We start from the raw sequence: 506895 nt of genomic DNA on the forward strand, positions 1-506895 counted from the left end.
TTATTAAATGGAACATTTGAACGATTATAGCTGACAGCAAACAAAAAACCCCAAATCCACCATCTCCAGAAACTACTCAACTAATTACAGAACAAACACTAAAGAATAAAAAAAAAAAAAAAAAAAAAAAAGAGACAAGTTGTTAGTGAAATATAGTGCGATATATTTGTTTCTTTTGATTGTTCCTTGGTTTTAGGTTGGGTTTAGAAGAAGAGCCATGCCGGAAGTCACCACAGCATCACCGCACGCGAGAGAGAGAGAGAGAGAGAGAGAGAGAGAGAGAATGTTTTTCCAGAGCATTCCCAGCCGAGCTGCTTAAACTATCCTTGCGACGATGGCTGTCACACTAAAACAAAAAGACAAAAACAAAAGCCCAATACAATGAAAGTTCACACATGGCCTCCTTCTTTTCATAATCAGTAAATGGTCTATATTTATTTGACGTTTGAAAGTTGTGCTGTACAAGGGTTGTATAACAAAATGGTGACAGATGGATACAAAGACTGTAGACAGCAGTCGAAGCATTTTCTCTTTGAAAAGGTTTCCTGATCTAATGTAGTGTACCGTGGACTTCGATTTGAAATGCCTTGACTGCACGTGTCCATTTATGAAATGTAAACTCGCACCCGAACCTATGGAAGCTCATTACAGACAATGTTGTGTTCGGTCGTCCAATTCAGCTATTTGATTTTCCCAATCGAAACGACTTCCATCATTTGCTCGTCTTTTCTTGGATATAAAACCAATGAAGGCTATACTGTATATACAATGCATGTTAAATCATTGAATTCTTTTCTGCTAGGACTTGACTTACAACATTTTTATTTCAATACTCTTTTTTTTTTTTTTTTTTTTTTTCCCCCCCACCCAGCTTTCAATTGTTTCAAATGAAATGAATGAAATTAAAAATGCCAGCTTTGTGTGTGTTCACTATGATGGACACGTTAACTAAATCAAAACAGCAAATATAGAATAGTTCATAAAATCCTTTCATAAATGTTCTGTTCTACTAAGGATGGCGTGATAAACATACACCGCAGTTTGGTTCTGACCAAGATTAAAACACTTGGTTTATTTGTCATTAATAAGCTTCCATAGATGACCAAATTATAAACCTTGCCCTTAATCATTTTACTCGAAGTATAGTGTAAACATTGGTTAGCCATGACAGAGGTCAATCTCAGACATCACATTTTTTTTCCTGCCACATTCAAGAACACGAATGAACGAATGTATCATGTCAACACGAGGTCAAATATTTATTTTAGAGGTTGAAATGATAGGGGCCGGGGGCCGGGGGCCGGGGGGCAAATCGTTGCAAATTTGAAGCAATCTCTCTCAATAAATAAACCACATAGGTGAGAGCAAAATGAATTGAAATAAATAGATAAATAAATATGTACAACGAGCAGACGAAGGACAGCCTTCCGCAAATCTGGGAAACATGCACGATCCGGCCCTGTACAGTCCACGTACGAGGCAAAGCAGCAAATGGATTTGGCACAACCTGACAGCCAGTCCTTTCGGCCGGCGGGGAGCACGTCTGACGACACACGAGAGGCAAATCCAAAACAAATTAGCGGTGTGGCTCACTGCCGGGCATCTTAATCTCCCTTGGATATCAAACTAATGCTAGAAAAATAACTATTTAGGTTGAGAGGATACTTTTCTTTGTAAGAACAGTCAGACAAATGAGCAGATGGCTTTTTTGCGTTTGTTCTGCATTGCAAAGTTGTTACATTTGAGCTCACTGAAGGTTTTCTCTGTCATTATAAGGCTTCAAAGATTTAAGATGTAAATTGGATTTGAAATCCTACACCAATGTTGAGCTCGTATATTACCATTTCTAAATGATTTCTCTTTCACACACAATCGCAAGTACAGTGGTGCCTTGAGATACAAGCCGTCCTTTTTTTCGTGTGCTTCGACTCGCGAGCGAACATTTTCGATACAAGCGCTGTATAGCGGCAGGTGAACTCGCTTCAGGAAGTCAGGAAGATCGTTAACAATTGTTCCAAAAAAAGAGGCTTCAAGCTGTTTAATGCCACTCCCACTTGACGCAAACTCAACATAAAAGAGAGAAAACAAGCGCACACACGTCCGCTTTGATCCGAACACATAATGCTAAACGCCATGGAGGACAAAAATAGTGCAGCAACACTTGGAGACAGACAATATAACAATACTCACAGTTGTTTGTTTCTGTACTATACTGCCCTCTGGCTAAATCGTGCACACCAGGAGGAGCTGCAATAATATTTTTTTACGATGTACAAGCTGTTTCATTTTTTTACATTTTCCATTGTATTTACATTTTACTAAATGTTTTTAACAATGTCAACTATAATAGGGTGCTATTTTCCTTATCAAATAACACATTACAAAGGTTTGAATTATTTTTTTTTTTTTTTTGGAGGGGGGGCCTGGAAGCACTTAATGACATTTGTATTCATTTCAGTTAGGGCTGTCCGATATTTTCTTTGAGCATCGTCATGGCGATGTACCTGTGCGCAATAGTTACATTGCAAAGTCTGCTGCGATGTTGGTGTACTGTAATATACAGTGAATCCACTGTAATATTAAAAGTGACTGTTCGGACATGCTAATAAGATAAGCACTGACGTTTACGTTCAATTACAACGCTTCAAACAACAGACGGAACAGCCCAGAGTGAACTTATCTCCTTGTATGACAACAATGAATGAGGACTCGGGGGAAAAAATGGACACCTGCTGCATTTCCTATTTTGCTCTTGGGAATGAAACTCGGCAGGCCGCCGTGTGAGTGCGCGAGGTGCGTTCGGGGACATGGGACTATGTGTTCTTTTGTAATGCAGTACATCGTTGTAAAAATGGATTAGTAGGAAAATATTTGTATCGGAATGCTTTAGTTAATACACTTGGACGATCACACTGTGACAATATGGAATTCATTCCTTTTTTTTTGTGTAATATAAGAATAGACGAATGATTTTGTTAAAACAGTCAATGCAGAGTTATCAACGTCCGATGTCACCGTCGTTCATGTCGTACTGCGTTGCGTGTTTTTGTTTGCACAATAAGGACAAAAGTTCAACTAGGAACTGCACTACTTCATTTTGGGTATGTGAACTGAACTTTGAACTAGTTCATGTTGAAAATGAATGAACGCTGTTTTATTTGATATATATTATTTATACATCGCAATATACGTATATCGCAGGTTTAAAAAATAGATAAATGGCAATGTCATTTTTTCCCCCAATATTGTGCAGCCCTAATTTGAATGGGGAAAGATGATCTGCGATACGAGTACGGAACAAATTCAACCGTATCTCAAGGCACCACCGTATATGGTTTAATATCATCATTTTATTTCAGTCTATAATTGATATTCCCTAATTTCATTTGGAGCGAGTGAAAAAGTGAATTTTGATTTGGTGAATGGCTACGCTTGAGCTGGAATTGACATAAAGTAGCAGAGACACATTAAGAAGTTGTGCTAGGAATATTTTCTCTATTATTCATAAATAATAGAACCATTATTTCAATTCTAACCAACGATTAAAACCTCACAGTGCTGCTTTTCATATTACGATATCAACATTGTACAGTATGTCAATCCTGTTCAAAGCAGCCGCTGATTGGATGTATTTTTGTGTTGTCCCTCCTGTCGTTGGAATGACTAAAACATTCCATTTTCGGCCTTTAACAGACAGCGCTGTACCTAACGAAACCTTCCCACAACAAGCTGCAAAAACTGACCATCACGCCTTCACTTCAAACGTTTACCTGCTTGGCTGTCAGTCCAAATTATTAGAATTATTATTATGATTTTTTTTTTTCCCCCCTCCAGCTACTGCGCCTCAAACACAAAGCTCTTTTCCAGAAGTTAGCAGGATCCTTTAGAACGACGCAACACGGTAAACGTCTTCATCTTTTGACTTTGTGTTATTTCCAGCCAGAAGGCACCTGAGTTTACTCCATTTTAAAAGGACATTTTAACATTTTTAAATGTAGTTTTTAAATTGTAATATTGATTTGACTTGAAGATTTTGACAATATGGGGCTTAAGTAAGTGTTTTCATTTTTCGATTGTGGTTTATCTGAACTCAGCAACACATGACTTCCGACTCCAAGCTAAAACATAAAGGCATCCATCGATTTTTCCATAACTCTGGGATAAGCTAATTTGCTGACATTTGTACAACATTTCAGGAACTTTGAACATTTTTATCATCATCTTTGCATTTAGTGGATTTGCTATGGATATTCCAGTACTACTGGGAGAGTACAGGCTTCTGTTGTCTGTAATGTGCATTTATATTTTCATGGACATGCCTTTAAAATCACGTTTTCTTCAAATTTAGTGCAGCAGGTAATTTGCGAGCGAGCCCGCTGACACAACAACAGCACCCAAAAAACAAAACAAAAAAAAACGCTCCTCCTAGGCGGAGGTAATAAATACTGAAATCGCCGAACTTTTCATAAAGTCATTTGACCACAGTTCATGTTCACCTCTAGAAACGCACGATTGCACAAAAACAAACCCAAAACCAGCAATGTGTTTCCAAAAACTTTGTCGTCTGACTTTCAACATTTCAAGGCAATCAAATTTCTCCAATTCCTTCTTCACACTCTTCCACTGCCTCAGCGATCAACCTTTCAAGACACACAAGCCGGAAGTGTACAACAGCGTCTTATCTAGCGCTACAATTTCAAATGGGGAAAAACGATTAATTGGTCAAGCGTGCAAGTCCAACAAAAAGGACAATGTAAACTGTTGTTTTGCAAATGTCATGGCATTATTATTATTATTATTATTATTTTTTTTTTAAATTCTGGTAACATACGGAAATGGGGGAAAAAAATGGTGGTGGTAGCTCCAAAGAAGACCGGAACCTATGAGTTCATAAGACACACACACACACACACACGCGCGCGCGCACACACACACAAAGAGGGCGAAAAAGAGAAAGAGAAGTTCCATCCGAGAAATTGGGAAACTGTCGGATTTCATTACCGGCTGGTTTGTGTCTGAGCAAGAGAAGACTGAAGCTTTGAGGGAAAACGGGCAGCTATATTACATCGAGTGATGAAAAAGAAAAGAAACGTTCCTACTTCAGGTCTTGTGTGGTTAAAGTGTATAAGCACATGTGTGAGTTCCACCAGAACAGCAACACCAACGTCATTGTTTGTGTTTTTTTTTCTAATACCACTCGGTCGCAGCCGGACCTGCAACGCCGTCGCGGGTTTGTCGTCCGAAACCTCCTGCGCCCTTCGAAAATGAAAGTGGCGGCCAGACAAGACGTCATCCCGGGCCTTTTCGCTGCACTTCAGCATCTTCTTCGTAGCGCCCGTTGTCTTCCTCTCGACGGGGTGCGGAGGAAGACGGGCGTGGGGCGAGGGGGGGGGGGGCCAGAAGATGAGCAACGGTGTTCTGTTTCCTGGCCGGCGTTTGACAAGAGTGAGGGAGAGTAAAGAGGAGGAAGGTTGAAGTATTGCGCTGGGTTGCCAAGGGTGCGACGGCGCTCTTATTCGATCACCATGCAGCGCGGAAGGTGTTGCGAGTAGTATTTGAAGAGCTCGGCGGTGGCGCCCGGGCAGTTGGTCAGCTCCAGTTCCTCCAGATCCTGCAGCTGAATGAGGCCCGACAGGCCGGTGGTGGTCAGCAGGGGGCAACCTAGAGGAAGGGCACTCATCGGTTTAGGCATAGCGGAGAGTACAACTTCAAATGTTTCACGGGCCATTCTCATATCGTTTCATCAATAACGGGAAAGACGTGACCCACTCATCGGTTTTCTTGTCAAAAGCCATCCACTTGACTGATATGATCATTGGAATTATTGGCAGTTGTTATCCATCAAAATGACACCTACACGCACGTACCGTATTTGCGGTTCCTCATTTGCCACACACACACACATATATGTGTATGTGTCATTGTATGCGGCCTACTAAAACAACTCATGTGTCGCTATTTCAAAATTCTAATTGTACTGTGCAATAAACAATACTTCAAATTGCAAATTGTCTTCACTTTTTAGATATTGCGAGCATTTTTGTGGTACCCAAGCCCCTCCTGAAAGTAAATCATTGTTGAATTCACTATTTTCCCTGACTTCTGATTTCAAAACGAGGTGTACATTTGCTTTGAATATAAACTGTGGGAAACTAACTACTTCCTATGTGACCTGTGACAAAAATGAGTTTGACCTCACTGCTCAAAGGTCAAAGGCAAAAGGTGTGACTAGAGTATATTGTATATTATACAGCACACAAAAAAAAAAAATCCACAGCCCGAAATGTCATGTGAGATCGGAATCCAGCAAGTTCCAAGTGAATTCCAGTTTCATCAACCCGCCAAATAAGAAAATCTTTCTTTTTCTGGAATATTTAATATTGTTTTTTTTTTTGTTTTTTTAAAAAAAATGCATAGACTTTTTGGGGGCGTAAGTCGGGCAGTTAGCGAGCGCGGCCTTTTTGCTGACGTATTCTTATGTCGCTGTACCTGCCAGAGAGAGTAGACGAAGGCTCCTCATTCCGAACAAATGCTGCAGTCCGAAATCCTGCACCTGAAGGTTGCAATAATAACAAAAGAACCCCAAGTTTGCTCGAACCACAGACTTCATCGCTTTCTCGAACATGTCGTGTATATTTTGCGTTACCTGACAACACCAGCGCAGATAGAGGCTCCGCAACGATGACATTGTGGACAAATAGCCCAAGCCTGTGTCTGTGATCCGTACACACCTAAAAGCAGCACAACACACAAAAGGATGGCACAGTTCCCTTTGTCTTCCATTATGGGCTCCAATTAAATGGATTCTAATTTAAGTGCAACTCACATCAGTTTGTTGTCAGCGGTACGGACGCTGAGACATGAAATTTCTGTTTTGTTCTAATGAAAATATACTATGCACAATTGAATAGGGTCGATGAGGTCCATTATCAATCCTGCAAACCAATGAGCTGCATTTCAAAAAAAATAAAAATCAATCAACCTGCCTTTCAAAATAGTTTTTTTTGCAGCTTTGGTGTTTGATCTCATTGCATTTGTGTCCACGTCAGTCTCAGTCAAAAGGTTCTGGGTTTGAATCTCGACTCAGGCCCTCCTGTGTGGCGCTCTCCTCGTGCTTGCGTGGGTTCGATTCCTTCTACAGTCCCAAAACTTCAATGTCAGGCTCACCGAAGACTCGGAATCACCCATGGGTGTGAATGCGTGTTTGTCTATACAGTAAGTGCCCCGCAATTTGCTGACGACCAGCCCAGCGTGCCCAGGGTCAGCTGGGATTGGCTCCATCTCACGCGTGACCCCAATGAGGACAAAGCGGTATAGAAATTGGAACAAACTTTTTTTTTCCCCTTTCGTCACACCGAGCTCCAAAATGAATTTGTGAGATAACGTAACTGTTTGGACCACGATCTTCCATAAATCTTCTTTTTGACATTGGTCGGGAAAACATTTGAAAGTACACATTTGATGACTCCAGCGCCATTACAAAGCTCCCCTCTCACTGGGATTCTCCCCCCCCCAACCACTTCCCGGCGACGGCGCTGTGTGTTATAATGACAAGAATCTGGAGGGACTGTTGCGGTGTTATATTGTCCTCTTCGCGCGCGTGTGTGTGACTACAATCTACTGGAAGTGTGCGTGTGTCATTCAATTATAAAAGTGCATTGGGCCGGACATAATGCATTATAAGTTCTACATACATTAGTCATCCATGTAAACAAGAAGAAAACGAGGACTCGGAGTGCTGATACGATTTCAATTCTGTGGTATATTGCAGCTAAAAAGCTGGACAAGAAGTAAAACTATTTAGTCACGCAAGTCATCTTTTGCCTGATCGTGCCATCATAATTGTGATAAAAATGGTATTCGCAATATTGAGTTCCCCTATTTTCCCATATGACTGCTAAATGAATAACTAATATGCAATAGAAAAGGCTGTGCCTTCTATTATAAGTGTCTTTACACTTGCCAATGTAGCAACAGTGGCTTCAAAGTCTTTCGGACAAAAATGCTTTTTAGTTTTACTCACATTTGAGTCATTTTTATATGTGATAATACTTGTAAAAAAGGTTTCAGTCTTCTTTTAGCAAAAAGTATTAGTCTTTTAACAAATCCAAATCATCATGTGTTTCAAGTTCAGCACACAATTTTGACAAAATACTACCGTGTTACTAGAATAGTAAAATTATAATGTGCTTTTTTTTTTTTTGGCATGACAGGAACATTTTCTGTCTTGTCAACGAAAACTTGCACATCTCGTCGTGTTTTTGTATAATTTAGAGGCACGTTTAGCTACGACCGCGACGTTATCGTCACGAAAAAAAGGCCGTCAACGAAATCGTTTTGCCATCGTTGACGAAAACGACACTCAAAATGATCCATCCGGCCATTCGTTTCTATACCTGTAGTCCTTATGAGGGGTGTGGCTAACTGGAGCGATAGGCAGGGTACACCCCGGACTGGTCGCCAGTCCATTGCAAGGCACATGTCGGAAACAAGCGTTCACACCAAAGAACCATGTTTGGGGGATGTAGGCGGAGGGGGGGGGGAAACCTACACAAGCACACAGAGCACACGCAAACTACGCGGAAATGTTTCAACAGACGTGCTAACCACACTGTGGTGCCCGGAGCAAAAGAAAATCGGATGATTCCTGACTTACAGCTAATTTACTATGAAGTTGCACTTCCATTCTTGGAAAGACGAAAACAAATTGGATGTGAGCTCAGAAGGCATACGATAAATATTTGTATTTTCATACTTTGGTTCCGAAAAACATACGTACGAGTACTTTTTGAGTGTTGTTTTTGTCTTCTAGAAATTGGAGTGGAACCTTCAAAAGTCCAAATTGTGCAATTTGGAAATTGAGCGATTTGAACGCCGACAGTGATAATCCAACCTGGTGGAAACGTGGCTTGGGTAGCCTTCAAGTAACTTTGATTCCAAATGATAGACAGACCGACCTGTCAAGGACTAGTTCCTCCAATTTATGCAGGTCACAGGCAATGTACTCCAGGGCCATGTCAGTGATTCGGGGGCACCATGACAAGTCCAAGCTGCGGAGCTTCCGCAGGTTCTCCGCCACCAGCTCCACACCGTCGTCAGTGATTTTGGAGCAGCCGGAGAGGCTGAGCGCTGTCAGGTTGGGAAGGCTGTGCACCATATTTACCACGCCGTGATTGGTGATCTCCCAACACGAGTGAAGCCGCAGAGTGTGGGTGGTGTAGCCCTGTATGGGGGCGAGGGGGGAGATGCTATTAATGTTATGGGAGACGTCAAGCTCGTTCACTTCCAACACTTCATTTTATTCTCATTAAAGTGAGAACCGACCGAGCGAGTGCAAAGAGGGAGAAATCACTTTTTCTTTTTTTATCGGTTCGAGTTACAAACGCAACGCTCATCTTCCTGACTTGCGTGACCATAAACCTTGTGAGACTTCTGAAAGGGTGTCCAACTCATATTTCACAACAAAGTGAATTGGAAAGCAGACGTCATGGAAAATAGTGGCAAGCAAATATTTGAACTGTACAATTCTTTTTCAACCTATGGTAAGAAGGGATTTGGTGAAAAACGATGCTTGTAATCCATCATTTTGGGGCAGATAGTCTGCCAAAACCAAGAGCACAAATCCATTTACTGCGAGGCACGAAGTAGCCGTACTTCATTTGCTTTAACGGGCCCCGCAATAATCTGGCCGCCCGACCTTGATTCTGTTTCGCCTGTCTATGGCGTTTTGATATCGCCACAGAATAACATGGGCGATGCAATGAATTAACTATCAATCCGATACACAGATGACTTGAACCGAGCAGATTCAACGTAAATAGCATGTCGCTGAAAGCATCATGGCGAGCACGGGGGGGGGGGAAAAAAAGGAGCTCGAAAAATCTTTTTGTTCCCTCTGTCTGGAATCGCACCCGTCGGGGGTCTTTAAATGATAAGTAGGTTTACTCTATTGTCCAAACTATCTTTATTCCTGTAGGCAGTGTTTACGGTTTCATGGGCGCTTCTGCTGTTTTTCCAATCCTACCTGTTTGGCTGTGAAGTAGGCCATGGCTGTGTCAGTCACGTGGTAGGCCTGCAGACTCAGCTCCGATAGATTGGGCAGGAGCTGGGAGATGGCAGCGATGGCATCATCCGCCACGTTGATGCAGTCGCTGACGCTGAGCGACGTTAAGCGGGCGTTTAGGCTGGACCACAGGCCGGCCTCCGTGAAGTCGTTACACCCCGACAGTTCCAGATGCACGAGACCCTGCATCTGCTCCAACATGACCTACAAAACAAAAGGCCCGGTAAGACGTTGTCATTGACAAAGTGAACGATTGACGAGTTGGATTGATCTACAGTAGAAAGAAACTGCAACATGTCGTGGTTCAGTGGACCAGATTAATTAATTAAGAAATTGACATTTTGCGCAACAGAAAAGCAAAATCGCAAGTCAGGTTTACCGCGAAGACGGAAGACAGCAGCGGCGTAGACGACACAACGCGCTTACCGGTCGACTGAGAAGCGCCAAGAGAGCGGTTTGCGAAATGCGAAGGCGAATTGAGAAGAGTGAAACGCAAGGCCAAGCGTGACACCGCGTGGCTGGACCCGAGAGACGAAGGCCAAGCGCAAATCCGTCAGCTTAATGTTAGTCTACTTTCCTAACCTAACGTTAGCGCTGCAGTCGAACCAACCGTAACGCTACATGCGGTGTGCTTTTCGCTCAATGCCAAGCTGATGGTCTGTAAGTGGCCACAGAGGAAAAAGAGTCAACTGGATCCCCATCATGTGCCCAAACAGAGGAGGGTGTCGGGGAAGGGAGACTTTGAACAAATTGAACACTTCCAAAACTTGTAGTAGTACAAAGAATATTTGTCTTATTCCTCGTCAATTCGTCTCAGCTCATATATGCGCAGCCATCGACCGAATGAATTAAGATGTCACAAAATGCTAAGTGAAGATGCACAAAGGCTGTGGGAGCATATCATATGTCAAACACCATTATCAACCAAAACAAACGCTTCAGTCGAGATTTGTTACATTAAACTATGTGAAATCGTTTGAGACATTACTGCCAAATAGAAAAAAACTTTACTTTTCACAAGTTCAGCACTTTATTTACTTGCTCTTATTGCTTTTTATTCAGTAAATGAGAGAACATCACACAGTTGTGCTCATATGTTTGATTACGAGGGCGGAATTTGTCAGAAGTGTGTGTGTATCTTTATTATGATCTATTATCATTATATCAGTGGCATAAAAAAAAACATCAACAATACTAACGTTTTTGGGAAAATACATTGTTGTAAAAACATTTGGGACTCACATAGTCTCAAGTGTAAAATTAGAATCTACTGTCTCTCTCTCTCTCTCTCTCTCGCTTGCTCTCTCTTTCAAGCACACACACACACACACACACACACACACACACACACACACACACATCCATCCATTTTCAGCACCGTTTATCCTGGTTAGCGTCGCGGGGCGCCCGGAGCCTATCCCAGCTGACTTCGGGCGAAAGGCGGACTACACCCTGAACTGGTCGCCAGTAAGTCGCAGGGCAAAATAATATATAGAATGTTTTGAATGAATAAAAATGTATATAAAAGCATTTGAAGTTCTTTTGTCAGTTTTCATTCCACCGCTTTTACTGATGTTTTCGATTTTCTGTCGTGGCAGGCGCTAATATAAATATAAATACATAAATGAATAAATATACACACTTTATGTATAGTGGTGATTATATAGAATAAATGTGAATTGGATAACAAACATTTCAAAATCCGTTTTCAAATATTAAAACGTGTCTGACACACACACGCACGCACGCACACCATTATGCTGTCAAACGACATATGTAGTGTAAGGGGCAATCAATTGGTAAAATTTCAGCACCCACAGCAGGAGAGCCCATGTATACTGTAGCTCATGCAGTCAACAGTTCCAGCTTTCGCCATGGCAACCATCCACTCATCCCAGAATAGCACCCTTGCCTAGCAGGTATGAGAAGCCATCTGAGAAACACTCACCGGCTTTTGTACATAGCAATGGGATATGACAACACGGTATAAAAAAAAATACACCTCGAAAAGAAAGATCGCGTCTCTTTTGTAACGCCGTCATTGATGAAGCCTCGTAACAAAATATCCACACAAACGCACTCGTTTTTTGCGGAACTTTCCAAAAATGAGCCACGCTTCCCATCGCTAAAGTCAATCAGCTCCCCTTCTGCGTAACATAATAATACTGCGCATGAGTTCATTTGAACTTCAAGCTAACAGTCGGGAGCGCGACCTTTGACACCACTGACCACAGCAACATGGGATTTGATCGCTTTAGGTCTTATTTCGCTCAGGTTGGCACAGTGACCCTATCGACAATTCGCTTGATCTCAATACGATACATTTTTCTCCCTCTGCATGCTTGTTGCTGCACGCATCACTTCTCATCAAAGTGACAAGTGACATTTGATTGCTTTCACTGTTTTACTATTAGGAGCGATGAACTTTTCCTTATACAGTGAGCCCCCACATATTCACGGTATGACATTCACAAATTTGTTGGGGGGACCCTAACCCTCCGTCCGTCACTGAAAATATCGGCTTTTTGGTGTTTTTGTACTGAGGCCAGCGCAAATAAAATGTTACTTTAGCACTAGCTGGTGAAATGTTGTTGTTGTTTTAGTTTACTGTATTTATAGTGTTTGCTTGCATTTGATTTGTCCTGTTTTATTTGCGGTGCTGGAAGGCACCTTGAGCAAAGTCCAAAGTCGAACTGAAAGTATGTTTCTGCTTTTCTCCCGATACGGCTCCTCATAGTCTGTGTAGCCTACTTTGCCGATATAAATATGCATGTATTTCCCAACATTTATAATTGTGTGTAAATGTCTAAAGGTGCCATTCTATTTGTGTAAAAAGCCAGCGCATGTTTTTGTTTGCCGACCACGTGTGATGTCACGTCAGTTTGCGCTATCGTATTAGTTGCACGTTGATGTTTTATGATCCTCTTTGGGCAAATTGCAGGGCACATTCACACTCACGTTCTCACCTATGGACAATTTAGAGTCTTCAATGAAGCTAACATGCATTTTCTGCAATGTGGAAGGAAGGCGGTGTAAAAGTTTCACACAGGAGCTTCGAATCTGGAACGCACAACAACTCTGTGGCGCCCAAAGAATCAGCGATTCATTATTACAAATGAAAGAAAGGAAAATGTTCGAATTTGCGAGAGGTTCTCATTTTGTATTTTTTTGTAACCTATCCTCGGTTAGTTGCTGAAAAACTCACCTATCTGCTGTTTTATGCTTAGGATCAAGCAATAAAAGTATGATCTTGTGACATTTTGGTGTCAAGGAACCAATCGCAGGGCACACATAAACAAACAAGCATTCGCACTCACATTCAGAGTCTTCAATCGACCTACCCTGCATGTTTTTGGGATGTGGGAGGAAACCGGAGAGCCTGGAGAAAACCACGGGGAGAACATGCAAACTCCGGGATTGACCCCCGGTCCTCGCAACTGTGAGGCAGACGCTCTAAACCAGTCACCCACCGTGCCGCCAGTTGAGCTTCAGTTAGGCAAAAATAGTGCTTAACCACCATCTTGTGGGATCTTTGTTTTAAGAAATTGTGTTGAAATGAGTTGAGGAGTTTTATTTAGACCAAAGAATTGTGCTCTGTCGCCATCTTGTAGCTTTTATAGCCAATTGTAAATGTTTTGGGGGTGGCCATCAGTTACTTCGCGACAGGGCTCGAATAACACGGGAATACGGCGGGGTCTTTTTTTAAAGAAGAAAGTGACTCACCTCTAATCCAGCATCCGTGATGGTGGACCTCTTGAGGCTGACTGACCGAACACCCTTCTTGGAGAGCGGGTAGTTGTCAATGAACTCACAAATGTCCAGGTCTGACACGCCAACTAAGCAAAAAGACTGGAAGCCACGCAGGGCGAAGGCCTGCAGACTGACAAACTCCTTGTCTCCATTGGGCAACAGGGTGTAAAGCTCCTTGGCATGCAGTATGGGTGTCACACCTTCCCAGAACTTGGGCTGGTACAGCACCTTACGCCACGTCTTGCATACCTGCGCCAGCACGCACTTTTCGGCTGCGGTGAAGTACCAGAGCAGTCGGTTGAGCAGCTTCTCATCCAGGACGAGCTGGCGCTCCAGTAGAATGGGTTTGGGTAGAGTAAGCAGGGGTAGTTGGCGCAGGGATGGTTTCAGGCCTACGAGCTGCTTCCCAGGTTCCAGGTCACAACCGAGAATGGAGGCCGCCGAATGCGGCATGACTGCGTTGTCCGGGTGGTGGTGGTGGTGGTAGGGAAGGGAGGACGGCGGAGGAGGCAGAATGGTGGGAACCGAGGAGGACTGGCACAGGCGGTTCTTGGCAGCAGGGGTGCCCTTGGTGATGCTGGCACTGCCCAGGCCGTTGGGCTGGCTGGGGGGCAGCTTCACCATGCCGTTGCGAGTCACGCAGGGAGACTTCAGCTCACTGGGGGTGGACATGTTCAACATTGGGAACCTGGGGGGGAAGCGACATATGCCATATTAAGACCACACAAACCAAACTAGAATGACAGAACTCCGCTGAATTGTCATCAGCGAGTCCGTGCTCGAAATCTACACATCAAAAACGATGTTGTGAACATTTAGGTTTTGCATTTTGACATTTAGGTTCTCGAATGTGCCCAGCGATTGGCTGGCAACCAGTTCGGGGTGCGCCCCGCCTCCTGCCCGATGATAGCTGCGATGGGCTCCGGCACGCCCGATATTTTTTGCCCCATGTTTTGGATCTCGAATACAATTACGCACACACACACACACACACACACATCACTTCATTGACAAAAGAAATATTGAAGGAATTATAACTGCTATGTTCAAAAATAAGCAGCACGGTTCGACTGGTTAGAGCGTCTGCTTCACAGTTCTGAGGACCGGGGTTCAATCCCCGGCCTCGCCTGTGTGGAGTTTGCATGTTCTCCCCCGTGCTTACGTGGTCCGCTCCAGTTTCCTCCCACATCCCCAAAACATGCATGCTAGGTTCATTGAAGATGCGAATGGTTTGCTTGCTTGTATGTGCCCTGCGATTGGCTGGCAACCGGTTCGAGGTGTACCCCGATGACAGCTGGGATAGGCTCCAGCACTCCCGCCACCCCGGTGAGGAGAAGCGGCTCAGAGAACAGACGGACGGATGGATGTTCAAAAATAGATTCCGAACTTTTGGACAATGCAGCCCATAGAAGGACGGACAGGCCGGCAGACAGACAGACTTGCGCGGTACTGTATTATAATTCTATCGTGATTACACTATGACTTATTTGTTCATTTATGACGAGCGAAGTGTCGACGCTTTCGTCACACTGTTTGAACGTGCTCACGGACGGGAGCTGGACGCCGCGTTCAAATGAAAACACTTGAGAGTAAACAATCCGCCGCCCGTGGCCTCATCTCGGCTGTTCTCTCTGCGTCAGCAGCAGGAGGCTCCAACTGATCACTTACGTAACACCCTGACTTTAGGGCTTCACACACGACAGCATCCTTCTGCCCTACTTTGCCAAAAGCGCATGCCACATCCACGTACACGTCCATGCTATCAGTTCTTTAACACGAGCTCCTTCCGACCTTTGCAGAATTTCCTGCCGGTCCCTAAACAGATGGTGCCTTGCTCTGCCTCCGCTGCAGCATCACCAGGTTCCTCCATTACGTAATACAACAATTCTTTCGGCTAGACCGGCTACAGCTAGCGCTGTGAAGTGTTTCAAAAAAAAAAAAAGGCAGACATATTTCAGAGCAATGAAGTGCTATCACAAATTTGACATGATGAATCTAAGGAGATCTAAAACAAGTAAACAAGTAAATGTATGAACAGAGAATGAACATGCTGTAAAAATAACAATACCTGGTCCATGATAAACAATGGGATGCAAAATACAGTTTTATCTGTAAAGCTAAATGCCTCGGTGAAGGAAGAAAGGTTTCATGTATATTTTAGCAACACATTTCTATCATTAATACATAGCTTTTGCCTTGCTTGCAAATCAATACACACATTCTGGAAGAGTTTCTTTTTCTGAGCTTTTCCTGTGGTCCATTGATTACATTTGGACTGAAAGGAATAAGTCTCGTCACGTGCTCATGTGCAAAACTCAACTCGCAAACAGAGCTTGCCGATCAAGATGCAATTCAGGTCGTTATGATCAATGATTGAATTGTTAATTAATTGTATCTTAAAGCAGCTGAGGAAAACATGAGAGCGTTACTTGGCTGCAAACAGAAGAGGCCCTCTTGATTCTTCCATCTGTGCATTTTCTATACCGCTTGCCCTCATTAGGTTCCCGGGTGAGCTGGAGCCGTTCCAAGCTGACTTTGGAGCAGAGGCGGGGTGCGCGCCGGGCTCGCCGTCAGCCAATACATTTGAACACCGGACGTCAAAACTGTGAAGCAGACACGCTAACCGGTAGGCCACTTGAGTCATTAATCCTAACATCGTTGTAATACCAATGCTAGGGAGGCCCCCTCTAATCACACTTCCAACAACGCAGCCGCATGGTTCCACAATTTTATACCGTTTCTAGCATGTCTGCAACATGCTTTTGTCAAAATATCCCAAAGATCAAGCACTGTATTTCACTTGACGCCCACTCTTGTCGCCTTGCTGAAATTGTCATTTGCTCAAGGGGTGGTCCTGTCTCATGCAAAAGATCCACTACCACAGAGCCCGCCCACTATTCTGTGGGGCCAGTGCCGGGCAAGGCTATCATTACTATGACAACTAGGGGCAGAGCAAGGGGCTCGCTATTTGTTGCGCCCGGAGTCTAAAAAAGCGAGTGGCAGTTGCGAGGCACAAGTCAGCCCCCATAAAGACAGCACTCGTGGACTCGGTGCTTCCTCACCGAGCTGCCCGATTACACTTGGCAATCAGTGTGCCGATCTGTGTATGTGGTGCATGCAGCCCACCCACATATTGCCAAACAAAAATACACTCACCCGATTGACAACTTCAGCGAACAACCAGAAGCAAATGCTGTTAGCTAAGGCAAATCTGTGCATCGAACAAAGCTTAATGCAGCTCTGCTTACCTTTTGGTTTGGACATGATCATTTTTCAGACAGGGTACTTACTCCGGGCGCCACTAGAAAGTGACAGATCTTCACCCAGTCTAGCCACCAGAAACTTGCCGAGGTGTAGGTGCAGTATTACGTTGTCAAGTTATTATTATTATTATTATTTTTTTTTTTTTTGAGTCAACATTTTGAGTCTTAGTGCAGTCTGAAGGTATTCATCGTTCACAGCATCATCTTTTCAATGTGTAGTAATAGTATTCAAGAACAGGGGTGCCCAAAGTCTAGCCGCCGTCCATTTTTAGTGGCCCACGGGGTATACTCAAAATTCAACACAGATCACAATGCTGTTAAAAAGAAGGTGAAGAGTGTTTGTGTTTAAAAAGTGTGTCGGGGGGCAATGCGACTGGGACAAACCACGTGGGGGAACTTTAAACAGCTACAATCTATTTTGTATGACACCAGACGTCACTACATTTTATATGGAGCTTAGATTATTCACAGTTAAAAATAGTACCACAATGTCTCTTCATTAATCATCAGTCAATCAGAAATAATTCCGTTTCAGAAAGCAAATTTGTTTTTGCCACTTTCTGCTTCTTGCTGAGGTCTGATTCGTGACAATATCTCTCAGTTTACAGATTCCGCTTGTCTTATTCCTGAATGTGGAAATGTGTTCTGGCTGCTGTTCAGTGCAGGGATCGGATCTATTCTAGAGGCCTATGGAGCTTCCCCAAAACGATTTGTATTGTTACCTTTAACATAGCAGTTTTTCAAAAGAAGCATAATTCAGTATGTATCAAAACTCCATATAATTGCTTAATGGACTGGTTTGAGTTTGTTTCATCAATTAAAGTCACAGAATGTCAAAGAGACCGCGGCATAATTAACGTGGGCCTCTGAGGAAAACGTTTGAGAAGCTCCGTGCACATTCACGCGCTGTGTTGCAACAGGTTGGCCTCCCCTGATGAATCACTCTCGCTGATCTCGACATACTGTAACTGCAGAGGAGCACTATCGCCGAGTCCGGAGTTACCTAAACAACTCTTTCGTTCCAGCTCGGCGGCACTGCCGGTGACGTGCGCTTGCTTCGCTGCAAAGGCTTCAGTCAGTTAACAGGATCATTCGGCCCGGGCTGTCAAGTGGAGCTGTATGAATAACTCATTTTCCATCTGACTTCCATGATTCATTTCTGTCCGGGTTATTCATCCAGTGCCGGGATCTCCATAATCACGAGCTCACGTCACATGGATGTCTTGGATTTTCCAATTTTCCATTTCATTCAGAGCCCAAGATTCCTAAAACACAAACGTGGGTCATATGCTGTATTCTGTTTGCGAACTGGGAAACGAAGAAGAACATTGTGCTGTTGGTCAGTACTCGGTGTTTAAAGGTCCCATGCCACCGAAATAAAACTTTTTTTTTTGGTCTGTTTCATGCTTAACGTAGTTCAAAATGAGTCTGTGACATGATTTCAATTTGACATCGACGCGGTTTGTCGATTGAATGCAACAGACCGTAAATGGCATAATGCTTGCAAAACAAGCGCATCACATTTCTGTGTGTTTGTGGCATCAATAGTTAGTCATTATGCAAGTACCTTCCCACTTTGTGGTTGGTACCCACCCACCCACTCAACTCAGCTGAACAGCAACACTGCATTTCTGGGTTTTACGCCAGCGAGTCTCAGCCACCACCGAGCCATACAAATGCAGTAGATAAAGTATATATATATATATATGTGTGTGTGTGTGTTATGTTTCCCACAATACTTAACTATATCGTTTCTAATGTAACTGTGGATGAAATAGCAAAGCTTGTGGTCATTGTTGCCAACATTGCGAAGGATGCAAAGTTTGCTATGAATGCTTGCCAAGGGCCTATCAGAGCAAAGCTGTTTTCCATTGACCGTATTGACATAAACAATAACAGCCGTCCAATCAAAGCAAAGCTTCTCTTACATCTCAAATCCACCCATCGGTTTTCTGTAGTGCTTATCCTCACTCGGGTCAGGGGCCTATCCCAGCTGACTTTGGGCGAGAGGCGGGATACACCCTGAACCGGTCGCCAGGTAATCGCAGGGCACATCTAAACAAACAACCATTCACACTCACATTCACACCTACGGGCAATTTAGAGTTTTCAATTTACCTATCATGGATGTTTTTGAGATGTGGGAGGAAACCGGAGAACCTGGAGAAAACCCACGCAGGCATTGGGAGACCATGCAAACTCCACACAGGCGAGGTCGGATTTGAACCCGGGTCCTCAGAACTGGGAGGCGGATGTGCTAACCAGTTGCATACCGTGCCGCCACATATCGAATATGAATGAGAAATCCGGCCAACTCAATTGCCAGGTGCAAAAGACCAACTAAAATAAGGTGAAAAAGGACACTCTGGGCATTTCCCACCCAAATGATCTTGTAAACCTGATTAAAAGATATCAAAGATTATGAACCATGGGACCTTGAAACATTATGTAACATAAAAGGTGACTCGACATGTTTTGGATAGTCAGTCTCCTCAAGATGATACACACAGCACATTGAAAACACATGCATGAATTTGCCCCTGTGAAACACAGCCATTCCGCCATGTTCTATATCTTTGGATTCCTGCCGCGCTAATGAGCCCGCCGGGTCATTCATGTGCGTGAAGTGATGTCGAACGTGTTCAAATGTGCAATGCGCAGCAATGAGCCGAGCTGAAGAATATGCGCTCAACTCGGGTAATTATACAAAGTCAATAGAGTCGCTCTCACAGCAGCCTCTCTCCTTGTGTAATCACATTCAAAATGCGCTCGTTCGCTTCTGAAAGGGGCCTTGATGCACTGCATTCGCAAAAGCGAAAAGGAAAAGTTTCATGATCATTTTTCTAAATCGTTTTGGGAATCCTAATCTCTAACTTTAGCGATATGGAATGTACTTGTTTTATATTTTATTACATATTTGGAAGTTCATATTATTCCATAATGTCCAATCTATGTGCATTTCTAAATATAACTGTATATATACATTTTGATATACAGTAAGTATGAATTTCACATTGTGTAATTTGAACATTAAATATCTTGTCTATGTAGTGTATTCAATTAAACACAGGCTGAACATGATTTGCAAATCACTGCATTCTGTTTTTATTCATGTTTAACACAACGTCCCAGCTTCATTGGAATTGGGGTTGTACTTTCGGCCATGGCACTGCGAGGGATCCTGGTTAACGTAAGCCATTTTGAACTAAAAACGCTGCAGCCAAAATGCGCCAGCATACTCTCTTTCCGGTTCAGTAGATAGTTTTTAAATCATCTTATTGTATTGTTAGACTATGACATGTTTTTATTTCCGAATAATACGAGGTGTGCCCCCATTTGATTCTGATTCGGAAGTCGCTCTTTACTGTGAACACAAATAATGAATGAGGATTTAGAGGGCAAATCTGAGCCTCAGGTGGCGGAATAACATTTTCGAAGAACTGTACGTCCGTGTTTCTTTTGTGTTTTTTGCTCCGTACACCACGAAGGTTCCCATCCTGGATTCCCCCGTCCTCATCTTTAAGCCATTAGATCGCAATATGTAATACATCAGGAATCTTTCTTTGTTCCAACGGTCGGTCAAAAGATGAGCTGACCAATCCGTGTTCTTTTCGACGACAGAGGCGGCTTTGGCCACATTAGGGGAAACGACACTGCGAGCTTGTAAACAATGTTTAACCCCAAATAGAGTAATGCGGATGCTTCCATACCAGTCGTTTGATCCGAAATGCAAAGAACGGCAGTGAAGGCTTCTCCCAACGGACAATAGCAGAGAACACAGGCTGCTTGTCAAACTAACCGCCTATTCAATATTTGCTAATGGGTCTTCCTGCGATGCGTTCAAGAAACAGACTGGTTTGCAGGCACCCACACACACTGAATCCTAAACACTGAGGATTATTTACGTACATCGCAACCACCGACCTCTTCTTCATGCATTTAACCATCTTATTCCCTCGTATTCAAATGTTTTTTCCGTTGTGGCATAGTGCAAAGCCTGAATCAGAGCCTTTGGAACGGGTACGCTCTCTATGAAGAAAGGCCTTGAAACAAGCGATCACTGGCACAATAGGGCCCCAGATGCATTATGGGAGAGGAGCGAGGCAGATCGCGCGGGTCTCGAACTGTCTGTATTATGGCGCTAGCAGAGAGCGCCGCACATCAACATAGCTTACAAAGCCTTCGCAATCTGGCATCAAAGTGATGTCGTGAAAAGCTTGAAGCTATATCAGTCGGGATTATGCGTTACGTGAGATAAATGGCAGAGTGTATGTGTCTATGTATCAGATATCGATGCTACAGTTATCCATCCGTGACGTGCTTGCCCTTATTAGCTGGCCATTCTCCGAGCTGACTTTTGGGCAAGACCCCGAACTGGTGGCCAGTCAATCGCAGGCCATATACAGACAAACAACCATTCACACTAACATTCACACCATTTATCTACCAAGCTATAGTCATATATTTACCTTTTAATTATGACCAAAGAGTCAAAGTTTGCCAAAACACACCCGGAATCTCCCCAATGCATGAAGGAATACGTGTTCAGTTTATGATTCATCATTACCGGGTAGTTGTGGATCGATCGATTAATCGTCGCATGTTTTTGGGTTGTTTTTTTTTTTCAATGTGGGTGGAAGCCGGAGTAACCCAAGTAAACCCATGCAAGCACGAGGACAACATTAGTGAACCTCTCAGCTGTGAGGGTCTTAGAATCTGTAGTATACACTTAACCAGCTCTACAAAACCAAAACGAGAGCTATAGTGCTGAGTGCACACAATCACAACAATGAATACCACATGTAAACAAATCAGAGGACGACCAACATTCCGGAACAGGCGGACTCTTCATACTCGGCATGAAGCAACGCAGGCTTGTTGTTAACCGATTGCTTACGGGCTATATATTATACTGTCTATAAGAATACAACATACTATTAAAAGAAAGTATTTTACTGCGGACTAGTTGACGAGTCACTCGAGGTTTCGAAGGATTTGGACTTGATAGGTGGATCTAATGCCGATAATGCCATTCAAGTTCATCCCTCCGCAGGTTGCTGCCATGTGTTTATTTGTATTTTTCCTTCACTTGTAAACAAACTCTATATGGCCTAAATGGGGTTCAATCCCCGGGTTCTCCCCGTGCCTGCGTGGCTTTTCTCCGGGCACTCCTCTTTCCTCCCACATCCCCAAAACATGCGCGCTACGTTGATTGAAGACTCTAAATTGCCCGTAGGTGCGAAAGGTTCTTTGTTTCTATGTGCCCTGCGATTGGCTGGCGACCGCTTCAGGGCGTAGCCCGCCTCTCGCCCGAAGTTAGCTGGGATAGGCGACCCGCGCGAGGAGAAGCGGCTCAGAAAATGGATGGATGGATGGACAACAGCTTCATTTGATAGTAAACGGACAGACAGGAGAGCACAAACTAAGAATTTCGTTTGTTTTGTGCCTGTGCAGGTCATAAAATGTCCGCTGTGTCGGACTACTTTCTGGTTCACGGAGGATGACGAACTGCTGGGTGTTTCCATTTATGATTCATAATTGCCATAGTGACTCAAACGGCGAAAATTAATTCAGCCTTTATCTGCACCATTATATGGATTGTCAGCAAATGTTAAATGGGTTATCCCTTGGTCACGCATGTGCCCCGGGAGCTCTGCCAGGGATTTGGAGCCCAGAGAAAAAAAAAATTCCAACTTCGGAGCCCTCCGCAATCTTGTTATTGTTGTTGTTTTCAATGTTGTTGTTGTTGTCGTCGTGACCTTCGGCTTATCCCATCAGGGGTTGCCACAGTTAGTCGCTCGCGTGATTTATCGCGGCGGTTTTGACACCGGATGACCTCCCTGACCTTTGTTATCCGGGCTCGGGACCGGCAGCGGCTGAGTATCGGAACGCTGGCCGCCAATCAAACCCGCGCGGTTTGCCGAAAATGCAGCAGCGTATACGTCTCCGCGACTGTACGTCGTTACTCCAAATCCCAGATTTGGTTTCTCGGGTGCCCGTCGGTCACGCGTGGGCCCAAATGTCGACCGGGTTGACCACCGTAACCGTAGCGCGGTGGAAAGATCCCAGTTAGCGGTGGTTCTGGACGGCTCACTCCGCAATGGAGGGACAAACCTTTTGGGAAGAAGTTGATATTTTTTTGGTTACGTTTTGAGGAAAACGAGTCCGATGGAAAATATGGCTGCGATCCATCTCAAGAAATACGAGTACACATTCCTTATCTGTAATATTTGATATGTAAATTGGTGATCGGGGGCGAAGAAGACAAAAAAGCAGGAGCAACAGGAATCCCTTTTTGCATTTTGGGCGAGAACAAATTTCACGGGAGGGAGAAAGAACACGTCCTGCAATTCGCCGTGAGGTCGTCGGAGGACGTTTGTTGTAGTCGCACCGCAGCGTTCCAATTTGAAACCAGTCGAATACAATAAAGAGGGCGTGGCCTGTGAAAACGTGTTGAACGCATCCCGAACACAAACCCGCCATGTCGCCCATTCGCTGCCCAATTCAAATGCCCACGTTAACGCGGAGGCCCGGCGGCGGCGGCGGCGGCGGCGGCGAATGTGAGCGGCGCTGCCGCAGCGGCCTCAAATGGCGAAATGACATCGATCGCAATGAACGCGAGCGTTTCTCCAGATGCCGCAAAACGAAATCCCAGTGCACAAAATGGCACGTCACTCGCAGACGCTGACGTCATGACGTTAGTTAATAATCCGCAGCTGTGCCGAAGGATGCACACAAAGCCCCCCGAGCACCCCCCCACCCCCTCCCCGAGCGCGATCGGATGCTGCCGCCGCCGCCGCCGCAACCGAGCACCGCTTCACCCGTCCCGGCCACCGCCCATCCGCCACGCGCCCCCCTCACCTCTCAGGTGGCTTTCAGTCCATGACCCTCGCTCTTTCCTCTCGATGGCTGCCGAAGCGAGAAGCGCTCACACGCAGGTGGACGAGCGGCGAGCGAGCGGCGCGATCGTCCTCCGGCGCAACACGACAGCGCCCGCGTCATGTCTCCCCCAACACGCGCGCATTTAAAGAGATAGGATGGGGCAGCTGTGCCCGCGCGCAGCCTCTCCCTCTCCCGCGTCTTATGTAACGGGTGCGGACGCATCTGGGGGTCAGGGGTCACGTGGGCCCCTCGCTTGCACTCGCCCATGTCACACGAGGCGAACACGCTCGCTTCCGGGAGCGAATTTCGCAGCCAAATAAAAACAGCCATCCCGAAGATCCTTTTTCCGTGACCTTTTCACCTTGACCTCACGTGGACGCAGCTGAGGCTTTTCTGTCAATTCTGCGATGATTTATTCATTGTAGTTTTCCCTGCATCGTGCGATTGTGGTCGACGTCGGAGTTACTGTATTTTTTAAAACTCACCTTAATTATCGTAAAACCAAAAACCGCCGCAAAACTACACTAACATATCCATCCATTCATTTTCTACCGCTTCTCCGAGGTCGGGTCGCGGGGGCGGGGGGGGGGGCAGCAGCTTCAGCGGGGACGCCCGGACTTCCCTCTCCCCAGCCACTTCATCCGGCTCTTCCGGGGGGATCTAAGGGAGAGCCCGGACACCCTGCGGAGGAAACTCATTCGGGCCGCTCGTATCCGGGATCTCGTTCTTTCGTCCATAGGTCATACACGAACATACCGTGTATCAATTTCAAATTGCACTCGAGCGGGATTTCATGCAGACTTGGACAAACTCAGTAAAGTCCATCCATCCATCCATCCATCCGTCCGTCGTCTGTACCGCTTCTCCTCACTCGGGTCGCGGGCGAGAGGCGGGGTACACCCTGAACCGGTCGCCAGCCAATCGCGGGGCATATACGAACAAACAACCATTCGCACCTACGTGCAATTTAGAGTCTTCAATCAACCTAGCACGCATGTTTTGGGGATGTGGGAGGAAAGCGGAGCGCCCGGAGAAAAGCCACGCAGGCGCGGGGAGGACATGCAAACTCCACACGGGCGAGGCCAGATTTGAACCCGGGTCCTCAGAACTGGGAGGCAGACGTGCTAACCGGTCGCTCACCGTGCCGTCAGCTGTTGAGCATTCATCAGATTCCATAAGGAAGCCATTTTGAAAGGTCCCAATACTCTTTTGGCCCCTGTTGAGATCTAAATTCGTATGGTAGAAACAAAGCGGAACCAAGTATTTTTGAGGCAAGGGGTTGGCAATTATTAACGTTTCAACCAAGTACTGCATGGTTATACATGTTTCCAGTGTGTTTAAAAGTGGCATGCAGTTTATATATATATATATATATATATACACACACACAGCCTCTCAAATTTGAGGGGTGCTGAGATTCAATTTCGTGATGTTTGAGCACAACTAAAATCGAGCTAGAAACACCGATGACAACATCCACTTTCATTGAACTTCCGCCCACTGGATTCATTTAGATTTTTTTGACGGAAAAAAATGAAACTACTCTCAAGGCTACTACTTGTTGTTATTATTTGACGAGAATTTGAGCGATAATCACAGATGATTTGCTTTCGCGGGCCACATGAAATGACTTGGCGGGCCAGATTTGGCCCCCGTGCCTTGAGTTTGACCCACGTGTCGTGAATGACCTCAGGCCAGCAGCGGTGGGACTTAATGAAGTACGAATGCTTTGTTATTGGACAAAAGAGATTTTTCAAGTGTTGGTGCTTGACTTCGGCGTTGGACAATTTGGGACTTTTACGCTCTATATTTGAAAACAGCGTAGTCAATATCACTGTAAGGCGCTTTTTAGACTTTTTAGACCCATTTCAAGAAGCTTGGATTTTCCACGAAACTTCACATTCACAGTATTACACAGATGTTGCGCTGTTACACATGCACGTTGGTCAAGCTCCCGCACTTTTATTTTCTTTCAATAAATGATCTGCACGCAGACAATAATGTCAGCCTAAAAACCACAAGCTCCTGGCCTTCAAATATTCTCTGCCTAATCTGAAAAAAAACAAAACAAAAGAAAAAAAACACATACAGGTGCGGGTTATTTTCTCATTTGTCATCATTAGCCAATTCAAAACGTTAGCAAAGCTTTGGGTAGATTATAGACTGGTCGCCAGCCAATCACAGGGCACATATAAAAGCATTTCGGAGTCTTCAATGAACCTAACGTTCATGCTTTTGGAATGTGGGAGGAAGCCGGAGAACGTGGGGAAAAAAACAACAACAACAACACACAAAGTAGGAGAGACGAAGGCATCAGAACGTACCGTTGTCCATCAGATCAATTACAAGACAAGTCATCTTAATCTTTGAACATTACCTCGTACGTGTAAGGGAAACTGCATTTAAATGTTTATCATTGTCTGATGGTTACTAAACATTTAAGTGGGTAAACTATGCAAAAAAAGAAGAATTTGAGAAGGGAGGGGGGCAAATACGTTTTCACAGCAATGTAGACGAAGAGATAGAAAGATCAACTCGTCTCCTTTTAAAATCCTGGGCGCACCAATAAAACGATAGCTTAATAAATAAACCCAAATGAATGAAAACATGTCATCCTCCTTGAGCTTGGAGGGAAACAAACAAGCCCACACAGATTATGACAACCTCCTCCGCAAAGGTCAAAATTCCCTTTTATTATTCAACTTTTGGGACAACAAATATTCACATGAAATGTTCAAGTATTTCAGTAGTAGCTTTTAAAGTGCATCATTCATGCAATTCTTCCTGAGATCATATAAAGATGATGGAGACATCTGGTTTGTCACTTTCTACTTCATGTAAAAAAAATAATAATAATTGTTCCGGTAAAGTGTGTTTGGGCAGGCTGCTCAGAGGTACCGAGGCCGTCTCAAATCTGTGGCCGCACGATCGTGCATCCTTTTATGGGCATCCCCTCGGTGAGGACGTGACACCACGGTTCATCACCTTCCCTCCTCTGCTTGTTCTGAATCTGCATTTTCTCTTTCTCTCCGTAATCATCCTTCCTTCCAACCTTCCTCCCTTTCCTTTCGTTTTCTCTCTCGAGTCCAAGATGAGAGCTAAGAGGGAGCTGTAGAGGTTTCTATTTATAGACTGCTACCCGCCCCGCTCAGCCTCCTACCCTCTTCGACACAAAGAGATACACCCACACAGACTCACACAAAGCACCCGCGGAATGGACAAAGCGCACACACACACACACACACACACACACACACTGAAACGGCAAATGAATTCATGCATTCACAGTGTAAATACAGAAGCGCAGTGTGCACACTTGACGTAATACGGGCAGAAAATGTCAAGTGCAAAGCAAAGCCAAATAAAAACCTAGCATACGCTCAATGTAGTGCACATACTATAGCATCAATAATGCAGGGCTTTTCGGAGGAGGAAAGCGAACACTCCCTGTAATGGATAAGGGGGCGAGGGCTTGTGCGCATGTCGGTCTGTGGACTAGATATTACTGATGCTGTGGGCATAAATCTGTTTACAAAGTCACATTGTGGTAGCTTGTCTCCCTTTTGGTGTCAGGAAGCACAAATCATTCCATCTTAATGAACACTTTCAGTTGGGGAACAAGGGTAAAGCGAGAGTATTCTTGCAAGAGATGGGTGAAAACTGGGAGTCATGGTAAAAAAATGCAAACAATGGTGCTTATTAAGGCAAGGCGAGGCAAGTCGAGTATGCAGTATAGCTCTTAACAAAAGAGTCTCAAAGGGCACTTCACAGAGATCGACGACGACATCCCCTGGTCTGAATCACCTATCGGGCAAGGAATGAATCCCAGAAAACCCTTCAGGGACCGAGAAAAAAGAGAGGAGGAAACCTTGAGAAGGGATCCCCCTTCCAGGATGACCGGACATTAATCAGATGATATTATCAACAAATGCTCAAAAAAATGTAAGTTTAAACAACATGAGAGTCCATTTCATTCGATCAAGTGACGCAGATAAATGCCTCCGTTGGCACAGTACTATCCATCTAAAATCACATGGTCAGGTGGACCAGGAGCAAGGTGGCCAGTGTGGGGGTATTTGGATCAAACATTCTAGTCCTAGTCGGGAGTCTTGCTGCAGGCTTTGAACACGAGATACGCGAAGACCAGAAACAAAACATGACAATAATCAAGATGAGATTTAAGAAATGAATAAACTATGGATGGAATTTTAGCAATATTGCCCAGATTAAAAAACAAAAAACGGTTCTGGTAGTGTTCTAAATATGCAGTTGAAGGGAGAGAGTTGGGTCAAATATAACTCCCAGATTTTTGCTGAGTCACTTTGGACAGTGGTACTTTTATCAAAACTCAGAGTGGTGTCCTCAAACAGGTGCTTGTGTCTGGCAAGACCGGTAAACCAGCATTTTATGTTTTTTGTTTTTTTTCAGGATTAAGAAGCAAGAAGTTATAAAACAGTCATTAGTTGAATCTCAATGACAAACGCCTCCAGGTTACAGCAATTGCGTGGCTTAGTTGGATCAAAAGTCATGTGTGGTTGCGTATCATCAGCATAACGGTTCATTTCCTATTTACGCATGATATCTTCAAGTGGCAGCATATGGATAATCAACAATTAAGGTCAGAGTACCAATCCCTGTGGGACTCCGCAGGTAACATTATGATACTCAGAGGTCACACTGGCATGGCATGAATTACAACATGTGTCCTTTCTGAGCGATAAGATCTTAACCAGGACAGTGCTAAGCCTTTCGTACCGATACACGTATCAAGGAAATCTAGTAGTACATGGTTTGACTCTATCAGAGTCAAGTAGTCTACTAACACTAATTTATGAAGTGTCCATGTCCATCGCCAGTAAAAGAGCTTTTGTTTCCCAGCTCAGTCGAGTCATTAGCACTGAATCTGGACGGAAACGATTCAAATTGAAGATTGCTAGAGGGCATGTGATCATTCGTCTGTTGTGCTACCATCCCAAAATTTGGAAATAAAGGGGAGATTTGACACGATTGCTAAGACTCTCAGCGTTGAGGTTGGGTCTTTTGAGTCAGGGTCTAATTCTGGCTGTAAAAGCTGCAGGTACAGTGCCGGAGGAGAGGAATAAGTTAATAATGTTAAGAATGGAGGGTAGAAAGTGGAAAGAGCAAACTTGTTGTCTATTTTACTGCACGAACAAGTTGCATTATAGTGTTATTTTTATGAAAACAAGTTCTAATTATCTGGAGATAATTAGTTTTGGCTAACATGAAAGCGTGTTTGCATTTCAACAAACTATTGCCCCACGCCCGATAGCTCTTAAGTTTAGTAGAACGCCATTTGTGCTCAAGTGTCCTACAGAATTGCGTGATTGCTCGGTTTCTTAGTTTTCATTCTTAATGGTGCTACAGCGTCAAAGTCATGCAAATCCATCCATCCATCCATTTTCTGTACCACTCTATCTTCACAACGGCCGCGGGCGTGCCGGAGCCGATGCCAGCTATCTTCGGGCGAGAGGCGGTGTACACCCTGAACTGGACGCCAGCCAATCGCGGGGCACATGGAAACAAACAACCATTCACACCTACGGGCAATTTAGAGTCCTCAATCAACCTGCCACGCATGTTTTGGGGATGTGGGAGGAAACCGGAGTGCCCGGAGAAAACCCACCCAGGCACGGGGAGAACATGCAAACTCCACACGGACGAGGTCGGGATTTGGACCACGGTCCTCAGAACTGTGAGGCACATGTGCTAACTGGTCGCCCACCGTGGCGCCTGGTTTTGGAAATCAAAAATGTAAACATCAGTAATAAACAAGGTCGTTAGGACCAGGTGGTAATGTATAGATCCTTCTCAAAAATTCATCATTTTCCATTCATGGTTAGAACTCTATGTCTGTAGATGGCTCTCCTGGCGTATATTATGTATGTACAGAATGTATTTTATGTTGCATTACGACAGCAATGTGACCTTGTTTGAACGTGCGCTGACCCTTTGACCATTGGCCGTCGACAATGCAAATGTCACCTTTGATTTGCACGCCGCACGCTAAATGCTCCGGGTCAGACGTCTCAGCCCAAGCCACGACAGGAGACTCGTTCTGGTCTCGGTTTGCATCTCATGGCAGCGGCAGCGACATCACGCTGGAAATGGAGACGACGTCCGAGTGCTTAAAGCAGTCGGTAGAACACGAAAAGATGAGGACTGTCTTGTTATATCGCGATCCCGCTACTGCTCACTGCCATGCAAAACACTGAATTTGAATTATGATGCAAACTGTGAATGAATGAAAACAGATACACTAGCACATGTGCACCCACAGGAGGAGCAGGCACTGCGGTGAAGATGACTCAGCCACTAGGGTTGCCATGGAAACACGCCATCTTTGCAATCAGACTCTAAGTAACTGTGCCGTTGCTGAGGACTGAAATTGTGCATGTGAATACCATTCGGTCCACTGATAACGCCCAAAGAGATGGTTCTTTCAGCAATTGTCACAAAACATAGTTCAAATTGGAATGTTGTCGACGTCTTTTGGAACACTTTTAACAAAACTCATTTGACGTTACAATACAAAGAGAGTTTGCAATAAAAGAACTACTTGAATGTCAATAGGACCTTGTACAGTACGGTATTGTGATTGACTGTTCACTGGTGAAAACGTTGTTTGCTGTGAAGCGTCCCTGACATGCGTGACAATCACCTCCCGACGATATTTATTATTCCTCCAGTGGACAGTAAGATCATGCGATGCAACGAGTGAGACACTTTGCCTGCCCTTCATTGACGAGCAAACAAAGGCAAGAGGAAAAACACAAAATACATGTTTTAGACTGCGCACTGCATCTCATTTTTGAACACAGATATCATAATACTGTATGTCCACGTTTTCATTGTGATTGATGTTAGAAAACATTGCAAGGTCTGTTAGTGGTTTATGGCGAGCCCGTGCATTCAAAGGAACAGGAATTATTTCATTAGCATTATGAAACAAATGAAAATAATACAATTGTTACAGTATCATGTTATTTATATATGTACGTTAAAGACAAACGGGAATGAACAGAATAAAAAGAATCATTTTGTGTGAGTATGGGCAGGCCAGCCTTGCAGAAGTCATATCAATAACCAGTTTGCTCTTTGTTGATCCAAAACAAAGTGTGGAAAACCTTTGCCTTTGCAATTCGCATTGACACTGTCAGAGGTAATCATTGAACATATTTATTATTGGTGGTGTAGTTTGAAGTGGCGCAGAACATATGGAGAGCTACATCTAATTCTTTACCTTTCACTAGGTGAGACAAAAGAACTGAATGAGATATGCATTATACCTCGAGTGCGGTTTCAATTTCGATTCACAGACTACGATTACAATGTGCGAAGTCAAAGACAATAAACCTAACCTGTAGTTTTCCCAAACCCCTTGAATCGGACATGGCTACATACTAAAGAAGCGCCTGTTTTTCTTGCGCATTCTTTTGCCTTCATCCACCTTGCTCCCCAGCCCTCTTTCCATTCATCGTTTTCAAGCCCTTCATTGTGCTATGCTACTAAGATAAGCTAACAGAGCGACTTAACCCACCCACTGCAAGCTTGTTCTCCACACAGCGATCTGTGTGTTTGGACGGATTGACGTCAGGGCTGACGCACGGCAGCCTGGGACGTCCGGCGCCATCAAAGGCCTGGATCCCAGGCCTTCAACAGAGGTATTATGGGCCAGCAGAGGGAGAGATACACAAAAGGACTAGGATGAGAGGGGAGGAATGGGGAGTTTTTGAATGAACCTCACAATATCATGCAGATATTGTTTGCTCTGTGAGAATTACAGAGCACGGTCAACCCTCGCTATTTGTGCTTGTTAGTGACCGACGCAAATAACCCAAATGTGTTTATCGTTGCATATATCAACACGTGAATACACTCCAAACTGATGATCCCAACACACTTTAACATCATTTTCAACTCATCGTACACGACCCCCAAAAATAAATTGCTTAGAGATTACTTGATTTCGAAAATATGCAGGCGTGGACTTGTTGTACCAATTGCTACTTTCCTGTGAGCAGTTTGATGACGTTTTTGACTCAGTATCTCATAGATACCCTCGTTTCTTAAATAATTACTGTATGTGCTCTTTTTTTGTAGACAGTGCAACTGCGGTCGAGCGTAAAAAATGGCATATAATAATAATCATCATCATCATCATAATCATAATCATAATCATAATGATGCATTCCACGTATATAGCGCTTTTGTAGGCACTCAAAGACGCTTTACAATTTCATGCAATATTCATTCACTCCTCAGTCACATGTGCTGGTGGTAAACTGCTTGTGGAGCCACAGCTGCCCTGAGGCAGTCTGGCGGAAGGAAGCGTGGCTGCCATTCTGCCCCGAACATTCGAGCACATTCATTCGTGAATGTGAATCTTGATTTTCGTACAAGTGCAAGGTTTGTTTGATAATTTGGCAGACTGGTCTGTGCTTACCTGGAGATGCGCCTGGCAGAGTGAGAATTTGATGTCAGAAAGTCCATCTAACCTTACAGCTGTTGGAACATCTGGTCTAAACGCGATTTTGGTGAATCTGACCAGGGGCATTGCAGGCAGACAGATATGCGAGCTCCTGACAGAATCATTGTAGAACTCAATTCTTTGAACACATTATTATTATTATTTTTATTATATTTTGGAAAACATCCCACGTAATCACAGCTCTGATGGGAGCACACAAACGATTGTTGGTGGGGCTAGACGAAGACTGGACGAAGACGTCTGCGGACATATTCACGTCACCGGTGGTTTTCAACAGCTCATTCTGTATTTAATAAGAGTACCCGCTAATGTTGTATGTTGACACACCAGACAATGCACGGAGCGCTGTGATTATGCAAGGTGCGTCCCCATTTGACAGGATTCCGCCGCATTTAAAGGGAATAAGAGGAACCACTTTGATTGGAGGTGAATAAAGTCGGCTGTGGACGGCTACATTTTTACATACGCCGGCTAAATTCAATCATGAAAACGCGGTCTAACGCCTCCGAGCAGAGTTATGCCACGCACCACGCGTGGATTAAGATGGACATGAAAATGAATTTGAACTGTAATTGTGCATATGCTTTGTTATTTACTTATATGACTTTACCTCAGTCCTCTGCACTACCATTGCTCCTAGCAATTCATGTATTTTGTACTTTTCTATTTATCACCACACGATTTCAGGCATTACAGGCAAACTTTATATTTTTCCTTGCACAATTTTAGTTTTGTATATTATGTAAAGTGATTTCGAGTACTTTGAAAAAGGCTATATTATAAATAAATTCATGATTATTGTTATTATTATTATAATACAAACGTTTAAAACCTTTGTCTTTCAATTTCTATTTATAATAACCTCTTTCGTCAGATGTTTTCTGTATTTCCAAATTGTTGAAGATGCAGCATAGACTACAAAAGAAGCTCTTACGACCAGTGGTTTCGACACATTTGATGCGGTTGGGTTCCCTCTGGTGGTCAAAATGTAAAGTACAATATTGCCTCAGGATTTTGTGTCGCTTTACAGTCAATAGGATTAAATGCGTCGTATACAGCACAAGGCACAGACGGAAAAGACACAAATCATGGTTTTCCAATTGATAGCACGAAAGAAGAAGAAGAATGTCTCAATATCCATGGGCATCAGTAGCCCAATTACGAACCGTGTTGTGTGACTGCTGGGATTCGAACATTACCAATGGAGTCGCCATTGCTCAGCAGATTAGAACTGAAAGAGCAACAAGTGCAGCTCGTTTAGGATACATTTTTGCTTCTTACATTTGGTCTATGGACATTTTCTGCAAGACGAAGAAGAAAATTGATAACAAATACACGTTATTTATAATATACTGTATATGTAATTTTAAATGTGTAATTAAAACATTTGTTTTCTTTTTTTTACATCAGAAGTATAAAGAATAGAGTGAATAGAATAGTGGTGCCCTTGGATTTACTTGAGCAGGGGTTTTGGGGTCTTGCTTCCAACAATGACTCAATTGTGCAAGGGGGTGTGGTGAGAAATCATTTTGGAGATTGAGGTTTTCTCTTTATTCCATGACATCATTTGTCATTTCAATTGGTGTCCAATGAACTATTTCCCGTTTTTTTCTTTTTCTGTGGTCTGTATTCTCTCTCTGAGAGAGAAATAATGATGGTGTACTTTGCACGTACTCGGACCCCAATCCTCCTGACTCCAGGCCTGCAGTGCGGGCCTCTGGGGGGCTGGGCTTGTTCGTCCTCCGCCTCCTCGAAAGTGGGGTCGCGCCTATGTTGCCCTTCTAGGGCGAACCGGTTTCGGATCTGCTCACATAGTCCCGGGATGTCGGGGAGGTGCCCGCTGGCCTCATTCCTGGGGCCCTGACATGGCCTCTGGGTCGGGTGCTCCCCGGGCCTGTGGTGGGTGCCGGCGCTTCCCGTGGTGGGCACGCTCGCGTCCTGTGCTTTGGCTGGGCACTGGGTGCCAGTTGGTGGTGCCGTGGGCCTGATCGATTTAGCTGTGGGGAAGGGTGCAGCAAATTTCTTTTACTCTCACTGTCTATGTTCTGCATATAGGGCACTTGGACCTTCTCAGTGAGGGTCTCCAGGGGGGCCGGGCATGATTATGCCAACGTCGAACCGGGTCTTAGCACATTAGTGCTGGCCTTTGGTCCGGTTGCTCCACTGCTCTGCCCGGCGTGGGCGTGACACATCGGTGGCGCTGAGAGACCGCCCTGGGTCTCGGGGCATGGGTGATGTCCACTTGACCGCATCCACCACAGGATGGGTGCACTGGCTATATAAGACGATTGCCACATTAAGTATACTCCACCACACATTAGTCGCACTACCTTGCTGACTACACTTGCCCTGCCCTACTCTGTCCTTTTCTGTCCTCCCTCTTGATTAGTTGTTGCATCCGTTCCTCACAAGGTGCCCCCCCCCCCCCCCAGTTCACAAATAAGAACGCGACTCCTTTGTAATGTCATTTCTGGTCATATAGCTAGCTATTTTTCTTCTGCGGTTTGTACCCCTTTTCCCCGTGTCTGTCCTCTCAAACTCCTTTCTGTCCGGCTGCATTTTCAGTAAACATAACAATATCAACAACAACAACTCTCCTACTGCACAGCAAAACTCTTAGAACATAAAAAAGGCCTACAGATCCAACAGATTTCTGATTCTGAATAGTCCAAATGTATTTGTTTTTATTGATTCTTTACAATTGTTGTTATTGATAGCTTATTAGTCCACGAATATACTGGTCCAGTCCAATTGAGTTGAATGCAGCCCTTGAACTAAAATGAGTTTGACATTGACACCCCTGCTTTACAGCACACATTTTCAGGAGAACCAGATTCACCAATACAGTATAGTGTGTTGAGTACACTGTAGTTCAAGCCAGCAGTCGATAGGAGGCGCTAACGAAAAAGAAGCGTGATTGGGCTGCGTCTTCCAGCACGAAGAAGGCTAACCAAACACACAACCTCAAGCTAACTGTAACAACGAGTTGCGATACTTGACATTATCAGAAAGTGAAACATAAGCCCGAAGTATTCGGTAAACGTTACCGCTGCAAGCGGGCCATGCAGCTCCCCAGAAGGTAATGAGCCGGAAAGCCTCGAGGTCTCGGCTCAGCGGTGCCCACAAACTGCAGCAGCCACACCGGAATGACTGGCAGCCCAGGTTGGTGCTCTGTTTCGGGGATGACTGATGAAAAGAAAACGCTGTGTTTTCGGGCCTATGCTCAGCTTCCTCGTGAATTTGTCACCGCGTGGAAGGGAACTTGTTGTTTCGCCCCTAGTCGTTAAATCAAATAAACACCTATACGTGGCCTAGCAAAACTACGTGGTCACTAGCCGAGTCTTGTCTAGTTGTAGGTTGCGTGCAGGATTGACTTGGCGACATGACGCTAACGTTAGCATGGGATTATTCGTAATGTGGTGTCAAATCATGCTCATTTGTAGCAGTTGTGGTTGGACGTCTGGCCGTAAACCGCGCGCTAACGTGTCACAAATTCGGACATACAGTTGCCTTTGCTTGGTGCTGGCTGGCGGTGTGTGTTCATTTACATTATACGCGTTTATGGAGTTCTTACAAGAATAATACACTTTCTCAATATGTTGTCTCATCTGATGTTTTGATGAAGGCAAATCATCCTGGCTAGTGGGTCTAAAATCACCCCAAGATTCAACTAGGTTCGTTTTGGGAGGCCGAAGAATGCATTTTCAGCATTTTCGTTTCCACGAAAGCTCGCCCTGACTCATCGCTCCCCTCGGAAAGCGTCCACTTTAATTACATCCGCTCCCGCTTTAAAGTTTAGTTTTAATTTGTAGCCGCGATGATGATGACGATGATGTCCGGTTGATGAGCACGAGGTGTCCCCAGTCCATTTTGAACTACGACCATGCGGGAAACAACAGTCGAGTGACGGCGCCGCTGCTTAATATTCTCACTGTGCGATTTGCAACTGCTTACATTTGGACAACTTCCCCAATTTTGTAAAGTTTAGTAACTTCTTCTTGGGGAGGTTATATACACTTTAAAAAAAAAAAAAAAATTCATACTATGCATTACATTGTAAGGCATGGGGTGCCAAATGTTTTGAGTTAATTGTCATCAATTACAGTATCAACTTGAACAACTGCCAGTTAAATGAGCTAAGACACGTGTGTCAAACTCAAGGCCCGGGGGCCAGATCCGGCCCGCCACGTCCGTTTATGTGGCCCGCGAAAGCAAATCATTTGCTTGAAACGCCATGATTCTTGCTAAAATCTGTACCAAAAAAATAAATTGTCATATGTAAAAAATAATAATGTTGTGATCCTGCAACCATGTTTTTGGTACCAACACCCTTTTTACAATACAGTAACTTGAATAAAGTATTACCCTTGACTTTTTATTGTTGTCTATGTAATAATATAAGGAGGTGAACATTTATATTTCACAATCATAACGGGCCTCTGAGAGAAACCGTAATTACCATGTGGCCCGCGGCAAAAATGAGTTTGACACCCCTGAGCTAAGATACAGTAATTAACACAATAACATGTTGGCTACTGTATTTCATTTAAAACGCATTCAGAAGCCAGATTTTGTAAACCTTGAACCTTCAACTCAAGTGTATTATTTGTCCTTCAGTTTGTTTGCAGTATTATGACAAATATAGTGCACTCTATACATGTATTTAGCAACGAGCATGGAATTGCAACATTGTTGCACCAGCATTGCTACCAAATTGGCTATAGACTACATATTTTACGTACTGATTTCTAATTTATCGTCGTCATAGGCTGTTTCGTACTCTTTGTAGACTGGGAGCCAGATCCATTCCACACATCCACACACAGATGTAATTGTGGATATTAGTCCACTGCGGAGGTTCCGCCTGTGTGCGCTCGGGGCCTGCTTTGGATAAAAAAAACAACAAAAAAAACCCAGAAAAAACACTTCCGCCGCTTCTGCTGTTGAGAAGTAACCGTAATTTTACTCCGTTAATATGATCTAAATGTCGCTGGCAACTTTTATTGATCCATTATTATCAACTATTTTATGTATTGTAGTATTTGTCTGGCACTGTCTGCCCAAACGTGGATATTTCAGCTCACTTATAACCCTAGAAAACACTGTGCAGTAAATTGTCACCTTTTTCATGCCTTTGGTGTTTGCATGTCTGATAATTTGCACTAAATTGATCATCCCAAAAACAAATCTGACACACTGAATTGGGCCACAGCGAAGCATTAATGTACTCCAAATATGAACTCCTTTGTTTTACGCCCACCAGAAAAAGGTTTACACGGCAGTGTGTTGTTCAGAGCATTTCATGTCTGAGTACTTTTCACTCTGCGTGATCATGGCAACTGTATTATAAACAAAAAGCAAAGCTTCCGTTTTTTTTTTGTTTTTTTTTTTAACCATTTTGATGCATCCTAAATTGATCAAACTCAGCATTTATACCTTTTTTTTGGTCTGCATTTGTCCTATTTTCCAGAGTTGATAGTGTGTCATTCATCGAGGACGGAGTGAGGTCCAGAGAGCTCGGTTCGGCAGCATTTCCTGACACATTGCCCTTCAGCTTGGCTGAGCAGCCTGTGGTGCCCAGCGATGCCTATGCTGCTGCAGATGCACTTCTGGAAGAGGGTGCGGCCTCTGCACTTTTAATGCTCAAACCAACTAATCTTTCGTCCCGACTTGAAGAGATAAACGCCGTCATCTATTAGTCAAAAGAAGATCCTAATTAGATATGTGCCATTGAGAAAAGAAAAAAGTGCTTTTTATGGGAACAGTATCCACGTAAAATGTTGCTTTAATACAGCATATGTTACATCCCTCAGGTGGATATGAAGCTGGTCAAGGTGTCTGTGATACTACTTTTGGTTGGAAGTCGCTGGGGCAAGAGTTGAGGCCAAATGACGTGACGGCGGATTTAAACTCTTTTCAGCATGGAAACCGTGCTTTAGCTTCAAAGGACATGAGGAAATCGCAGGGTGAGACTCACTAAGAAGTGAATTCCATTCCAATATTCAGTGGTGTCATCCTGATTTATCTTTTGAAGGCTGCTCTGCCATGGTCAAAAACGTATATTGCAAATCACTCACAACAGTCTTAATAGTTAAGTGTTTAATGTCAATGTGCTATTGTAGACAGAGGGATGGCTCACTCCGATGAGTCTCGGTTGGCCAACCTCCTGCGCCGAGTCTCAAGGGAGGATGATCGTGATCGACGGTTGACCACCCTCAAGCAGTTAAAGGAATTCTTCAGTCACAATGAGAACAAAGTGGTTAGTAATAACATCACCCTTACCTTGAAAAAGGGAAAGAAATAAGCAAGTTTGACTTGCTAACTGGGTAAATGTATATGTCTATATTTTGCTTCAGAACTTGGTCAAACAGTTGGAAACCATCCTCAGCACCTTGAATGATATTTTGAATGAGAGGTAAGATGAACTGTGAACCCGTGATAGTCACCAGATTATACAGGTAATAATGTTATTTTGTCATCTTGCACATGCATTCATTTTTAACATGTTTTCATAGGTTTTTATTTCCTAAAATAAATCGGCTGGGTTTGACTTACTAGACCTTTAGGAAATGGGGGTCCCAGGTTGTGGACAGTTGAGAGAACCCCCAGCTCTCATGGAAGTGAACGTTGTGGATATGCATCCATTCCCCCGCCAATATTTACCTCAACTTTATTTGTAGAGAACTTTTACAAAAGCCGCAACTGTAACAACAACAAATGTTGTTGATCAAAACAAAATGCAGTTTTACTGACAATGAGTACACTTGATTACCTCAAGCCTCCTTGTGTAGTGCAGTGCAGTATTTTTAAACAAAATAAATCAGAAGCCTGCTCCTAACATACAGGCTTCCCTGTGTTGTTGATGGTTATAGTAGTAAGCTGCTCTGGGAGTTGCGTCAGGATGCAGCAGCCTGCTTGGGTCTGCTCTGCACTGTGCTCAGCTATGAGGCAGAGCGCATCTTCAAGTGGATTTTCCTCAAGTTTGCTTCAAGCAATCGTGACGAGGTGAAGCTGTTGTACCTGTTAGCAACACAGCGTGCTTTGGAGGCCGCGGGGGAGAGAAAGACCTTCACTCAAGTCATGCAGGTAACCAGAGGCACAGATCTCACCTGCGTTCAACAGGTACTTCTCTTTACATTGTGGGGACAGTTTCTTGCTGAAAAGCATGACACCATGATGTGATTGAGTAATTTATTTATTTTTTTTACAAAATACCACAATCAATATTGGAGCCTTTTTTTATTTGTTGTCAATCTGCATTCATTCATTCTGTAAAGTGTACAGTGGACCCCCGCTATTCGCAAGGCCAGAGGATTATTGACGACCATTATAATTGCATCGTTAAAAAAGTAAAATAAAATAAATTAAAAAATTACCCCACCCAAAATTATTGAATAAGTGGAATTAAACCACAAATAAGCGTTTTTGGGGTTGCTTCCCCATTGAAAAGAAAAATGGAAAAAATGAAAGGAGAGGGGGAGAATTTGCGGGGGTCCACGATATATATTTTTGTAGCTAATATTAACTGGGCTGTTTTGTGTGTTATAGCTGGTGATGAGCAATCTCCAGTCAATCTTGGAGAATGTGGACACTCCAGAGCTGCTTTGTCAAAGTGTGAAGTGTATTCTTCAGGTGGCTCGCTGCTACCCACACGTCTTCAGCACCAATTTCAGGGTGAGAGTGTTGGCTGGGGTAGGATGTTGTTGCATATGGTTGGGATATACATTAATAATTAGACTTTACACCGATCTGGTCAGCTCGATCGGTATCGGCCGATAATTAGCATTTTATGCCGATGGACTTTAATGTCATAATTTGCCGATCCGATCAATGACATCCTTGATTGGCTCCGCAAAAGACATTCACGCCACGTTGCCATTGTGTACGGTATACTTGAATCCAAAAATGAGTTTGTTTTTAGCCCTTTCGCGTGTCTTTTGACGTAGAACTGTAAATATCTGACTGTCGGCGGTGTGGGACAGACTAAACGTCTGAGACAGACAGCACGTAATGCCTGGATCAGACTACAAGACAAATTTTGTCAGACTACGGCAATAACATATTGTATTTCGATACCACCGCAGCCAGTCTTTTACGATCACTGGGATTTATCTGCCCCTCCGAGAGCCGTCACCTTCTCATGGTGGAGGGGTTTGTGTGTCCCAATGATCCTAGAAGCTACATTGTCTGGGGCTTCATGTCCCTGGTAGGGTCACCCATGGCAAACAGGTCCTAGGCGAGGGACCAGGCAAAGCATCCTTCTGCTGGGGGATTCAATACTCAGGTGGGCAATGACAGTGAGACCCGGAAGGGCGTGATTGGGAGGGACGGCCGGGTGGTGTTCTGTTATTGGATTTGCTCACCATGAATTGTCCATAACGAACACCATGTTCAAGCATAAGGGTGTCCACACGTGCACTTGGCACCAGGGCACCCTAGGTCGCAGTTCGATGATCAACTTTGTGGTTGTGTCGTCGGACTTGCGGCTGCATGTCTTGGACACTGGGGTGAAGAGGGGTCGCAGCTGTCAAACCGATCACCACCTGGTGATGAGTTGGCTCCGATGGTGGGAGAAGATGCCGGTTAGAACTGGCAGGCCCAAACGTATTGTGAGGGTCTGCTGGGAACGTCTGGCAGAATCCCATGTCAGAAGGAGTTTCAACTCCCACCTCCGACAGAACTTCACCCACATCCCAGGGGAGGCGGGGACATTGAGTCAGAACGGACCATGTTCCGCGCCTCCATTGCCGAGGCGGCCAGCCAGAGCTGTGGCCGTAAGGTGGTCTGTGCCTGTCGTGGTGGCAATCCCCGAACCCGTATGTGGACAGCAGTGGTGAGGGATGCCGTCAAGCTGAAGAATGAGTTCCATCGGCACTCCTGAGGCAGCTGGTACCGGCTGGCCAAGTGGAATGCAGCTACGGTGGTCGCTGAAGCAAGAAACCCGGATATGGGAGGAGTTCGGTGAGGCCATGGAGAACGATTTCCGGTCGTCTTTGAGGAAATTCTGGTCCACTATCTGGCATCTCAGGATGGGGAAGCAGTGCATCATCAACACTGTGTAGAGTGAGGATGGGGCACTGCTGACCTCGACTCGGGACGTCGTGAGCCGGTGGGGAAAATACTTCGAGAACCTCCTGTGGGTCGTGACCAAAAGAACAAGATCCCGGATACAGGTGGCCGAAATGAGTTTCCTCCGCAGGGTGTCCATTATTTCTGTCATGCTGTAATGTTGGTTTGTTCTGACTGAAAACTTAAACTTATGTCCGTTGCCAATCCTTGAATGCCCCCTGGATGTTATTGTTTTTCCTTTTGTCTAAAATGCTAGAGAATACTTTTGAAGATACTCAGTATACAGTAAATGAACAAGTCATTTAAAGAGACACATTGCTCCATCTTGTGATAGGATCGGTGATCGGTTATGTTTTTTTAAAAACTCTGTGAACGGTGATCGGCCCCAAAACTCCTGATCGTGTGAAGCCTATTAATAATCATTTCTCATAATGTGCAATAGCATGAACGTTATACCAACATGGTGACTCTTGCCTCCACCTCTTATTTTCAATAGGACACAGTGGATATCTTGGTGGGCTGGCACATTGATCATACTCAGCAGCACTCACTCACTCAGCAGGTGTCAGGTCAGTAACAATACTGTTTTTGAAGGGAGAAGTGTTTATGTTCCTTAAAAACATACCTGTCCCCAATTAAGTTTAGACTAGAGGTATGTGGATACAAGATTTGGATCAAGCATGAAATGTGACGTATTCGTTGTACGAGTATAATGACATAGAGTAATATAACTTCCCAGCCTTTTTTTTGTTATTTTTTAATATATTTTTTTACACTTAAAGCCTGGCTACAGAGTCTGGAGCAATTCTGGGTGGCAGATTTGACTTTTTCCACCACTCTGCTGGGACAGTTCTTGGAGGATATGGAAGCATATGCAGAGGTAAAGCTTGCTTGCATGTGCTTGTGTGTGTGTGTGTGTGTTAAAATGTTTAATCCATCTGACATACTGCCTTGGTTTTGCTTTTAGGATCTGAGCCATGTTGCGTCAGGTGAGGTGCCGGATGAAGACATCCCACCTCCTGCAGTGTCTCTACCAAAACTGGCAGCTCTTCTGAGGGTGTTCAGTACAGTAGTTCGTAGTATCGGCGAGCTTTTCAGCCCCATCAGAGGACCACCCATCACTGAAGTCTATGTCACTGATGTAAGAGCAGCAAACATTGAAACATTTTTGGGCTGGGCTGTGTGTGTGTGTGTGTGTGTGATAAAATATATGTGGAATTATTGATGTAGGCTACCAAGTCAGTGGGGAGGATGAAAATACGATTGCGTCACATGGTGGGGAGTTCTTGCCATGCATTATGTAAATATCCATAACTAGATATTTCATTGTTGAAATCAGAAGATGCTAGTACAACATGTCATCAGAGAAATCCGGAGAGGAACTAGTTGAAAGTAAATAAAAATTTCAAAAAAAACAAAAGTATTTCCTAATAAATGTGTTAAGATTTACAGTACTGTAGAACAGTGCACGAAGTTTACCGATTCCCAATTGCCTAGAGCAACTCAAAAGCAGTCATGGGCAAGCTAGCAAAACACACAACATTCCCGCGAAAGCAAATCGAAATTGCTAATTGTGTTCTGGTGCAATAAAATTGTGATATTTGCAAGCATTTTTTGTTACCAGTTCCCCTTTGAAAAGATATGTAATAGTTGAAAAACATGTTCTTATAGGATTCTGATTTCAAAACTGGTTATGCCGGGTTCCCTCTCGTCATTGTCTGAGCCAGTCTCGTTGCCGGGTGGCTGTTCAGCAATGATGCCGGCTTTTGCGATACCATAGCCTAGGCATCCACAATCCATTCACATATGGTGGCGTAACTCACCTGGTGCTGTCTCCCAGTCTTAGTAAAGCTGTGTTTGCCGTCTCTCATCCATTGAAGCCACGCTGTTGTAACACGTGCAGAACGTGGAAATAAGCAGGGGCGTCCATAAAAAAAGACGTCGCTTGGATGGCAGCATATGTTTCTCCAAAACATTGTACTATGAGATTAATGCCGTGATAAAACAGAACCGTAAGAAATACCAAACATTCAAGTGCACTTGAATGAAGAGGACAAGCTCAAGTTTGACACTGGTAAGCAAAAATGTTCGGGCACTTGCCCTTTAAAAAGTTCACTTCAAGCCCTGGTAGAATATCTAATCGTGGCCCATGAACTCACTCCCACACACTGGGTGATGATCTGTATTTCAGAATGTATGTGAGAAGTATCCATTTCCATCATTTAACATTTAAACCATTTAGCTTTCCTCTACTTTTTTCAGATTCTTAACCGGGTTCTGGCATGTGTGACCACAGCCAAGCAGGTCCAGTTCTCTGAGGCAGTTCTAACTGCAGGGAATGAGTGTGTGGGTGTGTTGCTGGCCAGCATGGAGCCCTGTGGACAACTAATGGAGACAGTCTTAGCCTATGGCTTGGACCAGTTGGACTGCTGCCGTGCTTGTGGTTCAGACTACAACCTAGCAGCACTCAGCCTTCTCACTCTGGTATGACCACATTGGACCCTTTGCTGTTTGTGAAATAAAAAAATAAAGACCTACGGTATTGGCTGACGCTGCACAACATAATGATTAATACAAATCTTAGACCAATCAAGTTTCAAATGAACAAAAATAAATCTTGATCCAATATGTTAATTGATGTATCATCATGCCCATCATTACTTTTAATGACAGCTATTACTGATTCTTTTATTTCCATTAAAGATGAATGTTTGAATGTGTTTTAGATTGTGGAACAGATCAACACAAAGCTGCCTGCGTCCTTTGTGGAGAAATTATTAGCACCAGACTCGCAGCTGCTGGAATTGCGTTCCCATCGAGAGAAAGAGGTTTGTGACCAGGTCTTAACGAATATTAAAATGTGTGCGAGCACAGCAAGGCGCTTCTCGTTTACATACTTCGGTTTGAACCGTTGTTGTAGTATTTTTATTTTATTTCATTGTTACACATAATGTAACAGCTGATTCTACAGTGCATCCAGAAAGTATTCACAGCGCTTCACTTCTTTCACATTTTGTGTTACAGCTAATACTTTTTGCTAGGTTGGGCAGAATCGACACAAAAACAGGTTGATTGTCTTTTGTGTACCGGGGCCCAAGTTTTCACAGCCTATGCTGTGAAGCTCAAAATTTAGCTCAGGGGCCTCCTGTTTCCACTCATCTCTCAAAACAAAGATTGAACCATTTTATTCTCATAACTCGATGAAAAGCGTGCAGATTGCTAACATAAATTTAAACTGCGTGGCAGGCAGCGGTAAACTGCTAGGTTATCACTGATTGGTCAAAAGCAAAGTGTTGGGGAACATCCGTATTTTGTTATGGAAATAACTTGAGCGCTGACTGCTTCCGATGGTAACAGTACACATTTCTGAAATGAATTTGATGAAATAAACACTGTTGTAAAAAAAAAAAAAAAAAAACGGCACGTCCACATTGAACAATCGCCCACCCTCCCTGTTTTATTATTTTATTGCGCTCCCCTGGATACCGAGCCTCTGGGGCGAACGCTCTTTGCGTACGAAGTCAACGCCTCCATGGCGCAGTGTCGTTACCACCAAGGGAGGACGAGGGGGAAGAACATTAACTAGCCCGGTAGCCGACTGTCCTTTTCCCCAACGTCCATCTCTCTTGCTTCGCGTCCACACTTCCTGTTGCTTTGGTGGCTCCCCCGGACAATCGGAAACCACAGACTCAAGACTCAAGAACAATATGCAGGCTTGCTACAATAGGTTTTCTGATTTCCCAGGAGGCAAAAATTCTCTCTGTACATAACATAACTAAAATACAGTATGGCTCTATATATGGAGTGTTTTAAAGTTTAGGGTGGAAAAGCATAAAATTAGACAGTGATTTAGTACTTGGTGGAACCTTTATTCAAATGATTGCCCAAAACAGTGTTTAAAAGAATTGTTTAACACAAATCTAAGCAATTGCGATACAAAAATTATTTTGTGTATTAATAACTGCTGTTATCTTATACATATTTAGTATTTCGGACCCTGCGGTTGTGTGTCGGTAATCTGCTCCGACATTAATGGGTTGAATGTGGCTTGTCAGGACACAGCCCAAAGTTTTGTGAAAATTGTTTAGGTAATTAGCAATACTGATGCATTATGCTGGTAACAAACTCAGCTCTTGTATTTTATCCCATTAGCTTTGAAAAGGGGTCATTTTGTTGCATGATAAAATGAAGGGAACCGTAATTTCACTTTAAATTTAGCATGTGCAATAGAAGTATTTTATCTCCACTTTTGAATTTGTGTCTGATAGGATACGTTTACCACGCTTATCTAGTTATGTATGTGCACTCCACAGGTGGTGGCGAATGTACATGGGGTGTACCAGGCACTCCTGAGTCTGAAAAACATTCCCACACTGGAGGCTGCTTATAAATTGGTATTGGGAGAGATGGCGTGTGCCTTGTCCAGCATTCTGGCAACCCTGAAGCTGACTAGTGGAATTGAGCCACCCGATATCCGCTGCCTCAGCATCCAGCACCCTGCTTTCGCTTCAGTCACCCTCAACCCAGAGAAGGCACAGTTCATCCTCATCTTCAATCTCAGCACCCTCACTACCATTGGGAACACCAAGAACTCGCTCATTGGGGTGAGCTACGCAGGTTACCAGCTCGTTGGTGTCGGCGGGACGGCCGCATTCATCTGGCTTGAATCCAAAATGTTTCCACATCCTTGCGGTGGCGTTAGGCTTTAGAACTAATTCCATTTGTGCCGCCCAGTTTTCTGTAACTGCAGCTCGCCGTCAGAAAACCTAGCTTCGTGTACGTGAGCGCCCACATTTCAAAAGCACGCACGCGTAAACACCCACGCACATGCACACGGCCAGTCAGACCGAGGGTCCCCCGCTAGTCACTATCTCTGATTGATTTTGAGACCCACCCACATTTCAAACACGAGCGCACGCACGCACGCACACACACACACACCAACACACCAACACACACATACACACGGCCAATTAGACGTAGGGTACCCGCTATTCACTATCGCGTGTCTGCTTTTAAGTCGCGGAAATGTTTTTTTTCTTCCTAAAATGACTGGGCAGCTCTCCGCACCCTCTTTTGCTGCACCATTCAAAAATTAGGGCGCATATGCGACCGAATTAGTCGCACTCTAGCGTCCTGTCTAGTAAAAAAAAACAAAAAACAAAACTACATGCCGGATTTCCAGCACCACGCCCACAGTGTTATCGATCTTTGTGAGATTGATCGTACTTTATGCGGTTACGTGAATGCGATCACATTTCCAAAAGTGTGCAAGTATAAAGGCGCTACATATTTTACTTTGAATGAAGTACTCCACTAAACATCACATTCAAGTAAGTGGAAAAGTCAAGTTGGATTCCATTACTGATGTAAACAACATTTGAGCTTTTCACTGAATCTACATGAGAAGCTTGATGGGGAACCAAAGTTTTTGACCTGCTCCTTTTGTACGCCTCCCGGAAGTCTTGTTGTTTGAACTAAGGATGGACTGCTTTTTGTCACTGTCGCTAATGTTCTTTTGTTTGACCCGTTTAGATGTGGGCTTTGTCTCCTACCGTCTTTGCCCTGCTCAATCATACGTTGATGCTGGTGCACTCTGAGTTAGCAGTCTACTACCCTGCCGTCCAGTATGCTGTGCTTTACACCCTCTATTCCCACTGCACCAGGTAATGTATAAATGAGGGCTCGGACTCTGCGTGTATATCTCCTATTCGTGAGGACGTGCAAGAATGACTTGCGAATCAGATTCGAATTGTAACTCCAGGTACTATTCCACAGAAGATGTATAATGTCATAGTCCATTGAATGAAAAATCCCTAGTGCTCATTTGAAAACTATCTATAAACTTTACTAATATTGTTTTGCAGCTTTATATTATTGCAAAAACTACGAAACGTTAAAATAAAATTCTCTACTGGAAAATGTGTGTAGTTCAGCTTTTCACCGCAAGATGGCAATGCCAAATCCTCTACCGTTTGAATCTAAAAAGTGTATGTTTGTGGTACAATGTGAGCATTTGCATTTAATTTTGCATGGAACAAAAAAAAAAACCGAATATGTAACTAACAGTACAGTGACCAAAAAATCCATATGTGGGATGGCGCTTTTCACCCAAAAATCTACCCATGTAGCAGAAGAAACCTCCATCATACACTGCAGGATTTATTTTATTTTTTTTTTCCATATGCAAACAGGACAAATCCCTGCCTGCGGTGTTGTGCTATAGGTCAAAATGGCTGCGGCCGTAAACACATGGAGGTAGACAATATTTTGTGTTTTGTTTTTAAATGCGGCATGGCTGCAGCTTCTGTCAGAATACAATAAATAGTATTTAGTTCTTAGATTTGTGCTTCGAATGCGAAAGTTCTGATTCAGCTGTCTTTTTTTATTTCCCCCGACTCGCTAGTCGACTCCACTCACAACTCACTCGTTCGTAGGACTAGTATGAACTGTTGGAATTTGTAAAGCAGTCAAGTGCCACATATATCTACCCAGTGGTATGGGTCACTTCAATTTGCCATGGTACAGTTTCGGAAGAGTAAACCTTGATCAGGTTTCCCTGCACTGTGGTGAGGCAGGTATGGCGAAGGCTGCATCTGCTATGTAAATAAATTTGCACCTTACTAGTTCATCAATGTAAGCTGCCAGTGTTGTCATTAAAAAAAGAGGAACTCGATGGTTAATAGAAGGCAATAATGGAGGACTGTAAACAGTCAAGAAGCCAAGCATTGTTTGAGAGTAGGTTCCCTGTTAATTCCCATTCCATTCCTTATGGCCCATAAAAGTGATGATTCTTATTGTGGAAGGTCCCCTATCGAAGGCTGGCAAAATGTGGTTTTGTACAAGATTAAATGTAATATTCACAACTTTTGCCAGCTCTACATTGAAAAAGTAAAGTACTTATATATACTTGTGTATATATAATATTTTTCTACTTATTTAGGCTTAGGGCTACTATTATTATTTGCAGTCCATCGGGAAGTCGAATCTCAGATTCAGGAGGAGCAATGTGGTTTTTGTCCTGGCCGTGGAACTGTGGACCAGCTCTACACCCTCGGCAGGGTCCTCGAGGGTGCATGTGAGTTCGCCCAACCAGTCTATGTGTGTTTTGTGGACTTGGAAAGGTGTTCAAACATCTCCCTCGGGGAGTCCTGTGGGGGGTGCTGCAGGACTATGGGGTATCGAACACCCTGATACGGGCTGTTCGGTTCCTGTACGACCAGTGTCAAGAGTTTGGTCTGCATTGCTGGCAGTAAATGGGATTAATTTCTGTTGAGGCTGCCCGATTCTGTTCATAACTTTTATGGTCAGAATTTCTGGGCGCAGTCAAGGCGTACAAGGGGTCCGGTTTGGGGGCTTCAGTATTGCATCTCTGCTTTTTGCAGATGAGGTGGTTCTGTTGGCTTCATCAAGCCGTGATCTCCAACTCTCACTGGAGCCGTTTGCAGCAGTGTGTGAAACAGTTGGGATGAAATTCAGCACCTCCAAATCTGGGACCATGGTCCTCAGTCGGAAAAGGGTGGAGTGTCCTCTTCACTTCAGGGAAGAGGAGGAGTTCAAGTATCTTGGTCTTGTTCTTGAGTGAGGGAAGAATGGAACAGGAGATCGACATGAGGATCCGTGCAGCGTCTGCAGTGATGCGGACTTTGTATTTGTCTGTTGTGGTCAAGATAGAGCTAAGCTGAAAGGCGAAGCTCTCAATTTACCGGTCGATATACGTTCCGACCCTCACGACCCACAGCTTGTGACCAAAAGAGCCCAGATACAATCAGCCGAAAGTTTGTTTCCTCCACAGGGTGTCTGGGCTCTCTCTGAGAAGCTCGGTCATCCGGGAGGATCTCAGAGTAGAGCCGCTGCTCCTCCACATCGAGAGGAGCCAGATGAGGTGGCTCGGGCATCTGATTATGATGCTTCCAGGATGCCTCTCTGGTGAGGTGTTCCGGGCATGTCCCACTGGGAGGAGACCCCGTGGATGACCCAGGAAACACTGGAGAGACTATAGCTCCCGGCTGGCCTGGGAACGGCTCGGGATCCCCCCGGAAGAGCTGGATTAAGTGGCTGGGGAGAGGGAAGTCTGGGAATCCAAATTGACCCCAAATCCAAGATTTAGAAGTAGAAGTCAAGAAGTCGTTCGCTTCACGCTGCTGCTGCTTGCTTTAGTCGGCATTTTGTTGTTTGTTCGAGTATGGCTTCCGTCCATACAACACGAATCACACGCAAAGCGCCTCCCGGTGGGCAGGAGGTGAATCGATTCAGAGGATTTGATGAATCGATACTGAATTGTTGGAGGAACTATGGCAATGCATTGATGATTTGTTTTAATTTCTTATTATATATTTTTTAAGCCAACTCCTAACTGACGCCATATCTCCTTTTCTGCTTTCTAAAATAGACATGATCATTTCATCTCATCCAGCTTGTCGTCATCTTCCCCATCCCTGTTTGACGGTGCGGTCATTAGCACTGTCACAACAGCTACAAAGAAACATTTCAGCACTCTGCTAAACCTTCTGGGAGGGCTGCTGGTGAAGGAACATCTGTACCCTGAAGCCAGGTTTTTTTTCTTTCTCATTCTTTAAATCAGCAATCATAGACAGCACTATTAACCCTGCCAAAAGAAGTGCAAGGATTTGATGTCCCCATGAGATTTGTAACATTGGCAAGAGTGGTTACGGTATATGGCACAAACAGAACATTGAGAGTTTATTTATCAGGAGGCTGCTGCTGACGTGGGCTCAAGAGATCTCACTGCTGATGAAGAAGTCAGACACCTACAGCCCTCTCTTCTCCTTGCCTTCCTTCAACAAGTTCTGTCGCGGCCTGCTTTCCAATGGTGAGCTCAGGCTGTCCGTTATTCTTTTTCTTTTAGGCTTACAGATTTTTTTTATAATTAATCAAACGGGTACTATTTTCCTCTGCTGTTTCACTCACTCAATAGCCCTGAATGAAGATCAGCGTATCTGCCTTCAGACCTGCAACAGTTTACTTATTCTCTCTTCATCTTTATCTGTGGAACTTCTGCAGAGGTAAATGCATCCTTATCCACACATAATGAGCTGCCTTCGGGCATTGTGCAGAATTTGAGCTGGAACATGAAATACAGTGCTCACTTGGAGCACTGTATTTCATGTTCCAGCACTTGAGGTCCGCTTTTGATATTAAGATCCATTTTTAGTTGTGTTATCGTAATTACCATTTTGATAATGCGCACGCAGACACACAAATGCAAAAACATAAACTGGGAGGCAAGGGTCTCTATTTTTGTTTGGGTTCTGAATTCTTTTTCGATGGTTGTATGACTTTCTCTGAAATGTTGTAGTCTAGTTGTGTGACTGCTTGAGCATACAGATTGTAAGTATCCGTTGCACCATGAATCTGAGCCACCTGTCCGGCTGAATTAAGATCATGTTTTGTGTTTTAGGTGTGTGGATGTGTGCAGAGTCCAGCTGGTCCACTCAGCAGTGAGAGTGAGGCAGGCCTATAGCAAGCTCCTTAGGACAATCCCCCTGGATGTTTCCTTAAGGTAATACTGGCCCCATTAGTGCTGTGCTTCCGTTCTTTATATCGACATTGAAGTCTTTGTTGTCACAGTAAACTATTAGTTAGTTCTCATGAATGTAATGTAATTGCTCATGTTCTAACTTCTGATTTAATTTGAAATATACTTGTAGAGTTGTTCAAATGTGTTTTTTAACAATTTACTTTGATTAATTTCTCAATAATATGTATATTTTTTAACAGTCTGTACTAGACAACTCGTCCAAACACATCATTTTGTTTGTTTTATCACCAGTACTTATTAGCATCTGTGTAAGTCACTGTGGCAATAAGTAAATTGTTTCCTGAATGGTGAACATGGCAGCAAAAATCTGTTCCTTACTTATATTATAAGATAGGGATGCACAATAACTATCGGGACCGATTGTTATGGACCAATATTGGGGGTGGGGGGTTGACATCGCACTGATTGGTCTGATATAGAAAAAAATGGACCGATAAAATTAGCTCTCTCATTAGCGCTTGTTACCGCTGTAGTCTGAGTTCCAGAGCACTCTGGAGCAAGTTCTCTTGAAGAATTTCTCAATATTTGGCAGTTCTTAAGGTGCCTTTTGGCAAACTCCAAGCGGGCTGCCATGTGCCTTTTAGGCAGAAGTAGCTTCTGTCCGGCCACTGTACCATGAAGGAATCATTGGTGGAGTGTGTTAGCAATGGTTGACCTTCTGGATGGTTGTCTTATCTCCGCAAGGGAAAACTCGAGCTCCGCCTTAGTGACCATAGAGTCTGACCAAGGCCCTTCTTCCCCGGTTACTCAGCTCGGTCGGACGGCCAGATCTAGGAAGGGCGCTGCTGGTTCTAAACTTTCCGAATAATCGAGACCACGGTGCTTTTCGGGACCTTCAATGCTGCTGAAATTCTTTTCTATCCTTCCCCAGATTTGTGCCTTGACACAATCCGGCCTCATAGGTCTGCAGACAATTCCTTAGACTTCATTGCTTGGTTTCTGCTCTGATATGCACTGTCAACTATGAGAACTTATATAGCCAGGTGTGTGCCATTCCAAATGATGTTCAAGCAACTGAATTTAACAGAGGTGGACTCCATTCAAGTTGTAGAAGCATCTCAAAGATGATCAGTGGAAATCCGATGCACTTGAGCTTAAGTTTGAGTGTCATAGCAAGAGGTGTGAACTTATGTGTGAATGTTTACATTTTTTTTAATAAATTGACACAAATGTCTGAAAATGATTGTACGTTGTCATTAGGGTATTTTATGTAGATTTTTTTTAAAAAGACAAACTATACTCAGATCAGGTTTAGAATAAGTCTTTAACAGCAAAATGTGGAAAACGTGAAGAGGTGCGAATACTTTCTAGTGGCACTGGAAACCATTAAAAATTATATCGGTTATCGGTAGCAATGTCGGTTTGGAGAAGCAGCAAGTTATTGGTATCGATGGAAAAAATAGTTATTGTGCATCCCTACTTTAAGATAACAAGGTTGGGGTTGTACAAGTTTTTACAGTTTTTTCTTCTTGAGGGCATTTTATGCAACTGACCTGCCAATAATCTGAAAAATTGCCCATTACAACTGCAAATATGCTTTGAATGATTTTTTTTTTTTTTAGTTTTTTCTGTCCTTTCATACACAGAAATAATCCTCTTGAGTTCTATTATTTATATATCTGTTTGCTTCCCATTTATTTATTTTTTTGATCAGTAACCACAGCCGCCCAGAGATGACTCAGATCTCATTGGCCATCCGCCAGCACATGAGTCGAGCACCAAGCAGCACCTTGCACCCCCAGGACTTCAGTGACCTCATCAGCTTCATTTTATATGGAGCCCTGCACCGTGGAGGGTATGCCCTTTTTAAGAGGATTCATACATTCCTAATTTTCACTTAAATGTTTAATAAAGTAGATCTATCTGTAATATAACTAAATCCAGACATTTTATGCAGTGTTAGAAACAAAGTATAGACCACTGTTCTTCTGCAGTTTAGCACTCCATTAGTCAAATATCTTGGGAGGTACTGATATCTGTAGTGAAATTGTGCTCTGCAGTTTAACAGTTCATATCTTCAGTGATATCCTCATAGAAAACAAAATTAAGCTCCCTATTTTTAGTTAGATGAAGAGAAACAAAGTTAACACTGTTTGTGTTAAATGTTTTAGTCAGCAACCCAAATCCACTGGTAAATGTGTTAAGGCAGACTGTGTCTGTGTCAATATACTGAGGCTTTCTAAGCTTCCCATTCTTGTCCGCAGCAAGGATCCATGGTTGGAGCGACTTCATTACAGCTGCCAGCGCCTCGAGAAACGGGATGGCCGGGGTGGTGCTGATGGCATGCGTCCCGGTGTCGTGCCCAGGGCTCTGTTAAAAACTGAAGTGGTGCTGTGGCAGTGGGCAGTGTGGGAAGCTGCACAGTTCACTGTCCTGTCCAAACTCCGAACTCCACTTGGCCGAGCTCAAGACACGTTCCAGACCATTGAAGGTGATACCGAAGCTCTTGCTTGTATTTAATTGTAAGTCGATATTGGCCATAAATCAGGTTGCCTTTAGTAGTAGAGAGAAGATGTAGCAGGCCTGCAGGGGTTTCAGCCGGCGTCATGAATGGTTGGTTGACATACAGTGTTCAATGGTGATTCCCAGTGTTCCCTGAAGGTGTAGGGTGTGGCTTGGAGTGGGAGGGAACATGTCAGACTGCTACACATCGTAAAAGCCTCCTTCGGACAATATACTCTTATATATATACTCGAAACTGGGAACCGAAATTTTTACATTTGAAGGATTCCGGGAGTGTGTGTGTATATGGATACAAGAAACGTTTGGAGGCTGTCAGGCGGCACGGTCGACGACTGGTTAGAGCGTCTGCCTCACAGTTCTGAGGACCGGGGTCCAATACCCGGTCCCGCCTGTGTGACGTTCGCATGTTCTCCCCGTGCCTGCGTGGGTTTTCTCCGGGCACTCCGGATTCCTCCCATATCCCAAAAACAGGTAGGGTAGCTTAATTGAAATTGCCCGTAGGTGTGAATGGTTGTTTGTTTATATGTGCCCTGCGATTGGCTGTAGCCCGCCTCCTGCCCGATGATAGCTGGGATAGGCTCCAGCACGCCCGCGACCCTAGTGTGGAGAAGCGGCTCTGAAAATGGATGGCTGGATGGAGGCTGTCATGGCTGAAAAAGGGTGTGCAACCAAATATTCAGGACTGGCGCCAATATTGTTTTACATGTTGTTGTTTCTGGTTTTTTTTTTTTTATTTTGTTGAAAAGTTTCTTTGTTAAATTCAATCTTTGTTAAATGTAGACCTACAATTCAGAGATCCTGATTGTTTGGTACATTTCCATTTATTTCTGAAGATATTATACAGGTTATGCAAAAAATGAAGGGGTGCTAATCATGGTAAGCAGTTTTTTGTTTGTTTGTTTGTTTTTGTTTGATTAGCTTGCCAAGCCTTCCCTTATTTTCCTCTCTTTCAGGTATGATCCGCAGCCTGGCAGCACACAGCCTAAACCCAGAGCAGGATGTTGGACCATGGGCTGGTGCTGGAAGTGACGGAGATGGTCACCATTCCAATCAGCTCCGGATCACTCTACTGCTTCAGTATCTTGAGAACCTGGAGAAGCTTATGTATAACGCGTATGAGGGCTGTGCTAATGCGCTCACTGCCCCACCAAAGGTAGGCTGACAAGTCTCACTCCACTGTTTGTTTAAAAATGATAATTATCTGGTTTAAGTGTTGGGCATGGACAACATTTACACATAATTTACATCTGCCTTGGTTTGAATAATCCAAGTTTTTGCTTTTTACTCAGGGTATCAGGACATTCTTCTACACTAATCGTCAGACGTGCCAAGACTGGCTGACAAGGATCCGCCTTTCACTGATGAGGGTTGGTCTCCTGTCTGGCCAGCCAGCAGTGACCATACGTCACGGCTTTGATCTTCTTGCTGAGATTAAAAACAGCAACACCCAGGTTAGGATGAGCACACTGTCAGTGAGAATTTTAGGTAAGCAACCTCGATGCAAATTCTAATGATTATTTCTGTTTTCTTCGCTTCAGGGTCCAGAATTAGAGGTTCCTCTAACATTATTGGCAGAAGCTCTTTGCGAGCTGCGTTGTCCTGATGCTATCCAAGGACTTGCTGTCTGGAGCCTCTCTAACACTGGCAAGAGTCTCAGCTGGTTGTCCTCCGTTGCTTTACAAGCAGAGGGACGGTAAGCACGTTTTAAAAACGTTTTAGATTTAGCTCCTCATTGTTTTGCTTTAAAACTTTACAAATGTATTTTGTATGAGAAATTTTGTATGAATTAAAAAACCAAATTATATTTGGGCATTGTGTCGAGTTTTCTTGCATTTGTTTGCATGTGTTTAGGTTTGAGAAAGCAGCTCTGGACTACCAAGATCAGCTGTCTGCAGTTTCCGGGATGGACTGCAGCATCAAAAGCTCTGACTGTTACCTGCTTAAACTCACCAGTAATACCAGCAGCCCCAAACATACAAGCAATGGTAACTATTAAATGTAAATTTTACCCAAGTCAACGTCGCTTCCTACTAGGGCTACACAATTAATTGAATTTTATTTGTTATCGTGTCATCGCTCTGCCCGCGAGACTCGCTCGCTGTGGTGAGGGGGCTGAACGGGCGCATGTGCCGGCGCCCATTGGTGGTTCATAATAACGAGAAGGCGCTTTCTTCATAAAGGAGTGCGTGCAGGTGGTTTATTTGATTTAAAATGGTAATTATAGGCCGATACCGATCAGATCGGTGTAAAATCTACTTTCAACCACAATGTCTTGTATATTGATACTGTATATTGAAACTCGCGATAGCGGAAACACTTGACATTTTTACTCGCTCACACTGGGAAAAAAAGGGTTCCATATGCGACCATTTTGGTCTCAGTCTTGAGCCCTGTTCAGTTAGCCCTTGGTAATAGAATTTTTTGGGGGTAAATACATTTTTTTATTATCTATCATTTATTTATTCTTAATGATTCATTTTCTGCTGAAAACTTGTTAAAAAGTAGTGCAATTAAAAATAAATATTTGTCCCCAACATGAGGAATAATCCTTAATACAATATTGATCAAAATAATTGTTTATTATTTTGGCCATAATCATGCAGCCCTAGTTCCAACTGTATACACTTTCATTCCATTCAACTGTGGAGATAACAATGCACTATAGTACATACATTGAACATTGTTTTTATTAATATGACTGTATACTTCTGCAGTGCTGAACATAAATGAGTTGATGTTATGTAAATTGAAAACGGAATACAATTATGTTCAAATCCTTTTCAACCTATATTCAATTGCATACACTAAAAAGACAAGATACTTTATGTTCAAAGCGCTATACTTTGTCTTTTGAGTTTGATGCCTGCAACACATTTTAAAAAGCCGGGACAGGTTCATATTAACCACTGTTAAATCACCTTTCCTTTTAACAGTACTTAATAAGTTTGGGAACTGAGAACACAAATTGATAAAGCTGTCTTTCCCTTTCTTGATTGATGTACAACTTCAGTTGCTCAACAGTCCGGGGTCTCCGTTGTCGTATTTTGCACTTCTTAATTTTCATATTCTCTTCTTTATCGCTGCTGTAAGACTGTGATATGCGCTGTTATGCAGACAGAGTCATACTTTTTTTCTGTTTTCTTGAAAAAGGTGAAAGCAGGAAAACTGTGTTGCTGAAGTCAAATGAGTGCTCTCCTGAGGCGGTCAACCTCCTGGCCAACAAAGCATGTCAGTGCTTTGTGGCACTTTGTGATTGGCCCTCAGTCAAGGAATGGCAGTCCACTGTTCATGCTCTGAAACAGAATTCTCCCAGTCTACTCAGCATCAACCTAAGGGCTGATTTCAACTACATTCAGGCCCTAAGCCGCTTTGAGGATGGAGATTTCACTGAATGTGGTGCTCAGCTGGAACTTCTCCCTGGAGAAGACTTCAGCTCACTTTCCAGTAACAAGGACAAGATGGGTAAGTGTGGGCTTATCCTTAGATTCAGCTTTTAACTTGGGGAACGCCAAGCAGTCATTTTAAAATGGGTGACTGTGACTTATTTGTTGATTAATACTGAACTATGTAACTATAATCATGAAGTAGTACTGCTTCTGAAGGGACTGCACATAAACTTATTTTCTCAAGCATTCTGTGCTAATTTGGTTGTGTGTCTGTTTTAGATCTGAAGAGGCTTCTGCCCTCATTGAGTCCTGATCCAACAGAACTTCAGAGAGCCATTGAGGTACAGCTCCTCCGTACTGCTGTTAGTGCCCTAGCAAAAGCCAGTCAGCCAACAGAGCAAAGGGCCACAGCCAATCAAGAGTGAGTATTTACAAAGAGAATCTGGTTTGACGTTGCTCATTTAGGTCCTGAATGTATCAAACTTGCCTTACTTAGTCAAATGACAACGGCGATATTTGGTTTTACTCATGTTGTAATTTAGTCTGTCTAACAAGTCTTGTATTTTTGCAGTACATTGGTGCGATGTCTGAAACAAACTGGACGGATCTGTCTGGGTCCTCTTCGCCTGTCAACACTGACCCTCTCTGATGCCTTGCCCACCCTTTCCACTTTGCAGCTCCATTGTATTGCCACTCTGGAGAACACTCTTTCAGGACAAGAGGCACGTACACCAGTCTCTTGCATCCGAGTTGCATTAACCTTTATTCATTCATTCATCTTCCGTTCCGCTTATCCTCACTAGGCTCGCGGGCGTGCTGGAGCCTATCCCAGTCATCTTCGGGCGAGAGGCGGGGTATACCCCGAACTGGTTGCCAGCCAATCGCAGGGCACATATAAACAAACAACCATTCGAACTCACATTCACGCCTACGGGCAAATTAGAGTCTTCAATTAACCTACCCTACCTGTTTTTTGGGACATGGGAGGAAACCGGAGTACCCAGAGAAAACCCACGCAGGCACGGGGAGAACATGCAAACTCCACACAGGCGGGGCCGGGATTTGAACCCCGGTCCTCAGAACTGTGAGGCAGATGTGCTAACCAGTTGTCCACCGTGCCGCCCCATTAACCTTAATGTTTTTGCTAAACGATATGTTGAATGGTTACAAAAAAAATGGGATGTGTTCATCTGAGTGTTATGATTGGTTGTTTCAACAAATGAAAATTGGAAAAACTAATTCATGAGTCACAAGGCCAAGCACAAAGATGCTGGAACACAAGTCTAAAAACAGTGTTCTTTGTAATTTAATATAGACATTTTGTCTGGTGAAAAAAACTGATACGATCAGGATGGTACCAATGATGATGGTTTGGAAGGATGAATTGTCAAGAATATGCAAATATGCTCTCAGCTCGAGTATTCTTTAAAGGTGACTGGCTTCAGTTTGCCTTATACAATAAAAGGACCAATGTAAACATCAATCCTGCTGCACTAATAAAGTCTTGCATTTTTGTGTTGTTTGTATTCGCTGTAGGACTATGTGGTTCCTTTGAACAGTGAGACTCTGAGCTCATGTAAACAACAGGATGTTCAGCCTTTCCTTCAAGCCCTCAGATACACCATGTTCCAGAGACAACTCCTCAACAAACTGAGAGGTAATACAGTCAGTATTTATAAAAACAACCTGTTCTTAAATTGCAAAATATTCATCAATCAACCTCCGTGCCAAAAATCCTTTAAAAAGTTTTAAAGTCAGAAGCTAAGAATCCCTGAATATTGACATATGCTTTATTGGATAGTAGGTATTTGTGCTTCTGGGTGAGAACAGATTCCAGGTTGTCACTGCACAGGACTTCACCTCAGACTTGTACAACTACTGAAGCTCCAGTGATATCCCTGTGTGCATGCAAGGAGAGAAATAAACCGTTCAGAAATGTTATCAAAGAATTGGGATTATATGAATTTATTTTTCTAACTTCAACTGCAATAATTTTGCCTGAGGCAGTCCTCTCCTACATGTTGTGCATTGTCCATTGGTGGGCTGGAGCATCATCATTCAGGGAGAAAACACTTTTTTCCTGTAATGTGAGGTAAAGCCATTTACAGCTGCCTGTCTGCCAAATTTACTAAATGTAAAGCCCACTTTGTGTCTATATATATATATCTATATATATATAGATATCTATATCTATATATCTATATGGATATGAAAAGCGTTGCTTTCTCACTGTCCCGGCTATATGGACGAGTGTTGTCCAGAATTTGCGTCCGTTTGGCTTTTCCTTTATTTTATTTATTTCATGCTGCGTTGCTTGAACGCGGCATGCTCCTCCTTGTGTACATTCTTCAGGTGCCCGATCAAATTTGTTGTTGAAGCATTAAGATGACGTTCTCCACGACGTACTTCAGTTATGCGCAGACTGCAAATAACTTGCGTGTTGTTTGTCTGAGACACCGCAAAATAGTCCCACAGAGACGTGTTGACTCGCGCCGTTCAAATTGAAAACATCTGCCCGAATGAAAAGTTTCCATCCTCTTCCAGGTTCGTCTCCAACCACAGATGCCCACCTGATGGAACTTTGTTTGACCACTGTAAAGTTTGCTCGAAAAAAAGGCAACATTGCCCTGGCATCCCGCTTGCTCAGCCAGTGTTGCGATGGAACCCAAGACAAGGAGCAGGGCGATGAACTAATAAAGGCCTTCCGGCGCCTCAATGTGGAAGGCACACTGGGAGAGAAGTGGGGACCAGAGCTGCAGATAGAAAAAGCCAAAGTAGTGAGGACTTCAGGTGAGAATTCAGTGATAAGCTAAATATGGATATGAAAAGCTTGAACGTGATGATGTAAAGTTAAGGCTTGCATGACAATTCACAAATTACTGAATTGTCTGTGACCGACGTTATAACCATCCAGATCATATGTGAACAGCGTCAAAATTAATTTGTTTTAATGTTTGGTGAGCCATGTCAGCATAAATATCGGAACTCAACTCCACAGGCCAGTCCATCACAGCGATGGAAATGCTGAGCAGGGCTGCTCTGTCATATTGCTATGTGGGGAAGAATGAAGGTGCTGCCTGTCGCTCACTGCTCACGCTTTGCAAATGGCTGTTAGCCGACTGGAAGGACATGATACCCCAGCTTAAACAGGTAACACTTTTTGAAATTGGTACTCATTTGGTGGTATGATTTTATTGTGTGAAAATTTCTGATGCGCAGGCATTACTTTTGGTCCGTTAAGTTTGCACTGTGCTGTTTGGCTCCAGGTTGTAAAGATGTCAGGGGCAGTAAACTCATCCAATGCGGTGAGCAACATGTCACCTTTGTGTCAGAACATTTCTGCTCTGCTGGAGCTTCCTCTCGTGGAACTGAGCATTCCCCACATTACCACTGAGACTTCAGGTAATTTTGAGTACAGTTTTATGCATACAATTGCTTATGGCGTGCCACTTGGACATGCTATTGTTTCAAAAACGCACAAGGAATTTGTCTCCGGTAGCTGGAGCCGCTCTAGTATAACAATAGACAGCCATTTTGACAGTAACTACTTTGAGACATAAAACACACTACGGAGAGTCACTTAGCCTCGAGCAATTTTTACTGGCAAGAGGGAAGAAGCTGTTTGAATATCTGCTGGTTTTATTTAGGATTGTTTGATAGCGCCCTACCTGAGGGGAGGAGCTGGATGAGGTGATGACCAGGATCTGGAGGGTCCAAGAGGGTTTTGCATGTTCTTTTCTTGGGTCGGGCAAGCATGCAAGTCCTCAAGGGTGGACATTTTACTGTGACTAACTTTTGTTAAGAACTCAACATTTTTGTTCTGATCCTCCTGAACCTGAATGAAGTCACGACGACATACCAAAACAAAACAGAAACACAAAGTTAGGCTGAGATGAAGCAGGCAGCATTTTAATACCAAAGGTGCGGCAAAGGATTGCTAGATGCTGACGATGAGAATGAGGTCATAGGATAACAAAATGTCCGTGATTTCTGTGCAGTGAGTGTTGGTGTCGGGGAGCCAGACTTTGTGCTCGGTCAACTCTACCAGCTCTCCACGAGCTTGGCCCCAGAGGTAGCAAAGTCCTGGGCAGCACTGGCCAGCTGGGCGTACCGCTGGGGTAGGAAGGTTGTTGATAATGCCAGGTTAGTGAACCCCAGGCAAATACGGTATATGACTGATTATCATTTACATTGTTGACGATGATTTTGTTGGTGATACAGTTTTTTTTCAACTCTTGCTTATTTAATTACTCTCTTATGATTACACTCCTAGACCAACATTGCACTTTATTTCCCAATAGCCAAGGTGAGGGATTGCCTCTTCTTTCTGGAGAAAAGAAGGATATTGAGGAACTTCTCCCTGCAACTACAAGTGAAGAAGACAAAGAAACCATTTTTAGCATTCTTGGTCAAGCCATGTGTCGACCAACTGGCATACAGGTAGAGTCTAACGTCTATTAACCATCATGACTTTACTGGATACGTTGTCTTCAGTTTAGCACAAACAAAGCACATGCTTTATATTGGATTACGTGGTACATCATTCACAATAACTAATGTTGAAATATTTCACTTTTTTTACGTACTAATGTAGATTGTTCTAATTGTACACACGTGTTTTGCTTTAGGATGAGGATATGGCGCTCCAGCAGGAAGATGACGAGGATGACATGGTGGATGTGATATGGCGACAGCTAACAGCTTCCTGCCCCTGGTTAGCAAAGGCCGGCCAACCTGTTGCAGATGGACTGATACGGGTTTGGAGACGTGTGGTGGACCGAATATTTGGCCTATACCGGATCTCTTGCCAAGCATATTTCACATTCTTGAAGCTCAATGCGGGCCAGGTAAGACTTTGGCATGCTGGCAAGGATATCTGCACTGGGGGGGGAACAGGTTTGATACATATAGTAAATGTGAAAAGAAATATTGTTGTCTTCCAAGAAAACAGGTAAAAAGAAGAACATTACATTCTCTACCTTACTCTTTATTGATGCTGGAATACATCAGTAAACATCTTCCTAATGTACTGTATTATGGTATTTATTGTGCGGAAATGAAGATGTTGAGGTTCGCTCTCTGGGTGACCAGGTTGGATAAAATTAGAAATGAGCTCATCAGAGGGACAGCCAAGGTTCAATGTTTTGGAGACAAAGTTTGAGAGAGCAGACTTGGACGGTTCGGACGCATCCAGAGGAGAAATAGTGAGTATATTGGTAGAAGGATGATGAGGATGGAGCTGCCAGGCAAGAGAGCTAGAGGAAGACCAAAGAGAAGGTCGATGGATGTCGTGCGGGCAGTTGGAGAGGAGGATGCGGGAGATAGCCTTACGTGGAAAAGGATGACGAGCTCTGGCGACCCCTAAAGGGACAAGCCCAAAGGAAAAGAAGAAGAAGAAGATTGTGTTTATTTTATATATTAGATAGAGTAAAAATGACTAACAACTGACGGGCCATCATTGCCACTTGACTGCATGTGTGGGCAGCCTTTCATTAAAGCTTCTGTTGTTTCAGGTCCCTATCGATGAGGACGACCCAAAACTCTTACTGTCCTGTCATAACAGCAAACAGAGTAATGATGACGTGATAGTCATGGCAACCCTTCGTCTCCTCCGTCTGTTGGTCAAGCATGCTGGGGAACTGAGGGAAGGGCTTGAGCTAGGTTTAGCGTCCACCCCGACAGCACCTTGGAGGGGTATGTCAAACTTCAACAATTTCTTTTTGTTTAGTTTGGAAATAAATACTTTTTATTCTTGACTGAATTGAACGTGTTAGAATTGAATTGATCCCAAAACCCTGTGATATAATTGTTTATTAATATTCTGATTGTCTCGCTATCTCAGGTATCACGCCACAACTTTTTTCACGTCTTAATCATCCAGAAGCATACATACGACAAAGCATATGCAGCTTGCTCTGCCGAGTGGCCCAGGACTCCCCACATCTCATCCTTTACCCTGCCATTGTGGGTTCACTCTCTTTTGGAGGGGATGCTCAAAATTCAGGTAGGTCTTAATGTTTGTATTTATTGCTTATAGCTCATTATAGTTACTTTATCGTACATCAGACATTGACTGAAATAGTCTTGTAAAAACGGCTAATCTGCTTATGACAGGGAGCAAACTGCCATCAGCTTTGCCCACATTTTTGGGGAGCATCCAAGTGGAGGGCCTTGGTGGGGAGGAGGAGGAGCAGCCAGAGAGTGGTGACAAAGGAGACACTCCAGAAGAGCTGGCAACATTCTGCTCCAGTCAAGACCAAGCCATGATGCAGGATTGTTACAGCAAGATAGTGGAGAAGCTGTCTTTAGCCAACCCAACCATGGTGCTTCAGGTAACGGGCTTCACAGCTCGATTCAATTTTGATGATAAGATCCTAACAAGTCATGTGTGCTGACCAGGTCCAACAGTTAGTCGGTGAGCTGCGCAGGGTGACGTTACTCTGGGATGAATTGTGGCTAGGTGTGTTGCAGCAGCAGCACATGCATGTCCTGCGCAGGATCCAACAGCTGGAGGACGAGGTTAAGAGGGTTCAGAACAATAACACGCTCCGCAGGTGAGATGTGCTCTTTTCGCCAATATCACCATTAATATATTGTCTGTTTTCTCAAAGGCAAAATTAAGTCTGATGGATCTTTTTCCCTATTTTGTACTTCAGGGATGAGAAGATAGCGATAATGCGTGAGAAGCACTCTGCTCTGATGCGGCCTGTGGTTTTTGCCCTGGAACATGTCTGCAGCATCACATCGGCCCCTGCGGAGACACCTCACGAGACCTGGTTCCAGCAAACCTATGGCGATGCTATAAAGTCTGCCCTCGAGCGACTGACGAACCCCCACAACCCTGCCAACCCTGCCAGCAGCTGGCTCCCATTCAAACAGGTGTCTTTGACAATTATGACGTTCTGCTCTAATTGTTTATCATTTAATTACAGACGACGTTTTATTAATATAACCTGCACAGTCAACTGAGAGAATTAATTGTAGTTACCTTTGTGTTAGATTATGTTAAGCCTGCAGCAGCGTGCTCAGAAGCGAGCCAGCTATCTTCTCCATTTGGATGAGATCAGTCCACACCTGGCATCTCTGACTGCAACAGAAATGGCCCTGCCAGGTGTGGTGTCAGCATCAGACACTGTCACCATTCAGAGCATTGGCAAATCCATCACCATTCTCCCCACCAAGACCAAGCCAAAGAAGCTTTTTTTCCAGGGCTCTGATGGTCACAACTACCCATACCTTTTCAAAGGTAAAGACCACTTTAATACTGACTGTTTATTGTGTTCCTTATTTGATTGTACATCCATCTTATTTCGTCCCCTCGAGCGCCTCAGTTTCTGTAATTTTGCATGTACGAGGTGTGTCCAGAAAGGTTGTGGGACTGGTGTCACAAAAGAGGCTTTTCAAATCCAAACTACAAATTCCAGCTGCAGGGACGAGGTTAATTGAGTGTGTTAGGCAAAAGTGTGCTGTGATCTGACGAGTCTACATTTCAAACTGTTTTGGCAAATTACGGACGTCGTGTCCACCAGGCCAGAGAGAAGACGGACTGTCCGGATAATTATTAGTGCAAAGTTCAAAAGCCAGCATCTGTGATGCTGTGGGTGTGGGTGTTTGTGTCCGTGGCATGGGTTTTTTTTGTTTTTGTTTCCAGAGACATCCCCGGCCACGCCACCTTTTGCATGTGTTACAGCACTTTTTCTCTTTTGTCGCTTTTGTTGTATGTTATCCATTTCTGTCCTAATGCATGGTGAAATTACATCTATAGAATTGAAGTTTTTAAAGGCAACTTTTCAGGCTTTTATTTGAATCTGAAGACGGAGGAGTGAAGTAACTACAGAGAATGGTAACAAAGTGATATTGTGCTGTCTCTCAGGTCTTGAGGATTTACACTTGGATGAGCGCATCATGCAGTTCTTATCGATTGTAAATACAATGTTCACCAAGATCAACCAACAAGAGCAGCCACGCTTCCATGCTCGCCATTATTCTGTCACACCCCTTGGAACACGATCGGGACTGATCCAGTGGGTTGATGGAGCCACGCCCCTCTTTGGCCTATACAAGCGCTGGCAGCAGAGGGAGGCTGTGCTGCAGGCTCAGAAGGTAACATACTAAAATTTTTTATTCCTATTGTATGCTACTAAATGATTACTCTGACTAGATCCAATTAATTGCATAATTGAATGCAATTTTCTTTCTTTCCTGACTCAGGCCCAAGACTCATTCCAGCAGCAGCCAGTGCCTCTTGTACCACGCCCAAGTGAGCTCTATTACAGTCGCATTGGTCCTGCCCTGAAAGCGGTTGGGCTCAGTCTGGACGTAACACGGCGAGATTGGCCCCTCAGTGTCATGAAGGAGGTGCTGAAAGAATTGATGGAGGCCACGCCTTCCAATTTACTGGCCAAGGAGCTGTGGTGTTCATGTACCACACCTAGTGAATGGTGGAGGGTCACTCAGGTAATCACTGTTGCCATTTTTCTATGATGCATTTTATATTGTATCTTGATTGTTTGGGTTTACAGTATTACATTTAACCCTTGTTGAGGATGTTTAGCTTATATGAATTTTCTATTCCATAGTCATATGCCAGATCCACTGCTGTCATGTCAATGGTGGGATACATAATTGGCCTTGGAGACAGACACCTTGACAATGTGCTTATTGACATGACCACTGGAGAGGTTGTACACATTGATTACAATGTCTGTTTTGAAAAAGGTAAGGACAGAGAATCAATTCAGTTCTTTTGATTATGTTAAGTGTCTTGGTGCTACTGGAGACAAATGCTGACGAGCATCAAAATTTGGGGTTTACTTTATTTCTGTATCCCTGGTTGAATACCTTCTAACATCATTGCTTTTCGTGCTTTAGGAAAGAGCCTAAGAGTCCCAGAGAAGGTTCCATTCAGAATGACACACAATATTGAGAGTGCGCTGGGAGTTACTGGGGTGGAGGGCATCTTCAGGCTTTCTTGTGAACAGGTAAATGTCACCTCTTCAAATAAGTAAGTTAACAGTAACTGTTTGCACACTTGCCTGTGTCTGTTATCTGAGATGTATAACTCTGCGGCATGGTTCTTGCATTGTTAACAATTGCCATATCAACACTCAGCCCTTCCACAAGTTAAGAGTGTTGTTCGTAATGAACAGACTTTGATCATAGCAAAGCCACACGGTTTCAGCAAAATGGGTTATTTGATATTTGTATGTTCTTCCCAACGCTCTGCCTCATAATTTCCTGACTGACTTTATTGTGCCATCATTGTGCAATTGTTCAAGGCCTTCCATATCGGTAGAGAAGAGAAAATTGCCCTTTAAACTGTTTCTGAATACGTTTTAATCTCTCAGGTTGTTCAAATGATGCGCCGAGGCAGAGAAACACTTTTGACCCTGCTGGAGGCCTTCGTCTATGATCCCCTGGTGGATTGGACTGCTGGGGGGGAGGTGGGCTTTGCCGGTGCAGTGTATGGAGGAGGGGGCCAACAGGCTGACAGCAAGCAGAGTAAGAGGGAGATGGAGAGAGAAATCACACGCTCCCTCTACTCCTCGAGAGTCGCAGAGATTAAGGTAAGGCCCAAGATGACTTAAAGAAGTAAACAGATTGTAAACTTGGTTCCTCCATGATTAGGCACCCAATTGTTCTGGAAACAAAAAAATGTGTTTGAGTTGCCTATGCACTTTGTGAAGGTCAACTGGTTTAAGAATCGTGATGAAATGCTGGCTGTCCTGCCACAAGTGGAAGAGGCTGTGGATGAGTACTTGGTCCTCCAGGATCTGCTCTGCCAGGGAGAGAAACTACAGGCCAAGCTTCAGGAGGAGGTAGCCTTCCTGGAAGGAGCAGAGAACCAACCAGAGCATCGAATTGTCACTCTGGAGCAAAGGTAAGCCTGACACAATGCTTGGTTTCATTTACAAACCCCAATTCCAAAGTTGGGACATTGTGTAGAACGTAAATGTAAACAGAATACAATGATTTGTAAATCCTGTATTAAATTCAATACACTACAAAGGCAAGATATTTAATGTTCAAACTGATGTTTTTTTTTTTTGGCAAATATTTTGTCATTTTGAATTTGATGCCTGCAACGCATTCCCCCAAAAACTGGGACAGGGGCTGCAAAATACTTGAGAAATGCTAAAAAACAAAACAAAACACTGTTTGGAACATTCCACAGGTGAGCAGGTTATTTGGAAACGGGTGACATTTCAAACTATATTTCAAATTATTTTGGGAAATCATGGACGTCATGTCCACCGGGGCAAAGAGGAAAAGGACCCTCGGGATGTTTATCAGTGCAAAGGTGATGTGTCACAGTGGTAAGCATGCCCCCGCCTCCCTTTTTACAGATACTCTGAACACACCCAGCTGCAATCGCGACAGAGGACTGTGCAAGAGGCCATTCAAAGTAAGCTGGCTGACCTGGATCAATGGATTTCGCAGTACCAGGCGGCATTTTCCAACCTGGAGACAACTCAGCTGGCTGCTCTGCTGCAGGACATCAGTACCCCCATAGATCTGGGTATAATCATATTTATTTTCCATGAATTGGTATACCTACCCCCTTTGTCCTGTTCAGGGTCACGGGTAAGCTGGAGCCTATCCCAGATGACTTTTGGGCAAAAAGAGGAGTACACCTCGTATTGGTCAGCAGTCACTCTTAGGGCAAATATAGACAAACAGGCAATTTAGTTTGTTCAGTTAACCTACCCTCCATATTTTTGGATTATTTGAGGAAGCTATACTATACAACTAGAGAAAACTGGGCAGAACATGAAAATGCCACATGGAGCAGCCTGAGCCAAGATTCGAAGAGGACCCCCCTCCACACACACACACACACACACACACACACATACATACTTACACACACACTTAAGGAAGTTGAAATCATAAACGGATCACATATACCAAAATCTACAAATGCTATTGATGTTGATTCCATTTTGATTACGATTCTCCCCAGGTCCTCCCAGCTATGTGCCAGCTACAGCCTTTTTGCAGAATGCAGGCCAGGCCCATCTGATCAGCCAGTGTGAAAGCCTGGAGGCAGAGGTGAGCTCCTTGCTGCAGCAGCGCCGTGGGGCCCTTCGTATTTGCTTGGAGCAGCTGCATAGCTACGCGACAGTTGCTTTGCTCTACCCACGAACCAACATGCTGCGCCATCGAACCCACCAGTGGAAGGCCTGGTTGGAAGAAATGCTGAGAGTCATGTCAGTTGATCACTGCCAGCATATCTACAGACAGTAAGCAAAGCACATCCATCAATGCCTCTATTCCAACTTAGCATGTCTAGATACAGATAGCAACTTAGGATGTCCCGATACAACTTTTTCAGTTCCGATACGATACCGATATTATAGCCTTGAGTAGTGTCTGATACTGTTATTGATGCTATACGATATCAGCGCGAATCATGCATACTTATTTTGTAGTATGGAATGTTAAATATTGATATCAAAGTGATATTGCTCAAACAGAGAACAATAGTCAGCAGTAGTAGACCCATTTATTATTAACCAATGTTTTACATGAACAACCTTAAAGATATGAATATACTAAAATTGAAAATTAATTGTTACAAAATCCTGAAAAATAACCTCAATAAAACAAATAGAACAAATATTTAAATTGCAACATAATCAGAGTTTAACTTGTACAATATAAAAATAAATGAGAAAACAAGGAAAAATAACAAATCCAAATCCAAACTAATTCATCTTCACTTAGCACGTACACAACATAACCTTGTTGATATAAATCTTTCATTGACCTGAGATGTTATTTTTCTGCACAGATATGAGGTGCTCTTTGCCCCTCAGTCCAATGCAGCCACCTGCCAGTTCATGTCCAATGTAGAATTGGCTCTGCAGCGCCAAGTGGCTGACACCAATGAGCGCGTGATGCACCAAGCTGAGCGACTGAAAGCTGAAGGCACAACTGCAGCAGCCTGTGAGGAGCAGTTGAAGGAAATTGAGCACTGCATTGGGGTCTTCCTGCGAGAAAACGGAGAGTCAGGCTCACTCAGTCTTGCTGGGATAATCACCTCTGCCCTTGGCTCACTCTGCAGGTTCAAATATCTGATATACGTAACAAATCATTTCAGACATCCATTAGAATCCAGTTAATGTTCATATTACTAACTACACAAATCAAATGGAAGAAGATAATTGCAAATGTGTTTGTTTAGGCGCAACCTTGTGATGGAGAGTGCAGCAGCCAGTGCTGGAGAGCAGCTGGTAGATCTTATGTCCCGAGATGGAGCATGGTTCCTAGAGGAGCTCTGCAGCATGATTGGAAACGTCAGTGCCTTGGCAACACTATTGCAACGCTGCCCCCTCCTGCCTAATGATCTGGAGCTTCCATCACCCTCCGCCACCATTCAGGCAGTTTACCTGGCCAATTCTGTGTATACCTGCTTGCAGGTAATGTAGTCGCAGCCTTGCAACACCAACCGTGAACCTGGTTTGAATGTCAAGTAGACAAATGATCTAATTAACTTCATTTCTCAGCTTGTTACAATAATGCTTTAAAATTACTCTATTACGTGGAGAAAGCTGACGTGTGCCAATGCGTAAACATTAGTCTAATCAAGTCAACAACAGACTACAGTAATGATTTGAGGGTTTTCTGGAACATGGTTTTGCTGTGGCTCACACCGCCATTCCCATTGTCTGTTCCTTCCCCTAAAACTCTTTTCTGTCTGGCTGCATTTTCAATAAACATCAGCGTAATTAAAACATTGCAAAATAAGCAGAGGGAGTATTTCAAACTCCCCTGTTGCGCAGCAAAACTGTTCCAGCACAAAAGGCATACAGATCCACCATTCTGCATGGCCATGCAGCTGAAGAGGATAGGTTGAGAAAAAAGAAAGCTCATCATCGTTGTCTTCGATTGTTATCACCTGAATTGCAACAAGTTCCTTGAAGAGACTCTGTGTTCCTTTTTTTTTTTTTTCCCTCTCTCTAACTGCAGGAACTGAACACCAATTTCCGTCAGATCATCTTTCCTGAGGCTCTGCGATGTATGGTGAAAGGAGAGCCCACCCTGGAGTCCATGTTGTCAGAATTGGAGCAGCTGGTGGAGCAGAGCTCTGATGGTCTTGGCTTGCAGGGCTTGGTTGACAATCTGATGGCTACCACAGAGCTAGACCACGGTGGACACAACCAATGTCTGGACATCACAAGGTGAACAGTGGTTATTTAGGAATTTGATTTGAAACCACATTGGGTAACGTATTTCAAACGCTAAAGTCAATTCTATATGGTTGTATGTAATCTATTGTGTTCACACACACAGAATGTTGCGTGCCCAGTACTCTGAGCTCATTCAGCCACGCTGCACTGACGGGACGGGCCAGGACTCACCGAAGATGTCTGCTGGTCAAATGCTCCTGGTGGCCTTTGATGGAATGTTCACTCAGTTAGAGACCGCCTTCGGACAGCTCACTGAAAAGGTTAGGCCCTCTCTGTAATTGTAATCGTTGTCAACACAAAGTAACAAGTCCCTGTATATGGGCAGTTACAGGTTTTTAAGGTGATTTGACTAAATGTATTATGATACTCAACACACTTTCTGATTGCATCTTGAAGCCAATGTTTCCCCCCACTCCAGTCATAGTCCATTTTCAGTGGTACCCTGATTTACGAGTGCCCCAACTTTGTAGTTTTTCAGCTTATAAGCCATCACTTGGTCAGTTTATTTTATTTATTTATCTACTCTTTCGGTATACGGCCAACCTGACTTGACTCTGGCTCCGGATGTCACTCGCAAGGCCACGCTCCTTAAAGGCACACCTCAACAAATGAATACTACAGTGTGACTTTTGTCTTAGTAACACTTTATAAAACCAGTTTTATCTCTTCAATTCTTCTCTTTTATTGTTTTTAGATTTTACAATACAGTGCAATTTCTCTTTATTAAAACATAACCCAAAAAAGTGTTTTTTTGGGGAGGGCTGGAACGAATTCAATTGGGAAAGTTGATATACAAGTAGATTGAGTTGCAAGCTTGTACACGGAACAGATTAAACTCATAAGTCAAGGTAACACTATAGTCAGAACGCTGAAATATTTATAGAGTTAAGATAAAGGAACTTTGGCATGGTGGGGGAGCTGTAAGTTTTTTCTCACCATGAACCTTAAGTGCTTTCAAATGAATCCACTTTTCTTTGGGAAACCATCTTCATTTTCCCTACTAATAGCGACCCGTTTTATCTGCTGCTCATCCTCAGTTGAGGTCACTGGAAGTGCCATCAGCGTGGAGGAAGGTGGATGTTATGAGAGAAGCACGCGCTGCGCAGCTCCACTTCTTTGACAGTCTGGCTCAGCGGGAAGTGATGGAGGAGGTTTTCTTCCTTAAAAGACTACAAACCATCCGAGATTTCTTCAGAATGTGCTCCTGCTTTGCTCAGACACTATCTGGTGGGATTTCTTCACTGCCAAAAAGATGACGCAAATGCACTTAACTTCTAAATATCCAGTCACTGACTGATTCGCTAAATGTCTGATTTCTTTTTTGGAAACCTGCATGTCAAGGGCCCCCTGGTGATGAGCTGTCGAGCTCCAATGGACCAGTCGGTTTAGGAAAACCGTTGTACCGGCAGACGAATGCTACTGGCACGAGTGGGGCAATAATCAGTGAGGAACAAATGACCCGCCCCATCAAGGCCTTTACAGCTGAATTTGTTTGGCAGATGCTCATGGGTCTGCCCAGCCAAGCTCTTGGGCTAGCCCTCTGCAGCACCCTGTCTGCTCTTGGGCTGGATGTCGTTGCCCAGGTTGAGGCTAAAGATTTCGGTGCAGAGAGCAAGGTACAACCTTTTTGCATTCAATTAGTTTTTGATAGAGCTTTTTTTTTTTTTTTCCTCTCCCCCTCCTCCAACAAGTTGGCATCACTGATGTGGTGTGAAGTTAGCTTATGTGTTATGTTATGGGCGGCTGTGGCTCAGTCATCCAGTGACTGAAGGGTCATTGCAAATCCTGGCTCCGACTGTCTGTATGTCGAAGTGTCCTTGGGCAAGACACTGAACCCTAATTTGCTCCCAGTGGGCCTGGCAGCACCTTGCACGGCAGCAGCCGCTCATTGTTGTATGAATGTGAGGCTTTGTAAAGCGCTTTGGGCACTGTGTTGGTGTAGATAAAGCGCTATATAAGTGCAGTCCATTTACCGTTTTTACCACACTTTTGCTCAAAGGACATTGAATGAAGTCACATTTTCAGAGCATCCTATTTTTAAAATAGGACATGCATGAACGGCCAGTGTTTCACAACGCTTACTGAGCCAACATTACATTGGAAAAAAATATCATGGCACGCCACCATACAAAAATGTCACAGTATCTATCTCTACACTGAAATAATGATGATTTTTGTCTCAATTTACTCACAAATGTACTCTGGCCCTGTTTATTTGAACACAAAGCTACGTTTCTGCTTTATAAATTGTAACAGGTGGATGCACAGGTTAGTTGTGTCTTCTGCTATCTCGTGGAAGAGCATTTCATTGTTCTGCCTGTTACTATATGTTGCTGGCATAGATATAGATGAAGAAATACTTAGCAGTGCATTTAAAATAAATAAATAAATAAATGATACATTTCGGTCTAATTAAGTGAAATTGGATTATTTCCCGAGGCACACTAGTTGGGAATCACTGCTCAAAGCAACTCTTTAATATTTTGGAAGGTGTCTTTGGACGAACTTTGTAAGAAAGCAGCAGAGCAGAACCTGGCAACCGGCCATGTCTCCCAACTGCTGCTAAACAGAGTCACAGTGCTGGCCGCCTCTTACGACACAGCCTGGAAGAAGTTGGACCTGTTGCGAAGGTTGGATGGCAACCTGGATGCTGCAAAGGCCAGCCTACAGAGGATTCAACTGCATGTTGCCATGTTTCAGGTACTCACCAGAGAGGCTTCATTCACATCCTGTCTTTGTTGTTGTAACTTCTAATTGGTCTGTCTATCTATCTATCCATCCACCCATATATATATATATAACATTGTAAATGTATTACATATTTATAAAACTTGTTTTTCTGTTGTCATTTATTTCTTGTCCAAGTAAAACAGGTATTTTTGTGTGTATTTCCTCCAGTGGCAGCATGAGGACATCGTGGGTCCCAATAATCAGACGCTAAGTGTCAACATTCCCCCTCGTGCAGTCATCCTCAGCAACATAAAAAAGAAGTTGTATAAGCTCAGTCAGGATGAGGGAGCCATTGTTGCAATTCAGGTGTGTGTTGTGACATACAGTGGGGCAAAAAAGTATTTAGTTCTCCCACTTAAAAAGATGAGAGAGGCCTGTAATTTGTCACCTATGGGAGACAAAATGAGAAGAAAAAAAAAAAAATCCAGAAAATGATTTTGATTCTGATTTTTAAAGAATTTATCAGCAAATTATGATGGGAAACAAATATTTGGTCAATAACAAAAGTTAATCTCAATCCTTTGTTGGCAATGACAGAGATCAAACCTTTTCTGTAAGTCTTCACAAGGTTTTCACACACTGTTGCTGGTATTTTGGCCCAATCCTCCATGCAGATCTCCTCTAGAGCAGTGATGTTTTGGGGCTGTCGGTGAGCAACGCAGACTTTCAACTCCCTCCAAAGATTTTCTATGGGGTTAAGATCTAGAGACTGGCTAGGCCACTCCAGGACCTTGAAATGCTTCTTACGAAGCCATTCCTTCGTTGCCCGGACGGTGTGTTTGGGATCATTGTCATGCTGAAAGACACAGCCACGTTTCATCGTCAATGCCCTTGCTGATGGAAGGTTTTCATTCAAAATCTCCCGATACATGGCCCCATTCATTCTTTCTTTACACGGGATCAGTCGTCCTGGTCCCTTTGCAGAAAAACAGCCCCAAAGCATGATGTTTCCACCCCCATGCGTCACAGTAGGAATGGTGTTCTTCGGATGCAACTCAGCATTCTTTCTCCTCCAAACACGGGAAGTTGAGTTTTTACCCAAAAGTTCTATTTTGTTTTCATATGACCTCTTCTGGATCATCCAAATGCTCTCTAGCAAACTTCAGACGGGCCTGTACATGTACTGGCTTAAGCAGGGGGACACATCCGGCACTACAGGATTTGAGTCCCTGGGGGCGTAGTGCATTACTGATGGTAGCCTTTGTTTCTTTGGTCCCAGCTCTCTGCAGGTCATTCACTAGGTCCCCCCGTGTGGTTCTGGGATTTTTGCTTACCGTTCTTGTGATCATTTTGTCCCCACTGTGTGAGATCTTGCGTGGAGCCACAGATCGAGGGAGATTATCAGTGGTCTTGTATGGCTTCCATTGTCTAATAATTGCTCCCACACTTGATTTCTTCACACCAAGCTGCTTACCTATTGCAGATTCAGTCTTCCCAGCCTGGTGCAGGTCTACAATTTAGTTTCTGGTGTCCTTTGACAGGTCTTTGGTGTTGGCCATAGTGGAGTTTGGAGTGTGACTGTTTGAGGTTGTGGACAGGTGTCTTTTGTACTGATAACGAGTTCAAACAGGTGCCATTAATACAGGTAACGAGTGTTGGACAGAGGAGCCTCTTCAACAGGAAGTTACAGGTCTGTGAGAGCCAGAAATCTAGCTTATTTGGAGGTGACCAAATACTCATTTTTCACCATAATTTGCTAATACATTCTTTAAAAATCAGACTGTGATTTTCTGGATTTTTTTCTTCTCATTTTGTCTCTCATAGGTGAGGTACACCTATGATGGAAATTATAGGCCTCTCTCATCTTTTTAAGTGGGAGAACCTGCACAATTGGTGGCTGACTAAATACGTTTTTGCCTCACTGTACTTTGTTCCACGTTCACATTTCTCTACCAGGTCAATGATATTACCTTGAAATTAGACAAAACTGCTTTAAAGCAGAATTGGGCAGTAATGCTGAAAACAGTTAAAACTATTTTTGTCTTGCATACAAGACAAAGATTCTTGAAAATTTGCCTTATTTAAGTTAGCGCTCATGTGTTGAACCGAAATTCATTGTCTGTTGTTTGATGACTGCTTTCTTCAGGAGAAGCTTTCCTCACTGGAGGCTAGCATTGAGCAGCGTCTTAAATGGGCTGGGGGTGCAAACCCCGCACTGGCCCCAGTCCTTCAGGACTTTGAGATGACCATCAGGGAGAAACGTGCCACGGTGGCCAGGGAAAACCAGCGGGCAAGCCAGGTGCCGCAGCTTACAGGGCCTGTTCATAAAACCTGAGACTGCATACTGACCTAATGCCAGATGGACGACTCATTTTAAAGATGTCTTTCCTTCCAGGTCACCTTCTTGTGTTCCACCATCCTAAACTTTGAAGGCCTTCGCACCCGATCCCCCGAGGCTCTCAACATGGATGCAGCCTTGTTTGAACTGTTGAAACGCTGCCAGCAGACATGTTCTTACGCTGCCCAGTTTAGTAGCACAGTGTCTCCACTGGAGCTGGAACTATTGCAGAGGCTGGTGGGTTTGACATTAGTGTGACATGGATTATGACACTTTATACCATTTAATGGCCCTTAACAAAACTGTTCATTTTTTTTATATGGTCAGCAAGCCTACTGTTAATTGTACAAAAAGTAACCAGTTCGATCTGCTTCTTCAACTGCAACATAGTTTGATAGGCAGTTTGGTTTCCGACAGTAATGACTGTCGGAAATGTACATGTACTCTTTGGTGCTGCAATAATGGTTGACCACCCATTGATTGCATGAAGAACAACGAAAAAGCCAGGAATGCTCTGGTCCGTTCCTAGAGTAAGGCTGGAATTAAATGTCGCAAAGTAGCAGAAGAATGTACCTGTATGTCATCTGAAGTCACGAGATCCACAATGGTTTCAAAATCGTTAACTTACCAACAGTTAATGCAGATTTTACTAGATAATACAGTGAGAGCTCTATAATTGCCTGATGACATAAATGCTACATCTTTTAATATATTTCTGTGTTGATTCTCAGTAACCAAGGTCATAGATTCAATAATTTTTTAACCACTGGTACTTATTTGCTGCCCATTTTTAATGTATTGAAATATGTTGATGTTGTCAGTAGTGGATTTGTTTATGTCATTCATGTTAACGCCTCTATCTGGTATACAACAAGAGTAATTCGTGTCACCATTTTCAGCGTTTTCAAATGTAAAAAGAGTGAGCAGGTAACACAATATTAATCATGCTTTAAAACTCTTTTTATGCCCACTACAGAGTCCGGTGCTGGACCTACCAATAGGCAGCCCCGATTGGCTGAGCTGTGCCCAGAGACGGCTGGAAGAGGAGCTTAGTTCAGAGCAGAGGATGCAAGAAGAGCGTGAGCAGCAGCTGGAATCCTGTGCTGAAACACAGCAACTCCTCGTCGACTCCATTAAAACCATTTTGTCCAGCCACAACCGCCAACTGGCTGATGTCAAGCACCTCCTCCGAGCCATGGCTAAGGTACTTTCTCTCGGTTTACACGTGCATATGGCTTGTGACACGGCATACAATCAATGCATTATTTTGCTTTTAAGTACTCACGGGTCTATTTAAACCTTTGCTTGTCCTGTGTACAGGATGAGGAAGCGGCGTTGGCCGATGGCGAAGAGGTGGCATATGAGGGCAGTGTTCGCCATTTTTTGATGGAGTACAAAGCATGGCAGGACAACATCCAGGTGGTCTTATTCACTGTCATCCAGGCCAGTGGGCAGCCACGTAATCAGGAGCAACTCGAATTGCTCGAAGAGATCCCAACCACTGTGAAGGAGCTCCAGTCCCAGAGTCAGAGGTAGTCCCAGTCTCGTACACACAAGAATTTTCTGGTATTGATCAAGTGTTCATTCTCTGTGTTTGCTTCTCCACAGTGTATATAATGGCCTAGTGGGCTTCGCCTCCCCACTGGTGACGGACAGAGAAAATGACTGCGCCAGCCCTGTGTCAGCAGCCCAGACGAGCTTTGCAGCGGGTATGACTTTCACGAATGAACACAATACATGGCCATCAAACGCAGTGGATACTTTTCTTTTCGTTTTTTTTTTTTTTTGGTAATTCAATCCGAGTAACGTGCTGGAGGCATTGTCACTTTAACTAGAACTGTTATGTGCTACAAATGGGATCTGATTCACACAGAAAACACTGTAGAAATAGGGTTAGGAATCAAGGAACCACAAAAATGAGCCGCGCACAAACAAAGTCGAAAAACCTATTCCCACATGTCAAACAATATTTTGGGAGAAAAAGAAATAGTCCAAATATCAATAATCCGTTTCAGAGCAAAACTCACTCACCATCATAAAACATGAACTATTCAGGCAATGTTTTAAGTAACATGTTAGCACACTTATTGGTGGAAAAACTAATTTAGTCACTTTAATATTATGTTCGAAATAAAACAAGGGAGTGTAAAGTGCATTATACATATGTATTATTAATTTCAGTTTATTAACTTCAGATCCCTGAAGATAGCTTTACTTTGCATAACTTCCTGAGCACTAGTGAGATATGCAGAGGTACGGATGAATTTAAGGGACACTTTGTAGGAATTACTCCCATCAAGCGTTGAAGTTGTTTATTGCATCCAAACGAATAGTGCTATCGAGACCCTCGGTTTTTCAAACGCGTATCGCAACAATGGTAGACGCTGTACATCAAAAACCTCAAAGAACAACAACACTGTTTTGCAAAACCGAATGAAAAAACCTTACTGGGTCACCAATAAATCTAAAATTCTTCTCTTACAAGAATGTATCAGATTAATAGCCGAGGTCATAGTACACCAATGATAACATTTACAAATGCAGACATCGATTCTGGCCAGTAAACAACTGAAAATGTTACACAGTGTCCCTTTCAAGTGCATTTGTGTAAAATTGTGGTTGTTTTGCATACATTATTTTGAAGTGTTGCAATTAAAATTTTCCACTCTGGAGATGAGAGGTATTTCATTCAATTTCTTGTCCTTAAGCTGTTCGATGCAGCGGGTTGAAGACCCAGCCAGAATCCATGTCCCAGAATGCACGGAAGGCCCTGCCACGTAACCTTGGAACCCCCACGGACACCCCACCCAGCACACTGATGAACAGCAAAGGCCTGAACCCCAGCCCCAAAAGGGCTGTGCGAGACCCCAAAACAGGAAAAGGTATAATCACTCTGCATTCACAAGTACTACCGAGGCAGAAACATTGAGTTGCCTACAAATGTAAATGTATATCTTCTTTAAAGAGAGTTATGTTAAAGTAGAATCTAACAATGGAAACGATCACTGGAAACCTTTTGTCCTTCGTGGCAAAAGAAAAGTGAGTTGGGCAATCCAGCCACACATAGTTGCATAGTAGTAGCTGCAACTACTTGTATTTCTGTATTTTCAGTAGTTAATCCTCCTGTAAACCTCCTTTGGCTGCAGCTGTCCAGGAGAGGAACTCGTATGCTGTCAGTGTGTGGAAGAGAGTGAAAGCCAAGCTGGAGGGCAGAGACATCGATCCGAACCGGAGGATGAGTGTCGCTGAGCAGGTCTGGCTTAAAATGCACTCTGCAATCTTTCCATCATTGTAATGATTATACATACAATATCAACGTTCGGGGCATTCGATCATCTTAGTTACATCTCAAAAGCATCATTTAAGCTGGGAAGAGTGTCAGTGTGTCTTCGTTTGGGATGGCAACGTTTCCATCAAAAGCAGTATATGTACATGAAATAACTCATAAATTGCTCATTTCTCAAACAATTTTCACAAGGCTTACGTTTTTGTCAATGCCAAAGCGCGTGCTATCAATACAGAACATGCATCCTTGATATTGACAGTTTCCGTGCTGTCCACAAACATAGAATGCGCCCTTTGACCCCACTAACTTTAACGTTTCTGTTGCTCAAAGGGACTCTCTGTCAATTCATCGACTGTCTGTTGTCGTACTAGAGCGGCTCTAACTACCGGAGACAAAACATATGCATGAATTCAGGAAAAATACAAAAATAGAAATGGGGGAATAGACGACATCACATAAAAGTCATTCTGTAAAAGTGCGTTTTAAGAAGTGATTTCAAAGATGCTCACTCAGGTCCTCGGGCTGCTCCTTCCAAAGTCCAAGCGCGATCACATATAGTTTTAAGCCTCGACTTCGGAACAACCAGAAGGTCCTCACCCGAAGATCTGAGATTAAAATGTATTATATGTATTTGTATATACAAATGTATATGTTTATATGACCAGTGGTTAGTTGAATCACAATTATAGTTGGTTTATGTTGTTGTTGTTGTTGTTGTTAATGAAACCGTGACTTTAGTTTTTGTGTATAGTGAGTAGAGTGACCTCCCAATCAATACACACGCACACAGTAGCGCACGTAGTTAGCAAAGCCTAATAAGGCATCGCTGGTTAAAATCAAATGCTTTTAGTCTATGATGTGTATGCACTTCATTGGACTGTACTGAACTTTGTGCTGCGCTACAAGGAATAACTGATATTTAAGAATACATTTAGTTTAACAATGTTATCTAATCCATTTTTATTATTATTATTATTATTATTACCTGCTCTACCATTATAATAAGAGTTTGGGGTGATCATTTCTATGGGAAAAAGCATGTGCCTTAAAAAATATAAATGGGAGAAAAAAACAAAAATCGTGAGATTGGCCGATTTGAAAAGGGCCATAATAGGCCTATTAAATAAATCAGGCAGCCGATCAATCGGTCGCGCCCAACCATGAACCATGATGATGTATGGGTGGCGGTTCAATGTAGTTTGAAGAAACCATCCGAGTTCTGGCATTGGAAGCTATGAAGAGATCCAAATTAAACTGGTTTCCAACTGTTTGCTCACAGGTGGACTTTGTCATCAAGGACGCCACAAACATGGACAACCTAGCCCAGCTGTACGAGGGCTGGACCGCCTGGGTGTGAACACGGCACCGGCGTCATTCATGTCTTTGGTCCAGTGACGGGTTAGAGATCCACTAGAGTCCAGCGGGTCTTGGGTGTCGGAACAGCAGTACCAGGCTACACTGCGAGGAGGAAAATGGAAAGCGGAAGCTTAGCCCGCCCTCCCGACCTCCTGGGCACCCACACCGGGCTAGCCCCCTCCACTCCCGCAAACATAGGCGGGCCAACGCAACGCATAGTGGGTCTGCCGCCCCACCTCCTTTTCTGGGGCCCGACCAGGCAAAGCTGCGCCGGATCGGGGGAGGGGCGGGAAGGAGGGCAAACGCCTCCTCGCCGTCACCTGGGAGATACCTTCCCCCCCTTACCTTTGCAGCCCACTATCAAGTTGCACCCCAAACATCACTGCATCCTGTTGAGCTTGTTCAACTTCGCCTGAGTTCAGGATTGAAGCAGGAAGTGAGCCGTTTCCCTCTGAAGTACACCGCCATCAGGCTGTGGGTGGGACTTCACCGAGGGCCCAAAGCTCATCAATGGCTTGTTGGCGTAGCCCCCTCCACCCCCTGTTCTCTTGAAACTCTGCCTCAACGGGTATGTGATATTGATGGCCTGTGGGCCAGTTGGGCCGGAATAAAAAGAATGAAGGTTCCTCAGAATTCTTCTGAAGACTGAAATGGGAGGGGAAATTGATAATCAAACTGTTCTTTGATTGATCAAAGCATCATTAGACTTGACCAAATAAAAGATTGTTATTCGGAGTGATTTGCTCGTCGGGATGGTCCTTTGTGCTTTTGTATGTCAAGCTGAAGCACCAAGTCACACGTGACAGTAAAGTGTGAATTTATTTAGAGGAGACATAACCTCCAGGAAATATTTCTTCTGTGTGCATCTTACTTAGTCTGTGTTGTGCTTTGTAACATATTGACTCTTCTTTACAAATAACCAAGTGTAGACTGTTGCTGCCTTTTTTGACTAGCCTACGTAGAAGTTCTTACTTTCCTTATTAGTCGTAACTACCTTAGCCCTAATGATTGTATTTTATTCATCTGGACTTTCTAGTTTTACATTTTTAGTGGGAGATATGATGCTTTTGGGTGATGGTGAAAATGTTTTCTTAAAGATTTTACTCTCTTTGTTTGACTCCAAATAAATGTTGAATTCATGTCTTTTTTTTCCAGTAACTCAAATTAACCAATTAGCCACTGAGCAGAAAGCAAAAAAGCAAAATGCACTTTTTACCCCTTATAACAACATACAAAAACAAATGAGGGGGGAAAAAAACAAAGAAGACCAGGATTTGTCACTAGTCAGTCATTGCTGGGAGGTGGTCTGAGTCGTTTACCTCATTGCGTATCTGTGAACATGCCGTGTCCATTTCACCCACCCTCTTGACATAATTCCTCCTTGAGTTTTTTTTTTTTTTTTTTTTTTTTTTGGGGGGGGGGGGGGGGGGGGGGGGTGATTCTAAACGTTTTCAACCGCTATACCTGATCAGTTTTAAGTTGTAATAGCTCCATTCACCTCTAGATGGCACACTTTGCTCTGTACCGCTTCCACCGGGTCTTCTCCATCAGGAATATCATTAAGAATAGGAAGCACTTTATACACTATATTGACACAAGTAGTTGCTCACCTGCCTTGACTCACATGAATTTAAGTAATATGGCATCGCTTCACCCTCTGCAGTTATAACAGCTTCAACAAGGTTTAGGAGTGTGCTTATGGGAGTTTAAGACCATTTTCCCACAAGTGCATTTGTGAGGTTACACGCTGATGTTGGACAAGAAAGCCTGACTCTCAGTCTCTGCTCTAATTCATCCAAAAGTGTTCTATAGGGTTGTGGTCAGGATTGTGCAGGCCAGTCAAGTTCATCCACATCAAACTCATCTGTGTCTTTATGAACCTTGATTTGTGCACTGATGCACATGATCATGTTGGAACAGGAATGGGCCATCTCCAAGCTGTTCCCAGAAAGTTGTAAAAGTCCAAAATATTAGCCCCTGAGCTCCAGTGAAAGGACCTCTGAATGCTTCAGCGTACCAAGAGATTTTGGACAGTCAAGCAGTTTGAGGTTTACCCCTTCCTGTTCCAACGTGTGTGCACCAGTGCACAAAGCAAGGCCCATAAAGACATGGATGAGATAATTTGGTATGGATGAACTTGACTGGCCTGGACAGAGTCCTTCCGTCACCCCAATAGAACACCTTCGGGTTGATTTCGAGTGGACAGTGAGTCAGGCCTTCTTGTCCAACATCAGTGTGTGATCTCACAAATATGCTCCTCGAAGAATGGGCAAATATTCTCATGAACTTGTTGAAAGCCTTCCCACAAGAGTTGAAGCTGTTATAGCTGCAAAGGGTAGACCAACGTCATATTAAGCTATGTGGATTTAGACTGGGATAGCACTTAAATCAGATGTGAGTCAAGGCAGGTGAGCAAATACCTTTGGCAAAATAGTGTATATTCAACACATTTAAAGGCAAACATGTATCTAGTTTGTTTAGAAATGTTGTCAGCCAACATTGTTTTGTGATGCTGATCAGTCATAAAAGACAAATGGCGATATTTGGTCAGACGCAAGGTAACACTTAGTTCAGCTTAGCTTGGTTAAGCGTACAATGGAACTGACTGGGAAGTTAATATAACCCAATCAGGGTTTCATGCAAACAAAGTGCAACACAAATTTAAGCTGACAGTTAAGAATTGATCAAGTACTCATTTATTTAATTAAGACACACATACTCAACAAACTACAGGTGGCGCAATGCATGCTTGGAACTGAAGTTAATGTGAGATGCTGCCAAGTTCTCGAAGTACAGCAAAAACAGCAATTTTTGTCTTCATGAGAACCATTGATAATTTGTTTCAAGTGCATGAGGAGTCACTCAAATTTCTGTCCTCCAAAATCATGGCTATATTTAACATCTTTAATAGTGTTGCAAACGTGTATTGGACAATTAAGCGCAGGACGGGCTCCTTCAACAAAGCAGAGTGAACTGCCCTTCACTGCAAAGTGAGGAGGCTGAATAATTTGGGGATTTTGAATGACAAATATAGTATCCATCCATCCAGCCATTTTTGATATCATTTTGATGATTTTTGTTGGTTGGCTGTTAAATCCTCACAATAGTTTTTCAAAGAGAAGTCACTTTTGGGCAGATCACGTGAGTGAGTGTATGGTCTACCATGACTGCCCTGCACTGGCGTCAACATGGCTGTACTACTGATTTTATATTTTTTTCTTGATTTTGAATGTGATAAAGTACCTGATAGCGTTCTGTCAACAATGTTCTCTCCAAACGCGAGACAGTGTTTCGGAGCAAAGATATGGTGTTATATGTGACCATTCAGTCTCAGTGATATTTAGCGCGAGTTCTCTTTCCCTGCTCTATTTAAGAGTGTTCCCCTTTCCGTCCGTTACATTACATCACGTGGTACGGTATGGCTAGTTCAGTCCCCCTTGATTTGGAGACACCCATTACAGTTAGAATAATCCCGTGTCTCTCTAGGTCACGGGTGTCAAACGCCAGGCCCAGCCGGGGGCCACATCATTTCATGTGACGCGTGAAAACAAATCATTTGCATCAACTTCCATAATTCCGCCACCCGAGTGAGGATAAGCAGTATGGAAAGTGGATGAAAATGCAATTATACCTTTTGGGATCCACTGTAGGAATCACTTATCAAGACTGTTAGGGATATAATAGGCTATCCAACGCAGCAGGCAAAGATTGTTCTCTGATTTGAGTTTCCGAATTAAAGTTAACCACAGCTGCGAGGTAAATCAGGTCACACTAGCTACACTAAATAAAAATAGAAATCAAAGGCCCAATCTCAAATATTCTACACAATTCTGTTTAAATCTGTACTAGAGAGCACTTCTCCTTTGCCGAGATAATCCATCCACTTCACAGGTTTGGCAGATCAAGATTCTGACGAGACTGCCTGATTGGAGCACAGGTGTGCCTTATGCCTCCCACCATAAACGGCCACTGTAAAATGTATTGTGGTGGGGTGAGGGTCTGAAAAGCAGTCAGTCTACAGTCTCAGTCTAGTCCAGCGTCATGACGACCTTCTCCCTCAGGGTTTTGCAAAGCTCAGCGAGCGGCTGTTTTTCTTCTTCGTGATCCGCCAGAGTTCTTGACGCTGTTTGTGAATCTGGGTGGCTCTACGCTTCATTGTGTAGTTGGTCTTTATGTTCCTGTTCTCAACTGGGAAAAATCTCTCTACTGCACTTGATCCATTTCTGTTGGCTTGTTTGGAGGCTCAAATGACTTCATGGACTGGGGTCTGCGTTGTGAATCCTGGCCAGGCTCCTCCTGCTTCTCACCAGGATCAGATCGTGTGCGTTGCCAACCATTTGAGATACAGGTTGGGGTTCCAGCCTTAAGCCGAAAACAATCTTCTGTCTGCCACCACATGCCAACTAGTTTGATGGTTTTTTGGGCGTTTCGTTGTCTCGGTCAAAGGGATGATATCCCCATCCCCACTAGCCCTTATGAAATTTCAAATAATACATCCACAAAATACAGAGACATGCACTTGTTGTGTAAATGATACCTTGATGCGAAGCGGTTTATAAAAAAGGATCAGATCCGATTGTCTTCTTCACACTGCATTAAGATGAACAATCATCTTTGTTTCCATTAATATTCCTGAAATTTGCCCATTGCAGTTGTGAACGCAGCAAACTCCCACTATTAGCTGCACACTGGAGCATGGGGCTACGCAGCCTAGTTTCCTCTGTAGCTCTGTCTGTTCACACCTGACAAAGTTGATATTTTTTGCTGGTCGAACCGGGGTCCCCCATAGAGTCAGGCGGCAATCTGTACCACTTGGTCACAAGCCCACGGCTACCGCTACCTTACTAGACTATATGTGAAGGGAAGTTCTCTGCTGTCACCATTGGCATATACATTATTATATGTATATGGTCAATATTGTTGATGTTTTCCTTCCCTTCGCCCAGTGCATCAGTCCATTTGTAATGTTCAAGCCTAATGCATTCACACAGGCCATCCGAGGGGTTTCTCTTCAAACACAGCCTCTCCTGTGTTGGAAACCGAGGAGGTCGACATTCCTCTCTCAATGCCTCGAATACAGACCCATATTCTTCAGAGGAGCTTCGCAGGGAGTGCGAGGCTGCACCCTCAAGGTGGACAATCAGCCTCTTTGTGATGCCCACTGCTTGCACTGTGGCTTTACCCGGGCAGTCTCTCTGTTTTGCTGCTGGAGCTGTGTGATGTAGCTACTCTGGATTACCGCTTATGGATACGAACCAAGACACATTTGCTCTCACTCTGATCTCTTGGTGGATTCAATCTTTTTTTTTTTTTTTTTGGATTCAATGGATTTTATCCCCTCAGATCAATATTGGGACCTCACAGCACCATCGGAGAGGTAGGCTGCTTCACGATGAAGAGTGACTGTTGTCATTAGAATGAGGAAAAAAGTATGGGACATAAAAGAGGTTTGCAATGATTCAGATAAGTACTGTAGAGAATATGTTAAGAGTGTTGCATTTACAAAGTATTACACAACCATGCAGTCGTAAAGCCAGCAGTAGTTTTAGCAGACTCCAATATGCTGCAGTACAACATCTTTGTGGGGGGGGGGGGGGGGGGGGGCGTTTTGTGATCGCATCTATTTCTCTTTCCTTCAAAGCATTCTAAAAAGGTGTCAACGTTCGAGATCAGTCCTGCACGGGCAGTCAGTGAGACAGTGAAGGCAGGATTCATTGTACGACCACTTAACATGCTTTATTTCAGCATTCAAATAATTAAAAACATCTCAAATTATTATACATATACAAAATAGGTACAGATCTTTGTGGTGTTCCTCCCAATGAATGTTTCTTTCTCTCGATGGCTCTCTTTCTGTGCATTTCAATGTTTTTTGGGGGTATGAGAAAACCCACCTCCAGAAAACAAGAAACAAATGACAACAGAGGTTTTGATGTTTTGATGAGGGTGAAGGAGGGGAAGGCTTTGGAAGAATTTGCTTGATTTACATGAGCAGAGGGGTTGAGAACAGAAATACAAAACTGAAAAAGAGAAGGTTTCATTTTAGGTGGTTTCATTTTAGCACCAAAAAAGGCCTCTGTCACATCACTGAGCTCAATAGTAAAGAACAGAAGAGACAAAGTGGATGTCGGGGACCCTAAACAAGAGAATAGCACCTGTTTTGTTTTGACTAAAGTGCCTCAATGACTCCACTGACCGCAGGCAAACACACTTCTTTCAAGCTTTTTTGAGGTAGCCATAGGATGTTCTTGAAAAGAAAAACAAGTTTTAAAGCCATGTTTCTCTGCTGGTGGTTTTAATGTGACTTTCGAAGACAAAAGGAACAAACAAGAGAGTCGCCACAACAGCAAAACAGAACGTGGTTTTGGGCAGGTGGAGAGCGGGTGGCACAACGACAAAGACAAACATGGCTGTCAGTTTCACCGTTTATTCATCAACACCTGAAACGTGGTACAAAGCAATCGGGTTCTGTCTGTCGGGGCTGTCCTTTCATTCCTCTCACCGCAGGGCGGGTGTATAAAAATACAAAAGTCACCTGTGTGTTTCTGTAAACTCCAGAGAGGCCTGGATGGGCTTGGTTGAAGAGGGGGGAGTCAATTTTTGACACTTTACAGAAGCATATATTATTTTCTTGTTGCCAGTGAAAATCTTCTCTATGGGATCCTCGGTGTTGGTGATGGTAAAAACAAGACAAAAACAAAGAGTCAGAAACAAACCCAAAAAAAAGTAGTGGTCCCAAGCACGACGATGCGAGCATTGCCGCATCACTGCCATCTTTGTTGAAGTGCAGGTTTTAGGCATGGTAGACCATTGGAACAACGGTCGTATAGTATCGCAGGATGATGAGTAAAAAGGGGCCAGATCAGAAAAATGTTTTGGTGGCTTTTTCTTTTTTTTAAGAGGGATGGTTGCTAGAAAAAAATAAAACACACACACTCACGCACCACAACATATTCAAGTCCAGATTTCTTTTTTTACAAGAAACAGACAGGTCCAACTTCAAGGCCAAACTCTTGGTCTGGAGCACCAACATCCATAGGAGCGATGTCAATGATGGGCAGGCGAGATGTTTTCGATGTCTTGTACTCAATGACTGTCTTGCCCCATGTACCGGTGTGTGACTGCAAGGAGAGAAAAGACATGGATAGGATCCTGTATCAGGGTGTGTGGGGAAATTCAACAAAGCCACAGTCGAAATATGTACAGTATATTTGGACATCATCGGCAGCCACTCCTGCACTGTTATTTCTCACTCCCTTTCTCTGTTCATTAGGTAGGAGAATTCTTGTGGCGATGTGGTGGCTTTCGCAAATAAGGTTCTTTTCCCTATAAAGAGCCACGGCTCCAAACAAATGTGCTCACCGTGCAGCCATCCTCGAGGACACTGTAGGTGAAGCGGCTGTTGCCCTCAGCTCTGATCTCAATCTCGTTGGAGCCCTGGAGGATCACAGCCTTCTTCAGGTTGCCAGTGGCAGCATCCATGTAGGAGATGCTGTTCTTGCAGTGGTATGTGATGTTCTGGGAAGCCTCAGTTGACATGAGACGCAGGAAGGTCATCTGGATGTTGACATCTTCTGGCAGAGAGCCCTCGCTGCCGTACTCGAACTTTGGTGAAAGCAGAGAGCAGAGGGCTTAGTATACATTATGATAGATAATCAAACGAGACGAAGGGCCTTGTTGGATTGAATGCGTTTTACCTGGAAGCCCTCGTTCATTGCCTCGCCAAACCAGACGTGCTTCTTCTCCTTGATGTTCTTGCTGACGTACCAGTTCTTCATGGCAACCTCACGCTGAGTCGGGGACACACAGGTCTCTCCGGTCTCCATGTTGCAGTAGACCTTGATGGCATCCTGAGTGCAGCCCTGGTCAGGGTCAATCCAGTACTCTCCTGAAGATGGAGGGGTACAAGAAGTTGTCAGAAATCCATCTCATATTTTAAAAGCCACAACACAGCATTTTCCACTCAAGTCTAATCTAAGTCTGTCTGTGTGTCTGTCTGGGCCACGAACACCATTACTACCTTTTGAATAAGCTGTGATAGAGAGACTCACCGCTCTTCCAGTCTGGGTGGCACATCTTGAGGTCGCGGCAGGTTCTGGCAGGGTTCTTGCGACTTCCGTCGGGGCTGCGGATCTGCTCAATCTGCTGGCTCAGGGTCTTCAGAGTGCTGTCCACCTCCAGGTCGCGGTCACGCAGAACGTTAGCGTCATCAGCGCGGTACATACGGAAGGGATCGGGAGCCTTCTCCTGGGGCTGGGCAAGGAAACCGAGGTCAAATCCGCCACCAGGGGCGCCTGGTGCTCCGGGAGCTCCGGGAGGTCCGGGAGGACCCTAAAAAGCAAAACAATGGGTGCAGAATGCTGCGTTAATACAGGTTTGGTGGTGCAGCTACTGTAGAACGCAACGTTAAGTGAGCCTTACAGAAGGTCCCATCTCGCCAGAGCGTCCACGAGGTCCAGGAGGTCCACTGGGACCAGGAAGGCCAGTCATACCATCCTTACCATGAGAACCAGCAGCTCCAGAAGCTCCCTGTGGAAAGCGAGAAAGCCAACCTTAAATCCCCTAAAGGAAAAAGTACAACACAAAACAAAGTTTCTTCTGTGTGTTAACTCACTCTAGGTCCAGCGGGTCCAGCAACACCAGCAGGTCCTGGCTCTCCAGCATGACCCTATGGGTGTACAAAGAAAACATTAGTTAAACCCTGAATGTGTAATTTTCCACGCTACACAAACAAATGTGTGGCCATGAGTGTTGAGTAACATACGGTGGGTCCAGGAGCTCCCTGCATGCCACTGAATCCTCTGTGTCCCTTCAAGCCTCTCTCACCAGTCTCACCGTTCTCTCCCTTGTCTCCACGAAGTCCAGCGGCTCCCTATGAGGAGATGACATGATTCACCTGATCTCTGTGTCCATTGTAGAGCTCGATTGCTCGTGCTCATCACGCTACTTACAGCGGGGCCACGAGATCCAGCAGGACCAGCAGGGCCAGCAGGGCCAGCAGCTCCCTGGAATATACCAAATTAGCTGTCATGCAGCAACATACTTCACATTCATATCTTTTTATTTCTCAACTTCAGTAATCATTGTGTACAAACATAGCATTAAGTTGATGTGAAAGACACTTTTCACTCACAGTCTCTCCACGGTCACCGTTCTTTCCAGCAGGTCCGACGGGTCCAGGGGCACCAGGGGATCCGGGGGCACCAGGAGCTCCAGCAGGCCCAGACTCTCCACGGACTCCCTAAATTGTTCCACATGATCATCTCAGTTACTCTCTCTTTCAAACAAATGTAGCATCCTTGATGTTGTAATAGCAGGTGGCCAATCTGCAGACGTGCTGAAATAGTTCACCATTCTGTAGTATTAGAACTGTTGGACTTTTTGTACCATATACAGTATCTTGTTCAGTGACAGAGCGGAGCCATGGCCTAGCCCTGCTAACTTAGGTCAAAGCAAGGCAAAGCAAGGCAAGGCAAATTGATTTATATAGTGCATTTCATACACAAGGTAACTCAATGTGCTTTACAAGATTAAAAGCATTTTAAAGAGTAAGAGGCAGGGTACACTCTGGATTGCGTCCCAATCAAATGAATGAATATGAATGTCTCACCAATTGGGAATTGAGCTGTGGTTAGCTTAAAGTAGCTATGTATGTGATGATGCAAATGGTCGGCTTGCAACTTGGGTCGCCGCAGTCCGGTGTTGTGAGTCGCGCTATCCAATTGCTTTCCGATTGCCAGCACATATTGTTTGTAGCGATGTCCTCTGAGCTCACCTTGGGTCCAGCAGATCCATCACGGCCAGCAGATCCCTCATTACCAGGGGAACCCTAAACAGAGACACAAGACAGATCAACTGTGTTATACTGTCAAAGCACTGACATGCATACACACGGGAGTTTGACAAACAACTTAAGTGTACAAGTACTACTTTCTTGTCATACCTCACGTCCGGTCTCTCCAGCGGGTCCAGCCAGTCCAGGGGGTCCCATTGGTCCAGGAGGTCCACGCTCACCAGCGGGGCCAGCAGCTCCCTGCTTTCCGGACTCTCCCTGTGGGTGACATGTCAATTGTGCAATCAGTTACAATAGCCTAATAGCCTTTCTAACTGGATCCTCTCTGAAAGAATGATGTCTTGTTAACTTTGGGACTAAATAATAGTATGAGCTTACAGAAGGTCCAGGCAGGCCGGGGAAACCTCTCTCTCCTCTCATTCCAGACAGACCGACAATACCACGCTGTCCACTGATACCCTGAGGTCCAGAAATACCAGCACTACCCTGCAAAAGATTGCAGAGGTTAAGTGTTAGACAGGCAGGTGTGGGGTGGAAGAAATCACCAGCACATAGACTCAAAATTACGCTTAATACTTGCGAGCAAGGTTAGTAAAAATCGAACAGGAAGTTGTAAGTTGGGGGCCTTATTACGGTCATGATTTTGAGGTGTAGGTTTTATGGTAAAGTGAAAATAACTTACAGGAGCACCATCGGCACCAGGGCTACCCTTCTCACCAGCAGGACCAGGGACTCCTGCAGCTCCAACTTCACCAGGGCGACCAGCAGGTCCGGTGTCACCGCGGTTTCCTTTGGGTCCTTCCTTTCCACCGGGTCCAGAAGGCCCAGGAGGTCCAGCATTGCCCTTTTCAAAACAAAAATAGAATACACTTATCCGTAAGGTTCTGCACCACCCGACATGCTGTCACATTGATGTGCTAACATTCACTATAGACTTACAGAGGGGCCAGGTGGTCCAACTCTGCCAGCAGCACCAGGGAAGCCAGTAGCACCCTTGGTAAGTACAAATATGGTTCATTAGAAGGGCAAAAGTAAATGTGAATTTTACGGATGAGGATGATGCGAAGGCCTCAGAACAGTAACAATTCTAACTCACAGGAGATCCAGCAGGTCCGCGACCTCCCTTGGGGCCAGTGTTTCCAACGGGACCCTGAATGAACCCAGTATACAGTTGTTCAGCATGGGAAAACTACGGTAATAACAGGCATCCAATACAATGATGATTGATGGTTTTGGTTTATAAACCTGGGGTCCAGGGGCACCAGTGGGTCCAGAAGGACCAGGAGCACCAGCATCACCCTTAGCACCATTGTTACCAGCCTCTCCCTTAGCACCAATAAGACCATCAGCACCCTAAAAGTTGATGATGAGGAAAAGGTTAGGTTGAGCATTCAAACAACAGGACATGTCTGTGAGGGAAGCCAGACTGTTTATGAACTTACAGGAGGTCCAGCAAATCCAGCAGGTCCAGGTGGTCCTGCCTCTCCACGCTCACCCTATGAAAGAGGAAGAGAAGGTTACAGAACTTTAGAAGAAGAAGGTGACAGAGGTATGAGAAGATGATGAACTGAAGCTTCTTCTGCTCTTGGATGGTCTAAAGAGAATTAGTACATCAGCATGTCTAATGATGTCAAAGGGAGAGTTGGACGAGAGGCGGCACTGTTTCATTAGAGGGATGAAGACAAGAGGTAACTCACAGGGCCTCCACGGGCTCCAGCAGATCCAACAGGTCCAGCGGGGCCACTCTCTCCCTTGTCTCCGGTGGCTCCAGCAGGTCCGGGAAGTCCAATAGCGCCACCCATACCACGAGGACCATCTTTGCCAGGAGCTCCATCAGTGCCCTTAAGTCCTTGCTCACCCTGGAAATGAGAGAAATAATCGTGCATGAGATTCTGATACAACTGGAGCTTTCTGTAGGTGGAATCTGATGGTGGTGTGACAACTCACTCTATCTCCTCTCAGTCCTGGAAGACCGCCGGCACCACGCTCACCAGGCATTCCCTGCAGTCCAGGTGGGCCCTGAGCTCCGGGGGAACCAGGTGCTCCAGCATCTCCCTAAAATAGATAGAAGGACATTAAATGATTAAATAGAATAATTACTCAAGGCAGAGTCAAAAACATCCTTCAACCTCTGCCAAGATTACCTTAGAACCCTCGTTTCCAGCAGATCCAGGGGATCCACGGGCACCATTAGGTCCGATGGCACCAGGGGCACCACGCTCACCGGGGAAACCTCTGTCGCCCTGAAGTAGAGGGGTAGCACAAAGTTAGGACATGCTCAGCTGTAGCTAAATTTAATATGGGCTATTTTCTGATTGGTTGGATTTAAAGGGCTTTGGGCAAATCTAATCCAAAAGGCAACATTCGGCCAAAAGAGAGTCCAGAATGTCCTCAGTGCGCTAATTTTGGTTTTACACATAAAACATCTCAGCCATTACAGCCTGTTGTCAGGTATTGGTGATTGTGACTTACTCTAGAACCAGCAACTCCTGTGACTCCAGCCTCTCCGGGCACACCCTAAATTACAGAAAGAGTTAAATTCGTTAGTCCATTAAAAAAATAATAATAATAATTATACTGCCTAAAAGAGTGATCACACTAAATTAATTCTGCACCTGCTCTCCGGACTTGCCAGTCTCACCAATGGCACCCTGGGGTCCTGGAAGTCCCTGGAATCCTGGAGGTCCGGCAGGTCCTTGCTCACCTCTCTCACCAGCAGGTCCCTGAGAAGGGCAAAGGAAGGAACGTTAGAACCAAGATTGAGCAGGTCCCCTTCGGAACTTCGGTTAAAGTGTGCATCTACTTACGTTAGCTCCGGCAGGTCCCTGAGCGCCAACCTCACCGTCCTTTCCAGCGGCACCCTAAATAACCAAAGATGTGGTTTTTGCGTGTCTAGCTAGCTTCTGTATATAACAAGGACCGAAGAGAGTGTCACAGAGAACTTACAACAGGGCCAGTAGGTCCCATCACTCCTCTCTCACCGGACTTTCCAGCATCGCCCTATAGACAAGTGGTGGGGGAAAAAAAGTCAATTATAAGAGACCTCTCAACAATGATCCAGATAATTTCATGCATCTGATCAAGTTGGTATGACTCGGTACTTACAGCGGCTCCCTTAGGTCCGGGGAATCCCATGACACCAGGCTGGCCTCTGGCTCCAACTGAGCCAGGGGGTCCAGGGCGGCCATCTTGTCCAGGGGCACCCTGATGTAGTATATTCATTCGATCATTGTGCACTCAATTCAAAGTCTGAGTGTATTAAAATGTGAACTTACAGTAGCTCCCATCTTGCCATCGGGTCCAGGGCTGCCAGGGCTGCCAGTCATACCCTAAAGGTCAAACACATATGTTCAGATGATGACACGGGCAGTAAAGAAATCCTTTCGTGTATAATAAATAACGAGCAGCGACGTCTTACCTTAGCTCCGGGCAAACCAGCCTCACCAGTGCGGCCGGACTCACCAGTGGAACCTTTAGGTCCAGCAACACCAGGGGCACCGCGCTCACCAGTGGCACCCTAAGATTGTCAGGGGGACAACAAATATTTGAACACAAACAAATGACTTCAACAGAAAACAAACCATATTGACAGTAGTGAGTCAAAACGCTGTGTATTAATTGTTTATGTGTTTTACTTACTTTGGGTCCAGAAGCGCCATCAGCACCAGGGAAACCACGACCGCCAGTTCCACCCTGTAGAGCGGAACAAACAAAGCTTACATTTTTAAGTTAGGTTAATCCAAAATAGAAATGAATGGCTTGTGTATTTGTTAATTATAGATGATGTTTTGTTCATGAAGTTACAGGAGGCCTTTTTATTAATGACCTGCAGGGGGCACTAGAATGTTTGTGTATGTAGTACATATGATATTCAATGATGGTGGTATTCCTGTGCAATATTTTGATGTTCCCTGTGTTTGTTGGGTACTATTCCCATATACCCTGTGATTAGGTATAAGGACATCATACACGATTGTGATCCATTTGAAATTTTGCTATGATGCTTACGCGCTCGCCAGGAACTCCACGGACTCCAACGGGACCGGGCTCTCCTCTGGATCCTCTCTTGCCCTCCTCACCAGAAGATCCTGAAGGTCCTGCAACTCCAGGTGCACCCTGTATGATAAAAATGCACCGACAAATTTGAGTGAGCCCGTTACATACGGTACTTGCGTGTGCTTCTATGAGATGCAAACAAGTTGATGGTGGTGAACTTACAGCCTCTCCCTTGGCACCAGGCTCTCCCTTGCTTCCGGGGCCACCGGCCTCACCCTGAGACAAACAAATGAGCAAACATAAGAAAACAAGACTGAAAACAAATAAACAATAATCAAGAGCGATCATCATCTGTTTTGCAAGCGCTTTACTCACAGTGTTACCCTTGGGTCCGGGGGCACCAGCAGCACCTTGGGGTCCTGAGGGTCCACGGGGTCCGGGGAATCCGGGAGCTCCAGCAACTCCAGCAGCACCCTGCAGGGGGCAGCGCATGCTTTACTATCAGATCTGAGTCTCAGCAGCAAGTTATTAGCGCCTCTAGCATCACATTGCTTACTTACAGGGAGTCCCTTAGCTCCAGCAACTCCATCAGCTCCAGGGTTACCCTGAAAGGATGAAAAAAAAATCAAAAAGTCTTTTTTTTGGACTCTTTTAGGTCCAAGACCATCATAGAGGGATTCTTTTTTTACTTACAGAAGCTCCGGCAGCACCAGCGGGTCCAGGATTACCGGGCTCACCACGGGCTCCACCGGGGCCCTCGGGTCCACGAGAACCCTGAGCTCCAGACTCACCCTGAAAAGGGCGTAATGTGATTAGAAAATACGCTCCAAAAAAAATCTCATCTTCAACTTAAACGCAAACCGTATGATGAGACCTGATTGTAGAGCTATCATAATTACAATGAAATGATCAATAATACATATTCTCAAGTATCAAGAGGGTGCAAATATACACAAAATACAGTAGCATTTCTCAAAAGGCACAGCTGATATTTCCCCAAAGTTTCCACAATTTAAATCTTTATATAAAACCTAATAGATGAATTATGAGTAACATGATCTCTCAGCACATGGTAATATCATACACATTTCTTTAACTCTTCGGTCAACCAAATGCAAAGCCCCTAAACAACAAGCTATCTGCACCCCTTCCAATGTCACCCAGCTTTGCAACTTCCTAAAAATCTAAAAACTACCTCTCCTAAGGAGAATGAAATGAACCAGGTACAAAGTGTTGTGTCTGTACCTTGGCTCCAGGGCCACCGGGGAATCCAGGAGGTCCAGCGGGGCCAGTGGAACCCTGAAGAGAAACAATAAATCCATCATATTCAGACAAATGTGCGGGACAGACAATCAAATCGGAGAGTCGGATTTAAAATGCACACTTACGGGAGGTCCGGCAGCACCGGCGGCACCGTCGTTACCACGAGCACCCTGCAGCACAACGATAAGCGAGTTTGGCTCCAATCTTGCGCTGTGATCAATTGATTGAACGATCGCGTAAAAGAAAAGGTTCAGGGACTCACAGCAGCTCCAGCAGGGCCAGCGCGACCTCTCTCACCAGGCAGACCGCGGGGTCCCTGAAAGTCGAGGAAAATTGGGATTTAATCCGTGTGACTTGGCAACATCTGGAAGAGAATCCAATATATCTATATTTATATTTTTTTAGCTCACCATAGCACCAGGAGTTCCGTTCTCACCAGCATTTCCAGTCTCTCCCTAGAGTCAAACACAGGTTGGGTAGACAATGTATGTCTGAAAGTGCAATTTCCTTATAAAGGTAATATGTTGTTACTGTGGCTAAAATCAAGTGAAATTAAAGACGACTTTACATCAAACCCTTCCATAACTGCTGCTAATACCAATACAGTACTACGACCACATTGCGGTTGGTATAACAGACTCTTGCTTTCCTATTACAGATACAAATACTATACGTATTTCTACTTGCCTTCTTTAGGGCTATCTGATTGTAAGTCTGCATTGGTTTACAAAATGGTAAACGCTAAATCTCTCCATTGTCATACTGTATGTTCAACATGACATCTTTTCTCTTCTCTAAGTTCAAATTCAAGTACTTTCAGATCAAGTTTCAAGCTTTTCCCAAAATACCTTTTATGGCTTTATAGGATACAAATATAAACATACTCAAAAGAATCATTTTCCTTTGTCACAGTAGCCATTTTATAGCGCAAGGTATCGTGTTTAGTTACACCAAACGAAGTGCTCTGCTCCTCACTATCGGCAGGAGAGCAGAACCATTTGGGCTATGAAGGTAATGACAGTTAGTCCTGTTTTAATGAAATATAATGGGATGTATAATTATATATATATATATATACTGTCAGTATAAATACTGTAGAAAAACAATAATTAGTGATTAAAAATTCAATGCCTCATGTGCAGGTGAATTCACTACCTTTGTCTACTGTTAAGTCAGGCATTGGTTGTGAAAGCAATAGCTGCAATTTCAAGCGCTTTGGAACAGTTCATCCAAAATTGCAGCAAAATGAAAACTCAAGCGTCGTCAAGAGTTCCAACCCGATAGCGTGTTTCCGTGCGAGCCAGCAATCAGATAGGCATTTACCTTAGGTCCAGCAGGGCCAGAGTCTCCCTTGGCACCATCCAGACCACTGAATCCCTGAGGACAAGCAAAGATTCACACGTCAAGTGGAATCAAGAAAATCGCTTTGAATTTTGCTGAGTTTTTGTACTCACTCTGTGTCCCTTGATGCCGGGCAGACCGGGGGTTCCGGGGAAACCGCGAGCTCCCTGGGGTACGAAGGATGTCGAGAGCTTGTTAACGCGCCTCTTTTGCTGACCCGATGTCATTCACGTGAGGTGTGTTGGCACCGGTGACTTACCTGAGCGCCGGCGGGTCCGCGCTCACCACCACGACCCGGCTTGCCAGATTCACCCTGGTGTTAAAAGAAGTCGAAAAATGTTGAAGTGACGCACGATGAAGCGAGGCGACTCGAGACGAGATTCGGGCGACTTACGTCCTCTCCGTTCTTGCCAGTGGGGCCGGCGGGTCCGCGCTGTCCCATGGCTCCCTGCGGAGAACAACGATTACGCATCAAAAGTCAGAAGTGCGTCGTCAAGTCACATTCGTTTTGGTTGCCGTATTTGGAGTACTCACAGCAGGTCCGGCCTCTCCAGACTCACCAGGGGGACCGGTGAATCCCTGAGGGCCCTGAGCAGAGGATACAAAAGCACTGTTAACAGGGCTGTAATACACACGTTTTATACTGCAATCACAGTGTAGCCACTTCAGCTAATGTCAGTTGTCTCTGTAGTTATCTTGACATCAAGAGGTGTGGTGTGTTCATGGCAATAACAAACCATGGCTTTGGAATTCACACTAAAAGATGTATGACATACAACAATTGTGTTTGTTTGGTGTTACCCGCATGCTGTTTTGTTTGCTTATAGATGACATGCGTGTTTACTGCAGTTGCCATATCAACACTATATACTATCATTGTTCCGTTTTATACCCAAAAGGAACTAAAGGTGGTGAAAGGCAGAACATGCACCATGTTTGGTAAATGAGCCGCCCGTTGCGGGAGATTCTTTGTTTCACTTGGAAATGGACTGAAGTGGGGCTTTTATGTTGATCATTTAGTGTGCATATCTCTGTTATTTTATATGAAGGAGGAAGGAAGTTGTGTCCTTACGCTAGCACCAGGAGATCCAGGGGCTCCACGAGGTCCCATTGGGCCCTGGAAAAGGGAAATCAGTGAGGTTAGAGCCTTTGTGGCCATTGGGATAGAATAAAAGTGTGCATGTGTGTGTTGGTGAAAGACTCGCCATGGGTCCAGGAACAGGCATGACAGGAGACTTGTCCTCATAACCGCTAGACATTTGAGGGGAGAAGTTCTGCAAGACAATTGAGCCACGCATGTTAGATGTTTTACACACATACGCCAATGGCAAACTCTAGCCATTAAGTTGCACAGACATTTACAGTACGCAAATGTTAATGTTGCTTCCCGATGGCTGCTTGTCCATCGGGATAGAAATGATTGGTTATTACCATGAATCCATTTGTTTATTGCCATACAGTTTGCTAGTTTTCAATGAATTCAGTGCGTACCACATCCTATTGTTTTCTCACATTATTGCCTTACTTTACGGTGTAGTGTGTCAGTATAGATCTAAAAATAGATACAAAAATCTCTGCAACGGTCACACGTTTCTCTTTTTCTATTGACATCTCATTAAATGTTAATATTGATAGAAAACAAGTACAACAAAATCAATATTAGTATAGTCTTGCAGCATGACTTTAACGAGGCTTGGATATGAAGAACATGGTGATCGTTATTAAAGTGTGCCGATATTGGAAGAGAGAACCAACTGGGTTAGCCTAGCATTACAATTCAACATAAATTCTACATACAAAAACAATAATTCTGTTTTTTTATCGACCACTTCACAATGTGACTTACTGTTTGCAAGTATTATGCTTGAATAAAAGTTGATGCATGACAAATGGATAATAGTGTCTCAAGTTTAACTGACTAATGGTTTGTTTTTACTTAACATAACCTCCCACTATTTTGCTGTGATTGTGCAATACCATAATCATAATAATAATAATATGATGATGATGATTAGTATTAATATAGAAAATGGTGCTGACACGTGTGACTTCATGTTGACTCTACTATTTGTAAACAAGCGCCAAATGGCCTTCTTGCATAAATTGCGGTATTGCATTCATAGTCTCTCAACACAAAAGTATCAACAACAACAAAAATCAAGAAGTAAGTCTCTTGACTTACTCCACCGAGGCCAGGGGGTCCAGGGGGGCCGGGAGGTCCAGGCAGACCGGGCTGGCCGGGGATACCATCGTTACCAGAAGGACCGACGGGACCCTGCAGGGGGGAAGATAAAAACGAGGGGCTTAAAAGTCAACCTAAAAAATACAACATTGTTATGGCAGGAAGATTCATTGTTCAATCTGCCATTCATCATTTATCGATTGAAAGCTTTTTATTCTCTTTCCAGTGACGAAAACAACAATAATCCTCGATGAGATCGGACGCCAATGACGGAGACCATGTGACCATGCGGGTCATGTGACCGTGAGAAACAGGAACTAGGTAAGAACTGTTAAGAAACAATTCAGGGATGCAGTATTCATAATAATCTCCACAACCTAAATCAATTGCACTATGTAAATAATAATTACAAGTATTCTGAAAACAAATCCCTGAAACTATGACACCAAAATAAAACATAATGCGCATTTTCCAATCTGTGGCGATAGCAACCAAAATGCCAGCACTTTCTAGAGATGTAAATAATCACTGGAATAAACAAATAACTCAAATACAGCTCCCAAGAGATTTTTCTATGAATGACATTATTTTAACAATTCAATGTTAGCTCCCGCTAATTTTCAAACACATCCAGGCTTCAGCTCAGCTCGGCGTCCATGTATTCATTGACGGACATTCAAGCTATACAAACTCCTCTAGCAAAAAAATGCTTCCACTGAAGCTTTCACGTGATTTTTCAAGCACATGACGCCGCTTAAAAGCAAACGAGGCCAACACTTGAACGCAACTCAATGGGATTTTCCGCTTAAGCTTCTGAGTTTTGTATTACATTGAATTATCTCAGCCTTCACGACAAAATGGAAACACATCTGCAGTTCCGATGTCAATGCACACGCATGCGAGCGAGACCAAAATAAGAGCTGACAAGTGGACGAGAGAGTGCACTTACCCTCTCTCCTTTAGGTCCACGGTCTCCCTTGGGTCCCTTCAAGGGGGGAAATCAAAGACAAAAGTGTTTTAGCAAAGGACACATCTAAAGTCAATGAACTCATAATACGAATCACTCATCACAATATGATTGATGTGATTTAAATCCAGTAACGTACTTGTGATTGGGAAAAATGAATGAACATTATCTTACATTTTAGAACAGTAGGTAGAGATACGTACATGAATGTAAACCATTCATCAATCAAAACAACCAATATTCAAATCAAGTCGTGTTTGTTTATGATTTTTTTTATATGCAAAAAAGATATGATTGAATTTACAGTAATGCTTTACACAATAGTTTTGAAGAACAATATGTACCAATTATAGTCATGTAATCATTTGATCAAGTATTTACCTCGACCTGAGATTGACCCTGGTAGCCTGCAGACAGACAAATGTGAAGTTAGTTGACACCATTTCTTTTGTAAATAGTGGGGCTTAGTTACAGGTTGTTAACAATTATTTCATATTTTACAGTCGTTGCAGTGTAAAAATGAAAATTCTGATAATGTGTATAGGATATGTTTTGGGGGAGAAATGGATGGTTGTAGTACCGTCGTCGGGGCAGATGGGGCAGCACTCGTCATGGGGGATGACGGGGTTGGGGCAGTCGGTTGTGTCCTCGCAGATGACCTCATCGCACATCACGGTGCCGCTGTCGCACACGCAGATCTGGCACGGCTCGGGTTTCCAGACATCACGGTCCGCAAACACCTGGCCGTCTAGGGTGCAGCTTCCGCTCGCGACTGCAGGGGGCGACAGAGGGGCACACGCAGGTGAGACATTCCACATGTGAGCCAGTAAGAAATAACAACGGAAATAAATCAACTCATCAACTAGTATCCCATGAAATAATAATGTAGCACTGTAAGTACCTACTCCAAATTGGTATCTAGTTTTAAATTCATGAGAATGAGTTTGAAAAGTAGGATCATTACATGCCTATATGTGGCTAACCAAAGCAGAATGCAGGTAACATGATCGATGTGGGAGGGAGCAAGTGTGGAAAAAACATGTCAGCGCGTGATTTGAACGGATAATAATATGAAAGTGCCGCAATACTGCAACATTTAAATGCGTCACGTTTCTCAACCAAATCGCTGATTTCTTAGCAAAACAAAAAACTGGATAAATCATCTCCTAGAATACCAGAGAGGTGATCTCAGAGCATTCGGCAGGCTGCGGGCTTGGCAGCAGCTGCTGGAAACACTTTAGGACATGTGTTTGCAATCAGAGCACCAAAAAGGAAAGGGGGGTGGGGGGGGGGGGGCACAAGGGGTGAAAACGCTGCGTCCAGATGCGTGCAAGGTGCACAGAGCAGCCGCTAGGTGGCGCTGTAAGACTGACAACTCTCATCTACTTCAATCAGCAAGTTCTACGACGAACTCAAGACGAGCCACATCTGGAGCATTGAATTTATGCTCCTTAGTTCTTGTTTCCTGAGCTTAGTCGACATTACAGAGAGAATCACACTTGAGTAACTTTGACTTTTCACTTTTTAGTCGGACAAACAGGACACAAGATGAGAACCCATGTTTCCTGCAGACAAGACTCCGCCTGCTCACCTGCGCCTTTTCCACCCAAAGTCTCAGTGTCCTTCAGCTGGCTGGCTCCAAAAATGGGCCTCAGGCAGTGTTTAGTTTGCCACATCAATCAAACGTCTCCCATATTGAAGCCATGTCTCCTTGAAGTAAAGGAATATGCGACACTGACTGGAGGTCAAGCGTGTTTCAGGCCTATCTGCGTACCGAACGTTGCAAATGTGTGTGCGTCTTATAAAATACACCGATTTGAATCGAGTGATCTAAAGCAACTGATGATTGAATTTGGTAAACCGCGCTTGGCTGGGAGTCTATGCTAGGAACCCCTGGCCTGGAGGAAAGCTTGGAAAACCTGCTGCGACTTGCTTTGCATGCATGAGGGTGGGGGCGGGGGGGCAGGGAGACTAATGCGAGGAGAAGAGAGAGGGGCCTCCCTGCGATGCCCGTTGCATTACGCAAACCTTACCCTAGCCTGCATCTATCATCTAGCTCTCTCGTGGAAACAACGTGTGCATCGAAGTTGCCACATCGAACGCAAACGCTTTCCTTCCTCCCTGTCTAGATCTAATCCGTCACGCACGTCCACATGAAGAGAAAATATCCATTTTCCAAAATGGAAAAAAAAAGGTCGCTCGAGAAGCTCCACAAAATCAGTGACGAGATGATGAGACTTACGGTCGTCCTCGGCCTGTGCTCTCACCAGAAGCACCGCTGCGCTGAGCAGCAGCGCCAGCCGCAAATCCACAAAGCTGAACATATCTAGATGCCTCTAGACATGTAGACTCTTTGAGGCAAGAGAGGAAAAAGTTGGGGGTGTCTTCTCTTTCTGCTACACTCCACTCATACACGGGTGTTTGGGCAGGGTCCGCTTGTTCCACAGTCCTCCTGACCCCAGCAGAAAACTCCCTACTGCCTACACTAACTTTCCACCAGGGTTTTTATATGGGAGTCCACACTGGGAGGCGCTGGGACTGGAGCGACTGGGACGCACCCTCATTACCCTTTTGCTGCAGCTCACGTTTAGGGAAGACAAGAATGGACCCCTCCCTCAAAGGAAGGGAAAAAAAACAGATGAAAAGAAAGAAATGGAAGAAAAAAAAGAAGGTCCCTCCTTGTATAATTCCACAGCAGAAGTTTGGATGAAGAGAGGAGAAGAGGAAAAGGGGGTTGAGAGACGGAAACCTGATCCTGAAGAGCATCGGTTCGTTGGAGGAAGATCTCCTCCTCCTCCTCCTCCTCCAGCAGCAGCCGCCGCAAGTTTATTCCAGACTTTCTTTCTGGGTCTGATCTACTTCCTGATTCACATCGACTTCAGTTGCGTCTTGTGAAAGTCAAGAGTGTTCACATTATCCTGGTTTACTCGACAAGCTCCTGCTCACATTGCAGTCCCGGTGCATGCAAAATCCTTTGGACTGTATCTTGAGTTTTTCCCGGTCTGGAGACGATCGAGTATCTTTTTTTCTGATGTGTAACACCCACTCATTTGAATCAGACATTAAGAGATCATAATGTGCCCCAGGAATCCTCAATGATTGGAAATAACAATATAAATAAGCATTTTCCCAGGAGGACTGCATTTTATAGCGGCAATCATGTTGCTCAAGCTTCTGTTTCTCTTCTGAGGTTTGTTGCGAGTCACCTCTTGATCATATGGACTGAAGTTAACCAAATCCCCATTTAAGTAAGAGGCTGAAGTTAGCCGCCATGGAAAAAGTTCAGAGAATTGCTAGTGTGCCCTCGCTCATCTGCCTTGAAGAAGTTTCTAGGATCATCTAGATGATCTATCTAATATCAGTATATTCATTGTTTCTTCTCACGCAAATAGCCTTGTTTAAGACTGACTGGATTATCTCACGGAGCGACATGGATTGTTTCCTACTTAGCGCCGTGACGTGGCCGTAAAAATTCCTCGATTGGACTAACGGCTGACGTAGTGCGACTTAAGTGGGAAGACAGGATCAGTTCACACACACAAGGACCACAAATATTTCAATTCCTCTTCTCAAGTCCTATCGGGCTCGAGCAACATTTCCAATTGGACCCGAGAGAATCAGACCACTGAAATTCATCGATTGTGACCAAATGCAGATATTTGTGTGTGTTTTAGGTACTGCGAAATTGAGGGCGTCGCCAACATTATGATGAATGTGAAACGCCCTTTTTATGGCTTCTCCTTCTCGCCCCCTCCCACCACCACCTTCAGAAGGTGGCGTTCAGGTGAGCTGTAATTAAGCGGAAGCCAGCCATTACGACGGAGCAGATGAGCTGCAGGGAGACGGGCGGCAGACACGTTGCACAGTTTGAAGCTGGCCAACAACTTCTGGAAGTCACTCCTCCTCCTCCTCCTCCTCCTCCTCCTCCTCGCTTGCTTTCTCTGCCCCTCTCTCTCTCTCTCTCTCTCTCTTCTCCTCTCACACACAGCAGATACCTTCGCATTATCCATGTGTCTGCCTGTTCCTTTTTTTTTTTTAACTTACTGGGAGGAGGATGGAATGCGATCTGCCTTTCTGGAGGAAAGAAGGCAGGCAGAAGAAGAACAAGAAGTGCCACCTCATCGTTGCCTGATTCGACCTTCGCTCAGCTGTGTGAGCGTCACAAAGCAACACGATCGTTCACACGCAATCTTGGTTAACTGAAGCGTCCCCAAAAAAGTACAATTGAACAGTCAATGCCACATTTTCTCATCTTACAGTATCTTAAAGCTGTCTACACGTCATCACATCTTAACAGTTTGAGTTCAAATCCATCAAAATAAACAACTACATAATTGTCCAAGTACCAAACAGTGTCATGAGAGAAGGAGGAAGGAGACATGAATTCTACGTCTTCTCATTGCATCTTATCATTATATGATATGATATATATTCAATTCTTGTGACTGTACATCGTATTCAAATGAACAAGGCTACAAACATCCATACTTTTACAACGATGCCCTTCACATGGGAACGGTTGGCTCTATCTTGGCGTATCTTGAGGCCCGCTGTGCGTGTTTGCCAATTTCTGCACCAAGATGGCGTTCCGGCGCAGCGAGCGTGTGTCCTTCGACGTGCGGGCCGCCGTAGTGACATTTTGGTGGTAGAATGCTGATCTCAACTTACACCTTCTGAGACCACGTCGAACTTTTGCTGCAGCGAGTCTGACCCAATTTGGATGCATTTGATCGGGGCACAAGCAGACAGATACGCGAGCTTCGCGGACGTGTCGTGGATGTCAGGTGTATATCATTCCGAAATATGTGAACAGCGAGCATCCAACCATCGAACCCTCTGTATCTTTGTAGAAATCTATTCATTCAACGCATTATTATTATTATTATTATTGTTATTTTATTTTTATTTTTTTAAATCATCCCACTGACCGGCACGCAGCTTTGGGAGGCAGACGAACAATCGCGGATGGGGATAGAGACATATTTAAGTCGCCAGCGTTGCTCTTATTCTGTATTTAATGAGGGCACCCGCTCACATTTTTCTGTTGCCACGCCGGCCGAGAGCAGCGGAAATGCCCCAGTCGAGCACGGATCGCCGGTCCGCAGAGAGACGTCTCCACGCCGTAGTCATTGCACCGCGTTTAAAGGGAATGAGAGAAGCCGCTGTGATTGGCCACGACTGAAGTCGACTGTGTTTACTCCTACAATGCCGTAGACCTTTGTTAAAATACGCCAGCTGCGCGCATTTGCCAAATTACAAAAACCTGGTCTAGCACGCTTCCTTGCAAAGTTACGCCACATGCCATACTTGATTTATAAAATGTCTTCCTATTCGCAGAGGTGGGACCAAGTCAGTGCTTTGAAAGTCACAACGCAAGTCTCAAGTCTTCACCCTCAAGTCCCGAGGCGACTATATAAGTCCGAGTGGTGTATACAATACACAATCAATTTGGTCTACATTTATTAAATCACATATTGATTTTCAACGTTTATCTGGCGAATCGATGACAACACAGAATTGCTCGTAGCTGCGGTCCCTCAAAGGGTTCATGATGCGTAGATACGGTGTCGCCGTGCTTCTTTTAGCATGCGGACTTTATGTACAGTGGATATAAGCAGTCCACACACTCCTGTTCAAGCGCCGGGTTTTTGTAACATAAAATATGACACACATTGCTCATCACCCAAAGAACACCATACCTACAGTGAAGAATTATCGTGATTTTACAAAAAGATGAACGAGTTCACATAGAAAATGAACATTCCCAACACTGGGCAAAAATCCCAACACATTTGGTTCACACACTTTCAGTGTACTTCCATAAACCAACGCTCACATATATCCATCCATCCATTTTCTGAGCCGCTTCTCCTCACGCGGGTCGCGGGCGTGCTGGAGCCCATCCCAGCTGTCATCGTTGCTGTTGCTAAGTGTCATCAACAAAAGAAAAAAGATTCCTCAAGAATGCAGGAAGAAAGAAGCGTTTGTATATATTGCCCTACTGTCAAAACAAAAAATGCTTAAAGGTGCTCCATCATGCTTACATACTTTGAGTAATACAATTAGAAAATAATGTTTGCATCTTATGTTAAGATTGCAGCGGAAGCTCTAAATTCAAATGTGGTTGAAGTCGGAAAAATCCAAATCCAAAGAAGAATTTCAGAGGTTGAGACATCATCTCGTGAGACGTCCAAATTGCATGTACATTTGTTGCCACTACGGATGCCGTGGTGACCATACAAGCAGAAGTCGAAATGATTATATGATGTGATACAACAAATAAATACATCTGTTAATGTTTTAACAGAGTGCAGTTCACAGATAGCCAATAGACTAAATACTCAAATTCTTTCAAGTGATATTATGCTTGAAGCAAAAGTCCAGCTTGCATGTTTGACTGTGTGACATTTACAAGCCAAAGAGTCAGCTGTGCTCCCGGTAGAACATTTTCAAAAGGCTCATTTTAACATGAGCACGTCAAAACATGGCCAACTATTGCATACAAATGAGCATCTTTTCAATTTGTATTCAAAGAGCAGCACCGGGTTACTTTATCAGCCGTACTTCTCATTCGTAACGGAATGACGGTAGCTTTTGAATGATCGATTCTGGAAAAAGCCAGTGCAACAAACGAGCTTTTATGTTCAAATGTCAACACGACAGCAAAGAGCCACGACGTAAGTGTTAGGCGGCCACCGGTCCAGGTGTTGTGCCATTTGCTTTCTGACGCCCGTCTGTCAAGAGGGTCGGACGGAGACGCTTTCGGAAAAACCTTCATTTTGGCTTCCGGACAGCTGTTTCTTCCTTTGACCGAGTCATTAAAAAGCAGATCGCGAAGTGGTGGGAAGAATGCACAAGCTGCTATTTACAAAATGATATCGCTCTTATTTCCTTTCACCCAGGAGTGGTTCAAATCATTTAAAGATGCTGGTTAATGACAAGAGATAGACATAACACGTGTGTAGAACTTAGTTAACCCCTTCACAGTAAAAGAGCAAACGATTTACACATAAACATACTGTATGCCGAAATTCATGTGCAGTACCTGGGAGGTGAGTCTCTTTCTCTTTATATTCTTCTTTTGTCAATAATTGTGACTTACGGTGGTTGTACTACCCAAGACGACTTTCCTACGCCGCGATAAGTTTCACTTCTTGTTCAATGTCAGTGACGTGCAAAGGTGTGTTGCCGCCACGTCGGTGACGACCCTGGAAAACCAAGTTCTGACTTGTGGCAGATCCTTGAATGAACGCAACCGGTGATTGTAGATTTGGACAAGGACACGATTTCCAAATCCTTGAAGACCAAATTGGCCCACGTGAATGACACCATCACATAAGCGAAGACTCCACTTCCGCTGGGCTATCGTCCGTCCCAAAATGCCTTCAAGTCGACAGCGCCTTCACACACATTCTTAGTAGAGCTTTCCTTTGGCGAAGTTAAGTTACACACATCTTGAATTATGAATTATTATATAGGAGTCCTTCATTCATCTTCCGTAGCGCTTATCCTCACTGGGGTCACGGGGATGCTGGAGTTTATATTATATATGGAAATGATGACATGCATTGTAGTACATGTACTGTAATTAATGCTATTGTACCAAGCACTTTGATGTTGCTCTACTGTTGACTCTGCACTTCCTCTCAGGTTGTAAAACCCAAAATACACAGCTGATTGTCATCATACACAGCAAGACTTTGTGCGTGTGCCAATGTGTGTCTGTGTGTGTGTGAGAAAGACACACGTACAGAGCGAGCCCTACCTGCTGTTTCCTCATTACTGCCTTTAAGAGCGTCACTAATAAACTCGCATGTATGTGAGTGTGTGTGTGTGTGTGTGTGTGTGTGATGGGCTCTTTATGAACGGAAGCTATTGGCTGTTTGAAGTTTATGCTACTGGAAAAGATGAGAGAAAAGACGTATGAAGGGGCAAACATGTTGCTGCTCAACTTGTTTGTGTGTAAATGCATGTGCCTCTTGTTAATAATCATTTCTAGCAAGGGTGCGCATATGGAGCCCAAAATTCCCAACATACAGTATTGGTGTTCGTGCAGACATGGCGCTTTTCGGTTGACACCTTGGGCTCTATTTTCACAGACAGCGCGTCTGCGACGGGGTGTAAATGAAATATACTTCCAACCCAAGTAATCCATACAAATGAGCTGAGAAATTAAGTTGCATGTAATAATAGTAATAATAACACAGGAAAAAGTATTGAACCCAAGAAGAAAGCGAGGTGCAAAAAGGCATGACAACACCGAAAATCTAAAAAATCTATCAATCAGAGCAATCCAGCCCCTTGTCAGTGAAAATGAATATCAGCTGTTTCAGTCCTAATCGCTGACCTACAAAAAGGTCTCATTGCCAATTTGTGAGTCAAGACACATTTCATGATGGGAAGGAGCAGAGAGCTGTCTCGAGACCATCATAAAGTACTTGTTGCAAAACATAACGATGGCATTGGTTACAGGCGCATATCGAAGCTTCTGAACGTTCCAGTGAGCACGGTTGGGGCCGTAATACGTAAGCGGAAAGCCAATCATATCACCATAAATTGGTGCTCCTTGCAAGATTTGCGACAGAAGAGTGCAAAGAATAATCAGAAGAGTTGTCCAAGAGCCAAGGACCACCTGTGGAGAGCTTCAAAAAGACCTGGAATTAGCAGGTACCGTTGTCACAAGGAAAACGGTGAGTAACGTACTCCGCCGCCGTGGCCTGTATGCACGCTCACCACGCAAGAACCCATTGCTGGGGGGAAAAAAACATGTCAAAGCGCGTTTAAAGTTTGCTGAAGAACATTTGGACAAGACACTTAAATACTGGGAGAACATAGTCTGGCCTGATGAGAGCAAAATTGAACTCTTTGGATGCAATAATGGAAACCACGTTTGGAGGAAAAATGGCACTACACATCACCCTAAAAACACAATACCAACAGTGAAGTTTTGAGGTGGGAACATGACGGTGTGGGGCTGCTTTTCAGCGAATGGTACTGGTAAACTTCACATGATTGAAGGAAGGATGAATGGGCAAATGTACAGAGACATTCTTGACAAGAATCTACGAGGATGATGACAATGAAACGAGGTTGGACATTTCAGTAGGATAATGATCCAAGGAAGGAAACTGCCAAGAAAACTCTCAATTGCTAGAATGGCCCAGCCAATCACTTGACGTTTCAATCAAAAATCTACAGAAAGAACTGAAACTCAAGGTCCATAAAAGAAGCCCACGGAACCTTCAAGATTTGAAGACTGCTTGTGTGGAGGAAGTCACACCAGAGCAATGCTTTTTGCTAGTTTCTCCATACAGGAGGCATCTGGAAGCTGTCATTGCAAACAAAGGCTTTTGTACAAAGCATTAAATAAATGCGAGTTGGCGTGTTCAATACTTTTTCCCTGTGTCATTTCACATTGTTATACACAACTTAATTCCTGATCTTATTTGTTCTACTTTCTTTGTATGTATGGATTACTTGGGTTGTTCCCAACATCTGGCGAAATGTTCGTGTCCGTAGCACCTCTGGAAATGTATCGAATGAGAAAAATGGTGACATGTTAAAGACTTATTTCAGCCACTGCAGACCCCCACAGAGTGACTCTCTAACATGGACTTAGCATAAAAGTGTCCATTTCATTAAAAAAAAAACCATGTTTGTGTTGTCATACAACAAGCCTCTGACAGCTACTTCTGTTTGACCCAATTTTGTATCTGCTTTGTCCATATTTGGCTTCCCGCGGATTGGTTGCCTCCGTGTAGAAGTCCCACTTGTGAGAGCACAGGTGTTTGTTATGTTGACAGCGCTGGCTCGGGAGCGGAGAGGTAGGCGGAGATCTCGGCTCGATAAATAAGCCTGAGAAATTCAAACGATCTGATTTCAGGCCTCTCGGCAGACAAAAATGTAACAATGGCAACTAGAGAATTGGAGAGACGCTCGCTTGCTTCCTGACTCCTGTCGAGTTGCCCTTGAGCAAGGCATATGCCTGCATATGTATGATCTTGTTCTCTGTGTAAGTTGAATTCCGCCTGGAAGGATTATAATAAAGACCAAACAAAAATAACTATGCTCAGTTCCTATAACTAAATCCTAAAAACTACCGCTGAGGAAGAGAACACCAAGATCAGTGTCATCACATCAAAAAGGAATTTCCTGGGCAGACAGATAGCGGCAGATTGAAGGAGAGGCGAAGACAGAAGCAGTGCTGAGACGAAGGTCTTCCTACGTGGTAGAACTCTTTCTCGCTGTGCCGAAAGGAGATAATTGAAGGCCTCTCTTTGGTTTTGGAAGCAAACGGAGGGATGGCTGAAGAATCAGACGCAAAGCTCCAGAGAGGGAGAATGGAGGGGAAGCCACGTCCACATGCATGACTCACTCTCCTTCCCTCCTCCTCCTCCTCTGTAATTCTTTCTCTGGATGCATTATGGGCAGTAATCATAGTATTTATTTCTAGCAGGAGTGTGTTCCACTCATTGGAACTGTGGCAAATTTGTGCAGGGAACAAGTCTGAGTGTAAAAAAAAAAAAAAAAAACCCAAATTGTATGTAAAGTTGAATCCAGTTTCAAGTCACATCTTTTGACTTTATTCCGAACAGGATACTGCTACACTATACGTACAAACTCTTCACTTCTATGGACCACATTTGATCATAGGTGATATGTGATTTTGAGTTTTACACTCAGCCGCGGGCCGACAGACGGAGAGACAGACAGACAGCGGGAGATTCGCTCAAGGCCAACGTCAGCAGTGTTTGATGCCGCAGACTTCGTCTGATTATCTGCACGAGATCACCTTTTCAACAGCCAATCACGGGCATTGCATTACACGTGAAGAAGGTTTTACGCTGGCATGTATGTAACTTATAACCCCAAAAGAGGTTAATGAAAGAGATTCGATAGATAGATAATGGAAGGAGAGTAAGTGGGATAAAAAACCTTCTGGTGGCATTGTAAAGAAAAGAAAAGGGGGAGGAGACAAGCCGAGAGTGAACAAATGGAAAAAATGGAGTGAGAAGTTGTCTGGTACAGTCAGGCTGCGGAAGAGAGAGAGGAATGCTTAACACACTTTATGTCTCTCTGTCGCACTTACGCTCCCATCCACAGAAGAATATTGGAGCCCATCCCCCCCGCCCCCCCTGTCCCCCCCACCGCCCCCCCCCCCCCCCCCCCCCCCCCCCCGCTCTGAATCAAGACACACACACACACACACACAGAGCAGACAGGCCGAGGATGGAAACTATGAGAACTGCAGTTGCCAGACAGCAAAGAGAAATGATCAACACAAGTTATATATATATATATATTACCAAAAAAAAAAAAAAACAACTCAACAAGGTCTCTGCTTGCTTGCACATCACTGAAACTCCTGAAACTAAAACGACATCACCATTATCATCACTTCACACGGCACAATTGGAAATCCAGTTCCGATAGTAAGACAACAAAATATAGGATACAATATGTACAAAACTCTTGATGTGAATCATAAGTATGCAGAATATTTCATATTAAAAGTCACATCGGAACAATCAGTACAAAGTAAAAGTATGAATATGGTGAATTATACAAACATATGCTTGTATGTATAATATTGATGGTGCATATGAAATATGTGCAATGTCATTGCAGAGTGTCCAGAAATATGTATGCGTTATCTTTTGTAGCTCTGTGGCATGAATAGGCTGCCCCTAGTTCCAAAGTAGTCCGACTGGTGTGGTCTCTTGCGCTGCCAACAGGTGGAGGCCGGGCAAAGAACCTTTCCCCCGAACATCTGGACCGGGACCGAGCGGCGGCGGCGGCGTAGCGGGTGTCAACATCTGCGTGCCGGGGAGTGCCGAGTGAAATCAGACACGAACAGTATTTGGCATCTTCATACAAACGGCTACGGGATCGATAAAGGAAAAGCAAAGCTCCACTCAGGTTGGCGCACGTCACGACAGAGGGGTTGGCATCATTGGGAAATAAAACTGATTTTGCTCGTGAGTTTTGAAAGCTTTGATTGCTTGTGTTTTTGTATTGGCTTTTGTTCGGCGCTTCTGCTGTCTGCAGCCTGGTCGGCATTGCAAATGAGAATCTCTTCTCAATTGCCTCACCTGAATGAACAATCGTTAAATCCAAAAATAGGAGAAATCAGAAACGAGTTCATCCTGATTCTTCCGTCTCTTGCAACGTGAATTCTTTTTTTTTTTTTAGCTTGATCTCAAATATGTGCAATATATTTCCAACTACAGTAATGCGGGCACATGAAAAGCACCGTAGAATGTCAAACAGTGTGTTGGGGTTTAAACTCTGACCTTTCATTGATCACCGACTGAATTAGCTGGAAGTAGCGTTAATCTGTCAACTGGATGATGGAAGTGTGCACGTGTCAAAATGGAAATGATTTGAACGATGAATGAATGAACAAATGCAAGCGAATCACATCGAATTCATTTATTCAGTAGCGCTAATAGCAGAACTGAAGATAAATAAAGAACCCCTCAGACTCGGCTACGAAGCGTGTGTGTGAATTGGATGTAATGGATACAGTATGTCGCAGTACGGGCGGCCTTAAATGTATAAAATGCTTTTGCTATAATTGCGTGTGTGTGTTCAAGAAGGAGCAAATTAAATGTGTGTGTGTTAATGTTCCGTCATAACCTCTGGCAGCTGTCCATTTCCTGTGTTGTAAATCCACTGCCTCGAGTCTCCCGTCACACCTGTGTGTGTGTGTGTGTGTGTGTGTTGTGTGCGTGTTTCTTTATGTGTGCCTTCGGCTAATGGCGTAACTCAGGCGCCGTTTTGTGTGCATTAAAAGTCAACCCTGCTGAGTGCTGACTCGCTTGCGCCGAAGCGCATGCACAACTGCACCGCTGTGCATTTGGAGACGCCACTTAGTTTCAATACTGCTTTCATCAATTGTTTTGTCTTGCATGTGCAAATTCCCCGTGATTATTATTTTCGTCAGCATTCATTGTGGGGCAGAGCTTTCTCCAGTGGCTGTAAAAACCCGGATAAAACCATCAGCCCATATTACCAGTGGTGTGGAGCAAAAGCGGAAAAGCGTACACACAAGAGGTTTCCCTCGATGTTTTTGCTTGATTTGTTCTGCGAAACCAAATGAACCCTAACCCTTTTACCTTAGAAAACAATGATCGACACTCGTTCCTGTTTTCAGACGTGTTAACATGACATGACAAACCAATAACTGAATCGTAATTTACGGACAAAAAGAAGTCCATTGAATTTATTATGAAAAGTAGCATGTCGCCGGAATAACGTGGAATTGACATGTAGTTGAACCAGAAGCGGCCTCAGAAGTGTCGATCAAACTAGTAGCCCTTCGTTTGGATGAACCGATACCCAAGAAGTCGCTCTCACTTTCCAAAAGGTTGGTGAGAACATCAGTCCATCTCGTGTGATATTGCTTAGTTGGGGTTTATTTGGGCGGCACGGAGCGCGACTGGTTAGATCGTCTGCCTCACAGTTCTGAGGACCGGGGTTCAATCCCCGGCCCCGCCTGTGTGACTGTGAGTGCAAATGGTTGTTTTTTTGTGTATGTGCCCTGCGATTGGCTGGCAACCGGTTCAGGGTGTACCCCGCCTCCTGCCCGATGGTACAATAATCAGAAAAAAATGATCAATAGACCTTCGTGCGAAATTAATTTTGATCCGATTATTTGATAGAATAATTGACTCTTTTTTTTTAATGTCTTCTTGTGCTACTGCTACTACTAGTACTACTCCTTCTTCTTCTACGTCTTCTACAGCAGCCCGGATACCCTCTGGCACCATGCTGCCTCTCACAGGTCAGTTTGGGTACTTTCAACAGAAATCCGGTTTGATCTGGGTGTTTATCTGTTTTTATGGGGTGTTGTATTGCTCATCTCGAGGACAGCATTCACTATAAGGACATGCGTGCCGATCTCTTTTCACGCCATGTGGGGTCTCACTAATTCGAGTGTGAGTGGTGACAATCATCAGTGAGCGTAATAGAAGCACAGTCCCAACCTTACATTTGCAAACAGCACAAGGCGAGAAGGAGTAGGTGGAGCTCAAGAATCCCCAAACATTCAGCTCAAATAACTGCTGGACAGTCAGAGCTTCAGCTTGCAGCAATCCCCCCACCCCCGCCCCCCGCAGCTCCTTTCGCTGACGCTTTCCCTGCGGACAGCGAGCGCAAGCCACCCGAGGGCACTCTCGTATTCACCACATAGCATCCTTCAAATCGGTCTTTGTAATAATACTGTATTTAAAGTACAGTACATAATGTGTGTAAAAAGAATCTTTATCTGCCTATGGAGGTTTTGTGCATTGTGTCATTAACACTTTGTTTTGCATCTGGAAATCTGCACGTGAGTTTAGTCATGGTATCAACGACAGGCTGATTTACCTTCCCCTATTCGCAAAAAGGCCCAATTGAAAATGAAGGGAGCACTTTAAAATTGCCTCTTGGTTAGTATCCTCTAGCCAATAGAGCAAAGGATGTGATGTGTTCATGTGTATCGAGAGAGTAATCACACTGCTCCTCTGCAGCTGGAAGTCAAAGATCCAAGTGATAAATCGGTGGAGGGGGTGCAACGGTTGCTTGCCAGCTGCCTCGTCGATCTGTCCGCTCATTTCATTCGCTTCCCTTTTTACTCACAACCCAGATGAGTTTGGCTTTGCTGCGTTTAGCAACTAACAAGGCATCGCTTGACCTACAAATAGCCTTAAAGTGTTCACTTTGATCAAGTTTCTCATGTCCTTAGCCAAAGTAGGTAAGACGTGCGTTTGGTGGCTTTGTAGCCCACAAATACCGTCTGTTGATAATGACAATTGTACTAATCCGGACTCATTTGTGCAGCTGGGTCCTTGGTATGGAAATCAGTTCTGCTGTTGGTCCAACATGTGTTTTATCTATCACTGAGGCTCATCGGTGAAGGGGTCACCAACGCACGTGAGCCTGTGAAAACGAAGCAAGAGGTATCGGGCAGGAGAATTCCTTTTCCAGAACATTCTGCTAACATTAGAAACATATAATACTGGATATGCAGTATTTGTCCATATACCGCACATGGACCAGTCATCATAATTACGTCTACATAGTATAATGAAACCCGAGAACTAAAGTGGTTTTAGAAAGTTTACACACCCCCGTTCGAATGGCAGGTTTTTTTGATATGCAAAAGAAATGAGACCAAGAAAAAATGATTTCAAAATTTTTTAACCTGGACAACTCAATTGTAAAAGAAGATGAAATTTGTTTCAAGAGGGGGAGTACAAATAAACAACCGAGAAGTTGAAATTGTGGTTGCACAAGTGTGCACACCTCATAATTGGGGATGTGGCTGTGTTCAGATTGAATCAGTCAAATTTGAACTGATCTTAAAAGGGAGTCAGCATACACCTGCCATTATTTAAAGGTCCTCTGATTAACCTCAAATCAATTTCGGCAGTTCTAGTTGACTCTTCCTGACTTTTTTTTCCCAGGAGAATCCTTAAATTTTGCTGACACTGACTGCTATTTGGAACTGTGCATAATTTCCTCCATCTTGACTTGGGGTACCAGTTCCAGCTGAAGAAAAGCAGCCCCAAAGCACCATGCTGCCGCTGGAACCGCTTCACGTTAGCTGTACTGTTCTTTTGATGATGAGCAGTGTTGTGTTTGCACCCAGTACTTTCGGGAATTGAGGCCAAACATTTTCCCACCGCCGAAATAGGACGAAGACAGGAGATTGTTGTCACGTGCACTAAACAGCCAGCAGCTTCTTCAGTGTTGCTGTCAGCCTCCATGGCCATTTTTCTTCTCATCTTTCTATCCATCACTGTTGTGCCATATTTCCTCCACTTGACGATGACTGTCTCCACTGTGTTCCGTGGTACATTTCATGGCTGGGAAATTCCTAACTGACACCATTGAACAATGAGATGCATCGAATGCTGAGGAAGCGTTATTTGGACTTGGGACCGGGAGTCGAACCTGCACCATCTGCCAGGACCTCTCCACTGTGCGGGAGACATGCTAACATCATTTTGCTCTTTTTCTTTTCTCCAGAAGCGATGAGGACCTAAGTGAAGTCAGTCGGACTGGCCTCTCCGCCCTTCTTTCCCACTAAATTGTCATTAAAGCTCCTTCTATTGGTCCTGATGCATTCTAGTCTTTTGTTCTGTACCTTGTCCGTCTCCTGACTGCAGAAATGTTGCACATCGGAGTTTGTGATGTTTCGTCGTGAGTAAACCCGCATCTCAGTCAGTCTCTCATTGAGCTCTAATTCTGTTGCGTAAACTCTTTTGACCTCTGCTCGAAGGAGGGAAAGCGAAACGGCATCGTGCCCATCCTCGACGTGGCAGGGTGATGTAGCAAAAGCAAAAGAGCCGAGAGAGAGAGCGAGCGAGAGGCAGACAGAGCAACGGCGAGAGCGGGAGGGAGAGGCAGAGAGAGAATCGAAGCAGGCCGTTTTTCTTTTGGAGAGTGCATTGAGACTTGAGACGATGACCATTCAAGACTTTATCAATATGGTTTGACTATTTAACTGAAGAAAGCTACAAAATAAAAAAAACAAATCCAATGTACAAATAAGCACCAGCCGACACTCAATATACATTTTTGCAGTCGACAAGAGACCGTAGACCAACACACATCTGACATGGCTTGCCGTTATCTTATCGGAAGGGCAGGAAATCCTCACTCGGGAGAGGGTGGGGCTTACACGTGCGGAAAAGGGACAGAAGGCGTGGCCACGCCGACTGCCTGTAATATGATACCGGCTGTCAATCAAGCACATCTTTCCCTAAACGGTAACCCTTCGTTAGGCACGTCAGCGATGTTTGCAAGATCACACCGACTTGGAAAATGACATTGTAGCGCTTATGGAAAGTTCTCTAGGGTCACAGTTGAGGTGCAGACTAATGATTCTTTTTATTAAGATGGACCGGTTTTATAGGTTTTTTTTTTTTTATAGTGTACCTGAAGCCCATCACTGCTGGTCAGATTTTGTTGCTTCGTTTTAGTCTTCGACTGTGATTTGATTTGCATGAATTATCTTTTGATATTACAGTATTTGTCACATTTATCAATATGGAGAAACTTCCTGATATCTGATCAATGATCAATGATCCCAATGCATGGGATTTGCCTGACACAAAATTTCAGTCTGGGAAAAAAACTAAGTCAAAAACTAAACGACAGCTCTGAAAAACGCAGTACTGGAGAATGAAACATGGTTCAACTCAAAACTGAGAATGAGGTTTTTATGACCCACAAAAATCCAGATCAAATCATGCGTCATGTTTCCAGACCCTTTTGTTCAATTACGCATCCATTCAGGTGTGCGCATGCAGTACTTTGACCAACATTTGCATCTTGCACTGTGACGTCTTCACGTCGCTTCTACTGAACTGCACTGCCTATTGGAAGGAAGGAAGCTATTTCTTTAGATATACGATCAAAATGTGGCACCTTTTTGGTGGAATTTGTGGATAAAGGGTGGCAAAAGTCAACATTTTGTGTTCATATTTATGTTATGACAACAAAAAAACGGACTAAATATGGATTGTTGTCAAACAGAAATACACGTAGTTATGAAACAGCATCAGTGCTAACTTCAATGCAGGCACATTTACATTGCTCCCTGTGTTGTATACGTAATTGCCTGCCTTTTTTTTATTTTTTATATCCAAACGTATGCACATTTGCTTGAATGTGAGCTGCGAATTAGGCTCAACTTTCAGCTTTTAGCTCACTTTTGAAGGACAAACCACAAAACAAGCTGCTTATGTTTACACAATGTCAGAGAATGGCCAAAGCCTTTCCAGCCATTTTCATTCAACTATTGGCATTTTAATGGCGATACATAAGAGTGCCAGACAATCCACTCTGGCGTCCATTGTGCTATTGCTTTTTCTTTGTTTTTTGTTTTTTAATTTAAAGAAAGCGACAAAAGACTTGTGGGCTTTGAACTTAATGACCAGGCAAAAAAAAAGTGAATAATAGGAGATCAGGAAAAAAAGAGTGAGAAAGAGTCTAGGTCAAAAGTGGAAAAAGAACATTCCCTTGTTGTCTTTCTCTCCCCGCACGCCGTGGCACTTTAATCTAAGCAGTATGTGTGCGACTCACACACACGAGGGGGAGGAGAGCGAGGAAAAGAGAGAGAGAGCGAGAGGGTTTGCATTCTTTTCCATTGAGGTCAATGTTTTACCAAGTTTTTCACCATGCGCAGAGAGACATGGACTTCTTTAAATCTTCTTATTTTGCACTACTCGTGTCGAGCAACTTTGCTGTTCTGTCTTTCAAATCTCTTAAGACTGTCAGCATTCCACAGATGTTGTTGTTGTTGTTGTTGTTTGTCTTTGAAGAACAAAACAAAGCGGTTGTCTTTTCATTTCGACTACGTGTGTTTGGGATGACTGAGATTTGGAATAGTTGAATATTCGCTGAGCTTTCGTCTTCCTGCATCTCATTCTGTTTCCTCTCCTCCTCCAATGTCCTCATCTGTTCAATCTGAAACCTTCACTTACGTTTTCAGGATTCTAACCCGTCCCCTTTCCCCTTTCCCCTTTCCCCCCCCCATCACATCATGTGCACATGATGGCGGATTTTCAACAACTTCCTTCCCTTCTTTCCTTCTTGTCTCTCGTTGACTTGGTCTCGCTCTCTTACTACTGAGCTCAGTTTTTTTTTTTTTTCCAACCTAAATGTCCTTTCTTCCTGCAATACTTTCACCACAACTTCCCCATTTGCCCTCTCATCGCCGCTTTATCTGCTATTATGTCATTATCCACTTTCCGCTCTTGTGTCAGTGTTCTCTGCGGCTTGCGCAAATGAATGCTCGATGCCGAGCGGAAAGGGAAGCCAAACACAAACATTTCATGAAATGACATTTAAATAGAGAATTTACTCTGGCCGACCTCCGACTTGTTCGTATTTCAAGAATGCTTTCCCCTATATCAAATCCGTCCCATAGCCAAACACGACGTTTCATCGACTGTACTCGTATCAAGCCAAGATCAGCGTCACGGCAACAAGGGGCTAAAACAACGCTCCCAATTTTCGAACCACCGTCTTTGAACTTTTCTTTCACGCAAGGTCACTGATGCTCAAAGTGGGCTACGTGCGCCACTAGCGGTGCTAGCGTGCGATATTAAACAATTACAGTATATGCTTAATAATCTTGCGAAATTTGTGCTCTAAAGTGCACACGCTGGAACGAGTCAAATGATCCATAATGTTATTGTGAAGAGGTTTGAAAGAATCGACACGTCAGCGTTCGCTATGTTCTGTAACGGGCGTCAGGTGTCTTCAAAATGTTGAAGAAACTTGCCAAGTTAAGTGTGACAGTGCCGTACAATTGTACATTTCCACCGTATTTGCTGCAGCGGCATTAATGCGCCTCTGAAAACGACTACAACTGCGGAAGGCTGCCTCTCCATGCGCCACAATATATACGGGCCTTTCTGACCCCCAAAATAAAGTCACGCACACACTTTGAATCTTTTATTTTTACCCGCTACCCTGTAATTTCCCAGTATGCTCTGTTCAGTTTTCCGCAGACGACTTCTCTGCTTTCTCTCACACTCTTGCCACTCCCTAACATGAGTTATAGGGTCCGCCGCAAGTGTGTGTGTGTGTGTGTGTGCGCAAGTGATTTTTCTTTTTTTTCCAGTGTCCACGGTGCTGCTTTTATTTTGTTGTGCTATTCCGTACAATCTACAAGCGTCTCCAGTAGTCACAACCTCCGATGGCCTTCAATGCAGTTCGCAAGGAAGAAACCTGTCGAGCGCTACGTTCTGTGCTTCTTTTTCCCCTTTCTGTCTTTCGCAGTCACTTTCTTTTCCCTTTGTCTCCCATTACCGCAGTCTGCTTTTCCACTTTGCGGCTCCTCTCTCCTCCTCTATGCTAAGTCCCTGAACCACGTGACTTCCTCTCTCCCCTCCTTCTTTTCCACTTTGTATTCTTCTTCCCGTCACATCAAGAGGTACATTTGGAGGTAATCCTACTTCATGAGCCTCCAGTATCACAAGCTTTCTGATCACTTCACTTCGAGTTAATGCGTGGCCGTGTTGGACCGCCGGCATTCAGGAAGCCCGTGTTTCCCGTGGTGCCTTTTGGTCTCGAATATGTGACGGAGATGCGAAATACAGTGTGAGAGGTGTTATGATGATGGTGCCACTCCATTTGTTAGTATCATATGATTTGAGCTTTTCCTGTTATGAGAGCAGATGTGTGTGTTTGTGCGCGTGTGTGCTCAAAACAGAGTACAATACACTCGACTCGACAATGAATACTTTGCAATTTTTGCCTTCAGTACGTTTACAACAGGGTCAAAGTCAAACTTTTGTGTTGCGTCGTGCAATTAAAGAGCAGCAAAGACACAGGAAGGAGAAACACTCACAGATGGTGAGAGAAAAAAAAACTGGCACTGGTGATGATAGCTTTTGAAAAGAGGCGAGTCTTTTTGCAGGGGAGTTATTTTCCTCTTTTTCCAGTGTGAACTTCAGAAACGCATGCACGCATAATTCCCAACAGCTTCAGCTGCTGCATTTGCCACATCTCGAAAATGATGAAAATAGCCATATTTCATTCAATAAGGTCCGTTAAAAATACTGTACAATGACGAGAAGCAATCAAATAAGTAGCCAGTGACTGAACCGATTCGGAGTTCTTCTCTGGAAATGCTCAGCACAGCCATGCTTTCTTGGAAACACGCTTACCCAAAACTGTGCCGAATTGGAGCCCCCCCCCCCCCCACTTCATTAAAGGCCTGATTATCGGCTGTGTCGATTTTGCCAATGATCCAGCGGCGTGGGGTGTGATAAGAGTGATTTTTTTCTCACCGCTCTACTCGGAAAGGGGTGGACCTGGTAACCATAGTAATAGGGTGGGTGGTGGGTCTTCACATTTCTCTCGGCTTGACTCGCCACTCCACACCCCCCTTCGGTTGTCGGACTGCGGGGAGATGGGTCCCCGGCTCTCCTGGCGCCCTCGCCCGTCATTGCTTGCGGCGGGTGCTCGACATGCACCTATTTCAGGTGGCAGCCGGGTCCTGCGTTGGGCCCTGTTGGCGGTGGGTGCCAGCGGTGGGGCACGTTGGGTGTGGGGTGGCGGGGGATTCGGGCGTGGGGGGTAGTGATCCGTGACCCTCGCCCCCCCTCTTTAGGACTGGTCGGGGTGCTTCGACGCCCAGGGTCGTGGAAAGCGGGTGGCCCACCCTTCCTCTTCACTCCGGACACCAGTCGATTGACGTGCATGCGATATGGTGTTCATTCACTGATAGCTTTGAAAGACACGCTTTGACATTTCTTCCTCCCCTCCTGCGTCAAGTGTAAGTGTCATGGAAAAGTGCAAATGCAAAAGTTGTTCTGCTAAGAAGCTGAGCGACAGCGATCAACACGTGCGCTTGCCTCTTGCCTTCCACTTGTCACGCTTCGAATCAAATAATTGCAAGGTGCTATCCTGGCCACGAGGACCTTTGAACTCGGCTGAGCTGGTGATCCATAGTTGTGTTCTTCGGGATTAAACTCAAATCTTGCCATGTTCATCTATCTTTGCTGGGGTTGGAGCCTAATTTTCAGACATTGAGGCTTCGGGGATCAAGAAAGGCAAACAAACACACAACACAAATGCAAAGAGCCATGCTAGGATCATCGCAATGGCTATCTGGTCTTCTATTATATATGGCATATTTTTGATCCATTTATTTTTACTCGGCCGATATTTTTGCAAACTGGCTTTTCAGCGTGAACCCTGTGACTGAAAACTGCGTCGTGAAATTGAAAGGAACGCTGGAAGCTGAAGGACAAATCCAGATTGAAAGATTTTAGTAAGTAAGTAGCTTAAGTGTCATTCCACTTAAGTCCGCACGCAGGCTGTCCTGTCCGCTCTCGTCCCTCCGAACTGTGTCACCTTCGCTCGGCCGATCCTCACCGAACTGGAGAGAGAGAACATAATATGTGACAGAGCCGCACATGTATTATTCTTTCTGCCCCGCGCTGCTGTTCATGGTGAGAAGAACAATGGACAAGTTACTTGCGTCTTTACTAAAACACGAATATGAATGAACTGAAACGAACAACAGCAGAAGAAATAATATCGAGGGTACGCATTCCACTCCCAGAATGGCGACGGTAAAACATGTAGGAGCATGTTCATGTTTGCAAGTGGGGAAACGGAGTAAAACTAACCCTTTTCTCTTTGGCTTGACTTGTTGAACGGTCGGCCAGATCCTTCCAACCTCCTGAAGAAGCAACTGTGCACGGAGTTCAACATAGCCACAGTTTGGCGATGTGCATGATGTTAGCCGAGCCACGCATCGGCGGACTCTCGCTGCTCTTTTGAGACATAACGTGTTCATGTGCTTTCAAATGTTGCTATCGCGGCTGAGCGCCACTATAATCATAACTTGTCTCACCCATACACAAAGTTATTAAAAGACGCTTTTTAAGCACATTGTAAACATATTTGAAAACACAAAACAAGTTGCAAGCATGAAATTCATTATGAAAATGTTTGTCCTTTCTGTTAGACACGGCGAGTCTGCATGCGAGTGTCTGGGTGTGAGCTGCGGTCGACAGCAGCTCCCGTATGCGTGCCCTTATACTGTTCTCTCTCTCGGCGTTCAACAAAAGTACGGTAAACCCATTCAAAAATGATCACTATAAACCACAGATTCCTGCAATACAGTGGGAAAACACTGCAAACGGCAAGAATATTCAGGCTTATGCACATTTGTGCCTGTCTTATTTGATTTATTTTGTTGGCATGTGAAACAAAAAGTATCAAACAAGATTTAAGGAAGCCTTCTTTGACAGGATTCATGAAGAAAATGACATGGCTTTCTCAAGTGACTCCAAAATGTTCGATGAATTTCAATACAAATGCGTTTTTTTTGTCAAACGATGTCTTCCTAACTACTACATAATGTGTTTCCAAACTGCAGAAGTCGTGCCTTTGATTGAAGCAGTCTTCTTACACGACTACTGCTTCTCATACTACTTGCGCGGTGGAACGTACAGAGGTTCTTGGAAAGTGTCAAATGAATTTCTAATCATGTCCGACATCGTCCTCCTCAGTAAATCAATCTCAGGTGCGTATTCCGCTCAAGCAATCAGAGGACGCGGAAAAAAGCCAACGCGTGTACTCGTAAAGGTCGTGGGTCATTTGGTATCAGGTAAACGCAGAATGACAACAACGACGTGCCGCTTGATGGTGCGTTGCATTTGGAATCATCTTGTTCCCCCTGACGCAAAAAAAAGGTCGAAGACGGCCGAGCTCCGGGAAGGGAGGAAGAGGCCCGAGACTGGTGCTGTGTAATCACGCCTCTGCGCCATTCAGGCCACTGGGGCTGCTATAAATACACAGTAAATTAGAGGCTTTTGGGAAGTTCTCCTCAGGAAGGCTGAACTTTGAAACGTGTGTTACATTGTCGCACCCAAAGAAGAACCTCTCTTCCTCCGTTCGGTGCTCGCATTTCTGTCTATTTTTCTTGATCTACAAAGAACAATACAAATTGACGCCAACAAAAATTCGGCTCTACATATAATACCAAATGAAATGTCTCATTTAACGGTTTACAATGTGCCATCAGTGATTAATATCCCTTCTGATGTAAGCTTCTGTTCTGTTGTCCATCAGCGCAACTCTTTGGCCACGCAATCTGTTATCTGTTATCTTTGCATAATTGGAGTTTGCCAGCAGATGTGAAGAAGCTTCCAACCTTTTCATTTAGCTGAACACTGAAGAGACACCCAAGCAACTATTAACATTGCTACCACTGGTTGTCTTCTATTCAAGGAAAAGGCCTCTAAAACACTATAACTTTCCTCAAAACAGATGTTGCGTTCATTGCTGGTTCCATTTTGTAGTTAAGTGTAACTATTTTTCACCTGTATAACGTGTTTATCTTGCGCAAGACCTGAACATGAACAACAAATCAAATGATCATCTTGTAGAGTTTGAGGCTTGTGGTTATTTTAATATCTGTTAGCTTCCTTCCAGAAAAGCAATCTTTCAGCATTTCAGCACGGTCGGACGTCATCCCACAAATGTGTATTCATTCAAGAACGATGTCCAAGAATTGGCATTCAATTCTAAAGAACAAATACAAAAAAACGAGGAAACATTACAATCAATCAAAAATAAGGGGCATCTTCTCGCGAGCCTATTGGCTGGCAACCAGTCCAAGGGCGTGTCCCGCCTCGCACCCAAAGTCAGCTAGGACACGTCCCAGCTAACCAGCCACACTAATGAGGACAAGCTCTCTCGAAAATGTCTTTAATAGGGAGAATATGTTCTCTGTCATTGCCAGATCACCAGTATAAAGTCATATTATAATGTTGCACGTGATGATTGTTCTCCATGTTCTTCTGCCTTTACTCTTTCAAGCATGTCGGCAAACAATCAACGACAACGTCACGTTTTCACGGGGTGTCTTCATTCGCTTTGAACAACCTTTGTTGTTGTTGTTGTTGTGAAAAGAGGATGCCCACTTTGGCTGTACCCCGGACTGGAGTGACACTCTTGCCGCTAGATGAATGTCTAAGATCAACACATGATAGTGTTGATATTAGACCCCCTAAACGTGTGAACTGTAAATTGGGGTGAGCTGAGATGGAATTTATTACCAAGTCGATTTCTCACCTTCACTCTTTCATGCAAAATCTGCAGCCTTTGCCACCTGAGCTCCAAACAAATTTGAGGAAAGCCCCGCTAAGAGGCACGTTTCTCCTTCACATGAATGAAGCTATTCTTTCTGGTAATTGGCTCACTTTTCATCCTTTAAAATGCATTGAAAATGACTTTACTGCCGCAGTGTGCATACGTCTGCACACACTCTCACTGTGCCTGGTGGCCCTGGAGGCAACTGTTTTTACAAAGCAAAAGATCAAGGGGGATAAGCAGAGAGCCTGGTGGGATACCCGGTGGGTTTACTGCTTCCTTAGAAACCAGAACCACATACTGGGATTTTGCTGTGTGTTTGTATAAAGTCAGCGAGAAAGAGAAACGACAAGGAAAATATTTCAATCTATTTTCATTTCTCGCTCCCAATTCCTTGTCCGTATTTTCGAATCTTTCTTCATTGTATCTCATTTGCATCTTCATACGCATCATCATCCTGGTGCTCTGCCAGTTACAAGCCCTCCGACGACTCTTACCGTAGCTCGCCGGAGTAAAGATGCGAAACGTCAACCTGCTCGTTGCCCTCAGTGCAGAAGAACTTAGTAGTTTACGGTGCGACCCAAAGATTCAAACGCACCAAAGGTTGTCGAACCCGGCAAAAAATTGGCCGCAAAACTCCCACCACAACTTGAAGGTCGAACCCTCATCATGAATCACGTCACACATGACTTCAGCATTATGCGAGTCTTCAGTAGTGCCTAAAGGATTAAATACAGCCATCCAGGAATTCTACCGGTGCCAGAAAGTCAGTCTCAACTTACACCTGCTCAGACCACGTCTACGGGCGCGAGGTAGACCGCTGGTCTAACGCGATTTCGGTGAATTCGATCGTGGCACAGGCAGGCGGACAAATAGTGAGCTCTGCAGGACATACCGTCTTGAAGTCGCCAGCGGTTATCACCGGCTCATTCTGTATTTAGTAGGGGTACACGCTCACATTGTCTGTTGCCACACTGGCCGAGAACAGTGAGAATACTTCACTCACGCACGGATTGCAAAATGTTTTTCTGAGCATACAGGACATGCAGACGAATGCATAATGCGCATTTAAAAGCCACGATAAAGGTGAGATACATCATTTGATTTGGTCATTTCGTGGACATTTAAACATAGCGTGTAGTCAAAAGTGTTTCACAACAATGGGAATTAGTTTTCGATTGTGTCATTTTGTTGACAATTCTTAGCCACTAACTGCATTGCCATTCCACTTTCTACATGATAGTTTCTTTTTACATTAGAGACTTTTTCTACTTGTCTGACGGTTAAGAATGAAGTTTTCTGGTTTTACGATTGCGACAGATTGACTATGGAGCAGCTCTCGCTATCCGTCCACCCCCTCCTTCTCCGATATTATATTCTGTCAGCTGATATCAGTGACGACGGAGCAGTGATCACTTGGTTAAAAAAAAAAAAAAAAAAAAAAAAGGGACAGGTGTAAGAACAGAACACCGGCGTAAATAAGAGGGGATTTTCTTGTCATCTCTATGAATTGTGCTCATGTGGACCTAGCTGCAACGCTGGCACCTAGACCCTCCTAGACGTCTTTGTGGAGTAGTTTTACAATGCCCCCTCCAGCATTTTCCAGTATGACATCAGGGGGTCACAAGTCACCTCTTCCTCCCCTTTCTTCTCCTCTTTTCATATGCCTCTTTCTATCGCTCTCAGCATTTTTCAAACAGTCCTTCTTTCCAAATGAGCAGCTTATTAACGTAAGCCCCTACCCCACCAGCCCGCTCACACTGTTGAACATCTCCAAAACTGCTGGTTCCTGTTCGCACTTAGCCAAGTTAGCAGGGGGGGGGGGGTTATGGATGGAGAGGCAGAACTGCTTACATTGAGCCCTGCACTGTTTTGAAGTTTTATGGTGGTCTTCTAAATGGGACTAATGGCGATTTCCTTATGAAATGGTTCAGTTCAAGCTTTCCCATTCTACCTTGTGGCAATTGAATGTCACCGTGTGTATGGAAGCTGTCTTTTCCACCAACGCGAGCCAATTAATTCGAACTATTATTCTGCAAGTCCAGAAGCATTTGGACCATTGCAGCTGTATATTTCACGCCCACAATACATTTGAATTAAAATAATGTACATCTAGTATAGACATAATCATTATAGGGTTTAATGAAAATCTAGCATGTACCGTCTAGGAAATACATTACATTATACTATGCAGACCAAGTTTTGGACAAAGTGACGTAAAAAGGTTTTTCATTGTGGTTACTGTCGAGAAAAAGCTTTTTCTGGAGCCCATGGGCCTCACTAAAGAGTTCATTTGCGTTTCCTCCCTGGATATGCTTCGCCAGGTCTTCACACCATCCACCTTCAGTTGCTGCTTGTATGTACAGTTGGTCTAGCTGCCTTCACTTTTGCTCATTAAATGTGCTCTATCGGGTTTAGATCAGTTCGTTTAGTTTTCTTCAGTCTTCAGTTACTATCATAGGACAGAGGGTTATTAGTCATCTTTCGTTGTAGAATTTGCCTGCTCAAGTGCATCTGTAAAGCACCAGTGAGCCTTTTCTGGCTTTCCTATTCTTTAATGCGACCCGTGTTTTGGAATCTGTTGTAAACCCTCTGTATTTGGATTTAGGAAGTCATCTCTTGATTGGAGATTGTAAAAGTGCTTTCCTTCTTTTTCTTAGGCCAAACAAATGGTTTCTGTCATCCCTCTTCGTGTTTGTTCTCCCACGTAATGATGGCCTCAGTGACAGACGGAAGTCAACAGCGGTCAGCCGACCTCCTCAATCACTGTAGAAATGATTATTATTATTATCATTATCATTATCTTTCTTCGATGTGTTCTTTATCATGCCACATACTGGCTCGTTCTGTATTGAATTCCTCTTTTGCATGTAGAGACATCTCCTTTCGAGACTATTGCGCAGCTTTTAAAGGGACTGAAAGAAGCCGTCTCCATTGGACAGGATTGAAGTCGGCTGTGGTGACGTTGCATCTTTAAATGTTAGCCGGGGGAGGCGCGGGTCCACGAAATGAGCAAAACCGGGACCAGCCTGCCTCCTTGCAAAGTTACGGCAAACACAGCGCTAGTTTTGCGCTAGTCACGAAAATAGAGCTCTCAACGTCACGTTGACCCACTTTGCTGAACATTTGAGTATGTGCCGGATATCAGAAGCTAACCCTGCTCGTTAATGTCAATCCGTGCAAAACTGCAATTTGCTCAACTTCAAATTGTGACGTCGCAATTTGGAAAATTCAATTTCTGCCAACCTCTTCAGCCTGGCAGCAACCAGTTGTACCACTTGCAAGGGTGACCAACCTTTCTCATGCCATGTTAAAATCACCTGGAATTGCCTTAGTCAGCGTGTTTGTGTTCTGCTTTCTCGCACAGTCCCCGATTGACATTGGCTGGTCTACATGTCAATCATGTCAATGTGCTTTCGCATTTACATTTTCCCAAAAAAGCTTTGTGGCTTTTTTTGTGAATTGTGAATATTGCTACTGAACATTGCAGCATTTCCTTATGGCTTGAAGATGTGAGGCCTGCAGAAACGGCCCCTGCAAAATATTCAACTCGAAACAGATCCAATGGAAAGCTGACTTTCTGCAGCAGCCCTCAGCAAATAAGTGTCAAGGCCTCATATGATTTAAGCCTGGTTTCTGCAGTCATGTGTGGGCGGAGCACAGCGAAGAAGGTGGGCTCATGATTGGTTGCTGTGGTGTCGGGTCACAGTCAGAGCTGCTGCAATTGTAGCTATGATGAGATCCGCAGACGCGCCACATAGACTCCCACGTATTCAATGGCAGGCCTGTACTCTAATACTTTTCTCGCTCTTGCTGATTGTGTCTTTGTTGTTTATCGATCCTCAACTGATTTTCCAAGTGTCACCATGCCAGTGCAGATTTTGTGGCAGTCGGACTGGGACGAGTAATGCTCAAAGTCCAAATAGGTTTCAAAGCAGTTATATGGATTCAGATTTAGAGGGAGCACACACTGCAGTTGTTTGACGTCACATACCGAAGACTTAGAATAAAAAGCACTGACCGTAGCTCAGTTCTGCCTTCAAAAGCAGTTGAGAAGTTCACTTTTGCCGTAAACAGGAAATAGTAGCAGTCAGTTTTCAGTGTGTTAGATTCCCACCATGAGATAACATTTGAACTCTATTGGACAACAACTATATGAGCCAGACTGCTCTCGGAAACAGAAAGCGGACTTAAACTCAAATTGTGGGCAGACAAACCAAACGTCGAGCCTGTACTGAAGGTCACGGTGTTGTTAAATCCCGTTCCTCTCAAATTTGGAGATCCGATGCAACGCCACATTTAAGTCCCTACAAATCTTTCTCTCCAGATTTTTGGACAACGCTTCTATTTTTGGAGGCGCGTGCATGCATGTTTCAGCTTTGAAGGAAACAATCGTCCGAGCGGCCTCTGCTGGCCAAACTAAACGATGTCCTTTCCACAACCAGGACTCCCTTTCACACACATAGGCCCTGCTCCTCCTCCAGTAAACCAGTACTAGTACTTGTCTTAGTGATGGGCCACTTAGCTGCTGAAGTTATAAGACGTGATAAGACGTCGGATTACATTTAGCAATCACATTCAGGACACATGGAGGGCAGGGCAACTGATGGCAGGGGCGGAGTTTATATTAGGGCGGTGTTAAGAAATAATGGAGCGTCTCCAAACTAAGCCCAACACTCCGAGCTGTAGCCAGATGTGCCATTTTCAGATCGGACAGTCGCGACCAATGAAGCCAGGCTACTTTTCTGCTACTTTCTCCAACATGGTCCTCAGTCAGTCAATAGCAATTTGCGGCGCATGTGAAAGCATGCTGGTGTTTATTTGGCAAACCGGGTGATCAAATTGGCTGCAGGCCATACGACGGAAAAAAAGCCCCCATTTAAATCAGTTCCGAGCTCTTTTAATAACATCTCTGTGACGTACTTTTATCGAAACTAAATGAGCTGCATGATAATTAAGTTTCTCCCGCTGGCGCTTGAAAGTGGCTCTGAATCTTTGTCCGGCATAATACCCGCTTTAAGGGCTCACGATGACAATCATCTCTGTTTACACTCTCCTGTTTATTTTGAATATATAATACATATTTCATGTACTGTTCTTACTGTTGCTGTTAAAGGGGTGAAAAAACAACATACTGTACAGCACAGCAAAGCCGTTTTGGGTAGTTTTGCATACTAATACTCAACTTTACGACACCATTTGTCCGAAGACTGATCTCCAGTCAGTCAGAGAACTGACAGAAATAGACAACAAACAACCATTCACACATTCACAATTTGGAGAGAATTTGGACTCTTCAATTTGGACTCTTCAATTTGGACTCTTCAATTTAGAGTCTTCAATTTAGAGTCTTCAATTTGGAGTCTTCAATTTGTACTCTTCAATTTGGACTCTTCAATTTAGAGTCTTCAATTTGGAATCTTCAATTTGGACTCTTCAATTTAGAGTCTTCAATTTGCACTCTTCAATTTAGAGTCTTCAATTTGGAGTCTTCAATTTGTAGTCTTCAATTTGGACTCTTCAATTTAGAGTCTTCAATTTGGAATCTTCAATTTGGACTCTTCAATTTGGACTCTTCAATTTAGAGTCTTCAATTTGGACTCTTCAATTTGGACTCTTCAATTTGGAGTCTTCAATTTGGACTCTTCAATTTAGAGTCTTCAATTTGGAGTCTTCAATTTGGACTCTTCAATTTGGACTCTTCAATTTGGAGTCTTCAATTTGGACTCTTCAATTTGGACTCTTCAATTTGGACTCTTCAATTTAGAGTCTTCAATTTGGACTCTTCAATTTGGACTCTTCAATTTGGACTCTTCAATTTGGACTCTTCAATTTAGAGTCTTCAATTTGGAGTCTTCAATTTGGACTCTTCAATTTAGAGTCTTCAATTTGGAGTCTTCAATTTGTACTCTTCAATTTGGACTCTTCAATTTAGAGTCTTCAATTTGGAGTCTTCAATTTGTAGTCTTCAATTTGGACTCTTCAATTTAGAGTCTTCAATTTGGAATCTTCAATTTGGACTCTTCAATTTGGACTCTTCAATTTAGAGTCTTCAATTTGGAATCTTCAATTTGGACTCTTCAATTTGGAGTCTTCAATTTGGACTCTTCAATTTAGAGTCTTCAATTTGGAGTCTTCAATTTGGACTCTTCAATTTGGACTCTTCAATTTGGAGTCTTCAATTTGGACTCTTCAATTTGGACTCTTCAATTTGGACTCTTCAATTTAGAGTCTTCAATTTGGACTCTTCAATTTGGACTCTTCAATTTGGACTCTTCAATTTGGACTCTTCAATTTAGAGTCTTCAATTTGGAGTCTTCAATTTGGACTCTTCAATTTAGAGTCTTCAATTTGGAGTCTTCAATTTGTACTCTTCAATTTGGACTCTTCAATTTAGAGTCTTCAATTTGGAATCTTCAATTTGGACTCTTCAATTTAGAGTCTTCAATTTGCACTCTTCAATTTGTACTCTTCAATTTGTACTCTTCAATTTGGACTCTTCAATTTAGAGTCTTCAATTTGGAATCTTCAATTTGGACTCTTCAATTTAGAGTCTTCAATTTGCACTCTTCAATTTAGAGTCTTCAATTTGGAGTCTTCAATTTGTAGTCTTCAATTTGGACTCTTCAATTTAGAGTCTTCAATTTGGAGTCTTCAATTTGGAGTCTTCAATTTGGACTCTTCAATTTAGAGTCTTCAATTTGGACTCTTCAATTTAGAGTCTTCAATTTGGACTCTTCAATTTGGACTCTTCAATTTGGACTCTTCAATTTGCACTCTTCAATTTGGAGTCTTCAATTTGTACTCTTCAATTTGGACTCTTCAATTTAGAGTCTTCAATTTGGAATCTTCAATTTGGACTCTTCAATTTAGAGTCTTCAATTTGCACTCTTCAATTTAGAGTCTTCAATTTGGAGTCTTCAATTTGTAGTCTTCAATTTGGACTCTTCAATTTAGAGTCTTCAATTTGGAATCTTCAATTTGGACTCTTCAATTTGGACTCTTCAATTTGGACTCTTCAATTTAGAGTCTTCAATTTGGAGTCTTCAATGAACCAACCAACCTGTTTTTTTTTTGCTTTTGTTTTTGCTGAAGTGCAAACCAAACATAGAGTAGAACGGCCTTTGCCAGCCAGCAGGATATTGTGGACGTGGTGGATTTTGTGTGTATGTTATCATATGTGCCTGATGACAAATATAATACTCTCTTGTTGCACGTCACACATGATAATTGCCATGTGTTTTTTGAAAGTGAGCATGATGAGGTAGATTACATTGTCGTGCTTAATTCTTTCCTGACTGCTAATGCACATTTCTGCACTTTTAAACATACATTGTTTGCTCCTCTGTTTCCACAATGACTTTGCAGGTGTGTTGACGATATCTGTTTGCAGCAAGTGCATGTCAAGTCACACAACTGTGCTTGAAAACCATTGTCATACGTTGAGCCTGACAATCAAATCCATTTCATCATTCAACAGTCATCTGACCCGGGAATCTGTGCCCTCGCCGTAAAAATACATTTGGATATCATATATGCACAATGTTCCTTTTTTTTTTTTTTTTTTTTTTGCTGGCGACTTTTTAGTGTGTGTGCCTTTTGGAATAAAGTCAGAGAGGGTGGAGTCATTCATCCATTGCTGTGAGACGGCGGCTAAAAGGACTCGCTGCTGTTGATGCAGATCAGCAAGCGACATCAGCACACCAGATGTGTGCGTGCGTGTGTGTGTGTGTTTCCATGTGTGTATATTTGCATGAAGAGGGTGGAGCTGAAGGAACTGGAAGACCTCTGAGTGGATGTCCGTAGATGACGTTGTGATTCACTGAGGTGTACTTTTGGCCTTAAATATTCCTCAGATGCGTTCATTCTATATTTTCCCCTCCCCGTTTGCTCTGTCAGGCGTGTGTGAGTGCGCACACACGCACACACACGCACGCACGCACGCACGCACGCTCCACGCCCATCTGTCCACTCTGGATGGAAAAAGCAGATTCACCCAGTGAAAATGCTTTTCGTGGAGTTGCTTTTCTCTCCATTTTGGGATTTGAAATGACAAATAAAAAGCCATTGATTTCGCTTTATTTATTGTGTGATAGTAATGTAAAGTATGATAGAGCGACCGGCCACAAATATATGACCATTAGCACAATGGAAACGTGGTTATTAACTGCTTTCATGAAACGATAACAGCCACAAGTCGCATGGGGAAGATCTGTGTGAATTACAATCATGACTTGAGTTTCAGTTGCCTTCCTCTTTTTATCCAACACGTAGACCGCAAACCTTTGCTCCCCTTCAAAAGTATCGGCACAATTAGGCCAGTTCCTTGATTTGTTTTGCTGTGAATTGAAAACATTGAGTTTGATTTAATATCAAAAGATGAATATGAGACAAGAGATGAAGATTTCGGCGAGATCAGATGTATAACTTAGAAGCTAGCGCTTTTTGTTTGAATCTCTCCATTTTGCATGTGTTCACAATAATGGGACTGACAGGTGTTTCTGTTGTCCTCTTACATTGATTATAAGAACAATCCAAATGTTTCATATTTGGGTTTTGCCTGTAAACAGTACACTTACAGTTAGGAGTGTAAACGGCATAAAAACCAGAGAGCTACGTATGGGTGAATAACAAGACATTCTGAAGCTTTGTGAAGATGGAAAACGCATCGTAATGTCGTGAAGAAGAAAGAAACTACAGTACTAAGACACAGACGTTGAACATGGAGATCAAGGAAAACAACAGCAGTTGATGATATTTGAAGAGCTGTAAGGTTCTCAAAACCAATGTTGGGGACATTAGCAACAGCCTCCAGAGTGAAGGTATCACAACGTACCGTTTGTAGACTATCGCAACAAAAGTAAATTACACGAGCGAAGTTGTCTGGGGCTTCGCGTCCCTGGTAGGGTCACCCATGGCAAACAGGTCCTAGGTGAGGGACCAGACAAAGTACAGCTCCAAAAACCTCTATGGAGATGAAAAATTCAGGGAGACCTTTTCCTTTGCCCGGACGCGGGTCACCGGGCCCCTCTCTGGCGGCGGGGCTCGAAGGCGAGCGTTGTTTGTGCCGATGCACCAAACAGCAGCTCAGAGTACCCGGAGAGCGCTCAGCTCCCGCTGGGGACTCCATCGTTCTGCTGGGGGACTTCAATGCTCACGTGGGCAATGACAGTGACACCCGGAAGGGCGTGATCGGGAGCAACGGCCCCCTCCCCCCGATCGGAACCCGAGCGGTGTTCTGTCATTGGACTTCTGTGCTCGTCACGGATTGTCCATAACGAACACCGTGTTCGAGCACAAGGGGGTCCACACGTGCACTTGGCACCAGGACGCCCGAGGTCTCCGTTCGATGACCGTTCATTATATTCAACACTCGTTTTGATAACAATACAGTAAACACATGCATACATACCTGTGAGACACATGAAGGCTATGTCGGCTATGCAGACGCACGAGCCAGGACAGGCCTGCTGCTTTACAGACACGCACGCACGCACGCACACACGAGAAGCATTAGGAAGACCTCGTTGTGACCTAACAAGACAAGATGGACATCCACTGATCGCTCGGAGGATTAAAGCACGAGTACGTGCGTTCTGTGACATTATTGATCCTTGCGTTAGCACCCGCTGTATGTTCGCAATAACCAAAAGAAAGCAAAAGAAAGTGTAAGCAGGAGATTCTCCCCAGCCGTTATGCTTTTGATTTGTCAAGTGTGTTCAATAGCAAGGCGGTAAGTACGCCGATGCCGTCCACGAATTTGGTGTTCTTTACGAGATGTTACGCTACAATCACCTCTTTCTCACTTTTGCAGCCGTCAAGCAAAGGTGTGTGCAGCGCACTGTTAAAACCGAAGACAAATACAGTACGTCGTTCCGATGCCAGGTTAGAAGCCGAACGTCATTGAGCGTAGCTGTTTCGAGCCCATTCGGGGACCCCGAACATGAACCCCCGAAAGTTCTAAACCAGGCTATGTAGCACGCTTCTTACAGTAACTTCAAGCACCCAATACGTTTTCAAAAAAGTTACAAAGTTCTTCCTCATGTTTCTGAGCTTGGAGGGTGAAAGCTGCAGCTGGCGACCAGTGCGGACTGAATGGGCGGCGACTATGGCGAAATAAAGTTCCACTACTTTAAAGCTAAAAATCATATTGAGATTAAAACTAAAACTATGAACGGGTTGGGTTTCTGAATTGAGTTCAAAAGGTCGAATTATGAAGGATGAACTGAACTCGTTCACATGAAAAAAACGAACTTTGCCAATACTGTGGGCAAACGTTGCTGAAACCACGTCCTGCTCACCTGCCATTTGAACAACACTACTGTAGAAAGCAGTGGACGCATGCACTCGGGAAACAATGGTGGCTCGCTCGTATGACGTATAAATTCGGGTTCGAAGAAAATTGAACCGTTACCGTAAAATGGATCCTCATTGGCGGGGACATAATGTGATTGGTAGAGATAGGACAACAGACAACAGAAAAGGTTTCACGCTATTCAGTCGCCACGACCGAGTACTACATACATAGTTGTTTCGTCTTTCTTAATCTTTGCACATTTCCGGCAATTATTATATAATTATAAGCAAACTGTAACAAGTAGCGAAAGGTCATTATTTCATCGACACTTTCATCCATATGCTCACCTACACTTCAATATAATGGACTCTTCCATGGCCCACGCGTCACTTCTCTGCTTTGGTTTGGGGAAAACACAAAACACTGCAGCACATAACAAATATGCCCTATCATTGGATCAATACATATCTCACTCATTAATTGATAGAGATGGCAAAAAGCAACCGCAGTCTGTACACTGAATGCTCAAGCCTTCAAAATCCTTTTAATAACATACGTTAAACTGAGTCTGTGATACGGTTGCGGTTCGTCGCTGGAATGCAAAGGATCCAAACGCAACGTGCTTTGGCTGCCAAAAGCCACAAGGACCAATCAGAGCCAAGCTGGTTTCCCTATTCAAATGAAGAATAACAGCGATATAACCTGATTCGAGCTCATTTTCGATACTGATAAAGCCAGCCGTCTCGATCGCCAGGCGTAAAAGACCAACGAGGATAGCTTGAAAAGGGGGCATCCTGGGCATTTTCAACCCCAATTATTGCCCATGCAATATTAGGAAATCCAATTGAATGGGACCTTAAATCAGTCAAAACAGCTGTCCCTGTTTTGTATGATCTCGCCTCGACGACGAGCAGGTGTCGCGCTGACTTGATCCTTTGAACGATGCAAGAAGCGCCAGTAGCTTGTGAGAGGGACATTTAGCGTTTCAATGTCGACGTCACGTGTGTGAGCGGGTGGATCTCCAAGTTGCATTATTCAATGCCAAGCGCACTCTCGTGGATTTCAAGGGAGATTTGACACGTTCTCCGGACAAGGGAAAGCAGCGCATCATGGGAGTTTGTCTGCCCAATCATCTTACGCCACGTACACAGGCTTTTGTTTGTTTGTTTGTTTGTTTGTTTTACTGGATGCGTATCGTGTTGACCTCGGTTGTCTTGATTGCTCCCCCCCCCCCCCTAAATGAAGCAAAATTGTCATTTGCTCGTTTACCGTGCAGAGCAGCGCCCTCGTATCTATAGGCTCGTGGCGCCCCCAAGCGGACATTTTGGAGGTTACATTCGATAGCCGACGGTGTAACTCGCGTTTCTTTTGGGAACGAGCGTTTCGCATCTTATCAGAAAAGGAAAATGAAAACTCTCTGACATTTTGGGCTTTTCAGAGATGTCTTTTTCAAGGCGAGCGCTTTTATAACCCTAAAGGTTAAAGAACAATAACATGGCAAATTGGATTCGACGCAGAAAGTGTTGGTTTGAAGCAGTAGGGGGCGCTGCGTGCACACACGTGCTAAGCATCAGAATGGCGCCACCTGCTCACGGAGACAAATTCCTTGTGTGCTTTTTTTGGACATTTTTGGGGGATTCTGATTTGTGCATATTCATTCTGTGAACGTACATGGAACAGTTCAAATAAAAATACATTTTCAGTCAGAACAGAATATTTCTAAATATAGCACTTGAATGAAAGTAGGAATGGTCATCAGATGAGCCTGGAGTTCTCATTTAAAGCCGTGGCAGCATCTCAAAGCAACTGAAACCCAAGAGAAATGTCAGTTTGCAATCGACTGAGAAAAAAACCCGTTTTTCCCTCACCGGCTTCCATGTGGAGCTTGATGCAGCATTAAGAAGGCCTCAGCTGAGAAGAACGGAAGAGCGCTTGCCTCCTCGGTCAGCTGCTGACTTTGTTCCACTGGAACTCCGAGACTCCCCCACTGGTAGAGCGTGACCGCTTCGTGCCCGAAGGCCAGGCTGCCAACCGTTTCCCTGCCGTCAAACACCTGCGAGAGAGAGCGAGGCCAGGCCGTGCTTGGAAATCATACACATTTCTGTTATGAAGTGTCAAGGTAAAGGTAATGTCATCGTATCACATGGAACATCAGCACACCCTACTGGACCTCCTTTGGATTCAGTAAGTTCGTCGCTTGTTTGTTTTGTGTCATGAAAGGACGCGATGAGGAAAGGCGGTGAGATTAGAAGACGAAGAAGATGAGAAGAGGAGAAGAAGAAGAAGAAGAAGAAATACTAAAGGATTTGAAGTGGTTTTGTCAGTTTTAGTTGCACTGCTTTTACTGATGTTTTCGGTATCGTTTCAGTACTGGTATGCAGGTGAAGTATCGAAGTGAGAATTTTGCTACCGTGACACCGCTTGGTGAAATCATCTTTCTCCATTGAAATGAATGGAAAGGCGATCAATCTGTACCACCCTCACCCAAAAGAATTTTTTTGAAACATCCTTTTCCCATGAAAAATTGCACTTAACAGTATTGTACCGTATAAAAACAAAAAGTAATCGCATTTGCTCTCCACGTAACCTGCAAACACGGGAAATGCAAGCAATGTATCGCGCCTCCAAAAAAATGGGTCACTCGTAAATCTAGGCGCTCGTATCTCAAGACTCGAGTACTGTGTGATGAAGTGAAACATCTCAATTGTATGGGCAAGTTTAGCCTGGGTTGTTAGCTGAACAGGTTAAGAGAGAGTTTCCTCCGGTGCATTTTTGTCGTCTGTTGCACTGGATTAGTCCAATTTGCTGTTTTAGTGCTCAATCATCCCACTGTCACCGTTGATGTACATACGCACGTGTGCATCCGTTTACCTTAGAGGCGGGGCGCACGCGCAACTGGTCGCCAGCCAATCGCAGTCATGCACAGTAATTACATCTCGTTAAGTCTGATCAAGGTCTACGCTGCTTATCCAATTATGTATAATTCATGTAAACTAAATGGTCACGTGTCACTCAAACAATCACATCAGCTAATTGGCACAACCTGATATTATCGTGTCGTTTGCGCTCAAGTCGTCTTCACCCTGACCGGTCTAATTGGATGTTTGAAACGCACGCGACACGCCCGCACGACGGCGGAAGGAGACTCGGCCCGAGAAAATGGTCCTTCCCGCCGCTCCGGACGCACGCTTGCCAAGTCGGACTCAATCGCTGACGCGGGGCGTCCTCGGTTTACGACGTTACGAGGCTACACAAAAAGGCGCATATCCTGCATTGTTACGCATACGTAAATGTGTAAGGACGCCGTCGTAAAGCGAGTGACCTTTGACGCCTTACGACACCAAGCCGGCCTTGAAGTCAACTTCGCGCGCACTCCTCTCCATCTCGTTACAATCCAAACGTGCAAAAATGTACACGCACTCGTTGAAAAGTCGGGGGCGTTGCGTTGCCCGCCATTTCGCTCCTATCGGCCGCCATCATGGACACATCCGCCCCAGACGATCCCACATCTGGCTGTACGCACACACGCACACGCACGAGTTCAATCTTCAGGAAGTCATTAGGGCAAGTGGGATCAAAGATTCTTTGTTTTTCTTTTCTCCAAAAGTCCAAACATTCTCCGCTTTCGTCCGCCTCCGGAACACAAAGCTGACTTTGTTTATCTGTCAGTGCCACCACGCAACTGCCTGTGACGGCACGACTAAATATTTGTCGGATTATTTTATATGGTTCATTTTTTGTACGATACGAAAACGCTGTAAGCGTGTCATTGACGGTAAATTGTTGTCCCGAGGCACGTTGTCGTTCCACCGGAATCGTCTCGACAGCGGACACCTTGAGGCTCGCTATTTGTCTGTGCGCGACTTTCTTTCAGCCACGAATGAATAAGCGCAGTCACGCACACAAATGCGAAATGAGAACACTCGCAAGGAGCTGCTGTAAGGCCACAGCTCACGCCCGTTCACACGATTTGTTTTTTTTTTCCTTCCAAATCTTGATTGATATTCTTATTAACATTTATGAACAAACAAACTCAGGCAGACAATTGGTCAATGTGACATTGTTTTGCTCGTTATATGTGTGTCTATGCAAGGTTTTTGCCTGGCGACTGATGTTTATCCTGAATGCATAAGTAGAAGTACAGATACAAAAAAAACAAAAAAAATGTTTTTAAACTTCTGTACTTCAGTAAAAGTAAAAAAAAAAGCAAAACAAAAGTGTACCCCCTGCCTTCTTTTCTGCCTTATAAGCTCCATCAATCAAAATCTCAACGCCTTTTGACCTCTCCTTATTTACACCTTTTTTATTTGGACAGCAGCGGCGGCTGCAAAAAAAGTCTCCCATTTGACAAAGTAAGGTGTGTGTCCAAAAACACTCGAGTGCAGATACGTGAAAATGCTACTTTTGCAGCAACAAAGCATTTGTAGCTTTGTTACCTCCCACCATTGCCATCAAGGTAACATTTTAAAATAATACAACCGATTTACGACACTTGACCTTGCTTAATTTGATTACATTTGAGGGTGAATGTTTGCAAAATGTCAATTTCTCTCCCTGTGCGTGCGGACACAGATAGCGAGACGTCCCCGACACTTGAACTGATTTGGAAAATCCTGTGCCGTCATTGTGATCGTTTCTCTTTTCAGTCAAAGGATTTCTGCCAGTCGAGTCCACCACTCACGAGAATTGGCATTGTGAACTGGGATATTTTGGATCGTTGGGCAATGAAAGCAAAAGCGTTTCCTTGGCAAGTTACCAGGAAAACAGTTTTTTAAAGGAAAGTACCTCGGATGTCAGTGCAAGATCGGTGCTTTATTTAGTTATGCCGATACGATTCAAGACAAAAAGTGGAAATGTGTTCATTCGTTAAGTCTTCGCTGTTTCACTAATAGTAGTGATCAAATGTCTGCCAGCTGGTAGGCATCAGCGCGGAGTGCCAGCCTGCCACTCCGGTGCCACACAGAGCCTTGAAATGTTCAATTGGAGCGAGATTTGGCCCGACAGTCAGGGTGGGCTCGGCGGATTTGGCTGCGTTGGTGGGCCGCTTACGCGTTCGGTCAGTGTGTTTGTGAACCCGATCGCCGTTCGCCCGCGCTTGGCGAGATCTCACGCTTAAGATTGCGCACGTTTTTCCACTTATATTTGACTACGACGCATATAGGGGGCATTTTTCACCTCATTTGATCAATCACAACAAAGACGTGGCCCAGCGAATGTTCTTTTGACAATCAATTCATTGGACTGCTTTGAGTATTTGAATTCTTGACAGTTGTTATCCATCAAAAGGGCATCATTATTTCAAACATTCCAAAGTCCTATTTGTCAACCTTTGAATGTCTGAAATGAAGTTTTCTGTAGATGCTAATGCAATTTTTGGATATCCATTTTTTTTGTTCTCCTAACTGCTTAAGATGCCTTTCCCATGAAAATGAACACAATTGCATCTTAATATCTTCCGAGTTCCTTTTTTGGTTCATTTATAAACTGGCAGACAGGAAAAGAAATGGTGTTATTTCTGAGATCCGAATGAAAAAGTATGACTGGTGAAAGCGTAGGACCCTTTGCGTGTCTTTAGCGTGTGATGGCTTCAATGAGTAGTTAGGACTCACCCATCTTTCTATCTAAGCCATTTATGCGCCGCTTGTATTGGCAGAGTCTGAAGGGCAACACTCACACTATTTTTATGAATCTATTTATGTCTTTAGCATTGTCCAAAAAGTCGATTTCAAGTGACATTTTAAGTGTCTTCAGCATTACTGATCAAATGATATGGAAATGCCCCTCATATAATGCTTGGACAAATACCCCAGCAGGAAGTTTTTGGTAGTCAAGACCTCAGCTCAGTGAGCGTCAAAGCTTTCATTCGGTTTTGTTGTTGCTGTTGTTGTTGTTTTTTTGCAACACCTGTTCCAATAAAAACGAACCACCGTCATGCGTGACATCATGGAAGTGGTGCGAACAGGTCCTCGGTGAGGGATCAGACAAAGCACGGCTCAAAGACCCCTTATGACGACGACAAACGATGGACTCAGTTTTCCCTTTCCCCCCAGGCCTGGAGGTGGGGGCTCCAAAGCGAGCGCCTGGTGGCCGGGCCTGCATCTATGGGCTGTGCCCGAAAGGGTAACGTGGGTCCCCCTTACCTTTGCCTCACCACCTGCGAGAGGGGCCATAGGGGTCGGGCGCAGTGCAAGCCGGGCGGTAGCCGAAGGCGGGGACCTTTGGCGATCCGATCCCCGGCTACAGAAGTTGGCTCTAGGGACGTGGAATGTCACCTCTCTGGCAGGGAAGGAGCCCGAGCTGGTGTGTGAGGTCGAGAAGTTCCGACTAGATCTAGTCGGACTCGCCTCCACGCACAGCTTGGGCTCTGGTACCAGTCCTCTTGAGAGGGGTTGGACTCTCTTCCACTCTGGAGTTGCCCACGGTGAGAGGCGCCGAGCAGGTGTGGGTATACTTATTGCCCCCCGGCTCGGCGCCTGTACGTTGGGGTTCACCCCGGTGGACGAGAGGGTAGCCTCTTTCCGCCTTTGGGTGGGGGGGGGGGGGGGGGGGCGGCTCCTGACTGTTATTTGTGGCTATGCACCAAACATCAGATCAGAGTACCCACCCTTTTTGGAGTCCTTGCAGGGGGGGCTGGAGAGCGCTCCCGCTGGGGAATCCATCGTTCTGCTGAGGGACTTCAATGCTCACGTGGGCCAATTAGAACCTTAAATCTGAGATCGTGGTCCTTAGTCGGAAAATGGTGGCGTGCCCTCTACGGGTCTATCATTATAATCAGGTGAAGATCTCCCACGATTCATGAAGCTAAGTCATCAAGTTTCACAGTCGCCTAAATGCTCAGCAATGGTTCCTTTCACACGGCAGCGATTTGCGTTAAAGAGAGTTGAATGGCTCTGGCATCATATACAAGAGACATATTGGAAATGTGTTTCCCACCTTGTGAAAAACTGCTTTGTTATTCAACTGTCAGTAATGTCAATACAGCATCTGAATACCAGGAAAGGTACAGTACTTCATTTCTTGCACAACTGAAATGAAACCATTTGAAGAGCTCGTGAACTTTGTTTTATTTCAGCGCAAATGTGAACGCTACACGGACAACGCGGGCGCAGACCGACTTAAAAATAACTGCAGAAAGTAAAAGGGGCGTCATAAATCGATCACATTAAAGACTGGCAAAGTTGCGGAAATCATCGTCCCTTTGCTGGATATCTTTATTGTCAAAATGTCAGTGTGTGATTTCAAATGTGACGTGTCAACACAGCCCAAGGTGACAATAATCATCAAAGAAGTCTGCTGTGTTTCATCTTTTTGGCAAAAATACTCATATTATATTCATAATTTGTCATCAAAAGTGAGGCTGAGAGCATTTTCTTGTTTCTATATTTTAGTTTGACAGCACTTAGTCATGTTACACCTTTATGACAATTACGTTTGCTATGATTTAGTTTCTGTACTGATTCAGTTAGTAAAGGTTTTATGATGGCAAGAGTCCCTTGGAATCAACTATATACATTTTTTTATGGGTTTTTTTTTCTTTTTTTTTATTTGAAATTCAATATGCCAAAGTCATCAGACTCCCGTAACAAATGATCACAGCCTTAAAAGTTTGCACTGTGGTTTTTCTTGTCATTCTCAGAAGCATTCCCTCACTGTGCCAAAGCTCCAGCGACGTTTCAACAGGAAGCGAAGCAGCAGCAGCAGCAGCAGAAGCAGAAGGACGATGGAAAAACACGTCATTTCTTTCTGCGCTCAGATCTTCAGCGTTTCGGAGCGGCAATTACAGGAAGCGTTACCAGATGCTTTTTGACACTGTTAGAGCAAAAAGTAAACATATCTGCACAAGGTTGGCCTGTCTTTCAGTTTTCTTGGCCTGTTTTTTGTTCTTTTCTTTCATGGTGAAACAGATTTGATACAGATTTTAAATCAACTAGTAACCACTCAGAGGGAATAAAAGTGAAAAGTGCGTCTGGTTATTTAGGTATTGCAGGTTCCAGTTTTGTCGACTTTATCTTCTCCCTGAGAGTATTTGCTCTCTCAAATGAGTTGAGCTTGAAACAAACTTACTTCCAAGAGCGCACGACACGTTCATTGATACGTTCATGAAGACTTACTGTATTAGTGGTGCCATTGAAGAAACGTGACTTACCACACTGAATTCCTCTTACAGCTCTTTGTGTTGTTTCCTCCGGCAGCCTGCACACACCATAATTTACTGTACAATTTATTTGATGTTACACCTGGGTAGACGAACGGCACCGACGTGAACCTGTGTGCTGTCGTACACCATTTTCTCCGAGGCACAGTACAGTCTGCCTCACCTCAAGCTTTTTAGTTGCTGTTTTATATGATCAGCAAAAACAAATATGGAACTCACAAACATTCAATTCATTAGCCTGACAATGAAAACTTAGAGTGCATAATAAAAATGTCTGAAAAAGTTCCATCGGAGACATGAAGAGAGAAAGAAACAGGCACTTGTCAATACAGACCTCCTTAATAACCAGTGAGTGAGGGATTGCGCAATCCTAAGTGAGGCTTGGCTACTCGCTGCCGCACTTTGCGTCTCACCCATGAATTTGAAAAGGAAACAGACACATCCAGGAATTTTGACTATGGAATCATGGACATTATTGGATTCAAATAGAAAAAAAAAAACCATTATGAATCACAGACAAGAGAACTTTCATTGAAAAGACTTTCATGTAATCCATCCATTCATTCTCAACACCACTCATCCTGTTCAGGGTCACAGGGTGCTGGAGCCTATCCCAGCTGACTTCGGACGAAAGGAGGACTACAGGCTGAGCCAATTGCACTCACATTCACATCGTCACTGAGTGAGAACTGAACCTATGCACGTACCGTACCGTACCGTAGTCAGGCGAATGTACCACGACACCATAGGTTTCATGTAAATATTATTATTATTTACTCTCCATGGTGCAGGTGAGGCTCTAACTCCGCAGCACCATGGTAATGAACAATCAATCTCATCGCATGTACTATAATACATATAATGGAGGAATATTCTTTGAGATATAATTGGAGTTTGGAAGATACAAACATAATTATAACAAATTAGCATGAAAGATGCCTTGAGGGACAGTGTGTTCAGTGATTTTTTTTTTTTTTTTAACCTAGACAAAATACAACCGACCCCTGGATTCACACCAACATATTCAAATACAATGTCTCTTTTGTCTTTTAAGATTGGCAAATGTTTTTGTTTTTTTTCCCTTGTAGAGTAAATTGGTAATAAATCTAATGAAAAGAACAGGACTTAAGGACTCATTCACAAATATGAGTGATTCTACACCAGTGAAATAGAGCACATGCCCAAATGTACTGTAAGTACCTCCGTCCATTTGAGGTTTGAGTCTGCGTATTAAAATGCAAGATCAAGCTAGGAGGAGGTACAACTTCAAGGTGTTAACATAAAGTTTAATTACAGTATTTGTACATGTAATAGGTGTGTCACTGATGACTAAACAAACTGTGTGGGAAAGATATGCTTGCAGTGACGATGCAGGACATGATCGGCAGGTTGAGCAAACTCCTCGCGAATGGCGTTCAAAGTGCACCATACTCTGTGTGGGCAACACGTGGCCATGGCTGGAATACTGTCAATTGTGAAAACTGAAGGCAATAAGGGTAGTAGAAAAATCTATTCCAAATTCATACATTTGTGGGGGGAAAAAAACTGTCGATGAAATGAATTAAAACACCACAATACAGCACAATCAAATCCGACACAATAAAATTCAACTTGTATTTACTGCATGAATTTTCCTGAGCTGTGATGTCATAATTTAAAATATAACGCGCCCACACCGGAATTCTTCCCCCACAACTTAGCATGTAGCCTGGGCAGAAATCTGTTTCCATATTTAAGCAATGGCCAGAGTCCGGTCACCAGACTCCGAAGAACCACTGTCATATGTCCAATGTCTCAATGTAAGCGGAACTGCAGCATTAGCACAGATTGCCAATCGCTAATGGCATTATCAGCGCTAGCTTTTGTTAGCGGCCAGCTGAGGTGCTGGTTATGCAGCGTTCGTGTTGCAGGCTTACGTTTTTCGACTTCCGGATGGTTTTGAGGAAAATCTGGTCCACTCAGGAGGGGAAGCAGTGCACCGTCAACACTGGGTATATTGGGGACAGGGGGTGCTTCTGAGCTCAACTCGGGACCTTGTCAATCGGTGGGTCGAATACTTCGGAAGCAGAGTCTGGGGAGTCTGCGGTGGGATCGCTCATCTCTAAGGTTGAGGCGATTAAAAAGCTCCTCTGGGTGTTGTGGGTCTGTCCTGGAAGTCAGGGCTTCCCTGCTTAAGCTGCTTCCCCCACCACCGGACCCCGGACCAGCGGAAGAAAATGGATGGATGGATGATGCAATACAGTTCAATACCACAGCAAACGACACCAATATTTACGAATACCTCTCTGACAGTGCCAACCCTAACGTTCAATTCAGGTACGATGCTTCACTCTTTATTCAATTTTGGATATTGCTTTCTCGTTCTCCCTCTCTGTGTCTCTCTCTCTCTCACTCCCTCAGCCAAGGGTATCAACTTGCAGTTTTCAAATGACAAGGAACTGGGTGTGTTTGTATGAGAGCAACTGTATCCCTTATGTGGTCTCTGTATGATGGGTATTTTTCTGTCCATGCTCACATGGTTTATAGTATATTTGAACATACAGTACATTCCGTTTAAGAGAGGCCTCATGCCCCCACTTTTGCCCGCTCATTCCTCCACACAGAAGAGCTGCCTATGTTCTCAGACTACTCTCGAGGGACAGTCTTAATAGCTGCGGAAGTCAAGCTACTGAGTTCCAGCCGTTTGTTCGCTTGATAGGAATCCGTAAATAAATAAAGTTCCAATTATTAGCTCGCGGCATCAAAGATGACAGCTTGTTCCTCTGCTTCATTGCCTCGTGGCCGGTGAGCCATTTGCAAGAGAACTACCGAATGAAATTGGTCAGAGTTACGGTTGTCATTAAAATGACGTTGGGCTGGGCTGTGCCGATACATAACGGGTTTTACTTTGCTTTCACGACGACAGAAAATCTATCCATCCGTCAGTCCATGGTGCTCAGCCTAAATAACCTCGAAAGTAATTTCTTCTCATGAGTCTAAACACTCATCACTCACGAAATATTGGACTTTTTGACTTTTGAAGAAACTCAAAGATGACAAAATACAGTAAATCTGCTCTTCCCTCTTAAGTAGGCGCTACCGATCAATGTAAACTAGAACCGGCAGACATTCCAACAGCTTCTTCCCTCTTGCCATCAACTCCTTAAACAGCTCACCTACAATTCCATTGCAACATGCTGCCAATTTTTTTGTCTTGAGTTCGTTGTCACATTTCTGTGGGGCCAATTCTACATGACTCGTGCACTCACTGTCGTAGTCTCGCCACGCTGCACTATTTGCATATCTGTGGTTGACCAATACTGGCCACTCGTGCCAGAGTAGCCTCTGCTCCTCTTGCACACTGACTGAGGAGTATCTGCAACATTTGCACAATCGACATTGTCCCAGACGATCGCGCTACTCGTCACTTTAAACCGCATACACTCCTTGAAGTCTCGGCGCCCTTTGCACAATGGTCATTCCACCGGACTATTGCTGTTGGGGTGCCCCGTAATGCACGTAAGCAAGTACTGTATAATTTTCACGAAGTTTAGATAAGCATCGTTGAAAAGTGTCATGAACATCACCACAAAACAATGCAAAATACACCAGTGACAATGCTGCAATTTACAGTTTAGATGAGCTGAGTTTCACTTTCAATTTGATAATCGTTTGATTAAACATAATAGTCCTGTAATTGCACAATTACAACAATGAATGTTCTCCATGCTTACTGCTTTAAAATGTTGCTCAACTTCCTCCAACAGTCAACTTTGAACTGCAATCTTTGCCTTTCTTGTTTCATAGGTTACCAGCTGAGATATTGTGCAAACGAAATAAGAATGTTTTGCTTGCGATGCCAACCAGTTCCGGATGTACTTGCCCGATGATAGCCGGGATGGGCTCCGGCACGCCCGTGACCCGCGTGAGGAGAAGCGGCTCAGAAAAAGGATGGATGGATGGATGGATGGATGGATGGATGCTTGAGATGCAAAAGAATTTCATTGTTTTTTGTTTGGTTTTTTTTTTTTGTGTTAGTTTTTGCTTTACATATTGAAAATTGTTCCCATTTCTGAGCTTATCGTACGATATTTAGGAAACACAAATTCTTTGCACTATTCTAAATGACGCTGGTAACTTAATTTGGAACACTGGACTTTGTTAAATAATGAATATTTTTTCATCCAACATGTACGAATATTTCCGGTGTCATTTCCACCATAAGCATTCACCAAAAACACTCAAAATGAAGCCAAGGTATGAATTCCTTTTTGCGTAACTCCAGAGGACCCGGGCAGCACAGTGGTCTAGTTGTTAGCACTCCCGCTCGCAGTTCCGAAGTTGTGGGTTGGGATTTTGGCTCGGGCCTTCCTGCGCTGTGTGGGGGTTTTCCCCTCCCCTTGCATGCTTTTTTGTTTTGTTTTAAAACTGTGATCCCATTCATATATTTTCATCGTTTTGCTTTTGACCTCTTTATCTAATGTTAGAATCTGTTGAAGACTACCTCAACCCACCCAAGAGTGGCATGCTGATGATCTGTGGGACAGGAAGGTATTTGTCATCGCACCCACACAGTGAGATATAGCTTAACTCCAAACTGTCAGTCTCACAAGGGAGTGGTATCAAAAATGTTTTCAATGAAATTCTTCCAGTTTCCGTTCCCACCGGGGCAGGAGGAGGCAAGTAAAGCTTGCTTTGCGTTTGAAATGTAAAGTGATGAGCAACGGCAGCAGGAGAGGCCCCCTCGTCGTCGCTGCGCATATGGCTGCAATTGACTTAACGCCGTGGGTGGATAAACGGCTAGAATAATCTCAGCGGCCTCTTTATGTAGCCTTAAATAGCGGTCTTGTTTGCACTAAAAAGAAACTGTCATTTCAGCCGACTAACATTTGACCCTTGACACCGGACCCTCTACCTAAAAGGACAAAGGTTAGCCATCTTTTACTCGGGGCTAAAAATAGCAAAGCCTTGAACCTGAACCATGAAACTTAGCAATCAGTCATCTTAATTACTTTCCAAAACTTCTTTTACCATCAATGCTTCAATAATCTCATTCCTACTGAAACCTGAAGCTCGTCTTGTTCATTTGTAATTCGGTAATGCTAAGAGAGAAATGATCCCCATTTCTACGGTGGCCTGCAAGTGCGAAACAATACAACAAATTGTGAAACAAATTCTGCATTTCAGAAAACAGAAAAAAAACAAAACACAAAACACTTTCAAATTTCACGGAACACTGAAACAAAAGCAGCCTTTCACGGCAAGACCCGCCCCGCTTCAACGTGATTGGCTCCTGTGCCGGCTACGCAGATGGAACGTGATGTCCATCCCAAATAGCGATTGGTGGCTATGCGGACGCCCTGAACAGCGAGCCTGTGTCGGCGTTTGATGCTGTGTATACAATATAGGTTTTCACTGAACCTAACACGCATGTTTTTGGAATGTGGGAGTAAAAAAAAAAAAAAAAAAAGAAACAAGTAGCCATGGGAGAAGATGAAAAATGCACACAAGGCAACATTTCAACCCAGAACCTTCTTGCTGTGAGGCAGATTTGCTAACCACCGAAAATATGTAAATTATTTGTGTGGGTTTTCATAGTCCTGCTAACAGATAGCAAACTAACCAACGGCAGTATAAGTCATGGCTGTCACGCTTTGCGCTTTTATGTTTGACAGGTAAATATCGACGCCATGCTTTGTTGACAATGTCAGCTTTATGTAAACATGTCATTTCTGATGAGGAACCTCGCGCTCACATTTACTGGAAGTAAAAGCCATTATTACACATGGACATTGATGACCTGGACACTGTTGGGTTCCACTTGAGTTGAGAGTTACACACGTGGACAAAATTGTTGGGACACTTCCGTTAAAGAATATGGTCACTGAAATAACTGGAATAGAATTTTCCAAAATGCATATTGACAAGACACAAAGGTTCTGAACATAGGAGACAAAACTGGAGCTTTTTGGTCACATAAACTATAACGTATGTTTACAGAGATGCAAGATTCCACCGTGAAAATACAAGCCAATATTTTGGGTACTCGAGAGTTATTTGTGAACACCCCTCCAGAATCCTCCCAGAACACCCCAACCATTCCAATACATTTGTGGTTTCTAGTTGCTTTATTGAAAAATATTCGCACAAAACCTTACAGCGACAATGGAGCTAAGTTGGCAACACTGAGTAACTGTCACTTTCCTCCAGCGCACTAGCTTCGCCTGCGGTTGCCATGGTAACAAAGGCCAAACTCAGCATTCGCATGAGACAGAACCGCTCTCGCGAAACGGAATGATTTCAAGTGTGTTTGGAACCCAAAAGTGTGTTGAAGTGTGTGTTCACTCTGTATCCTTTGTGTAATTTGCTGGAAGTATGTCGGATACTTTGACTTGATAAACCTGGGCGCTGATTTGATGAAACACAGGATGTCGATTTATTGCATTTCTATTCTACTATGACTACCGAATGAGTTGTACACATCTCCTTGTGTCTTGAAGCACACATTTGCCACCTGTTTATCCACCCAACACCCTCCTTCACTGTGGCCCACGCAGAAAAGAGTTCATGACCCTGACCTGCAATTAGGATAGCCTGTGGCGTTCACCTGCAGCGCTGACTCCGACATGCACACACAGCGGATGCGGAGGCTAGAAGACCGTTGACCTACGGAATAATACACACATCCAGATGTGGCGTCAACTGTAGGCACAAATAAGCCCAACACATCTCCAAGTAGCTGACAAACCTACGCGCGAAATCGAAACATGACAAGGGGTGCGACTAACGTGTCTTTGTTTTTAACTAGAGCAAAGCAATTAGCAGAGTTGATCTTTGTCGAACCAGTTCATTCCGAAACGAGTGCGGCAAGTCGCAAATCATTTGATGTCTATCAAGCGTTCAGCCTCAGGCAAAGAGAAGCAGCAGACAGGGAGTTCCCACTTCAGTGTATAGTCTCTCAAACTTGCCTTTACTACCTGCTGTATTCTTATTTAAAGAATCGTACAGTGATTTGATTTTGATTTTGATTTTTTTTACATAGGAGAACAGTCCAAGACCTTAAAATGTATGCTGGCGTGCACTTACAAGAGGCAATATCAGACAAGGTTTAACTTCATATCTGATGCAAAGATTTACAACCCCAATACCAATGACGTTGGGACGTTGTGTTAAACATAAATAAAAAGAGAATACAATGATTTGCAAATCATGTTCAACCTATAGTTCATTGAATACACTCCAAAGACAAGATATTTAATGTTCAAACCGATAAACCTTATTGTTTTGAGCAAATAATCATAAACTGTTATGATTATGTTATGGCGGCAACTCGTTCCAAAAAAGATGGGACAGGTGGCAAAAAAGACTGCGAAAGTTGAGGAATGCTCATCGAACACGTGTTTGGAACATCCCGCAGGTGAACGGGCTCGTTGGGAACAGGTGGGTGCCGCGATTGCTTCTCTCAATTGCTCAGTCATTCACAAGCAAAGATCTGGCGAGGTTCACCTCTTTGTGAACAAGTGTGTGAGAAAGTAGTCGAACAGTTTAAGGACAATGTTCCTCTACGTACAATTGCAAGGAATTGAGGGATTTCGGCATCTACGGTCCATAATATCATCAAAAGGTTCAGGGAGTCTGGAGAAATCACTTCCTATAAGAGACAAGGCCGAAAACCAACATTGAATGCCCGTGACCTTCGATCCCTCCGGCGGCACCGCATCAAAAACCGACATCGATGCGTAAAGGATATCACCGCATGGGCTCAGGAACACTTGAGAAAACCAATGTCGCTACATCCAGTTCGGCGCTACATCCGGAAGTGCAACTTGAAAGTCGACTACGCAAAGCAAAAGCCATTTATCAACAACACCCAGAAACGCCGCCGGCTTCTCTGGGCCCGAGCTCATCCAAGATGGACCGACGCAAAGTGGAAAAGTGTTCTGTGGTCCGAGGAGTCCGCATTTCAAATTGTTCTTCGGAAATTGTGGACGTCGTGTCCTCCGGGCCAAAGAGGACAAGAACCGTCCGGACTGTTATGGACGCCAAGTTGAAAAGCCAGCATCTGTGATGGTATGTCATCCTTCACCCTTTGTGTATGTCGATGGGAGAACGGCAGAGTCCTTTTATTAAGACACATCGGAACCGTGTTCAACTTATGGAAAAAAAGAAAAAAGGTGTCTCCTTTAAATTATAGTTGAGCCTCCAAGGTCCAATGCATTCTAATCCACAGCGTTGAACCTCCGTATTGTACAGATATTGAGCTTTATAGCTTTCACAGTGTCTTTATAGACTCATTCATTCGTGTGCTGTTTTCCTTTTTATTAAAAAAAGAAAAACAAAGTTGAAGGGCCTCGTGTAAAAAAAAATAAATGAAAACAACTAAACAAAAAGACCACAACAAGGCATTGTTTTAAGAGTTACCTGTAAATGTTTGTAGCTACAGAATGATGTATGGCATGTGCGGTTCTATTTTTAAGGCCAGCGTACGCTATCTGAAACATTATAATTGTAGCCATAATATCTGAAAGATTCACGGACTGACAAGTACGTACATATTACTGATCCATTTTTTTAAACGGATCATCCAATCCGTTCGAGCTATCATAGACAGTATAAAGCGGACACAGATACCACGAGGAGTAAGCCAGTCTGCAATGTGACCGAACCGATGTTGATTGAAAATGGAGCCAGACAGAAAAGAGTTTTAGGGACGAGGGGCGCGAACCGCAGCGCTCTCGATATTTGAACAAGTAAGTAACGTTACAAAAGTCAAATCGCGTTCTTGTTTGCGGACAGGGCGGACAGCCGGTGAGGACGGGCGACAACTAACCAACGGGACAAAAGCGCAGGAAAGATCGGGACAGGCCGGAGAACAGGCCAGAGCGCCGGAACACCTGGCCGAGTGTCCAAAAATAAGTGGCAAGTTTATGCTATAGTTGCCACATCTAATGTTGTATCAATTCAACATGTCCAGTTAAGAATCTGCGATTGAGTGCGATTGATTGATCGCACCATCTGACATCACGATACGTGCGCTGGCCTCGATGCTGCTTTCAGGGCCTCGAGACAATTGCACTCTGCTCTTGTGTGTTGACAACCGTGCTCAATAAATATGTCAAGTTGCTGTAGAGTGGCGGAGGTTGACACCGGCTGTCATAGTCGCCGAGCCAAAGCATCGCAAATGACAGTAGGGAAATATTGCCTTCGCTAAACCCAGCAAAGCCCTCGTAAAAAAAACGTCAATCGTCTGCTTTCCGACGTAGTCCTGCAGCGTGCGTGTGCGAGGTGCAATGGGTCATGAATGAATGTTTGCGCACTTGAAGGAGGTGTGGGAGGGAGAAGGAGCGATGTTCCCGCAATTGAGTATGTGATACTTATCAGAAACAAATGCTGGTAACGAACGTTAATTTGTGCCTGCCACAAAACTCAGTGCGGCTCTGCTTATCGTTTAGTTTTTCATCTCCATGTATCCAGACTGCAAATGGATGAGCACATTTATGTCTTAGTCATTTAAGCTGAAACTAATGCTGGCAACAGAAGCAGTAAAGAAAATGGATGGATGATTCAAATGGTAGAAAACCCATGCCGGGCAAGAGCCATCCTCATCACAAGTTTCGTGCATGCCATTATTGCACACTTACAGCAACGCAACGAACTGCACACATCGTTTTGAAGTCCAGACCTAGAGTCAGTGCCAATGTGCGCAGCATTAGAAGGGTCCTTCAACACATTCAGTGCCACTGACTGCTTTCGAAGTCAAATATCCACGTTAACTGGGAGGGCTGCCACTGAAGGAGTAAAAGATCCACTTTCCTTGAACTTAAACCTAGCTGTCCCCTTTAGGTCGTTCACATGCTGCCATTGGGTCACGGCCCCGATCAAACACAGAATCCACTGTGACCATTGGTTCATCTCTTGGGATGGCAAAGTTCGAGTTAGTCCGCTTGATTTGCTGCCAGGAATGGCGGCCCTGAGCAACAGCTCCTATAGGCCTTCTTCTTGTTTGCATGCAAATTGTACACACCTTTGAAACATAGGGGGTGGGGGCCTGAGGGCACAAAGGCAGCAAGTGCACCCAGTGCTTGGAGCGCATTCCTTGCTCGTACACCAATTTAGTCCTCAGCAGGATGTTGATCGTGGACTGACTTACGTGGATTCTGATCCCATGAAAGTCGTTGCACCCTTTCGTGCGTGTAAATCTGTTATGATCGCAGACCTTCCGGAATCATAAGGTTTTCTCTGACAGTTACACGTGATTTGGTATATTTGTCTTCAGCACAATACTGTGCAATTCTAAGGGAATGCAATTGGTTGTTTTAGCAAACCACTAATTATAGCTTAGCCTCTTCAATACAAAAAATATACTGTCAAAGTGTTCATGATACAATATACAGCACTGTAATCCCAAACAGTTGCAATAGCTCAGAATTCATAAGGCTGTAATTGGTATACAATTGACCAAACTATAAATAAAGTGTTGAGCTCTGTTAAGATTTAAGAGGGACGAACATTTTATAGTCAATTTGTGGGGAACACCCAATAGGTCTCGGAACTATACGTGACGTCAGGACGTCACGATGTTCCGGTGGGTGAGAGTCTCATCGCTCCTTCAGGAAAGCTGAGTCCGCCATGTTGGATTTATTTCCACACGGTGGAGGTGCCGCCGTGGATGTGGTACACGCTTTCATTTGGTTTTAGATGTTTTGAATGTGTACTTATATTCCCTCATTTCAAACCAGCACCACCTTCACAACACATTTTTGTCCTTTAAAAATAGGACAGTGCAACCTTCCAAGTCCAATGCCCCAAAGGTCGTACAACTGGGATCACAACACAACAAAGTCAGAATAAACATCATCATGCGTGACTGCTCGGTTTTCGCGAGAGAGCACACATCAGGAGTTGTTAATATATCTACATTATGTTAATTTGCAGTGGACTGTTAATTGGTATAATCGGTAGCTCATAGGAAGGTGTTTAAGAAAACTAACTGACGTCAAATCATTGCAATCTAATACAAAATGCAATATGATGAAGGGAAAATGACATGTGGTCTTAACGTGTGTCAACGAATGCACATCATTTGCTAAAGTTAGAGTTAGTGAGTAGAATTGAAATCCCAATTCATACAGGTTTCTGAGAAACATATGCTGCCATCCAAGCAACGTCTTTTTCATGGACGCCCCTGCTCACTTCAGTAAGACAATGTCAAACCACGTTGTGCACGTGTTACAACAGCGTGGCTTCGTAGTAAAAGAGTGCGGGTACTAGACTGGCCTGCCTGCAGTCCAGACCTGTCTCCCATTGAAAATGTGCGGCGCATTATGAAGCGTCAAATACGACAACGGAGACCCCGGACTGTTGAACAGCTGAAGCTGTACATCGAGCAAGAATGGGAAAGAATTCCACCAACAATTAGTTTCAACAATTAGTGTCCTCAGTTCCCAAACGTTGATTAAATGTTGTTCAAAGAAAAGGTGATGTAACACAGTGGTAAACATAACCCTGTCCCAGCTTTTTGGGAACATGTTGCAGCCATAAAATTCGAAGTTCATGATTATTTGCTCAAAACAATAAAGTTTATCAGTTTGGACATGAAATATCTTGTCTTTGTAGTGTATTCAATTCAATAGAGGTTGAACATGATTTGCAAATCATTATATTCTAATGTTTATGTTTAACACGTCCCGACTTTAACCATTGGAATTGGTTTTATATTCTAACATGAGCCAAAACATGCACAGAAGCTTTCAGGTTCCCTGATGTGAACTTTAAGTGTCATCAAGCTCTCATGGTTTGCAAATATGCTTCAGGAATCTGAAAAGACTTGCCCTTCCCTCCAGTCACAGTTTAATTGGTTGCAAATAGTTCTTTGAGATGAGAGCGTTGCATTAGGTATGTTTTGATAACACCCTCGTTTTTGTCACCATAATTAACATGTGTGTGACTGGCATGTAACACGCTATAATTAAAGAGAACATACATTCATTTTGATGCGTTATTTTCCATGACATAGTCTCCCAAATGGCAAAATATGAGAATTCGCGGAGGGGGGGGGGCAGGATTGTTCCCAATGATGCTGATCCGGTGACGATTGTTGGCCTTGATGGAGGTCTTCACTCAATTTAGTGGCATTCTGCATGATGTTGTTTTTGTTTGTTTTTATACACATCCTCACAATTAATTAAGGTCCATAAATATTGGGACATGGACACAATTAATTCTAAACACCACCGCACTGAATTTGAAATGAGACCAACAAGATTTAATTTGAGGGTACTTACGTCCAAATCAGGTGAACGGTACAGTTTGTATATATGCAACAAGTAGTTACATGAACACAAACCTAAAAACATTGAAGCAAACACACTAATCAGTAACCCCTGTGTGCTAATAAATGAGTGAGAATATAAACCCTGCTCGTAAGACACAAGCATTCCTTTCACCAGAACGTGCAAGAGAGAGAAAAAAAACAAGCCTGGGAAAATGCTTGCATTCGATATTAGCGTTATTCAAATGTCATCCGGAGCCTCCAGCCAATGCCAGAATTCTTACTGCTACTTCCTTCCAACCTCCTTTAGCATATCCTCAATTAATGAACAGTGTAATCGGACATTGCATTTGAATGTCGAGTACTTCCGGGTTGCAAAAGGCCAAGCAATTTCCGTAGGTACCACTAGTAAACAAACCCTTGACCGAGATCAATCGAGAAACTAGATAAATGGCTTCAGTGATGATTGTAGCCTTTTTCTTCTTCTTCTTCTTCTTCTTCTTCTTCTCCTTCTACGACTGTAAGTCTCAAAGGAAGAAGATGCCTGAGGTAAGCGTAGGGTTGGTGGTCATGAACCTTCCAACACTATGAAGAGAAGAACTTTTCTGCTGGGTGGAGGACAGAGGATTAAAGAAAGACAAAGCTTCCTGAATTCTCAACACTGAACCACTCTTTGATCTGGATGAAAACTCACATTGTCCTACACGACTCCATAGAGAGGATGTTGATGATTCTGCTCTTCCTGCCCTAACACGATACAAAGATCACTAACAAAGGTCAGGAGATGTTGAGTGTCGTATGACCCCAGTGTTGCATAATTTGTTCTTCGCGATCAATTTTCTGTTGCTTTGTTTAAGTTGAGACACCTGTGTTTTCATTGAGTTTCGCTTTCGCTTCCCGCGCTTACTATGATGCAACACGAGTGCGTCACAGTGGAAAATGTGTTTTAAGTGGGTGAGAATACGTTTGAGAATAAGTTGCTACCAAAAGGGTGACCGAGTCGGTCAGTGGCTTCGTGGCACTGAGCATTTCGGCCCGGACAATATAAGGTTTTGTGTTTTAGCAATTGAGAAATACTGTAACTCTGATCGCGCATCATGACCACTCCTTTTGAATTTCCGCCAACGGTGTCAACGGGCCCGCATGGCGCCACAAAGGACTTTAGAACTCATCCTGCTTCACGACAGAAGACAAATTGAAGCTTGCCAAATTGCACCTTGTTTTTCTCAATTGTTTCTTGAAAACTGGGATTCTCAAAGTGCGGTACTCGGACCACTGGCGGTATGCCGACTCCCTCTAGTGGTATGCTAAAGAATCACTCATTTAAATATACAAACTGCATGCTAAGCTTGGTGCCACACATGAGGATTTTTCAAAAGTAAAAAGAAATGATCGAAATTGAGGCATTTAACGGTTTTGTGTGTGGTGTGGCAATTTTGAAACAGGTCATCCAAGGCAGCAATCTGGCGTAATCACACGCGATATAACAAAAACGCAGAAGAACAAACACTTCCGCATACGTTGCGCCGATGTTTCTCAAAATCGTGACAGTCCCATTATCTTTATGTCTGTGCCGTGACTTTTTTTTTTTTTTTTAAACAAGAACAGTATGTGTATGTTAAGCATAGTTGCGTTGTATTTAACTTTTTGAGTATAACACATTTGCATTTAATCCTAAAGAACAGCTGTTCTGGTTTTTTTTGTCAATAGAGGTACAAAGTTGAACGGTTGTGCAATACATTGCAATTGAATCATACAAGTACAATTGTTTTTTGTTGTTGTCCTATTTTAAAAGAGCATTGTTAATGTTCAAACTGGACATAATGTTACACAACGTCACTTTTTTTCTTACACGCCACGCCGGTTGCGTGTATTTCATCTGAAGTGCGTAATCGCCTGCCTCGGCCTCTCTGATTGTTTCTATCCATAGCGAAAGGTCAGCAACCAGTGCTCATTAAACTGCCTAATATATATATATATATATATATATACCATTTTTGTTCTTCACATCATTAGCCACAAGTGGGATCCATTGTCAGTTGCTGTGCTTACCGTCCGTTGTGCAGAGTAAAAGTGGGTGAGATTATGTTCCTGTAAATGTCTTTTAGTGGGTGACGATATGTTTGCAAGTTGTGCCTAACCAGGTGAAAAGTGCTTCGTTAAGATTCTGTACTAGAGGGGGTGACCCATTCGTGAAGTGAGCTCAGGGCACTGAGCGCTTTTGGCGTTGCAGCAAATGTGTCACGATTTGGCCTTGTAATATTCCATTTTTCTTTGATGATATGAGAAGTTTAGAAATGTGTTGCATCACTCCACACAGTCTTGCCAGCTGACTTCTTCCCCATTTGCCCACGCGAGGCAGGAAACAAAAAGTGCCTCCAAAGTGCAATGCAACCAACTCCCCCAAACGCCTCATTCTCCACCTCTTCTGCTTCCATACAAGCGACAACGCACAGCAGCAACGTGGGAAGCAAAGTGCATCTTCGTTGTCCTGTTCTCGTTTGCAGCTTGAAGGGTGACTTTAAAGCTCTCAATTTGATGTTGAAGCATGACAAATATTATTGGGGGTTAAAAGGGGGAAAATGAAAAAATAACTGAAAAGGGAGAATATTTTTTTTTTTTGAAAAATAGAATTCACATTCGTTTAGTATTGAGTTAGTAATGATGAAAAAGTTTCTATTCATTTGTAAATACGATCTTTGCGCGCGCGCGTGTGTGCGTGCACCTCCTTTTCCGCAAGATACATTCAATACTTTAAATTATTTGATGGTAAAATCATGCACTTTCTATGACTATTATTAGCTTTTCTTTCTAAATGGCGCGTATTTGTAATTTTCAAAGTGCACACGTCCGTTCAACTGTAAGCGCGCGCACGTGTTTCTGGCATCGATAGAAATGAGATTGCGAAATGATCCTTTTCCAACGTCTTTGTGGCACTTCGTTGGGGAAAATGTAAGCAAGCAAATTCCAAAAACGCCTCACAGTTATTAATGTACTCCTATTTTTCAAGTTCATTTCAAATTGCGGTGATCAAGAAGTGCCCGCAACACGAAGTTGCTGTGCGCTCGTGATTTGGACTTATTCGGGACTTTTGCAAAGGCCGCAGTAGCCAATTCGAATTGCCGCGACGAGCTTGTTGTACTTTTTGCGCTGTTGTGTTACCGCATCCACGCAGAGCCAATGAGCGCGCAGTTGCGCGCGCGCGCGCACACAGCAGCAGAACCCGGTGAAGCCTAAAACGATCCGCGTGTCATTTCGGACCCCCACCCCGCCCCGAATCGATTGCTCGACGCTCTTTTCCAGCATTTTGCAAATGCTTTTGATCGCAGGAGTCCGGTTCCGCTCGGAGCCACGTGTTGTGCTTTGCGAGCGCTCCCTGCGGAGGACGACGCGCACGCTTTCATAGGACTTTGCTCGGGCCCCCCTGATTTTTGGCTTTCTGTCGTCCAATGGCTTCCGCCGGCCTTCTTTCTATCGTGGCGAGGTGCGAGCGCTGAGCGGCCGACGATGACTATGATCTCGATGGCAGACGCGTCGGTCCCCCCCGATCCTTCCAAATCGGCCTTTTTGGAATTCAGCGGGCACGGCTACCCCGGACCCCAGCAACCCCCCGCGGGATTAGCGCACGGTCATTACCAGCTCCACGGTCTGCACGCCGCCGCGCAACACGACGGCCGCTTCCAGTCCTCGGCGCCGTCCTACGGCCGTCCGCTCGGGTACCCGTCCTACCACAGCCCGGTGAGCGCGCACCAACCCGGCTCGTACCTGCCCTACGCGCACGGAGGCCACGGCGGCGCGCTCATGGCGCACGCCAGACTGGAGGAGCAAGGTGGGTGCCAGTTCCATTTGGCTTTCACGTCAAGTCGCTTTCGACGTCTGACGCCGCGCTGCGTGGCCGCGGGCCCCCTTTTGGGGGTTCCCGACGCTCATTTGTCTTGTCCGTTGTTTCGCCGGCTCGTGTCCACTTTCAGCAGTTCTTTTATTTATTGATGTGACGCAGCCTGGCAAAAAAAAACAAAAAAAAACAACGCTGACAAAAGTCCTTCGACTGTATTGAACTCGAACATCTTGACATCATTCAAACTTGCGATTGGATTATTTTCAAGGAAAAGCGCAACCGGAAACAAAGTGCTTTTGTCCGTGTGTAGAAAATGTCCATTTGGATTTCAAAAGAAATTGGAAATAGAAACGAATGCAATTTATTAGAGAGGTTCGATTTAGAAAATGAAATGCTAAATCGAAAGTGAAGCATCCCTTGTCCGTCCATCACGGCCTATCCATGTTATTACTGCCGCTTCTGGCAAAAAGTTTTCAAATTCAAAAAAAACAAAACACCTTGTTTATTTCGCTAAGTTGTTTACACGCTCAGATGTTGACAGGATGCTAAAATCAAGTTGAAAGCAATTGCAGTGGAAATCGTATTCTGAATTCTTCTGAAAATCTCCCGTCCCCAAAAACGGTTGCAACAACAAGTCAACGCGTCCATTTGTCAATGCTTACGAATTTGTGCTTTCATTTCAACTCTTCTTGCCGGCCGCAGCAGACGAGAACACGCGTTTGGTTTGCGTGCGGCGGGGAAGCCAAAAAAGAAGGGCCGAGAATCCGCAATTCATTGGCAGAACTTCACACTTTTGCTCTGCAACGGAACAAATGGACTTGTGCGAAAATACAATTGCTTCGCGCAAATGAACACAACTAAAACCTGCAAAATATGCGTGCAAATTTAGGAAAGTCGAAGTACAGGGAGAAAATGTCGGACCCGTTGCTTCAATCCATTATTTTGGCGGGGATCAAAGTTTTGCCTTTTTTTGGGGGGGGGGGGGGGGCGTTGATAGAACGCCTGTTTTTTTTTGTTTTTTTTTTTTAAATAACGCAGGGGTGTCAAAGTCATTTTTGCAGGCCGCTTTGTTGCAACCAAATACTGTCAAAGTTTCATCGTCTCATCATATTATTACAGATACACAACCAATCGAAGCACTAGTTTTGAAATCAGGAGTCGAGGACAAGAGTTTGTTGTTCAACTTACTGTAAAAAAAAACAAAAAAAAGGCCTTTTTCGGGGAAAAATATTATTATTATTATTATTTATTACATATGACAATTTGAAATTTGGGTACAGGTTATGATCAAGAATCATGGAAGTTGGCGCGTTCACAGGTCACTCAAGCAGATGCAGCAAACCGGATGTGGCCCCCGGGCCTTAAGTTGGATACCTGTGGTCTGGCCTGAGAACCTGAGAAAAAAAAAACCCAAAACCTTCGAAAATCAGATCTCCAAGTGGATGTTTCGGAAGATGCTGAGCAAGTCGGCCGACGTCACGTGAACTTGCAAATGGCGGAACACACGGCTGTTGATTTGCATGAGCGACACGTTTTTTGCCCATATCTGTATCGCATATATTTCGCCGTAACGCTGGATTTCCAATGTATGATGTCATTTTTGCTCCCATCATTATAAAAAAAAAAAAAAAAAAAATGTCTTTTTTTTTTTTTTTGCACTACTGTGCATTGCTGTATGTTTAAGAGTTCAAAATGTGTTTAAGAGTATAGAAAGTGTTGAGAAAAGTACGGTAGAGGTTAATATCAGTGTGGAGAAGAGTCTGGGGAGGTTCATACAGCTATAAGACATGTCTGAATAATATGTGGTCACTACTTAGTGGATTTCAGCTATTGCAGGGGTGGTGGGGAACCGAAGCTCCGGGAAAAACGAGGGATGACTCGCGTACGGGGAGCAATTCAAATGCACTTGTAAACGATAGCGTCTTCGCAAGGTTTTTGCTTTGTTTTCATTTTTGAGTCAATATGGTAAATATTATCTCCCGTACGCTAAACGCGTTTCGCCGCTTCGGTTACTGCAACGCAATGAGGCCTTCGAGAATCTGCTGAGGTATTCTTTGCTCTCTTACCTTCCTCAACCAGAACACGAGAAGCCCACCGCGATATTAGAAAACGGAGCGCTCCGGCTCAACGGGACCGGGAAGAAGATCCGAAAGCCTCGGACCATTTACTCGAGTCTGCAGCTCCAGGCCCTCAACCAGCGCTTTCAGCAAACGCAGTACCTGGCTCTGCCCGAGAGGGCTGACCTGGCCGCCAAACTGGGCTTGACGCAGACGCAGGTAACGCATACACGCAAAGAGCGGTCGCCGTCAGCGTTGGGTCACTGTCACTTTAAGGGGCTTTTGAGACAAACCCCCACTTCACCCACAAAACATGACACTTTCTATTGAACTCCATATTCATTGTATTACGTAGATTTTATCCTGTTAAAACTGCTCCCACAATTCTCTCTCTGTGTTTTTTATTGATTTATTTATGTTTTTTGTTAGAAATGAACTGCAAGCTGACAATGTACAAGCCCAATTCCAATGAAGTTGGGACGTTGTGCTAAACATAAATAAAAACAGAATACAATGATTTTGCAAATCATGTTCAACCTATATTTCATTGAATACACCACAAAGACAAGACAAACTGATCAACTCGATTGTTGAAGCTGTTCAAAAGTTGTCGTATTTTTGGCTTCAAAATGCGCCGCGCATTTTCAATGGGAGACAGGTCTGGACTGCAGGCAGGCCAGTCCAGTAGCCGCACTCTTTTACTACGAAGCCACACTGTTGTAACACGCGCAGAATGTGGTTTGGCATTGTCTTGCTGAAATAAGCAGGCGCGTCCGTGAAAAAGCTGTCGCTTGGATGGCAGCATATGTTTCTCCAAAACCTGTATGTACCTTTCAGCATTAATGGTGCCTTCAAAGATGTGTAAGTTCCCCATGCCATTGGCACTAACATAGCCCCATACCATCACAGATGCTGGCTTTTCAACTTGGCGTCCATAACAGTCCGGATGGTTCTTTTCCTCTTTGGCCCGCAGGACACGACGTCCACAATTTCCAAAAACAATTTGAAATGTGGACTCGTCGGACCACAGAACACTTTTCGGGCCCAGAGAAGCCGGCGGCGTTTCTGGGTGTTGTTGATAAATGGCTTTTGCTTTGCATAGTAGAGTTTCAAGTTGCACTTACGGATGTAGCGCCGAACTGGATTTACTGACATTGGTTTTCTGAAGTGTTCCTGAGCCCATGCGGCGATATTCTTTACACATCGATGTCAGTTTTTGATGCAGTGCCGCCGGAGGGATCGAAGGTCACGGGCATTCAATGTTGGTTTTCGGCCTTGCCGCTGACATGCAGTGACTTCTCCAGACTCTCTGAACCTTTTGATGATATTATGGACCGTAGATGCCGAAATCCCTCAATTCCTTGCAATTGTACGTAGAGGAACATTGTCCTTAAACTGTTGGACTACTTTCTCACACACTTGTTCGCAAAGAGGTGAACCTCACCCCATCTTTGCGTGTGAATGACTGAGCAATTCAGGGAAGCAATCGCGGCACCCACCTGTTCCCAATGAGCCTGTTCACCTGCGGGATGTTCCAAACACGTGTTTCAACTTTCGCAGTCTTTTTTGCCACCTCTGCCAGCTCAAAACAATCAAGTTGATCAGTTTGAACATGAAATATCTTGTCTTTGTGGTGTATTCAATGAAATATAGATTGAACATGATTTGCATTGTATTCTGTTTTTATTTATGTTTAACACAACGTCCCGACGTCGTAGATGCAAACAGCAAATGACATGGTGGACATTATTGGCTAATGTTAACATTCAACGAGCACATGGTGGACTTTCATTTCGCAACATGATTCACTTAGCGAGTTGGCTGTATACTGTTCACCAATATCTGTATCAGGTTTTCATACCAATTGATATTTCACTCCGACAGAGATGGCGAAAATGACAAAGCAGAAGTGTTAATATTGATGATGCAACCAGCCTCCATTAAGAAAGACGAAACGTGGCTGAAACTTTCTTAGACGGTGTGGACAGCAATTTCAGGGACACGTGCAGAATATTCAATATAATTATGAGAACTGGATATACTTATCAATTAATAAATGCCTTTTATCAAATGACATGTTGACAATAAAACCATTTTAACATTTTGAACAACTACTAATTATACACCCTGTAGTTAGCAAAGCAATGTGTGAGACGTGCCAATATCACAGGTATCCAATGGGGAAAACAATTCTATAAGATAAAGGAAACCCATTTTCAGAGACATATCATTAAACTGGTACGTGTGCAGATGTTTGGCAAGTGACAATAAGACGTCAGAGTTTGCGTTACATCTTCACAGGGGCTGAGTGATTCTGATTCTGACCAATTAGCAAGTGGGCTTCATTGTGTTATCTGTATTATACATTTGTTTGTGTACTTGAAAATGCTCAAACATGCTTGGGTACATTCTTTTAATTCACTTCCTGAGCTAAAAATACATAAATAAACAAACAAACAAATACAAATGGTGGGGTGTCAACAATCTATCTATCTATCTATCTATCTATCTATCTATCTATCTATCTATCTATCTATCTATCTATCTATCTATCTATCTATCTATCTATCTATCTATCTATCTATCTATCTATCTATCTATCTATCTATCTATCTATCTATCTATCTATCTATCTATCTATCTATCTATCTATCTATCTATCTATCTATCAAATCAGTCTTGCAGTTTGTTGTTGGTAGAGTTTTGTAACTTGTTGCACACGTTGAAGTGATGCCGTGCAAAGTAGTTTGGTTTTTTTCAAATTCAAATAGGACCACTCAGATGGGATTTAGTTGATTTAAATATGAAGGGCGTGTGTGCGTGCGCGCGGGCGTGCGTGTGTGTATGCGTGTGTGTTATCGGATACACTCGATCATAATCCTGAAGCACGCATGTTTACACAGGGCGCTGAGGATGAGCCAGCTTTTTGTATGTCTGCCCTTTTGTGGATTCAAAGTAGACGAATGTGGTTGGCTGCAGCGAAGTCACATTGGCAAGATGACCTCACATTCGCAGAATTTGGGGGTCTTACACCAAATGTTCCTTGGTGTTTTTTAACAAGGTGTTTTGTAACTTCCAGTGAATGTTTTCACGGATATGAGACACAGTCGAAGGAATGCAGAGGGGGCGTTCATTTTGCTTTCTCTTTCCCCACAAAGCTCGGACCTGTATATTATCCGTCTACTTTATTGGGCAAATACGAGAGAAGCGGGACACATGTTTGTTTGTTTGTTTGTTTGTTTGTTTTTCCAACACGTTCACACGCTTTTCAGTTCAATGAGTGGAAAAGAAAATAATGAACCACTGCTATGAGCAAAAAAATAAATACAAATAAATACAAAATATATATATTAAAAAAAAACTTAATCAGGGGGACTCTCGGGTTTTTGTGCAAATTTAGACAGATTTCTTTTGGAGAAAATGTTGTATATATATATTGAAATGTGACTTTATAAATTCATCCATCCATTTTCTCACTCGGATCGCGGGCGTGCTGGAGCTTATCCCAGTTCTTCTGTCGTAATTAAATGTGTGTTAAGAATAGAAACGTATGCACTCACACACACACACACTCAGTTGAAGATTAGCATCATACGTCTCTCTCATCTTCATGCCATTAGGCCGCCAGCCAAACGCTGACCACTTTGCCTCTGACCCTCCGCCGTCCCCAGGTGCAGCTGTGAATGGCGCGTTCAGTTGAAACCAGATGTTTACGTACACTATATAAAAAGACACACACACTATTGTTTTCTCACTGTCTGACATGAAATCAGAGTAAACGATTCCTTTTTTGTACATTCGGATGAACACAATTATTTCTAATTGCTAAATGCCAGAATTATGACAAGGATTTTTTTTTAAAGCAATTTTTCATTACTTTCGTCCAAGTCATAATTTGACATGAATTCCATTCGTATTTGGTACCCATTGCCTTGAAACTGCATGACTTGGGCCAAACATTTTGGATATCCTTCCACAAGCTTCCTTCCTGGTGGGCTGCCGTGCTCGCGCATGCCTTCTCGGATCTGAATTGAGATAAGGGCATTGCGATGGCCATTCCTAAACATAAACTTTGTTAAGTCTTAAGCCGCTTTGTAACCAGTTTGTAACCAGTATGGTTCAGGTCATGGTTGATGTGGAAGACCCATTGACGCCCGAGCTTTAACTTCCTGGCCAGTATTTCCACACAATGTTCTTTCCTCATGATGCAATCTATTTTGTCCTCCTGTAGCAAAACAACCCCACATGATTCCACCACCCCCGTATTTCAAAGTTGGGATGGTGTTCTCAGCCTTGCCCGTTTCCCTCTGTTTACGCCAAACGTAATGATGCTCATTATGGCAAACAGTTCCATTTTAGTTTAGTCATACCACACAATGTGTCTTAAAAAAGGAAGGTGTTTGTCCCTGTGTGCATTTGGAATTTCTGGAATTTGCATCCGAGGATGAACCAGACTTGTCCAAGTTCACAATTCTCTTCCTGATATCTTCGCTGATTTCTTTTGACTTTTGCAAAGAAGCAGTGGGTTTCAGGTGTGCCTAGTTCAAAATAATACCTCCACAGGTGTCTCAAATGTTAGTCAGTAAACCTATTAGCCGTACCCCAACAAAAAAAAAAATGACATCATCATCTGGGTTTTCCGAGATCCTTTCAAGGCATAGTAATCTTACTGTATGCAAACTTCGTACTTTGAAGAAAGTATTGAAAATTTGCCGAGAAAAATCCTTCTGTCATTGTTCTGGCATTTAGCGAACAGAAATATTTTTGGTCATTCTAATTGATCTAAAACAGGAAAAGTTGACTCTGATTTCATATTATATATATATATATATATATATATTTAAAAAAAAGCCAATGTGTGTTTTTCTATATTGTATGCAAACATCTGGTTTTAAGTGTAACTTTTAATTTAGTTTTTCCTTGAATCTTAGCGTTTCTCTATTGTTGCCTTTGTCAAGCATGGACACACACACACACACACACACACACACACACACACACACTGACCCCATACCCAAGCAAAGACTGTGCCACCTGGCATGGCTCTCGAGCGCCCTCCTCCCCTAATGTTCGGGTCATTAGCCACCCTCACTCTCAGGAGCTGTCAACTCCATGTTGCTGGTGGAATACGAAACCAATGATCACAGCAGAAATCCTCTTAGTGAGGCCGCCTGAACTTAACATGTTGTTGATTGACATAAGTAAGATTTACTTATGGCTCTGCTCATTCACTTTAGGGTTTCAACTGGTACTTCAGTGTGCTTATTTGGAGCGCGGGCGACGTTCAGCTCGGTTGCTTTACAAATGCATGGAAAACATGACTATGATATAAGGACATTCTGAGACACGAGTTAGCGCATGACTCTGAGCGATATAGAGCTACGTTTAACACTGTTTCCGGTGGCTTCTGCAGCCGGGAACGTAGGGCTCGAGTTTTGTCGACGGCGCAAAAACGGCCGTGTCTTGATTTTCATGCAAGCGCAAGGCTCGCTGCGCGTCTTCGGCAAATCGGCAGACCGGTCGGCGACATATTTAAGCTCGCTGTATTTCACAAGGGTACCCGTGACATCGTCTGTTGCCACAGCAGCTCTACGTACGCATGGATCCCTCTTCTGCAGAGAGATGTCCCCATGAAAGACTCATTGCGCCACATTTAAAGGGAGAGCGAAAGAGTTCAAATCCGAACTAGCCCTTCGTCCCTTTGAAGTCATGTAAATGTGCCAACGGTCGAAATGTTTTTCAACCTCAACTTCAGTTGGTCTTTGAATAAATGAGGAGTGTGGTTGGTTCTAGACCTGCTCCATGTGTAAAGTGCCATGAGACCGCTTCTGTTGTGCGGTGGCACGCTATCAAAAAATCTAATGGAATTTGGAGCAGGCGGCACGGTGGACCACTGGTTGGCACATCCACCTCACAGTTCTGAGGACCCGGGGTTCAAATCCCAGCCTCGCCTGCGTGGGTTTTCTCCGGGTACTCCGGTTTCCTCCCACATCCCCAAAAGATGCGTGCTAGGTTGACTGGAAACTCTAAATTGCCCGTAGGTGTGAATGTGAGTGCGAATGGTTGTTTGTTTGTATGTGGCCTGCGATTGCCTGGCAACCAGTTGAGGGCGTGGCCCGCCTCCTGCCCGATGATAGCCGGCATAGGCTCCAGCACGCCCGCGACCCGCGTGGGGAGAAGCGGCTCACAAAATGGATGGATGGATGAGTTTGGAATAATATCTTATCCACAACCATCAAATAGCTTTACTTTTCTTAACTTTTTGAGATACACGGTTGTGTTAACGTTTCCAATCGTCGTCTCTTGTTCGGAAGGCAGTTCAAACCTGTTTGACACAAGTGTCAAACATATATTCTCACTAATCTGAGAGCGACGTCCGTGTCATTTGGTCAATTGGTCAATTTGCAAGCAAGTTGGAGAACTACGCCACGCCAATTAAACACACAAATCATCGAACCACACAAAAGTGATTCCATGGGATTTAGCGCAAAAAGTCGGTGATATTCAAATACACAACCTTTGAATTGCGAATTGCGTCCGTACGGCTAATCTGTGCTGCTTGAGATGAACAGATTGTCAACAATCTTCCTGCTTGAATGACGCAGTTCAAGGAATAAAGAGACATTAGGGATGTTGGGTCATTTAACTCCGCTTTTCTTGACCTAGCATGCAAAGCTGGATCAGAGTACTTATTCATGTAAGGATTAAAGGGCGTTATTAAAACAAAACAGACAGAAAGCATGATTGACACAGATATTCGAGGAATAGGAAAAGCTGGTTATCAGGTGTCGTGCGGCTCCTTTTTGACTTTTCTCCTTTCCTTTTTTGTTGTTGTTGTCATTCAGGTCAAAATATGGTTCCAAAACAAACGATCAAAGTACAAGAAGATCATGAAGAGCGGGCCTTGCGGATCAGACGGAGAGCCCAGGGCCACCCCGCTCCAGTCTTCCACTCCTCCATGCTCCGTATGGGACATGAGCATGGCTCCTAAAGGCACACCGGTGCACTCTGGTGGATACATGAACAGTTTTGCCCACTGGTACCCGGGGCACCCGCAGGATGCCGTGCCCAGGACTCAGCTGATGTGACTGGAGGGTTTTCTTTCCATGAAAAGAAATGCCCCGTAATCCGAGACAGCGTCTTCAGTGTGAGACACTGAAGCAAAAATGAAGTGAGAGGCAGCTTAAGAACAAACAAACAAACAAACAAACAAACGGACAAACGGCACGAGGGCTTTAAAAAGTGAGGCGCTTCTGACTCCTTTTGGTCTAGCAGCTATAAATACTCTGAAGTAAAGTGCAGACAGGTACTGCACATGATTTCTTTGGTGGACGGGGTTGCTTTGAGTTGACTCGATTTCTCGGTGTCAGCAAAACGAGTGGACTGCGATGTGCCTGCTCGGTCACCATGCGGCATTCCGAATCCGCTCGATATTGTGGTTGCTTCGTTGTAAAACCGGAGTTGACCAAATGGCGGCTCGCACGCAACGCGTTAGCTATTATTAGCTACAGTAGAACAACCTGTTCTCACGAGCAAGCTATTCAGACCATATTGACTTGGAAAAAAACGTCAATGTCAACATGGGATAAACGTGGAAACTTTACCATAACAATGTGCACTGAAGTTAACCTTGTCGTGAATTATGCCAAAACGCCGAGTTTTGTGTGCCGCATACTGTATCCATCATGCTATAGGGTACTGCGTGTTGAAAAGAAGTAGCACATTTTGGTAAAATGATGCCAATGCTGTACTGAAGCATCCCTGATTCTGGAAAATTCTTTTTTTCTTTTTTAAATATATAATAATATATTTTGGGGCGGGATTATGTGGCACGAGCACATGTGGAAATGGGTTCTCAATGAAGGTTTTCGATCGTTTGAAACTGCTTTTGGTGAAATTTTTGAAATGGATCATATTAAAGAAGAAAAAAAAGAAAATACAAGAAATTGTTTGGATTCTTTTAAATGTTTTAAGAAGAATTGTGCCATTATAATTGAATCGTTTTATAAAGCTGTACAACATATGATATTGGGCACTGAATGCCAAAAGCTTCTCAATCCTGTGAGTCCCATTTAAGTTAGCGCCATTAAAATAAGTTACGTTCAAGATCTGTGATTTAAACACAGAAACAGAAACACGCACAAAAGAAGCCATGTATGTGGAGAATTAATAATATGAAACACAAAAACATGGGAGTTGTGTGCTGTTGTCATTTTTCCAATATGTGGGCATATTGGTGAAAACCAACGGGCAGATGGACACTTTAACATGTGACAGATCAGGGTTAAAAAAAAATGTTTTTATACTGTACTGCAATAAAGTTTTGTTTGTTAGAGCTGAATGGTTGACTGTGTCCCGAGTTGCTCTAACTCAATTTGACAGGAAGGCTCACTTTTGACTCGAAGTCGCCAATAACTCCAGAAAAATGTCATTCGACTCTTTGTTCCCAAAAAAGTCACAAGATGGGTCTTTAATACTCACCAAAAATAAAGACAAAATTACAAAGTTGGCAACACTGCATGGTCCTTTCCTTTCCTGTCCTGTCCTGTCCTGTCCTGTCCTGCCCTGTCCTGTCCTTTCCTTTCCTTTCCTTTCCTTTCCTTTCCTTTCCTTTCCTTTCCTTTCCTTTCCTTTCCTTTCCTTTCCTTTCCTTTCCTTTCACTTTAGCTGGTGCTCTTCTGTAACAGATACGCCTGACACTTTCCTCCACCTACTCCATCTTGCCTGTATTCTCTTCACCTTTCTTCCACAGTTCCCATCGCTCGGAACAGTTGATGCCAAGCACTTGAACTCCTGCACCTTCTCCTTGTAGCCTTACCATTCCACTGGCCTCCCTTCCATTCGCACACATATCGTCTCACTGAGGATCACAATGTCATCTGTAAACATCATAGTGCACGGAGACTCCGGTCTGGTCTCATCTGTCAATCTGTCCATCACCAGAGCAAAAAGGAAAGGGCTCAGAACAGAGCCTTGTTGTACTCCCACCTCTACCTTAAAATCATCTGTCACTTCAGCAGCACACCTCACACTATCTGCTGTACTATGACGACGACGACGACGGCTACTGCTACTGCTACTGCTACTACTGTTATTCACCTGAAATTAGTCAGTAGTTAACACTATGCCAGGACACAAGCAGGGAGCTTGTGTCCTGGTTTCTGCCAACGGCCCAGGACTGGCAGTTCTTAGTGGACCTGGAGAGACAGCCAAGATTCCCAAAGCACACCAGCAATGCCACCTTTAGGCCAGATATACGTTTGGTCTCAGAACATCCTTCTCATCTAGCTGACAGTGTCATGGGAAAGCCCATGAAAGGAAGAGGATTAGATATGAACATCTGCTCATCAGCTGTCGAGAGCCGGGCCGAAAGGCCAAGCGCGTGCCCATTAAAGTAGGCTCCAGAGGATTTGTAGGTCCGACACTCCACAGAGCCCTCGGCGTACTGGGAACCACAGGAGGAGCAAAGACCAGAGTCAACAAGAACATCACCGAAGCCCCGAGGTGGCTCTGATTCCGAAGAGACGTTCCACGGGGGCAAGCAAATGACGGTGTGATCAACTGGGGTCGGCTTGTATGGAAAATATGGTTGTCTGAAAATCACTGACAATGTATCCAAGTGCATCAAGGGATGCGTAGTACAAATATATATGCTGTGCATCCTTCCTTTTATATATACACCTTTCGGTTCGATATACGTTGACTCTCAAGAGAATTCATTATGTCCTTTGTACATTTTGTATTATTGTTATTTTTTTTAATCAGAAATATATCTTTATTGGTCTTTCAGAACAATGAAATGCTCTTCCATTGGCTGTGTAGCCACCTGTTGCCGTTATCACAACCGAATAAGTCACAGCTCCCTGCAAATGTTTGAGCTTTGTGTTCAATCCAGATTCCAAACTGAGTGAGTACATTTGGGGCTAAACTGAGAGACGGTCATTATTGCAGTATTTTTATTTGGTGGTAACTGTGAGATTTGGACTCAACAAAGGTTGGAAAACACTCATCTAATCATGACTCTCCTAAATAGAAGCTCAACTTATTAAATCAATTTTACATGATGCGTGTAGACTGACATGTTTGTACCAACGTAGCAATTTTGAGCGAGTTGTAATCTCTGGTGCAAAACATGAACAATGTGCAAGTTCCTTTTATGCACCGCGTTGGAGATATTTACGGGCCTGGTACGCTGATATTATGCGAGTAAGGAATGGCACTCAAAACGGGTATCTGGTGCCAGACGTCATTCTCTTTGAGGTCCTGGCAGGTGGAGCGAACGTTCGCAGAACCGCGCATGGACCAGCGAGGAAATGGTGCAAAAACCAAGCGAAGCAGTCCAACTGAACCGTTTGTTTGGATGCTTTTCAAAAAGCAGGGAGTGAAAAATGGTGTGTTGTTACTTACGTTACTACTGTTCAAAAAACAAAACAAAGGTTGAAAATGCTGATGTTCAACTGTGAACATGCAAGATTTGTCAAGGCAAGTGGACTCTCATGAAAACAAGTCAAGATGAGTCTTTCATAAGTTTTAGTCCGAAAATCGGCCAATCGAGTCTTACTCGATTCAGGTCGTGCGACTCGACTGCCCTCTCTCTGATCACCGGTATGACTCGAGCCAAAATGGAATCATGAAAATAATAGTACGACATGTTGTCTGAACTGCACTATTTACAAAAACAAATTCGCCTTCGTATGTGTTCACAAGTAAACAAGTTACTTAGAATACCAACGTAAAGATAACTACCTGTCAAATGAACTAATTGGAATATACACTTGGACTGATTGACAGGTAAATGTTGCGTCGCATTATTATACATCATTCAATAACAATTGCAGTATCTGCTTAAAACAATTAAAATGATAATGAATGCGAGTTGTCTATTATTATCCGTCTCTTTGTGTCAAACTATTAACCATTGTCTTGTCAAGTTGCAGTTCCATTAACATTGTGGTCATCAATTAAGCTGTAACTTGACGCCGAGTTGAACATCAGTCAGGCGAATCCGGCGACACTGCGCCGGCAAGTACGGAACACAAACCAAGCACTCGAATTACCCGGAACTTAAAGGCTCGTCGTCGCACATTATCACTGACATCGTCGAGTCCAGCCGACTGACGGAACTGTCAGGGATTGAGCATTTAGGAGGTCTTTTTCAGCAAAATAAAATGGAAACGTATTTCCCATTACTGCAATTTAATCCTTGAATCAGTCAATTGGAGGCCTTCAAATATTGGTCCATTTGTGTTGAACCGGCTGATAAATAAGTTGTTTTTCACATACTGCATTGCACCATGCACGATGCAATATTTCTCAAAATATCGTAATATAATATTTCGGCCCTATCATATTGCCCGCTTCTTGCAGTCGCATTGAGTAAATAAAGGTTCTTAAATGTGGCTTCCTTAAACCTTTACATACCTCCTTTTTGGGAGGTCAAGAAAGAAGTAACATGCAGCAGATGTTGACATTTTTTCACGGGAGAATGGAATTATTACTATAATCGATATTAGGAAAGGTTATGTCAGAGAGGTGATCATTTGCTGTAGCTGACTTCATTTCACACGAACACTGCGCTTTACTTGGAATGTTCATGAACTTTTGGCACATTTTAGTTTAGACACCAATGAAAATACTGTATTATAGGATCTTGGAAATATTGTGCTTTTTTTTTGTTTGTTTGTTTGTTATTTAATTTGTTATTTTATTAGACCCGTCATTGAACCAGTTGACATTCTTGCTGATATTAAGAATTTATTTAACGTGCTCGACCTGGCCAAGAAAGCGAGACAGCCAATGCTGCCATAAAGACGAAAACGAAAACAGGCAACTTCAATCTACTACAAATGAATCGAGACGAATGCAATACAATTTGATGAAACACAATTAAAGAGCATAAACAATAGTACAAACAATTCCTGTGCCAATTCCGATGCACTAGAATATCAGATACCTCATTTGACAAGCTTGCACAATGCAGTGACATCCAGTGCAAGAGCTGCTCCCCAAATTCAGTTTTGATTAATTGTCAATAATAATTGGAAACAAAGGAAAAGTTCAAGTCTTTCCAAAATATGTATTAGCCCCTATGTGGTGAGTAGGCAGACAAAAGCCACTCTTGTAATGTTGTCTTCCAAGCGCAGGGTTTTCCACTCAGCCGCTGATGTCGTCATCTCGTCTCGTTCCCCGCAGCGTCCAGAAGTGTCAAAATGTAAACTACCATAAAGCCGTCCGACTTAAGCTTGTCGATCATTAAAGCTTGCAGACGCCCGGCGGCCAATGCGTTCACCTTTACAAGTTTGTGTTGAATTTTCTTTCTCCACTTTATATATACCAATGGACTCATTTTTGGGTGTGTGATTATGCAGATTCAAGAACAAATACACTTGTGCACTCATCTTTGCAATCACATACTGTAAGTGCCATTTGCAGCTGGGAGGATGATTTTTCAGTTGAATCATGATCACTCGTGGGTTCGGTAAAAAAAAAAAACATGTTTCCTGCAGCGAAGCATCCACAGGTCACTACAAGTCCCGGCTGGCTATCTTCGAGATGTTCACACACATTCTTCTTTGACACCTGGAAACCGAGGGCTCAGCGCAGGAAGGTAAGTCCTAAATAAACGTGGCGAGTGTCCTCCAGGGTCTGTGGTTCAAGGCCACTCCCCTTGTTTTCCTGGGTTGAGATGGACACGATGTCACACAATTCTGGAATGGGGCACAATGTTTGCGGCGGATTATATTCCAATATGGCGGAACGTCTTCAGTGGAATGGCCTTGTGGTGGTAGAATTAAAAATTTGGGTGGAAAATAGTACACCTAGCGGCACGGTGGACGACTGGTTAGAGCGTCTGCCTCACAGTTCTGAGGACCGGGGCTCAAATCCGGCCTCGCCTGTGTAGAGTTTGCATGTTCCCCCCGTGCCCGCGTGGGTTTTCTCCAGCTCCTCCGCTTTCCTCCCACATGCTAACGATATGCGTGGTATCTTAATTGAAGACTCTAAATTGCCCATAGGTGTGAATGTTTCTTTGTTTGTGTGCCCCGCATCTCGCCCAGAGTTAGCTGGGATAGGCTCCAGCACACCCGCGACCCCAGTGAGGAGAAGCGCTACGGAAGATGAATGACCGCTGCAGAGGACCTCAGTTCAGCGAGCGTCAATGGATCAAACCTCGAAACAAAGGGTGTTAAAAGGGCCGGGCGTAGTATGGAGAAATGTACTTTTAAACCGGCAGCACGGTTAGCACGTCTGGGCTGGGCCCTCCTGTGTGGAGTCTGCATGTTCGCCCTGTGCTTGCGTGAGGGTTCTCCGGGTTCCTCCCACATTCCAAAAACGACACACGTTTTCCATAGGTGTGATGAATGCAAGCGTGAATGAATGCTTGTTATTGGCTGGCGCCCATTTCAGGATGTAGCCCGTCTCGGAGCCTAAATATTTCCCAGCTCTCCCGTGACCCCAATTGAGGACAAGCCATACATAGAAAATCTCTAGATGGACTTTCTTTGCTTATCAAGGTTAAAGTAGTCTTTTGTTGTTTTCTCTACTACAGCGGTTCACTTATTTATCACTTGCGTGAAAATGATCGGAATGGAATAACGTCATGAGCAAATCACTTTAATATTCCTCCATCAGTCCAAGTTTACACGTTGTGCTTCATTATGGTTGACTAGTTTTGAAATACGAGCAGTGGGGAATTTATTTGTATTTGTATGACAGTTTATAACACTGTCATGTTACTTGCACACAATTGCCCGCGCAGTTAAAGAAAGAAGACAAGAGTTCCACTATTTCCTATGAGAAAGATGTTTCAAACAATTTGAACAAATGGATTGTTCCCCTGAATTATTATGACCTTTCGTCACGGCTTCTTTTGAATGCGGTCGATTTAAAGGTTAACCTGCGGGTTTGCTCTGTTGAGCTCAAGGGGGGGAGAAAGAAAAAAAAAAAATTTAAAAAAAAAAAGCTTGTTTGTCACATACACACCCATACCCGATCATACACACGCACCCAACCGTGTACCACATGAAAGGAAATATGTGCGTCTCTCTGCTTCGCTGCTGTGTTATTAGATTCCAAAGACTCCAGAGTGTCTGCTGCACTGTCACCTCCCAAAATGTTCGGTGTGTCTGACAAGAGCGTACGCGTACCAAATACGCTTGCTTATTTTCGGAACTATTTCCAGCACACAAAGCAGTCAAGTCAAAATGTTTTATTTCAAATGTACAGACAGTTGTACCAAATTTGATCCAAAATATATAAATAAAATAATATAACATATACCAATAAAATATGCATTTTCTATGAAAATGTTTGAGCACCATTTGCCTCTTGTACGTTAGATATAGAGTGTGTCATTTTCTTCTTTGTTGTTCCCGTTACATTTGAAGTGTTGCGCAAGAGGATTATTGTATCCCAAGATGACCTTGGCCAGTCCAAATGTATCGTAGTTTCGAAGTCTGTACGTCAGTCTGCAAACTCTCATCAAGCACACTGTGCGATGGTGTTGTTTTGTAGCCACTCCTACTTCTGAAAATTCCTGCCAAAGCAACTAAGGATATTTTGATATGCCGTCATGGCAACTGGGCCAACAAAGCTCAGCAACTCGCCGTATAGAGACGGTCTTTTTCTTATTGAATGATTCTTTGCCCTGTTTCACTAATGCTTAAGAAGAAGGCTCTTGGTCAGGTGGCATCAAGCGAAAGAACCTTTTTTGTCATATTCATCGCACTTGACAGTTGGTCTGACCTATGAGTAATGCAGTACTGAGCACAAACAAATACAGAAACAAAGACGTTGGCGGCACATGTTGCTCTACTAAGTTAATTACAACCCCGATGTATCCTCATACCTAAATGACAAAATAAATGAATGACACCACCCAGAGTCTTAATTGTTAGACTGAGGGCTGAAATACTTTCTTAGGGTTTGGTAAACGTCCTGGCTTATTTTCTTCTTGCATAATGACGATGACAATATGCTACTCGTGGCGTTGTGTTTCAAACGCGGACTACTGGCCAAAGGTTTTATTGCACCCCAATTTTTAAATTGAATTTTATGCAGTCCAATTCCTCCTTTTACTCTGAAAGGAAAGCACAGAACACGATCTATTGAAGTGGCAAAGGAAATCACGGAATCGATCTGCGAACCAAAATCTATTCTCAACCTTTGACTCCTTAAAGTAGCCCCCGTGGGCAGATATAACAGCGGAACACAATTGTGGCATTATCTCTAAAATTGGAAATCAAATATTCGCCGGAAAGTTCTTCTCAACTCTGGTGTGAAAGTTTGCATAAGTGTGTGGCTATTCATTACACTTGAACTACATGACTTTCAATTTAAAAAAAACAACAACGACAACAACTGGGGGAAAAAACTGCCGTGCTCTAAAATGTCAAAAGTGTTAGAACAAGTCCATGTTTTTCTTTGTTCTTAATTTAAAGTAGTCACTCCATCGGTCCATCCACTGGGAAAAAAAAAAAATGGTCGTGTTGTGTCACTTTTGACGGGCAGCAAAACTGCTCAAATGTTTTAGAACACCCCAACATTTTGGATTTTAGTTCAAGTAGTTCAAGTCCAATGAATAGCCGCGCAGTCATGGGAAGGTCCACAACAGAGTTGGGGAGAACTTTCGGAAGTAGATTTCATTTCCATCGGAGAGATAATGCCACAAGTGTGTTCAGCTGCCGAAAGTGGCTACTTTAATGGGTCAAACACACTTACAATACATTTCGGTTTGGAGATCGCCTCCATGATTTCTTTTGTAACTCGAATAGTTGATTTGTTTGGTGTTTTCATTTCAGAGTAAAATGAGAACTTGAAATGCATCAAATGTTCAAAAGCTGGCAAACTCGCAAATATAGAAGTTCAAAGAAAAAGCCAAATCAAGCAACATGAGGTTGATAGACGACATGCCTGTCCGCCGCCGCCTTCGTACTTTCTCACACTAATGAGTGTTCACCTGACGAGTGTCATGAGCATCGCGGCCGCATGCTGTGCTTGTACGACGACTTTCAAATGACTCAGCATTCATCCGCAAACAACAGTTAAAAGACAGGTACTAATTATGACGCACTCTTATTTGCTTTCTTTTTGGTATCTTGTAGGGCTACTTATTGTTTCATTTCAACATCAGCCTTCTTGGACTGAAGCACAGGGGTATTGATATATTGATATATATATATATTTTTATTTTTTTTTAAATACCATTGCATATTATCTTCTAAGCCAGTAAAATGTGATGCAATTGGCCAGTTCATGTTCCAGATTGCAACACTGCAGTGATTGCCACCCGTGAGATAGCCAAATTATACCCAAATTATTCACTTAATTGGTCTGATGATGATTTCTTTATTTACTGCAAATAATGTACATTTGTTCATCTACTGTATGTTAGCGACCTGACAGGCAGAAATATGACATGCTCTTCCACGAGATGGCTAAGGTACCATTACATGTGTCATAGCTTTGTGTTCAACTGAACCAGCCCAGAATTTGTGAGGATTCTATTCATTTTATTCTCTACTTTTGGTGCCATTTTTGTTTGGTGGTGTGCCGTGAAAATGTTCTAAAGGAAAAGATGTGCCGCGGCTCAATAAAGGTTGATAATTAGTGCAATATTGATGACACTGAACACCTACTATTTGGGAGGGATAGGACTCGAGCCATGCGACGGAGAAGTAATTGACGCCCATCCCAAAATGTTTGCCTGTAGATGCCACACGATGGCAGCAAAGCACTTCTTTTTTTTTTTTTTTTTTTCTCAATTAAACAAGGCCTGACGACATGAAACGCCTCCCTTCACTTGAACATACTTCCTTGGTCCCAAGATGGCGCCAAAGAAAAATTTTTATATTAGACATGGCTTCGAGCGCAACAAAAATGAATAGCTGATATTTTTCAGCAGAAAAACAGAGGACAGGTTCCGTCAAATATCTGCAAATTTACAAAGGCTCAACTAAAGCGACATTGACATTCTGGGGAGAGCCACAAACTCCAGAAAATAGGATCTTTCTAATCATTATACTGTGCACTTGTTTTTTTTTTTTCCTGTTGCTTGCACATCATACAAAGTACCCCAAAAGTGACTATTTTCCTCCCCCCATTTCATTTCTGGCATCATTGAGGCAGACGTGAGGCCTTCAGCATTGGACAGCTAAGGCTTTGCAGTTTTTTTGTAAGCACGTCGTGCCTTTTCCCGTGGCTCGCCAATTAACATTGGAGCAGCGCTGCAAGATTCCCGCCCGGAAAGAAGTTTTTCTGTCCCCACTGCAGTTCAGCGCCAGTTTGAGAAGGTTTACGGCTGTCACGCTGCTCCAACGCATTGTTGAATTTATGCTATCCTAAGTTTCTCTCAAGAGGATCTGTTCTTGATAAACTACGCACGCAGCAGAGGTCCGCTACTACGGCCACTGATGAAAACCAAAACTCCTCGAGCAGACGTCCATGCGAAGCCTATCTGGAGGGCTGCACTGTAACTTGGCATCAACAAAAACTCAATTCAGCGCATTTTTCAGAGAGTGACAAAGCGTTACCCGTATCGACTTAAGGGTTGCTCAAAGGCTTAAAGCGGACGATAGTAATGCCCAAGAAAATGAACTGAGTACGGGTAAAGCGTCATCACCATCAGCTTCTCAAACTGGAGCAGAACTACAGTTGGGGACAGAAAAACGCCTCGCCTCCAATCTCAATTGGCAAACCATGGGCAAGGGAATGATATGCTTCCAAAAACCTCCAAGCCTAAAAGCTGTCAAATGCTGATGGCCTCACGTCTGTCCGAATAATACTCCAGTATAGTAACCTTTGGGACACCCTGTATGATGTGCGAGCAAGATTATGCGCTGTGAACAGTAGCAAATCATTTTGGTGTCAGAAGCCACAGTCACATGTTGAAATACTCTCTGACTAAATTTCACACAGGTTAGGCAATGAAGGTTGAAATTGTTGCTAAAATCAGATTTAGTAGGGATATGGAGAAGGGGAGGTCCCGGCCGTTTTGTATTTTCTGAGGGGAGGCTCACTGTCCCACAAAAATTGACCTAGAGCAGGGGTGTCAAACTCATTTTTGTCTCGGGCCGCATTGCCATTTCCCTCGGAGGGCCGTTAGAACAGTGAAATGTTAAAGCACCAAATCATATTATTACCATTACACAACAAATTGAGGGATAACTTGTCTTTTGAAATCAGAAGACAAGGATGACAGTTTGTTCAAGTATTGTTTAAGTTACTGTAGAAGAAGGGTTTGATAACAGAAAAATGCAATAGCTCAACAACATTAATGTTTATTCTGACAATTTGGAATTTGGGTCCATATTTTAGCAAAAGTTGACGAGCACGATTTGCTTTTCGGGGGCCACATAAAACGATGCGGCGAGCCGCATCCGGCCCCCGGGCCTTGAGTTTGACACCAAAGATCTAGCGGAATATCAGTAGTCTTCGGTCTTTGGATATAAAAGGCATCGTCTTATTCTCCTGCTGGATCTATGCATTTGGGCACGATGGTGATGTCTAAAATGGTAAATCTAAGAGTACGTTTTCATCCGGCTTGAGACGGCATACCTTCACGTATGCGTTTCTGGGTGATCCCAAAACTTCCCTCGTATTGAAGTTGAATGGGTCCATTCAATGTCTGTGTTGGGGACTCAGTATACGGCTCCAACGGGAGCCGGTGGCGCCGATGACGATGGGTGGTGGTGGGTACTGCCAGCTGCCTGCAAACCTAAATGCGCGTCCTGCTCCTGGTACCAATTCTGGTGCGTATACTCATCGATGTAGACTGAGGAGGAATCAGCTGGGGGCTGATAGGATTCCTGCCCCCTGCTGGCAGGGTCCAGCATTGCATTATTCTTGAGGCCGTTGCTGCTGCTTGTGTTGTCGTCGGTGGGGTTACTGCTGCTATTGTTGTTTTCCCATGCAGCCGGAGATGGAGGAGAGTTGCAAGCCATTGAATCGCTTGCCTCTGGGCTGTGCTCCAGCGTGATGTCCCCCAGTGGAAACTCGCCGTTCTTGTAGAGTTTCTTGAATTTGGAGCGACGGTTTTGGAACCATATTTTCACCTGAAATGAAATGTGTCATGTGAACAGCCAATAAATTATAGCCGTTTTCCATTCGGTGTGCAAAGCAGTACACTTTGACACATTCCTCACATTTAAAGGAGACTTATAACATAGAATTGACCTATCGATTTAGTCGATACAAATGGTACAATATAGTATGCAAAGGCCTACCTACCCATCCAGTGTAAAATTAAGAAAACAAGTACTTTATGATTTTTGGAGTATTTTTTACAATACAATTTTATAGACATTTTAATAAGACATCTAGCCATTGTTTGTACTCCGAAAAAAAGCATATCGCCTTTAAATTCAATCTTTAAACAAATGTTGTATTTCTGTGGCGTATCCAAAACACTCAGATTTAAACAACTTGTGATTCACAAAGCTCCTATAATGTTGTCATGGCAAAATATGGATATTAATCCCCTAAAACGTTTAAATCCCAAAGAGAAGTTCTAAAGAAGAAGAATTTTTACAGCGTTTGGCCAGGATAATTTAATTGGCTGCGATTGGCTGCCGATCAGGTCAGGGTGTCCTCCGCCTCTCGCCCGAAGATTGCCGGGATCGGCGCCAGTACGCCCGCGACCCGCGTGAGGACAAGCGGTATGGAAAACGGATGGATATTAATCCTTAAAACATAAACATGAGATCTGTGAAATTAGGGTCTACTTAACTAAAAAAAAAATAAGCAAAAGGGGAAAGTTTGATTTCAAACACAATAAAGTACTATTCATGACAACGAAGGAGCTTGAGACCTCGAGGGAGGATTGCGTCACATTATCCATGACTAAAGGCAGCTATGAGGTCTGCATATGTGCCGCCAGGAAGTGGATTTCAATTTACGAACTGAATTTGAAAAACATCATTTGCATTTGTAGTAACTCAAGTCCAGTAAACGTGAAAGTCAATGTAAGATTTTTTTTTTTATCCGCAATGAAAATTCTAATGATATATTTTCACATTCGGTTCGATCATTTCAGATTCAGTTCGACAAATTCCGTTTCAAATTAGCTGTGACGTCCATCCGGGAACTGTAAGGAATAGCAATCGATCGGCGGTACACAGATCTTGTCTTCGGCCAATCAGCGCCTTCGGTTTTTTATCACGTGACATAGGGATTCTCCGGGAAGTCAAATCTTCTAACCGGCGACAGCATTTGAACCTTTATACCACCTTTCCTTAACTTTGTGGAATACATCATACGGCCAGAAAGAGAAAAAAAAGTGCTTCCTTTCGAACATAGGGAAGGACAAATCGCACCGACGTGACAAAGTCGTCTTTCCGGTTCTTTTCCAACATAACGTCATCCAGCCATCGAACTCCACGCCTTCGGCTTTACTGACACCTAGGGGTAGAAACTGTACACAGCACATCTCGATACAGACAGCAGTGTTTCAAATGAATTTAGGGGGTTTACATGAATGAATTGGAGTCCCCAGCCCTTATGCAGCCCTTGTCCATTTTTGGGGGATATTAGCAGGCGATAAGCAGCTTGGATATGCAAAAAATAAGGCTTTGGTCTCTGGTTCCATTCTATAGGAAAAGCATTATAACACAACAGGTTTGCAATACATTGAAAGATGTGATTTATAATGGGAATGAATAGTGCCATAGAATGAAATAATAGTGTATCGTCAATGTTTAGCTCCTAGGAAAATGTGCCCTGTTTTTTTAAGTTTAACTTGTTCAAAACTGTGAGGCCAAATTTCTCTGACTTCAACTGATTTCTCTTTGGTGGAATACATCAAAGTCCAAAGATGTCCCAAAAAATGGACAACGGCTGCATAAGGGCTGGGGACTCCAATTCATTCATGTAAAACCCTAAATCTTGAATCAGAGGGGATAAACCGCCAATAAGCATTTTCAGGGTTGGTCCCCCTCCCCCCCAAAAAGAAAAGAAATACGAAAACAAATCGCCCAAAAAATAAATAAATAATGCGAAGAGGTGAACGCGCAGGTGCCGGACCGTGGCGGTCCACCGTCGCGCCAACTGAGGCACAAGTGTCATTGATCATTTAACCACAAGGCGACATCCAACTACGATTTCTTCTCAGTCATTTTATGACATGACAGAGTCAATAAAATAGCCACAGCTGTCAGCATGATGCAGTACGCGTCTACAGTCCACTCAAAACATACGAGGTGTGTGAGAAAGGTTCCAGGGCTCTGTCACAAAACATACATTTCAAATCCAAACTACAAACAAGTCGTCCTCTTGAAAGTAATCCCCTTGGGAGTCCACCAATGCACTTTCCCAGGCCTTCTTCCGAGATCCTCCGCAGTCATCACAGAGGGTCCCCTCGATGAGGTTGAGGTTGCGAAAGAGGAAAACGCTCAGAGCCAGGTCAAGCGAGTGGCTGGGCTGTTCCAGCATGACGATGTTCTTCTTGGCCAGGAACCGTCGGATGCTTGGGGCATTATGGGCTGGCGTGTTGTCATGTCGAACTCTTACCTCTTCTCACGCGCCGAACTAAGTAAATGCCGCGAGATCTTTTTGTAGACGAGCCGGTTGATCGTCTGCCCCACAGTGAAGAAAAAAACTTGGTCGTTTGTAGGTTGGGATTGAAATACTGTCTATTTTTTACGAGAACAGTCCTGGAACCTTTCCGACACACCTTGTGTTGTTAATTCAATCCCTTTTTGATCGTGTCAAGCGAGGCTTATAGTTCTCTTCTTTTTGATCCTGCACTTGTAATGATTCTCATGAGGTTGGGTCAAGTGGTCCAATTGCCATACCCTAAGCATATCACTGTACTGCACCGGAACCTCACCTGCGTCTGCGTCAGGCCCAACTGCGCGGCCAGCTCGGCCCGCTCTGGTAGGGCCAGGTACTGGGCCGACTGGAATCTCCTCTGTAGGACCGCCAGCTGGTAGCTGGAGTAAATTGTCCGTGGCTTCCGAACTTTCTTGGGCTTCCCGTTTACCATCCGAACCTCCACCTCTGGTTCTTCTTTCACTATAGGAGGAGAAACGTTAGGTTAATTGTGCTCATCTCGTGTAGAGGCGAGGCTTTACAAATGTATTTCCAGCACCTACACGATTTACTCTGAAAAAGTTGTATTTTAGAACTCTGTATGCGTGCACATCACAATAAAACCACCTTGAAATTGGTCTCCACGAAGCAGAGATATAGCACAGAAATAGCCATGGCCGCTACAGCCTCTACATTTCAAAGAAATTCCACCAGCACTCCAAACTTATAATTTTGGTCAGAGTGTCCCCTAGAGCTGGGGCGGGAGATGGAGATTTATTGGTGCTTTTCATGTTGTCTGGAAGGCTGCTTCTATACATACATTGCTCCTATTGCTATTGCATCACTTTTTTTTGGTACTTTTACAATATTGAAGCCACCTAATGCAGATGAAGCAAGATTGTTTCGATCAATAATATTGGGTGTTGAGCTGTGAACCCGAGACACGACAAAATGCGCTTCCTAAACTCTGGATAACTATTTTTTTTTAGGAAAGAAAATAAAAACTTACTGGTGGCCAAGTTTTTGTTTTTTTTTGGAACATCATTTTCCATTCATGTGAAGCAATAATCTTTTTTGAAAAAGCAAAGCTCTCGATGAAGTATTTCAAGGTGTGCATATGTTTTGAGGCTGTCTCACAATTTCAATCTATTGATTACTCTACATGAATTCATGAAAGAAACAACGTGTGTTTTTGTTTGGTATCCATTTGGGGCGTGGCCACAGCTGTGCCCTGCGTGTTAAGGAGCCGGTGATGTCAGATGATTCAAAGGCCAAGGCTGACTGACATGTCGTGACACCTGATGTGCTGTGCGGCTGCGGGCCAAAGTCCCCCGGAGCCCTTTCCAGCAGTGAACTCCGAACTGGAATGTCAAAAAAAGTGCACCAGCCTGTATAGTTTGCATTTGCTCACAGTTGCTCACATAGCCATACTTTCCCAAGTCAAATCGAGCTGGAAGAAAATGTTTGCCTGGCAGAGTGAGCTGAATTCAAAGGCACTCAAGTGTTCTGTAGGAAGATGGCATATTTATTAGATTGGTCAATTCCTTTTTGTTTCAATAACAACAAGATTGATCAGCAAATTGACATTTTATTCCCACATGTTGAAAAACATCAAATTGCCATTTATATCTATCTATCTATAAAACATCATTTAATTCTATATTCAAATTCTATAACACGTCCTCATGAGTGACGGGGAGCTGGAGCTTATCCCAGCTGACTTTGAGTTCGAGGCCGGGCACACCCTGGACTGACTCCTTGCCCAACAATCACAGAGCACATATAGCTAAACAACTATTCACATCTGTAATTATAACCTTTAATATTCTCTAAACATAAATTCAGTGTGCTAAGCAACAAAGTCAGTTTGTCTTTGTCAAAATTACCGCTGTTAAACCCAACAAAGCCAGTGGTAACCAGACTTTTGCACAGTACAGTTAGCACATTTGAGTTTGGGGGTTTTGGGGGTCTTCTGTGTGAGGTTTCGTGCTTCCAGTGCCTGCCTGGGTTTTCTCCAGATACCCCAACTTCCTCGCTCATTCCAAAAACATGCACGATAGGTTCATTGTAGACGCTACGTTGTCCTTAGGTGTGAATGGGAGTCCAAATGGCTGTCTGTTTGTCTACGTGTGGCCTGCAATTGGTTAGCAACCAGTCCATGGTTTACCCCGCCTCACGTCCGAAGTCAGCTAGGATAGACTACAGCCCCCCACCGTGACCCTAATGCGTATAAGCGGCTTAGTAAATGGCTGGATGAATGGTTGGTCTTCAGGAAGCTTAGATTTACACTTCTTCATACTCCGTGGAACCATGTGAAAATATCTCAGGAAACTGCTGTTCTCACTTTAGCCTTTACGTCACCACAAATGATTTTCTTTTTTGCCCACAGAGGGCATCTTGAGCCACTACTTTCCTCCAATTTTGGTTGAAAACAAATCTTCAGTGATACGCTGACATGGAAGTCGTGGGCCTGCTTAAATGTTTGTTTCAGAGTTGCCAGTGTGTGACATCACTGTGATGGCTTCGGAAGCTGGTCCACTGATAATAAATTGTGTGCTTATTTGTGTTCCAATCAAGCGATACCCTTTTCAGACCAATAGGTGTCAATTAATTTATTTTTTGTCTGTGCTTCAATTTTGCTGGATCGTGGCATTTATTTGCAGCTTTTTGAGATCTTTCGGCCAACTTCATTTTGTCATTTAAGTGATTTCTCGAATGAAGAGGTCTGGAGGTAATCAGGCTTGGGTGTGGTCGTGAAAATGAGCCAAAAAAAGGGATTAGCCACGGTTAATTCATGATTTAACCAGGGGCAGGTAGCTTTGAATAGTTTTTTGCCTTAATAAATAAAATCACCATTTAAAAACAGCATTTTAAGTTTACTTGGGTTATCTTTGTCTGAGATTTACATTTTTCGGATGATCTTAAAGTGGGGAAAATATGCCAAAATCTCTGAATTTGAGAAGGGGACCAATCCTTTTTTACAGTACTGTATAGTGCAAGTATGTGTCCAGTAGAGAGTCTTTTTTTAATCCTTATGAGCTCCAGTTTGTTTTCAGCAATACGAAACAGAAAGCGAGTCAACACAAGGCCGAGTCATGTTAAACAATAAAACTTTGGCCTGTAGCTTACAGCTGGCTCTGATCATATGGTGACCAAGGAAGGGTAGGGAAGGGTGCATGAAGCAAGTAGAGCAGAGAGGAGTGAAGTGGTTAGGGTATGGGGAGTGAGAAACAATACTGTCAAGGTGCTCTTAGCGACTCGAGAATGATCATTTCTAAAAAGGATGACTTCAACGACCAATATTTCTACTACTGTATTGTTTTCGCTCTTCTACTAAAACCAGTCGAAAATGAACAGCAGACTCGCTGTGTAATCCTAATGATAATAATAATAATAATAATACATTTTATTTAAAGACACTGGACTGTTTCTCCCCTCATCAGAGCAAGCTTGATCAGTCCATGCCCAAGGCTAATTAGGACAGCACGAGCCTGGGTTTTGGTGTGGAAAGGTGAGTGTCAACATCTCCGGGTCTTATACCACGAAAAGTCACTAGATTTATGTATTTATTTTAAAGTTGCAAGAGTGGTAGGTAAAGTCGATCAATATACTGTAAGTTGGCAACACGGGGTAGACTTTGCTTCGTCGCTTTGCCTAGCTCTGTGCCGGTCATCATTGTAACGGAAGCCATGCTCTGCATTTGCACGAGATAGAACCGCCACTGATTTGGGATTTGAACCATTCTTTATCCATGTACAGCACAAAAGGTGAGGAAACGTGTGTTGGGTGGATTATGTTTTTGTTGTAAAAACGCCACTTGGCAATAAATCTTACGCTGTTGGATAGTTATATAGTGCCACATTTGGAAGGAACAAAGCTTTGTGGGATGAGCAAACAGCTAATTTTGCTGTCACCATTGACCCTTATTTGTTGTTGGATGATTGGATAATCAAAGTTTAAAGAACTGCGATTGGCTGGCAACCAGTTCAGGGTGTACCCCGCCTCCTGCCCGATGACAGCTGGGATAGGCTCCAGCACGCCCGCGACCCGAGTGAGGAGAAGCGGCTCAGAAAATGGATGGATGGAAGTTTAAAGAAACAAGACATATTGGCAATATAACAATTTATTCATTTAATAATCACAAGCGTCCGTAGCATGGGGAAGAACCGCAAAAATTCAAACTTGTTGTATTTGGTGGCTCGCTAGTGACCTCTTGTGTTAAAAAAAAAAAAAGACAGACGTTTAAAGTTCCTACGGGTGCTTTGTCACGCTGCCCTTCGCCATTCACGCGAGCCATAAGGAAGTGCTTGGACCTGTTTTACCGAATGCGGAAGTAGGTTGCGCAACGCGCATATATGGGATTCTGGAGGTCGTCTCCGACAACCCCACTCTGTGGGGGCGGGCGTTATCATTTTGGCCCAGAACGTAGGGATACGGGATTGCCACTGGTCGCAAATTCTCCTCTCAATATCTCTCCGCGTTGAGATGCCGCCCCACACAAAATGGCCTTTGAGGCTTATACGTTCGAGTGAGAGTTCCCGCCCCTGCTATAAAAGTACAAAGTGACATCATTTCATTTGGCTATGCTGCTCAGTTGTGAGTTAGCTAACAAGGCCCATTTATCACTCCAGCATGCAGCTTCGCAAGCTAACGATGGCTACACCCCGAAAAAGCTTTTTCACCGAATGCCTCAATTTACAGAACAGCTCGGTGACGTTTTTGAACGCGAGCTGTACATCACCACCGGCAGTCAACTGTGCAGTGTGCATTTTGTAAACTTTTAGCAGCGACAACATGAGTCGGTGGGTAACTCGCTACTAGCGAACGGGGCCGCGCCGACTGTCCGACGACCCGGGCCTCCTCCCGCTGCCGTCGGGCGCCGTGTTCGGCTGTGACATTATGGCACCGACGACGAGGGTAAGTTGACTTGTGTGCTTATTTTTTTGATTATAGTCCACAATAACTGTTCAATTTTGAAGTTGAGCCTCCTAACACGATTTGACATAGTATAAGCTATCGCCCCCTCAGCGTTTGCTTCCTTTTGGACATTGGACACGCCCACAGTGTCGTGTTTTGAAACCTGATTTTATGTACTTAGTGATTTATTTTGGATTGTTTTAATTCATTCAAATTTGGTAAGCTTGTTAACATAACTCTTCTCTGCGGTGTGTCAAATTTACATGGCATTTTTGGGCCGTGCTTGTAGTACCACTTGAACCTTTGTACACATTTACATTTCATCTTTTGAGACCGTTTTGCTTCAAACATTATTTAGGTACAACTTTTATTTTTGTGTAAAAACTTTGAATGGAATGATTGAGTGTGTGTCCCCTCCTCCTCCTATATTTAAGAGCAGTGGTGAAGGTAAAACTGTGCATAATGTTGCAGGGCTTCCAGTAATATTAAATACTGTAGGGGAAATAAAAGTCATTGTGGTGGCTTAGTACTTTTTGAGGTGGTACTTGCTGTCAAATTGTTTGACAACCACTGACCTATGCTACACTACTGTAAAAGGAGAGCTAGCCTCCTACTGCTTCGACTTCTTTACTAAAATGAAAGTTTTCAGTATAGACTGGAATGTACTCAAGTACAAAAGTTAAAAAGAAATGTTTGTCAATAATATACGTTACAAATGTTGCTAATTAACAAAGTTCAATTATGTATGGCTTAATGCTGCTCGTAGCGTTGAAGTGGACTTAAGTTTTTTTTTGTTTTTGTTTTTTTTTTTGGGGGGGGGGGGGGGGGGTTGAGCTGACTCACCGCCGTCCGCTATTGTTGACTGCGAATCTCTGCTGAAGCCCCCGGGCTCTCTGTACGCCGAGTGCGGGTACGTGTACTCGGCTTTTCCGCACGGGAAGCCACCGCCGGGAACCATGGCGTTCAAGTTGTAGTGGGAGTACGAGTAAGGGTTCACGTGTTGAGCCGAGTAAGACTGCTGCGCCACGTAAAAATCCTGCGAGCCCTGGAGAGCGCCGTGGCCGCCGTAGAAGCTCACGTCCGCCGGTGAAGTCTCCGCCAGGCTCGGGGACGCGCGGAGGGGCGGCTTCTTCTCCTCGAACGCAGGTGAGAGCTGCCCGTTCATCGTGGAGGACGTCGACGCTCGGCGGGACGAAAAGACAAGAGTGCGGAGCTGGCGTTCCCGAGTTGTCCACGGTGGCGGCGCCCAGCCCGCAAGTGGAGCTCCTAATTACAGGGCGCGCCGGGCAGCAGCCAAGCCGGGCAGGAGAGACGCAGAGAAGCAGAGAAGGAGAGAAGGAGAGGGTGTCTCCCTCTCATTGGCTCCCCTTCGCACTCCCAGCCTCTGCCCCGGGGCCAAGACGGCACTGCTTGTCGCCTGTCTGACTCCCTTCTTCTCCCCGCAGAAACCTCCAACGAACCTCTCCCAAAAAGCCGTAAAAGACACCAAGGCGCACTAGCGACCGACCAGCCCCCCAAAACAAACAAAACCCCCACTAGCTTTAACCTCACCTGCATATGCCACGTGCAGTGGGCGGAGGTGGCAAAAGGACGAAAACTCGACAAGTACAGATACTTTTCAGGGGGGGAAGAAGAAGAAGAAGAAGAAGACCGGTAAAAGGAGAGCTAGCCTCCTACTGCTTCGACTTCTTTACTAAAATGAAAGTTTTCAGTATAGACTGGAATGTACTCAAGTACAAAAGTTAAAAAGAAATGTTTGTCAATAATATACGTTACAAATAAAAACATTTTTCTTATTGGTTTTGAACCAAGACCAAGCTAGCGAGGTAAACTTGGCTCAGGCTTTTATGCTATTAAAGCAACTGATCTACAAATTAAAGCTATATATAGTTATATATATAATATATATATATATATACACACTAAACTAGCTACTGATACTGGAAAAATGACTACTACTGTTTTGTTTTATTTTTCCAGATTTGACGGAGAATTTTTTAACTAGCACAAGAAAAGGCATCCGTCACAAACAAATTGTTGGCGCCGACGCCATCAAACAATTCTCTTAAGTAAGGTCAAGGATTGGGAATATCTTGCTTCTCCTAATCTGTTGCGTCATGTTGTCATGGCTCCCTGGTTCACATTCCCGTGTGTCGCGGCGGTCCCTGCTTTTTACGTCACTCGCTAAGATCTTCACCGCAGTCGGCGTTAGCGCTCTGTCGTCGTGACTTCTTAACAGTGTCGTCATCCACGGAGGTTGGAAAAAAACTAGCGAGCCCATTTTGACAAAGGACTGGAAAGTACAGATAGCCGTTTTCAAATGAAAAAGACAGATAGCTGAAAAATATACTTAAATACAATAAGTTTTTTTTTACTTCGATACTTCCCACCACTGGCAAGTGGATATAAAAAAATGCAAATTTGGTAAACAAACTTGTATAATGGTGTTGTGATAAGGTACGTTTACACATTAGCTTTGCTCCTATTCAAATGTAGATACTGCGCTACCGACTCACACCGGGAGTCATTTACAGTCAATCAGGGTTTCTTTAGAATAGAGCTTTCAGCCGTTACAAGTGTTGACTGGAGCCCCGGGCCTCCATCATGCCCCTCGGGGGAGGCAGCCTTTATGCAGTCGGCCTACAATAAACTTAAAGTAGTACTGGAACAAGTCCCACTGGGACACCAAAAGCTTATAGCTTGGCTTTTCTAAAAGTTCATTCATTGGTTGAAAGAGCAAAGAAATCATCGAAATAAAATATGTCACCGCGCAGGACATGACAACACACTGCAACACCAAACCAGCTGATACCTGGTTAGCCAGTGTGACATGGTGGTGCACAAAGTGGTTGACTGTGTCAAGAAAAAAGAAACAAGAAACAAACAAAACAAGTTAGGACTGAATCTTACAGGGCCTTCATTTCAAGCAGGGGTGTCAAACTCATTTTTGTCATGGGCCACATTTTAGTTACGGTTTCCCTCAGAGGGCCGTTATGCTTGTGAAACCACTTAAACGTTTATCGCCTGCTCATAATGTTACATATACACAAGCAACAGATTGATTGACTGATTGCTTGTAATATGAATATGATTACATGACAATTTAAAAATGTGGTACAGATTTGAGTAGAATCATGGAAGTTGACACATGATTTGCTTTCACGGGCCACACAAAATGATGCGGCAGGCCAGATGTGGCCCCCAGGCCTTGAGTTTGATAGCGGTGATTTAAAGCAAGGACATATGCATATTAGGTAAATAAATACAGTAATTTGATCGCATGAAGATTATTATGCTACATTGAGTGAATACTCTGCCATCATGTTTGTGGATGAATATGCATTAGTGGGCTGAATACATTTCAAACCCTTACTAATGGTGTTCAAATATACACAGAAAAACAGCATGACATTTTGTTTTCAGGTAAATCTCTGAACTACCATTTGATTGTTCCTGAGAAGAACTTGAGAACTGTGTTGAGTGCAGTCAACCGACTTCTGGCAACTATGAACTGGACTGATTGAACTACAGTATATTCACAATTCCTCCGTCTCACCTCAGTAGTTCTCACACATTTTCGAGTGGATTAAGGTCTGGGGATTGGGTCGGCCACGCCATACCATTAATCTTGCTGATCTGTACCCAAGATGCTGCTTGATTGCCGGTGTGTTTAGGCCCATTGTCTTTCAAGGTCATTTCCTCTTTGCAGAGGAATTGCGGCATGTAGTCCAATTGTCCTGGTCTGGAATACCAGCACTTGGCATTTAGCGTACGACTAGGAGGACTGGTAATCAATGGAGATCTCGATCCAAGTGAAGGAGGCCGTAATGAGAAAATAAACTAACCTCAAGAAAGATTGCAAAAGTGGTCAAATTGGCAGATTGGACAGATGCAACCAAAGCAAATTGATATCAGATTGATGGGAACAGAAGGGAAAGGCTCCCATCTTCGGGCCATCACTGACTGCAAATTATTTGAATTATGGTTAGATTTACAACTACACTATTAGTCAAAGTTTAGACATGGCATCTCATTTAATAGCATGAGAAAGTGTATCCGGACTGGTAGTGTATGTCAATTGTCGAGTTGAGCCCCTAAAAAAGGAAGTACTCTGCCCATATAATCAAATTACAAAAGCACCGTCACTGTCCGAATCATTTTTAATTTACAGTGCACGCAGAAAGTATTCACAGCACTTCACTTTTTACACATTTTGTTGTAACATTATCACCAAAATGTACATTTTTGCAAAGTATTTAAAGAAAACAACTGCAACATCACCACAGATTCATGCTGCCACCGCCATGCTTCACTTCAAACATGACATTTCCCATCAGATCAGAGAATTTGGTCCCTTATGGTCCTTCAAGCACCTTTGGGCAAACTCCAGGCGGGCTGCTATGAGCCTATTACAAAGGAGTGGCTTCCGTCTGCCCTCTCTGCCATACAGGCTTGATGGTGGATTACTACAGAGATGGTTGTTGTTTTCGAGGGGTTTCTTTCCACAAAGGTTGGATTGGAGGCTACTGTGCTCACTGGGACCTTCAAAGCAGCAGAAACGTGTCTTTGTCCTTCCCTAGATCAATGCCTTCACTGTGAAAATTAATGTTTGGTTTTTTTTTGTTACCTCAACTTGCCATTTTTCTGAATCAGTCCAACTATAGTATCTAAATCATTCATTTGAAATATTTCACTTTTAACATTGTCAACTCATCAGTTAAATCAGAGCAGTCCAGGTAACTCCGATTGCTGAGTTGACTCAATTAAATATGAGTAGCCCCTGCAAAACTGCCAAGGACAACCCACATGTCAAGACCGGTCAAGACTGCGTCCTGGGCCGTGAGGAAAGGAGGCCATTTCATTGCAGACAGAGAGAGCATCATGAGTCGACATAAGGAGGTCAGGCAAGATTTTCCAAAGACGTTCCAAAGGTGCAGTTTGCCATTCTATGCCTTTAGTGTCCTAAGTGCCTAATTGGCCTCTGTACAGTCTCTACATTGATGATCCAAAGGTACTGAAATGAAACTTTGAGATAATCCAGAAAGTTTTCAGTGCATGTTGTTCCAAAGTTCTTGCACTCAAAAACAAGATTCTACAACAAACAGTTTGATCAGATCTCTTCAAGCGATCCGTCATTAGTTGCTGAGGGATAAACACAGGTTGGGATCCCTTCAAATTTGATCCATTTTTGGACTGCAACTGTTAAATGTGACCTGACTCAGTACAAGTCTTGGTCTACACATCTGTTGAACGCTCCTGTTAATTCTGCAGCCTCTCTTGGGGTCTCATGTTCACTGCCGTTGTCTCCCTTTTCATGATGTTTTGCATCCTGGTCTTCATAGCAGCATGCCAACTCTCCCCAGGCCCAAAGATTCAGATGCTTGTTTTTTTTTTTTTTAACATTTTCATTTATTTGATAGTCTTCAGTGGTAAACATTGCATAGCTCAAATTCCTGGCCATATGCTTGCTGTAAGACTGTCTCCCTCTTTCGCTCTTTATGTTTGTCTTTGTACGTTACCTTAATAAAGAAGGTACAGGGGCGAGCAGTTGTTGACAAGAGATTACAAATTGAAGGAGACAGATTTAAAAAACAGACATAGTATGCCAAAATGAGTGTCAATGCATTTCAAACGGTACCTGTGTCAGTTCTCCATACATAGACATTACTTGCATTGTGATATTCAGATACTTCTTAAAACTGTTCACCATTTTTGGAGAGCAGCTGTTCAATCCACCTCTAAATTTGCAACTGTTATGTTTTTAATTACATTTTCATTGTTTTATGAATTTATAGTTTTGTGATCAAATACGTTATTTGTGTTTAAAAAAAAAAATACAAATAAAGTAATTTCTTTATATATTCCACTCAGTTATTTTAGAAAATAAGTGATTTAGTTGACCTGACAAATAATGCGATTTGGAGGTATTGATCAAACTTAAGATTGTTAGTGAGGTCAACTTCTACTGAAAAAGTAACCTGGCTACCTTAAAATTTTATGTTGATTCAACTAATAGGCTTAGTCGGAACAACATTGTTTCCCTGTTTGAGAAACAAATGTAGAAATACACATTTGTTGGTTGGACTTGTAATGCAATGTCACCTCAACTAGGCATTTAGTTCATACAACTTACATTTCCTTAAAGTTCCTTGTTAGTAGAACTTTTTAGAGTGTTGTGAAACTTCCTTTGACTTCATGCTTGGTTTGTGCTCTAACCTGCACTCAACACATCGTGTGGAAAAGGTGAAGCGCTGTGTATCGTTTATAACACAGGTGTCAAACTCGAGGCCCGGCGGCCACATCCGTCCCGCCACATCATTTTATGTGGGGCGTCAAAGAAAATCATTTGCGTCCCCTTCCATGATTTTTTTTTTTTTTTTTTTTTAAATCTACAAAAATTTCAAATCATCTTATGAGATAAATAATGATGTTGCGATATTGCAAGCATGTTTCTGTTACCAACCAAACTCTTCTTTACATTAACTGGAACAAAAGTTGAACTATTCTCCTTAACTTCTGATTTCAAAATCAATTATCCATCGATTTGTTTTGTATCTGTAATACTATGATGAGGTGATGAATGGATATAGTTTCACGGTCATCACGAAACTCTGAGAGAAACCTTACCAACAACAAGTTTGACACCCCCGCAAGTTTATGATGCATTGCAGTGTATTATTTTTTAAATGAGTTAACAACCAGTGGCAGTTCTTCAAGATACAGCAGTTACAAGCACAAGTTAGATGTGCATAAATAAGCAGCAACCATAAGTTTAGCAATTGAAGACTCATCTTTAGGCATAGCAATTAAACCAAGAGTTCACATTTTTAAAGAGAAAAATGGCACATTTTAGACCAACACTTCTCACTTCATTTTATATTCTATTTTTCAGGTTTCGTATTCATGTAAAAAAAAAAAAAAAAAAATCAAAGAATGAAACAAATGCCCTGTATTAATCTTGGAATGATGTATCCGAACCTCTATGAAAGGAAACGATAATTGTAACAATTGCCATGAAGTGAATTAGTTAACTCGTTGCACTAAAGGACTTTTATTACTCACATCTGAAAAGTTAGCTTAGTATTGTTACTGCGCATTTTAACCCAAAAACATAATGGGGGTGGGGAGGGGGTTCAAATACTTAATCCATATCCCAAAATAATTTTTTTTAAAAAAAGTTGTTTTTATCTAGCACTTGTTTTATATATGGTAAACCCTCAGTCCCAGCACTATTACGTTTTCAAGAATGTACATGAATTTCTCTGCAACCTCGCTTCTAAACATCTTCGAATGCAAAGTTCCTCCTTTGCTCAGACACTAGACCATTGAAATTTCTTTGTGCGACTCGCCATGCTCTCACTGCTGAGATTTACATGTTTCTCGCATTTTATAAAAATGAGACCTTATAATTACATGGTGAACCGGATGAATAGCAGACCTTGGCAATGTTATGTACACAGAGGAGGTTAAATGCGGGTGAGTGGCACAACAGTAACATGATGGGCTTCTTGTGGCATGGTCTTAAAAGTACACAGTATTATAACCCCTGAATGCCTTGTGTGACTGAGACTGCTTGGAGGGGGGGCAGGCCTGACATTTGGGTACAAATGTGGATACGAGCAAAATTTGGGTCCATAGTCTAACTAACAACCTCCAAAATATCAGAAGAAATGACATCTGGAGAGAGGGAGAAAATAAAAAAAAAATAAAATAAAAAAGGTAGACCTCAATCTCATTCCGGTGTTCGTTCAATCTGAATTGTTACTGATCAGGTTTTGGTGTTGATTTTGTAATACATGTGTAAGTGTTGTTTATGAATTTTCTATTTTGTTTTATAAGATTCCCTGATGGCCAGTGCAGAGAGAAGGAACAAAAACAAAAGGTAACGAGGAAACTCAACCTATTTCACATACAGTAGAAACAAACCATTGTTGGGAGAAGTGGGGCGCAGTGCCGAGATATTTCCATAGGGAGGAGCACTTTGTGTCTGGTCAACCCCTTCCAGATTGGGATGAGGAGACAGTAACGGGAAGAAGGAAAAGCAGAGAGCTGTGGGAGTTATTTCAGGAGAAGGGTATCCATCCCATCAGTCTCTGCTGCAGTGTCTCCACAGGTTTAGAAAAGTTTTTGTCCTCCTTCCCCCTTCCCTCGTACCTCCAGGGGTTGAAGTGAGAGGGATTGACGGAGGTCTGACTGGCCCACGACGATCCGCACTGGAGGACTACTGGTTTTAATCACTCTGTGTAGGAAAAAAAGACGCAAATAGGGAGTTTTTTGAAACATATTTCCCACATCTGGTTATTCCCTGTCAATGACTTCTCAGGCTGGCTGTAAAGGATGGAGCACGGAGTTTTCCCGAGACTTCTGAGTGTCATTGAATTCCATGAGAAAAATAAAGCAAATTTGAAATCTAAAAATACCCGTGTTGTCAGCCAGTTGGGTTATGCGCTCTGCTTCGGCTAACTCACACTAATACTTTGAAAGACTGCATGTTTTTTTTTTTCCATTCAACATGAAATAACCTAAAAGTAATTTAAACATAATACTGTGCTTATGACTGAATGGATGTTTGGATCTCCTTCAATCAAAAAGGGTTAATGCAAGTGTTGTATTGATCAAAGCGCTGTGCCCAAGTTTCCTTGCGCCATGGACCAGACCGGAGTCACTATCCATAGACATACAATTTTTTGCATAGTCTCCCCACTTTAATGTTTAAGAGCATGAAACAAACGTAAATATTGGACCAAGTTAACCCAAGTAAACCTAAAATGCTCCTATTTGTTGTCCTGAGAATGAAATGACCTGAACAATTCCAAACACAGTCTTTAGCTCTTTTCTTCTCATACAGGTTCTCAGCAAATCTGTTTTTTCCCCTCTCAAAACTTTGAAGAATCTACAAAAGTTGGTAAAACACTGGATAAGGCCATTTCTAAGTTAATTGAAACTAACTGTCCAATCAGACAAAAGACACAATGGTGATGAAAACAATATTTAAGGTTTTTAAAGAATGTGAGCTCAAGCTTGCATCAGTGCCATAACATTGCTGTTTGTTTCTGTGTAGGACTGCAAAGGAAATAAAACGATTATCATGCAATGGTGACAGAAGGGTGGAGCATGTACCAAGGGGTAAGCCATGACATTGTGGGCCATTTCTGGATCACTGGACGTTTCCGACAACATTACATGTTTTTGATACGTTATAACGCCAGAAATACACCCAGATGTATGCGGTGGGTTCTGTGGCTATTGGCAGAGATCACTGGACTGCCTTCTAATTGCTGTTGTGTCTTGTCTCAGTTTGGAACCTTGAGCGTGACCCAAGACTGCGTAGCTTGGAAGCAGAATCCTCTTTGAAGTGTTTTTTAGTGGTAGTTTTTGTCTATTCCTCTTTGAATTGCAAACATCCACAGCTGGGGTTTTACTTCATCGCACTGGCAAAACTAGAATACCTGATCTATGAGTCCTAAAGAAGACCATGACTGTAAACATGACTGTTTACCGATATCCATTACATTAAGAACCAGTCAGCCTTTGATAAGCTCGGGTAAGTTTTGAAAGCTATTGGATCATGATTGGTAAACTACGTTTTCTACAAAGAAGACTTTAAAAGATGTTACAGTTCCTTATTTATTACAGTGGCACGTTGAAGTCCACCACAACAGTGTTCAGCGCCATGACAGTTAACTTGGACATCATCACCAGTCGCAGTGTGGATGCCGGTGTTTTGTTATGCTTGACAATTTACATTACATAAGTAGTTGATTTCCTTTTATACTTGTGTGATAGTTGAAAAAAAAAATACAAAATAAAATAAAAAGATTAATACTGACTAACTTTAAATCATTACCTGTACAGTTAATAAATATTTTAAATAGTTCTAATAATAATAATTTTGAAAGTCAAGCTGCATCACGGAATGGATTGTGCTCGACTTCAAGGTACCACCGAATGATCAAACCTGGTAAAGTTCTTCCTCATTGATTTGGAAAGTAAAATAAGTATGGACTTCAAATGTATTATCTTCAATAAGACAAATACTATTTAATATTTAAGAAGAATGACTGATGAATATGAACTCTGATGACACAAACATCGGTTCAGCTGGACTGACCTTATGTTAGCTTCTTGGCTTTGTTGTAAAGCGAGTCCACCACCTTGCTCATGTTCTGAATGGTCTCCAGGGCTGCCTCGTATGTCTTGTCCACCGCAGGTTCTTCAAAGACGATGAGCACACCTTCACCTTGGTCTAAAATACCTGTTAGCATCAATGGCAGGATAGACAACAAAAGCAAAGCTACTACGGGAGCTGGCAAAAGTTGGTAATGTTTACCTGTCTGCATGTTGCATATTCATTTCATGAACAATGTTACACGTGTCAAAAAGTATTGGGGCAAGATTGGTTATCATGCATGGTAAATTTGTGGTTTTATTTTTCCGGTAATGAAAATCCAGTGCTGTGAAAAGTATTATTCTCACACTCTTATATTTTTGCATAGTTTCCCCACTTCAATGTTTAAGATCATCAAATACATGGAAATAACAGATAGCTATAACCCAAGTGAACTTACGATTGTCTTTTCAAAATGGTTATTTCATTTATTAGGAAGAAAAAAATATATTCAAAGTTACCTGGCCCTGTGTGAAAAAGTTATGGCACTACCAGCACCACGTTTGACTGTTGCTATGTACTTTTTCTGAAATGCTGTGCTACATTTACGTCCAATGTCACAAGACACACACACCTTCCAAAAAGGTCAACTTTCATCTCGTGGGTTCATATACTATCCTCCCAAAAGTCGGATGTTTTTTTGCACAAGTAAGAGGAGCGCTTATGATCTTTTTGGTCAGCAGTCGTTTTCATTATTGTTGTGACATGTACATTGACCTTAAAACTGAGGCAAGGCGGGCCTACAGTTCTTTAGAAGTTGTCCCGAGTTCCTTTGTAACCTCCGGGATGAGTCATTGCTGTTTGTTCTCTTGGGGTAATCTTTGTTGGCCAGCCACTCCCGGGAAGGTTCACCACTGTTCCATGTTTTCTCCATGTGAGGATAATGGCTCTCCCTATGGTACACTAGAATCCTAAAAATTTAGAAATGGCTTTTGTAACCCTTTCCAGACTGATAGATGTCAATTACTTCATTTCTCAACTGTTCTGCAATTTCTTTGGATTGTGTTATTTTGTTGCACCATTTTTAGATGTTTTGTCTGACTTGATTTTGTCGGGACAGATTCTTTGAGTGATTTTTTTTGATTGAACAGGTCTGGAGGTATTCAGGGTTGGGTGTGATCAGCGAAAATTAACCACAAATTGTGATTAACCATAATTCAATTCATGATTTAACAATGAGGTTTTTTCACACAGGGACAGCTAACTTTGAATGTTTTCTTTCTTTGATTAATAAAATCACCATTAAAAAAACTGCATTTTAAGTTCACTTGGTTTATATTTATCTGATATTTACATTTGCCTGATGATCTTAAAGTTTAAAGTAAATGAAACCTTTTCACAGCACTGTAGTTCCAATGATCCAAGGATTCAACATCACGCTATACAATTATAATATAGTAGATTCATCAACTGATTACTAATAGCAGATAACAATGAAAAAAGCAGAAATGGAACATACAACAATGCTGACAGTATATGTCGTATCACACTGGTCAGTAAAAATTGTGCCAGAGAAATAAATGTAACATGTATTAGGTACATTATTAAACTGTATAAGAGAAAGTATAACAATGTCCTTAATTGTTTGTCCTGCAACCGTTGACAACCTGCCATATTCGTAAAGGCAGACAGTGTGTGCAGATTAGGCTTTACACGATCAGGATTTTTGGGGCTGATCGCCGATCAGCAAGTTTAAAAAAAAACATAACCGATCACAAGATGAAGCAATGTGTCCATATTCAATGACTGGTTCATTTATTGTATATACTTTGTGTACTGTATACTGAGTACTGTATCCATCCATCCATTTTCTGTAGCGCTTATACTCACGAGGGTCGCGGGCATGCTGGAGCCCACCCATCCCAGCTCAAAATTATTCTCGAGCATTTTGGACAAAAGTTAAAACATCAATGACCACTAGGGGGCATTCAAGGATTGGCCACTGGCATAACTTTAGGTCAGCTCAACATGCTCCTCCTCATGTACAACCCCAATTTCAATGAAGTTGGGACGTTGTGTTCAACATAAATAAAAACAGAATACAATGATTTGCAAATCATGTTCAACCTATATTTAATTGAATACACCACAAAGACAAGATATGTAATGTTCAAACTGATCAACTTGATTGTTTTTAAATAATCATTGGCTGCAACACGTTCCAAAAAAGCTGGGACAGGGTCATGTTTACCATTGTGTTACATCACCGTTTCTTTGAACAACATTCAATAAACGTTTAGAAACTGAGGACACTAATTGTTGAAGCTTTGTAGGTGGAATTCTTTCCCATTCTTGCTCGATGTACAGCTTCGGCCGTTCAACAGTCCGGGGTCTCTGTCGTCGTATTTGACACCTCATATTGCGCCACACATTTTCAATGGGAGACAGGTCTGGACTGCAGGCAGGCCAGTCTAGTACCCGCACCCTTTTACTACGAAGCCACGCTGTAGTAACACGTGCACAATGTGGTTTGGCATTGTCTTGCTGAAATAAGCAGGGGCGTCCATGAAAAAGACATCGCTTGGATGGTTTCCCCAAAACCTGTATGTACGTTTCAGCATTAATGGTGCCTTGACAGATGTGTAAGTTCCCCATGCCATTGGCACTAACACAGCCCCATACCATCACAGATGCTGGCTTTTCAACTTGGCGTCCATAACAGTCCGGATGGTTCTTGTCCTCTTTGGCCCGGAGGACACGACGTCCACAATTTCCAAAAACAATTTGAAATGTGGACTCGTCGGACCACAGAACACTTTTCGTTGTTGATAAATGGCTTTTGCTTTGCATAGTAGCGTTTCAAGTTGCACTTCCGGATGTAGCGCCGAACTGGATTTACCGACATTGGTTTTCTCATGCGGTGATATCCTTTACACATCGATGTCGGTTTTTGATGCAGTGCCGCCGGAGGGATCGAAGGTCACGGGCATTCGATGTCGGTTTTTGGCCTTGCCGCTGACATGCAGTGATTCTCTAAACCTTTTGATGATATTATGGACCGTAGATGATGAAATCCCTAAATTCCTTGCAATTGTACGTTGAGGAACATTGTCCTTAAACTGTTCAACTATTTAGTAATAGACTTGTTCACAAAGAGGTGATCCTCGCCCCATCTTTGCTTTTGAATGACTGAGCAATTCAGGGAAGCTCCTTTTCTACCCAATCGTGGCCACCCACCTATTCCCAATGAGCCTGTTCACCAGTGGGATGTTCCAAACAGGTGTTTGATGAGCCTTCCTCAACTTTCTCCCTCTTTTTTGCCACCTGCCTGTCGCAGCTTTTTTGGAACGAGTTGCAGCCATGAGATTCTAAGTTAATGATTATTTGCTCAAAACAATAAAGTTTATCAGTTTCAACATTCAATATCTTGTCTTTGTAGTGTATTCAATTCAATGTAGGTTGAACATGATTTGCAAATCATTGTATTCTGTTTTTATGCATGTTTAACACAACGTCCCAACTTCATTGGAATTTGGGTTTTCCATTCTTCAGATGCCTGATGAAGCATTTAGATGACGTTCCCCACAACGTACTTCAGTTGTGCACAGACTCCAAATAACGTACGTGTTGTTTGTTTGAGAAACCGCAAAATAGTCCCACACCGATGACGCGTTTTTTAACCGACACGATTGAAAAAAACTTTATTGGCCGTCAGATAGTTACAGTACTGCGCCACAAGACAAGGCTAAAAATAAACTAGCTTTTGGATTCTTACGCAACTGCGACGCGGAGTTAAATGTCTTGTGCAAAGCCGATCGGATCGGCGAATTATGACATGAAAGCCGATCAGCATAAAATCGGCCGATACCGATCACATCGGCGCAAAGTCTACCGCAGATGGGTAATCATTTTCCTATTTGGGCATTACTCAAACTACTGAACAGTTTGCTCAGCTCAAAAACCAAATCCCCCAAACAAATATATTTAAGAAACACAAATAGCATTGCATCATGCTATATGTGCCTAATATAATTAACTAGAAATAGCTTCAGCCACATACCGTAAAACTTTTTGTCCAGAATCATCTGCGATAATTTCCTCTCGACATCACCCTGCAAGAAAGACACTGCGATTTTGCGTATTTCACTTCGCACACAAAAAGAAACGTGCACACCACATAAAATGAAGAATGAAAACGCAAATTAACAACAACACATACCTTAGACAGTTTGATGATGGAAGAAATGTGTGCCATCTAGTAAAGAAAAGAGCAAGAGTGGAGTACATTTTAAATTAAATGGCACAATCAATGACACTCTTCCCTCGCTATATCGCAGTTCACTTTTTGCGGCTACAGCCCATCGCAGATTTTTTCATTATTGCACTTGTATCCCAGATTATTTTATACATCGTGGGATTTGACTGCAATTAATTGTTACTGCAGACTCACTAGGGTTGGGCATCGTTTGAATTTGAGCGATTCCGGTTCCAAACAATTCTCGATTCAGATTCTTTTAGGGGGCTGTGTCAAAATATATAATATATAAATAATACAATAACTACATCGTTGCTACTTTGTAGATTTTATCTATTGAGGAGCTGGTCTGGAAAGTAACCCTCACAATAAAGAAGGGATTACTGTACACAAATTCATAAAGCCCATAATGTAAAGAAAAATCTATAGTGAAGAAGTCAAATCATAAGTTACTGCAGTGCTCACTTGGACCCTGGAAAAAGGCTCAATGACCCTGATGAGGTTCTGCTCGAGCAGGTTGTCATACAATTTGGTCAGATGGGTTCGGATGATGGGATCGTCCCTCAGTTCTGCTTTATACTCTGTCAGTGCCTTTGGAAGGAAGAGGAGACCACATATTACACACTATTACTATTCTCGCTACTAATTGCGCGAGGCAAACGAGCAGATCGAAAGATTTATGAGACCACCACCCAATGCAGGGTTTATAGCACAGCTACCCTAGATCAACAGCATTCATATTGTTTAATATAGCAGTATGAGGAAGCACCACGGGTGAAATTACATTTTAAATGATAAAATCTGTGTTTGAGAAGACGCATTTAGTTTGAAATTCCTAATTCTTGTTCAAAATGGTAAACGCTGAGACAGAGAGCTCTTTATGATATGGGATAGTCTCTCGATAGGTCTTTTACTAATTGTGTTAAGCACTTACGTCTGCTATATATACAAACCTTTTCAAAGTCAGAAAGCGATCGATTCTTGCTAGCCTGTGCTACACATTTCAGCGAATCCGTCTGTAGAAAAAGAGACAAAGAATAAAGTTGCATGGATGAAAGCACAGTTTACTTAGGGCTGGGCGACATAGCCTTAAAATAAAATCCGTTTCTTTTCGCAAAAATCTGATTTCTGATTTTAAAATGGCAAGGGCAACTCTTGACAATGACATTATTCAAAACAATTTTTCCTCTTAGTTTTTTTTCCTTCTGGGATTTGCTTTATTTATCCTGATACCAAACAAGCTTTTTTAAAAAAGAAAAAAATGTTTAGTCAAAACATGTATGTAAATAGTATGATCCTTAATAAATTATCTTTTCCTTCGGGCTTGTCCCGTCAGGGTTCGCCACAACGTGACATCCTTTTTCATGTAAGCCTATCTCCTGCATCCTCCTCTCCAACACCAAGTGCCCTCATGTCTTCCCTCATGACATCCATCAACCTTCTCTTTGCTCTTCCTCTAGCTCTCTTGCGTGGCAGCTCCATCCTCGTCATCCTTCTACCAATATACTCACTATTTCTCCTCTGGACGTGTCCAAACCATCCAAGTCTGCTCTCTCTAACTTTGTCTCCAAAACATCGAACCTCGGCCTTCCCTCTGATGAGCTCATTTCTAATTTTATCCAACCTGGTCATACTAAATATATATTAAATACTTTTTTGCCCCACTGTACATGCCTCTATAGTAGAGTGCATCAAAACTAAGACATGTAATTTTGGTAAAGGCATCAAATACAGCTATGGTACAATATCAGAACTAAGTAGATTAGTTCAAGTGTACCAAATGAAGTGACAGTGGAACAGAAATACCCATACAACAATTTTTCGTTAACAGTCAAAGATTGAAACCCCCCCAAAAATGTCCCATTTCTTCTCAGGAATAAATAAATAAATAAAAAAAAAAAGTGATAAAGTACCTGTCTTCCAGTGTACCGCAGAATGAGTTTGCCACCGATGAGGGCCTGGACATCCTCTGGTCTGAAACACAAGCAATGTATCCATGTAGTGGAGTGTTTTTCAAAGTTAGGCGACTCGTGGTGGTGACGGATTGCAAAGCAATGAAGTTGCTTCTCCAGGAGCTCAATTATTGGAGTTGAAAATATTACTCACAGATATTCATCATATTAGTCCTACTCACATTTAAAATAATTTTACTGTACTGTATTTCAATTATGTCTGATGTCTCAGTCAACCACCACCAACAGTTATGCAAAAAATGAGAACACTGACTCTAAAGTAGGCTTTACACAATCAGGATTTTTGGGGCCGAGTTTAAAAAACCGATAACCAATCACAAGATTTGCTCAAGCCAGTCAGTACTTTACCACTTACGCATTGAGCATGATTTTGCAGAGCAGCATATACTTGAGTCCTGTGATGGCTCGAGGACTGTCAATGGAGTCGTAGCCCTCAAAGGCCTCGTAGAAATAGGAGTACGCCGTCTTCCAGTCTTTCTCCTCTGCTGCATGAATAATCCCTGGAAACACGCATGGTAAGGTCAGGTCGCCAGGTATGTTGGCCAACAAACAATCTATTATCAGGTTTTACAGAGAACTCCCGCATACTTGCGGGTTGGCACTCACAGCTTCACCTATTCATGGACTTTCTTTTCAATTTTTTCCCCCAGATTTCTTTTCTTTTTTGTTTTTCTTTTTTGGGGGCGGGAACCAACCACAAAAATGAATATTGGTGGTTTATCCCCACTTAGTCAAGAATTTTATGAATTCAACAAAATTCTCAATGCGATGATAATGGGCAACCATTCTCCGCATATTTTCACTATTCGCGGTCCCTTTTCCCTGTGACTAAGTAGGGGTTCACTGTATCCCATTATATTTGAAATGATCATTTTCTCTATACATTACTCCCAGTTATGATTGGTTTTGCTTTTTACCTGATTGCATGTCTAAAGCTGCTTGTAATTTTGGTGGGCAGTAGATGGCATTGGCAGTTGTCCTGGCTGACGTGAGGGCAGCGCGAGCCTTGGGCAGGTTACTGAGGACCTGATATGTTTTACTCTCTAGCAGCTGCACCTCCACCAGTAGGGCTTTGTCATCCATCTTCTTCAGCTCCTGCAGTAACTGGGAGCCTGGAGGTGGAAACCAACGTGCAGTTTGTACAGGACATAACCTCCTCAACTTAAACATGACAAATACAGACAAAATGGTATGGAACTACATTCTACCACAGTTCCTGAAAATAATACTAGTAAACAGGGTAAAGACTGTAGATTGTAGTGTGGTTCACTCAGCGGCGGGTAGTAACGCGCTACATTTACTCAAGTAACAGTTTGGATCAATTGTACTTGTGAGAGTCGTTTGAATTAACCATACTTTTTACTTTTACTTGACTATTTATGTGAAGAAGAATCGATACTTTTGCCCCGTTACGATGATCGACATGCCGCTCGCTACTTTTATTTATCAATTAGTGCGTGCGCAATCTATTTTTAGACGTCGTCAGACTTCCGCCTTGGGCGCCGTTGGGGCCAATACAGCTTGATCACTAGTGTCATTTGACTCCAATTCACCAATCAGACGGCACAAGGCAGTCACATGACCGCACACCAACTCTTCGTGGGCCAATCAAAGTGACTCATTTTGGGGGGAAAAGTTCACTCACCAAGTTGTAGGGCTTCCTGGTAACACTTCGTGTCGAAATATAGTGAGATAAGTCGAGCCTAAGGATAAAGCAGGGATAAAACTCTCATAGCTGAAAAGAACAGTGTTAATGTTGGAAAAAATATAGACAAAAACATCCCATGCACATTATTATTATTATTATTATTATATTTCTCACCTCTAGGGCCTGTCGGAGGAAGGTCCTCTTCTCAGCCTTGGCCCATTCTATGCACTCAAGGCAGAGCTCTACTTCCTGACCTGTGGCGGCCTCCATGTCCAGAAACAGGTCCAGCAAGGAGCGAACCAGTCGGGCTGCTTTGGCCTTAGAGATGGAGTTGAGGAATGGCCGCACATATGTTAACAGACCACCGAGCTCTGAAGGCAGAGAGAAAAAGTATGAATTGTTATTCATAAAAATTGAACAGTAAGGGCTTTTAAAAGTCCAATTTTGAAGGAAAACATTTCAAACACATCTCGAGTGAGTTTTTGTGTGTAAAATTGTTGAATAGTTGGTGAGAAAATTGAGAATTTAAGAGTGAGCCATAAAAGGTTACTGTCAAGTGACTGTGTAAGGTTCTTAGTACTGTATGCTTAATGATGAGCCCAATTTAGAATACCCGATGGTAACAATCATGTCAGAAATCATATTCTACGTCATCATAAATTATATTTGGAGGATTCGAATGAGGCGGCACGGTGCACCACTGGTTAGCACAGCTGCCTCACTTAGCCCCCGGGGAGCAATTTGGGGTGTCGGTGTCTTGCTCAAGGACACCGCAGCCGTTTGTCCGGGAGACGTTGGCGGCTGGTCCGGTCGGTATCTTGAACCTAAGTCCCCACAGTGGCAGCCGAGGATCTTAAACATTGGGCCACGGCTGACGGCTGATGTTCGATCGATTACATTTCCGACGCTGTCGGCGATGTTTGGGAAAACAGTGTGATTCATTCGCAAGCGAAGCAGTGAGATAACAGGGCTGATCATTGAGTGAGCAAAGACCCGTTTTGATGAGGTTTTCCCAATTGGTTTGGCTAGTATGAATCCTATGCTCAGAGAACATTGTGGAAATAGCAAGAGTTTGTATTTACCTTCAGCCTGTCCCGTCTTGGCCAGCAGTCCGCCCAGCTCCAGGATGCTCTGCTCTTTAACACGCACAGCCTCCTCATCACTATCCTGAAAGTCCCGCTTTACTGCAACACACACATACAAATACGGTCACATGTAGAAGTCCCTCAATCTAATTTGGAACTGACATCGTTGAGAATGGCAACGCCGATTCAAATAACTACGCTCTAGTTTTGAGTGCTGAAATCAGCGCTTGTTCACAGCTGTGACGTTGGCTAACGCGTGACGGCAAACATGACAACACGGAGAATAGCCGAAATAATCATGACAATTGTATGATGAAACCTTATCAAAGCCAGCAAATGACCGTAGCAAAACGGGTTTAACACTGGTTTCACTGCTCACTTTATATTCGGAAGAATTAGGGAAGCCGTCGACGAAAGACAACTCACATGAACTCTGGAACTATCGCCCAAGTTCCTGTCCAAAGAAGGAATGCCGGCCGGCGAGGCGAGGCGAGGCGAGGCTAGCACTAGCACTAGCACCAGCACCAGCACCAGCACCAGCACTAGCACTAGCACTAGCATAAGCAATCATCTTAGCGGGCACAGCACAGCACAGCACCGCTGCTGACTCACTCAGCATGGGGAGACGAGACTGTCAACTAAGCTAACATAGCTTAACATTGAATTGCCAACGAGCTAACAACAAAGATATCTCAAAACAAATAGCTCTCATATTGTTTTGGGGTTATGTAGCTAAGCAGACTAAACAAACACAGACTTTATTTTCGAGTGTGACGCATTTTCGGGTATATTTACCTATTGAATGTAAAATATCGATTGAGGCGTTCCGATCTGTGACAAGAAGAGACTGTGCCCTCTGAAACTCAGCCACTGCCGCGGCTGCCATCTTTCCTGTACCTGCCACACTGCTCCGCTGCTGGTTCTCCGCTCAGGTCCTTCACGCTCATTGCCGGAACAATGCTGCCACCAAAAGGCCGCGCCTGGTTCTTCCTTCCGCGAGGAAAAATATGGCTTTATTTTTGCCTTTAGCAGGTGTTTCTTGTCCATTTTGGGGGTTACTCAAGCATCCCTACATTGAATCCCAGCAGCGCTCCAATTTGAGACGATTACTTTTCGTTGTATAAAGTGTATAACCATACAGTACTTGGTTGAAACGTAATATTTTAACCACAAAAATACAGCCCACCGCCTTGCCTCGAAAAAGGATGGTTTAGTCAGACTTTCCCAAAAAGTGTTACCCTTCTCGTTCATAAACGTGGGAATGAAATTGCGTTCAAATGTACAAAACAGTGAAATTGATCCTATTATTTATTTATTGCTGAATTTCCCTGAGAGAAATAATGAGTAAAATATACACAGTAATACCGTGTTGTTGCAGTTGTTTCTCTATTTTTTTTTTTTTTTACACTGTACATTATTTTTGTGTTCTCCATTGCTCTCGCTCTCTCAAAATATTTTGTTTAAATGTGTTTTAAAGACCTTAAAAAAAAAAAATCGGAAAAGCTATGAAAACATGCCCTGGGTATTTCGCTATCGCGGATTTCACCTATTGCAGGGGTGGTCTGGAACATAACCCTAGAAATTGAGGGCGGATTACTGTACCCACCTAATTTTGTCCAGGGTTGTGGGGAGCTGGAGCCTGCCCCAGCCACTGCAACCTGGTTTGGCTCGATAAAGGTTTGGAAAGGTTTGTGGCTTGACAATGGATCTTGGTCAATTCCAGGCTTGCCAGTTACTTAATTTAGTGAGCATTGTGTTTTGTTTTGTTTTCTAACGCAAGGTAATATTTCTCGCTGAATAACCATGGTTAGAAACAACTAATACAGATTCATGTGAACATGTACTTTGCATTCTTGAATCACATTCATTGATCATTGCTAAAATATTACATATATATAATCACACCTTTGATTATTGAGAGCCGTCTGATGCTGCAGAAGCTCTCCGTGGATCATAGCTTGTGCTTTAAAATGTGACTACAAAAATGTCAGGAATAGCCTACTTGAACAGCAGGACTTTATTTGGGGTTAATCAGCACTGTAAATGGTGGCAGGTGTGCGCTGACTCCCATTGAACACGAATCTATCCCAGCTATCTTCGGCCGGAGGAGAAGCGGCTCGGAAAATGGATGGATGGATGAATGACTATTTGCGTGTCTGTCTCTCTGTGTTGATGACCTCAAAAATAAGTATGCCATACATTTCTATAAGTTCTGCATAGTGGAATATATCCATAATTCCCCACCTTAAGCTTTGCGTGAAATGTTTTCGAACATTTCGTGAACCTTTTCTTAAGGGTACAAAATACTTTTGAATTAAATATAAAAAGTATCCTTTATTTCAACAAAGATTTACATTTATATAAATCAACTTTTTTTTCCCCATTTACGGTGCTCCAAGTCATAGGATGATGGAGAGGTAGTCACAAACCTGAAAGCAGATTAAACAGAAAATGTGATGGGAAAGCGGTAGAAAGTATTAGAGCTGCTAAAACCAAGAACACAGTACATGGGCCCACGGTTTACGATGGCCTGGAGTTACAACCTTTCATGGTTACGAACGGCACGCAATCAACTAGTTTGCCAACCTTCCGGTGGGCATGTCGACCACGGCAGTAGAGGTGAGGAATTGTTCTCTTTTTTCCCTCATTTGACTATTTGTTATTCACGGCCAAGAAGCGTTTTCATACAAATATTTACTGCAAAAATGTCTAAACTGAGGACTCCCTGTAATCATGACTCGGGTTATTATGACTGACTGACAGTCAAGCAACCGGATGTGTGCTTTTCAAGTTTGGAAGCGAGTGCTGTACCTTGCAGCTTATCAGCAGGTTGGCAGAGGAGTCTGCGTTTGCCACCAGTGAAAAAACAGGCTTGTAAGTGCAGTCTTCCATGTGCTCCGTAACTCTGGATTCCAGAAGATGCTGCAGGACATCGGGGGCGATGTTCGTCTAAAACCGGTGTACAAAATAACACCATTTCAGAAAAAGTCTAATCACATTTCACTTCACTTTGCAGTCTTCCAGACACACGCAAACATTTCTTCATAAATCTGCTCGTTCGTTCAGGATGTGTTCAAATAGTTTCTGCTGTTTTAATGTGGCATATATAATGTGTGCATTATGTCAATCATTTGCACTTGGAAAACATTTTGATATATGTTTTTTTTTACAGAGTATACAAACCTTTGTATTTATGTAGAGTCCACATGGGCAGGAGATGAAATGGCCGTTGATGTTCAAGTAGCGCCTACCCGACGTAAGATTCGTGTGAGTCCTAAACAATCAAAATACTTAACGCTCAACAAACGCAATTGTGTTGTACTTACATGCGGCACATGGGACAAATAACACGAACCTCTTCCATCCCTTCCACAACAGATGATATGTATTGCTGCTCAATTTGTTGGTTTCTCTCATATTCTTCAATAATAGACATTTCTGAAGCATAGAGGGGAAAACATACAGTACTCGATATAAATGCCAACACCAAAATTATTTTAAATTATAAATATATATATATATATATATATATATATATATATATACATACATCCAACCATCCATTTTCCATACCGCTTCTCCTCACTAGGGTCGCGGGCGTGCTGGAACCTATCCCAGCTATCTTCGGCCGAGAGTCGGAGGACACCCTGAACCGGTCGCCAGCCAATCGCAGGGCACATACAAACAAACAACCATTTGCACTCACATTCACACCTACGGGCAATTCAGAGTCTTCAATGAACCTTCATGCATGTTTTTGGGTTGCGGGAGCAAAGCGGCGTGCCCGGAGAAAAGCCACGCAGGCACGAGGAGAATATGCAAACTCCACACCGACGGGGCCGGGATTTGAACCCCGGTCCTCAGAACTGTGAGGCAGATGTGCTAACCAGTGACCCACCGTGCTGGCGCATGCGTGCATATAGATATATAATATTATATGTAGTTAGCAGACAAGGTGACACAGCCTAGCTTCTTCTTCTAGTACCTGCAAAACGTGCGATTGTCAGTGGAGATATTTTTGTGCGTTGGTGCACCACCCTTAAGAGCAGCATGCACCACCCATATTTGGGGGGATAAAAAAAAAATCGGGTGAGATGTTGAAAATGTGTGTACCCGCGTCATGTAAATTCTGGAAACTGTTCTCGTGTTCATGGTGACTACTGCATGTCATTACATTTTTGGTTGTAAGTGTGCAACACATTACCATAAGATAGGAGCTCCTGTTGGATTTCGTCCAAAACTGCCAGTTCATCGGGGTCCTTCATAACGGTGCGCATCTGTTTAGGAAGATGTCACGGTTTAAAGATGTTAGTGCGACGTTGGGGGTCATCGAACCAGGATCGGGCACCTCCGCAAAGCCCTCGGGACCCCGTAGGGACGGCAATCTCCGATCCTCAGCCCGCAGAGCGGTCCACTCCTCCTCCATGACCTCGTGCACGAGGAAGGCGTTCGCGGGGCCCATCTTGCGGTATCTGTCAAGCAACCTCGACCGGCTGCCCTTGAGCCTCTCTACACAGCGCTGCCGAAAATGGAGGAGAAACACGGAAGAAGCGGTTATGAGCTTCGACGGAACTTGTCGTAGTTAGCTTAACTGCACCTTTCGGTATGCTTCTTTCCATGGCGGGGTGGTTCCCTTATAAAGCGAGCGATGTCTGTGCAAAGATTCCATTTATAGGCACACCGCACGCACGCAAAGTAGCTTGACGAACGGACAAAGCGGAAGACTCCCGCAGAAACTCAACAGAAGCGGTTATCACACCGTGAACCGGAAGTGAATGTGTGTTGCCACCTATTGCATTGTGGGACATGAAGTCAGAGCATATCCGTTGCGCGCACGAAAGCGTAGGAGAGTCATTTCATGACGTCATCTTAAAAAAAAAAAATTGTCAGAATAGTTTTACTGCTACGAAAAAGTAGCAAATTCGTGACGGTACAGGAAAACGTATGCCTGCGTACAACGAGGACTCTTCCAAGTTGAGAAGGAAGAAATGTGTTTACATTTCTGGGGCATTTTTATATTCCCTTCATACAACGAATTTATTTTCGCAATTGATGATGTGCTAATTTACTTCTTCCCTTTCGAAATAAATTCAAGTTGATCGAGATCCTTATTTAATTTTGATTGAGGAAATGACAATATGATAACGTGGCTCGTCAAATGGGATTTAATTTCCAATTAAAAAAAACAAAACAAAAAAGTCAGTGTCACGTGATTGTCTGACAGAAAGCTTGTGCGATTCAAACATGGCCATTGGTGTGCTTGGCAAGCTGTGGGTGGAGGACTTGGAGTTGATGTCTTTTTAACTGGTTCCAAAAGAATAAAATACCCGTACTGCAATCATAGGTCATTGATACTTGAAGTGCACCAGGGGCGTCACTAGGTTGTATGGATGGGGTGGGGCTTAGCCCCCAGGAGATGCGAAAGTAGCATGCCAGCACAACATTTCACAAACGGCTAAAGAAGACTGAAAATTTGCTTTTGAATGTCATTGGACAGATTTGAAAACAATACAATAGCGGGTAAATGTTCTCGGTCACCATTACATCTGGAGTGTTATTTCAGTCTGTTTTTTTTTTTTTATAAAATACAGTACACAAACGCATTTACCACTAAAATACAATAAAAAAAAAAAAATGTACATATTGTTACAGTGTATGCAAAAAATGTCACTGGGGTGTCACCAAGTCAGCCGAGCCCACCATTTTCAATTGGCAAAAAAATTACAGTAATTCATTTCCCTTTGAGGAGTTAAAAATGTCATCAAAATCAAATTAACAGCTGCAATAGTGGGTGGGTGGAAGTATCAACAGATGCAGTCTATTTTTAAGGGTGGACAATGGGTGCATCACTCTGTTGCGACTCAGATGCTCAAGTGGATCTTTTTTGACTGACATTCAAACCCATTTCATTAATAATGATGATGAATGATCAATATAGATGCGAATGGCGTGACTTGGGCTCACAAAACAATAACTCTCTAATACTTTGGAAGTCGCACAGATAATATTTTGGGAACGTATGTGACTGAAGTGGTTGGAGAAAAAGGTTACTCAATTACTTTTGAATTACAGAGTAAAGTAATATAAAAGTAGTCTTGAAAATATCTGGGACAGGTTGATGTTGCTTATATTCATCTCTTGGCTCTCTCCACTCCACAGTCAGTCGCGGGGCACACGTAGACACGGGCAACCATTCGCACTCACATTCACACCACACTGGTCAAGAATAAATTTAGCTGTACAATCAAAAAATGGACAAACTTTGACATGAATATATCTTCTTCTGCTTATACGAGTAACAGCGTGAGAGTGTTACTGCACGGTGAGAGAACTTAGCTTGATCCCGTTCCTGCGGAGTCATAAAGCTCACGTTATTGTCCTCTAGCCGGCTAAAAACGATTTGAGACTGAGAGACACAGCTTCAGAGCACAAACGCAAACTATTTAAAATATGTCTGATCAAACTAAACGTTTTAACAATTACAATGAAGACGTATCAACAGATCAGACCTCCAAAAGTTGATTTCAATCTTATTATTTTATGGGGGGGGGGGGGGGGGGGGGGGGGGGCTCATGAGCTGTTTGGTATGGGGTGTCACATTATTGCGTTCATTGCGGTTAATTAATTACAGTCATATTTAGTGTGTTACGTTTAAGCGGTGCGGATAATGGATGGGTGGATGGGTGAATGGATGGATGGGTGGGTGGATGGATGGGTGGATGGATGGATGGATGGATGGATGGGTGGGTGGGTTTGCTCCACAAACGGAGTGACCCATCCCCAGGGTTGCTCTTGCTCTGCCGGTCTCCTCCTCCTCCTCCTCCTCCTCCTCCTCTTCCTCCTCGGGAGCCGTTGCGATACCTGTGCTCGGCTGGATCAGCACCTCGGACAGCGAATGGGTTCTGATAGGCCGCAGCCACTGAACTGCCAATGACTTCATCGGCCCGGCGGCAGCAGCAGCAGCAGCAGCAGCAGCAGCAGCAGCATCTTCCCTGCAGCCAATCAAAAGGCCGAATTGACCTCCCCCATCCAAGCCGAATAACTCGAGACTCCCGCATCTCTCTCTCTCTCTCTCTCTCTCTCTCTCTCTCTCTCTCTCTCTCTCTCTCTCTCTCTCTCAGGTTTGCATTGCCAAGGGTAGACGCTGATGGCTATTTCTGGAATTTGTAGATGTCATTTCCCCCTTATTTTGTTCGCGTTTGACGCATTTTTAAAAATGTCAACGTTCATTTGAGTTTTGTGACCGTGTCGATTTTGGCGTCTCAATGGAGGACATTTTCCAATTTGCTGTCCAGCACATTTCGCTGCTCTGTTTCCAGCATTTGTATTCCCTCGAGCCCCAGTGTACATGTTTGTTTTAGGGATGAAATAGGCGGAAAGCAGTAGCCCACGGGGTCGAGACAGCGTGGGGGCTTTTCACGGCGAGTTGCGCGGAAAGCGAGCAGAAGGTCTGGAATTGAAGCGAGGCGGTCACAAGCCTCCATGGATCGCGCAAGGAGAGTCGATTGAACATCAGGTAGGAAAGCAGGCAACAGATTATCAACACCCAATAATCGAGCTGTAACGTATCAGCGCACGGTACACCTTTGACAAAAGCAACGCAGCAAGCATGTGTCGCGCCGCTATTCTTATCCATCATGTATGTGTGTATGACACAACGTGATGCTTCTGCAAGCCTTGTGTGCTCAAAAGAGGAGGCGGGGTGTCTGTCTTGTTTCCAAGGCTTCCATTTTGAAGCTAAGATGGATGCTTGCGCACATTTTCTTTCTCGTACATCTCCGTTCTTATATAATACCGATGAGCACCGGACGCCCCAGTCGGGCGGTAAAGGCTGCTGTACAAACCTTCAACTCTGGTGCAGGTGAAGGCTCCAACCGAATGGGAAGGAGTTTGATGCGTTCCGCATGCACGAGGCTTTATCATCACCCCACGCAGCCATTTTCTCCACTGCAAAAGGCAAATCACTGCTCGCCTTTCAATCCCAGGAAAACGTCGCTGGCTGGACTTGACCCCGCACGGGGGATGATTTTTGTCATCAATCGAGGAGCAAGCGGACTTCAATGTGACGGCTGCACTCGTGACACACCGGGATGCCATTATGGGGCCGTACAAAGAAGTCCTATTTGCATCAAATGCAGACTCGAGTAGCGATGACTGATTATGTGGTGGTTTACTCCCTTGACTTCAGAACACACAGTGTGGCTTTAATTCCCACTCGGCGCATTTGGCCAAATTCCAATCGCATATAAGGACTGTTGCTAATGGGGACCGGATTTGGGGATTTCTTTGACCAACCGGTGGCATTTATCACCACATGGCCACCGTCGTACCGCTATTAGTGGATTACTGATTGAAAACGCAAAATGTTCTTTTGGCGCATCGCAGTGCGTGGCCTAGTGGTCTGCACACCCGCCTCACAGTCCCGACAGAGGTCCAGGTTCGAATCCCGGCTCAGGCCCTCAGTGTGGACTTTGCCGGCTTCCTCTTACATTCGCAAAACATGCGCGTTAGGTGAATGAAAGACTCTCAATTGTCCATAGGTATGTCTGTGAGTGTTAATGGTTGTCTATCTGTGTATAGTCCGCCTTCGGCCCGCACGTGACCCTGAACGGGCACAGAAAAGGATGGTTGATGGATTGAATAAGCACTTATTATTAGCTACTGCATTGTTGTCAACATAGCTAGTTAATCATTTGAAATCATCAGATAAAGTCGCCTCTCACTATTGACACTTTTGTATATTCATCTTATAGCTGAAAGACAATTAACACAAACATTATTCCCAAACGGATCAAATTGGGAGTTGAATTGCATTTGACTTGTTCAAGAAGAAGTCCGATGTCATCCACTCATAAATGTGCAAACAGCGGGCATCAAAACCGCTGAATCATTCATTGTCGAAATATTTCAATTTATTGAACGCACGATGACGACGATGATTGAAGTCAGCTGAGCGCTCGCCCCCAGCAGCGCGGACGCCGGCGCGACGGATGCGCTGCTGGGGTGCCCCGGTCCACCAAAGTAACAACACCGGGTCTAACCCGCCTCCCTCCGTGCACAGTTACGCCCCAATTTAAGCCCGTCGCAAAAAGAGAGCTCTGACACTCCCCCGTTGTGTCATTTCCAGCTAATAGACGACATCGATCATCACATTTGGCCAAGGCGTCGTGAACCGCATCTTGCAACTTTGCTCAGTTCCACACAAGACAGTAATAAGGTATTTCATTGTCACCAAAGTCAAACGATGGCATGTCAATAGAGACGAAAAGCGTCTTATCATCTGTCATGATAAGAAATGATCGAATACAATGCAAACGCGTATGAAACAGCGAGTGAGTGCAAGTGTGCAGTATCCAGCACATCGCGTTACCTTGGGTATGAAATGCGCTAGATCAATACATTTGCTTTGCTATAATTCCCATGTTATCATTATGGACTGACGGTACAAGCGTACCCCCGTGTCGATGAGCAATATACCCAAATATAAGACGACGTGAACAATTGCAGGAATCATTTATGTAGTAAAACATATCATGGGGCTTCTTCCTTTGACTTGATTATCCTGGAGGGGCTGGAGGCTGCTCAGTTGTCATGGTAACTATGCAATTGTGAATCCCAGTGGAAACAGCTGTCTACTGTACTGTCGGCAGCCAATTTTGTTCCACGGCTCAGAGGGAAAATGGCGCACTGAGCGCTTCAGCTGTCAAACATTGGCTGTGTATCGATACGAACAACGGTGCCCCAGGGCTGCCGAGAAAAAGAAACACACTTTTGTTTTTCCCTCACTGTCTGACATAAAATCAGACGAAAATGTTCCTGTTTTAGGTTAAGGAGGATGACCAAAATTATTTGTATTTGCTAAATGCCAGAATATTGAGAGGAATATATATATATATATATATATATATATATATATATATAGTGTACGTATTGTAAACCCATATTTGTGTTGAACTCAAAGAGTATATACAATTGAAATGGATCCATTTTGTTGACGTGACTCGTTCATTACGATGAAACTGAAGTTTCTTATTGGAGGTAGCATCTACTCGTCTAGATCTTCACAAGCTCGATCAAGTTAAATGAATGGGATGACCTGGAAATGTTAAGGCGACAAGTTCAAGTCTACTTCTCCGGGTTGTGCATTTGATAGCCATCGTATCGTGTTTCGTTCTTCTTTCTGCTGACAGATCGTCCAAGGCGAGTGGCTTCGGTTCTTTTCCAAACAAGGAGGTTTCCTCTCACTACTGCAAAGCACCAGTGCTCCGTCACTCTGCTGCTGACCCTCGCCAGGCGTCATGGGTACAGTGCTGTCCCTCTCCCCGAGCTACCGCAAGGCAGCCCTGTTCGAGGATGGCCCGGCTACAGTGGGTCACTACACGGCGGTCCAGAACAGCAAGAACGCCAAGGATGCCGCGGCAGCCGCTGCCAAATCCCTCAAGCGCCCCTCCATCATCAGTGTGTTGCCGTGGAAACGTATTGTGGCCGCATCAGCCAAGAGAAAGGGCTCCAAGAAGCTGCAGTCCGACGGCGGCGACGGCGGGAAAGGATGCTCGCCGGACGCGGATGACGTCATCACCTCTAATTCGGCGTCTAACAGCTCGAAGCTGAAGAAGTCTCAGTCCTGTGCAAATCTTGCCTCTTATTCTTCCAGCCAGGATCCCTCGGCCACCACCTTGACTACCTCCTCCCACCTCCCGACCTCCAAGACCCTGATTAACGTAGCTACTGTCGCTGCCAAAAAGAATTCCCTAACTGGCTCTGGGATCCAGCCTTCGACTGCGGTCGGTACACCAAAGCGTGTCATTGTTCAGGTAACGCCTTTTTCTTTATGCTTCCTTCTCAGCGGGTCAGCTGACGCGTTTAACAGTTCGATCGCGTATTCAGTCTTGAAACACTGGACTGAAAAACAGTTAGAGTATGTGTTCTTCATGGAAAACGGTGTCTCGATATCTTACGTACAAGTATATGGATAGATATACTCATCGCTGTATCGTTTATGAATGAAGTATTTTTAAAACACACTCACTGCCATTGACGGCTTGAGACGTCAACTGGGAAGGCTGGCAGTGCCAAAAGAGCTCAAAAGGAAAATCCAAGTTACCGCTGATGTCTGAATGTAAAGAATGAATGAGGGACTAACTAACCAACTGGCTCGCAACAAAAATGCGCTTCGCACGCCTGCTCGATAGTACTGTAAACACACGACATCCTATTACTGTAAAGGTTTGATGCTAGCGTCTGTCAGCCTGAATAATATGACTCAAAAAAAAAACATGAATTACAATACATTTTCTCAGGGGAACGTAATATAGTTTTGTTGATCACTTGATCACTTATTCTCCTCCTCCCACCCGTCAGGCCTCCACCAGCGAGCTGATGCGCAGCCTCGGCGAGTTCCTGTGCCGCCGTTGTTACCGTCTAAAGCGTCTCTCGCCGACCGATCCCGTGCTGTGGCTGCGCAGCGTGGACCGCTCCCTTCTCCTTCAGGGCTGGCAGGATCAGGGCTTCATCACGCCGGCCAACGTGGTCTTCCTCTACATGTTGTGCCGCGACGTGGTCTCCGCCGAGGTGGCCTCGGAGCGCGAGCTGCAGGCCTCGCTGCTCACGTGTCTCTACCTGTCCTACTCCTACATGGGCAACGAGATCTCCTACCCGCTGAAGCCCTTCTTGGTCGAGGCCGAGAAGGAGGCCTTTTGGGACCGCTGCCTGGAGATCATCGACCGCATGAGCGGCAAGATGCTCCAGATCAACACCGACCCGCACTTCTTCACCCAGGTGTTTGCTGACCTGAAGAACGAGAGCAAGAAAGAAGAGGAGAAGACCAAACTCTTTATAGGCCTTGACCGATAAAAGGAGGAGGAGAGAACAGAGGGATGTGGCAATGGAGGGCTGTGATATGGAGAGGGCAGGCGGGCTACTGGAACGATGGTGTTGTCTGGCGTCTCCAACGCTTTACGGTGCTGTACACCAGTCTGCCATCAAGCACGAGCGGGCGCAGAGTCTCACGGGGCGCCGAAATACAAATTCATATTGAGAAACGTAGTGCCTCATTTAAAGGCCGCGCTTATTACTACGTGTGCTAAACATACTTCAATTCTTGTGGTTGTTAATTATTGGAATATCCGCTCGGTGGATTCAATTGCCTCCGATGACTTTCGTGCCAGTTGATATCTCGAGGGATCGAAGGTCAAATCTTACAGTCTCACTGGCTCGATACGTTTTGGGCCTAAGCGGTTGTTCAATTTGACATTGACGAAGACTCGGCTGTTTGGCTGGATGTCATTTGAAAAAGGGAACGAAATGGCAGCTTGTGATCCCGTGCCAGTGCCAGTGCCAGTGCCAGCGGTTTCCTTTTGGACTAAAAGAAGTTCGAAACGCCAGACAACATTCATTTAAGAAGTAACGGTGAATAATAGCAACTTGGAAATACAGGATATTGATACAACATCGCATGAGCTCACGTCATACATCGTTGCACGCGACCACATGCTTATGGCCAACTCCACTTCACCTTATTCCTATTCTCGTGCCGAAGCTTATTCCGCTCGTCAACGCTGGCTGTCGGGCCCACGGCCGAAACTTTAAACGCATACGATCCCAAAAAACATATCTGTATTTGATATACTCGTCGTGGCATCGTACTTAAGAAGGGTATTATTAGTCAAAGGTGCTTGGAAGTAATACGGAAAGAGCACACATTTAGTCAGCCAAACGGCCCAGCGGTAAATGGCTGGCCCAAAACGCAGCGGAATGCAATACCCAATCCTCCCGAATGGGCTTTTATAGAATAACTCCCCAACCCCGCGCACTTTCTCCCGTATCGGTGCTGGCGTGAATGACAACAGGAAAGAAAGCTTTTACATTTGATAGAAAAGTGTGAACGTTAGGAAGAAAACGTCGTTAACCACCGGCCTGTTTGAACATCGGCTGACACTTCAAGCGTGGACGTCCGCTCTTTTTTCCCCCCTAAATGCTGCCGCCAAGAAAGTGAAACCGCCCCCGACTGTCGCAAACAACGGATGTGGACGCAGATTCAATTCTAAGCCGAGTTGATTTTCGAAAGGCGTGCGAGGGCTCGAGCAGCTTGTGGTGAACAAAAGTATGAAACAAAATGGAAGGAAAGCTGACATTTGCCTCCCTGTTGCAGGCTTAACACCTTTGACTTTCTACAGCAGTGTGTGGGAGTGAGTGTGGTACTTTTGCACAAACATTTCAACCGTGGGGTAAGTAAAACGCCTCGTCCACCGCTGAACTTTAGTCCATAGTCGTGCCATACTCATATTCATATTCATATTCATATTCATACTCGCCACAGTGTGTACCAGTCACGAGGTAGCCAAAGTGTGAAGCCTCCATTGTTTCATCCCGCATCACTTTTATGCAGTCTATTGCTCCTGACACATACACGTACACGAAGTGCACATATTCCCTTTCTGAGCTTCACGCATTCAGCCAATTGCATGCGTGCATGTACAGCTTCGTAGGCATGCAGCTTTCGGCTGAGCATTCGCAGATAAACTCCCGGTCACGGCATCCGGTGACCATTGCAGTGTCCCTGTGGATGCCGACGCGCGTCGATTGTGCTAATGAGACAACACGGACACATCGTCAAGTTCTAAAGGCGGCTTTGTCATTCACTTCTGTAAAACCTGAAACTATAGTAGCTGCTTTCACAGTTTGTATAAAACAGGGACGGACGTGGCTGAAATATTCTCTCTCTCTCGTCAGCGGACTGTTCTGAACGTGATGCAAAGTGTCATATTAAGCAGAATGACGCTGCAGTTTTCGTGTTGGCGTAAGCACGAGCCGGCGTGTCGCTGAGACAATGCAAGGCGCAGTTCATCAACAATCGAGTCCAAACAATTGCCACACTTCCCAATGATTTAGTCACCCATCCCTACGAACCCATTCCCACCAATTCCACTCGATGATCATTTCCCAGAGGAGATGAATTATTCCCTTCCTTTAGATGATCTCCGTTAGCATCCATCCATCAACAAATGTATTTTCCGGCCTCAAACAGAGCATCTTGCGTGACACAATTCCAAAATACGCTATCCGATAGCAAACCTTAAAGAAACATCCAAAACACCTTTTTAATGTCGAAACGTTTCGCTGCTGTGAAAGTTAAATCCCAATGCAAACCTTCGCAGTTGCTTGGCGTGCGTCCGTCCACAAAATTGAACGCATTCAGCGTTGTATGTGATGACGCCGATGACAACGGATTGAGCATGCCGTAAAGACAATGTAGCCCGGAATCGGACCTCATGTGACATTTAATGACTCCGCGGTGGACACACTTGTGCACATCGCCTTCCGCTTCTGCTCCTGATGGAAAACAAGTAGCATTTCTCTTCACAGCAGCGGCTTAGAGGATATGATGCTTAATGACACAACTCGCAGTAGGTTTGGACAAGATGATATCATTGCAGCCTTACTGATACATTCAATGATGACTCCGAGATTTGGTGATGAGAAAGGATTTCAAATGTCAATCAGTATTTTTCTATAGTATGCCGTGATTCCATTATCATTCAAAGTCGGAACTGTAGTACTAAATAATGATAAGGTAAGAGCTACATCCTTGCAACCATTTTATACACCTCCATTTGCAATCCATTTCTCCCGATGTTTGATATCTTGGCCCTGGAGCTTTTCCGTATAGCTACTAGGCAAATACAATACATGGTGTAGGAAAAGGAATCCAATCTGCCGGTATCTACAAATGGTAGCGCATCGTATTTATGGTTTATATTCGAGCAGATGAACACACCTTTGAATGATTTCTTCTTTCTATGTACTCGGACAGGCGAATTGTGGATGGAGAATCCAACGCGATGCGCTTACTTTCCTTGAACATGTTCTCCAGCACATGAAAACACACTATTGACTCTTTTGTGCAATGCAGATTCAGGAAAAAAAAAAAAAAAAGAAAAAAAGAGTGGATGATGGTGATGATGATGATGATGATGATGACGATGATGATGTGCAAAAGAAATGGAATGCGGAAATTCTTCACAAATGGAATCCTGAAAGGGATTCCACCTGCTTTGGTGCAACCGGCGAGGACACGATGAACGCCACAAGGAGACCGGCAACATTCTTAGCTTGTGACTTGCTTGACACCCCTCCAACCCCTCCCGATCACGTCTCATCAAATATGTGCCATATTTGATCTTGCAACACGTACAAGACAAAAACTATTGTGTCATGATGGTGATAGACTTAATGTTTTTTTTTGGGTGAAGCATATTGTGTAACAAGAATCTTTGTTCAAGTTTAATGCTACTAGTGTTACTGGAATACTGATGCTGCAGTCTGTTACTATGTGGATGTGTGAGTACGTATGCAAGAAAGAACAAATTGGGCAGCAGTTACAGGTACTTTGTATAAAAAAAAAAACATTTACAAGCAATTTGGTTTGTGCTCATTCGATATCGGCGCATGAATAATCAGTATGGTTGTAAATGTAAAGGAACAGCCATCGGTTTGTTTTTTTTTAGACCGCTTGTCTTTATTGGGCGGCGGGTGAGCTGGAACTATCCTTGCTGGCTTTGGGCAAAAGGCCTGGACTGGTTGCCAGTCAAACATAATCAATACAACAATTCACACTCACATTCGAACCTATGGACACTTTCAAGTCTTTAATTAACCTAGCATGCATGTTTTTGGGTTGTGGGAGGAAACCAGAGTAGCCGGAGAAAAGCCAGGCAGGCGCGGGGAGAACATGCACACTCCATTCAGGTGAGGCCGGGATTTGAAGCCGGGTCCTCAGAACGGTGAGGCGGTTGTGCTAACCAGTCGGCCACCGATGCTATCGCTACGATGAGGCATTGTTTGCACGACTGCAAAAGCGCCATCCATTTTCTATACGGCTAACGCAGTCACACTCTTTAAAACCTACGGGCAATTTGGAAGCGTCAAAGAACGCCATTTTTGAGGGGGACCGCAAGCAAACAAAGAACATGTTCACTATTTGGATTACATGACTTACACTATGAAACATATTTTATGAAACACACTTATGTTCCCATCATAACACATCCAATATATGCGCAAGGACTTATTGACTTGACTGAGGCATTAGTGGCTTGTGGCCTGTGGCGATTGTGTTACTGTTCAAGGAGGCCAGCAGAGGTCCCCAGAAAACCTTGGAGCGATGTTCATCAGGGCATGCGGCAGTGCTAAAACTGCAACTTGAAAAGTGTCATGATGGCCGCTGAACAGGAAACGGAACTTATGGTGACGGAGCGGTAGTGTCACGAAAGAATATCAGAATATGGCCAAAGAGGCAATAAAGCAAAGCCAGTTATGAAAAGAAAAGAAAAGTGAAGCCAAAAAGGCTGCCGTCATTGGCGGCCAGTGCACATGCTGGACACGAAACCCTGTCACGACAATTTTGGAGCCATTTCGAGGAAGAGAAAAAAAGGTGAGCTGTACGACTCAGCAGAAATAACCTCACCAAGCTAAGACCCAAGCTCAATTTTCTCTTCTACAAAGCCCAATTCCAATGAAGTTGGGACGTCGAGTAAAACGTAAATAAAATGCAGAATGCAAATCCCAACCTACATTCAATTGACAGTTAAGTTCATTATTTCGCTAGTTAATAGTCAAGTTGATTCATGTTCCTGTTTTTTTGGATCAAATAAGTCTCTCGTTTTGAATTGGATGCATGCAACATGTTACAAAAAAGCTGCGCCAAGGGCAACAAAAGTTGAGGACCTGTGTGAAACTTTCCGCAGGCAAAGAGATGAATTGATAACAGGTGAGTGTGACGCTCGCGTATGAGAGGAGCATTCCTGAAAGGCTCCGTTGTTCACAAGCAAGGTTTGCGAACAACTGCATGAGCAAATAGTGCAGCAGTTTCAGAACAGCCTTTCTCCAGTGTAGCGCCGACTGCTGGCGAGGAGGACTTACGACTTACGATGTCCGATTTTTGTTTCTTTTTGCCTTCAGTATCGCTGGCTGGTATCGGCGGCCTTCACGAGTACCTGATATCTTGAAATAAGGCTAATATTGGGCCGGCAGGCACTCACCCAAGCCCTAATATTCTAATATAAAACAATATTTAAAGCCTCGGACAGACGCGTGGACCAATGTTGAAACCGTGTTGCTGTCCGTGGTGCTGATACGGGCCCTGATGGCCCTGAGGCACAAAAGCCTTCACGACCTCTTCAAGGGAAATGAAAATGACACTTAAGGTAAGCATGATCATCATGTCATGCTGTCGATTGCACGTTGCATACATTTCTCAATGTTCTAAAGGATCAATGTTCGACAACGCATTTCAATGCACGTTTTGTCATCGCATTTCCCCCCCCCCCCGTTTGTTTCCTAAGTACGCGTTTGATGTGCGCACGTGAGCGTCTCGCCACGTCATACCAACCCGCGCAAGGAGGCCGGACCGAAGCGCGTGAGCTAATGGGACACGTCCCAGCCTGCGAGCTTCCGGTTGGTTCAGCCAATCGCAGGAGAGTGCGCCGCGCCTTCTAAAGTCGTCCGCTGTCTGTCAAAGCTTCCTGCCGATGTCGCCTGTCCTATGAACCTGCCCCGACCATCACTACTGCATCACTGATCCACCACAAAGCGTAAAGATGGCGGCCCGGGTAAGAAAAACGAACATCATATTGTGCTATATGGCGTTTTTAGACGAGCACACGCTTGCCGGTTTACATCGAGTAAACCCGTGGTGAACTGGGCAGCAAAATGTCGGACTCCGACGATACTGAACGCAGCCAAACGAATGTCATTGCGAGTGTTATTTGGGTTGATTTGTTGAATTCGACTGGCGGCTGTAGCCTCGCACGCGCACGCGCGCGCGCGGGACATACGAGGAGTCGGGCTGCCTAATCCCGGGAGCTGCTCGTCCTTGAGCCCCCCCCCCCCCCATGGCTTCCACTAGCGGCGCGTCTGTCATAGCGATGGCCATCATTCTACCGAGTGCGCACACCTCAAAGGCTCAAAGGCTCAACTGCATTGTGTTGTGTGCCCAGCCCTTAGTGCTGATATTATACATAGGTGGACAGTTTTGCTCAGACAATTGCCTTCATTCTGCAGCCTTTTTGTGTGTGTTTGTTTTCCCTCCTGCGCACAGGAAACCCGTTTGAAGGGTGGCGCAGCATAGTTGTGCATCGACTTGAGTCCATGTCTATCTTATGTCCTGTCAGGTAACATGATATCTCTAAACACAAGCTGCGTGTATTCAAAATGGTATTATTGTTAAGTGGTGGTTGTTTTCTGCATGGTTGCTTCTCGTAGCATTTTGACAGTGTCCTGCAGAAAGCAGGTCGAGCTCGCATTGTTTGGTGGAATTGGTCTAATGCTTAAAATGTTCTGGTTAGCTTTATATGCTAGGCTTTACACCATCAGGATTTTTAGGGCGAGTTTAAAAAAAAAACGATAACCGATCCGATCGCAAGATGGAGCAATGACTTGTTCATTTGCTGTATGGTATCTTCAAAAGTGTTCTCGATTCAGGTCATGCATTCTAGTCAGTCGGGTCAAACCAACATGACAACATGACAGAAATAATGATCAGATCGATGTAAAGTCTGCCTTATGCGTTCGTCAACAAGACAGCGTACAGCTAGCAGTGGTTAGTGGTTAGCATGTCTGCCCGGTTCATCCGAGTGACAAATTGAAGGGGGTCTGAATACTTTCCGTGTAGGTGGCCCTGCGATCGGCCGGCGACCAGTCCAGGGTGTACCTAAAGTCGACTGGGATAGGCTCCGGCTGTCGTGCGGACAAGCGGTACAGAAAATGGATACATCATTGCCGGTGTTACTGTTATTGATTGATGGCACGCATGTCATCGATTCATGTTATTGATACTCGTGATTTGGGATTTTGGAGTACAAGTTTGAGGTAAAATGTTCGTTTCATTTCGTCATGTGCTTGAGCCCTTTTTGAAGGCAGACATTGAAACACTTCAGTTGACCAGCACCCAACCGCGTGTGTGCCGCAAAAGAGTGTGGGAGGCCTCTGCGTCCCATCTGTGTCTCACACGCACATGACGCGGCGAGCTTGCATGCCCGTTATGTTTTTAGAAAGTTAAACACGATGAATCATGATATTCCTGCTGGCATTTGCGCTGGCACACCCCAGAGAACGTTCGCTGTATCAGTTCGCCGCATACAGCAGGAACAATGACATCGATAAGTTAACTCAGGCAATCGATTCGCTGATGATGCGTTTTGTCGTCAAATATCAAATCTCCTTGTCTTCATTTTCTTATGAAGAGGAAATCATCACGAGACCGGGAGGGTTGTTTTCCTTGCCGCAGAACCTACTGAGATCATTTGCGGTGTCAGAACGCCCTGACAGCTCGGGGGTGCTTCAGCACCCACAGGAGCTCGACGACTATCACGCGTTCGGCCATTTTCGAGGTTGCGGGTGAGCCGTAGCCTATCCCAGCTGACTTTAAGCGAAGGCGGACGACAACCCGGACGGGTCGCAGGGCACACGTGAAGACAGGCGATCGTTCACCACGACACCGAGCGCGGGAAGCGACCCCACGCCGCCTGCCGCTTGACAAATGCGACTTTTTAGAGATCATGCATTTGTTCAAAATGATTCTATTTTTGAAATGATCCCATTGACTGGCATGCAGCTATTATAATGATCATCATTAACAGTCACACAAATGATTATAAAATAACGATTATCGTCTGCCACAGCCACGGAGGGCACACGAACGAGTGGGGATAGATACATTTGGTTCAGCAGTGATCGCCAGCTCATTCTGTATTTGATAAGGGTACCCACTCACGTTGCCTGTGAGAGCGGTGCCACTCTCTCACGCTCCGACTCTCAGATCGCTGCAACGTCCTTATCGGCGCCTCTCGTTTAAAGGGAATAAGAGGAGCCGCTTCGATTTGGAGCTTTCAACCATTTCATAGATCAAGTGACGCAGGTGTTACTGGGCGGACTCCAGTCCAGTTCTAAGCGCAATGTAGGCCTGCCTTTATCTGACAGACAAGATACAATGAATGGAAAAACCCAGCAGCGAAGGCTTTGTTGGGTGGATGAGTAGTGCGCGCGGGTCTGCTGGATGTAGGCCAGCGTCGGGAAGTGATAATGAATTCAAGCCCACCTGCTTCTCTTCGACCTTTCCCACTTTGGGGTATTTGTCACAGGGAAGCATCAAGGACAAACTGTAATAAATGCGATCAGGAAAGTAATTATGTTTACGGGATAGAGTCCGTGGGGTCGCTTGGCACATTTCGCCAATTGTTTTGCTCTGCTCCAGTGTTGGCGTGACCGCCCACTCAATCTATTTTATGGCCAAGAGAGGAATTGCGGAGGCTTGAGACTTTTCGAATGTTGCCGTTGGCTACGATGAACGAGCCCATCGTGCCCCTGACCAACTGCTGGCAAATACTTTTTGATCGTTGCTCGCAAAGCTTGGACACGTCGTTCTGCTTGTCCATACAATAACCGCAGTGTACGTGCGAGGCACGGGAGGAGCGCCAAAGAGCCGGACGGGAATCCCAGGAGCCGTACTGCACTGTATGTCTGAGAACTTTAGCGATATTTCGACAGCCCCTTTGCTGCTAGCCAGGCTGCAGAAGGAACAATATTTTCGCTCACAAACGATAACGCATTCGAGTACACACGGAGGACAAACAGAGAATGGAGCCAGATCCGAGCCAACACAGGTACACAGTCGTGTTTCTGTGCTTCTGAGTGTCTGGGAAGCAGCCGGTGGTGGGTTCCGCCCCAATTTACTGTCCAGCGCTCTTCATTTTGATCAGCGGGACCCGGGTCAGCAAACGTGTAGCTCGATTCCCTCCTGAGGAATAATTAGGAAGGAGATGTTTGGCGCTGAGGGAAGCGGCTTTCCAGCTCTACGTGAAGCCCACCGCTACTGTAGAGGATATACTTGCTTCACAAAAGTGGCAAGAACTCAAGCGGCAACATCACACACTGGCGTGTGGGAAAAGGAGAAGATGTAGTCACCAAGAACAAGCTTGGAGAATTTGGACGACGAAAAGTGGATGCACAATCCGATTGCAAAGGAGTTATTGATCGGAGCCTTGCTTGGTGCGACTTGTGGTGCTACTGGGAAGGACTGACGTTAAGAAGGTCATTTCAAAATATTACAAAATGGTTCCCTACTGCCAGTTCATCATTCAAAGCAAAAATGGTGTGGAGGACGTTGATGTGTATTTTTCAGCTTTATCTTTGGGGGCGGGGGTGATCGAAATCCAAAAGGATGATCAAAGATCCGCATATCGTTCTTCTTGCAGAAAACACACCGCGACTCCCAGAAATCTTCCGCAGTTGTTGATTCCCGTTGATGACATCATCCCGTAAATTGTGCGGGATGCGTTACCGAGCAATTCATATTCCTGCCACGTGACAGCTGCTGAAAGTAACTGCAAAGTTCCTCCCCCCCCCCCCCCCCCATGTAGTTACTTTTGAAATCAAGTCATCAGTGACTTGAAAAGTCAACTAAGTGACTTTTAAGCTCAAGCAATCCGTAAAGTAACGAAGCGACTTTTCAAGCTAACCGAACTCTGACGTGATTCTCGAACGGAAGGCCTCGGGAAGTCGGACTTCCTCAGCTGCGCTTCTTCAATATCCCCGATCACGTCAAGCATTTGAACTCCGAGCTTCTCATTCTGTCCGGTCACCAGTTCATTGTACCTCGTCGTCTTTTCGGAACGGTCTCTTTCCTCAGATTTCTTTTTTTTTTTGCATTTGGGTCATCAACACTCGTGCGCTCTCAAAGGAATTTGTCCGGTCCATTGGCCGCTTTTCTAGATGCTTTAGTCGAACGAAAAAGGCCACGAAGTCTGCAAAAGGAACAGCAATCTCATCACATGTGGGAGAAGAAGATGATTATGCATCGGTCAATTTGGGCTCTCGTTAGCGTCTCGCGGTCGGCCTGGGTGCGCCCGTACACGATCCAATGCGGGACTGCTGACACGAGTGCGAGCGCAATGCTTTCATGACTGTTTTAGTTCAGACAATGTGATGCAATCCAGTGCGCTTGCCTGGGGATTGCATAGCTGACAAGCGGACGAATGACCTTCAACAGGATTGTGCACGGACGACCTCGGGTGCCCTTATGACTTTCATGTCGAGGCTGTACGACTTCTCTGCATCTAACGTCTTTCCCGCTTCCAGATTGTTTTGATTTGGATTTTTTTCCCACCTTTTGTCTCGTCTGTCCGAGCATGCCAGCTAATAACGTAAACAGTCATACAATTCTAAGAGTCTTAAGAGCACAACACTCCGCGCAAATCTATCAGAAGGAGTTTCCACCGAATGGAAATGACTTCCAACTTCATAGCGATTCATGTGATATGTAATCTAATGTAGAAAAGGTTGTGTCAGCCTCCAGTATCCCCTTGTGTCGTTACTGTGGCTGCGTTTTCCTCCTCTTCATTCCCACTTATCACCGCATTAAGGCTGTTGGCACCCCTGCGGGCAAAAGGGGCGGTGACATTATCCAAACACCTGCATGGCGCTGATCATATCATGTGCCAGATTTGGGGTATGCTGGTCATAATGTTTGAAAGGTATGTATTTGTAAGAGTAAATGTATAGGCGGATGAATCCAGTCCAAAGAATTGGAATGAAATACCCTCCGTCCATCTCTGGTTCCGTGTACAGTGTGTGCGCATGTTTGTGGCACGCAAGTCCATACTCATACTCATACTGCATCTGATCTTCACCACCACCACGGCTTCGCACCTGCACCACAAGTCCCCCTCCGTCTCAAAAACTTGTCTTCTGTCCTTCTTCTCCGCTTGCCTGCGCCGGCGCCACAAGGTGGTAATATTTTTCAAGGTACGTATAGAAACGCAACCGACACGCTGCCGTCTTCCTTTTCTTATTCCTTGAGGAAAATATTTGCAATTCCCACCTGGCAGCTACGTGCGTCGGGAAAGCGCACAACTGCGGCAGGCTCGGATCCCAAACGAACTACGGCGGGACGGACCCTCGGGAAGTTCTTACATTTCCGCAGAAATCGGAACTCAAATGTGCTGTGATCGTCATCTGAATCACGAGGAACTCCGCTTGTGATTTAGGCGAAGGTCAGAGCACATTTTAGGACCAATTTATGCAGCAGTTGAAGAAATCCCAAAGGGTTCCCATCCTTTTTCCTCCCGGTGTACGTCCACCTCATGTTTTGGTGTCGGTGTCACATGCAAACATGCTTCTGTTTTTCATATTCATTCATTCATTCTTCAACCTGCGTGGAATTCTTCATCCTCGAGGCCCAAGCAAGATGCTTGATTGCTATTTTAATGAATTTGGCAATCATAACATGTTCCTTGAAACCAAATGAAATGAGAGATTGCCGTCGACCCGTGTTGGCCTGTAAAAGGTGGTTGCACTAGTTTGCTTCTTTGTAGGCATCGTACATTAAAACGCATTAAAAACAGGCCACCCCCCCCCCCCCCCCCCCCCCCCCAAAAAAAAAAAAACATAACACACCGTCATGAAGAATAAAGCTGGATGGTTTGCTTGTTTTTCCTCCCCTGCTTTCCTTTTCTTCCCAAGTCGCACATGTGATTGTTTTGACGTTCCCCTCTCCGTGATTACGATAAATAACCTCCCTGAGAATGACCTCCCACACCTACCGTCTTCCCTCGCATCTCTTCTACAGAAGCCGACTCCACACGTGGGCGCAAGTTCCCCATACGGTGCCGGTGTCAAATGCGGCCACGCGTATTGCGCGTGCCAGAAATGGCCACAAATGCACAGTAGTATACGTTGGTCATGTTTTGGCCGAGAAAGATGCGGCTGCGCTTGCTTTGCGTTGGCAGCGTAAGCCGGACTGTGGCAGCGAGGCAAACCACAGGGTGTCAGAGCCACATTTTTCCCTTGTCTCGGCTGCGGAGGAGATTCGCTCACATCGTTCGACAACAGAGGTGAGGGTCGTCGGCACTTTTGAGGTGGAGAAAAAGGGAACGAAGGAAATATTTGAGCTTCTTTCAAAATGGGAGCAGAACAATATCAGATCAATATTTGAGAATGGTCGTTTTACAGAAGTTTGTATTCAAGCCTCGCGACCCTTTTTATGCATCCATCCATTTTCTGAGCCGCTTCGCCTCACGCGGGGGGCGGGCTGGCTGCTGGAGGCGGGGTACGCCCTGAACTGGTCGCCGGCCAATCGTATAAACAAACAACCATTCGCGCTCGCATCGTTCACACCTACGGGCAATTTAGAGTCTTCAATCAACGTACCGCGCATGTTTTTGGGATGTGGGAGGAAAGCGGAGTAGCCGGAGAAAAGCCCGGTCCCCACAAGTTTCCTTTTTGTGTTCCGGAGGTAGGCGTTGTCATGGCAGGTCGCCGCCTTTAACACTTTGATCGTGTGATGATGCCTGTAGGGCGCCTCTTAGTTTTTTCATCGATTTTGCGTCTATTTGGGTCATAATCAAGCTCAACGATCCTTCCTGTTTTCTAATTGGTGTTAGAAAGCAGCAACATCTATCCACATGGTCTACTGCATACACACAGCATGCAGTGTTGGGACTCGTTTGGTGAAATGCTGCCAAGTGCCTTTCCTCTTCCGCTTGCATCGTCATGATTGCGACAGTTCATACTTCATGATGTAACACCAGGAAAGTGCTTTTTATTTTGATTTCTCCGGAGCTCTGGTCAAAAGGAGGGAAATCTATCACTCGCGGATTTGAAGCCACATGGCAAAGGGAGAACAATCTTACCTCTTTGGTCAGTCACTGATGGCGTAGCGGGCAGCGAGGGTTCCGTTCCCACTCAGTGACGGTGCGAACGGTTGTCCGTGTCTATATGTGCCCTGCGACTGACTGGCGACCGGTTCAGGGTGTGGGCCGCCTTTCGCCCAAAGTCAGCTGGGAATAACCGGGATATGCGGTGTTGAAAATGGACGGATGGATGTTTACTCGGTGGGCAAACGTGCTGGTAACCAGAAACAATTACACCCTTCCCAACTGTCGGACAACAATAAACAGTTTGTTTATTTTAATGAATGCAGTGAATCCATGTTTGTAATGCACGATACGATCCAGACCCACCCACAAAGAAAATAATATAATGGAAGAGACATTTCTAGATATACTTTTTACCCTGTTTACCATGTGCTTTAAACATATTTCAACTTATGAAAACACACTTTTTAAATACCCTGCGAATGTATTTGAACACCCCAAAATTGCGAGCATGAAACTATTGGGTGGGACTGGGCCTGACCGCGAATCACGAAAGGCTGCAAAAAATGGACGCGCATGATTGCAGAGCTGAAGAAGTGTCCCGTCCGTTAGTTACCAGGAGCCCAAAAGAGCCCACAAGAATCCAAATCCAGCGAGACTGCTTCCATGCTTATTGTTTTTGGGTATGTTTTCACTTCATTTCATCAATATTTATGTTTTCAATCCTGCACAATGTTTCTAATCATGTAAAACAAAAAAAACATTCCCAAAAAGGATCGCCGAACAGGTCGGTATGCTCCCCAAAAAAGCGATACGGCGGCTCTGCAAACGCCGAAGCGCGATCGAGCGGGGGGGCCAGTCTGCGATTGGCTCGGCCGGGTCAGCTGCGATACGCGACCCTGAACGAGCAGCGCTATCGACGCTAGACGCAGAGCAGCGATTGTGGCCTCCGGCGGATCTGCCAGCAGCAAACACGTCCATGAATTGTGCGAGGAGCCTTGGGATCGCTTCATGTAGTTGCCGTGGTTACCATGTCATGTGCACAGCCGCTGAGTCAATTGTGCTCCCGAAGTCTTTTCATTTGATTTCTCAAGATGCAAAGGAATGAAAACAGGCAGCAATGAAACGGATCAAAACAATACTGTCACGTGTTTCGTTCCACTGAAAGCTAAAGAAAAAAAAAAGCGATCAAATGATACTGATTGTATCAAATGAAACGTTCACGAAGATTTTATTGAAAGGAACGGTTGTAGAAATATATTTGTCAACGTCATCAATTTGTCTCCTCTGCTTTTTTTCATGTGAGGCTTTTTAAGAGACTTTCCAGTCTATGAGCCATCTGTCAATGATGAACGTCCCTCCCGTTGCATCGAGTTGTTATCGGCGATGCCGAAATGCTTTCCCTGCTGATTTGGGGACTGATGTAATGATTTCACCGTAAGCCATCTAGGGTTTTTGTTTGTGCTAAAACTTCCTACATCTATTATTTTTGTCTCCTTTACTGCAACAACTGCACTTTTCAGCCCCATGATCGGAATTCCAGAATCTTTTCAGTTCTCCAAAAATGAGTCGATTGCCGTATAATCAAGCTCGTCTTTTGGTGCAGACGTGCTCATGTGCTCATGTCACTAATATTGTTCTCTACCTCCACCCGTGGTCCCGTCCGTCCCCTCTCTCTCTCTCTCTTCGCAGACCATGCAAGCAGCACGATGCCCGACAGATGAGCTTTCACTGACAAATTGTGCCGTGGTCAGCGAGAAGGATCTGCAGTCCGGACAGTGAGTTGTCATCATCTCTCTTTTGGAGTGCCGCTGAAGACACCAACACCGCTTATGTTTTGCCCTTTGCAATTTGATGAGATGTCGTATTTGTAATGCTACCTAAAAACCAATTTGTGTCGTGCTGTTAAAGTGCAACCACGTATTAACCAGCTCTTTTGTTTCTAAATACATTGAATGTGTTTGAAGATCAGTGCTGAAAACATAGCAAAAATAGTACCGAATTGTCGAGATATCTTTTTCACCTTTTACATTTTCCTGATTTTGTGGGCGGAGCTAAAATCGAGGGTCGCGGTGTCCACCCTACCATAACTCAGACCAAACGGCCTTATTCCATACAGTGGCCATTTGGTGGGATTCCACTTCCTTGTTCATAAATAACTTTACCCACTTGCCATGAAAGCATGCCCACAACTTGAGAAAATACATCGATCGATTGAAAAACGGGGCAAATGGCTTCAATGATCATTTTCGCCTTATTCTCTGGCGCCGTAGTTTGAATGTCCGTTGAGAGGACGACTTCTCTGCGAAGTAAACCGCTTGTCGTTCAGTAAGTAAGTTGATTCAAAAAAAAAGCAGGGCTCATTTTGCAATTTTGGATTCAAGTGCACCTGAACAACCGCAGGAGAATTGCCATTTAGAGACTCCGCTGTGTTTAAAAAGCGTCACTCTCAGTGACTTCCTGTTTCATATTTAACAATTATATCTTATCTATTCAGACATGTTGCATTAAAGTCACTACTTCAACAACCAATAACAGGAGACCTTGCAGTGTTTGGAATAGTCATCACGTCAACAATGTCATGCGATGATGTTCATAAGGTTACTATCTCTCCGCAGACACGTGACTGTGAAGACCACACCCAACCACAAGTTTGTGTTTACGGTCAAGACCCACCACACTGTGGCACCTGGTTCCATTGCCTTCAGCCTGCCACAGGTTGGTCCGCAAACACAGTTCACATTTGTAAAGGTTCTATCGAGTATCGAGAGTATGTGATCGTGACATGACAAGCATATATCACCAATCTTGTCGGCACTCGCGTCAGTGCAAACATTTGCTTGTCAGGAGTGTTTGCGGTTTGGATCCATTTGGATTATTTTGCCCAGAGCTGCACATTTTGCAAGCGACCTTTTGATCCTGTTGAAACATTTCATTGGCTCAGTCCAAACATGTCAACCAAAAGACAATAGTTTGTATGCAGCATGTGCCGTAGCCAGATGGACTTTTTTTTCGCTGTGGATTGCATTTTTCGCTGCCAGTCAATTCAACAGCCGTCAATGGCAGCGCACGAGTTCATCTTGGAAAAGAACTCGCCATTGTTCACTTGTGTTTGGGCAAAATTTTGAAGTGGTTAGCAGAGTTCGAGTGATTATCAAGAGCCATGTTGCACAACCTCATGCCACTTTCCTTTCATTAATAAAAAGGTCTTGTTGACTTTCCTCATCGCTCTTCCCTTTATGTCTTGTAGCGAAAATGGGCCGGTCTCTCCATTGGCCAGGAGGTGGAAGGTATTATTACACACTCTGAATGTCAAATGATATGTCACTTTCTCCCAACAAATAGGTTACTTGATGTGCTCGCAGAGTACTTGACCGTCCCTCGAATCCAAACTGTCATGAGATGAGAGTTGCACCACCAGAGGCCGAAAGAGGGTTTCGATCTGGAGAAAGCTAACAGGAGTTTAAAATGAGGACGGGAAGAGTAGACGAGAAGAACCGGCTGAAGAACCAAATGAATTGAATCTTGTTTGTCATCTCATAGTGCCTCAGTTGCGAGGGGAATTGAAGAGTGGGAGGATTCCAATGCTCCTTTGTAATCATACTGAAAACAATATTTGATACGCAGCGCACATCCTGCTGCATGCTAAAATCTTCTTGTAAGACTCAACGCAACGGTGATGATATTGATAGTAAATGTGTTCCCTCAGTGTCAAACTACAACTTCGACAAGTCCAAGCAGTGCATCGGTGCCATGACAATCGAAATTGACTTCCTGCAGAAGAAGAGTACTGACTCCTCACCTTATGACTCGGATAAGATGGCGGCCGAGTTCATCCAGAAGTTCAACAGCCAGGGATTTTCTGTCACGCAGCAGGTTTGTGTGTTACTTTTTTTGTTTCGGCGGATTCTTCGCTTCGACGTTTCACACGTTTTCCGTCCCGTTCGCCTCTCAGCTGGTGTTCAGTTTCTGTGATAAACTCTTTGGACTGGTTGTCAAAGACATTGAGGCAATGGATGCCAGCATCCTCAAAGGTGAAGCCCCCTCTGGAAAGAAAGCACAGAAGGTGCGTGTGCCCCTTCACAGCACTACATACATTACATACAGTGCTCCCTTTTTTTTTTTTGCCAGCGGTTTCGACATTAATGGCTGTGTGTGTCGAGGCATTTTGAAGGGAAAGTCACTTTCCAATCTTGTGCGAGCTGTACACTTCACATTGAAGCTAATTGGCACTCCTTCGGTTTTGTCCCACGAAAGGATATATTGAGCTATTTGCGCCAAACTTGAGGGGCGTGCTCACTTTTGTCAGATATTACGTCCATTGGTCTAGTCATACATTTCCCTGGCAAAAATGTGGAAGAACCATTACAAAGAAATCACTTTCCAACACCAGGACACAGTATTGAAAGCGTCAGCGAATACGAATATCTTACATTTAAAACGATTCCACGTACACTAAAGCAAAACCTTTGATATTTACACCGGAACAAAACAAATTCCCCCCTACCGTGGAGTCATGGTGCTGAATAATTGTGCCACAATCTTTCGAAATGCCCGTGGTTCCACATTCAAATCACGGGACATCCATGACTACTCCACTTTATATCAGGAGCAGGGACGGGCGACGAGATGCGCACCGGCTCGTTTTCATTTTCGAAGCCGGCGCCGTACATCAACACTTCATTAAACTGATCTCGGAACAACAGCCAAACGTCTTCAAGTGGCCGCTGACTTCTCAAGTTCCCTGTTCTAAGACTGGACTTGATAAAACCGCTTTCTGTTTTTTTTACAATCCATTTTCGGAAGGGGTCGCTCGCGGGTGTGCCGCCGCCTCTCTCGGCCGACTTGGCGCGCGAGAGGCGGCGTACATCCTGAACTGCTCGCAGAGCACACACAAACAGAAGAACCGCTCGCGCTCATTTTCGCACCTACAGACAATTTCGAGTCTTCAATCAACCGACCATCAAGGTTGAAAATAAAATGTCAAAAATGAAATCGATGAAATCAAGCAGGATTGGTGATCTTATTCTCAAGGCTGATTTTTGCTTTGACAGATTGATGTTGGACTGCTGGTGGGCAACAGCCAGGTGATTTTTGAGAAGGCAGAGAGTTCATCCTTGACACTTGTTGGTATGTTCCTTACCGCAAAAGAATACGTATTTTATCCGGGAATTGAAAGGAATTCTAATTATGGATGAATGAATCATCGAAAAAGGCTTACGTTTTTGGGGACTGTACATTAGTTCCTACCCAGGTGCTAATTGTCTCCACAAGATGGGAGTAGTGCACCAATCTCAGGTGTGTATACTGTACTGTACTTCAGTTAACGCCGTTGGAAGTTATCGTCCAAATCTAAATATGTCAGAAATCATATTTTGGTGCCCAACAATTGATTGGTGCCTCATGAGAATGAGGAAGTTTGTGGAAGTTTGAATCCAACTGTATGTGTCCAGCACATGGAAATAATAATAATAATAATCAAATATTTATATATATGTGTGTGTGTGTGTGTGTGTGTATCACTTACGGTGGTGAAACTTGAACTACGAATGGCAAAATTATACAAAGACTGTTACACGAACACGGAACGGCAAATGTTGAAAATAAGCATTTGCGACAAGAAAAGATGCAGACGCGAGTTACCGACGTCATCCCAAAAATGGAAAAGGGCTGGCCACGTTGCCCGAAGAGCTGACTTCCTCTCCGTGACTTTTTAGGCAAGGCAAAGACCAAGGAGGCACGTCAGACAATCATCAATCCAGACTGGAACTTTGAGAAAATGGGCATTGGCGGTCTGGATAAGGAATTCTCCGACATCTTCCGGAGAGCTTTTGCTTCTCGAGTCTTCCCTCCCGACATTGTGGAGCAGATGGGTGAGAATCTGTTGTTGATGTGGTTTTGCACGCACGTGATCCTCGATGAGGCAGATTTGGCCTTCTCTCCATTTCTCACCTTTCATTTTCTGCGTCCAGGTTGTAAGCACGTGAAGGGCATCCTGCTGTTTGGACCTCCGGGCTGTGGTAAAACCCTGATGGCCAGGCAGATCGGCAAAATGCTTAACGCCCGGGAGCCGAAGATCGTCAACGGTCCCGAAATCCTCAACAAGTACGTCGGCGAGTCGGAGGCCAACATCCGCAAGCTGTTCGCTGACGCAGAGGACGAGCAGAAGCGGGTGTGCGAGCGCGTGATCGTTTGCGTTGGACAAATGCGATGTTGAAGGTGCCGTTTAACGTGTCTGGCGTTCTCGCGTTCACCTTCGCTAGCTGGGGGCCAACAGTGGGCTTCATATCATCATTTTTGATGAGCTGGATGCCATCTGCAAGCAGAGAGGCACGGGTGCCAGCAGCACAGGTGTGCACGACACTGTGGTCAACCAGCTCCTCTCCAAGATTGACGGTGTGGAGCAACTCAACAACATCCTGGTCATTGGTAAATCAGCTCGCTGTTTCCCCCGTGTGCGATGTATTCTTTTCAATGCAGCTTTGGTACTCACGTTCTCCATTTGATTACGATGAGCTCGAAAGATTTGCATCGTTGTACACATGGAAATCCATCCTTTGAATGATTGTTTGTATCATCGCACAGTGCATGCATGATATGAAACGTGATTGACTGGAGGCCAACCCGGGGCGTCGTCCGCCTTTTTGCCCAAAGTCAGCTGGGATCGGCTCCAGCTCACCCGTGACCCGAATTGAGGACCACCGGTATAGAGAATGGATGGATGACCCATCATTCTTCCTTTCCTCCTGTCCATCACCACTACTTCACTACTTGTCTTTTTCGCCAGGGATGACCAACAGGCCTGACCTGATCGACGACGCCCTTATGAGGCCTGGAAGGTTTGAGGTCAAGATGGAAATTGGTAAGTGAAAACCGTTGTAGGATATGTCACATACAATTGAGCATTTGAGCAGGAAACGAAACAAAACCAAACTATTCTCCCGTCATTGAAGATTCACACAGAAACGTGTATCGTGTGCCTCGGACGCACTCGGCCCCTCTCTTTAGTCAAACCTCGGATTCTCTGTCGTCACCAAGAGCCACACCTAGCGGTTCACCGGCTCCACTGGGGCTTCAGGTCACACTCGGTGACCGCGCGAATGTGTGTGAAAATGGCTGCCTGTCTCTCCATGTGCCCTGTGATTGACTGGCAATCTTTTTCCTGGAGTCGGCGGGGATGGGCTCCGGGGCCCTTTCATTCTGAACGAGGTGATAATGATCGGCTAGCATTTATAGCTGGGAAAGGCGTCCTTGGTTTTGAATCTATGAGCAGGGCTTGACATTGACAGCCGCCAATCCGCCAAATGCGGGTACATTTCAGCCGCGGCGCTTCCCACAAGCCACTTTGGTGAATGTATTTTGGTCGGAGAAAAAAAATGTCCATTTGGGGCTCGTTAAAATGCCGAGCGGCCAGTCGTTCTGGGAAACCCGTAGCCGCAGTGGCTGGTGACCCAAAACGTCAATCATTTCATAAAACAATAGATTCATTTTGGCAAAAAAAAACGAAACGCAATAAAAAATGAACAGGTTTAGGTAGATTCAGTACATATTAGCTCTGTAAGCACGTTTTGTTTGCTAACCCTCCAATGGAGCGATCCTTGATCGTTGTTTGTGGGTGTGCATCACTGATGGTGATAAATCTATCGTAAGAAATAGCAACCACGGACGTAACGTACAATTGCGCCACTATTTCTCCGGCTCTTACCAGTCGCCCTTGTCACTGTCTCGTGACGCCAGGTCTTCCCGACGAGAAAGGTCGCGTTCAGATTCTCACCATTCACACGAACAAGATGCAAAGCTTCAACCTGCTGGCTCAGGATGTCAACATACCAGAGCTGGCAGCCGAAACCAAGAACTACAGCGGCGCAGAGCTGGAGGGGCTGGTCAGGGCCGCCCAGTCCACCGCCATGAACCGACACATCAAGGTCAGCTGGGCATCCGTTGTCACGCTGTGCAATAGCTCCTTGTTAGGTCTTCACCTCTACATTTACACCTTTTCGAGACATTTAGAATGGTTTTTTTTGTATCTTTGAATTACATTGTATGGTCAAATCAATACTTAGATACATACTCTGCATTTGAAACGTCATTTTGTGTACTTCCACTGGGTCATACTTGGTAATCCATTTGAACAACTTTCTCCCTGCACCCAACAATGTTCCATTTTGAGTGTACAGTATTTAGTAGTGTTTGTTTGTTTGTTTGTTTGTTTGCGGTGGCATAGAACTGCAATAGATCTTCCTGAGATGTGCCTCGAATAAGTTAGTGTCCGTGTATAGGTCATTGCTTGAATGCTATTTTTTCAGGCTACATCTACAGTTGAGGTTGACATGGAGAGGGCAGAGAAGCTGAAGGTCACCAGGGATGACTTCATGGGATCCCTCAACAATGACATTAAACCTGTGACTATCATCTCTTTTTCAATTCACGGGCCTGGGTTGACGTAGATTCTAATCTCATTATCGCCCGAATAATTCCACTTGTTTCCCCCCAGGCATTCGGAACAAACCAGGAGGATTACTCCAGCTACATCATGAACGGCATCATCAAATGGGGTGACCCGGTTACACACGTCCTCGATGACGGCGAGCTGCTGGTACAGCAGACCAAGAACAGCGATCGCACACCGCTGGTGGCCGTGTTGCTGGAGGGTAAGCATTTGCAGTTGCACAAAATATTGGGAAGAGAGGAGCAAAAAAAAAAGACTGGAATAGTCACACTTGCAGTAAATAAGAAGAAACGGAATCAGGAATAATTCATCACACGGAAATGCACCGAATAAGATCAGTGGTACCTTATTAAGTAAAAGATGCGCGTAAGACGGTAATCCGTGGCGACGAACATCCGAATCCGAATCCTCTTTATTTGCCAAAAGTATGTCCAAAAAACACACGAGGAATTCGTCTCCGGTAGTTGGAGCCGCTCGAGTACGACAACAGACGGTCGATTGACACAGAACAACGCTTTGGAGACAGAAAGGCATTGACACACACAAAAAAAAAAAACAGTCACTGAGAAATAAAGGGTTGCTAGTTATCTGGTAATGCCGGTGCAATCATTCGAATTTTTTGGGACACTTGTGCAAAAACATGCAGAGTCCTCTAGTACTTCGAGCAGTCGGAATGACTAATCTCGCAATAGTCCGGTGCAATGGCCATATCGTGCGATGGGCAATGTACGCCGTTCAAAGTGACGAGTTTGCGCGATCATCTGGGACAATGTCGATTGTGCAAATGTTGCAGATACTCCTCAGTCAGTGTGCAAGTGGGGCAGATGCTACTGGTCAACAACAGAAACAACATCGTTACACTTGTCATATATCGCACTTGTCAAACACACCTCCAGGTCCACCCCACAGTGGAAAAACCGCTTTGGCAGCCAAGATTGCGGAGGACTCACAGTTCCCCTTCATTAAGATCTGTTCTCCGGACAAGATGATTGGACACTCAGAGATCTCCAAGTGCCAGGCCATCAAAAAGGTTCGTGCCGCACTGTTGAACCGATTGTCATCAAACATGCCGGCCGTTTCGTAACTTGAGAGAAAAGAGTCCTTCTGAAGCAGCCATCGTTACCAAAACTTGCAAGCAAGAAAACTAACCACTGTAATTATCGAAGAGACACCGCAGCACCAAGCTCAAGACCTGCCGGGTCCGATCCAGCTCCAGTTTGGAGCAGTTTGTGTGTGCGCCAAAAGTTAAAAAGCAATTCATCGATCATTAACAAACGCAGGGTGAGCTACCGAAGACTGTGTGGCGGACCAATTCTTAGTGTTCCCTCACAGAACATATTAGCGCGCGCTCTCGTCACACAACTCGTCCGCGAACGAACACAGTGCGGCTCTGCTTCTCGCTAGCGGACATCGAGGCGAGCGATATGTTTGAGCAGAACGTCAAACTCGTTCATTCCTTTAAAAGAGCATCGCACAAACATGAATACGATTGTAGCATGGGAAAAGAAAGTGGTTCTATTTCACAAGGAATCCCCTCTATTCTAGGTTTTTGATGATGCTTACAAATCCCAGCTCAGCTGTGTGGTGGTCGATGACATTGAACGTCTGCTCGACTACGTCCCAATCGGACCGCGTTTCTCCAATCTGGTTCTTCAAGCTTTGTTGGTGCTCCTGAAGAAAGCACCTCCCAAGGTCAGAGTTCATATATCTGTAACCTACACATGATACACGATGCAGTACCCCCACCGGCCACAACATCCAGTGCCCGGAGAAAAGCCACGCGGGCATGGGGACGACATTGCAAACGCCGCACAGGCGGGGCCGGGGATTGAACCCCCGGTCCTCAGAACTGTGAGGCAGACGCTCTAACCGGTCGCCAGCCACAATATTACGATGCCCATTTGGACAATCTGGCATGGATGGTGTGACAGACAGATGTAGAAGATGTACAAGACGAATCGTAAAAAGCTCTGCAATGAACAAAGGGCACATTTGCACTTTTCTGTCATTGATTGGTCCTGCAGGGTCGGAAGCTGCTCATCATCGGCACCACCAGCAGGAAGGACGTCCTCCAGGAGATGGAGATGTTGGATGCCTTCAGCACCACCATCCACGTCCCTAACATCTCTACCGGGGAGCAGCTCGTTGATGCTTTAGAGGTATAGACGAAGACCCACCGACACTTCAACCAATGATGCGTTCCGCGTTGAAGATTCTTGCCACCTTTTCCGTGCAGCTGTTGGGGAGCTTCACAGACAAAGAGAGGGCCGGCATCGCGCACCAGCTTAAAGGAAAGCGAGTTTGGATCGGCATCAAGAAACTCCTTGTGCTTATCGAGATGTCGCTGCAGGTACGTGCGATGCTGAAACAACAGGGACAGCGCCATCATGAGTAATGAACTCATTTAGTCATATTTCATATTTGGATGTAAAAAAAAAAAAACGGTAGAGTCGTGAGAACGCTGCGTGTGCTCTCTTTTCATATATACGAACAGTACGGTGTATGGATAACATTTGCAGCAGCACGGCGGGAAGGTGGTAAGCAAGTCTAGCGCACGATCGAGGAACAACAGTACGTCGAGGAAAAATACAGATCGAATAATGAAGTTTGAATTGGATTAGATTTAGCTTTGAAAGGCAATCCTCTGTGCTCATATTCAGGCTAAGGATTTGAGATGACCGATTGATTGATTGCTTTATATGAGCCTAACAATAAGAGAATGAGAAAGAAAGAAAGAAACAAACAAAGCAATGACGCAGCCATAAATTTCATGCCTGTTCAAAAAAAGCAGGCCCACATATGCAAGTCTACAATAATCTTGTCATAAGGCTCATCACGTAACCATTATATACATTATATACATTATATACGTATTCATCAGGAAACACAAAACAGAAGTTCAGCAAGACAACCTCAAAGGCCAACATCCAAAAACATCCCGAACAAAATCAAGACACAATTCCAAAGAAACACTCAAGCTAACACAACCAAACACACTGCTGACACATTTTGTGTTGTGTTTTGTTCGACTGTGGACTTTACCTCACTCAGCATCTCACTTGATTGTCTCTAGATGGACCAAGATTACAGAGTGACCAAGTTCCTGTCTCTGCTGCGGGATGAGGGGGCGTGAGTATATTGGAAGGAAAAGACAAAAAAAAGACGCAAAAAAAATCAACCGCATGACTGTCTCCGTCCCGCGTGTTTGCGAGTGCCTTTGTGTGTCACGACAACTGCAGTGTCTTTCTTCACCGATCGTTTTATTTTGCATCAGGTTGAATGAAGGCGATCAAATCCGAATTTAAGCCGTCAGTCAGTGGGTCGCGCCACACCGGTAAGGTCAACAACGAAGGAGACCAACACTGCGTAGAGATCCTTTAGAATAGAATCCTGAAATTCCGCCATTGGAATACTATCCATACTAGACATCGTTGTCATTTAATAGCTTGCATATTGCACATTATTTCTCATTCAAGTGATTCATAGTTGACCTCTTTCATATCTTGAGGCAAGACTATGTTACTAAACAACCACTGTAGGGATAAGGGAAGCTTCATCCTGATTTTAGAACAATTATTATTAATCTTCTGCATATAATAACAGTTGCACGATCATCATTTCCATACATGCTGAGATTCCTGTGCATTCAATTGATCAATTTAATCAAAGGGATCCATTCAAATTTTCAACAAATCAAATGGTCTTTTTGTCATACATGAAATGAATGCTTGTAACGTTTTAGGCTCTTTTTTTACACTTTATCCTAAACAGTATCCACTTTATTTTCCACACTTCTAAAGCACGGTCCCGAGAAGGATTTTAAATTTTGGGGGGTTTGAAATTCTTCCTTTTACAGGCAGTTAAGTGGCTTAGTTGGATCACCACAGCCAATCACAGGTCCTGTGTGAAGAGAGTGGTCAGATGTACATTCACACGTGCTGGCCATTTGGGCGCGTCAGCTAGTCAACTGATCGTGTACACGCGGAGAAACCACACAAGAGTACATGCAAAAGCCGCAGAAGTTTGAAAATTGCGATTTTGTTTTCTTTTTGCAGTGCTATTCAAATAAATGCGCGGCAGTTGAACCTTATTGTAAACGGCAAGCAGAATTGTCCACGTCTCCCTTTTTCTATTTCACAGCGGTCGCAGCTTTTATGAGTAGAGCGGCTTGAGCGCTTTCATCATCGACAAGCCGCAAATATCGTGCAATGAGGAAGAGGAGCGGAGGAAGAAGAGCTCATTATCTCTCTGTCCACCCAGTCATCCCTCCATCCATCTGTCTCAATATACACCTGGTAAAAGACACTATACAATCCCCCCTTTTTCTCAGCATGCAATATCTCTGTCTCACTGCCCGTGTGTCATCCCCATCCCCAAAATATAGTCGTCGACATATCACTGAAATCTACGGGAAGTCGTACTGTTATTAAATTGTTATCTGTAAAGAGATTGCACTAGATGATTGTAAAAAAAAAAGAAATATAATAATAATAAAAAAAAAGTGCTGTTTTGTGCATCGTGCTAAAACAAAGCTCTATGTTTTTAGCTCCTTGTGTAGGAATGTGTTGTATTTGTTTTTGTCCTACTAAACTATAGTCAGTATGATATGTACTTACACAAACAAGGCAAGGCAGTACAATGAGAATGTTTCTAAAATGGCGATCAATACGGTGCAGATTATTTGCTTTGAGGACTATCAGAGGATTGTTGTGAGAAAAAAGTACTTTGTTCCGTGTGTAAATGTTAAGCCTTTAAATCTCTGTAACTTGTCCATGGCTTCAAACCAATTGAAGGCCGAAAGTACATAGTATATATAAACACAGGCAGTACATTGAGAATCGTTGTAATGATCCAAGTTCTTTACAAGATATATCAGTATGATTTGCTATCCTTTGTGGTTCCAGAGATGGCGACTTTATCAGGTTATAGTGGAAGTGAATGCTTGTCTGTTCAGTTTAGTTTAGTTTAGTAAAGCGAGTGTAGCTTTGGCATTGTCAGTGTTCCATTAAAAAATCTGCACTTTTAAGATGGATATCAAAGAAAAATAACTGAACAGAAATATGAGTACTTAATGGTTCTTCATGGAAGCTTGAGCTTGTGTCTACTCGTGCGCATGCGTTGGATCCTAAACGCTGCATGTGTTAAATTGGCGAAATTGGTTACGCTTTCAATATTTTGTTGTACGACCGTTTGAGGTACTCATTTTGCGTCCCGAAGCAGCACATTTCACTCCCAGAATGCACAAATTCAGTTTTTCCTGTGCTGCCTGTACGATGACGAACGATGACAATTTCAAAAGGTTGTACCCGCTGTGAGGTTATGTCCCGGGGCTCATCTGCCGTGCGCTCGCAATCTGTGCAGCGTACGATGAAATCGCAAGACTTTCAACGCATGCTGGAAGCAAACGTGCCGCTCGGGGTCAGAAGGGTGACGGCATTGATTACCTCATGTGCTGCTGAAACAAAATATGTTAGTTAAACAAGCCATCATTTTGATCCAGGCTACATTTATTATGGTAGTTTGTTTTAATCATTCTGTTGGACCAGAAAAAAAAAACAAACGCGTGATCATTTGTTACAATTCAGTATATTGTTTATTTAAAATGACTTTTGTCAGTTCTTTTTGTGACCATCGTGGGTTTTCGTTTGTAAATGGAAGGGTAACAAACATTTTGCTGATGCGTGTAGTTGTGTATGTCTGATATATTAACAAATCAGTGAGCGTTGACTTTTTTCCATTTTGAATCGTGTTTAATAACTAATGTCCAAAGTTTTTGTTTTGTTCTAACCATTGATGATATGTGAATTGGTGTGTGTATGTGTGTGTGTGTAAATATATATATATATTTCCAGATGTATTATTGCAATAAAAAGCACTGATGCACAGAAAAGAAACCACTACGTATGACTTATTTGTCGATGGAGTTCACACCAACCGCATACAAGTTGGGGTTGACAAAGATATTATTCGGAATATCGTCAATGCGCCCTCTGACAAGAATGAGGCACGACATGAAACCACCGTACGTATGCAAAAGACAAGGATCTCTCTATTGCTCTATAAAAAAAAACAATATTGTGCCAATATAAACAACAGGATTGCAACCACACAAATCAGAACGTGTAGTGAGTCCACCAACGGGATTTTAAGGCACAGGAAGCATTCTGTTGTGACACAAACAACAAACTATACTGTAAATCAAGTTTTTCATGGGCATGTGCCACCCCTGCAGTTTTATGGAAATCCATAGTGTAGTACTTTGTGTAATCCTGCAAACAAACTGCAATCAAAACAATACACGACTGTGCGGTTAAAGTATCAGTCACATCTTCTATAAACCGCTTGTCGTCTGTCCCAGCTGACTTCGGACGAGAAACGGGATACACCCTGGGCTGGTCGCCAGGCAATCGCATGGCACATAGACAAAAAAAAAAAACAATTCAGAGTCTTTAATTAACCTAACGTGCGTGTTTTGGGAATGTGGGAGGATGCTGGAATACAGCAGTCTAGCCTGTGCCGGCCGTTAGAAGCACGTGTATATTTTAGATCAACTTTCTGCCACCAAATTGTCACTCCGCCAGACGCATACCCAAGGACACGCCCTCTGCTGCGCCCGGAAGCCCGACTTGGCGCAAGCTGGCAGACACACGCAAGCGAGTCTTGTGCATGCACGAAAATGAGAATCTGCCAGCATTTGCGCCCGGCCACATAAGCGCCGTCTACGACAATTTAGCCCTCGTTTGAGCTTTTATTTTTTGAAATGTAAAGTCAATTAAAAATTAAAACGAGGCCATAAACAGAAAGGTTGCTACTGTCGCGTCAGTTCTGAATCATCTCAGCTGTCTTTGGCCCCTCGTCCTCTGAGAGGCAGCTTCTATGTTCACCCTTGTTTTGTCTCTTCAACTTTTGTTCCTAACCGGAGGTGGCTATTCCGCAGTAGTTTCAGCAAAGCGCCTAAAGCCCGAGGAAACAAGTGCACGGCAAATGATTGACACTCGTGTGCCACACCTTAATTGGTCGTTTTTCACTGGGCGTGGTGGTTTCTTCAAGCTTAAATTCAATCCAGAGAGGAATAATTTTCTTCGCAGGTCATTTTACTGATGTACTACTGTCAGGTTTAAAAAAATCTGACAAAGGGATCTTTTTTAAAAATTGCAAACAGCCCTTTATTAAATGCAGAAACGTGTGTTACTTCCCATCACTGTCCATACACAAGACAAACATAAATATTGAGCTTTTTCAAAAAATCGATTGGGGCATTTGTGCACTGCCGTTTTCCCGCCGCTGGCCTAGTTTTGTTGCTGTTGAACTGACGTCGCTGTGGTCAAACGTCGTGTCATGGTCCCTTTAATTCTGCCGGCATTCCGGAGGATTTATGCAACTGTGGCCCGCTGCAGTCCCTTGCTCCGCCGCTAGAGAGCAGCTGTGAGCCTCGCGACGAGCCCTCCACCACAGCCGAGGCAGCCTGCTCTCTTCTGACCCGCATTCGGCCGCACAGGCACGGGGGAGGACGCAGCGCGCACACACCGACCGTGGCAGTGGCTTTGGCAGTTGGCGGAGGGAAGTGGGCCACTGGGAGAGGCTCGGACGCCTTTTTGACACGGTAAATGCTGCTCCGGTCGCTTTCACTTCCACGTATTTGTTCTGCGTTTTTCTTCACGTCGTCGGCGTGGCTGAATTGTTGACGCTTCTTCAGGCGGCCGCGCAGCTCATAGTGGAGCCTGGTGAGTGTCGCTCCTATCCGGGGTCCACCTTATATATCACGTCCAGTGAGGGCGACGGTGCAAGGTGAGCGAGCGCTGTCCTCACGTCAACCCGGCCGGCCGGCCTGTCTATTCCCTGGACGCTAACGTGACCCATACGTGAACGTATAGAAGCGTGTAAAACGTACAGGAACTCAGTCTGCCTCCTACTGTGTGCTACCTCAACGCTTTGAGACCTTTATGGATACAAAGTACAGTGGTTTTTTTTAAGATTGCGTGATATTGTGTTTTGCCTTAAAAATGGCTGAACGTGTTGCCTTTATGGAAGATGGGACATCGTGCCTCTCACGAATGCATCGCTATAATGTCATGCATTATACACAGCGACAATCTATACAGTCTCCGTACTGTATAGATTGTCGCCGATTTGTTGACATTGTCAGAAAAGTATGTTTTTGTGCTTTACACGTGTCATTTGTGTGCAAATATGATAGTCATAGAAGAGTAATATACAAGTATTGCATGGGAACACTTGATATACTGTAACATAAAGCTGTCATCTTCATTATGCCAAACTACTTTACTGTACATAACTGTACACAACTGACCACAACATTATGGCCACGTGACCCTTGCACCGCTGTGATAAATACTGACAGCTGTTATTCATAATACCTCATTTAGGCTCTTTAAACACCTTGAAACAAGGATGCATACAAAGTACCCAGTGTTGTTTGGAAGATGGATTTGTCATTGTGTTTTGCCTTAAAAATGGTTGAACGAGTTGCCTCGTTCAGGACAACTGGACATAGTGTACCTCGGTAGTGAATTGCCGCAATGTGAACAACTGTATCTTGCCTGCAGCTCTCAGAAGATGCAGTGGCCAAAAGATTGTGAGCACATCCGGTGTACTGTACCAAAAGGTCATGCTGTGATATGTCCTGATTGGACCAAATATGATACATTGGACAGCAAAAGTAAAGCTCCTGGACAGCACGCATAACAAGTGTGATCTCATTAACCTTCTTTCGTCCACATTTGCATGATCCAGGAAGCTCGCTCTGAAAGACAGAGATTCATTGTGCAATCGCTGACCATGGGTAAACAACTCTATTTGACAGGTAGTCATAGTAATACTAACACATTGATGAAGAAATGTCTCGGTACGAAATGGTAATATGCAAGTATGGTATCGGAACAGCTCTTGAGCTACTGTATTGTAATATTATGACAAAGCCAAACCACAATACTGTAGAAACTGGACACCACTCACTCACCGCAAGATTCTGACCAGTTGGCCCTTGCACCACTCTGATAAATACTGAGAGCCGTTATTCATAATTGGCATACCTCATTTAGCTACATGAGTAAATTCAAACTATTAGAGACAGCCCTCAGTATGATGCATGGTTTTTATAAACCAGTGCAAGTGCAATTATGAACACATTGTCAAATTAATGTTTCTCCGATAGTGTCAATCAAAACTGAGCATTAATTATTTTTGGTGCTTTCTGTGTCTCTCTGTGTGTCTATCTGTGTGTGTGTGTCTAATCTCTCTCATCTATCATGTGGCCGTTGGATACGAAACGGTGTTAATTAAATCATGTGGATTTGGCTGTGCTGAGAGGAGTTTTGTCCATGACAACAACATGAATGTTCACGGTTCACCATCTCAAATCATTCTGCAAAATGGTCAGTAAAACACTACGTAGATGACTATAGTCTCCACCTAGTCAGGATATACTGTGTAAAAGGTCTGTTGGTGTACATTTTAGTACAGTAATGCATTTCTCGATTAACTACACTCACTTCCACATTTCCCTAGCCTATGTGTGGACAAAATGTACAAAAGCTGGAATGCTTGTACTACTTCAATAGGCTTGATATGAATCATGCATGTTATACAGCATGAAGTAATAAATGTGAGTCACACATTGCTACATTTTATTGCATCCTGACCACAGGGAACACTGCAGCACAGTCGTCGTGACATACAAGATATATTGTATTGTTCATATCTGCATAGCCCAATAACAGGAAGTGTTTATTATGGATATGGCGTTTTCCCTCAACGCTAAACGTCAATGACACACGGAGCAAATGAAAGCCATAGTTTGCACATTGCACTGTAAAAAAAAATAAAAAACATATAGAGAGCTTTGATGTCTAACATAAATACACTTGAAACCGTAAACTCTCCCTCTGTCGTGCAGAGGTCAACTACAATATAAATTTACTGATGGCATGTTAAAGTATAAATTGTAAATTGTATACCAACTGGCTACTTTGTTATTAACACGTTTTACAAGGTACAAGGTACTTTTATTGTCAACTCGTCAATATGCGTAACACATGCAGAGGATTGAAATTACAGTACTCAAGGGCCCGCTGTGCTACAAAAGACAGTACAAATAATAACATCAACATAAAAGCTAAATAAACAATAGTATATATACAGTATAAAAAGTATTAATTGAATGTGCAAATATCAAAGGTCAGGTGACGTGTGCAACATAGTCAAGGTCAGAGAACCAATGCAAATAAGACATTTATAAATTAGATGACAAAACCCCAATGCTGCTAAAGTGGCTGGTGTGAGTGTGTGTGCGTATATTATGTGTGTGTGTGTGTGTGTGTGTGCGTGCATCTACATGTTTCCGGAGCGCCAGGGTTCAGGTGGGCAGAGGACAGCTGCCCTCACTATGCGATGGAGAGTCTTGCAGGCTCCGTACCGCGCAGTGATGCAGTTGGTCAAGATACTCTGTGTGGTCCCCATGTAGAACGAGCACGTGATGGGGATCGGGGCTCCGGCTCTTCTCAGCTTGCGCAGGAAGTAGAGATGCTGGTGAGCTTTCTTGGCCAGTGATGAGGTGTTGCTGGTCCGGCCGAACATACAGGAACGGTGAACTTTTTTTTTGGACTAGTTCGTGTAGAAAAAGAACTTTCCCCAACACTGACGTTACTTACATACAGGGTGCTTAAAGGTTTTGTTCCGTGTAGTCACTGTGTGACATACAGTATGGCCAGTTTACTCCCATCTCATCTGTAAGTGGCTACACTTTTGAGTCATGGAGGTGAAACGTGGCAAGGGCGGTCCGAGAGGAATAAGTGGTAAAATAGGTTATGTACACAAACAGAAGAAGGTTTCGGGGGATACTTGAGTACAAAAATAGTCAGTTGCTGCAGCCCTACATTCAATTCCCCCATTATATTGTCATATTTTTATTGCTTAATAAAAACCCCGCTTCAGAGCCTGTGCCATAAGCAGGTTTATGGCAAAAATGAGAAAGTTGCTCCTCAAATGAAGAAATGATGAGCAAATTTGCTCCTCAAAGAAAAAAAAAAAGAAATTCTTTCGGGGGGGGGGCTGGGTCGTAGAGGATTGTGTGGTTTGCATGGGGGGTGTCCTGGTTGTGGGTAAAGCGGCACAGTCATCCCAGGCCTAAATGTCAAGTAACACTGAACAGGCAAAGTAAGCCTAGCTTTCAAGTCAATCAGAAGGCGGATGCACATTTTAAGTGTTAAATGTGATTGTGTTTACCTTTGAATCAAGTCTCAGCAGCTGCATTGACACATTCCCTTTTGACCGAAACGTGGCTAAATGCTCGTTTACGTTGCCCCAATTTCTAACAATCATTTGCTCTCTGATAGGTTGTCAGTCAGTACTGGACTCTCAGTTCGATTATCTTGTGTGTTCTGACCTCCGAGTGTAGTGGATATATTTGGTTGTTTCATTTGAAAGTACTACTTAATGTTCCCGCTTATACTGTATTAACGCCACCGTGTTGCAACGTATAAGACGCAACAATTTTGTGCTGCTTTCTGGAAGAATAGAAAGGTACTGGTCCCGCCGTTCATTTTTAAAAACTGTGTTTCCTGAGTCAACTTTCCGAACTTCGGAACAAGCCATGCCGTGTCATGTCTTAAATGCTGCAAATCTGTTCTGTTAAACAGACAGTTTGATTGGCTCATTGTGATCGCATGCTCACAACAAGAGCTACTGTAATACCGAATGTAGCCAAAGGCTGAAAATCGAAAGCCGAGACACAGAAAGACATTAACAATCAATCAAGCTTTTTTTGTAACCGCTTTTCATACAAAAAATGCAACACAACGATTTACATTGATTAAAATCTAAAAATAAATCAAACCTGCCAATTATTAATGATAAAACTATGCTCATTATTGATTACATTGCATTTATGGCTATGACTGCAGAGCTGTCAACCTATAGAAATTCGCTTCCAGAACAATTTGTCTGAACTTCCATGTTTTTTAAATTGTCAAAAACATTACCACGGGGCAGTTATTGCAGTATATTATGTAAAAGGGTAAAGACATTCTGCATACTGTTCCGTTCCACAACATAATTACTCTATAATCAGAATTGTTATGAAATGATGGCTTCAATAGAAGAAGGAGAAGAAGAAGAACCATCTTTATTGTCATGAACATGCATGCATGCACCCACATTTTGTTCTCTGCATTTTACGCATCACAGTGAACACACACACTTGTTGGTGGAGCACACAGCAGCTTAAGCGTCCTTGTATCAACTCTTCAATGGCGGCCTCATTTGCAGCCACACGTCTTCCACGCTCAAATGATGCAAATTTCTCTATCGTAGGAATAATAAAGGTTATATTATAAAGATGTATTGTATTAACATACTTTTAAATGACAGGTTCATTTTCTCAGGGGATGTAGCAGCGTTGACGTATGAATTCATTGATGGTAGCTGTCTAACGTTATCGTATATTGCCGTATTTCCCTCGATAAACGTACTAATTTGCTCTTCGACGTTGGCTAATATCCACTATAACGCGGTTGCAGGCAGACAAGTGACGAGTGTACTGTACCACCCAATTGCTTATTTTGGTGTTTTGCAACTTCGTGTAATAGCTTAGCAATTATCACGGTGCGCCATCTGTCCCGTCTTGTCCTCTGTCCTTTGGTATTAGGGTACTTGTCTAAAAGTGTAGTTTATTTACTGTCTTCGAGGTGATGATTACTGACTTACTGACGTGAGGCACACATTCGCCTCCGCGGCTCGGCGTCGTATTTAGTCGCGTTAGCTCGTAGCAGCGCTAAATGGGATGCAACAGGCATTTCTCCCACAGTGGAAGGTAGCGAGGTTGGCAACAATAGGAACGCTGCGTTTGCGCTAGTAGCCACTAGCATGATGACGGAAAAGCCACGCGGTTCCCATAATTCATCGTGACATGCAAATTAGAATTATATGTCTATATGTGTCCTGTGATTGGTTGGCGTCCAGTTCAGGGTGTACCCCGTCTCTCGCCCAGTCACTACCCTAGTGACGGTAAGAGGTACGCAAAATGGATGGATGGATGCTTATTTCACATTTATGGTTGATTTACGGCACTATGGCACTATGTCATTATCAAACCGTGAGTGTCGCGTGTGGCTAATAAAGTGACCCCCCCCCAGTCAATTCAACTGGATAGTCAGCAAAGCTCTACAGGGCTTTGCTTGTTAACAGTAAAGAATTCTTTACTATGATGTGTTCACACTCACCCGCTGGCTTTCAGTGATCAACATGTGACATGTTATGCACGAGACATGTTATTTCGGTGAAAAAAGAAACCGAAAATGTACTTTTGGGCTATTTTCAGTGCATCCATCCATTTTCTTTTACTGCTTATCCTTCCTCGGGTCGCGGGCTGCTGGAGCCTATCCCAGCTATCTTCGGGCAGGAGGCGGGCTACACCCTGAACCGGTCGCCAGCCATTCGCAGTGTTTTCGGTGCATCACTAGAAAAAAAAAAGGCTGCATTGATGCACGTACTTCCTTTATTTAACAGCAATTAACTGTGGGTTGACCTGGTCCAGACCCGGAACGCGGTTCACCATTTGAAGATACCCCGCCTTAAAGGTTCCACTGTACAATAAATTGCTGTCGACTGCTTTTTATTTGGCTATTTTGGTACCATGTGAAATGTTCTCTTACAAACATTTACAGTATTCTCTCTCTGTCCTTCATTTGTCCTTTCACTTCGGTTTGCCTTCCAAAATAATGAAGTTAAACAGTATCAATATTGTGCTTCTTTCTTTTGGTCCGTTGCGCCGTTTTGTGTCTCTGATGTCAACCACAGCACTCTAGAGGGCTGGCAAATGCATTTGTTCATGTGTCTAACCTAATCTCCCACATGCTCCTGCTCAAACGATCGCAGATCTGAAGCAAATGCTTTCTATCAAAGTACTTCAAGGCAAATTATAGTGGCTGTATTCTTTTTTCGCATAACATTTCCGCCAAACTTAATCTCACTGTAGCAACCGAATAGTCCTGAAATTGTTATTATTAGCTGACTTTGCGCAGAACCAAAATTTGCCTCTAAATGCTTAAAAATCCAGATTTGGCTCACCATTGTTTATGACATTATGTGACACCTTTTTATGTCTTTTTTATGATTTTTACCGTTACGCCATTGCAGATGACCCCAGTCAAAGATAGGAGGAAACCTGATGATAATGAACTGAAAATGGAGCTCGTGGTCACGTAAGAAAACATTCATCTTTTCCCTGGCTGCTCGGTACAACATATCATATAATTCAAGACAGTAAACGAAAATAAAACTCTTCTTTAACAGGAAGAAACCCTTTAGAAAACCAATTAAAAATACACCCCAGAGTAGAGATCTCCCTCACATGCACACCTGTGTCAGGAGCGTCCACAATGGGTAGTGGTCCAAAGATTACTTTAAAAGGACAGACTCCCTGTTTTGAATGACCTTCTCCAGGAAGGGTGAGGTCTTTATTGATCCCTTCAGGCAGTCCATCTAGTGCAGTAAAGCCTGCACAGTGACTTTTTAAAGGGTATTTTTTGGCAGCAAGCTGTTGTAACAGTGATTGGCGGTCAGGGCTACCATGGATTTCTCTGCTGGCCTAGACACGATCAGAAGCACTGAACGTATTCCCAGCGGTCTTTTCTCTTCGTTTCTCATGTCTGCACTGCTTCTAGTAGCCTACATGTGGATGTTCAAATTTGTCCAATCAGATTTGAGCTTCTATGTGTTGTCACATCAATCAAATCTGCCCAGGGCGTTCAAAATCAATAGTGCGAGCCGATGTGACTTCAACTATGTAGTACAGTATTAGCCAAGAAACTGTTTATTTAACCAGTCTGTTTTCCAAATTTTCGTCACAGTGCCAGAGGGCTGGCGCTCGATGACGTTATCACTTTTCCGTCCGCTGATTGGTTGGTCGGAGCGAAACTTATTTCATCCAACTTTGACTGGCAAAATCCTCCGTGGTGTTCTAACACACTTTAATACATTTAATAATCAGCATCTGGTCAATTGGGTGTGTTTTATTTACAAACCCATATTCCAATGAAGTTGGAACATTGTGTAAAATGTAAATAAAAACAGAATACAATGATTTGTTACACTGGAGCAAGTAAGTCATTTTGGAGCACTGTAATTCAAAGGCTAACATTATAGAGATTAGTGACATCTGCTCATTTTACAAGATAACTGGAAAAAAAGAAAATGCTTGTCAGGGTTACAATAAATGCATCAAGGAAATGAGCACCGGCTGACTTGAGATGCCTGGAATTTGGTACACCAGAACTTGTTTCGACCACTATATGTTTTATAGACCAATTAAAGTACTGTGTAAAGAAGTTTAAAGGGAACATATTTTGCCAAACCAACTTCTCTAGTCTTTGGGATGTAATATTGTCTCTATGGTGCCTCAGTCAACATGTAAAATATGCATTAAAATGTTCCATGCATTCCTGAGCTCCAGACTTTTTTCTGAATTCAGGTTATTCGAATTGAGCTTATCTGCTTCACTAGCAAAGATCTCCGCCTTCCCTTTCCACTCCAGAGCCAGCTCTGTCAACATAACAAACACCTGTGCTCTCACAAGTGGGCCTTCTACATTGAGGGAACCAACCAGAGGAAAAAGGGCGGTCCTAGCCAAATAAAGCCTTACAAAACTGGGTCAAACAGAAGTAGCTGTCAGTGGGACCTTTTCTGGACATTGGTATGACAAAACAAAGGTGTTTATTTTTTTTTTTTTTAAATGAATTTGACACTTTTATACTAAATCCAGGCGGCACGCTGGACGATTGGTCAGCACATCTGCCTCACACTTCTGAGGACAAGGGTTCAAATCCCGGCCTCGCCTGTGTGGAGTTTGCATGTTCTCCCCGTGTCTGCGTGGGTTTTCTCTGGGCACTCCGGTTTCCTCCCACATCTCAAAGGCGTGCGTGGTAGCTTGATTGAAGACTCTTAAATCGCCCGTAGGTGTGAATGTGAGTGCGAATGGCTGTTTGTCTATATGTGTTTTGCGATTGGCTGACGACCAGTTCAGGGTGTACCCCGCCTCTCGCCCAAAGATAGCTGGGATAGGCTCCAGCACGCCCGCAACCCGCGTGAGGATAAGGGGTACAGAAAATGGATGGATGGATGGATACTAAGTCCATGTTAGAGAGTCACTCAATGGAGGTCTAAATAGCCAAAATACGGGACCTTTTAACTTGTGACATTCAGCAAGCTCCTGGAGTGATTTATGTACAGTTGTAATGTGTTTCACTTGTTTGAGTGCTACTCAGGCATCAGCTGATGGAGTTTCCTTTTTTTCTTTTTTTCAAACCGGAAATTTCACCACTGTACTGCAACCATGAATTAAAACAGAACGTTGCTCTTGAAGGCCTTTTTTAAACGGCTTTATTATTGACTTTGTGTAAGAGTGACAGCACAGCCGAGCACAGGTTTAATTTATATTCCCATTACCATCTATATTCTTATAGTTGTGTGGAGAGGAAATGAGTGCACATCAACAGCTGATAGTCAATTAAGAGGCTGGAAACATTGTATTGCAAATAAAAGCCCGCATTACCATGTCCATTGACTTGAGTGAAAGAGGATACGCCACCGATTTGCCACAGATGTCACCTGAGCCCTGTTGAAGGTGATTCTGGCACATTGTCAGGTGTATTACAACCCAAATGCTATTACTGTCCAAAATGTATCATCTGACCAGTAAGTACCAATTACTGTATACATCTTACATGACATGTCGTAACAATGACAATACGACACAATATTATATTATCAGTCTTTGTCTGTCCATGTTTTGTTTGACATTAAAACGGTTTATTTTTGTTGTTGATTGTGAAGTTTTAGTATATTTGAAATCTACAGGCTAGACTACAGTTCAGTAGATAGCTAAATGGAGTAGAGACAAAATACAGTACAGCCTGACTCTGAAAGTCAGCTGCGGGTAAACCTGAGGTTTGTTTAGTCATTTGTTTGTTTTTATTTAGTTCCTCTGAAGGATTTGCTAAGCTTGCAAGGTGAAAGTTCCCCTGAAATCTGAGCCATGTGATTTTACCTGACCTAGAGTCTGAGCATTCAGATTGTTACTTATCGAGTAAAACAAGGACGCTCACTGTTCTTTTCTTTTTCCAGAAACTATACGGGTGACATTTGTCAGGAGGCAGAGGTTGTACATAATGAGAAAGTGAAATTCACTTGCATGCTTGCGCGGCACTCATCAGTGAACAAGACTGTTTAAAAATGAGCCCTGTGATTCTGAGCCACTGTAGCCGTTTCTGCTTGTGAGCATTGCTTCCCCAAGATCAAGCCTCTAGAGGATCCTACACATCTAACAGCTTCAAATACTTTTTTGCTACAATGGGCTACCAGCTGCTTAATTCGATCTATTTTTATGGCACACGCTTTTCGGCATCCTTCTGGGCACCCGTGGCCCAATGCTTAAGATCATCACCTACCACCGTGGGGGACATAGGTTCAAGACCCCTACCGGACCATCCGCCAACATCCCCCAGACTCATGGCTGTGGTGTCCTTGAGCAAGACACTGATACCCCAAATTGTTCCCCGGGCGCTTCAGCTGCCCCCTTCTCCAGTGTGTTCCACTAACAAGTGTGTGTGTGTTCACAATGATGGATAAAATGCAGAGAACAAATTTCATGTACATGCACGCATGCTTCATGACAATGAAGGTGCTTCTTGTTCTTCTTCTTCTTGATCCCATGTTGCTTGAAAATGTAATCTGCTTCATAATGTGGAACGTCCTTCCTCAGTAGTTTATCCTCTTATTGGGCTCACCTGGCAAACTAATTAAATCACAAGTCTCTGAGATTGATTTCAGCGATCCAAAGAGGCCTGAGACGCAATACCATCAATGAGTAGAATTGAATTATTATTTTGTTTAAATCTTTATGGCATTTAAATACAATTTGTGTGATAATTTAGAATGCAGTGTAGCCATTTTATCAGTTTTATTTCAATTAAAAATGTTTATTATTTTGATATGAAAGCCTGATTAAAAAAAAGCATGATCACATATATGTTGCAATAAAATGCCATGTAGCTCTCACAATTAAGTGTTAAAGAAATTAACATACCATGTTTTGTAATGACAGCATCTTGGGCAACTCTGTGTGTGTAGTCAAACAGATCTATTCATGTTGGCCTTTATACTTCCAACAGTTTAGGTTTACAAATTAGAAATAATTTTGCTAAGTCATTCCCAATATATGTAAAAGGATGGCCGACTGGTCAGCACATCTGCCTCACAGTTCTGAGGACCAGGGTTCAAATCCCGGCCTCGGCTGTGTGGAGTTTGCATGTTCTCCCCGTGTCTGCGTGGGTTTTCTCCGGGCACTCCGGTTTCCTCCCACATCTCAAAGACATGCATGCTAGGTTGATTGGAGACTCTAAATTGCCCGAAAGTGTGACTGTGACTGCGAATGGTTGTTTGTTTATATGTACCCTGCGATTGGCTGGCAACCAGTTCAACGTGTACCCCGCCTCTCGCCCAAAGATAGCTGGGATAGGCTCCAGCACGCCCACGACACTAGTGAGGATACGCGGTACGGAAAATGGATGGATGGCTATATGTAGAAGGCAAAATACAATGGTCTGTCATGAAGAGCAGCATACAAAAATGTTTTATTTAGCTGTCTGTTTGATTTTCGTTGGCATAATGTTTGGCATACGCACATACAAAACAAGATTATCTACCCAAAGTGGGTTTCTGATTTCTGAAAGATTGTGTCCTTCCATTGCTTGCTACTGGGGAAGACATATAGATAAACTAAAGTGAGGTTATACAAATCTTCCCAGAGGTGACACCAAGGAGAGCGTTTCTGTGAAGTAGCTGAACGATCAGAATCAGAATCATCTTTATTTTGCCAAGTATGTCCAAAAAACACACTAGGAATTTGTCTCCGATAGTTGGAGCCGCTCTCGTATGACGACAGACAAGTCAAATGACACAGAACACTTTGAGACATAAAGACATTGAGAAAAACAGTCACTGAGCAATAAAGGGTCGCTAGCTATCTGGTAATGCCAGTACAATATAGGTCAGAAAAGCTGTCAAACAATGTTGACACGTTATAAACACGGAAGACTTGTTGCTGTTGCTGTTTTATTTCAACTTCATAAAGGCTTTGCGAAGGCACGTCAGACTGTGAATGGGTCAAATGTGGCCCGTGGTTCCGTACTTTACCTGGGTCTGTTTCAGCAGCATTCAATTTAGGAGGTTCATGTGTAATTCTCATGATGATTTAAAAATGTAACTATTCTATTTTGTGAATATCAACCACTGTTTATAAAATGTGTCACTATTTCTAAGAGTGTTTTTTTTCTATTCTTTTTACAGAATATTCAGTTTTGTTTATGCAATATGAAGCATTTCATTGAGGAGACCTGCCTCTTAAAGAACCAGGTTAGTTCTCTGCTCATTCATAAGTATATTAAGGATCAAGAATGCTAAATGTCAACGTAAAGGCAGCTCTTGTATAGTTTAATTATAAAATAATTATTTATTTATTTGTTTATTATTGTATTGATTATTATTATTATTTTAAATGATTGTGTTTTATGTTTTATTTATAGCACTTTTGTTACAGCTGCGGTTGTTATAGTGCTCTCGAAATATACTCTCGAGTATTAAAGTTGAACAAAATCATTGCCGTAATTTCTCGTGTATAATGCAAATTTTCTTCCCCAAAAAATTGTGGAAAGTCAATAGTGCGCATTATACATAGGTATAGGAGCAAATGGAAAAAACTTTCACATTTTGTAAATGTATGTCGACATCTAGTGGTGAGGGAAAAGTTGTGCACTTTCATTCAAAAATGCCACCTCCACCTAGAGGTTATGAGAAGGGCGTACACTTTCATTGTAATATATCACCGCCACCTAGTGGTTATACAAAAGGTGTAGCCTACACTTTCAATATGATGGGTACGTATGACTGCATATATGTAGAGTTGTGCCTATAAGTTTACATAGCCTGGCAGAATTTGTGAAATAATGTTTTTTTTAAAATATGACTGATGACTGAACAACAACCATCATCCGATGAGTCCACATTTCAAATTGTTTTAGGAAATTGTGGAAAATAGCTTTGCCTTAGTTTAATTCTAACAAACAATGCTAAACACAAATGCTTTGCTAACGTTAGCATTGATAGTTGTGTCTGCATGAAGGAAGGGCATTATATTATATTACATTATACATTCTATTGCCTCCCTGTGACCAAGGCGGGCAGACTAGAAGGAGCAGCACAATGAATTGGATTGCAGCAATCAATTATGATGCACAAACTGTGTAATTCTTTACATTTTACTTAATTATGTTGTTACGCTTTGGTTTTATAAAGTACAATATTATAGTGCTATTTTTCCTGATTCAAAACATAAAATTATTAATATATATATATATATATATATATATATATATATTTTATTTTTTTTTAGTGGGTGAGGCTGGAACAAATTACTGCCGTTTCCATTCATTTCATTGGGGAAAGATTATAGGCAATATGAGTGTTTCGAGTTACAAGTGTGGTCATGGAATGATTAAAAGTCGTGTCTTCTCGAGGCACCACTCTATAATGTGGTTGTAAAATGTAATTCTTTTGTTTGAACTGAGTCAAGGGTTAGAGCTTTAAAATTGTTGTATTTATATTTTTGAAAACACACTTTTTGTAGCCAGTATGCGCAAAAGATGCCACTCCATTTTAGTGACATTGAGTAAGTATTTGCGTTTAGCAAGTGGTATAAGATAAGACTTTGTCAAATAAATGAAAAGCATGTTTGAACTCGTAATGTCCCCTCCCTTGTAGCCAGAATATCAACTACTTTTAACCTCAAAGTTTCACAATGATGTTTTAAATGTCAGACTGTCATTTTTTCAGTTTTAACCAGACTATACAAGACATAATTATAAGTTTTTATAACAGTCACCATCAACTGTGACCACAAAGCCGTAATATATGTGAACTGTTCAACCCTCGTTCTGAGGTCTGCGGTTGTCAGACATATGTCAAAAAGTACGTCACATCATGGTACTGCTTTAAATTAGATATCTTGATATGAAATAAAAAAATGTTTTGAAGTTTGGTACCTGTTTCCTTAGACAGGTAACAATGTAGTGTAAAGTAAGTCTGCTATAGGAGTGACTTAAATGCCTTTGTATAGCAAATTATACATCTAACTTATGATGTCTATGTAGTATAGCTGTACAGTATTATATACAGTAAATGATGTTAAAAATATATGAATTATTTCTATAGGTCAACCTGCAGAAGGATCCGACCCAGATATTTTCATTCTACAGCCAAAATAATCAAATTGGCATCACTGTTCAAGTGTATGAAGCAGACTTGGTCAAAACATTCCAAATTGTGTGGTTCAGGCCTCATTTAGGGAAACATTGATTAACACTGGGTAGGCTTGGCTAATCTGGAATGAGGCCTAGATAATACAGTGAGACAAGTGAAGCTTTGTTTCCCTCTGAGCATACCCCAAAACCACCACCACACTCATTGTTTTAGGTCTTTCATCTACTTTATCTCGCCATTGGGCCATCCTGCATGAATGAGTTGAAGCGCCAGACTCCAGCGAACAAGTGCCCGTGTACTGAACTCATCGTCAGGTTGTGGTCAGTGTCGGCTTTGCCTTGATTGTATGATGGCCAAATGTGAGAAAGCATTGGTTTTGTTCAGGCAGATGTAGGGGAGTTAACGATATTGATATTGGCGGCTCGTGCGCTAGTTAATAAACACTCTCCCGCCTGAAAAAGTAAGTAACTCAAGCAGCAGTAGCTCATCTGTAAAGAAATGGTCTTTGGAGTCAGGTTCCAGTCCCATATACAGTGGGTAGGAAAAGTATTCAGACCCCCTTATCATTTTCACTCTTTGTTATGATGCAGTCACTTGCTAAAATAATATAAATGAATATTGTTTTTTTTTCTTCATTAATGTACACACAGCACCCCATATTGACGGAAAAGAAACGGAATTGTTGAAGTTTTTGAAATATCACACAGCCAGAAGTATGCAGACCCTTTGCTGTGACACTCATATATTGAACTCCTTGAGATGGTTCTACACCTTCATGGAGTGCAGCTGTGTTTGATTATACTGAAAGCCACACCCTTGTCTATAGAAGACCTTACAGCTCACAGTGCATGTCAGAGCAAATGACAATCATGAGGTCAAAGGAACTGCCTGAAGAGCTCAGAGACAGAATTGTGGCAAGGCACAGATCTGGCCAAGGTTACAAAAAAATGTCTGCTGCACTTAAGGTTCCTAAAAGCACAGTGGCCTCCATAATCCTTAAATGGAAGACGTTTGGGATGACCAGAACCCTTCCTAGAGATGGTCCTTGAGATACGCTGGCGGGTTGTTGAGGCATGGAAGGTGTGGCAGGAGGTGGCGAGGACAGGCCGGCTGGCTTGATGTCGTGGATGTGAGGAACACGGAGGGAACACTGAGGACAAGGAGAGACACAGAGGTCAGAGAGGACACGAGGAATTGAGTGACATTACGTGGAGACTGCGGAGCCGTGGTACCGCAAGAGAGCGTTCATACTCCGGTGAAAGTTTCCGGGTTCTGGCAGGCTTTTATGCAGGTGATGATGAGGGCTGATCGATGACAGGTGTGCGGCCGAGATGGTGCTGATGACTGTGAAGAGAGCGAGGGCGAGAGGGCGAGAGGGCTGCAAAGCGCCACCAGGCTCCAACAAAAAACGACTGCAGGGCACCGGTCATGACACTTTCTATTTTTTGCTTTACACTGTGTACTTTTATTCAAGGTATTATCTGGCATATACTTGTAGATGTATGTATGTCAGGCAGTTCAATCTCGATCTCATATACAGTATTTGTCCTCAAGTTGTACAAGCATCCTCTCAGGTCGTATAGATGGTGATATAAGAAGTCTGCGCTGCGCTGTGAAACATGCTGGACCCGTTTCTGTCTGTATGCAGTCACTTCATTGAGCAAATATTGACATATCTATATTATAGACATCCAATGTTTGAGTAGGGACACCATATAGAATTATATACTCGATATATATATACACTATATATAGTTATAGAAGATACTATTGATTTCACTTTTAAAGCTGCAACACTGTGTTCCAACCAGTGTTGTGTTCTTTTGTAATGTAACGATGGAGTCAACTTGGTCTAGTTTAAGCAAGTGCATGATTCTTTCACATATTTACATTGAAATACTGTTACACAATGCAAAACTGGGCTGGCGTGCATTTTGATTTGTGTTCTTAAAGCCAACTAAATGTTTGCAGTTTAAATTCATTAAGTACATCAGCCACACCCTTAATTATATCCTTAGGTTTATGCATGTGGTGCCTTCATGTGATTTTCACTCGAGCGTCTTTACAGAATTAGAATACAGTTTGTATTCGTGTGTGTGTGTGTGTGTTGGGGGGCGTCCATTACTCGACTACTCGAGGAAATATCTGTAGGATAATCGATTCTAAAAATAGTCGATAGTGACAGCCCCACTACAGTTGTCAAAAAACACATTTTTTAACTTCTAATTTATTCTGATTTATCAGGACTGGACTTCTATCTTTAAACTGCATATATTGGTACTGAATGTATGGTATAAACTGCATAGAATTTGTCACAAAAATCTCAGCCTTTGTGTAACGGTTAGCATTCGCGCTTAGCATTAGCTCGCTAACGATTACCGATCCATCCATCCACCCATTTTCTGTACCGCTTACCATTCGAGGTTAAAAAAACCCAAAGCTAACTACCATTTAGCTCATTCATACACCATGTTACATGTATATCACACATCAAATAGTGGCAAAGGTTATCAGTGGCCCAACACTGCATCCATCTGCAATAAATCTAGTGGCAAAAACATGGTTCTGAGTGGAATTTATTATTTTTATTTAAAAATAATAATAATTTATAGTCCCGGCGGAACTTTGAGGAAGAAATTCTGGGTTGACTTATTTTTGAAGTCGACTTAGCCGAGTTATAATTGTTTTTTTTCCAGCCCTAAACTGTAGTGATACTTTATCACACCATCGCTTTGTTCTCTTTACTTAACGAGCCATGGTGCATCACATTGACCGCCGCTTGGACGCTTTTGTCACCGTTTTGTGACGGGAGCGAGTGGGTGACGGAGCTTGAAACCGCTTATCGGGTAGCTCACAAGTTGGCCACCTCTTGTCGCGGCTTTGTGACAGGTGCTTGGCTGGCCCCGCTGGAGCACATGCAGCGTGTTGTAGAGTGGGCGAAGGGGTTTACGAAACTCTGTGCATGGCGCACGTAGATTTTCCACTCCTGCCATGCCTTGCCTTGCCTGCATGTGGTTCCATTGTCATATACTTCCGCTTCTGTCACTTCACCTCCCATGGTGCATCTGTTCACATTTCGAATTGCGGCAAAACCAGTGGCAGACTCAAAAAACTATTGTCAAAAATACTAAAAAACAATAGTTAATTTCCAGTCAAATGCTACCAATGTCAGAGAACTACAGTACTAAAAGTAGAGAACCACAATTAATGGACCCTAAAATGGTATTACCTGGATTTTGCCATTTTATCTTTTAGGGAATAAACACTGCTCTATCTATTATTGAATTTGAGAGGGACATAACTCAAGGGTCCCGTGTGAGCTGTAACCGATCCGAACTGACTTTGGCGGAAAACCCACGCAAGCACGGGGAGAACATGCAACTCCACACATGAAGGCCGGAGCTCGGATTAGAACCCCCAACTTCAGAACTTTGAGGCAGATGTGCTAACCACTCGTCTGGACTAATATATCATATATTGTCTTCAGATATTTACAGTAACAGCACAACATTGAAAGTCACTTGAAGAGCAATTATGTAATGAAATGAACAGAAAATTAAATCAGTTCTTATGACAGTGTTTGTAATGCTTCCCCTCAATAAAAAGTATAGTTGTCATATTTGTAATTAGTCTGATTATCATATACAAAGTAAAATGCTAATTCAATGAGCTACTTGTTACAAGAGTCACACCAAGGGAAAAAAATCATTTCCTACTAAAATCTGTTTACTTTCCTTTACTGTACTCATTTAAAATACAATTGAAAAAAGCAGGCTTCTTCCAATAATATTTTCACTCTCAACCTTTATGGAAGATTTTACCTATCATGAAAGGTTAATAAGCATGTCTGTGTTGAATTTTCAAACATTCTTCTGGGGAATGTTTGCAGTGAGTCTGGCATTCAATAGGTAGGGTCACTCAAATCCTCAAAAAACTTACATATACAGTAATATACTGTTTATTCAGTATATATTCACAGAAAATAATTCATATTCGATTCATGTCAAGCCTGTTTCGAGTGGAAAGTGACATTTATGGCTCATTAAATCTTATTGTGCCACCGAGTGTGCGAGGCTCAAAAGTGTGTAACTAAGAGAGAGAGACAATTTGGCTTTTTGTCATTTTTTGTGCCACTGCTTATCTTGCAATACTTGCTGTACAACATTATCACATTGATAGGGTGCTCAGAATGACTGAAAGCAGCTTCTGAAACAAAGAACAAAACAAACAAACACACACGCGCACGCACACACCCACACCCGTACACACACACACAAAATGTTTGACAGTGTGGTATTCTCAATAGGATTGGGTTTTGTATCAGTTTGAACAATTCCGGTTCCAATTCTGCTTCCTCATTTCGATTCCGGTTCCAAACGATTCTCGATTCTGATGCATTTAAGGGACAGGGTGAAAAGCGTGTGTCTTGTGTAACGGGCACAACCAAAGTACAGATAGCACCGATGTGTGTGTCGTTTGTAGTGGATTTTCCTACCAGTAGTTAATTTGCATGCAGAATGAATATGGCTGGTTTTATTGTTTCAGAAGATGCACACTACAACACTGCTTCTGTGGGCAAGATGGTTCTGTATCGAGTTGATTTTAGAGGCTTAATTTTATGCTGAAGCTTTGATGAGCAGGGGTTACAGTAACCCGACAGTTTTCTGTCGTTTGTCAAAGCCTTCATCTATGAACACCTTCATGGTTGCTTAAGAATAAAGTAGCCAAAGAATTGTTTTCTCTGTAGATCCTACACATTCTCATGGCACAGCTCAAAATGCAATATATCACCATCAGATTAGCTTCAACTTTTCCAGTTATCGTGCGCCACCTGCGGTCATTTAAAGCATAACATAACTGAAGGTGTTGCTGGTAAACTGTCTTGTAAAGAATAGTCTGATTTTTTATTGCTCATTTTGGCCTATATAAAAAAAAATAAACACTAATAGGCAACCTCTCTTGGGGAGAAAAGAAATGTAACCGATTGGTCACAATGCGTCGTGGTGTTTAGGTCTTCAATTAGTCACCGATGTCTAATATCCGATCTCTATATTGGACATGAAATATTTATACACCCCTCTAAAATGCTAAAGTTTTTTGTGATGAAAAAGATAACAATAAAAATGTACATGTCTTTACACAGCCGGCACGCCGGCCTACTGGTTAGCACATCTGCCTCACAGTTCTGGGGACCGGGGTTCAAGTCCCGGCCCCGCCTGTGTGGAGTTTGCATGTTTTCTCCCACATCCCAAAAACATGGATGGTAGGTTAATTGTAAACTCTAAATTGCCCTTAGGTATGAATGTGAGCGCGAATGATAGTTTGTTTCTATGTGCCCTGCGATTGGCTGGCGACCGGTTCAGGATGTACCCCGCCTCTCGCCCGGAGATAGCTGGGATGGGCTCCAGCAGCCCGCGACCCTAGTGAGGAGAAGTGGTGATGAAAATGGATGGCTGGATGTCTTTACACATATATAATATAATGTGACCGCTACAAGAATGACTTTTGGATGAATGCCTATCAGTATTATACTTATTGACATATGTAAGCAAAAGTATGTTTGTGGAGTGGTTCAAAAAATGTTTTGTTGAATGCCACATTGTTCTTGAAAAGTATGAAAGTGGAAAGTAAATGAGGTCCATTGATCCTGGCATTTTACAAGGGTGTGTCGACATTTTATGTATATCAGCGGTAACTGTTTTTTTCTGTCGCTTTGTATGTACAAAAGTAAATTGCACTTCACAATTGTAAAGGGAACACCATAACCATTTTTTGTGTCACTTGTAAACATTTTAAATACATTCCTAAGTCACTTCAAATGATTTGAGGCAACAGTTTTTTGATTGAACACCTTGAATTGGGCTGCTAATTTAGTGGGTAAAGCTCGCAATAATCAGTCAGACGATAGTGGCGTTATCGCATTCACTGCTCCTGTCAGACCCGAGCTTCACTTTACGGATGGCTGTCTTTCAGTTGCTTTACACCAAGATGTAAGTGAGGGACCTCTCACCCTCAAGCCCCTTAAGCCTTTAACTACTTACAACTAGTTACAACTTTAACTACTAAACACAACACACAAGAAGAGTACAACCCGAATTCCAATGAAGTTGGGACATGGTGTTAAACATGCAAATCATGTTCAACCTATATTGAATTGGATACACTACAAAGGCAAGATATTTCATGTTCAAACTGATGAACCTTATTGTTTTTAGCAAAGAATCATTAACTTGGAATTTTATGGCTGCAACACGTTCCAATAAAGCTGGGACAGGGTCATGTTTACCACTGTGTTACATCACCTTTTCTTTGAACAACATTCAATAAACGTTTGGGAACTGAAGGCACTAATTGTTGAAGCTTTGGAGGTGGAATTCTTTCCCATACTTGACACATACTTTAACACAACGTCCCAAGTTCATTGGAATTTGGGTTGTAGACAATGTATATCTCAATTGATAAAGACTTAACAATGTTAATGTCAAATGTATTTATTTATTTAGTTACAACAATCCATTATTTTTGGAAAATGTTGGTTTTCATTGCAAAAATGGTCTTTGTAATTCTAAAAGCACATTTTCACCCTCGTTTTTTTAACTGTGGTCATATTCCAATATGTCTCTGGTTTGTCTTCTTTGTAGGTGGAACGACTGAAGAGTCCTCCCTGTAAAAGTTAGGACAACAACAGAAAGAATTTTTGAAGAAAGAATTGGTGCACACTGCTCAGGCTGACACTATTCGTTGCAGTAAAAACCACCAGCATTATTTTTGACATGATACAAGATTTAAGAATATTTGGACAGATTTATCTCCTACCATCCTCTTCTCCATCGAATCAGAGGAAACATCTGCTTTATACCTCCTGTAGAAATACAAAAGGATCGAAACAATTATCTATGATATCAGTTCCTGCATTTCTTTGTGCACATTTATAAAAATACCTCGGGGATACTCTTCGATTACCTACCTCTTCCATTAAAATAGCCAACTCAGTGACCAGAACACAGCAAATCCACACCTCTGACCTCTTACTGCCGTTACCGTGACAACCTGGATTGCCTCTCAAACTCTTCTTCCAGCAGTTGTTACAACCAGCAATGACTCTGGACCTCGTACTTGGATCTGCCCATCGTCTAAAATTGATTCGTGTTTCGTGAAAAATCTTGCTGGAGAGGCTGCTGTACACCCGTCCAATAATATACCTCAGTTGACAAATTGTCGACACACTCAGTGAAGGAAACAGAAGGGAACTCGCGACATCATCCAGAACACTGGTGCTTCAAAGGACCCAATGGACCACCAATGTCAGCATCGTTCATTTGCCTTAGAGACTGGGATATAGCAACTGTGGCCTGAGAATCATTTTGGACTCTCCATTTGCTTCTCAATTAGTCTCATTACATATAAGCCTCAACGTTTATGTGGAAGCGCAGATAAGCTATTGTCCAAGAGGCCTTCGGAGAAGGTGAAGTTTCATTCCATTTGAGCTTCCTCTCATCCATTGAAGCCTCCAGAGAAGTGCTGAGCAGGAACACAAAGAATGCAGAATTCTTGGAAGATAGAACGTAAAGCACTAAATTAATTGACAAATCAAGACTGAGAAGATCCCTCCCGTGTACCACAAAAGAACTAAAGAAAAGATGCCTTAAGACAAAAGAAAGGAATGCATCGGTGAGTTTTGTATTTTCTCATTTTTCTGCTTCAATTGTCATTCTTTTAAACAAACTTGCTCCACAGACAGTAGACATCATTTATTGTATGAATAATGACTTTGAATATTGTGAGCAGTTCTTTACATTATTGTGTGTATGCATATCACAAACTGGTATTTCTGATTTAATTGACACAGAAAATAGAAAATATACAAACCCCAATTCCAATGAAGTTGGGATGTTGTGTCAAACAGAAATAAAAACACAATACAATGATTTGCAAATCATTTTCAACCTATATTCAATTGAATACACTACAAAGACATGATTTTTAATGTTCCAATTTGATACCTGCAACACGTTCCAAAAAAGCTAGAACAGGGGCAACACAAGTTGAGGAATGCTCGGAAAAAAAAAGCACCTGTTTGGAACTTTCCACAGGTGAACAGGGTAATTGGAAACAGGCAAGTGTCATGATTGGCCATAAAAAGAGCATCCTGGAAAGGCTCCGTTGTTCCCGATAACATTTCTCATTGTATACTTGGATGGAATTTCATCATCTACGTTCCAAAATATCATCAGAAGATTCAGAAAGCCTGGAGAAATCTCTACAGGTAAAGAGGAAATGCCAAAAACCAACATTCAATGCCCGTGACCCGTGATCCCTCAGGCGGCTCTGCAATAAAAGCAATGGCATCATTATGGAAAGGATATTGCCACGTGGGCTCAAGGACACTCAACAAATCATTGTCCGTTAACACCGTTTGTCGCTACGGCTACAAATTCATGTTGAAACTCTCCCAAAAGGCAAAAGCCTCCTCACAGTATATCAACAACACCCAGAAACGCCACGGTGTGAACGTGAGGGCGGATGGTTGTCCGTGTCTGTATGTGCCCTGCGACTGACTGGCGACCAGTTCAGGGTGTCGTCCGCCTTTCGCCCAAAGTCAGCTGGAATAGGCTCCAGTGCCCCGTGACCCTGAACAAGATAAGCAGTATTAAGACTGAAGGGCTGGCTGGCTGGATGGATGGATAATAAAGTTTATCAGTTTGAACGTTGAATATATTTTCAACGTTTTGTTGTGCATTCAATTGACTATAGGTTGAAAAGGATTTGGAAATCATTGTATTTTATTTTTATTTATGTTTTACACAACTCCCCAATTTCACTGGATTTGGGGTTTGTAATAATATAGCAGCACTTCACAGCTCATGCTGTGATTTAGCATGAAATCCGAGCCCAAGCTGTGCACGGCTGATTCACCAATCATAGCTACTTCTTCTCCAGATGGGTAAACAAATATATACTGGATGGATATATATATAGGATTAGAATAGCCAGGCCGATTTATATATTCTTGTAGACTGGGCACATTTGGGTTTGACGTCAAGAAATTAATATGACACAAGAGATTAAAATTTAAGTTTATTTCCAGTATTACCATCGAGATCTAATACAAAACTTAAATTTGTAATGAAACACCAAAAGTATATTAGATGGACTTAAAATACATTTTAGAGCATTTCAACTTTTTTTCAAGACCCACATAATTGTGTTCTGGAATTATATATACACTGAATCGATCAAATAAAAGAATAGAGTCCCTTCTTTCACAAGGAAGAAAAGTTTGAATTGATCTCTTTCCCTTCTTTTTTAATCAGCAGTACAATATAGGTAGGTTTTACTAAATTCGGTCGTTTCTCCCAGAAACTGGAGACAATTTAGTTGTTTTTTTTTTAAACAAAACAATATGAAACATAGTGCCACTTTACGAGTGGAGGCTGGCTTGACCGGCGCTATATACCTACTGGGGGCGTGCCTTTAGCGTCCTCCTTCACGCGCACCCTTCCCCCCTTTACGTCCGCATGCTTTCCTCAGCCACGTCCGTTTTTCCTCTGTATAAGCAGCGTGTCGGCAGGAAATGCTCCCAGTCAGTCAAGCGGAGCGCTCATCACACAACAACATTTATAGATTTTGGAACTCGGTGCACACATAAGGTGCGTCGCATTATAAGGCGCCCCGTCCTTTTAAGTGCGCCTTATGGTCGTGAAAATACGGTAGGTAGAAGGGTTTTCCAGAATTTTTAGGTCAATTTTGGCGGTGCGTATTATACATGGGTGTGGATTATACACAAGAAATTATGCTTTACATGATTAAAAGCAAAACAAAAAACAGCTTAGAAACATTTAAAACAAAGAGAAAAAAATAAATACAATTAAAACAGCATAGAGAGCAAGAAAGATCATTTAAATGTGGAAATGCTCTAAAATCTAAAAAGCATGAGAATAAAGAAGAGTTTTTAACCTGGATATAAAAACATTCACAGTTGGGGCTGACGTCACTTCTGTTGGCAACTTCTTCCATTTGTGTGCAGCATAACAGCTAAATGCTGCTTCACCGTGTTTGCTTTGGACTCTGTGCCCCACTATTTGACTTGAGTCTGCAGAGCTCAGAGCCCTGCTGAGTTTATATTCCATTAGCATTTCTTTCATGTATTCAGGACCTAATGTCATGATTCAAAGTCGTATGTGAATTGGATTGGACCCAAGAGCAGACTGAGGCGGAGGGAGCAGATTTTAGAATGGTTTATTGCGGGTTGGCTCTGGGAAGGATATCCAAGGCGAGGTGGTGGACCATCAGGACAAGGAGTGACCAGGAAGCTTACGTTGATTTGAAGACTAAAATAAACGCTAAAAACCATCAGTGCAAAAGTGCAAGCAACCGTTTATCTTGTGAGCTGTCTCAATGTTGGCAGAGACGTATTTTATTGTTTCACTCACTCAAGTGACCGAGAGTTGACTTCACTGAAGCGCCACGCGGTCTAGGCTGAGGCTCGGAGCGCGTCAGACGCTACACATACACATACACATGCTTTTCGCCACTACTTCTTCGCGGCTGGAAGACTAGGCATCGAAACTGGGAACCGGAATTTTTAAATTTAAACAGTTCCGGGAGAACCGGATCGTTAGTCCTGGTTCCAATCGGTTCTCGATTCTCGATGCCCAACCCTACATGTTATGTATTTTACATTATTTTATTAATTTTCACTCTTTGTGATTCCCACCACTTTCAGTGTCTCAATTATCAAGCATGCGTACGCCCAGTGTGTACAAGCATTTCCATGCAAAATATGGGATTTATCAACGAGGGCACATACGGCCTGTGGGCCAGAACTGGCCCGCCAGGGGGTCCAATCCGGCTTCTGGGGATGGAGAACACATTCACTGCTATTTTTCAATAAAAGTAACTTTTGGAGCAAATTTTGTCCACTGGAGGGTGCACTGACAACACTTAAATGACATTGATGCACTTGTGAAGGCCAAACGATGCCAGGTTTCAGGAGCACACGAATATGAAATGGCGTGTCATGTTCACACTACAATCTGTGTAAATAAATACCTCCTGTAGAAATTTTTGAAGGCATTGAAGCATTGAATATTACAACAATTCAGTCAAAAGCTTAACTTCAAAAGAGGTTGGTTCGTTGGAATCTTTTTGTTCACCCCCCCCCCCCCCCCCCCCCATGCACTGCCACAACTTAAATTTTAATGTATACATATACAAACGATGCATAACTGAATGGCGCACGCTCACTGTTTGATAATACTGTTGAAATAATTTTGGGTTAAAAATTTCAGATGATTTGCAACAAAATTTGCAACAAGATAATGAATACATGTGAATATTTTCCCGAAGTACTTGTAATTGTTGCACCAAAACAATGGGGAAATTATTTCATAGTTGTTCTTTATGGATTTTTAAGATACAAATATTGTGGTCGGGCCCGCTTGAGATCTAATTGGGGTGAATGTGTTTGACAACCCTGAACTAGGGTGTATGCGTGGGAACGTGCGTAAACCTGCACAAAGCTTTGACCCTGCGTACACACAAACCCTTGAGGTAGAACAGTGAAACTACAAATAGAACGCACTAAGAGGGTCACCAAAGCCATCCGAGTGCACATCCAGCTCCTGACGTCACTGGGATTTGTGGTCACCGGCACATTTCAGCCGGAGATTGGAGACATGCGGAATTTCTCAATCGACACTAAGTCGTAAAATGCCCATGTGCAATTATTTCCCTGGCCGCAGTTTACATCCAGTTGCCATCCAGACTTCATCAACAAGCCGAAATTAAAGAAGGGTCTCCCAAACATATTTCAGCCATAGATTTTACCCACATATCAATTGAAGCACCATCACATAAATAATTTAGCTACATGAACAGGAAAGGATTTCATTCAATCAATGCACAAATAATCTGAAATCCACATCGCTTGGAGGAACACACTATTCATTCTCCGGAAGGAACTGCCCGAAGAGCTCAGAGACAGAATTGTGGCAAGGCACAGATCTGGCCAAGGTTACAAAAACATTTCTGCTGCACCCAAGGTTCCTAATAGCACAGTGGCCTCCATAATCCTTAAACGGAAGACGTTTTTCAGCTGCAGGGACAGGACGACCGGTTGCAATCGAAGGAAAGATGACTGCAGCCAAGTACAGGGATATCCTGGACTAAAACCTTCTCCAGAGTGCTCAGGACCTCAGACTGGGCCGAAGGGTCACCTTCTAACAAGTCAATGACCCTAAGCACACAGCTAAAATAACGAAGGAGGGGCTTCAGAACAACTCCGTGACTGATCTTCAATGGCCCAGCCAGAGCCCTGACTTAAACCCAATTGAGCATCTCTGGAGAGACCTGAACATGGCTGTCCACCAACCTTCACCATCCAACCTCAAAGAACTGGAGAGGATCTGCAAGGAGGAATGGCAGAGGATCCCCAAATCCAGGTGTGAAAAACTTGTTGCATCATTCCCAAAAAGACTCGTAGCTGTATTAGCTCAAAAGGGGGCTTCTACTAAATACTGAGCACAAAGGGTCTGAATACTTATGGCTTTACAATATTTCAGCTTTTCTTTTTTAATAAATCTGCAGAAATTTCAACGATTCCGTTTTCCTCTGTCAATATGGGGTGCTGTGTGTACATTAATGTAGAAAAAAATGAACTTAAATGATTTTAGCAAATGGCTGCAATATAACAAATGAGTGAACAATTGAAGGGGTCTGAATACTTTCCGTACCCACTGTAATTGTCCAGCCTGACCTCTGACTGTTTTCTGCTCCTTCGTCCACCATTGCTTGTCGCACGTGTCTGTTTTGCCGAACAATTGTTCCGGTTTTTGTCCTTTTGATGACGTGTCGGTTGGATGAGAGCGCCTTGAGCGTCCATACTACACTCAGATATATATCTGATTTATATCCATATCCTGGGTCACATTTGAAAGAATCTTAATTGTACCGTTCACATCGACATGAAAAAAAAAATCACAATGGGCCAATAAATCAGAATTGACCCGCAATGTGAACATAGACTTTGTTTTGTAAGCACAGCGTTTTTTGTTTTTGTTTTTTTTGGACAGTCGGAAAACAGAACTCTATAGACTATTATATGAGATGTTGTTATGTATTAGGAAAGAGATAATGTTTGCGAGAACATAAGGAACAAAAGATGTATGTGACCACCGTCTGTCATTCACATATAATACATTCCATCATTGATAGTCTCCTCACATTATAGCACCATAACTTATTCTTGTCCTCTATTCCAGTTGGCATGGCAACACACAGTCTGCCCCACCACCTGTGGCTTGGAAATGCTGTGATGTATAGGAAACTGCATCAACCAATAAGACTTTTGGCTCGGGATGAAAAGATGGGAGGGGGCTCTCTCACTCACAAGTCCTATTGTGCTTAGAACATGCCAAACAGGGAAGGACAAGATGACTCTATGATGTTTGTCTCATCTATCTGGACACATACATGAGTAAGTGACCCAGTTTTTCTGTTGCAAAAAGTACACCAGGGACAAACTAAGGCGGGATCAAATCCCATTACCTTGTAGTGAGTGTTGTGTGCGCGTGAATGTGGTACACATAGGTACGCACGTATAACACGTATAACACGTATAACTGGGCCATTAGATGAGTCATCCACTGTCTGTCTGTCTGGGGACTGTGGCTGCAGTCATGCTGCCAGATTGTGTTTGTGTATTTGTGCACATGCAGTTTAATCAGCGAGGTGCGTTGCAACAGCAATCAACAATGAATACATCAATGTCACTGACCATTGTCTGTAGCAGTCTTCACTCTTTACCATGACCCACATCATACTACTGAGGTCCCAAAAATGTCCTTTTTACATTGCACGGTACAGAGACAACTCGCTACAACTTTTAGCAGCAAGGTACCACATGCAGGACGTGCACAGTCAGTGTTTCAAGCTTTCCAACGTGATACAGTATGAGTGACTTAACCCACTGCTGGTTGTTCATTGGTTGAGCAGATTCATAATCACTGAATTTCTAGGTGCGGCCGTGGCATTGAGTGGGTCCGGTTTGGTGACTTCGGTATTGCATCGCTGCTTTTTGCAGATGATATGTTTCTGTTGGCTTAAAAAGCCTCAATCTTCAACTCTCACTGGAGCCGTTTGTAGCCAAATGTGAAGCGGTTGGGCTGAGAATCACCTCCTCCAAATCTGAGACCATGGTACTCAGTTGGAGAAGGGTAGAGTGCCCTCTCCAGGTCGGAAATGATATCCTGCTCCAAATGGAGGAATTCAAATATTTTGGGGTCTCGTTCACAAGTGAGAAATAATGGAGATTTAAAGGCCAAAGGCGGAGGGAGGCTACCCTCTCGAACCCCAACACACAGGCGCCGAGCCGGGGGGCAATAAGTAAACCCACACCTGCTCTGCGCCTCTCACCGTGGGCAACTCCAGAGTGGAAGAGAGTCCAACCCCTCTCAAGAGGACTGGTACTAGAGCCCAAGCCGTGTGTGGAGGCGAGCCCGACTATATCCGGTCGGAACTTCTCGACCTTACACACCAGCTCAGGCGCCTTCCCTGCCAGAGAGGTGACATTCCACGTCCCTAGTACCAGCTTTTGTAGACGGGGATGGGATTGCCAAGGTCCCCGCCTACGGCCACCGCCCAGCTCACATTTATTTTCATAGGATGGATGAACGTTAAATATATTCAATTGAATATAGGTTGAAAAGGATTTGCAAAACATGGTATTCTGTTTTTTGTTTTGTTTTATACAACGTCCCAACTTCATTGGAATTGGGGTTTGTAGAACCCGACCTGAATACGCTGTGAAAAAGGGATTACAGTGTCTGAACGCCAATCTGATTTGTACTCAAGAATCATGTATTTCATTGAGCAACATGAATGTTTTTAACTTCACCTATTTCACTGTTTCACTGTCACCTCTCAATATGCAAAGAACCGCATGGGGGTGTTAACCACCTGTCGACTATAATTTCTGCCTTCAGGATTCCACCTTGAGTTTCTTATACCTTGTCTGTATGATGGTGCAGAGTGAGAATACATTTTGTCCATTTACATACAAGAAAGTCAGACAAATCAATTTCATAGGGTTAGCCTTGTATTGGCCCAACGCCGGACTGTGCAGTTCTTAGCAGCTGCAGTGTCCATTACGCAGCAGCAGGGCTGTAGCCTCAGCTGAATGAATAACGTGGCCATCTGAGAGAGAGTGCAGTCATTGTAACACCTTAACATAAGGAGAGAGATAATGTGAAGACAACCATTGCAGAATTATAGCAATGGCAAGTCTCACACTAGCTGGGCAGTGGAGAAAGAAAATGGGATATGGATGGGGGAGAGAGGAGCAAACTGGAATTGGTGGCTGCAGAAAGAGGACAATAAAATGGATATAGCAAGATAGTGTGTCAGAAAGGTTCCAGGACTGATATCACAAAAGTTATATTTCAGTCCCAAACGACAGGTTTTCCCCTTCAAATGAATCTTCTTGGAGTCTTAACGACTTTTCCTAGCCTTCTCTGTCATACCTTCTTGCACTCAGGCCAAGTCAGCGGAGGAGGGAGGTTGCTCCAGCATGGCGATGTTCTTCCCACCCAGGAACTGTCAGAAGCTCAGGGCATTGTGAGCAAGCGCGTTGTCATGGTGAAGCAGCTTCAAGTTGTCTTTCTTCAGCTCTCGCCTCTTCTCGCTGACTGAATGACGCAGACGCCACATGCTTGCTTTAGAATTTGTAAAATTAATCATCTGGCCCTCATTGAAAAGAGAGTCTGTAGCTGGAACCTTTGCGATAGACCTTGTATATTATTATTATTCTTGCTCCATTGAAAACAATTAAGGTCAGCGTACTTTGACTCATTCTATGTTTTGCAAATTTTTAGTTCCTTGTATCCACAGTATGCGTGACAATCACAGCTGTTTTCCTTTGGCATTTGAAACATGCGGAGTTAATGAGTTCTGTTGCTTTGGGATTAAATTGGATGACTCAGATATTACATGTTTTTGCACTTACTCCAGCAACTATACACATATTGGTAGATATTTGTTTTATTTAAAAAAATGTGACCTCCTAAAAAATGATCAGAATACATTAGTGATGGAACAGTTTTTGAAAACCGTCAAAACAGTTCGGGTTCACTCTTTGGGTTCGTTCCGCGTGTGTCCCGTTCATGGGCATGCACACTTTTTCCCCTCATTTTACTAATGTGGAGAAGCAGTGAGGGAATCCCAAGGCAGCGCTAATTGCGCTAATACAAGCCATGATGGCGCCGCGTTTCGTTGCGGTGGTGCGTATAAGATACTATTTGACACCCCAATGCTACCTTGGGAATTTATAGTGGGAACGCTATACGGGCAACATTTGTTGGACACAGCAGTTCTTTTAAGTGTACTGAATCACTTGAATCAGTTTGTCGAAAAGATTCGTTCAGCAAATCGTTCAGTTCTTTTTCACAGAATCATTCTAGTGTTTCTTCATTCGGTTCATGATTTAGCCCTGAGGTTTATGTTTACTCAACACGTTCATTGAAGGATGAGGCATCGTTGTCACGTATTGTAAACTAGGAGAGGCAGGGAGATAAAAAAAAAAATAATTCAACTTTAGTGAAATTATCACCTACCTATCTCTCGCGTAGCAAGCTCTCGAACACCCGGCTTCAGTGGTGACTCGTGATCATCCATGTGGCGAGCTCAGCTACCGCACATACAGTGGGTGCGACCCCCTTACATTTTTCACTCTTTGTTATATTGCAGCCATTTGCTAAAATCATTTTTTTCCCCTTATTAATGTACACTCCATAATGACAGAAAAAAAACAGAATTGTTGAAATTTTTGCAAATTTATTACAAAAGAAAAACTGAAATATTACACAACCAATAAGTATTCCGACCCTTTGCTCAGTATTTAGTAGAAGCACTCTCTTGAGCTAATAGAGCTACGAGTCTTTTTGGGAATGATGCAACAAGTTTTTGACACGTGGATTTGGGGATCCTCTGCCATTCCTCCTTGCAGATCCTCTCCTGTTCTGTCAAGTTGGACGGTGAACGTTGGTGGGCAGCCATTTTCAGCTCTCTCCAGAGATGCTCAATTGGGTTTAAGTCAGGGCTCTGACTGGGCCATTGAAGAACAGTCATTGATGGATGGATGGATGGATGACTTTTTACATAGCAATTCAGTGCAGATTCAGTTGCCGACTATTTAAGTATTGTGTGGAATTGTAATTTTAAAAAATTAACTAATAAGCTTGAAAGAGCTTTAACTTCACCATTGTCGTCAGATAGGAATTGGTAAATGTTTTTACTAGATAATGTTTAGATATTTCCTCTATAGAGATAGATCTATTTTATTAACATTAACTGATACAATGGATCATAATCATAAGGCAGTTGCACTTTTAGGAATTATTTTTATTATGCATCATCCATCCATCCATGAATTTTCCTCCACGTTATTTGATTTCATTCAATTATAATGTATACTGTATATTTTAACTGTACCATGCCGAGGGCGAGTTATAACATTTCAATAATCAATTCAGAATTCCCCCAAAATATGTCATTTCCTCACAACTCCAAGTGAAATAAAGGTAGCCAATGTATGTTTTTATCCAGTTCAGTTTAAGTAGGACACTCAAGCGTTTGTTGTCACCTTTACTGATATACACCACAACAACCCAGGATCTCCAGGGAGACTCACTCTGTAGCCAGTTCTTATATAATGAACTTTTAGTGGCTTCCAATGTGAAATGTAGCTTTTTATCCCCGGAAGAGTCTCAACTATGACATGGCATGTCGGATTTGTCAACTTGGACTGCTTTGTATCTCCACCCATTTGGATACTGACTTCAATCATAATGTAGCTTGATTTGTGTACCATGTGATTTGGGGGTGCTTCAAGGTTCAACAGAAACAACAAATAATCATTTTAAAACATTAACAAAAGAAGAAAATTGCCAGATGTTTTGCCGTTTAATCAGCAGTTCATTTGAGTTTGCTCTTTGGCCCGGAGCAGATAGCACACACACTGGTTAATGTTACAATAAAAATACAATTTAAAAATTGTCACAGATTGACACACATCCACAATATGTTATATATATATATATATATCATTACATAATGTTATGTTTATTGTATTTTCAAACATACAGAATTTACAGGACACGAATGTTGTTCATTCATTCACGGATGTTCATTTATTTTCATCTCACATTTCTAGTTCCGACAAGAACAGGGTCTCAGTCATTACCATGGCAACCCTGGACTGCATGTTGTGTTACGTTAACATCAGTGCTGATGGTACTGTTCACATTTGTGAGCAGTGCTTTTACGAACTAAGATAAGTTACTGTTATATTGAATCGTTATGTGGTCAGGATTTTGTACTGTTTTGTATGTATCACTTCAAGATAACTTTGCAATAGATTAAAATACATCTTTTACTATTATTTTTTTGAAACTAGAAATGTTATCTTAACAATGTTTTCATATGGTCAGCCCAACAGCAGGGGAAAAAAAAATATTCTCTGAATTAAGTCCTGCTTCAGATGTGTGATCTGATTGACTAACGGGACTGATAACATTTATGGATTACGTTGTGTTATGTATATAATTCACTGTACCATTTGATTGTACCGTTCTTGATATCACCATTTCTTCCTCTCTTTCCTTTTCCAGGTTTATTTTGCCTCAGCTGTTGTTGTGCCAACCACGCTCCTCCCTACCAATGACTGCAACCATTCCCATGTGGCTGCCTATTGAAGGGTCTGCCGGCAAATCCTGAGCAGCAAGGGCTGCGTCAGCCTCATTGTCCTGTCATTGGCTGCTGGATGGGACTGAGGCCGAATGGAGCCAGAGTCCAAGAAGCAGAATAACGACTCATCAGAGAAAGATGAGAAAGGGTGAGGCAGATTGTGTGTGTGTGTGAAACGTACACTCAGTGATCACAACATTAGGTACACCCCCACAGTGCACAATTTAATGTATTCCAAGGAAAGAACACCAACATTTTAGAAGCCTCTCAGAGCAAGGATCCACTGCACTTCTACACCACTACCATGGTGCAAATAATAAACATTGGTTGATAACCTGACTGTTACTGTGTCAATCAAAACTGAACATTGTGGTTTTTGTTTGTTTGGTTTACCGGTTTATACGTACAGTATGTATGTAGTTTTTTTTAGGAGGCAGGTGATACAGCTCATGTATTGAATCTCATTAGATTGTGCAGGTGCACAGGATGAAAGTGTCCACTGAGTGAGTATACAGTATGTACTGTTGCTTTTTGTGCATGCATGCGTGTGTGATTGTGTGACTATCAAATCTGGGATGTAAACATCACAGGAGAGCAGAGATTAACTGTTGATGTGCCGGAACATATGAAGCATATGAACATATGAGTTATTTTCTATTGTTTCCAATCTTTTTCTGTATCAGAACATAATTATAGAACCTGTGGCAGAATTTGACGTATGTATAAACAGGTAATGGTTTGAATGACAGTGTGTGTCATTTTGGGAGGCAAACTGAAAGGCAGTAAACACTGTCACACTGCCATCTGTGCTTTCTGTCTCTCCTCCTGCACGTGTGCACTCACACTCGCACACGCACACGCCGCCCTCGATGCTTCATTTAACAAATTCATTGACTGAGTTCAGAAGCAGCCAGAAGAGTCTACAACATAAACCAGAATAAGGAGAACTGCTCTTTATTTTCTCGGATGTTAGAGAGGAATAATGATTTGGTCACAATGGCCAGGCATTAAGGGTAGATTGGATTTGCACTTGTTGATTTTTGACTGACTGATTGAGTTACTTTAGAATTAGAAGCCTATCGGGTCTTTGAGTACAGCGGACATTGCTTTCAGTGCCCTTTCACTCAGTTAATGTTTCATCATGATAGACAGTCACTAAGGAATCAAAGTTATTATATTACTGTATGTACCAATGCATAGTCTCGTACATACATAACTTACCTCATAGTCTTACCTCTGAGTTGGAAACACTGTTAATAATAATTGATTGTATATTATCTGAGAACGTGGTTGTTTAGCCACTATACTGTAGGTATTCTACAAGGACGAAAGGGTGTTTCGCTCACAGATACAGATCAAATTCGAGTGGTGCTGTGAAACAGTACAGTGTATATTGATGCCTTTACCTTCGTTTATACAATACCTTGATGCTGATAGATCAGAACATTTTACAAACCCCAATTCCAATGACGTTGGCACAGTGTGTATAATGTAAATAGAAACAGAATACAATGATTTGCAACTCCTTTTCAACACGTATTCAATTGAATAGTCAGTCATTTATCACCATGGCTACAACTGTGTAACTACAGTTTGATATATAGCTCGTTGTAAAAATAGCACGTACCTGAGGCAGACGGCTCAGTCAACTGAGTGTGTGGGCCAGTTGCATGAGGGTGTTTCCCTGTGGCGAGACGAATTTGTGTTGTTATACTCATCGAGTGTCTACAATGAGTATACCCCTCACATTTTTGTGAATATTTTATCTTATCACGGGACGATACCGAGGAAATGACACACAATGTAAATGAATCAGTGTACATCTTGTATAGAAGTAAACTGCTGGCAACAAAGGTGCGTCCAGCCCTAAGAGAAAGTGGTTTCATGGTTTCGACATTAATGGCTGCGTGTTGAGGTGGATCAGATTTTGATGCTATAATAACCTTGGGCAACCTATTGCAACAGTATTGCAATGAGACGTACAACTCTGTGAATGTGAGTGCGAATGGTAGTTTGTTTCCATGTGCCCTGCGATTGGCTGGCGACCGCTTCAGGGTGTACCCCGCCTCTTGCCCAAAGATAGCTGGGATAGAGGCTCCAGCACGAAGCGGCTCAGAAAATGGATGGATGGATGAAATCAAAATGGAGTACAACAGTAAAAGTAGTTTTTTGTTGTGAAGTAAAGTTTGAGCAGAAACAAGCTGATGTTAACCATACTAGTTAGTCATGTTATCTGCCTCGGTAGCATGTAGATCGTATTTTTTAAACAAATTGTAGACAGTCTAACTTTCGTACCTGGTTGCAAACGTTCATTGCAAGAAAGCGTTATATTAAGATTGATTGATTGTGTTCATGTGCTGATGCTACTATTGTGTGTGTGTACTGTGTATATATGCATGGCATGTATCATGTGGGCATGTGGATTAGAGCGATTAAGTGGCGGTGAGGGCGGAAAGCAGAGGACAGCTCAGGATGCCTCGATACGTGACATCATCAGCAGGGGATTGTTGCTTTGTGGTTGTGCGCATGTGCATGTTTCTCACTGTGTCATTGAGAATGCACGTGTTCTTGTGAGTGCTGCCTCACGCCCCGCACCCCCCCCCCCCCCCCCCCCCCCCCCCCCCCTTGGTGAGCGTTCAGTCTCAGACCATTCTGGATGCTCACACAAGCAAACACACGCATAGACACACGTGGGTCGAAGACAAAGGGAAGGTTGAAGTGATGGGAAGCGAAATCTGTAAGATGTTTATTTTTTAGGGTAAGGTTATAAGATGAGTTTAAAAGGGTATCTATCGTATGTTATATATTTCCGGTTAAAACTATTAAAACGCACAATTATTCAGGGTTTTTCGGTATTCGTGGCAGGGCTTGCTTGGTTCCTATCCCCTGCAAAATGTGGGTGTTTACCATAGTTGGAGTGTTTGACCTCATCTTTAGGCATTCTTGGACATTTTTAACTGTGTTTTGGTTAATTATCCTGTTGTAAGACCATTGACCTGCAGACACCCAGTTTCTTACACCGGACAGCACATTTCATAAATTCCATTCTATTTCAGTGACCATTGTGTTTTTTTTCTTCTTTCCTTAAAAGAAGGTTACCAACTGTGAAACGTGGAGGAGGCTCAATTATGGTCTGTTTTGTACATGGTTACAATCAAATCTCAAGACGATCAAGGCATTCTGGAGCGAAATATGCTGCCCAGTGTCTGGAAGCTTGGCCTCACCCGCAGGCCATGGGTCCACCAACAGGATAATGAAGCTAAACACACATCTACAAATGGGGGGAAATGGCTCAGAACACACATACATATATATATACACACTAGACCTGACACCGATTTTATCGGGCTGATCGGTATCGGCCGATATTTAGCATTTTATGCTGACCGGCTGATCGGCTTTAATGTCATAATTCGCTGAAAGACCGCAAAAGACATTTTCTCTGCATTGCCATCGTGCACAGTATATTTGAATCCAAAAGCTAGTTTATTTTTAGCCTTGTCGTGCGTCTTTTGACGTAGTATTGGACACATCTGACGGCCAATATAGTTATTTAAAAAAAAAAAAAAACGTCAGCTGGGATAGGCTGCAGCGCCCCGCGACCCTAACCAGGATAAGCGGTGTTGAGAATGGATGGATGGATACTGATTTAAAATCAAAAAATCAAAATAAAATAAATAATTATCAAAAAGTATACGGGTGGGTCTTAATTTTCATGATTTCAGAGGCATTCAACAATATTATCGTTTATCGTCTTCATTTTTTTTTTATCAGTCACAGGCCTACGTGTGTATTTATCATTTTGAAACCCATCATTAGTTTGTTCAGGTGGTTATAAAGTTAGGGAAGAAGAACGTTCATTTGTTTTGTTGAACAGGTTTTATGGTGCATATGTTGTAAATGCACTATGTGAGACAACTCGTGGGTGCGTTTTTTTTTTAGTTCAGCATAATCATTACAGTTCCGTAAGGGGTGCTTGTGGTTTTGTAGCATGTGCATTTGCTGCAATGCTTAGCATTTTCGATTGTCTGCATCAGGTTTTGAGGTTATTATGCTTATGACTGTGTACAGGGCCTCTTTGTGTGCCACTTTAAACATGTAACCACATGACCTCACCTTTCAACGGAAACACACATATAAAACCACTCTGCCGAGCCAGCCTCTCCCTTCAGAATCAGAATCAGAATGTGACAAAACAACATTATACAACTCTTGCTTGGCGCTTGGAGGGAGTGTTCTTCATCAATTTAATTAAATACCCAAGAGTTATTTAACTGAAGCATGGCAGTCACATGGACAGTCACAGCGAGTTTTTGAGCTGTACTGATTTCCGTTTAAATACGTAGCAAATTTTAATTCGATTTTTAGAATCGAAATGATGTTTTAATGCAGGTTTCCTTAGGTAGAACTATATTAATTAGTGGCTTTTTTTCTGAGAACTCACAAGGATATATTTAGTTCCATTTCGAAGCTTCAGCTGCTACTTCCTTGAATTTGGCATGAATATATAATACTGTGGGTGACAGCTGGAATAACAAATTAGGAAAAGACATTCACTGAAGACATAAGAATGCAGACCCACATATTACTGTTTGCAGTTAATTTAGTGACTTAGCTGTAGACTAAGTTTGAATGCAGTCAGCTCACTGCTGATCAGGCGCGTGATGCGGTACTTTAACAGGAAGTGATGTGACTAAATGCAAATGAACAACACCGTTTTTATTATTTTCTTTTTTTTCCCCTACGGAAGTTAATTTCACATTTAAAGTATGGTATAGTTTCCAAATGGATTTCTATAGCATTCGCATGTCTTAGGGAAACTCCGCGCTCCAGGACTTCCAGGCAGCCTCAGACTTCGATGAGTCGCACCTCTTTGCTGGGTGCGCACACATGAGCTGCTTATGCACAGTGAGTGGGCCTGAAGCCATTACGGGATAATGCACGTATCTTGAAGTTGCACAAGCCAGGCGTTTAAAAAAAAAACACTTTTGCACGAACGGGAGAATATAATATAATAATCGGTATCGGCCAATAGTTGGCATTTTATGCTGATCGGCTTTAATGACATAAGACATTTAAATGTAAATTTGAATCCAAAAGCTAGTTTATTTTTAGCCTTGTCGCGTGTCTTTTGTGATGTAGTACTGTAAATATCTGGATCAGACTACAAGACAAATTTGGTCTTTCATGATTGCACTATGTCAGACTACTGCAATACAATCTTGTGTTCCGATACCACCACATCTCGCCTTTTACGATCACTGGGCTTTATCATGTCAATGCAAACGCAACTGGATACACTCGTTACCATGGCGATAACAACAATGGATCGCGCCGTGTGTATTATAAGAACAAAATGGGGGAAAACGTGCTTTTGGTCACCGGTGCTCAGGAGAGGACATTAATTTAAGGCTTGCTTGAGGTATGTTCGCATACTTTTAATACGATACGGCTCGCAAGAAGGCAACAAAATGTTATGTACCCGAGCAAGCTAGTGCTAGCAGACAGTTGTATGAAATGGCTTCAAACTGCCGACTAGCTCCTGCGGACAAGTTTGCACGCCTTATCATTAGCCGCCGGGACGTAACCTCAGAGTCCGCAGCTCACGAGGCTATCTGAGCAAAGTCAGTTTTGTTATAGTTCCCGATGTTTTCACATCATTCCTGGATTTTATGCTCCAAGCAATTTCCAAATAAGATATTTACAGTTCAGAATGTGTGGCTCTCCTATTGTTACAGTTGCGATTTGATCTTATTCAAGTTAAATAGTATTCAAGGGGACATATGGGTAACTTGGCAATCGGTTGAATTCCAATTGTTGGGTCTCTGGAATGCCTGCGCACCTATTGTGTGGAATTACACAACAATAGTTTTTTTTTTTTGTAAGCTGCATACATCCAAAACAATTCTCTGTGAGGATGTATTTCTGAATTTTCCAGGCTGATATCCATAATACACAATACAGGAGATCCACCATTCTTTTTCCTCACTCGTGACAACCAGATTACACCAAAACACTAACTTGTCAAAGCCAAATGCTAAGCTGAGCTACAGTGTTGTTGGATGCACAGCCTTCATCATTAGCTTCTAATAACTCGATACTACTCGATCGTCGAAGTTAGCTATAGGGGGTGTCTTTGTGTGTTGCCAATTCGCTTGATGCGTGCACTACATGCATGGATCCGTACATCAATTGACAAAGTGTAATTTGGCAGACTGGTGATGAGGTTCCACCTCCATGAGTGAAAATGCAGTTGTTGCGCTTACTGGGGCTCAGTTTTCTTGAGCACAAGTCGCCACTAGCAACACTGCTTGGTCCACCCTCCTTATTGTCATGGTAACGCGAAGGTATACTGGTGTTGGCACACTCTCCTGTAGATGGGAGGTGTGGTGAGCTCAGTTGCATTAGGCAGGACCGCCGCCTCAAAACAGGCCGTTTTCAACAGGTCTCTATGAATAGGGTGTTCTCGAATTCTTGATCTTTCCTATTTTGACGGGTGGAACGGGTTTAGTTTGTGGAAAAATTACATAATGTCTCCTTAAACATGATTGTGTAAGAGCTGTTATATGGTCACGCCCAAGTCACACTTATAAAGAATAGGTTCTATACCAAACATTGGAATGGATAAGCAACAACACGTCAAAACAGAGCATTTTCAATGCGTCCTTGTCTCGAGTGCACCGTGGAATCAGACTAGCTGAGACTGGAATTTACCTGGAGGTGTTGTTCAAACTGTCAGTGTTCTTTTGAGGGCGAACAAAAGGGTGCTGTCATCCCTGGAATAGAAGAGAATCTAGTGATTCTGTTGATCTTGTTATTTATTGAATTGTTTGTATATTTTGATTATTTTTGGAATAACATTCAATTGAACGAATTTATACAGCAGTTGCATTCATATCTGAAAATATTGTTGGAACTACATATTATTTTAACTCAGAATTGTGTGCAAATAACCTTCTTGTACGGTAGGAATTATCCATCCATCCATCTTCTGTACCGCTTTATCCTCACAAGGGTCGCGATCTGTAGGAATTAATGATGCGAATACTAATTTCATGTTATTGCCAGAAGATACTACTGATGAAATACTGTGATTTAATCCTCTATGCTGCCCACAGCCGTGGCAGACAAAAACATTTTGTGCATTTTTCAATTGCGCAATTCAATTAAGCAAAATTAATTCCTCAACAATGGCTTTCTTGTTCATTTCCATGAATTCATCTTTGCCATTCAATTTGTTATTAATTGCTTTTCATTGAAGCATGATTACACTGGTCAACAACAAATGTATTGTGTGAGATTTTTTAGCTGATTTAAGACAATTTTGATGTACTGTATCCAAATATCACATTGGTTTTGTCCACATTTTGTATTTATTTTTTTTATGTACAGGTATTTTCGCTTTAGAGGTTCAAATAAACAGAGGTTCGTGCCCTGAATTTTGAACAATGATGACCTAACATTCAATTTACATGTACCCACTTTTATCAATGTCTCCTATTCAATTTACAGTAAGAAAAGTTTGTAAAATTTCAATTAATAAACTGTTAACAACTTGACATAAAAATCTGACCTGAACAAGAAAATAATTTTCAGACTCAGCGGTACAACATTGTCCTAAATCAGTTGAAAAAACACTTTAAACTACACCTTAAACTGGTCGCCAGCCAATCGCAGGCCACATATACTGTAAACAAACAACTCTTCGCACCCCCATTCACACCTACGGGCAGTTTAGAGTCACCAATTAACCTAACATGCATGTTTTTGGGGATGTGCGAGGAAACCGGAGTACCCGGAGAAAACCCCCGCAGGTACGGGGAGAACATGCAAACTCCACACAGTCGTCCACTGTGCCGCCAGTTTAATTTGAATCCCATTCAAATAAAATTCAATGTGTTTTGCCTGGCCTTTCATGTTTTCTTTAAAGAATTGCACCCATCTTACAAATTCTGCGTGTGTAATCAAACATATGAGCACAACTGTGTGTTTTCTCATAAAATAAATAAAAGTAGTGCTGTGAATTTCAAAATAAGAGCAAATAAATAGAAAGAAAGTATTACGTGTTCAAATAAGGTGCTTAACTTAACAAAATACAGATAATACTTCATGTTTTGTAGAAGCAAAATCATGCATGGTAAATAGGCATTATACATAGGTAGAAGGGTTTTCCAGAATTTTGAAGTCCACTTTGGGGGTGCGTATTATACATGGGTGCACATTATACACGAGAAATTAGGGTGGGTGTCGATACTACAGAGGGTAATTCATTTTTACACACTGTGGCTATTAAGAATGTTAAAATGGTACTTAAATGTTTCTAGTCGGAAAGGATTTATTGTGCATTAGAGCCAAAAGATATCCTAATTGATTTAAAACATTATGCCCACACGCCAAACCTAATTTGACTGGAGAGGACGGCCTCAGCTGCTGTTATATAATCGTATTAGTATTTAAGCTTAAGTGAGTTTGGATGTAGAAAGCCTTTTTTTTGGGGGGGGGGGAATTATATTCCTGCGAGAAAAAGAAAAGGAAAATACTGGAGAGGAAAGGACATGAAATGAGTTCACTTAAATGAATCTAGCAGCAGCAACGATAGTAACATGAGATGGGGACAAAGATTAGCAAATGAGAAGGACAAAGAGGACACTTGGGAGGAGCAAAATCCGTATGTTTAAATCAAGACTGGCAGACCGGAAGCTGGAGCATTCTTTCAAAACAGATGAGAGTGAAATGAATTGTACTGCGATAGCCGAGAATGCCACATGCTGACACGCGCGCACACACACAGGCATGCACACACACACGGGGGGGGGGGGCTGGACCAGAGCAGCCAGAAAGGAAGGAGAGAGAGAGTGAAAAGGGGAGGGGAAGAGAGGGAAACAAACATCGTAGTCATTCTTGCCAGCAGCCAGCCTGAGGCAGGCGGACTAACGCTCGGGATAGCGGAACACATAGTATCAGCTTGACTTACTTGACAATCTGTTGAACTTTTATGGGTCAACTTCAGTGTTGAGGTCAGAGGTTGTTGGAGTTCAGACCTCCATGTAGAGTTAGATCAATGGTGTTTGCCGACCGCTATGAGGATCTCGACGCACTGCAAACAGCTGCTGAGCACTGCATGTACTCAGTAAATTAGATTGCCGGGAGGGTGAAAGTGCAAAAAAATAAATACATCAAAATAACAGGAGCAGCATGCATATTTTACAGCCATACTGCATCAACAGGTTGGTGTTTAACTACTTTGTGTGTGTCTATGCATTTTGCAGTTAAGAGATCTGTTTCTGTTTGTTGTATTGATTGTCTCTTTTAGGATAAACACCAGTGTGTTCTTCTTGGTAGTAGTTTATGAAATTCAACGAATCCCGAATGCAATTTGTAGACCTTTTTAAACCCTACTTTCTCAAGTAACACATTTGTCATCTGGCGAGAATCTGTGTAGGTTTGAAGCCTACGTTATTTTCTCATGTTATTGTTGTGGATGTTGGTCATCTTACAACCCCAAGGCTCATTGTTTGCTTTGCTCTTGCATCTGTTTTCCCCAATTCCCAGTGTTGTTATGTATTATTAGCACCCTTTTAAAACTTTGTTTTGTAATCCTTTTCACAATGCCACATTGTTGTGTTTGAATGATGTCAGCGAGGGAGGTCAAATTTGCCACTGTAAGGATTTACAGTTAGTTTAATCAATGCTAAAGAGATTAGAAATTGTGATCATGATTATTGACGCTAATTTATACGCATGCAAATGCTTAAACAGTCTAGTTATCTATTGCAATCAAGAGGTTATAACAATCAATACAAAGTTTGTCTTACCAGCACTTGTAAAAATCCTTTTACAAGAGCCTACCATAGCGTACATGCCATCATACATAGTCAATAAATGCAAGATAACCACGAGGTGTTTATCTCATACTGGGAAGTTCCTGCTCAAAAACATGAGCCAATCACTTTATTTTTGACTGAAAACATGATGGAAAAAAATAACAATAATACGAGACAGGAACTCAGCATAACTATGATATGTGTGTGGGTGTTGCTGATCACGTCTCTCACATCAGTCTCATGTCAGCCTTGAGTACAGCAAAACTAAAGGAACTGACCTCACTGTTACAATACTTTCGGAGGACAGCATATATATACTCTAGTATCAACTTCATGTCAAATTGTACCCAAGAAAATCTCCGTTATTGTGAAATCCTTTTTTTGTTTTTTTTTCCACTTGTGTCGAAATGACAATGTTGTGTTTCAGTTTCACAGCTCACTTCACAGAGATTCTTGTAAGCCGTGTAGCTGGATTTCCACAGTGTTACTGCCTGAGCATAGGCACGGCAGTCACACCAATATGATTGTCCGACAGTGAAGTGCCGCGGCAACTGAGCAAGAAATGTCACTGCTCTTTGTTTTTTGCTTTTCCGGGCGAGGGTTGCGACTCCAGTGTATAATTTCATTGGGGTGTTATAGTGGACAGGAAAAAAATTGCTCAAATGCAATGAAATATCAGATATGACACTTGAATGGACAGGAAGAAAATTGTCCGAGTGATATAGCTGCTGGTCAGATCAAATTCTAAGCAACTAATAATAATAAAAAGGTATTTTAACTTAGTGTTATTCCTCCTTGTCTTGCCTTCTGGAAGGTGGCTCGATGTGCCAAAGAGAAAAAGGAAGGACAGCCAGTCTTCGATGAAGAGTATGTCTGGTAAGGATGATTCACCTCAAACTTAGGCCATCCATGTTTTTGTCATCATTATAACAAAACAACGAAAAAGAATACACCATTCAGGAGAATCTTCACATCAAAATGCTGAGGCTTTTGATGTGTAAGAGGAGTCTATGTTTGGTTTATGATGTTCAGTGCAGCTCATCATTTTAGAGCTGACTCCCCTCGTGGACTGTGAAAGGTGTCCCAGCTTTGTCCTTACTGTTGTATTAGACTCCTTGCTGTTTTCTTTTAAAGGCTTTGTAGAACAGGAATAGGCTCACCTCGGTCGCCAAAGTTTAAGAGTCCCCTTTATAACTGTTAATCAAATCTTTGAAAGGACAGGATTCAAATACGGAACTAAAACTTCACAAAGTCATCAAAATGAACACTATTTGCAGTCTCATATCAGACTCAGAAAGCCAAGCAGAGAAGCCCAGACTTCCCTCTCCCCAAACACTTCGGCCAGCTCTTGAGTGGGATCCGGAGACCTTCCTTGGTCAGCTGGAAGACAGTCTCTCCAACGTGTCCTGGGTATTCCCAGGGGAACTCCTCCTGTGAGGCCATGCCAAGAACACCTCAGCAAGTAGGCATCCAGGAGACAGCCTAACCAGATGCCGAAGCCACCTTGTATGGCTCCTCTTGATGGGAGGAGCAGCGGCTTTACACTGAGGCTCTCCCGGATGCCTGAGCTTCTTACCTCATCTCAAAGGGAGAGTCTGGACACCCTGCGGAGGAAACTCATTTTGCCCGCTTGGATCTGTGATCTTGTTCTTTTGGGCACAAACCACAATTCGTGACCATAGGTGAGGGAAGGAACATTGATGGACCGGTAAATTGAGAGGTTCACCTTTCGGTTCAGCTCCTTCTTCACAACGACCGACCGATGCAGAGTCCACATGAATGCAGATGCTCCACCAATATTCCGATCAATCCCCTGCTTCCCTCACTTATGAACATGTCCCAAAGATACTTGAACTCCTGTACTCATCCTCGACCTGCAGAAGGCATGCGGTCATTTTCTAACTGAGGACCATGGCCTCAGATTTGGAGGTGCTGATTCTTACGTCATCCGCTTCACACTCAGCTGCAAACCGCTCCAGCACTGTCCTCCGATGTCCACACAATGATGCAGCAGCGTGTCAACCAAGATAGTCCCACAGCGTCCAGAAGCTTTAGGAACTCTTGACAGATCTCAACCCCAGCAAAAGGAGAGCCAACCTCAGAGTCCCCGGACTCTCCTTCCTCATTGAAAGGTGTGTCGGTGGAATTGAGGAGGAGATCGAGGATGAAAGTCTAACTTATTTTTAGCCGGGATGTTTACCAAACAAATTCTAGGAGCACATTTTCTTGTTTGGATTGGGTGACCTTAGAGGGTCCAACGCACATTCACTTGTAACATGCCTGAGGCTAAGGTGCATTACAAACTGGTTGCCAAAAGGAATTCAAGGGAAACAGGTTACTGAGGTGTTAGTTTTCTTGCTGAGTAAAACAAAGCTATTATTTGCAAGGGAAATAATGTTTTAGTTGATATGGCACATTTTAATAACAGACATTATTGGAGATGAGAACAACTAAGGCCCAATAGACCCATAAAGGCAATCGAGCTGTTTTTGTCCCAATTTTGCTCCTTCCCGACCGACCAAGCCCGTCAAACGCCAGACTATCTTTGGTTGTATAGGATTATCCTATAAGATGATTATTAGGTCAAGAGGTGCGTTAAGAGTGTATTTGTCCCCATTATAGGGTCTGAAACAGGTCAGGGCCGACAGTCTTTAAATCATTAACACGTTTAATATTTACAACCAAAACTCTTCATGTGTGTGGGGAAAGCCGACGATGATGCTGTGAATTGTGACAAAACGTAGATTTTTTTCAAAAAACGCATTCTTTACCGGCGGCACGGTGTCCGACGGGTTAGAGCGTCTGCCTCACAGTTCTGAGGAGCGGGGTTCAATCCCCAGCCCCGCCCGAGCGGATTTGCCAAAGTTGGTGAAAGAAGGTCCTGGGTAGACTCCCTGATGTTTCGCCAGTCTCCCCTTGTGTAAGTGAGTCGCGTAATGTCTCCAAAGAAGAATGAAAAACACAAAAACATAGAGAGCACGTAACCGAGGCGTCCACGCGGCTAGGCGACATCATCTTGGGGACGTATATTACATATTCCATTCTGCTTCTTGCCCTAAGTCACATACTCTGCCTTTAGAAACAATATGCTAAACAGCATGTTCACTTGTGTGGCTATAGATAAATCTTGATTTAATGATACCTCATGAGTAAAAGATGACATTAAATGCAGTTATCTGGCTGTGAGTTTTGCATAAAGCACTGATTTTAAAGGGAAATGGAGGTTTTCTGGAAGTCATAAGACTAGTTTAATCAAAAATGCCTTCAGTGGAAGAATAGCTTTTTAGTCATCACATCCATACTCACATGGTAGAGCAAGAATAGCCCACACTCACATAGCTTTGCCTACGAAAAAATGAGATGTGAATTCATGAAATACTAATTCAATATTTGAACATCACATTATTTATAAAAAAAAAAAAAAAAAGCAAAAGATTATGGATCAATAAAGATCTGACACAGAATGCAAAGTCTAATCGGGTCCTGTGAGCACAAGTACACTCGTGCTTCATAAGCTCAACGATGGACCATGAAGTGAAGACGCACCAGCTGATCAAATCAAACTTTATTTATAGAGCCCTTTTCATACAATGACAAGCATCTCAAAGTGCTTTACAGAGTTAGTCTGATGACTTCCTGCTGTGCACCAACACGATAGCTTTGAGGTTCTAAATATACGATGGCGTGCTACGAGTGAGAGCAAACACGATCATGTGAAATAAATGCCCAGCATGTGCAAAGCTTGCGTTGAAGCCCATTGTGATGTACTGTATGTGTGGACGGATATGTGTACAGTACTTTCAAGCCTAGATCACAGACCCTCAGGGTGCCATACAAAGGAGCTTCATTGATGGCCCCCGTTTTAATGCAAAGCCCCTTCTCCGCTTGGACTTCTCATTGTTATCACGACTCGTCCCTCGTCCCTGAAAACCTGCCCTGTGCCGGATCTTCGTTATTGTCTGCTCATCCGCCTTATTCACCTCTCTCCTAATTCCATCCCATTTGTCTCCTTAACCTCCTCCTCCTTTCCTATAGCTCTTAGCATCTCTGTTCCAGGGTATATCCCCAGCTACCTGGAAAAGGATGAGCCATGCGTGGTGTGCGGCGACAAGGCGACCGGTTACCACTACCGCTGCATCACATGCGAGGGCTGCAAGGTACAGTAAGAGTCTGTGAAATTGTCTTCTACAGATAAAAGAAGACATTGCCTATCGCAGTCGCAATGGTTAGCGGCATTATTAATGTGCCGGCCATTTGATGCTCTTTAGTATCCGCAGAAGGACATTCGGTTCACGCTCTTTTTTTTCCCCCGTTTACAAATGAAACAAACTTTGAATCCTAACCAACACTATCAGCTTTATACAATGGCATGCAATTGAAACAAAAACTCCATTTCTGTTGGGCTTCGAGAGGCTATTTGATCTCTACGCCAATTCCTTAAAGAATGAATTGCTGCTGCCCTGAGTTATTAAAAAAAAACAAAAAACTACGATGATATTTGTACGAGAGCTGCACATTTGATCAAAGAGTCATGGTAATTCGAGTTAAGACAAACTGCATTTGTATAATTTTGTAAGCATAGATTAATCATGACTCAAAGTACACCGTAACCTCAGTTTGGTGAGGATTTCTTTTCACCAAAATGTTGTCCCAGTTTCAGTACGTCACAACTGTCCGTGTGGCTCGGCCGCTCATTTCCTGGAATCTAGCCCCACACAGAGCATCCCACGCACATGCGAAACACCCTGCGCATTCATCAGACACCATTTCCAAAGTTTTTTCTGCTTATTTATTGAATGCGGCTGTTCAATAAGAAACCATGGAGCCAATGACCGTTCCAAGTACCGGCCCTTTGCTAAAGAAGATAAGAAACCCCGTAGACGAGTAGCAAAGGACCAAAATGGCGATTCCTCTTCCAAACAATAACCTCCCCTCTCCCCGTCTTTCATACGCCATCAATATAGGCAAACGTGATGCCTAATGTTTCATTAGTCATTCATATTTATGTCCCATTGTTTTCTGTATGTTAAATGATAGTCTTTCTCTAGAAAATATTTGTTGTTAATGTTATTGGGTATCTAAAACGGACGAATTGGATTTACATGATTTCTATTGGAAATATTGCTTCAGTTTTCGTACAATTCGGAACAGATGAATCCCAAAAACAAAGGTTGCACTGTCATGGAATGTTTTTGAAAGCCCATCCAATTGAATTTTAGGGTATTCATATAATTAACTTTTTTTTTTTTTGGTCATATACTTGTTGAGTCGACGGCTCACATGAGAAATCAGCTTCTCTTGAAATCCTGCAGTGGTGTTGAAAATTGGTAATACGCCCACTTTTTCCAAGAGACTCACAAACTGACAGTTTGATTGCTATGATAGCATTATAATCTGGAAATCTATTTTGGGTATAAATGGCCCTTACAAAAACAGCCATTTTCCTCTTTGCCAACAAGGAAGCTGTGTTTTTGCCCTTCAGCGCTTGTTTTGTTTGTGTGTGTGTGTGTGTGTGTGTGTGTGACAGTAAGATTAGCCGAAACAACTGGAGAGATGCAAAGGATTTTATTTTGGATTGCATTGTGGCTCATGTATGATTCACATTTGGGATTGGGAAATCCCTTTTTCTTTGTTTTTAACCCTCTCTATTTCAATGAAGCTGTTACATAATTGTATCAATTTTCCTCCTTCCCGTTTCCTGTTTTTTCTCATCTTGTGCCAATCTTTTATCTGTGCCTCTTTGTTTCTTTTTTACCCTTCCAGGGTTTCTTCCGTCGGACCATCCAAAAGAACCTCCACCCGGCGTACTCGTGTAAATATGAAGGCTGCTGCGTCATCGACAAGATCACCCGCAACCAGTGCCAGCTTTGTCGTTTTAAGAAGTGCATCTCTGTTGGCATGGCCATGGACTGTGAGTTCATTGAAAACTAAACGCCATGTACAGTACCTTGACTTACGAGTGGCCCAATTTAAGTTTGTTTTTGAAGGTTACAAACCTTTACTTGGTCATTTTTTTTGCTTTGTGGTGCAAGCCAAAATTGGAGTCCCGTGCTCAGATATGGCACTCAAGTGACGTGAAGGTACTGTAATGCCCTCCAATGTGGGCAAGGAGAGTAGTGAGTCACATGTCATCATCTACAAATGAACAATTGAGGGGTTGGTCCACTGCGATTGGCTGGTGGCCAGTTCAGGGTGTACCCCGCCTCTCGTCTGAAGATAGCGGGGATAAGCTCCAGCATGCCCGCGACCCTAGTGAGGAGAAGCGGCTTAGAAAATGGATGGATGGATGGATGTGTGTTTTCCTCAGCATATCTCGGGTTAGCCACAAATTCACCAACACTGTCCAAAGCATTTTTTTTGCAGCAGCTGTTGTCCATAAAATTTAGCTGCGGTCACTTATTAAATGGCGTTCCTTTACTGAGGGAACTTTATATGTTTTTTTTTTTTTTTCAATTAATACTTCCCAAAATCATTGCATAATGTTGCCTCTCATTCATCCACTCACCAATTCATAGTAGCAAGTCTGAGCTCCATGTTAAACACTTTGAGAAATGTACATGAGGCTGGGCTCAAACTAGCCCTGAGATAAGTCTCAAGTGCCATGACACATAAGCAATTTAAGAAAAAAAAACATTGAACTGAACAGTGAATATGTCGCTTTTGTTGGCGTTTGTGGTGCCTGAAGGTAATGAGCTTCTGTCACAGTGTAGTCCTAATACCCTGAAGCCCCTTTGACAGAACATGCGGCACGTGTATTTAGAAAATATCAGCGCTAAGCTATTTTTACTTTTGAGTTGGACCGTTTCAAAGAGACACGGCCATTAACTGCTGTCGCTACCACTATTGCGATCTTGTCGTCTTAACAATCGCTTGAGTCCGCAGTTAATACTCTATGCTAAACTGTGAGGGATGGTAATAGCTTATTTCATCCAACCAGTCAACTAATCAGTAAGTCACCAAAACATGCCATTAAACCAAAAGTGAACATGATCCAATAAACTCCACTACCTAACAACAAAGCGTTTTTTTTCTCCCCTGCCACCAAACTTTCTCACCCATCAGTGGTGTTGGACGACTCGAAGCGTGTGGCTAAACGGCGTCTCATCGAGGAGAATCGGGAGAAAAGAAAAAGGGTGGAGTTGGTGCGGACGCTCCAGGTGAGGCCAGAGCCAAACACCACCGAGTGGGAATTGATCAGGATGGCGACTGAGGCCCACCGGCACACCAACGCCCAGGGATCCAGCTGGAAACAGAAGCGCAAGTTTCTGGTGAGTGTGAAAAGACCGAGCGCTGAAGCTTGTGCCTTGGACGGCTTGTATATAGTGTAGCGTGCTTGTCTTAAACTCCTTTGTTTTAATTCCAACATAATATTCAATTTACTGTGAATGAAATAAGCTGTTCATGTCATTTCACTTTCTCACGAACAAAAACTTCTGTTTCCATAATGTGCCTCATCTGATCTACGATTTAAAGGACTCATGTTAAAACACTCGTAATGGCTTTATACAGTATACAGAAAACTAACATTCTGCTGTCTGAAGAATAGGGTTCGTTTAGACACGACAGCAACACAATTTCTTGTGACAAAAACACAAAGCATCTTTAACCAGAGGTTACTATTATCAATATTTCCCCTGCCTTTCTCCTTGGATGCTAACATTAACCAAACGAGTTTTGCCTACAGCCAGATGATATTGGCCAGGGAAAATTGGTACCCACATCGGAAGGTGATAAGGTAGACCTGGAAGCCTTCAGTGAGTTCACCAAGATCATGACGCCTGCCATTACTCGTGTGGTGGACTTTGCCAAGAAACTACCCATGTTCTCAGAGGTAGGTTAAACCGTACGTGCTTTTCATTGATGTTTGTGTGAAGGCAGGACAACAAAGGGGACGGTGGCAGAAGGCAGGCTGACCGGGAAGTAACGATGAGCATTGGTGCAGCAGGTAGCAAAAACTGAGAAGGCTGCAAAAACAGGCCGTCAGAAACGCACAAGGACGAACGCTGAAGCTTAAAATCACTGGAGGTAAATTCAGCAGGAAAATATATGCAGACACGACGACTACTGAACACTGGTGAGCCTGAGCCGGGCTTTCGTGAAGAAGCTGAGGAGTGAGCGGCGATAGGAATCAGCTGTGCCCCGTTGCAGCTCCGCCTACTGCCACACGCCAACACTGCGGGAAGGGAGGAAAAAGGCAAAACACAACCAGACCACAAAGAGACCTCGTTTTCATCAAAACGGAATTGTCAAAGAAAACCCCAGACATGACAGTTTGTTCATTGGAGCGTCTTTTGTAAATGTCCATTTTTATGCATCCAAAGCGGGATATTATATCCATAAATCTTACTATAGCATTGTAGACATGTCCTGTTAGTCTTGAGTTGTTACTTTGCACAATATTGCATGGCATTGGCAGCTACTATTTAGAATTGTGCGCTGTCTTCTGCTTTTGTTTAAAATGTATTAGCTAAAGTACAAAATCTGTCCTTTCTAGGCTGGAGCAATCTAGCTGCTAGCTAGAAAAAGTCAGCTGGAATAGGCATAGCTTCCCATGACCAGGACCAGGAACGGGATAAGCAGCGTTGGTTGAGAAATGATTGATGGCTGCGTAATGCCATTTTTCACAGAGAAATGAAATTGTACTTTATTATTTGAAAGATCCTTTGCAGTTTGTTTTCAGCGTTTATAGCAGTGTGCCAATAAGAAGCAATCAAATGATGACCCATCACTGAGCATTTTCAAATCTTGAGCAGCTGAGGAGTCACTTTGGTCGCCTGTCGGTGTATCTGTCAGTTTTCTTACAAGTAGCATTTCCTGCAGACAAATTGTGTTTTTCACTCTGAAAGGTTAGGAAAATGCTCAATACAATGACTGAGATGGGAGAAAATCTGCTTTTTGGGGTTCTCGTTGTGCTTATGCCCATGTTGCGCTTACTTCACAGCTTCCGTGCGAAGACCAGATCATCTTGTTGAAAGGGTGCTGCATGGAGATCATGTCACTACGCGCTGCCGTACGCTACGATCCAGAAAGCGAGACACTGACACTTAACGGCGAGATGGCTGTGAAACGTGAGCAGCTGAAGAACGGCGGCTTGGGCGTGGTGTCGGATGCCATCTTTGATTTAGGCAAGAGTCTGGCCCTGTTTAACCTGGACGACTCTGAGGTGGCGCTAATGCAGGCCGTCCTTCTCATGAGCTCAGGTGAGGATAGTGTTCGCAATGAATATAGTAGGCTTCGCCGATCACTGCTCTCACCCAGCAGCTCTGAAAGCTTTAAAAATATGTTTGTGTGTGGATGTGTCCATATATACTGTATGTGTGTGTATAATGTCTTATCTAATTCATTAGAGGCTTTGGAATGAATGAATCTTGATTAACCGCATTTTAATTGCATAGCAATATTAGTCCTACAAAAAACAAAAAAAAACAAACATGCTGTAAACTCTAAATGGATTTTAGTGGACGACTGAATCAAATAATTGACACACACAGGAATATTGTTAACTCTGGAAGACTGCATCTAATTGCAGTATAAAAACGATTTGAAAATATCCCTGGCCAAAATTAAACAGGCCTGAAGTTAAAGGGCCAATTGTTTTAGAACACTATTGCCTTTAACTGCTTTCTGCTTGGCAGTTGGAAAGTTGGATCACATGTCGGAGGGTTCGAGTGCTTTGGTGGTATGAAAACGCCTTTTTGCACAATTTGCACAAAACCATGCTTATCAAGGCTTTCGTCGTGTATTTTTTATTTTGGATGAAACATCCAATTCCACCATTTTGGCAGTCGATGTAATCGGTGTACCAGGAAATCATACTCTGGCAAAGGTTCCACGTTGTTTGGAACAAAAAATGGGTTTTTTTCAACTAATTCATTTGTTTGTACTTAATGAATCACAATGAATGCGTTAGAGTCGCACCCCTCGTAAAAAAACAGTCTCGTTTGAGTCTCGTCGCTGTATATTTTTTGCCACATTCCAGCCCAGACGTCTTATTCATATTGCTAATATGTTGTTGTTTTCTTTGGTTTACGGTACGTGAACAGCATTATAGCTATTAGTTAAAGCAAATGTTTAGACAATAGCTCAAAACGGATTGTCCATCCTAGCTTAGCTTCAGAATTTGTGAACCTTTTTTTTTTTTGTTCAACTTTAAACAGCTCTCTGGTTTCTATGTTGGTTCCACCTCTAACTAGTATACATTTAGTCTTCACGGCCAAAACCCAAATCTAAAACTCAGCATAGACGTAGGGTACTATTTATTGTTTGAATTATCAATGTAATAGGACACTTTTGAGCTTGAAACCACCTGTCTTATCACATGTTACAATACTTTTGATCCCAGGGGAAAAGGGTCATTTGAGGTGTGCTTTTATGAAATCCTTCTACATTCTACGACTTTTGTCGTAGTAATATTTCATTTGTCCCCCCCTCCCCCCAAGATCGCTCAGGGCTGACGAGCGTGGAGAAGATCGAGCAGTGCCAAGAGGCTTACCTGCTGGCGTTCGAGCACTACATCAACTACCGCAAGCACGACATTCCTCACTTCTGGCCCAAGCTGTTGATGAAGGTAACAGACCTGCGCATGATCGGAGCGTGCCACGCCAGCCGCTTCCTCCACATGAAGGTGGAGTGTCCCAACGAGTTGTTTCCCCCACTCTTCTTGGAGGTCTTCGAGGAACAGGATGTGTGACTCTTAAAACAGTGGCACCCCCGTACACAAACACCTTGACGCTGAATAAACTCGGTAGGGGGGTGCGTCGGGAAAGACGGAGAAAGCAAATCTCTTTTTTTTTTTCTTCCTTGATGGGATCATTTGGCTTTGGACACCCACAGCTTATCACCAGCACTCAACATCACAAGGAAAAGAAAAACAATGTGGCGTCTTTGTGGTGTCACTTTAAACTTATTTCAACTTACGAACTCAAGTCGAACTATATGCAGAAAAACACAAATCCAACGGGCCGACTGTCTCCCCACACAGACAGACAGACACCTTTCACCTCATGCGGTGTGCTCCTTTTTCCTGCTCCTAATCTCCTCAGACGATCCCACCCCACAGGCTTCTTTGTACCTCCCTTATCGGCAGCAGACCCGCTACAGTTCAGCCTGACCCCCGTTCAGCCGCTGATACCGCAGTGTTCGCCAACCTACCTCCCTCACGTAGTGAGCTCTCTAATACGCGCACACACGCTCCCCCAAATACAACATAGACGCCTATATTTTTACCTCATAGCTTGTCAAATGTAGTGTCTTATTTATTGATGGCTTGCTGCGAAAACACACAACCATGTAGTCTTCGGTCTCTGCTTGTCCTTTTATCACGGCTCTTAGTATGAAGCTACAGTACGGCAAAATGTCAGCTCACCCTCGCTCCGAGCTTTTCTTGGATATTGTGATGGCTTACGAGCACAGGCTCAAGACTTTCTATCCGGGATTCATAATCAGTGGCGGCTGGTGGGAACTTTTTAATGTACACCTGTAGCCCACACCATCCAATCCGGTCCCTCTCGGATAGCACGGGGAACGGAGGTATTCCAAACACAGAACTACTTACCATATTTGACAGTTATTCTATTCCGAGCTGCAAATAAAAATGTTTTTTTTTTTTAAGATGCCTCTATGCAGCTTATTTTGGTGTTGGTGGGGAAGCCAGTTTAAAGAGTGAAGTGGAAACGGGAATCAAACGTTAGCTCTGCGGATAATTGCACGGAGGGAAACGTGGGAGTTGATTGTGGAGTTGCGACAGAAAGCACCAAAAGAAAGAAGTGTAAAAAATAGAAAGTTGACACGCAGTTTGTTCAAAAAGGCTTACGTTCAGATGCAACAGCCAAATGCCAAATACATAGTGAAACAGGCTGATATTAAAAACATCTATAAATTAGGACAACACTGAGCTGTGTTGAACTTGCACTATTCCTTATTTAAGCTCTTTCTTTGTAAGCAAAGCAAAGCTCACGTGAAACATTCACCAGACACTTCTGCGCTCTCCATTTGGCTTCAAGCCTTCAAAAGTAGGACCCGATTCCGCAGGTATGCGAATTGATCGGATGTCTCGATTAGGCTGTCTTGCAAGTCATTGCTCAGTTGCGATGCGCATGGATTTCCAACGCATCCTCAATCGTTGTAATCTAATTTGTTCTTTGGCCTCAGGAATGTTGGCACCCTCACACCCTCTTTATTAGCCAGCCGTCTCTGATTATATCGAATCTTCATCCGCTCAAACAACAAGCTGACAGTTTGAAAGTATTTTTCCTCAGGCGTTGCAAACCGGAACCAAAGGAGAGCGAATGTTGTCACTGGGTAAAATGGAACATACATTTCAAATCCCTAGTGATAGTGCATGTGAATGCTGAGAAATGTCACCAACGCAAAACGGGGATGATGAACACTGCTTTATACACCGCAGGATATCTAGCAGTATCCCCAGATATGCAAATGACGCCTCCATGCGGCTGTGGGCAAAATTGGGGTAACACTTGTTCTGAGGCAATGCCGCCCTTAGAATTCTGGCGAGTGAACAATGTTATGTGCAATAAAAGCAATGCCAAGAAAAAGAACTATTACAATGCCTCTGTCGGCATTCACGCTGTTTTTCTTTTTTACAGTGGCAATAGTCTCAATGCTTTTCTCAGCATTTACATGACACTGTCTATCAGATGTTGTATTGAATTGGACTTTACTTTCCCAGGAAAGTCGCATCTCTCAGCATCCGTATTTATAGAAGGATGTAACTTCACAACTCCTCTTTCAGTGGTAATGTAAAAAACTGGTTGCATAGGAATATTCAGTGTAGTAATATAGTATATCATCTCTCAGAGACGATTCAGAGTTGACCTCTTGTATCTCCAATATAGACCTTGTTGCTTAGCTTCATCTTGCACACACCTCACGCTTTTCTTTGATCTCATTATATCGCTGACCTCGGTTCTACCTAGCCGCACCAATCGCCGCAGCTCCTTTTCTTTCAATGTGCCACAAATCTACTCTGCGTGTACGACGACACAACCCGACCATTTAGTTGTGTGGCGGCGGGCGGGGATGATGTCGCTTACCTCGACGCTCGAACTTGTTTCGAATCCCTGATGAAACGGACCGATTCTACCTCACCTCTCATGTCGGTGCGGCTGCGCTCTCACCTGCAACACAACAACACGCGTGGATAGTACATATATATAGACATGCCAACGTGTACAGTGGCTCTTTTAAACAGGCCGTGGATCAACAGTTGACAAGTCAATTTGTGGGACTAACGGTCATTTAAGAACCAGATATAAGACCCTATTCACATGTGACCTCAACATGTATGTGTATGTGTGTGTGTGCGCAATCCCACGCTAAGCAGGCACTTCTGATGGTGTCGCATGCGCATCATCGCATTCATCTCTGTCGACCGCGTCACGTGCCCGCTGTGTATGCAAATTCATCGCAGCAATGCTAAACAGCAATGTTGCTCTTAAGGTTCCCAATGTGTCCAAGCCCTCCTCAATTGTTGATGCACATTTTATGCAATTGAGACATGTAGACATCTTGGGTAAAGCACACCACAAACATGTTGACGTCTCATCTGAAATGGGCCTCTCTGACTAAACACGGTGCAGATTGACCCTACGGCCCGGGGGATCGAGACCTCCAAAAAGGGCCTGATTTTGGCCTTGTTGGAATCAGGTCAACAAATTACAGTGTCGGGGGGGGGGTTAAATAAACACCGAGTCTGCACCATTCAGCCAAACCGAGAGGAAGGAACCGGGGCTTGGTGTCACGTGACTTATTGCACAGAACTGTTTTCTTGAGAGCGCCCAAACTGCTTGCGGCTGCCAAAGTGGACGCTAAGCTGTTCACCGTGAAGAAGAAGGAAAAGAAGCTTCCCGAGCTGCTCTCCTATCCTGAAATTGAAATACTGCTGAAATAAGACCCGCTCCGCAATTAACTATCAGATTTTTTTTCTGCTGCGCTAAAGCTACAATGGAATGGAATATGTAGTATTACCTATGTAACATCTCCAAACACCTTCCTTTGTCTCTTTGACTCGTTTGCCTCAAACTATCTTGAGTAGGGTTGCAAAAAAATCAATCTTTCAAACCAGAACATTATGAATAAAACATGAAATGTTGAAAATCATCAATCTGGGTGTGTATATATTTCATTAAGTAAGTCGAATTGAACAAAACAAATGAGTCAAAGATCAATCAATGAATACAAATCTAATTTTTCATTAATTCATTTCACAAAATAAATATAAATATATATTATAACATATATATATATATAGAGAGAGAGAGAGAGAGATATCTAAATAGTTCCAAAATTCTTTCACATCCCTGTGGGATGTTTTGAGAAATACTAAACCAGTATTGTTTTGTTTGTTTGTTTTTTTGCAACCCTAATCTTGACAATATTCGAGAAGATAAGTTGCGGCGCGCAAGCATGCACACACACGGCGTGTTTTCGCACCTCTCTCTTGCCCGAGTAAACAAACAAGGGGCCGTTTTCACTGCCATTTTCCCTTGGTTCCAAGCAATAGCACCTGCAAAAGCATAATCGCAAACATGGCTCGTATTAGCAGGAAAATCATCACGCGTGGAAGCCATTTTGAACTTTGTGAAAGAAGCCCCTCACAGAGCCACGGCCTTTAATTGCCACCACGCTTTGTTGCTGCGTTGCGTGCTATTCCACTTACTTCGAACTGTGAGCGCACACACACATGCGCACGTAGCAGGGACGATCGAGCCGCGCGGTTTTGGCAGTAGCCGTCTCCGAGGCCTGCTGTGATATCTCACCTTTACTGTCAAGGAACGCCACACGGCAAGCGGCTACTGGTTCTGCTATGTGCATGTACTGTAGTTAGTACAAATATCCACGGAGCCGCACGCGCTATATACGCTATATTGTCAAGCTGGCCACCTCCAGTCAGATCCCAAAACTGTCCAAGCCCTCATGTAGCACACCTGTATTCATATTAGTGAAGTCGTACTGGAGTGTAGACAACACAAAGTCATTCAGATGCTTGCGATCACCATATGAACTTCACATTCTCCCAGGTTTTTTTTGTTTTTTTTTCAAACTCAGGATCACATTCCTGAGCACAGAGCGCACTCGTGTGTTCCAGTTTCAGGACAACAAACGAGGTTCGGCGCCGTTCTTTCTCAAGAAAAGCTCCTTCTTTTATGATAAACTGCCACCAGCACCACAGAAGGCACTGCCTTCAGCCATGATCGAATGCACCAGCACAGCAGAGAGACAGACCAACAGGCAGTGGTCATCTTCTTTACCTTGCCAGCTACTGCGAGGCCATGTTCAAACAAGCGAAACCACAGAGTTATTTCAATCCGTTGAGATTGCTGTTTTGTCTTATTTGCACACAGAACTAAATGTGCCAGGGTTGTAAGATGCTTCTGCCGCATTGGAGACTGATGGGAAGTCAGAAATATCCTACTTGCAGCCTGCGAGGTTCAACCTCAAATCCCGTGGCTATTTCTATGCACTTTTGTGACGTGCTCGCGTGAGGAAAACAATTGTTTATACAGGCACATTCTTTTTTTCTGGAGCTAAAATATTAGCTGTCGTATAATGGAGGAGCCAAAATGACTCTTAATTTGTAGTTGAAAACGGTGCGTACGGGACCCATTCATCGTGTCGCTGTGGGCACCACCGTTACCGTGCCAAGTCCCGTTACTGCGTTTTGTCGCATAGCCGGACCTCCGCTGTCGTAGCAGTAGAATCGCCCTACAATGCGTGTTTGAGCATGGCTTTAGTAGTACATGAGACAGTTGATCTCGTTCGAGCTGTTGCCTCAGGGCAGGATATTTGTTTGCGTATGCTTTGCGCCGATTGCAAAAGGAAACCCAAGTGTTTTGCCACCCGCTGAGCACTCAACCTTTCCCTGTGTCTCTCACTCTGTACACTCGCTATGTTATACCTCATGTTTACAACAAATGAAACTGTGAACTTCTTGTTTAAGCTGTAAAAGTACACTTAAAAGCCTGATCTCTCACGCGCCTGCTTGAAAACTGCTTTGACTTACCCAGGGAAAACATCTGTTAGTCAACATCGGCACGTTTGTCCGTCCCCAAGCTCCCGATCCGTTGCGATGGCAAGCCTCCTCCTCCTCGTCGTCCTTGCTGGCGTCGGCCTCTCCTCCCACGCCGACATTCTCACGGACACCTGCCCTAAATCGTTCCGGCGCTGTTTGGCGGAGGAAGACGACAATCCTCTCTAGGGATATGTTCACACGTGGAATGTAAAAGAATAGCAATTGTACAATTAATAGGACGTTGTGAAGTCCCACACTCGTTTGATGTCGCTACATATTGTGCACCGGTGTCCTCCTTGTTATGCTTGACTGGGTGAGTGTGTAAGATGACAGAAAGCCAGGATTGAGTGGTAAAACTGCTGTTGGATTGATTTGATATGATATGTACACGCCTGGAGCGAGGACTAAAAACCCTGAGCAATGTGTTATCGTTGCTGTGGGGGGTTTTCCTTCTCTTTTGACTTCGATTGATATCTGATTACGGTGTCAAGAGAATGTGGGTCTATTTCTGTTCATTGTCGGTGCATTTGCGGTGATCTCCATTTAATTAAGTATTCCGTTTACCTTGGTTAAGAAAAAACAGCTCGTTATCGATCCAATCCTTTTTGGCATTGGACGACCGACCCACAGACGACTCGGCAAATGACAAAGTATGGGTAACGTGTCATTCCCTCTAGTTTGTAATATAAGAAACGTTTGTCACTAGTCAAGTGTCTGACTCTAAAGGAAATAGAGTTTGGGTGTTTTCATTCCCAAAAATATGAAACAGTTCATGTCTTTCTTAACTTTCCATGCAATCTTCCTTTCAGGACAGCAAAGGAGTATTCGCCCCACGGAAAAAGAATTTTTAAGTCATAACTGTATGACAATATGAACAAAAAAGTGATATAACTTCTAATGTCATGAGAACGAAAAGTATATTGCAAGTATAACGTACTGTGTGTGTGTATGTGTTAAGATGAGGATTGTCAAGTGAAACTTTCACAAAGAATGAAATGAATTGGCATTTGGACAACCCCCATCATCAGTACGGAATGTTGAATGTGCTTTTCGGAAGCATTTGTGTTGTCTGTCCCTGAAAACGAATTGCACACTTCAATGGCCTCTTTTGCTGGCTTTGTTAAAGCAGTCAAGCGTTTGGTCAAATATGACCCGATGACTACGCGGTGGGTCTCTTGTCTATGGTAGGTTTGTCGACAGTTCAAAGCAGTTTAAAACGACAACTTGAATCTCTGAATGCTAAAGAAAATTGAATTGAATTTCACGTTTGTTACTTTTCAACGCGGCTCTACTTCTCTGTAATGCAATTCAATTCTTAGCATGCGGTCGATTCCTCCAAGAGGGTCATGTTTACAGTTTTACAACTTTCCTTTGATACTTGTACAACGTATCCATCGGTTTTCCTTTTCGGCGTTTTATTTCCGATGCAATCGAGGTAGGCGACGAGTGTCGTTAGTTTTCTGTTTTCAAATTTGGACTCCAAAAGCATTTGTCGGTTAAAGCGAACGTGAGGCTTATCTTGTTGACTTTTCCAAAATAAGATGGATGGCTTGCCGTTCGTTCGGACCTTCGACTCGGGTCCATCCTGTGTAATAATAACGATACTATAATAAGAAGAATAAAAGCTATCGTAACTCAATGTCGTGATAAGAATATTGCTTATATTGTTTGTTGCTTACAAAAAAATAGCCTTGTTAACTTTAAAGTAGTCGTGTCCAAACCAATTTGAACCTTTCGTTCAAGACGGCGCTGCTTTGTGCCAGAGCGTCAGCGAGAGATTTTGACCGAACCGTTTAGCTCCTGCTCAAGTTCCAGAGATGGTGGGACGCATTGAGGTGGGAATCATGTAACCCCTGTTAAGGATTGTAAGATACACTATTGTGTCAATGTTTGTGGCTCTGAAAACTGCCTGCACTTCCTCTGTGACGTCTATAAGCATAAGCATGACATGTGAAGCCATTCTTTGACTATTTAGCATGGGATGGCAGATTTTCCTTCTCTGCCTCGAGTACACCAAGAGAGGACTGCACCATCGCGTGAGCAGGAGTCAACAACTGAGAACAACTCAGCCAACTTAAGCATCTATTATTGGCAAAGAAGGATAAAAAGAGTCTTTTTGGAAGTTCAAAAGCGATAAGCGATGACCTTCACGAAATTTCCAACCCGAGGCCAATCGATTGTGCCTTGAATGAGAGATTTAGGACACAAAGTTATTGCCATGATGGAGATGTCCTCTCTTGCTTCTGTTTCGTCCTTTTCGCTGTGACTGTATATCGCGTGAACTTGTGAGACATCATGTGAGGCTCTGTCCGTTTTCTTTTGGCGAAGCACCAAGTTGAATGTAAAAGCTGAGCGAGATGACGGCCTCCAAGGCCCCCGCGGGTGTATTTGATACACTGCTGCTGCTTGTGGCTTGTTTTGTCAATTTCTTTGTGTTTTTTCTTTTTCAGTAACAAATCACACAATCAAAGAATGGCTTCTGAAAGCTATTTGTATTTGTGGCTCTGTTATATCTATTTTCAGCATTATATATAAAACAAATATTTGATACCAAAACGCATAGCTTGTTTTCTTATCTTCCACACAAATATGTAGCATTAATGTGCGCCAAGGGCAACGCGTCTGCCTTACAGTCGAGAGGTTCTGGGTTCAAATCTTAGCTCGGGACTTCCTGTGTGGAGTAAACATGTCCTCCCTGTGCCAGTGTGGCACATTCCAAAAGCATGCATGTTAGGTTCATTGAAGACTAAATTGTCCCTAGGTGTGAATGCTCGTTTATGTGGCCTGCGATTGGCGGGAAACCAGCTCAGGGTGTACCCCGCCTCCTGTCCGAAGTCAGATCGGATACGCTGCCGTGGCCAAACTCTGAATTATTGCGGTGAGGTGTATGTACTGTACTGTATGTTATCCAGTAGTTCCATGTAGTGTTTCTTCCCTCTCCTCAACCGCCTGGTTGAAAACCAAATTAAAGAACTAAACTAACAATATTTGCAACTACCTGGAAAGACTGCAACAATGTAAAGCATCCAAACACTATAAAATGTTTAAACCACCCAGCTGGCGGCACGGCGGTCGCCTGGGTTAGCCCATCTGCCTCACAGTTCTGAGGACCGGGGTTCAAATCCCGGCCTGGCCTGTGTGGAGTTTGCGCGTTCTCCCCGTGCCTGCGTGGCTTTTCTCCGGGCGCGCCGCTTTCCTCCCACATCCCAAAAACATGCGTGCTAGGTTCATTGAATACTCTTCAATTGCCCGTAGGTGTGAATGTGAGTGTGAATGGTTGTTTGTTTCTATGTGCCCTGCGATTGGCTGGCGAGCGGTTCGGGGTGTGCCCCGCCTTTCGCCCGAAGATAGCCGGGATAGGCTCCAGAACGCCCGCGACCCTAGTGGGGATAAGCGGAACGGAAGCTTTTTGAATCATGTTTTATCACAGCATAGAAGGTTGCTACAAATTCAAACTACTATTTTAACCTAAGGATCAAAAATGCTACAATGTCGCCTAAAGTGAACACAATCCAACAATTGTCAGCTTTGACCATCAAAACATTGAGGAAAAAGGACAGAAAAGTCTCACCATAAAATCTTGTGAAACTTCAGCTCAATGCACTTCTGAATGGATTAATTCCATGTGTTTTTCTTTCTTTTTTTTGTTTTTGTTTTTGCAAATAGGGGGGGAAAAGCCTCATTAAATTAAACATCAACAATAAAAAGAACAGAATGCAGACCACAAAGTCAGGCATGTTGAGGCTGGATATGAAGAGGCTTGCCGCACGTGCAGATGTAATCACCTTGTTGTGCGTCAACGCGTAACGCATCCGCATCTCTCACACGTCACCGGAATTCATAGTAAGTACATCATTTGTTGTTTTTCACTGAAGGAGTTTTTACTCCACAACTTTTTTTATGTTGAGTCATGAAGTCCACTCAGCCAGCCTCCCTTTTCCGTTTCCTTAAATGTTACACACACTTCTGTCAAGCCTTTGTTTTGTTTCACCAAAAGATGCCGATGACGGGCTTCAGAGCAAACATCTGCTTTTTTAAATCCAAAATCAATACAGTATATAACCGAAAACTGGATACAATGGAACCGACAAAGATAAGATAAAAGGTCATAAGATAAAGAGTGTTGAATTCATTACAGCCACTAAAAGAGAATTGCGCAATATGAATCTTATCTGATCGTTTTAAAGTGCTCCCACATTGGAACAAACACGCCACGCAGCTCTGAGCAGTGATATTAGCTCAGTAAGTTTCCAAGTGGAGTTTCCATGCCAATGCCAAAGACACGATTGTCTTTTCTGACAAACCGCTTTATGAATTGCATAACGCTGAAGCTGGGCAGACTGCCTGCCACGCAGTCAAAGGTTTCGGGTTCCAATCTTGGCTCTGACCTTTTTTCGGCTTGCTCCCACATTCCAAAAACATGCATTTTCGGTTCATTTAAGACTTGAACTGGTCCGTCGTTGGAGTGAATGTGAGCGTGATGGTGACCAGTCCAGTGTGTACCTCTTAACGCGTGTCCCGTCAAGTGTGCAATATTTGGGGGGGGGGGGGGGGGGTCGGGAAATGACTGTATTATTCTGAATAGCGAGACTCATCCACTTATTTGGTGGCTGTTGTAGGGGCGATGATGTAACAGTGGACAGTTTTAGTCTCCACCAATCCAGTCTTTCGCTGACACACACACCCCCAAGCCCGCCTCCCTTGGAAACCCGCCGAAAACTCGCAGGGGCACAGCTGCTACGCAGCAGACTTGCTGTCACGGAATATGTGCGTCCTTCTCTTACATTTGCTCTGTTCTGTCTGAAGACAAGAACCCCACCGCAGTATGGGTGCCGGGGCACATTGAACGTGGTTAATTGGGCTGACGGTCATTCTTCAAGTTCCCTATTTTGGCTATTTAGACCTCCATAGAGTGACTCTCTAACATGGACTTAGTATAAAAGTGTCAATTTCATTTCAAAAAAACAAAACACCTCAGAAAAGGCCCCACTGACAGCTACTTCTGTTTGACCCAGTTTTGTATCCGCTTTGTCCATATTTCGCGAGGACCGCCCCTTTTCCTTTGATGGGTTGCCTCTGTGTAGAGCACCCACTTGTGAGAGCACACGTGTGAAGGGGAAGGCGGCGATCTGCCCTAGTGATGTAGATAAGCTAGAGAAATTCAAATCAACTGATTTCAGGCCTCTCGGCCAAAAAACATCTGGCCTTCAGGAATGCGTGGAGGATTTTAATTCATATTTCACGTTTACTGAGGCACCATAGAGACAATATTACATCCCAAATACTAGAAAAAGTTGGTTTGGAAAAATATATCCCCTTCAATTATCCTCGGGCTGACTTGTCCAGGATGCACCCCACCGCTCGCAGCTCAGATAGGCTCTAGCTTGCCCGCGACCTGGATGAGGACAAGCGGTATAGAAAATGGACGCATGGATGATGTGCAACAAGCTGACCATTGCCCCCAATGTGTGCTTACGCTGTCGTAAATTATGTGCGCTCTCTACCCAAACGCTAATGTGCGTGAAGGCGCTTCTCACAAACGGCCATTGGCAATGGAATGCGTCAATGAAAGTATGTTGAAACCTCCGGTGCCAAAAGTCGGTAGAAAAGCGAGTACCGTTCAGCGAAATGTCGAAAACTGGAGCCAATTGGCCCTTTCCTCTCCAATGGAAAGATACGATACAAAAATATCAATAATTATTTATTCATCACAAATATATGCTGGTTCAGCTATCTATGCCAGCAACGTCTAGTGACAGGTAGACGACAAACCACATTTTATTTTGGGGGTCTGAACATCTGTTTTAGGTCGGCTAAGACAAGAACACTTAGCAATCGAAAGAAAGAAAAAGACACGAACACATAAATTCGTTTTGAGGTGGCTGGAGAAGTTCGTAGTGGGGGTTTTCAGCCCCCAAAATAGACCTAGTGACACCTCTGATGTACCGTGAGATTTTTCTGATGTAAAAAGGGGGCCTTGGCTCAATAAAGTTTGGGAAACAAGGTACTGACAGGGTTACATTTTTTGAATGAAATTCAAGAATGATCAAATCGATCCATAAAATGAGAATAATAATATGCGCACCGGGTTTACGTTCTCGTTCACCTGAATCATTCCTTGCCTATGCGCGGGCAACGTGAAAACACATGCCCGCCCCTGCCCCGTGGCGCCGTTCATGCCGACTCTGTTACGTAAGCGCGTTAACCTGCTTTCCTCACAGACGTGTCCTCGTATCGACTCCATGCGTCAGAGCGGGATACAAAGAGAGCCGTAATGCAAAAGGCAGACCGTGTGGAATTAGGAAACAAAAGATGGAGACGCAGTAAACAGGAAACATTACATTGGGGAGGGAAGCCCAATCACTGAGCTGAAAAAATGTGCACTCGCCCTCGGTTGCAGCCCTGTAGGGATTTTTAATTTCCTGGAGGTTCCTGCCTTCCCCTGTTAACTTGAAAAAAACAACACCCTACAATGTGTGAATGTGTGAATGAATGCCATTTTGAATTCCCACAGCATGAAGAGTACAATACAGATGCGGAACATCATTCAATCAGATTTACATAAAATACAGCCATGGCAAATGGTAAACAATCAACAGTGGCTTTGTGACGCACCTTCCGCTCCAGCAGGCTAGCTAGATACAATAAATGATACATATCCAAACAAACGCAGCACTGAGTAATCCTGGGTTCTAATCCTTGTAGTGGCTTGCGAGGACCACGGGAGATGAAGCAACATGCGACGACACGCAACCGGAAAACTCCATTTCGAGCCGCTCGTCCGTTCGTCATTCGATCGATAGCAGCGATTAGCGGATCTAAATACTCTCAATTGTCCGTAGGTGTGAATTTGAGTATAAATGGTCGGTTGTCTGTATGTGCTCTGCGATTGGCTGGCGAACTATCCAAGGCCCTCTTGCTAAAGGTCAACTGGGATGGCCTCCGGTTTGCCCGTAACCCTAATGAGGGGGAGTAGAAAATGACTCCGTGCCGTTAAGGCAGGATCACCCGCCCGTCATCGATCACAGTGGCAATATGTAAGACTTTTTAGACAGAAAAATGTGCATGGAACATGTTGGTCTATTCTGCCATTTGTATTCACTGAGCTATAATGGGGCAGAACAAAACGGTAAAGTACGCTAAAGTGATCACTCGATAGCAAGTTGCCAAAAGAAATAAAATGAATTGAAAAATACAAAATTTAACAGCAAATTGCTTCCTTGCTGGAATATTATTCTGATTGATTCTCATGCATGTATTGAATGATCATCTCAGCAATCAATAGTTGCGATGAACTTTACTGTTCACCCAATAATCACGATATTCTCCATATTGGATTACGGAATACATTAACAGTAACAACAATGAGCAGAAATGACAACGCAATTTGGAGGATTGTGTATCGCAATTCATGCTGCTGAATACGCGCCGATCTGCATGTTGCCCAAGAAAGCCCCAAATGCTACCTGATGTCGCACAATTCAATTCAAGTGCGAGTTACTTTAGCTTTGTTTGACATTCAATTCAAAAAGAAAATCAAAAAATTGTGAAAAAAAGGGTTGCTTGTTTGCATATGGAAAGTGACGGTTTACATCTGTGCAAACGTTAAAAGATCATTATTTTCTTACAAGCGCATCCATTGAAATACATAACATTGTAACCCTCTAACATTAAAGCAGTTTGTACTGTTAGATGTGTAATCATTATATTTGGAGTAATGATAGTGTTGAGGCCAAAATGAATCTTGTTTTATTGGACTCATCATTGCATTTATTTCGGTTGATGAACAGCTGCCTTCAATCAGTGGATATTTATTGTATTTAAGGCGCCTGCGGGCAGAGTAAGGCAGACAAACTATGTTTTGACTGCAAAGGGCAAATCAGATCAATGAATCTTTTTGGGGGTTACTATTGCAATTTGCCTTTCTTATTAACAAATGGCATCCACAAATTGACGCTGGATCTCAGAAGGTCTTTTGTGCTGGACTACGTGGGAGTCACCCGTGCCGTTCGCGGCTTTTGCAATACTACCAAGATGAGCCGCAACATCCACTCAACGTACTTTTCATTGCGCGCGTAGTGGTTAGCATGTCCGCCTCGCAGTGCTGAGGTTCCGTGTTCGACTCTCAGCTCAGGCCTCCCTACGCGGCGTTCACAAAAGCCCTCGCCGTGCTTCCTCCCACAGTTCATAAACATGCGTGTTAGGTTCATTGATTGACCGGGTGCTAATGTGACTATGAATGGTGGTTTGACTATATATGTCTTGCGATTGGCCCATTAATTATTAAGCAGGATATAAAAAAAAAAGGGTGATTCCAGTCATGATTGCAACACTAAGGACATAAAGTTAAGCCCGGGTCCCTGCTCGTCAGGAGTAGCAGTGTCAATATACTCCAACAAAAGACTTCTCATACGACAACATGATCACAAAGCTAATGGAACATGTTGTTCAATTCTCTTAGTTGTCCAATGGGGGGAAAAAATGTGGGCAATTTGTGCCCTCTACAGGATAAAATGGTCATTAAAAAGCAAGTTGAGTGACGGAGGCGTGGTAAAATAATAGAGTGCACTTATGTGTGTTAGAAATAAGTGGTTAGAGGAGCCTTCACCTCAGCCATCAGACGTTTATTTGAGCTTTACTGTTCACCCAATAATGGCAATATTCTCCAGTTTGTCATCGAATATTAAGAGTAACACACTAAAAGTTTGCAAAATATTACTTTAGAATGCTTTTTACGACCTTTTTGATGGATAACAACGGCCAATAATTGAAATACTCGTATCAGTCAAATGAATTGATTGTCAAAAGGAAATTGTGTCTTTACCGTTATTGATCAAATGTTTTCCCAGTCGGCTTGGAGATAGTTTGCCACTGCTTTTTTTTCTGGACTAAAATTCAATTCACTCTTAGATTGTGTTCTTTAAATAATACATTGGAATTCATTGTGAGTATGATAATAAAATTAGGACATTTCCCAGTGTGGGTGTCAAAAAAACTCACATTTAGAACATTCCTTTACGGAGATGTGGCTCTTTCAAGTACAGAGCGAGTGAAGTACAGTGGAACGAAGCATATTCTCTTGCCTGCTTCATTGGTTCTGGAACAATCTCTCGGCGGCCAGTCTCCGGTTTAGTCGGCAGAGCTGGCAAAGGAAGCCGTCGTTAGGTCCGATCTCTCTTCTCCGTCTCGCTGTAGCCAGAGCGCTGCGGACGTCCATGTTCTGGCGAAGCATCAGGTAGGCGATGACCAAGGCGGGCGAGCGGCTGTAGCCTTCCCTGCAGTGCACATATACGCTGCCTGTGGGAGAACAGAAACACATGGAGCGATCCTGTCCCTTTGGGTTCTTCGCCACCGGCGGGCCGGCTTACGGCAGTGCGAGCGATGTTCACATTTGTTCAAAGATTTATGACATTTTTGTCCCAAGGGTTGCAGACCTGATGAAACTGTATTTTCCCAGCTTCCCTTCAAGGTAGAGCAAATTTTCAAAAAAAAAATGCTTTGACCCACTTGTGTATTGGAAAGCATTTAAGATATCTGTAAGCACACATTTTTAATTTGAATGGGTCAACCAGTTATTGCAGTATTTCTTAAAAAAACTAACAGTAAGGTACTCTGCGGTGGCACGGTCATGTTAGTGGGGAGCGCATTTGGCTCACGGGCGAGAGGGTGAAGGTTTGAAGCCGGGCTGAGGCGCTGTTATGTGTAGTTTGCTTGTTCTTGCTTGGGTTTTCAAACATATGCATGTTAGGTTCACTGAAGGCTCTAAATTGTCCATCCGTGCATATAAAAAGTTTTTGTGGTGTGACAAAAAAATGAGACCAAGATCTCAAATCATTTTCAAACCTTTTCCACTATGAATGTAGCCTATAACTTTTTTTTTTTGAACAGGTTTCTAAATATTTTCCAGAAAGAAATCAAAATAAACACCTTGAAATTACGTGGCTGCAAAAGTATGCACACCCTCTTGTAAGTGGGATGTGGCTGTGTTCGGAATTAACAAAAGGAAACCATAACAAAATGTCCAAAACACATGTGGGAAAATGTCTTATGGTCCAATGAAATCAAGGTTGAACCTTTTTGGCAACAGTCGGAAAAAAAAAGGCAACGCACGTTTGGCGCAAACACAACGCTGCTCATCACCGGTAAAGCACGGCGGCAGCAGCATCGTGCGTTGGGCCTGTTTTTCATTCAACTGAAACTGGGGCCTTGAACAAGGTGGAGGGAATTCGAAACAGATCCGAGTACCAGTCAGTGTCCAGTCAACAAACTCTTTTGCTAGAAAGGAAAAAAATGGCAGGAAAAGCCCACTCGGATATCTGAAATGTATTTCGGATCAATCCGAGTCACTTAAAACAGCGGCGGATGTGTGCTGACTCCCATTGAACATGAGTCTGAATATAAATGGTTCATTCTGAACAAAGCCACATTCCAGTTGTTGATTTTTGCTTCGCTTATCAAAAAGATTCAAACAAATTATACATCTTATAGGCCACACTTAAGGTAGAAAAAGCATTGAAATGATTTATCTTGGTCGCATATTTCTATATCACAAAAGCCTGGCAACTGAGCAGGGGTGTGCAGACTTTTTTAAATCCACGTGAGTGTCAATGGTTATTTGTCCAAGATGCACCTTGCGAATAACTGGTGACCTGTCCAGGGTGTACTTATGCCCCAAAGTCAACTGTGATAGGCCCCAGCTCACCCGACGGCCCTAATGAGGACAAGCCGTGGAGAAAATGGATGCGTCAATTGGAATCTGCCATTTAAACACAGGAGGAAAGTGGAGGGGGGCGGGGCGGGGGGGGGCAATCGATATGCATTTGCTGAACGCAACAGCCCTGTCAGACATTTACACAAAATGTCTGTCACTTCCATACTCTAACCTTTTCCGTTTTGGCACGCGAGAGCTTTCTCTATAAAATCTGCTGCCTCTTCAAAGTAAACGCTGATGTCGAAGTGATCCGTGTCGCAGGCTGCCACGCCGCGGTAGGTGATCCCCGTGCCGACGTAGAACTCCGCGTTGGTGTTCACGTGCATGAAGGAGTTTCCCTCTGCTGCGTTTAGGATGTGGGTGACGCCCAAACGCTTCAGGCGCATCGTGTTTGTCGCCACGAACCTGCATCGAGTAAGTCAGTGTGACCGATGTGTCCGAGCTCTCACCATACAACATAACAAGTATAACGTCATACGCCGAGCTGAGCTGCTCTCGACTCCGCGACTCTAAAGCTTCGGTAAACCTCGGTTTGTGCGCCGGTCACAATATGCAATCCCATTGGTCGACGTCAAGGCGGGGCTGTCGGAGGATTGTCTTTCGTACGTCACGCTCCACGGAGAGAGAGAGAGAGAGGTCCCAAAACTCAAACATGCTAGACTTTTCATTTTGGCTAGGGCTAAATCGTCGGTCGTGGATGATGTCACACTCCAAGAAGTTTTGCACTTCGCGACCAAATATATATATCCGGCCGTCTGCTCTATGCCTTAACTGTTTATTAAACACAGCGGCACACGTTATTCAACCTGTGGCTCACACTCGCGAAGGTTGAGCGTGGCGTGTTTTCAGCGCATTCCGCGTCCGAGAGCTGGGAGAAGGGTTCTATATTTCACCATTTTGGAGCCTCTTTTTTTTTTAAATTCCTTTATCAAATTTGGCAGACTTGTTTGCGCGGCTGACAAAATGGGCGGCAAAAGTGGGCAAGGCATTTTTCGTTACGTGTTCACGTTATTTGTGTGCGGGTGGTAACCGCAGGTGGAGAATCACGGGTTACATTTACTCAAGTAACATTTTCCAGAAACTGTACTTTAAATACACCGTACTTTTTACTTTGACTTGAGTATTTATGCGGAGAAGGATCGATACATTTACTCCGTTACGACGATTGACATTCAGGTCGCTGCTTTTATTCGTCCATTCTTGCGCGCGCGTCCATTCTATTTTTCGACTCCATCTTCGACTTCCGTTGCTGCGATGATGACTAATGTCATCTGACTCCAATGCACCAATCAGAGGACACAAGGCAGTCACATGACCACGCAGGTGGGAGAGCCCTGTTAACAATAGCGCCACCTGTGTGTTGTCACAGCGCTTTACACAACGTTAAGTAGCGAAAGATGCCGTGTAGCAATCGCTGAGTTAGCGGCGTGATAATAATCATTTCAAAAATGACATTTTCTGCCCGTCCCCTCAAGTATGAATTTCAAGGACCGGCCGTGCTTGTTAACAACACTCTTTGTGGTGTGTCAAATGTTGAAGACATTGCTGTTTCACTGTTCAGGTACAGTATTGTCTATCTATATTTGACACCAAAATATTTGTACTTTTGTACTTGCGTAAAGAGACTGTACGATTTGACTTTGACGCGGGAGTTGAATGAGTACTTCTTTTCACACAACTGTGCATTTCCACCGATGTACAAAGTGTGCGCAATTTTGCCACCTCTGCCGGCTGCCTGATCTTCACACACGAGGAAAATCCTTTCTGACCCGAGGACCCCCTGCTGTTGCTATCTTGGTCGCAACTCCAAGCGGGCTTGTTTACGCCCCATGACCTACTTTTTGCACAACACGCCTTTGAGCAAGGAGCAATAACTCACGCATTGCCGACGTAGATGCGCGGATAAACCTCGTGGACGTGTTCAGTTGGCCGGCGGTAAAAGCCGCTGTCGTCCGTCAACAAGTCGTTGAGCTGCTGGAGCGTCACTTCGAAGGCTTCTGCTTCCATCACGTGATCGTTGTGTTTATTTGTCATTGGGGAAGGCGCAAGTGGGCTCAACATGGGGGAAGGTTGTCAGCGTCGCAGGAAGAGAGTGAGAAGAGTGAACGTCAGGGACGGCCCTCCCGTTTGTTTGACAATAAACCACCCCGAACTTGGTTGTCAAATTGAAAGATTAAGATTCAAAACAGACATGATGCATTGTTTTCCACAATTTGAAATAGTTCCCTGGTGTCTTCACCACGTCGACATTGGTGTGCGGAAGTAGATTTCTTTTTGTATATTTTCTATATACTTTTTACATTTACTCCCGACATTTAATAGATATCTGCACTTTGCACTCCTTACTTTGTCAAAATATTCTTGACGATGCAAATAGAGAGCGGTAAATTAAATTGCGCTTGAGATTGAATGATTCAATGATTGCTTGATTGAATTGTTGGGGACTTCTAAATCAGAACATGAAGTTGACACAACAGATCGGGAGGAGCAAGATATTCCCCGTCCGTCACCTCATTTCAGAAACTGATTTGACGCTGATAGTCATGGCAAATGCATTTTGTTTTCTTTTGAGCTTCTGCTGTTGATTTTAACCTGAAAAAAAAGAAAATGGTTATGGGAGCAGTTTATGTGAATTCGCCCAAGTGTTCCGTCACAGTAGGGACCTTTTCAGAACGTTTTACTCACACACGTTCAGGAAAAAGTAGCTCGCAAACGATTGAATTCATTTCCTGCTTAATGGCTGGGCAGGCAGGAAAGCCAGAGACTGAACAAATGTTAGAATTTCTATTTTACATTCTATTATTGGATTCCCCTCTGAAGAAGCTTCATTGTCATTGTCATACAGTCATACAGAGAATCTTTGAATGTTTTGTTTTTTTCTGAGTTCAAAGTCTCGGGTACTCTCTAAGGCGACTGATACCAGCCAGTCTGACAGTGAGTCCTCCTCGTCAGTAGGTGGCACTACATCGCAGCAGTTTGACACGTCGGTGAATCATCGTGTGTGTCGGAAAGAACGAAAGTTTTTTTTTTATTCACAATCATTTGTCATCGTGTCAGCTGACATTTTATGTAGCCAAAGTACGAGTGCATGTGTATCGATGAGTACTCGAGTGAATACTCGTACTGCTATGAAACTGATCTGAAAAAAAAAGTGCTATCGAATATCTCTCGTCTGTAGCTTAAATTCCATCTTGAATGTGTCGAATCAAAGCGACATTATGGATTCATTCTTTGGATGTCAATGATTGAAAGCTTGAGATGAAGAAGAAGAAGAAGAATCGCACCTGGGGAAATGATTTTTGCTTGTGCCAGAGAATATTTATTTTTTCAAAAGAAAACATTGCAGTTATTTCCAAAAGAAAGTGTCATTACAGTGCAAACGCTGCAAAACAAGCATCACCTCGGCGGACGAAATCCCATCATCCCTTCATGGGTGGCCAATGTCAATCATATTGTCATATCATATTGTTTTTCAGTGATCAAATGTAGTAGTTGTATAACGGGGGGGGGGGGGGGGGGGGGCAGATATTACAAGGAAAAGCAATATTGCTAATTCAGTTAGCGCTTTGTCTTTTGAAAATATGAGCAGTTAACGCCAGACCAGTGAAAAGCGGAACGAGACAAACGATGAGTTGACGCTTATTGAAGGCCCCGCGTGTTCGCCATCCCTGTGAAATTAACATGAGCAATCGAACTCAGGCTGCATATATTTCTAGGATATGTTACCTACAGTTGCTTTACAGTGCAAGCTTTGCCAAAAGAAAAATGTCGGCTCTTTAGCACAAGTGAGGTTGCGTTTTTGCCGCGCGGCAACGGAGGACTTTCAAAAAGCTGTCGATCTTGTGGGAATCCCGGCGAAAGCAGGACAAGAGGAACTGGAATCTGATGAGTTTGGATATTTTGTCCTGCCCCATGTCATTGCCTCCTCTGTAAGGCAGAGACGAGACGCTCTGAGCCGCCGGCTCCATCTGTGCCAACAAAGACATTCTGTTCTGTATCGGACATCGACATAAGTGATGTGACATAAGTAAAAACACACGACGGCATGACTGTAATCGATCGTCGTTCGCGTCCCACGCGCCCACCTTGCCGGATAGTACGTTCAGGCCGTCTCCCAGGTTGTTGGAATGTTCCTGCAACTCGTGGATCTTGCTGATTATTTTGCTCTGAGACGGGTGAGGCAGCGTGTCGGCAGAAGAGGACAGGAGCACCAGCGGGTCCACCCAGGCTCGGAGCAAGGAACGAGCCAACGAGAGCAGCTCTGACTCCTGGGAAGGACAAACAGGAAGTAAGGTCCAGGATGGATTGGATTGCGGAAAGAAATGTCCTTTCCCAGGCAAGCGATTGTATTCTACGAGTTCCTTGCAACGCTTTAGTTTCTCACTGAAACAAAGCAAAATCTTCTGAGCGGGATTTGATCTTTAAACTTTAGCCACATCATCCTTCAAAACGTCAACATATGACATGACGGCTCCTTGCTGCATCCTTTTATTCTTTTTTTTTCTTTTTTTAATTATATTATTTGAAATCACTGGGTTACAATTTTTTTCTGCATCGCAAAATCCCAAAATAACATCCGTTGCTCTTGTTCAAATCAGGTTTTTATGTTTTTTTTTTAAATCTGGTTTTCTTAGGAAATCGATTACATTTGTGTGACAGTACCGGTGGATTTGTGTGAATATTTTCTCTATTTCCCCTGATTTCAAGTCAAGATACCTTTCCATGTAAACCAAAACACATTTGGCCAGAGGTTGACGTGATGAAGGATTCCAATTTGGATTCAACACATCAAAATTGTCCTGAATCAGCTCCAAACAAATCTTAGACAAGAAATGCGTTGTCGACCCGACCCGCGTTCTCTTCCATCAATCCATGCATTTTTGGAACCTCCCCGAGGTTGCGGGCTGACTTGGTGCGAGAGACAGGGCACGCGGCCTCTCCCGGTCGCCGGCCAGACGCACGCCGCATGCAGTATAGACGATCAGACAAGCAACCGCACTCAATTTTGTACAAACACATCAAGCGGGCCAAGGGCGGGTTTTGCAAAAGCCACTCACGGACACTTGAAGCGCTTGCTCTTTGTCACTGGGTGTCTGCAATGAGGACGTGTGGCACACCGAAGGCCGGGGCATGATCATTCGGCCGATAGGAGGGAAGTGAGAGTCCTGGCGGGAGCGCATATACAGTGTGTTCGTAGCCACTTACGAATTTCGCGTTTCATTCTCAGTCATTAGAACTTTGTTCATTCCTTTGAATTCACGCGAGGATCGGTCGGGTGGCCGTCGTGGCCGGCACGCACGCATACTCACCAGCTCGTGGGTGAGCGTTGTGCTGAGCGAGTGGAGTTTGTCCGAGTGCTGAGAGGCTCGGTCCAGCAGGTCGCTGACGGGGACGCCGCTGCAAACCGCCACCATATACAACACTTGCAAAAAGAAGAGCGGCGGGACGTCAGCAAAAGCCGCCGTGTGACGAGACACCGAAGCGTCCGACTCATCGTCCAACTCGTCCGTTTTCTACACGGCTTGTCCTATTGCGAACAGGCCCCGACACCGGTCCCGTCTATCGCAGGGAACAACAGACACGGGCCACCACGCGCTTGAGGGCGCCGCTGTGACCGTGTGAAAGCCAGATCCACAAATGTCAAAACAACTCCCGCTTATTACATATACACAGTTGCCATAGCATGTGATTCATATATATATATATATATATATATTGTATTATTAACAAAAAATTGGAATTTGGGAACAGAATTCATGGGAAATTGAGACTATTGAACTGCTGTTCAACTTGTGCTAAGAACTGGTTTGGTGGGAAAAAGTGCTCTGCTAAAATATATGTTAAAAGTGAAGACAAAAATGTCATTTTAGTTAGCTTGCGTATAAATACGCTGCGCAAATACAGTCGCTTTGCTTCGCTTTACTGTACGCATCGCGATTGTCACGAGGAGGGTCACAGGCCAGCTGGAGCCGAGCCACGCTGACTTTACGCCCACGCAACTATGGACAATTTGGAGTCTTCAATTCCAAACAAACATGGTTGTTTTTGACGCGGGCAGCATTACTTACCACACAACGACGGCGTGAATTTGAGAGGGAAGGGTCGTCTGTCTCTATACGTGTCACAGACTCCCGAGTCCGAGCAACTCCAGACAAGGAGAAGCAAGGATAGAAAAAGGACGGATGCAACGATGCAAGGACGTCCAATTGATTGTGTTATTCAGGATCCGTCGCCACAACTCCAAATATCTCACGATGAACAACAAATACATGAACAACGCGCACCATTTACAAGTGATGAAAAAGCAAAAAGAAAAATCAGGGATAAATCGCCAGGAAGAAAATGCAGCGTCCACTGTACGTTTGTTTTTCCATAATTAGTTCATCACTAATTTGTAAGCCGGACAGCCAATCGCAGGCTTTGAACATTGATGTTATTATTTCAAACTTACATTTCGTCAAAGAAGTGCGATCGATCGTCTTACCTGCGATGAAAGGTTTCCTGCCGTTGCATCTTCTGCGCAGCATTTTTCTTCCCTGGCCTGCACCTTTCTGTTTGTCTTTCCCTCTTTCTTTGGACTCCAGTTTCCGTCCATTTTATAGTTGTTCTGCTTCGACCGTTTGCTTATGCAGCAGTAACGAGACCACGTGCTAATTATTTGGTACTTGTCGGTCTGCTTCATAATGCAAGCAGAGTCCAGGAGATGAGAACGAACGCAACAGCTGCAGGTCGATTTTCAGTGTGCACGGAAGTGGAAAAGGCTTCTCCATCGTAATTACGTGGATGAATAAAAACACGCATGTTCCCACAATGTTTGTCAATGACATTGTGACGTCCTCCGTTCTCATCTATGCTTACTTTGATGGTTGAATTCAAACCGATGTAAGCGTCTCAACTGACTGACAGCTGTTTGAATCATCAATCTGCTGTCGGTTTGAAATAGTATGATAGATTTTTTTTTTTTTTGGTTTTAAAAACACAAAAAAAAAAGGGCGCGTGCCAAATTTGGAAATGATTTTGAAAGCATGTCCCAACATTGGATAGAAGACCAGAATGTCGTAAGGGTTCTCGTCGATATTTCCCACGACACAGAAGATATCCCCAAAGTTCAAACATATGCTCGACTTTTCGTTCCGGCATTGTGCCGAATCGTCGATCGTGGATGATGTCGCACTACGAGCAGTTTTGTCCTTCCCGACAAAATATTGGTAGGAAGTCACATTTCTCGTCTCTTCACTCTCCTATGTTGGGTTTCTCCAAGCGAGACCACGCGTGTTCTCGAAAGTGCACGAGAGGTGTGGAATGCAACATATAATTAGTTACTCTTTGTTTCAAACTTCTTTTACTACTCTGATCGTGGAATACACCATGATATATATTTGTATTTTACAAATATACAAACAAATGACATTGATATTATAGTCTGGAATTTGTATCCAGTGGAAACCTAAATTGGATGACATTGGATGCTAATGCAATCTGGACACTGCAGCCCTTTTTCTCATATGAATGAGCTTTTGCATTATTTCGGCAAACAGCCCAGATGCCCTGGAGACGAGGTGCTAATCACAGATAAGTGGCCGTTAAACCGTTCAGAAATAAGAACCAACATTTTACCCGGCAGCTTCTGCGGTTTTTTGTTTTTTTTTAATTTTTTTGAGAACTTTCAGACCCGGTGAGATGTGCAAGAGTATTTCATGCGCCTGCGTGAGCCCGAAAGCCCAGTTTGCTGTCAAACGATGGAAAAGTACGGTGACGTAACGTTACACAAATCAGTACTTCCTGATCTTTTTAAAGGGCCACTTCACCCACACACACACACACACAACAGTTCAACACCCTTGACCTATCCATTCCGGCATATCAATGGATTTTCAAACTATGGACATTTTTCAAGCAAATAAATCAGTCGTAATCATATTGTGCATTGATGGGGTGTAGGAGTGACTGTTTCCACTTTGATGAATACATTATGTGGAATTGTCAAATACATGATCATTCACGTAAGTTCCATTGCGTTGAAAGGTGCTAAAGTTGGTTGAATGATAAGCAAAATCCATTCTTGGAATGAGGGAGTGAACAGCAATAATCATTTTGAAAAGAAAACCTATCCAATTACAAAAAAAAAAAAAAAAAGCATATCCCCCTCCCCCAAAATGTCGTCGCCCCCATTAACATTTTTCCATTCGGCTCGCACATTGGCTTCCCAATGTTGTGATGAATAAAGCCGCCACTTGGCGGCGCACCGCCATGTGCAGATCTTGTTGGCGGATTGGCTGTCAGGAGGTTCCACAACACACACACACACGCAAGCGTATTGTGAAGCTCGTCACTTTTCTTCACATTCTCTCCTTTACCCGTCCAACAACGATTAGCGTCAACCTGCCATAATGAAGAATGTCAATGCCCCAATGACCCTTGCGTCTCTTTGCGACCTCTTCCCTCCCAGAAGTGTTTGCCAATCGACTTCCTCACAATGGGAGGTCGCGGCACCGACCTTTAACCCCCCCAACCCCCTACTCAACCTCCCATCCTGACCCGGGCTATTATCCCCTCCCACCTCCTCTCGTGTGCCCTCCCCTTTCACTGACTCACTTGCTTGCCCACTGTCTCTCCGCCTCCATTGGTGTCGCTCCAATCCCCAGGCTGACGTTCGGAGGACAGGAACGGGAACGGGAACGGGACACGCACCGCCTACTTAGCCATCAGCACCGCAGACATGTCGGACTCCGAGACCGCCGCCGCAGCCCCCGCCGAGGCCCCGGTTCCCGCTCCTTGCGTCAGTCTCAAAGCTGACCTGGACAAATGGTAAGCGATGCCTGCGAGTGCGAGTGGATGTGAAACTTTCAATGTTGTTGGTGGAACTTCGGCACAACCTTGCGTGGAGAATTGACCTTCGCCGTGCAACCTGTGCGGGAGCCTGACGACTTCATATAATTTGTGACCTCGTGCATCCACGGCCGTGTCATGCAATAAAATCACATGTGTGAAAGGCCTATTTTCTCGATCTCCTAAACAAACATAACTCATTCAAGCTTTCAATTTGGAGAAGAACAAACTCAATCCTGGCGGATGGAACAATGCGAGGGTTTATTTAATACGTCCTAAAGTCCGCCACACTAAAATGGAGTCTCTTTCGATGACGATGCGGCGCCGAAAGTCACCGCGAAGCCGAGCTTTCGACTTTGACGTTTTAGCAGAGCGTTGGGGTAAAGGTCGTACAAAGTCGGGGTGCCCGATGTTGGGCTCAGTGACTCGGAGATGAATGGTATGTGACAGCGGGGTGAGGTTTGATGCCCATCTGCACGCATGGATGAAGGCTGGGAATCTGCTTACGTCACGAGCCTCCTCTTCCCAGAATACCTTGCGCTAGCATTTGTCTGCCTGTCTTCTCTCGCATCGTGCTGGCTCAACAATTGCGTTATTGATGTTATTTTGTCGTTATTACAAACACCGAACACCGAGGATGCCCGATGTGCGCAGCGATGTAACGCGTCCGCGCCGCGCATGTGGATTCCGTGGTTGTCATGTTACCGAAATGATTCTCCTCATCAAGACTATTTCATTGGCATGCACACTAGAAAGCGAACAGATTCCTAACACGGTTGCGTTTTGTTTCTGGGCAGTTTGGCCCCCTCGCCCTCCACCCATAAACTACGTCCTATTATCCACGTTTGTTTTCATTTTGACCTTTGATAGCAATAAATAACAACCTAAATATCACGCTTCCACCCTGAAATGTGCTGACTTTTCCTAAGGTTAGCTAAACTATACAAAAGTGAGAATATTTGAAAATGTTATTGTTTTGTACAGGTGCTATACCGAGTCATTTCCTGTGTCTACTAAAATGTATTTTAGATTTACCTGTGTGTGTTAAGTCACTGTCAAACTGTACACACCATACCTGTGTTTATATTTAGTTTTTATGGGACAGCGGTAAACGGTGTTTAAGAGGGAGAACTCGAGAAGTGTTGATGTCTCAAGCACATTTGTACAGGTTCCTGCAGAAACCTGCGCCTGTTCGTCTTAGTAGGCTTGTGGGGACATTTTCAAACAGCAAAACAGCTTCAGAATCATCTGATAATCATTGAATGTCCGAAGTTCATCATTTGACACGGACCGTTTTTATGAAGCTCTTCTTGGCCCAGGTCAAGATTGACCTACGACGTGTGAGCAGAAAATGAAGAGTCTGCGAGGGTTAAGCACTTTTTAAGTTCTCACACGAGCTTGTGTAGGGTCGTGATAAAGTCATGGTGGCGTGTGACTCGGTCAGATAAGACAGAAGTCGACGGCCAATCGGGGGGGCATTCGGTCTTACTCATTTGACACAAAACATTCCAGGTTTTAACCACATTATCACGTGGGCTGACAACGTTGAACCTTCGTTATGCTCGCTGCCAAAGTTGTGTCTTTTATTGCAGCTTGTAAAAGTCTTGGCAGGCCGGCACGCGAAGGAGAATCACTCAAGGAGAATTCAACCCTGCAGGGTGCTGATGTTAAAGTGGCGTCTCGCTCTCACGACATAGCTTACGCCGTTAACGCCGGTGTGTCACTTTACAACATGCCGTAATGAAAGAGCTATTCGTGTTCTTGTGCAAGTGTTCAAATGTTGGCCTCGCATGCGGAACAATGTTAAACACTCTATTGTTGCTCAGAAGTTAAAAAAAAAAAAAAACAAATGACATTTTTCTTTTCTTTTGCCGGTTTGACCGTTAAACTGGATTTGATATTTGAACTTAAAGTTTATTTTTAACAAACAGTTATAAAAAAAAAAAAAAAATGACATTGGACTGGATTGAACTTAAAGTTAAATACAACTGAACTGTACTTAAAAAAAAACAAGATGAAGCCACTGTAACATTAGACATAGTTTGAACATTTAATGCAGTGATTCTTTTGTGTGTCACTAGAGGGAGCCCGCGTACAATTAGTGACAGTTGTACTACGGTTTGAGAAGCACTGCTAGTTTAGGACCTGCCGACTTCTTTTTAGCTCTCCGAGTCACCAGCATGTTGCAAATGTGAGTTTCTGGACGGAACATATGGTACCGCCAAGTCAGCAAGTTAGGAAAGCGCGCTTGATTCGCAAGTGACAAAACCTTCAAATCGCTTCTCATGGGGATTGAAGTCCGATGACTAGTTCCCATGAGACTAATCATCCAATTTCAAGCATGCAAACACATTTATGAATCAGCGGCTGGCGACAGAAAGTGTGACAGATGTTTAATAGTGTAATCAATACTAGAGTCGCCTGTGTATTTATAGACAAGTCGCGTGTCAGAGTGGGACTGTGTGTGCAGGATGACATGGCACGTTCCCCGCTATATATCAACTTACTGCTCGACCTGACACCTGCTTCTTTTACTCCTGATCGCCAAATAAGCAAAACCTTGATGACATTTAGAACCGCGTAGTGTGGCATCGGGCATCTCTGTATACTTCTTATACAATGTCACAAACTGGTTTTCTAAAGAGACGTTCAATCACGAGGTGGGCGTTTAACTTTGGCTGGGGTGAACCCTATATACGACCTTGTGAAGGTCACATTTGAAAAGTTATTCATTTAAAATACAAAACGTATGAGTCATTTCAGGTTTGCTCCCATGAGTTGACCTCGCTACATGACATATATGTCCAAACTATAAGCTCCAAAAATGACCTCCAAAGGTCAACTTAATCAACTTCTTCAAGAAGATAAATGAATGAATAAAGCAAAAGGATTAACGAACGTTACCAACTGGTTTCTTGCCCTGTGAAAGACATCAGTCTGTTTCAAATGGACCGTATTCTCCTCCAATCCGCAACGTTAGGTGGTGTTGATTTCAAGGAAATACACGTCACCTCCGTTTGCGCAAACGGCCGGCGGCGGCTGAACGATTCTTTGCTAATATTGACTGTGAGCAGCACCTGCATGTTGCAAACATTCAACAGCCAGCATTCAACTTGCTACTTTTAGACTTTGGGCCCTGCCATAGGACCAATAGTGACCCACCAACCTGCTTTACCCTTCACCCTTTACACACACACACACACACGCACGCACAGACGCACACAAACACATACAGGGACACGCGCACACGCACGCTATCTCTCTGTCACCGATTGACAACAGTTGCATGTTTCAACATGCTCCCTCATTCTTGCTTTTTCCCCATTTTGGAATTCAGTGACTCAGCAACGCTTAGTAAACTTTAGCGTCGTGTGCAAAACGTTTGTCGACGTCACCGACACAAAACAGAACTTACCGACTCTAAGCTTTAGTGTGCCTCGTAAATCTCAAGAAAATCCAATCTTTGTATCAAAGTAAGTAGTTCAAATGCAATGTTTTGAAACCTTATGTGTGTTTGATGAATTTACATGAACAAGACACAACATTAGGTACGTGTGCACAGATGAATAGGATCCAATGAAAAAGCTGCATCAAAATTATAACATTTACCAAAATTCTTACATCGCTACCAACAGGTAACTGCAGTAAAACAAAAAGTGTTTGTCATCCAGCCATCCGTCCATTTTCCATACCGCTTACCCTCACGCGGGTCGCGGGTGGGCTGGAACCTATCCCGCTCGCTGCGGGCGAGAGGCGGGGTACACCCTGAACAGGTCGCCAGCCAATCGCAGGGCACATAGAAACAAACAACCATTCGCGCTCACGTGTACACCTACGGGCAATTTAGCTGTCAATCAACCTAGCATGCACGTTTTTGGGATGTGGGAGGAAAGCGGAGTGCCCGGAGAAAAGCCACGCAGGCACGGGGAGAACACGCAAACTCCGCGCAGGCGAGGCCGGATTTGAACCCCGGTCCTCAGAACTGTGAGGCAGATGTGCTAACCAGTCGTCCACCGTGCCACCAGTGGTTGTCATATATTAGTTGCATCTCAGTATGATGCAGTACAGTTCTACACCAACTCGAGTCACAATAATCGACTTTTAAAATACGAAATGAATGCCTCTCTGCCAGTGTCAATCCAAAGTGAGCGTTTGAATTTTCGCAAGAGTGAAACTTTCAATCCAGCTCCCATCATATTGGGCGCCCGCACCCAATGAACTGTCCCGGAAGTGTGTCCGAACAGCACTCGTTTGACTAATGTTCGACATGATTTGCTGCGGCTGCACCTGCCGAGTGATCTATAATGCATGTCGGTCCCGGAAGACGAACTACAACACGAGCGTTATAAATAATTCAGCCTACTTTTGTGACAGACAGGAGGACGCCATCACGCGGCCTCAACAACGACCGGATGTAGCTAATGCAGCCTCATAATTATGCTTCTAATATGAAAAACTAATATCGATATTCAGTCTGGGTTGAACCCAAAATTCGCAGCTTGAGCTTTGCCCCTTGACCCTGCAATATGATCTTCCTTAACAGTGTGAGCACGGCCTCTCGGGACTTTGTGTGATGGTCTCCTGGTGGTGATGTCATCGTCTCCTCCTCCTTTCCTGTAATCCTGCCACACACGCATACACACACAAACGCTTCGTATGACGTAATAGCAGCAGCTTCCCCTTCCTCCATGACACACATAGCATCCACCGTTGTCAGCGGCCTCCTGGCACAGTGAAGTGCTGAGTGCAAAGCACGTGGCATCACGCACAGGCGCTCACACAAGCGGTCAGATTTCCATCCGTCATCCGTTGCCTGAGCCGCTTCTCCTCACGCGGGTCGCCGGCGTGCCCCAGCCCGTCCCGGCTATCATCGGGCAGGAGGCGGGGCACGCCCTGAACTGGTCGCCAGCCGATCGCAGGTTTCTCATTTAATGATATCCGATACAAGCGCGACATTACAAATGTGAATTTAAACAAGCAGAAATGTCCAAACATATTACATGAGGTTGTTTATTATTGAGCCGCTGAGAAGTGCTGTGGGCAAACACCACTGTTGTCATTTTGGACGGGAGTTTACGGCTGCAATAAAATCTACAGAATGGATATCTTGGCGATTTCTATGGCAACGATGACTTCATCTGGATGCTTGTTTTTACAGTCGTTTACATCAGATTTTGGCATTTTACCAAAGAAAAAGTTTGGGTTCATTTATTATTTATTATTATTATTATGAATATTAAATATTCTCGTATTATAATATTTCATATTCAGTAACTAGTTTTATGTTAAAAGTTTTAGCATTAGTGGTTTAAGCCCAAGCACCTTTCAAATCTATCAATATCTCATCTATATCTCCAAAAGACGGTCAATAATCTCAACTAACATGCAGATGCATTCACTGTGGACTAACTAGGCGCTGGGCCGGTCTACGAAATTACCAACACCGGTCTAACAGTTGCGCTGCCTGCCGCGCTGGATTTATGACGTTGACGAAAATTGGGCCCGCTGAGTCTTCTATCGATCTCTGTCCTCACTTCCCGGGATGTGTATGTGGGAGGCCAAGCTTGGTTTATGGGCACGGCCGTCTTGGAAATGGGCGCAGGAAAAGTGCTGAATGCAATAAGGGACTGCCCCCCTATATTTTGAAATAGGAACTAAGCGAGGAGACTTCGTCTCTCGGCTGGCCCGGGAACGCCTCGGGATCCCCTCGGAAGAGCGGGAGGAAGTGGCTGAGGAGAGGGAAGTTTGGGCGTCCCTGCTAAAGCTACTGCCAACGCGACACGACCTCAGATAAGCGGTCGAAAATGGATGGATGGATGGATGGAGGGAACGAAGCCTTTATTTCAACCAATATTAGATTATCTCAAATATATTACTTTCCACTAATCATTTCTGCACTTTAAGTCCCCGTAAAAGGAAAATAAAAGTCTGAGAAATCTGACACGCCACCGAGAAGAGTGTTGTTAACAGGCCGATGAATAAAAAGGCCCCCAGCTATCTGGTGGGCTAACAAACAGCCTTCTTGGACGCCACGGAGCGTCGTCCAATATGCCACCACCTCACTCGATGTCGTGCGGTCTGTGGGCCACGTCAAAAAGCGAATCGTTTATGAAACGCGGGGGGGGCTACGTTATTCAGCTTGTGGCTCATGACAGACATTTGAGTGATAAACCTTACAATGCTTTGCATTTCAGCATATCACATATTCACTTAACACTTTAGATAAGGACACCGAGCTGTTCAGTAAATTGTGGGCATTTTTCAGGTTTAGGGCATTGCTTGTTCGCTAACGGCACACTGTACTGGTAGAAAGGAGCCTTGTCATAAACACGAAGTAACTCGCAATTGCACAGGAAATGCACTGATGCAAGAAGGCGCTCAAGTTTTTAAATAGCGTGGGAGGGCCGACTCATGCCAGAAGACCACGTGTGTCGCCGGGCTTCATTTCAGCCACATCCTAAAAAGCCAGACGACCGAAATGGTGATGGTTGAATCCAAAATCTCAACAATTGGCTAAAAATTCAAACTATTGTTAAGTATTGTTGTAAAACCTGGAAATGCCGTGTTGCCGTTCAGCTGAGTGGGAGGGTACTTAATTGTCAACCCTACATCGCGACGACGGCATTTTCAGAGCGCTTTGGTGTTGAAAGGGTATTGCGTTTAATCGACAAACCGCATAGATGTCAAAATTAAACCCTGTCACAGACTCTTTTTGACCTATGTCCTGCATTAAAAAATAGGGAAAAATGGATTTTGATGCAAGGGGACCTTTAAGAAGTTGTGATTGGTTAGTGAACGTGCAGACAGACCGTTATTAAACTCACAGCTCATGTGTAGAGCTTCCTCAAATGTCCATAAATGAGAAAACAATGGGCACAGCAGTGCTGGGGTTGTGACTTATGAGAATGTTTTTAGGTCCGAGTTACAAACCACATCACTCTCCTTGCGGGACCGCTCAATGTCAACTTATAGGCTTTATTCTTGAATACATTCTTGTGAAAAGAACGCCAACACAAGAAGACCAGGCGTGTCAAACTCGTAGTTATGACTTTCCCTCGGAGGGCCTCGACGACTGTGAACCCGTCTAAATGAAAGACGACCTTACAATATGCACAACAGATGGATGAATAAGCAGCTGGAAAATCAGAAGCCTCTAAAAACATGTTTTTCAACGATTCCATTTCTTTTCAAAGGGGGATTAGTAACGCAAAATGCTCGCAAATATCTCAATGGTATTACACGAGAACAAAACTAGCCATTTGATTTGGTGTCATAAAATGATGTGGCGGGCCAGATCTGGCCCCCGGGCCACCGGTTTGACACCAGCGCCACAGACGCTTGTGCTAATACCACGAATGGGTGGGAGGAGCTAACCCACGACCTTCAAATGATGCGGGCCACCCCCCCCCCCTCTCTAAGCTCTGCGTGTTTTGTCATGGTTCCATCCTCACGCAAGCCCCGCCTCCGTGCTGTCCCGCCTAACAGATGGGGCCATCGGGACACTGCCGTGCGGATTCGGAGCTCCTCCCGCTGCCCCCCTGCTCTCGCCCGAATGCACTTTGACAGAGTTTGCTCCTGCACGAGAGCCTGAAATAATCCCTCAGCCTCGAAATATCTCTGGCTTGGTTTGACTCATTTCTACATTTCCTTTATTTGTTGTACACTTTCAATATGCATCTGTTTAAATACTTTGTTGACATTCATTCTGCACGAACATAAGGATATGGTCAAAAACACGAAACACAAAAACACATTAGGTGCACCTACACAATCGTGTGAGCTGTATGAAAGATGTAACTTATACTATGATAATAAGGCCTCGTTTTGAGTTTCAGTATGAACGATGCGGACGCTAGCGTAAATGATATGTATATCTCTCTGTATATGTGCCCTGTGATTGACTGGCGACCAGTCCGGGCTGTCGTCATTCACAGTCACAGTCACACAGTTTCATCATTCGTTCAAGCCGTCGAACCTTTTTCAGCTCAAAGTCTGTTAGCACGTGAAACGACGGATCTGTTTTGGCATCCTGCTCGCTGTTATTCATCGTGACATAGCTGTACCTGTATTGTAAGGTGCACGATGTGACGCGATATTTGATAGAATAGAAGATGGACAATCTTGTATGAACAAATGTCTCCTTTTTCTTTCAGCGTGGCGGAGAAGGGAGAAGAAGCGTGCAAAAGCTTCCTGGAGGCCTTCGAGGCTTGTTTGAAGAGTGTGGCCGAGGGGACGTCATGAGCCAGGAGTTGCCCTCCGAACCTCAATGTGAGCACGAGCCATCATTTGGACGGCAGGCCTCGTTTGGGCTCACTACAGCGGCAAATACAGAAATATAATAATATTAACGCAGTGTATTGAGTCAGGGCGAATAGTTTATTGACATTGGCGAAATCTCACCGGACCCCCAAAAACTCACATGGCCCGCTAGTGGATGTGCTGGAATGATTTTGTTTTTTTTTTGCACACAAACGTACGTAGTCAGTATGAAAACCGGACCTGTTGAGTTGTGTTCATCTGTCCAAGATTGGTGGATTCATTGTACCTTCGCTCATCTATTGGAAGAGATGTCACTGTACGTGGCTGGCATAGATTGACGGACAAAGATACATTATTTCTAGTAAAGGAATGTTTGTGTTTGGAATTTGTTCATTTGCCGCCGCTCACCTGATGACCTCTCGCGACACAGTGCTTGGCAACTATTGGTGGACTCTAGCACAAACATTTTGGGTCACATTTGCTGTACATTTTTGTGAAAAATGTGACACGACTGATCCGTCTGCCATCCGTTCATCTCAGCTCTTCCTCCTTTTTCTCGTAGGTCCACTGCACTGCACTGAGTCCTCCGAGTTCCCAGCATTCCCTTCTGCACACCGGCACAGGACTAAATGGCGACGACGACCGGGGTCACGCTGCGACTCGCACTGCGTCGATTCGGGCTGCGTCTGGGACCTGGCGGCAGCAACCCTAGTTTCCTCCTGTCCTCCCTCTGTTGAAACCTTTGCTGATGTCCTTCAGTCTTCCGCCATTCCCTCTCTCCCTCTATGGTGCATTGACTTGTTGATACTTCCAGAGAACTAATGGCTAGTCATGTCAATTCTTAACTTGAAATCAATACTATCAACGGAAATAAAAGTACAAAATGATTGGTATACAAAACAAGTGTGGTTATTTTGTTGTTTGAAGTGGGGGCTATTAAATAACATTCCAATAGAAAGCTGCATTAACACTTATATATATATATATATATGTTATATTTCTCCAGAATTATCCAAACATAATAGGCAATAATGCAAAACTGGTTAAATTCCACTTTCCTTCTCTTCGAAGCAGATATTGCGTTATTTTTCATTTTAGCCAAACTGCCACACACGCTGTATTTACTGCAGGAACACTGCCACACTGTAACAGTTACAGATATTACTGGATGTAGTGATCCTGTAGAATACTGTCAATTATTCCAGCATAATACTATACATGAATAACCAGTTAAATACTGTATTTTCCAAGTGTATTGATTATGGAAACATACTGGAGAAAGAGTATTTTACAGGATCACTGCTGCCAGTAAAATACATTCAATCATTTTGACTGATCGAGCAATGTACTTTATATATAATAATAAAAAAATAATATTTTTTTTACAATAATAAGTGATTATTTACACTAAGTTGATTGTATTTGTATCACATTGTTACTGTTATAGTAATGATCATTATTTTTAATATCATGTTATTGGTATTATGATGATGATAATCACCACCGTCATCATCACTGATGAAGACAAAAGAAAGGTCGTTCCTTTTTTTTTTTTTTTTTATGGAAAGTTTAACAGCGTTGGACAAGCTTCACACTAGTTACTTTAACAACTGTAAACTGGGTGGGTGGGGGAGAACCACAATGCATGTGTTTGTGCGTGTCTTTGTGTGTGTTCGTGCGTGCGTATAATCTCACAAAGTCTTTTGTTTGTCCCGCTGGAAGCAAAATGAGCGAAGCTGCCCTGTTTCGCTCCATCCTGCGACTCTTCCGACTCGGTGCCTTGTCATTCCTTGCTTTGGTCGCCCTCTCTGGATTGATGTCAGCGCAGGTTCTGGAAGAACAAAGTCAAACAAAAACAAAAGCAATCTATTCATACAGAAGACACATTGACTGGCTCGCGATGTTAACAGTCGGCTGTTGTTGGCTCCAGGGACTATCGGACAGTTATTTGTTTCAATATGTCAAAGGTATTTGTCTAAATATGTGCAACATTACAAATATGACACATGACGCATTCTCAAACTCGTCACATCCAAATGAATGTTTTCAATGAAATTGCAAGGAGTTGAGTTGACAGTTGGCCTGTTGTGTGCCAAGAGCCAATGAGTGATTGACGTCTGGCTTTTGAAGAAGCGACTCAACGTTACGCCGCTCAACACTCGCACGTGTATCCATTCCGCCATAGGCAGTAAACACCCGCTATATCGCATGTCAGATTTTCCTCTTTCTTTCTTTGTATTGATTCATTTCTTTATTTCTTTATTTTGTAAGTGTTATTGCACCTGTGACTGCATTTCTTTTCACAATGTTTGTACAATATTTTTGTTATCCATTGCTCTTGCTTTCTCTCAATATGCGTTTAAATGTGTTTGTATTGTTTTAAAATGGTGTTAAAAGACCTTTAAAACTAATTGTAGTACCGTGCGAACGGAAGCATGCCTAGTTTGTATTTAAATAGAAATCATTTGTATTTCGCAGATTGTCACTTATCACGGAACATAACCCACGATCTAATTTCCCCGAAGTCTTCGGAATCAGTAGTGTAATTTAAACTATAGATTTGTTTTAACCATTGAGTTTTCAAATGTGTCCTCACAGAGCCAGAGCGCTGGCCGTTGACCACGTCAGCATTTTTCTGGATTGGTCGGTAAGAGCAAAAGTCGCTTGAGCTGACTTGGACTAAAAACATGTCTGTCGCCGTCTGTCTGTCCACGTGAAGCAGACATTTAAAGGCTACCCAAAGCGACTTAGTCGGCATGAGAATGGTGAATGGCTCGGAGGGAGGCCCCTGGCTACGCAGACGTACAAAGACACACAGCGAAACGATCAGCTGTTGCTTTGCTCCTCTTTCAAACTCCGCAAACTCTTTTGGCCATTATATGTCAAAGGTAGCTTCGGCTCCACGAACGGCTGGCGACCGTTCCGCGATGTACCCTGCTTCTCGCCCAAAGTCGACTGCAGTTGCTTACCGATTGCCAAATTGTACTTGGACTCCTGAAGACAGGGAACCGGATGACACGCGCACACACGCAAGGGGAGATGTCAGAGTGAAAGAGTGCTGCCTCTCTTGAGCTAGGGTTTGGTTGGTGCCTTGCTCAAGGGCACCGCGACAGCTCCCCAACAACTGGTTGCCATTTTTGTTTCTTCTCGGCGGCTCTTTTTGTCAGCTCCGTTGCGGACTCGGCGGTTTATTTTTCAGCTCCAGTACTGCTGAGTAGAGTGTAGACTTTGCACATTTCGAGCAGCCACTAAAGCCCCTAAATCCCATTTCAATGGCTGCCGTGACCCCTCGCAGACCGCCACAGTGAATAGTCGTCACTCATTCACTCAAATCGTGTGGGTCTTCTTCTTTTCTATTTTTTTTGTCTTTTTTTTACCTGCACCGCATAGTATCCGATTCTGGCCGACATGTTGTTTCGCAACTCCAAACGCGTCTGCGGCGTTTGAAGTCGACGCGCTGCGTGACCACGTGCTGTATGTACCGATGCGGTTGAAGGCCGGCGTCATGCGGAAGGGCAAAGCTTTCGCGGCAGCACTCGCAACCAGTGAAGTAACCGTACAGGCACGGAAACCTCTTCCAGGCCTGTCGTCGCGTCACGCATTCGATACAATCGTTATGCACGTGTTATGCTAGTTGTAATCACACCTCCAGTGCAATACAGCACAATTATTCTTTCTACCTTTGAACAAAAAGTGGTCATAACAACCCCATCGTGTGGCCAGAAGGTAGACTTCACCCAGGAAAGGCGCTGCAGCGTGTATACTGTGCTTTTTCATCTTGTGCGTGTGGCTAAAGGTTTTTGAAAAGGCCTCTCGGGAAAACTAATATTTGGTTTCATATTGGGCTATTCATCCTCTCGCCATTTATATTGTTTGACGCTCACATACACAAACATGAATTTCCATTTCCATTTACACTCCAGTAACTTGACGGCAGCAAGAGATGAAAGATGCCAAAGGGTTGGGATTTGCAAACCAACAGGCAGATCTCGCAATGTCGCCGCCAGTCACAGCGCCGCGTGTTCTGGGGAGAACCGAACCGTTGGCCTCGTCTTCCGATAATAATCGTCATCATAATAGGAAAAAAAATCCACTTCTATGAGTCTAAACAAAGGTATGTTCGCTCAACTGTCCCCTGCTTCTCCCTTTTGACCCTGAACGGGATAGGTCAAACTGTATCGATTGGAAAAGTGAATCGAATTGTTCCAAAGATGTGAGACGAAAAGACGTCATTTTGGTGACACAAATATCGATTTTGCATTGAACGCATACGAAGAATTTGCTCCCACTTCCACTTTGTACGCTGCCCCCTATTGGTATGGAGTATGAAACGTATTTTTACGACGGCAACCCAGATAAATGATCAACATTTTCGAGATGAAACTGTTCCCAAGTCAATATTTTTTGCGTTCAAACGTGTAACTACGAGTCCAAACCTTTCAACATGTTGGACAAATTTATAGATGGCAGCTTTGAGGTCCTATTTGGAAAAGTGGCATGTTTGAGCTCGCAACAGAACGGCACATGGCCAGAAATCACGAGTGTCGTTTTTTGAAGAAAATAATCATGATAATTGAGCTTTTGTGGCTATTTTTCAAATGGAACTACAATCGTAATCATTTCCGACATTTCCGAGAGCAACTGTGATTCATTCCGTTTTCTCTCAATAATGTCACGGATTACATAAATAATTTCAATAAATCAAGACAGAGTTAGAAATATAATGAGTCCCCCAAATACTGTTTATATAGATAGATGGATCATTTCTTTCGATGACATTCCTATTAAAGGATAAAAAAGAAGTTGCAGAAAGAGCAATGGCGGCCAATGGTTGAAACTGCACCGACCGCATCGATTTAAAGGTTAACTCGTGCAGGAGTTGCAGCAGTAAAATGCAATCAAAAGAGGAAGGGTGGAGGCAAGAGGAGGAGAGGAAGAGCGTGATGGAGGCGAGGGGAGGGGGAGCGGAACCCGGATGCTGATGCTGAGCGTGTCGGATGAATAGGAGGAGGAGGAGGGGCGCGTCACGGACTGCAGAGTGCTGGATGGACGCCACGGCGGCAGTGATGAGCAACTTGTGAAACATCTGCTCCCCTCCAAGTGTGCTTCTTCCATCGCGAGGAGGAGGAGACGCGGGGATGGAAGAGCACGCTCTGCCGGGAGCCGAGGATGCCGCTTCGGCGCCCGCTGCGCCCGCTTCTCCTCATCTCCTTGTCCTTTCGGAACCAGGGTGGCTCGGTGGCTTTGCCCTCCCCCCTTCTTCCTCTATTAACTGATGCGGGGCAGAGGAGGGGGTGAGCCACAGCCAAAGCGTGCACCGGATATTGCAAAAGCCGCCCTGGATGCCGCCGCTGTGATGCTACGCGAGCTTCTTCTGGACTGACGTCGAATGAGCACATGAAGACAGACGAGAGGACATCAAACATTGGGAAATGTATTTTTGACGCGAGGAGGGAGGAGGGGGGGGCGGGGGTCCCTGGGATCGATTGAGGCATTGTGACTTGGGATATTTGAGACTACTGTGCACTTCCCGAAATCAATCCGCTCGTCTTCCTGTCCGCCACTCCGCATCACTCAAATCTGGAATTTGGAAGAGCGAGGGAGCGAGGGAGCGAGCGAGGGAGCGAGGGAGCGAGGGAGCGAGCGAGCGCGGGGGCTCTTCGCGGTTTGCGGGCGCCTCCGCCGTCGCGTCATCCTCCTCTGATCTACACGTTTTTCGACGTACCATCCCGGGAAAGCCCACATCGGCAGTTCATTTTTTGGGGGTTTCAGTACATTTCCATTGAATCGGGTCGGGGGGCTGAACATCCCGAGGCTTCCACGCGGGCCAAATGGGAGTCGCCCGCAGGGCCCGGCGTTAGATCGACGCCCAAGTCTCCTGGGATGAGCCGACGGCGCTGGTGATTCTGCAATGTCGGGCAAGATGAGCAGCAAGGAGCCGGGCCAGTCCAGCCAGTATGTGGGGCCTTACCGGCTGGAGAAGACCCTCGGGAAGGGGCAGACCGGTAGGAACCTCCTGAGCACAACCTTTACTCCCTTCTTGAGCAGTAGTCACCTCATTAGGCACGACGCGACCTTTGACATAATCTGCCACGCGGGTGTCAAACCGGTGGCCCGGGGGCCCGATGCGGCCCGCCGCGTCGTTTTGCGTGGCCCGCGAAACCAATATTGACGTATTGCAGGCGTTTTGTTTGTTAACGATGCTCTTCTTCAAATACATTCGATAATACTGCAGTCGAACAAACTTTGGATTTTAAAAGTAGCTATTCGTCAATTTGTGCATATGTAATAATATGAAGCGATCATGCCTTCATACGGGTTCACAGCCATAACGGCCCTCCAAGAGAAAGCGATGTGGCCCGCGACAAAAATGACAGCAACTAGGAATTAAACATGCAGCACGGGAGCCTAGTGGTTAACACGTCTGCCTCTTTGCTGAGGTTCTGGGTTCAAATCTCAGGTCCGACCTACTATGTGAACTACATGCTCCCGCTGTGCCTGTATGGGGTTTCTCCATGTATGCTTATCAAGCTAACTGAAAACGCTTCATTGGTTGTTTGTCTTTATGTGCCCTGCAACTGGCTGGCGACCAGTCCAGGGTGTAGGCCTACCCCGCCCACAGGCGAACTCTGACCTGCCCTAGTACGGTCCCCAGTGAGGACAAGCGCTATGGATAGATCAAATGCATTACCGTGGCTGTCTTTGCAGTGCTGCATTGCGTCATACTGAGAAATGTTTCCGATATTTTGGCGCTCTCAGTGCGGTTGAACAAGGTGTCCGAACTATTCGAAACAACTCTAGGGGTGGGACAACATATCTTCAATGAGAATATATCGATACGCTTGCATTGAATAGTCATAGCGGTGCCCCGCCTGCTGTCAACAGTCCCAAACAACCACATAAAAACAGGTTCATTCAATATTTGATTTTGAAACGGCTTGGTTCACTCGCCCAATGTTCTATTTGGAGTTTTAGAACCAAAACATGCTTCTATGAGGTTTCTCTCTTTGCTGCATGGACAAAACAAGTCCCTAGCAAATTCAACTCTGACTAAGGTCAGCAGCACAGTGAGCCGGTGGTTAGCAGCTCCGCCTCGTCGTCAAAAGGTCCCGGGTTGATATCTTGGCTCAGGCCGTCCCGTGTGGGGTTTGCATGTTCTCCTCCGTTGCTCCCACTTTCAAAACACACGCCTGGTAGGTTGCTCTAAACGATCTAAAGGTGCGAATGCTTGGTTTATTTTCTGTCCAGGGTGTAGCCTGCCTCTCGCCCAAAATCAGCTAGCGTAGGCTCCAGCTCACCTTATTGAGGGCAAGTGCTACAGAAAACGGATGCATGGCCGAATAGAGGGACAATCCGCACAGGTCGTGGTTGATTCTGAATGTAACATTTTTACACATTTTGCCATGTTACTTTATCAGCCACCTTGATGTTCATCCTCGGCCTGCCATTTGCTTTGAGCGTCTCCAAATAATTGCTATCGTCTTTGACCTAATGTTTCATGTTGACCTTTCATTGTGTACCTCTCTGTATTTCAGGACTGGTGAAGTTAGGTGTCCACTGTATAACTGGACAGAAAGTGGCCATAAAGATTGTCAACAGAGAAAAACTGTCAGAATCAGTTCTCATGAAGGTACAGTTTCCATTATCTATCCTTTCAATGGCTTCAGTGCAAGCCCAACACCTGTGAGACCTTTGAAAACATAATCAGAAACCTACTGTTTGATGACTGTCCGGCTGCTGTATACAGAACATGGAGACGATTTCAGTGAAATGTTAGCAGCTTAGACACCCTGCGCTCATTGAGTTCCGAACTGGCTTGCTTCTGTCCACTGAAAATGTCCACTAAACACTGTCAGCTTTTTCTGTAAACTGTGATTATCTCACATTGGAATGATTCCAACTTTTTGGCTTAGGCTGGTAACTGCTAGTCATAAAGTACACGGCATGTCCAGTCCTCTGTCTGCGGGTTTATAGTGCATTGGAAAGATGCCCACTGACTGCTCTTTGCATATCTCTAATGGCAGGTATCGCTTTGCCGATGTGTACAGCAAAGGCTGAGCTACAAGTACTTTCTGTGTTGATGCTAGTGTATATCATTTTTTCCCCCTCACCTTTTGTATCTGGGCACCAATGTAGCTACGTGTCAAATGAATACCTACCACAGAAGTGCAAAGGCTGGACGTGTTGTTAGGATCCCATTTTATTTATTTGTTTTAATTCTAAGAACATATTCAAATCCAGTTCAGAGATGTTGTTGTTGATATGGGCCTACGAGGGCCTTAAGTATGGCCCTTGGGCTGGAATCAATGTTTGGTCACTGCTGTCAACCAGAGTGGCCTGTTACTTAAGGTTGGAGGTTAGCAAATTACCGCAACACAATGCGTGTCACTGCGCAAGTTGAGACACAAGTGTGGTGGCTGTGAAACAGTCAAGCTTTTTGTCCGACTGCAATACATTTCAGCTAATTCAGTATAAAGAATTAGAAGAAGAAATATTTCTCTTCTGGCAAGCTTTTCTGAACATGTTGGAGCTTGTCTCTGGGAATGTTTGTCCATTCATCCAGAGGAGGTTCCTGATTTTGTATCTGATGCGGAATAAACATACTGACAATATAGCCAAATTTGAGCCGGTTTCCTCCCTTGCCATCAAAGTCTGCAAAGGTCCAATTATCTGACAGCTCTGAAAGATTATCCTATGCTGTGGGATGTGTTAAAAGCTATTTTTCCTCCTTGATATGTTTGGAAAATGGTCAGGGCTAACAATCACAGATTATAAACCTGTTCAATATTTCCACTTGCAAATCCTTGCGCGTGTGGTCCACGGACTCAGTGATTGTGATGTGAAACAGAGTCATAGCCAATCAGGAAGCTCGCTGAAGCTAGCACTGTTGCTGGCCACAAATAGATGAGCAATTGATTCTGTTGAGTATCTGCATAATATGCCTCCGTGTCATTCATCACACCAAAAAAGACAAGGAGAAGAGTTTGCAACTGTAATGGACCGTAATTTCTCGTATAATGCACATTTTTTTCCCCCAAAAAATTGTCAAGTCAATAGTGCGCATTATACATAGGTATAGGGGCAAATGGAAAACACTTTAACATTTTATAAATGTATACCGCCATCTAGTGGTTATAAAAAAGCTATACAGTTTCATTGCAAAATAAAATTTAATGTATTTCGCCTGCTCCTCCATGTTTTCTTTAAAGAATCGTACCCATCTTACAAATTCTGCCTGGGTAATCAAATATATGAGCACAACTGTGTGTTTTCTAATTTACTCAATAAAAGTAGGGCTGTGAATTTCAAAATAAGAGCAAGTAAATTTTAAAAAGTATTACGTGTTCAAATAAAGTGCTTAACTTCAGAATAATCCTTTGAAAAAAACTAACAAAATACAGATCCTACTTAATGTTTTGATCATTTGGGTAGAAGCAAAATCCTGCATTCAAAACATGCATTATACATAGGCAGGAGGGTTTTCCAGAATTGTGAGGTAAACTTTGTTGGCGCGTATTATACATGGGTGCGCATTTAGGGTAGTTACCAGACTAGCTAAGAGTTAGCCTAGCTTGTCCTACTTATTCTACGTCTACTATTTCTTCCTCTTTGTGTTTTGTGGTTGTCTGGATGCCCTGTGGCACCATGCTGCCTCTCACCAGTCAGTCTTAGTACTACCACCGGATCAAAATTGTTATGTACTGTAGGTGCTGTGCTGTGTTGGTCAGCTTGAGTACACCACACACTATCAGAGCAGTATGCAGATGCTGCGATTTCTCTTCTTCTCACATTTTAAAAATCAGTTACGATGTTAAAAATCAATTTTTCTGTACCCTAGTTGTTTTGGCCTGTTTGACGGTGTTGAGGTCATGGTTCTCAAGTTCTCCCAGAGCAAACCAATCCAATCATGCACTTTGAAAGCACCTTCCTTAAGCTGTCCCCACAAACTTGGAAGCATACAATTTTCCATAATACCAGCTGAGCGATTCAGGGGTATTACGGGTTCCAGGCCAACCTGATTGATTAAGTCAATTAATTGCCTGTTTTCTTGCCTTACAAATACTCAGCAAATTTGTGGATAACTACAGTAGTTTGTTCAACTATTGTTCAAGTTACCATTAAAGGAGTTTGGTAACAAAAGAATTCTTGCAATATCTCAACGTTATTTATTACATATGGCAATTTAAATGTTGGTTCAGATTTTAGCAAGACTCATCGATGTTGCTGCTTATGATTTGCATTTTTTGGGACACTTAAAAAGATGTGGCGGGCCAGATCTGGCCCCCGGGCCTGGAGTTGGATTAAGTAATTTGGGTTAAATGTATCTCAATATTTTTGTCCACACAGTTTTGTGAGGTGTTCATTACTGCATGCAATTTGAAATTGTTTTGACATGTTTGCATCCTAACTATTTACTAATGCTTCTAACCAGTCTGCCCTTTTCGCCTCATTGTTTTCGGGGGCAGGAAACGCAAAACCCGCACATGAGGTCGACCACCTCTGCTGACTAGCTTAATACTCTTTCTGCCTTCCATCATATTTATGTGTCACTGCTCACGTATTCTTCACATGTTCCTCTATTTTAACATCCTCACCTCTATCTTTCGAAACCTTGTCACATCCTGCTCCCCCCACCTCCCTCCATCTGTCACTGCAGGTGGAGAGAGAAATAGCTATTCTGAAACTAATTGAGCATCCTCACGTTCTGAAGCTGCATGATGTCTATGAAAATAACAAGTATCTGTGAGTATCACTGCGTCTTCCTGCTGACTAAATGAATGGGAACAAAAACATCATTCTGCTAGATAAACAGAGTATGAGTCTGCATTTAGACTATAGTGGAAGCATCGGCATGGTTTTGATACCGTGTGTGTGTATTGATGGCCGTGTGTTTGTTGATGGTGTATTTCTGTTTCAAAAGACAGTTTTTTCATTTGCGTTGCCTTTGTCTCCCTCATACTGCCAGGTACCTGGTGTTGGAGCATGTGTCTGGTGGAGAGCTCTTTGACTACCTGGTGAAAAAGGGCAGGTTGACCCCCAAAGAGGCCAGGAAGTTCTTCAGACAGATCATCTCCGCTCTGGACTTTTGCCACAGCTACTCCATATGGTCAGTTCGCTACGTTTTTCATATATTGCTGCTTAAAGTTAGTTTCACACACACTGATTTTTAACATCTAAAGGGATACAAAGACTGACCTATGAAAGGCAGCATGGTGCCACAAGGGATCCAGACTGCCAGAAAATAAAAAGAAGAAGACAGAGTAGTAGTAGTAGTAGTAGTAGAAGAAGAAATACAAGAAGCTAGTCTCAGTGATAGCTTACCTGGCAAGTACATTGCAGTGGTAAACACTTCACTGAGGCCTGGTACACACACACGAGAATTTTTCCATAAAAATAAAATAAAAAATCAGGCATATAACAGTGTTGGTCATATTGCGTGTGGGGTGCTCCGATAATCTCAGCACAGAACACCACACACAAAACATTCTGTTCCAACACCGATCAACAAACAAGTCCTGCTAGACAGAAATCTAGCGTGATCACACGTGGTCTAATGAAACCGAAGAAGAAGAAGAAACACTTCCGGGTATGCGTTGATGTCACCCGAGTGTTTCCGAGGCCAAGGTTGCTGGAAAGCGGGACCGGCAATGGCAATGACATCTCAAAAGACTTGCCTTGGAAACTACTATATGCCATTTTTATACCAAAAAAAGCCCAACGTCTTGTTCCTGAGTTAGGGCACTTCTTGATTGGCTACATTCTATCCAACGTCACAATTCACAGCTTCATGACTCCCCCCACCCCCACGCAAAGATATTTGGTCGTAAATATTGAACGTTTTCAGCTCTGACCCGTTTCGGACCCTATAATTGGTACAAATCCACTCTTAACGCACATCAAACCTAGGGATAATCTAATGGGATAATCTTATAAAACATAAAATAGTCTGGCGTTTGATGTCCTTGGTCAGGAACAATTGTAAACAGGCATTTAATAAAACTATATAAAACAAAATAGAATACAAATACTTATTCTTAATGAGTCACGTGGCATTCAAGGATGCTTAGGTCTTGTGTCGGTACTTGAGAGGATTAGCTTTTCTGAAAATGTAGGTCTGTTTCTTAATTGGATCGCCTTAGGGGTTTTCCACTTTGAGGTTCCACTGTAATTTTGTTTATATCCAGTCACAGAGACTTGAAGCCTGAGAATCTTCTCCTGGATGAGAAGAACAACATCAGGATAGCAGATTTTGGCATGGCCTCATTACAGGTTGGAGACAGTCTCCTTGAAACTAGTTGTGGGTAAGTCATAACTTTTTGTTCAGGTCCTCACGCGAATGTTATTGGGCAATGTACTTTTTTCAAAATGTTTGTACTACTATGAAAATAAACGTGACAATTTGCAATGTAGACTAATGAAAACTTAAGCACAATCAGACGGTTGACCCTAGCTAACAGAAGCAGTTGGATGTGTTTCAAAATCAGTAGGTCGCCTTGTGTCTATTCATCCATTGATTTTCCTCACTTGGGTCGCGGGCATGCTGGAGCCTATCCCAGCTGAGTCTGGGCGGGAGGCAGGGTATAGCCTGAACTGGTCGCCAGCCGATCGAAGGGCACATACAGTATAAACAAACAACCATTCGCACTCACATTCACACCGACGGAGAATTTAGAGTCTTCAATGAACCTAGCATGCATGTTTTTGGGATGTGGGAGGAAAGCGGAGTGCCCGGAGAAAACCCACGCAGAGAACATGCAAACTCCACACAGGCGGGGCTGCGATTTGAACCCCGGTCCTCAGAACTGTGAGGCAGATTTGGTAACCTTGTGTCAATTATCTTCCAAAATAATTTAACAGACAATTATTAACTCCGCATTAAAGATGGTTGTCTGTCCGTCACACAACAAGAGTGTAAAAATCAATTTGCTGAGCTATGTCTTTTTGAAAAACGTTCTCTTTTTCATTATAGATCCCCGCATTATGCTTGCCCTGAAGTAATAAGGGTAAGTGATTGCGTGTACTCGTAGACAGTGAGTGTTTGTATTAGCATGTGTAATGATGTTTTGTTCTAGGGGGAGAAGTATGATGGCCGTAGGGCAGATGTCTGGAGTTGTGGAGTCATCCTTTTTGCACTTCTCGTGGTAAGTATTTCTTTCATACTTCAAGTATTTTTAGTCTGTCTCTTTGGACAATGCAGCCCTATGGGGGGCACAAGGCAGTGCAAACTGTAGGCCGGTCCCCAGCCAGGATAAATGCAGAGGGTTGCGTCAGGAAGGGCGTCCGGCTTCAAACTTTGCCAAACAAATATGAGCGCTCATCCAACAACAATTACATAACGGATCGGTCGTGGCCCGGGATAACAACGTCATTAACTTGCAGGGCGTCGGTGGAAATTCAGCTACTGTGGGTCGAAGTCAAAGAAGAAGAAGAGGTGGAAAGCAGGTTCTTCGTCAGAAAGAGAAGAGGAAAGCACAGAGCCTAGAACTGAATGTGGGGACTTTGAATGTTGGGACTACGACAGGAAAAGCTCGGGAGTTGGCTGACATGATGATTGGGAGAAAGTTGAATGTATTGTGTGTCCAGGGGACCAGGTGGAATGGCAGTAAAGCTAGAAATTTAGGGGCAGGGTTCAATTATTTTAGAAATGGTGTTGATGGGAAGAGAAATGGAGAATGGGTTATTTTAAAGGAAGTGTTAGCTAAAAATGTCATGCAGGTGAAAAGAGTCAGATCGAGTGATGAGGTTGAAACTCAAAATTGAGGGTGTTATGTATAATGTGATTAGCGGCTATGCTCCACACGTAGGATGTGACCTAGAGGTGAAAGAGAAATTCTGGAAGGAGCTAGACGAAGAAGTTCTGAGCGTCCCAGACAGAGAAGAGTTGTGATTGGTGCCGATTGTAATGGACATGTTGGTGAAGGAACTAGGGGTGATGAAGAAGTGATGGGTAAGTACGGCATCCAGGAAAGGAACTTGGAGGGACAGATGGTGGTAGACTTTGCAAAAACGACGCAAATGGCAGTAGTGAACACTTTTTTCCCCAGAAGAGGCAGGAACATAGGGTGACCTACAAGAGCGGAGGTAGAAGCACGCACGTGGATTACATTTTGTGCAGACGATGCAATCTGAAGGAGGTTAACGACTGTAAGGTAGTGGTAGGGGAGAGTGTGCCTAGACAGCATAGGATGCTGGTGTGTAAGATGACTCTGGTGGTGGGGAGGAAGATTAGGAAGACAAAGGCAGAGGAGAGAACCATGTGGTGGAAGCTGAGACAGGATGTGAAGAAACAGGTCCAAGCAGGTTGGAACGGGTGGAGGAAGGTGTCAGGTGTGTTATGTGACAGAAACAGCGGTGAGGCCGGCCATGATGGACGGATTAGAGACAGTGGCACTGAAGAGACAACAGGAAGCAGAGCAAATGAAGATGTTGAGGTTCGCTCTCGGAGTGACCAGGTTGGATAAAATTAGAAAAGAGCTCATCAGAGGGACACCCAAGGTTTGATGTTTTGGAGTCAAAGTTAGAGAGCGCAGACTTGGATGGTTTGGACACGTCCAGAGGAGAAATAGTGAGTATATTGGTAGAAGCGTGACGAGGATGGAGCTGCCAGGCAAGAGAGCGAGAGGAAGACCAAAGAGAAGGTTGATGGATGTCGTGAGGGAAGACATGAGGGCAGTTGGTGTTGGAGAGGAGGATGCAGGAGATAGGCTCTCATGGAAATGGATGACGCGCTGTGGCGACCCCTAAAGGGACAAGCCCTAAGGAAAAGAAGAAGAAGAAGTCTCTCTCTTTGGACTCATTATTTTCTTTACACTCTTAATTTCATTATATTCTCACGTCTATAATTAATTAATTAATATAGCTCATTTTAGCTGGAATAAATGCTCAGGAAACATTTTCTTTCCGCATACATTCATAGCTTTTTGAAGAATAATCCATTTTAAAACACATTCAGACATTTAATGGTTTGTAACAAAAGAAAAGACAAGTGAAAAGCATAAGCGTACATCACACGTGGAAACCAAAGTACCTTACTGGTTCTTGTTGAGAAACATGAGCATGCAACAGGAACACAGCCTAGACCAGTTCGTCAAGCAAATATAAACACAGTTCAAGTAATACAGTAAGTATTAATGAAGTCACTCTATTCATTTTTAGTGTGTAGGGTTCCAACTGCAGAATGAGAGATTCTCTCACTGTCTCTCGAAATGTTCTGAACTCCTGTTCGCAAGCCGGCGACACTGAGCAGATTAATGCTGCCCGTGGAGTTATGCTACAGTGTGGTTGTAAGCCCTCATCTGAACTTAATCATGTTGTCCTTCTTTAGACCGCAAACAAGTGGAGGCTGAATTGAAAGTAGTGCACTCCATTTTGCCTAATTTCCTCATGTCTTCACAGGGCGCGTTGCCGTTTGACCACGACAACCTACGGCAGCTTCTTGAAAAGGTGAAAAGTGGAGTATTCCATATGCCCCACTTCATACCACCTGACTGTCAGGCGTTGCTCAAAGGAATGATAGAAGTCAACCCTGACAAGAGACTCACGGTAAGGCCAGAAGTTATTTTATTACCTCCATAAAGGACGTTAGTTTTATTAGTTGGTGCATAGTTTGTAATAGGACATTACAGCCCTCTACAGTACTGGAGTGGAACAACAAGCATATTTCAATCCAATGACTCAGACATGCTAAAGGTCGAGTTTGTAGGAGACATGCATTGCACAAGCGTATCTTAGCGATCGCTAGCAGTTTGATGCTCAATGTTCAAATCAATGAAAAATATAAGAGAGGTGATAAACTTACCTGTCGACCCACTGAGGGCGGTGGCAGTAGGTGGCTGGACCGCAACCACGTACAACACCATTGTAAAATACTGTATGTTTACACTTGTTTTGTCTCGAGGTGGCTTTTGTGGCTAACCGGAGTTATATAATCCAGCCAAGAAACTATAATAGTCTCCTTTTGCAAAAGACTGCTGCGTGCGGCAGTTTGAGTATACGTTAAATAGGAGTGCATGGCAAATGATTTACACAGTCTTTGGTCAATGTCTCCTGTCTCTACAGTCTGTGATTGGCTATCATGTCACTCCATGAAAAGTTTTGATATAATAATTCAAATTAAATCAGAGGCATTCGATGATTCGATTTTTCAAAAGATCATTTTAAAGTGCAACCAAACAGGAGAATGAAGTGTCTTATAAATTTGAGAAGAATCTTGTTAAGAAGCCTAACAATGAATGAATGAATGAACAAATTGCAAAGTATGTGAAATCGGGCTTCAAATGGTCAAAAATGGAGACGTTCAGCTTCCAGATGCTGTGGCCCTGCCAATCAATCAAATCCACGCATCACCTTTCTTCTAGCCGCCCTACGCTCTCCGGTGCCCCTGGATAGTTTTTTGCCCTCCAGGGCGAGGAGGAGCCTGCGAGGCTAACGGCACTAATGCCGTTTCGCTGGAGCTGCAGCAACTTCTCTAACCGCTGGCAATTGGCCATTCCATCCGTTTCGCCACAAAATCAGGAATATTTGGAAGGTGAAAAAGAGTTTTAAGCCATATCCCAACAATCCAGTACTATATTGTTGTCAGTCTTTGCACAGGTTTGCAGCACTTATCTTCAAACATATTTACAGTATATTGTGTATCTAGAGACAAAACATGAACTTGGTTGCACTTAAATAATATTTAATTCTCAGGTCATACAGACAGTTTTAACATACATGACCAAAAAGGGTTTGTTTTATTTTGAAAACTGCAAACTCTACCTTTAAAGTCTGTGCTCTGCTGATTGCTATTCTCAGAAGAAAGATGGCTGAGTTGAAGCCAAAAGCAACTTCGCGATCATCTGCTCCAGGCACAGCAATTTGCAAAGTACAGAGACGAACTTGCCCTTTGCAGGCTCCCTGTGACAAATTAGGTGTGATCTCAAGAGCACACCAGGCCAGGTGTTAAGATCTGTTTCAGGCGAGACAAACTGAAGGGCTACGAAAAGCTCCATTACAATGACAACTCTTTGGCCTGGCATTAAAAATAGAGCTGCAAATTTATTGTATAATGGTTCCCCTTCAAGTATACCGCTGCACGCAGGTTGTAAATGAATGCTCTGGAGGAAAAAGGAAAATGATTATGTTGTTACAAGGAAGACAGCGAGATAACTGAGACACAGTGGCACGGAAGATGTAAAATAGAAGCAGAGATAAAGAAAATGTCGCATCAGTTAGTCATTCAGTTACCACGGATCACAGATTTAATCAAAGCTGTGCATTCGTCTGATTAATGGAGCCTGAAATGAGGTCAGACAGTCTGTCTCTTTTGCCGGACAGCCGTTCCCTTCATAGAAACCACCCACTTGCACAGCAAGACGCATGCAAGTACAGTTCAAATATACGGTACAGTGTGCACTTTTTTCCAAGGCGACACACAGAAACAACCCATCTTGAATTGTTTGTGCTCTATCTATAAATAACGCCGAGTTGTGTAATATGACGATGACGCTACGGCTTTATCCCGAAAGCATTTACCAGATGGCTCTGATGACATCCGGTGGTATACAGTATTTGCATGGTATCCGGAGCTATATGCTATCATATTCTGTATAGCCACACACTAGACTCGGAGCTCAATTGATTTTAAGATCATTCGTTTTATGTGTCATTAGTCATTGGCAGGTATTGACACGTGCATTTTTTACTGATTACAGCTCGAAGCAATACAAACCCACGCCTGGTACCAGTAAGTGTATCCCTTTTTTTTTTTTTTTTTCAAATATATACAATTGTATCTGTTTGTTTTGTTTCTCCCATTAATACAAATCAATGTCATCCACTCACAGAACATTAGATGCATCTCCACAACGAAACAGACACGACACAAAGATGACTAGCTTTGTCAGAATTGTTTACATTTAGTATTGTGGATGTAGTTCACAGTGGTGCAGAACTGCACTGCATCATCCGCTGAGACGTTTCAAATTATTAATCACCCTACTGAGCTACTCGAGAGGACACTATTAAAAGTTCCTGCATTTACACAGTTCCTTTCCATAGGTTTATCCTTTACAGGTAAAGCCAGGTATTTTCCATCTTAAAATGTACATGGTAATATAAGCCTGTGATCTACTCTACGCTACAGTTGTGTAATGTCTCGTCTCCCGTTGCTGTAAAATAATGTTCTCAACTTGTTAAAATAGCAGACTGGCTTTCTTTCCTGTCAGGAGTGGTCGGAATGAGCCGTGCCCCGAGCAGCCCCCTCCCCGTCGTGTATGTGTGACAAGGGTGCTATCGTTGAGCGACCTGGACCCTGATGTCTTGGAAAGCATGTACTCTTTAGGTTGCTTCCGGGATCGGGTCAAACTCACACGGGACCTTACAAGTGAGGAGTGAGTAAATAAAACCCATCCGACATCTTCAAACTCAATCGCGTGTGGCTATCTGGTCGGGGGGGCGGGGGGAAGAAAAATCATATTGTTATTTCTGAAAGATCAAAGTGATGGTAATACAGGATGTTGTGACAGTGTCTACTGTGCGAACACCAGCAAGCATTTAATCAATGGTCACTTTCAATCAGCAAATGCACTGACGTAAGCAAACATCGTATACAAACTCTAGCTTTCTTTTAGCATCTCATTACGGACATGGATTATTAATCTGTGTGGCGTGACAGGCAAAAGGGCCGATCGAATCAACGTCGCCTTACTCTGTTCAGGCAAAACGGGAGAAGATGAATTGGAGCAACAAAAAAACCTGACAACTCAAGATCAAGCAATCATAGCCTTCTTAGCTACATAGCGGGGAAATTGACCGTCTACCGTAGCCGAACAGATTCAAGTCAAACAGCATCGGGCACCGGAATAACCATTCGATGGTCGGCTGGATGTTCTTTTACAAATTTTGCTTGCATGTTAGCCTTTAATTTGCATCGACTGTACCATGGCCAAGGTTAAGGCATTGCATTCATGGTTATCTCCTGATTTAGTTACTTGATCCCTCAACCCCCATCTTTACTGTCTGAATTTCCAATGGTTTGTTTTTGAATCGGTTGACCTGCTCATTTAAATTTGAATTGAAATAGGTGGTCCTCCCAAACGGTTTTCCTCACGTAGCATCTACTTTCGACAGACACGTCACGCTTTTCAAATTATGGCGGCAGAGAAGAGAACTAGCTAATCAGAGACTTCCTGTGCCACCCCACAAGAAGAAAACCATTCATTCGAGCCATTCACGGCGTTTTCTCAAACACTTTGCCTTGGTCAAATGACACGCAAGGGTTTGTTTACTCCTGTGAACGCTTCATCTTTTGCCTCCCGAGAGAACGTTATGGGTGAATTGTCTCGTACTCTACTGTATACTAAATCTTATTGTCTCTGTTATCTGCAGAGAGAACCAGGAAAAGATGATTTACTACCTCCTGTTGGACAGAAAAGAGCGCTATCCCACCTATGAGGATGAGGATCTTCCACCGAGAAATGACGCCGGTAACAAAGTTACCTTTAACTGTTTTATTGTGGATTGTGCCTCAGCCATTAAACAACGTGTTGTCAAAGATCCACCTAGGAAGCGTGTGGACTCACCTATGTTGACCCGACATGGCCGCTGTAGACCAGAGAGGAAGAGTCTGGAAGTTCTCAGTGTCACTGAACAGGGCTCGCCCACTCCGCCCCGCAGGAACCTGGACACGAATGCACACAGCCAAAGGTAGATATCGTCTAAAGATGGTGTACATAAATTGCTTGACCAGATGTGATTTGTTGCTCTACGCCGTTTCCAAAAGGTCTCGTTCGGTGAGCGGAGCGTCCACAGGTCTGTCTTCTAGTCCTCTCAGCAGTCCCAGGGTAAGAAGCTGGTTTTATTCTTCTCTGCTTTGTTCAGCTGTACTTTAGCTGAGGTAAATTTACAACTGGGAATAATATCTCAATGATAAACCGATGCCTTGTGGAACCTGTCCATTAGTTGTGACTGCAGTGACTGTGGCACATTTATAAAAAAGATCCTGTAACATTACATAACCTTAATAGTCATTCATAGTGTGTAGGGATGGTTGAGGAGGTGTACATTTTAACTTTCCCATTTCTTTTGAGTTTTATTCGATTCTGCAGATGTACTTTACAGTCACTGATGGTGTAGCGATGCACTTGTCTAAATTTGGTGCAGGCAGCGTTGATTCAGTTGCCACTCAGTGACGCGGGAACGATTGTCCGTCTCCGTAACTGAATGCACCTTTCGCCCCAGATCGGCTGGGATTGACTTGATCTCACCACAACCCTGAACAGGACAAAATTGATACATCAAACTATTTCTTTGGAAAGAAGGCAATCTGTGATGACTAAATATTGTCGAGCAACACTTCTAATACTGCTTTGGAACGTCGCTGCCATGTTTGTATTTATAGCCTTGGGTTATTCTTGAGCATGGTAACAATTTAGACCACGCTAAACAAAACGGTAGCTGATGTTCCACAGTGGTAATAATTACAATATTAGGCGTGGACATTACAAAAAAACCAATGTATCCAGTGTTGTTAATGGAATTCTATCACACTTCACATTCTCAGCCCTATGCATCCCCGTCGGACATGTCATTTTGGGTAATATTTTCCTCGTTCACTGCGGATGTCGTATGTTTGCTTGTTGGTTGTGAAGAGTAGCGAGGAGGATCACAAATTCATCTTCCATCTTGCCTGTCAAAGAATCGCTTCCATGCATCATTTCATGACCATTGCTTTCTCTCTCATCTCTCCACATCCTGTCAGAGCCCGGTCTTCACTTTCAGCCAATCAGAAGTCACCTCAGCTTCCTCCTCTAAAGATCCCAAACCAGCGACTGCAACCGCCCCTCGGCCTATCCGCCCAGCGCCCGACCCCAAAACTCAGACCCTGCCGTCAAAGGGCCCCGCTGACCGCCCCCATCTTAACTCCATGAAGTCCCTCCCTCTCCAGACCCCACGCACTCCATCACCATCCCCCTCTCCTCTTCTCTCTCCCATCCCACGCTTTTTCAACTTCCCTTCTCCGTCTGTCTTCAAGTCCAAGAATGCCCACTCGTCCACTAACTCCTCTGCCACCGCTCCTCCTGTGTCGCAGGTCACGCCACAAGGCTCACCACTCCCCACCCCGTTGGGCACACCTGTACACCAAATCCAACACCCTTCCTCCACAACCCCTCCCTCCTCTTCCTCCTCATCTTCTTCTCCCAGAGGGGATGCGTCTGGAGGGGCTTCTCTGTCACTGACACCGCCCTCCAGCCCAGGTAGCAGTGGCGGCTTGGCCTCCTCTAGCTCCGCCCACTGGAGAACTAGACTCAACTCTTTCAAAAACAACCTTCTGGGCTCGCCACGCTTCCACCGCCGCAAACTCCAAGGTGAGAGAAGTTGCCATCACATTAAAACAAGGAGAATAGTCATCTGCTGTTCTGAGCCAATCGTGTACTCTGTCAAACTCAAGGCCTGGGGCCCAGATCTGGCCAGCCACATCATTTTGTTTGGCCCACTGAAGCAGATGAAGAAATTGTTCTTTTAGTTTGGCAGTAATCTTTACCAAAATTGCCAATTTTCTTCACTTTAACCTGTTTCACAAGCACTTGTTTACACCAAATCCCTTTTTAAACATAAATTGGACAACAGCTGTATACTCAAATACTTATTTGCTTGCCACCATTTTCCATGACCTCTGATTTCAAATTCAATTTGTTTGAAAATCATCATTCTCATCAAATGCAGAGGCAATTATATATTCAAGATCTGATGAGGTGATCATTTTGTATGGTTTTATAACGGTTTCATGCGGCCCACGACAAAAATGAGTTTGACACTCCTAAATAAATGGACTGTACAGTATACTCAATCACTTTTACATCTGTTGAACGGAATCACATGCATCTTGATACTCCTCGGCAAACAAGGATCACTTTTCGCATTTGAATTCAAGACATATGCTATCATTAGGGCTGGATGTATAATTAGGACTTTCAAATTTGAATCCCCTGCCCCTCCACTTATGTCTTTTGTGTTTGTCCATTCTGTAGTCCCAACATCAGAGGACATGTCCAGTTTGACTCCAGAGTCCAGTCCAGAGTAAGAGCATGTTCATCTTTACTTCACGTGCAAAGATTAGACTGAATAGCCGCATGAGCTCTATTAGTAGCATGACATCATAGCAGCCTGTAGTAACTGACCAGTGAATTCAAATCAATCAGAAAATAAAAAAATCACGTGGGACAAACAAAATACAAATCGGAATGGTCTTACAGCTGTGCAGAAAGTACAAACTTGAATAGGCCTTCACCGGATTGCTTGAAAGGTCGTCTATTCTGAGGGCGATGGTACAAAAACGTACAGTATGCTCGAGAATAACGTGCAGCGTTACTGATAGGGATCAAAGTAAAAGAGAGAAATAGAAAGTGAGGGATATAGGGTGGGGCCCTGCGATCTCCCATCCAGAACCGCCACTGCTGACAGGATAAGTGGTGGACCAACGTTTGGAAACTCAGAGCTACTTCTGGGGTACTGATTAGTACTAAGGGCTCCCAGTTTGATACACGCTTCTGAAATAATAAATCTGCTTCAATTATTCGGGTGTAAATCGTCTCCCCATTGTTGCGTCCACGAGCTTGTCTCCAGCAGTGCTGCGATTTGGTCTTAGGCCACAATGCTGATCTTTGCACTCTACTTTTATTTTAAAATCTACACCAATGCAAGTAAGTGTGATTTAAAACAAAATGGATTTTTTCAAAATTTGATTTGCCACATAAAATATGAAGCATCTCACTGGTGATCTTTTTTTAGAACAGGCCCAAAGGCTACTCGTGGTCCTTGGGGGGGATACCATGTTGGTAACCCACGTGGTGGGCAACGGATAGATGTGCTGATGGATTTACAGTATACAATTCAGTCCAGTTCAGCAAGGCACTTGGAAACTCTTTATTTGGCCATATTTGATGTTCATGATTTTGTTTAGCCGAAAAGTAAAGCAAATCATGAACTACAGCAAAAACGTTAAAACGGTTTTCTGCGTGAGACTAAATATTCAGAGTACTTTGATTTCACACAGTTTTGCTGTTGCTTCTAATGTGTGCATGTAACTGTTATTTACAGATTGGCGAAGCGGTCCTGGTTTGGAAATTTTATCAGTCTGGAGAAAGAGGAGCAAATCTTTGTTTTAATTCGAGACAAACCCCTCAGCTCAATAAAGGCAGACATCGTCCACGCATTTCTCTCTGTAAGTACGGCAGATTTTCACTTGTGATTTCAAATAATCGGATGGAACTTTGATTGTGACATTGAACAGGGGAAAACAATGATGTGTGTGTATATATATATATATATATATATAATATAATACACACACACACAGTGGGTACAGAAAGTATTCAGACCCCCTTAAATGTTTCACTCTTTGTTATATTGCAGCCATTTGCTAAAATCATTTAAGTTCCTTTTTTTCCTCATTAATGTCCATTGGAGTCCTTCAGGTGTTTTTGAGTAAACTCCGTGCAGGCTTTCATGTGTCTCGCACTGAGGAGAGGCTTCCTTCCGTCGGGCCACTCTGCCATAAAGCCCCGACTGGTGGAGGGCTGCAGTGATGGTTGACTTTCGAGAACTTTCTTCTTTCTCATTTGCTCTGACAAGCACTGTGAGCTGTAAGGTCTTCTATAGACAGGGGTGTGGCTTTCCTCATCAAACACAGCTGGACTCCAATGAAGGTGTAGAACCATCTTAAGGAGGATCCGAAGAAATGGACAGCACCCGAGTTCAATATATGAGTGGCACAGCAAAGCGTCTGAATACTTCTGGCTGTGTGATATTTCAGTTTTTCTTTTTTAATAAATCTGCAAAAATGTCAACAATTAGGTTTTTTTCCCTGTCAATATGGGGCGCTGTGTGTACATTAATGAGGGGAAAAAAATAATGATAACGAAGAGTGAAAAAATGAAGAGGGTCTGAACACATTCCGTACCGTACCATATAGAGATATCTTTTTTTTCTTTTCATTTCATTTAATTTTTTTTTTTTTTTTTTTTTTTTTTACTGAATTTATTTTTCTTCATCTCCAGATCCCTTCCCTCGGTCACAGTGTTGTGTCTCAGAACAGTTTCCGGGCAGAATACAAGTCCTCTGGTGGGCCCTCCGTCTTCCAGAAGCCTCTCAAGTTCCAAGTATTCTTTTCTTCCTCTGTCCTGACAAACACGAAAAGATTTCTTAGCTGTTTAAAATGTAGTCCAACAGATTGTAAGTGAAGGGAGAGAGATTTGTAGCCAGGCTCCATATCATTTATTTCAGAAGAATATCCATTATCTGTCAAGTGGGGTGAATTCCAAAAAGAATGGCTTCGTTGAAGCGAAAAAAGTGGCAAATGAATGAAGTTCGATTGGATGTCTTGTTTGTCCGATTGTGCGGTTGCCTTCTGTTGTAAATCGTGTGCTCTGTCCTCCCCTTCAGGTTGACATCGGCTACTCGGAGGGAGACAGAGAGCTGGAAAGGGAGCGAGCAGAGCGGGAAGGCAGAAGGGCATTGGGCATATACAGCGTCACCTTCACCCTAATAACAGGTCGGGTGATCTATTTATAGTTGGCGAGACAGATATGCAACTGCAAAAATCTAAGAATCGGAGATGTGGGGCCAATACCTTTTCACGCCGTCGTGCATGACGACGACTGCCTACTCCACCCAGATGTGTCCTTGAGTAATATACAGTACTGAACTTGAGACAAGCATCAGTCGCTCCTCTACCTCTCGAGCTTCCGAATTGGCTGTTGTTCCATTTCAGATCACAATCAGCTGAAAACCAAGTTGGCCGCACACGCAAGGAATTGTAATCGTAAATATTTTTGATTTCTCGTTTACATTTTCCCCCCAAAATTCTTCTAATTACTGTATAATCCCGCAAGAGGAAATTCAGCCGACGCGCCGATGCGTCTGTTTTTCGTTACACCCCCCGTAACGAAGCATGCCGGAAGAAATGTTTGGACCGAAAGGGTGTCCAAACAGCGCTGTACCTCTTGAGCGAGGGCTCCGGCGGGAGTGGGGAGAACTTGCTTGCGGGCACCACAGCGGTCGTCAAGAAGCCGTGGTTCCAAAGCCCGAGTGCTTCAAGATGAGCTACCGCCACCCCGTAAATATGAAAACATCTAGAGTTGTTTCCTGAGCAGATTGGCGATGAACAATCGCTTTTCACACACCCCGCCGCGCAGGATCGTCGGTCAGGCTAATCCGACACATTAGAGAGTTGGGCTTTGGCTGACTTGGATCGGAAGGGGGGAGGTGCTCGAATTCACCCTGATTATCGGTATATGTGTGCCCCGCTGAAGAGATTTTCCCCCGCTTCTTCCTTGCAGGTCCTAGTCGCAGATTCAAGAGGGTGGTAGAAACCATTCAAGCCCAACTTCTTAGTACTCATGATCAGCCTTCTGTGCAGGCACTGGCTGGTGTGTAACGCACAAAAACTCATAAGCTGTATTTACGTGCGGCTCCATTTTTGGTCATCTGATCTCTTTTCTCTTCAATTGTACCTCGTAACCTTCAGATGAGAAGAACGGCAAACCCTCGCGCCAGCCCAGCACGCCTTCACGTCAGAATTCCAAGCGTTCCGAAAGCGGATCGGATCGGTCCGAGAAGGAGCGTGCGGCGGATGCGGCGAGTGGAAGCGGCAGCAACGGTGGCAGCATCTTACAAAGGCAAGGGTCAGGGAAAGACAAGGCCAGACTTCTCTCGACATCCAATGGGACACAGTCGCACCCCTGAGAAGAATGCTTTGAAGACCCTCCTCTGTCCGTTATTCTAGCCAGATCCTTTCAATCCTCTTTTCTCCTTTCCGCCATCGGTCCGCTAGCGACAGATTGGAGAAGGGAAAAGATTTGACTTAATGCTCAGTGGAAGTGCTGATCTTTTCTCAGTCCTCAAGGACAACTCGGAAGCAAGATCCCCCCCACACACACACTTTAGCAGAAAATCTCACAAGAAAAACACTTTCACTCGCTAATGAAGAAAGCACATGACCTGCTCACTAACGTATTGGATGCTTCACATAGTTCACTGCTGCAAACCTCTGATCGACGCCCAATGACGGAGCACCTCGAGACGTCTTCGTTATCATCTCCTCAACATTACCTTGCGCCTAACTAACATGGCGAGTCACATGATCTTATGGAATGTCTATTTAAAATGAGCAAAAAAACGAAATGGAGAAGAACTGGATGGGTCTGGATTCAATAAGGTTTCTCGAAAAGCAAAGGGATGCTGTATTTTAGCAAAAACAAAGTGAAATGGCTGATGAAAACACATACAGACATCACAGAGGATGGATCTGATGGGGCCCTTCGCATACTGGCTGTGACCTGTTTATCAAAAATCTTGTCCTCGAGTGTATGAGATTCATTACGTCTCACGATTATTTCTGAATTCTAACGATAAACGCTATGATACCGTATTGCCTTTAATGGAGGAGAACTAGTGGATCGCCATTTCGATTCATCCCCGTTTTCCACTCACGGGCTCTCAAACAAAAAAGTCTGTTAGATGCTAGAGAGGGAGACAAAACATAATGGATCACAACAGCTAATCGAGGGACAAGAAAAGTAGCAGAAAGCATCTTCAATCAACTTCGAGATGACAATGAAAGTGGTTTTATTTATTGTCTTGTTGATGACCTGGATGTAGGTGTGGTGATCTGTTTAACCTTATTTTTCACTGTAGTTCGCCCCTTTATGTAGATTGCGATTCCAGCAGCGAACTAAATCCGCAGCCCTGGTTCAATTCTTAGCTTCGGACACGACATTGCAGTCTGGCCAACACGTACTCGTTGATCTTGGCCTTTAATAGCAGCTTGAGTTTCACGAGACATGTGGAGAAAAAAGACAACCGGCTGCAAGACTTCCATTCTGCTGGATGTCAAGTTCAAAAGAAAGAAGATTGAAATTGTAACATAACCAATATTCTTTATGCACCATTTGAAAGGAGATATTTTGCAACTAGAATTACATTTTCACGTTGAGCTCCAACAGCCACTGACTGCAGCTTTATTTCGACTTGTCTGTGTTTTTATTTCACGACGCTACCAGATAGCATGTTACTCTGTTTTTCTGTTGCTCATAGTTACGTTATTTACTGCGATATTTCACAAAAACAAAAGAATATTCGCTGATTTGATTCAATGAAACTGCCAAGACTTCAGATACATTTGGAAAAGTTATTGCTTTCAGAAATACGTCAATAATCATAAAGAAAGAAAAGAAATGAACTATCCACATTTATCGTCCCAAATCAAACTGGCGAGTAATGAGAAATCCGAAACCATCGAAAAACAACCGTTGCTTTTTGTTTTTCTTTTCATAATACGACTCTGGACATGGCACGATAATGACAAATGATGTATTGCTCGCAAAGGGCAAAAAAGAACACACAAATGTAAAACACATTGATTGTGATGTGTCTGTCATTGTAAAAATGCTGCACACAAATTGCTTGGGGGAGGAAAGGCAATAGAAAATTCAAGCCACAGGGAAAGAATGATTGTTTTCCTTTTTTGTACACAACTTCGGTCTTTCAGTGTTTTCATGCCACCAGCAAAAGAGGCAGTATCAATATGAATGTTTATCATTTCAATATTGACCTATTTTATTTTTTCAATTCTGTATTCACAGTCTGTATTAGTTGAGCTTACGATGCTCCTTTACTGAGCATAATAGCTTTTAAAATTGTGAAAATGAATGCTGCAAAAACACTTCCCAGTGTTATTATGTTGTGTTGTTTATTTTGAACCCACAATCTGTCCCATGTGTTAATGTTTGCTACTGTGAACAACTTACGCCTCCAAAGATAAAAAATGTCCACTCGTACACGGCGAGAGATAAACTTAAGACTTTTCTGTTATCTGTTGTTGTCTTGGACACTCTTGGCAAAAGAGAGCACGAGCTACTGTATGTTTCTGGAATGTAAAGAAAATGAGTGCAAATGTGCATGTAACACTGTTCAAATCACAGGCACTCCACCTTTCCCCAAAAATTCTACATCATTTGTAGCTACTCTATAGCAGAGTATGGCAGCGGTCTTTTGAGTCCTCCCAAAAACATCGATTGAGATTATGTTTTCATTTTCTTGGTTTCAATAAATACATTGCTGGATGACATGACGACGTGCTATCACCGCATGCTGATATTTGCTGATGAGCTCGAAGCTGTGAAATCCTGTGCGGCTCGCTATGCCACGTTGTGACTACAAACGTTTATTTACAAAACAATGGAACACTGACATGGATACACCTTGGCAATGAGCTCGCATTTATTTCTTTACAAACGTCAAGTCTGTTTGTCTACTTTCTACGTCTGCGCTTTTGATTCGTTCGAGAAAATGGAAACATGACACATTCAACAAAAAGTGTCATATTGTTATGAAAAGAATGGGCAACATATTTGTTTTGGTTTTTAGTCTTCCTCACCCGATACGACACGATCACTTCCTCTATTTAAAAAGGTGCCGCTCTTTTCCCATACTAAGCTAAAAGGGTTAGGCCTCGACAAACGTGGCCCACCCAGTTTCAAGGTCGTAGCGTCACAAATGTTTCTACAGATACACATGCATATAAACATCCATGAGAGACGCGACATCAAGTCAGGATGAGTCAGAATGCATTGCAACTGTCGAAAACAACAATCCACCCTCAACCCATCAGTCATCTGTCATGTCATCTCTCCTTCCCTTCGTATACGTTTGACGCCGATTACTTTGTGCACACTATATGCCATCGTCTGTCTCCATTGTATGCCACCTGTGTCCATGTAGCGTTCTTTGTCTTTTATCGACACTGTAGTCGCCATAAAACTTTCTCCCTCATTATCCTTGTGTCATTCTTCCGTGATCGCTTGTACTGGGAGCACGACAATCATTTGTCTCCCACCCATACGTGCACCAGACGCAACGCCATCGCTGACCCTCCGCTCAAATGGAACAAATTCTGACTGTGACCCGCGGAAACGTAGTCATTATCATTGCCTGTGACAAATGTTGACCAATAATCACTGATCCTCATCTTGACACATCTTGAATGACACGCTTGTGATTTTTGCCATCGGATAATTACATCAAAACCAAAGAAAATATGATGATAACAGGTGCTCTGTTTTGTTGGTGGACTGGGTGACGGCTATGATATTTTACCGAAATGAAATTACATAGACACAGTTTAACCTCTAAAGTTGAGCACAATCCATTCAAAAACAAACCAAGAAGTAATAATCCAGAGGAAAGGACTGTGACCAAGTTAGCATGATGTCTGCCTCACAGTCGGGAGGTCCTGGGTTCGATTCTGGGCTCAGGGCCTCCCGTGTGGAATTTGCATGTTCTCCTGCTGCTTGTGCGGGTTTTCTCTGGGGTCTGGCCCGCAAAAAAACATTCATGTCAGGCTAATTTAAGATTCGACATCATCCATTGATGTGAATATAACTGGCAGCCAGTCCAGGGTTTACACTGCCTTCTGTCCGAAGTCAGCCGGGATAGGCTGCAGACCACAAGCAAGCATAATGAGAAGTGGGTATTGGGCATGGGGGGCAGTGGAGGGGGTGGGACCCACAATTCCTCGATGTGCCGGCTCAGCAACTCCGTACACCCGTTGACTAACATGCATGTGATATGGTGTTCGTTCACTTCTAAGTTTGACAGACACGCGATAGGCTTGAATCGCTTGTGCTGGGACCACCGACAACAACCTCAGGTTCTACTAACGTATCAACTCACAGGTTCTTACAGGTGTTTAGGCGCTAAAAAGAATCCCAGCACATCACTCGTCAGTAGCACTGCCTTGCTCATTACCCACATTTTGTCCTGTCCTGCCCCCTTTTATTCTCGCTCATCTTGTTCTCTTGGTTAGTTATTGCATATCTTCACCAGGTGTTCCCCCCATCCGCAAATAAGAACAACATTTGACTGTTGTAACGTTACTTGTGCTAAAATATCCAGACTGTCTGGAACTATTGTTCTGCTGTGGTTTTCACCCCGACTCCCCTTGTCCTTTCTGTCTGTCCTTTCCACGTCCCTAGAGCCAGCTTCTATAGCCGGGGATCGGATCGCCAAAGGTCCCCGCCTTCGGCCACCGCCCGTAGTAGTAGTAGTAGTAGTAGTATGGGCCATGGCAAGGGGGACCCACGTTATCGTTTCGGGCTGTGCCCGGCCGGGCCCCACGGGTGCCTCGCCTTCGAGCCCCACCTCCAGGGGCACCGCGTCCGGGCAAGGGAAACCTGAGTCCATTTTTTGTCGTCATCATAAGGCGTCTTTGAGCCGTGCTTTGTCTGGTCCCTCACCTAGGACCTGTTTGCCATGGGTGACCCGCCAGGGGGCATAAAGCCCCAGACAACTTCGCTCCTAGGATCATTGGGACACACAAAGCCCTCCACCAGATAAGGTGACGGCTCAAGTATGCTTACTGTATGTTGCATGTCAAGTCTGCACTAAGGACAAGCATTTAATGTGGCTTCAATTACACTCAAATTGAAGTTATCGGTTCATGTTGATGAGGCAATTGTGTAACTTGTGTGGCACGTATTACCAAGTAATGGGTACGGTTAAGCTAATGCTCTTTTTGTACTGTGGATAAGTGATATTCCTGCCACTTGGCAGCTGCTGAAAGTAACCAAAAAGTTACTTGTCATCTAATGTACTTACTTTTGAAATCAAGTAGTCAGTAAAGTAAGTTACTTTAAGCTCAAGTAACTAAGTTACTTTTTCAAGGTAACTGGGGCAACACTGGGTATGACCCATCGCTAGTATTGTGCAGTATGCTGAGGTTCAAATTACAGCAAAGGTTTTTCCCCTTTTTTTTGGGTAAAATGTTTAACTGTAGGACCTGAGAATGCATGAATAGGTGTGTTAAAACAGAATAATTGTCTCTGTGCATGATCAAACCGTACTTACTGTACATTTCCCATTCCTAATTCGCTCTCTTCGAGAAAATGAGTAGGTTGAGGAAAATGTCAAATTCTCATTTTAAATACAGTAACTGTTTACTGTAGATTCATGCAATGTAATTTGTTGTGTCAAAGGCTATATTGGCTTCAACTATTGTCCAGAACATGTTTGTATGTGCCCTTTGGGTGTTCACCACCTCTTGCCCAAGGAGTCATAGGAAACGGACGGAAGGATCGATGGAAGTTGGAACCCAGCTGAGTTCTGCATGAGCTTCTTCACTTCATCTCATGCAAGAAAAGGCCCGTTGTGATTTGTCAATGAGCATCTGTATCTTTTTGCAAAGAGCAGAAAATAAATTGATGTCTCACTCTAATTGAAAAATGAATCATTTTAAAGGGGCAGTCGCTGAAGTGTTATTTGCCTATAGCAATTTAATTGGAGTCAAATTTTAGAGTAATGTCAAGTATATTTCATGTGTCTGTTCCTTTTCCCTCGTAATCCTCTTAATATGTCATTCTTTTTTCATTGAAATAGAAACTCCCTAATTATTGTAATGAATGTCATTCGTCCTAAATATTGTAAAATGTTGACCTGGATGAATAGAAAACGCTTGCGTGTTCTCTACATAATAATCATTCAGTACTGGCGCTCACCGAAAAATCTGACCACAGTATTAAGTGACGAGTAGGTAGTCAGCTTCGCGCAGACGATCTTTGGCCAGTGGCGGTGAAAGCCGAGCTAGGCTAGGCTAGGCTAGGCTAGGCTAGTTTTCACTGAAAGCAGAGCGCTCGCTCGCTCGCTCGCTCGCTTCCATAACCGGCGAGAAGGGAGGAGCACCTACACGAGCTTCTCTGTCGGTCACATTGCCAAGCAAGCGCCTTCCAAGCATTTCCAGGTACATTTCAACTCGCATTGTGTTACTTTTGGAGTGAAGCTTTATTTCAAGAAGCATGTCGTTGTGTTTGTCGCGGGTGGAGTTGTTGCGGAACCCGAATGGAGCGCTTGTGTTTAACTGCTACATTACTTCTCACGCCGCCCCCCCCCCCCCACCCCCCCCCCCCAAAAAAAAAAGAAATACAAAAAATACAAAAAAATGAACGGAAACTCCACGCATTGGCTAAATATGCTCTGGATTGATGTGGTGTTTGTTTGTGGTTGCCGGCTCGGTTTCTATTCACCATTCGCGTCCGGGGATGGAGACCAGCATGGTGCATGTCATTAGTGCCGCTGAACCGGTTAGCGAGAGATGGGCCACATGAAGCAAGTTTCGCCGAGGGGTGTCATGCTTGCGTCATGTAACGACAAGCATGAATTTATGAGCAAGAATCCTTCAAATAGGAAGAAGACCGACAGCTCCCAGTTTGACGCTAGGACGTCGCGCGCGCGCGCACACACACACACACACAATGTTTTGCCGCCCACACATTTTAGGGCTGACTGTTGTCAGAGATTCTTAAAAAAATCCTGAAAATATTTGTAGAGCATTTGTTGCTCACTTGCTATATACATACATGTTCATTTTCCATGCACACAAAGCATCCATTTGAATTCCGTGTCTTCAAAGTAATTGCCCATATCAAGTTAGCAGGTACAAATTGCTGTCAAATATGAAAACGGGGATGTGGAGTCACTTGCTTTTGAGCGATCGCTGATAGCGGATCCGATCCGAGACCTGTGCGATGCAGAGGAGCGATGCCGGAGGTCAACGGTCAAGCGGAAGAATCTCATTCCGTTTGCCGGCAAGGTTTATGTGCTGCTGCTGCTGCTGCTGTGCAAGTCAGCAGTCGATGGATCTGATGAAAAAACGCAAACAACTTCACAGCAAAGCTGCTCTCATATAACTCGTTCTTCGCAGAGGAGCAAGAATATTATGCATGCGAGTATTGTTATATTATCTTTCTGTATATGTTCCTGACCATTTGTCTTTGAATGTTCGTTAATCGTTATTTATTTTTTTCATTAATCTTGCGCAAGCAGATTCGCGAGACCAAGCTATGTGTTTGCTTAAATGTAAAATGTGTCAATTTTGCTTTCAAATTCAACCGGGTGTGTCGGTAAACCGCTTGAGGCAAGCACGTGTCGGGCCTCTTCGGATTCTCGTTTTTGCTTCGTAACGTTCCTACACAAGCGACGTGACTCTGAATTCCTCGGAGGAAGGGTTTATCGAATTCTAAAAATGCTGAGGAACGCTGCCTCGACGCAACCTTTAATCCACCTTCAGCATAAGATACTCCTGACCGACTTTTGCGACCTTTCCGATAGTCATATTTCAAGCAACAGGCCACCGCCGAAGTTTAGGGAAAAGGGGGGGGAAAAAAGGAGTGCATTTTGTAGTCCATCTGCGGAAAATAGTAGCTTCACGCTAGAGACTTGGATCAGCAATACTTGCTGTGGACTGATGACGTTGGTTAGAAAAAGTGGCGTCGACCGTGCTGCCTTTTCTATATATTACTATATTTTGCGTGGATTGAATTTATGGAAAGTCACTGATGGTGTAGTGGTACACTTGCCTGACTTTGGTGCAGGCAGCGTGGGATCAGTTCCCGCTCAGTGACGGTGTGAATGTGAGTGCGAATGGTCGTCCGTGTCTAAATGTACCCTGCGACTGACTGGCGACCAGTTCAGGGTGTGGTCCGCCTTTCGCCCGAAGTCAGCTGGGATAGGCTCCAGTGTCCCGCGACCCTAACCAGGATAAGCGGTGTTGAAAATGGATGGATGGATGGATGAATTTATGGATTGATTAATGGTGTCTCGCAGCAATTGAGGCAAAATTGAGTGTACTCTTTACTGATGAGCGGCCAAGGCGCTTTGGCAGAGGTGCGGTCTCAACTAGTTTGCTTTCCAAAGAAGAAAGGATTTTAAACATTGATTAGTGTAGAACTGATTTAAATGTTCCTGTTGTTTGATTAAGAACATTGCATATCAAACAACTTGTTTTGCTGGATTACATGCAACTTTCTGCCTTTATTGCGAGTATTCACTGTGCGGGTGTTGAACTACACCTCCTGGCCTCTGGATCACGTCAATCACGTCAAGCTCTGACCGTTTTTCTTCTGGTGACCTGATTGGCAGGATTCCAAGATGTTCACGCTTTCCTCCACAATACTCGTTTGGTAGCTTCTCATGTGAGAATGAACCTGTTTTGCAGGGTTTAACGGTGTGCTATTCACGTACTGGATTTTAGTCAGGGTCGAGAAGTATAATAATCTAATTAAAAGAGATGTATGGAAATGTATCATGATATTGCTTTATAAAAAAGCTTGAAAAAATAGATATATGCATCCAAATTATTTATTGGTTAGCACTTCTGCCTCACAGTTCACGGGACCGGGGTTCAAATCCCGGCCCCGCCTGTGTGGAGTTTGCATGTTGTCCCCGTGCCTGCGTGGCTTTTCTCCGGGCACTCCGGTTTCCTCCCACATCCCAAAAGCATGCGTGGGCGGTTGATTGAGGACTCTTAATTGCCCGTAGGTGTGAATGTGAGTGCGAATGGTTGTGCCTTGCGATTGGCTGGCGACCGGTTCAGGGTTTACCCCGCCTCCCGCCCAAAGATATCCGGGAGAGGCTCCAGCACACCTGCGACCCGCGTGAGGATAAGCGGTAAAGAAAATGGATGCATGGAAAAAATATAAAATAGCAAACCTATGCACTTTTGCCCATTAAAAACTGTCAACGGCAGCAACCAAAATGGATTTTCGTGGTCGTAAGACCCTATGAAATGGAAGTGTTTTCACACATGTAATTTGATTTATTTGGGCCGGATCTATTGATACGTTTTGTATATAATACTCTATGTCCCCCGTGTTTGGTTTGTCATTGGCGAAGTGAAAAGAAGATGCTAGCATGCTAAAGCAAAGACATCTGCTAAATTGAATGTCTCATCTATTTGCATGCTGCCAGTAGTTATGTCAGCATCATCATTTTTAAGCGCGGTAGGGAAATACAAATTGAAATAATACCTCCCTTTATCCTGTTAGCTGTCATGCTATTGCTAATGGTGTTATAAGCTACTAGAGCGCATGCGCCACATTGAAGAGGAGAATTGATTTACTCTGGGGTGCAAATTACGTTATTGGCGATGACAACTGGAAATGATAAAAGTACTTCCGGTAATCATTTGATCCCTACAGATGACTACATTTAGACTCTTTGTTTTCAATTCTTTAATGTAACAACAAAAATCTTTTTTTTTTTTACTCCTTATCATCTCAGATGGGTTGCTTTGTTGAATTATAAAATCTCTTCCTTGTTCATTCATCAACACAAGCCCCAAGAGGCTGTGCCTATGACATTCTTTTAAAAATGTTTTTCAGTTGACCTTAAAATCTCACTAACATTTAAAAAAAGCAGAATTTGTATTGTATCTGCTCAGACTTTACTGTTCTTTTATATAACTTGAAAGAACACACAAAAAGCTTCCTAAACTTCCTGACAAACATTGTAACACATTAACAAGCCTGAATGGCCTTCATTCTCTCTCTCTCTTTCTTTTCGACATGCCAGCACATTCGCTCACATAGTTGTGTGTGAATAAATGACACAAAATATTACAAATATGCAGCAATGAATTTCTACAAACGCATGAAAAGACACTGACACACACACACACACACACACAGACACAGACCTAGTAGGGCTGGACAATTGCAGCCAAAATGCTCATCACGATTATTTTGATCAATGTTGTAATACGATTATTAATCACAATTGTGCGTTTTTATTGAACTTTTCGGCAAAAAATATGTAAAAACAAAAAACAAAACCGTGCAAAATGAATCTTTAAAATAAATTGATTATCATCCATCAATCCATGCATTTTCCGTACCGCTCCTCCTCACGAGGGTCGCGGGCGCGCCGGAGCCTATCCCAGCTGTCTTCGGGTGAGAGGCGGGCACACCCTGCTACAGGGTGTGCCCGCATGTTATATAGCCAGCTGAATGAAGTTTAACAATACTTGAGAGATTCCACTGCTAAAAATGACTAAAATTGGAGTTGATAAGAGATGTGGATGGAATGCTGTCACAATCAAGAATATTGGTGCCATCCCAAATCATCTCGCGACCTCTTCGGTGATTCAACCTCTTATTTGATGTTTAGCCAACAGGAAGGTTCTAGGGCTAATTGCACTAAAGTACTACTGTAATGCATATTTCATGATGACAGAAAGACACTGATGGGTGCATCATAATAATAGATGTCCAGACGTGGCACTATGATAAAGTGGGCAGAGGGTGTCATTATTATTATTATTTTTACAGCTTGGTGCTTATAAAGGCTGGCGCCAAAAAAAAAAAAAGAAATGCAATAGAACGTAAGCAAGAAGTGAGCAAAGATGTATTTAAACTAAAAAAATGTAGGTCACAATTGCAAAATTGTACGTGCATGTCGAATTGATTCTATTTTGTGGTGTGTGTGTGTCCACAGCCATGGCAGAGGCTCACCAGGCTGTAGCGTTCCAGTTCACCATTACACCGGAGGGCATTGATCTGCAGCTCTCTTATCAGGCGCTGAACCAGATCTACCTGTCGGGAGTACGATCGTGGAAAAAGCGTGTCAGCCGCATAAGGGTGGGTAACAGAAGGCTTGTGATTTCATGTTTATCTCACCAACATTTCCTGTACGCATCTGCATCTTTTGACCAAGCAGCTTATAAGTTATAATTGTTTAGGCTGCAAACTTCACCAAGTCCATGCAGGGATAGACAGACAGACAGACATACATGCATGCATGCATACAGTAGTGGCTGGGGAGAGGGAAGTCTGGGCTTCCCTGCTTAAACTGCTGCCCCTGTGACCCGACCCCGGACAACCAAAGGAAAACTGACAAATTGACAAAAGAGGAGCTATGGTGGCAAGTCTGCAACCGAAACAAAGATGTTGCAAATTTTTGCAAATTTGGGGTTTGCACATTTCCCCATTGTGGAACTAATAAAGCTTATCTTATCATTGCTTGATTTGACCCAATGCTGCATTAGATTAATAGCAACATAAAAAGGAATCTTGTTCGGTTATGTTTATTCCAATGAAAATCTTTTTAGAAAATTGGGAGATTTTGAATGCACTCTTTTTTTTCTCTCTCTCTCTCTCTCTTTCTTACTACATTGCCAAGGTATTGGTACTCTGTATCAGCAGATGCCCAAAATCACGTGACTCAGACTCTGGTGCAAAAAAAGGTGATCGGGACATGACTAATACTGTACATTCATCACTTCCCTACACACTTTTAGAGAACTGTCATCTGAAAGACACTTAGCACAAGTATGTCTCATAAACAGATGTGTTTTTAAATGTTAATTTTGAAAAATAAATTGTCTTTGTTAAACTTTTACATGTACAATATATCATGTGGCTCCTCCCTGGGTGAGGCTATTTGATAGATATGACAAGCGCAGTTTAATTTTTATTCTTGGTGGATGTATGGGAGAGTCATTTGTGTGCAAAGAAGTAAAATACAGGAAAGCCTTGCAGGCCAAGGTTTATTTAGCTGGCCTAATGTTAGAGTAACCCAATGAGTATTCTCCACCATACATGGCAAATGTTTACATTTGGTTGTCCTGGTATGTGATGGAAGGATCCGGTTTCCCTAACAGACGCATGCCTGCTGATACATTTGCTGTCTTTAATGTATTAAAGTCCTTCCAATATTTGAAAAAACTCCACAAATCAAAGATGGGCTTTTAGTAAGAAAACAGTTTCAACTGAAATACTAGAGATCGGAGAATAATAGCAGTGTTTCTACTCTTTCTAATACTACTTTTAGCCATGCAAAATATTAGGGACAGCTCCCAGTATGATGCAGTGCCGGTTTAGAGTAAAATCACAGAAATAAAGATTGTTGTATCAATACCAGACAGGGTCGATCGAAATAAAACGCTCTTTATAAAGGGCAGAATTGATTGGTCGTGTTTTCCTAATGTTTTGAGTATGTTTATCCATTTAGCAATTTTGCATTCCCCACAGGAATGACCTTTTTTTGTTTTTTGTTTTTGTTTACTGTAGAACCGGGTGATCAAGGGTATGTACCCTGCCAGTCCTTCATCCTGGCTGTTTGTCGTCATTGCGATCCTGGCCACAATGTACATGCGCTCTGATCCTAGCATGGGGCTCATTGCCAAGATACAGCAACACCTTCCCCTCAGGTAGATGCACAGAGATGAAGAGGATCTGAAAGTCTTTGTTTTGACTTTTTTAGTTTGTTCTCAAATCTTTTTTTCCACCAAGCATCTTGTTTCTGCAAATTCTCTGATAGTGGCCTTTTAAATATGAAATGAAAACGTAATAATGTCACATTTGCCAATGTATAACTTTGTGATCATGTTCCAGTCATTCGTGTCAGTATGACACACATTACATATGACACACCATGTTGTCATTTCTTGAATCCACGTATAAAAAATGGAAGTCGCTAAACCACAAACACTGAAGTTCTCTGCACATCTGACTGATGAGTCACAAGTGAGCTATGTGGGTGTGTTGCCAACATGCGAACTCTGACCTACATCCCAAATTGCCTCTTGACTGACTGCCACTCAGTGTTACTGACTCAATGTTTGCATTCTGGTCAGTCACACGCACGCACGCAGACAGACAGACACGCACACACAGACAAACACACACAAGCAGTAAACACGCACACAAACAATACACGTACACGTCCCGTTCTATTTTTGATAGCATCCATGAGGAAATTACTTCACCGCCCAAATATCACTACCGTCACCATCATAAGCAGACAAAGAGTACGCTGACTTTGTTTCAATCTGCAGCCTTATTGTTTATAATCCCTTCATGCAGTTATATTAATTATTGCAGCAGTAGGCTTGATTTAACACTGTGCATTTAGAACCTGTCTGCTACTAAGAAAAATGTTATACAGTATGTGATATGAAGATACTTTCAAAAGATGCCGGCATACATACAGCACAATGATGCATTGGTTAGCAACAGTTCAGATTAACCCACTGTTTTACCAACTTTAACAGTTACATGTTACAATGGATATTTTTCTGTAGGCTAATTATTTAAATAAATTCCATGTAAATAAAACAATGACATTTGCGGCATGTACTGGACGCTCCATGTAGACCTCAACTATACAATCTAAGGGCTGCCGCACACCGCGCAATCCGGGCAAACCTGACTTGGACTGACCACCGCAAAAAAAAAATGACAGTTGGCGACTCAACCCCCACCTACCTGCGCACTGCACGGGAGCTTCAAGAAAATGGATGGATGAATGTTTTTTTACATGTTCACCATTCTTTTCCTCTACTTGGAAACAAATGAAAGTATTTTGTGTTGATTGTTCAAGGTCCGATTAATATGACTCAATGACATGCCTTGTGGTTTAAATCTCCCTCTCACGCCTTTCCATCCAGCCTCCATGTTTCTCTCAGCGCTCAGGGCCAGACAATGCTTTCCGCGCTGGTCTTCAGCACGCTGCTGTGGCTGTCCCTCATCCTCGCTCTCAGGTTCTGCCTCAAGCTGCTTCTCTCCTACCACCAGTGGATGTTCGAGCAGCATGGTCGAGTTTCCAACACCACTAAGATCTGGGTGGTAAGCCATCACAGCGACCCACGATGGCAACTGTGCAGGGCTTAGATGTCTGTGCCGTTTTCCCCAACGTTAGGGATAATCCATGAGTAATTGATGAAGCCCCCCCGAAAAGGTTCATAATTGCCTAAAGATGGTAGCAAAGCACCACTTTTGTCTAAATGAGCCTTGCGAGTTCGTTCACTGACTGAGCTTTAACTCAATTTACTGATATCTCAAAGTTTAAGTGAGTGGGATGCAGGGTGGATGTTTGTGGCGCTCTCTGCCACCATCTAATGGCAGCACGCATGTAGTTACTCATACCTCAAAGTTTGGTTCACAGCACAAAGCAAAAAGTTGACGCTTGGAACTCATAAGTTGGTGCACTCGTCAAGTTTATAGTTTGTATGTGTTTGGCTCCCTGTTAAAAATCTAGCACCATATATGCTAAAAATTATTAACCTGATTAAGTGTGGTAACGTTTTAATGCCAGATATTTCAAACTTTATCTTTTTCCCCCAGACTCTATTGAGGCTCTTATCTAGCAGGAAGCCTCTCCTTTACAGCTATCAAACATCGCTACCTCATCTGCCTGTTCCTGCCATAAAGGACACCCTGAGCAGGGTGCGTAACACATCTTCAATCATAGTCCCATGATTGTTTGGTATGGTAGGACAACGTAAACTGTTAACATAATTCTGTTTCTCTGTGTCAGTACTTGGAGTCAGCACGCCCTCTGTTGTCAGAGTGTGAGTACAAACGGATGACAAAATTGGCTTCTGACTTTGAATGTAACCTTGGAAATCGACTCCAACGCTACTTAAAACTTAAAGCTCTCTGGGCGACTAACTATGTAAGTAACTAGCCAAACTATCACCCAAAAAAAAAAGAAAAGAAAAGCATCACACTTGCTACTGTTGATTTGCATTTGACATTAATTTGTTCATCAACTCAATATGTGTGTTTGAAAATGATTCATTATTTACTGTAAGTAGTATTCATTTCATTGAAATAAAAAATGCTCGTATACCACAATTTGTCATCCATCACAGCACTGCACCAGTTCTGTTGTCACTTAAAAAATAGTGTAGCCATTATTTATTGTCTGGAAGCGCTAATATTTCAAACTGCTGTGGGGGGGGGGGGAAGCATACAAGTATGTGTGCCAATGTATGGATGGCAGTCTCTTGATTGTATTGTGTTGACCTACAAGTTCAATATAGTAATCAAGCTATGCCATCCATTCACTTGAATGAAGAAGCTTGTTATTTGTCTTTACAGCTCAATTGTGTTTATGTTTTAGTTTAACTACAAGGAAAATATCAAATCAAACTTGAATTGACTGTGTTCCTTTCAGGTGAGTGACTGGTGGGAGGAATACATTTACCTCCGGAGCAGAGGCCCCATAATGGTCAACAGCAACTACTACGGCATGGTAACCTGCTGCCTTTTTTTATTCCTTCCAATTCTTTCTATATGTACAATATTTGTGATGGCATCTTTCCTTCATGTCAGCACTTGTTGATTTTTCTTGTGTACTGTCTGAAAGAATGGATAACTAATATACAGCAAATCTGCCATAAAAATTTAACTCAGTAAAAAAAAAAAAAAAAAAAAGCAAATAGTCACATTTGTATTTGTTCCCCTTCCCACAATGTATACCTAGCAGCATCCCAAATGTTGCATGTCAAAATTAATACCCAAGTGTGTGTGTGTCCTTGTTTCTTCTTTCATTTCCTCACGGGGTATGATAAATCATTTTCAGTTGTGGTCTACAAGTTTCCCAACTTTGTGGGTGTACTTTACAGGACTTCCTGTATGTGACCCCGACTTGTGTGCAAGCTGCGAGGGCAGGCAACACAATTACCGCCATGCTCCTCTACCGCCGCAAGGTCAACCGGGAGGAACTCAAACCGGTATGTAGAAGTTGTGTTTCAGCAAATGTATGTAATTGAATGTGTGCGTGCATGTAGGTGAAGGGTCACAGATTTGTATTTGATGTCACGTCATTTTTGAGGTCCAGAGATTTTTAATTTAATTGTTTTAGTTTGTGGTGCTCTAACCAATTGAGGCAGCACGGTAAACGACTGGTGAGTGCATCCGCCACACCGTTTAGACGTCGTGGGTTCAAATCCAGGCTCCGGCCTTCCTTTGTGGATTTTGCATGTTCTCCCTGTGGCTGTGTGGATTTTTTCCGGGTACTCCAGTTTCCGCTCACATTCTAAAAATATGCCTACATTAAATTGTCTTTCGGTGTGAGTGTAAATGGTTGTTGTTTAGATTGGCTGGCGACCAGTTCAGGGTGTAACCTGCCTCTCGCCCAAAGTTAGCTGGGATAGGCTCCAGCTCGCTCCCATGACCCGTCAGGAGGCGAAGCAGTATAGAGAATGGATCAAGGAAACAATTAATGTTGAGAAACATTCGAAGGCAAAATGTTTGTGTTCGAAAACATAAAGATAATTGAAATAATTAGCTAATAAACGTTCCCATTTCTTTCTGTCTCTTTGAATTAGAGCCGTGTTCCAGGTACTGTTATCCCTCTGTGTGCCGCCCAGACTGAGAGGATGTTCAACACAACACGCACTCCGGGAGTTGAGACTGGTAACGCACACACGCACACAATTTCTGCAAGTGCGTTCTCCATGTTATATAGCCAGCATTTGTTTGAGCAGACCGAATTAGCAGTAAAGTGGATTATATACGCGAACCCTGAAGATTGTGTTTTAACTACAATAATCCCCTTCCCCTCCACAGATGTTCTACAACACTGGCTGGACAGTGAGTTTATTACTGTGTACCACAAGGGACGCTATTTCCGCTTGTGGGTGTACCAGGCCGGCCGCCTGCTCTCTCCCAGAGAGATTGAGTACCAGATTCAGAAGATCCTGGATAACCCGTCACCCCCACAGCCTGGAGAAGACAAACTCGGAGCACTCACTGCTGGGGACAGGTAGATAGCCTGGAACGCGGTTGCAAACCGTTGAAGTTCTCGGGCTCCTAAGGCTGAGTTTACATTGCAGTCCAAGTACCCAATATCCGATGGTTTTATTTACATGTACAGTTCCAGTAAGACATATCTATATTCTACATGCTGCAGCTATTGAATATTTTAGTATTCGAGTATGCTACCAAAAAAATGTATCAAATAATGGAGTATTCGAATAAACTCTATTTTTGCTTGGTTAAAGAGCAATTGAATACACGAGACAAATTAAGCCATTTCACTTGATGAATGACAAATTGGTTTTCTTTTTTTTTTAGCTCATCACCTGTTTTCTTAAATCCACATTGAGCTGCAAACTCTCGCCTTGATGACATAAGTCGTTGAGCTTCACAATTAAATAAGCGGATCACAGAGGCAGAGAAAAGTTTACAATATTTTTTTTGTACGTGAAATACTCAAGTACTCGTGGCAGTCTTATTACTTGGAAGCCCAAGTTGCATTTAAACATGCTAATCACTGTCTGCAAATATGGTCCTTATTTAATGAGCTCCAAGCATTCATATATACGCTTATATGTTGTTTGAAAGTCACCAGCATTTCTGTCTTCATGTGCTCCAATCTATTCTCAGGATACCTTGGTGTCAGATGAGAAAGCAGTACTTCAGCAGCGGCATCAACAAGCGATCGCTAGATGTCATCGAGAAAGCAGCCTTCTTTGTGACCTTGGATGATGAGGAGCAAGGCATGAGGGGAAATGACCCAGCAGGAAACTTGGACCGCTATGCCAAGTCGCTGCTCCATGGCAAATGTTATGACAGGTGAGGACAAAACTGAAAAAATGGATGCCAACAATTAATAATCATCAGCAACACTTCTTTTGACGTCTTGTGCCATGAAAGTGAATTTTTTTTTCTCTTGGGTAAATAAATATATAAGGCTCTCTTTGGAATAACTGTACAAATAGTTTTTCGAGTTACACGCCATCGCTTGGGCGATTATTATTTTTTGGGGTGTTGTTAGCCAAAATTTTACGTGCGAGCAATCTTCAGATATGCCGCTGCTCGACTGAAGTGGAAAAAAAGTAGTTGTAGATTCATGATCAGCTGTTTACACAATTACAAAATCCTGTCATACTTTGGGGAGTTTTTCTCCCTGTTGAAATGATCCTCTTACTGTTGTTTATTGTGTTAATCACCGTCACATTTAACATATATAATCTAAGATGGCGCCTAACCGTGTGGTCACCTCGGTTACGTGCTGTCCAGTACTGTTTGTTGAGACCACTGCTATACCACGCTAAATGACGCATACCGTGCTATCCCCCGCGCAGCTCTGGGCTCATCTGATCACTGCTTAATTGACTTAAGTGCGAAGCCTACAGTGAAAACAGTGAAGAAGTGGACCTATGAAGCAAAGTTAGCACTTCAAGACTGTTTAGACTGCACCGATTGGAATGTCTTTGAAACTTCAACTGGTAGCCTGGACACTGTTACATCCTATATCAGTTTCTGTAAAGATGTGTGTGTACCAAAAAAGACATTTCGCACGTTCAATAACAAAATAGCTGTGGTTCACTGCCAAACTTAAGCAACTTCGCCGGGCTAAAACGGGACGCCTAACAAAGTGGAGATAGAGTCCTGTATAATTGTGCTAGAAACCAGCTCACTAAAGAAATTAACGTCGCAAAGAGAAATTATGCAGAAAAGCTAGAAAACCAGTTGACCGCTAACAACTCTTAAGTCAGTCTGGTGTGGATTACAATCGCTAACCAACTACAAGCGACCCCCCCCCCCCCCTGAGCAGAGAACAATAAAGGACTAGCTGACGACTTGAACACCTTCTACTGCAGATTTGAAAAGGACACTTTCACGTGGCTGTCTGTTGTTGTACTAGAGCGGCTCCAACTACCGGAGACAAATTACTTGTGTGTTTTAGACATACTTTGCAAATAAAGATCGATTCTGATTCCGGTATATACCTCCCTTCCACAGCACCCCCAGTGACACCATTCGCAAGCCTAATCATGTCAAAGTTATGTGTGTGAAGGTGTCTCTCTCTCTCTCTCTCTCTCTCTCTCTCTCTCTCTCTCTCTCTCTCTTTCTTTCAATTCCTAGGTGGTATGATAAATCATTTTCAGTTGTGATCTACAAGAATGGGAAGAACGGACTGAACGCTGAGCACTCTTGGGCTGATGCACCAACTGTGGCTCACCTTTGGGAGGTGTGTGCATTCCATACACTGTCAAACAAAAGGCTGAACACTGATTGTTGGTTGTGTTAAAGAAATACATTCATTTAAATGTAGGTTTACTGTCACTCAAAGGCTAAACTTGTGTGGAAAGAAGTAAAGCAAATTTCAAGCTAGGATAATTGGAAGATGGATGGATGGATGCGGTTTATCGCCACAGCCCTCTAAGCCCTAAAACACCGCCATGGTTTCATCTACTGCTGCCAAAACAATTGAAAGGGACAAAGGTTCCACCTACTGGAAGCTGTTTAGTACAAAAGCCTCGCCAGAATCAATATGTACGCGATTCTGCAAGTAGCTATGATGATCTTTCATTTCATGCCTAACAGTAACAGAGGCGGGACAGAGACTACTACTCTAATGAGGTGTGAGATTACCCTGTTGTGGGCGACTCATTCATCACGCATACAGTATGTACATCTCAACAAATTAGAATATGGGAGAAAAGTCCAAATATTTCAGTACTCAAACATTATATAGATTGATTAAACACTTTTCAGTGGGCTAATTCCTCACTAATTTCTGCATTAAAAATCATTTTTATCTTGATTGTTTGTTGCGTAATTTTTTGGTTTATATAGATGGGGAATTTGGGGTTTTTGCTTGCAATCAGCTATAATCATCCAAATTATACATGTATATTAAAACAAATCTCGAAATATTTCACTCTGAGTGTGCGTGCGTCTTTTTTAATTCAACTACCTAACTAAATTAAGCTTTGAACACTCTTCTTATCTATTGAGATGGACCGGCAAAATGGACTAACCCTTATAGGTGAACCTAATTACACCTTCTCTAAATGTTTGAATATCCCTCTTTTCAGTACACACTAGCCACTGATGCTTTCCATCTGGGATACACTGAGGATGGACACTGTAAGGGTGAAGTGGACCACTCATTGCCAACCCCCCAGAGGCTTATCTGGGACATCTCACCAGAGGTATTAGAGTTATTACTGTCATACATGCAAATCGCCTTTCTGTGAAATTCGCCGTTTTGAACTCATAGGCCATTTACATGAATCGTATAGCTCCAATGAGTTTTTTCTTTTCTTCTGTCGTCAGAGGCTGTTTCGTACTCCAAGAACGCTGGCAGCTAGCGGTAACGGTGCTGTTACTCCGTTACAATGATCTAAATGTCGCTCGCTGCTTTTATTTATCAACTATTTCGTACGCGAGACTACAAGTTCGACTTCTGCATTGGGCGCTGTTTGCGCCATCTAATTTAAGCGCTAGTGACATTTAAGTGTAGTTCACCAATCAAACGACAAAAGAAAGTCACATGACCTCACACGACGTCTTCTATTAGGCTTCCTGGGCATGGGTATTAACACTAGATAAGCCAGCCCTGCTCATCGTCGTGCCTACGTGGCCGCCATCTTGGAAAGGTCGTCCTTACCATGAAGGCAACGGCGCTCTACTCTTGTTTACATTTAGACGAACAAAAACAACAGCTTGCGTGTATTGTAGTATTTGTCTGGCACTGTCTGCCCAAACGTGGATATTTCAGCTCACTTATAACTTGAGAAAACACTGTGCAGTAAATTGCAAATGTTTTTTTTATTTTAATTGTTTGTGCTATTTACTCAATACTTGAATAATCATTTCACTGTGTACTTTTTACTCTTATTCAAGTTTTTTTTTGGAGGACTACTTTCTACTTGAGTCACATTATTGTCAAGTAATCTTACTTGTTTACAATATTTGGCTACTCTACCCACCTTTGGAGCGGACGTCTTCTGTTGCTACTCTTACGTTTAAGCAACATTTTTGCTCATCAGATGAGCCAGTGTCGTATTCGTTGCGCTGGTCTTTTGTATTTTAGCGTTGAGGTGCTGCGGGTCGTGGCCCTGGTTGTGGTCCCAGCGGAACCGCGAAGCACACGTAACATCGGCGACGAGTTGATCCGCTAGTACATCTTGTATTAATTAGGAAACGCGCCTACAATTATCTAATTAGTTTACGGATGTTAATTTTAAACGTATTAAGCGACGGAGCAATGTTAGGGATTATGTCACAACACAGAATGAACTAACTTCAAATTCAGAAATGGCCAATACAAATATTTTCCTGGAGGATGCATTTGGGATTAGCCTTTGAAGTTGGAAATAGTGACAAATAAAGTGAAACAAACTGATTTTAGTCAAATATTTTCCAAAATGAGAATGCTTAGCGATGAGGATCCTATTCATGTGGCACAGCTTGAAGTAGGCATCAGGTGTAGGTGTAGGTGTAGGTGGAGATGGGCCTGACTCAAGTTGGAGGGCAAAACAAAAAAGCAAAGAACTCGAGCAGTTACTTGAGCGGTGTAAATAAATGTTTTTCTGCGTGATGAAAATTTGTTGATGTTGCCTTATTGTACTCTTCAGTCTTCCAGTTTGCTTAATTTATGTTCAAATAAAAAAAATAATAATAATCTCTGCGGGGGCCCGGGTGATGCCGCCAGACAATGTTTTTTCATTTTTATTTATTTATTTATTTTTTTGGGGGTGGGGGGGTGTCACCTTTTCCATGCCTTCGGTGTTGGCATGTGTGTACTGTAGTATTACTCTTTGTATTGTGTAACATTCTGCCTCGGCTCATATCTTTCAATCCCACTCACCACTCATGTCTCGACAGAAACCACCACCAAAAGTACACTTGTAATCATATCATACATACCTGAATCAGAATGTTGTCATTCCATTCAAGTTGCTTCAAGTTGTTTTTAGTATAAATACATTGTTATACAGAGTTCGTAGGCGTGTCACTGTCCTAAATTTCTTAAATTCGCTTACTGGTATAAAGGTTCACACACATTGTGCTGGTGTTGCTCTGTTTCAGGGATCAAAAGGAAACGTGGGCTTGATGATTAGCGGGCCAAACCGAAAGTGAATGTTCCTGTTCTGAGCTCATTAGTACAACAAAGCAATAGTATAGAAAAACAATTTCCTCCGTCCTCCTCCTAAGGCAGGGATGTCAAACTCATTTTTGGCACAGGTCACATCGTAGTTATAGTTTCCCTCAATTGCCATTATGACTGTGAAACCACACTGAGTAAAAGTAAATTCCTCTCATATTATTACAAATTGGATAACTATTTTAGAAATCAGAAGCTAATGAAAACCGTTCAACTGTTATCAGAATCAGAATCAGAATCATCTTTATTTGCCAAGTATGTCCAAAACACACAAGGAATTTGTCTCCGGTAGTTGGAGCCGCTCTAGTACAACAGACAGTCAATTTACAGAACACTTTGGAGACATAAAGACATTGACAAAAAACAACAACAAACAACAATTGTGCAAAAAGATGCAGAGTCCTCTAGCACTTCGAGCAGTTCGAATGGCTAATATCGCAATTATTTTATTATTTTGACGCTGGGTTCTAAGGAAAACTTGGGAGCACAGTTGAAGAAAAAAAACAAGGTCATCTGATTATCTGGCAGCGCATGCATTATTGTGGAACTTTCAACAATTTAATCATAATCATACAAACCCATCCGATCAAGCAATTTACGGTGGATATAAAGTCTACACACCCCTGTCCAAATGCCAGATTTCTGTGAAAGACCAAGATAAATCATTTCAAGTACTTTTTTTCCACCATTATTCTGACCTATAACCTGTATGACTAAAAGACATTCTTTTGAGAAGGAAGTAAAAATGAACACCTGAGATAATATGGTTGCACAAGTCTGCACGCCCTCTTAGAACTGTTGATGTGGCTGTGTTCAGAATTGACCAATCGCATTCTAACTCGTTAAATGGGAGTCGGCACACACTTGTCGCCATTTAAAGTGCCGCTGATTTGGGGTTAACCCAAATAAAGTTCAGATGTTCTAGCTGGCTTTCCCTGACATTTTTAGTTTTTTCTTTCTCGAAGAAACTTAAAGGTTTTGTGCTAAGACTGACAGCTGTTGAAACTGTTCATAATTCCCTCCACCTTGTCTAAGGCCCCAGAACTAGCAGAAGAAAATATGGCCCCAAAGCATGATGCTGCCACCACCGTGATTCACTGTAGGTATGCTGTTCTTTTGGTGGTGAGGAGTATTGTTTGGTCCAACCGTACCTTTTGGAGTTGTGGTAGGTTGGTTTCATCCGCCTATAACAAAATCTAACAAAGGTGGGAAAAAGTGTTGAGCAAGGCAAAATCTCAGAGGATAAATAATGTGCTGTCATAAACTTTAGTCATGCCAATGTACGCGCTTTGTTCAAATCGCTCTTCTCTCTCTCTGACTTGGAGGTTCAAGCTCAAGTATGCAGCTCCCTTGCTGTTGCCCAGGCTTTGGCTGACGATGTGGACTGCCATGTCTTCCCCTTCAGAGACTTTGGAAAAGGCCAAATTAAGAAGCTTCGCGTCAGCCCTGACGCATTCATTCAGATCGCATTACAGTTGGCCAACTACAGGGTGAGACACGCGACACATTTATTTGGTCTAATGGGTTTTGGAACTTTGGTGTTTATCTAAAAGCAATTAAAGCAAATGCATGTTCTCCGCGTGCCTGCGTGGCTTTTCTCCGGGCACTCCGCTTTCCTCCCACATCCCAAAAACATGCATGAATTGGAGACTCTAAATTGCCCGTAGGCATGACTGTGAGTGCGAATGGTTATTTGTTTGTATGTGCCCTGCGATTGGCTGGCAACCAGTTCAGGCTGTACCCCGCCTCCTGCCCGACGACAACTGGGATAGGCTGCGGCACGCCCGCGACCCGCGTGAGGATAAGCGGCTCAGAAAATGGATGGATGGACTTTTGTACTCTTGTCTTTACTGTTATGCAAAAAGTGTATTTCAGTGGTCCACTACAATTTGCTCTGTCAATAAGGATTGCCTTTGCTACGAATGCTTAAAATTTGAAATCGTCATCAATAACATTTTGAAAACAGGACTATAAGCATGGCTGTTCCTGCATGCGAGACGTTTACCCATATAAAACCAAGGCGGCATAAAAGCTTTTTTTCCCCACAGCTGTCTTTATCGTTACTGATAAAATTATATGAAAATGATCCATATAATCGAATTTGTACAAGGGTTGCACATGGGCTAAGGAAGAAGTAATTTTGTTGCAGTTCCGGTTAGGCTTTACAGGATCAGGATTTTTGGGGACGATCACTGAGTTTAACAAAAAAGATCACCGATCCGATCACAAGATGGAGCAACGTGTCTCTTTAAAGGACTTGTTCATTTACCGTATATACTTGTGTACTGTATATTGAGTATCTTCAAAAGTATTCTCTATTCAGGTCAAACCAACATGACAACAGGACAGAAATAATGGGTGCTAACTTATTGTCATTAAATGACTTCACACACACCAAAACTTTAGAGCATGATTTGACAGAACGCCGGCATGTTTACGTACAACCGTTAGCGCTAGCACTAGCTTGCTAGGCTACATAACGTTTTGTTGGCTGCTTGCGAGCCGTATCGTATTAAAAGTGCGTGAACATACCTCAAGCAGTCCTCTCCCGAGCACCGGTGACCACCGCCACACATTTTCCCCCATTTTGTTCTTATAATACACACGGCGCCATGGTAACGAGTGTATCCGGTCGCGTTTGAGTTGACAAGCTAAAGCTCAGTGATCGTGAAAGACTGGATGAGGTGGTATCCGAATACAAGATTTTATTGCAGTAGTCTTTTTTTAATAACTTTATTGGCGGTAAAGATGGCGATCAAAAAGTAATCTTTCTTTCATTTCCTTCCATTCATCAGGATCGTGGCGGTTTCTGTCTGACTTATGAGGCGTCGATGACCCGCCTCTTCAGGGAAGGACGGACGGAGACTGTGCGATCGTGCTCCAATGAAAGCAGTGCCTTTGTCAAAGCGTTGGAGAGTGGAGAGGTAGGTCTCGAATCTTTGTTTGCTTTGTCTTTAAAGTAAAACAGCACATTATATTTGTAACTCAAAAGTGTATTCCCTTTGTTTTCTTATGATTTTATTGTGGCACTAGAGTGAAGTGTGCTTTTGTCTGAACAGACCGCAGAACAATGTCGGCGCCTCTTTAGACTGGCTTCAGAGAGACACCAGAATCTTTATCGACTGGCGATGACTGGAGCAGGAATTGACAGACACCTCTTCTGCCTATACGTTGTCTCGAAATATTTGGGCGTGGAGTCACCATTCCTCAAAGAGGTAAGTTCTGGTTCAGCTAGAAAGTAGCCAGCAAGAGGGTCAGTGTGGACATCTACACTTGCCTTCAGAAAATACTGTCCGTCGGTGTCCCAACGCTTTTGGAGGGGAGTGTACAGGTTTCCCTGCGTAGATGGTCTGTAGAGATAGCAGTGCTCACAAACATACTGAAGCCCAACATATTTAAGGTTTGGCGTTCGCCAATTCGAAGAATGTTTTAGGAACCTATTCTCCTATCTACTTGCTCGTTTTGTGCTTAGGCCAAAGCATTAAAAACATGAATTTGGCGCCATCTTGTAGAATTTTGGTGGTGTTGTTAGATTTAATTCATTGATTGTGGTTTGGTTTTTTTTTGGTATTTTTAAAAAATTTTTGGGTCTGGATTTCAGATGTCCTGTTTTGTTGGCAGTTCTTCAATTCACCTCATGCAAGGGAAAAGTGAAAGTGAAAGTTTGTTTTTGCTTCTCTGCTGATGTCGCTACTAGTACCCCATGTAGTCTACTTTGCTATTTGAAGTGATTTCCCAACATTCATTATTGTGTGTTTGTGCCAAATGCAAGTTTCACGACTTTTACAGTTCATGTAAAGTACTCGTGTGCATATTTGTTTGCCCATGTGTGATCTCATGTCAGTTTGTGCTATTGCTTTATGCTAGCTAATACTATTGATGAGCCTCACGTGAGAGTGGTTTGTTTGCATTGAATGATGTAACTACTGAATACATTCGTTCATGGACCGTGGGCTTGTAATTGTGTACAAGCTTAGGTGCATGGTGTTGATGCTTTCCGATCATCTCTGTTTTAAGTGCTTTGCCTCCATTTCGTGGCATCTACACACATCAATTATTCCTGGTTTTCCCTAACTTCACTGTCATTCACTGTTTTTACTTCACAATGTGTCTCTCGTCTGACGTTTCAGGTTTTGTCTGAGCCTTGGCGCCTCTCCACCAGTCAGACACCAGTCCAGCAAATGGAGCTTTTCGACTTGAAGAACCACCCTGAATTTGTATCGCTAGGCGGAGGGTTCGGACCTGTGAGCATCGCATATTTTGTCTATTCTAGCAGGAACATTATACTGTATATACACAGAGACTGGCTGCGCTGTGAATGCAAATAATCTTAATTGTGCACACACCTGCACACCTCACGTTTCTCTGCGGTCACTTCAGGTTGCTGATGATGGTTACGGCGTTTCTTACATCGTCGTGGGTGAAGATATGATCAACTTCCATGTGTCGTGCAAATACTCCTGCAATGAGACTGTACGTAAAATATGTCACATTTTTTTAGAACACAATGTTCCATGCAGACGGACACTATGACAAAATGTGTTTTGTATTACATCCCCCATCATCACAACTCATGGATGACGGTGGCTCTGTTTTGGGATGTTTGAGCAGCAGTGGGCAAAGTATGGCCCGCAGCCCTCATACGGTCCGCCACATTTTTTTAGTCGGGCCCACCAAGTATTTACATTGTCTAGAGTCCTGTAATATTTGCTGCGTTGAATTGGTCATTCTTTTTCTAAAAAAATTGTTAATTCAAATGTTTTATATATATATATATATATATTTGTCTTATTAAATAATTGAGTTGTATGTAAATAACATGTAAAATATTAAAACTATTTTACATCAAAAGGTTTTTATTTAAATTATTAAATGTATTTCATTACTTATAAATAGTGAAATAAAAGAATTAGAATGATTTTTTTTTCCCAGGTAAAACAAACTTTTACATATTTTACATGTGCATATGTTTTGTTTTTATTCGACTCATCACATTTAATAATTGGTTAATTAAAATGAAAAATAGTCAAACTGCAATTTTTTATGTATTTTTCCCCCTCACATTGGTTAAATGTAAATACATTTATTTAAAGAAGATTTTTTTTTTTTTTTAATGTACATGTTGCATATTCAATTTCACGTTCCGCTGCGTTTTAGTTTTTGCTGAACTAGTTGTTGTGGTTGGGCAGCCTGAATATTTTGAGTCTGCAGCACCACACAAGGCATGCTAGGCAGTTTAATCAGAAGTGTTATTAATGTCTGAATGCGGATCTGACTAATCATTTCCTGTTTCTATTTCAGGAGTCCCATAGGTTTGGAGCTCAGATAAACAAAGCTCTCCAGGACATTATGAGTGTTCTCTCTGCTGACTCCAAAGCCACAGCTGAGTCTCAGCCTAAGAAGAGCCTCTGAATACAGTCAAGCGTGTATGAATATTGCACTCACAAACACAGAGTGAAGATTCTATTATATTCAAAGTGAAAGTGGAAATAGTAAGATGAAGCATTTAGTTCCTACCTATGTCAATCATTGCTGCATTACATTTGACACATCTCTTTAACTGGATCTTATTGCACAATCTAGATTGTGCAGATGTACCTAATGTTGTGGTTGGTGACTGTTTTCTCTGTGATGTAAGAAATAGGACACTTGTGTCTTTAAAAGGGAAATGGAAGAAGAGAAGTTGAAATTGAAGCGCATTTAAATCTGAGTGTCTGGTGCTTACTTGAATTTGATAGCTGTGAGTTTTAACGACTGTCGCCTTTTTTAGTGCATAACTGTTTGGATGTTCTCATTTCCTGTTCAAGCTGAATAGTCTGTATGAGTTTGAATTTGTAGTGGAGTGCAGTGAATACAAAGTAAAAGTAGTCTGTGATTATATTTGGAGGATGTGGTTCAGGCTGTCTGAGGATTTGCAGGAAACCACAGATATGAAATGACATCAAGCCAGATATGAAAAGTCAGTGCATCTTCCTTTGAGGCTTTTTCCGTGCCACGCAACAGTCTTTCAATCGTAACGGCCTGCAAATTTGAGTTAAAGGACTGGTTGAATGCAACCATATTAACAGCAAACAAATGAAAGGTGGATTGAAGTACAGATTTTCTTTTATTGTATGTGTTTGGTCAATTTTAGATGAAGTAGAGACTGTGTTTTACTTACCGGTGTATATATATATTTAAGTCATTATAAGGCTATGTTTGGTTAAGCCTCAGTCGGGCTTCACTGCTGTTGCATGAAACGCCTCCAATGTTGAAAATGGTCGGCCTTGTCATTGATTTCACTAATACCATACTTATTTCATAAGTCGCTAAATTAAGCTTTACTATAGCCATCAAGCTCACATGGGCACACTTTGGCATGTGACACCCCAATTTGTGTTTACACTGAGGGTGTGTCAGCAGTACAATTATGAGCTTTGTAAATAGCGTGACATCATAACAGCGCAGCATGACGCACGTAACTTCTTCGTCTTTGACTGCGCTATATTATTGATGGGAACCAAACCAAGAATCAAATGAAAAACTAATAAACTGCAAAGTGAGACAGCGGCTCATGATTCACTGTCAGCCAGTCAATAGCTGTGTGTCTTTGTGCAAAGAAAAACAACCTCGTCAATGAAAATAAACACCTGGTTAAATGCCCACAGGCACCATCAAAGAAAATAATCTGCTGGATGTTTGGGGCGTATTTGTTGTGTTCATGTTTACAACGCAACTTTTCAGAGTATAAAGTGCATTGCAAACGTTCAGCATAAAATTGGTGAAAAGGGCTTCAAAATAAGTGCACTTACTGCTCAACTGCATGGAGGAAGATTGTAATAAAACAGTTTATTATGATATTGCATCTGCTCATGGAAATGTCTGACAGTTTGGTACTGTTAGCATTTGTGAGGATTTACTTGTACTTTACGCGGGTATGTCATCTCAAGACCATACACATCTCTGTATCTACAGGCCTAAATCACATTTGCCTTCAAAAAAGTTGTTTTTCCAAACTGAGACATTCCTTCATCAAGAATGATGAAGAGGATACGTGCACAGTCTTTTAGGCTCGTGGAACAAGGTTCCTGATCGTTCCAATCAAAAGTCATGTCACATCACAACAATTACCCTTTACTACTGGTTTTTACTTGAAAACAAATTTTACATCATTGACTTTAACTTTCTGGCATAGCCGTCCTGGAATTGTGTGCATTTAACAGTTACAAATTAACTACAGGGTTAACCGTTTACTATTTTGGATAAATATTGTTGATTTCTGTGTCAGGGGTTTCTTTCACTGGTCTTTTTTTCATGTATCTGTTGAATTTTGGCTTTAAATAATTGAATGTTCCACGTGTAGGGATTTTTTAATTTGTCACTTTTTTCATGTTATTTAAACGTCGACTGTTGACTGTGTGACTTATGCTTTTTAACATATGGTGATGGAATGTTGCCTGAAATAAAAAATAATCCCTGACCTTGCTGTAATTTTTTTTGCATTTGCAATTGCATTTTTTTTTTTTTTTTTTTTTAATCAAACATGTTTTAAGATTTAGTTGAGACATGTAAATAAATAGAGTAAATCAGGCATTTAAAAAAAAAAAATGTAGAATGAATACTAGGTGATTTGATTCATCTTGGCGTGTGTGCTTCAAGCCGGGATAGGCTTCAGCGATCCTGCTATTCATTACCAGATGCCGAAGAATGACCGAGGCGGGCGGGACTCATTGGCCACATTGCGCCAACGGTAAAAGTGAAAGTAAACTGTCAGTGAAATGGGCGCTGTTCGGATCAAAGCGGATCCAGTTCATCATCGACAGCGACACTGCGGCGTGGTGAGTCCTCAAAGAAGCTTCATTGTTCAGTGTTGTGTTGCGTTCATGTCCTCGTTGCTGCTCGGCGAGTACAACACGGACTTTAATGTGCGGATGGGGAGGGATTTGTCTCTAAATGATTTACACATATATATCCGCCATTTACACGTGTTTTATAATGTTGTGTGTGCAGTTATCACGCCTTATCATTCGTAAATATTCATTTCTGCTTGGGCATCGAGGAAGGTGCGATATTTTTGAGGCAAACGTAAAGTTTTCAAGATAATGGCACGACGACGTCCCGCCTCCATCCGCTAGGCGGCAGTGTTGCTATCTCCGTTGAGAGCATTTACTGCCAAATAGATCATTGAGAGCTACCCGGACCGCCGCATGAACATGGAAAATTATTTAAACACTGTTTTTCTTTCTTTTTCTTGTACTTACGAAAGACGGGAATGCCGGTTGCCCACCTTGTTCAGCCGTGGTCGGTTTCCCGGGGATTTCACCATAGACTCTTGGATTCCCATAAAAAGTCATCAACGGAGACAAGCGACACTGCCGCCTAGCGGATGGAGGGTCTTCCCACACGTGTGAAGATTCTTGTCTCTTCCTTATCGTTGTGTCCTGACCAGTGACCCGAACTGAGGCAAGGGAGGCCTGCGGTTCTTTACAAGTGGTCCTGAGTTCCTCTGTGGCCTCCTGGATGAGTCACTGTTGTTCTCTCGGGGTAATCGTTGTAAAGGTTCGCCACTGTTCCATGTTTTCGGGGGACGGAGGAAGCTTGTGCGAGTTTGATTTGAGGGGTCAAGTCGTCGTTTGTGTCGCCGGCCGGCCCCGATGGCGCGCGCTTTCAAAAGCTAGCCCTGAACTGAACCAACATAAAGATATCTTGAACTGGAATTATAGTCAGAAAAAAACTGTAGATCAATTCAATACATATATCTGTAATTCACATAGCGGATATACTGTAGTATCGTATCTGCAACTGAATTGGTGATACTGTATCTGTACACTGTACCGCCCCTACACATGAATGGCAAAAGTGATTGTAATTTGTCCTCGGAAGAAGAATGTCTGGGTGGATATCTGAAATGACCACTGTGGATGAGATGATGGTATTTGCGGAAATCTGAAATGTTCTTTTTGTCTGCACCACATATCCACATATCCACATATCCCTTGCAGCTGTTAAATATTAAAAGTGCATGAATAGTGAGCTGCGTTTCTGGCTGCTGGTTCCGCCATTCTATTTGCTCCTACACTCCCTTAGGGTTCGCCGGTGAGCGGAGCGTCCTTGCCGCACCGTGCGATTTTCGCCCCCTGGTATTTTTAAGGCGGGTTGGCTGAAAGAAGGCGCCCGACCGAGTATTGCCTTCCTTGCTATCTTGCTTGTCGCCAGATCTATGTCTCATCCCTGCCAGAAGTACAGTATGTACGGTTTATTGGTCTTTTATACTGGAAGTACTCGATTATCAGTTCTCAGCGTTTTCATCCTCTGGTTGGATTTGCTTTTTTTTGCATTTGTACCTTGTATTTGTATTTGTACTCTTACTTTAGTTTGGTTTTTAGTTACTCTTCCCACGTCTACTCACCAATGAACAAAAGTGAGACAGAAATGAAAGATTTATTTCTGACTTGAGAGAGGACAGTAGAGGGGTTAACCTATTTTTTTGAACCCAATTTGTTATTATTTGCACTAATAATTTACATTTTTAGTGTATATTAACAGTGCCGCATAGTATAGTGATCCGCCTCACAATTGTGAAGTCCGGCTTCCTCCCACATTCCAGCAACATCCATGTTAGGTTCATTGAAAACTCTAACTTGCCCATGAGTGTGAATAGTTGTTTGTGTTTATGTGATCGACTGGCGACCAGTACAGTGGCGGTACTCCACCTTCTGCTCAAAATCAGCTGACAAGGCGTGGTTGAGAGCGAGAGGGAGGCGATGCGCAAATTTGGAAAAAAAAAAACATTTTGCACGAGCGTGTGGAGAAAAACTAGAAAAGTATAACTTTTACACAAAATCTAATCGTGAGTTCTTACAAAAAACATATTGACGTGCACGCCCTGCGAGCGGAGGGTCATCGGTTCGTATCCCCGCCGGCGCACATGTCGTTGTTGTTGTGTCCCTGGGCAAGACACTTAACCCACACCGCATACGAATGGATGTTTAGTGGCGGTCGGAGGGGCCATAGGCGCAGAATGGCAGCCGCTTCCGTCAGAATGTCCAAGAGCAGCTGTGGCTACAAAAGTAGCTTACCACCACTCGGGCGTGACTGTCAAGTGAATGAATAATGCATGCAATTGTAAAGTGTCTTTGGGTATCACGCAACGTGCTCTTTACGTTGACTGCATTATTGTTGTTATTATTAACCGCGTCAGAATTAATCAATGTCCGTTTCTTTTCTCTTGTCACTTATTCGACTTTCACAGTGTGAGCCTGGATGTTCACGGTGCCAGAATGACGTGGAGCTTGGGCAACCGCCTGTGTCTCATTGTAAGTAACAGTTCTGTCGTTTGCAAGCAACATTTGAGGAGGAAATATTTTTTACTCTGGGTAGTATAGTGTAGACTCTACAACAATTGTAAACATTCCGTTAGTGAATATAATGCGTACAATTGCAACCAGATATTTACATACACGATATTCCCTCACTTTCTGACATGAAATCAGAATATACTGCTCCTATTTTAGGTCAATTAGGGTTACCAAATGTATTTTTCTTTGCTAAATGCCAGAATCATGACAGACTGATTTTTTTTTTTTTTTTAAAGAGAATGTTTCCTTACTTTCCATTGCCTTGAAACTGTACATTTTGGATATCTTTCAACAAGCTTCTCACAATGGTCGGCAGGAAGGTAGGCCACCTTGCTCGCATATGCCTCTTCAGGTCTGCCCAGAGTTTTTCGCTAGGATTAAATCATCCCTTTGCAATGGCCACTCTAAAACATTGACTTTGTTATCCTTAAGCCACTTTGGAACCAGTTTGGCAGTATGCTTCCCGCTGAATTTCAAGGAGGGAAAACTTATGGTCAGAGGCTGCTTCTCTGCAGCCCGTGAGACCGTGCGCAATCGCCGTCGCTGGAAAATTCTCCTTTCCCTGCTTAGGAGCCATGAAAGAAGGCACTCATTTGATTGACAGCTGAAAGTTCCGGGGAGGCGGGATTTTGAGAGCATTTGGCGACACGCCCACAACGTCTGGAAACTGAAAGAATGTCTCAATTGTTGACCATTTCGATGCCTGATTTCATATACTTTGCCATTTTTGAAACCCATTCATTTCCTGTCCAGCTTGTTAACAAGACTCTTTTCTCTGATGTGCCGAGTTCACGAGACATTTTTTTGGTCTGTTTGGTTGCTCTTTCAAGTCGGATGCCGTTGACACAGTTGTCTGTTGTAGGTATTCCTGAGTTTGATTGAACCATCAAAAGAGGACTGTAAAGACTATTTTACAGAGGACGAATGGGTATGTGTTTTATTAAGTGACTATTTTTTCTTTTTCTTTTTCTTTGACTGTGTAAGTATTGGGCAGCACGGTGGCCGACTGGTTAGCAGTTCTGAGGACCCGAGTTCAAATCCAGCCCCGCCTGCGTGGAGTTTGCATGTTCTCCCCGTGCCTGCGTGGGTTCTCTCCGGGTACTCCGGTTTCCTCCCACGTCCCTAAAACATGCGCGCTAGGTCGATTGAAGACTCTAAATTTTCCGTAGGTGTGAATGTGAATGATTGTTTGGTTATATGTGGCCACCATTCCAGGGTGTACCCAAGTTAGCCGGGATAAGCTCCAGCACGCCCGCGACCCGAGTGAGGAGAAGCGGTACGGAAAATGAATGTAGATATGACGATAGAACAAGATCTAGAACTTCCTACGAAAGGGTCTGGCCGCTGAGTACGATACAAGCACAACATTGAAAACTCCTTAATTTATATGCTCCAGATTATGTTAGCAGGACCATTTAAAAAGTTGGGGTTTTGTCAAATTTGTCTGTTAAGATCGGAGCTATGAATCATTTTCATTTTGTAAAAATGATCATTTGTGTTCCATTAATCTCGTAACACAACTTCTTAGAGTGTTTTGTCAATTTTGTTCAGCCAGTAGAGAGTCACATGGGCCCTTGCCCACGCTAAGCAGGAATTTCAAGTCGACTCTGCTCCAAGTTTGTGCCGCGTCCGAAAAACAAGCACAGAGCAGGCAGAATTAACAATATGATAGTTAAATAGTGGCAAAATGTTGCATAAGCAGTTTGCCAATTGGTATTGATCTGAGAGTGGGGTTGCCACAGTCTTGTTCCTTTCTTGCCACATCTTTTCCATGTTTCTTGAAAAGCGGATTTCGTGAAAGTTCTCTTATGAGTTGGGTTGAATCTATCAGGAGGTCCTGGGGAGAATTCTGTGAAACAACGCCTCCGAAGTCGAACATCATATATTTAAACGTCCCTAAACTTGAATGTTTTGTTTCATTTTGATCACACAGAAAAATACAACGCAACTTCAAATGGTCTCCCTCGTGATCACAGAGAACATCACAGTAAGTCACTGAAGCGGCAGTCAAAAGGAATCGATTTATTGATCGAGCACTCTCACATTGGGGCATTATGTCGCTTGTCTTTTTCCTGAAAGAATGTGGCGGAGTGTACTTTAGAAAGCTACTGTTTTTCACAAAAAATAATGTGTGACGTGCTGGATGACTGCTTTCCTAAACATGTGAGTGAGTAAATCACATATTATTTACTACTAGAATAGGTTTGCATGCTCCCTATTAACTTGTTTGTTTTCCCACCCCAGGAGAAATCCCGTAAAAAGTGTCAACCTGCGTGGAATGTCTCTGTTCATGCTCATCACTTCAAGTGCCTGCTAGCCAAAATGGTGGATTTCCATAAAACTGTAAATGGTATAACACTAACACACTTTATTTGCACTCCCAATAAGAGAAACATTGGACACAAATGCAATTTGATTTGTATGCTTTATTTCCGGCTCTCATTTGGAATTGAATTTCCTTCCATTTCTTCTCCATCTTGACTAAAGTCAAATTAAAACATGTTTCATATAATTGATGGGGTTTTTTTTTGGTATTTATTTATTTATTATTGAATTTTTTTTAAATAAACCTTTTCTAAAAAATATATTCAGCGCAATTTATTAGTCTAATTTATTGAGAAAAAAGTAGTTTCATATTCATTAAAAAATACTTTTGAGTAGCCCACTTCCTACATAATTCTACTCTCTTGAGTTGGTGACGTTTGCGTTTTGAATCATCAAATATATGGATCCAAAAATAAAATCAGGAACTATTTGACTGTGTTGTGAATGTATATAATCAATTTCACATTTGGAATCAAGTTTTCTATGACGTTGTAATTTATTGAGAGGCACCTGTACTTGAGTCATTTTGTGAGGACTATGAAGAATGCAACCTGTGGAATATGTGCTTGAGATTCAAAAGTTGATCAATGACGTTTTCTTTTGCAATGCAGGCTGTGAATATGGTGAGTATAAGCTTCTATTACATCATATTGAAATAACATTTGCTGATATCCAAATAATTGTGAATTTTCTGAAAGTAAGGAATATCTTCTGTCCTTCTGTCCTCTTCAGAAAGTGTCTGCCCATTATTTGAGAAAAGCTGGCATGCTGGTAAGTGGTTTCAAATCGTTTATTTTCACAAATTCTGGTGAATATTGAACATTTGCAAGAAGTATTAGAAAACGACTGAGAATGAGCTACATGCAGTTGATGTGACGAGTAACATAAACACACACGCATCCTTATCGTTCATGAACGTTAATGATCAACGTCTTTATTACGGCAACAGTTTACCATTTCATGGCGCAATGTGTGCTGGGAGCCACACCGCTTCACCATTGTGACGCATGCGCAATACAGCAAGTCTGTGCGACGCCAACCAAAATCCCATGATGCAGTGGAAACGAGTTCATTACTCTGTAAATGACTGTAGAATTTACAGGAATGTCTAAAGGTGTATATCTGCATGTAGGTTCTACATAGGCTCGGGTAATAGTCATCATCAATGACTACACGACACAATTTGACACAGCTATAGTCATGTTCACATCTACACAATCCAAATGCATTTGTAGCAGGAGACATTTGATTCGAGATGGTTGACTCCATATTAAGATCACAACGAAACACTTTCATGAGCAACGGAAGGGCTGGATTTATATCCATTTGAGTCACCGCACATATAATATTGACATGTTCAATATCGCTGTATATATTTAGTAACAGATGGCAAAATGCTCACATTCTATTTCTTGCTACCGCCACCGAATTCCTTTCGAAAGTGAGTTCATTGAATCGCCTGGCATTTCTTCGTTCAGCAGCAACCGCGCTGCCGACAGCAACAGCACCGCAGACGATAGTCACATCACCGGTTTGGTCATCTCAGACTGCGCCACTGCCGACATCACGTGCGGTGTCGCCAAAATTGACGCGTTTGGGAAGAAACGAACAACATGCCAAGAAGTCTAAAGCCTGTCAAAGCAACCGTAAGTTTGATTGTGACTCTTCGTGTTTTCAACGTGTTATCGTTTGCCCAGTGAGGTGACCTCTGAGGTCGACCGTAAGCCCGTTTGCGGTGGTGGTCAATCTGTAATTTGTTCATATTGAGGACATTTTTCCCATTGTAAATAATACAAAGAATAAATCCATTCCAGGGTCAAACTGTCACCCTCACAATTCCGTTATTCATTTACATGCATTATTGAGAAAAAAATCCAATAAACACGAAGCGTACAGGACACGGTGGAATGCTCTAGTGCTTTACATGCCTGCCTCACAGTTCTGAGCTTTGGGATTCGATTTTGGGCTTGCGTGGGACTTCTCCGAGTACTCCGACTTCCTCGTTCGGTTCGTTTGAAGACTCTATATCGGGGCTCGCCGACACGGTACCTGCGGGCGCCAGGTCGTCTCCCAAGGACCGCATGAGTAGCCCGCGGGTGTGTTCTAAAAATAGCTTATCGGTGATGGGACATTGTGATTTCCTCGGAATTTTCTTGAGGTTGCATATTGAATTGTGATTGTTTCTTACCTTGCTAAATCATTGCGAACTATGCTGAGAAATAATTCAAATCTCACTTGACATCATTCATGTTTGAAATTGAAGAGCTGTATTTTGTCCAGAAAATGTTAACGTTGAGGGTCCACTCAACTTCTAACTTGTTTATTACAACATGTTTTGTTATTTTGTTCAAATAACAAATCATCAAAGCTAATTATCGATGCGTCTTTCTTTGACCAGACATGATTATCCTGACGGTTCTATTGGGGATTTCTTCAACCCTTGCCATGGTTTTGCCGTTGGCTGTTTACTTTTACATGCGCCGCCGGAAGACGCAAGACAAGATGTGGCGGCAGGTGAGTCCGGAATGGTGACAGGATAGTTTGATGAATGTGCTCATAATCATTTAAAAAGCCCTCAGTGAAATTGGAGCCTATCCCAGCCGCATCTGGACCAGAGGCAGGGTACGCTCTCGACTGGTCGCCAGCCAATCACAGGGCACATATAGCCAAACGACCGTTCACGCCTGCGGGCAATTTAGTCGTCATGCGTGTTTTTGAAATGTGGGAAGAAGCAAGAGTACATCCTCCCCATTCAGTTGCCAAATCTACACAGGAGGGCCTGAGCCGAGATTCGAATCCGAGACCTCTCGACTGTGAGGCGGATGTGCTAACCGCTAGCGCCATGTGCGGGCTGCCCTCAATTGGATTACTTGAAATGTATTAATTCGAGCTGCCCTGCAATACTAGAGGTATTTGATCATAGCTAAATGATCATACTTTTGGGGAATTTTGCAATGATTGATCATTCATAAAAGGGCAAATTTGTATCTGTGTCAGCGTAGTGCAGGGAATTAATGGTTACTTTCTGTTTTCTCTTCAAGTATGGCAAAGCGTCTGCAAATTCTGAAGTACTGGTAAGTGTCAATGAGGATAATATTGAGATCACACTTTGGATACAGCTACTTTGATGTGTTAGTTAAATGTATAGACTGTATACACACTCAAGCGGGCTGAGCACCATCTGGTGTGAATGTGAGTGCGAATGGTTGTTCGTTCGTTCGTATGTGCCCTGTGATTGGCTGGCGACCAGCTCAAGGTGTACCCCGCCACTCGCCTAGAGTCAGCTGGGATAGTGCTCCAGCACGCCCGCGACCCTTGTGAGGCTAAGCGGTACGGAAAACGGTCGGATGGATGTTTCAAGAGACCGTTTCGCCTTTCGTCTGTTTGGATTTCAAACACTAACATAATTGTCATGTACACACGGCCAGTACCTGTACAGAATAGGACGAAGTCTGCAATGCGAAACGGACAATTCCATGAACAGTTTGAAAGTTACCAGAATCAAATTGTAATAAACTCCTAATAGGAGAAGAAATGAAGTAGCGCGAGGCCAGTGTGAGGTAAATGTTTATCAAGTCATATCGTGTCACTTTCCCCTCTCACGGCACCGCCGGCTTCACCATTGGCGACTATAATGCCAACGCGTGCCCGGTCGAACCGGTCATAGCGTCTTTCAAGTTTTCGGAAACAATATCTGTGTGGTCTCCTGGTCCTCGGGCATCGCTTGTTGTGTCTCCACCAGTCAGCTTTGTTCTTTCACGTGCGTCTCGTCCAGCAGTGCCTCGTTATCTCATTAGTTGGTGCGCATTTCGGTTTTTGTCTTTTTTTAGGTGTGTGACAAATATATTTTCCCGCCCCGGGATCCTTGTTTTAGTTGCAAGCGCTCTTTGGTTATCTGCTGCCAGTAGGCTTCTTCATGTTTTGAATAAATCATTTTAGTTTTACCGCCTGCACTTTTTTTTTAGTTTTTTGGATGTGATGCGGCACATGTGATGATACTTTTGTATACTGTAGATGGAGGCTTATTGTGCTCTCTTTTCTCTTCAGATGGAGCACATTGGAGTTTCCGCATCATAAGCTACGCATTAGAGCAGAGGCGACAACTTGGCAAGCATAAAGAGCCGGAGAACAAACGGATGCCCGCACTAACACAGAGCGAGCTACTTAAAGCTTCACATGAGAAGGTCAAAATATTAGTAACAGCTCTCAGCGAGCTGCAATACAGTTCGACACTACAAACAATAATGAAGATGTTCAATTCATATTACTCTGGCTGGCAGTGTCAATAAAAACGAATATCTTCATACATGTGTGTCAGAAAAGCTTCAGGAGGAGTGTGTCTCTCTCTCTCTCTCCTCCTTCACTCTAGTTGCCCCGCTGGTCTGGAAAATGGTTACCAGAGCTGCAACCTCAACCTGCCCCCCCCCCAGCACACTTCCCACTCTCTGTCCCATCATGACGACATCAACAATTCCTCTTGGACATGAGGAAGAGTTCCCTCCGGCTTTAAAACTGCTTCCACCTCTCCCGACCTCAAGAAGCTCGGACTGGTCGCTGAGGAGCTGAACAAGTACCTGGCTGTTCTCCAACCTTCCTTTCCTCAGCAAAACCCTGGAAAAGGCCAGTCGCCTCTCAGCTTCATTTACTGGCCCCCAAAATACTTCTCTATGCTTTATGGTTTCCTGACTCTTCTTTGTGTAGCCCACATTAGCATTTACAGCTAACAAACCCAAAAATTGTGAACAATCACACTGTGACCTCTTGCTTCAAAAATATCAAACACTTTTTTTTCTGAAGTATAGTTTTGATAGTGGGGGGAAAAAACAGCGAAGAGCTGAAAAAGAACTCCTATCTGGGGCATCAAGTATAAGCAAATGAGAGCAGTCTTTATCAGAATGTTTGCGAACAAGGCCGGAGAACAGAATGAATATGAAGTGTTTTTCATTCGTGTGTGACGAGATTTTGCACTTCAGGTGGAGCGTTGAGAGGAAGCAAGCAAGAGCACGCATGCTGCTATGATGCATTTGCAAGAGCCACTAATGTCTGCTGCGTTCCCAAAATGGGAGGAATGTTGACCTGGCTCTTCCTACCTTCGTCGACAGGCTTATCCCGCCATAAGCTTCATTTCATTTTATTTTTTAAGTGAGGAAAATTAAAATGTCCATCCAAATAACTGCTATGATATGCTACTGTATATGTATATCCATATACTGTGTGTGTATATGATGTGGACATTCTATTTATTGCTGGCGTCTGGCGAAAACCTCGCATCATCACGTCAGGAAACCAGAAAAACGTCTAGCCTTTAATATTGTACCGGCAAAGAGAGCGAGCCATTTTGAGCACTTTAGATCGGTCAATAATATGTCAACGTAACATACTAAGAGTATTGATTTGTGAAAAAATATGAAATTTGGACATGCGAGGTTTCAGCCAATGCCAACGTTATATAACTATACATTGCAGGTTTTACAACCAATAAAACAAACTGACATGAAATAGGATGATGCTTTCGTAGCTGTACACTTCTTGCTTACTGTTTGTGCAGCACTTGACCTGGAATAATCACTTCCATTCACATTCAGCCATTTCAATACAGTTCTACAATGTTACAGTGCATTTTAAGCCACCTGTTATTTTCACAATGTTAACGTTCCTATTGCAGTGTATTTATTTTTTACTTTTTATTTTTTAACACATGCAGCTAATATTGATTGGCCCACTCTGAAAGCTGATTCTGAGAAAGAGCATTCAGATAGCCTACTAATAGCTGGCCCACCTGTCTGTTTTAACACTCAAATGCAGCCCTTGAGCACAAGTGGACTAGTTTTACTCATTGCTTTTATTCTGAAGGCTCCACCTCGGAAGTGTGACGAGATGAACACTCGCGCTTCCCCTCGACAGCTTCCGGTGCCACAAAACGCTGACTTAGTAAACAAACAACTTTTGTCGAAGAGAGGTAAATACAGCACGGTTGTCATTGCATTGAAATCTTTAGTACGAACTACTGGGTTGTAACGTCAGGGCTGAGCTGCTTGGTTCCATTGTCCTGCCAGTGATGCTTAGCTAAAGTCTCCTGTCTTCAAACTGTTGTAGCAACGTGCTTTTTGCTAGGCAGGCTTAGCCACACCACATTTACAATAGATAAACAGTCTAACACATTTCAAATTGTTTTAATAGACTTAATTCACGTTCACGTGCAACTGCATACCGTACTTATGATACAAAAAGAAAACATGCCTGCGAATGTATCCTCTTCCAAAGTGCAAATAATAGCTGCTGCTTCTTCCCAAACTGATGGAGCCTGTTTTCCTAATTTCCTGGATGACGATCATACAGCACATTTGATTCGATTGTAGGCCTTGATGCCTCTCAAACGATCTGAATGTGAATATGTGGGTATCTCCTCACTTTTATCCTTCGGGCAGTTTAAAGGTTCAACACACCTGAAGCAGAATGTTCCTTCCAGAATGTTCCATCTGTGCACGGTTGTCCACATTATCCCACTGCAGGGATAATGAATAATTACATTGAATGAGAGATTTCGTGAAACCAGTACACAAAACAGATTTTCCACTAATTGGCTGAGGGGAAAGGCATTCCAAGATTCATTCCTTCATTTCCCAGACCACTTATGTTCACTAGGGTCGCGGGGTTGCTATATTCGGGCGAGAGGCGGGGTACACCCTGAACTGGTCGCCAGCCATTCGCATTCACATTCACACCTACGGGCAATTTCGAGCCTTCAATGAACCTACCATGCGTGTTTTGGCGATGTGGGAGGAAACCGGAATACCCAGAGAAAACCCACGCGGACAAAGGGAGAACATGGCAAACTCCACACGGGCGAGGCCGGATTTGAACCCGGGTCCTCAGAACTGTGAGGCAGATGTGCTAACCAGTCGCCCACCGTGCGGCCATTCTAAGGCAAATGATTATTTTATATTCTTTGAAGACTCTATTTTTCCTAAAACACTTAAAAGGGATCAATAATGTTGTGTATAGAACACAGAATATTAATAAATTCACTTCTACTGCTTTTCCTGTTCAGACTCTCAGGTGAGCTGGAAATTATCCCCGATGACTTTGGCCGAGTGGAGTGGTTGCCAATTGCAGGGGTGATAATATATACGTTAAATTGTTTGTATTGTAATTAATACATCTATTAGTTTAGTTTATTTATTGAACACCTGATTTTTCTTGCTAAATATTGGGAACATGTTTTGGAAACATTTTCTGAAAACCTTAAAACCAGCTGTTGCTTATTTTGTAGAATGTTGATCATTTGTCTTTGCTATACTGCAAAATGATCTGAACTGCAATTCATACATTTAAATATTGTTATGTTTTTAAAATAAAATTAATATTAGCAAGAAAAAAAGGTGCAACATTTACTGATTTAGGTGAGCAAGTGCAAGTGAACAATTGGAACACAGCATCTTGTAGAGCGAATGGCACTATTTGTTTCTACATACATAAGATGTTTTTTTCATCCTTAAACAATTACAGTTGCCCTTTTACCCATTAGATTTTTTTTAAAAAGAATATAATAATAATAACAATAATTTTCCAAAAATCTAATATGGCATGTTTGGTAAAAAAAAAAAAAAAAAAAAAAAGGGTTTTCTTTCATGTCCCAGGGCTTGATTTTAGGATGTTTAGCTATCTAGCTATGTTTGCAATAAAAAAAAAAAAGTTCTCTCTTTGGTTCAGTTGAGCCTAAAACGATGACAACTGACTCGACACTCCTCAACTCCGAGATGGAGTTGGAGCAGCAAGAAGACCTGTATCAGCAGCTGCTGTCACAGGTCATCTCACACGGATTCCTTTTATTCATTAAATGTGGTATATTTCCTCGTGGGTCTGCAAATGATGATTATATTTGTAAATGTAGACATTAGGAAATATGCAGACTGCAAATCCAGATTCCAAAGTGATTCGACCGCAACCCGGTGAGTCGTTTCACAACATAAATTCTATACAATTGCGCAAGTATAGGACGATGAAAAAATAATGTGTGCGTCCTCTCAGGAATATGTGTGAAGACGACGTCAGAGCGGGGCAAGCAGAAGGTCTTTGTCAACATCTGTCAGTCAAACATGCTTCCGTCTCCGCCGGAGATCTCCAGGGAGAAACTTTTGGACTTGCTGCAATCCGAAGATCCCAGTGGCTACCGAGTTCCCATGAGCCTCGGGGAGCCGCACATTGAAGTGGACAACAGTCAGTCATCTTTACTTTATGAACGCATCATGGAAGAAAAAAAAAAGGCTTTTTTTAATCACCACAATGGCTTTTAAATAAAACTAATTATCATTGAAGCATAGACTTTTGGCTTCAATTGAACAATTTAACAAAATACGGCATTAGGAATTACACGCACGAGGAAAAATGTGTTATGGTCCAATGAAACGCTGGTTTTACTTTTTGCTACCATAATTCTAAAAGATATGTTTGGTGCAAACGCAACATTGCTCGCCACGAAAAGAACACCACACTTAGAGTAATAAAAACAAAAATAAAAAAAAAATGGTGGTGGCAGCAGCATTTTTTCCTCTTCTGCTTCAGCTCAAATGTTCCAAAGTCAGTCAGTGTTAACACAAAAATATTCAAGCTTCTGCTACAAAGCAAAGAAATGTCAGGTAAGCAAACCGGAACATTTAAACTTGATTTAGGGTTAATCAGAGGCACGTGGGTCAGTTCTGTCCTAACATCAATTTGAATGTTTGAATGTGATTGGTTCATTGCGAAAACAAGCACATTCTCGTGTATAGAGGGTGAACACACTTGTCAACCACGTTATCTCACTGTTATCCATTGTAACGGTGAAATCCATTATTTTGCGTTCCCACTGTTTGTATTGTTATACTACGTCTCCTTTTTTACAAATGAAATCATAATCATACTATATTCTTGCTAAGTATGGCCTAAATGTGCAATTTGTGTCAGATTCTCAGGGTTGCACAGCATATGACGTGGTCATCAACCAGGAGTTTTTCCAGAAGTGTCAGGTATGTTGGTTGCTTTTTTTTCTTCATATGAACAATCATTTCCTCATGTGCCTGGTTAGAAGTACAGTTGTTTTGACATGAATTAGAAAAGATACACAGTGAAATTATATATAGTCAGAATTTGTGGGATGAATGAGATTCTACGTTCCTCCCCTCACCTATGGTCACGGGCTGCGGGTCGAGATCCCGGATACGAGCGGCCCAAATGAGTTTCCTCCGCAGGGTGTCCGGGCTCTCCCTTAGAGAACGGGTGAGAAGCTCGGTCATCCGGGAGGAGCCAGATGAGGTGGTCGGGGCATCTGATTCGGACGCCTCCCCGGTGAGGTGTTCCGGGCGCGTCCCGCCGGCAGGAGACCCCGGGGACGACCCGGGACACGCCGGAGAGACTACGTCCTTCGGCTGGCCCGGGAACGCCTCGGGATCCCCCCCGGAAGAGCTGAATGAAGTGGCTGGGGAGAGGGGTGGAGTCTGGGCGTCCCTGCTAAAGCTACTGCCCCCGCGACCCGACCTCGGATACGCGCTAGAAAATGGATGGATGGATGAACGCGATTCGTAAGATACAAGACATAAATGTGAAAGGGTGATAAAACAGATCAAATATAGAGATCCAAAACATTGTTTACACTAATAGGTACACTTCCACAAGCCAATAAAAGTTATTTCAACTGTACAATATAAGTAGAAAATATTGTGCTCTGTATGATGCGGTGCAGATCACTGCAAACTACAATTGACCGTCATAGTTTTTTGTTCAATTCTCTGACTGATTCTATTGGCTAATATACTGTATAGTTGTGCCTAAAAATGTGTCTTGTGAATGTTTCTATGGTACACATGATCCATATTTAGCTACATGTGTCTTGTAGAAGGAACCCTTGTTCCAGCAGTTTGTTATCATGGTGTCTTTGGAAGGTTTAGAGAACAAATACAACATGGAGCTTAGTAGAGGTAAGTGTGCCTGTGGAAAACCTTTTCCTCATTTTGCTAGTCCAAATTGTTGTTCAGCTTGTGGGTTTTCCTCTTTTCCCAGAATGGAAGGTGCTGAAGAACAGGAAGTTCTTGGGGTCAGTCAGTGAGCAGAACATTCGCACAAAAAGCAAGCCGGTTATTCAAGAGCTGCGACCTCGGTAGGTGATGCAAAACGCTCCAAAAGATGCATTCGCTTTACGCCCTGAGCCGGGGATTTTATACCAACTGGTTTTGTGATTTGGTCTTTTATAGGGACATCTCCACTTCAGAGGCAAAAAGGTCACATCATTTTCAGAAATGGTCATGAACTAATATAGTTTATCACTCTTTCAGTTTTCCTTTCATCCCTTGGCTTGTTTACCCCTGAGTGTTCACCCCTCTTAATTCTGTTAACCATCCTCATCTTATGATTTCATTTCCTCAGACCAGAGTTGACCTTGTATGTGGAGCCCCCTTCTGGTGTCGCCCAGTACCTCATTGCAGAAATAAAGTTGCCTGGTGTGGTGAGAGACGCACGCTCCAAAACACAAACGACAGACACACCGCTGAATCTCATTTACAGATCCGGTCGCTCCCGCAGCCCCTCGGTTCATTCTCATCAGATTCTCATCTTGAAGGCAAATACGCACGTTTTCAAAATGTTTAACTATCCAATATTGAATTGATTCAACTTTATTTTCAAATGCGGAACAAAAAAGGCAAATATACAATATATATATCCTAGGCACTGTGTACTGCCCATCTAAAAATGAGTGGGAAGTTCAAACTTATTTCAATCCTGCCCCTTCACCACGAAAACGTGCCAAGTAGCAACATTAATAACAACATCAGTCGATTAAAGCAACTTGTTTTATTTCATGATTTGTACTACTTTTTACAAGTTGCGACTTGATACAAATTCAACACACTCGCTCGTCGGTGTTAGCGGGAGGGCCGCGCTCGTCTGGCTGCAACTCATCGCTGTGGCTTGCGCAGGTTTCGTCATGCTCGCTGGTCCTCGACATTGGTGAGGATCGCCTCGTGTTGACAGCCCGGCCCTCGCTTTATTGTCTCGACATCTTCCATCCCTTCCTCGTTGATCAGGAGACGAGTGTGGCGCAATACAACAGCAGCACTCAGGTACAGGCAGCGAAACTCCAGGGCAAAAAAACTACAAAATGTCCACGAATCATTGATTCAGAAGGACGGGTTACACACTTGTGTTTGGGATCATGTGTTTTGCATGGAGATGCAACCAGTATATCCTGTTTGCAAAAATCAAACATACAAACGTTGTTACTTTGACACCATTCCAACTGTCAAGGAACATTTTACATTCTTAACTGTCGTACAAGTTTAAAAAGAAGTCACCGTCTGTGATAGTAGAAGATAAGCCAGGGATGGGCCAACTTTTGTGCTCGAGGGCCACATTGGATTTTTTTGAAAGGAACAGATGGGTCAGGTCGCTTGTAAATGGGGTCGTTAAAAACGATTGGAAAAAGGTCAACTATCAAAAAGATCATTTCACAGTACTTCATTCTCTTCTCGTTTGTTCTATTTCATTAATCATAAAAAAGTAACTATTATTTAATACAATACGAAAATTCACTAGTTTTGTTTCATTTTTATGATAAATCCATTGAATGATTATTGAATGAGATCATTTTTAATGAATAAAACATGAATATATATATAATATTGCAGGTCTCTTGATGATGTAAACGCTCGGGGGGGGGGGGGCTGCATTAAAGAACGTAGCGAGCTGTGTGAGACCTGCGGGCCATACTTCGCCCACCTCTGCTCTAACATTTCCTGCATGCAACACAATATATCAAACACTATTTGACTTGACATTTGCTGGACCATTTTTCTGTAACTTCCAACTGAGATAGATTCTCGGGATTTGTTATAAATCCTAATTGTAAATCAAACTGCGTCAGTGTGTGTGTGTGTGTGTGTGTGCCCACTGACATTTTTATATACTGGACAAATCAATACACATTACTAGCTGAAATGAATAACGATCAAATGCAGAGGATTTCAGAAAAAAATGTTGTGACAGTGAAAGGATACATGTAATGTTGCGGTATGGCTTTGGATCATGGTTTTGACACTCATGACGCTAAAAAACCCACCACGGTGTGTCAAGCATATTGGTAGCAGCTGTTGTCTTTGATTTCAAATGTGATAGAATACACACTGAAATGTCATTGTTCATTTGCTCTTGTTCCTTGCGTGTCTCAGATCCTCACAATCACGATGCCTGTGGTGTCATCTTGAAACAACCTCCGATTATTTCTCAAGATGCCGCGCAAATCGTGGTTACGCTCCACTTTCCGGAATGAAGTGACTCTCGAGGCCTGTTGTCACTCACCCTGGGATCCACATTTTCCCATTATTGCCAAGTGGGCGACCCACTTTGCGTAAGTGAAGAATGACGAAAATGCGGACACTGTCGTATTTTGAAACAGACCTTTCAGAGAACCTTATTTAACGGAGGATGAACGTGACAACTGCATGCACAAACATGAATATCTTGGCACTGTACTCTTTTTTTTTTTTTTTTTGTTAGAAATTCTAACATCAAAATAACCTTAACCGTCCGTCTTATGTAAGAAGTTGTTGGAATGCCGGTTGAAGTTGCATTTGCACCCCAAGTAAGAGCATTTCTGACGGCTACCTTGTCAAACTAATGTTATTTTCCAAATAAAAGGCGAGTCCGTGTTGCTATGCACGTTAGTAATATTTCAGTGCTCTTATGGCAGCGACATGACCACAATTTGTGCGCAAGTCGGAAAGCGCCAGTCTTTCACTAACCAATGCTCACACAGTAGCAAAGTCATAATTGTCCTAAATATTTGTATGAAAAACATTTCTAGGCGAGAGCTGTAAAAGACTCCAAGGAAAACAATAAATACTACACTAAGTTTGCGTGCTTTCTTGGACCACATTCTTCCGTAAGCTCATCTGTAAGCTCAAAAGGTTGGAATCTCTCCAATTTTCTGACGAGCTGTTCACAACCTACCCAAAATGGTTGAGAATCGCTGCTTTCAAGTCTTCAGTTACAATGAGCGAGAGCATCATTTTTCTCACAACCACATTGTTTGTATGCTTTCGCTCAGCGCGTCATCAATGTTCGGATGTGGCCCCCGGGCCTTGAGTTTGGCACCATTGAGCTCGAGTCAAGTTATTGTTATGGATATTTCATTGTTCTAATTACGTGTGGGACTACCACAGCCACAACGTCTTGACCACTCGCACAATAAAAGTGCTATGTTCTGGTTTTACAAAGATAATGTTTGCTTTTTAATTACACTATTAATTGAACAAAATCTTGTGACAACTACAGTACATCACACTAAAAGTTATTAGTCAATATTTTTGGCAATCATGTACCTAATGGAGATAAAACACAGTACAGTTTTACACCACCACCCAATATAACCACAGTAGTAAAAAATGTATTTATTTATTAAATGAATACCTCTCTGACATTGTCAATCAAAAATCTGCATTATTAGTTTTGCAAAGGCAACATCGCACATCTCACCAGATGGTACAAGTGGACATAATGTGGATGTATATTCACATGAACCCGCAAAAGAAACAACAATGTGATTAAATGACAATTTTACCAAACATTGGAGTTGGCGCTGCAATGCAATCAGGATATATATATTATTATTATTATTTTTTTTTTTTTTGGTGATATACATAAGCTTAGTTTTTGTATTATTTTACTTAATAACCCTCGGGCAAACATGATGATGGAAAACCGAAATGGAACCAAAATGAGATTCTTTCATGTTCCTATTTTCCTTTACATTTGTATTGATTATTGGTCTCCTCATGATTATAACAACATTGATGTCATGTCAACAGCATGCAATTTGCTCTTGAACCTTGCCTGTTATCTTTTACAAAATAAAATGCACTCATTTGTTTATTCTAGACCTCTTAAGTCCAGTAACAAACAAGCTAGCATAGTCTCGGCAAGTGACCTTTTGCGATCGTTCTTATATCTCCCACACATCTTTATGCATCGGCGCAGGCCGAAACACGCAGTAGAGCAGACCCAGCAACGGTTCCGCACATTGTCCCGTCCTTAAACCTTCTTGGCTCAGTTGCGGGTGCTAACTTATTCGGAGCTCAACTCAAACATTTGCGGATTATGATGCAATGTAACACATTGTGATGTTCATTTGGAATTAAGCCTACTTGTGGCTACGATAATTCATTTGAGCCTTACTAACGAATGTTGTGATGGGACGGATTCATGTGAATTAGCTAGGCTTCGGCTTTTATCTACTGTCACATAATGCGAAAGGAACGCTAAAGGAGGAAAACGGGTTGAAATATTGCCACTCGTAAAGGTTTCGGCAAAACGATTTGAACTTTTCAATGTAAGCTATAGAGAGAGAAGGAGAGAGAGAGAGATTGCTAACATTGCGAGCCAAGTAACAAAGAAGCAAAATGAAGTCATGTTGACAACTGGAAGAATGCACCTTTCCTGTATGTTTGCAGATTAGACGGATAAAGTTTGGAATGCCACAAGCTTGTTCTTTAGGCTGGCACAAGACACCATTCAGCAACATCCAACAATTCTCTTAGATAAGGCCGCGGATTGGGAATATCTTCCTTGTCCGAGTCTTTTGCCGTCGTCGTTCTTCCATGCGGCTGTTGTCCTTCTTTTTTTTATCTTAATCAAGCTCTCATTCGCGGTAAACTTGCCCTCTTTCTATTCAGGCTTTTCGTCATGTCATCATCTGCAAAGGGCGACTAAAGTAGCAAGTCGACAGTGTTTTGACAAAGTAGAGAGTGTGTGTGTGTGCGTGCGCCCTTTTAAAATCATAATGGCAACTCCAATCACCCAAATGGGCCCGATCAAAAGTAAACACTACGTTTGGGGCGGCAGAAGCAAAAGTAGGCTTGATACACTTTTTGTGATATTTTGAGGGTGTGAGCTACAACAGAAAATTGAGGACAAGGTAAATGCAGCATTCGATCAGAAAGTATTGAAGGACAATTAGCATTCATCAGCTAACACACTTGGACTTTCCAACATGTCAATGACCCAAAGCATGAGGCAGTGGCAACAGTAGAACTGGAGAGGCCGTCTCAGTCCCCTGACCACAATTTCGTCCAGATGTCAAACATGGAAGACTTCCCAAGAAGTCACAGGACCTGGAGGTGTTTTGTCAAGAAGAATGGGCAGCTTTACCACCTGAGAAAAACAACAACAACAACAACAACATTGTTTTCTCCTGATCAAAAAATGATACACGGTCTATTATAAATTCTGCTTTGGTTTGTAAATTGATGAGCACAAGAGGAAGTGAGCTGCGGAAAGATGAATAATGTAGTTAAGTAGCGCAGGCTAGCAAATTGTGTGTGACCAGGTGGTTGAGTTGACCCGCATGAGGACGAGATGCCGGTTCGTATTGCTTCCACACACTCCCTCACCTTGTGACGAACGGCAGCCATCCTCCGCGAAGCAGAAACTAGACCGCTCGCCAAAGAAAACCACCTTTTTTTTCTCAGTTAACAGTTCGGCCTGTGCGTGTACTGGCTACGGACGGAGCGACATTCTATTTCTAAATTGTAGCATTAAGAGAGGCCATATGAACCATATGTGCGTGAACCATATGTATAAATAGCACTGATGCCGCTTCTGCCATCTTTGCCCCCTCTCTCTCTCTCTCTCTCTCTCTCTCTCTCTCTCTCGCTTTCATTGAGTCATTCCCGCTCCACCTGTCCGGTGCCACGAGCACTCCATTTGTCCTGTGAGGTCAGCCCCGCGCCGTTCCCCTTAATCCCACGGGGCCCTCATCTCGCGGCCGCCTAATCCGCCCCGTGGCTGTCGTCCGTGCAGCTATTTTTGAACTGGATATTCAAACAGTGCATCATACTCATTGAATGCATGTCCACCTACTCATGGCAAGAGCACGCACACATTGTTTCCCCCTTGCTATAAAACTCCCCTTCTTAGCACGACAGTCACACTCCTGCTTGTGTGTGTCAACTGATCCCACACCGTACACAGGTCGGTTTGTCGTACTCTTTGGTTTTGGGTTTTTTTCTCGGATAACCTATTTACATAGGAGAAAGAAAAAGTCATTTCTTTATCATCGAGCTGTTTATGTGTTTGAAGTGTGCCTAATGTGTCTCGTACAGTGAGGATATTTGAAGGCTTCACGCTCAGGAAATCAAATCGTAGATGTTTGCCGCATACCTAAATGTATCACTAAGGTAGAATGTGTCGTTTTGAAATGATTCATCTTCATCTCATTTCTTTTCCGAAAATCTGACATTTGAACAGGGGTGACTTTTGTATATTGTTCCTTCTCTCCCCCATTCTCCTCCTAACGTCACCACTTGACCACGGTGCTGCCGAGGAATTCTTTGAGGATGATGAATGCACGTCAGGATCTTATAGCAACAGCATGCAGTTGTGCCAGTTATGCGCTGCGAGCAGTACTGGGATGGAATTTGTGTGACCTTGAAATGTTTCCATTTCAATTGTGGGCAACCTTAAAACACACACAGCGACCGTCCTTGACTCAAATGACCCCACCTAAGGCCGACGCTTTTTGAAGCTGACGCTGGCTGCCTAAATCCTCCCGGTTTATCAAGCCCACCGCTCCCGCTGTACAGACAGCGTCTGACATTGATGGTTTATGCTGACAAAAGTGCTGAACGCCGCATCTCTCAGCTCACCTTCTTTTGACACGATTGCAAATCAATCGATTCAAGCTCATCCATTTTTCAGGAAAATGCGTGAGCAATGCTGGAAACAATGGCAGAGAAACCCTAGCTCTCTTTTTTTAACCTTTGTGACATTCTCACCTGCTGTTCTTCCATCAATCTCCCAGCATCCTTTGCCAGGACGGTGTCAGCGCACACCTTCTGTGTCTCTGCTTTTGTTTTATGTCACGGCTACGGCAGCTCGGGCACACGATTTATAGCCAGAATCGTCTCGCCATTTGTTATCTCGCTGTGTATTTAAAGTGATTTATGTGATGTGACACATACTTCTAGTAAAGATGTGCAGGAACAAAAGATCCGGGATTACACTTAACACCAGTACAATGACATTTAGAAAAAAAACACGTTTTTGGATTGCTGACATGGACCTTTGGCAAATCTTTATATAGAATTCAACTTTGGACAGATCCAAGCATCTGAGCAGGTTTTTTAAAAATCCATTGCAGCATTTGGGCTCTCGGTACTGTAGTTGTTCACATAGCTGAAATATGTCTAATACAATAGAATTAACCTTTAAACAGATGGAAATCAAATGGAATAATGACGCAAAAATGAATTGTAAGTCACAGTGCAAATACAGTGCTTGTAATTACTTTCAGAAATATGTATTTAAAAAAAAGCCCAAAAAAAAAAAAAAAGTGCATTTTGTCGCTGTACTTTCTATATGCAATTTGCAAGTGGCTGGCATCCAGTCCAGGGTGTACGCCGTCTCGTGCCCGAAAATCATCTTCAGCACACTTGTGACCGATATGGATGTATATTGTTCTTTTCCTCTTATTGGCATCTTTTTGCAGAAACGTGTCTCTTTAGTGCCCTGAGTCGTCATCCGTCGTCTCGTGTGTTTCTTTCAGCCATGTCTGATATCGAAGAGGAATACGAGTGAGTATCCAGTCACTTTCTCTTTCGGATAAGCAATAACAGCGATGATTGTACAATATCTTGTTTTCTCTGTTCTTTGTCTAGAGACCAGGCAGAGGAGGGTAAGGTGCAGAGGAGCTGTTCTTTTAAACACCAAAACACATCAGAATTGATCAAGTATGTACATTGGACCCCTGCATAGGCACCATTTGGCCTCCGCAAATTCACCTATTCGCAGCTTGTTGTTTTTTTAAATTCATTTTTTTCTATTGATTTTTGTTCTTTTTTTTGAAGGGAACCAACCTCAAAAACACTTGTTGGGGATTTATCTGTCGTTATTCAAGATTTTTTTGGGGGGGGGGGGGGGGGGGGGGTGTTTAAAAAATATATATATATTTTTTTCAATCCAATTACATTATAATGATCCACAGAGTTTTGCTATTCGTGGTCTGGACCAGTTATATACAGTGTGTGTAGGGCAGTTGCAATTGATCGATTAATTGACAAATAATCGATCATCCAATTAATCGACAACTAATTAAATAATTGATTTAGTTTAGAGACATTAACTAACTTCGGTGTACTGATAGATTCCGACCTGACTTTCAACAGTTATATCAAATCAATTAGTAAAACTGCCTTTTACCATCTGAAGAACATATCCAGACCAGGAGAAGCTCGTCCATGTTTTTATCTCAAGTAGACTTGACTATTGTAATGGTCTTCTGACTGGACTCCCCCAAAAGAGCATTAAACAGTTGCAGCTCATTCAGAATGCTGCGGCCAGAAGAAAAGAGGTCAGAACATATTATTCAAGTTCTGCTGATGGTCAATAAATCACGAAATGGTTTAGGTCCTAAATACATGAAATACTTTAGAGCATTTCCACTTCGAAACGATCTTTCTTGCACTGTACGTTGTTTTCATTGCATTTTTATTTTTATCTTTGCCTTATAAGCGGTTCAGAAAATGGTTGTTTTTTATGCTTTTAATGTTGTAAAGCACATTGAGTTACCTTGTGTTTGAAATGTGCTATAGAAATAAATCTGCTGCGCTTTGCTTTGTTTTATCATTGAAAAATACCCAAAAAACCAAGAACAGTCTGTTAGTAAAGAGTCATTGGGAAAAAGGAATTTGCAATAACCTTGAATCCAAAATATTTTATTTTCAGATTAATGGATGGAAGAATGTATTTGCTAGTGAGAGCCCTAAATCTGTGTCTTTCCTGGCCAGAGGTAGAAGAGGAGGAGGAGGAGGAGCTACAGCAGCAAGAGGAGGAAGAGGAGGAGGAGGAGGAGGAATATGAGGAGCATCATGAAGAAGAGCAGCCGGTGTACGAGGATGAAGCAGGTCATGCTAGGCCGTCGCGTGTTGTCAAAACATACACTGTATCGAAGTGATGGGACATAACAACATACGAATACTTTCGTACTCTACTTAAGTAGAATTTTCCAGTGGCGGTACTTGAGTCATTATTTACAATATGTGACTCTTTTTGGAAAATTCTATTGTATTTAGGGGCAATGATTATTTTTTTTTTTTACCTCAATACTGCAAATTGTGAGATGCCGAGCTGATTTTCATTGTTCAGTGACAATAAAGTTCTATTCTAGTCTGGTCTAGTCTATACATTAACAGTAGTATTGCTTTCGTTCACATTTTCAATTTCTTCATATTGATCATCTTGTCACTATATTTCTGATGCCCCTCCCTCCCTCCTTTTTTTTTTTTTTCAACAGAGGAGGAACGTCCCAAACCGAGGCAAGTCTGCTTTTTGAGCTTTCTCTTTTTCTCTGTTTTACTGCAGCGGGAAAACTACACCAAAAAATAGAACCCATTTTGACATTTTACCTTTGATTGCGATAGGGAGCTAATAATTCCCTTGGTGCCATTATAACGTGTATAAATATTATTAGACCGGCCACAAAATCCTTTTCGTGGCCTCTTTTGCTCCGCATCGGATCCATACGGGAGCCATTTATTCTGCTTGCCTTTTACATGCAACCCAATGAAGTGGGTTTTGCTGCAATTGTGTGTGCTCTCTTACAGCAACACACAATCAGATAAAAATGAAAACATCAGCATCCAAAATGAATTGTCAGGGGGCGACAGTGTTTTCAATACAACAGCGCCGTAAAAGTGAGTCTCGGGTGTCGCGCGACTCGGTCCTGCTTTTATCTTCCAAGGCGGACAAATGCTGGCTAATCCCATTTCCGACAGGCGAAACCTCGTGAGAGGCCCGCTTGAGTCCGAATCCCACTCGCTCCGAATGACCGACATCTTTGCGCCAAGGTTTCAGCTATCCAAAAGACTTTCGGTGCTGTCAAATTTACAAAAGTACAAAAGAAAAGAAAATGAGCTCAAACAGTTCTTTCATGACCTTGCCATCATCGAAGCCATCCCGGTGACCGGCGTGAGTTTCTACGCGTATACAGTGCGCACAATAAGACTTTACGTTCCGTATAAGTCCGTTTCCCAAGTCTTATTGTATTTGCAACAATGGCAGAAGCAACACAACAGCAAAAAGCATGATTTCTTACAGCCCGTTGAAGTTTTTGTGTTTTCTCCTCTCCTTCAGACCGATGGTCCCTCAAATTGCGCCACCCAAGATTCCTGAAGGAGACAGAGTTGATTTTGATGTAAGAAGACTTTTATTTTGCATCAGGACTGGAAGGGAAAAGTCAGAAACGAGCGCAACCGGCCCAATTCATTCATTTCCATTTCTATGTAACAACGGAAGTAACAACGGAAGTAACTCTGAGGCCATTTGTTCCACCAGGACATCCACAGAAAGCGAATGGAGAAAGACATGCTGGAGCTGCACACACTGATTGACGTTCACTTTGAACAGAGGACGAAGGATGAAGAGGAGCTGATTGGGCTCAAGGACAGAATTGTAAGTGACACCGATGGATGGCTCGCTTTTATCGAACGCACCAACGACGTCATTTGACGCCTTTGGCCCGGTACTTGTCGTAACCGGGTCGTTCCTGTGCCCGTTGCTCGCATTGCGAAATTGTCTCCAAACAGGCCGTGTTCAGGCCGCTACGACCGCTCCTGACGAAAAAAAAACGAACTGCTAGAGCAGGCATTCGTGCAAAGCCGCGTGGCCCGTCTGGGGAGGGGGAGGGGGGCTGCACTGAAACGCAACATCAACATCCAACAAAAGCTCCATTCAGAGGATGAGTCGGAGAGCGATAAAGCTTTAGCCGAACCCTTTTAGGGTTGTTTGAAGGCTTCAAGCAGAAGATTCTGATGCTCGACAACCTGAGACGTAAATTGGAGCGCGCGGCGGCCGGAGAGCATCTCAAACTCTGAGTGACAATTTTGCAATTCCAGTTGACAAACAAGGGAAAGCCAAGCTCACAAAAGCGCAAAGCCTAACTAAGCTGTCAAATGACGACGGCTTCACGTTTGCCCAAATAATACCTGAAACGGAATCGAAATCAAGTGTGTGGGTGGTTACTTTTGGGACGCTCTGCGTGTGCGTGTGTGTGTGTGTGTGTGTGTGTTTTCAGGGTTACACTTTCAATGAAAAGTCCTTCTTATTGCTCTCCTGGAAGAAGACACATACTGGTATGATGCCTTGGATATTAATAACATTTAAACTGTGATTTCCCCCCCCCCCCCCCTTGCGTCAGGAACGCCGTCGGTCAGAGCGGGCAGAAATCCAAAGAGTCCGAGCAGAGAAGGAGAAGGACAGACAAAACAGGATTGCGGTAACGTACACGCGCACAATTATGCGGTGAAAAGGATACTCTGTCCTGTTTTTTTGTGGGGAAAAAATGTTTTGCTCAAATGACACAAATGAGGTCAAAACCTGTTCAAAGTGCTTTCACTTCACCTCACATATGTAATACCGTCTTACATTGTTTAGAAGTGGGCATCTGTTTGTTTCTAAATAAATGATGCGCCCAACTGTATTGGCTTTAGATTATCGGGGTGAATAGAAGATGACGGGACATCTTTTTATCTGCCAGGAGGAGCGTCAGAGGAAAGAGGAGGAGGAGGCCAAGAAGAAGGCTGAGGATGAAGCCAAGAAGAAGAAAGTGCTATCTGGCATGGGGGCCAACTTTGGAGGCTTCCTGGCCAAGGTCGTGTTACTGCCGGCGATGAGAAGGAAAGAAGGATGCAGACACCGACACTGGGCTGTGTGTGTGTGTGTGTGTGTGTGTGTGTGTGTCTGGTCTAGGCCGAGTCGAGGAAGGGCAAGCGCATGACCGGCAGAGAAGTCAAGAAGAAGACTCTGGCCGACAGGCGTCAGCCGCTTGGCATCGAAAGCATGAGGGAGGACTCCCTCAGGTGATTCATCTCCGCGGACTCGATTTATCATTCGCCGGCCGATCGCAGGGTGCGACAGACGAACGAGCATCCGTGCACACGGACCATGAACCTTACGCGCATGGTTTTTTTAAACGTGGGAGGAAACCCAAGCAAACGTCACACGGAAGGGTCCGAGCCGAGACTCAAACCCAGAACTGCAGACTGTGAGCCAGGCTGTATTTCTTTTTATGCTGGACACATACAGCAAGTAACAACCGTTACAACAGAGCTCCTATTTCACAGGATCGAGTTGGCGACCGCCACATCAATCCCTCGTCAGTGCTGCCGGCTGAAAATCTTCTTTGTTCCGTTCACATTCTGGATTCCTTTGAAACGACACAACGAAATTATTATTCCTGCTTTTTTTTGGAATAGATTTGTAGGTTTAAGCATACGTGAGTAGGGATAGAAAGGAACGTGTTCGGAAATATGACGTGAATCGTGGGAGATCCGAGCACCGTCACCAAGGGATCGCGGCGCACGCGTGCGTCTTTTCCTTCCGGGACCTAAAACGCTTTTTCTCTTCATGTGCCCCCAAAAAGACAACGAGCCCAGGAGTTGTGGAACTGGATCCACCAGCTGGAGTCGGACAAATTCGACTACATGGAGCATATGAAGCACCAGAAATACGAGGTGAGCGGGACATTGAAATGTTTTTCGCGGACCTCAATATTGGCCCATTCTTATTATGGGTGGGCCGTAAAGGGGCGACTTTCACGGGATGCACTTGAAACATGAAGTGACGGCTGTAAAGGAGACGTGCAACTATTTCGCAATTTCTCAGCGCTCCCGGGTGTCTTGAGAAAAAGGTCTGGTCCAAAATACACAAAGAATAAAGAATTACAGAAGACTCCGCATCCACTTCATCCCACCGCGATTCCGATGCTGAGTCGATGGCTTTCGTTGCCATGACAGCCAAAGGCAAAGCGAAAGTGAACGCCGACTTGACAATGGCAATTCATTGCATTGAGATGTTTCTACTTTTCTGCTCCCTCTGGCGATTTGGTTCTTTTCTAGTGGCGCATTTAACCATACACCCCCACCCCGCATCAAATATATGGCCCATGGTGAAAACTCATTGAATCAACCTCATCATTGTTTTTCCATTTGTTGTGATTAGAACGTTTTGGTTTTTTTTCTCTACTTTTTGCAGATTATTGTGCTGCTTAACAGAATTCAACACGCTCAGAAATTGTGAGTACTGTTTGTTTGTTTGTTTTTACAAAAGAAAGTTATGTCTGGGCATTTGTCTACTTCAAAATGTTCTTTGTGCGTTCCAGTAAAAAGGGGCCCGGCAAAGGGAAAGTGGGCGGTCGCTGGAAGTAAAAAGCGCGAAAGGAAGAAGCATTCATCCAAACCGAAGTATTTGCATTGTGGAGAGGAAGGGAGGAAGGGAGGAAGGAGAGGAAGGACAGCATTCTTCAACCTGCCGCAGCTGTGTGGCTTTTCTCTGCGTGAGAGCGATTGTTTATTGACAACGTATTATCATAAAACGACGTGATCTCTGCGAGTGGGCATCTTTTTGGTTTTTCCCTCCACAAAGCAGGTATTGTTTTGATTTCTACTAACACTGAGCTTTGCGTGCCCCCCGTAATGGTAATGGTAGCGTGACTGTTTCAATAAGGTATTTCAAGCAATATCACGTATTCCATTTGATGACTTCTCTTCATTTGGAACGAATGCCCCCCCCCGACCCTCGGACGTTTCCTCTAAAGCGGGCAGCCGAGACACAGTGAAGATGATAGAGTGTCGGAAAGAAATGAACGGAATGTCTCGGTGTTTGCTTGTGAAGGTGTTTCGGCCAGGGGGAGAAGGCCTCGACGCACCGCTTGCCCTTTGACCGAGGTTCCGGCGTTCAAGGCGTTTCAGTTCAGTAGTGAGTTTGCACGTGGGGCAGTGAAACAACAGATCCAGCACAAACACAAAAACCACCCAGCGGAACCTTCAACTTGATTTGTTCCGTGTCCACATTTTCCGCCAATCTTATTAAGCTGTTCCGGAGTCAAACTGGCTCTGTTATAAAGCCTTTAATGCCTGGACAGGCAATATTTGTCAACATTTTTCAACTGTTAAAACGTAAAAAATGCAGCCAAATCTCCAAAGTAAAACATTGTTCTGTAATGCTGGTTGACTTACAATTGGTTGCCTTTTAAAAAAAAAAACAAATCAACTGTCCAGGCAATGATTAAGTAACATTTTAATATTGTATATCTATCCATATTGCAGTATGCCAAAGCATACGCGTTGCGTTTAAAGAGGCTGGTCAATGCACCCTTTCTAATTCCCGCCTCACATGCGTGCGTGCGTGAGACGAGGACGAAAGAGGCCACTCGCTAATCCAGTCTTTCGCCACACGCACGCGCACACGCACACGCACACTCACCTCTCAAAAGTCTGCACGAATCCACAAAGCTAACCCTCAAAATGGGATCAACCCTCAGAAGTATTTGGTTTTCTGGGTGTGTCATCAACTCATATGATCATATTGCTCCCGTTGACAGTATTTGTGGAACCCATTTACAATTGGGAACACTATTGACAATACATATGGCACCTTTCCCACACGTGTCATTGGTTCGTGTGTGCGCGCGGGGGCATGCCTGTGTCAACGTGATTCGTAATGTGTGTGTAAATGAGCTGGAGAGTAAATCCACAGAACCATCTGTCACTGGATTTGTCCGAAATATTCCATTTATTCACGTTTTACTTACATGTATATCACATTACACATGCGCACACGATCACGTATATTTTCTTGTTCACGCACAAAGAAAGCGAAACCATAAAAATATGTCACTAAACACTTTTCCCGCGCAGGGCTCAAAAGTGAGACTACGAGATTGCGCTGATGCAGTTTTGTCTCCTATTTTGACTTGTAAATTCACACGTGATGTTGAATTTCCGATAATTAGACCAATACATCTGCATTTTTTTTTTTAACAATACACGCACACACACACACGCACACACGAAAAGCTAAAACTCTTTTGCAAAGACGAAAGAATCACGGTACGAAGGTGTTGTTGCATTTCTTCAAAACAGACTACAAATTCACAATACTAAAATGATTCCCGCCTTGACAAAATCAAGACGGGTATTACACGAAAAAGGATGCGCAGCTCTGCGGAATAAAGTACGTTCAAGGTTGTCTTTGTCAAATGTCAACCATTGTAAAGTTGTAAAGTGTCTGTCACTGTTATGCAAGTTCAAAGAACAATGAGGATGAAATCACAATAAATGCCATTTGCGTTTGGGGTTGTAACGGGACAAAAACGTTCGAGCTACTTCCGCGAGCCGCCGTACGTCAACGAGTCGGTGTCAACGTGCGGTCTCGTAGGTCGGGCTTAGCGGACGGGAGCCTTGAGAGCGGCGTCCACCTCCTCCTCCGGCAGCAGCACGTGCCACTGAGCCACCGGACGACGCGGATTGGCCAACATGTCGGACCAGTGGCGCAGTCCGACGCCCGAGGCGCCGTAACCGATCCAGCACTTGCCGATGGGGTCGTTGCTGCCCAGTTTGTCGTAGTCGTACACCGTGATGATCACCTGGACTTTCTGCGGGGTTTGAAGACAGAAAACCAAATTGCGCTCTTGCCAGAAGAAAATACCGTATCGTGGTTGGCCTCTGTATTGCACATGGACAGAAGTATTGTGAGAATGATAAGAATTGATGCAAATGTTAAGAGTCTATCGCGTGCTTTCTCATTCTCGTCTTGGTTAAAGTTGCCATGCAGTAACGTTGAAAAAGTCAACAAAGTTCCTCCTCTTTAGTTTGTGAGGGGTTTGCCCACCTGGATCTGGGAGAAGGGAATCTCGAAGCTGAAGCTCTCATTGAAGTACGGATTCAGAGTGTTTTGCTTCACTGACGTCTTCTTCTTCTTCAGGCGCTTCCCGTTGTGCTGGAGCACCACTTTCACAAAGGGATCTGTCAAAGTGGACACGATCAACAACAATACATTGCATCTGTCGATTTTTCTGTGTGCGTGCGTGTGTAGCGGACATGCGCCCCGCAAACTGAGGTGACGCGGTGACCCCCCCCCCCCCCCGCACACACACACACACACCTTGATAAACGGCCACTTCCAGAGAGAGACCACCACCCACCGGCTTGAACTTAGGTCGTGAGTGAGTAGACACGGCAACTTTGCCAGACGACAATATCATTTCTGGGAAATGACCAGCTTCGGGCACGGTGCGCGACTGGTTAGGGCGTCTGCCTCACAGCTCTGAGGACCCGAGTTCAAATCCCGGGCCCCGCCTGTGCGGAGTTTGCATGTTCTCCCCGTGCCTGCGTGGCTTTTCTCCGGGCACTCCGCTTTCCTCCCGCATCCCAAAAACAGGCATGCTAGGTTCATTGAAGACTCTGAATTGCCCGTTAGGTGTGAATGTGAGTGCCAATGGTTGTTTGTTTGTTTGTATGTGCCCTGCGATTGGCTGGCGACCGGTTCAGGGTGTACCCCGCCTCCTGCCCGCAGTAAGCTGGGATAGGCTCCAGCACGCCCGCGACCCTAATGAGGATAAAGCGGCACAGAAATGGATGGCTGGATTACTAGCTTCAGACAAAATCTCAACTTTATCCTCTCTCTCTCTCTCTCTCTCTCTCTCTCTCTCTCTCTCTCTCTCTCTCCCGTCCACAATGGACGCAGTAAACGCTCGCGTTTCCAACTTTAGTCCAACACACGATGTTCTATCCCCCTTTTCGTACGCCGATTCTCCTTCTTTTTACCATTATTCGTGTTATTTTCTTTCTTTAGTTAGACCCCTTTTGTGTGTTTCCCTCTTGATCCCTTGTAGAAGTCGTTAAACATACTACAAAATTCCTCTCTTGGTTGGTCATCTCGAACTCCAAATTTCATAAAGTGTCAGATTACGAGGCTGATAAAAGGTTTCTCGTCATTTTCCCTCCATTTTATACCGATAAAAAGTGACATGGTAATAGTTTGATTTTGACAATTCAACGTGGAATTACAGTAAAGCGGAAGTAACGCAAGCGTCGCTTCCGTCTTATTCTTTTCTCCAAAACGAAAGCCATTTTGATTTGACCCATATACGCTACACGTGTGTGCGTGTGTGTGCGCGCGCACTCACCCGACAGTCCTCCGACATCCATCTTCTTCAAGTTCTTGGCTTCCATGACGTTAACGGTTAGCTTGCCAGCCGTGGGGACGTAGCGAAGGGAAATGCAGATGTCTCCGAGCTTCTCTTGCTTTATTAAACAAAACAAAAAAATGTAACATCAGGCTGTGGTTGTTTTAACATCTTCCATACTGTTGATTTTCCTTGCACACATAATCCAACGTATTGATAGCTTTTACTGTCTCGGGATTCCCCATGAATCTGTTGGAACACGTTTCTGTTGGAACCTGTCAAAAAGCGGCCGACGCAAACGTCCTCTCAAGCACGGTCGCCTCTAGCCCATATCAAATACGCACACTTAGCTCATGTACAGTTTCACACTTCACATTTTCATTGCTGTCAAATGGCAAAACAGATCCAATTGGAGCTGAAAAAAGAACCCGCCTCCTCTTTCTCTCCTCCAATCAGATCCCTCCATTCGTGCATCGGTTGTCCGAGGTCCACGGTGTTCATGGGAATTTTGATCTGACCGATGACGTCATGTTTGCCGAAGCGGTCGAAGTCGAAAACCTGAAGCACCAGCGTCTGACCGCCCAACTCGGTGTAGGGTATCTGGGGGGTGAAAAGAAGGCGTTTAAAAAGTATCGTAACCATACCGACGGTCGGTTCGACACACCTTGAAGATGAAGGTCTCATTGAAAACAGGACAGAGGTTCTTGCGCTGGACTTTGGTCTCAAACTTTTTCTTCTTGTCAGGCAGCATGTAGACTTTAACGTACGGGTCTGAAGTTCCGCCCATGTCCATGGCTGCCAGGTCCTGAGCCTGCAGGATCCCCACGATCAGCTAAAAGGACCAACGGGAGAAACGACGACGCCGTTACCGATGGCACGTGTGTACGGGCGGGATAGGCGATGTGGGCGTACCTGGTTATCGGTGAAGTTGTAGTCCAACGTGTACTCCAGTTTGCCAAAGTTCTCTTTCTCCTCCTCTTCTTTCCCTTCCTCTCCTTCCTGTAAGAACCACAGGGAAGCAAGCCGTAAGCGGAGCCGTCCAATGCTACGGAACGTCCCTACTTTGGGACGGAAATCCCTGAACGTGCGTCGTTATGGCCGTGACAGCGATCGTTCCCGATATTGGAAAAATACAATCTTCGCTCAGAATCTTTAATCAATTCAAGAAAAACGATGGTTGAAGTGTGTCACGTAACCGAAGCCAAGTTCTCTCACCTTCTTTTCATCGCCCTCCTCTCCTTCCTTTTCCTTCTTCTTGCCTCCTCGCCCAGCCCTCCTTTCTCTCACCTTCTTGGGCTTCTTGCCTTTGTGGATGCACTTCTTGTAGATGCAGAATCCCATACAGGCGATGAGGGCGAGGACGACCACCACAATGGCGCCCACTGCCCACATGGGCACTTGAAAAAGAAGGAAGGAACGTTAGGTGCAATGCAGGTGGATGCTGGGTGGTCCCAAGCTGAGGGCCATTGTCTGAATCTGCGTTTTATCGGCGAAACATACAGTGGGGACGGAAAAGTTTTCAGACCCCCTTCAATTTGTCACTCTTTGTGATATTGCGGCCATTTGTGAAAATCATTTAAGTTCATTTTCCCCTCATTAATGTACACACAGCACCCCGCCCATATTGACAGAAAAAAACTGAATGGTTGAAATTTGTGCAGATTTATTAAAAATGAAAAAATGAAATATCACAAAGCCAGAAGTATTCAGACCCTTTGCTGTGCCACTCATATATTGAACTCGGGTGCTGTCCATTTCTTCTGACCCTCCTTGAGATGGTTGTACACCTTCATTGGAGTCCAGCGGTGTTTGATTGTACGGATTGGACTTGATTAGGAAAGCCACGCTCCTGTCTATATAAGACCTTACAGCTAGCTCACAGTGCATCTCAGAGCAAATGAAAGTCATGAGGTCAAAGGAACTGCCTGAAGAGCTCAGGGACAGAATTGTGCCAAGGCACAGATCTGGCCAAGGTTACAAAAACAAATCTGCTGCAATTACGGTTCCGAAGAGCGCATTGGCCTCCATAATCCTTAAATGGAAGACGTTTGGCACGACCAGAACCCTTCCTAGAGCTGGCCCTCCGTACGGCCAAACTGAGCAATCGGAGGAGAAGAGCCTTGGTGAGAGAGGTGAAGAAGAACCCAAAGATCACTGTGGCTGAGATCCAGAGATGGGAGAAAGTTCAGCGCAGCCCTCCACCAGTTGGGGCTTTATAGCCGAGTGGCCCGACGGAAGGAAGCCTCTCCTCAGTGCCAGGCGCTTGAAAGCCCGCGTGGAGTTTGCTAAAAAACACCTGAAGGACTCCAAGATGGTGAGAAATAAGATTGTCTGGTCTGATGAGAGCAAGATAGAAATTGTTGGCCTTAATTCTAAGTGGCATGTGTGGGGAAACCCAGGCACTGCTCATCACCTGTCCAATCCAATACAGTCCCAGCAGTGCAACCCTAACCCTCTTACAGTGCAAATGTAACCAGAAATCCTCGCATTAATCTTAGTCCAGCGCCACTCCAAGGAGTCATTTCTTTGTTCTACAGCTCTGGCAAGCCTTTGGAGCATTTACTCAATATCTTACCACTGCGCTGACTTGCCCATGCACTCGTACAGTCTTGGTCCTCACTAGTAAGACAATTCAGCACACTGGTAGAACGGCCATGTTTTTTTCCCCAATACTCTGTGACATTTCTGCACACTAGTGGAACGAATGGAACTCCGTAGTCGCGCAATTACGTGAGGCAAAACCGGGCCTACTAGTAGTAGAAGTCACATTATGCGTTTCCGCTAGTTAACATCTAGCACTTCATTAGGAGCACTAGTACCAAGGAGCACAGATGTCCAATAGCGCGCAGTTTAGCCTCTCTCGTCAGACAGTCGTTCTATCGGTGCACTCTAGTCATTGTAGTAGTGCGCAGAAATGTCATACAGTCCAGTCGAAAACATCACGAGTACGAACGAATGTTGTTCTACGAGTGCACCTTAGTCCTTCTGCTGGTGCGCAAAATTGTCTTCCTAGTGAGGACAAATAGCGCCTAGTACATGGATAATTCAGGACACAAGTTGGATATTGAATGAATCCTCAAGCGTCCTTCCATTGAAATGCTTTATGCAGTTGATAGGATGACAAAGAAACGCAAAGAGTTTCTGTCTGTCCACGTTCTCAGTCATCCGGGTCATTATAATCGAGGCAACTCGACAGTTCTGCTCTGATGGAGACCAATCCGGAAGACTTCTTCGGTTCTCAAATGTAGCTGTGGTATGTAATGTAGCCCTGCCCGACACGCCTCCATTTGTGAACTGAAGAAGCCTTTTGGCGGAATGTTCTCAACAAGCAAGAACCGTCCGCTTGCCTTGATTCCACCTTTGCGAATTGGTTTTGTGCCAGATTATTGTTTGACTGTCCCGAAACTCTGCGTCATTTGGACATGAATACGATGTAGCGCCACAGTGGCGTAGTGGTTATCAGTTCATTGTTTCCCTGCCCAAGTATTACCATACCACAAAACAATGGATTGAATATGAATACTTCCAAACATTCACTACTTACTATTGCATCATCGTTCTACCTCCAACTTTTCCGCCGACAACAGTCGACTGGACAACCTCATTTAGATTTGTGTTTCAAACAACGTAACAACAACGTATTTCAAACGGTGTTTCGTGGCATGTACTTACTATTCTGTTTATGGTCTGGCGCGGCGCACAGGGGTCACATGACAATGAGAAGAGAAAGAAAGAAGACAATACAAATGGAACGTGAGATGACAAAAGATGGATGCTAAGATGATTAGAGAGAGAAATAAACAAGACAAGCGTGCAAGAGCGACAGTACGGTATATCGCTAATCCTGCCATGTACTGTAATAATGCTTTGTTTTTACTCATGTAAAAGTAGGGACCCCATATTTTGGGGATTCTTTCTATGTACTATAAAACCGGATGAACCTCTTATTCATCTTCCCTACACGCCTATTAACCTCTACCACACACTTAGAAACTTCTTAAAGTGTTAAACATACAGTGGTGCGTAGTGGTGCTGTACACTATTTACATTTGATTGCTTGTGTTATGTGTTTGAATGTTTTTGTTTTCCTTCGATTTAGGCTCGGTTAGGTGTTTATTTTAGCAGGCCAAAAGGACAGCGCACACTCAAAATCCCACGACATAGGGCCTTATCCACAATAGGAATATGAATTGTGCTATTTTGGACAAGCATTGCGTGTGCGTGCGTGCGTGCATGTTGACTTACTGGCCAAGTGGGTGAGCTCGTTGAAGAACTTGTTCTTCATGCTTGCAAACTGATGGTTGGAGTGATGCGAGGGCGGCGGGGGCGGCGGGGGCTCTTTGCTTTCCTCTTCCGCTGCCCTGCGGAGTCGCGCCCCCGCGGTGCTAAGCGATGGCATCATTGCTCTGTGGAAATACAATTTGTTTTAGATGCAATTCTTTGTGCGTGTGCTGCTGTGATCATTTTAGCGCTCACATCCGTTCCAAGTGTTTTCCTTTGCAGTTCTGCACAAAAACAAACCACAGTGCCAACGAGGTGACATTGTGCAGCATTTTGAGTGCCTGGAAGTAGAAAGGCGCATTACGAGGTAAGTGACGACCGCTTATCGAGATGCGCGACACAACTGGTGTCAAACTTTAGGTGCGGGGGCCACATCCAGTCCACCGCACGAGCGAGGTTGCACCGGCTCGAAATTCCGATTACGAGGGGGAACAAAATTCTGACTACTCGATGCAAATGTTTTTCTCCTTTCAAAAAAAGATACACTGTTCAGAAAAAGTAATGACCGTTGTAACACAGTTGTATATTTAAAAAAAAAAAGAATATGTGTTGTCAACATCAAAAAACGGTCCTAACGGACTTGTGTTAGATGCACTGTACAATATAACATTGTGGCCATGATGCTCATGTGTAGCGTACGCTATCTATCTTTATAAAATTATTATCAGCTTTTATTATTATATTTTGGCATCATTTCAAAACCATTGGAGTTGGAGTTTCCGCACGTATATAAATTCTATTTCTGTCACGTATTTACTCAATTTCCAATATAGGGTGGAACGTATTTTAGATTCAGATTGGGAAAACTTTCGTTTGCGTAAGGGAACAGAGAGAGGCATAGTGATTGACACTTATTGTGATTGACGTTTCATCACTTCACTTGCAACATGACCTGCCCATGTACAACATAGTTTCAAATCAACTTGAATTGCCATCATTCCAGAACAATCTGTGGGAATTTCAAGGTGTGACTTCAGCCCGCACGCCTTTCAATGTCACACTCAATAACGAGTCAAAGCAGACGGCCCTGTGTGTGTCGCTGCGCGGCGTTGTAACCAGATTAAGTACTTAAGGTCATTCAAAAATCCCAAGATTTAAATAAATGAAGCACGTTTTTTTTTTTTTGTCTTTTCGCGTCTCCGCCCCTTTTGGACATTTCCCAGTAATCCTTCGCCCTCGTGACCAGTCACCCTCGAACGAAGACACTGGCCTCATCACTTACACGTCAAACTTCCATCACGACATCTGACCCACTTTATCTCGAAGCAGATGTGTGTGTTACAGTATGTTATGTTGATACAATGTACAGCATGCACAAAGATGTAACCTTTACCTGTAATTGACACTGGAACAGAGGTATTCATTAAATCAATGTTTGTTATTGGTTTTGCAGTTCGCAGTGATGTGTTTAAGAAACGACAAGTCCCTTAAGCGACGCCTGCTTATTTTCCAATATCAAACACATACACCCAATGTACAACACAACAAGAGAACGGGCGCTGGTGGTTGGGGTACAGTCGTGTGGAAACGGGCACTGCAGCTCATTGGAGCGACTTGTTTGTCAACACTGTCAATAGATGAGAAGCACAGCGACCACTAAGCCACTTAAACTCAGCTTTTGCGATTTTAGAAGACATACATTCATTGTGAATCACATCTAATCTTTTTCTCTCGAACATAATTGAGGAAAAGTGCTTTTTAATCATGGAAGACAGGACAACGAAACCTACAGTACTTTACTGTGGCTGTGGCTTCTAATTTACCACCATAGGGAAACGATATTTTTTATTCATTTTATTTGAGCTTTTATTTAGTTTTGTGAAGGATTTTTTTTTTGTACTTGAAAGGCCATGTCAAGTTAACCCTGTGACTAAAAGTAAAATGTACGTGTGCAATATAAATTATGACTCACCGATCTTTGTGTGTCCTTTCACTTTTCATAATATCATCATGCATCCAAATGTGTTGCGCTCCAATCCGACGGTGCTCGCTGAAGAGGAGAAGTCGTCGTCCACAACTCTCTCTCTCTCTCTCTCTCTCTCTCTCTCCTCCCCCCTTCCTCTTTTTTAATCTCCTCATTATCCCTCACTGACAACTACTTACTGGCCACACTGCACAACACATTTGGACTTTTAAAACAACAAAACAAAAAACACCTGAGATGCTATATTTTAGTATGTTTGACTAAATAAAATCCTGTGGGTTCCCCCCCCCCCCCAATTCCAGGAAGGCACTATTATAGAGGGCCATGCTGATTAGCTGTTAAGAAGCAACTCAAACCGTCTTTTGTTCTCAAGCAGACGCAGACGCAGAGGTACATTTTACAAGTACAGCATTGGGCATCAATACATTCTCCGTATTTCAGTCCAAAAGCATGAGAAACTCACGCGACCTCATTCAGCATGGTGGGCAGCGTTCGACCATCTGTCATTCGCAGGAAACCTTTCTTTTGGAGCCGAGGGTCATAAGGTCTAGTTGGGACGAACAGGACGGATGAGATACGCAATCGAGCAGGACTTTGAAGTGACGATTTTCAACATTGCTCGTATTGGTGGCGAGTGCAAAACCTCCTATCTGCAGGACTTTTCAATGGGCTGGGTTATGTTAGGTTATGTTTATCTAACATGACATGACAAAACATTTATAATGTAAAAAGAAAAAAGCTTATTAAATGTATCGTGTCCAGATGGCAACAAATCTGCTTCGCTCGTCGAACAGTTTGGCTCCGTTTGAAATCTGATCACAATCTAATGACTAATAGTTGAAGTCATCGGCCACCGCTGCCGATTCTGAAGGCCGAGGGCAGATTAAATGGACACGGCGACACTTACGAGGCAGAAAACCTGATTGGACAAAAACAAATCTTAGTCACAGAAAGTACTGAAAAGCAGCGCACCCAAGAGGAAATGGACTACGGAGAATACATTAATACAATGCCACAGAACAAATATTAGTTTAGGTTGAAAATGTAGGTCAGAGAAAGAAGACATCTCCCAACCCAACCCAGCCCTTGTGACCGTGCCAAAGTGTCCTTGAGCAAGCTACAGAACCCCAGTAGGTGAACAAGGAGAGACTTTGACAAAATAGCTTCGTTGCTGCACTTTTTCTTCCAATTTGGGATTATAATTTAGCAGACAACCACCAAACGAGAATAAGCATGTGGTCCCAATGATGCAGTGACACATTAACTTGTGAAATGGCGCCAGACAAATTAGGACACCTGTTCGAGTGGGTACCAAAGCCAGAAAAGGCCCAATTACGTCCCTTCGGTTTGTGCTGTTGAATGACTTTTCCGCCACAAACGCCACCCATAAATGTTAAGTACAATTATTGAAGAGGCAACTAGAAGCTCATTAGCAAAGGAGCAACCAGTTGTGCATTTGTATAACACATCTTCCAAGTCATACACCTCGAAAACTTGCAAATGCTGACCTCCTTGCCAAAGACAAGTTGGCCGAACTATTTGTTCGGGTAAGCTTTGCAATGCTCACAGGTAGGGTACGACCGTACTAAAAAAAATCTATGGGACTTAGTTGCCAAGTCCAATGGTTAACTTTAAGCAGTCTTTATATTTATTTAAAAAATTAAAAAAATAAATAAAAAAAACACTTGCAAACAACTGCCTGAAACCAAGCAATGCCAAAGTCCAGCTCAAACATCTTTATTCAGAATATTGCCAAACAGCCACTTATGCATGTGAACACAAATTTCCAATGTTCCACACAACCACAAAAACATGGGGAACATGTTAACTTGGTACAGAATGAATGTCGAGGCCCATTCAGCTTAAGATGGCGGCAGCAGGCTTTCAAAAAGCATTTAGCTCTTGCTGCCCAGAGTGTGCTTGTCAAACAGGTACTCTGCCATCTTGTTGTTTTGGGCATCCATGCGGCTCAGGTTGCTGATGTAGTCGCCCAACTTCTTAATGGCCTCCACCTGCTCGTTCAGGTAATGGCTTTCCAGGAAGTCGCACAGCTGTGGACGCCAGAACAACAGGAACCCATTAGGAAAACGATCCAATGAGTGCACGTCAGGTTCTTAAAATAAAATGTGGCGCTTCCTCAAAACGCTTACATGAGGGTCCACGTGGTCAGAGGCCAGTTTGTGCAGTTCCAGCAGAGCCTGGTTGACATTTTTCTCCAACTGCAAGGCACACTGCATGGCTTCGAGCCCGCTCCCCCACTCATCACGCTCTGGTTTCTACACAACAGTACATTGGTCAAGTTGAGCAAACCGCGCCAACGCTTATCCGGTCAAGCGGAAGCGTGTCGTACGCGCACACCTTGACGTCCTGGAGGAAGATGCGTCCACCTCGTTTGTTCTGGAAGGACAGCAGCTTGTCGGCGTGCTCCCTCTCTTCCTCGCTGTTCTCCTTGAAGAAATGGGCAAAGCCTGGGAGGGCTAGATCGTCTCGGTCAAAGTAAAAGGCCTAGTGATGTACAACAAAAACAGTCACGTTACATGAGTCATAGTTGAAAAAGCCGAATAATCAGCGTTGCCTCACTGGTCACGTAGTTGTCCTACTCGTGTGCAGAAGAGCCATACAAGAGTTAAACATTTTAAAAATTGCGTACCAGTTAGCTAAATTGTCTTCCTTAGTGAGGCAAAGAGAGACTTAATTCATGGCCTTTATGCTGGATATCAAGCATGTTCAATAATTGCCAAAAGAGCACACCGGAAGTGCCTTTTTTTGGGCAAGCAAACAAAGGGGCATGCGGATGCCGGAACAAGACCACACATTCAAACCACCTACCTTTACTGGTAAAAACGACGATAAAACCCAGGTTTCGGCGTGTTTTCCTTACCATCGAAGTGTAGGTGTAGGAGGCGAACAGCTCCATGTTGACCATTCGGTTAATGGCGGCCTCGCATTCGCGGTGGTAGTTCTGACGCACTTGAGACTCCATCTTAGCTGGCGTGTTTTGGCTTTTCTTACAAAAGAAAGTACAAAAACAAAAAGGCTACTTTGTCGTCTAACTAGTACGGCAGGGTTATAAAGTCAAAACGAAAGACGTTCCGTTCAATCACTGTTGAAGCAAGAACATCCAGACGTCTTTTCCGCTGTGAACTAAAAGAGCAGTGGCGCCTCCTATTTATACCCCTGGTGCCGGATATGACGTCACCATGCACACATCCTCCAATAGAAGCTCTCGGGAGCACGTGACAATGACTTAACGGTCAGCCTGACTTGTTTGTCATGTAAGCTCGAATATACTTTTTGCAATTACATTTGCGTCTTCGGGAATAAAATGCTTGAATGCACGATGAAAAGTAAGAGTGTTCTTAGCAAGCCGTGTCCTGCACATTGATCTGTACAAGTATAACTTTGTGTGTGTGTGTGTATATATATATATATATATATATATATATATATATATATATATATATATATATATATATATGTACACACACACACACACACGAATTGTTGGTGTCAGAAATATAATTTATATGAACCTGTAACAAAACCCTTCTTCAAAGTATTTTCTTTTCTTGGGTTAGGGACAACAAAGAAATAAGTTGACAAGGTTTTAAACATGCTTTTTAGATGTCACACGAGTTTTGATAACAACGAAGAAAAATGCAACTCAATTCATCTTAGGAACCTTGCAAATTATAAAATAAGGCTCCCTGAGATGTCCAAGACACGTTTTGCGTAGTTGTAAAAGTGTATTAACAGATTTACAGTTGACAGTATTTTGTGAGTTACAATAAGCAAATATATACAGTAAAATATGTACTTTAATAGAACATTCAAAACAAATGCAAACACATGCACTAAACTAAAGTTACAGTTCTGACAAACGCAATTAAGAGAGTCAATATATTACTATTACTGTGCTAATTTAACTGTGACTGTTGTTTTCCTTCACATTGTAATGAATTCAAATAGTACTTTCTCATAATAATAATTTAAAAAAAAAACAGGCTCTCTAACTGTAACCAAAGAGACAATGTAACGCAATAAGAATTTGTGTTATCTTTATGAACAGTACTAAGAAACCGAAGTAATTTTGCCTACAGTCAATAAACAACATGACCTGCTGATAATGTTGACCTTTTTTTTTTTTTTTTTTTATTTAGTATTGCTCAGTACCATAGTTTTAGCGCTACCTTAGAGTGGAAAATTCACATTGTCGTCAAAAATCGAGTTACAATAAAGCATATGTAACTTCCCATACATTTTCCACTCTCCGGATGCCTTGTTATTGTTTAAATTCTCTGATTTCAAATGTTACAGAGCAAATGATCAAAGCTTGTTTATAGCTCGGAAAGCACACGACTGCCCTTTCACCAGCACACGAGTGGCACTGGAATTGATTGCATGGCTATCTAAAAGATAGACCACATTTGATTCCCTTGCTGAGCAAATGCAAATATGATTATGTGACCTTCAACAGCAAAAACAGATTCACATTCAGAAGACTTTTCAGAATCCATATCTTCTCGCATTTGCTTAATACACAATACCTTGAGGATCCAAAACATCCAGACTTGAGCCTCACCATTGCTGAGTCACGGTTACTCAGCAGTCTACACACCACACCCTCTTCAGCTATATGCTTAGTTGGTGTTGGTGTTGGTGACTCATTCCTTCAAGTCTTGTACCGACTTCAACTCGGGATTTTGCCGTGTCATTGTCATGGCTCATCCTGAAAGTGCAAGCTGTCCTTCCTCTTTTTTGGCAATGAGTGGGAGGGATCTTGTGACCAGGACGCTGTTTGACAGGAAGTTGACCTCAACGCTTGATGAGGCTCAGGCCAAAAGCAAAAAGCAAAGATTGCACAAGATATATGTGGCGAGTGGACGAGTAATAGTCACAACTGCAAATTGTGCATTCATTGCAAGACAGGGAGGACCGCTACAATCACCTGTGTTAGTTCCCTCATTTGACACAATCTGGTTTTTGGAGCTTTTGTTATTGTCTTGTGAAAATGTCAATTGTTAGACGACGTTCTTATATTACTTGTCAATCAAATGAACACAAAACAGGAGACTTAAGTATTAAGTACGAAAAATAGAAACTTCCAATCTGTATCACGTCACACGTGCTCTAAAGTTGACTTTGGGCGAGAAGCACATAGACGGACGGACGGACGGGCGGGCGGGCAAGCATTCACACTTTACATGCACACCAATGGAAAATGGAATGAATTCATCTCACACGCATGTTTCGGGAACGTGGGAGGCAGCCTCAATTTTTGGACGTCTCATTGCTACAGTGACAATCAAAAGATTCTGATCTGATTGGAAAAAATCGGCCTTTACCTGCCCTTACGTTTATTATGACAGTAGTTTGCAGTGGTGTGGAACTCCACTGCATCACGCAGTCATCTTAATAGTCATTCTCGTGCATACTGTGTATGAGCTAAATGGTAGTGTGCAAAACAGAGCTTAGTGCAGTTCTAAACCACAACAATTAGCATACACACATCCAATGAACACTGATTGTGTTAATCAGTACATTTAGTGTAAAAGTATATTTGCTATTGTAACAGATCTTATTCGATTGTGCAAGTGGTCAAATGTACTGTAGGCCTAGATTTCATTTTAGCCACCCTGATGCGCACATTTGCTCATGTCAAAAGTTACAAATAGGAAAAAAAAGACAAGGATGTTGTGACATCACTTTTTAATTGTTAACTTTTAAACAGAAAGGACTCTGGCTCATAACCCGAAAACAGAATGTGAACTTGTTATCAAAATAAACAAGTACATGATCATCAAGAAGGCTCAATTATTATATTTCAGTAATGTATTTGACACAAAATCTGTCATCGTTGATGCTATGAAAGGACAAAAACATACCACCACGATCCAAAGCCTTCATTTTAAGTACCACTACCGTTTCTGTCAGTGCCTCATAACAAAAGTCATTGCTTGTTATGTCAGTCAAAGGTCTACTCCCTGCTTTCGTCACTGTTGTAAAATATACCTTTGGCCGTCATTTGATTCCAGATCTAGTATCAACCTCCACTTAAACAGCATACTGATCTCACGTTTAAGGGGAGTATTTTCAACTTTTTGGAGGCTATAGTTATACAGATGGCTTTGCCTTTCAATGGCTGGCCCACAAAATGCAAAATAGAATGAAAAAAACAGTCATTTGAATTCATCACTCATATCAAATATTGACGTCGGCTAATTGTATACAGTGCTGTGAAAAAGTATCTCAAATTCTTATATTTTTGCATAGTTTCCCCCACTTTACTGTTTAAGATCATCAAACAAATGTAAATATTAGACAAATATAACCCAAGTGAACTTCAAATGCAGTTTTTAAATGGCGATGTCGTTTATTAAGAAAAAAAAAACGATTCGGTTACCTGGCCCTGTGCGCAAAAGTAATGGCGCCCTAAACCTAATAACTGCTTGGGCAACAACGTTTTCTTTCACTCCTCTGTGGAAAGATTTTGGCCCACTTTTCCTTGCAGATTTTTGGGGATTTCAGCAGAGATGGAGGGTTTTCCAGCATGAACGGCCTTTTTAAGCATTTCAATCAGATTCAAGTCTGGACTTTGACAAGACCACTCCAAAACTTTCATTTTGTTTTTTGAAGCCATTCAGCAGTGGACTTGCTGGTGTGTTGTGGATCCTGCTGCGAACCCAAGTGCGCTTCAGCTTGAGGTCACAAACTGATGGCGAAACAGTCTCCTTCAGGATTTTCTCTTAAAGAGCAAAAGTCACGGTTCCATCAATCATAGCAAGTTGTCCAGGTCCTGAAGGACAAAAAGCAGCCCAAAACCAGACTACCGCCACCATGTTTGACCGTTGGTATGCCGTGCTACATTTACACCACAGCTTCCAAAAAGCTCAACTTTCATCTTGTCAGTCCATATAATATTCTTCCAAAGTCTTGGGAATCATTCGGATGGTTTTTTTTCTAATACCAATACTTGTTCACTGCACTCTACGTGTGAAGCCCCCACCCCTTTTTAAAATTTTTTTTTTTTTTTTACTCCAGGCTTTTTACAGCAGTTAGTTAGTTCACTTTCAAATCTTGATTTATTCTTCAACCTGCCTTGCATAGTAAAACTTCCCAGCCAAAGAGTCTTTTTGCCATCTTCCTCCTCTTCCAGTCTTCGTTCTGACTTTTTAAGCTGTAGGAATCCACACACTCTTCCACTGGACGGCGTTTCTCCACATCTCCTCCAGAACGGAAGCGTGAGTCCAGTCTCTGCTGCCATGGTTACCGTCCTTGTCCGTCTGACAGAACAGGTGCAACGTTTTCAACGGTTTAGTGCAGGTGTACTGGAGGTACTGGCAGCCCTACAGCAAGAGAACAGGATCACATTACGGATTGTTTATTCCTGGATGTGCAAGTGGGTACGCAAAGTTTTCAGAAGCCCTTCCATTTTTCACTCATTGTTATATTGCAGCCATTTGTTCAAATCATTGAAATTCTTAACTTAAATGATTTGAGCAAACGGCTGCAATATACAAAAAGAGTGAAAAATGACGTTCCGTACCCACTGTATTTGTGGAGCTCCTCCTCTTTGAAGGCACTCAGCTTTGTTACAGTAATGCTCACCTCGCTGTTGCCCCAGTACCAGATGGCCTTGATGACACTGTGATTGGCCAAAGCCTTTGTCAACTTGTCTCTTCTTCCTGTAATGATGTTCACCAAGCCTGCCGGCAGATCTGAAGACAGGAGCACCTAGAGATAGAGCATAGTCGATTACCACACACTGCAATGGAACATTCGGAAGCAAACGTGAACCCCGACCCCCAGAAACAAACGTACACAGGGGTACCTTGGTTTACGACAGTACTGACATACACGCAGCGTTTTGAAATTATGAACAGTGCGCAACGGACTAGTTTGCACAGCGGCGCAAGAATGTCACCTCATAACTCAAGAAGGCAATGCCGACTTACTGTTTTGCATTTGATTCTTTTTTTTTTTTTTTTTTTTTTACACTAGGGCTGAGAAGTGTTTTTCATACAATTTTTCATATATTTGGGGGGGGAATTATGACTTAGCTGCTGTGTTAACTTAGGTTACTGCATCGCGTTCCGACTTGCAAATGCATGCTTGCATGTTCATGACAATAAACGGTGATTCTTCTTCTTCCATCGGAAAAAGAGGCCCCTTTTACAACACTGTGGTATTTTCGTGTGTGTTTATAACTTACATATACTGGAAAGACACTGTTGACCACTCTAAACTATTACAGTACAATTATAAACCTAAACATGGTCATAAATGACCACAATATAAGCCACAGGACATCATCTGTTCTTCTGGATTTTCTCAAAATATGACCATGCAAAAGTGCACAAAAGCCCAAATAAGAGTGCGGTTGCTTTATACATACAGTAATATACAGTATATTGTAAAAACACACACTGTGATGATGGTAGAAATAAAGTTGAACCAAATATCTGCTATTTACAGCAGGTGACAATAGAGATAATAAAGTAATATATCCCTGACACAACATTGAGGCATGAATGCAGATTGTATTCACGCAGTTCTTAAATTGGATTGTCCAAGTGTTGTGGCTGCGGTGTGATGTAATTCGAGCACCGTATATATTGAAATCTTTGATGTAGAAAAAAGCTGCAAAAATCAGAGACCAGCATGAATCGGCGCATTTTGTATCGTTCATTTCCAACAGAAGAATACGGTCGTCACGCTCACCTGAATGAATGCCAACGCTGGCAGCGGATACTCCTGACTGGGTACCGCGATGATGGCATTACCGGAGGCGAGGGCCGCTCCAAGAAGTGTTGCCATGGAGAGGAGGGGATGCTTGTCAGGAAGGACCACGCCCACCACTCCCAGCGCCTCGGGGACGGAGAGTCCCGAGCCAGACTGTGGTACAGGCTGAAGGACAGCGACCGCGAGACATGTTAATGCATGTTTGCATTGCACATCTCAAACTTAAAATGGACTCATCGGCACATTTGAAGATTTCAAAAAGTCTGAGTTTGTATGACATGAAAAGCTTCACCAGAGTTCCGCCGTGAACTTTGTCACAGTAGGCTGCCCAGTCACGGAGCCTGGCGATGCTGAGCTCCACCTCCACTTCAGCCTCTTCCATAGGTATACCAGTTTGGCTACTGATTGCTTTGGCAATGTCCTGTCTTTTCCCTTCAAGGCCCTTGGCCAGAGACTGAATGGACTGGGCACGTGCAGATGGACACTTTTTCATCCAGCTAGAGGTGACAAGTCACAATGTCAGCCAGAAAGATCTCAATCTTGGCATGCGTTACCCAACCACTGTTCTGCGCTACATGTGTGCCCTGAGAGATCATCAGGTGTGCTGTGGGAAATGATCCCATTTCACTTGATAGGTCAGAGAATTATTTTTCTACTACAAATGTCATAACTTTGTTCATCTATTTATGCATCACCATATCGTGAGAGGCAGAATGAAATGCTCTTCCACGAGATGGCATAAAGTACAATTACCTAACCTGTGTTTCCACCTGTTGCCATTCATTAAAAATAAATAAATACTGTACATATTTTGGTTATTGGCGTGCTGTAAGATTGTTTTCCTGTAATATAATCGGCCTTGGCTCAACAAGGTGGGTCAACGCTGCGTTTCGTTTTGATCGTCGATTCCAGTGTAAACAAGCTGCCAATGTAGCTGTTTTTAGATATTCCCTAAGAGTCATCATGTCAACTCATAATAAAGCCAAACTGCCAAAAAGGTTACGGAATATGCCAATAACAAGCTGAACTCTATGCAGGTTTGGCCTTTTGCGTCTCTACGGAATAACAATTTCCACTGTCCCGTTAACCTCTCTCAAACGGGAGGCTCCGCTCAGTGAACAATAAATCAATCAAGACAACACTATCATGTGGTGCTGCTGCCTCTTAACCAATCAATACATTCGAAGAAGGTGTAAAGCTCTATTTCAGTAGTTTGATTAAAAAATGGAAAATCATTATAAAGATTCACTACATAAAGAGTGAAAAATGTTATTGTATTTCATGTCATTTTGTTGATTGTAACTTAGAGCTACGGAAACCCAAAATTCAATCTCCATTAGGTAGCAATAGGCATTCCCAAAAGTATTTTCCGTACGACTTTCACCTTTGAATGGGAACTACTGCGATAAAGGAACTATTGTACAATATTCTAACTTATTAAGCTGTGCCTGTATGAAAAGTATATCTCACCCAGGCTGAACTTTGATAGCTGCCTCCACAGCATTCCGGACATCTTTCTGGCCTCCATCAGGACAGTAGCCTAACACGCTGCCGCCCCCTTGAGAACGCACCACCACACTAGCGCCACACTCCGATTTGCATGCCTTGCCAGCAATAAACTGTGCAAAGGACTTGACGGTGCTGAGGAGGAATACGCGCATGTCACAATCTGTTCATGATGCTGTGTTAATAACGACATTTAAAGCTGCACTTAAAAGAAAGACGCCACACCCGACAGTCTCATCCGGAATGATAAATGGGGTGGCGTCAGTTCCAAACTTTGCATAGTCCAGAGCAACAGGGGTAGCGCGAGGAAGGACACATGTAGAGGACGGCCGCAGGAACTGATACAGACCCTGAAAGAAAGCGAGACAAAATCATTGTTCAGGCTTCAAATATTTGAATGATACTGCAAATCTATCTGCAGCATATTTTGCTTGGGTAAAATGTTGATTTTGTGAGCTTTAAAGCAAGTATGACCTTGAGTGGGAACTTAAACAAACTATCATTGGAGTAAAAGTGACCCAAAGGAACTAAACCAACCTCCTGCCCTCCGTCAGTGCAGGTGCCACTGTCTTTGTGACCAGAAACAGGGAGACACGGATCAGATAGAGGGTGTGAGTTCACCCACACTGAGCCAACAGACAGACTAGAGAGAGACAGGGAAACAAATATAGAAAAATATGATACCGTGCCACTATTGCTATTTCAAAAAGAAAAATGCCTAGAGACCAAAAAAAAAAAAAAAGACTCGTGAGGTAGGACTATGAGAAACAAGCACTTTCAGGCCGCAGACCTCCTCCAAGACATTTTTTCATCAATGAATGAGCAGATCAGCTAGAAGAGTCAATCCAATCCAATGAGGGGTTTTTTCTCTTTTTTTCTGTATAGCTTAATGATGTCTAAATATTGCCACTGCAAATTATGAGTAAAGAGTAAATGTATGTTCAATATATCTGAACATATATCTGAAATTGCTGCCACACCTGAAAATGGTCATATACACATGACAATTGCTATCATTACATGTCTTTGAAATTAGATACAATTTGACAACGATATGATTTAAAAAAAAATAATAATCATTTCATGATGTCATCAAAATGTATTGGGTAAAATCCAAGCTGAAATATATATTTGCAAACTATTGTACGGAAGTCACACACAAAAAAAGAAACCAAACAATTCCTCGGTGGACGGAGCTAGTAAGAAGGCAAAGACCAAAGGAAAAGTGCAGCTGTGTGAATGTGCGTGCCTCTTGGATGTCTCCAAAGCCAGAGTGAGGTCTTCAGTCCAGACACATGCTGCTTGGCCATGTGGACTGTGATTCCCTGTGTACAACGCGCAATGTTAGGGTGGCTCAAAGCAAACATTTCTAAATGCCATTTTGACACATCTACCTACACCCAAAGAGGAATCTTTACCCAGAGTCACTGCCTCCGTGTTACTTCTGAAGGTCATAAGAGGAAGCAGTGGCCCAGGAGAGGGCGTGACCACACATGGCGAGGAGGGGGCCGCGCCGCATAACACCGTAGGAGGGTACCGTGTACCGGAAGGGACAGCACAGGACTGCAACAACTGAGGGGCCAAAAATTGTTACAAACTGTTGTTATGAAATTATTACAAATTTATGAAGCTCGCCACATACTACATTAGTGTACAGCAAATGATTGCACTCTCTCCGGTCACGCCTCGTGTCTCTCTAGTCTCTGATATGCTGTTCCTGTTGTGGCGGGACAAGTTTAAAAAATAATGATTCAAATGGAATTAAAGGCATGACATGGGACCACAGGGGCATTATTTTTCAAAAGATCATTTTCATAATTTTCTGCTGTCATGTCATACAGACAGCTTATCCTCACTAGGATATATGGCAAAAAAGTGTTATTTGAAAACAATAAATAAATAAAGGGGGAAAAAATGCAATCTCCATCTCAAAATGTTCTATTCGTCAAAAGTTCAAAGATAGAACAATTCAGATATCAACTCATTCAGCAGCCATAGCGCCACTTCGGCTTTGGAACCAATTCTTTTTATTTTCATTACCTTAACTTCTTTTCTCTTCAGAGTTTTTCCTCAAAGCCCGACCGAACCTGACAAAAAATACACTCTGCGACTCAGACCTGCACCTCAGGCGAGTGACCCTCGCACGTATAACCAACTCGCTACATTGGAAAAAACTGCATTGTCGGGAAACAACATTTTCAGGCACCGCATATTCCGTATGCTATTATTTTTCATTGAACCACAGACAACATGGTGCAATTGTCAAGGAAGAAGCGGATTGCCCTGGACACAGTAGCTATATTATAATAATACAACGAGAGGAAATGGGCGAGAAATAAAGGAGAATGTGGATATTTGAGAGACTCTTGGCAACGATCGCCCGATTCATTGACTGCACTCGTGTCCTTGGGCGACAGCGACGCTCCACGCATCACACCACGAAATGGGAAATGTACAAGGGGTAGTCAAAAAAGTAATGAGCCAAATCTAACTTTATCTACTTGTAATCAAAATAAAGCTCCATTTTTCATTCTGGAGTTGAAGTAATTATTTGAAGGTGTGTTTTTAAAAAGGTTTGTTTAAGCCTGTCCTCGTCCAGTCAACCATTTTGGAAATGAGGTCATAACCCTAACCCTGCATGCCTGTCAGAAGCAGAAGCACTCCCACGAAACACCTTCAACAGCTTGCCGGCGAGATCTCGCTTCGTACCCGGAAACGTTTGCTTTTGTTGTGAAAGCTCATGGGTACGACGTGGCCTATTTGATTGGCCTCAACTGCGACGTTGCGACGCCCTGCACCTGCCAATGAAATATCCGATCGAAGCAAAAGCAAAACAAAGTGTCTACTGATACTTTTTTGTTGAATCCACTCAGCCAAAACATAGCTCAGCAGAGCACAGCCCTCAGTAGGCCCTTTTACATTGGTCATCCAAGACGGCTTTTTCATCCTTGCTGTCATGTGTGTGAGGTACAACTGCAGGTTGTTCACCCATGAATGAACAATGGCAAGCTGCATTCAGAGTGTCAAGATTAACGGGTGAAACTCGCCGCCCATGGGCCTTAAGTGCTGGAAGCGGTTGTCGCTGTCCCAGATGCTGGCGCTGACATCACCGCACATCTCATAATCTGAATGCAATTGCAGCTTCTGCAAGTTCTGTCTGAAAGGCAGAAATCTGCTGAGAAGGCAGTGGGAAAAGGGATGCGATTCTTTTCTGACTAACCATTGCCCCCTTGTTTTGCGCATCCTGCACTGCAGTGTCCACAAGCACCCTGGCCCCATCGCTGGGAAGCGCCACACATTTCAAGCCTGCCATGCGCAGCCTTAGACGGGCCATCACGCTGTCCAGCACGCTCTCCTGCACACACAGCACCCAATGCACCTGCCATAAGGAAGAAAGAAGATGGTTAAACCAACGAGCATCAAAGACTAGCAAACACTGTGAATACTTAACTCACTTCTTTGTTCTTCTTGAACGCAGTCTCCAACACGTCATCCACGGCGCTGTTGATGTCGGCAGACTCGAAAATGATGATAGGGCACGTTGTGCCAATGTTTTGGGTTACAGAGACCGGAACACCCATCCCTGCTGTAGCTTTACACAGCTTCACACCATCCTGAGGCCGTTTTACCAAAACAAAAACAAACATACTTGGATTATTTCAGTATCCTCAGTGCTGTTAGGTCCTTTTTATACATGTGCACCTCCTTGCTGCCGCTGTAGGTGACGTAGCTGATGCTGGCATTCTGGGCCACATCAGCAGCCATTGACATGTCACTGCCAGTTAAAACACTGAGGGCCCCCGCAGGAAGCCTTGCGCCCACAAAAAGCTGAGCCAATAAAAGTGCCGCAGGGGCGGTGCTTTGACCGGGGACGAGTATGACAGAGTTGCCTAAAGAGGAAGCATATTTATTTCGTCATCACTCAGCAACATATTTGAATGTGATGTTATCACATATGTAACAATGTAACTGGAATGAGTTGTTTACCCATGGCTAACGCTGGTAAGACTTTGAGCATCAGGGAGTAGAGACTGCAGTCGTCAGAGACGACGACTAAAACCACACCTGTGAAACAGAAAGAACAAAGTCAAAAAGTAGCTGACGGTCTCATGCGACAGAGTGTTGTCCCATTGAGCTGTGAGAACTGGCTGAAAGTCGCAACAGGAAGAAACTCCAAACACAAGACTTTTGTTGTTTTAAAGTACAGTACGTTGAACCCCATCTTCCCCAAGCATTTTCAAGCGCCCATCTTAACCATGTTGTGACACACATCCTCGCTAGTTTCTTAAAGGTGAAATGTTATTTTTTTGGAAAATGGCTTCGATCTCCCCCATCAAATGTGAAATTAAACAACCGAGTAATGTTTCATTATCTGCCTATTTCTAAAATGTGTCTAAGACCGAGCAATTCTCCACTTTCGTCCCACTGTTAAGTCACAGCGATGCCCTATTTTTATGTCACCGTTCTTACTTAACAACCACCCCGGGTTTCTCCACCCACGGCATGATCAGCAAGGCTGGGTGACGAGACAGTGACGCCGAAGTGCCGTGGACTACACTGGATGAAACACTAGCCAGCACAATCATCATGCAGAAGCACCCACGTTCCTCACGAGTACCACAGCCCTGACATCCGTTTGGCTTTGAGTTGCATTGCACTTTGTCGGATGCACATATTAGCGTTAGCTTCCGATGAGTGGCACATACTTGACTGCACGGTGACATTGTCACTGCGGGGGCGGTGGGGTCCGTGCGCTACATACACACAGTGTATTGTCGAGTGCTGCCTCCATAAATATTTTCGGGGTGTCTTTTTGCGTGCTCACTTGTTTCTTGTTCTTGCTCAATGCTCATCTGCCCCGGTCAAAAGCCGGCCTCCCCTTTGGCCTAGAAGTATACAAGTCTGCGTAAACAGACGCCCACTTGCAGGAGAACTATAAACTGTCTAATATCAATCAGAGAAAAAAACGGGGTGCGTGTGTGTAGTGTATTATGACTACAGCATTTTACAACCATGTTATTAAAACACCTGTGAATTGTTGTAAATTGTGGAAAAAATGCATACATAACATGTCTCCGTTGAATTTTGAAGAGCTGAAAATAGAACACGACTTCACCTTTGAACACAATCATCCATCCAATCTTAGGTCCAATATTCCTGCTTTGGTGTAGAACAATAATAACCAAGAGTTGATAAGAAACCTCTACAGACCAAATGGCCCAGCTCACCCACCCAGTGGCATCCAGTTTGCGATGAGAGTGTCTCTGAGCTGAGCCCAGCTGCTGTAGTACTGCAACATTCTGACAAGGGTAGCGGAGGAGCACGAGACTCGACACAGGTCGCACAGCTCGGAAAAACTCCGACCATGCTGCCCAAGAGCGCTCGCCAACCTGAGGACGGGTAACACACATCCACACGCGTCATCGGAAGAGTAAAGGGTGACAAACATGCACAAAAACAGTATTTTTAAGCATTAGAGCAATGTTCCTTAACCCTGTTGAGGTTCCCTGATGTATCCCGTCATGTACCTTTGCAGCATTTGGGACCTCTGGTAGCAAGACAGGCCACTCCAGGCCTCAAAGCCCTTGATGGCAGAGGTTACGCAGTATGAAATATCAGCCTGCGTGGCACACACCGTGCTGCACACGAGACCACCTAAACAACAGGCACAGATTGAAATCATCAGCTTCCTCGGCACACAATTGAATTGGTCTCAAGTGCGGCTGTTCTTACATTACGGCCTAATTTTGATCAATTCAGCTTTAAACTAAGATACGCTGCCACCCAATGGTAGTTTTTTTTATGGTATACTCTGATCCCGCGTTGGAAATGTAAACGCTGTGTGACTTAATCAGCACGACAGTGTAACCTACCAAGAAAGTCAACAAAAAGGAACGAGACACTGTAAACGACCGGCGGCGCTGGAAGACATGATTTACTAAGATTGCAAATAGCGGGCGCTATTACATGGTCACGCGGGAGGGAGCGCTAATGTTTTTCACCATGGAAAATGTAGGAGAGCACTGCAAGTGCAAAATGAATTTGGAAGTGATGTAATTGGAAGTGTAAAGTGGACGACAGACCAACGTTTACAAAACAGAATCAAAGATGCAAAATCAGCCCTCCCAAGTATCAGATTTTGATAAATCACATTGTGTGCTAAATTAATCTATTTGCATATACTCCTTAGTCCCGGAAAGCGCAGAATGAACTGCGTGACACAACTCTTACGACTTACGACTTTGGCTGTGAGTAACACATTCAAGTCTTATTTTGATTGAAAGGCAGATTTCTCCCCCAAATTGTTATAAAAGCTACCTGCGCGGATTTTGCGACAATGTAAACTCAAATCAACAAAGCCGTCACAATTGTCATGTAAAGATGGTAAAACTTCTGAGTAGCGATAGGTCCGGCAACACCAATGCGTCGGCGCATGTGCCGAGGTCATAGGACGAAACGCCACTTTAAGAAAGTCACGTGACTGATGCGGCCGCGGTACCGCTCGTAGCTGTCACTGCCTGACGCCTCACCAAACCGTGTTTATAAGGAAGCGCACCTGTCAACGGGATGCGTCTCTGCCAAAACAATCACTGATCTTTTCAAGCACAATTCTTCCCTTCAAGCCATTGCGATACAGAGTCCAAAAGAACAAAAGTTTCCCGCCGTGTGGGACCATTTGCTCTTATATGCCCCCCAATAGTATCGGCAAATAAGTTTTGGTTTTTTCATTTCCTTGATTCATCCTGTTCCTCTCAGTTTCCGCTTGATCCATCACAATTGAAATCCATTTCAAAGTAACTATCATTGAAATGATTCTTTTTATTTTTCAAAGGTTCAATGTGGCATTTGCTCGATTGAACTGTCCTAGGTAAATAAAAGCAACTCCTCGCACAAAGCGATCGAGGCATGAAAAGAGGTCACTTCGAATAAACACTGGTGTACAGACATTTTACAACTTTCTCACCTTTCGAGTCCATCAGGGAGCGAGTCTGTCTGTCTGACGGGTGGACAAACTTGCCATCAATAAAAAGACCCAGCGAGCGGGAATGATTATCCAGCCAGGCCTAAAGAGAACACAGGTAAGACACATAGTGGATATTAAAAAAAAAAAGTCTACACACCCATTTGAACGCGATTGACTCATTCTGGCGGCACGGTGGACGACTGTTTAGCACATCTGCCTCACAGTTCTGAGGACTGGGTTCAAATCCCCGGCCCCGCCTGTGTGGAATTTGCATGTTCTCCCCGTGCCTACGTGGGTTTTGTCCCACGTCCCAAAAACATGCACGGTAGGTTAATTGATGACTCTAAATTGCCCATAGGTGTGAATGTGAGTGCGAATGGTTGTTTGTTTGTATGTGCCCCGCGATTGGCTGGCAACCGGTTCAGGGTGTACCCCGCCACTCGCCCGAAGATAGCTGGCATAGGCTCCAGCATGCCCGCGACACTCATGACGATACGGAAAATGAATGAATGGAACAGTCACATCACACTTATGAGGGTTTGCACACCTGTTCAACCACATTATCTCAGTTGTTTATTTTTATTTCCCTTCTCTAAAAGATTTCTGGCTTTTGTCAGTTGAGTTGTGCACGATTATGATGGGGGAAAAAATACTGTATTCCTTCCATAAATGAGACTCTAAAGAGAGCAACCTAAATAAATAATCAATTAGGAGTCGACATTTTATGAGTTGTGACGTAGCCACCAACGCTGGGCAGACTGTAAACTACAGACTGAGGACAAAGAACAAAAATCAACCACTCACGCTTTCAGTCTAGTTTGATGGCGAAAGTGTCTCTTAAGTCTTCCCTCCACGTGACAATTCAGTACAAGGTTATTGTACAGTTCAGTCACATGTTTGCCTTGTGAGTTACAGTCAGCCAGGAGTGAATGAACTTGACATGGGTGCAAGGGTCGAAACACCGGCTTGCAATACTTAAGAGAGAGCAGTAATAGAGCCATGAAACATGCTAAGAGAGGAAATGAAGAACAGTAGCAACCGCACAAATCGTTGTCTTTTTTTTTTTTTCCTGCAAATCATTGTACCTGTGCAGTGGCAGTGCTGCAAGTTGCGGCTGGTCCGTACTCCATGCTCTGAAAAATAGCGTGTACAGTCTTTATGGTGGCACCCGCCATAATAGTCACAGCTATATCGAAGAGAAAATCACCACTTTGCCGGTTAATTCGCTTTTTAAGATCGCAATCTTTGCATGAAAGTACTAACGATGCCGCCAGCTAGAACAGGAAATAAACGACAACACGTCAAGGCGAACGTGCTACCTGTCAAAGCCACCGACTTACAACTTGATGTGACTCGTAACTTCCGGCTTCGACCACAATCGTTTGTACAGAACATTTGCCGTATGAAATCCTCCATTTTAGAGGTCTAGGGAAGTAATTAGTCCGACTTTACTCCAAGAATATTTTAAATCGATATTTTGTACAACTAACAGCAGATTTGTTATTTTTAAACGTATGTAATGCAACTGGACAACAAATTGGAGCATATGAAACATACCACCGCTGACCGTAGCCATCAAGTCAAACAACTAATTTATAATACAGTTGTATTTTACGTGAACGCACTAATATCTGGTTTTACTCACCTAAGGGAAGACTAAATGCGGCATATCTTGTTTCTAGACGGGAGGATATTGTCAACGTACCGAGCGTGCGCTTTGAGAGGAAAAGCAGAAATATTGATACGCGGTTTTGAGCTGACTTGGCTTGTAGTGAAAACGGGAGGTTGGTTGCAATTAAATATTGATGGGAGCCAACCTAAATTGCCTCCGGCACACTGATTATTAACCTGACAAACAAGGACGCGTCAATTCTGTGAAAATGCCTCGGAGAAAGGTAAGGCATATCTTTTCCTTGGTGCGAAACAGCCTTTCGAACAGACTGCAAGCTGGGTCCCATAACGTCATCGATTACGTTATCCAGTTGAACATGGAAGCTGAAGATGTGTGTAGTCACCAGCGAAATTAAACAACACGCAGTTAGCTGCTGTTAATGTGCTTTGGTTAGACTTGATTATAATTGTTGGTTAATTCATAGTTGTCGATTTGCTGATCGCTAAGTTAGCAACTGTTTATTTCCCGGTTGCACAAGTGTTTTGCTCTATTTCTGATAACACGGTAAAATGGCAGGAGAGTGCGTTGATGCTGACCTCTGCTGCCGTGAATACGACAACTTTACGTTCGGTCGGGAGGAACAGGCTGTTTTTCGGTTTGAGGATGGTGCGACGAGTCCGTACCAAAACAACGCAGTGATTGGTTAGAATACAGAATGCGATTGTGCTCATTGGTCAGGCTTTGTAGAGCTCCGCCTCTTCTCTTGTTTCATTGGTTGTATGCAAATGAGATTATGGGCTTCTTGTTTATGAAGTTGTCCACAAAAAAAAAAGAAGAAGCGTGCGTCAAAAGGCTTTGGAATTAAATGACGTCTCCTTGGTAATTGGTTTGTTTTGAACACGTGATTAAATAGTAATCATTTTTATCATGCTTTGAATCAATAAATGTTTTTGAGCAACATAGAACTAACCGGTCACAACAATATAGGTACTCCTGTATCAAAAATGCTGTTTTGTACTTTATTGTTGTACAGAATGAAAATTCAATAATGCTCAATTTTGATTGACACTGTCGAAGAAGTATTTATTTACATATATATATTTATACAGTTGAGGTTAGCAATGGTGAGATGAATTAATTTAAATACTATTATTGTACTTAAAATACCATATTGTTATCGTAGGTAGTTATTATGAATAATAATAACTGATATTTTGCGTATTTTCGAGTGGCTGGAAGCAAGGGAACGTTATGTCCCCACCCCCACCTTGTGCTTCCTTTTGAACCCCTCTTCGTCATCCATTTCTGCGTCGCCCGCGGGTCACCCCGCAACAACATTGTTAGTTGTGGCTGTTTGCATTTTCGATAAATAATGCTCGTTTGAACATCATGGCAGATGTTATTAGCATCGCTCCTTTCAACTGACTTGATGTGTGTAATGTCCGTCCGTCTTGATTATTTATTGACAAGTTTATCGCGTGGAAATGTGGTGGAGGACATGAAACACCTCCCCCAGGATGGGATCTTTGTTGGATTATCCACTGGTAAAACAAAACAAAAAACCAAAAAAGTCAACGCTTAAGTCTGTCGTAAATGAGTGTTTTCTTACTTTTGGCCACGACACTATCGTTGTTGTTGTTTGTGCAGAGGACCACAGGCAGCAGCTCGGACGGGACAGAGGACTCTGATTTCTCCGCCGACCTCGAGCCCGCCGAAGCCGTCGGCGGCACGCAAACACGGAACAGCGCGCGCCTGACTCGCACGTCCCTTCGTCTCAGCCAAAGCACGCGAGGTCAAATCTTTTACTATGTGCATCCATTGTCTGACTCCGACATATTCAAAGGATTGAGCCTATTTTGACAAAAGTCAGGAATAAAAAGGACGGATATGTTATGTGTTTTAGAAGGTTGGGAGTATAAGTAAGTGCTTCAGGAGTATGGGGTACCGAACCCCCTGATACGGGCTGTTCGGTCCCGGTACGACCGGTGTCAGAGTTCGGTCTGCATTGCCGCAGTAAGTCGGACTCGTTCCCGGTGAGGGGTGGACTCCGCCAAGGCTGCCCTTTGTCACCGATCCTGTTCCTAACTTTTATGGACAGAATTTCAAGGCGCAGCCGAGGCGTAGAGGGGGTCCGGTTTGGTGGCCTCAGTATTGCATCTCTGCTTTTTGCAGATGATGCGGTTCTGTTGGCTTCATCAAGCCGTGACCTCCAACTCTCATTGGAGCGGTTCGCAGCTGAGTGTGAAGCGGCACCTCCAAATCTGCGACCGTGGTCCTCAGTCGGAAAAGGGTGGCGTGCTTTCTCCGGGTCGGGGATGAGATCCTGCCCCAAGTGGAGGAGTTCGAGTATCTTGGGGTCTTGTTCACGAGTGAGGGAAGAATGGAACGGGAGATCGACAGGCGGATCGGTGCGGCGTCTGCAGTGATGCGGACTTTGTATCGGTCCGTTGTGGTGAAGAAGGCGCTAAGCCGAAAGGCGAAGCTCTCGATTTACCGGTCGATCTACGTTCCTACCCTCACCTATGGTCACGAGCTGTTTGTCCTGACCCAAAGAAGGAGATCCCGGATACGAGCGGCTGAATTGAGTTTGCCTCCGCAGGGTGTCCGGGCTCTCCCTTAGATCCCCCCCGGAAGAGCTCGATGAAGTGGCTGGGGAGAGGGAAGTCTGGGCGTCCCTGCTAAAGCTACTGCCCCCGCGACCCGTTCTGTAGATTAATTGCACTGAATCATACTGTATTTGTAATACTGTAAAGTATTTTCATCTTTGAAAAGACAAGTGTTTAATACAGCTGTCGTATTTGATCACATAAGATGCTACGTGAGTGTATATTTCAAACACTACGATGATTTCGGTCAACACTTGCACTCATCTGTCTTCCAGAAAACTCCAGCACAGCACGAAGCAGTTCTCCTGCTCCAGTGGAGGCAGCAGCCTCTGCGTTTTCCACACGACGCAGGATCACGCGTAGCCAACAGGGGGCGACAAACACCGCGGCCAAAAAATACCCACTGCGTCAGGGCAGGTTATCCAGCTCCGACACAGAGGGTAATAATGGTAAGTGTAAAAAAAGAAAGGGGGAGGAAAAAGTCTCTGGCCTTTAGTGCTTACATACGGGATGCTCATTACATTCTTTACTCGTAAAAGACACAAGAAATGCTCATTAAGATAGCAGCGTTCTTGGCAATGATGAAGGTAGACAAGACCCAGACCCAAAGGGGATGAGGAATAGTTAAGTTTTGAAGGCGGTTTGACGAAGAGAACAAAGTAACGTGTTAAAGAAAAGACAAAAGACTAATAGAAGTTGAAAAAGAGAAGTGATGAGTGAATGGGGATGAGAGCATCATGCATTACTTGTAACGTGCTGTGAGTTCAGTCTGTGCTCACAGCGACTTCCTGACTTTAAAGAAGACAAATATTTCAATATGAATCAACTTAATTCACCGTTGTAAAGGCATATTGTCTTCTTAATTTAGCATTCGGGAAAGTACCGTATATCAAAATTGATCAAAGGTTCCCGCTTACGATTTAGTCTGTGATGTGATGATGATACTATACTTGGGTCCAGAGGTATTTGGCCAGTGCTAGAGTTTTAAAGAGTTTGCCTCCCGACAACGCCACGATAGATTTGAAATGTAAAAAACTGAACATACTGTATGATTGAACTAAAGCTCTGGCTCGGCATTCTCATTGAGAGTCATTGAATTTGGTGATATGCATGACTCCTGGCTTCAATAAATTGAAAGAATATCTCCAAATAGTTTTCAACCCATGAAATCCGGCAGAGTCTACATAATACTGTAGTTCTTAATAAAGAAATTCCATATTTTTGCAAAACCTCTGTGAAATCTCTTCCTCCATACATTTCAAATCCAATTGAATGCTGTGTCAAGGCAAAATCATTGGAACCGCCACTGTAAAATACTTCGGTTCATGCATTGTGTAAATAAATAAAAAAGACAAAGGTTTGTATTTTGTGGCAGTGGCAATGTCATCATTTATTACACAGAACAAAAAAAAAACCACATTTCAGATTAATGTAAAAAGAACAAAAAACAACTCACATTTGACATAGAATGCAGCAATGTAGATAAATGGGCTCAATCATAGCTGCCCCGTTAGCCAATAGCAAACTTGCCGCATGGGTGGATTAACTCATTCACTGCCAGGCCTCCATGTTAACATGGACATTTTAATTCACCATCCGTCAATGGCAGCGCTGGCAGGAAATGAGTCAGAAAACGGCACTGTAAAACAATTGTGAGACCCCCAAATAAATCATTGCTAGGCATTAAAAAAAAAAAAAAATGTCCAATGGGATCTGTACCACCACGAAACGTACCTGCACTATAACAATCAATTCTTTGGGTGTCTTTTATTCATGGTCCAAATAATTTGATTGAAAATACACTATTGCATTTTGTTAGCCAGCACGGTGAGCGACTGGTTAGCACATCTGCCTCACAGTTCTGGAGACCGGGGTTCAAATCCCGGCCTCGCCTGTGTGGACTTTGCATGTCCTCCCCGTGCCTGCGTGGTTTTTCTCCGGGCACTCCGGTTTCCTCCCACATCACAAAAAACATGCGTGCTAGGTTGATCGAAGATTGAAGAAATTGCCCGTAGGTGTGAATGTGAGTGCGAATGGTTGTTTGTTTCTATGTGCCCTGCGATTGGCTAGCGACCGGTTCTAGGTGTACCACGCCTCCCGCCTGAAGGATAGGCTAGGATAGGCTCCAGCAGCCCGCGACCCTCGTGAGGAGAAGCGGTAAAGAAAATGGATGGATGGATGCATTCTGTCATGTAAAACGTGTTATTTGCGATATAAGACGCAACAAACACTTGATGGCCAAGCTACCTATTACACTTGTCAGTAAGGTGTTACGGCTCTGTGTCCGCCAACACATTTTCGATTGTAGAATTTATACGTGCGTGCCTAAATTTGTGGACACCCCATGAAGCTCAAGTTATTCATCGATCCCTAGTATTCATGTCCATCCGTCCATCCACGGATGTTTCTGTGCACCTAACTCACCTGGTGCCAAGGAACTATTCTGAACTAAGTTGAGGAGTTCCATTTTGACAAAAGTAGTGCTTTGCTGCCATCTTGTGGTAATTGTAAATATTTGGGGGGAGCGTCAGTTACGGAGAGATTTTCCCCGTTGGTGGCAGGGGTTGGTCCCTGTCCCTTCCGTCTACTACATGCAGTAACCATTTTGATGTGCCTTCATTGGTTCTATAGGCATAAAGCGGGCGGCGGACCACGACGAGACCCCTCCCCGCACGCCGACCGGCAACGCCCCGTCTTCCGAGTCAGACGTTGAGACCTCCAGCCCCGGGAACGACGTAGTCTCCTCCAGCAACGATGTCGTAGTTTCTCAAGAGGAGGACGAGAGGTTGGCAAAGGAGCTTTCGCTGAAAGAGGCCGCTGCTCACGGCCTTTCTCACAGGCCCAAACGACGGCGCTTTCACGAGAGCTACAACTTCAACATGAAGTGTCCCACGCCTGGATGCAACTCACTGGGTAACGTATCGTTGACTTGAGAGTGATCATGTTCCTGTGAAGCAATAATAAGCTCTTTTACCTCCTTGTCTGACCTCACCTAGGTCACCTGACAGGGAGACACGAGAGACACTTCTCCATATCAGGGTGTCCTCTTTACCACAACCTCTCAAATGATGAATGCAAGGTATTAACACACACACACACACACAACTGATTTTGTTATATTTTCCTGACAAGTGGCTAAGTCACAGTAAGTTTGTTTTTTTTCTCCACCAGACAATGTTGTCTTGCTGAATTAAGTCTCTTTTCCACTGCACAGCAACTTATCGGTTCTGTTTGGCTCAGCTCTACTTAGTTGTACACACCTCAGTATGGCGTGGTCAGTTTTGCAAAAAAAAATGATGCTTCATTGAACACACCAAATGGAACAAGACAACAAAGAAGGAAAAATGAACAAGGTTTTCCTGTAGTCACTGTATTTCTTGCCATGTATCTGTGGGCCATGGTATGGAGACATTTTATGGCATAATATTGCTTCGTAAACTATCCGACAAAGGCAAGTTTGTGGCCAGTAAATTCTCATGGGCTTTACATGAGATGAGCAACCACTAAGCATGGATCAGTGGGCACGTACTGTATGCTTTCCTTTTCATTGACTGTTAAAAGCCACCTCCTCCTCCTTAGCACTTCCCAATGCTGAATAAATAAAAAAAGTATGTCATTCATCCATCCATTTTCCGTACCCCTTCGTCCTGGCGCCTATCTCAGCTAACTGTGGTCGAAAGGCAGCGTGCACCCTCAACCGGTCGCCAGTCAATCGCAGGGCACGTGGCGAAAAGAAAATGCATTCTTGAATAACGGCTACAGCAGTTGGTTGTGTTCGCTGTGTGCTTGCCTTGGTTTTCTCCAGCTTCCTCCCACATTGCAAAAACATGCTGCGCAGGTTAATTGCGTAAAACTGCTATAGCAATGTAAAAAAGTGGCCAACCACCACCACAGATAGCCATGCAGCTGTGATTCGTCAAACCGCGCGTCCCCTGGGAAACATGTCACCAATGGATGAAAAAAGTGAGAGGAACTAACAGGGTCACATTGAAATTGTCAGGTTGCAAAGCCTTCTGGACCACAGACGGGCGACGGTGCAAGGTTTTGTGCCGCAGGCCGAACCGTCAGTCGTTGTCCTCACACCGTGTTGATGTTTTGTCAGGGCAAGACGCCAACTCGTGAGAAACAGACCGACGAAAGGACGCTGTCTCACCGTCATGACGAGAATCGAAATTCCACCAGAAACCAGGTAAGGTGTTGTTTCACTGGTATCGGGAGTAAAAGTAATCTACTAATTCATCGGTCACGTTCATTTTTATGCCTTGTGTGCTGAAATGAGATGTGAAATGAGCAAGCATTAAATAATCATTAAGTCATAAAGTCAAATCTAATAGAGGCTGGAGATAATATGAAGGGTTACAGTTATTGTGTTTTCCACCGGACAATATAACCACAAGCAGCTGCATCAAATCTGGAGTTGAACTTTTACTTGCTCAGACGAGAGCAGATTTGAAATGTTGTCCAGTCAGCGGCGTTGCATCGCCCAGTGATGAATTAATCAGCAGGGCTCCTCACCTCGTTAGATTGTTGAGGAAAGTAGTTTCATTTCGGGGTGTAATATAGATGTCTGTTTAACAGTAAGAAAGTAAAGCACTATTGTTTTTTTCTACTGGACTCCCTCCACAGTCAACTTTCATTGGTTCATGCGACTCACCACAGGTAAATATTTGATTTTTAAAAAATTATTATTATTTGTTAACCATTAAAGACAAGGTTAAAGGTGTTTGGACCAGGCTTGTTTGCCAGCATAGGGTGATTTTTAGCCCGTTACACTTGTGATTGAATACATAAATACAGCTAGAACAATACCACAGTACAATTATTACCATCTTCAAAACATTATCAAGTATATATAAAAAAATTTTTTTACTTTCCTAACAGCCAGGCAATTACAGTACAAAATACAGGTAACCTTTGTAATAAAGCAAATTCAATTCAAATATAATGGCGCACCATTTGATGACAGATGCACAATATAGTCACTATACTGACACAGATACTTTTTGTTCATTGACTTTATTTATCATGAATAATTTTTTTTTTCTTTACTTTACGGTCATTCAAGTGTTAAACATATTTAACCTTTTTAGACAAATGGACTGTCAGTGTTTAAAAAAAAATGTTACACTCATTCTTTGTCCTTCCTCTGTGTGCCTGGGAGGTGAGTCTCCTCACTTAAACAACATTGTATAAATTCCATTCTTACGATGCTACCACGGCTAAAGTCTGGTTTAATTCAAGTTTGATATGGAGACAGTGGAAGGGGTTGTGCCATGTGTAAGTTGGTTTAGGGGTGGAATACTACCTATTTATGTTTGCCTCTGACCTGAAATGGTCTCGCTGTAGTATCCGACTCCTGCAGTGGTTGAATCTTCTGTGGTTGCTTCCTCTCATATGTGATCGAACAATGGGAGACTTTTAGGCCAAACTGGCTGTCAAAATAAAAGTGTGATCTCTGGTTCACGCCTGTCCTGAGAGCTGCCCATGTGTGAGCAGACCATCCAGGACACATTATTAGCCGGTGTGAGCAGGTCTTAACTATCGGCGATGTGTCAGACCCCAACAGAACGTCAGCTGCGCTACAAGGAGAAGGTGACTGAGCTGAGGAAGAAGAGGAATGCTGGCCTTAATAAGGAGGAGAAGGACAAGTACATGGTTTGTGGATGAGACGTTTTTACTAGCTCATTTGAACCACCGGAATGTCTCGTGTGTAATGGGAAAAATTGTACGCATTGCGCATAGGTATAGGGGGAAAAAAAAAAAAAACCTTCACATTTTATAAATGTATGCCGCCATCTAGTGGTTATGAAAAAGCTGTACACTTACATTCTAATATGTCACCGCCGCCTAGAGGTGATGAAAAAGTTGTACATTTTCATTCTAGTATGCCAACGCCACCTCGAGGTGATGAAAAAGGTGTAGCCTACACTTTCATTCCAATAGAACGGGGGTACATAAGCCTGCATATTTGTACAGTTGTAATCATAAGTTTATATACCCAGGCAGAATTTGTGAAATATTGTTTTGTTTTGTTTTTAAATACGACTGACGACTGAACAACAACCCTCATTAATTTCTTTATGGTTATGTTTTCTTTAATGATAATGCCTTTTTCAAATGCTTGACAGTTTAATTTGAATCCCATTAAAATAAAATGAAATGTGTTTCGCCTGATCCTTCAGGTTTTCTTTTAAGAATTGTACCCATCTTACAAGTTGTTCCTGGGTAATCAAACATATGAGCACAACTGTGTGTTTTCCCATTTACTAAATAAAAGTAGGGCTGTGAATTTCAAAATAAGAGCAAGTAAATAAAAAGAAAGTATTATGTGTTCAAATAAAGTGCTTAACTTCAGAATAATTCTTTAAAAAAAAAAACAGATAATATTTCATGTTTTGATCATATGGGTAGAAGCAAAATCATGCATTGTAAAAATGCACTATACATGAGTGGAAGGGTTTTCCCGAATTTTGAGGTCCACTTTGGGGGTGCGCATTATACACGAGAAATGACGGTAGTATGCATTTTTGTGGCCATCTTAATAGCTGCCTTTACTGCTAGGATCATCTTCAGAGCCACGGGATGAGCCGGGAGCCCCTGCTGGAGAACATCACCAGCGACTACGACCTGGACTTGTTCAGGAAAGCGCAGGCACGTGCCTCGGAGGACCTTGTAAGAGAGAAAACTCATCACCACCCTCCTCTTTTCACTTATTTGCCTCCCCCTCCCCTTCCCGCCTTCCTGCGCTCCTTCTCTTCCAGTCCGTACAGCCTCCGCTACAGCCTCAGGAGGAGTCTGAAATCGACTTGGCAGATGGAATAATCCCTTTCAGTTATTCTGTGTCTGTTGTTTCTCCCTCTGTTCTGTTCCATTGAGACCCATTCAAAAGGCACATTCTTTTGTTTTGACCCTTAAATGACTCCCCATTTCCGAAGGTAAACAGACATTAAATATGAATGTGTCGATTGGGGCCTGAGTGGACACCTTCTAGTGGCCTTCTAGTGTTATGTCATTATAATAATAGCTTTACTATGCGTTTCCTTCATGTGGTTTAATCAAATCCAGAGCATAAAACCACTCCGTTCGCCACATATGGTCTGTTATTAGAAATGATTACAAAATTTTGCTGGACGTGTTTGATGATAATTCACTTTATACTGTTCTTCTATTAGCAAAGCAAGCCTTGGTATAATAGACCCTCCAAATATTGATGTATTTGCTTTCCTGTGCTCTGGTCTTCCTCCTCGCTCTCCAAAGAGTTGTATTTTCTTAATACACAGTCCCCATTGACCATGCCGTCCGTTCCAGTACGTTTGGAGGGGACTATAGCAAAGAAAAGTCTTATGTTTTATTATTTGGAGTTTGTATTTGTAATGAGTTTTTTTTCCAACTGAAAGGCATCTTATTTAGCTAGATCCATCTGGAAAAACCAGGGACCCTCTCTTTCTATTCGGTTGCCCGACACTTTCCACTTTCGGCTTGTCCCGTCGCTCTGTAAGGGACAAGAAGTACAGGAGACATCATTTTAAAGTATATATTTTCAAATTGTCCCCATCTACAGTCTCCTTTGTGATGCTGGCTGTTATCCATGCCTCAACTTCTCATCTTCCCAGACTAATGGAGATCTTTTCCATTATCTCTCCTCTTATTCCTCTTTTCTCCCTACAACCTATTTCCCCGCTCGCTCGCTCTCTCTCTCTCTTTTCATTTCTTTTCACTACCCATCTTCATCATCACCCTCTTGCCCTGCTCATTACAGGAGAAGCTTCGTCTGGCTGGCCAGGTGTCGGAGGGGAGCAACATGATAAAGATCATTGTGTTCGGACGCTATGAACTGGACACGTGGTACCACTCGCCATACCCGGAGGAGTATGCCCGCTTGGGGAGGCTGTACATGTGCGAATTCTGCCTTAAGTATATGAAAAGCCAGACCATCTTGCGCAGACATATGGTAAGACTGACTTTGGATAAAACCTCATGTCTTAGAAGGTCTTTACATATCTGCATAGAATTTGCTATGAACATCCAAGCAGGTGTTTGGATAGTAAAGGGTGAATCATTGAACTGCTCAAACTAACATGACGATAGTGACACATCATTCTTAGAAGTTCCCCCAGAATACGCACAAATCTGATAGCCGCTAATATGAGTGCTATGCAAATGGACAGATCGGATTTATAACCATCAATGCAAGCTGGACATCAATCAATCACTCCGTAATGTATACACATACTTCTAGGTTATTGCCTTCTGATCATCTCAACACGAAAGCCAAATTTCATTCTTTGGTTCGAAGAGTGTTTTGGAGTGAAATGAGACAAAGTGAACTGATTGTTTATCCTTTCCACATAAGGCCAAGTGTGTTTGGAAGCATCCTCCAGGTGATGAAATCTATCGGAAAGGCAACATTTCGGTTTTTGAGGTTGATGGCAAGAAGAACAAGGTAAGAAAGCCTCCCACGGCCCCTCACAAACTTTCCAGGAAACAAATCTTGTACACAACGTCACCATTAGGTTTTGAAGTTTACTTTGTTGCTTTGTTTTAGCTGTTTATCGCCAATGTGTAAAAACTAAAGAAATACAGTTATGTCAAATGAGTATATGTCACTGTTGCGACATAAAAATGGATTATGAATCAGTGAAAGAAGCCCCATCATGATTCCATTTCTAGTGCTTAACAAAGTTCTGAGACCACCAACTGCATTGGTAATTACCACATGTTCCAGTAATAGTTATGTAAAGGTTCTCAATTTTCAATGCTAAAATATTATTGTTGTTAACCATGAATGTTTACATTTTGTTTTACAAAAATGCTCAAAAATCCAGTCTATTTATCTACATATTTAATGGGTGTGTATATATATATATACAGCATATACAATATACAAACAGTAGATCGATAGACAGTATGTATACAGACATTGTTTACAAAATACAATATTCATCTTAACCGTTAATTCTGAACGCAAAAATGTATATATTGTCTGTTACGTGTGTTAATTTCAGTGGGAAAATAGATTTGATAACACCGCTGTTTTTCTTTCAGATTTTCTGTCAGAACCTGTGTCTGCTGGCCAAACTCTTTCTCGACCACAAGACTTTGTATTATGATGTCGAACCTTTCCTCTTCTACGTGATGACTGAGGTTGACAACACAGGGTGCCATCTTGTGGGATATTTCTCCAAGGTAAAAAAAACAAAGTCATTTTACGAAAGTGTATCTTCTTGGCTCCGGGACCTCCTTACGGTTATGTAAAATTTATGTGCGAGCTATTACGGTAAGTACAGATCAACGAAATAGTCCGAAGCTAACCAAGCTAATGAAGATGCGCGCTAAGGCTAACAGCATGTAAGAGGAGTCCGGGCAGATCCATGGGTTTTGTAGGCGATCCTGGGTCACCGTGCCCATGACAGACACACAAGTCTCTCTGATGACTTCTGCACTTCGAATGCGAGTCCCACCAATACGTACATCTGTCCTCCTTGCATAGGAAAAAAATTCTTTCCTCAACTACAATGTATCCTGTATCCTCACCATGCCACAGTACATGAGGCAGGGCTACGGCAAGATGCTTATAGACTTCAGTAAGTCGACTCCTGTTGTGCATGTGCTTGTCGATTTTAGGATGTTACACTTTTTTGTAATAATTGTCCTTTCAGGTTATCTGTTATCGAAGGTGGAGGAGAAAGTGGGCTCACCGGAGCGACCCTTATCCGACCTGGGCCTTATCAGCTATCGGAGTTACTGGAAGGAGGTGCTGCTGCGCTACCTGAACAACTTTAAGGGGAAGGAGATCTCCATTAAAGGTCAGAACTGGATTACATTTTTCAAACCAGCGAAACCTTTCTGAAACAAAACCTTTCTGGGACAAAAAGGTTTAGTCTACTCGGGTAAAGTAGCGACGATGCAAAGCAAACATGGAGGGTTGAACCGATTTCACCATCAAATAAATAAAACATATGAACCCATCCATCAACGTTGCAGGGAGTTTGAGCCAAGACCAGCCGACTTCGGCTACCTGGGACTGGGACCGGTCGGCAGTTAATCACAGGGTCGCTAGACGCAAACAGCCATTCACAGTACACGTTCACACATTCGGACCTACGGGCAATTTCAAGTCTTAAATTAACGCAACCGCGAGAGAACATGCAAACTGTACATAGGGAGCCCGGACTTTAGATTTAAACCCAGAATCTAGATTACAACCTCAGAACTGTGAGGTAGATATGCATCAAGAAATAGGTTTTGTGATTTATATGAAACGTCCCATATGTTGTCTAGTTAGACTCTCTAACATGGACTTAGTATATAGAAATGTCAATTTCATTTCAAAAAACACCACATTTTGTCATTTGTCAGGAACACTGTAAAACAATAAAACAACAGTAATTACAGAATTATACAGATCAAATAGAGCAAGAAAAATGCTTTTGTAATGGTTTGTAAAACCGTTTGTACAAGCACTACACACAACTCCGAAGGCCACTTTCTTGATTGTATTACGTACTTGATTTTTTTGGGGGGGGGAAATCTCATGTTCACCTTCAATGTTGTATTTCTTTCTGGTGTCAGAGATCAGCCAGGAGACTGCAGTGAACCCAGTGGACATTGTCAGCACGCTGCAGTCCCTCCAGATGCTCAAATACTGGAAGGGGAAACACCTGGTTTTAAAACGACAGGTACGACCGGTCCCACTGGCGAAGCTGATGTTTCTCGTATAGATAGACCCGTATCTATCATTTGATTATTTGGATGAAATTTGTAATTTGACCTGCATAGCTTTTTCTGGCTAATCAGTAGATGTAGCATTTACAGTGATCCTCGGCTATTCGCCAAGGATAGGTAGGGACAGAGCTCTGCTGCCAATAGTCGTGAATAATTGAGTCTCCCCCCCCCAAAAAAAGGTTTACAATTGTTCAGCGACAGAAGCCAATGGACAATAGTTTCCAAAACGTGTGTGCAACATACAGCACAAGGACAACTTAAGAGCAATCTTAATTGAATACCCCTGTTGTAGGACCTTATTGATGACTGGAAAGCCAAGGAGCGGAAACGTGGCAACAGCAAGACCATCGACCCCACCGCCTTGAAGTGGACGCCGCCGAAAGGGACGTAGAGGAGCTTCTGTTGACACTCCGGCTCAAAAAGCAGTCACATCCCGTTCTGCACACTGGCAAGCACACACACACACACACACACACACACAAAATATTCACAGTCGCACTGTTGTACAAAAAGGCTTCCGGCGGCTTTTTACAAAGTCACATATTGTTCCGGCTTTCGCACTCACTGTCATTACAGCAACAACAATATATTTCTTGCCTCCACGGCTTATACTTATTATTGTCCCATATTAAGGTCTCTGGTGTTCTCCCTTGAATGATTGTCAGGCTGAATAAGAAAATGTAGCAGGCAGCAATGTAGAATATATCAAGCGTCACTGCTTATGTGTTCAACCGCAACGTGCTCTCCTATTGATGAGCTCTTTTCCAAAACACTATCAATCCATTTGGATTATTATTGATTTATTTAGCCAGACCTGTAAATTGCAAACGTTGTTTTATCCTAGGAAAGTAAATTGTAGCCTCATTGTGAACATGTTGAAAATAGAATAGTCTACACAATGAATGGCCTGGCAAGATGGATTTTTTTGGGTTTCATTTTGGAAAAGAGCGCTTCAATTACACTGTTCTCACGGCAGTACAATGCAGGTAGAAATACAAAAAAAAAAATGTTCTCAATCATAGTAAGTACGACCTGAAATCAGCCTGGCTGAGCTCTGACTGGAAAATACTTGAAACAAAATTCCCACCTTGGTTGGTCTTTATTGAAAAATTGGTCGAGAGAATGTACATGCAGGAGCTATAAAATAAACTACAGTACTCACTTTTGTTCTGCAGTTGTGTAACAAATTGTGCATGCCGGGTATTTAACCTATCACACCTGCAAACTCTAGCTGCCATTGGCCTCATTCGGACCTTGTCCCACATTAAGATCTTTGATTTAAGAAGGGACCTGCTTTGATTTGTTTATGTTCCTCTGTGTCAACAGGCTCTCCGTTTTTTGCCCTCAAAGTTCTCAATATTTAATAATGTTCTACCTCTATGGTTTCACCACTGTATAAATGTGAGAATATTCCATTTTAAGACTTTTCATCCTGTTTGTTACTGTGTGAAAAAAATCTTGTGTATAGCATTTCATGAAAGAAAAAGTTTTATTTATGTTTGAACAATGAAAAACGTGGTCAGTTACAGGATGCTTCCACACGAATGGAAATATTGATGTAAAAATACATTTAGAATTTCTCGAAAGCTAAGGTAGGGACATCATTTACATTGACGTCTTATTTGATCATTTTATCTCTGATCCTCTAAGGCTGGATTTACACTGCAGGTCCAATTGCAAAAGAAAACCTATCCAATTATTTTTCTATTCACATTTTTAGTTTGAGCGGAAAGCTTGCATTATCGAAGTGTGTTCGAGCTGCGCATTTATGTTGCACTTGTATTGGCAGCTATCCGATACATAATGGATTTGTATCTCCATTTGAAAGAGGCCTGTTGATAGCTCAACATTACATGTTGTTGTTGTTGTTTCCACCGCCGTGACGCATATCCGAATTGTGCCACTTGAGAGCCAAAAAAAGCGGAACCATCCATCCACGGCAGTGTAAATCCAGTCAGACTTCACTGTCGCCCAAAATTCACAGCTTGGCACTTTCCTGTTGCTGGTGATGCAAGATGGTGGCACTGAAACAAGGAAACTGTTGAGAAGTTTGTTCTGTAAACACTTTTGTATTTTTGTCTTTATTGGACTCACGCTGCACACATTTCACTGATTTTGGATGAACACACAGTTTACGTGAGGGCGATTCGGAAAAGGCTTTTTGAGTGTTTTAGCGGAATATCTTAGTTTAGCTCATCTCGGTTTAGCATATTTGGAGTTGTCGGCTTCTTCGCAAATGCTTCTGGCCAATAAGTTGTTTGGGGGTATAGCAAACTCCTTGGTTGAATAGCAAACTCTTGTACTAATGACAAAATTGAGATGCAGCATCTTGACATAATTTCTTCTCTGAGCTGCTGTGGCCTCTGTTTCCAGCATTTAGCAGCACTTTGCATTGTCTCAGCATCTGTTTTGCTTCTTCAAATGTATTTTATTTGTGTATTCTGCTGCTTTTTTTTTTTTTTTTTTTTTTTAGCCCAACTGGCATTTTCCATACTATTATTATTTATGTTTAATGTCACTTATCGTGTTGTTGATGTTGCTGCACAGTGGTTTCTACAAACATCCTGACTCTTAAAAGTTTTGCCAAGGCTAAAGTGCTTTTATTGGGAAGTGCACTTTTTTTTTTTGACTTTTCAAGAACTCCCCCTAGTTTGATGAACACAATCCATATAGTCGTGGGGCAGTTTTTATTTTATTTTATTGAGAAGATAATGTTACCTGTTGCTTTCTGTGCCTCCGAACTTTGGAAAATGGGGATGTTTGGTATTCAGTGAGCCAATGGCAGCTCCAGAAACACTTTGCTTTGGGCATTAACAGATGTTGAGTGTACTTCTGTAATCCCTAATCTCAAAGCACCTTGCTCCGTATTTCTAGTGAGACAACGCAGCAACAGTGAAACTTAGCTTTCAACATGTAGCTCTGTTGTGCTTTGGTGTTAGCTGCCGCCTTTTGCTTCCTCTTCAATAAATACCTCGTGGGGTTTCTGTGGCGTGATGTTTGTATTGCGGCCTTTCCATTGCAACCGTTCGCATACGAGGGAATCGGATTTGAATTTTGAAAGTGCTCATCTATTGAAAATGATTTTTAGTGCAACTAAAATATATACAGTGCTTCCGGAAAGTATTCACAGCGCTTCGCCTTTTCCACATTTTGTGATGTTACGTCCAAATTGGTCAATTTTCCCTCCGCATTCTTCGCACAGCATCCAGGACGACATTAAACATGTTTTTCAATTGGGGGAAAAAAAAAAATATATTTATCAAAACATTTTAAAAAACTAGGAAATCACATAGTGTATGCGTACATTAGCATTCACAGCCTTTATTCAAGACTTCTTTGATGCACAGTAATCGTGAAGCCGCTGTGGAGCGTGTTTTCATTCAGGATGGATGTCTGTGATTGGTGTCTCGCTGAAGAGATGCTTGTCCTTCTGGATGGTTCTCCTTTTTCTGGAGCTCTCACATCAACCATCGGGTTCTCGGTCTCTTCCCTGACAGGGGCCGTTCCCCCGATTGCTCACTTTTGAGGGGCGGACAGCTTGTTTTGAGTACATTTTCAAATAAAAACATCTCATCATTATGGGCTGTTGTGTGTAGAATTCGAAGGGCAAACAGCTCCTCCATTTTGGAATAAGGCTGTGTGCAAGGTGGAGTGCAGTGAAGACTTTCTGGATGCAGTTGAGACGATTTTGGAAGATCTCCATTGAACGGCATTATAAAAGCAACACGCAATAAAGACATTTTTTTACAAATTACTTTTAATTAAGGTGCAATGGAAAACAAGTCAAACGTGTCCAGTACACTTGGTAATGATAGCGATGCAGTGTGCTGCAAGTCATACTGTCTAATTTGTTAACACAATGTCCTCCTGATTGACAACGTACAGTAGGTTCACTGATGCGGAAAATTCAAATGATTCATCACAGAATTGGGAAAACAAAAAAACGATGTATTGTACGTATATATCCTCGTTTGCATCTTCAGTACGAGTCGGATTTCCACTCCTCTTGCATATCTGGAAGAACGGAAATAGACTCCAATTTCTCAAAATGTGACATTTGCACATTCATAACGGGAGATGAGGTCACCCAAAAATACATCAACAGGAACAGGAACACACACACACACACACACGAGGTTTGCCGTTGACTTCCAATATTTATACCTTCGGCTAAACTCCGTCTCCCCATGAGTCCTACAAACATCTCCCCTTTAGTTCCTGGTGAAGAGAAAAAAAGTTACCAGTTCAAAGAAAAGCCCCAGTAGTAATATAGATATGTACAGTATAATAATATTACTTTTCCTGTCCAGAGTCATTGGCTGTGATACCCCTGTAACATAGGAGGCATGCGAATGACAACAGTAATGGCTGTAGTACAACAAAAGAATTCTATACGGGCACTATTAGCCCCCTGGAAACGCAGTTCTTATGACTATTATTATATTGTTTGTTTACCCGAGCTCCTTCCCATCAGGCCGTGGAACCGCTGCGCTTTCGAGCGTTTGATGAGGTCTGCCAGACGGACGCTTATCCCGTCGGCTACAGGGTAGACCTACGCACGCACACAAAGACGTACAGTGGGCTCCACGGCAACTGACATTCAGCGGCATTGTGTCCATTTAATTCTTCGGAACCAAAGTCATTTATCACTACTTCCGGTGGATGGAAAAGAAAAGAACGAAGCACACACTCACACTCGTCGCGTGACTTCAGTATAGTATCGCATACTATACATGTCCTCTTCAAAACATTGTATGACAACAGCTTATATAATTTCCAACAAGCTACCATTATTTTGACTGCAAATGTAAATGTAAATGTGTGTTCATGAACTGTTACGTGTGTGAGGCTTTTGACTCCCATTGATGCTGGTGTTTATAATTCATTCATTTACATTAAAATACAAGTCGCGAATTAGTAGGATCATTTCACTATCAGTATTCTGAATCCTTTCGTTGCAAAACCTAGACAATAACTCAATTTGATGGTTCTTGATGTATTTTATCACTTTTATCAGCTATGTTATAGGAAATATATTTAGATATTTTGTTGTAATGAAAATGAACGTGACTGAGCTGATCCTTCAGAAATGCGCACTGCTGGAATGCTAGTGCAGAAAACAATGGAAATAAAGAAATTTGGAGGCTTTCTCAGCTGAATTTCCAAAAGGAAAAAAGGAATGCAAAGCTGCTTAATGCATCAACGTAACATGAACCCAAAACCTGAAGTAAGAAATGGGTGCAAAAGGGTTCTTCTCAAGGTTTACCTGCCAGTTGTCCAGGTTCCACAGCTCCCTGGCCTCCTCCCGGCTGCTGAGCGGACCTCCCAGTGCGCAGAGAGACGGTGTCATCATGACCAACAGCACAGTTGCAAACCTCAGCGAATCCATGCTTACTTGAAGAAGGGGGGAAAAAAACAAGCCCGAATTACAAGCAAAAAGGCGCTTTCCATGCAAGTTGATCCAGAAGGAGGTTGCACCTTTATAAAGCCCTCTTGCTCCTCCCTCCCTCCCTCACCTCACGCTGAGAGGAATGAATCCTGCTTTTTTTCTGGTGTGTGTGTGTGCGTGTGCGTGCGCGTGTGCGTGTTGAGAGCAATAGCCACTGGGTAAATTTGACCTTACCCACGATCTACTCTGGCCTGATTGACAACGGACGCCAGCATGGCGGGCAACTTTTTTCATTTCTTTCCGTACTTCCATTCAACAGTCAAATAATATTCAAAACAAATATGAACACAGCGCTTTTGTTTTTACTCCCATTTGTGAGAGCCTAACTCAAAAAGATTTACGACTTTTTCTATGTATGTCCTGTCTCTCGAATGTGTTCGTGAGTACTTCTTTGCTAAGATAAGCCCTGTGCCTCAAAGGTGTGGCGTATTAGACATGATGGCGATTATTTGAGTGTGCTTTAGGCTGCCCACAATAAAGGGCCACTCTAAAAGATTTAAGATCAATTTTGAGGCAACGTGCAACTGGCATGCTGACTGCAGCGTTGTCCACTGGAGCTGAACATGCAAGAACATATCAAGAACCTATCCTAGAATTATTGTGACTAACATCATCAATAATACCAATCAAACTATTCCCGACCTTTCTACCGTTGTATTTTTTGCTCGTTGTTGATTTGTCCTCTTCGTAGTTGCACACCATACATGCATCTTTTGGAAGGTAACTCTTGGGAGCAAGTCTTTCAATATGATCAAATAGATCTTAAACCACCAAGAGGGCAGTTTTTGCCAAACAAAACAGGATACGTCACTCTGGTTTGCTTCACTTTCTCCAGAAATAAAGCAAGACAACACATTTGGCGAGACATGTAAGCACGCAACACACGTTCTTCACAGCAATTGCTTTTCTACCATTGGTCATTTTGTCAAACAAGTATTTTATTGGCAATTCCCCCAGAAGATTGCATCAGCCAAAATGGAGGGACTGTCCTCGAAGACAATAAGAATTGGATTGTCGCGTGAATTACTCACGCAAGCTCAATCCCACATGGAAAGAGAACGTCCTCCAGGACAACATGTGGCATCAGGGCAAGATCGTCACCGAATACAAGCACTTTAAAAATGATCCTATACGCGTCACCTGGTTAAACTAGGGAAAGTAAATCTCTCAAATAGTCACGAAGCATATATTGAATCATTGACATCAAGGAGGGTGTATACGATCGGAAACATCCTAACTAAACGATTCAAATGCCTGCTGAAGGATTTTCAACCTGTGAGATGTTGAAGAAGACGCCAGAGGTGAACTCAATCAAGCCATTTTTTTTTTGTTTTTCAGGTATCTGGACTTGAGCTTTTTTTTCTGACAGTCTTTCATTTTGACTCCCTGCATTTGAACATATCTGCACCTTGATCAAAATAGGCTAGTTCCTGTTTCTAACCTTCACTGATGATGGCGCAAATGGGTAAAATGCGGAGAACACATGCATGCATGTTCACGACAATAAAAGGTGATTCTTCTTCAATTTGCGATTGTGACAATGAGTCTAATTGGGATCATGAGGATTTATAAAGTGGGGGGAAAAAACGGGGACAGCAGTGAAATGGAGGAATGTGAACCGTGGAGCATTAACGACAAAGACGCAACAGATGCTTCTTCAATAGCGTTGTTTGCTGTTGTCACTTTCAAGAACGATTTGTGGCGAATGAGTTGCGTCTGGTGCCGGGCCTAAAAGCCACGAGCTCCGTCTGATCGCAAAAAAAAAAAAAAAAAAAAAAAACACATAGCTGTAAGGTGTTTTTTTTAATTTCGCATTTTTTTGTACTCAGTTCACAATGTTAGGAAAGCTATGGGAACGTGTCGTTTCGAGAGCATAAAAGCCTGCGCCGGTGCTGGTTAGCTCTGTTTAAAATCAAACCAAACATTTTTGGGGGTATTTGTTTTTCTACAGACTTAAGTACTTTTGCCAAGCATTTTCCATGTTCAAGTATGAACTGACGTGTGTGTGTGTGTGTGTGTGACGATTTGGGGCTCGAAGCTGACTTGTCCGAAAGCAAGCTCGTGATCCCTGGCGGGGATGGCGCTCTCTTCCCTCTCTTGGATCGTCAGGAGAAGCGACAAAGGAAGGACAAACCCACACCGCTCATCACATTCAAGTGTATTCGACGCATGTTAAGAGACGACGCCTTATCCCAATAATGATTCCAATCACTCCATCGTTATCGTTTGCCCGACGGGACTTTGCATTTGTCGGTATTGAGAGGGCAGAGTGACGTAGTGATGGCGGTCTCGCGGGGGGACATCTGTTAAGTTTCCAATGAAAAGCCCCGTTCAGGTTGTTTTATTTATCGCTCTCGACAGCTTCACATAACAACGCGGTCACTACCGCCCACGCCAGCCCCGCACACGACAATGACGTCATCACCCCGCGCTCCCCCGTAAACGCTTCATGATTGCCGTAAATCATTTCCTCTCCACTGTCTTTCGAACAAACAAACCAAAACGTGCAAGTGGAGCTTGACATGTCTTTTGCAATATAACATTCGGTCCTCAATAGTCTTTTTTTTTTGGTAAGATTATTATGATGTTTTCACATTAACAATTTTAACGGCCACTTGTTTTTTGTTCCTTTAGCAGTCATCGTTCAAGCTTCCACTTTCAGAAGCAACTCCTTCTTTTGGTCCAGACCAGAGGACATCTTGGATCCTTTTGCTTCGGCTGAGTTCTTTGATGGCGCTTATTTCGTGTCTCTGTTGGAGATTTGGTTGACTCTATGGCATTGACTTGGGAGTGGCTGTCTGTGACGGTTCTATCACCGCTAACGGTTCTCCTGTGACTTTTCCCGTGGTGAGTTGAGAGTAGAGGGAAGACAGAAATATGGCACGATCAATTCCATCAGCGAGAGCAAGCGTCTCTGCGGCCAGCGTGCTCCGCATTTAGCCTCTCCTGATTGGCGCAAACAGGCGAAAATGTCCCTTCCTCGCCCATCAGCGCAATGAGATGTCCACCGTGCGATCCGCCATCAGGTCGGTTTCCCATTGAGGCGTCACTGAAGACGAGAAGCTCCGAGGAATCCTCATGCCCTAAATTCGGAGATTTTCGGGTGGCACACACTGACTGACTTTAGTTTCTTGAGTACTTTATTTGCTCGCTGCCAAGTTTGCACAGCGGCTTGCTTGTTTCAAGAATAGCGAACATGACATCGGGCCTACTTTGTGTGGCCACCCGCAGCAGCTGACCTATCGTTCATATCCGCGCTTGTCGGTCTCGCATCCTGCGAGAGGGGAACGACGCTCCAAAGATCTCGACGGGCCCCTCGGGCGCTCGGGTCGGGCTCGGGACCTCCCTGGGCCCCGGGCGGTCGGTGGCGTCGCCCTGGTCGGGTCCCCTCCCGGACGGGCGTGGGCTCACCCTCCCTCGACGCCGCACACCGGCTGACTGACATGCATGTGACGTGGCGTTCGTGTTGTTGTTGCCGCTACTGTTTTGTAATCAATGATTTTCCCTGCCACCGGATCCAATTCTCAGCACAATGAAACCTGCTGATTTGTGACACTTCAATAGCCGCTGTCTTCGGAATGTGTGCACCCACGTGTGGCGTGTATGTGATGAATCAATGTGTGTATTCATCGAGTTCTTCATTCCATTGAAATACTCTCCTGCTCAATGGACTCCAGGACCACGGAAATGCACCAAGATTTGATTGAATTGAAATCAGCAGGCCGGATACACACCACTGATTTCCCCACTGTACCGTGTGCGGTGAAATGCTGCTTTGTTTGTGCTAATTGCTTGAGCGTCATTATTATGTGACATTAAATGCAGCCAGAGAGCGTGCAGAGAAGAAATGAAAATGCATATTTCTTCCCCGAGTTGGAACTGTGTTAGTGTAGCCCACCAAGAAAGAGCCATTTTCACACATGGAAGTGGTACCAAATGAGGGTTCCCTGGTATGTGAATGTTGTGCCCGGAGGAGTGCAATGAATTACCGCAACCAACGCTAGTACCGATGCCGTCTGTTTATCAATTAGGGGGAGTTGTGGGGATGGGAATCGAAAACCGGCTCTTTTTGAGAACCGTTTCTGGAATCGTTTGTTCGCTTGGCTGACCGCTCCACTTATCGATTCCTCTTTCATGGCAAATGAGTTACGACGTCACATGCAAGAAGTGTATTTTTGTTCTGAGCTTTTCCAACACGGCATCAGCACTCCAGTGTTGTATCAAAACGTCTACCCTATAATGCAAGCCTTTGTCATTTCTATTGTCACGCCAATGTGCGGGGTGTTCCGTTAGCTCCGTTGCTACATTAAGCGCAACCCAACGATGCAGTCGCTTTCCTAAGACGTCACCCTTGCGTGAGCGACCCACACGGAATCCGACCGTTTCATTGGTGTAACAGTTGGATTGAGCATCAATGGATTAGCGGTAGTCGCGTGTGGAGAGCGAAGCACACGGATGACGTGTCCAAGTGGGCGACTGATGAGCTGAGTTCAACAAACAAAGTCTGTGCCGTGCGCACGCATAACAGATGAGAGCCGATGCCGCGGTCGAACCTCGTTCGCCGAGAGCCTTAAGATTAGCAGCGGCCGGTTAGCGCGCTTCGACTCTCAAGATTAAGCATCGTGAAGTTCCTGAGAGCGACCTCAGACGCTACGCTAACATTGTATGAAAAATGAACCGAGGTTGATGTAACGGCAGCGTTGCTGCTACTGTGCATCACCCTCATATTTTTCAATAGGCTCCTTCTCATCATAACTGGGGGTGAATTTGGTGGAGATGTGGGATACACTCTGGACTGACCCTCAACTGGGCCCACGCACGCACGCACGCAGACAGAGGTCAGAGTCTTCATTAAACCTACCCAGAGAAAAAGCCACGCAGGTACATGGAGAAGATGCAACCATGTTCCAATAGCCATTCCAATGAATACTTTGGAGCACAGCGTCATCTGGTGGTGCAAAGTGGCTGTTACACCCTCTGATTGCAACACGCGCGTCTCAGGCGAGACCGACAACACGTTTTCACGCGTATTTTAGGAGGGCTACGACTCAACAACATGGAGTCATTTAACAGACCCAACAGAAACCATAGACATAAAATCAAATATATGCAGCCTGTATAATGTTTTTTTTTTTTTTTTTTAAACCACTTTTAGCCTACTAGTACACAATTAAACCTTACCTGTGCTAGTAGGCATGTGTCACGCACTGCAGCCTTTTGGATGCTACTAGTTGCAGCAAAATGATGCACAATTGTACCAGTTAACACCTCGCACTAGTAGTAGAGCAACGATATTCATGAGTGCGCAATTTTGCCTCACTAGTAACATGTACCGGTGGTTGCTCTAGTATGCTAAAGCTGTGCAGACATGTCAAACAGTAGCGGAAGGCCAATAGAAGAAGAACGCATTACTAGGAAGGCACGTCGTTCTACTGGTGTGCCGAATTGCTGGTGTTTATAATAACACTATCATCCTGTGTGTACAATACAGCGCAAAAGGCAAAAGAACGGGTAACCCAAATAAAGCATTTGGAGAGTTTATTTGGCACTTCAAGTATCTACTCTAAAGCTTCATTCATTTTCATATCTTGTGACAGGAGACTATGAGCCTGAATCCTTTCCCCACTCCCAGTTTTACAGATTCATATTGTTGGTCTGGTCTCTAACAAGACATCAATTCATGTCAGGAAGAGCCTGCGGATTACAAGCACAATCGTGTTCGGACACATTGGATCATGTGTCAAATTTGTACAGCGGACACACAACGCATTTAGCCCTCCTGAAAAAACATCAACACGTGTATGATATTTATACACAGTAAATGATTACTCTTACTGATTTGATTTATTGTACAGCAATGAACTTAAGTGCACTTGAAGAACCTGAATTTTGTCGGTCATACTACGATGGACTGCTCGGCTTCCAATTTACGACTTAGAAGTAAACGTACACGAGTCATTCGAGTTAGGGACGGGCCATTGGGCTTTCACGCAAAAACCTCAAATGCACCATCCCCTTCACAGGTGTGACCTGCGACCTCAACTTCTGAATGCGCAGGTCCAAATGTCCGGCGTTGCAGTACTTTTTGCGCAACTTGCTGAGGTTCTTTTGCTTTAGTCATGGAACTGAGTTTGTATTCTCTGACATGTTCTGGAATTAAACATTACTTGATACGAGAAGAGAATTCGAGAAAGTCTTCTCTCTGAATGAAGCCGAAGAATATTGGGCTCGATCTGGCTATCCGTCGACTCGCCGGAAGTTGTAATTACCCACACCGGCCACTATAGTTTCGAAGCGCTGTTCGTTCTGCGAAGCCGCAAAACAAGAAAATGGCGTTGAGAGCTGCTTGGAGAAGTCAATGTGCCTTGCCAGGTGTGTCCCTCGTCTGTGGCTTGCTTTGTGTGCACGGAGCGCATTATAATGTACGTTTGAATCGGAGGAAAGCCTTTCGGTTAACTGTAAATCGGCGAAAGTGCTCGGGTCGCATTGTATGGCGCAGCATGTGGAGCAAGGGTCAAACCGGTGCCTCGTTATTAACGCCAGTAAAACTGAAGCGCCGAAGACCGTTCTGAGTAGACTTAAGGTCTCCTCGCTGCCATTGGCTGAGAACGTTCAATGGCAGATGTGAGTCGGAGATGAAAGGTATTTGTTGTGCGTTTGTCCAGGCCTCCTTTGCCAGCGGAGTCCAGTGAGTTCATCTGCTGTGCACAGCCGAAACTCCACGTCCGCGTCGTCCAAAATGTCTGTGGATTTTGACAAGAGTACAGGTGATTTTCGAGGGTGGATATGCGCGTGTGAATTTCGAATAAATGCATGAAAAGGCTGCAATATTAGAATATGATTTGGAATGTACAGTAGCTCACAAAGGTGAGTACACTCCCTCACATTTCTGTAAATATTGTAACTTTTCTTAGGACAACGCTGAAGAAGTGAAAGTTGAATTTGAGTCATTCCAATTCCTTATTTCGATTCCGCTTCCAAACGATTCTCCATTCCGATTCTTTTAGGGGGCCGGGTCCAAAAAGTTTGCATGGTTTCAATAAAGGGTGTCCAAACGTTAGTCCCGGTTCCAATGGGTTCTCGATTTTCGAAGCATAGTTTGCATAGTTGGCTCATGCCATGCTTCAGTCAAGCAGCAGTCTTTTTTTTTTGTTGTAAATCTTGTCTAACCTTGGACTTAACAGCAGTAGCAATTCTCTCTTTTTTTTTTGAAATGTCTTGCGTAGGTGTGGCCGTGATGCGTATGAAGAGTCTGCCAGTCAACAGCCTCAGTTTGGACTTCCTCACAGAGTTTTGCATCAACTTGAAGAAGCTAGAGATGGACAAGAGCTGCCGAGGCCTCATCATCACATCTGTACAATGCAAAACGCCTTTGAAGATGACTTTTTTTGTTTGTTTTTTTAAACACACACCATTTTTTGACTTAAATTGTGTGTTTATGTGATCCAGAGTCTGCCCAAGGTGTTTTCAGCAGGGCTAGACATCTTGGAGATGTATGGCAAAAGTCCAGAAAGCTGTGGGGAGTTCTGGAAAGCTGTTCAGGAGATGTGGCTGAAAGTCTATAGCTCCAACATGGTCACCATAGCCGCAATCAATGTAGTATAAAACAAACAACATTTTCTACCAAGAACTTGACTTGAGCAAAAATACTAACTGTAGTTTTCCCTCCTTCCGCAGGGCTCCAGTCCTGCGGGCGGCTGTCTAATGTCGTTGACGTGTGACCATAGAATAATGGCGGACAACCCACGGTACAGCATCGGCCTTAACGAGACTCAGCTGGGCATAGTTGCACCTTTTTGGTAATAATTCTCGACGTGACAAACGTGCTATCAATTGGAAGTGAATGATTCACGACATGTCCCGTGTTGTTCACAGGTTTAAGGACACCATGGTGAATACAGTAGGCCACCGGAACACCGAGATGGCCCTGGCTCTGGGGTTGCTCTACAGTCCTACAGAAGCTCTGAAGATAGGACTGGTGGACCAGATAGTGGCAGAAGATAAGCTCATGGCCACGTCGGAGCAGATAATGGCCAAGTGGTTGGCCGTTCCAGGTGTGTTTTATTTATCCAGGGGGTCCTCGGTTTATGTTTTCAATTAAACGTTACATTGAACGTGCTTTAGTCCCACTAATTTAAGATAAGCAATGCAGCAGTTAAGTCCTAATTCCAATCCACAGAAGGCCAGGTAGCTTTTTTTCCTTCATGAATGAAATCCCCATTTAAAAACAGCAATTTAAGTTCACTTGGGTTATATTTGTCTGTTGTTTACATTTGTTTGATGATCTTAAATCATTCGCTGCCAGCCCTCACAGTTAACATGGATATTTGGATTCTAAGTCCGTCAAAGGCAGTGAATTTCAACATTCGAGTGGGGAGAAACTATGCACACAAAAAATAGAAAACCAACTTGAAAAAAACATACCAACGGGTGAATCCGCAGGTGCTGAAAATGAAACATGCGGTGGTCCACCGCACCACCACACTACTCACCGCTTGCCGAGTTTTGAGAATCATTGACCTGAGCAAACCGTTGTCTTTGTTTTCCAGACCATGCCAGGCAGATCACAAAGTCCATGATGAGGAAGCCAACCATCGACAAGCTCGCGTCCAACAGAGAGGCCGACATCCAAAACTTTGTGAGTTTCATCACCAAAGACTCCATCCAAAAGTCACTCCATATGTATCTTGAGATGCTCAAGAAGAGGAAGGCTTAATGAGACCACGTAGTAACTGGAGCCATGTGATCATTCACCATCTGAACTTTAGCACTGCCTGATCCTGTGCTGTCACTGTCCAGTACCGCTACTTCAGGCTCAACACGGGCTTTCCAGTATCATCAAAAGAATGTACTCGCTTTCGTTATGTGGCGGACATAACGGTGTGTTGAAGGCCCATTCGGGTCCATGCAATATAATATCCGGAATTAATTGAACTGGCTTCAAAAAGGTACGTGCCCCCCAGCACAAATCGAGCTGACTTCACACCTAGGGAGGTTATGTTCTCGTAAGAAGATCCTCAGAGCCTCGTCATTGAAGTGCCTGACCGAACGGATAACTGGAGCTTTGGTGCATTTCATCTTTTTTTCCCCCTCTGTATTCAGTTTTATCTGACTTGTTCTTGGAATGTAGTTTCTGAATAAATGGGGGCATTCATATGTGACCTTGTTTTTTGGTTGTGTGTGTTTAATGGTTAAAATCCGCTTTATTAGTATACTGACTGAAAAGCTCAAAACGTGTACCATACTAACAGAACTGTGGTGTATGTCTTGAAATAAACTTCAAACTGTGTACTTTAACATGACGTGTCCTGGCTGCTCCACTTTCCCCCCCCAAAAATTGGTGGTTAGGAGTTGGCATGAGGGTGCCAACACTCTTCTCCTTTTTCCAAGACTTCAATATCATCGACTCCGCAACATCATTCGTATCTTAGTATTTCATAGTAAAATGACAGCCATTGAGCGTATGCAGACTTTTGCCCTGTGGTTAGGAATGGGTGCTGCAGTATGTGAATCGAAATAAATGGACTGAAATTCAAGTTCTATACAGCTTGTGAGCGTATGGAGTGAAAGATGGCATGTATTATTATAGTTGATTGAAAATGTTTTGAAATGTTGGCTAATAGCCAGACTACATCTTGTGTGGGGTGTTCACCAAACGTCTGTGTAAAAAAAATCTCCATCCATACTCACAGACACTGCTACTGTATTTGGCAGTGATTTAACGATTTTATTATTTGTCTTTGTGTGTGATTCTAGTTCCGTCCCAGTAGTTGTTTGGCTCGGGCGTGGGAGAATTCCAGTCGAGGCTGATGCCGATGGTTCAGGCAGTCCTAGGCTCAAACGAGCAGCTTCACCTCCACCGGGAAATGGTCACTAACAGCCAATGCCTGAGAAATAAATCAAACCTACACCTGGTACTTTTTTAACATAAAGGAGTGCAAATGCTTTAAGCACTCACTTCTGCTCTAAGTAAATGAAATAAGTCATATTGTTTTAATACAGTATACAAGGATTAGGAGTGCGTTTATGGGGATTTTTGACCTTTTTTCCAGAAGGGCATTTGTGAGGTGACACAAATTGTGATGTTGGGCGAGAAGGCCTGGCTCTCAGTCTCCACTTCAATTCATCCCAAAGGTGTTCTACTGGGTTGAGGTCAGGGCTGTGTGCAGGCCAGTGAAGTTCATCCATACCAAATTCTCTCATCCATGTCTTTATAACCTTGATGCACAGTCATGCTGGAACAGGAAAGGGCTATCTCCAAACTGTTCCCGCAAAAATATTAGCCCCCGAGCTCCAGTGAAAGGAACTCTGAATGCTTCGGCATACCAAGAGATTTTGGACAGTCAAACAGGTTGGGAATGACCTCATCCTGTTCCAACATGTCTGTGCACCAGCGCACAAAGCAAGGTCCATAAAGACATGGATGAGAGAATTTGGTATGGATGAACTTGAGTCCTGCCCTCGCCCCAAGAGAACACTTTGGGTTGATTTTGAGCGGACAGTGAGCCAGGCCTTCTCGTCCAACATCAGCGTGGGACCTCACAAATGTGCTCACTCCTAAACCTTGTTGAAAGCCTTCCCGCAAAGGGTAGACCAACATCGTATTAAACCATATGGATTTACAACGTACAATGGGATAGCACTTCAAATCGTGTGTCCAAGACAGGTGAACTTCTTAAGTGCCCCTCACCATCAAATTGCTGACATTTTTGTGACGTGCTAATGTCTACTTCTCCGACATATTTACCATACTGAAGCTGAGATTCAGATCCACCATGAAGTCGTACACCTCAGCACTGTGGTGCGCGACTCCCTTCATCATGTCATCGGTCACCACAATCCTAAAAATACATAAAGATGGATGCTCTTAAGCGTCCACCTGGGAATATTGAGAATATTTTTGATATCACGATGCTCAGTATTCATTGAGAAAGATTTATTAAAGAATGTGTTTATTGTGGAAAATTGACTTCAATTGAATGTATAAATTTAGTTTGGGTTTCCTGCTCACCCATCAAGTGTGAAATTACACAGCCAAGTAAATAATTTTTGAGATGCCAATTTACAAACAGGCGTCTGTTGGGAAGCTTTTCTGAATTTTGATGAATTGTGATGTCACATTTCAGCTAAATTACAGTGACTATATAAAGTCCAAATGACCTTGTTAAAGGTCCTGCACACCGTGGTTCGTGTCCAGAAAAGGCTACTTCAGTTTGACCCACTTTTGTATCCGCTTTGTCCATGTTTGGCTAAGACCGCCCCCTTTTCTCGGATTGGTTGCCTCCGTGTAGAAGACCCACTCGTGAGAGCACGTGCGTTTGTTATGTTGACAGCGCTGGCTCGGGAGCGCAGAGGTAGCCGGAGCTCTTCGCGAGTGACGCAGATAAGCTTGAGAAATTCGAGTGAGCTGATTTCAGGCCTCTTGGCGGAAAAATGTCTCGAAATCGGGTATGCTTGGACAATTTGTATTCCTATTTCACATGTTCACTGAGGCACCCTACAACCAATATTGCATCCCAAATATGAGGGAAAAAAAGTTGATTTGGTAACATGTGGCACCTTTAAAATTGTGATATAAAAAAAAAGATCAGAACGTAAATCATTCCAAAACATTTTCTACTATTAATGTGACTTATACTGTACCTGTACAACTCCATTTTTTTTTAGAGAGGGGAAGTACTGTAATTCTTAACAAGTGAGATAATGTGATTGCACAAATGTCCACAACCTCTTACCGTATAATTGGGGATATGGCTTTGATCAGAATGAATCAACCACATTCAAACTGCTAAATGGGAGTAATCATCGAGTAATCAATTTTGGCCTCGAGGCGGGGTACGCCCCGGACTGGTAGCCAGCCCATATAGACAAATAAGCATTCCGGAAGCTTCTCAGATCCTGTGATTATGTATCTGATACTCCCGACACGGAATTTGCACGTGTGTGTACCTGTCATATGCACAATGAGTGTGTGACACTGTGGTGTCAGCCTCATTAGGGATCAGCCAATGGAAGCTCTTGTCGGTGAAGAGGCGGATCTTCATCCAGTCTGAGCCTGTGACATATGTGCAGTCTGTGTTGAAGTCGCCGAGAAGAACGATGTCCTGCGGGGCCAGTATATGGGTGTCACTCACCCAGCTTCATACAGAAAAAAACAAACAAAAACAACAAAAAAAAACTTTTTTTTTTTTTTTAAACACTCAATAAAGTCATATTCACATTGGTGTTCCATCTGGCGCGGACGTCAGTCACCACATCGTACAGCTCGTCTACTTCCTGCGAGGCGAAGTCCGGCGAGGCGTGTTGTGGGATCAGCACAAAGTTCCTGACAACTAGAAACCGAAAAGGAATCAGGAAAAGACGAGGACAAAGTTCATGCCACAACGATTCGAAATGATTGGATCGTGTGGGAATCAACAGTTAATGATCAGTTGAGATACAAACGTTGTTGGGAACACATTCAATTCGATGCATTTGTTGCCATATCATGTGTAAATCGCGAGGTCAATGAAAATCCTTGAATCCGAATGAAGACCGTCAAATGACTCATGTGGATTTTTAATCACTCACCCCACATGATAGGAATGCAATATAAAACGTTAGCATTTAGTCAATACTTGATACCAAATAATGCTAAATACTTGGGCCTTCACTTTTTTATTGCATGCGGTGAAACGTGGTTCTGGACCAACTCTGAAAAAGGTTGAGCTTTTTTGCATGTAAATAAATACCGAAATCTAAAGCAAGACTGAATGTCCTCTTTCGTTATCGCTAAAACGTGTGTCCTCCTTCTTCTTCTTAAAACAACAATGCTAGTGGTCGCTACCCAAGACCCTTCCTTCCACAGACCTGTATACTGCATATGATCGTGCTAATCGCGACTTGGTGTAATTACGTAGATTGTTGTACTTTCTAGACGCGAGTCACACTGTGGCACCGTTGCAAATGACGAGAACTTCATAAATGATGCTGCTCTGCTTTCTTCCATTTCCTACCGGCGTCATCGGAGGAGAACATGACGACAAAGGGCTCCCTTATGAAGGTGTCGCTCCCGCAGGGCTCGCAGCCGTCGTCGTAAGTATAGTTTTTGCCCACTGACGCAGTCGCCTCCCTGAAAAGAAACAGATCATATTGAAATGCGTGACAGCTTTATTCCCGAAAGATTGCCTCCACACCTTTGACCTTTTGAAGTGCTTCTCGTCTCGATACGCCAATCGAATTAATTCCTGATTGAATGCAGTGTGCAGCCTGTTGATCTTGACGGTTACGCGTGCTGCATCCGCAAATTCCAAAAGCACAAAGAGTAGAAGGCAATGTTCTATGCATTCGGGAAGGTATTAAGTGACTAGTAGTTATGCACAAAATACGAAGTTTATTCGGCAAAAAAAACACACCATTGGAATGGTAGATTAAAAAACAGGAACATATAAGATATTATGTATAGTTTCATTATGATGACGAATTAACTGCAGATGTTGCTGCACCACATAACTAAATACTGTATTTTCTTGTGATGCGATAGACTTGTGTATTCGGAATAGACACTTTCTATATTCAGCTCAGTTTAGTTTTATCCAGCACGCACAGCACATTAGTTACATCTGCATGTGTGAGCGATATCAAAATTCTGCTTTAAAATAATCACGTTTGAGTTTTGACTGACGCCGCCCGAAGACCCGCGTGAGGATACGCGGCTCAGAAAATGGATGGACGGATGGATTTTATTCGAGTTGTAGTTCGCATTGTATGCTGAGTCGAATTATGAGGAATCATGCAGAGGGATTATCTAGCTACAGTATACGGTATAAGGTCACAACAATGCATACTGTAGACAAAGAAACAGGAGGATTTTGTCACTGCAATAGCTTGTGTGTGTGTGCGTGTGTACCTGTATAGGAAGAGATACCGTTCCTTGTAGGAACTACGACCCAGAGGCTCACTGACAATATGCTTGTACCTAAATTGTGGAGAACCTCTAGAAAAACAAACAGTACGAATTAGTGGGCATTCCTTGATCGGGTTCTGTTAATATAGTAAAATCACTCAAAACAACAACACAGATAACGCTTATATTTATCCTCACTTGTTGACATGCTGCATGAGTTTCTCGGTGGCCGAGAGGTCGTTGTCTCTGACCTCCTGGATCAGAAGGATGTCGTAGCGGTGGACGATCTGCAACGCACACGAAAAAGCATCAAGTCAATGCGTTTGCTGTTGATCGATGGGCAATAACACGTCATCGAGAATATTTATCCCATGCGTCAGACCGCATCTGTGTGATGAACAAGTTGCAGCAGGGTACCTTCCAACCTTCTAACCTCCATCCATCCATTTTCAACAGCGCTTATCGTGTTCAGGGTCGCGGGGCTGACTACACCCCGAACTGGTCGCCGGTCTGTCGCACAACTTCTAACCTTTCTTGCCCATCGCTTGCTGTCTCTACATGTTAACTTGTAAATGAAACCATTACGTTCCACTTTCACATCCGCATCGAGAGGAGCCAGACGAGGCGGCCGGGGCATCCTATTCGGATGACTCCCGGACGCCTCCCCGGTGAGGTGTTCCGGGCACGTCCCGCCGGGAGGAGACCCCGGGGGCGACCCAGGACTACGTCTCTCGGCCGGCCTGGGATCACCACCGGAAGAGCTGGAGGAAGTGGCTGGGGAGAGGGAAGTCTGGGCGTCCCCGCTAAAGCTACTTCCCCCGCGACCCGACCTCGGCTAAGCGGTAGGAAATGGATGGACGTGGGGTGGCGTGTGATGAGAAGTCATTACAGCATATGAGACCTTGCTAATGATGTTCATCAAGGTTGTGTTGGAGGCTTTCTTATCACCAAAAGACTTGATGTTGAAGGCTCCCAGGAGCAGACCTGTAGACACATGCAGCAGGGCCAAAAGGAGACACAAACTGTACGCTGGATGCATCCTAGGGGTCATGAAGAGGTCAGATATCGATGAGAAAATACATTCAAAACCCTGACTGACAGAAGGCACATCATTGAATTTAGCAATGCATTGAAAATGAAAGGAATTCTTGTCGACTGGAGCTTAGAAGAAGGTTGTGTGCTTTGTGCAGAGTCAAATATTACATTTGAATCATGCGTTACATTTTTGCCCAGGTTAAACAAAAGTTAACTTTAAAGTGGGGTCAAAGGTTTTCCAACGTGTCACTTAAAAGCGCCCGATGCTGTACACTGTAAGGTCTTACTTGGACATACTTTAAACAGAAATTCTTCATCAATTCATCGAGTGGCTTGTAACTTTTATTGAGCCAAGGCACATATTTCACATTGGAAAAAAATCTCCAGGAGCACCGCTAAAAACAAAAGTGGATACACTGGTTGGAACCTTCTAACCAGCATGTTCCAAGCATGACCGCGCCCCATTGCACAAAGCAAGGGTCCCTACAAGTATGCTTGGGTGAATCGATCTACACTACGGATTTCTCCAGACGCGCTCCAAAGTCTTGGAGAAAGTCTGGCCACAAGAATGAAAGCGATGCGTGTTTAGTTCTTTTTGTCATCCATTTTCTACTGAGCCTCGCCTTGTCATCATCCCATCTGGCTCTCACCTTCCAACTGCAGCGAGACTTGCACGAGGGTTCGGAAGTTGATACAGAGTGAATCTCAATAGATATGCAAAAGAAACATCTACCAACACCGACAGCCAATTGGAAGTCAACAAAATGACTTTACCTTGAAGGAGCGGAGAAAGGATCAGTAAAGGTTTCAGATTGCTGCGAGTTGACGGTGGCCAGTCTTCTCGCCCAAAGTCGGCTGACAAAAGGAGGGATGGATTTACATTGACTTTCTTGCAAAACGAGCTGAGGCGCGAGAGAGAGGCTGCCGGACAGGGAAACCGGAAAGACGCGTTACATGACCACCGATAGCTGTCGGAGAAGATTCACAACGAAACCATGGAAATGGAACGGTTTAGGAGATGCTTCGAGTCATTTGAAGAACTTGCACAGAGACCAGCAACTTAGCAACGGATTTGAAATCAAATCACGTGACTGAAGTTTGGACTGACAGTTTTCATTTCAGAGGGTTGGCGCAAACACCCCAGTTGAAATGTGGGCTTTTTGTGTGCCGTGTCTGGAGCCCGACACAACGGGGAGCGAATAGGAACAATTTCAAGCGGTTATCAAAAGACCTTGAGAAAGCACCAAATGTCAGGAAAAGCCCACAAGAACAATTTAGTTGGGGTCAATCAGAGCTACTTTCGAATATAAGAACCGATGGAATTGAGTTACACTTGAGTGTAAATATCGCTACAATACTCAGAAACAACAACAACAACAACAACAACTACTTTTAGTGGACGATGAAATCAAAGGTTGGGTTTTTTTTTTTTCCCATGCCGAGCACACAGTCGCTACCTGATCCTCATCGCCGGCGTGCGGATGAGCGTGAATCCCCGGTGGTGCCGCTGGAACTTCTGAACGCGTTTATCTTTATTTGACCACAGGGGCACGTGGCTGCGTTGTGCTGGCCTTGAGCAGATAGGCGGCGTCCGCGGCCGTGGCCATGTTGGAGATAATGTCCACTCACACTTTCACTTGAACATAATATAGTTGCAAAATCTTCAAATTGCAAAAATACAACAATGTATGTTGACTTCAAATCAATAATCTATACGTAAAAAGAACCCCTACTGTCAAATTCATTATTAACATCCCACCTATAAAGTAGTTTGAGAGAACTATGCTAGATCAAAACTTTCTGTTCTGTCACTGTCGCTGTGTTATCATCACACAGTTGAAAAAGAACATGTATTTCCTCTCCCTTTAACAAATTCATAAATGCTATTTGTAAATGTCGAGTGCCACTGGGAAGGCAACAGATGCCATCAATACCAGATAAGAAAGTTTATATAAGGTCTTGTTATGAGCCAAGGACAGGCTTTGCAACCAAAGGGTCACGGTTCGACTCCCACTGTGGACAAAGAAAAAAGAAGGGTGGCAAATAGTTGCCAGTCTGCTTCCTGACTACTGTCGAGGTGCCCTTGAGCAATCTGCATGCGTGCGATCCGCTAGTTTGCAGCAAAGAAAATATATACAGCAGAGTCAAAGTTGAAAAATGTCAATAGCTCATAAAATATAGCGGATTATGAAGTGTCATAAATCAATATTATACATTCAATATCGGCCATAAAAGAAATCCAAAAAGAACTATTGTATCATTTGCATAAAAATGGATTCATTGTTTGGTTCCCTCACACTTTATTTACACTTCCATACAGTTTTCAACATCAGATACATAAACTCCTTCCAAAAAGGATATTCAGCTTTCAGCTTTCAGCCAATGAAATTGAGTTCACGGGTAAACTTCATTTGACCTCGACTTACTGTTTCATGATGTCTTCCTTTATTACACGCACTTGCTGTTCTCTAACAGGAAGAGGAATGGTATTTGGGTCAAGTATTTTCTTTTTTTTTTTGTGCAAGGATATCCGCTTCTCTGCCTTTCTCCGACCTTTCCAGTCTCTGTGTTGCAACCTGCCGATGACGATCTCCGACATTCTAAGCTCAGTGGCGACGTCCTTCCGAGAACATCCTGTTTGAAGCCTCGTAGCCTTGAGGTACTGCCGATCAATTGTTACCTGTCGTCCAGTAGCTCGTCTGGAGTATTCGTTGTATGCATTCATTGGCGAGGCAAAGAGGTGGGCTGTCACTTGTTGTTTTATTGTCAGTTAGTTTGATGTTGCGCGACCTGCTTTCGTCTCCTCGTCTCATTCTTCCAGACTATTATCATAACATGCCGCTTTTGCCATCTTTGCACTACCGCGACAATAACAACATTGCGGTTCATCTTCATAGTCTTGCCGCTGTTTATTAATGTGATCTTATTTCGTGTCATTTGAGGACTCTCAGGTTTGAGGATGAAAGTGGTTGCATGTGATACCAATTCAGTCTGCTGCTCAGTTAGTCCTATTTTACAACACAAGGTCCTCAACTCTTCATCAATATTTCTCACATATCATTGTCCGGGCCCAAATGATCACTTAGTTACCAAGATCTTCTTCTTCTTCTTTTCCTTCGGGCTTGTCCCGTTAGGGTTCGCCACAATGTGACATCCTTTTCCATGTCAGCCTATCTCCTGCATCCTCCTCTCCAACACCAAGTGCCCTCATGTCTTCTTCCCTCACGACGTCCATCAACCTTCTCTTTGGTCTTCCTCTAACGCTCTTGCCCGGCGGCTCCATCCTCATCCTCCTTCTACCAATATACTCACTATTTCTCCTCTGGACGTGTCCGAACCATCCAAGTCTGCTCTCTCTAACTTTGTCTCCAAAACATCGAACCTCGGCCGTCCCTCTGATGAGCTCATTTCTAATTTTATCCAAGCTGGCCACTCCGAGAGCGAACCTCAACATCTTCATTTGCTCTGCTTCCTGTTGTCTCTTCAGTGCCACTGTCTCTAATCCGTCCATCATGGCTGGCCTCACCACTGTTTTATGAACTTTGCCCTTCATCCTAGCAGAGACTCTTCTGTCACATAACACACCTGACACCTTCCTCCACCCGTTCCAACCTGCTTGGACCCGTTTCTTCACTCACCGTTGCTCTGGACGGTTGACGCCAAGTATTTCAAGTCCTCCACCCTTGCCATCTCTTCTCCCTGTCGCCTCACTCTTCCCCCACCACCCCTCTCGTTCATGCACATATATTCTGTCTTACTTCGGCTAATCTTCATTCCTCTGCTTTCCAGTGCATGCCTCCATCTTTCTAACTGTTCCTCCAGCTGCTCCCTGCTTTCACTGCAGATCACAATGTCATCTGCAAAACATCACGGTCCACGGGGATTCCAGTCTAACCTCATCTGTCAGCCTATCCATCACCACTGCAAAAAGGAAGGGGCTCAGGGCTGATCCCTGATGCAGTCCCACCTCCACCTTTAAATTCGTCTGTCACACCTACAGCACACCTCACCGCTGTTCTGCTGCCCTCGTACATCTCCTGTATTATTCTAACATACTTCTCTGCCACTCCAGACCTGCGCATGCAGTACCACAGTTCCTCTCTGGGTACCCTGTCATAGGCTTGCTCAAGATCCACAACGACACAATGTAGCTCCTTCTGACCTTCTCTGTACTTCTCCATCAACATCCTCAAGGCAAATAATGCATCTGTGGTACTCTTTCTAGGCATGAAACCATACTGTTGCTCGCAAATACTCACTTCTGTCCTGAGTCTAGCCTCCACTACTCTTCCCCATAACTTCATCGTGTGGCTCATCAACTTTATTCCTCTATAGTTCCCACAGTTTTAAAAATGGGCACCAGCACATTTTTCCTCCATTCCTCAGGCATCTTCTCACACGCTAGAATTCTATTGAACAAGCTGGTCAAAAACTCCACAGCCACCTCTCCTAGATGCTTCCATACCTCCACAGGAATGTCATCAGGACCAACTACTTTTCCATTTTTCATCCTCTTTAATCCCTTTCTAACTTCCCCCTTACTAATCATTGCCACTTCCTGGTCCGCCACACTTGCCTTTTCTACTCTCCCTTCTCTCTCATTTTCCTCATTCATCAACTCCTCGAAGTATTCTTTCCTGCATAATGAAATAATCTGTTACTGGTTACATAAATTTGCAAATAAGCATTGAACAAGCAAATAACTGTAAGACTGCATGGTGTCATTTGAGTGAACTCCACTATAGCGCCATCTCGTGGCTGTAAATATGCATGACTGGTTGGTTTTTATTTAGTTTCTCTTTTAGGCGCCTGATGGATATTTTTAATAATACATTCTGAGTGAATTATAATAATAACCTTCTGAAAATGCAACAATCAAACCATATCCTGTGTTATCAATTACTCATTTTACCCATTACCATATAATTTTTTCAGGCCCAACTGTGGAATCACTGAGTCAAATTAAACAATAAGCCTAAAATGAATTAAAAAATGCATAAATAAAACACTGTGCGTGACATTTTGTTGTGAAAACAAAGGGTGAAAAGGTGGCGATACATTAAGTGGCCAGTAGGTGGAAGTACCAAGAATGCTGCCGACGTGGAGGGAAACGTTTTACATGACGTCATTTGCGTGGCGACCACAAACAGGAAGAAAACATCCGGTTGCCAGCTTTGGCCAGTTAGCTTAGTTTAGCTTAGCTCCAGCATACATAACAGTAATGAGAATCAAGAGTGGCCGTGAGTCCTGTCATGCTGTATCCAAAGTAGGGAACCGCCCGGTTTATAACCAAAGAATATAAATCTCCTTGACTTTCCTTTGGTGCGCGAGTTGACATAAGGTAGGAGCACGTTAGCCTAGCTCGAAGGTTAGCTTAGCTGTCCTTAGCTGACAGGAAGCAGCAGCAGCAGCAGCAGCAGGCTGCAAGAGCAAATCATATTACATTAACCATGTTATTGACATATTCACTGTTTATCTCTCTGACAGTGTTAACGTGTTTTTTGTTATTGAATTACGAAATGGTGTAATCTGTTAATATACTAGATGTGTCGTCAGTAAAAATAAAAAAAAAGTTTTGGAGACTTCTGCCAAGGTCTGCAGTGTAGTGTAATAAGTTCGTTATTTTGCCAACCTTTACGACGAACATTACATGCAGAAGCACGAGCTTCTGACATTCTACACCCTTGTCCTTGTTTAGAAGTTTTGTGTGTGACGTTGCTCGTCCTAATCGCCACCATTCTCCAGGCGTGCCACATAAATTGCAGACTTCCTTACATTGTTCTTGTTGTCAACTGCACTTCATTTTCTGCTCTTTTGCAAGACATCTTGAGGAATGAGCTGTTTTGTCTGTGGTACTGTATTTGTTTCCAACATAATTATAGTTGCTACCTGATTTTGACGAGAAATGCAATTTTATTGAAGCGAAAGCAATGTTATACCTATGGCAGGGCAATATTTTGCGGCTTACATTGGCCTACCTATTTTGAAACATTTCTCAATTAGGTAACTGGAATCAACTCTTACCAAAACCTGTGAACCCATTTCGCAAAAGATGGGTGGTGCACTTTACAGTCATTTGTCTTCTCACACAAACAAGAATGAGATCATCTGTGTAGTTAGTTTTGAGTTGTGACAGTGACTCAGTTAGTCTCCCTGCGCTTTGCTTTTGTTCCTGCAGGTGTGAATGAGTGACGTGGTGCCTCCCACAGCTCTCAGTGAAGTCCAGCTACGGTTCCTGTGCCATGATGACATAGACAGTGTGAAAGTGCTCTGCGGTGATTGGTTTCCAATCGAGTAAGAGTAAATTTTTTTGGAGAGGCTGAGCACAATTATATATAATGAACCCAGTAAAACATGTTTGCATTTTAACATTAACATTTCTGGGGGTTGATGGCTGAATACCGACCTGTCTTGTCGTGTGACCCCAGGTATCCAGACTCATGGTACCAGGACATCACCTCGAACAAGAAGTTCTTCTCTCTCGCAGCCACCTTCAGAGGAGGCATTGTGGGAATGATTGTGGCCGAGATCAAAGGTCGGACCAAAGTACATAAAGAGGTAAGACATTTGTATGGTATGTATAGCGTGGTTGCATTTTATTGTCTGTCCTCAATTTATGTGGAACATACAGCAGACTAAAATTACTTTTCCAAGAGGCCACTGTCATGAAAACAATGCAAAACAAACACAAGCCATGCATGCTCCTCGTTGTATAACGTGGTTATAGATGAAAGAGGAGGTCACGGAACTGTACACTGAATTTTATCGTAATTCTTCCGCAAATGCCATTTTGTTTTTATGTATTGCGTGTGTCTGACTGTCAGGATGGAGATATCCTTGCCTCCAGTTTTCCTGTGGACACACAGGTAGCCTACATCCTCAGCCTGGGAGTGGTCAAAGAGTTCAGGAAACATGGCATAGGTACTGTTTCCTTTATTGAAAACAAGCACTCGCAAGAATGCAAAACATTGTTTGACATTTGTCACCATAACCATCAGAACGATAAAGTTCGCAAAGTCTCAATTTGAATCCAATGAAAAATTGTGATTTATTTGAACACTGATTGAGCTCTCTGTGCCCGTGTCTCCATTCAGGCTCCTTACTGCTGGATAGTCTGAAGGAGCACATTTCGACAACAGCCCAGGACCACTGTAAGGCAATCTACCTGCATGTTCTCACCACCAACAACACTGCCATCTACTTCTACGAGAACAGGGACTTCAAGCAACACCACTACCTGCCCTACTACTACTCCATACGTGGCGTCCTGAAAGATGGATTCACATATGTGCTCTACATCAACGGGGGTCATCCACCTTGGACAATATTATATCCTTTTGTTGAAAGGGGAATTGCTAATTACTCTTTTTGTCCTTCAAAGAGGTTTTTTTTTTTCTTTCTGTTTGCAGTGCATATTGTTTTGAGGAAATTAGAGTCAACAAAAGTCAGAGATAATAATAGTTGTAGTTCAACTACTACTGGGGAGAGAGTGAAACAATTTAAACAGGGTCCAAACATACCGTTTTTTGATAACTTAACCCATTTTTAAGAGGTGAGAGTCCCCATGCATCAAGGAGAAAAATCGCCATCTGTGTGCTTACTGCTCTCGTCATTTTTATTGTTGTGAATGACTTGTGAAACACAGTATACAAACACTCAACTGTACCAGTAATAATGCAAGAAGGTATATAATTGTATATGTAATAGAATTGTAGTCTTAAGTAGGAGTATTGCACAGTATATGGATATTGCACGGTGTTCCAAACACATTGACTATTATTAAGCTAATTGTTCAAGGTAATCTTTTGAAGATATGTGATCAGAAGGAGAGGGGGACGATCAGATTTGGCCTGATTATCCGTATGCATGTACTCTTCTATCCTGCTTTCCTAGAACACATTATGAATGGGATGGCATGGGAAATAACGCCAGCAGTCGCTATTTCTTTTGAAACGAGGCGCTATATAAATCTAAGCTATTCGTAGTAGTAGTAGTTTAGTCTTATTTTAATTTGTTACAAAAATATTGCAAGGTTTTTTCCATATTCGATTTGAGTTCCATCGAATTTGGGTGTCATCCGCATAACATTGAAAGTTTATTGATACAGTAGTCTTCAGCATATTGGTGCATATGTTTTCCTTAACCTATTGTTCCACTGATTACATCCATCACATCGGTTCAACCCTAGCCAGCCTGAGCCCCTGCTCCATCCCACAGAGGTTGTATCGACAGGCCCAGTCCCTGCTGCGATCTCTGCTACCTTGGTCCAACATCGCCTCCAAGACCGGCATACAGTACAGCCGAACAATGTGACGCAACATTGCAGGTTCGCATCTCATGACGCATCACCGCTCTAGTTATTATTTTTTCCTCAGCTTCTGATGGTATGTCTCCTTTTGTCTCCCCCAGGACCCCCAAGTGTTCCGTTTGTCATCAGTCTTCCCTAATGCAGATGTGCATTCACACTGTCAGCATGCTGTGTATGTTCAACTTGCATTTGATCTCCCATCTGCCGCCATATTACCGCTGATTCAATGCATGTTTGACACGCGCCAGATCTGGATCTGTCGCTCTGAGCGCGCTGCTGAACATGGTGGTTGCACTGCATCGCGATGAAAAAGTGCAATGTTGTGTTTACACTGAACACGAGCAACTTCGGGGAAAACATTTGTCATCAGTTATTCTATCCTGTCACTGCTAATACCATTCCATGATTGCAAAAGTGGCGCGTCTTTAGTCTGCCACAGCAAAACTGAGCCGTATCAGAGCTATCGCTGAAACCAGATGACAGAGCGGAGGTCTTTGTTTTGGCGTGGAAGGCATTTTGCATTGCAATCGAGAGAGTCCAGTGGTTCAAACGCTACCTATATTTCTGCCTTGCTTCATCCTATTCATACACCTGTATGGCTACAATTAGTATATTATATATACTATGATAATAATAGATTTCCTATCCGATGTAATGTACAGTGTGTCTTATATTGCTGCTGTCCATTTTGAAATAAGCACCCTTTCTCTTTGACTGGATAGAATGTAAGTCCGTATCAAATTGTGACGTAGGGACCCGAGAACAAATCGCATTGGACTGTGAATCTAGCAGTGAATCTTTTAAGGCTCGTAGTGTAAAGCTAGTAATTTATTGGGAACAACGAAACGCTGCAGTTTGGCAATTATTTTAGTGTCACTGATGTGTCAAATGCTGTTCCCTTGTGAAAACTGATGAAATGAATTTTCTTTGTGCAATAACTAAATGTACTGTATCTGTGACAGCTCTGACAAACGAACAGATTTGAGCTTCAGGTGGAACGCGCTGCATTCGGCAGTAGCGTTTGAGGTGGCTCTTCAATTGTAGTATAATCCGTACAAAAAGGGCACAGTTGCTCAGGTCCTCATTGGAAACGTTTTCAAATCACTGGATGCAGTTTGTCGCTTCCGTGTCTGTGAAGTTGCTGTCGATGCAGAAGAATGACCACGTTTGTCCGTATTTTAAATTAGAATTCAGATTTGATTTGAACGCCTGCTTGATCGAGAGGTATTTGTTACATCTGTGTGTGTGCAAGGTCGGGAATTAGCATGTATAAGGTGCCAAATGTTGGTCGAAATACATTCATTCATTCATTCCTCTCTCTTCCGTTCCGCGGGTCTCGGGCGTGCCGGCGCCTACCCCAGCTATCTTCGGGCGAGAGGCGGGGTACACCGCTCTAAATACATTCAGTTCCTGACACTGTGGTTTCTCCATTTTGTGTTCTGTCGCTCGTCATATGTAACAGTGACTAAAATGTGTTGTTCAAAGGTGTGATTGTCAAATTCAAAACATTTCAGACAGTTTGTATGCAATACAATTTCCTTGGATAGTAACAATTACTTGACTTTGGTTTTTGTCTTTTAGTACCGCTGATTAGGGTTGGCCTTCGTTCTAATCTTTGAATTGCTATTCTGAGAACATTATGAATCTCAAGCATTTTGTTTGTTTGTTTGTTTTTGAATTATAAACATTCACCCATTTTCTATGCGGCTTATCCTCCTTAGGGTGAGCTGCAGTCTACCCGGTTGACTGGGTGACAGGCGGGTTGGAACCTGGATTGGTTCCGAGCCAATCGCAAGGCACTTAAACACTGCACAGTACATTTTTAGTGACTTCATATTCATCCGTGCACATTCTCCGGACTTGTCACAAGGTGTCAGTGCTGCATTGTAGTTACAGGTGGCTCCTAGGTTTAAGACCGGAGTTCGCTTTTTGAGACGACATCATCCACACACACACACACACACAAAAGACAAAAGCTACCCTGCAAACAAATGATCACCCGAAAAACAGTTTTCACTTGCGTCATCTGATTACCACCAGTACAAATATATCTTTTTTTTCTATATTTATCGGTGCCAGCGAAGTACACTGAGCAACTAAATGTTCGATGTGGCCTTTCATTCAACAGAATTAACCATGGTTCCCTGCGAGAATATTAGCTTTGTGCTCACTTAAACAGGCTCAACCTTCGCACACGTTAAGTCGATTGCTCATTCATAATGTGAGGGAAATTGAGTTGAGATCATGATTTAAGGTTTCCTCTTTTTTGTGACATTTTTCGAATGTAAAATGGGCGCCATATGCCTTTGTTCAATAAACGTTAAGAAACACCGGCTTGTTTAACATAAGTTTATTATTTGCTGCTTGCACATACTTGTAAAGTCACAAATTGAATGGAGTATGGACATCATATAATATCTTGAGTGCGTAATTCGAAGAGTAACGACCCTCTGTGGTGGGAAATAAAGTAGAAATACTTTGTTACTGTAGTTAAGTAGATTTTTCAGATATCTGTACTTGAATATTCATTTTTTTCTGACGAAAACAGAGATGAAAGGTGGGTATGTTCCAACTGGGATCACACACCTTAATCACTCCCAGCCTTCCCAGTTAACATGGATATTTGACTTCTAAAGCCGTCAATGGCAGGGAATGTGTTACTCTCCCTGGCGAGGTCTCTTCGACGGTTATACAGTGGAGGGCCCGTCGGGAAGTGGAATCTCGGATTCAGTGCGGTTTTCGTCCTGGCTGTAGAACAGTGGATCAGCTCTACACTTTCAGCGGGGTCCTGGAGAGGCGGTGCGTGTAAGCAAAACATCGACAACACTATTCGGTCGTGCCTCCTGTCTCTACTGTCTCTGACTGGCTATTTCTCCTCGCACCGAGTCGATTTTCAAAGAAGAATTAGAGACATAAAATGGGGCCAGAGAGGGACGCTTTTTCCCCAAAAATAATTGTAATAATATTCTACTGTCAGGTCGTATAGTCACTTTTAACATCCAGTATATGACAAAAGTTGTTTTTTTTTTTGTTTTTTTTAAACTACAAAACTCTGCCTTTAATTATATGGACAGCATGTCGGTTGATAAAAGAGGACTCTACTTTTTTACAGAATAGGAATGCCGCCGCCATTGACGAGAAAAAAAAAAAAAATCATAATTTTTTTTTTAAATGCGTGTTGTGTTCCTGAACTACGGTGCATTTGTTTTTGCCTCGCGTTTTGGGAATGACCGCTTGTAGCTGGCTTTACGGTAACGTGTTATTGAGTGACGTCAGTGTCTGAGTAACCCCGCCCACTCCGAAAAAAAGCGAGAGAGAGAGAGAGAGAGAGAGAGGGCGGGACGACCAGTTGCTGGAAGTTCCTGGATGAATCCAACCTCCCGACCTGAGCTACACAGGAACAAACACAACTTGACCAAAACACATTGTTACACAGTGCCACGTGGGACGAGACGGTGAGTGACACAAAGCAACACGACTGTTTACTTCTGAAACATTTTCGTCCCGTGGAAATTTGAACCGCGACGTTTCCTCGCTGCGTCCACCCGTGCGAATTGTATTGTAGTGAGTCTGTTTCGTGATGGGGATTCATTGTTTCTTGAAAACACACCACTCCCTCTGAGATAAGCAAGTGCTGCAAGGTGAGCCTCTGTAGATGCTGACCACAAATGTCATTGTCGCCTTTGTGTGTGTGTGTGTGTGTGTGTGTGTGTCCGTCCTTGTCAAAAGCAAAGGGGAATTTGAGGTTTGTTTTTTTATCCCCCCCCCCCCAAAAAAAAAAATAGTTTTTTTTTGTTTGTTTTGAAACACTCATCTGCAACTACATTGAGAACTCTTGCACAATCGAACACAATGCGACGAAAACAACCACAAAATTCAGCCTTTACAAAGATACTGCTAAATTGTTTCAAGCGGTGTGTTCCAACTTACAGAATTTGAGCCAAGGCACATATTTTACATGGAAAAAATACAAAATGTCACTGCACACACCCAAACAAAAACGTTTAGTGGATATACAGGTTAACTTTGTACGGAAGCGTATTGCATTCATTCCTGTTTTTCTGACAATTTTTTTTCTAATGACTAATAACAATACCATCTTAAACCCATATCAAAATAAAATTTGATCAAACTAAGTAAGCCGGTCATGTTGCTTACTACGGAGTCCGCAAAGAGTCGCTTGCAGTTCGCAGGTTCTCGCGTGAGTTCCATTTGTTACAATAACTCAGGAAAAAAATAGTCAGAAAAACAGTGAGGTGGGGGAATTACTCAGAAAAAAAAAATACTCAGAAAAACAGGGGGGAAAATTATCAAAACAGGGGGGGAGATTAGACAGAAAAACAAAGCCCTCAAAAAAATGACTCAGAAAAAATGTGAATGCAATACGCTTCCGTAACTTTGTACCTTCGGCCATCTAGTGGAAGAGCATTTATTATTCTTCCTGTCACTATATGTCGCTGGTATAGATGGATAGAGATGAACAAAGATGCATTATTAGTAGTAAATAAATTCTTTTCAGACGAGTGAGGTGAAATTGGATAATTGCACATCTGATCTGTCACGGCACGTTAATGTGCCACAGCACACTGGTTGGGAAACACTAGTAAAGATAACCCACGGTACAAGCTTTACCTTGGTTTTTGGGCCACAGTTTTGTACATTTTTGGTTTTGTGCATTTGGAGAAAAAGTTGTTTTTTTTCCTCTCAAATTGTCTTTTTTTTTTTTTTTGCTTTTCAGCAAAACCTGCATTTTAAAAGTGTGTGAAATGTAACTTCTTTCAGGTTAACCATTATTTAAACACAACTTCGAATGGTAAACTGCCTTTTATTTCTTGACAAATTGTATACATGTGACAATACAGTAGGATAAAAATGTGCAACAAATAAAAAAAAGAAATTTTGCATGTGTAACTGCAAAGCGTGACCACATATTGGTCCTATATTTTGGCATGAGGTGATCACGCTTGCATGGAATGCTTGAGATATAATTGTCGTGTATATAATGCTAGTATATCTTGGTGTTAGGCAGGTTAGAGTTAATGACTTAAAGTGAATTAAACTATTGCATTGTAATCAACTTCATTAAGAAAATAGACTCTGCCTGTTTTGGATGAGAAATGTAAACGTATAAAATGGAGAAAAAAGACAAAAATGTTATTTTTTCATGTTTCTCAGTCTTTTGACATTTGTCATTTCTTGCTCACAAAGACCCACCTGAAAATATAAGCAAAGCACATTTATTTATGTCGCGCCATGTCATGCAGACGGTAACTCAATGTTCTTTACATGATTAAAAGCATTTAAAAACAAATACAAAAAACAGCTTATAAACATTTCAAACAAAGAGAATCAAATAAAAGTACAATTCAAAGAGCGTACAGTGCGAGAAATATCATTTAAAAGTGGAAAGAGAAAAAAGAAGAGTTTTGAAGTTGGACTTGAAAACATTCAGACTTGGGGCGGACGTCACTTCTGTTGGCAACTTATTCCGTTTGTGTGCAGCCAAATGCTAAATGGCGCTTCACCATGAAGATGCATTGTTTTGTATTTTGGGGAGCAAGATAACGTGAGGGGAGGTGAATGCGCTGCAACCAGGATTGTGCGCGTTTTCAAACGGATGAGCAGAGCTGCAGGGGCAGCCTAGTTGAAACATGTTGTGTGAAACATAAAACATCGGATCGGATGATTGGGTGGGCAAGGGGTGACGGGAGCTTATGGGTTTGTCATAAGAGTTGAAGTCACGTGGCTGACGACAACAGGTTGAAGTGCACTTTTTTTTTTTAAACAGTAGCAGGAGGTTGGAATCAAACACCTGCATAATAAACGGGACATTCCTTTCCGTTTCACGCACGCCGTTGAACTCTCTCTCTCTCTCTCTCTCTCTCTCTCTCTCTCTCTCTCTCTCTCTCTCTCTCTCTCTCTCTATATATATATATATTGTTTATTGTTTTGTTTATTTCTACAGTGGAACCTCAATATAACGTAGTAATAGGGGCAGGAGGTCGTCCGATATAGCTGTTTTTTTTTTTTTTTTTTTTTTTTTTTTGGGAGGCCATATGCACCCATATTACTGTACAGTACAAAATGATTGTTTTGTAGGTTTTTTTTTTCGTGGCCTAAGACACCCAGTACGGTACAAAGTTATTGTAGATAAATGTAAATAAACAGCTTGAAAATGTTTGACAGTTTCACATTTTATCCAAATGTAAGCAAATCTGTTTTATTCAATATCAGTTATATTGGGTTCCACTGTACAATCATTTAAGGAATTTGATAAATGTCAATGTCAGGGGTTGAGGCAGTTTTGAGGGACTCCTTCACAGAAAATGGAGACAAGGGCCCCCCTGACAACATCTGTCTGCCTCTGGACTCGACTATTGAAAATGTACACGCTGTACACGCAGTGGTCCCCAAACTACGGCCCGCCTCCACATTTGGCCCGGCCCCCTGAACACTACCAGAGACTCATTATGATTTTTTTTTAAATTTTTTTTTTTAAAGTCTGGCCAAACGATCGAGACTAATACACGCGTAGAACGTGATGTTCTATTCCACCCTTCTGCAGTCTGTTACCCCCCCCACCCCCTCCTAGACTTGCCCCTGTCATATAGAACGGAGTAATGGCGAAAAGTTTATTCAGAATGCAGGCTATTTAACCTGCAGCGGACAAACGATCATTTTTTTGTTCAATGCCAAGAAAAAGCTGTTTGTCTCATCTGTCGAGAGGCGGTGGCGGTATTGAAAGAATCCAAGTATGAAGGCTTGCAAGGCCAAATGCGAGCAGACAAACTCTCGAAGCTAAAAAGTGGACGCATTTCCTGACTTTTTTTCTGTGAAGATCCCGGAAAGGGTTCTTCATATTTGGTTATGTGTGGCTTTCTGGAAAACAATAAATGTTTTGGTTTCGTCACATTTTTGTTACCCTGTTACAAACTCCATCAGAGAAGGGAAAAGTTATATATACATATGTAGAGACACATTGCATTCAACTAGATTGTCTGTCTCTGGGCCAAATTGGTAAAAACATGATCAAGAAGACAGCTGACAAACAAGCAGCGCGTGTACTTTCTGTGTTTGAAGAGCGTACTTTGTTGAAATATTTTTATTCCAGTAATTAATGTAGCTCAATCCATTGGCTCTCAATCAGTCTGCTTAATCAGACCACAAAAAAAAAACCATTATCACCATGGATACCAATTTCTATTTTGTATGTCCTCCAGGTAAACATATTCTTGGTGATATGGGTTTCGTAAAATCCACCCATTTCCCTATGTAGTGTACATATATATCTTAATAATTTTGCACTGCCAAATCGCATGTAAGAATGTTCCCGCTCTCTTACCAATTTCCCAGCATTTGATAAAAACCTTAGCCACTTCCCCTCACTCAGACTACATCCCATATCCAGATGATCACCGGGCTCCTTTCTTGTCGTACGCAAAACAATGTGAAAATGATTTCCTAGCAGGCATAAAAGTCACTATTGAAAGTCCCTTAATTCATCTATGAAAGCTGCAAAAAAATATTCTTAAGAAAACGGAGCCAAATTAAATTGGACCCAAAAAATGGATTCATCGCCAATCCCTGAGTGTGTGTCGTGTTTTTCTTACGCCAGCTACTTGAGACGGAATCAGCAGTGCCTCTGCTGGTTCCAGCTAAGTAGTACGCAGCATGTTCCTCAATTGGTTCAAAGCAATTGTTTTAGCCACACATTTGAGGCGTTTGTTTTCCAATCAGTAATTAACTAGTTCATTGTTAGTCCCTAGCCATTGACTGAATTTGATACATGGAAAAAAAGACAGACCAGCTTCTCAGATCTGAAACTTGACAGTTGTGGTGGCCAGCGTCTCTGCGTCATCGGCTGTGTCGTGATGGCTTTGTGCTTTTATGTTTCTTGGACTGGATGACCCAATTCATGCTGACCCAGTTGTGACGAGTAACGTGCAAGGCCCAGCAAATACCGTATGTCACAATTCTGTCTGAAGGAAAGCGAAACACACGTTTGTTATTGTAAAATGTAGTCGAAAATAAAGACAGGGAGCTATATTGTGGATTTTTCTGTTCCCAGAAATGCCAATTCTGTGGCATGCTTTTGTCAAAATATTCCAAGGATCTGGAATTATAGGCACACACATTAAAGCATAATATTGGCGGACCAGACTAGACGTACAGTAGTTAGCGTCCTCACCTTTTAGGTCACCGTGGTAACTAGGTCGATCAAAAGAGAATTAATGGGGACGTGAAACAGGCCAAGACAATGAGTGTACTGCAACGAATCTTGTACAAACACTCAACGCGACTCGAATGGAGGCGTATTACTGTATGTTGCATAATAGACCACGCATGGAGAAGTTTACAACACAAATACCCCCGCCCCCTCCGCATCGACACGGTCACCGATTGTTGGTGATGAGAAGCTAACGCTCATCCGTGTGTCCAACAAAACTCAATGCTCAGCTTCCCTTTTGTCTCGGACGTGCTCGCAGTGGCACGTGGCTGTTTGATAGCGGCGCTGCGTGGTAGAATTTCAGACGGTGTCGCTCGGAAGTGGCCCATCATGTCACTCTGGCAGTGTTTATGTAAATGAGCTTCGCCGATGCATGGAAGAGGGGCACAAGTGCAGCACAGATCGCTCACCGCCGCATTTTCAGAGATAGCGAGATAGAAAAAGGTTAACTTGGTTGTTTAATGTCACACTTGATTGGGTGGACAGGCACTCCACAGATTTGACTATTGTATTCAAACGACGAAATAATAAATGTTCCATCATTCTGTATGTTTCCGTTAAACGGTAAGGTTTAAAGAGAGGGTTCCAAATAGGTCCACCAGACAGTGGACAGATACGGCGAGAAGTAGAAGTGAGCCGGGTCAGAAACAGAAACATCCAGTAGCTTTTAAAGGATTGTGTCTTGCCGGAAGTAACAAATGATCATTTGAGGTTACACGAGATCAATCTGTGCTTTCTCTTCCAATGATATCACTGAATTTGACTGATCATCGAAGCGTTCGGTTCAAAACATCTAGTGGTGGGAAACGCGGAGTAACGCACATTCCAACATTGCGGTATTTTGCTACCAATGACATCATGATACAGAAATGATGCAGTATGATTGGAATTGATGTGTTGGAAAAAACATCTGCAAAATACCACCAAAGCTATTGTATGTTGATGCAGAAGGGACAACTTTTGGAAACGTCTTGCACAGTAGTAGCATACACAGTAATTCTTCAAGCTAGTCAATCCAGTCCATTTTTTCTAGTTTTCGTTGTGCTGCTTTTTTTTTCCCCCCATGAAAAAGGCATGACAAAAATGATTTGAAAAAAATATATCTATATATTTTTGGAAACCTGCAATATATATTGTGATGTGATAGAATACAGATCAGACACGCCCCTAACGGGACAAGCCGAAAGGGAAAGAAGAAGAAGAAGAAGAAGATTGGGAAAGTTCAGTTCATCGTTCCAAAAATGAACTACCGTACTTTCACGACCATAAGGCGCACTTAAAAGTCTTCCATTTTCACCAAAATGGACGGGGCGCCTTATAATGCGTCGCGCCTTACGTGTGCACCGAGTTCCAAAATCTGCAAATGTTCTTGTGTGACTTTAACGAGCGCTCCGCTTGACCGACTGGGAGCATTTCCTGCCGACACGCTGCTTCTATAGAGGAAGATATCCGAAGACGTCCGCACGTGACTGAGGACAGCATGCGGACGCTAAAAGGGGGAAGGGAGCGCGTGAAAGACACGCCCCCAGTCGCTATATAGTTCCGGTTTGGGCATCGGTTTGGCTAACGACCCCCGTAGGAAATGTCACCTACGAAGAGACACGCTTACGAAGCGCAGTATAAACTGCAGGCTGTCAGTGACGCGGAGGAACATGGGAATCGAGCAGCCGCGAGAGAATTCAAGATCGACGACTCCACGGTTCGCAAGTGGAGGAAGCAGGAAAACGAGCTTCGCCAAGTCAAGAAGACGAAGCTGAGTTTCTGCGGAAACAAGGCGAGGTGGCCTGAGTTGGTCTTGGATTAATGAGCAAAGAACAGCCGGGAGAAGCGTCTCTACAGTCACCATTCGACTGAGGGCAATAACTCGGAGCTTGACGCAGGAACTCCAACCGCCGGACATCGTGTAAACAGGGCGTTCAAAGTGAAGTTGCGAGCGGCGTGGGAGCCATGGATGACAGATGGCGAACACATCTTTACTAAGACTGGGACGCAGCGCCAGGCGAGTTACGCCACAATTTGGGAATGGATTGCGGATGCTTGATGCTCGGGCCTACGTGTCCGCTTGCACTGTTGTTCGAGCTTCCGTAAAAGCCGGCGCGGTTTCTGAGGAGCCGCACGGCAACGAGACCGACTCCGACAATGACGAGAGGGAACCCGGCGTGTTTGATGGAGAACTTGCCCAGCTGAACATGAGGACTTTGATGGATTTGTGGATGAGGATTGATCCAAAAATAACGTGAGTACTTTGTTAAATACTTCAATAAAGTACAACCCAACTCAGTTTTGCTCCCGCTGCCTTTTTAAAAACATGTTTTAGCGTGCATGCTAGCGTGTGTTTTAAGCTAGCGTATGTTTTACCATGCCTGTACCCAATAGTCCGGTGCGCCTTATGGATGTGTTAAATACAGAAATAGACCCCGTAACTGAGACTGCACCGTTCAATACGGTGCGCCGCCGCCTTCTTTCTTCTACAATCTTTGAATCTTTTGAATGTGTCCAAACTAGTCCTCCTGCTGGCCACTTTTAATATTACAGTTGATTAAATGTCTATTGCAGCAAAGAAAATATCTGCAGCCCCAGTGGATATTAACATCTTTTGTCATTTTCGACCGCTCGGCTGTAATGACGCAACTTTGGGTATGTGGATTTTGACGATACAGAGGTGTGAAATACAGCTTGCATTCACTGAGGGGATGTGGCACTGACGCATGTTGAGGATGAATCATCCTGTCGCAGGATCGGGACCCTCTTCTGCAGTTACGTCAACGCATCCCATTTGGCCTTCTGCATGCATACGCACACCCACACATGCTTTCAAGCCCACAAAGAGCGCCATATAATAGCTTGTTTGTGTTTGAGGTGGACGCTTTCCGCCTTAACGGCTCAGCACCGGCTGAATGGTGGATGTGAATTAGCCTCTGTCGCATACCAAAGCATTCAGGTCTTCACATACCTGCCTGAAGCTCATCACAACCTTTGTCCGCTTCATGTTATGCAATAAGAGCTGGAAACCGGTCATTTCAAAATGATCTGCTCATCTTGGCATAGCATAAAGAAGTCTTTGAATTCCTTTTGTGACTTTGCATATTTGATATATGTAGAGGTCCGACAATTAATCAACAACTAACCCGTTATTAAATTCATTGATTGCGAGTTTGATAATCGATTGTGTTACAGACCAAACCAGTAACTGATTCATAACCAGTTTAATTTAGGGATGCACCAAAAATTCGGTCACCAAAATCTTCGGCATTTTCTGTTTTGGGCCAAAAGAAAACAACACGACCGAAACAGGATATTGTTATGCCAGAAGCAAAAACCACGGCGGTGCGCGGTCGTGCGCAATTGACATTGTCCCAGATGATCGCGCCACTCGTCACTTTAAACTGCGTCCGCTCCTTGAAGTCTCGGCGAAGTCTTTGCGCGATGCTCTTTGCACCGGACTATTGCAATATTAGTCATTCAAACTGCTCGAAGTGCTAGAGGACTCTGCATCTTTTTGCACAATTGTCAAAAAAAAACAACAAATAATTCTACCAGCATTACCAGATAACTAGCCACCCTTTACTGCTCAGTGACTGTTTTTTTTTTCTTCTCAATGTCTTTGTGTCTCCAAAGTGTTTTCTCTGTCAATTGACCGTCTGCTGTCGTACTCGAGCGGCTCCAACTACCGGAGACAAATTCCCTGTGTGTTTTTTGGACATACTTGGCAAATAAAGTTGCTTTTGATTCTGATTCTGAGGGGACAACAGCGCGTTTTGAAGCCACGCACCGCATCACGTCTGACGCTCGGCATCATGTCCTCGCGGTGATGCGGTGACGTCAGAAAGCTCCTCCAATGGGAGCGGGGCTGGCGGAGTGATTTCTGACTTGTACTGGAAACGGCAAAGGTGGAATGGAAGGAGGCATAATAATTGCGGTGACCCACTATCTTGAACTTTGGGCCAATCAAAAAATTATCAACCGAGACGTCTCTGCAGGAGACTTTGCAACGCCAATTCAAAGCTCCCTGCTCAGCCTGAAATTCACCGCAAACTAGCAGGCAAATAAATACTGTGAGAGAAAATACGACACGGCGACACAGGATGCTGCCTGGGACCGAAACAGAACGTCGCCGCATACAATATGTCACAGAACAGGGGCCGAGAAGGTTAAAAGTACATTATTACTAATACATCTTTATTATATAAGATAACCTTTTTTTAGTCCCAAAATGGGGAAATCTGCATCATTTTAGCAGCAATAATAGCTGCAGGAAATACAAGAATAGCACGTACGAGAAGATATTTGTACAATTACACAAAATAGAAACCGAAACTATTGTCCGTGCATTAACTATCCAATCCAACATACGCGATATTGCCAAAAGTATTCGTTCGCCTGCCTCGACTCAGAGATGACTTTTAAGTGACATCCCATTCTTAGGGATGAATAGGGTTGAATATGACATCGGGCCACCCTCGGCAGTTTTGGAAAGGCTTTCCACAAGGTTTACAAGGAGTGTGTTTAAGGGAATTTATGAGCATTTTTCCAGAAGCGCATTTGGGAGTTGACACACTGATGTTGGACGAGAAGTCCTGGCTCTCAGTCTCCACTTCAGTTTATCCAGAAGTGTTCTGCAGGGTTGAGGTTTAGGATTGTGCAGGCCAGTCAAGTTCATCCACATCAAACTCTCTCATCGATGTCTTTGGGAACTTTGATTTGTGCACTGATGCACAGCCATGTTGGAACAGGATGGGGCCATCGCCAAACTCTTCCCACAATGTTGGAAATGTCCAAAACATGAGCCGCTGAGCTCCAGTCAAAGGAACTCGGAATGCTTCAGCACGCCGAGACATTTTGGACACTCAATGGCACCTTCCTGTTCCAAGATTTCTGTGCACACCGGTGCATATTGCTGACTGCACCGGTGTGATTTCATGTTTGTCTCCAGATCGGAATAATTGATGATGCCACTATTTGCAATCTCGAAGAGCTTTTGCGGTCTGCTAGCGAGGCCCAGCAGGATGGGAGGCGACAGGACTTCCTGCCGCACATTCAAACAATTCAAGGATCTCACCTTGGACGTGGTCAGTGGAGAAAAAAGAATTTTCATAGATCCGTTTTAGAGATATCTTTTGAGAGACGTACAATGAAACATTGAGACCATACAACCAACTTTACAACTTCAACATTGCATTATGAAAAACATATGTTTTTTTGATGATCTTCTTTTTAAGTTATCATGTAAACTAATGGCCAAAGCTAGTATCGCTGTTGGTATCACTTTTTCACACAACAAAATAACTGGATATAAAATATATTAACAATTACTGCACTTATTGAAATTCTTGTGAGGTGGAAAAGCTTTCACTGGAATGCAGATTTTACAAGGCCGTATTCAGTTGCAAAACGTCTCTCGTCGTAAAGGTTTCAGGACTGTGCTCCAAAGATATATTTCCAAGTTTTCCCCTTCAATGTGGCCCAGACGATCAACCAGCACGTCTGTAAAGAGATCCTGCCTTGTTCGCAATTTGAGAAGAGGCGAAATCACGACAACACACCTGCTCACATTGCCCTGAGCATCTGACAGTTCCTGGCCAAGACGAACGACTTCCCCCTTCGCCCGACCTGGCTCCCTGTGAATTTGTATTATTATTATTATTATTTCCCCCCCCCCTCCCAAGCTCAAGGGGGTCATCAAAGGGACACGTTTTGAAGACTTGGATGACATCAAGATGGCCGTGCGGAGGATTCGAGAAGAATTCTTCCAACCTGGGAAAGTGCGGTCGACTGCAAGGGGATTACTTTGAAGGGGAAAGCTTGGACTTGGAATTTGAAATATTTCTTTAGTGATACCAGTCCTGGAACTTCACTGACGCATCTTAAGAGATTTCATTTTGACGCATTAAATGCTGATATCATACTTGCCGTTGAACTGCAGTGTACTCTTTACGCTTCAAAAAATGTCCATTTCCTGTGAACGCAACTTACGATGTGATTTGACAAAGCGGGGCAGCGAGATGAGCAGATTGTTGAAATGGCTCATCCTTCCTGTGCGCGTGTTCGCACGTCTTCGTTCATGTGGGTATTTGCTCTCGCAGCGGGGTTTCTGGGTAGAAGTATCGCTGAGTATGGAAAGTTGCACAAGACTGTGTGGAAATTGTATTACAGTCGTTTGATTTGATTGTGTTGTGATATTCATTAGCTACCACTTAATCACTTTTTTCTTCCTTTGCTCCTTCGGTGTTTAGTTTTCTGGACACGTTCTATATACTATCATGGGGGAAAAAATATGAGACCACCCTTGTTTTTTCAATTTCTTGTTCATTTTAATGCCTTGTACCACTAAAAGTACATTTATTTGGACAAGTATCTTGATAACGTGACAAAAATGCAGCCGATTCCATAATCCTCAAAGTGCGGTCCACGTACACGGGCTCTCTCGTAGTCTGCAAAAGAATGATTCAATTAAATACAAATACAAATGTACATTTAAAACATGACATTCAATCAAACTTAGAATGAAGCTTGTCGCTATGCATCCAACCTGTTGTAACTTAGCAATTTTCTTCCCAAGTACAGTACAGTACAGTACAGTCAGTTATATTTCACTTTTAAATGACATTTGCATTGAATCTTTACGAACATTTATCCTGATACATTTTTTTATGCACAATACTTTTGAACGAAATCACTTAAGTAGCATTTTGTTGTCTTTTCCTATAGCCAAGTGCATTGTACCGGTCGAGGTGTGACGTCAAATGAGTTCTTGCATCGTGAGACAGGTGACCTTGCGACAGTTGGGTGCTGCAGGGATCTTCGCTTGTCTCTTCATCGCACTGTTATTCTGCCTGCCCGCTTCACCGACACAATCTAATGAGTCGATATCAAACATTCTGCCTTTTATCAAAATAATTCCGTTTGGATTGAAATTGTCAGAGAGGTTTTCATTTAACAATTCCGAAGACTGGGGGGGGGGGGTGGCTTTTTAACATGAACTGTCATTTGAAGTGTCAAAAAGGTCATTGTATTGCCAAACCTATTGCAAACTTTTGTGTAATACTTTTGCTCAAAGTATCGCGGTAGAGTACGGTTTCTGGACTGTTCTTTCATAAAAAGGTGTTGAGCGACGGTCATTCCTTTGATTCTTATTGATGATAATTTAGTGTCACTTGTACAGAGCAAGCGAGGAGAGACATGTTGCACTAGTACCTCATTTCCTTTTTTGGGGTTGTGACTTTTTCCCCCCCTCTGCCATCACTGCTATCTGTGGTGGAATCATGCATGATGCTGTGCCAGGTGGTAAAGTTTTGTGCAGCTTTGGAACTTTATACCTGGAAAAAAAAGGAAATGTACAGTGCATATTGGGACAGCTGATAGAATACATGAAGTTGAGGTGAGGGTGTGTCCCCTTTGGAAAATGAGTTGCCCACCCCTGATTTAGAGGTTTCCATTCACCTAACATCCATATTTTTGGAATGCGGGAGGGAACCGGAATACCAGGAGAAAACCCCACACAAGCTCAGGGAGAACATGCAAAGTTGGAACCAAATTGGATAAATGTTCAGAACGAGTTGTTCTTCAGGTTTGATTTGAGGGTCGAAAGGCAAAACGCAAACTTGCCGTGCATGAACTTAAGGTGTTTATTTCGTGTTACTACACTGAGACGGAAATATATTTGTGTCTTATCCTCCACCCAGATTGATTGTTTTGTTTGATTGCTTTTAGGTGCCGACCTATTTCCTTCTACCGCCATGTCCTATCAGGCACGATCCACGACCCCACCGTTGAACTCTGGAGGATCACCAACCACCGTGTCAAAAGGTATCACGAGCAGAGTCGGAAAAGGGCACAGAATTTGTTCAAATGTACTTTTCCAAAAGTGGCCGACATGTTTTGGTTTGGATGGAATCAGGAGCAAGCTGCTGAGTAGCAGAGGTGTATAGTGTTGTGAGCTAACGTGTTTTTTTTTTTTTTTCTTCTTCTCATCCAATCAGAGTCCCTCAGGCCTCCAGTGTGCAAACACCGAGACCGCTCCCCCTCCCCCTCCCCCGTACGGGGCTTTAATATACCCAGCCCCATGCCCACTCGCAGGAACAGGACCTGCTCAGCGTGAGGGCGCGCACGCACACGCACACGCACACGCACATCATTTGCAGGGTTTAGAGGCATTTTTGAGAAACAAACTAAAGAAATGTCACACCGACCTTCTGGCGCAAAATCTTCCCTCTGTCCTAAAATCTGCTGTCGGGCAATGTCGTTTTTGCTCAACAACAACAAAAAACACAGTGAACAAAGTTTGTAATCTAAAAAAATGAGGTTAGTTAGTTAGTTAGTTAAAGAAATAGTTTTTGGTTTTCCTATCATGTGACTTCAAAAGGTTCTCGGAATTGTACCATCACAACAAGCAATCTCAGTGCCTTGTGACTCTTAACAAGCAGAGGTGGAAAGTACAAATAAAGGACAAATACTCTTTTCTCAAGCAAATTATTGTGGGTTTCTACTTGAGTATTTATTTTTCGGGACTTTTTACTTTTAATGCGTATATTTGAAAACCTCATGTATACTTTCTATCGGATATAATTCCATCTTCATTATTATTATTATTTTTTTTTTTACTTTAAGTACATGAGTTGAATCAGTTGTTTTACTTTAACGTGTCGCATGATTTGTCGTTCAGCGTTGACGTATTTTGCCACCTCACCATCACAGTCTTGTGTTGACATAGTTGGATGTTGTTGATCATTTCCTCAACTCCTTTGGATACAGGACTGCTCGTGCATCAGAGGGTCCGGTTTTTGCTGGCGTGTGCAAATGTTTTTCCCGCGCCAAAGGTCATGGCTTCATCACACCTGCGGATGGAGGAAGTGACATCTTTGTCCACATCTCAGAGTAAGCGCATGCGCGGGTGCATGCATTTGCCATACGTGTTGCGCAACTCCCATTGTGGTACCGTTCACTCCGATAAAGATGCAATACCAATATGACATAATGTGATACAATATAGTACAATAATACGGTGCAATATAAGATGAAGTGCTGTACAATTGATACATACAAGCAAGATGGTTTGCTTTTTTTTTTAACAACCTGACATCTATAACCTTGAAAAAAAAAAAAATCACTTTCATGTAACAGAAACCTGTTATATGTACTGTGCAATTTTTTCAGCTTTTCACAGTTGGGAACACCACTAGATCACATTTGTTTTTTGGAGGCAATTGTTTTTTTTTTTATGGGTTTTTACAAGATACTAATACTTACTTTAATGCCCTTGCATATTGGAAAGGAGAGCCACAGTCGCAGATGCAGTTTTCAGTCATTTATTGAACAGTCAAAACGCATACACTCACGCAGGAGCTGTTGGCAGCCACAGCTCACGGCCAGAGACTCACATGCAGACTCGCCGACGTTACCCGCCACCCCACAAGGCGCCGCCTCTTAAAGTCTCAGATATCTGCAGACACAATAATACATACACTACAGTGTGTCTATATATTTTATGCTTGCAAATACTGTACATTTAAACATGATTTCATTAAGTTTAAATATGTTCACGGCAATCTTTTATAGGGTCCCTTGACTGCTGATTCTCACCTATTGCAGGTGGTTGGGAGAACAAATGGGTAAATGGGTATTCACTGTGTATAGGTAGACATATTCAGGAAACTCACGGGATGCTGCAATGGCAAGTTTGAGGAACCTTTACCCCCTATGGCCTACTATCAGGATTTTCTTCCACAATATTTATTAACTGATGCAAATTATATGGAGTAAGGAAACGGTGCTGTGATGACATCACCAGCTGTTCTAAGCATTCTTGATGTTTTTCAACCATTTATTTATTTATTTATTATTATTTCATGTGAGAGACTCCACACATGACAATTTTCTCCTCTCTTCCTAACTGCCTATCGTTCTGTTCCACACGATAATCACAGAGTCTGTGGATCAGCCGATCTCGCACATCATAAAGGATTTCCAATCGGAACTACTGAACATGCTCAATGTTTACGACCGTTGGGCAGATCGGGGAGGAAAAATCACTTGTAAAACACCCCACACCACAAGATCATCGCTCATTTGAATCTTTTACAGACATCCTCTAATGGGGCTTTGCTAACATCGATCAGAAGGGTTTCCAATCAGGCTCCAATTTGGTGTTTTGTGTACCCGGCCTGATATCGCATCTGGCACAGAGGGCAAGATGTTTGCTAAATAGTGTGTAAACTGTTCTATGTTTCAGCATCGAGGGTGAGTACGTGCCAGTGGAAGGTGACGAGGTGAGCTACAAGTTGTGCTCCATCCCTCCGAAATTCGAGAAGGTCCAGGCGGTCGAGGTAACCATCACCCACCTTAAGCCGGGAACCAAACACGAGACCTGGACCGGAAACGTCGTCACCGGCTGAATGCTGGAATGGCGCGTAGAACGACGAGTACTAGATGATGGGGTTAACTGCCTGAAGCAGGCAATTTCTTTCAAATGGAATGGAATCATTATCTTTTGTTGCCCTCTAGCAAATGGAAGTCTATACTTTGGAACAAAAACATATAGTTGGTTTGACGGGTATATGAATAGAATTATGGTGGACATACTTATTACATAAAAGGCTTACAATATATTGTCACACTGAAATTTTGGGCACGTTGTTTTGACACTTGACCTTGTTTAAAGTTGTGTCATTATTTGAAAATATGTACTGTATTTTCCTTGCAGTTTACCAGCTTTCTTTGCTACATTAAGGCCACAACTGAAATCATAAGGCTGTTGTTAATTCATATTGGAACGTCTGGTGGTCCAATGTTGCAAAATGTTTTTGTTTTTTTTTTTCCCTTCCTTTTAACCAGGTCAACACTGTGCCTATTTCTGCCATCCAAACTTAAACTTCTTGTGCCTATTCTACATGGCCGGTATTTGATCATGTGTGGTTGGATATAGTGAGTCTATTAAAGAGTTGTCATCATGTGAGTGTTTTGCCGATTTCATAATTAGTTTGAGGCGCACGGCTGCACTTCGACCTACAAAGTCGAATGGCACAAAAGCGGTCGGCTATAATATGGGCTTCGACACAAAATTCCAATGAAAGCTTGCAGAGGGTTGCGTCAGGAAGGGCATCCGGCTTCAAACTTCCCCAAACAAATATGAACGTTCATCCGAAGAATTCCACACCGGATCGGTCGTGGCCCGCCGTTAGCCTACAGGGCGGCGGTGGAAATACTGCGGGTCGAAGACGAAGGAGAGGTGGAAAGCAGGTTCTTCGGCAGAAAGAGAAGAGGAACGCACAGAGCCTAGAATTGAGTGTGGGGGTTTGAACGTTGGGACTATGACAGGAAAATCTCGGGAGTTGGTTGATATATTGCCATCGGGCATCTGATTCGGATGCCTCCCGGACGCCTCCCTGGTGAGGTCCCACCGGGAGGAGACTCCGGGGATGACCCAGGACACGCTGGAGAGACTACATCCTTCGGCTGGCCTGGGAACACCTCGGGATCCCCCCGCAAGAGCTGGATGAAGCGGCTGGGGAGAGGGAAGAATGGAGGAAAAGTGTGCTTTTTAAGAACAAGGGTGATGTGCAGAGCTTTGGGAACTATCGAGGAATAAAGTTGATGAGCCACACAATGAAGTT

The 506895-nt window shown here is 43.4% G+C and overlaps 25 protein-coding genes and 2 long non-coding RNA genes across 85 annotated transcripts; 15 read left to right on the forward strand and 12 right to left on the reverse strand.

Moving 5' to 3' along the window:
- Positions 1-404: 404 nt before the first annotated feature.
- On the reverse strand, positions 405-24140 carry fbxl16 (F-box and leucine-rich repeat protein 16). Of its 3 annotated transcripts, none has more exons than XM_061749834.1 (7): positions 23938-24140; positions 13787-14501; positions 10025-10267; positions 8958-9223; positions 6647-6731; positions 6490-6553; positions 405-5661 (listed from the first exon to the last, which is right to left on the reverse strand). In XM_061749834.1, the coding sequence occupies exons 2-7, from the start codon at positions 14492-14494 to the stop codon at positions 5513-5515; spliced, it is 1515 nt and encodes a 504-aa protein (XP_061605818.1). In that variant the 5' UTR covers positions 14495-14501; positions 23938-24140; the 3' UTR covers positions 405-5512. The 3 variants fall into 3 exon arrangements, with proteins under 3 accessions (XP_061605818.1, XP_061605817.1, XP_061605816.1); XM_061749833.1 differs by adding an exon at positions 18080-18341 and having other exon boundaries at positions 6490-6731; XM_061749832.1 differs by having other exon boundaries at positions 6490-6731.
- Positions 24141-35391: 11251 nt separating this feature from the next.
- Positions 35392-80933, forward strand: smg1 (SMG1 nonsense mediated mRNA decay associated PI3K related kinase). Of its 2 annotated transcripts, none has more exons than XR_009784702.1 (64): positions 35392-35629; positions 37938-38086; positions 38281-38433; positions 38590-38726; positions 38824-38882; positions 39340-39553; positions 40016-40141; positions 42033-42105; positions 42319-42416; positions 42504-42677; positions 43799-44020; positions 44263-44364; positions 45850-46140; positions 47072-47202; positions 49929-50090; positions 50251-50369; positions 50475-50562; positions 50958-51059; positions 52753-52893; positions 53303-53529; positions 54515-54714; positions 54851-55012; positions 55100-55254; positions 55413-55546; positions 56712-57023; positions 57227-57368; positions 57519-57669; positions 58484-58604; positions 59492-59737; positions 59946-60097; positions 60214-60349; positions 60946-61090; positions 61249-61387; positions 61576-61794; positions 62461-62641; positions 62790-62951; positions 63062-63279; positions 63347-63501; positions 63604-63826; positions 63947-64193; positions 64821-65050; positions 65159-65404; positions 65527-65665; positions 65819-65928; positions 66295-66513; positions 66634-66827; positions 67294-67466; positions 67911-68190; positions 68742-69014; positions 69135-69369; positions 69920-70131; positions 70244-70400; positions 71178-71367; positions 71482-71756; positions 72631-72840; positions 73039-73176; positions 74957-75109; positions 75206-75385; positions 76125-76352; positions 76469-76680; positions 76757-76857; positions 77857-78030; positions 78260-78401; positions 79714-80933. XR_009784702.1 is itself a non-coding variant. In XM_061748650.1 (64 exons), the coding sequence occupies exons 1-64, from the start codon at positions 35550-35552 to the stop codon at positions 79789-79791; spliced, it is 10962 nt and encodes a 3653-aa protein (XP_061604634.1). In that variant the 5' UTR covers positions 35393-35549; the 3' UTR covers positions 79792-80933. The 2 variants fall into 2 exon arrangements, 1 of the variants encoding a protein (XP_061604634.1); XM_061748650.1 differs by having other exon boundaries at positions 35393-35629; positions 78295-78401.
- Positions 80934-82134: 1201 nt separating this feature from the next.
- LOC133465494 (uncharacterized) lies at positions 82135-142083 on the forward strand. Of its 2 annotated transcripts, none has more exons than XR_009784638.1 (4): positions 82135-85167; positions 98592-98686; positions 111068-111251; positions 141878-142083. It is a non-coding gene; the product is annotated as an uncharacterized LOC133465494 (long non-coding RNA). The 2 variants fall into 2 exon arrangements; XR_009784639.1 differs by lacking the exon at positions 141878-142083 and adding an exon at positions 133759-133992.
- col1a1a (collagen, type I, alpha 1a) lies at positions 86204-101827 on the reverse strand. The gene is made up of 49 exons (XM_061748374.1): positions 101575-101827; positions 99913-100104; positions 99714-99739; positions 99315-99350; positions 98366-98458; positions 97389-97457; positions 97256-97300; positions 96718-96771; positions 96578-96631; positions 96443-96496; positions 96297-96350; positions 96166-96219; positions 95253-95297; positions 95105-95158; positions 94968-95012; positions 94825-94878; positions 94273-94371; positions 94140-94184; positions 93955-94053; positions 93802-93855; positions 93592-93699; positions 93223-93276; positions 93002-93100; positions 92859-92912; positions 92689-92787; positions 92530-92583; positions 92391-92444; positions 92199-92306; positions 92056-92100; positions 91728-91826; positions 91531-91638; positions 91281-91442; positions 91026-91079; positions 90829-90936; positions 90680-90733; positions 90523-90576; positions 90266-90427; positions 89962-90069; positions 89734-89841; positions 89566-89619; positions 88924-89031; positions 88742-88795; positions 88555-88662; positions 88405-88458; positions 88212-88319; positions 87842-88121; positions 87488-87678; positions 87153-87395; positions 86204-86911 (listed from the first exon to the last, which is right to left on the reverse strand). Exons 1-49 carry the CDS (start codon positions 101654-101656, stop codon positions 86765-86767), a joined length of 4347 nt encoding a protein of 1448 aa, XP_061604358.1. The 5' UTR covers positions 101657-101827; the 3' UTR covers positions 86204-86764.
- On the reverse strand, positions 140812-150052 carry LOC133465495 (uncharacterized). Its single transcript, XR_009784640.1, has 3 exons — positions 148954-150052; positions 142388-142434; positions 140812-142050 (listed from the first exon to the last, which is right to left on the reverse strand). It is a non-coding gene; the product is annotated as an uncharacterized LOC133465495 (long non-coding RNA).
- Positions 150053-157738: 7686 nt separating this feature from the next.
- Positions 157739-168882, forward strand: LOC133466290 (homeobox protein Dlx4a-like). Its single transcript, XM_061749844.1, has 3 exons — positions 157739-158475; positions 160564-160760; positions 167387-168882. The coding sequence occupies exons 1-3, from the start codon at positions 158154-158156 to the stop codon at positions 167627-167629; spliced, it is 762 nt and encodes a 253-aa protein (XP_061605828.1). The 5' UTR covers positions 157739-158153; the 3' UTR covers positions 167630-168882.
- A 5850-nt stretch (positions 168883-174732) lies between these two features.
- LOC133466222 (homeobox protein Dlx3b-like) lies at positions 174733-188647 on the reverse strand. The gene is made up of 3 exons (XM_061749723.1): positions 187824-188647; positions 182362-182546; positions 174733-179590 (listed from the first exon to the last, which is right to left on the reverse strand). Exons 1-3 carry the CDS (start codon positions 188143-188145, stop codon positions 179177-179179), a joined length of 921 nt encoding a protein of 306 aa, XP_061605707.1. The 5' UTR covers positions 188146-188647; the 3' UTR covers positions 174733-179176.
- Positions 188648-191122: 2475 nt separating this feature from the next.
- On the reverse strand, positions 191123-207139 carry LOC133465900 (26S proteasome non-ATPase regulatory subunit 11A-like). Of its 2 annotated transcripts, none has more exons than XM_061749067.1 (13): positions 206845-207139; positions 206047-206148; positions 205139-205335; positions 204962-205019; positions 204234-204428; positions 203672-203816; positions 203257-203317; positions 202297-202359; positions 201809-201934; positions 201308-201343; positions 201149-201200; positions 197092-197226; positions 191123-195219 (listed from the first exon to the last, which is right to left on the reverse strand). In XM_061749067.1, the coding sequence occupies exons 1-12, from the start codon at positions 206933-206935 to the stop codon at positions 197093-197095; spliced, it is 1260 nt and encodes a 419-aa protein (XP_061605051.1). In that variant the 5' UTR covers positions 206936-207139; the 3' UTR covers positions 191123-195219; position 197092. The 2 variants fall into 2 exon arrangements, with proteins under 2 accessions (XP_061605051.1, XP_061605050.1); XM_061749066.1 differs by having other exon boundaries at positions 197092-197235; positions 206845-207132.
- Positions 207140-208363: 1224 nt separating this feature from the next.
- On the reverse strand, positions 208364-210830 carry rpain (RPA interacting protein). The gene is made up of 7 exons (XM_061749068.1): positions 210647-210830; positions 210398-210568; positions 210254-210326; positions 209376-209487; positions 209233-209296; positions 208861-208998; positions 208364-208478 (listed from the first exon to the last, which is right to left on the reverse strand). The coding sequence occupies exons 1-7, from the start codon at positions 210716-210718 to the stop codon at positions 208449-208451; spliced, it is 660 nt and encodes a 219-aa protein (XP_061605052.1). The 5' UTR covers positions 210719-210830; the 3' UTR covers positions 208364-208448.
- Positions 210831-212882: 2052 nt separating this feature from the next.
- Positions 212883-221467, forward strand: LOC133465836 (cyclin-dependent kinase 5 activator 1-like). Of its 5 annotated transcripts, XM_061748971.1 has the most exons (4): positions 212883-213565; positions 215177-215266; positions 216240-216863; positions 217411-221467. In XM_061748971.1, the coding sequence occupies exons 3-4, from the start codon at positions 216348-216350 to the stop codon at positions 217900-217902; spliced, it is 1008 nt and encodes a 335-aa protein (XP_061604955.1). In that variant the 5' UTR covers positions 212883-213565; positions 215177-215266; positions 216240-216347; the 3' UTR covers positions 217903-221467. The 5 variants fall into 5 exon arrangements, with proteins under 5 accessions (XP_061604955.1, XP_061604952.1, XP_061604956.1 ...); XM_061748968.1 differs by lacking the exon at positions 215177-215266; XM_061748972.1 differs by lacking the exons at positions 212883-213565; positions 215177-215266 and adding an exon at positions 213601-214589.
- Positions 221468-223458: 1991 nt separating this feature from the next.
- On the forward strand, positions 223459-245042 carry LOC133465834 (vesicle-fusing ATPase). 5 transcript variants are annotated; one of them, XM_061748964.1, is made up of 22 exons: positions 223459-223658; positions 228832-228849; positions 232392-232477; positions 233318-233417; positions 233950-233989; positions 234409-234575; positions 234655-234765; positions 235754-235829; positions 236417-236572; positions 236672-236871; positions 236963-237128; positions 237487-237561; positions 238437-238624; positions 239006-239101; positions 239194-239350; positions 240045-240178; positions 240694-240840; positions 241173-241307; positions 241385-241498; positions 242222-242277; positions 242423-242482; positions 243289-245042. In XM_061748964.1, exons 1-21 carry the CDS (start codon positions 223647-223649, stop codon positions 242451-242453), a joined length of 2265 nt encoding a protein of 754 aa, XP_061604948.1. In that variant the 5' UTR covers positions 223459-223646; the 3' UTR covers positions 242454-242482; positions 243289-245042. The 5 variants fall into 5 exon arrangements, with proteins under 5 accessions (XP_061604948.1, XP_061604946.1, XP_061604949.1 ...); XM_061748962.1 differs by having other exon boundaries at positions 242423-245042; XM_061748965.1 differs by lacking the exon at positions 242423-242482 and having other exon boundaries at positions 223463-223658.
- Positions 245043-246561: 1519 nt separating this feature from the next.
- Positions 246562-333775, forward strand: LOC133465822 (thyroid hormone receptor alpha). 15 transcript variants are annotated; one of them, XM_061748926.1, is made up of 15 exons: positions 246562-246751; positions 253303-253367; positions 258511-258576; positions 267120-268149; positions 273741-273955; positions 279144-279367; positions 289858-289919; positions 293079-293200; positions 294807-294954; positions 296106-296311; positions 296728-296874; positions 297985-298243; positions 299483-299610; positions 308740-308916; positions 324430-324568. In XM_061748926.1, the coding sequence occupies exons 6-14, from the start codon at positions 279312-279314 to the stop codon at positions 308878-308880; spliced, it is 1269 nt and encodes a 422-aa protein (XP_061604910.1). In that variant the 5' UTR covers positions 246562-246751; positions 253303-253367; positions 258511-258576; positions 267120-268149; positions 273741-273955; positions 279144-279311; the 3' UTR covers positions 308881-308916; positions 324430-324568. The 15 variants fall into 15 exon arrangements, 14 of the variants coding, with proteins under 14 accessions (XP_061604910.1, XP_061604914.1, XP_061604907.1 ...); XR_009784763.1 differs by lacking the exons at positions 253303-253367; positions 308740-308916 and adding exons at positions 332767-332881; positions 333435-333775 and having other exon boundaries at positions 246579-246751; positions 324430-324592; XM_061748930.1 differs by lacking the exon at positions 258511-258576.
- LOC133465826 (dual specificity protein phosphatase 3-like) lies at positions 301655-317854 on the reverse strand. Of its 2 annotated transcripts, XM_061748940.1 has the most exons (6): positions 317664-317854; positions 315957-316189; positions 314157-314370; positions 305065-305255; positions 303495-303567; positions 301655-302179 (listed from the first exon to the last, which is right to left on the reverse strand). In XM_061748940.1, exons 1-3 carry the CDS (start codon positions 317843-317845, stop codon positions 314162-314164), a joined length of 624 nt encoding a protein of 207 aa, XP_061604924.1. In that variant the 5' UTR covers positions 317846-317854; the 3' UTR covers positions 301655-302179; positions 303495-303567; positions 305065-305255; positions 314157-314161. The 2 variants fall into 2 exon arrangements, with proteins under 2 accessions (XP_061604924.1, XP_061604923.1); XM_061748939.1 differs by lacking the exon at positions 303495-303567.
- On the reverse strand, positions 319078-322517 carry prl (prolactin). 2 transcript variants are annotated; one of them, XM_061748937.1, is made up of 5 exons: positions 322269-322500; positions 321094-321206; positions 320842-320949; positions 319870-320052; positions 319078-319752 (listed from the first exon to the last, which is right to left on the reverse strand). In XM_061748937.1, the coding sequence occupies exons 1-5, from the start codon at positions 322309-322311 to the stop codon at positions 319561-319563; spliced, it is 639 nt and encodes a 212-aa protein (XP_061604921.1). In that variant the 5' UTR covers positions 322312-322500; the 3' UTR covers positions 319078-319560. The 2 variants fall into 2 exon arrangements, with proteins under 2 accessions (XP_061604921.1, XP_061604922.1); XM_061748938.1 differs by lacking the exon at positions 320842-320949 and having other exon boundaries at positions 322269-322517.
- A 4075-nt stretch (positions 333776-337850) lies between the features above and the next one.
- brsk1b (BR serine/threonine kinase 1b) lies at positions 337851-360983 on the forward strand. Of its 4 annotated transcripts, none has more exons than XM_061749429.1 (20): positions 337852-338877; positions 340408-340502; positions 343530-343615; positions 343839-343979; positions 345058-345174; positions 345843-345876; positions 345946-346014; positions 348269-348415; positions 350566-350597; positions 351079-351243; positions 352241-352338; positions 352408-352558; positions 352635-352695; positions 353613-354219; positions 354883-354931; positions 355952-356075; positions 356911-357012; positions 357296-357404; positions 358192-358281; positions 358380-360983. In XM_061749429.1, the coding sequence occupies exons 1-20, from the start codon at positions 338784-338786 to the stop codon at positions 358595-358597; spliced, it is 2589 nt and encodes an 862-aa protein (XP_061605413.1). In that variant the 5' UTR covers positions 337852-338783; the 3' UTR covers positions 358598-360983. The 4 variants fall into 4 exon arrangements, with proteins under 4 accessions (XP_061605412.1, XP_061605413.1, XP_061605414.1 ...); XM_061749430.1 differs by having other exon boundaries at positions 353943-354219; XM_061749428.1 differs by having other exon boundaries at positions 337851-338877; positions 352241-352558.
- Positions 360984-364495: 3512 nt separating this feature from the next.
- On the forward strand, positions 364496-387830 carry cpt1a2b (carnitine palmitoyltransferase 1A2b). Its single transcript, XM_061750333.1, has 19 exons — positions 364496-364646; positions 369176-369318; positions 370750-370889; positions 372129-372306; positions 372805-372906; positions 372998-373135; positions 373640-373717; positions 374091-374198; positions 374796-374883; positions 375037-375232; positions 375856-376044; positions 377341-377446; positions 378297-378413; positions 381697-381861; positions 383167-383295; positions 383431-383586; positions 384502-384615; positions 384752-384844; positions 385673-387830. Exons 2-19 carry the CDS (start codon positions 369178-369180, stop codon positions 385781-385783), a joined length of 2349 nt encoding a protein of 782 aa, XP_061606317.1. The 5' UTR covers positions 364496-364646; positions 369176-369177; the 3' UTR covers positions 385784-387830.
- A 173-nt stretch (positions 387831-388003) lies between these two features.
- LOC133466533 (uncharacterized) lies at positions 388004-398537 on the forward strand. 7 transcript variants are annotated; one of them, XM_061750346.1, is made up of 11 exons: positions 388010-388188; positions 390603-390666; positions 391571-391636; positions 392642-392695; positions 392788-392871; positions 392953-393058; positions 393766-393804; positions 394515-394679; positions 395432-395547; positions 396075-396107; positions 397081-398537. In XM_061750346.1, the coding sequence occupies exons 1-11, from the start codon at positions 388058-388060 to the stop codon at positions 397108-397110; spliced, it is 888 nt and encodes a 295-aa protein (XP_061606330.1). In that variant the 5' UTR covers positions 388010-388057; the 3' UTR covers positions 397111-398537. The 7 variants fall into 7 exon arrangements, with proteins under 7 accessions (XP_061606335.1, XP_061606333.1, XP_061606334.1 ...); XM_061750345.1 differs by having other exon boundaries at positions 388011-388188; positions 394512-394679; XM_061750352.1 differs by lacking the exon at positions 388010-388188 and adding an exon at positions 388558-388909 and having other exon boundaries at positions 394512-394679.
- Positions 398538-398848: 311 nt separating this feature from the next.
- On the forward strand, positions 398849-405920 carry pih1d1 (PIH1 domain containing 1). 4 transcript variants are annotated; one of them, XM_061750340.1, is made up of 12 exons: positions 398884-398992; positions 400085-400151; positions 400747-400841; positions 400928-400985; positions 401065-401253; positions 401980-402041; positions 402908-402989; positions 403072-403168; positions 403263-403289; positions 403435-403627; positions 403986-404129; positions 405234-405920. In XM_061750340.1, the coding sequence occupies exons 3-12, from the start codon at positions 400761-400763 to the stop codon at positions 405267-405269; spliced, it is 969 nt and encodes a 322-aa protein (XP_061606324.1). In that variant the 5' UTR covers positions 398884-398992; positions 400085-400151; positions 400747-400760; the 3' UTR covers positions 405270-405920. The 4 variants fall into 4 exon arrangements, with proteins under 4 accessions (XP_061606321.1, XP_061606323.1, XP_061606324.1 ...); XM_061750337.1 differs by lacking the exon at positions 400085-400151 and having other exon boundaries at positions 398849-398992; XM_061750339.1 differs by lacking the exon at positions 400085-400151 and having other exon boundaries at positions 398850-398992; positions 403435-403513.
- Positions 405278-416442, forward strand: tnnt1 (troponin T type 1 (skeletal, slow)). 3 transcript variants are annotated; one of them, XM_061750344.1, is made up of 13 exons: positions 405278-405412; positions 410549-410633; positions 410718-410734; positions 411846-411962; positions 412352-412373; positions 413191-413251; positions 413392-413508; positions 414254-414331; positions 414593-414706; positions 414805-414914; positions 415478-415568; positions 416089-416129; positions 416216-416442. In XM_061750344.1, the coding sequence occupies exons 2-13, from the start codon at positions 410608-410610 to the stop codon at positions 416259-416261; spliced, it is 840 nt and encodes a 279-aa protein (XP_061606328.1). In that variant the 5' UTR covers positions 405278-405412; positions 410549-410607; the 3' UTR covers positions 416262-416442. The 3 variants fall into 3 exon arrangements, with proteins under 3 accessions (XP_061606328.1, XP_061606327.1, XP_061606326.1); XM_061750343.1 differs by lacking the exon at positions 405278-405412 and adding an exon at positions 408909-409032 and having other exon boundaries at positions 410606-410633; XM_061750342.1 differs by lacking the exon at positions 405278-405412 and adding an exon at positions 408919-409032.
- Positions 416443-417600: 1158 nt separating this feature from the next.
- Positions 417601-426343, reverse strand: syt5a (synaptotagmin Va). Of its 3 annotated transcripts, none has more exons than XM_061750336.1 (10): positions 426216-426343; positions 424268-424428; positions 423695-423709; positions 421238-421419; positions 420935-421021; positions 420687-420854; positions 420455-420622; positions 420023-420140; positions 418726-418859; positions 417601-418489 (listed from the first exon to the last, which is right to left on the reverse strand). In XM_061750336.1, the coding sequence occupies exons 1-10, from the start codon at positions 426257-426259 to the stop codon at positions 418280-418282; spliced, it is 1287 nt and encodes a 428-aa protein (XP_061606320.1). In that variant the 5' UTR covers positions 426260-426343; the 3' UTR covers positions 417601-418279. The 3 variants fall into 3 exon arrangements, with proteins under 3 accessions (XP_061606320.1, XP_061606318.1, XP_061606319.1); XM_061750334.1 differs by lacking the exon at positions 426216-426343 and adding an exon at positions 424499-424585; XM_061750335.1 differs by lacking the exons at positions 423695-423709; positions 426216-426343 and adding an exon at positions 424499-424585.
- A 1605-nt stretch (positions 426344-427948) lies between these two features.
- On the reverse strand, positions 427949-429379 carry LOC133466297 (ferritin, middle subunit). The gene is made up of 4 exons (XM_061749853.1): positions 429109-429379; positions 428586-428732; positions 428378-428503; positions 427949-428278 (listed from the first exon to the last, which is right to left on the reverse strand). The coding sequence occupies exons 1-4, from the start codon at positions 429208-429210 to the stop codon at positions 428123-428125; spliced, it is 531 nt and encodes a 176-aa protein (XP_061605837.1). The 5' UTR covers positions 429211-429379; the 3' UTR covers positions 427949-428122.
- A 2542-nt stretch (positions 429380-431921) lies between these two features.
- On the reverse strand, positions 431922-444757 carry aldh16a1 (aldehyde dehydrogenase 16 family, member A1). Of its 2 annotated transcripts, XM_061748539.1 has the most exons (17): positions 444525-444757; positions 443440-443539; positions 442004-442130; positions 441708-441865; positions 440463-440540; positions 440178-440365; positions 439931-440089; positions 439696-439854; positions 437894-438047; positions 437725-437800; positions 437013-437118; positions 436701-436825; positions 436440-436610; positions 435262-435466; positions 434949-435134; positions 433836-433961; positions 431922-433573 (listed from the first exon to the last, which is right to left on the reverse strand). In XM_061748539.1, the coding sequence occupies exons 1-17, from the start codon at positions 444612-444614 to the stop codon at positions 433400-433402; spliced, it is 2382 nt and encodes a 793-aa protein (XP_061604523.1). In that variant the 5' UTR covers positions 444615-444757; the 3' UTR covers positions 431922-433399. The 2 variants fall into 2 exon arrangements, with proteins under 2 accessions (XP_061604523.1, XP_061604524.1); XM_061748540.1 differs by lacking the exons at positions 441708-441865; positions 442004-442130; positions 443440-443539; positions 444525-444757 and adding an exon at positions 441301-441343.
- A 327-nt stretch (positions 444758-445084) lies between these two features.
- LOC133465581 (histone acetyltransferase KAT7-like) lies at positions 445085-463296 on the forward strand. Of its 4 annotated transcripts, XR_009784674.1 has the most exons (16): positions 445103-445334; positions 446699-446843; positions 447933-448106; positions 450289-450570; positions 450654-450736; positions 451760-451846; positions 453214-453312; positions 454219-454329; positions 455417-455608; positions 456011-456100; positions 456703-456843; positions 457148-457241; positions 457317-457463; positions 458230-458336; positions 458675-458830; positions 462857-463296. XR_009784674.1 is itself a non-coding variant. In XM_061748542.1 (15 exons), the coding sequence occupies exons 1-15, from the start codon at positions 445320-445322 to the stop codon at positions 458771-458773; spliced, it is 1845 nt and encodes a 614-aa protein (XP_061604526.1). In that variant the 5' UTR covers positions 445103-445319; the 3' UTR covers positions 458774-461364. The 4 variants fall into 4 exon arrangements, 3 of the variants coding, with proteins under 3 accessions (XP_061604527.1, XP_061604526.1, XP_061604525.1); XM_061748542.1 differs by lacking the exon at positions 462857-463296 and having other exon boundaries at positions 454219-454308; positions 458675-461364; XM_061748541.1 differs by lacking the exon at positions 462857-463296 and having other exon boundaries at positions 445104-445334; positions 458675-461364.
- A 6752-nt stretch (positions 463297-470048) lies between these two features.
- Positions 470049-473128, forward strand: eci1 (enoyl-CoA delta isomerase 1). Of its 2 annotated transcripts, none has more exons than XM_061749248.1 (7): positions 470049-470203; positions 470497-470598; positions 471058-471185; positions 471281-471427; positions 471509-471630; positions 471707-471885; positions 472381-473128. In XM_061749248.1, the coding sequence occupies exons 1-7, from the start codon at positions 470161-470163 to the stop codon at positions 472545-472547; spliced, it is 888 nt and encodes a 295-aa protein (XP_061605232.1). In that variant the 5' UTR covers positions 470049-470160; the 3' UTR covers positions 472548-473128. The 2 variants fall into 2 exon arrangements, with proteins under 2 accessions (XP_061605232.1, XP_061605233.1); XM_061749249.1 differs by having other exon boundaries at positions 470114-470253.
- A 472-nt stretch (positions 473129-473600) lies between these two features.
- Positions 473601-480521, reverse strand: dnase1 (deoxyribonuclease I). 4 transcript variants are annotated; one of them, XM_061749245.1, is made up of 10 exons: positions 480209-480521; positions 479526-479672; positions 478618-478756; positions 477915-478003; positions 477720-477806; positions 476827-476942; positions 476094-476163; positions 475781-475969; positions 474579-474672; positions 473601-473718 (listed from the first exon to the last, which is right to left on the reverse strand). In XM_061749245.1, the coding sequence occupies exons 1-10, from the start codon at positions 480217-480219 to the stop codon at positions 473668-473670; spliced, it is 993 nt and encodes a 330-aa protein (XP_061605229.1). In that variant the 5' UTR covers positions 480220-480521; the 3' UTR covers positions 473601-473667. The 4 variants fall into 4 exon arrangements, with proteins under 4 accessions (XP_061605229.1, XP_061605230.1, XP_061605228.1 ...); XM_061749246.1 differs by having other exon boundaries at positions 475781-475935; positions 476051-476163; positions 479526-479606; positions 480209-480285; XM_061749244.1 differs by having other exon boundaries at positions 475781-475935; positions 476051-476163; positions 480209-480277.
- Positions 476885-488615, forward strand: nat15 (N-acetyltransferase 15 (GCN5-related, putative)). 6 transcript variants are annotated; one of them, XM_061749255.1, is made up of 7 exons: positions 476885-476905; positions 484930-485045; positions 485180-485309; positions 485576-485672; positions 485846-486080; positions 486908-487077; positions 487161-488615. In XM_061749255.1, exons 2-6 carry the CDS (start codon positions 484936-484938, stop codon positions 487062-487064), a joined length of 729 nt encoding a protein of 242 aa, XP_061605239.1. In that variant the 5' UTR covers positions 476885-476905; positions 484930-484935; the 3' UTR covers positions 487065-487077; positions 487161-488615. The 6 variants fall into 6 exon arrangements, with proteins under 6 accessions (XP_061605239.1, XP_061605236.1, XP_061605237.1 ...); XM_061749252.1 differs by lacking the exon at positions 476885-476905 and adding an exon at positions 481293-481410; XM_061749253.1 differs by lacking the exon at positions 476885-476905 and adding an exon at positions 481469-481491.
- Positions 488616-490366: 1751 nt separating this feature from the next.
- On the forward strand, positions 490367-506232 carry carhsp1 (calcium regulated heat stable protein 1). The gene is made up of 5 exons (XM_061749896.1): positions 490367-490514; positions 502997-503092; positions 503266-503380; positions 504038-504160; positions 505515-506232. The coding sequence occupies exons 2-5, from the start codon at positions 503023-503025 to the stop codon at positions 505675-505677; spliced, it is 471 nt and encodes a 156-aa protein (XP_061605880.1). The 5' UTR covers positions 490367-490514; positions 502997-503022; the 3' UTR covers positions 505678-506232.
- Positions 506233-506895: the final 663 nt, after the last annotated feature.

Source organism: Phyllopteryx taeniolatus, chromosome 16 (assembly GCF_024500385.1).
Source record: "Phyllopteryx taeniolatus isolate TA_2022b chromosome 16, UOR_Ptae_1.2, whole genome shotgun sequence".
Lineage (NCBI taxonomy): Eukaryota > Metazoa > Chordata > Actinopteri > Syngnathiformes > Syngnathidae > Phyllopteryx > Phyllopteryx taeniolatus.

Coding starts and splice junctions, on each gene's coding strand:
- prl (XM_061748937.1), bottom strand. CDS start 322,311: ATGCTGCGCAGAAGATGCAACGGCAGGAAACCTTTCATCGCAG. Junction 320,950..321,093: donor CAACGCTCACCCACGAGCTG/GTGAGTATGCGT, acceptor CGCTCCCGCCAG/GACTCTCACTTCCCTCCTAT. Junction 320,053..320,841: donor AGCAAGCGCTTCAAGTGTCC/GTGAGTGGCTTT, acceptor TGTCCTTCCCAG/GAGTCAGAGCTGCTCTCGTT.
- LOC133465826 (XM_061748939.1), bottom strand. CDS start 317,845: ATGTTGAGCCCACTTGCGCCTTCCCCAATGACAAATAAACACAACGAT. Junction 316,190..317,663: donor CGCATCTACGTCGGCAATGC/GTGAGTTATTGC, acceptor TACTCGATGCAG/GTTCGTGGCGACAAACACGA. Junction 314,371..315,956: donor CGCGTGCCAAAACGGAAAAG/GTTAGAGTATGG, acceptor GTTCTCCCACAG/GCAGCGTATATGTGCACTGC.
- carhsp1 (XM_061749896.1), top strand. CDS start 503,023: ATGTCCTATCAGGCACGATCCACGACCCCACCGTTGAACTCTGGAGGA. Junction 503,093..503,265: donor ACCAACCACCGTGTCAAAAG/GTATCACGAGCA, acceptor TCATCCAATCAG/AGTCCCTCAGGCCTCCAGTG. Junction 503,381..504,037: donor AGGAACAGGACCTGCTCAGC/GTGAGGGCGCGC, acceptor CTTTGGATACAG/GACTGCTCGTGCATCAGAGG.
- dnase1 (XM_061749244.1), bottom strand. Junction 477,807..477,914: donor CTCATGCAGCATGTCAACAA/GTGAGGATAAAT, acceptor TTGTTTTTCTAG/AGGTTCTCCACAATTTAGGT. Junction 475,936..476,050: donor GCGCCAGATGGAACACCAAT/GTGAATATGACT, acceptor CTGGCCCCGCAG/GACATCGTTCTTCTCGGCGA.
- col1a1a (XM_061748374.1), bottom strand. CDS start 101,656: ATGTTCAGCTTTGTGGATTTGCGGCTGGCGCTGCTGCTCAGCGCAGCG. Junction 98,459..99,314: donor GTGGACCTAAAGGAGAGAGG/GTAAGTGCACTC, acceptor TCCCCCCTGCAG/GGTCCCGTCGGTCCTTCTGG. Junction 92,584..92,688: donor CCGGACCTAAGGGAGCCGCT/GTAAGTACCGAG, acceptor ACTTGTCTATAG/GGCGATGCTGGAAAGTCCGG.
- LOC133465836 (XM_061748971.1), top strand. CDS start 216,348: ATGGGTACAGTGCTGTCCCTCTCCCCGAGCTACCGCAAGGCAGCCCTG. Junction 216,864..217,410: donor CAAAGCGTGTCATTGTTCAG/GTAACGCCTTTT, acceptor CCCACCCGTCAG/GCCTCCACCAGCGAGCTGAT.
- nat15 (XM_061749255.1), top strand. CDS start 484,936: ATGAGTGACGTGGTGCCTCCCACAGCTCTCAGTGAAGTCCAGCTACGG. Junction 485,673..485,845: donor GTTCAGGAAACATGGCATAG/GTACTGTTTCCT, acceptor GTCTCCATTCAG/GCTCCTTACTGCTGGATAGT. Junction 486,081..486,907: donor CATCCACCTTGGACAATATT/ATATCCTTTTGT, acceptor CTATTGTTCCAC/TGATTACATCCATCACATCG.
- LOC133466222 (XM_061749723.1), bottom strand. CDS start 188,145: ATGAACGGGCAGCTCTCACCTGCGTTCGAGGAGAAGAAGCCGCCCCTC. Junction 182,547..187,823: donor GTCAACAATAGCGGACGGCG/GTGAGTCAGCTC, acceptor CTCCTCCTATAG/TGAAAGAAGAACCAGAGGTG. Junction 179,591..182,361: donor TGGGCCTGACGCAGACGCAG/GTGAGGTTCCGG, acceptor ATTTCATTTCAG/GTGAAAATATGGTTCCAAAA.
- brsk1b (XM_061749428.1), top strand. CDS start 338,784: ATGTCGGGCAAGATGAGCAGCAAGGAGCCGGGCCAGTCCAGCCAGTAT. Junction 345,877..345,945: donor CTTGCCCTGAAGTAATAAGG/GTAAGTGATTGC, acceptor GTTTTGTTCTAG/GGGGAGAAGTATGATGGCCG. Junction 348,416..350,565: donor ACCCTGACAAGAGACTCACG/GTAAGGCCAGAA, acceptor TACTGATTACAG/CTCGAAGCAATACAAACCCA.
- eci1 (XM_061749248.1), top strand. CDS start 470,161: ATGGCGTTGAGAGCTGCTTGGAGAAGTCAATGTGCCTTGCCAG. Junction 471,186..471,280: donor GAGGCCTCATCATCACATCT/GTACAATGCAAA, acceptor TATGTGATCCAG/AGTCTGCCCAAGGTGTTTTC. Junction 471,631..471,706: donor GGCATAGTTGCACCTTTTTG/GTAATAATTCTC, acceptor TGTTGTTCACAG/GTTTAAGGACACCATGGTGA.
- tnnt1 (XM_061750342.1), top strand. CDS start 408,924: ATGGCAAGAGCACGCACACATTGTTTCCCCCTTGCTATAAAACTCCCC. Junction 411,963..412,351: donor GGTGTACGAGGATGAAGCAG/GTCATGCTAGGC, acceptor TTTTTTCAACAG/AGGAGGAACGTCCCAAACCG. Junction 413,252..413,391: donor GAGACAGAGTTGATTTTGAT/GTAAGAAGACTT, acceptor TTGTTCCACCAG/GACATCCACAGAAAGCGAAT.
- pih1d1 (XM_061750337.1), top strand. CDS start 398,911: ATGAACACTCGCGCTTCCCCTCGACAGCTTCCGGTGCCACAAAACGCT. Junction 400,842..400,927: donor ATCAGCAGCTGCTGTCACAG/GTCATCTCACAC, acceptor TTGTAAATGTAG/ACATTAGGAAATATGCAGAC. Junction 401,254..401,979: donor GCACATTGAAGTGGACAACA/GTCAGTCATCTT, acceptor AATTTGTGTCAG/ATTCTCAGGGTTGCACAGCA.
- rpain (XM_061749068.1), bottom strand. CDS start 210,718: ATGGAATCTTTGCACAGACATCGCTCGCTTTATAAGGGAACCACCCCG. Junction 210,327..210,397: donor GTCCCGAGGGCTTTGCGGAG/GTGCCCGATCCT, acceptor CTTCCTAAACAG/ATGCGCACCGTTATGAAGGA. Junction 208,479..208,860: donor ACCTGCTGATAAGCTGCAAG/GTACAGCACTCG, acceptor ATCTGCTTTCAG/GTTTGTGACTACCTCTCCAT.
- LOC133465834 (XM_061748962.1), top strand. Junction 236,573..236,671: donor CGACATTGTGGAGCAGATGG/GTGAGAATCTGT, acceptor TTCTGCGTCCAG/GTTGTAAGCACGTGAAGGGC. Junction 239,102..239,193: donor TCAACAATGACATTAAACCT/GTGACTATCATC, acceptor GTTTCCCCCCAG/GCATTCGGAACAAACCAGGA.
- LOC133465581 (XM_061748541.1), top strand. Junction 451,847..453,213: donor GAAATTCCACCAGAAACCAG/GTAAGGTGTTGT, acceptor GCGATGTGTCAG/ACCCCAACAGAACGTCAGCT. Junction 457,242..457,316: donor CAAGATGCTTATAGACTTCA/GTAAGTCGACTC, acceptor TTGTCCTTTCAG/GTTATCTGTTATCGAAGGTG.
- LOC133466297 (XM_061749853.1), bottom strand. CDS start 429,210: ATGGAGTCTCAAGTGCGTCAGAACTACCACCGCGAATGCGAGGCCGCC. Junction 428,504..428,585: donor TCTTCCTCCAGGACGTCAAG/GTGTGCGCGTAC, acceptor ACTGTTGTGTAG/AAACCAGAGCGTGATGAGTG. Junction 428,279..428,377: donor CTGACCACGTGGACCCTCAT/GTAAGCGTTTTG, acceptor TGGCGTCCACAG/CTGTGCGACTTCCTGGAAAG.
- cpt1a2b (XM_061750333.1), top strand. CDS start 369,178: ATGGCAGAGGCTCACCAGGCTGTAGCGTTCCAGTTCACCATTACACCG. Junction 374,884..375,036: donor CACTCCGGGAGTTGAGACTG/GTAACGCACACA, acceptor TCCCCTCCACAG/ATGTTCTACAACACTGGCTG. Junction 377,447..378,296: donor CTGTGGCTCACCTTTGGGAG/GTGTGTGCATTC, acceptor CCCTCTTTTCAG/TACACACTAGCCACTGATGC.
- smg1 (XM_061748650.1), top strand. CDS start 35,550: ATGAGCCGGAAAGCCTCGAGGTCTCGGCTCAGCGGTGCCCACAAACTG. Junction 63,502..63,603: donor AACAATAACACGCTCCGCAG/GTGAGATGTGCT, acceptor TTTGTACTTCAG/GGATGAGAAGATAGCGATAA. Junction 78,402..79,713: donor GGATGAGTGTCGCTGAGCAG/GTCTGGCTTAAA, acceptor GTTTGCTCACAG/GTGGACTTTGTCATCAAGGA.
- LOC133465822 (XM_061748926.1), top strand. CDS start 279,312: ATGGAGCCAGAGTCCAAGAAGCAGAATAACGACTCATCAGAGAAAGAT. Junction 279,368..289,857: donor TCAGAGAAAGATGAGAAAGG/GTGAGGCAGATT, acceptor GCCTTCTGGAAG/GTGGCTCGATGTGCCAAAGA. Junction 294,955..296,105: donor TGTTGGCATGGCCATGGACT/GTGAGTTCATTG, acceptor CTCACCCATCAG/TGGTGTTGGACGACTCGAAG.
- syt5a (XM_061750334.1), bottom strand. CDS start 424,575: ATGCTGCACAATGTCACCTCGTTGGCACTGTGGTTTGTTTTTGTGCAG. Junction 424,429..424,498: donor GGAAAACACTTGGAACGGAT/GTGAGCGCTAAA, acceptor GTATTTCCACAG/AGCAATGATGCCATCGCTTA. Junction 420,141..420,454: donor TTGGAGGAGAGAAAGAGGAG/GCGGGTTCTTTT, acceptor TGTTTAATAAAG/CAAGAGAAGCTCGGAGACAT.
- LOC133466533 (XM_061750345.1), top strand. CDS start 388,058: ATGACCGAGGCGGGCGGGACTCATTGGCCACATTGCGCCAACGGTAAA. Junction 392,872..392,952: donor ATGACTGCTTTCCTAAACAT/GTGAGTGAGTAA, acceptor TTCCCACCCCAG/GAGAAATCCCGTAAAAAGTG. Junction 394,680..395,431: donor TAAAGCCTGTCAAAGCAACC/GTAAGTTTGATT, acceptor TTCTTTGACCAG/ACATGATTATCCTGACGGTT.
- fbxl16 (XM_061749832.1), bottom strand. CDS start 14,494: ATGTTGAACATGTCCACCCCCAGTGAGCTGAAGTCTCCCTGCGTGACT. Junction 10,268..13,786: donor TCACGGATGCTGGATTAGAG/GTGAGTCACTTT, acceptor TTTGTTTTGTAG/GTCATGTTGGAGCAGATGCA. Junction 9,224..10,024: donor CCTACTTCACAGCCAAACAG/GTAGGATTGGAA, acceptor GCCCCCATACAG/GGCTACACCACCCACACTCT.
- aldh16a1 (XM_061748539.1), bottom strand. CDS start 444,614: ATGGCGGGTGCCACCATAAAGACTGTACACGCTATTTTTCAGAGCATG. Junction 440,366..440,462: donor CTTACCAGCGTTAGCCATGG/GTAAACAACTCA, acceptor CTTCCTCTTTAG/GCAACTCTGTCATACTCGTC. Junction 438,048..439,695: donor CGCAAAACAAGGGGGCAATG/GTTAGTCAGAAA, acceptor TTGGCCCCTCAG/TTGTTGCAGTCCTGTGCTGT.
- LOC133466290 (XM_061749844.1), top strand. CDS start 158,154: ATGACTATGATCTCGATGGCAGACGCGTCGGTCCCCCCCGATCCTTCC. Junction 158,476..160,563: donor CGCCAGACTGGAGGAGCAAG/GTGGGTGCCAGT, acceptor TTCCTCAACCAG/AACACGAGAAGCCCACCGCG. Junction 160,761..167,386: donor TGGGCTTGACGCAGACGCAG/GTAACGCATACA, acceptor GTTGTCATTCAG/GTCAAAATATGGTTCCAAAA.
- LOC133465900 (XM_061749066.1), bottom strand. CDS start 206,935: ATGGCAGCCGCGGCAGTGGCTGAGTTTCAGAGGGCACAGTCTCTTCTT. Junction 201,344..201,808: donor AGCCTTTTTCCAGGGTCCAA/GTGAGCACTGCA, acceptor TTTCTTTACTAG/ATGGCACACATTTCTTCCAT. Junction 201,201..201,307: donor CCATCATCAAACTGTCTAAG/GTATGTGTTGTT, acceptor TCTTTCTTGCAG/GGTGATGTCGAGAGGAAATT.